The following is a 530,683-nucleotide window of genomic DNA, read 5'->3' as shown; positions in this document are numbered from 1 at the left end:
CATATTTGCAATCTTTTGTTCTGTCTGGCATTAGAAATCAAATTTAGAATCTCCTTTGCGACATGCCCAAGCTTGGAAAAATCACAGGTGAATTGATCCTTTCTATCCCCTTTTTCTTGTACTCAGGAAGGGCACATACTTAGTCACCTGCCTTGACACCAGCACATTTTTGCCAGACCCCGTGCCCTCTGGGAACACACAGCTGAGAAAGAATCGTAACCCATAACTACCCATCCTAGATTCAAAGGGACACCTCCCTGTGGGGTCAGTCTCCTGCTTCTTCAGCTGTCTTCTATGTTATTCTCTGGGAAGGGAGAGGACCTGTGAATAGAATGAGTTTGGCATAGGACAATGTGCACCTCTGTTTTCAGTTTTGTGTCACCCATTGAGCTAGAGGTGGAGATCTGTTAACTAGAAGGATTACAACTTGAACGGATCTTACTTTATGATTTGTCACGTCTCTTCCACATCTAGCCTTCTACATTGCTAATGTTTTCTTTTGTGGTTATTACCGAATATTTCAGTGCAAAGCTATCAACTTGGAGAAACAGGATTTAAAAACAGTAATAAACACTCATAAGAGCTCTAGCAAAAAGGGAGCAGAAAGTCTTTGCCTGCTTAGTAAGTGGCAATTCCATATATATTTTAGAGATTTTTCCTTCCTAAAGTTAGTTAAATACTTAGGATGTTTTTAATCAAGTGTGTAATATTCGCTATAGGGTGTAGGGTTTTGTAAATCTTCATAGTTATTATGAACATTTGTAAAATTTGTAAATTACAGTAAATCGTTTTGAGTGTTAGTGGTAAGCATGAAACAAACACAGCAGCTGTTGTCCTTGAAATGAATTGTCTTCAGCCTGACTGATGTATTAAAAATATCACTTAGCGGGCTTCCCTGGTGGCGCAGTGGTTGAGAGTCCGCCTGCCGATGCAGGGGAGACGGATTCGTGTCCCGGTCCGGGAAGATCCCACATGCCGCGGAGCGGCTGGGCCCGTGAGCCATGGCCGCTGAGCCTGCGCGTCCGGAGCCTGTGCTCCGCAACGGGAGAGGCCACAGCAGTGAGAGGCCTGCGTACCGCAAAAATAAATAAATAAATAATCTTTACGAAAAATATCACTTAGCATTGTATAGGTATTTGAGATCCCAGGAGAAAGTGCCACAGTCATGATGCCTGTAAGGAGTTGCTGTTATTTTTCTTAGAGCAAAGTATCACATTGAGATACTCCTTCAAAAGCAGTGCTCATTATTCAGGCCAACAACTGTTGCATTTGAATCAGATATAAATAATAGATTTTCCAGAAACACTTTCGATTGTAGTATGTTATGTAAGCTGGTACGTTTATTTTATTTTTGTTGGGAAGATAGCGTTATCTTTTTGGCTTTCATTATAAACTCAGTGTGTTCTGTTTGTGTCTAACTGGCTTAGTTACAAGCTAGAGGACTGTATTGGGGTATTTCTGTCTGTATGGCTTCCTTTTATTTGCTTGCCTGTGTCCATCACAGCATGTGCCATATTGTTTCTTCTTACTGATGATAAGCCATGAGACTTATTACCATCTGGTGGCAAGCTCCAAAGACCATTGACAATGGGTCTCTTTGACTGTTGCATGAATCTGCCACTGTACACTGCAGAATTTGTACCATTATGTATAATTTCTATTTAGTTCAACTTAGAGGATAAAGAAATAAATATTTGTAAACCCTTGAGTGCTGTCCGAGGAGTGTTTTCTCACTTTTTGGCAGTTGAAGCCCAGTTTCATAACATGTCAAGCTGAACGTAAACATACAATGTTAGACAAGCACTGATTTTTAAGAAGTTAGAAAAGAATTCAGTTCTCTTTCATTTCAAATGTGTAAGTCAACTTTCTTAAGAAGGAGAGCTCGTTCATGTCAATACCTTGCAGCAGTTGGATTTGTTTATGTCACATCATGTTTCTAGGACCAGCATCCAGAAATCCCTTTCAAAGCTGCATCATCCAGGTAAGAGATACGGAAAATGAATGCCTTTAAAATGGTAACTAATAGGGTGTTTACGATTTTTACAAGCCTCGACCGGTATCTAAATTGCTGTTTTCTCTGCTATTTTTTATAGGAACTTGGGGAGGTCATTTAAATGAGATTTAGTGTTAAATGACTCCTTCTTTGGGGAGTTTTGTTTTCAAGGCCAATTTTATTGTATCGGTAAGTAGTTCCGATGTTTTAAAGGAAGATTTTGGCAGCAACCTAGGACATGTTTCTGGCAGCTTTGTGATACGACAGTGCCATTACTGCTTATGCATGTTTCACACTTGCATTTATTTATCATACAGGGCCTACTTTTAGTGTAGTATTTGATGAACCCATTGAAACTGCTTTTTAGATCCATACTCAGTCATTAGTCGAGGAGAAGTAGAGAAACATTTGTGGGGATTAGAAATCGCTTACCTATTATTCAAAGGGAACAAAAGTCTGCACCCCTTTTTATTCAGAACTATGAGCCAGGCAGTGGATGGTTGCTTAATAATGCCATTAGGTTATGTAGATCAATAAAAATTGAATTATATTTGTTCTCAAAAGATGTTTTCATTGGAAAAATTCCAAATCTTCATTTTACCTTATGCACTGAGACACTCAACAAGAGTGTAGCTTTAAAATTTTTTTGTCAAGTGTTTTGAGTGTTGTGAAAAGTACTCCTAATGGTGAATCTTGGGACTTCTGGTCAGGATGGCATTGAAAAGCCACGCTTTGATTCAGAGGAGCTGCAGTGATGTAGCAATGATAGTACATAAAAAGAAAAAATAATTTAACAAAAAAAAGAAAGAGACAAGTCACAGCAAGAAGGTGGTCACCTGCAAGACAGGAAGAGGGCTCTCACCGGGACTGAAGTGGCCAGTCCCCTGATCTTGGACTACCCAGCCACCAGCACTGTGAGAAATAACATTAATTGTCTGATGTGCAAGTCACCCAGTCTATGGTGGTTTCTTTACAGCAGCCTGAGCAGACTAATACACAGTGAAAGCACAGAGAAGGCAGAGACATTAAGGAATAAACAGAAACATGCAAAATGAGCCTAGAAGCAAATATTCCAAGACAGTTCAAAATATCTGAAGTTAAGTGAAAAGCGATATCTGGAAAAAGTGATGAGAAGTGGCCTCTCAACCGTGACTGTCGGCTTAGAGCAATCAGGTGAGGGCATTCAGCAAGAGTTTCCATATTGTAGGAGGTCTCTTCTTTGTGGCTCAGAATAGGTTTGGGGGGAAGGGAAAGACAACATTATAAGCTCAGTATTCAAGCAGAAAAACAAAAAGAGCTGGTGACAAGCAGGATGATCCCTTGGAGATTATTCCATAAATTTAATCTCTTTTGAAGGAATGATTGAAGAGTTTCTTAATTTTACATGTTTTTTTTTTTTAAGCAGCTTAAAACAACTCAAATTTATTATCTTGTGATTTCCATAAATCAGAAGTCCAGGCCCATTGTGTTTCAGTTGGATTCTCTGCATAGGATCTCAAAAGACCAAAATCAGTGCATCAGCTCTGCCTGGGCTCTGGTGAAGAATCCACTTTCAAGTTCATTCTGATAATTGGGAGAATTCTGTTCCTTGTGGTTCCAGGACTGAGATCCCGTCCCTGCTCCATATTCAATGCCAGCAGTGGGCTGTTGAGTCCTTCTGAAGCTTAGACTCCCTCTGACTTCCTGTCATGCTGCATTTCTCTGTCTCCAGTTGGAGAAATGTTACTGCTTTAAGGGTTTGTGTGATTAGACTGGGCCCGCCCACATAATCCAGGCTAATCTCCTTATTTTAAAGTTTGTAACCTTAGTTACATTGGTAAAGTCCCCTTTGCTGTGTAACAACATATTTTCAGATTCTGAGGATTAGGGTATGGGCATATTTCAAGGACCATGTAAATCTCCTGGTCCCCAAAGCGTCACATTCCTCCCAAATGCAATGTACATTTACCCCTATCTCAAGGTCCCCTAATGCCTTATCCTTCAGCTCAAAAGTCCTCAATCTTCTCATCTGCTTCTAAGTCAGGTATGAATAAGGCTCTTGATATACTATCAGATACCCTTTGGGGGTACAGTTCCTATCCATCTGTGGCCCTGTGAAACTAAAGGAACAAGTTATCTGCTTCCAACATATAATGATGGGTCAGGCATAGGGTAATAGTTTAAGGATATTCTGGCTCAAACAAGGAGAAAATGGTAGGTAAAAATGGAGTCCCCAATCCAAAGCAGTTTGAAAATTCAGCTCGGCAACTTCCGCGAGGTTTCAAGGCCTGGAAATATTCTTCTGTGCCTCTTGGCTTTCTCTCTGATTATCCGTCTCTATGCTCTCTATCCCATTCTCTGGACTCCCTTTTTAAAATACTAAAATCAAAGACATAGCTCTTCCTAAAAAACACTGATACAAAGTATACAGATAATTATCTCAGCTTTCAATTTTGTAAACTTGAAAATTTTTTCCTGTTAACATCAGGATGATGTGTAATTGACAGATGACATTGAGTTATGCTGACTATAACATCCTACCAGTTTAATAAATGAAAATGCTAAGCTCAAAGTTGTCTTTCCTCAAGGCTTATGGAAAAGTGAAGTAGTTGTTCTATCAGGTATGCAGATGTATCTCACTGTAGGGTTTTTATTATGTTTCCTCAGTGACTAATGATGTGCTTATTTGTGCTTATTTGTTATTCATATATGTTCTTTGAGGAATTGACTATTCAAGTTATTTGCCCATTTTTATTGAGTTGTTTGCCTTTTCATTATTAAGTTGTAAGAGTTCTTTATATTGTTTAGACATAAGACCTTCGTCAGGTATAAATGTTTTTTATTAAGTTGTATTTATTGACATTTCAAGTTTTTTGCATTAAATTTAGGAAATTTTTGCCAAACACAAGGTCACTAAGATTTTTTCCAATATTTTCTTTCAGAATTTTATGGCTTTACTCTCACATTTAGATCCATAATCCATTTGAAGTTAGTTTGTGTGCACTGCGAAGTGTGTGTCAAAATTTATATTTTTGCATGTGTTTGTTCAGCTATTCCAGTACCATTTGTTGAAAAAACAATTCCCCCATTGAACTGTCTTTGTACTTTTTTTAAAAAATTGAGGTGTGGTTGATTTACAATATTGTGTTAGTTTCAGGTGTACAGAGTAGTAATTCAATATTTTTGCAGATTATATTCCATTATCGATTACTACAAGATAATGGGTATAATTCCCTGAGCTATACAGTAAATCCTCATTGCTTATCTATTTTGTATGTAGTAGTTTGCACCTGTTAAACCCATACCCCCAGTTGGTTCCTCCCCCCTTCCCTCTCCCCTTTGGTAGCCACAAGTTTGTTTTCTATGTCTGTGAGTCTATTTCTGCTTTGTATATACATTTTTTGTTTTTAGAGTCCACGTATAAGTGATATCATAATATTGTCTTTCTCTGTCTGAGTTATTTCACTAAGCATAATATTCTCTGGGCCCATCCACATTGCTGCAGATGGCAGTATTTCATTTTTTTTATGACTGAGTAATATTCCATTGTATAAATACCACATCTTAATCCAGTGGTCTATTGATGGGCACTTGGGTTGCTTACATGTCTTGGCTACTATAAATAGTACTGCTATGAACATTGGGGGTGCATGTATCTTCAAATTAGTGTTTTCATTTTTTCCAGGTATATACCCAGGAGTGGAATTGCTCGATCATGTGGGTAGCTGTATTTCTAGTTTTTTAAGGTATCTCCGTACTGTTTTCCATAGTGATTGCACCAATTTACAATCCCAACAGCAAACGGGGGTTCCCTTTTCTCTACAACCTCTCCAACATTTGTTATTTCCAGACTTTTTGTTGATAACCGTTCTGACTGGTGTGAGGTCATACTTCATTGGGGTTTTGATTTGCATTTCTCTAATAATTAGTCACGTTGAGCATCTTTTCATGGTGTCTGCACCTTTTGATGAAGGTAATCAGCTATAAAATTTTTAGTTTGACTGAACCAAGCTAACCTACCAGACTTAACGGTTTACCCCTGTCCCAAAATGTGTAACATTCCACATATATGAAAGGCCTTTTAGTCCTAAAAACTCTATCAACTAAAGAATGTCTTTGATTTATCAAGCCATCTTCTTTAAAATGCCAATAACTCTTGTAGAACTGAGGAGGCTAGATAGAATTCACATCGGCAGTATCAGTTAGCTTAACCAGCCATATGGAGTCATCTGAACTGTTAGAATGACATTTTTGATGGAATGGGGGTGGGGGAAGGAAGTGAAAGGAGGAAAGAAAGGAGCTATTTGGCTTTTTAGAATGGAATGCTTTAAGAAAAAGTTCAGGCCTTGGTTGAGAGATTAGAGTAACAGAGGAGGAATGTGCCCCCAGGGGTAAGAAGATGAAAATAGGAGATAAAGTGACATTTTATACAATTTTTCCTGTATTCGTATTGTTTTTTATTCAGGAAAACATATAAACTTTAAAAATGCTTTCTACAACCCCCTTCAAGTTTTTTGTCAACTATCATCCACAGTTCCTGAGTCCTCAGATGCCAGTACTTCTCTCTCCTCCTTTCTGCACTATGTGGCCTTAAATCTCAGAAAACCAAGCTCAGGCTAGTTAATACTCAGGTGAGGTCTTTCAGGGACATGTCGGTTAAAAAGATGCTTGTGGCTTTCAAAGTCATTCAACAGCTGTTTACAACATTATTTCCTTAGGGATGGTACATTTTTGAGTTATCAAAATGCTTTGGGCAGGGTTTTCTATGTTACACCATCATAAAACGTCATCTAATTCCTCAAAGATGTAATTATATGCAAAATAAGCTTAGTGCTAATATATTTTTTGAAACATCATCTTCTAAAATTTTAAGTGTATATTTGATTATCATGTTCTTTATTAACCAGACTATTATAATATGTAGAATAATATGTCAAATATAAACTAGTTCCTAAAATGTGTGCATAGATGGGCATTTACTGTAACACTTCTACTCTCTCAGGAGTGATATTGCAGATATTTTCTTGGTAGCAATCTGTAAATTAGCTTGGAGTTTATTTTTAAATGTGAGAATGTCTCGTTTCTGCAACTAATTAATTCTGTTTAGTGAGGATACACATTGAAGCACTGAATTTATTTATTCTGGTTTGTCATGTCTATATGTAGCCTAGCAGTCAAAGCTTTTCTAAACAGGAGATTTTAAAACTGTATTCATTTTACCACATTTTATGATATAGCACAAAAAATTACTACAGAATGTTTTCAGAGGATCCATAAATGAAATACTGAGGCACTTGCCTGAGGAGATCAGTAATCAGTATTTTATGTGCTACATTGGTCTGTTCATCATCTACTATGTTTGAGGCATGTGGTTGATATTGTATTTGGTACAGTGCAAAGCTCTCTCTGCATTATGTTAAAAATGATCCCTGCACCAAGGGACTAGCCTAATTCAGGTGTTTAATACCAATCCCCTTCCCTTGTCATTTTCCTTTCAGTCAGTCAGATAGATAGATAGATAGATAGATAGATAGATAGATAGATAGATGTATAGATACATTTTATTATTGAAGGAACCTTTCCAAACAGCCTCACTAAATCTTTTATTACCCTCCTAAAAATCCCCTCCAAGGACTCTATTCTTTGTACAGAAGGAAGCCAAAACTCCTTAGCCTGACATTCAAGGCAACTGCATTATCTCTTGTGTATTCTACGCTGTATAACAATTGAGAAAACTTAATGTATGGAGCCTTTTTAAACATTTTTACCTTGCTACCCTCAACTACTGGTATGTTATAAAATAGAGCTATATTCCACTTGTATTACAACTCGGATAGGCAGAAAAATTGTAGTTTCTTTACTGTCTTTATCAAGCCCAGGTCTTTTTCACAAGCTCTGAGAATCTGGGTATCAGGAAAAAACACGAGCTGTTCTTATTACTATTTGATCTGATGAAATGACTGTGACAGACCTTGTAGTTAGGCGATAGTCCTTCTTGGACACTAATTCTCAGACTCAGATGGCGAAGTGCTGCCTGTCACCCAAGGTCTCTCGGGAGGATGGTGTACAGGAGTATGGAGGAAGGAAGACGTGTGATCTCCTGTCACTGTGAATGACTGTCTTCATATCCAAGCCATGCCTTAGAGTGTCCTTGGGCTCCTAGAGTCTTCAGTAGAATTATGATGCCATTAAAATATCTCATTTTCTCTCAAGGCCTTGATGATCCAACCTCAACTCCCAAATCCCTGGTGCTTAGTTACACTAGGGTCTGGCTCTCCCCCTCAAGAAACTCTTAGCCCACATAGTCCGCCTGTAGTACCACTTCGCCTCTTCTGGTAGGTTACCTGGCTGACACTCTCGACTATCTTTCACTTCTTTTCTCAAGGAGGACAAGAACTTCTGGTAATTTTAGTCAACTCAGTGTGTTGAGTGGAGACACCTGTGTATGTTGTGAGCTGACGTCCAGGTTCTGTTTACCTAGTTTCTCACTGTGTCACCAGGTTTCTTTGGTGAGACCTAGTCCCAGGTTGATATATAGACCATTTATATGGTAGCCTCCTCTAACTTTTCCAGGTGAGATGTGGGTCATTCTACCCACAGTAACCTCTTCTTGTTATCCACTTTTCCATGCTCTGGGGCTTTAAAGCAACTGAGAGGGAGACGGTATCAAGGCCTGAGATTTTATCTCACAAGTTAACGAGGTAGCCTATTACTGTTTCATAGGTGCTGGCGGAAGACACGAGATCCCTAGATCAGGGACAAAGGACTTATTATTCTTAACTCAGAAAGTAGCATGAGTATGATGTTGGCACTGGTTTCTCTTGTCCCCCAAGTTCCATGGAGGTGACAAATTGCTCCTCCGGTAAATACTGAGTACATTTTGGGTTTGATTCACAGCTGAAAGTCATTGATTTTGGGAAACGTGCTGCTTTTAATTTTAAGCTTTGTTTTTTGCTCTAGAGGGATACATTGCATCATCCCTTAAGGTTGCTTGCTGCCAATCCCACCCTGAGAAATGATGCAGGTAAGAAAAGTCAAGGCTTTGAATACTTGCCACATTTAGCAAGAACATGCAGGGGGTCTTCTGTCCCATGGCAGGGTGCCTCTCCCAACAGAAGGTTCGTATACATTCCTCACACTTAGCCTCTCCTACCTCTCACTCCTGTCCACACTTCTCCAGACCAGGAAGGATGAGCTTTTCTTTTTCTTACCCTACATAACATCCTTCTTTCTCATCACTGCCTAATGCTAGTGGATAGGAGTAGCTCTCCTACACTACGGAAGATCTCAGATGTCCCTTCACATCTAGCACTTGACAAATTCAGTAGGAGCTAAGTCGGTTCAGGTCCTCTGGGAAACAGACACCAGGATGGAATTAGAAATGCAAGAGAATCTTTGGAGGCAATGCCTGTGAAAAATAAAGGTGAGAGAGAGGAGAAGTAGCCAGGTGAATACTTTAAGAGTATTATACAGGTCTGACACCTATGGGAGGAGATGGGGGAAGGAAGGAATATTTGGGATGAAGAATCTCTGAATGTGATGTAACTCTGAGGAAGTGGTAGGCAGCCCAATTGGTAGTTCCCCATTGGGAAGGAATGACCAGATCTGAGTGTCCTTGCTACACTCAGTCATCGAGTTGCCCTGGGACTGGGCTTCAGCTACGGGCCATCAGCTGCCTGTACTCTTTGCAGCTGGTTCTCTCTTACAGGGAGTTCTGAGCAGTGTACTTTCTTGGCTGCCACAGGGACCAAAGGAATTATGCATCTTGTCTCTTTATAATGGCTTGTTTTAAAGCCTGTCATCAAACTAAAGAGCTCAAATAACCCCCTTGTCTGCCTTGGAGCTATGATTGGCTTGTACTGGGAGGCAGAAGATTGCAATGGGGGAAATTAGAACATATACTTTAATTTTTCAAAAATATTCCCATTGCAGATATTCTTTTATGTCTTAAGATGTTGAAACTTATCCTTTTCAAAGCTGTTTTCAAGACATGTGTTCTCCATAAAGCTCTCCCAGAATTAATCTCTAACTAGTAAGTGTATGTTTACATTACAGTATGAATAATCAAAATAAATGCTAATGGCATGACTAAAACCCACTCATTTTTATTTCATGTTCAAGGCTTCCCTACCTTCATAAAGGAAGCTCTAATGAAGTCAACCACCTGCAGCTCTAGACCTGCCTCAGTCTGTGAACAGATCCTCACAGAAGTAGGAATTTTGTTAGCACCCTCTGTCCCACTTTCTTAAAATCAGGTCAGTTCCCGCATATGGGATCTGTGGCCCAGATGCAGCCTATGCACCATGGGTGTTTTTTTTGTTCATATATATATATATATATTCATTTAACTCATGTGTAGAATCTACCGGAATTACACAATTCATATTTCATAGGTCCTACAAACATACGTATTTTGTTCTTAGCAGAACAGTGGGAATACACACACAAAAAACTCATCTATTTTTTTCTTAAACGAATCAAAACAGTTGATTTTTAAGCAGATATATAAACATATATATGCATATAATATATAAAGTCAACATTTTAATATGATTCAAAACTGTATACCCACTTTACTGAGAGGTTTTATCATAAATAAATGTTCAATTATATCAGATGCTTTTTCTGCATCTATTGAGCTGATCATATGATTTTTAATCTTCATTTTGTTAGTGTGGTATATCACATTGACAGGTTTACAAAAGTTGGACCATCCTTGTATTTCTGGAACAAATTCCATTTGATCATGGTGTATGATCCTTTCAACATTATGATTGAATTTGGTTTTCTAATATTTTGCTGAGGATTTTTGCATGTATGTTTATCAGAAATGTTGGCCTGTGATTTTCTTTTCTTATGGTGTCCTTGTCTGATTTTGATATCAGAGTATTGCTGGCCTCGTAAAATGAGTTTGGAAGAGTGCCCTCCTCTTCTCGTTCTTGGAATAGTTTGAGAAGGATTGCTATTAATTCTTTGAATGTTTGGTAGAATTTACCAGTGAAGCCTCTGGTCTTGGACTTTGTTGGGATTTTTTTTTTTAATTGAAGTGTCATTGATTGACAGTATTGTGTACAGCAAAGTGATTTGAGATATATATATTCTTTTTGATTCTTTTCCATTAGAGGTTATTAAAATATATTGAATATAGTTCCGGTGCATACAATGAATCCTTGTTGTTTATATGATATTTTATATATGGTAGTCTGTATCTGTTCATCTCATACTGTATCTGTTAATCTCATACTCCTAATTTATCCCTCCCCCCTTCCCCTTTGGTAACCACAAGTTTGTTTTCTATGTTAGTCTGTTTCTGTTTTGTAAATAAGTTCATTTGTACTAATTTTTAGATTCCACATATAAGTAATATCATGTAACATTTGTCTTTCTCTGTCTGACTTGCTTCACTTAGTATGATAATCTCTGCATCCATCCATGTTGCTGCAAATGGCATTATTTCATTCTTTTTTATGGCTGAGTAATATTCCATTGTGTGTGTGTGTGTGTGTGTGTGTGTGTGTGTGTGTGTGAGTGTATGTGTGTATACCACATCTTTATCAATCCACTTTTTTGATTACTGATTCAGTCTTCTTACTAGTAATCTGTTCATATTTTCTATTTCATCATGATTCGGTCTTGGTAGGTTATATGTTTCTAGAAATTTATCCATTTTTTTCTAGGTTGTCCAACTTTTTGGTGTATAATTACTCATAATGGTCTCTTATGATTCTTTGTATTTCTGTGGTATCAGTTGTAATATCGTTTAGTTCATTTCTGATTTTATTTATTTGAATCCTCTCTGTCTTTTTTCTTGGTGAGTCTAGATGAAGTTTTATCAGTTTTGTGTATCTTTTTCACAGAACCAGCTCTTAGCTTTATTGATCTTTTCTATTGTCTTTTTAGTTTCTGTTTCATTTATTTCTGCTTCAATCTTTGTTATTTCCTTTCTTCTACTCACTTTGTGCATTGTTCTCTTTTTAGTTCCTTGAGGTGTAAAGTTAGGTTGTTTATTTGAAACTTTTATTGTTTCTTGAGGTAGGCATTTATTGCCATGAACTTTTGTCATGGAAGTGCTTTTGCTATATCCCACAGATTTTGGTATATTTCCATTTTTGTTTGTCTCAAGGTATTTTTTGATTTCTTCTTTGACCCACTGGTTGTTCAGTAACATGTTGTTTACTCTCCATACATTTGTGAATTTTCCAGTTTTCTTCATGTAATTAATTACTTGTTTCATACAATTGTGGTCAGAAAATATTCTTGCTATGATTTCAGTTCCCTTAAATTTATTGACTTGTTTTGTGGCCTAAAATATAATCTTATCCTGGGAAATGTTACATGTGCACTTGAGAAGCATGTGTATTCTATTGCTTTTGGGTGGAGTGTTCTATATATATCTGTTACGTACATTTGTCTAACATGCCATTTAAGGCTGATGCTTCCTCACTGATTTTCTGTCTGGATGATCTGTCCATTGATATAAGTGGGGTAGTAAAATCAACTACTATTGCCATCTATTTTTCCCTTTAGTTCTGTTAATATTTACTTTAAATATTTAGGTGCTCCTATGTTGGTTGCATAAATATTTACAAATGTTATATCCTCTTGTTGAAATGATCACTTCATATCTATGTAACACTCATCTTTGTCTTTTATTACAGTCTTGTTTTAAAGTCTATTTTGTGTGATATAGTTACGGCTACTCCAGCTTTCTTTTGGTTTCTGTTTGAATCGAATATCCTTCTCCATCCCTTCATTTTCTTCTTACATCTACAGTGAGTCTCATGTAGGCAGCATATACATGCTTCTTGTTTTTTTTAAATCTCTTTAACCACTCTTTGTCTTTGATTATAGAATTGAGTCCATTTAGATTTAAAGTAATCATTAATAAGTATGTACTTATTGCCATTTTGTTAATTGTTTACTAGCTATTTTTGTAGTTCCTCTCTGTTTCTTTTTCTCTTGCTCTCTTCCTTTATGGTTTGTTGACTTTTTTTAGTGGTATACTTATACTTCTTTCTTGTCATCTTTTGTGTATTTACTGTAGACTTTTGGTTTGTGGTTATCACGAGGCTTACATATAATACCTTATATCTGTAACAGTCTGTTTTAAGTTAATAACAAGTTAAATTTGATCCCATTCTATATCTTAACATCTTTACTCTCCCCCTGCCATGTTTTACATCTTTGATGTTTCATTTTACACGTGTGTCCCTTAACTACTTATTGTAATCTTATTTTTACCACTTTTGTCTTTTAATCTTTATACTAGTTTTATGCATGCTTAATCCCCTACCTTTACTATAGATTTACCTTTCCAGTGAGATTTATTCTTTTATATGTTTCTTAGTTACCAATTAATGTCCTTTCTTTTCATTAAAGAAGTCCTTTTAACATTTCTTGTAAGGCAGGTTTAGTGGTGATGAACTCCCTTAGTTTTTACTTTTCTGGAAAACTCCCTCTCCTTCAATTCTGAATGACAGCTTTGCCAGGCAGAGTATTATTGGATGGAATTTTTTTTTGGCACTTTGAATATGTCGTGCTACTCTCTTCTGGCCTATGAAGTTTCTGCTGAAAAATCTGCTGATAGTCCTATGGGGCTTCCCTTGTACATAATAAGTTGTTTCTCTCTTTTTCTCTCTCTCCCTCCATCTCCCACCATTTCACCCTCCGATTCTCTTTTACTTTCAATCATACCACAGATCCTCTGAGTTAGGGTTAAGTGCTAGTTATCTGTGTAACCAATGTGGAAAAATCATTCAGAACACTGTGGCATAAATTTCTATTTGAAAATACTGAGTATTAGAAAGCGCTGAAGGAATGTTCTGTCTCAGGAGAAAACAGTGGCAATTTGTAGCCTTTAGCAAAAGAAGTCAGCCTAAATCAGCTACTCTCAAGAATTGTCAGGGAAAAATGTTTCTCAAAAATGGTTGTCCTCTAAAAAGCAGAAGTGGTTCCTTTTGTGGATTAGTAGCCATTGAAATGGAAAGGAAGATCTAAGGGATAAGCCCAGCTTAGATCTTATCCCTTAGATGGATGAGGTGAGAGGACCATCTCTGGAGTGCAAGGACATAAAAGGGACTCAGGAAATTCTCAGTCCTTCTGGTCTCTTATACCTTGAAGTTTATGTCTTTGCTCTCCAATTCCCTATACGTCCAGTCCAAATCCCTGGGCTTCTCATCCACCTCCTATAGCCTAATTCCTGCTCACTTATCATGCCTCATGCTTCAGCCAGTTACTGGAACTGCCTGACCTGATGTAGGCATCTGACGTCCTCTTTATCCCCGTGTTAGACCCTTTACACTTTGCCCCTAATAATCTATCAGGGCTCACCACTTAAGCACAAATCATAAACTGCTACTGAGCACACTGCCTTGTTTTTTAATTGGACAACAGCTACAGCGTTGAACTCTCCTATAACTATGTCCCAGTAATACTGATGATCCTGAGCTTTATGTAACCAGTTGGGTTGTCTGCCTGCCCTCATGGTGGCCGTCTTTTCTCTAGTAAGCAGGTCTCCACTTGGCTTCCTACGCTTCTCTACTGTTTCCATTTATGCCAAGGTCATGGATTATTTCACATCTATGTAATCTTCCCCAACTCTTAAAAGAAAAATAGATGGGGTTTTGAGAGAGAAATGAGATACGGGAAAAAGATAGCAAAAGTGCAAAGGGCAAAATGAATTCAAGAGACTGCAAATAATTCATTGTAACCATTGCAGCCAGAATGGTTTCTGGAGCATTTATTTAGCAAAGCAGGTATGGATGCAGTAGAAGTTAAACCGTTGCTTTTCACTGGGGAAGGAGCCAGTGCTAGACATTGCTGATCAATTGCAATTACCGTTCTTCTTCCTCATTATAATAGAATCCTTTCCCTTACACCTGGACACAGAGCCACCAACCTAAACTCCCTTGCAGCTAGGCAGAGACATGTGACTACACTCAAATCAAATGAATCATATCTGCAATTAGTGGGGAGAGTCCCTTACAAAGGAAGTTTTTGTCTTTTCTCTTGTTTTTGTGCTGGCAGAAAATAGTGAACATTGGATCTGATGCCTTGGAATTCATGTCTAGAAGAGAAAGACCACCCCATCAGTCCTAGATCTTCGAGCTTTTATGTAAGAAAGCAATAAACTTTTATTTTACTTAGGTCTCTGCTTTGAGGGTTTTTTTATTTATTTTTTTTTTGCGGTACATGGGCCTCTCACTGTTGTGGCCAATCCCGTTGCGGAGCACAGGCTCCGGACGCGCAGGCTCAGCAGCCATGGCTCACGGGCCCAGCTGCTCCGCGACATGTGGGATCTTCCCGGACCGGGGCACGAACCCATGTCCCCTGCATTGGCAGGCAGACTCTCAACCACTGCGCCACCAGGGAAGCCCCTGAGGTTTTATTTTTACACCTAGTTATGTCCTTATTAACAAAGAGCTTTGGAGTAAATTTTGATTAAAAAAACTTAAGGTTGCTATGCCAAAAATAATAGCACCAATCAAATGAAGGTTGTCATGAAACATAGTCAAGCCCTAACTTACACTGATACCAGGATGACTCTCACAGTTTCTCTGGTCACAGTGCTTTTTCTGCCCAATGTCGTATTAGCATAAATACATCCAGCAGAGACATCTCTTCCTCTTTTTCACTGAGCTTGATGGATGGTATCTTTTAGAAAATTAATTGGCTTTGGAATGTTAATATTGCCTTTCAGTGTCAGTGTTCAGCAGTAGGGCAAGCAGACAGCCATGTTTTTGAAGATATTTGACCTGAAACAAGACACCTCTTTTATATTCCAGCCAGATGAATGTAGCTTTTCCTCTAAGCATTTTAATCCAAACATTGGATTAAAATCCAAACATGAACATTGCTAATGTTCATATGATCCCTAGAAGAGACAGAAAACTAGAGTCTTCCGATATTTTTTGTTTTGTTTTGTTTTGTTTTGTGGTACCCGGGCCTCTCACTGCTGTGGCTTCTCCCGTTGTGGATCACAGGCTCCGGACGCGCAGGCTCAGTGGCCATGGCTCACGGGGCCAGCTGCTCCGCAGCACGTGGGATCCTCCCAGACCGGGGCACGAACCCGTGTCCCCTACATCGGCAGGCGGACTCTCAACCACTGCGCCACCAGGGAAGCCCAGAGTCTTCCAATATTTTAACTCTTTGTCCAGGCAAATTGTTTCTTCAGGAGTTGTCACGTAGAAAATGGCAGAACAGTAGATACAAAGAAATTCAATTTTCCTAGGAGATTTGGTAGATGAGGCCTTCTTCCCAGCAAAGGAGGTTGTGTGAAGAGTGCTGTCAGAAGCTCTTTATCAGTGGTTCACACTTACAATGAGCAAGGCCCTGTACAAGCATCATCTCCTCTAATGTTTCTAGCAATCTTAAGAGGAAGGACTCTTTACTACCCATTTTACAGATGAGGACTCTGGTTTAGCAAGGTTCAGGGATTTGCCCAAGGTCATAGGAAGTGGTAAAGCTGGTATTCAAATCCAGTGCAACTGACTTCACAGCATTGGTTTAACCTACCCACTATGCTCCCTCAACATTTTATGGCTCATATGAGGAGCTGTGAACAGCTAATCTTTACCTCTCAGTGTTGCATGGAATCAGCCTTAAAGCCATTGGGTAATAATCCACCATCTGTGAGCAGTTGACTTGATACGGCACAGCAGTAAAGCAATTTTCGTCAGAGTGCTACTATTCCTGACCCTGGAAAGGCAATGACGAGAAGAAAATACATGCACAGTATAATCAAAGTTTGATAGATGTTTCTGAGATTAAAGCTATGTGCAGTTTCTAAAAATATCTGAGCCTAACCTATCATTTCATTAGTTGTAAACCCGGGTGATGTTTCTTAATGAAAATCTTGCCAAATCCAGTTTTAGGATCATTTTCCTCTCCTTTGAAAATTTTCTGTTTTAAAGTTTTCAAATAGAAATCTTCATACACCTCTTCTAAATATATTATACCACTTCTTTCCCGTTTAGAGATCACTTAAATTTGAAATAGAAGGAAAACCTGGAATGACCTGAGCACAAGAACAAGAGCTGCCCTCATTTCAATGTGATTTAATCAGTGGGTCTGGCTGTGAATTTTTCGAGTGAGTAGGCTCTGTAATGAGCCGCTTATTTTTCTAGTTATCATAATAGAAAGGGCATGAACCAGAAACTGGTTCCAGAAGAGTGCCTCGTGACTGTCGGATAGGAGGAGTTGCTTTGCAGAACTCGCTTGTGACTCAGCTCTGTGAAATTCACCAGCATCCTTCTCCTAGATAAAGGCTTAAGTGACAGCATGAGAAATCTGTTCAAGTCTCTCAGTGGAGAAGGAAGATTCTGAGAGCTGAACTTTCTCCTTCTACTGAAAGGATGCTGACTGCTGATGTAGATAAGAATGGGTGGAAGTGCTCTGGCTTTTTTTATGAAACTGAAATGAACACAATTTATGGTCCTGTAGATTTCTGTGAGATAAAAAGCTTCTTTGGCTTCACGTGTGGCTCCCAGCGCATGTGATTTCTCTCTTCTCTGAGCTGTAGGAATTTGGTTGTGCTTTCTCGATGAGACTAAGCGTACTGCGCCATAACATGCCTCAAAATATAGTTACTCTATGTCAATAATTTTTACGTTCTTTATTAAATTCAGTTTCTCAGAGGGTTCTGGGTCCTACTTACATTTGTATTTCCCTGAGATTAGTGTTTTGCACATAGATGTAAGTATACTTATTGAATAATGAGGGGGAATGATTCCTCTCTTTCTTTTAGATATTTTGAAGAATTTTCCCTTTAGTTGTCCAGTGTTATTCTTTTGCTCCCTGGTCACAGACTGCTTAATGAAATTCTTTGTATTTGATCATTTGTGACCTATAAAAGCAACAATATCTATGGTTCAACTTAAATTTTCCACAAATCAGAAGACTCAAACTATTAAATGAAAGTTACATTAATATACAGTTCATATTAGGTTAAGTTTATTACATTTAAAACCCCATATTTGAATTTCTGTGATTAGAGCCTCAGAACATAGGTCCCTGGATGTACTTTTCAATATTTTAGAGTCTAAATGCATAAACTCACGAAAGAAATCTTTTTTATGTCTTCTTGGTCTGTGTTCCACAGTGTAAGACTGTACTAGTTGCCACGCAGACTTATTTATATGTTACTCTGAGAAATTTATAAAAACAGATGTAGCTTGAATGCAAGTGATGATGGTAAGAATTATTTTACTTTTGGTTAGTAGATTGCATAACTATTAAAATTCATAACTCTATTGCATTATAAAATATAAAATATTGACCCATGCACTTAACAAGCATTGCCTAAATGCCCAGCATGGTCTGGGGGAAGGGGGAGCAGAGAACACTGAGTGTGGGGCTGCAGACATAAATGAGATGCTCTATATCCTCTCAAGGAATTTATAAAAAGGTGAACAACATCTTTTCATAGTTCTGTCCCTTACATTCTTACGTTATGGAATCAATCATCCTTTAATGATTTAAGCTCTAATTTGTTGGATAAAAGAACGGCCTTTCATCTGTTATTACAACTTACCTTGTAAGTAATTGTGACATAAACTCTGTACATTATTCTAAGACTTAGGTTGCATCATTAGGTCCAAATCTTTCACTTTAAAGCCTGGGTCTAAGTGAGGGAAATTCTTTAGGAACCCAATGCTGCTTTTACTCCAAGGTGCCTTTAAGAAAGCAAAACTCTAAGGCAATAGTTCACAGAGAAATACTAATTAGTGCTAATTCACTCTTACTGCCTCCTCTTCAAAGCTATTTAAAAGAGCTATTAAATAAACCTGTGAACAACCCCAGCTGTAAGTAGCGGGGGTTGGAGGGCTTTGTGCAGTAGGTCTGATGTATTGGCAGGGCTGGCAAGTGAGCCTGTTAGCAGGCAGGAGGGAGTTTGTTATAGTTCCATGGTGGTGTGGTAGGCTGCTTCTAAATGGCTCCCAATGACCCCTGCCTCGTGGAATTGACACCCTTGTGCAACCACTCCTTTAGTGACTTGCTTCTAAAGAAGAGAATACAGCAAAAGTGATGCCACTCCCGAGATTAGGTTATGAAAAATGGCGATCCTCCCTCTTGATCTCTCGCCTGCATACTCTGCTGAGGCCAGCAGCCATAGTGAGCTGCCCTTTGGAGATGAGCGAGTACTAAGGGACTGAGGGCAGCCTGGAGACTACAGTCAGTGAATTATTCCACGGGGAGCTGAATCCTGCCAACAACTGTGTGTGAGAGGTTGGGCGTGGATCCTGTCCCAGTTCAACCTTGAGATGACTCCAGCCTTGGACGACACCATCACTGCAGCCTGTGACAGACCCTGAGTCAGAGGAAACACCTAAGTTGTGCGGGATCCTTCACCCAAACTGTGAGTTCACAAATATGGGTTAAACTGCTACATTTCAGGGTGATTTATTACACAGCAAGAGATAACTGATACAAATTCCTATTTCCTTGGAATTTGTAAAAGTAAAGGTTTTAGCTATGAAGTAAGATGGTGGAGAGAAATAGGAAAGAAAGAAAATTAGGATGACTGAGTTACATGAGGGCAGATTAGACTCGTGACCATAGGCATCTTTTTTTTCTCAACCAGGATTTTGAGAGTGAAGTGAAATAAATGAGTACAACAAAAGGAAGTAAGGGTTTTGTAACAGTTGAATCAGAACAACTCCAGAGATGAGGTTAATCGTGGTGGGAAATCTTTTTTATTGTGGCATCAACACAGTATTTATGAACACAATCACTTCCAGTGGCAATTATAATTAACTTTTAAGATATGCAAAGACTAATCAAATTATAAACATAACATACATATGCATACACATCGTGGTGACCCACTAGGTAGGGGAACTTCGGAAAGTTATTTTACTACCCTAAGCTCTGTTTCTGTATGTTTAATGGGTAGACTGTACTACGAACCCCCTAGGATTGCAGAAATGAGAACACGTACGCAAATCACCCAGCGCAGTACCTGGTACAAGGGAGTTGGCTCCTCCCTGTATGGTCTAATTTTGCTCTTTCATCATATAGATAGAGTGTAAGAGTCCCATTCAGTGATTGTGACCACTCAGTATTAACTTGAATAATGCCGGCCCAAGTGCTCACAGGTGTTTTGAGAGAGGTCATGAGGGAGGCTGGTCTGTCTGAGCCCTGAGGCTTTTACCCTAATGCATTCTGTAGAGAGAGATTTTCTAATCAAATTAGATTTCTAATTTGCCTTCCAAGTTTGGAATTTGGAGTTCACATTGCAGAAGTAAAATCCATTTTAACACCCACTTTTCAACACATACGTACATCTAAGTCTGACGTGCTATATCTTAGTTGAATTCTGCTGAATTTTCTGTTGGAGGCTGCCTGAAACAGGATTATTTTTTTCCAAATAATCATGGAGGCCCTTTCTTCCTCCCTCCCTTTCTTCCTTCCTTCCCTCCTCTCTCTCTCTCTCTTTTAGGATTAGTGTCTGAAATACCAGTTAATAAATATTTTACTTTTTTTTCTACATTACTTTTTTTTTTCTCTCATCTGGCATCATATTTTGAGCTAGATTATCAATCTTTCAAAATGGTCATGTGGCGTTTTGAAGCAGCCAATGCCAGGAATCTAAGTAAGGGAGGACAAAGCTATTAGCAAATGAAAAATACTTCTTCCTGAAAAATGGCAGTCCTAGGATTACTAATTATTCTCCACCTACCATATATAACAGTTGGAAAGCAACAAAAACCAACTGTGTGTAATTTAAGTTGAAAGTGAGTTGATTAGAAGGCTATGGAGGCACTCAGGACGGAAGGGAGAGCTAGAAAACAAGCTTGAAAGGGAAAGAACTTTTCACCTAGAGAAAGTCTCCAAAGCAAGAACCACTGGATAGTCTAGTTCAAGCACCACTCCTGAAACAGGTAAATAAGTGAACAAAGTTTTTTTGTTTTTGATTTTTTCTCCATTTGTGACATTTTACTTAAATTTCAAAGTCTCAGAATTTGATTGGGGGAGCATAGGTCAGCTGGGCATGCCTATTTGTATGAGTGAAGCAAAATAAATGATGAAAGAAAGAGACTCCTGGTACCCTTAAGCTTCTGAAGGACAGGGCAGAGCGTCCTAACCCTAACTCACTTTCACAGCTGCACATGCTGTGAAAAACATAATTTCCCAGGAAAATCTCAGGGTGCTAGTGGGAAGTAGAAATGGATGACTTAAAATGACAAATATTGGGGCTTCCCTGGTGGCGCACTGGTTGAGAGTCCTCCTGCCGATGCAGGGGACACGGGTTCATGCCCCGGCCCGGGAAGATCCCACATGCCGTGGAGCGGCTGGGCCCGTGAGCCATGGCCGCTGAGCCTGCGCGTCCGGAGCCTGTGCTCCGCAACGGGAGAGGCCGCAACGGTGAGAGGCCCCCGTACCGCAAAAAAAAGAAAAAAAAAAAAAAAAGACAAATATTGACCACACATGTTTTTTAAACAGCCAGTTGACAGAAAGCAACCCACTTGAACTTCATGTAAGATCCGGGCTGTGAAACTCTACGCCTCATCCTCGGGTCTGGGGAGAAGCATTATTTCGTGGTGGCTTAGACCACAGACTCTATAGCCAGACTGAACGGATTCAAACCCCAGCTCTGTAGCTTAGTAACTATCAAACTTTGGCATATTGTCTAAGCTTTCTGTACCTTAGTTTCCTTATCTGCAAAAGGACATAGTAACAGTACCTACCTGAAACTGATGCCATAATGATTACTTGTGTTATTCTATATGCAACAGTAACTTTCAATTAGTGTTACTATTAAAATGGAAGAGTGTAGGATTAAAACATCTAGAGTCATGAGCTCCAGGATGAAGCAGTTAGGCTGATTGGTAGTCAACTAGGTTATTATTCATTGGGCTAAACTCACAAGTAATCAAACTGCAGGAGAGCCAGGCAGAAACAAAACTTAGGTGCCATAGATACCTGGGACCAGGACCAGATGTGAGAATGACAGCAGGCACGTGAGAAACAGGACATAGTGTGAAGGACAAGGCAAAACACTAGGCCATGAGGTGTTGCAAATAGGAACCAAGAGGTTTACAGGAGCACCGAGGAAGGCAAAGCAGAAAAAACAGATGCGTGGACTATCAGGGAATATTTTTCTGAATAATTCTCCTGTCTCTGTCAAGAGCGTCTCGTATTTCTATCACTAATGCTAATAAAACCTAGGTTTTAGGAAAGAGATAGTGGGCTGAGCCACCTGCAAAAAGGGGGACATGATTAAACCTAGAAATAGGGATTGTGGGGATGAGTGACACGTTAGCATTGAGGTATCTACGCCTATCAATTAAAAATAATGATGATACCACTACCACTAATGATAATAGCAATAATGATAACATTTATTGAGCTTTTGCTAGGTGCCTGGCACTGTGCTAAGTGCTTTATATCCACTATGTCACTTAATTCTCATGACCAATCTTTGAGATAATTACTAGAAAATAAAATCCCAAAGGACACACAACTTGGCTCCTTCACTATTCTGTCCACAGCTCAGAATAGGAGCTGGTACAGAAGAGGTATTTCCAAAGTGTTGGATGGGCCCCGATTAAAGAACAAAATGAGGTGTTGATGGTCCAAAGTAACTTGCTCAAGTCAAATAATGGTATATTACAGAGTTAAGGTTCAAAGTCAGGGAGTTTGACTCCAGAGCCCACAATTAAACTCTATAGTTTCTACCCAACACCCACCAGTCTCCAAAACATCACCCAAGCTAGTTTTTTACTTGTTATTCCCTCATTGCTGTAATTCCTCATGTGATCAGAGTGAAATAGATTGTTATAAAGAGGGGAAAAGAGTCAATGATGGGGCTTCCCTGGTGGCACGGTGGTTGAGAGTCCGCCTGCCGATGCAGGGGACACGGGTTCGTGCCCCGGGCAGGGAGGATCCCACATGCCGTGGAGCAGCTGGGCCCGTGAGCCATGGCCGCTGAGCCTGCGCGTCCGGAGCCTGTGCTCCGCAACGGGAGAGACCACAGTAGTGAGAGGCCCGTGTACCACACACACAAAAAAAAGAGTCAATGATGAAACTTTATTTTGAGACTGTATTAGTATTAGGCAAACATAAGCACTTTGAACCAATTATGTACCAGGCATTGTACTAATTGGATGATAAAAATATCAAGATAGGTCTCTAAACTCGAAGGATCCACATTCTGTTGGGAAAGACAGGGATATAAACAAGCTTAAAATAATCTAAGTACAGAAATCAAGGTGTTGGATTTTTTTTTTAAGTCCAGCTGGTTCCAACAGCAATGCACTCACTGTGTGTGGGACACACCAGACGTGCAGGAGTAATAGGAGTGAGACAAGAAAAGTAGCTGATCTGACAGAAGATGTAAGAAGGGCTTTAAATGTGATGCCAAGGAGACTACACTTTATTTTGTCAAATGTGAGGAGACAGCAGGATTACTATGTTAAGTAGTAACTCTGGTGGTTGGATCACAGTAGAGAAAGATGGGCAATAAAAGGCCCAAGCAGTAGAGTAGGGCAGAGGTGAACAGGGCCTGCAATGAGGCTGTAGCAGCGGATCCATGCACAGTCAACAGGATTTAGTGTCTGATTGAAGTTCAGCATGAGGACAGCTAGAACGAAACACGACACTGAAGTTTCTCACTGAGGTAAGTGGGTAGATGGTAACACTATTAATCCTAGGAACAAAAATAAATAGAAAAAGCAGTTTAGTCCAGCGCAGGGAGAAAAAAACTGAACTTAGATCCATACATGTGAAGGACTAAAAAATGTGAAGAATGAACGTAGGTGTACATAATGGTGCAAAATCTCATATTGTTGTTACATGGTATTATAAGTGGGAAGTAATCCTATTAATTCAGCAGGGTTCTTTTTTTAAAGTTATTTTTTAAGCAGTTAGTTCCAGGGCTGTAAGTGAATGTAATATAGTTTACTGGGTGGTACTTTAACATAAAACCTCTCTTCCTCTGGTTGCTTTTTCTTTATCTTGCAGAAATAATTGTAGCTCTGTTTATAATCTACCAGACACAGTCTGAGTTTACAGTACTTAATGTTGAAGTTAGTGGCCAGGGCTCATGTCGATAAGTCTTTGAGAAGATAATTTTCTCATATGAAACATCATTTTCAACTTATAAATGTAACTTTTTAACTTGAAAGTGAAGAGCCCTAAGACAGAGGAAAACTTACTGTAGCACAGCATCAATCAGGAAAAAAAGCAAGAGATCTAGATATTGTGAAGACATGACTGTCAGGCTGTGGTGTCTGCAATTTGTTAGGATGAAGAGAATTAGTTAGAATGTTGAAAACTGTCCATAGTCAATGGACTCTTCAGGCTTTATTGGTTGACTAGACTTACTAGGATATTTAAACTTCTAAGTTGTCTCTTCTGTAATTGCTCAGCCAACAAGATATTCTGTTTTTTCCTTCCAACGTTTTTAAGGTTTAATTGATAAGCCAAAAAATTGCATATAATTAATGTATACAATTGAGTGAATTTGGACATAAGTATAAATTCATTAATTACCTGGATTGTGGTGATGGTAATACATCCATCACCTCCAAGAGTTTCCTTGCATCCCTTTGGTTTTTATTTTTGTTTTTTTGTAGTATAAGGACACTTCATGAGATCTACTCTCTTAACAAAATTTTAAATACACAGTACCTTATTGTTAACTACAGGCACTGTGTCCTACAGCAGGTCTTTGGAACTTGTGTAACTATAACTTTCTATCATTGAACAACAACTCCCCTTACCTCCTTCCCCCCATCATCTGGTGACCATCATTCCACTGTCAATTCTATACTTTTGCCTATTTTATATTCTTTAAAGTTTAAGTATCTATAAACACAGTTAGATACTTTAAATTTGAGGAAAATAAGGTACCTGATGGTATTTCCTTTCAAAAGACATAAGATAATTGCATTTTTTGTGTCTGTATCTGAAAAATGGGTAAATAGAGATTTTCATGTTTGAATTTATATTTTTTGTTTGAGATAGACACAGTTTAGGCCTTGATATATGTATCACAGAAGCCAAAGCTTTTCATTTCTTCTGCTTTTTCATGGCCATTGAACAGACCTAACAATACATTCATATTCCTGAAGGGTATAATTAAGAGAAATATCTGGCAAAAGTGACATCCATTAAGTTGTTCGGCTCTTTTACGGTGGAGCTATTTCCAGTTTGCATAGTCTGAAATTATCATTTTGAGGAGGAGTAATAGCACAAATATGGAGTATTAAATAAACTACCATATTTTTCTCTTTCATCTAAGTGGCAACTTAGTTTTTTTTTTTGTTTTTTTTGTTTTTGTTTTTTTTTGCGGTACGCGGGCCTCTCACTGCTGTGGCCTCTCCCGTTGCGGAGCACAGGCTCCGGACGCGCAGGCACAGCGGCCGTGGCTCACGGGCCCAGGCGCTCCGCGGCACGTGGGATCCTCCCGGACCGGGGCACGAACCCGCGTCCCCCGCATCGGCAGGCGGACTCTCAACCACTGCGCCACCAGGGAAGCCCGCAACTTAGTATTTAATGAAGAGAAAATCAGCATAAAGATTTTAAATACAGTAAATTTAAATATCTGATCTAAGAAAAAGCAGATTATAACCTATTGGTAGATATTAAAACCTGAAAGCCTAATTGTCTGTGACAAAGGCTATCACTTGTCCTTCATTCACGTGCTTCTTTTCTGTGTTTTTCTGGTATTCCCACCAGAATTGGATGCACATATGATCATTCTATGTATATATCTTGTTGGTCATAATTTTAGTGTAAGTGACACCTTCTTGAAAATCATTAGTTGGGCTTTGATTTAGTTAAATTTCTTTTATAGATGATACATTGGGACCAGTTAAGCAAGTTGATGGAGGATAAGGATGAATAGAGTGCCATTAATAAGTTAGATTTTCTTTGCCTCTTTGAATCATGCTTGATTAGTAAGTCCCTGGATTTATAATTTTGTACGCAGAAAGCAAATTGAATTTCTTGATATGAAAATACAGTCTGCTATTTGATATATCAAAATCTCTGTTCTTCCAAAATCTGTTTCCATTTCAAATCTGTTTGGTTGCTTCCCACTTTCTTAAAGTATTTTATGAAGGTTTTAGTGCAATCTTCATCATTATTATCATTTACAAACATTAAAGACCCTCAATTAGAGAAGCTGATTAGAAAAATGAATGTTCAGAGGCAGAGGCCTGTCTCTGAAAGGATGATTCACAAAACGACTGCTTTGTAATGGCAAAATTCTAAAAAATAAGTTGATCATTTGTCTGATATCTGATTGACATTCACCACAGCGGATCTTAAATTTAGATTAAGTTCCTTAATTGTCACTAGATTATATCAACTAATATTAACAGACCATTTAAATTGTATGGACTGGTACTTAAATGGCAATACAGAATAGCTATGATTCAGGTCCTTATTAAAGAATTTAGTCTTAAAAATATAAAAGTTGGGACTTCCCTGGTGGCACAGTGGTTAAGAATCTGCCTGCCAATGCAGGGGACACAGGTTCGTGCCCTGGTCCGGGAAGATCCCGCATGCCGTGGAGCAACTAAGCCCGTGTGCCGCAACTACTGAGCCTGCGCTCTAGAGCCCGCTCACCACAACTAGAGAAAGCCTGCGTGCAGCAATGAAGACCCAACAGAGCCATAAATAAATAAATAAATAAATACATTAAAAATATATATATATTTAAAAGTTGATGAGAAAAAAAACTTCATGAATAACTGCCTGAAGAATCTGCAATCTCTGTTTGTCTAGATGGCCTAATGTCTGCTCCTGGGTTAATCTAAAGCAGCAAGAGTTACACGTTTGAGGTTTATCCATTGACCGTCATGTAGAACTGTAGTTACTGAATTATATTTGGCATCATGACTTTGACTTACGCGGAGGTCCTGTATGAGGATTTGTATTAGGAAGCACCTTTCCAAAACTTGTTTCCGATTTTATTCTAAGGATATTATTGAGGACATATTTTGTTCAGCAGGATCCTCCTTGTGAGGACTGACAGAAGAAGTTAGTTTTTATTTGTAGTATCAGGAATTGCTGAGCTTTTCCTGAATAGTTTATTTATCTTAATGTCTCCATGAATTATGTAACTCAGCAATTCCAAACTAAGATAACAATCACCAAAGAAAATATTCAAACTGTAGAGTCTCAAGCCTTTTCCCAGATACGCTGAATCAGAATACGGAGGCTACAGGTCCTAAGAATTTGTAGTTTTTGTGAAGGTCTCCAGGTGACGCTCTTTGATCAGACATTGAAAATCATTAAAGTAAATAATCGTTTCCCATTTCTCACTACCAGTTAGAAAACTTGAGGCCAAATTGTAGTCAATGCTTTATGAGCCCGTGTGATTTCATATTAAGGATGTATTTTTTTAATTTACCCATTTAAAAATGTATCCTACTTTGATTTCTCTTTGCCTTAATTTTAGCATTATTTTCTACTTCATATTTCAAACATATCTGTTGTTTGACAAATTGCTTCTTACCACTTTTTAATCCTTTTTTTAATCAGGTAAAATTATATCCTACAATATACACAGATGTTAAGTGTCCTCCTGTTTAAGAAACATTTATGAATTACACATGGTGTAACAACTGTTCAAATTAAGATAAAACTACTCCAGAAAGTTGCCAAATGTCCCCTTCTAGTCACTCCTCCCCAGTCTACCCTCTAATTATATCAGTGAATGATCTAAGTCATATAGTTAATTTAACATATTCTAAAGTTGAAATAAGTGGAATTATATGGTATGTGCTCTCTTGTAACTGGTTTCTTTCATTGAAAAAATTGTTTTTAAAATCCATCTATGTTGTTATACAGTTGAACAACTGTGTAGCAACTTAGGGTAGGGATGTCAATCTGGATACAGTGGAAGATCCAAGTGTAACTTTACCGCCAGCCCTCCTATCCCCAGTTCTGCATTCTGGGTTTCAACCAACCTGGGATGGTGATAAATATAGTTGACCCTTGAACAACATGGGTTTGAAATGTGTGGTTCATTAGAATGTGGATTATTTTCAATAAAAACAGTACTACAGGATTCGTAGTTGGTTGAATCTGTGATTGAGGAATTGCAGATACAGAGGTCCCACTCTGGAACTTGAGCATTCTGGGATTTTGGAACTGATGGCAGGTTCTGGAACCAATCCCCTGCAGATACTGAGGGACAACTGTAGTTCAATCTTTTTTATAGCCAAATAGTAATCCATTTTCAAGAATATATCAAAATTTATTTATTTATTTATTGAGTTCTTTCCAGTTTGGCCTATTATGAGGGAACATTCTTATACAAGACTTTTCGTGATCCAGTGTTTTGATTTCTCATGGTGAATATCCTGAGAGTGGAATTGTTGGGTCAAGAGTAGATCTATGTTTAACATTTTAGAAACTACTTTTCCAAAGTGGTAGTATCATTTTACACTCTCACCAGCAAAGTATGACAATTCCACCTGCTTAATGGCCTTGCCAACAATTAAAATTTGTTAGCCTTTTACAAATTAGGAGATATAATAATATCTCATTGTGGTTTGAATTTGCATTTCCCTCATGTTTATGGATGCTGAGAACGTTCTCATTTGTATATAACTGCTCAGTAAAGTGTCTTTTCAAAATTTTGTCCATCTTTATTAGCTTGTTTTTATTTTATTGAGTAAAGGAGTGTTGTTTTTTTTTTTCCTTTAATACATGCTGGATGCAAGTCTTTTCTCAGATAAGTGTCTTGTAAATTATTTCTTCCAGTCTGTGACTTGACTTTTGATTTTTTAATCATGTCATTTGAAAAGCAGAAACTACTAATTTTGATGAAGCCCAATTTATGATTTTATTTTATTCTTAGTGTTTTTGTGCCCAGTCAAAACTTTTTCGCATGCTCTGTGTCTGAAAATATATTCCCCCATGTTTTGTTCCAGAAGCTGTATAGTTATAAGTTTTACACTGAGGTCTATAATCCATCTCAAGTTAATTTTTCATAGGTGTGATATAGGAGTTAATTTTCATTTTGATCTCTACAATTATCCAGTCATTGTAACACTATTGCTGAAAAGATAATCTCTATCTCATTAAGTTACCTTGGTGCTTTTGCTGAACACAAGTAAATATTATATATATTTGGATCTAATCATGGTCTACTTTCTGTTCCCTCGATTTATTTCTCTTTTTTTTATGACAATTACACATCAACTCAATACCTTTTATCTGTGTAGTGAGGATTAAAATCAAAGGGAATAAGTAAAATCAGCCAGTGTAAGTATAGTAATCTTTTCAAGATTATTTTTCCTGTGTCCTTGGCATTTCCACATAAATTTTAGAATTAGCCAGTCAAAATTTCTCCACATGAATTGATATTTTGTTGAATATATAGGCCAAATTGTGGAGAACTAACACCTTAGTAATATTGACTCTTTAAGTCCATGAAAATGGCATTTTTCTCCATTTATGTGGGTCAAATGTTCTTCTTCATCTGTTGAGTTGGTCATATGGAATTTCTTCTTTAATTTGTAAGTGTGGTCAATAAATAATTCTTTTTTAAATGTTGAACCAGACTTGCATTGCTTTCTTTTTTGTTGTGGAGCACAGGCTCCCGACACACAGGCTCAGCAGCCATGGCTCACGGGTCCAGCCACTCTGTGGCATGTGGGATCTTCCTGGGCCGGGGCACGAACCCGTGTCCCTTGCATCAGCGGGCGGACTCTCAACCACTGCGCCACCAGGGAAGCCCTACTTTCTTTTCTATTGAGGTATAATTGATGTATATAACGTTATATTAGTTTCAGGTGTACAACATGACTTGATATTCGTATATATTGCAAAATGATACACTTGCATTCTTGAGGAAAACCCTGCTTCCTGATGATGTATAATCGTTTGATAGATTCTGGACTGACTGTTAACATTTTGTTGCGGATTTTTCAGTGTGTTCATGAGTGATATTTGCTTGTAATTTTCCTTTCTTTTTGATGTTTTTGCTATGCGTTTTATGCTCTATTTCACTTTACTCTCCAGCTATCTCTTAAGTATTCAGAGGAGATAAAATGCTGATCATCTCCTGTTCTGTTTTGTCAGGGAGTATAAGTTCCTAGGCTAAAGTAAAAAAAATTACCACAAACTTGAATTTCGTGGCTTAAAATAACAGATATGTATTCTGTCATAGTTCTCCAGGCCAGAAGTCTAAATCAAGGTATCAGTGAGGCTGCACTCCCTCCAAAGGTTCTAGGGGAGAATCCTTCCTTTCCTCTTCTAGCTTCTGGTGGATCCAGATGTGCCTTGATACTGGCTACGTAACTCCAATTTCTGCCTCTGGCTTCTGTGTCTGTGTACTCTCTTCTACCTCTTATAAGGAATTAAATTTAGGGCCCGCCCACATAATCAGGGGTTATCTCATTTCAAGATCCTCAATGTAATTACATCTGGGAAAAAAAAAAAAAGAAACGAAAAACTTTTTCCAAAATAAGGCCACAGTCACAGGTTATGGGGGTTAGGGTATGAACATATCTTTTTTGGGGGGACAACTATGGGACCTCCCGATACAGGGCTTGAATCATGTTTGTTTTCAAAAAGAACATTCTTTACGTATGTTAAGTTTTAAACCCGAAGACTAGAGAATGTATATAATTTTTACTGGAAGAAATGTAGTTAATACAAAAGATCTCAGGCAGGCAGGGGTAGAATCACTTAATGCAGTACTTCAGGTCGTCTGAGAAGAGGAAGTCAAGAGAGAATTAGGTGCAAGAGATATATTGGGAAAAGAGGAAATGGGAAAAGAAACGGAATAGCTGAGCCCAGTGAAGAAGATAGGTAAGGCAGGAGGGTTGTGTAGGCTGAGTCTCAGGTTGCAAATAGTTCCAAGAAAGTTTCGTCCAGGTTGAAGGGAAATCTTTGAGCCAAAATTACATCAAAAACATTCTGCGTTCTTAGAGGACTGGGTCTTTCTTAGCCATTGGTTGAGAGCAGCCCACTGGAAATGAGATGATGGGGAAAACAGGATGGTAAAACAACTCAGACGAGAGCTAGGGCTACCAGTCAAATATCTTCTCGGCAGCAGGAGACCTGACTGGACCATTCTCACGGCTGCCACACTTAATATGTGTGAAGGTAAACTTTACTTGTCTTTGGGCTCCCAATGAAGTAAATTATCATGAAATAATGATTGTTCATCCACTCCCAAACCCTCTCCCCATGCTGTGATGGTCTTGAGGGATTTTTATTTCATACATAGAATACATTTTTTCCAGGGAAAAGGGGTGACTCCTCCCAAGATTAATTAACTTAGACCATTAATTTATAATCTAATTTAACCTAATTATAAATTATGCTCTGTAAACTATTTAAAACAGTCTTTTTTTTTTTTTTTTTTTTTTTTTTGGCGGTACGCGGGCCTCTCACTGTTGTGGCCTCTCCCGTTGCGGAGCACAGGCTCCGGACGTGCAGGCTCAGCAGCCATGGCTCACGGGCCTAGCCGCTCCGCGGCATGTGGAATCTTCCCGGACCAGGGCACAAACCCGTGTCCCCTGCATCGGCAGGCGGACTCTCAACCACTGCGCCACCAGGGAAACCCAGTCTTTCTTTTTAAATATGGAATCTGGCCTATCATTAAACAGATTTTTAATCCCTCCGTTAAAAATTTTTGATACTTTCCATACAGATTTGAGCATTTGAAAATGGAGGGTTAGAATATTATAACATGACATTCTTTTGTCCTCTTTACAGCCTTTTGCAAACCAGAATCAAGGGGTCTAATTTGTTAGGAAACCTTGTGAATTCATATGACTTTCTGTAGCTGTGAATGTTGCTGATACTGTTTCCACCCACACACTTGAACTACACCATCACGCTCTGCCTGCTGCCTTAACGCTGGTCGGGAGGGTCGTGTCTTCCAGAAGTCTGGTAAGGGCAGTGAAATGAGTCAGGATGACCTCTAACTTCATGTGACATAAATATTGACTTTATTTTTAACCACAGTGGCCATTTTGTGTCAGAGGAACCAAATTCATAGGTCTCACCCCTAGTATAGAGAGTCCGGTTCGAATATTCCTCTTTCCACCGTGCTATGAGGTTTTACAATGGGAAAATGTAACAGGATGGATTGCTGTTACATCTCTCCAAGAAAGAACGTGTGTGGTAGGGAAGGTGGGTTAAGCTTCAAATGCTGGTCACTAAAATATTGCTTTTTGTTCTCTGCCTGGTTACCGTGAAATGCATCTCTTATGGCCCCTCGTTCTATATCTTATCAGTGGAGGATTGGGTGAAGATTTGTAAGAATGAAGCCTGTAAGCATCTGGAGTTTTCTGAAACTAACATCGTATTTAAGGTTTCTGGGTTTGGACACCTGCTCCTCCAAGTAAGAGTTAGCTTTCACTTTCTAACTTTCTAATCCAGCATTAGCAATCTGGATAACACATTATTAATAACCATCTATTAATGGATGAAAATACAGATACATATATTTAGTTACACAAGCTAGCAGAATTTGAGTAATAACTATTTATAAGTGTATTTTTCGAGAGCATTTGGTATGGACCAGGCACTTTGGAAAGTATTTTGTAAAATAAATAGTGTTCTTTCTCCTGGATACTAGTCTGTCCTAGGGATAGACCAGCAATCATAGTTGCAATGTGCAGAGTATGTATACAGATATACATGGACATAGTATACACAGATATTGCACAAATTATATGCCATTTATGTGGATTTTTTCTGAAAAAACTATGGTGGTGACATCTAAATAATAACTTGATCAGTGTGAGTATACCAGGAAATCTGAGGAAAAGTTATGCAAAAGTAAAAGAATAAAAAAAATCAAAGTTTATATTTTATTCAAATTTCTTTAATAATTTGGTGTAGTTGGAATAGAACATATACGTAAAAACTAGACTTGAGATTGAAAATATATCAGTTGGGGCCAAGGTGGCAACAGACTGTATTCTGTAGAAAATGGGTGTTGCCAGGGGTTTTCAAACAAAAGCAAGGCCTGAAGATAGGGCAGAATCCAAAAAACCAAGATTCTAAGAATTTAAAGGATGTTTCTTGAGAAAACCATTAAGAAACAAGATAATACGATGAGCAATCCAGGCTCTCTAACAACCTCACTATTGGGGAAAACCATCCACGGCAGTTCTGGTGGACATTTGTAGTTGAGATTGTACCTGGCAGGTGTCTACCCAGCATTGGCTTTTCCAATCAATGGTGGTTAGTCAAATAGGACTGCAGGAAAGGAGGTATCCTATATAAAGCTGCACTGCATAAGGGAGAGAAGGGGAGGCAGAGTTGGGAGGATAATGAGTTCTAATTTAAAAGTCTGTTTTGCATTTCATTTAAAGAAAATTCCAATGGCTCAATGGTCTCTCACCTGTAGTCAATTTAGACCCTTAATGGTGTACGCATTAGATGTTACCTCTTAGAATCCTTTTCAAGGTCCCCTTATCTCTCAACAGTGACTTCCCAGCATTTTCTCAACGTCTCCCCTTCCCTGCCCACCTGCTCAGGAACATTCATTTGACTTACTAGTCTTGCAAGGTGTCTTCAATTGTTAGTGCCACTGTGCACATGGAAAGCAAATGGGCACACGCTCTCCCCAAGGACCCAACACACTTGGCCCTGACAAATTGTGATCGCATATTATATTTAGAGCAGATACCTACTTCTGACAAGTATTCAAAAATAAATTCGCACTTCAGTCAAAACTCAGTCATGCTGACAAAGTTGTTCATCCTGAGGAAGTAAAACATTTCTCACTCCCTCTATTGACGTATTGATTTACCCTGCACTCATCACATACAGAAAGCAAAAACGGTGTGGTGGGTGCCTCTTGGGAGAGCTATTTCTAGCACAGCCAGCTACTGAAATATTGAACATTGAAAATATTGAAAATCTAGTATCATAATAGCTAGGACAGTTTTTGCTCCCTGAATAACCAGCCCTCTCCAAGTATTTTATGACACTTAGATCCCTTTTGTGAATTTGTACCTCTGCTGCCTTTTTGCACTCAGAAAGTGTGCAAATTATAATTACAGATTGAAGCAGAGGGAAAGGAATTAGAGGCATCGTGTTCTATCAGTAGATAACCAGTCATGGTGAGTGAAATACTGAAAATTACTCTAGCTTTCTGAAAAGAAAATTAATTTACAAGATACATGACTTAGAAATCTGTTATTCGGTAGACTTAAACATATTGAAACACTTAAAGACCTAAAAATGTATCTATTATTTTCATTCTAAAAGCTTTTCTCAGTCCCATCATGAAATAGATCATATTGAACCTTTTCTTGTCTTCTACCATAAGCAAGGGAGTCACCATTCATAGTGCAATCACATGATACAGTATCTCTGCTATGTTTGCTATATGATACTCATTTTTAATTTAAATATTCTTGAACTCTCATGGGTTTTTACAATTGTCATTATTGGACTATTTGTGTAGTTTGCCATACATAAAAATATCGCTGGAAAATGAAAATCATACTCGAAGGACCTTGCTTATTTTGTATTTACGGTTATGAAGACTTTTTATGTTCACCATGGATCTTTAATTTTAAAAAATACTATTTTGCCGTGTAAAATTTCAGACTTGTTATACTTTAAACTTCTCATATATCAAGAGAAGATTTGAGCTGTGCCTACTTTTCTTATTCTTTACGGTTTGACACAGAGGCTCCTCTGTGCTGTCTGGCTTCCAGTTGGGTTCAGACAATGATAGGCAACAAAAAAGGCAGAAGCTAGAAGCTGAGACATTGAGAGCACTTATTTTCCTTCCTTGTGCCCACCTTGCTGTGATGCTGAAAGTCCCTCAGCAGACCCAGATGCTGTCCTGTGGTCCTTCTTCCAGAGCACAGCTCTACTTGTTCTCATCACTTCAGGCCTAGAAGTGATAGTGGGTTCTTGCCTACCAATTGTTCCTTAATCCTTCACACATCTGAAAATAATCGCTTAATTGAATTCTCTCCAGTGAAACAGTTTTGTGTATACCTTTCATCTTCTAACCAGGATGCTGCTTAATACAGTATCATCAGTGGCCCCAGGAAACAAGCCCCATACTTGAGAATCCAGTATTGGTTGGATCATATATTTAATGAACGCTTGGAGGGAACACCGGTCATCTATAGTATGCAGTGAGCATCACAATTAATTAATCAAGGAGCAGAGTGCTGTACAGCAAGGTGGTGCTGTAAGATCAAGAGGTTTCGGCACTTAGTTGCCATGTCAAAAGTGATTGCAAAAATAAGGGGAGTTGGATAATTTCTTATTATACTGGGAATATTACAAAAAGAAAAATATATGATTAGAACTTTGACCTTCCAATTCAAAGCACAGGTAGAAAATCAGAACTCTCTGCTGACCAAGAACTGTGTAATTGGTATGACTCCAGGACAGACAGGTTTGAAGATCCTGTCCCCAGACCTGATTGTATGGGTCAAAACTATTTTCACAATAAAACAATGATGGTATTTGCCTTATAATTCCGATTCTCTAATTCGTCAGTGGAATCTGGTAGAAGCTACATGAGGTGAAATAGTTACCCTCTTATGTGTATTGGTATATTCTCATCTCTGACAATTTTCTGTTTTAAGTTGAAATATTAAATATCAAAAGATATATTCCATGTACTAAACTTTCATTGGGATTATCAATAACTTTTCAAAAGATAAAGGGACCTTGAGACAAAAAGTTTGAAAACCACTGCACTAACATATGGGCACTAGTTTCCCTTGTGTTAAGTACTAGTTAATGACTGAGACTCTGAGACATGTGATGAGAACGTTGGGATAGATTTAGACGCTGCTGAGAATTGAAAGGTTCAAATTTGCTTGAAGCTTCTTTGCCAGTGAAAGCTGTCCTACAAGTATCTGAGGAAACTGGCCTTCCAATGCAAAAAACAAAACAAAAAACCCACCACCAACAACAAAAAAAACCCAAACCCTTCCATTACTACTTAAAGGAAGTCAGACAGAGCAAGCCAAATACTGTATGTTTTCATTTATATGTGGAATCTAAAAAACAAAACAAACATAAGAAAACAGAAATGGACTCACAGATACAGAGAACAAGCTAAGGTTTACCAGAGGGGAGAAGGGTGGGGAGATGGGCAAAATAGGTGAAGGGGCTTGAGGAACAAACTACTAGGTGTAAAATAATAATTTACGAGGATGTAATGTATAACACAGAGAACAGAGTCAGTATTTTATAGTCTTATTTAATATTTTAGAGTTTTATTTAATATAGTCAATAACTTTGGAGTATATTCCATAGAAATATCAAATTACCATGTTGTACACCTGAAACTAATATAGAATTATAAGCCAATTATACTTCAATAAAAATAAATTGTAAAAAACCAAAAAAAAAAAACAAAAGAAGTTGTCTGCAGAGAAGGGCTCTTAGCAGCAGCCTCCCCCTTCCCTGACATACACATATTCAGATACTTTTTATTCTCTTGAGGCATATTCCAAGGGTTGGATTTCAGCATAGTCCAGAAAGGTAAGAATCAGGTTTTCTACAGGAAGAGAAAGTGAATACACTAAAGATGTAACATCCTGCCAACCTGCATCCCTGTAGAGGGTTGGGGAGCATGTATAGGAATGTATCCTGTGGATGTAAGATCAAGGAGAATGAAGTGTAAGTTGGATCAGGCTAAATTTATTAACATGGACATGTCCATCCAGAATTAAAGTTTGGACTAAGGGCCATCTAAGATTGGCTGTAAACGTCTGCTATGTACTTGAAACCTGAACATAGGTGTGGCTACAATACGTTAGGATGGAACGTCCTAGTTACAGTAGAAGAAGTAGTATAATCCTCAGGGTGTTAGGACTGATGGATTGGATCCACTTCTACAGCTCGTTCAGCCACACCCTAACTATTTCCACTAGGAGGACTCAGAACCCTCCCTTTACCAAGACATTTAGAAATTCATGCAGTGAGAGGAACACTGGCCTTCAGAAAAGCTGTGTTATCTGATCTCTGTAAACTGGAGATACAGGAGATTTCACCACACTATTGGTCTCCCTGGCATCAATGAGAATAATGGCCATGGAGGGAGCACCAAAGACCATGCTTCAGCTGGACGGCCAAGGACATGCCCCCTCCCCAAGGCTCATCTGGCTACCACTACTACTGATTGCCCAACTTCATTTGAGTAAAGGCTAATGCTATGTCCCTAATAAGGCACCATTTCCCAGGTGGCCCACAGCTACTCAGTGTCAGGTTGATTACATAGACCATTTTCCTCAAAGAGGGGGCAGGAATTTAATGTTATAGGAATGTATATATATGCATTCTGCATGCAAATTTCCTTTTCTTGACTGAAGTATTTCTACTAGCACTATTATTTAAGGATTTCTGTAATGCCTCAGTCATCACCATGGTGTCCTCCATAACATATCAAGGATCTTAATTTACATTTCTTTAAATTTCTTTATATTCAACAGTGACATCAGACTATGGTGTCTCTATCTTCACTATGTGCTCCATTACCTTAAGACATCTAAGCCATAGAACCATAGAGTTTCCTATTGGAGTCTCAGTAATGGCCCCAGCCATGGAATACTATCGCGTGGATTGTTGATTTACAGGATGTAGTTAAACTAGCAGCAAATTATTATGGTTCCCCATAAAATGAATAATTGGGTCTGGGAACCAATTACTATTACCCTTGATATCTTACTTGCTTAATTTTCCTCTCTTTAGAAGACAATAAAGACACCAGCAAAAAAGAAAAACACAGGTTAGAAGGAGAGAATGATTTTGGTACATTATTTCTCCTCTTTCTCTCACTGCCTCATTGAGGTTTTGGCATGGGCTGTGTTCATATATGAGGATGTATTAAATCAGGTGACCCCTGTTCTATAGTTCCAGTTTTCACTGGGTTCTGGGAACTCCATGCTTTTTCTTTCCCTTCTCAAAGAATGGTAGCAGCTCCCCAAATTCCTGCCTGTGAGTAGTCCTTGGTACTTTACCTTTGTTGGTTTATCATCCTAGAACTCTGCCTACACCTCTGTAGATAATTCCTGAAGTTAATCTTCACTTAAAACCTTTGGGTGCTCCATCTGTTTCCTCCTCTGGCCCTAATTAATAGAATAAGGAACGATTTTAGGTACCCTACGTTTATAATTTGGGATCACATACATAGCCCGTCTTGAATGAACTTAAATGTAGCAGAAGAAATAAATCATGGCTTATACATAAAGCTATAATAAAATACTTAAAAGTAATTCTTTACCAGATGAGTATTTAGACAAGGCAGAAAGTATTTACATCTTTTGGAACAACAGAACACTTCAAAGCAAACATTTGAATAGGACATAGAAATATTGTTCCAACTTATACTTGTGGTGAGTAGGCGTAAGGGTGAGGAATCATCCAGATGGAGAACAAATGCTTGGGAAAGAGCTAGTGTGATTCAAAGTGTAGTCGAGTTATCTAGACCATGTCTGGGAGGTTAAAGATTGGTGTAGAATGTACTGGAATTTAAACAGCATGGACTTTACACACGTTAGTATGTTAAGAAAATAATGGACTATTCCAAGATAATGGAAAGAATGGTATTTGGTTTTCTTTCATTTTTATCTTAATTTTAGAGAAGACTGATAATTTATGTCATCCTTCAGAGTTCTTTTTGTGAAACACTACTGGGAAATATATGTACAGCTTTCTTGCACCCATTTACAAATGTGCAAAATACGGTAGAACCTATCTTATCAAATGCGATCACTTCGTGTCATATGTTTTTACTGGCAAAAGTGCTTAGGACATTGGAAATGTTGGTTTATACATTCATATTAAAAAAAAAGAAATATTTTTCATGGATTTTTTCGGTAATCCTTTTTTATGATGCACTGTGAAAGATATTTAAATCCTCTTCCTCTGTAGTTCAAGGTATTGTCATATGAAGTAGGGAATTATTATGTAATACATGAGGATAATTTTTTCCCAAATAAGGAAGAAAAACAAAAAATAGAGAATCATGTTGCCCATAACAACCAAATGCTAGATTATTGTTGCTGGGTTATTTACTGAGAATTTAATGAAGAAAGATAATGACGAAATTGCCTTGAGCTCTGCTTTTCAGTATTTTTGTAAACTCCTCAGGCAGTAATACAAGGTGTTGGCTCCAACTCTCTACTCCCAGAAGATAGCCAGGTCTTTGTGCTCTTAAGGCTTGAGTATTCTTCAGCTCAGCGAATGGGTTTCGATGCTTCCAGGGCCTGTGTCTGTCAGTGTGGGCCATCTACATCCTCATCTTTCAGATAGTCAGCCAGCGCTATAATTGTGTTAAAAGGCTGGCGGAGCAAATTAGAGTGACCTAAGTATTACACAGGTTTGTGGGACCTGGGGGAGAGGTAGGAAGTGTCGATACCTCTACTTCAGTCCCATCCAGTGCTTGGGAAATGAGAGGACCGCAGAGACAAGGGCAGGGCGGTCAAAACAAAGACTTTGTGAACCTAGACCACAGGCCTCAAGACTGACAGTAGAGTAACAGTGTTGAAGCATCTTAGGTATCAGTCTTACAGAAAATTTCAGAATTTCAGCTGGTGTATTTTGTATCCCCTTGGCCACAGTGTTTTTGTCAGGCATTCCAGATGAGTTTTCAACATGAAACACACAGAAATATGGGAAAGCAAAAGGAGAAGATATTCTCTTGTCCACATCAGGGATTACACATTCCTCATATTTTTCTTAAATATTAAAAGAGCCCCAGCCTAAATCTTTATCAGGATTATGCTGGTTTAAACTTATTCCCAGGAAATAAATAACGCATCAAACATTTTTTTAAACTTAAGTTTACAAATAATTCAATAGTTTTGTAGACGCTTAAATAAAAACTGTACAGTGACACAGATCGAATACCATGCATGAAGGCAAGAAGCAAAAAGGCAATGAACTTTCATAGACTGCATGCATATTACAGTTTCTGAAAGAAGTAAACAAGTCTTGGAGAACATGTGTGACTCAATAGATGAAGCCACAAGCAAAAGATATCACCTGTACTTAAAGGCAAATGATGCAAACAACTTCAGCATCAAGGTTAAATGGTAAAAGATGAAAGGACTCCATTTTGCATAATGTCGCGAATAAAATCTCTAGAGCAGTGCTTTCCAAACTTCAGTGTGCATGTGAATCACCTGGGGACTTTTTAAGGCGAGATTCTGACTCAGTAGCTCTGGGATGCGGTCTGAGATTCTGCAATTCTAACAGTTTACTGGATAGTGCCAACGTGATGGTCTATGGAGTAACGGGAGTCTAGGTTCAATGCAGATTATATGTGACTATCACAGGAGCAGGCTATAGCCATACTAGCAGATTTCAAGCACACCGACATCCACTAGAAGTGTTCTGCTACTGAAAACAAGTCATCTGATAAATTTGTAGTCTGCCTTAAAATTTTTTCTCAGAAAATGGAGAAAGGAATAATAATAACAGTTTTATTGAGCCTTTGTTATATGCCATGCATTGATTTGAATGGTTTACATTTAATATTTAATTTTTGTAGCAACCCTTTGAGGTAGGTGGGTAACAAGATCCAGAAATTGACTTCTACAGAGTAATAATAAACAAGAGAGTATGGAAGAGGGTTAAATAAATACTTTCCCATTTATGTAGAAATGCAGTTCTGCACAAGTATCAGGTTAAAGCAATCTTACTATCAGAAATTCAGATAAAAAAGACATGGTCCCAGTAGTAGATCAAATATTTAACATGAGCTAATAGGATGAGTTCCTTGTGAAACCAAAGTAAGAGAACTACATTACACGTGTTACAGGATGTTAGATATAGCATTTATCAGGAACAGGAAAAATGTAATGTTTAGATCAAAGGCATAGCATGTCCATTGTGCTCTGTTCTGGTTAGAACATATTTCTCACAATTTCTTGTTAAATCTGGCAGCCAGAAATTAGAGGCATGAACAAAATGGTGTACGTGCGTAAGAGAGTAAAGCAAAATTTTAAAGTGACTGAAAAACAAATACAACCCAAATGTCTCACAGTCACTCAGCCTTATGGATCATCCTTTGATAGCATAATAAACTGGCCCAAGTTCGATTCCTGGGAGTGAAGTAAATCCACGAAACTTTCAGAGATTTTGAGTTTTCCTGAGGGATTTTTTTTATTTCCTTGGTTATGTCTTATTCCAACTTCTTGCTTTCTCTTTATGCATTATAAATTCCCATTTCTGGTTCTGTTTTGTGAGACATCTATCCTATTTTTATAATACTTTGTCCCATGCCTAACCACCACCACTTCCCTTTAATTCCCCAGAGTACCATGAACACAAAGCTCTTGTGTGGAACAGCCTCTTATTCTGGGGGATTAAGGATAATTTGGTGTTCAAAACATGGAAATGTATACTGCAGTCTCCTTCCAGGCATTTTAAAATAAGGGGAAAAAAAACCAAATAAATGATTTTGATTTTAAATCATTTTGTTTTGAATAGATAAGACAAGCGTAGGTATCAATTTATAATTAAGATGAACAAAGATATAATATGAGGAAGAATTCTTACCGCTCCATATCCCAGACCACAATCCTGTTGCCCAGATGCACCCCCATTATCTTTTTCTTGTATATTTTTCCAGAAGTAATCTTACTTGAAGATTTTGAAAAATAACAAATACTAAATTCTTTAAAATTAGATTTTTTGAATGTGTTTCTTGAAGATTGCTCTATACACATTCTTAGCCTTTCCTTTGGGTAATAAGATACTGGTTAGAGCCCAGCCTCGGAAACAACTTAGAACTCACATTTGACCTAATAATTTAAAGGTCATTTTGTCTTTCCCTAAAGAAGAAATGTATCACCCAGCATCTGTATCATTCTCCCTGATATTTGCACCTTCCCTTGGGGGTTCTGCTCTTGCCAACTCCTTATTCAAAATCCTCTCTTTTTAAGACAGCCTCCCTTCACCATCAAATCCTTTGTCTCTCAATCTGCCAGTTTAAAATTTCAGATATGTTATTATGCAGAGCAATTTAACTATTCGTGGCTAATATTTTTCTTTCTGTTGGCCCTTCACAAGGACTAGCCATGCATTAACAACACCAGCACAGTTCTCTCCCTAAGAGGATTGTTCATTGCCTCTTACTAAGCTCTCAAACTGCAGCCACCTTTTAAAGTAACACTCCCCCGCAACTCGATTATTTTCCTTCCTTAGCAAAAGTTGTTAAATCACTGGATAGTTTCCAGGAAATTCATTCCCCGAATGCCAACGGGGGAGGGAAGGGGAACATGTTATTGTTATTTAATCAGAGCCTAATCAGACAGTAAGCTTGTGCCTAAGGGGTGGGATCTTCCTTAGGCAAAGAATGTGCACCTGTGGGGATGGCCTGTGTTCAGCACTGTGAGAGTAGAGAAGGGGAGCCTGACCTTAGAACAAATTCCTTCCCCATCTCTGAGGTCACACCTCAGCTCTCCCATTCAAATCTTTCAGGACAATAATTTAAGGAAAGGAATTCTGAGTCGGAGAAAATATCTGGCAGAGCTCCTGTACCAGGGATTGGGCAGCTCTCCTCTCCTCAAAGGTAACAGCACAGTTCACATGTGGCCAGAGAGGGTGAGCAGATTCCCCACGTTCCTCGCTGCATTTCCTTTGCCCTTTGTCTACCTGCCGCCTAAGGAGAGATCATCAATGTAAATTAAACTGCCTGCATTCTAAGTAAGATACCAGTAAAACAAATCCAACAGGTTATAAAAAGAATTTAAAAATGGCAAATTAGGCTTTATCCCAGAGTAATGTAAAGATAATATCTCAATGAATAAACATTAAACAATAGGACTTCTATTAATGTAATTGGTCACATTAATAGTGTAAAGGAGAGAAAAAAAATCACCTTAAAGAAGACTGAATTAGTCAAATTTAGCACTCATTTGTTTTTAAAAAATATTTATTTTAAAATAATAACCCATTAAAATTAACAAATTATGTTTTTATGGAAATAATTGTATTTTCCAAAACAGATAATAGTAAGAAGAGTAGCACTCCTTCATATTTTTGCAAATCTTTTTAAAGCCTGGCTTGTAGAAGACAAATTCTCATATCTGCTTCAGCATTCAATCTGTTGCAATATGTTACTTTAAGTATATGAAAAAAATCTGGCCTCACATAGGTATACAGTTGGACAAGAGAGGAGCTTGTGAGCCCCCTGAAAGGGCTTGAGAGACCCTCCCATTTCTCCAAATCATATTTGAGAATTAATGTCCTAGAGAATCTGTATTTAAATCTCACTAAGATTGATTTAGCAACATTCATTCTGTATTAGATGAATCAAAATTTATAGATCAGGAACTGAAAAATTATAAGAGTTCTGATAAACAATGAACTGTTTTCAACATAAACTTATGGTCAAAATGGTAAATGAGTGCTATAAAACTTTGAGATGACTTTAATTATGTAAGAAGATATTAAAATAATTTGTGTTAATGAGTGTCAGCTGTTCTAGGTCCTTGGCACACCAACCATAAACTAAAACCTTCTTTATTGATGTAATATGTGTGTGTGTGTGTTTTTGTGTTTTAAATACCTTTGAGGCTCTATTAGAGGGAAAATTTCCTCTTAAATCTTAGCAATGTCACTCAGTGTTTTTAATTTAAATGATCTCATAGTTTTTCTGTTCAGAAAAATGCACAAAGGTTTAGTAAACAGGATAACTATTTATATACATACATATATATACACACACACGTGCAGATCAATATAAAGCTGAAAAGTGAACTGTGGTTACTTTCATAATAAACACTTATTTTTAGAAATTTAATATATGTCTTAATTATATGTATATTTTCTCATGTATAAATGTTACCAAAGAGCAATTTTATGCATAATTTTATGTTAATTTATTTAATGAATTTTTTATTTGAGCCTGTCTATATACCAGAGACTATCGTAGGTTCTGGAGATAAAACAATACAGAAGGCAAAGTACCAAGCTTTATAAACATCACCTTCTAGTAGAAGAAAACGGATCATAAATTATCAAATAATAGTAACAGGTCATTAAAATTAAATACCATTTACACTCATTTGGCAAATATTAAGAAGTCTTACGATACTGTTAGAGATGGTGTGGGCTGAAAGAATATCTTAAATATAGCTGGTAACAGTGTAAATTGGAAAACTATGGTTTTGACTTGTAAAATTGAGCATAACTTAAGACCCAGTAATTCTATTCCTAGATACATACTTAAGAGAAACCCCTGGACATTTTCACTACAAAATATTTTCAGAAATGAGCACAGAAATACTGTTAATAGTAGCAGAAAACTGGAATCTACCATAGACAGAAAAAGAGGGGGAAAATGATATATTTGTACTATGAAATATTATATATAGGAAACAAACAACCATGGTTACCTGCAGCAACATGGTTAGATTGTATTTGCGCACAAGAAGTGGGCCACAGATTACATTCAGTATAAAGACTTTTTATATAATTTAAAACAGTTTCAATAAAATATTGTTCAAGTGTGGGTGTGTGTGTGTTTAGGCAAAAAAATGATGAACAGAGGATATAGGAGAGTGGTTAGCTGCCTCCGAGGAAGGCAGGACGATGATAAAGGGCACATAGCAGAATTTACTGTCATGTTTTAGATCTAGGGTTGGATGTTGGTTTCAGGAGGGATCGATTTGAATTGGCCAGATTTAGCATTCATGTCTTATATGAGCCTTTTAGCAAGTTAATGATAACAGATAATGTCCTAAACTGGTAAAGAAAAACTGTCTACAAAATCACCATCGAAATAACACCTATTAGAATAATTCCTTTTAAAGTCATGAACAAACCAAACAGCTGCTATATTGGCTATAATTTCACAATATTATAAAGATTCAAGTCAGTTCCATCAGTTGAGAAGGAAAAATAAGCTATATGTTTTTGAAAAGAAAAATTTAATTGTTTGAATATAATAGGATTGCTTACTTAGAAATATTTGTGTCCCTTGAAAAATTATTTAAACTACTATAACCAGTAAGATAACTGATTTTAAAATTCATTTGGAAAGAAGAGTGTAAAGAAAAAGTGAGTGAATCTTGCTAATCTATGTAATAGAACATATATTGAAACATATAAAAATGAAGAGATGAGTGGGGTAGAATGTAGCATATATGTAACTTATTGTTAAGGTGGGAGTAGGGAATAATTAGCAGGGAGTAGTAAGGAGGAACAAGAATGAAACCAAATCCCCCAGTGGTCCTGGGAGTGAAAGAAACAAAACAGCATTAAGAAACAAGACAACAACCAGATGAGAGGGATGCTTGGAAAACGGTCTTTACTGATGGTGAACTCCCACAGTGTTCCTCAGTATGGACCTTTGGCCTATCAGGAAGGACAAATCTTCTGCAGGACTTGATGTATCCAGTCCATTTAACGTTCCTGACCCCTGTCCACTAAATGCAAGGAAAGGTCTCCAGTGATTGGGGCAGATAGTGTTCCAAACATGTCTAGCCCCATGGACTGGGAGTCTTTTGGAACAAGAAGGTGCTCTGCATCAGGAAAGAGGTTGACCGTTTGGGAGTTTTGTTTATGACCATAAATTCAGAGAGAATAGCAAAAGGTAGGAGAAATTGGAGCTGTATGGGGCTGGTAGTGACTGACATAAACAGGGATATAGGACTCGATGGAATTTTCTTGATGATCTCTTAAAAAGGTATAGATGATAGGTTCTAATTGCAACTTCCTTGTCAAACTTCTCTCTCAAGAGGTTTCCAGTAATGAAGCAGATAGTATGGACCTAGGGGGTTGCACCAGGAGCATTTAGAAGTTCATGGACCCTCATACCACTCCAGAGGTGGGCAAGGTTCAGCCAGCAGAGGGACAGCCACCCTGATTGAGACATCGAAAAATATATTCTATCATAAACGATCAGATTTTTCTCATTTCAATAGAAAGATTCAGTTTATATTATTTTCTGATCCTCTCTACAATCCACAATTTCATATTTGAAGCTAATATAAATCTGATTTGAGGCATTAATCATATGACCCATTATAGTAATTTCTGCCAACCATCTTTACTTTTGTTACCTATTTTAGGCTGTTTTAACCTTTTGTGTCAAACCATTCTGCAAACTGCTACCAAGTCAGCATAGCCTGATTATAACTCGATAGAAATCAAAATTTCAGCATTTCATATATGAGGTGAATGTTACGGTTAATTCTGATTCATTTCAAGATGCTTCTGAATTTTAATTTAATTTAAATTAAAATAATTTAAATGAAATTGGCTGTTAGATTTTAAATTTAATTTAAATTCCTTAGATGCTTTTCCATTTCAATTAGGAATTTTAATTTATCACAAATATAAACTAATTTAAATTAATTTTAAAATTCAGATTTCTTTCAGATTCCATTTGAATAAGAAGCATTTATTTTGATCTGTGATTTCAGCCCATCAGAATAGACTAATTAAAATTATGTTTTTAATGATATCTTCTTTCTTTCTCTCTCTCCTGTGGCTTACCAAAGGCCAAGATAGGAGAGTAGTCTGCCGAGGTGCAAGTGAGAAGGGTGTGCATTGTAATCCAAAGTCAATAACAAAACCAGCTAAAAGTCAGTCTTACTTTTAATGTCATAATGCACCAGCAATTCTTAAAACATTGATCGATTCTAAAAGAGTTATAAACTATTCTTCCCTGATAAAAGCTTTTGTTGGCCTCAGCTCTAAACAATGGTGGTGGTTACTGTTCAGTTTTAAAGACCAGATTAAGACAGTTTTATTACTCATCTTTTCAAGAATGTTTTATATGGCGGCTTATTTGGAGAACTGCCCGTTATACATCTGTGGACTCAACTATACATGCTTATCTGGAGAGTAAGCTTATAATGGTTTAGAATCATTCAAGTTAGCTTTGGTTGTAATTTCTGTCTCCAACCCCAGTTGATAGTGTATATTTCTACATTTAAGAACCAGATTCAAAACAGTGAACAGCAGAGTTATTGTAAAAATGAAGGAAAAAGCTTGAGTCAATTCAATTCTGCCATTCTACGTGACCACTTGATTATTTTTAACATATAATTAAAACAATGAAAGAGCGCAAGTTGCAAGATGTAATTTTTTTTTTTTTTTTTTTTTTTTTTTTTTTTGCGGTATGCGGGCCTCTCACTGCTGCGGCCTCTCCCGCTGCGGAGCGCAGGCTCCGGAAGCGCAGGCTCAGTGGCCATGGCCCACGGGCCCAGCCGCTCCACGGCATGCGGGATCCTCCCAGACCGGGGCACGAACCCGCGTCCCCTGCATCGGCAGGCGGACTCTCAACCACTGCGCCACCAGGGAAGCCCAAGATGTAATATTTTTATTGGGTAATGCAAGTTTTAGTTCAGTAGTGAAACATTTTATTAAATTTGAATAATATCTTTAAAATTAAAATCTAATTTTTTTTAAATTGCTGCTCTTTTTCATTATTAAACCATACTGTTATTATTCATCATTACAACAAACATATACGTGTAACTCTTCCCCATTTTATAAAAAATGCATTAGTGTAATTAAGCAGTATTAATCTAGTACTCTATTTTCCCTTTTTGTACTGTGATATTATTTATTTGTCTTATTATGGCATAGTTTTATGCACACATATATATTTCAATAAAAGAAAATGTTTACCGCCTGTCTTTTTTTCTAGCCATTATTTTATTAATTTCGTGTCATGATTGTTACTGAAAATAATTTTATCATAAAATGGGGGTTCTAAAAAATGATCTGCCCTCCTCCCCGCACCCCACCCAGTGTCAAGCACACTAGGAATACCATTCGGTTCCTCCGTCTCTTCCTTTCTCCTTCTTTCCCCAAACCCAATATGTGAGCATGTGAGGTTTGTGTGTACTTTGGTGACTGTCCTGAATCTAGAACAAGCTCTGCAACACATCTTGGGTGTTCAGTAATCATTCATTATGGAATAGCACCGTATTATTCCAATTTTCTTTATTTTTTAAAATATGTTGGGTTATTTTATGAGGATGAAAGAAAAATTCCTATTATGCTTGTTATGGGTTATAATATTTAGGATTCTGATTTTCTTCAAGAAAATGTAATTATAAGAAAAATCTGTGCTCGCTTCGGCAGCACACATACAAAAGAAAATCTATAAAATTCTGTTCAAATAATAAACTAGAGTTGGCTGAGTAGAAAAGAGTGCGGAGAGAAAGCATTAGAAAAAGATAAACCAATTTATTATTTTACTCTATTTATATATTGAAGAGCTATAACAAATTTCCCAACTCTGTGACTATTCATATATAAAAGAAACTGTTACTTGGTTCATAGACTTAAGTTTAAGTTTTGTTGTTGCTGAGTCTGAGCAAATAGTTGGAGATTTCTCTGTACCCTAAAAACTAAGGCCAGCTTTATGACTGCAGCACCATATCCATCACTAGAAATGAATCACATAGACAGAAGCCCCAGACACAAGAACCTTTAACACTATTTGTAAGGTGAACTCCATTTATCTGTATCCTCTACAAGCAAGGACTCTGGAGATGGCAACATTGATCTGAACAGTATGTCTGTCATTTAGCTGTGTGATCTTGCAAGTTACTTAGCCTCTCATTGGAAAAAAAAATATTATCCATATTAAGTGGATTAATATATGAAAAGTACTTAGAACATATTAACATATGTCAAGTACTTAGAACAACATATAAATGCTTATTATTATTTCAATAAGTAACATCACTGATGTATTGATCCTTTATGTCTTTGATTCTTTATTTTAACCACTTAAGTATGACTAAGTGGATTAATCATCCCAATTTTCTCAAATGGAACAATGAATCTTAGAAAAGTAAATGATTTTCTTCAGGTTGGCTAAATGGGGTTAGAAAAAATATTTTAACTCTTTCTCATAGTTTGGTACAACCAATGCATTTAGAGGGTTTGCTTTAATATTAAGAAACATCTCAGTTCCTCTTTTGCAAAACCATTTATGTAACCTGTAATTGTTAGTATATTTCTTGGTACAATCTTGTGACTCATGGAGGTGATGGACAAGTACTATGATAAAATAAAGCCTTGTTTTGTAACATGGTAATTGTTGAGATGATGATATTCCTAAGAGAATATCAACCATGATTCTAAAAAGACAGGGACAAGGACAATAGAACATAATGTGTTTAAAAGAATATAACCAGGGCCACTTTCCAGGCACAAAATGACTAACCGTCTTTCCTTCTGAGTAATTGCTGCCTTTTTATCCATGATGTCTCCTTTCCCTCGTCACACTCCCACATTATAAACATAAATAAGACACTGAATTGCTGAATTGTCCCTAATTCTTGATAGCGTCCCATCCAAAATTAGCCCTTATCCCTCCTTAGAATCATCTAACACAAGTCCAAACCCTATCAGGGATACTGTAATGCCCAATTCCTATGATATGTATCTCATCCTGGCAGCAAGTCAATAAACTTTTTTTTTTTTTTAAGCTATAGGTGTGTTCCCTGTGATCTTTAGTCAGTGGGGTTTAAATTGTACTTTCATTCAAAGAATATAAAAACTGTAGAAGAGAATTCTGCACAATACACACCAACACAAACACACTTTTCATCTCCCAGTGTGTTTGTACCACTATACTGTATTCTATGATTGACCATAACCAGTCATTAATTGGCTGTGAAGCAGGAAAGTTAGAAAAGACAGTATTTTGTCTGTACTAATGTGACTTCAATAGATCAAGAGTTTGTCTTTAAAAGTGTACTCTGTTAAATGCCTTAGAGAGAGAGAGAGATTTTACTCTGATTACTCAGTAGCCTATACGTCATCTAGGAGATTAAAATAAATAAAAATTCATTTTCCTTTTTTTCTAGATTTAAATAAATTTTTTTTCTAGATTTTTTGTTTTAAAAATTACTGCTAAAACAGCTACCCTTGGAAAAATGATGATATTAAGCAGACATTATAAAATCCTTGTATACTCTATTATTGTTTGAGCAGACTGTGATATCATTCAGAAATGCATAGATTTGTGTTTTATGAAAATAGTTAATTTTAGAATTTATAGTCTCACACTAGGAAGGATGCTGCCAATACTCATACCTTTCTTCTCTTTCCTTTTTGGTTCTTCTTGACACAAATATGGACTATGGTTAAGCAAAACTTTTGTACATGAAAAAAATGTATACAAACAGTTATTGCTCTATGGCTTAAATAATATATCTGAGTACCATTTAATGGTTCTTTTACTCTATCTTATTTCTCTTTTTCTCTTGAGTTTCTCATTCGTTTTTGCTTTTATGTTTTATTAGGAATTTCCTCTGAAGTGCTTATGCTTTTAGAGTAATCCTTAGGGTAAGCTCTTCCACATTTTATAACCTAGTGAAAATCACACAGGTCTTTAAAAATTCAAGAGTAAAGAAATAATGTCGGCCACAACAGGCTGAAGAATTCAAAATTCAGACGAATACCCCTAACCTAACCACTTTTTCTAAGCTCTCTCCATTTCCCCCATCTAACACTTTTATTTGCATTTTTGCTGTGTTTGATGATGGAGAAGTGGTGTTGTCTGGGTGGCAGGCTCACTATACTGTGAAATGAAACTCCAGGACATGCTAATCCCTCCATTAGCTAAGCCCTCCAAGATAACAAGGCTTGTAATTCTATTACGAATACTTGTCAGGTTATTACTGTAGGTAGAGTATTTCGAGATTTATTGAATTTTAATCTGCTTCTGCCCTTCCAGCTGTTAAACAGAGCTGCACAATAGGCCTGTATTTCTCACTGAGAATTTCTGTAAAACTAAGAAAAATATTCACTAGCAACAGGAAGAACAAGGACCCACTTTTTTTTTTTTTTTTTTTTTTTTTTGCGGTACACGAGCCTCTCACTGTTGTGGCCCCTCCCGTTGCGGAGCACAGGCTTCGGACGCGCAGGCCCAGCGGCCATGGCTCACGGGCCCTGTCACTCCGCGGCACGTGGGATCTTCCCGGACCGGGGCACGGACCCGTGTCCCCTGCATCGACAGGCGGACTCTCAACCACTGCGCCACCAGGGAAGCCCAGGACCCATTATTTTGAAGCGTTGGCATTAAAGCCGAGCCTCAACAATCTTCATCGCTTTAAGTCAGAAGCTGAGTGAGCAACATTTTTGAACCCCGTGATTTATCATCACTCTAGATTCTAGAACTAGGATCAGATGACTCAGAAGCGGCCACGAATGATGACTGTGCAGAGGGGACGGAGAGGAACCCAGCCAACCTGGCATATAACTTTTCTCACAGTGAACACAGTAAAAAATTAATTTTACTAATATTATTGGACTATATTTGAAGTTTTAAATAGTGTCCCCTGGAAGCATTACACATTTTATTTGAATTAGGCAGACAGAAATCCACTAAAAGTGGCACAACATTAGAAAGTATTATGTCTTTCTTTACAAGGGAATATTTGAAGTATGAGACCAGAAGATAGAGGAATGGAATTCTGTTGAAAGAATAATAGTAAAGCTGACAAAGGGTTTACATAAAAACATAAATTAAGACAATTCTGTGAGAACATTATTTTAAATATTTTTAAATTCTATATATCAATTTTGTGGCTGAAATAGATAGAGGTCCTATTTTAAATTCTTTTTGTTTGCTTGTTTATTCATTACGTTTCCCTGCCTGCAAAGGACTTGGTTGTGATATGCCACCAATGGAATCAATACTCAGGAATTGATGCGACACACACTAAGTACCTTTGTGTGCCAGGAGGGGGCTAGAACAGCGTCTGGTAGAAATATGTGTCAAATATATATGTGCCCCTCATTGTTGCGAAGCCACATTCTGCAAAGCCAGAATTCTTTTTAATGTTCTAGAGAGCTTCTTAATTAAAGTGTGGCCAACTACTTCAAGTCTCAGCTTAAATATCTCCCCAGAGAGGCCTTCCCTGCCTGAGCAACCTTCATACATTAAGACTCCACTGTTATTTGTTATGTCAGTTCTCTGTTTCCTTCATAAATGGACCAATATCTTCAAGCATTCATTTAATTTCAATTTCTCCTTTCACTTTCTGTCCACTCACTACAGTGTAATCTTCTCGCGACCAGGGACCAAATCTGTGTTACTTACCACTGTAACTCCTGCGTTTAGCGCTCTGCCCCAAAGCAGGTTTATTTTATCCTCAACTAGGGTTTTAACAAAATTTTAGTCTTGAATGCAACATTATGTTTCAATTTGATAATAGCATGTTGTATTTTTCAATTAACTTTTATTTCACTTGTGTTGAGACACAACCAGAGTAGGAAGTAAGGAAGAAAGGTAATGTCTGTAAAATGTTTCTACATGCTACTCCTCTTCTTAAATAATAAAATAAATAAAACTTTATTCATTATAAAGAAATACTATAGAAAATTTGAAACTACAGAAAAAATTTCAAATTTTAATTTTGAAATAATTATAGATTCACAAGAAATTACAAAGAGAGTACAGAGAGTTCTCATGTACCCCTCACCCACTTTCCCCAATTTCATATTTTATATAACTATAGTATAGTATCAGACTCAGGAAGTGAACACTGGTACAATAAGTGCAAATAGTTCTGTAACATGTTATCACATGGGTAGTAGATTCATGTGACTAACGCCACGACCAACACACAGAACCATTCCATCGTCACAAAGATCTCCTTCACACTACCCCTTATAGTATAGTCACATTCACCCTCCTCCCCACTGCCATTCCTAACCACTACTGTGTTCTCCACCCCAAACAATTTTGTTATTTTGAGAATGTTGTACAAAGGGGAACCATACAGTATATAACACTTTAGATTGGCTTTTTCCACTCATTATAATGAACTTGAGAGGCATCCAGAGTGCTGGTACATCATTAGTTTGTTTCTTTTTATTGTGGTGTAGTATCCACTGCATGGGTATAACATGGTTTGTTTAATCATTCACCCATGGAAGGACATCTAGGCTGTTTCCAGCTTTTAACTATTACAAATAAAGCTGCTATAAACAAGTATGTAAGGTTTTTGTATAGACATAGTGTTCATTTCCACTTTTATATGAACATCTGTTTCCCTTTTTTCTTATTTCTATTTCTATTAATGAAATAAGTAAAAGTTGTATGAAAAGGTACTCACTATAGAAAATGTAAAACTACAAAACACTTTTAAAAGGAGGAAAAGCAATCACATACATTCCTGCTAATGAAAATCAGTCACTATTACTATTTTGGTACGTTTCTGTCTAGTTTTCTTCTAGACTCAAGATTTGTATTGCTGTTTATAAATAGTTATGATTATAATAAGTGAAATTTTGTATCCTGATTTTTTCTTTACTATTATAAAATAATTGTTACAAATAAAAATGTGGGAAAGATATATACATATACATGTAAACATAAGTTTATTTGAAATAAAATGTAAGAGTGAAAGAAATATTCCCTCAAGCCCACCACTCAGTGTAAGAAATAGTATACACTATTACCACTAACACACCCTTAGGGTCTCTTTGTGTTTTATCCTTTTTTTTTTTTTTTAGGTGTTTTCAGGACCTCTTGTCAACCATACTGTTGAAAACAGATGTCATTTTTTTAAAACAAAACTTTAAATGAGGAGAGGTAGGAGGCCCCCTGATTTTTTTCTTAACTCACTGTATCTGATAAGCTCCTTTACTTCCTCTTAATAGTTCTTCAAAATAAGAATCTTACTGGAAGCATCAGAACTTTCTTCTTTTGAGAATCTTATGCTTTAAATTTCTTCTAAGTAAGGGGCCAGTTAATCCTAGACTGTAGTATACCTTTAAATAACCAGTGGAAATTAAAACCTTACCTGTGAGCATTTTTCCAAATTTGTTTTTTGTGTAGTTAAAGCAGCTGGTCAGTCTCTTTTCTACATCATTACTGAGATGGAGGCACTGTTCTTGAATTGTGAATATGGATTTTTCTCAATATGGATTAGTTTTATTCTACATACTGCACCAGAAAGCTAATCTTTTGGTCATAATTATGTATTGTGAGTACATTATGTTTACTTAGTTCTGTGTACTTTATCTCTAATCAATATCATAAAACTTATATATTTCAAACTATAATTATTCCAACTTCTGGAGGAATTTGAAGTTTAGATTTATACATATCTATCTTTTCTTCTAACTTTGCTGTTACTCTCAGGTTCTCGGTTATTCCTCAAAAAAACGCCATCATGCTATTTATTTAGAGCATATTAAAATAGTAATAAACATTCAAATCACTCTTGAAATGAGCAGAAATACCACAAAATCCGATTTAGGAAGCTATATGTAGATTCTAATGAGTTTTAATCTGTTATTGCCTGCTCGATATTCAGAAAATTTAACATGGGAAGATGCTTCTATTGAGATCTGTGTCAGGCACAGCAGAAAGGCAATGATCAGGTAGAAGGGCAAGCTTCCTGACAGAGTTTTCGTGAGGCATACACATACATAACGAATTCTGCAGTTTAAGCAATTCTGCTTTCAACTGGTCTTTGGCCCACTGATAACCTTAAAATACAATCTTTCCTAGAAAAGTGATACTAAAACAGTGACATATTGGGCAAAGAAACTGATGGCACAGCACACACTAAAAAATGGCAAGGAAAATGGTCAAGATGCTCCAGGATGAAAATCAGTCCTCAGGTGTAAGCCTCACCAGGATACCCCAGATGTCCTCCTAGACTTTTCATTCTGAGATTTTAGGTCACATTATATATACATACACTCATACATATACATTCATATTTAATTTTAATGAATAAATTCTGTCAACTTTAACACTTACTAGTCTGATTGCTGGAAATTACTTCCTCTCAAAGTACCTGCCCATTGTTTCCAAGAGTTGTTTAAAGGGCTTCTCATATATTCTCAAAATCAGTCTGTCAGCTGTGATCACTGCAATATCCACCCCAGTTTTGCTCTCCCATTCTGTCTCTCACTCGTCTGCTTATCTGCCTGCAAAGCCACTGGATAAGGTTCAGTTACTACTGCCTTTCTGTGACTCATTTCAGATGTTCTCCAGACCTCGAGGTACCAAGGTTGTTTTTTGTTTTCCCTCCAGTCATAACTGTACTTTTGTCTCCAGGAACCTGAACCACTTCTTTTTAGTTCTAGATTAGTTCACATTTTTTTCTGCTAGATTCTGACCACTTCTTACCTGTATGCTTCCCAAGACTCAAAAAAAAAAATCAAGAAAACAAGTGAACAATACCCAAAAAAACCTAGCCACAGACGCTTAAGTTCAGTTCACGAGACCAAAGAGAATAGAAACTAGAGCTATAACTTTCTCCACTGGTTGTAAATGACTCTCCTTCATGTTGCCCCGGATATCATATAGGCATTTGGTGTGCGTGTTAGTTTATACAAAGAGTTATTGGGGAAGGAAGATTATGCCTTTATCTACACTCACAGCATCTAGGGCCTAGATCAGCAATTTCCTTGTTCATTAGGTGTTTATCAGGGGTGACTAGTATGTGCAAGACACTTACCCTCATGAGTTTCCATTCTAGAAGGAAAGACATAAACATAAGCAAATAAGAAAACACATACATTTAAGAGTTGGAGGGCTTCCCTGGTGGCACAGTGGTTGAGAGTCCGCCTGCCGATGCAGGGGACACGGGTTCGTGCCCCAGTCTGGGAAGATCCCACATGCCGCGGAGCGGCTGGGCCCGTGAGCCATGGCCGCTGAGCCTGCGCATCCGGAGCCTGTGCTCCGCATCGGGAGAGGCCACAACAGTGAGAGGCCCGCGTACCGAAAAAAAAAAAAAAAAGAGTTGGAGGTTGGTCGTGCCGATGGCACGGGAAGAATATATGTCGGCAGATAACTGGAGTAGGAGATGCACCTTATTTACATAAGATACTCAAATCTCTGAGAAAAGATCCTAAAGATAAAACTTTGGAAACAGCTGAAGCATGAACATTTTAAGAAGAGAGCAAGGCGCTACAGGACAAGGTCTTGGTGAACTCAAGAACAGAAAGAAAGCAGTTGTTCTGGAGAATTTTTTCCTGGGAAAGGAATGAAACCAGATTCAGAGAGTAAAGTTGGGCACCAAGTTATGCTCTAAGGGAAGGAAGAAAAACTGAGTGATTGCTGCATTGGGATATGGAGTCGATGGCATTTTATTTTTGTGGCGGGGAGGTGGTTATGTGCAGTCTTAAAAATGGGAGTATCCTGAATGGCTAATCCAGTGGAGAGGGCGAGTCTGATGATGTAGGGCAGAGTGGATAGCAGAGGAGTTGGAAGGGATCCAGAGGCATCTGGAGAGATTCCCATTTGATAGGAGTGACAGCGCTTTTCTAGTTGTGATAGAAGATAAATATAGGCTCAAGTAGGTTTAGAGATTTGTTGAAGGGAATGGGAGAGATTTCTGCTGAGCTAGCAAAATTCTCTTTGTTAGACAAGAAAACATAACCAGATAAAAGTAGATATGATGAGTTACGATGATATTTGTGTAGGAACCAGGTTTTTTTCTTTCCATAAAGCTAAGTGTCATGTCTTTTTTTTAGATTAATGTTCTGTCATGATTTTAAAATTCAAATGATTCTTTTAAAAGAAGATGACCATAAATTTACTCTTCACCTGTACTTATTGGATCATTTACTGTGTATTAAAAAGAGAAATAGAAAAAGTTTAAATTTTCAGTCTGGCAGAGAAATAGAAAAGGTTTAAGCTTTCAGTCTGAGAGAAATCTTAAACTCCTTGAATGATGTCAAAGAATATCTTGGGCCTATTTTATAAAAAACAAAAATGGCTTCAGTCTTTCCTTCTGTAAAATGGCTCAGGTCAATTGACATATTCTTAAATTATTAGCTCCAAGAGAAGCCTGACCAACAGGAGGCGGAGAAAAGATAATTTTGATATAGGAATACAGTAAGTATATTATCCAGAATTTCATTTTTAAACTCACCTTCAGAAGGAGTTTTCATAAATTTGAGCATTCCTGTTAAAAATTGTCAGCGAATCAAAGTAAGTTAGGAACAGGGATTATCACCATCTAAGAAATACGGGCATACCAATGAAATTTATTTTATGACATAATACTTTTCTACATGTTACGTTTTACTTATCAACTTTATAATGTATGCTTGTTCTAGAATTAAACTGTTTTTTAAAAAATTCATTTAAGTATTGCTTATATTTGGCAGAAGAATGAGTTGATTTTAAAATGCCACCTAAGATTCAGAATAGCATACAAAACCTTTTGTGTAATAGAGGAAAAAAATGTATAATATGTATTTTGTATTTTTGTTTATATATATTACATATATATATATATATATATATATAAACAATAAGAACATAAAAATGTTTCTCTGGAAATAATTTTAAAATATATATGTTGTTTCCTCCAGGAAGGGGGATTGACTAATGGGGAGTGAAAGGAACATTTTCACTCTTCCAATTTATACCTTTTTATTATTGACCCGTTTGGAAGTAATACTAGAATATAAAATTTTGGAAAGGAAGAAAGAAAGTGAGAAAGAGGGAGGGAGGGAGGAAATGGAAATAACACGTATTGATAAGTAAGTACTTGCTGTTTATGTAGCTGTATTTAAAACCTATGGGGCTTTTTCCCCCAGTTTAAAAAATCTTCTAAGGAGTTTGATGAAGAAGTGTAATGAGCAATATAAATAGACAGTAAAACCCTTTATTTTAAAGGCTGGTTATCTCTTCATTAAAATGTTAACTTTAAAACGGAAAAATATCACCATGCTATGTGAAATCAGGGACGTATCAAAAGTGAGCTCCTCCCCGCAATTACACCTTTGGCTCACAAGCATTCTCTTTAATAGATAAGCTCAAAATTGGTGGCAAATTTTAATAGAGTGGAAAGACTTTGCTGTATATTATCTGTAGTTAGAGTGTGTTTGTCTTTCTGAAGAGAGAGTTCCAAGACTAATGAGCACTGAAGATAAGAATTAGATAAACTGCTATTTTGTTCAGATTGTTTCACCTGTTGGCTACAGCGTGTTAAGTTAAACTTATATATCGGTTGGAGTGTGTTGGGTGGCGATAACAATTTTCCAAAATAATGAATCCTGAGATGTTTGGGCTGTAGAAGGACACCACACCCCTAAAAATACCATTTTTTATAATTATTTTATCATCATTTCATTGGTCAAATTTAAATACATGTTTTATATTATATGCTTCAGTCTATCTAGTTTATTTCTCATAACAGTTTTTGAAAACTATCCAGCATAACAGGACATTTCACAGAGGGAGGGACTTACGTAGTGCACCACAGCCATCAATCACCCATAAACATGACACATCTCAGTGTCACCAGTGCTTGTTCATATACCTCCTCTCAATTGCCCTGATTGCCACACTCTCCATCCTGGAGAAAATGGTCATTTCCGTAACCAAGCCCCAGACGATCAGGTTCCTTCAAGCCTGAACATTCTTCCTACCTCCATCCATTGCTTCCCACCCCTAGCGCGCGCGCGCGCGCACACACACACACACACACACACACACACACACACACACACACACACACACACACACACACACACACACACACACACGTTACAAACCGGTATGTGCATTGAGCAACTTAAGGGATTCGAAACCTGTCATTCTAATATCAAGTAGCTCTTTACAAACCTTAGTAAGCACATAATCACTTGTTATTTAATGCAGACTTCCATGAGTACTCTCAGAGCTTTTTTTTTCTTTCTTTCTTTTTTTGCGGTACAGGGGCCTCTCACTGCCGTGGCCTCTCCCGTTGCGGAGCACAGGCTCCGAACGTGCAATCTCAGCAGTCATGGCTCACGGGCCCAGCTGTTCCGCGGCATGTGGGATCTTCCCGGACCGGGGCACGAACCTGTGTTCCCTGCATCAGCAGGTGGACTCTCAACCACTGCGCCACCAGGGAAGCCCTCTCAGAGCTTTTAATTTCATAGTTCTGGGTGAGGAATAGGTATTTTCTAAAAGTTCTCCTAAAAAGTGATTCTGGAATAGGTAGTGTCAGAATCATACTTGGAGAAACTATGGTATAAAAGGAACCTCAATGAAAAATTCTTTGCATACAGAGGCAATAAATTACCAAGTCACAGTTCCAAATGTTTCAAGTGGCAATAGCTCTCCTGTTTCTTTTGTCCTCAGTGGTTATCTACAAGACTAAGAGAGATGTTTTTCCTTGAGACCTCTCCTCTGGAGAAAATAATATCCTAGTCTCTTATAGACCACATGGCTCCAGATTGAAACTGTTTTCCTGAAAGTCACAAAACCCCTATGTCATTGGAATTCCCTGTATTCAATGTCCTGAACAATGCTTTGTGCATCCAAGCAGCCTCCAAATTTCTGCCTCGTTTAAGCTTCCTGAGGTTGTCTAGATCAAAAGAGCCTACCTTTCCTAGTGTGAACAGCTCCCACCTCGCTTGCAATCCGGACACCCCTGGATTATTAACAGCAAGTATCCAGCTCTCTGTGCCGCGTACTCACGCGCTCACAGCTGAGAAGAACCCGCTTACACCCAGCCTGGGGACGATTGTTTCTTCTCAAAGCACATTTTAGTAGCAAAGAATACTTTTTAATTTTTTTTACAGAACAGCTGAAAATGATTTTTTGAAGTAACATAGAAGGAAATACAATTCCCAGTCAAATAATCTGATATATAGCCTATTAGAATATTATGCTTTCACACTTACGTACTCTCACCCACATTAGAATTTCAAAATGCACATTCCCATGTTTTTAGCAAAGAAGTCCTGAAGTTTTTCAAAGTCTTTAGTTTTTGCCTAACCAAAATGAATTTCACACATATGACAGTTTAACCTTTTTTTTTTTTCCCACCATTGAACATTCTGTGAGTGGTCTATGAAACGCACTGACAGATATTTGAAAAACTCTGACAGAGAATAATAGCGTTCCCATAGATGAGCAATAGCTTCCATTTCTTGGTCAGCAGCCAAGTGGGAATATTAAATTTAAATATGAATAATGATATTTAGAAAACCCTCTGATGATAAATGCAAGACTCTTCAAAACTAAAAGTTGACTTGAACTTTGCAGTTTGGGAATTATTACTGAGTTAACCTAAGGGACTTGGTTTGTGGACAGTCGATCAATTTGCATAATTCAGCAATAAATAAAATCAGTCAGACAAAATTCAACTTTCATCTTCTTAATATGAGATTATTTCTGTAAAATGGTAACTACTTTGTGTGAGTCAGAGTAGAGCTAAAAAGAGGTGAGGCAGTAACCTTTATAATATGTCCTCTGATATATAAAATCTTTGCACTGTGGAAGAAAAGGTAGGAGGGAATGGCTTGCTGAGTGCATATCTGGGTGGTGGGTAATGTGTTATACATGGAAGTGCCAAGGGGAAAGATGACAGTTGCTGGTCTCACACTTATTAGCACCAGTCATAGGAGATGAGATCTAGAAACAGCATAGGGCTCTAAGTGCTACTGTAGCTACTGGCACAGGGCACAGTGGAACCAGTTATGTGTTCACTAGAATGCATATAAAGTCTTCTTTATGGGTTTACATCATGAAATTAAATCAAGTTTTCTTTCTGAGCATTTTTCTCTTTGGTGGGAGTGAGGGGGATTATTTATTTTTATTTACATTTACAACGGGCTGAGTAATGGGTGAATAGCATATGCAACCTATGATCAGGATTTGAGGTGACAGAAATAAAGGGAAAAGCAGCTGACATTGAAATAAAAATAATGGAGGGCTTCCCTGGTGGCGCAGTGGTTGAGAGTCCACCTGCCGATGCAGGGGACGCGGGTTCGTGCCCCGGTCCGGGAGGATCCCACATGTTGCGGAGTGGCTGGGCCCGTGAGCCATGGCCGCTGAGCCTGCGCGTCCGGAGCCCGTGCTCCGCAATAGGACAGGCCACAGCTGTGAGAGGCCCGCGTACCGAAAAAAAAAAAAAAAAATGGAGATAGCGCCATGGGTAAGACATGATACCAGAAAGGGATTGAACTTATTTATGGCATGTTTACCAAATTGCTTGGTAAGTCAATGATGTAATTTTATTTGGCCGTTGTGAGAAAATTTCATTTCTTTTAAAATAAAAAACCATTGGCTATGTTTCCTGGATTATGCTATTAAATAAAAAGGATTTGAGACTTTTAAGGCATCCTACATCAGGCAGAGTGGGGATTAAAAAGAAGCGTTTGGCATTGGAAACAAAAACAGGAAATAATTTAGCAATGTGGTGAATTTCCTTGCCCAAGGAAGAGGGTAATTTGATAAGTTGTGCTGTCACAGTGGCATGCTGAGTATATGGCTTCCTGATGACTGGGGAGTTTTTAATTAATGAAAGCTAGTGAGAGAGTGAAGCAGTGGACATTTTCTGTTTATAATGGGAGGGCATTAGATCAGAAACACTGAGGGACCTGTGGCCAACCTCAGAGATTTAGCTTAATAAGGATGACCGAGTCTCTGTGATGAGGCGGGTTAACTAATTACGTGCAAGGTCGAGCAGCAAGTAAAATCCACTTCAGAGGCTGTTTCATTAATGCTACTGGGTTGGCATAAACGTGCTTCTGGAGATTTTCAGCTACTTGAAACCGTGGCAAAAAAGTCAAGATTAAGTATTTGGGGATTATTAATAGTTGTTAGTGTAGTATATTTCCCAAAGTATAGGCTCGGGACAAACAGCGATCTGGTTCTTGTCCTTGACTGAGCTCACCTCTGCCCTAAGCTCCACTCTAGTATCTTTCAGGCTCGAGCAATTAACAAGGGCCCCATGTATTTTTATGTATGTGAGGTTTGAGAAATACTGGTGTATATAGACAGAGAGAGTCATCACACTGCATGCTTTGATTACTTTAAATTCTGCTCCTTTTATTTTTACATCATGCAGAAAATTGTTTACTCCATGCATACAGTTTGACTACTAAAGGTCTGTATTTTGGACAAAGAATTATTGCTCCAGTTTCTACTGGTTGCTTCTGAATGCTATTTCTGACCACCTTAATTCCTGGCTGGCAGAAGTTACCCCTCCCCCTTATTAAAAGCTGAAAATGCCAAAGATTCATTTGCTCTACTTTCAACCTGATCTGGATAAGGGGAACTGAGAATTCTTCTGGAGACCTTCTTCTATAATGGAAAGACAAGTGCAAAGAGAACCTCTTTCTCTTCCTCCTTTGATTATTTTGTGCAAGTTATGGTGCTTAATGCTTTGGCAAGCATCTTCTAGACATCAAACAAATGTTAAGAGAAAGCAGGCCAGGGGCCTGACATGACTGAATCACATCTAGAACCATCTATTCTGGATTTCTTATGTCATATATTAAACTTCTAATGGCCATGTGTAATCAGAAATGTGGTATTTGCAACTGAAAGCATCTTAAATGGTCCAACCTGTACTCAATTTATCTCCGATCACCATGGAGAGATGTAATTTGCCTGGCTGGTCGGCATTTTGAATTAAATTGTTCTCCTCTCTAGCGCCACTGCTTCAAATAACAAACAACACACACACACACACAGAAAAATGTATTACTTGAATACGTTATTCCTATTTCACAGTGCTAATCAGTTACTATGAAAATAGAATCATTTTTAAAACCTTCATAGTAGCTTATAATGTATAAATTGAACTGTGTTATTATAAAAGATATAAGTACTCCAGAGGCTCTACTGATCTGGCAGTAATTCAAACTTAATTCTGACACAATACAATTAATACTTCCGTCTCATTTTATCATTTTCCCCTGTCATCTTAACATATACTAGCATATTAAAAATGTCTTTCTTTAAGAGTAACTAATAGGCAAATGTTAGCACACACAGATAACTTATAGAAGAATTTTTTTCTTTTTAAAACTGAGTTTGGGCTTCTCTGGTGGCGCAGTGCTTAAGAATCCGCCTGTCAATGCAGGGGACACGGGTTCAATCCCTGGTCCAGGGAAATCCCACATGCTGCAGAGCAACTAAGCCCGTGCACCACAACTCCTGAGCCCGCACACAATAACTACTGAAGCACGCGAGCTCTGGGGCCAGAGTGCCACAACTACTGAAGCCCGCACGCCTAGAGCCCGTGCTCCGCAACAAGAGAAGCCACCACAATGAGAGGCCCTCGCACCACAACGAAGAGTAGCCCCCGCTTGCCGCAACTAGAGAAAGCCCGCATGCGGCAACGAAGACCCAGCGCAGCCAAAAAAAGAAAACTAATTTATGGTTCCCTTCACAAAAGAATTAGGTGTATTAAACTTTCTTACAAATAAGTAGTTTTGTAGTTCACATTCCTAACTGCATATTAAAACCTCCTGAGGAGCTTTGAAAAAACACATATTACCACCCACAGAAATTCAGATTTAATTGGTCTGAGGCAGGACCAGAGGATATTTTCTCATAGTTCCTCCAGTTGGTTTTAATGAACAATCAGGGCTGAGAATCCTTGCAATGAATCTTTTTCAAACAAGCTATGAGTATGCTAGTCGGAATGGGTGGGATGTGTCGCAGAGGAATTTGGGGATGCCCTACTTCTCAGGCTAAAATTTGCAGCCAGGCCTGGCTCATAGTTTGGTTCATAGATTGGACACAACTTTAGAAAGCTAGCTTAATCACAGAGGAAAGCAGTGAGGTTGGAGGAGTTGCAAGCTATCTTGGTTGTTTTTCTCAGAGAAACCTGGGAGGGGGGGAACAGGTGGTATGAGGTGACATCTTGTTTAAGAAAACTCCATAGTCATGAAAATACTCATGTTTAATAAATATGACTTCAGGTGGAAAAGACAGGTGAGTAAAATTTTATCAGCTTCAGCACGAAATCTAAAATTGAAGTAATTAACAACACTGCACAGCTCAGATGCATGCAGGAAATACCATGTATTTTCTTAATCATAATCCAAAGGGATGTGACACAACCCAAATGCAGCAACACGCATGGTGATAGTAACAACACATATACTCAGGTGAAAATGAAACAGATGCCAGGTAGGGTCTTTTACAATCATTTTGTTATAAAATAAAACATATAGACAGAAAATACTACCAAGAAAACAAGTCAGTATAAAGGTTAATGAATTATTATGAAGGAAACATCCTTGTAATTACAAACCAGGTCAAGAAATAAAATTTTGCCAGCAAGCCTGCCCTTGTGGTCCAACACAATCACAAGGAACTGCTCCCTGCAAAAGAAACCACTAACCTGGGTTTTATAGCAACCACTTCCTTGCCTTATTGTACAGTTTTATCACTCTAGTGTGCTTCCTAGACATTATTGTTGACCATGTTGCAAATTTCATTTGCCGCTTTATTCTTTTTCAATTTCAGTTTCCCGCTCCTTCCTTTCATTTCCTTACAATTTATCTGCTGAAGAAACTGGGCCAATTAACCTTAGCATTTCCCACAGGCTAGATTTTTACAGACTGAAAACTCATCATCCAGTTTGCTGTTGATGAGTCCTGTATTTCCTCATAATTGGCAGCTGGATCCAGAGACATGATTAGACGGAGATTATATCCCTTTGACAGAGTACAAGTGGTGTTATATTCTTAAATCAGGAACACTATGTCTGATTGTCTCTTTTTCATGATAGTAGATGTTGATACTCAATGCAAAGATCCATTAAGAGGTAACAAAATGATGATATTCTAAAGTTATCATTTCCTTATAATTTCTTAGCTGGGAAACCTCTATAAAGAACTCCTTCCCTCATCTCTTGTTTACTTAGAGATATAAATGCTAGGTTTCTCTTTTATGTATCAGTTTTCAAGATAAAAAATTTCCCTATCCTCCTCCATATGTGACCTATTGTTTTATATTATGATGACCACATAGATTTAAACATGGGCTTAAACGTATGTGCTGGATTTATCCACTTCAATTATTATTATTTTTAAAGCTCAAGTTGTGTCTCATCTTTGTCCAGTGAGGTTTCTTGAAAATGGCTCCTGAGTCTTTTTGATGTTACCCTTGTGGTCCAATGGCTTCCTTGCTCTTAACTATAACAGAATGTCCTGAGAGTGTATGCTTTCTATTGTTGAGTAAAAAATTATCACAAATTTCAAGTCTTAAAACAACATCTGTGTTTATTATTTCACACTTGTGTAGTTCCAAAGTCCAGCTCTATATGGTTCTCTGCTTACGGTCTAACAACGCTGAAATAAAAATGTTGGGTGAGCTGCCTTCTTACCTGGAGACTCAAGAAAAGAATCTGATTTCAGGCTTATTCAGATTTTCCAAAGATCTTGTTCCTTCAGGCTGTGGGACTGAAGTCCCATTTTCTTGCTGGCTCCTGACTGGTGATCACTCACAGCTCCTAGAAGCCTCCTTCAGGTCCTTTTCACATGATCCTTTCTCTAATTTCCCGTAAGGAGTGGCATGCTAAATCTGCCGTGTGTTTTGTGGAGTTTCGGTTTGTTTGCTTGTTTCCTTTTTTCCAGCTTTGTTGAGGTATCAGTGACAAATGAAATTGAAAGACATTTAAAGTGTACAGTGTGATGACTCGGTATGCATATCTCTTGTGTTTTGATTCTCTGACCTCTTATACAAGCAGCAGGAGAAAACTCTGTGCTTTTAATGTCCTCAAGTGATTAGGTCAGCTAACCAAGATACTCTCCATAACTTTTCGACTTTAATTACACCTGCAAATCCCTTCACAGGGATATCTAGATAAATATTTGGTTGAATAGCCAAGATAGGAATCTGGGGTTATATATACACACATATATGTAATAAATAATATTAAGAATAACAAACCTCATGAGTTTATACTAATATTTCTAATTCAAATTCGGGACTCCGAGACTTTTACTTAACTTCCATCTTATTTACATCTGTATCTCCATTCTTTCAACCGGACTTCTGGTTTTCAAAGACACATTTGATGAAAGGAATTAGAGTTTCCTATAATCACTCACTGTTTTATAATATATTACACACGCAACTATTTCAGTATGTGTGTGGCGGTACACATACAAGTATGCGTACAACATAGTACAACTATGGCAGCACTAATATACAACCACTGATAAGCTTACTGAAAATGTTAATTTTTTTAAATTTAATAAAATACCTTACATATTCTTTAACCAATAAAAATAGTTTGTATATATTTTCAAACCATATAGCCATTACTACACTCCTCTTCTAATACTAGTTTCATCTTGATGTTACAAGTTACTGTATGTTTAAAACTCACCACTTTTTATGTAGGTGACTCTCTAGTTTTTTTGGGATTTTTTTATAAATGTATTTATTATTATTTATTTATTTTTGGCTACATTGAGTCTTCATTGCATGTGGGATCTTCCCAGACCAGGGCTCGAATCCGTGTCCCCTGCATTGGCAGGTGGATTCTTAACCACTGCGCCACCAGGGAAGTCCCTCTCTACTTGTTTTAACCGAAGATTTTTCTCCAGTAAATTTCTCAGGGGGATTCTTGAAAAAAATATTTCTTGAGTTCTTGCATGATGATAAAATTGACCTGTGCCCTTTATAATAAAAAGTCAGTTTTGGCTTCCCTGGTGGCGCAGTGGTTGAGAGTCCGCCTGCCGATGCAGGGGACACGGGTTCGTGCCCCGGTCTGGGAAGATCCCACATGCCGCGAAGCGGCTGGGCCCGTGAGCCATGGCCGCTGAGCCTGCGCGTCCGAAGCCTGTGCTCCGCAACGGGAGAGGCCACAACAGCGAGAGGCCCGCGTACCACAAAAAAATAAAAAAAAATAAAAAATTAAAATCCTCCAATACTGGACTAAGTGTAATCTTTTAAAAAAAAAAAAAAAAAAGTCAGTTTTGCTAGATATAAAGTCTTTTGTCCACATTTTCTTTCCTTTAGTATCTTAAATATCTTATTCCTCTTTGTTCTGCTATAGAGAGTTGCTGTTGAAAAGTCTGATGACAAGCTAATTTTATTTCCTTTATGAGTCACTTGCTCTTTTTGCAAGAGCAAAGGGCTCTTTTGACACCTAAAATAATTTTTTATTTTTTTGATATTCAGTAATTTTATTGACTATGTCTTGGTGTTGTTCACTTAAATTAATATTCTTAAGTATGCAATGCATTCTTTCATTAAGTAGTTTCAATTTTTTTTTTAATTCACAAACGCTTCCTTGAATTACAGCTTTTAATAGTAGCCTTGGTTTTCTTTGCTTTTGTTTTTGCCTTTAGGGATTTCTATTTTCATATATATATATATATATATATATATATATACAAAAAAATACATATTACTTTTTTATCCCTTTTAATCTGTTTTCATTCTTTTTTAAAGTAAAAATTTTCCATCTTTACCTTTTATTTCTATCTGAAGACATTATTTGTTCATTATTATTTTTCTTATAGTTTTAATGTTTGAATTTTAAAAATTTCTGTCTTCCCTGCATTTTATCAATTAATTTCTGAGTTTTTAAAATTATTTTTAATGTTTTTCCTCATGTTCTTAATCACTTTCCAAATATCTTCTAGCTCATTTTGTTCTCTTTGTGGGCGTGTCTTTGGTGTGTTTTCATTATTTGTAGAAATGTTATCCTGGTTTTTATTCTATTTTTCCTGTTACAACTACGTTTGGGATTAGGTATTTATGCTTTCTTATTCTTAGTTTTCCTAAACTTTTAAAAGGAGATTTGATTCAAGATAGCTTTTCTAACTTCATAGTACTTCTTCTCAAGTGTTCACATACTACTAAAAATATGACAGCTTGCTCTCTGGACTTCCCTAGTTCTGTTACCCTTTCCTACTTTTTATCTGGACTTTTTCAAACTCAGGTCAGGTGAATACACAATAGCAAAATGGTTCATGCACTTATTCTAAGAACAGGGGACTATGTTTTGTTAAGTATTATACACCCTGCAGTTTGCACAGTGCCTGGCACATACGAACTCAGTAAATATCTGTGAAGATAAGAATAAATGAAAGTACACTGATGCATAAGCATGGCAATCCCAGAAGTCTTCGTCTGGCATAACAGCTGAATCGAATTGATGGATAACTGAACCAATCATCACATAAATAAGCTTTCAGTTTTTCACCAGTGATGTAGCAGCTTCAACCTATTGTTACTTTTGGCATCTTTCAGATGTGGCCTTAGATTAGGTGAGGTTGGCTACTTTAGGATTTATTCAATACTCTGGTGGGTGCTGGTATTGGAAGAGTAAAAAACAAACAGAGCCCTTGCCTTTTTTAGTGTAATGAGAAACACAGGTGATGTGTGTTTTGCTGGAGTGCGTACACTCTTTACGGATATACGTAAAATGGGTGCTCAAATAGTTGATTGGCTGATTGATTTGAGGTGGGCAAGAAAGTCGTTTGTTATTTATGCTGATGCCTCAAACAATGTAGAACTTGATCAGCTGAAGGGAATAAAGGGACGCTGGGAGGCATTCTAGAGGAAAGCTCTTGGAGAAAGCCTCGGCGGTAAGAGAAGCGTGTTAAGTTTAGGGGAAACGCTAAGACTTTATGTTGTTTTTTAAGTCCCGCAATATCTGTTTTGAATTCATTTAGAGTGCTTACAACATTCAGTGTAATTCAGTTAGGGTGTTTTGTTGTTGTTGTGTTGCTTTTAGTGAAAACAGCTGGGTATTGTCTTAGTCGGTTCAGACTGCTGTAACAAATTACCGTAGGGTGAGTGGCTTATGAACAACATAAATTTATTTCTCACAGTGCTGGAGGCCAGAAACCTGAGACTGGGGTGCCAGCATGGTCGGGTTCTGGTGAGTACCCTCATGGAGGTTGCATTCTGCCAACTTCTTGTGTCCTTTCATGGTGGAGAGCGTAGAGGGGAAGCAAGCTCTCTCCTGATGATTGCTTTCTGGCAGATTTTGGGGAGGGTTCATGCTTTGCTGTTCTTTAAAAATGACATGATACAGAAATGTTAGTACAAGAGGATTTTTCCGTTCCAAGCTTCTGTAGTTTTTCCCATTGGTTTGATGCTTCTCCTCTCCTTTGAAGCTGTGGCTTAGGCAGTAACTTTCAGTAGCTGGTTAACAGTTACAAATGCCATCTTCATGTTTCTTCTCCACAGGAGCTAGGGCAGTGCCTCCCGCAATCCTGGGAATTATGCTCAGGTCTCATTCTTGTGTCTACATTAGCTGACGCATTAAAATATCGAATTGTTTAAAGATGAAATTGAGTATCCATGCTTAACATTTTGAATTTTTATAGAAAATTTGAATTCAAGTAGTGAAACTAAGTACAGATTAAACACAGCTGTCCAGATGTCTGAGTTATCAAAAGACTTCATAAGTAAGCAGTTCTTTAGAAAAACGAGCTCTTTTGTTCAATTCCTGTAGCAGAGCCCACATTTATTTGTATAGGAAAATTCCATTCCACAAATAGAGTTGGAGTAGAAATTAAAGAACTTTTTAATGCGTGTGTCACTTTTTCGGAGTCTAGAAAAAGCAGAGTCCAAGTGACTTATGGGAATGATTATGGTAGATCTATATTAATTTACATCTTTTTCTTGATATTAAGGTTGTTCAATATTAAATTCCCTTTTAAAAACCCCATGTTATTCCTGCAGTTTCCTCTGGTGTCTGTTTCAGAGTTTTAGCCTACTCAAGCATTCTTTAGTAAAAATCTCTGAAATCATTAACATTTAATTGTTCTTTAGAATGCCAGCAGTTTACTTAATCAAAGATTTATTTTTATTTCATTAGAAAATTAAAAAAAGGAAAATTTCTGTGATTGTTCCTGGCTTCTGTGGTCAACATTTTGAATAAGCTGTAGCCTTTCTCCTTGAGTCTGCTCACTAAACTGAGAGTGTGATCCTTTCCCAGCCAGTTCTTTGCCGGAGGCCAAAACAAGATGAATTCTTAAATAAGCATTTGAGAGCTTTGTAATTAGGAGAGCAAAATCTAAACTACAATGTGTCACATAATGCATATTTGCAATAATATTTAGCAAAAAACTGGTGTTCACCATTTTAAAAGAAACTGTTTCTCTTCTATAGAGTTCAAACGTTTTCTCTACTTGTAGACTGTTTTCCAGAGAAAAGCGCCAGGTGGAGAAAGGCACGTGATAACAATTAAATCAGAACTTGGTGTTCAAAAGCATCCATGTAGGAATTGCCTCTCTCCCATCAAGTAATGTGTATGTTTACTTGAGAACAATTGTGTGCTAGCTATGAATTATGTACTGAAAATCCAGGAGGTAATTTCTTAGCTTGCTGATAGAGGAGGGCTTTTGGAAAAGTGTCATCAGCTTCACTCTCTCCAGTATAAGATAATTTTGATTGGTTACCTAGAAGCTTTTACCCTAGGGAGATGCTAAATATGTAGGCCCATCTTGTGACCTCTGGCTTACCTTTGCATTGACCTAACATTTTTTAGTACAAACAGGATATACCATTTCAAAGAAGGTTCTTAAAACGGAATAATCCAGGGGTTTATTGTTTTTAGTTTCTGTCATCACATTTTCATAGAACGAATAGCAGGAAAAAACCAAGATACTCATAGTTGTTTCTCACTCCCTGCTGACTTTATAAACCCTCTACCTTTTGGTGTGAATTACGCAAAGCACTAGATTGCAACGTGCAGATGCTCTATTCACTACAGACAATTACCTTCTTTGTCACGAGGTGGCACTGCATGCAGTTCTAAATGGGCTATTCTTCCTCAGGAAAGAAATTTTACATCATTCAAGGGAAAGCAGTATAGCCCTTGAACACTCATACTTTGCTTCCGTGGTATTGGAAAGTAAGACAGGATGGCCAGACAGAAGGAAAAACAATTTTCCAAACTTAAAATTTGTGTCAAAAGAAAGAGAATTAAAATCCATTCTTGAGAATAATTTTAAAAAAATTTTTATTGGAGTATAGTTGCTTTACAATGTTGTGTTAGTTTCTACTGTACAGCAAAGTGAATCAGCCATACGTGTACATACATCCCCTCTTTTTTGGATTTCCTTCCCATTTAGGACACCACAGAGCACTGAGTAGACTTCTCTGTGCTATACAGTAGGTCCTCATTAGTTATCTGTGTTCTACATAGTATCAATATTGTTTATTTGTCAATCCCAATCTCCCAGTTCATCCCGCCACCCCTCTTTCCCCTATTTACAAAGCACAAATAGAGACACAGACGTAGAGAACAAACGTATGGAAACCAAGGGAGAGTAATTTTAATGTGGAATGAACAAGAGAATAGTGTAATCATCAATATAATAGTTCCTGCCCACACAGGTCATTTATTCACTTCACTTTTGGATAGAACAGCGACAGGACAAAAATGAAAGGGAAAGATGAAAAACTAGGAGCATTAAAGTGGCGATTTTGAGCAGTGTGTACCTACTTTTTTTTTCCTTTTTTCTCTTTATATTTTTTTAACATCTTTATTGGAGTATAATTGCTTTACCATGTTGTGTTAGCTTCTGCTGTATAACAAAGTGAATTAGGTATTCATGTACATATATCCCCATATCTCCTCCCTCTTGCGTCTCCCTCCCACCCTCCTTATCTCACCCCTCTAAGTGGTCACAAAGCACCGAGCTGATCTGCCTGTGTTATGCAGCTGCTTTTCACTAGCTATCTATCTCATATTTGGTAGTGTATATATGTCCATGCCACTCTCTCACTTCATCCCAGCTTCCCCTTCCCCCTCCCTGTGTCCTCAAGTCCTTCCTCTATGTCTGCGTCTTTATTCCTGTCCTGCCCCTAATGTGTGGGGGCATTGAAACTGCAGAAAGGAGAAGCCCTTTCTCCCGTTTTCTTCCTCACTGAACTTAAGTACAGGGTCGGACGGGACAGTAGAATCAGGTATCATTACATTTTAGATATGCAAAGGTAAGCAATGGACAGAAACAACCATCTCTGGTTTTCATCATATTCTCGGTGCATTTTTGCAGAACGACTATCACTTTTTTGCTTAAAGATCCTCCATGCCTTTCCATTATGCTCAGAATTAACTTCTGCCTCCTGGAGTTACTCATAGTACACGGATTATGAACTGTTGTTTCGGTTTTGCTGTGACATAATGTACTTACAACAGATGGAAAAAGATAAATCATGTTATTAAACACACTGTTCAGCTCACCTTTTCTTACCTAGAGCTTCTCAATGAAGGAAGACGTGCACTGATTAACTGTCAGCACAGCAGGGTCATTTTAGAGGCCTCCACCCACCTCTGCCTGTTTGCTTTTTCTGACCCTCTCCCTGGCTTCATATGCGTAATCCACTGTGGCTTTTGAGCACCTAAAATTAATGGGCCAAGTAATTTTTCACCATTAGGGCATCTGTACATACTGCATCTATTGATGAAATACTTGTCACCTTCCTCTACGTGATTTCTTTTCATCCTCATGTCACAATTCTGATCTCACAGAGGTATTCCCAAGCCACTTAATCTATAATCTATAGAAGCTTATCGCATTTCATAGCCCCCATCTTATTTTTAAAAATTTTTTTTTTGGTTGCATCGGGTCTTAGTTGCAGCACGCGCGGGATCTTTGTTTGAGGCATGTGGGATCTTCATTGCAGGGCGTGGGCTTCTCTCTCGTTGTGGCACGTGGGCTCCAGGGCACGTGGGTTCTGTAGTTTGTGGCTCGCGAGCTCAGTAGTTGCAGTGCACGGTCTTAGTTGCGCCATGGCATGTGGGATCTTAATTCCCCGACCAGAGATCCGAACCCATGTCTCCTGCATTGGAAGGCAGATTCTTTGCCACTGGACTACGGGGGAAGTCTCCCCTGTTCTTTTTCCTTTATGTCTCTTGTCATAAATTGTAATTATATACATAAATGATGCACAGGCTTGATGTTTCAAATAGATTTGAGAAAGGCATTTAATGGACCTCTCTAGTGAGCTACTTTGCACATTAGCCTTGATAGATTATGGAAAGTCCTAGTCTAAGAAACTTACAGAATTTTATTTAATCCAGAGCTTCCACAAATCACGTTTTAGCATTAACATTTCAGGAAGCTATACAGAAGACCCTTTAGAAAACACTACTCAAATCCATACAAGCTCTACATGTTATGGAAGAGGAAACATGCTCAGGTTAGTGATTGCCCATGCTACAAATTTCGTTAGCAACAGTTCAGGGCTCTTTTTGATGGACACAGTATATTGACAGTGGATTTATTTCCACGGAATGATGGGTCTACTCGTATCATTATTTTTTATTACCTCTGTCTCACTATATTCTGGCTGTTTTCACCAATCTTTATTCCAGTAGCTCTCTCGGACTAAATTTTGGCAGATACTTATTTGGGTACATGCTACTTTTCTCTCTGTACCTACCTACAAATAAACGTATTCATTACTGCATTACATTTTTGGCAGGTCCCTATTATAGCAAGGATCAAACAGAATAACAAAGATTAAGTTCCATATCTCACTTCCCTTTCTAATTTGAACTTTTAAAGGAAAGGGCACTTAAGTTATTCATTCTTATATCTCAAATTTATTCAGGGCCCCACAAAAAATAAATACTAGAGGATGTAAGGGTGAAGACAATTTCTGTGGAGGTATTCAAGGTGTAAATGGGAGACTGACATAAATACAAGCAATTATAATGTGTCAGGCTGTGATGTGTTATGTATCAGAGCAAGGTTCATTGTGATGGGGGTTCTGGGATAGGATCACTTTCCAAGTGTGGTCCTTTGTAAGTTAGACAAACAAATAGTGCTTCAGCATGTGGGGGAAGAGAAGAAAGGCCGAGATAACACCATAGCCCAGTCATGCTGTTTTTCCCATTTGGAATGCTCTACCCTAATTGCTGCCAACCTTTAGGATTAACTCTAAGTTCCATAGGGAAGGCTTTCTGGGACCCTCACAAACCAGACCCACATGAGATCTCCAGTCCCATCTTTTACTTTTGTTTCATAAAATCCCAATTTAATATTAGGCATGAAAAAATATAGTAATAATTTTTATTGATATTTCCTACTAAAATGTAATCATCACCAGAGGAAGACACAGTATTTTCATTAGTGTACTTGAGGCACCTAGCAAAGGGTCTTGTATATAGTAGGTTCTCAAATAATTACTTGTAGAACATGTGAAAAAGCAGAGAAGGAGGTGAATTGCTTATTGTGAGGAGGAAGCGGCTTCAAAATTTATGCTAAAGCTTTGGGATGTTATTCTGTCGCTTACCGGAAGTTACTGAAGGTGTTTGAAGAGTAAATTGACCAAGAAAAGTATCATTGTCAAGACTTTATACCAAGCATTCTGATTCGCTAATGAACCATTCCACAGTCAAATCCCTGACGTGACATAATATGCTATATAGAGAGACTGTATGTGTATATATCAGTATACACATTGTCATAGTGAGAGTCATGTGTAAAGAGATTTTCTTTTAACAATATAGTTGTAAAATATAGTTATTAACAATATAGTCACTAACAAGTTCCTTTCTTAATCTGAGATATTTTAAAGATAATCTTTATTTCTAAGATGGCCTACGCTAGAGAAGGCTAGAAATCTAGATCTCATTAATTCTTATATCCTCTAGACTAACCTGCATTATTAGGTTAGTGGTTGATAATTTGCAAGTGTTTAAAAACAGTCTTAGAAGGCAATAAATAGTAAAAACTATTTAATGCCCTAGAGCTGTGCTGTCTGTTTATGGCAACCACTAGCAAGATGTGCCCATTTAAATTAAAATTAATTAAAAGTAAACAAAATGAAACGATTCCTCACTCATACCACGTTTCAAGTGCTCCTTTGAGCTCTGCAGAAAATTCTACTGAACAGTGTTGTAGCCTAGAGGGCAATAACTAAAAGAAAAATACAAAACTTTATCATGCTATGTTCCGTTTTTCAGTCTATAAGTCTTTCAGAATTCTTTTTCCTGTGAAATCTTGTTTGACTCTGAGAATGAATGGTTGAGGTAAGGTGTACACAAATCCTTACCATTGCCAGGATGAGGGAAGGGGGAGAGAGCAACTCATAAGACTCCCCAACTTCACATTGGTAGCAGCACCAGGGCTGAAATTGAATTTTGACTCAACTACAGTCACCTTTCCTGGGTGAGAGGTCAAAAAGAACCCAACCAAACAAAAAACCTCTTGGGAATGGATTCTGAGAAAACCCTATTCTAAAAGCAAGCTAAAAATAATAAGGAAAATGTGAGATGAATTTTCACCCTTGCTGAAGTCATCCCTTCTGTGATTCTATGTGACAATTTCTCAGCCACGTACTGTAAAGCCATATGACAGGATAAAATGGTAAGAGAAATATATGCATTTTAATCAGTTGAAGGAAATGTAGCTAGGAGAATGATCCTTAGCAATAATGTGGAGTAAAGAGCTCAAAATCCCCTAGTCATCCCACGCAGGGCTCTTGATCTGATTGGCTGCGAGGATTGGCTATTTCATAGTGAGAGCAGCTTCCTAGCAACGTCCTTAGAGCCTAGCGTCTCCCAGTCGCTCAGGCATCCAAGCAGCACTGCCGTTTCATAGTTCTCTCTCCTACTTTTGTTTATATACAAGCAAATGAGGGGAAATAAAATGAGAAGGATATATTAACAGCTCTACTTATGAGACTGTTCTTCGTAATGTAGATTAACAGGAGAAATATGTTTAACAAATAAAACGGATTGTAAAACCTTCAGCTTAAAACCCAAAGCTGTAAATCACATAAAATCCAGGGCCTGGAGTACAATGTGCTACTCATAAACTTTCAATTTGTGTAAGTGGATTTTGTTACTGGTTACACATAAAGACACAAAGCTGCAGTACCATTTCTGTAGGAGGCTACTTTGACAACATCTGTTTTCACTTTATGTGTGGCCTCTGAGAGTCTTGGTTGAGGTCTTCAGGATGTACATTTGGGGATGCTAAGGACAGCATCTGGGTTATGAGACTAAAAGGAAAACCCACTTGCTGCTTATTCAGTTTAATAAAGCAGAATAAAGTTGAATAAAATGAGGTAAGATTGGTAGGCACTTTACAAGTGAGTATAAATGTTCGTTGAATTAATAAACATATTTCTGGAGGATGTCTTCTCACTTCTGACTTACCTCTTGCACGTTCGTTATTTTATTATTCATCACAATAGAAAAAATGCTTAACGTAATAATAAAATCCATTGGATTATGAGCTGTTATTCATCTTTCCCTCCCTCCTTCCCTATCTCCCTATCTTTTCCTGTCCTCCTTTCTGGAACCTGGATCACTGCAAATGCTCTACTTGTGCTATTGACATGATCAAGAACTAGTTGACTATTTTAACTCAGAAAATTTGTACTTTAACGTAAATTAGGAAAGAATACTTTTCTGGAGGAAAAATTGGAAGATGAAGTTTTCCAATTGTCAGTAAACTCCCTAGTTTCAGAATCTATTTGCAGAAGTTTTGATTACAAGGGGATGATTATTTTTGCTATATATATTAACAGAGTACCCATCTTTCCCCTTATTAGCTCTCCTTATATTTATACATGATTACACACCCCATAAGTAGGGTGACCATATGACATCTTCCAAAACAGAAAATATTTAAAAGTGAAAGGGCAGTATTAATAATTACAAACATGGATAAAAGAAGTATATACAGGAATAGTGTCAGGCACGCTGTGATGTATGTTTGCCCTGCTCCTTGTTAGGTAAGGTCATTGTCATCCAAAGAATAGCACCTTGTGTACAGACTTGCTGACAAATGTAGAATATAATTGCTTGGTAATAAATATTGTAGAGTACAATTGTCACTTTCTGCCTGCATTTTTCAAAGTCTCTGTTTACCTCTTGGTAAAATGCTCGATATTGTTATTTGTTTATAAAGAACTGAGGGATAAGCTAGTTAGAAAGCGACTTTGCTTTCATAACTGTCAAGAACCTATGACAATGGTTTCTAGTTTGAGACTGTGAGGCTCTTTTCCTCAGTGGGTCTGGCAGATTCCAAATTCATATCACTTTTTGGTTCGACATCACAAGTCTAGAAAACTTTGAGAATGGTCCTGGGCGTTTGGTTCAGATACTCAACATTCTCTCTGCTCACCAGTACTTGGGCTGTATTTTTACATAGCTATTTTTATGACTAATGTTTTAAATTCTCACTGACTAGCAGAAGATAGAAATACAGCTTAAATGTTACTATTCAGTGATTTTTTTTTTCCTGATTCCATCCATAGTATCCCTGAACTAGTTAGTAATTACAGTATGGGTTTAATAACGGCATACTTTCATATAATACTTTGAGACTAGAAAGTGAACAGAGTTAATAGGAAGGTAATGTAACCTGACAGGGTGTAAAGATTATAGAGGTATCTTTGTTATGATACAAACATACAACTGAAATAAGATAAAGAACTGAAGGGACAGGAACACCAGCATTGAGAGAAAACGAGGGAAGGAGACCAGAGATATGAATAGATATAAATACAGATATAGATTCAGAAGCCTGATACAGAACCAGCTTTGTTTACCTGTCCTTTTCCAGGACAATTATACAGAGAAATTCAAGAGAATTTCTAAATAAACAAATATAAACCATAGACCAAGTTTAACTTTCAGCTCCTCTGCCTACCATCCCCCTCTTCTCCCCGTCCCCTCATTTATATCAGTGAGGATACTTCCACCTGAAAGAGATAGAAAACACAAGCCAAACTTACTGAAATATTAAGGGGCATTTTTTGGTTGATATACCTAAACGTTCCAAAGGAAGTATGATGAGCAGCCATGGTTTGAACAGGGCTATAGTGTCAACTCGTTGTGTTTCTCTTGAGATGTGCACTTCTCTGCGCTATCTTCCACCGCAGGAGGCATACTTCATGGTGGCAACGTGGCTATCGTTTAGGGGGAGGTAAATGTTCTTAGTACGGTATTCCTGGCCAAAGTCTCCAGTTCTTTGCTGATTACTTGGGGTTGGGTAACCAGAACAAATTTTTTCAGTAAGAAAATTACTCTTCCCAGAGTCAAGAGTGAATTCAGTCTTACCTCCAACTACATGGCCGCCACACCGTTAGGTAAATGTGGTGTAAATGACAAATGAGTGTAAATGACACTTCCCCAAAGGAAACCTGGCTTCTAATAAGAAGAGGCAAAGGGAGGAATAGACAGGCATGCAATAAATACGTGCTTATTTCTACCAGATGCTTCTCTTCTTTCATACCTTTTCATCCTTCTTTTACCCATGGGCTTTAGTGTTCTTGTGTTCTCTTTGCATTAAGAGAACTTATCATAAAAATTTTACTTCAATGGTGTATAAATATCTATTTTTCAAGAGAGAATTTTTATGGTAGAACAACCCCCCATTACATTTATTTTCTTTATGTCGTAGAGGTTATAGATCTTTCTCTATCCAGCCCCCAACATTCAATCTGGCCGTTTTAACCTAGTCCTGTTTTCTCTCCTGCCAATCAATTTTTTTTCCAGTTATTCTCCAAGTGGATTGAATCCCCCTCTTTTCAAGCCTATTTTAAAGAGTAGCGCAATGTAGTTATTTTTATATATAAAAAAAAATTAGTTGCAAGCAACAAATCCAAACGTTATTTCCTAAAATAACATTAATATGTTTAAACTTAACAGTCACATTTTGTTCCTTCCAGATTAAAATATGATGGAGGTAAAAATAAAATAGAATATTTTAAGTAATTACAATAAAAATACCACTAAAAATCCTCCAGTGTTTTTTACTTAGAGTGATTTTAATGGTTGTATATAAAATATTGGGGAAAGATAAAAGACACAAACATGGTACATCCATAAAAAGAAATCTCGTGCAGTTATGAAAATTGAAGGATCTCTTTGTATACTGATGTGGAAAGATGTCCACATGTGTTGTAAAGAAAACTTAAAAATTCACAGAATAGTATCTTACGTGTTTTTATCTTTTGCATAAAAATGAGGAAGATAACAATTTATTTGCTTGAATATATATATATTACAGCCTCAGGAAGGATACATATGAAACCAGGAACAACAGGGGTTCCCCATGTTGAGTGTGAGGTGAACTAGGCAATTAGGGACATTTTATGGAATGCAATTTTTAATTTTAATGTCAATTTACAAAGAATCATACAGGTCTATATGTAGTGACAATGTAAGGATGTACTAAATTTAGAAAAGAAATCAGACTCAAAATAGTAACGTGATTTTGCTAACTATAGCATATTTAATATAATGTGGTCTTATTTTTTTTTAAGATGCTTCAGAATCTTGAGTTGCTTTCTAGTTCTGAAGATCAATTCTTATCTTAAAAAGCTCTAGAACAAGATGTTGGCAGAAATTGTTATTTTTTTTTCACAGTCACCCCATTGAATATTTCTATTCAGATTTCCTTTATTTTTCTCTTTGCTTAACTGAATGGAAATTCCATGAGTTAGGGGTGTTTCTCCATTTTGTTCACTGCCATATCCTAGCATATAAAACATTGCTTGGTACATAGTAATCAAACCATAAATATTCCTTAAACAAGTAAGATTATTTTTTAATGTAACTCTGATTCTATGAAGGTAATCAGTCACTCATAATTTCAGAAAATTTTCTTTCGTGCCATTTTAAAAAGATTCCTTATTGGTTCTTTTTATATTTAATAACTATTTTGCTTAATTTATTACATTTATGAACAATTATCGTAGATTTTATTGAAGAAACAGTTAAGAAATCAAATCCAGAAAGACACAAACTAGAAGTTGGGCAGTCTTCATAGACTTTCACAGGATGATTTACTGAGTAATCTACAGATTGTTCTCCCCAAATAAGCCCTTATTATCAAGACAGATAGAACATTGTTTAAGATTGTCTCTGATGCAAAGGGAATTATAAAAATCATAACTTCTTTGAAACATGAGCTTACTCAATATTTTGATCACTCTAAATATTAAAAATACAGAAAATAGCTGCTCTGACAACATGCTTTAGATTTTTTGAAAATGCATTGAGCTAATGCACCTAATTTCCTCTTGTAAACAAGGTTATCTTGTAATAATATTCTTCTATTAGTGGTTATCTTTTCAGGATCTTATGATGATATTCCAAGCCTTGTTTTATAGACTCCCTGAAGGGCCATAATCAGTCATGAACATCTTCAGTAATCACCATGCAGAAGAAAATTTTCTTGACTTTTGGCTGGCAAACTTACAAACCATGCATTTCTGCAACTGGCAATCTGTAGCGTCTACTTAATCTCAAGCCACATGGATTGGTGCTGAGTAAATAGAAACGAATCATGATACCATGCTACATTTTATAGAAAATGTGACATTTATTTATGGCAAATGTCCTTGACAACCCATTTTAAATTTAGCAACATTTTTTGTTGGTATGTCTCCAGACCTCTTACATCTGTAAGTGAGGCTGGAGGAAAGTCATCTGATCTCACCTGAATTGTTAATACATTAATTTTAGTAATGACTTGGAAAAAAAAATCTAAGCTACTGCTTTGAGACCTGTCTCTGAGAGCCTGAATATATCACAAGCTCTGTAGTATCTTGCATGTTACGGTGAGCTTCAAAGTTGGAATATGAAGCCCTATTTAATTATTTTGAACCATGGACTTTCAAAAAGACAATAGGAAAATGGACAGAGGAGATGAATGTAGAGTTAACAAAAACTAGATTCTAACCATATGAAAAGTTATTCACCATCACTCATAAATAAAGAAAAGCAAATAGAATTATCTATGAGCTTTTTTTGAGCAGTGAATTGGCAAAAGATGAAATATTTAGTGATACAAAATAATGCCAAGGATGCTGGGGGGAGAAATATTTATCCATTTTACAGAAAGAATCTATAGGACAAAAGCTTTTATTGCAGCTTTTATTATAATAATAAGGGACTTTTAATAATTAAAACAATTATCAGTAGGACACTAAATGTATAATACATTCATCCACTGGAATACTTTGCAACTATTAAAAAGAAAAAGATAGATTTACATGTGCTGATATGAAAACATCCCCAACATTTATCATAAAATGAAAATGCAAAATGAAGAATTATAAGTACAATACTCTCCCATTTGTGTTCAAAGAAAAAAAAAATATATATATATACACACACTTTTAAATAGCTATCAAATCCTTCTGAAAGAATATATAAGAATATTAACATGGTTTTCTCTAGGGAAATGCACTGAAGCACTGTGATACAAAGGAGAATTTTTTCATTTCATTTTTTTCATGCTGTTAAACGTTTAAGCCAGGTGTGTGTATTGTCTTATATTCTTAATATGGAATTTATATTGTTTAAAAGTATAAAACCAATGTTTTGTGAAGTTATGTATTTCATAGCGCACGTAAGCCTACTGTTCCTTTTTGATTCATCTCTCTGTCTCATGGAAAATGAGTTGATACTAAGAAAAAAGTTGTAAGCTTGTTGACAGGGTGTTCTTTGAGTGAAGGGGTGGAGGTGTTACTGTTACAGCTTCTCTCTACTTCAGAGGCAGTCAGAAGGCAGGATGCCTTCTGAACCAGCTGGGGCAGGGTGCACAGTCTAATTTAGGGAGAGAATTAGCCAATATATTGGGCTGTATATCCAATGCCACATTTTCTGATGGAATTCATTGTTAAAAATGAAAGTGAACATTTGAGCTCCAGCAGATTGACCCTTATGGTTAATTTTTTTTTTTTTTAACTTGAAAGGGAAAAATGTTACTATTTGTTGCCCCTCCACAAAAATTTCAATTTTTTTTTAACATTATATATTCACAGTTTGGCTGGTGGTCAATTTTAAGTTGACCCCTTTGCCCTCTATCACTGGCCCAGATAACCTCAAAGGCATTTTTGCTTTTTGGCAACAAAAGCTGCTAACCTAAGCTGCTGTTTTTCTAATTTTGAGAATCAACTACATTTGAGGAGTCCTGTTTCCTTTTTGGTATTATGTTATTCTTAGTATCATATTACATTATATATAATTACATATAGACATTATATAAAAGAGATATTACATTATATTTAATCTTGTAGATCAAAAATCTGAAGGCTAGGAGTATACGTCAGTATTAGTCATGGGAAAAGTGCCTCTGATGTTACTGCTACTGGGCCACTTCTAGAGAGGCAGAGCTGTTTTTATCTCCACCCTAATCTTTATTATCTCCTTCTTCCTGTTTTATTTGACTTTGGTTTGCTCATTTTTGTCTACTTCCTTAAGGCAGAAATTTATGTTATTGATTTGAGATCTCTCTTCTTTTTTAATATAGATATTTACGGCTATAAATGTCCTTTCCTTACACTGCACCTCGTAAGTTTTGGCATGCTGTGTTTTTATATTTATTAATCTCAAAGTATTTTCTACTTCATTGTGATTTCTTCTTTGGTCCACTGGTTGACTGATTTATTTGATTTTCATGTGTCAGAATTTTCCAGATTTCCTTCCATTATTGATTTTTAATTTCATGTGGTCAGAGAAGATGTTTTGAGTGACTTAAATTTTTTAAAAACTGTATTGAGACTTTTTTTGTGACCTAACATTTGGTCTATCCTAGAAAATATTTCATGTGCACTTAAGAAGAACGTGTATTCTGCTGTGAATGTGTATGTCTTTTGATCTAGTTGGTTTATAGCATTGTTCAAGTCATTTCTGTGCTCATCTTCTGTCTAGTTCTATCCATTATCAAAAGTGGAGTATTGAAGTCCCCAGTTAGCACTGTTGAATTCTTCCTGTATTTTTGTCAGTTTTTGTTCATGTATTTTGGTGTTCTGTTGTTAGGTGACTATATGTTTATAATTGTTAAATCTTCTTGATAAGGTCACTTTTTTATTATTATAATTTTCCCTCCTTGTCCCTTTTAATACTTCTGTTCCAATTTTACTGAGAGATAATTGACATATAACTACAATTTTTGTCTGAAAGTCTGTTTTGTCTGATGTTAGCGTAGTCACTTGAGCTCTTTTTTTCGTTCCTGTTTGTGTGGTATAATTTATTTCCATTCTTTCACTTTCAACTTATTTGTCTTTCTATCTAAAATGAGTCTCTTTTAGACAGCATATAAGTAGATCTTTTAAAAAATTGATTCTGCCAATATCGATTTTAATTGGAGAGGTAAATCTATTTATATTTAATGTAATTACTGATAAGGGCTTCCTCCACTTTGCTATTCAATCTCTATATGTCTTGTATCTTTTTTTCCTCAATACTTGCACTACCACTTCCTTTAGGGTTAAATAGATATTTTCTAATATATTCTTTTAATTCCCTGGTTGTTTCTTTTGCTATATATATTTGACTTATTTTCTTAGTGATTATCTTGGGGATTATGATTAACATCTGAATTTGTAAAAATTTATTTCAAATAAATGCCAACTTAGTTTCAGTAGCATATGAAAACTTTGTTCTTACTTAACTCTGGCCTCCCCTTATGTTGTTATTGTTATAAGTTACATCTTTATATATTGTGTGCCCACTCACAAGGATTTATACTTATTGTCTTTACAGTTTTCTTTTAAAACTATATGGAATCTACTTTTCTAAAAAGAGAAGTTACAGTAATAAATACAATTATACTGACTTTTATATTTACCTATATAGTCACCTATATCTGTGATCTCTATTTCTTCTTGTGGATTCAAATTCCTTCATTTCAGTCTAAAGGACAGTATTTAGCATTTCTTGCAACATTCTTGCTGGTAATGAGCTCTGTTTTTGTTTATCTGAGAATATCTTAATTTCTCCTTCATTTTTGAAGGATGGTTTTGCAGGCTATAGAATTCTTGCTTAACAGTTTTTCTTTTTTCTTTTTCTTTTAGCACTTGAACTATGTCATCCCACTTTCTTCTGATCTCCCGGGTTTCTGATGAGATAGCTTGTACAAATCTCAATAAGATTAACATCTGCTGAGTTGTTTCTCTTTTGCTGCTTCCAAGATTTCTTGTCTTTGATTTTCAACAGTGTGATTATAACATTCCTCAGTGCAGATGTCTTTGATTTTATCCTACTCACAGTTTGTTGAGCTTCTTGAATGTGTATATTAATATTTCGAATCTAATTTTGGAAGTTTTCAGCCATTATTTCTTCAAATAGTCTTTCTGTCCCTTTGCTCTTCTCTCCTTCTGGGAATACTCTTAAGAGTCTGTTGGAATACGTGATGATCTCCCAAGAGCTTTTAGGCTCTGTCCATGTTTGTTCCTTCTTTTTTCTTTCTACTCCTCAGACTGGATAATTTCAACTCTCCTATGTTCAAGTCATTGATTCTTTCTTCTACCTGCTCAAATCTGCTGGTAAGCCTTTTTAATGAATTTTTCATATCAATTCTTGTACTTGTCAGTTCTGGAATTTTTATTTGGGTCTTTTTTTAATAATTCCTATCTCTTGATTGGTATTCTTGATTTGGTGAGACATTGTTCTCATGTTTTCCTTTGAATCTTTGCATTTGATTTTATTTACCTCTTTTTTGCTATAATTTCTTTAAAATATTGACATAAAAAAATCTTTATCTGTTAATGCCAAATTCTGGATCCTTTTTAAAACTTGTTTTTTGTTTTATTTTTTTCTTTTCCCCTGATTATTGATCACAATTTCTGCCTCTTATTTTATCTCGTAATGATTCATTATTTTCTGGACATTGTGTTTCAAAGACCCACAGAAATGGAAATAAATATTATTTTCACCCCAGAGGTGAAATATTCCAGGCAGGTAGTATGACTGGCTAAACATTTTGACTCAATCCAATCAGTAGTTAAGCTGAATTGGAGCAGCGTTACTGCTGTAGTTAGTTTTGTTTTACCTCCTGTTTCAAAAGGTGTTAAAGGCTATGTGTCCTATGTATACGAGAGGCCCCTTGCTCCAGTAGAAAATTGAAGAATTGGAGAAACCTGAGGTTATGTCTTCTTTCTAGCCAAGATTCCAAATTCTGTTGTACCCGCACTGCTGCAAACTCAAGAAGAGTCCCATACAGGAGAATTAGAAGCAACGTGAAGAGATCTAGCTCTTCAGCTAGGACTCTTACTCAGGCTCATCATTTAGAATGGCCATGTGGCTGTGAAAAGTTCCTCTGGATTCGCTTTAATCAAGCAGAGTTCCTGTACCTGTAGCAGGTCCAGTCCTCTGCTCACCTAGACCCAGTGACAAACAGTGGCCACAGATCTCTGCTGGCCCAAACAGGACTTATCTGTCAGTAAGATTTAGTTCCTTTGGGTTTCTTTGTGCTTATTGTTCTTAGGCGTGTTTAATAGATACATGAGTTTTTTGTTTACATGCATATTTTTGGTTGTTCTGGCTGAAGGATGTTCTGTTTAGACTATGTCATTTCCTTTGGAAACAGAACTTTCCAAAGATTGCCTTTAGAGTACTGAGTGTATTACTGCATTAATTCTGTTGTTGGAAATAAATTGAAAAATACTGAAAATCTCAGTATATCTTCTTCATTTTATCAAATTCTATTGAAATACAAAGACATTAAAATACATAGTATCAATCTCTAGTGGCATTTTAATTCCTCATTTTTCTTTTTGAAAGAGAAAATTACTAGGACAGTATTGAAGATAAAACATATGAACATAACATTAATATTTGCTATCCCTTAAATCACTAAAGTTTATTTTTACTATTTAATATAAAACTTACATTTCACACTACTTTTGTTTTAGTTTAGGAAGCCACTGAATTTGAGAATTATCTAACTCCAACATTCTGAAATCTACACATTTCCTTTATTTTAGAGGCCATTTTCTTTTTCTGCTTTAACTTTTAAAATTTACTACTTAACCAGCTTAGCAAAGACATTTCTTTTTTCCCCCTTTTGTTCTTTTTAAATTGCTTCTTCATGAATCATTCTGATCATTCTCTACATAAAAAACAGAAAATTTGTTTCGAACAGAATGGCTCAAACTTACCAACAAAACGTGTATTTAGTCCTTACTATATCTCAAGAAAATTTTACCAACTTCAGTGCAAACTATTTCCTGCTCAGTCAGCTTTCTTGTTGAATAATTATCTTAATTCTGATAAGGATTCAGTCGGATCCTTTTCAGCGAATGTAATTCAAACCTGGAATAGAAGAAAAAAATCTTAGAATTTTATGGCTCTTGAATTTGCTCTTTGACTAAATTAATGATTCCTCCATTTGTGTTACCCAGTAGACTCCTCTTTACTTTCTATAAGTTCACATTTGGAGATAGTGGTCCCCTTCCTCTATCGGTGAACCTCAGTCAGGCCCATCACAAAATATTCAGAAGGCCCTAATAATTGGTGAACTGCAAAGGGAATGTTTAGGGATCTTAAACAGCCTCCTTAAACAGCTTTCTTAACCTCTTTATTTAGATACGTATATCTTCTTTTAATCTTCACAATAACCCTATGAGGTGTGTACTATTATATCCCTATATTATAGATAAAGAAACCGAGAGTTGAAGAATTAAGAAAATTGCCCAAAGTAGTACATATAGCAAATATGTGGTGGAATCCAAATTCACCAGCAGTCTGACTCCAAGGCTTGTTCTGTTGATTACTACATAGTGCTTCTACTTCACGCTAGGCCATGTGCTATCTAAAATCCACTAAACATATCAAAGATTATTGGAAACAGATGCTTTGTCAATACATAAACCAAAAAGTTCTTTCCCTTGGTATTGCATTTATATAATAAGGACCACTTAAATCTGATTTTATTGCAGTAATAGAAAATCTCTCTTCAGTTACTTTGCTCATTCCATTCGGGAGCATATAAAATGGCTGCCAACTTTTAAATGGCATCTTTCTTATTTGGTCAAAAAATTACTTTTCCAGGCACCTTGTTATATGTCTCTGATTCTGGATTCTATCATCTACATGTTCACGTCAGAAAAGGATTGTTGAATAGATGAAACTGAAGCCAGAAGTGATAATTTTATAGAGGCCGCTAATTGTTGACAGTGAATATCAAATTACTATAAATTAGTGACTGTTTCCTGTCTTTTTAACTTAACGGATCATGGTATTTTCTTTATTATTTTAAAAATTAAATTTAGTCTAGCTCCATGCCCTCATCTCTATGAGCATGAGAGATATTTAGTCACAGTGGTTTGGGAGTTTGTGTTTGTGTGTTCGTTCGAGTGGGAATGGTCTTCTATCTCCTTAGGGATGTAATGTTATGGGGAGATTTCTGGCTGACTTAAGCACAGAGAAATTTATTGGAAAGGGTCCAGGGCAGCAGACTCAAGATGGCCAGGAATTCAGGGAGTCCTAGAAAGAAAGAGGCAGGAAGCATAGCAGCCAGGACATATTTTATCGCTGCTGCTGCCACCAGAGTCACTATGATGAATAGTCTCCAAACGTTCTTTCCATCCCCGTGTCAACCAGCTCAAGATTTACAGTCTCAGGAGAGAGGATGTGGGTTGTCAGACCTTAGTCTCAGGCCTACCTCCTGTTTACACCAAGGTACAAGAAGAGGGGGAATCTGCCTTCTATAATGAGGACCAAGAACATGGAATCTTCCTCATATCAAGAGTAGACAAACCAAAGAAGTTTTCCCAAAGATATATGAGGTTACTGGACAAACAAATGACTGCATACTCTGCCTGGAAAAGAGAAATCTTTTTATACTTCAGTACATCATGTTTGTGCCTGATATTCTAATTGCTCGTGGTTACCTATTTCCATGAAGACAGGCAATTCAGCTATATTCTTCCCAAGCTACAGTGCTTAAAACATGGCATAAGTAGAATGCTTTCAGCTTGGTGTTCAGCCTTCTGAGATCCTGCCACCACCCAGAGACCTTGCAAGGGAATTGGGTCAAGCTAATCTCTGCTATCTCCCAAGTGTGGAAAACTTACTTCCTCTCTCTCACCATGACCCCTCTTACTCCGAAAGAAGGCAGTCCAATTTTATCCCTACCCTTTCAGATGAACTAATGTTGCAGTTGTTAAACTTTTTTCCCTTGACTCTCCTAAAAAGTTATTGAGGATATCAGAAGAACTCTGTTTATGTGGGTTCTATCCTATTGATATATACCCTATTAGAAACTAAAACTGAGAAAATTTTCGAGCATAAGAACATGCAAGCACACATTCTAGTAGCTGTTAACATAATGATATCACCTGCCATGTAATTAATAATAAGAAATTGTTATAACCTTGCGGACCCCTACAAGAGTCTCAGGGACCCCCAAACACATATTGGGCACCTGTTAGCTAGTCTAAACTTCTAGTGACTTGAAGCTTTTTTGAGAGATGGAAGCTTTTTTGAGAGATGGGAGCTTTTTATGCAGACAGTGAGTTTAAGCTCTTATAAAAAGGTTGTCTTCACAAGCTTCTATTTTCAGCTCCACAGAAAGTCTGGCTACCTTCTTGGAATGGAGGACGAAAAAATCAAATGAAACAAAGATAATTAACATTTCTTCAAAATGTTTAAAACAGTGAACATAGAATACAATTTAATGTCCCAATATTGTGCATTAAACTTCCTCTTCTGGTAACGTCTCTGGCAATGGAAGAAAAACAACGTATCTGTTTTCAATTCATAGACTGATACCAGATGAGTAGCATTTTGCCTTTTTAGATATACTTAGAAAGTGCCTAAAACATAAACAACCATAGTGTCAATTATTGCTATATTGATATTTTCCTTCATTACAAAATTTGAAACCATTCCATGTAATTACTAATGAATTGTGAACCCAAATGTAATGAAGAACATGTCTTACATTTAGCAATGTTTAAAATATAGGAACTATTGTTGCCAGTAAATCTTTAGGGAAATAAGTGTGTCACTTTGATTCTTATTGTAAGAATTGACATACACAGGTCTTTGTTCTGTATGATACTGTTGGTTACTTTGATATTTAACTTGGGAAGTGTATGGTCACAAGGATGGTGATCATTATTATTACAGGCAAAGAGGAAACTTGTGTCAAAGGTTACAAGGTGGCTCACGCATATTTGGGAAAGAATACTTAGATATAGATAAAAATCACTTGTAGATTTTTAATTAAGCAAAATTCACCAAGTAAACTGTCACACAATTTAGATTCTGGTATTAGTAAGAAAAGACAGATAATAGAGAAAATATCCTTCTAAGACTTTTGTCAAAGGGTCAATTTGAATCAGATAATAGAAAATAATTACTCCTTGAAGGACTTTTTTTCTGGTCATTTTCTTTCCTTCATAAGAAGGCTGCAGATGAATTTTGCCATAGTATATGCTCCTTAAACACCAGGGAATTACAACTTCTTGAGGTATTCATAGTCTGCTTTCCTCCAGGACCTTTTTTGAAAAGCTGCTAATAAGTATAGTTTCATGTCTATGATCTCATTGTTTTGATTTATTAAAGGCTTTCTAAATTATTTTAAGAAACCATTTGTAAGCTTTAAAAAAGGCTGTGGGTTTGGACTTTTATGTTTGAAGATTAACAATGGATGTTTCATTAATCAAGAAGTAGAGGTCAAGATAACTGCTAGATTCTCCTGGGGGCTATGGGTGTGTGTGTATATATATAATGTTAGCACAATAGAAGTAGACTATTTGACAGAGTTCTTTAGTCTGTGTTTTTCTCCTGTGACATTAATAGACATAGTGTTTGGTGAACAATCCTAAAAATGAGCTGATTTTTTAAAAATCTGCTTATAAAAAGATTGAAAGGTAATGCATTTGCTAATGCATATCTCACTACTTAAAAAAATTTTAAATCTCATGCTGCATGTAATCAATGGTGCCTTTGTTGTTTCTATATGTTCTAAAGTATTGTGCAATGCTTTTCATTAGTAAAAACAGAAAGACATGGGTTAACAAAATTTCTGTGTCAACACTTTAAATGTTTTAAGTTTTCAATGTATCCATTACCCATGTCATTCTCACGATCAGGATGGATAGATAAAGATATAGATATACATAGATATGTAGATGTAGATGACCCCTCTAACTCTATTTTTACACTATTTACATAACCTTTTGAGGTTCAGTTCTTTTTCTCCAGCTATCAGGTTTATATTCTCTAGATAGCTTCTATAGATACTTTCCCAGTATGGTGTTGATTTTGTGTTAATTAACAAAGGATTCTTAGTGCTTTGTTCTACACTAAGCAGTATTCTCAGTGGGAAAAGGAGATGAGGGAAGAAATATGGCGATTAAAGTAAGTCATTGTATTTATCTTTCACCAGAAGAATTTTTATTCCTTCTTGGAAGGCAAACATGCACAAATAACAGACAGATATGAACTCAAATGAAATTTTCTTCAAGGGATTGGTAGGGGCAGGCTTTTGGTAGTTGCCTCATTAGAACCCACCAGCCTAGAGAAAAAGTGTCATTTTTCCCCTTGATGCTCATGGCGGATGACATGCTCCCCTGGACAAACCCAGTTTACTATTTTCTCATAGATATAATAGACTACAAGATATGTGTGATTCACAGAGGAATAGATTGGAGTTCTCAAACTTGGGTCTTGGACACTTTTACACTCAAAAAATTTATTAAGGACTTGCTTTTGATATTTACCATATTAGAAATTACAACCTGGAATTTAAAAGCATATGTATTAATTTACTTAAAAATCACAGTAATAAACTCATTACATGTTAAGTGAAATGAGATATATTGGTGGAAAAAAAATGTTTTCCCCCCAAAACAGAAGAATGCTCTTATTTACACCTGTGCAAATCATTTTAAAGCCAACTTACTAGAAGATAGTTGAGTACTGATACCTGCTTCTGCATTCAATGTGTTGTAATATGTTGTATATTTGCAGTATCATAAAAAAAATTTTGCCTTACACAGATACAAGTTTAGAAAAGGAGAACCTTGCAACCCTGAGAAGGCTAGGGTCATGTTTTTAGAATGACTATTCCAACTCTACCTCTTTTTCCCACTCAGAGAAGCATGTAGAAGTGTAAGGAAATGAAGGCAGCAGTTTTAAAACCAGAATTTTACTTTCTTAAAATGCATGCTTTGCAATATTCCATGACACCTAACCTCTGACACCCCTCACATCATCCCTCACTGGTTTGTCACAATATTTACACTGACGTCATCCATTAAAGGGCCGCTCTGTTTAATTCCTTTTTGTGGGTGGAGTTCTGCAGGCCTCATTTTCCTCTTGTGCATTTATTTCTCTAAAGCCAATCACTCGCTACCCTGCCAGAAAAGGCAAGAGATATTATAGAATTAAGCCTTAATGCTGATATTTATAAATAGTCCTTTCTTACTTTCAGCTTCTCTTATTACTTATTTATTCCTCATATTCAGATGCTGCTGGGATAAAGTGAAACTCCAAGTTGAGATTAACCCTTTTAGATAATCTGCAATGGAGGGGATTCTTCAAAAAATTAAGTTCTTTCCACCTTCCATCCCTCCCGTGAACTGTGTGCTTTTTTCCTTTCTCCAGTCAGTAAGTACGCAGGGCCCTTTAAGCTGCTCAAGCCCATAGCTGCAGCAAAATACATGGGTCTGGCTTTTCTTGAAGCCAGGATTCCAGGTTCTGAATGTCTGGCTTTCCATAACCCCTTATATTAACTATATAGAGTTCTATTTTTGCCGCCAAGGAGTGATGTGCTAATAGTTTCTGTAAAACAAATTGCTAAGTTTATAAATTGGTTTATAGAAGTTCACTCAATAATGTTACTTGACCATTCCTCTCAGCATCACGCACTTTTTAACATTACTAACAAAAAATATGTCTTCATTATTGCTCAACAATCCTTTCAATTGTCTGCTATTCATTTTCTTTAACATTCTCTTGAGTGTTTTTTCAAAACTCCCTTCAAATTCCTAGCCTTACTGTCACCCTCTGAGGTGAAAGTAAATCCACTAAAATCGAAGCCATTAAACAGGAACAACAACTAGGCTTTTATCCATCTTGAAATCATTTCACACCTTCAACCTCTATGATCATGGATGTCTTTTATCTCTAGAAACTCTTCCTTTGATACTGCTGTCCGTTTATGCTGCCATCATGTATCTCTCCATTTGTTCACTCAGCACGACCTGATAGATCAAGAAAATATTTTAAGCATTTTGAAGGATTCCTAGATGAACATGCTTTCAAAGAGATGTTTATCGGTAGAAGTTAAAGTGACAGGTATATATCGTGAATTAAGAATATGGGGTGATTACTTCCATTGGATAGGGGAGGTTAGGAATAGGATAGGAAGAAAGAAGATGGTGTGGAACAGGTAGCCTTTCAAAGGCTTTTGCTGGATTGATAGAAATTGGAAATATTGAGATGGGGGAAAGCGAGTATATTATTTTGCTAGGTCAGTCATAATAAAATAACACAGACTGCGTAGCTTAAACAACGAATTTATTTTTTAACAGTTCTAGAGAGTAAAAGTACAAGATCAAGATGTCAGCTGGTCTGGTTTCTTCTGAGGACTCTGTCTTTGGCTTGCAGATGGCTGCCTTCTTGCTGTGTCGTCACATGACCTTTCCTCATGTCAGCACATTCTTGGTGTCTCTTCCTCTTCCATATAAGGATACCAGTCATACTTGATTAGGGTGCCACCCTATTGGCTTCAATTTGAGTAAATTACCTCTTCAAAGACCTTATCTTTTAATATAGTTGCATTCTGAAGTACTGGAGTTAGGGCTTCAACATATGGATTGGGGGGTGGGGGGATAAAATTCAGCCCATAACAGGGAGGTTAGGGTATTCCAGGTAGAAGGGGCAAAGTAAAAAGTTACAGGGAAAGAAAATGGAGAAAATCAATGAGGATTGGGTATGTTCCCCATTTATATATTAAAAACATTTTTGTATCATCTTGTGAGTTGTACATTCTAGTAAATATTTTCCGATATTGATATTAAGTATGAATATGAATAAACTGGAAGGGTTGTCAATATCAAAATTTTAATTTGCTTTTAAATTATTATAATATATTTTAAAATGATCTTATTCATACTGGCAAAATTGACATTAAAAGTTTAAAATGGTTAAATATATTTATTGGGCTTTGTTTACATTAGTTCTTTTTATCCCGAGTTTCCATCTTTTCAGTCTCCTTCAGAGGATGTTTATTATGAATGCATGAGTGATAAGCAATTAAGAGGCAAAGTTACAATGCATTATAATGTTTAGTTGTAATAATTCAGTTTCCTGTAAACAGTAGAGACTATATACTGATCATAATATTACCCATGTCATCTTTCATTAAAATGTAATAGTAAATATTTTGGGCTTCCCTGGTGGCGCAGTGGTTGAGAGTCCGCCTGCCGATGCAGGGGACACGGGTTCGTGCCCGGGTCCGGGAAGATCCCACATGGCGGGGAACAACTGGGCCCGTGAGCCATGGCTGCTGAGCCTGCACCTCCGGAGCCTGTGCTCTGCAGTGGGAAAGGCCACAACAGTGAGAGGCCCGCATACAACACACACACACAAAAAAAGTAATACTAAATATTTTTATGAAGTTTTATATTAAAAATTTAATATTTAAAATTTTAAGGAAAAAATGCAACAAATATTATTTAAATTCACTAGTTATAGCTAAGAATTTTATGAGATTATATAAATTTTCATATGCATATGTACATGTGTACATATATGTAAGTATACATATACCTCAAAATCATACAAGAACTTACATATTTCGTTGACTATTTTAAATGAATATGAACTTTAAAACTTTCACTTACTAAATAAATCATGAATAGGTTTGTATTATATTTATTTTAAAAATTTACTGTAAAATATATGTTCTCCTTAAGAGGCCAAAGGATTTGATGTAGCACAAACCACAATCTTTCCCATGTTCCTTCAACTTGATTTAAGAAATCTTTTATAAGAAATGAAAAAACAACTCATTAATAGTTTATAGATAATTTTGGCTAATTATGATACAAATATACTTAAGTACCTAGTCAAGCCTCTTTAAAGTCTATTAAACAGCTGTTAGGTTCAAGCATCTTTCAGTCTCATGACTAGCCAGGGACTCTTTGGAAGTATTAATTTGGAAGCAAATTAGATTTATCATCCTATATTTGTAAAGTTGGTATTATAAAAAATATTAGTAGAGCTCTCATGTTAGTAGAGCTACTGTAAAATATATACAGTTGACCCTTGAACAACACAGGGTTTAGAAGTGCTGACCTTCACACAGTTGAAAATCCACTTATAACTTTACAGTCAGCCTTTCATATCTGTGCTTCTTCATTGATTCGACCAACCACAGATCATACAGTGCTGTAGTACATATGCATTGAAAAAAATCTGTGCATAAGTTGGACCCACACAGTTCAAACCTGTGTTGTCCAAGGGTCTTTGTATCACACATTATCAATGGACTGTAAGCCTTTTAAAACTTATACTTTTTGTTTCTTCCTCTCTTTGTTGTAAGTCCTAATGACTGTATTCAAGTATTCATCTTCTTAAACAATAAGACCCATTAGAGACCATATTATAATAGATTTAACATGTTTTAATTCATGTCAGATCCTTCAGTGACTCACAAGAAAAGTTGGTAAGAGAAAAAAAATGTATTCTGGATAGTGAAATATCATACCATTTTCTTCCTGGCACACCTCCATCCCCACCACAGAATCTCTTTCCATTAAGCTTGCACACTATTGCCTTTACTTGGTAAGGCAGTTAATGACAGCTGAGCAGGAGGTGATACCTATGATTCAGGGCATGACTTGCACTTGCGTTGTTCTTCCAATTTAACAAAAAAGTTAAATTTTTATTTTAGGATTTTTTATTTTGGGGGTAATAAGCTTAAAAGACATTATACCTTTGGAAATGAATTCAGAGGAAGATTAAATCAAACCTAAAAAATTACTGTTTCAAGCTAGTGCTTAGAGGATTAAAAATTAAAAAAACGCAAAACTTACTTATTTGAGCAAATTCCTGATGTGAACATGTCTCATTTCCTACTTCTACAACCTTTCTACTACAATTTCACTATATATAGGGAGCCATGGCAACTATGGTTTTTGCTGCCCAGCATGGTTTTCTTTTCCTATTTTTTGATAACAGAATATAGCTTTGCAAATAGTGGATAACCATTTCCTGTAGTTTGAACATCACAGTAGAGGGGCAGTCACACGCCTCAAGCCTGGCCAATTAGATTGCCTGGCTTTGGTTGCCACAGTTACTAGTTCAGTGATTGGTAAACAATATGGATTAGAACAGGAGGAAATGCATAGAAGAGTAAACTGAAATTGACTATTAAAGTATTAAAAATGAGACTACGTGATGAAGACCGTCTGTTTTGTTCAGTTTTTAAAATGTTTTTTAAGTGTACCTTTGTAACCTGATAATACACAGGCATACTTCACAGGTGAAATGGTTCTTATGGAGCAGATGCTGGTTGAATGGTAGAAATAAATATATTCCTTGTTGGAATAGAAAGGGAAATCAGGGAGTAGATCTTGCTGTGTTATTAGGGTTTATGGTAAATATTTCAGGCAAAGTAGTTGAAGACAGACAGCAAATGCCTTGTAATCATAGATGGGAAGAATAGAAAATAGACCTCTCAACAGTAGAGCAACAAGTTTAAAGCCAACTAGGCTTTACTCTATTAATGATAAAGTACTAATGGAAAGGCTCTGTATCTTCGCAATGAGTGAGATGATAAAACCCACACAATAAGAAATGGGCATTGTAGGGTGAAGAGAGCATTTTTGAAATTTTATACATACATACCAATACCTAAATTATTATTGTCAGTATAGCTTTTGTTAATTAAGCTTCTCACTGTATCTTGTATGTCAAGAATGTTTGCAGGCTGATCAAATAGATTAGAGTTAAGAACCATTAGATTGAAATATTAGAAGAAGATACTAATGACAATTGGACTTGATGGTTAATTCTAGCAGGATTGAAATTAACCTGAGATGTTTTACTGAAATAAGAATGTACCAGGCACTGATGCCTGGTCAAAGCATAAGTCATACTGGTTAATAGATTTGCTTTATAATCATGGGTCTTGAAAATTTAGGGGTAGTTTATATCGGCTAGTCAGTATTATTTATTGATAAGTGAGAATGGTGATTTGCATCTGGTCACAGTGAGACACCTTGAGGGCTCTGTCACTGAAACTGGTTATATAATAGGGATACCTATACCCTGCTGGTCCTATAAGAAACTCTGGTTGAGGCTCCATTTGGGCTTCCGGGTTCTGAGGTGTTTGGTACACATACCAGTGATTCCTGATCTAAGAGAGAAAGTGCATCCAGAGTGGTCTTTATGAAGGAAGGCAGTTGGAGCTTATATTTCTAGACTGGAGCTTGGTCTCTCTAGATTTGTTGCTGTGAGATAGCCATTAGTTGTGTTGCATATCCTTATGTTAAAGATGTTGCTGTATTATATCATTTTCTTGTCATAAACTGTAGACTTGTAAACATTGTCATGTCAACTCTTCTTTAGTGGTTGAGTACAGTCTTGTTAGCACAGCTAGTTTCAAAACTGGGATTCATAAGACTACTGACTCACTGTTAACTAAAAATATGGCTAAACCATAATTATTTAGGTATAAAAATGATGATTTTGTAAAGGGGACTGAAATGAACTATTGACACTGCATGGTAGCCTAACAAACATTTTAGAATCAGTTACTGTAATAAAACTTTCCAGTAGAATCTGGAAATGGTAGAACCTGAACATCAGGAGCTATCAAAATGGATTAAGAAAAACTTCAAAGTGATGGCAAGTTGGCTAAAAATTCTGTTCCATGGTTATTTCTTTCAGCACTGTTCAAAGCAGAAGTAAGTTTATATCTTTCCATTGAGCTTTGTCCTTTCAGGCAGGTGGAGCTCCAACCAAACAATCTTGAGAAACTACGTTTGATAAATCAACTATGCCTATGAGACTGCTTATAACTGAAATAGTGGTTAAAGTGGGGAAAGTTGATAACAGAAGGGAAAAAAAGGTATGAAATTGAGGAGAAATACAGAAGCAATAAATCACTTTGTAGACCATTACAAGCAGCACTCTGATGAACCCTTATTAAAAGGGCTCCTGAAAAAAGATATAAACAGAAAATACACACACACAATAGATACAAAAATGGCCCTTAAACATAAGAAAAAATACTCAACTTCACTTATAAAAAAAGAGAAATGCAAATTAAAACTACACTGAGATACCATTTTTCACCATTTAGATAGGTAGAAATTTAAAAACTTGACAACATCCTGTTGACAAAGCTGTGGGGAAACAGACACCCTCATACGTTGCTGGAGGGAGCACACTTGGAAACAAACTACAGAATTTGGCAAGACTTAACAAAACTACATGTGAATTTAGACTTTGACTCAACAATTCACTTCTGAGAATTTACCCCAAAATACACACTTAGAAATATGAAAAAACATATGCACAAAGCTATTAGTTCAGTATTATCTGTAATAGCAAAATTCTGTAAACAACTGAAATTCCCACCTATAGGGACTGACCGAATAAACTATAGTATGTCCACACAATAGAGCTGCAATGAACATTGCAATAGAGCTGCAATGAACATTTTGGTACATGACTCTTTTTGAATTATGGTTTTCTCAGGGTATATGCCCAGTAGTGGGATTGCTGGGTCGTATGGTAGTTCTATTTGTAGATTTTAAAGGAACCTCCATACTCTTCTCCATAGTGGTTGTATCAATTTACATTCCCACCAGCAGTGCAAGAGTGTTCCCTTTTCTCCACACCCACTCCAGCATTTATTGTTTCTAGATTTTTTGATGACGGCCATTCTGACCAGTGTGAGAAGATATCTCATTGTAGTTTTGATTTGCATTTCTCTAATGATTAATGATGTTGAGCATTCTTTCATGTGTTTGTTGTCAATCTGTATATCTTCTTTGGAGAAATGTCTATTTAGGTCTTCTGCCCATTTTTGGATTGGGTTGTTTGTTTTTTTGTTATTGAGCTGCATGAGCTGCTTGTAAATTTTGGAGATTAATCCTTTGTCAGTTGCTTCATTTGCAAATATTTTCTCCCATTCTGAGTGTTGTCTTTTCATCTTGTTTATGGTTTCCTTTACTGTGCAAAAGCTTTGAAGTTTCATTAGGTCCCATTTGTTTATTTTTGTTTTTATTTCCATTTCTCTAGGAGGTGGGTCAAAAAGGATCTTGCTGTGATTTATGTCATAGAGTGTTCTGCCTATGTTTTCCTCTAACAGTTTGATAGTTTCTGGCTTTAAATTTAGGTCTTTAATCCATTTTGAGCTTATTTTTGTGTATGGCATTAGGGAGTGGTCTAATCTCATACTTTTAAATGTACCTGTCCAGTTTTCCCAGCACCCCTTATTGAAGAGGCTGTCTTTTCTCCACGGTATATTCTTGCCTCCTTTATCAAAGATAAGGTGACCATATGTGCATGGGTTTATCTCTGGGCTTTCTATCCTGTTCCATTGATCTATATTTCTGTTTTTGTGCCAGTACCATACTGTCTTGATTACTGTAGCTTCGTAGTATAGTCTGAAGTCAGGGAGCCTGATTCCTCCAGCTCCGTTTTTTGTTCTCCAGATTGCTTTGACTATTTGGAGTCTTTTGTGTTTCCATACAAACTGTGAAATTTTTTGTTCTAGTTCTGTGAAAAATGCCAATGGTATTTTGATAGGGATTGCATTGAATCCGTAGATTGCTTTGGGTAGTAGAGTCATTTTCACAATGTTGATTCTTCCAATCCAAAAACATGGTATATCTCTCCATCTATTTGGCTCATCTTTAATTTAATTCATCAGTGTCTTATAATTTTCTGCATACAGGTCTTTTGTCTCCTTAGGTAGGTTTATTCCTAGATATTTTATTCTTTTTGTTGCAATGGTAAATGGGAGTGTTTTCTTCATTTCACTTTCAGATTTTTCATCACTAGTTTATAGGAATGCAAGAGATTTCTGTGCATTAATTTTGTATCCTGCTACTTTACCAAATCATTGATTAGCTCTAGTAGTTTTCTGGTAGCATCTTTGTATAGGATCTATGTATAGGATCATGTCATCTGCAAACAGTGACAGCTTTACTTCTTCTTTCCCGATTTGGATTCCTTTTATTTCTTTTCCTTCTCTGATTGCTGTGGCTAAAACTTCCAAAACTATGTTGAATAACAGTGGTGAGAGTGGGCAATCTTGTCTTGTTCTTGATATTAGTGGAAATGGTTTCAGTTTTTCACCATTGAGTACGATGTTGGCTGTGGGTCTGTCATATATGGCCTATATTATCTTGAGGAAAGTTCCCTCTATGCCTACCTTCTGCAGGGTTTTTATCATAAATGGGTGTTGAATTTTGTCAAAAGATTTCTCTGCATCTATTGAGGTGATCATATGGTTTTTCTCCTTCAGTTTGTTAATATGGTGTATCACGTTGATTGATTTGTGTATATGGAAGAATCCTTGCATTCCTGGAATAAACCCCACTTGATCATGGTGTATGACCCTTTTAATGTGCTGTTGGATTCTGTTTGCTAGTATTTTGTTGAGGATTTTTGCATCTATGTTCATCAGTGATATTGGCCTATAGTTTTCTTTCTTTGTGACATTTTTGTCTGGTTTTGGTATCAGGGTGATGGTGGGCTTGTAGAATGAGTTTGGGAGTATTCCACCCTCTGCTATATTTTGGAAGAGTTTGAGAAGGATAGTTGTTAGCTCTTCTCTAAATGTTTGATAGAATTCGCCTGTGAAGCCATCTGGTCCTGGGCTTTTGTTTGTTGGAAGATTTTTAATCACAGTTTCAATTTCAGTGCTTGTGATTGGTCTGTTCATATTTTCTCTTTCTTGCTGATTCAGTCTTGGCAGGTTGTGCATTTCTCAGAATTTGTCCATTTCTTCCAGCTTGTCCATTTTATTGGCATAGAGTTGCTTGTAGTAATCTTTCATGATCCTTTGTATTTCTGCAGTGTCAGTTACTTCTCCTTTTTCATTCCTAATTCTATTGATTTGAGTCTTCTCCCTTTTTTTCGTGATGAGTCTGGTTAATGGTTTATCAATATTGTTTATCTTCTCAAAGAACTAGCTTTTAGTTTTATTGATTGTTGCTATCGTTTCCTTCATTTCTTTTTTATTTATTTCTGATATGATCTTTATGATTTCTTTCCTTCTGCTAACTTTGGGGTTCTTTTGTTCTTCTTTCTCTAATTGCTTTAGGTGCAAGGTTAGGTTGTTTATTCGATACGTTTCCTGTTTCTTGAGGTAGGATTGTATTGCTAGAAACTTCCCTCTTAGAACTGCTTTTGCTGCATCCCACAGGTTTTGGGTCGTTGTGTCTCCAATGTCATTTGTTTTAGGTATTTTATGATTTCCTCTTTGATTTCTTCAGTGATCACTTCGTTATTAAGTAGTGTATTGTTTAGCCTCCATGTGTTTGTATCTTTTACAGATCTTTTCCTGTAATTGATATCTAGTCTCATAGCGTTGTGGTCGGAAAAGATACTTGATACGATTTCAATTTTCTTAAATTTACCAAGGCTTGTTTTGTGACCCAAGATATGATCTATCCTGGAGAATGTTCTATGAGCACTTGAGAAAAATGTGTATTCTGTTGTTTTTGGATAGAGTGTCCTATAAATATCAATTAAGTCCAGCTTGTTTAATGTATCATTTAAAGCTTGTGTTTCCTTATTTATTTTCATTTTGGATGATCTGTCCATTGTTGAAAGTGGGGTGTCAAAGTAGGGGTACTATGAATGTGTTACTGTCAATTTCCCCTTTTATGGCTGTTAGTATTTGCCTTATGTATTGAGATGCTCCTATGTTGGGTGCATAAATATTTACAATTGTTATATCTTCTTGGATCGATCCCTTGATCATTATGGAGTGTCCTTCTTTGTCTCCTGTAATAGTCTTTATTTTTAAGTCTATTTTGTCTGATATGAGAATTGCTACTCCAGCTTTCTTTTGATTTCCATTTGCATGGAATAGCTTTTTCTATCCCCTCACTTTCAGTCTGTATGTTTCCCTAGGTCTGAAATGGGTCTCCTGTAGACAGCATATATATGGGTCTTGTTTTTGTATCCATTCAGCCAGTCTGTGTCTTTTCTTGGGAGCATTTAATCCATTTACATTTAAGGTAATTATCGATATGTATGTTCCTATTCCCATTTTCTTAATTATTTTAGGTTTGTTATTGTAGGTCTTTACCATCTCTTGTGTTTCTTGCCTAGAGAATTTCCTTTAGCATTTTTTTGTAAAGCTGGTTTGGTGGTGCTGAACTCTCTGAGCTTTTGCTTGTCTGTAAAGGTTTTAATTTCTCCATTGAATCTGAATGAGATCCTTGCTGGGCAGAGTAATCTTGGTTGTAGTTTTTTCTCCTTCATCACTTTAAATATGTCCTGCCAGTCCCTTCTGGCTTGCAGAGTTTCTGCTGAAAGATCAGCTGTTAACCTTATGGGGATTCCCTTGTGTGTTATTTTTCCCTTGCTCCTTTTAAAATGTTTTCTTTGTATTTAATTTTTGACAGTTTGATTAATATGTGTCTTGGCATGTTTCTCCTTGGACTTATCCTGTATGGGACTCTCTGTGCTTCCTGGACTTGATTAACTATTTCGTTTCCCATATTAGGGAAGTTTTCAACTATAATCTCTTCAAATATTTTCTCAGTCCCTTTTTCTCTTCTTCTTCTGGGACCCCTATAATTCAAATGTTGGTGCATTCAATGTTGTCCCAGAGGTCTCTGAGACTGTCCTCAGTTCTTTTCATTCTTTTTTCTTTATTCTGCTCTGCAGTAGTTATTTCCACTATTTTATCTTCCAGGTCACTTATCCGTTCTTCTGCCTCAGTTATTCTGCTATTGATCCCTTCTAGAGTATTTTTAATTTCATTTATTGTGTTGTTCATCGTTGCTTGTTTCCTCTTTAGTTCTTCTAGGTCCTTGTTAACTGTTTCTTGCATTTTCTCTATTTCCAAGATTTTGGATCATCTTTACTATCATTATTCTGAATTCTTTTTCAGGTAGACTGCCTATTTCCTCTTCATTTGTTAGGTCTGGTGGGTTTTTGCCTTGCTCCTTCATCTGCTGTGTGTTTTTCTGTCTTCTCATTTTGCTTATCTTACTGTGTTTGGGGTCTCCTTTTTGCAGGCTGCAGGTTCGTAGTTCCTGTTGTTTCTGGTGTCTGTCCCCAGTGGCTAAGGTTGGTTCAGTGGTTTGTGTAGGCTTCCTGGTGGAGGGGAGTAGTGCCTGTGTTCTGGTGGATGAGGCTGGATCTTGTCATTCTGGTGGGCAGGTCCACGTCTGGTGGTGTGTTTTGGGGTGTCTGTGGACTTATTACGATTTTAGGCAGCCTCTGTGCTCATGGATGGGGCTCTGTTACTGTCTTGTTAGTTGTTTAGCAGAGGGTGTCCAGCACTGCAGCTTGCTGGTCGTTGAGTGAAGCTGGGTGTTGGTGTTGAGATGGAGATCTCTGTGAGATTTTCACCATTTGATATTACGTGGAGCTGAGGGGTCTCTTGTGGACCACTGTCCTGAAGTTGGCTCTCCCACCTCAGAGGCACAGCACTGACTTCTGGCTGGAGCACCAAGAGCCTTTCATCCACATGGCTCAGAATAAAAGGGAGGAAAAATAGAAAGAAAGAAAGAAAGAGGATAAAATAAAATAAAGTTATTAAAATAAAAAAATTATGAAGAAAAAAATTTTAAAAAGTAAAAGTAAAAAAAAAACATGGATGGACAGAATCCTAGGACAAACGGTGCAAACAAAGCTATACAGACAAAATCTCACACAGAAGAGTACACATACACACTCACAAAAAGAGGAAAAGGGGAAAAAATAAACTATCTTGCTTCCAAAGTCCACCTCCTCAATTTGGGATGATTCGTTGTCTATTCATGTATTCCACAGATGCAGGGTACGTCAAGTTGATTGTGGAGCTTTAATCCGTTGCTTCTGAGGCTGCTGGGAGAGATTTCCCTTTCTCTTCTTTGTTCTCACAGCTCCCGGGGCTCAGCTTTGGATTTGGCCCCGCCTCTGCGTGTAGGTCGCCGGAGGGCGTCTGTTCCTCGCTCAGACAGGACGGGGTTAAAGGAGCCGCTGATTCGGAGGCTCTGGCTCACTCAGGCCGGGGGGGAGGGAGGGGCACGGAGTGCGGGGCGAGCCTGCGGCGGCAGAGGCCGGCGTGACGTTGCACCAGCCTGAGGCGCGCCGTGAGTTTTCCCTGGGAAGTTGTCCCTGGATCACGAGACCCTGGCCATGGCGGGCTGCACAGGCTCCCGGGAGGGGAGGTATGGAGAGTGACCTGTGACAGGCTTCTTGGTGGCGGCAGCAGCAGCCTTAGTGTCTCATGCCCATCTCTGGGGTGCGCGCTGATTGCCGCGGCTCGCGCCCGTCTCTGGAGCTCCTTTAAGTGGCGCTCTTAATCCCCTCGCCTCGCGCAGCAGGAAACAAGGAGGCAAGAAAAAGTCTCTTGCCTCTTCGGCAGGTCCAGACTTTTCCCCGGACTCCCTCGCGCTCTGACAGAAGCCCGAGCCTCAGCTCCCAGCCCCGCTCTCCCCGAAGGGTGAGCACACAAGCCTCTCGGGCTGGTGAGTGCCGGTCGGCACCGATCCTCTGTGCGGGAATCTCGCCGCTTTACCCTCCGCACCCCTGTGGCTGCGCTCTCCTCCACGGCCCCGAAGCTTCCGCCTTCCGCCCTCCGCCGCCCGCAGTCTCCGTCCGCGAAGGAGCTTCCTAGTGTGTAGAAACCTTTCCTCCTTCATGGCTCCCTCCCACTGGTGCAGGTCCCGTCCCTATTCTTTTCGTCTCTATTCTTTTTTCTTTTGCCCTCCCCAGGTCGTGGGGAGTTTGTTGCCTTTTGGGAGTTCTGAGGTCTTCTGCCAACGTTCAGTGGGTGGGTGTTCCGTAAGAGCTGTTCCACATGTAGATGTATTTCTGATGTATTTATGTATTTATGGGGAGGAAGGTGATCTCCGCGTCTTACTCTTCCGCCATCTTCTCAAATGCCCCCTAAACCTTTGTTTTTAAGTGTCAAAATTTTTATGCAGTTTCTCATTTACCTTTTTATTTTGCTTATAGTGTCTTTTCCATGTTTTTGAAATTTTTATGCTTCTGGATTTTGCGTCATAGTTGGGCAAGTTTTGCCAATTGCAGGGTTACATAAAAGTCTCACATATTTTTCTTATGTTTATTGCTTAATTATTTACATGTAATTATCTGATTTGTTTATCCTGGCCTGTCATATGAGTTATGGATCCAAATCTCTTTTCCCATAAGGGTATCCTATTATTACAATACAAATACTAAAGAGAAAGTGTCCCATTCTCCAGAAGCAGCAATAAATGTGATGTGTTTGTGAAACAGAGAAGGCTAACTATAGTATATGGTCATGTTGGGGAACAACAAGGATTTTGAAAGCCCAGTAGTCAAAAAAAAAGCAAGAAAAATATCCCCCAAGTATTTTGTGCAAAGAAATAATTGGCTAAATTATTGTTTAAGCAGTATCCGTTTTGTAATATTGTTCAAGATGTTAAGTTTGTTTCTTGGTTTAGTTAATCAGTCAGTCCTAAAAGGAAACATGAGACCTGTTGATCAGGAAGCAGAACCTTTACTCACAGAGCATCTTTGCAGTGCCACACCCCAATTCCCCACACACAGAGCAAGCGGCATCTGATGTCATCTGTGCATCAGTGCGGTTTGCATCAGCCCCAAATTCTGAGACTTGGCCCTTCTGTAAGAAGGCTGAGAGAGAGACAGAGTGAAGGAGGAAGGGAGAAAATAAGAGAGAGAAGGAAAGAGGAGCGGAGGAGGGAGAGTAGAGAAGGTGGGACAGACTTTCACTCTCTACAGCTATAATGTAACAAATCCTCTCCAAGGAATGGGAGGACACTGCTGCCCTGGAGGTGAGCAAAAGCCTTTGAGGGAGGGGAAAAAGCACCTCTGAGTGTTACCCTTACCATGTAAGCAGATGGCTTTGGGAGACATGCCTTTAGATCTTCCCAGAGCAATTCATTAACTTTAACTTCCAAGACTTGTTTACTATTTAGTCATCCTCTCACCCAGGCTGTCAGTACTCTACTCAGAAAGCCCAGACTGTGCAGAAATGTGGAAATACTCATGGAGAACTGTTTTCCTAACAAACACTGGTTGCAGGGGAGGCTAACACAAGGAATGTAGCTAGGAAAGTGCTTAACATTTAGGTCTAGAAAATTATCCAGATTCAGATCAGTCCAGTGGGAATGAAGAGGATGAAGTAGACATGAGAGGCATATTTTATATAAACTTGCAGGACTTTGTGGTTGAATAAATCTTTACAAGAATGATGAGCAAAAGTACAATATGTACTTTCGAGCACGGATGACAGAAATGGTAGGAAAATTAAAACTTTTTTTTTCCAATAGAGAGAAATAGGAATGGATTTGAATATACAGTGTTGGAAATGTTGGGAATAGAACTGGAGCAGCAGATCAGAATTCACTCTTTTAAGCACTGTTATACTTAAGGAACTTCTGAGGCAGAAGTATATGGTGTATGTAGTTGGAGAAAAGGATCTAGAAAGGGGCGAAGACTTGTCAATGAAATAGAAGGAATAATAAAATAGCATTTGTCAAGACAGTATAGGGTCATGTGTTCTAAAGAAGATGCCACCCTGAGAATAGCACAGACAATGCTGAGACAGATTATAAACAAAAGCTGTTGGATTTAGCAATAGGGAGGCCATCAGTGAGTATGTGACACAAGTTTAATTACAGTGACTGAGGCAGAAGCCAGATTACATGGTTAGAAGAAGAGGTGAATAGAAAAGAAGTGAAAATAAATACATATTACTCCGTTACACAGAGGGACCTCTGTCCATTTAGTATAAATGAAACAATTCCTCTTTGTGCTGACATCTTTGGCTTTGTTTCTTTAACCATAGCTTTCTGTCAGTGGCTTTACCCTGTTTCCCTCTGAGACCCCAGAATACAAATGCATTTAGCAAGCAAGCATCTGTATTGAACCCGAACACTAGCACTTTCTTTAAACAGACTTACTATGTTTTAGGATGAGTACTTCTGGGATTGTGTATAGTCTTCAGGATTTTTTGTTAATTGAATTTATGAAATCAAAACAGTTACAGTGGTTCACACTCCAGGTCATTGCAATAGCTCCAGCAAACAAAAATTTACATTGAAAATGAATTAGTTTCAAATATAATTTGACCTGCAAAAATATAAATATGCAAATATACACTTTTTAAACTTTTCCTGAGATTGTCACATTATTCTCTTTAAAATTTCTTGACTTTGTAGAAAACAATTTCAAGAGAATCTTTCAGTAACCTTTAGACATTAGGAGAACTGAAGATTATATATTAGTGTAATTATGAAAGAGAACCCCTTATGTTGAAGCAAGGAATTACATCCAGCGTGAAATTGAAACTCTAATAGTTGATAAGTGTTAACAGTGCCAGGCTAAAGTGTATTAAGCAGCCATCTGGCCGTCTCTTGGGGAGAGATGAACATTAAAGTCTATCCTGGCTCCATGCTTGGTTCTGTTCTTTACATTAATAAGTACTCTGCCATGATTCAGAATATTGAGGATATGTTACACTTTAAGAAAAAAAAAAACCTAAACAAATGTTATTTCAGATGTCATACTAGAAAAGATTTACACTTAGTGTGTCACGAATATTATTTCCATGAAGAATTTTGAGAGTAAATCAAAGATAATCTGAGTTTGTACAGAGCACATTTTAGCGAGTCATTATGTCATATTATTACCACTAAAGTGGAAATCTCCCAATTATACATCTATACTGCCTGATGTCTATCAGATAATCTCAAAGTCTTTCCCAGTGGATTGTGACAGCAATCTAATGTCCGTGGCTAACCCTGGTTTCTGTTTAGGCATGGGAGCTCTGTTATTCCCCGATTGCGACCTGGTTAAGAAGTACTAATAGTAAGAGCTTGCACTGACAAAAATCTTACTAACCAGGCTGTATTCTGTGTATTTTATACCTTTTAATTCATTTACTCTTAAGCATCCCCATGTGGTAGTTGCTATTATTATCCCCACTATTGCAGAAGAGAAACTGAAGTGAGTTGTCAAGAAGAACAATTTGGGGAAAGCCTAAATAAAATATGAATGTTTATAGAACAATTAGAACTTTGGTTCCTGGATGATAACCACCAGGGTTTTCTGGGTGCTTTAAAAACATGGTGATTGTTAACTCTGTCTCCTCAAATCAGAGAGTCCATCAGTACCCACCTGGGTTTTTCTTCCCTTTCCGGTGTCTCAAGACAGTAAGTGAAGGCAGTCCTAGGGGTCAGTTGTTTCCCTCTTCTAAAAGCACTCTCCTTCACTGACTAATGTTCAGTGACTTGAAACCTAGTGACTCATATATCTGGTCTGCTTTTTGGTTATTTAAGGCAATAGAGGAAATCTGGTCCCCATCCCTTCATTTTAGCCAGAGGTAGATGACCTTTTGAAAAAACATTTTATTGTAATCTCTATACATACAGCAAAGGCACACCTGTCATAAGCATGAAGTAGAATAAATGTTCATAATCTGTAATCAAAGGATGATAAGACCACCACTCAATATCTAAAATAAAAAGATTGTTGAATTTATTGCTTATTTTTGTGAAGGAGAATTGTATTAGATGCAGTGTCTCTGAGCAGAGCAGATGATGATCTTATATACAAAGTTGGGTGGAAGTGTGGAATTCTGGTATTGACACTTTGTAGAGGCTGAGTTAATGTTAGCTGTAGTGTTCACCCAGGTGAGATTTTTAATTGATGTGTTGTCAGTCAGAGGCGTTCTTATTGCAGAGAATCCATTCCTGACGAACTGCCTCTCAGGAAGGCAGGGTTGTCACTGATTATAAAAGCACATTCACTGAGGTGAGTTTCTGATCAGTTCAGCAAGTTTCAAACCAGTTCTGGTGGCTCCATGAAACCACTGCTATCGGACAATCAGTCTTTGCCTGGGAGAGCGAGAACTTCATTTTGTCATTGATTACGCTTAAGTAAATAACACTGAAAACAAAACAAAGCATTCAGAACATCACTAGTTCCTCAGAATCTCCACCTTGTGCTCTCAGCTACTTCCTATCTTCTTTTGAGAGGGACCTTTATTCTGACTTCTAACAACACAGATTAGCTTTGCCTGTTTCTGTACTTTACATAAATGGAATTAGTATATATTTTTTCTTGTCCTAGTTTCTTTCACTGAACATTATGTTTGTAAGATTCATGCATATATAATATTAACTGAAATATATATGAACGTATACACACCTTTGTGTTGGGTATATACTAAGGAGTGGGATTGCCAAATCATAGTATATGCATATATTCTGCTCTAGTCGATGTTACTAAACCATTCTGTAACGTGGCTGTGCAAATTCATGCTCCCCTCAGCCCTCATGAGAATTTCAGTGGCTTCTCATCTTCACCAACACATGCTACTACCTGATACATATGGTCGTAATTTTAATTTTCTTTCCCCTGTTGATTAATGAGGTTGAACAGCTTTCCCTGGTGATTAGTCTTCCAGCTCTGTCCATTTCTTGGATCCCAGAGCCTTGGAAACTAGGTTTACACCCTCTAAACAGGAGATGTGAGAATTATTCTCCAGAAAGGCTAACAGAAAACATTTAAAGATACTGAAATTAGTGGTATCCCCCAATATAATCCAGGCATATTCTACAATGAAGTCATATTTGACAAATCTGTCCATGTATGCAGAGCTTCCACTCAGCATTGTAAAGTACAGCTCTTAATTATGAGTAGGCAGACAAAAGTCACTGAATATTTTAGAAAATTACCTAACATGAAATAGAGACCTAAACCCTCAAATAATAATAATTTGGAAGAAACAGTAACTTATCAAAGACATTTATTGTCATAATAATATAAATACTGGTATATCCACAATTATGCTGTAATTCTGTTGGGAGGATGTGTGGGTTGGTTGCATATTTGCAGTGGGCGTATTACTGAGTTTGTGTGGTGTACGCAGTGTGTAGTGGTTGTGGGGGACATTATGAAAATTATCTAAGTTTTCATGTTCCATTGTTAAGAGTAAATACACAATGCTTAAAACTGAAAAATAAAAAACAAGGGATCTTGATATCTGATTGAATGATAAGGATGATAAGATAGAAACAGCGAATAGTTGAAAGTAGCTGCCTCTGGGAGGATAAAATAGCATAGGGTAGGAAGAGCTGCTTTTTGGTAAGAGTCTTTGTAAAATCGTGTAACCCCTAAAACTGTGCATGGTTAAATATAAGAAAAATAAACCAAACTGAAAACCTCCTTCTTTTTAAATGCTGAATAAGATTCCACTAGTGTAAGGGGAAAAAAGGAAAGTAAAAAAAGTAGAACAGTAATTTCTAGGAGTTGGGGGGAGGGGGTCATGGGGAGTCACTGTTTAATGGGTACAGAGTATCAGTTTTGCAAGATGACAAAAATTCTGGAGATGTATGGTGGTGAGTTCCTTGGGAGGGAGATAAGATAAACATGTGGCCACATTTAATCAGTGGTGCTCCAGTAGATGCTACAGGTGCTTAGCCCAGAAAAAAAAAAATCCAAATTCTTAATACCAGGAAGTAGTAGAAGGAAATTACATTATTTTAAAATAACAAACAAACAAATAATTCAGCGTCCTTATACTAATGGATTTCTGAAGTGAAGGATGCATCAATTTTATAAAAAGGTAATAAAATAATAATACCTCCTACATTGGATTATTCATTCTCTCAACAAATATTTATTGGGTATTTACTATGTGCTAGATGATACAACAATGATTAAGGCACATTTCTTTACCATAAATTGTTTGATCTAGTGGAGAAAATAGAAAAGCACGTCAACAATTGCTCTACAGTACAGGGAGTGCCACACACAGAGGAGAGCTTGGGAGCATGTGAGCACACACATGCACATAAACAAACCTCGGGGAGATGTGAACACTTCCCCAGGAGCAGACATTTGAGCAAGTCCTGAGGATATATATATATATTTGTTGTTGTTGTTTGTTTTCTCATTTATTTGGAACAGTTGCTATGAGAAAGGGAAAGCCAAATGTATGAAGAACTTCAGTCAGTAGCTGAAGGCACAAACTCAGTAATAGGACCAAGTCATTTCTCAGGTCAGTCCCTAAAAGTAGTTTGTACCTTGGACAAATCTAGTGAACTTCAAAAGATACTGATACCTGTAACTCACAACCACAGACCCTGATTTGACTGGACTGGTGTGTGACCTGGGCATATCATATGATCCGGCAACCCTACCTCTGTATAGGATTTCAAAGAAAATGAAAACAGAATATTGAAGAGATCTGCATTCCCATGTTCAATGCAGCATCACCCACAGTAGCCAAGATATGAAAACAGCCTAGGTGTCTATCAATGGATGAATGGATAAAGAAGATGTTGTGTGTATATGCACAGTGGAATATTATCCAGCCATGAGAAAGAAGAAAATCCTGCCATTTGTGACAACTTGAGTAGAACTGGAAAGCATATGCTGAGCGAAATAAGCCAACTAGAGAAAAACAAATACTGTGTAGTAACAATTTATGTGTATAAACTAAAAGAGCCAAACTCCTAGAGACAGAGAGTAAAATGGCAGTTATCAGGGGCTGGGGGGTGGGATTTGGGAGATGTTGGTCAAAAGGTACAAACTTGCAATTAGAAGATGAACAAATCCTGGAGATCTAATGCACAGCATGTGCTTTTAGTTAACAATATTTCATTATATACGTCAGAGTTGCTAAGAGACTAGATCTTCAATGTTCTCACCATAAAAAAGAAATGATAATCATGTGACACAACTGATGTATTAGCTAACACTTGGGTGGTAACCATATTGCAATACATGAATTTATCAACTCAACACCTGTACACCTTGAACTTATACAATGTTATATGTCAATTATATCTTAATGTTTAAACAAAGATTTCTGAAACATATATATATATATATATATATATATATATATATATATATATATATATCTTTCCCTAGGGAATTCAAATGTGCAGCCAGTGTTAAGAACCAAAGATGTCAGCTATTTTGAAAGATAATTTCGTAGTGGGAGAATATCTCAAGGAAAAATGACTACCCCATAAAATGGATTATAGCAGAACTCCAGGACCACCACATGTACACTTAATACATGTAATATTTTCATACGATACAATGGAAACAGTGTCCCTTGCAGTCATTAAGGCAAGAGTACTGAGGACTAGAAATTTAATTTTCTCTTAAAATGCTGTTTAGTTTTTAAAATTCAAAATAGTAAAATCTCAAAATGATGACACCAGATTTTGACTTAATGTACACATCTCTGGAATAGTTTCAGGAATATGGCCATTTTCAAACATCCTTTTCATATGATGAATGTTGATGTCACATTTGGGGGTTTGTCTCTTTGTGGTATCTCACTGTCTTGTCCAGAACATACAGTTCCCTTCAAACTAGTATTTCATTCTCACCGGAACATTGGCTCTTAAAATGTCTACTTATCTTGGGCACTTACTGAGTGTGTGACTCTTCACCACAATTCACCATATTTTTCACTGTAATTTACTTCATTTCAGTAAAATCTTATTTCTCGGTTAGGTAAAAGACAAATTTCAAATATTTCTTAAAATAGTTGACAGTCCTTTTTAATGTTTTTCTGTCAATAATTATTTCTTGGTTTGACAATTAACCACTGTGAAGAATTCAAACGTAAATGATGAATACATAAAACAATGTAAACAATGCATTGATGCACCAACCTGTAAAATTAAGCAGATATTAATGTTTTCAATGTTTTCTTTATACTTTTCTTTTTTAATTCCTTTTTTAGAAATAAGTCATTATAGATGCAGCTAAAGACTCTTTTCCCATCAGTTTCCCTCCTTCCATTCCCCAAAGTTTTTTTTAATTCCACTATGTATTTTTGTTTTATACTACATGAATGTAATCATAAAACAGATATATGATTTCAAGTGGTATACACAATTTTGCACCTGGATTCCTACCATCACCACCAAATGTTATGATGTATACATGCTGATACATGTAGAACTAGTTCAGTTATTTTAATTGCCTTATGATAATCTATTGGATGAATGAAGTAGTTTTTCCTATTCTCCTGAAGAACAGTTCATTTTTAAAAATATTTTTTACAATTATAAACAGTGCTTCTATGAACATTCACATACATATTTCTATCCTATTTCAGCCATTCTACTCAATGCTTGGTGGTATCACACTTTGGCTTTAACTTATACTCCTAATGAGTAGTACTTTATGTGCTTCTTGACCATTCAGATAGTATCTTTTGTGAAGCGACTGTTCACGTCTTTTAACTGTTTATTATTATTATTGTTGCTGGACTGCTTCTTTTCTTATTCATTTGTAGGAGTTCTTTAAATCTAAATATGAACCCTTGTCAGGTAGGAGTATTTGGAATATTTTCACCCTCTTGATAATGTTTCTGGTGAACAGAATTTCTTAATATTTATGAGGTTCAGTTTATCAATCTTTTTATGGTTTGTGCTTTCTGTCTCCTGTTTGAGACATCTTTCTCTTCCCTGAAGTCATGCACATATTCTCTATTTTTCTTTAAATGATTAATGTCTTTTCCCTCCACATGTAAGCTATGCCATTTATTATTATTATTTTTTGGTATGGTGTAAGGTAGGAGTCAAGATTGCTTTTTTTTTTCCATTCAGATATCCAGTTGACTCAGTTCCTTTTATTGAAAAGACCATCTTTTCACCAAGTGTTTGCAATGGTAACATTGTTATAAATCAGGGGATAACGTATGTGTACATCTCTTTCTGAACTCTATTCTGTTCCATAGATCTGTTTCTCCTTAGATACTACCTTATGTATATGCCTTGATCTCATGTAGTAAAATTCCTTAACTTTGTTCTTCATAATGATCTTGGCTAATAAAATGCTAGATCCCATGCATTGTCATATAAGTTTGTGTGTGCATGTGTATCTGTGTGTTTTCATCTGCTGAAAAATTTGAATCATATATAATTATATAACATTATATATAAATAAAATATTTTATAAATATAAATAAAATATTAAGTTATATAGCATAGACTTTATATATATATATTATATATATATATTTACTAGTAACTTTGAACGGTTGCTGTTGAAGTTGTTTCCTGTTGGTTTGAACTGTGTTGTATTTTTCTGTACAAAAACATTTGGTCATCCTACGGGCGAGTTGTTGTGACAACCTATGTGACTTACTTAGTTCCTGGGTTCATTTTCTTCTTCCTTCTATTGTTATAGTATAGGGCATTTTCTTTACAATACATGGTGCCTCTTATTATGTTTCTTTCTCTTCTGATTTTTTTGTATTATTTGTTTGAGAACTTTCTTTACATTTAACCTCTTTTCGTCCCTTCACCAAGAAATTGCCAAGAAATACGGTATCTTCCAAGCTGTCACATTCTATCCCAGAAGTGTGTTGCCTTCCTGGGACTGTCATATCATATCTTGTGCACTTTCCAAGACAGTTCCCTCAGGTCCTTGGCATCCAAGGTATCATCTACCGGGTCTTGTTAATGATTTCAGTATTTTTTCTCATAGTCAGTCTTTTCCTTCTGGGAGTGAAGCCTAATTGATATTATCTGTGGTCCACTGCTGCAATAATCTGCTACACTTTCCTTCCTTTTGCCTAATCAGAATGCTAAAATACATCCTTCATTTTTAAACAACTCACTCCAAAATGAGCTGACTCATAGCATATCTATATAGATGTCTTGTTTCACAATGACTATACCATATTCCTCTCCACAGGGATCAGCGTAGGTTTATCTATTATTAAGGACTCCTATGTGAATTAGGTCACTATGTCATTCTTTTGATTGATGGAGTTCGTATATCAGAATGCATAGAATGACTCCAGGAGCTTTAAAATTACATATCTGCCTCTAGTTTCTGGTCTGAGATGGGGCCCAATAATCGACCTTTGTATGAAGCCACAATTCTGAAACAGGTGGAAGAAAAGCAATGTTTCTTGACCCCTCTCATATATTATGTGATGAGATCATATAAGCCAGTGTCTCCTCGGTGATAATCAGAACACCTTATAGTCTGTGAAATATCTTCAGGGATGTAAAGCCAGCCCCTGACTTAAGAGAGGGACATATAAAAATAATATTCTTTAGGCTCAAAATTATCTGTGTAGAAATACAGAATTTCTGCCAGCTAAGTGCTCTCTGATCTCGTTCACAGAAATACTCCACGCTGAGAGTCTGTTTTCTAAGGACTGGTTTAAAAGAGATAACATATGATTCGACAGGTTATGCTCCATGTTCTCCATTATCTGATTTTTCAAAATGAACAATAGTGTGGAGTTATATGATGTCTCATTTGTAATTGGTATCTGAAAAAAAAATCTCACATATCTTAAATTGCACATATCTTTTGTAGAAGTCCAACAAGAAGTTATGACTTACAAGAATCAGAAAAGGACTTGTATCTGGGGATTTGAATATCTTAGCTTAAAGGTGCAAGTTATGCTATGATCATAAAATGTATTACTCTTCCTTTACTTTAAAAACATACTATTGTTTTTTTAAAAAATCCTCTTAAGCTAATCAGTTTTTTTAAAACATCTTTATTGGAGTATAATTGCTTTACAATGCTGTGTTAGTTTCTGCTTTGTAACAAAGTGAATCAACTATATGCATACATATATCCCCATATCTCCTCCCTCTTGTGTCTCCCTCCCACCCTCCCTATCCCACCCCTCTAGGTGGTCACAAAGCACCGAGCTGATCTCCCTGTGCTATGTGGCTGCTTCCCACTAGCTATCTATTTTACGTTTGGTAGTGTATATATGTCCATGCCACTCTCTCACATTGTCCCAGCTTACCCTTCCCCCTCCCCGTGTCCTCAAGTCCATTCTCTACATCTCCATCTTTGTTCCCATCTTGCCCCTAGGATCTTCATGACCATTTGTTTTGTTTTGTTTTTTAGATTCCATATATATGTGTTAGCATACGGTATTTGTTTTTCTCTTTCTGACTTACTTCACTCTGTATGACAGACTCTAGGTCCATCCACCTCACTACAGATAACCCAATTTCGTTTCTTTTTATGGCTGAGTAATATTCCATTGTATATATGTGCCACATCTTCTTTATCCATTCATCTGTCGATGGACCCTTAGGTTGCTTCTTTGTCCTGGCTATTGTAAATAGAGCTGTAATGAACAGGCTAATCAGTTTTATGGTAGAAATTAATTTTTGCACTCAAGAATGGAGTAATTTACCTCAATTATACAACCTTTTAAAGGTAATTTATCATTTATACATAATAATTGTTTTCACAGAGAAATATGGCTATGTATAAGTGCTATTTTACATCAAGGGAAAGTATAGCTGAAATTTAAAGTTAAAAAGACTTTAAAAATTACTTGCCTATTAATTTGGTTCACCTAATTTTAAATACTACATATGTTCATTTATAAAGTGACACCAGATATAAATTAATACCCATTTTCTAATTGGACTGTCCCAAAAATGTTATGATATAATTTCTTGTGGATCTAGATAAAATTGTTTCTTCACTTTTACAAATGTATTTAAAATCCCATATGCAACGCATTTCAAAGAACATTATTTCTATTCCCACACCTTATGAAACTATTTTAAAGTCTTCACACATAACTTTGACATTGATACCTTTGAAATGACTAGAGTCACTTTTGAACTCATCTAACAATTTCTAAGAACCTACTGCCGGTACTTCTGGCTGCCTAAATTGTTTAAATTCACTTTTTGAATCAGCCTAGGATGCTAATCATTGGAAATTTTATACCAACCCACTTACTGATTCACATAACTTTTGGGTCGCTTAGGTTTTGTTTTTAACATTGTTTCCTGCGGGTATGTATTGATACCTCCAGAACATACTACTTATTATGTGGCTTTAGAAAGTATCTTTAAAAAGACTTTTAAAAAGAATGATATCCACCACTAACAATGTGAAGTTACACCTCTTAAAATTACTACATCCGTGATAAACCTCGCTCTCTCACTATTTCACTTAATCCACCAGATGTCCTCAGTAAACATTCAAAATACATCAAGGTCATTGTCGGCTAAGATATCATTCTCAAACAGCACTTTAAAGTAAAGAAATGGGAAGAATTCTGCTACAGTGAGAGGCTGTGTAAGGACTTAAATATAAAGCAATTTCTTTCTCAGAGATGATTTTGGAAATGAAGCTTCCTAGTCAAGTAATCTACATTTATTATTTGTACCATAGTTCATTTCTTCTTGAGAAATATTTATAATACAGCATCAAACATAGTTCAGTATTTTAAGCTTCCTTAAATTAAAAAATGAGAATTTAGGGTCTCTCCTTAGTTTAGAAATTAATATTATACCTTTTGAAAAGAAAGAAGGATTTTTTTATCATCAGTTTTTCGATATAATGTATGAGAGTTCCTTTAGCAATTTTTACCGCTGCCCCTCTAGAAGTGGGTAAGTAGTACAGAAGGGGGCCTCTTGATGTCGGCCTATAGCGGGACCACAACTCATAAGGGTTCAGAAATTCCCCCACTCTGGTTCTACCTTGATCCATCCCCAAAAGAAATAGCTTATATTTTAGATTTTTTTGTAATGTCAGTATCCAGCTTGAACACTCAAATATTTGATTGTCTTTTTCTGTTCTTACCTGTAAATTTTTACTATTAAGTGAAGAATTTTTACTTTTCCCCCCAAGTATTTCAATGACTCTTCTTTCCCAAAGCAGAATAATGATCATCTTGACCTTTGTTCTTAATTAAAATATCAAATTGAATCAATAAAATTTTCACTAAGAACAGCAAAGTTTTTCAGAGTGCTCAACTTAGATAATGAAACATGACTTTGCTTTTCCATGTATGTAAAGCTATCTAAAAGAAGTTGGCATGAAAACTATACAGATTAGTGTTGAGTCCTTTAAAAGCACACTAAAAGGATATTAGTACATTACCTGAAATTCCATAGAGGAATAAGTGATATGCTTCTTGGTTGATACTATTATCATATCTGCTTCATAAAGAAAAGCTCTTCGTTCCATATATCACTTTTTAAAATTGAAATATAGTTGATTTACAATATTGTGTTTCAGGTGTACAGCATAGTGATTCAGTACCTTTGCAGATTATAGTCCATTATAAATTATTATGAGATAATAGGTCTAAATATAAAATTAACAACTACCTATCATAGAACTTTAAAAATTATAATTTATTGTAATCATAAGATATTAAAATGGTTCATAATACTACTATTTTTAAACATTTAATATTTTGGAATACTTTCTTTTTATTTATTTTTAAACTTTATATTGGAGTATATTTTATTTACAGCGTTGTGTTAGTTTCAGGTGTACAGCAAAGTGATTTAGTTATATATATGTGTGTTTGTGTGTATATATATGTGTGTGTCTGTATATATATATATATATATATATATATACACACACACACACACACACACATATACACATAATTTCTTTTTCAGATTCTTTTCCCATCCATGTTATTACAGAGTATTGAGTAGAGTTCCTTGTGCTATACAATAGGTCCTTGAATGATTATCTATTTTATATGTAGTAGTGTGTATATGTTAATCCCAACCTCCTAATTTATCCCTCCCCCATCTTTCCCCTTTGGTAACCATAAGTGTGTTTTCTAGGTCTGTGAATCTGTTTCTGTTCTGTAAATAAGTTCATTTGTATCATTTTTTTAGATTCCACATATAAATGATATATTTGTCTTTCTTTGACTTACTTCACTTAGTATGATAATCTCTAGATCCATCCATGTTGCTGCAAATGGCATTATATCATTCTTTTTTATTGCTGAGTAATATTGCATTGTATATATGTACCATATTTTCTTTATCCATTCCTCTGTAGATGTACATTTAGGTTGTTTCCATGTCTTGGTTGTTGTAAATAGTGCAGCAATGAACACTAGGGTGCATTTTGTGTCTTTGAAGTATGGTTTTCTCTGGATACATGCCCAGGAGTATGACTGCTGGATCATATGGTAGCTCTACTTTTAGTTTTTTAAAGGAATCTCCATACTGTTCTCCATAGAGGCTGTACCAATTTACATTCCCACCAACAGTGTAGGAAAGTTCCTTTTTCTCCACACACTCTCCGACAGTTGTTTGTAGACTTATTGATGATGGCCGTTCTGACCTGTGTGAGGTAATACCTCATTGTAGTTTTGATTGTAGCATTTGTCTAATAATTAGTGATATTGAGCATCATTTTATGTGTGTGTTGGCGATCTGTATGTCTTCTTTGAAGAAATGTCTATTTAGGTCTTCTGCCCATTTTTCGATTTTGCCTTTTTAATAAGCAAAATACAACTTTGGAGGACAATTCTAGTGCCAAATCTCCCTCCCTGAGGGATCAGCTAAGTTTGTAGTTGCCCCACCCTGCTTCCCTCTCCTCTCTTCTGCAGATACTGACCACAAACACCCCTAATAAAATTCCTATAGGTTCAATTTTCTCTCAAAGTCTGCTTTGTGGAGAACTCAACTTGCAAAAAATATGTGAGACTTAAGATTATATACAGTTTGTGAGAGAAAAATTCATTCAGAGTGATAACACATGATTTATATAAAGCAGTATAATAGTATTTAAATAAATCTAGATTATCTAAATGTAAAAACTATAACTCACTTATGATGAGAGATTGTGCTAGTACGTGTGCATATGTGTGATGCAGTAGAAGTAAATATTTAGGTCTGTGGCAGACAAAGTAAATTTTAAAAGAAATATTAGATTTTCTCCTTCTCCTTCTTTACTTCTCTACTTCTAAACCAAAATGACGCTAGGTTCGGAGCAACATTTTATCTTATCCCAGGCAAAATACTTATTTTTCTAGCTTGTCTTTGCCATATAACATATTTCAGGTTTGTGAGATAGAAACAGCATCCTGCTGAATGTCCTGGGAAATGGAAAAATGGGAAGATAGGTTTGGCACTTCCCTTTCTATCATTCTTTCCACCTGAAGCCTGGATGTGCAATCTGGAGCTGAAGCATCCATGCATTTGCTGTGAGGAGAGGGGAAAGGGGACAAGGTCAGAGGATCCCGAGATACTGGTCCTTACATCACTGAGCTGCTGAACAAGCCTCAGCAGCCATCTCTTCCCGGACTACCTGATATGTGTGGACAATAAACCCCTTTACTTAAAACAAAGAGGCTTTGAATTAAATTTGTTTGTTTGTTTAGAATAAATATCCCTATTTAATTAAATTAATTAAATATATAGATATACCAGGAAAATTCCATGTCACTGGGAATTCTATTGGAAGAATGTCAGATCTTCCAGAAACTGTGTGCCGTGTGAGAAAGCCAAAGTTTCTCTTTTGTTTTTTATGTTGTTGTTTTCTTTTTTTTTTTTAACATCTTTATTGGAGTATGATTGCTTTACAATGGTGTGTTAGTTCCTGCTTTACAACAAAGTGAATCAGCTATACATATACATATATCCCCATATCTCTTCCCTCTTGAGTCTTTAGGAAGATATGAAAACCATGTTTTGTCCTGAAATTTAAAAAATCAATAAATCTCTTTAGCTCTGTCTACTGTATTCAGAATCTATTAAAGCATCACATTTTACATAAAGGATAAAGAGAGGAAAATTAGTCTTTTAAGTTCTGGTGGGTGATTGGGAATAAAAGAGAGTGAAGAAGGGCGAGGGTGTCAGAGGCCAAAGCTCTCATCCCTGCTCATCCTCTGCCTCGTCTACACATCAGGCTTGGTGCTGTAGAGGTGTCTCCAAATGTAACTGAGGGAACGCAGTGTTAGGAAGCTGTAGGTTCTTAGGAAATATCTACCCTTCAGTTCAACCATATTAAAATTCCCTGTCACTAGGGACATGAACAAGGCAGACGAGAGTGGGTAACTAGATGAGCCTGAGGCTGTGGCCCTGGTTCCTCAAAGCTTGTTTGGCATATTGGGAAGAATGGAATTAAATATCTGGCCTGGGATCCCTTTCTAGCCTTTAGGAGTTGAGGTAAGGATGCTCCGGGGAAAGAAAGCAAGCAGGCACCTGGTCTAAACTTCTTCTAAACATACTAATAATACGCCTGCCAGAAAATAGACCAATATTTATCAGGAGTAGAATTTTACCTCTTGTATTCTCTTAGCAGGCGTTCCCTGGTTTAGGATTGCTTATGGTAAACAAATCTAGCATGTATGGATTTATGAAATGTGACTCCAAACAGTGTCATGTAAGCTATGCAAATATCCGAGTGCAAAATGGAGATGTTTGGTAACCTATGATACTCCTTACTATGAGTGGTAGCCCCGTGCACCTTATTAAAGACCTCATGCATTATTCTGGGCCATGGAGAATGATGTGTGAAGAAGGGACCTGGGACCTGGTGTGTCCAGACCTCTCCCTTCTTCATCTGGTCCTGATGACTTGTATTCTTGACATTATTAGTAAAGCTGGACAGTGGATAAGATATCTGACTTTTGTGTTAGTTGGATCTGACAACCCAATCTTTGAGTTAGCTCACCTGTATAGGGCCCTTAATTGCCCTTCGGATATACAAAGTATATGCAGAGGTGCTAAGAGGGCCAGGAGACCGTTAAATACCTTACTCTGGAAAACAGTGCACAGTACTCAGGGAAAATATGTTTGGTCCAATCTTGGCGAAGTTAGTGTGATCCAATAATTTCAGTAAAATAAAAGCTTTGTGAGAATGAAGAATTTCTTTCTCTCTCTTTGGCTCACTCTATGTCTAATATATTTACTGAGCACATAGTAGGTTCCCAATAAATACATTAAGTAAAAGTATGAGTAGGGCTTCCCTGGTGGCGCAGCGGTTGAGAGTCCGCCTGCCGATGCAGGGGACGCGGGTTCGTGCCCCGGTCCGGGAGGATCCCACATGCCGCGGAGCGGCTGGGCCCGTGAGCCATGGCCGCTGAGCCTGCGCGTCCGGAGCCTGTGCTCCGCAACGGGAGAGGCCACAACAGTGAGAGGCCCGCGTACCGCAGGGGAAAAAAAAAAATAAAAATAAAAATAAAAAAGTATGAGTAGACAAATACATACTTAATAATCTAAATGGCCTTGTCAGGTACTTCGCCCTCTGCTTGGATGTCTTGGGTGTGTGCTCAGTGTTTTAACACTTGTGCTCCTCTCTAGATAACTTCAGTGTATATATAGTAAGAGCTTATGTAACCATATGACAAAGTGGGGGTGAGGAGGTCACTGAATTAATGATGGAGTCTCCTGAGCTCGCTGCTGCAGTTAAAGTAAGAGTGATCTCAAATGTCAATGTCCTGGCATCAGATGTTGAGAGCTATAGTCCTACCTATTTGCCTCCGTCCATAACGTCCATGAATAAATTGCCTTCTTTGTTCACAATCCATGCAGGCCCATACTTACCCACTGGCCCTCACAAATTTCCCTCTCCCCTCACATGGACATGTTGGAACTTCTAGTTTCCTTGTACACATCACCAAAGACCAAGAGCACTGCCTTGCAGTAATTATATTGGCCTTTTAAAGACTTCCTTTCTGCCCTTTCTCCCATGCCTATTGCACATGGCGCTATCACTAAAGCTGGAGATATACAAGGAGTGGATGGGGGAGGGTTGTCGGCAGACCTCTGACTCTTCTCTCAAAGAAACACACCATTAATTAGATGCGTCTAGGTTTTATTCTGGTTAATTTGATCTCAACTTGGAAATTCCAGTCTATAATTCCTGTTTTTCCTACATTACTCTTCTTCTCTGTGAGCCCTGCAAGAGGGAAAGAGGTAGATTTTGGCTTTTTGTTTCCTTTGTCTCCTATCCTGCCAGTGTCCTAGAAGATAGGCCTCCTGGATCACCTACCACATGAGTATGGTAATCTTTCAGCAGAATGGACTAAAAACCATAATCTGAATTCTCTAGGCTTGAATATAATATTTTTAATATTAAAGTCAGTTAGAGACTTATTTCTCTATAAGTAGTTTTGGCATTGATAACCATTGCGAAACTAAACCTGTGAGGAAATTCAGCCTCAGGACTCAAAGCTGACCCATGACCTTTTTTGTTCTAGGTGGTCCCTGTCTGTTCCTTTTTAAATAATACACTATCTGATTAGGACTTAACCTTGGAAGGCTGTAAGGGAACATGTTTTCAGGGCAAAACAAAATCAATGTTTTAATACTTGCAATTTATGGTCTCGGTTACCCAGAGTCAAAAAGGCCCTCCCACTCCCTCTCGTTTCCTTTCCACTCTCCTCCGCAAATTCACAGCCTTCCTTAAGCGGCAGCAGAAAGTGGTTCTTGCCTCCCATTATAGACTGGAATTCAAAGATATCAAAGATGCAAAAAAAAAAAAATAGCTGATGGAAAGAGAAGCTAAGGAAAGTGAAGTGGTGGATGAAGACATGGAGAAAATGTTGTTTGAGGGATATGAGGTCGATGAGTGTGTGTTCCTCTCTAGTCAATGCAGTAGCTCAGGTAGGAGACTCCAAGCCCAGGAAAATGGATTCTCTGTCTAGACAAGATCGCCATTGAACTACACTTAACAAGAGAGCTCTGCCTCTGCCATCTTTGATTACTGGCAGATACTCCTCACAGTGAGCAGCACATGGACACAGATAGCTCACAGTGAAGACTGATGAGTGATCAGAGTTGATTAATAGAGTGGGGAGAAATCTAATGTTTGAAGGGAGAGGAAATCAGATTAGTTAGTAGAAACAGAATGTAGGAAGGCAATGAGTTCAGGAGAGGGTACAGGTTGATCAGTAAGGCATTGGGGGAGAAATCGAGAGAATAAGGAGAGGAAAACTGTAAGTGTTTATTTTCTGATGGCTATAAAATGAGGAAAGAGAGGGCAGAGTGGGAGATTAAGCAAGTAGTTAAGAGCTTTATGCATATAGCATTAGAAAGAGAAAGCATGTGCAAATGAATTAATCAGCACTGTACTTACAGATAGAGTCATGCAGGGACTGGTTAGGCCCATCCTGGGAAATGTCCAGGGAAAATTTGGGAGGGTTTGTGCTGCACAGAAAGAGCAAAGTCTGGATGTAACATATCTGAGTTTTATCAGCCTTACCACTGAGAAAGATACTTGTGTGAGAGAGCGATTCTACACAACTGCAGGGGAAACCTTTGCTGGCTACCTAATAGTATGTATAGAAAACCAAGGATCAGCACAATTGAGAGAAATTAACAGCATGAAATAGAAAGACCAAATATAGACAATCAGAACAAATGACACGGAAGAGAACAGATAATTTAGGGAACAAAGGAAAGAAATTTTGATTAGTGTCCTCGGAGGGATTATAGAGGATGCTGATTCTTTTTTTAAAATTTTGTTTATTTTTGGCTGCATTGGGTCTCCATCGCTGCGTGCGGGGCTTTCTCTAGTGGCAAGCGGCGGCTACTCTTCATTGCGGTGCACGGACTTCTCATTGCAGTGGCTTCTCTTGTTGCAGAGCACGGGCTCTAGGTGCGTGGGCTTCAGTAGTTGCAGCACACGAGCTCAGTAGTTGCAGCATGCGGGCTTAGTTGCTCCGCGGCATGTGGGATCTTCCCAGACCAGGGCTTGAGCCCACGTCCCCTGCATTGGCAGGTGGATTCTTAACCACTGCGTAACCAGGGAAGTCCAGAGGATACTGATTCTGAAAAGAAGACCAGGCTTCCAAAAAAAGAAACAACCAGAGAAGAACAAAAAGTTTGGGGAATATTAAAAATAGATTGAAAAGTTAAAAAAAATTAAAGGGCTAGTTATTAAAAGTTAAATGACTATAGAGCAAATAAATAACCTGATAGGTAGAGTCAAAAAATGCCCCAGACATTCCTAAAGAAAACAAAACCTTTCCACAGCTTCCTAAAGAGAGTTACAGATGGAAATAGATCAAAAGGTAGGAGTAGGAAAAAAAATCAAAGACATAAGAAAAGAATCTTTCCTTGCTTTGAAGAAAAGCATACTTTTTCATACTCAAAGGAGCTCTGTAGGTTGCGCAACATAACTGAGAAAAGACTAGCACTTATACAGACCCTGCAAAAAGTGTTACAACCCCAACGATACAGAAAGGCATCTACAATTTTTCTTTTTTAAAAGGATAAAAAGTAGGTGGACTTCAGACAGCTCATCTTTAATAACGAATACAAGCAGAAACTGAAGTATATTTTCACAGTCCTAAAAAAGGTGGGAGAGAACCTAGAATTTATTATCCAGGAAAATTATCCTTAATATATGGAGGAAAATAAGTATATTTTTAGATGTCTAAGGATGCTGACATTATACCTACCACGTTTAGAACTTCTCTTAAAGATTTGCTCAAGTAGGTACTACTGTATGTCAAAAGGTAAGTCCAAAAATGGAGATAACATGATAGTTAAGAAGCAGTGTGGTTAGAAAAGAGAGAGTGATTATTAAAGGAACTTACAGTTATTTCTAAAAATCTGTAACTTTAGGAAGACACAAATTTCCAAAACAAAAGTGGTCATGTTAACTGTGAAGGCTGATCTCTTTTATCTGTGATCATCAGAAAGTTAGGTTGCTCTGGATGTGCAAGGTAGGTGATTTCAATGGGTCTTCCAGGCCTCTAGATAGAGAATGTGATATAAACAAAGCATAGAGACAGGAAAGAAAAAGTGGGTTTGAGGAGTAGCAAATGCATCAGTTACACCGAGTCACTGTTGGACAAGAGTTGGAGGTTAGAATGGAAACATTGATAAGAATTAGAGGATTCTTGACATTGAAATTAAAGTGAACAAATAGAATGTTGATTATTATTATTATTATTATTATTATTATTATTTTTTTTTTTTTGTGGTGTGTGGGCCTCTCACTGTTGTGGCCTCTCCCGTTGCGGAGCACAGGCTCCGGACGCTCAGGCTCAGTGGCCATGGCTCACGGGCCCAGCTGCTCCACGGCATATGGGATCTTCCCAGACCGGGGCACGAACCCGTGTCCCCTGCATCCGCAGGCAGACTCTCAACCACTGCGCCACCAGGGAAGCCCTGATTATTATTATTTTTTTTTGCGGTACGCGGGCCTCTCACTGTTGTGGCCTCTCCCGTTGAGGAGCACAGGCTCCGGATGCGCAGGCTCAGCGGCCATGGCTCACGGGCCCAGCCGCTCCAGTGGCATGTGGCATCCTCCTGGACTGCGTCGGCAGGGGGACTCTCAACCACTGTGCCAGAAGGGAAGCCCGAATGTTGATTATTTTTAACAACTTTTTGTAGTAGAACAAAGCAACAACAAAATAAAAACAACCTCAAAGTTTTGCCAAGGACCAGTCTTCATGCCTTTTGTTTTCTGGTCAGAAAAGAATACAATTACAATGATGCTAATTAGTACTCTCCTTCTATATTCCATATTTTTGTTCTTACGTGTAATTATTTTATCTTTGTGGTGGTCTGGCTATAGTCTGAAAGTCACTCGTATGAGTAAGATAGGTAGATAGTGGAATTTTCTATACCTCCATATAATAATTCAAATAATGCTATAGCTTATTGTGAATACCGTAATAATTAATATTATGTTGTTTTTATTAATTTAAAATATAACAGAGCAGGTGTACAAATACAAGAGAGAGTTTTAATATGCTTCAGCTGATGTGATAGGCAAAATTTGGTCTTATCTATATGAAGAATATGTGTATGGGCCACTGATAAATAATAACATTACCCTGAGTAGCGTTGTTTTACCATGTATTATCATGCCAATAGAAAGTCATGAGTGGAATCTTCCTAAGGATGTTTTTAAGAATGCATGCATGTTAGTTGTTACCCTGTAGTGATGGGTTTTATTAAATTACACTGGTAGTAGCAACCTTACTTCGGTTGGTTGTGTGTCCACTTATAAATAGTGTACCAAAATTATCACCATAAGTGACATTACAAAGAACACTACAAAAAATTGTTTGCAAGTTTTAAAATCTACAATAAAGAGAACAAAACTTTTGTATGAAATTCCTTGCCAAGTTTCAGTTTTTGTTTAAAAAACTGAAAGAAGGGAAGGAGGGAGGGTTAAAAGGAAGAAACGCTGAAAAAAATTGTTTTTTAATTTATTCTGTCATTAAAGTCAAACGTTTTTTCAAATTCTAGATTTTCCTCATTAACCTTAAGTGGCAAGGAGTCAAAATAGTTAAGGTAGATAGTTATTTTTCTTAAAGGAAAAACAGGTTCTTTTCTTTCACGGAGCTTACTTTCTGCGTCACCTTGGGGCCTCTGAGAAGCAGGTACCACGGTGGGTGTAGATATACAAGTGACTTACAGGGGAAATGCATGTAAACGATAAAGAGGATAGGGAGTGGAGGGAGGTGTGGAGATCCCTCAGATGGCTGCGTCCCTGATGCCTGACCCTGGACACCCATGACAGAAGAGGGAAGGAAGGAGGATTGGGGAGGAAAGGCTTCCTACTTCAGTGGAGCCTGAGAAAGTCTTGCTCAGGACTTTCAAGAGTTTTTGAGCACTGGTTGCCCATTGGAGGAGTCCTGGGTTCAGGTAGAAACGGACCGGCTCTGTACCAGTGTTCTGCCCAGTCAGTGGCCAGGAGCTGTCCAGTGGACGCGTGGCCTTGATGAAAGTTAGGGTGTGGTCGCTGGAGGCTGTCACGTCAGCAGGTAGCTGCCTTGCAACAGGTTCTCTGAGCCATACAACTCCTTATTTTCTCACCTGTCGTTTTCCTTTCTTACTTTCTCTTACTTGCGGGAAGCACCAGCCAATAAGAAATGTTGTTTTCTGTTTGTATTTATTTGGCTGAATATTTACAACCTCTTCCCTCTTCTGGTCCATTGCTGATTTATTTCCTAATATACTAGAGCAGCCGGCCAAAAAAGGGAATTTAATGGAAGCGATGTTTTAGACTTCTGACTCACTTAACTCTGGCAATTCGGTGGCTACTTTAAGGCCATTAGAAAAATGTGATTGATTAACAATTTTCTAACCTTTGTTTCCCATACCTAGACAGAAATGCTTTTTCCTGACATGTGAATTTATTACCACACATATGTGGGAAGCAAATGGCGACGGACTGTGGTTGAGTTTCCTTAGCCCGCACAGTTACAGAAAAGCTATTGAATACAATCTCAGCCATAAAGTTGAAGTAATTATTTTACCTGTTAAGTCTAAGTTCTCTAACTTAGTAACACATGATACAATTTGATAGAAGATTGTAATGGGTTATATAACTGACAAAGTAAACTTTATTAAGGACTATAAAAGAATGTCTCTTTGGTAGAATAGCTGCAGGTTGTTATAGAGGCTTCAATTTTATGTAAAAGAAAGAATGCATTATAAAAGGATTTATTACATGAGAGTTCTCAACCAAGGACAATGAAAAATCTTGATGGACTCTAACAAAAAAGTCTATGAAGTTTAAAATACCCATTTTAATAACTTGGGGGAATTTGATCTGAAACCATGGGGAAAGAATCAAGAACTTTTTCTTGGCCTACTAAGAGGTTACCTCTTGATACTTGAAAAGAACTGCATAAAAATATTGAAACACAAAAAAAATGTGCATGTTTCTAGAGTATTTTAATTGTGAGACATAATAGATGAGAATAGATATATGATCATTTCTGGACATATGATTCAAAAACTTTTGCTGTGCAGATGTAAAAAGGATACAATCACAGAGGATATCTCTTCTCCTTCTTGGTAAATTGTGTGAATTTTTTGAGAAAAACATGTTTTCTCATCTAGTATTTAGGTCTTAGTTCTTCATAAATATAATATCCAACAAGCTGTAGCCCATAATTCTCCCAGTTCTACAATTATCCTGTACCATGGCAAGCCTTCAGGGTAATCAATTCATTCATCAGTATCCCAAGTTATAACCAAATAAAGAGCATATTAAATTTGACAGCCAACATTTGCTAAATACTTGCCACCCTATTCTTTTAAAAACTTTAAAATATTTGAGGCTTCACGTTTAATTTTTAATATTGAGACCTCGGTAACTGGCCTTCAGAGCCCTCTTTGAAGGAAGCGTTCGTCACAGTAAAGATATGACTGAGGTAGTGTGCTGGTTGGGTCGCTGTGCTGAAGGCTTGTCCTGGTAGAGGATAATTATGTTGAATGATCCTTGTATTGAATACAATACACTTCAATTAATTATTATTAAGGTTTTATCTATCTTGTTTTAAGAATCTACTTTTGCTCCTGAGTGCAACTGGCATCAAAATATATTCACAATATCGTATTTTTCAGCAGCACTGTTGAAGCTTGTATTAATTGGCTAGAACTACTGTAACAAAGTACTGCAGAGTTGGTGGCTTAAACAGCAGACACTGATTTTCTCAAAATTCTGGAGGCTAGAAGTCTGAGATCAAGGTGTTGGAAAGGTTGGTTTCTTCTAAGGCCCTCTCTCCTTAACTTGTAGATTGCTGTCTTCTTCTGGTATCTACACTCGGTCTTCCCTCTGTGTGTATGTCTGGATCCTAATCTTTTTTTTTTTTTTTACAAGGACACCAGTCATATCTGATTAGGGCCCACCCATATGACCTCATTTTACCTGAATTACCTCCTTATGTCCAAATACACTCACATTTTGTGGTACTAGCGGTTAGGACTTCAACAGACAACTTTTTCGTGGGGGCTGAAACACAATTCAGCTCATAACAAGGCGTATCGAGAGAGAGAGATTTGAAAATTGTCTTCAAGTTTGGAAATAAGAATCAAGTTTAATTGTACACAAAAATATTTTTACTCTTGCTTCATTTTATGTCCTACTGTGATGTGTGTAGTGTGTGTGTGCGTATGTGTGGTGTGCAAAATCCTTGTGGGATTACCAATTTACTCAGATATATAAGGTTTGATATAAGAAGTGAAAATCAGGGGCTTCCCTGGTGGCGCAGTGGTTGGGAGTCCACCTTTCAGTGTGGGGGACACAGGTTCGTGCCCCAGTCCGGGAGGATCCCACATGCCGCAGAGCGGCGGGGCGCGTGAGCCATGGCTGCTGGGCCTGCGTGTCTGGAGCCTGTGCTCCACGACAGAAGAGGCCACAACAGTGAGAGGCCCATGTACTGCAAAAAAAAAAAAAAGAAGTGAAAATAGATACTTTCGAATTCATTTTAGTTTTCCAATTTCCTAAAAATTGGAGACACGCTGGCAGGACTCAACTTAATTAGTCATGTTAGCAAAGTCTATTCTTGTCATGGGAGGTTTCCCGTGTTTTCCAGCATGAGCATCATAACTTCAGTTCATAACTTGCTGGAACAAGACCTTAACAGGTTATTTCTGAGCATGGTTAACTGGAGCATGACTCTAAAGGGTTTACTGTCCACTAATGACAACTCATATACTTGAGTTTGGCAAATGATGATAAATGGTAATTTTCAATCGTGAAATGGGTTTTTTGGAAAACATGGCAAAGTGGGTCTGCAAATGATGATGAGAATACTCTAAAAATTTGCGCAGTTGACAGTTTCATGGTCAAATTGATCAAAATGTTAACAGCAGGGCTTCCCTGGTGGTGCAGTGGTTGAGAGTCCGCCTGCCGATGCAGGGGACAGGGGTTCGTGCCCCGGTCCGGGAGGATCCCACGTGCCGCGGAGCGGCTGGGCCCGTGAGCCATGGCCACTGAGCCTGCGTGTCCGGAGCCTGTGCTCCGCAGTGGGAGAGGCCACAACAGTGAGAGGCCCACATACCGCAAAAAAAAAAAAAAATGTTAACAGCATAACAAAATGCACATGCTGATATGGGTAGTAACTTTACCACTAATGGTAATTTCTTAGGTAAATATAATTTATTACTAAAGATCATTTAGAATGGCAAGTTTCATGGTTCTTATTTGTTAGATCATCATTATATTTAGACTCAACATTTTGAGATTAACAAAATAATTTCTCAAACTGTATCTCCAACACCGAATTCTTTCTTTATCTTGCTTCCTAGTCAGTCAATCCCTTATATTGATACTCTTAGAAGAAAGTCTTATTTAGGGCCAGGAAGAGATAAAAACAGGGAGTTGGCTCTGCCGTCTAACTTATAACAGTTTCCAGGAGGTCATTCATCTATTTTATAATGTGAATTAAAATATGTCCTTCTTGTTGTCTGTCTGGTTCTCTAAACTGAGTTTTTTGAGGATGACTACATTTTTATATTTAATCACTGCATGGGGTTACTTAAGTGATTTTTGTTGACTGTGATGTATATTTGAACTTAAAGAGTCTGTATATTTAATAATCTCAAACAGATGAATTGATTTTCATAAATATGAAAAAACAGGTTAATTAATATGATCTAGAGGGAAACATTTGTATAGATGATTGCAATAGTTCCCTAACTCTACTAGAGTTAAAATATTTAAAATATTTATTTAGAAAACAAGCAAATATTTTCTAAGATGTGGATGGATTTCCTCAACAAGGGAATTCATATTAATGTAGACATTTATTTTGTTAGGAATATCATTCTTAAGTTTTCTCTAATTAAAAAAGAAACATTTTGGTAAAACTATTTAAATAAAGCAAAAATTTGTCCTGTAGAAATAGAAATTCTCCTATAGGCAGTCCCTATTTTATATATACAATATGTATATCCACCTCCTGTAACCATCTCTGTTAACAGTTTGAAAATGTACCTTCCAAAGTCTATTCACGTTTAAATGTATTTTTAAAAATAAAACAGAAGGGAGAAGCTGTGTAACAGCAGCTTCAATTTGTTTTGCAAATTAAAAAAAAAAAAACCAAAAACCCGACACGTTGTGTCTTTTCTGGCATTATTCATAACTCCACTTCATTCTTCTCGATATTGCATTATACCGTATTTAATGAATTTTCATGATTTACTTTAATCAAATTCCTATGTGATGATGTGCATATTGGTTAAATCTCATTTTGTTGAATTTCACTGAAATCTGCTTAGGCTTGGTTAAGCTTAAAAGAGAATTAATTAGACAGTTCCTGGGATATCACACGTAATCCCAGGAACTGTCTAACTGTGACAGTCAAATGTAGGGAAAATGAGAGGAGAGAACAGTTAGCTTTGGTCAGGGTTGCAAAGCAGCAATGTGATTGACAGTGCCCAATCTTGAGTGGGCAGTTCTCCTGGTAAAGGGGCTGACAAACAACCTAATAGGTGGTTTTTCACAATCTTTAAATTGATTACAATTCTTTTACTGATCCAGGCAATATTATAATCACAGATGTAACGAACATCTGATCAGTACCGGCTACATAATTTGCACGGCCCAGTGCGAGAAGAAAATGTGAGGCACCTTGTTCAAATGTTCAGAGAATTTCAAGATGGTGACGACGAAGCGTTGATTAAGCCAACTATGGGGTCCTTCTAACACGGTGTCTCTGTGACAGTACAGGCTGAATGCTTGTGAAACCAAGCCCTGGATCTGAGCTATCTGCCCAAATTCCATGAAATGTTTTTGTAAATCTTACTAAAAATTGAAAGGTAAAGAATAATAAGTCTAAAATTTGAGTTTGTATGCATCTTTATCTGTCCTTTCCCCTAAAATTATTTTTCTACAAAAGTTTGAAACACAGTTATGTATAGGACACTTTGTCAAGCTAAATAAGGATACACAATGGAAAGCTCATACGGTAAAAATAAAAATAATTTTCATTTCATTTTTAATTCAAAGTTTTATTTTGCCCATGTAGGTCAAAGTATATTTATTCCTAGGAGTATTTATCTCCCCAGTTGAACTCATATGTCACCATAGATCAGTGCTGTCATTTGAGAGTAAGCAAGGGAGCAATTTTGGGGTTGGTTTAGCAGATGAAAGGTTTAATAGTAAATTGTTCAAGGCACGTGGATGTTCTGTTATTGGCACCTGAGACATCTAGTCCAGTAATCTAGTTACCTTAGCTGTCGTGTCTCTAAAATTCATCCTATTTGTTTTTGTTTGTTGCCAGTCAAAACTGTTTATTTTACTTGTAGGTCTTAGATATTCCTAAATTAACAGCAAATGTTTATGTTAATGGGGGATGTGCTTCTGTTTATTAAAGACCGTCATGGTGCCTTAGCTTAACTAACAGCTGGCTCCCCCATTCAAAGGAGCAGTAGCACTAACCTAGTGGGGGGGCTGTTAAATGAAGGGCAACAATCTGGCAACTGACTAAAAGGAAATAATTTCTAGCGTGTGAACAATTTTCCTAGTTATGCAAATTTGGAGCTGTATGTGTGAGGTTTTTTTTTTTTTGTGTGTGTGTGTGTTACGCGGGCCTCTCACCATTGTGGCCTCTCCCGTTGTGGAGCACAGACTCCGGACACGCAGGCTCAGAGGCCATGGCTCACGGGCCCAGCCGCTCTGTGGCATGTGGGATCTTCCCGGACCGGGGCACGAGCCCATGTCCCCTGCATCGGCAGGCAGACTCTCAACCACTGCGCCACCAGGGAAGCCCTATGTGTGAGTTTTTTAAAAGCATGGAAGTCTTTTTTGAGAATATAATTTTCTTTTTTATGGCCAAATTATTTTATGTTTATTTTCTTTAGAAAATCTTTGCCTGTGTGTTCTCTTTCCCATGAATTACTTTCAAAATTCTTACTAAAAAGTAACAAAGTAGTAGAAAGCAATAGAAGAAATACTACTTGCTTAACAAATGATACTTGTAATCAAGTTTAAGGAAATTATATGTAGTATAACTGAATTTTATATGCAATTTAGAGTCTCATGTCATTTTTCAAAGCAGCTCCTCAAAGGCAGGCAAGTTAATGTCAATACAACTTTGAAAAGCTATATTTCCTCTCTGGCTACTACAGTGTTTTCTTAAAAATCAATGTCTAGATGTGGCTGCTCTCTATGGAGATGATAAATATGCAAAGAAAATTTTAAATAAGTAGCAGCAGTCTTACAAAGAAAGAACGGTTTGTGAAAGTAATGAGGAAATACAAAGAAGAATTCACTAAGCTGCACAACACGGAAACATTGGTGCACATATTTTAATCAGAGATCTAGAGATCGTTCAGTTCAGGTATCATTCAGTTCTGGACTTTGGACAACCAAATATTATCTGTTGACTTAAAAATATAACATGTCACATGTGGTTTGTTTTTAGACATACAGCCAGGCCATTGAGCTCTAGTTCATTGTTGATCCTTCCCCAGCCTCCCCTTACCACATACTTTCACCAAAACAGTGTACGCTTCTCAGTACTTGAGATTGGCAATTTCTCTCCACACATTAAGGACCCAAATTAAAGCTGCCTTGCATAGTTCCTGGAACATCAAGGTGCTAACAGCCTCTTTCTTTAAAGAAAACACTTTATAGTTGTTAATGAAAAGGCTCAGCAAGGGTTAGTGACTTACCCAAAGGTGTGCAAACTGAGTCTAACGACTAAGTCTAGGGTCACTGCCCTCTGTGTTTCACCAAGCTGTCCTCTAGGGTGGAAGCCAGGGACATCTAACATTTAAATAACAACCAATATTACATGTGAGTCGAGAAGATAGGAGTTCAGCATCACGGGGGCACTACCAGGCTATCAGCCACGTAAATTCTGAGCTAGAACATTGTTGTCAGTGCCAATCGGGACCTAAAACTGATTTTTGAATTTGGTAATTTGGATAAATATTTTTTGAATCCTTCATTGCATGCTAAATATTCCTTAAGTCTTTTTCAAAAGTCAAAATTCTATGCACTGCCAAATGGGGTTGATATTTCAAAATTAGTTTACTTAATTTAACATAGTCAGTGGTCCTGGGAAGTTTCTTCCCCTTCAAGATTAGGCCTGATTTATCTGATTTGGAAATCTAAATTTAATAAAAACAAGATAATCTCTAAAACTTCATTTTATGATTCCAGACACTATTGCTACTCTGTCGCCAGCTTAGCAATTGTCAGCACTTACCTAAAACTTATTAGGCGAAAGGGTTTTGACATCCATTTAGCCATACTTGAATTTATTATATTATGACAGTAGGCAGAGTGTACAGTTATACTCAACCATGCCATCATTTTGTATGGGTGTAAAGGTATAGGTTTGTGGTTTAAAGGTATAGATTTGTGGTGAAGAGCGTGGGCTCTGGAGATGGACCACCTAAGATAAACTCTCAATTCCACTACTCAAGTGGACATGGAGAAGCCAAGTAACCTCAATTTCCTAATCCACAGAATAAGTCTCTAGTGAAACTTAAATGACATAGTGGTTAGAACAGCAGCTGTCCTGCCCTTAATGCCCTACGTAGGTTGGCTATTACTACTACTCAGAGAATTGCACAGGCTACAGAGCACAGCTAGGATTTGAACCTTTGTGTTGAAGTCTGAGGTTATACTGCCTCTCTGTTGCTGTTACTTTCCCCCCTTGCGCCATGATTCCCAACAGGATAATGTATCCCCAAACATATAAGGAGTGGCTTTCTGAGTGCAGAATGAATCACAGTAAACTGTGGCCACATAAAACTATTTTTCCTTCTGTTTTGATTTTTATTTCTTCTTTTATTTATTAACCATTTTTTATTGAAGTATAGTTAATTTACAATGTGTTAGTTTCAGGTGTACAGAAAAGTGATTAAGTTAGACATATGTGTGTGTATATATATATATATATATATATATATATATATATTCTTTTTCAGATTCTTCTCCATTGTAGATTATTACAAGATAGTAAATATAGCTCTCTGTGCTATACAGTAGGTCCTTGTTGTTTATTTTATTTTTTAAGGGAATGTTTTATATTTTATTTTTATTGAAGTACAGTTGACTCACAATGTGTTAGTTTCAGGTGTGCAGCAAACTGATTCAGATATGTGTGTGTGTGTGTGTGTGTGTGTGTGTGTATATATATATTCTTTTCAGATTCTTTTTCCTTACAGGTTAGTACAAAATATTGAGTAGAGTTCCCTGTGCTATACAGTAGGTTCTTCTTGGTTATCTATCCTATTTATAGTAGTGTGAGTATGTTAATTGCATCCTCCATATTTATCCCCCCGCCCCCCCCTTCCCCTTTGGTAACCATAAGTTTGTTTTCTATGTCTGTGGGTCTATTTCTGTTTTGTATATAAGTTCATTTCTTCTTTTAATTATTTCTTCTACTTGTAAATAAATGTATGACATAAAAATACTGAAAATTTCCCTAAGCTCTAGGCAAGGGAAACGACACAAATTATGCAGCAGTTACCAAAATCCACAAGATAAAATGCCGTCACTTAAACTAGAGCTGCATTCAAACTGGTTTGAAATATGACTGTAAACAATTGGAAAATCAGACTTCTAACTCGGGTATTACTTGCAACATACAGTTCTAAAAAGTAAACCTATCATCTGCTTATAAACCACAAATAAACAAGCATATTATTTGGTAACATCCTTGTTCATTTTTCAGTCTAATTTAACTACATTTCTATTATATACTTAAGTAAAAGAATAATGAAAATTTCTGACATAGCCATGTTTAAGTAACTATGTGCTTTTGGAAAACATACATTTAAAAGGTTAATTAAGCTGTATTTGGTACTCACTGAATGTGATATGTATAAACTTTATAATTATATAGGATTATCTATTTATGGAGCAGATTTCCTTACTAACTGGAAGAGTAATCATGTATTCTAAGTTCATTTTATAAAACATTATATTCTAGAGAAATTTTATTTCGATAAAACAAACATGTATTTTACATTAAAATATAACTTATTTCACAATTCATATATAGTAGTGAGAGAGAGAATGCATTCATTTGTTCCAAGGAGAATATAGGGAGATTAGCTGGACCACATGTATCACAGTTTTACCTGCTTGTACTGAATGTATTCCAAGAGAAGAATATTTATTCCCTTAATATACATTTAGATAATTAGAAAGCTTTTTAAATTGTTTGTTCAGTCAGTAATGAAAAAGTTACATTGAAAAATCACAACTACAAAATTTTAACTGAATCACTAATTTACTTATTAACCAGTCTCTCAGAAAAGTTTTCATCATAGAAGTGAAAAGTATAATTTATTTTTTATATTTTATTTGTTAATATTTGACTTCAGAAATAAATAAGATTATATTTTATCCTTTACCTTTAGCACAAGCCTTGATGTATCCCCTATTTTTAGCAATAAACGCTAACATATGGGCCACTGAGCCATTGGCATACATTTTTTTTTAACATCTTTATGAGAGTATAATTGCTTTACAATGGTGTGTTAGTTTCTGCTGTGTAAAAAAGTGAATCAGCTGTATGTGTATATATATCCCCATATCCCCTCCCTCTTGCGTCTCCCTCCCACCCTCACTATCCCACCCCTCTAGGCGGTCACAGAGCACCGAGCTGATCTCCCTGTGCTATGCGGCTGCTTCCCACTAGCTATCTATTTTACATTTGGAAGTGTGGCATACATTTTAAAATATAATGGGTGAATTGAACCTCCAAAAACTCACCTTTTTTCCTTAAGGTCTTTTCTTTTTTTTTTTGGAGGGGGGGTACGCGGGCCTCTCAGTGATGTGGCCTCTCCCGTTGCGGAGCACAGGCTCCAGACACGCAGGCTCCGGACGCGCAGGCCCAGCGGCCATGGCTCACGGGCCCAGCCGCTCCGCGGCATGTGGGATCTTCCCGGACCGGGGCACGAACCCGTGTCCCCTGCATCGGCAGGCAGACTCTCAACCACTGTGCTACTAGGGAAGCCCCTTAAGGTCTTTTCTAGGATACCATGCCACGTGAAAAGAATGAGCAGATAAGTTCTAATTTCCTAAAATTCTATTTCTAAGAATATGACGGTTCAGATGCTCTAGAGGAAGTGGTAGGGGAATATCCTGGAGTGTTACCAGAATCACTGTGATGGTTCTACTGACTTTCTTCTTCACAGTTCCGGTTTATTCTACTGTTCCCTGGATCCCCATGTTCTTCACAAGTCCTGGGCATTTACTTCTCCTTCTCCAGGTTTCTCTCACATTTTCTTCTACTCCTGGTATCTTTCTTCCCTTATGATACTGAAAGGTGAAATGTTGAAGCATAAAGTTCAGGTACAAGGGGCTGTGCTGTGGAAAATGTCCCTCAGATTGTACCCATATAAACAGCCCCCTTATTTCCTGTTGACTTGTAGGACTGGCTGTGATTTATATCAAAAAATAGTTAGGGCTTCCCTGGTGGCGCAGTGGTTGAGAGTCCGCCTGCCGATGCAGGGGACACGGGTTCGTGCCCCGGTCCAGGAAGATCCCACATGCCGCGGAGTGGCTGGGCCTGTGCGTCCGGAGCCTGTGCTCTGCAATGAGAGAGACCACAATGGTGAGAGGCCAGTGTACTGCAAAAAAAAAAAAAAAAAAAAAAAAAAAGTTAAAAATGCCTTCCTACAATATAAGGAAAAAAGATGGAGGCAGGGTTCAGTTGTAAGATTTCTTCAGCTTTTCTTTAATATTTAAACTCTGAAAGAATTTTCAGGTAAAAGAAGTCATAGAAGTTCTAAGTCTCTCAAAAGGTTATTTTCTCCAAACAGGGCAGCTTCTAAACTCTCCCAGAACAGTATTCTTTGGTGCCTTGACTATAATTTTCCGAAGAAGGTGACTCTAATTTCTCAGGGTACAGAGTCCAAGTCTCACAACCATTAGTTTGAAAATACACTTCATAAAATGAGTTCAAAAGTTAGCAGTTTTCTACAGAGATAATTCAGAAAAAGTTGTCCCAGGTAAATCTCAGTGAAGCAGTCATTCCTATATAGCCTTTATAAAAGGCAGGCTATATTTCCCTGTCAAAAATCACTAAATTATTGATTTTATATTAAGAAATAACACCACTGACATCCTGCATCCTGATTTCTTTCCCAGTTTTTCTCATACAGAGGACTTTGACTTTCTACTGTGTTTCGAAGTCTGAGCCCTGTAGTTTCGTTAGGGATGCCAAAAACTGGGACGGGTGAGGGTGATGCCATCCTACGGTTTGTGTTTTAAATAGTCTTTGAGTGAGGCATACACAGATCCAGACTGTTGATGCAGAATCCACTTGAGAAGATGGGAATTCCAAAGCAGCCTTTCTGATCTACTGCCCCATCTTCCCTTCCCCAGAAACTTATTGCTTTGTGGGTCTCAAAATTATGAGTGTCAGGATCTAATGGTGGTGACGATCTTCCTTCACCATACCCTTCAGTCCTTTGTTCCTCTTCTGCTCTCTACGCCAGGGCCACACAGTCTAGATGGTTGTCCAACTGTTCAGTGCTCTTCTATTTTGGAATCCCATGGGTCTGAAGGGGGCGAGTCTTCACAGGACTCTCCCATCAGATAATGGCAGTCTGGAGAAGGATCTGGGCTTTTTACATTATTTTCACACAAGGCATTTCTCTTTCTTAAACTAGGAGACAGAAATGAGAGAGAGAATATATTATAATTCTTAGGACAATTCATTTCTCTATTGGTTGAACTTTTATGCTACTATTATTTTTTCCTTACTTCCTATGGTCCAGACACTAATTGTTTTACATGTGTTATGCTATCTAATTTTCATAATAACTGGATTAACCGCTAAAATCATATCTATTTGACAGATAAAACAACTGAGTCAAAATGGATGCATTATATTGCTTGAGCCAAAGGAGGATAAGAAACGTGGCAAATAATGGTACAGTTATTAAGTGGAAAATGTAGAACCAAATCCAGTATATGTTCATACCCATTATCCTCTTCGACTTCCCATATTCAAGGATTCACCATGTAATTACTGATGGTTTACTTACTATGCGCCAGGCGTCATTGTAGGTGTGAGGGGTACCATGAGCAAAATCACACAAAATTTGCAGAGCCCAGAGCTGTTTCTGTTTGCCTCCTGATCTGAAACAACAGAGTACAGAGCAGACGTTCAAGGCAGGGGTCATGGTCAGCTCCTTGAGCCAAACCCTTCAGTTGGTGAAGTTATTTTTTTTTAACCAGCCTTCCTATCCTACCTATAAGGCTGACCTAAACTTATTGAAGATCCTTAAAGACAGGCTGTGTCTAGTTGGCCAAACCGGCTCACCTGGTAGATAGTACATTTTGTTAGTTTGATTTTTTAAATAAACTTCTTCATTTTAGAATAGCTTTAGATGACAGAAGAGTCATGAAGGTAGTACAAAGAGAGTCTGTTTACCTCACATCCACTTTCCTCTCATAAACCTTATATTAGTGTGGCACATTTGTCACAAAGAACCAATATTGATACATTGTTATTAACCAAAGCCTGTACTTCACTTACTCAGATTTTCTTTGTTTTTACTTAATGCCCTCTTTTCTGTTCCAAGATCCAATCCAGGACACCAAATAACATTAGTATTAAGCATCCTTATGTTGGCTGTGCCAGTTTCTCCAGCTTTCCATGTTTTTGATGACTTTGAGAGTTTCAAGGAGTAGTGGTCTCTATTTTGTCAACAATGACCCTCAACTGGGATTTGCCCAATATTTTTCTCATGATTAGATTGAGAGTTTGGGGAGGAAGACTGAAGAGATAAAGTATCATTTTCATCACATCGTATCAAGTGTACATGTGCTCGATATAACTTACCATTGTTAATGTTGACCTTGAACACAGAGCTGAGATGCAATTTATCAGGTTTCTCCACTCTTACATATTTTATCCCCTTTCTACATTGTACTCTTGGGAAGGAAGTTACTTTGTGCAGCCCACACATAAGGAGTGGAGTTATTCTCCATCTTCTTGCCAAGGAGTATCTACATAAAGTGTTTGGAATTCTTCAGCATGAGAGATGAGTCACTTCTCCCCCACTTATTTATTCAACCTTTCATTCAACTATATCATTAAGCATGGACTCATGGATTTTTATTTTATACTTCAGGTTATAACCCAATGCTACGTTATTTATTTATTTTGTTCAAATTATTCCATCTGTGGCCATTGGAAGCTCTTTCAGTTGGTTCCTGTGGCCTTTTGACCTTTCCCATTATTCTGGCCGGCCTTCCTTCCTTCCTTCCTTCCTTCCTTCCTTCCTTCCTTCCTTCCTTCCTTCCTTCTTTCCTTCCCTCCCTCCCTCCCTCCCTCCCTTCCTCCCTTCTTTCCTTCCTTTTTTAGTACTTTCTTTCTGATACTTCAAGATGCTTAGACTCAACTTGTATGTGCCTTGTCTCAGCCCTAGACTAGGTCATTTTCCCAAGGATCTCTGGTTCTTTTTATTGAATAATGGCATACGAAACTAAGAACTTAGTGCTAGGTGTGCTAAGTGCACTGGAATGTTGTTATTTCTAAGATCTCTCTTCTGACAGAGAAATGAAATACATGTGTATTCTACCTATGTATATACCTATCTGTAAGTAATTCTGTATGTATGTAGCTGTATCTATATTAAGCTTAACTTGCGTTCTTACTGATGTCTTCAACTGTAATCTATTACCACATGGCTCATCCTAGCTTTCTCCCCTTGCTTGCCTATAAGCTCCCAATAATTGTGTTTTTACCCCAAGGTCATTGTAACTCATTCTCCGGCCAGTATACTACAAGGAATTGGAAATAAAAAGATGAAAAAAAACACCTCTACTCTTGATATTTTTGAAATTGTTCTTCACACCACTTCCCCAATGACCTTTTAAAAATGGAAATCAGACCATGTTACTCTTATAATTAATAGCCTCTAGTGACTTCCCATTGCTCTTGGAATAAAATCCAATTTTTTTGCCTTGGCCTAAAGAGCCCTGTATGATCAGGCTTCTACCTACTTCTCACTACCTCATCTCAGACTCACTCTCACAGCCTCCTTTCTAGTCATACCAGCTTACCCATTTTTATATTCCTTATTCCAATCAGACTCTTGGTTATTTTCTTATCTTTAGACTTAGATATTTTTTCTTCATCGAATACTTTTTCCTCCTGTCTTCACCTCTTCAACCTTTGGGTTTCAGCTCAAATATCACCTCTTGAGAGACCTCTTCCCGTGCTGTTCTATCCAATATAGCTTCCTCTAGTTACTCTTCCTCATTTTCCTCTTTGTTGACTTTCTGGCATCTGACAAGATCGGTAAGTTTCTTGTTAATTGTACGTTTACTTCTGAATAACAATTCTCACCACCAAGAGCTCCCCTAGGGGAGGACTTTGACTAGGTACTTTACTGCTACTTTCATTCCTGAGATGCCATGTTTATGAATAACTTGGCAAACACTGTCAGTAATCTCCTCCATGAGTTTTGGCTCCGCACATAAATCCCTTACCCCCAGGGACTGCATGCTCCTGCTTACTCACCTGTAAAACAAGATTGTTTTGAATTCATAAGTCATGCTCTATAGGCTACGTGTTATTGTATGTATAACAGAGCCACAATCAAGGATAATAAAGGAATGCTCCTGTGGGAATGTGGTTGGGAGGAGCAGAAGGGGAGTGCATGCAGGATTTTGTTGAAAAAGGTTTTACACTGAGAAAATGTTTTAATATCTGCTAGTGTGGTTATTCTTCTTTTATACCTTCTACAGCACAACTACCACAATGGTGGTCACATGAGGACTGTCAGAGAGTTGAAACAGAAGTTGTTTCTTTAAGTAGAGTTTCTGGAGACGGGAACAAAATTGTTTTAAGGATGGGGAAGGCATGTTTTCCTGAGAAAGTAGGCGTCTGGGTTAGGTCTTTAGCATATGCAGGAAATTTGGATGGAAGATGTGGAAAGGAAAACAAAAAAGACAGTGAAGGTCATTTCTCTGGATTGGAGTCATAGGGAAAGAGACATGATTGTTTAAGGAAGGAATCAGCAGAAGACATATTCTAGGATAGAGGCAATAAAAGGAGAGGTTTCAGAACTGCCTTGAAAGTCAGAGTTTTTTTCTGGGACATCGGAGAAGATTGTTACAGAAGAGGACTATTGAACACTGACTCTGTGGAAACTGTATGTAGGCACTGTGGGCACCACTGCTTACCACTTCTGCTTCCAAACAGGTCCATGCACCACAATATTTTGCCTAGGTTTTTGGAGTAGCTTCTAACTGGTCTCCTTGCTTCCACGTTTGCTCACTAGAATCTCTCCACAGCAGGGAATGTGATCTTGTAAAAAATTAAGTCAGATAATATCACTCCTTTGCTCACAACCGTCTACTAGATTCCCATCTCACCCAGAGGAAAGTCCTTGTACTCTGGCAGCTCCTGTGTGTCTGCAGTCCCCACTGTCTGTCTTCCTCACTGCATCTCTCACTTCCTCCACCACTCGCTCTGATATAACGACACTGGCATCTTTCTTGCTGCTCTGGAACAAGCAAGGCAGCCTGCTAACACAGGATTTTTCAATTTGCTTTTCCTGACCCAAACTCTCTTTCTTCAGTTATATGCCTGGCTTGCTCCCTCACCTCCTTCAGATCTTTGCTTAAATACCATCTTCTCAGTGAAGTCTTCTCTGGCCATTTCAGTTGGAATTCTGGCCTCCCTGTGAGGGTGGGGACTCTTCCTTCCTTCATTTATTTATCTAGGAAATTGATTGCGCACTATAACCAAGGAACTAGGGATAAAGTAGACAAAAATCCCTGCCTTCATAGAGCTCATATTCTAAAGTATAGAGATGAAGAGAAGTGAAATTAATGAGTTTGTGTGTGTGTGTGTGTGTGTGTGTTGGAGATAAGTGTTAAGAGGAAAAAGAAAAGTGGGGGAAAAAGAGTGGAATTGCTAGGAGTGGAGGTAGAGGCTGTAATTTTACATAGATCTCTTTGAGCTAGACCTCTTAAACTAATAGGCATTTCTAATACAATGAAAAAATCATAAAGTATAAAAATAAACTTTTTTTTTTTTTACCATTGGTTTAGCTCCTAAGTGGGTTTTTAAATCTTCCCAAGTTATCATTATGTATCAGTGTATATCTATGTTACTGAGAGGCGGTATAAAATAGTACAGATGTTATCCTCCAAATGACTGGATTAAAATGTCATCTCTTACACTTGCTAACCATGTGAACTCAGTGTACTTTTCCGTAACTTCATACTTTCATACCTTCATCCTCATCCTTCATACCTCATCATGGTAGTAGCTACTGGATTTTTTCAATCTTTTTTTAAATTTTGAAATAATTTTAGACTTACAGGTAAGTCAAAAAGGTAATAGAGAGTTCTTATGCTCTTCACTCAGCTTCAAGTGTTTACGTCTTACAAAACCACTGTATGTATTAAAACTAAGAAATTAACATTGATACAATACTATTAACTAAACTACAGATTTTACCAGTTTTTCCACTATTGTTCATTTCCTGGTTCAACATCCATCTAGGATCCTACACTGCATTTAGTTTCCATGTTTCCTGAATTTCCTCCAGCCTGTAACAAGTTTTCAATTTTTCCTTGTCTTTTATGACCTTGATACGTTTGAAGAGCATTGGTCAGGTATTTTGAAGAATGTCAGTCAATACAGATAGATGTCATGTTTTCTCATAGCCTGATTGAGGTTATCCCTTTTGGATAGAGTGCCACAAATAATTGCTCTTTTCACTGCATCATATTAGGCAGTACATGATGTTGATCAGTTATATGATGTTAACTTGATCATTTATTTAGTTACAGTGGTATCTGCTGGGTTTCTCTTTTGTAACGTTACTGTTTTTCCTCTTTGTAATTAATACAAATTACAAAGGGGGAGACACATCGAGACTAAGCAAATATTCTGTTTCTTCTCAAACTTTTATCCACTAAATTTAGCATCCATTGATAGAGCTTGCTTGCATCATTACTGCAGTACTTTAGTGGTGAATTTCTATTTGATGGAGTTGTTTAGTGGTTTAAATAGGTTAAATAATAAAAGCACAGTGGATGCATAATAATGTTAACTATTAGTATTTTATTAATGAATATTAATAACAGCTACTGTTTATTTAGAGTTTACTCTGTATACTGTCCTGCATCTCTTATGAATATAACCTTGTTTAATCATCACAACAGCTGTATGAGGAAGGCATAATTGGTATCTAAATTTTACAGAGAAAAGAATAAGGCACAGACTGGTTAAGCAAGAAAACCAAGGAGAGTCTTTTAGCCACTAAAATGGAAGATATTTGTTGGGAATTTTCTACACAGTCTGGATCTCAGAACGAGAGGGCATTGAGAAAGCCACATCATTTCTGTGGCATTCTTGCCAAAAATGTATGGCCCAAATCTACTCATGAGAAAATGTCAAACTAAAACTGAGGATAGTCTGCAAAATAACTGACCAACACTCATCAAAAGACCCAAAGAGCCCTTTTTGCAACCCTACCCCTTCCAGGGTCCTAAATTTGTTTCTAATCATGCAAAGTCAGTGTAATCAGGAAACCTAAAAGTGGGAGGGATGTCTGCCTTTCAGAGTGTCAAATTTAAAAAATCTTAATGGCATAAATAAGCATGCAATGCTGTTTATAAATTGAAATTAGTAAAACCAGTTTTGAGAAAGAAGAATCTGAAAAGTAGATTATTTAATATAAAAAAGGATGTTGACAATTTGTACCTTGCTTAAGAATGACGATCTTTAGTGGCGAGTATGTTAACTATAGGAATCTTTTTTTTATTCTTTTTATTGAAGTATAGTTGCTGTACCATGTTTCATAAGTTAAAGGTGTACAATATAGTGATTCACAAATTTTAAAGGTTTTATATACTCTATTTATAGTTATTATCAAATATTGGCTATATTCCCCATGTTGCCCAATATATCCTTGTAGCTTATTTTATACGTAATAGGTTGTACCTCTCAATTTCCTATCTCTATATTGCCCCTCCTCCTTCCCTCTCCCCACTGGTAACCACTAGTTTGTTCTCTATATCTGTGAATCTTCTTTTTGTTACAGTCACTAGTTTGTTGTATTTTTTAGATTCAATATATGAGTGATAACATACAGTATTTATCTTTTTCTGTCTGACATTTTACTTAGCATAATGCCCTCCAAGTCCATCCATGTTTTTGCAAATGGCAAATTTTCATTTTTTTAATGGCTGAGTAGTATTCCATTGTGTGTATATATTTTATGTATAATATGTGTATATATAGATATACATAATATATCTATATATACACACACACACATATATATACCACGTCTTCTTTATTCATTTACCTGTTGTTGGACACTTAGATTGCTTCCATGTTGGCTCTTGTAAATAATGCTGCTATGAACATTGGGGTGCCTGTGTCTTACCAAATAAGTGTTTTTGGGTTTTTTTGCTATATACCCAAGAGTGGAATTGCTGGGTCATACGGTAGTTCTATTTTTAGTTCTTTGAGAAGCCTCCATACTGTTTTCCACAGTGGCTGCACCAATTTACATGCCCACCAACAGTGCAAAGGATTGTCTTTCTCCACATCCTCACCAACGTTTGTGATTTCTGTTCTTTTTGATGATAGCTATTCTGACAGGCATAAGGTGATACCTCACTGTGGTTTTGATTTGCATTTCCCTGATGATTAGCAATGTTGAGCATCTTTTCATGTGCCTGTGGGCCATCTGGATTTTCTCTCTGGAAAAATATCTATTTGGTTCTTCTGCCCATTTCTTAATTGGGTTGTTTGCTTTTGATGTTGGGTTGTATGAGCTGTTTATATATGTTGGATGTTAACCCCTTATTGGTCATATCATTTGCAAATATTTACTCCCATTCAGTAGGTTGTCTTTTTGTGTTGTTGATGGTTTCCTTTGCTGTGCAAAACCTTTTAAGTTTAATCAGATCCCATTTGTTTATTTTTGGTTTTATTTCCTTTGTTTTAGGAGACAGATCCAAAAAAATACTGCTGTGATTTATGTCAAAGAATGTTCTGCCTATTTTTTCCTCAAGGAATTTTATGGTATCTGGTCTTACATTTAGGTCTGTAATCCATTTTGCGTTTATTTTTGTGTATGGTGTTAGGGAGTGTTCTAATTTCATTCTTTTACATGTAACTGTACACTTATTGCAAAGACTGTTTTGTCTCCAATGTATATTCTTGTCTCCTTTGTCATATATTAATTGACAGTAAGTGTGTGGGTTTATTTCTGGACTCTGTATTCTGTTCCGTTGATCTATGTCTGTTTTTGTGCCAGTACCATACTGTTTTGATTACTGTAGTTTTGTAGTATACTCTGAAGTCAGGATGCATGATACTTTCAGTTCTTCTTTCTCAAGATTGTTTTGGCTTTTTGAGGCCTTTTGTATTTCCATACAAATTTTAAAATTATTTGTTCTAGTTCTGTGAAAAATGCCAGTGGTATTTTGATAAGGATTGTATTGAATCTGTAGATTGCCTTGGGTGGTAGTATTGTCATTTTAACAATATTCTTTTAATCCAAAAACACGGTATATCTTTCCAGCTGTTTGTGTTGTCTTCAGTTTCTTTCGTCGGCATCTTATAGTTTTCCGAGTATAGGTCTTTTACCTCCTTAGATAGGTTTATTCCTAGGTATTGTATTCTTTTTGATGCAAACCATAAGAGTCAAATTGTATTTGACTCTTAAATACAATTTGTGTACCTGTTAGTACCTTTCCCCCACCCTGTCTGTTCTTCACAGTGTCTGCTTTCCAGTTAATCCATAGGAGTGGGAGGAAGTGAGGTGTAAAGGTTGAGGATATCTTCTTTTCCTAATTCTGGGTAATAAAAGTAGTTATAATGTTCTGTTTTAGTCTGCATTAAAAAGGTCCCTTAGTCAAAATGGCTTCATTAATATGCTTGAGTCAAGATTCGTTTGCTTAAGTTCATCATTTCCTCCCCTTATCCATCACCTCCGCAAGGCCACCAGCTCCTAGTCTCTCTAATTCATTGCTTTTCTAAGATTTTTGGTTCTTGGGAAGATTGTGACCCTAAATCAGTTGATGCTGTTTTGTACAGAAGTCTGTTTTGTGTCAGTGGACAGTTTTACTTATTGAATGTTATTTAATAATGGGGAAATGAGAGAAGAAAAAAGAGACTGTACTCTCCCAAGGTTAAAAGGCATGATGAAAAGTTGAAGTTCCGGAGCTTTAGAGCCTGTTTTTTTTTTTCCCTTGGTGTTCAGAAAAGTCCTTATCTGAAATATTAGTCATACTGGTGACTTTGTTTCATAGAGAGACACAGAGAGAAACAATTGATTAGGTCAAATAAATCTTAGCCTACCAATGCTGAAATACCATGGGTATGAATTTAAAGCTCATAGAGCAAAATGACTCAGTTATACCCATACAAGTATCCATTCTTTTTCAAATTGTTTTCCCATTTAGGTTATTACAGAATATTGAGCTGAGTTCTCTGTGCTATACAGTAGGTCCTTGTTGGTTGTCTATTTTAAATATAGTAGCGTGTACCTGTCACTTTGCCGTATACCTGTAACTAACACATCATCGTTAATCAACTATACTCCAGTACAAAATAAAAATTAAAAAAACTAAAGTTGATAGAGCCTCCATTCTGCTGAGTGGGTGGGATATTCAGGGCTCCATGTGTTTGCTACCATTCGAGATCTTCAAGACCTTCTGTGACAGCAAGGTAGGTCACTGGTCATTGGTCGTCTTGGTGTCATTTAGAGTACCATTATTAAAAAAAAAAAAAAAAGAGTACCATTATTCTAGTCTGCATTCCTTTGAGTCTGGAGACTTTCCAGCTCCCAGGTTTTAATGGAAGAGTGTAGCTCTTTGGAAGGTCTAAACACCAGTGTGCTTAGGACAGAGCCTTCCTGGGAGAACCATGTACCGAATACAACTACTTGTTCTAATGTCTTAATCTTCTCTCTCTCTCTCCCCCTCCTTTTCCTCCTCTCTCTCTTTCCTCCTCCTCCTCCTCCTCCTCCTCCTTCTCTCTCTCTCTCTCTCTCTCTCTCTCTCTCTCTCTCTCTCTCTCATTTTTCTCCCTCGTACTCTTTCACTCCTTTTGTCCCTGTAAATACTCAGCTTCTACTTGAATGCTGAAAATTCCTTTGCCAAGAAAATACTACAGGTCTACTCTCCTGCTTGGTGTAAAAGAGCAGAGAAAAACAAACGAAAAAATCCCCACAAATTTGTCTCTCAAAAATTATCTTGCTGTAGTTTCTTAGAAAGAGAAGGAAAAGGCTGGGATACCCCTGCAATTCATTTTTTTTCTTTTTTATTGAAGTATAGTTGATTTAAATGTTGAATTAGTTTCAGGTGTACAGCAAGGTGATTCAGATATATATATATAAATATATATATATATACACACACGCACACATATATGTCTATTATTTTTTAGATTCTTTTCCATTATAAGTTATTACCTATAATATAATTATACTCAATAATATAGTTATTGAAGATATTGAATATAGTTCCCTGTGCTATACAGTAGGTCCTTGTTCATCTATTTTATTTACAGTAGTGTGTACCTGTTAATCCCAAACTCCTAATTTATCCCTACCCCGCCCCCCGCTATCCCCTTTGGTAACCATAAGTTTGTTTTCTATGTCTGTGACTCTGTTTCTCTTTTGTAAATAAGTTCACTTGCATCTGTTTTGTTTTTTTTTTTAGATTCCACATATAAGTGATATAATTGTCCTCTCTGTCTGACTTACTTCACTTAGTGTGATCATCTCCAGGTCCATACACGTTGCTGCAAATGCTATTATTTCATCCTTTTTTTATGGCTGAGTAATATTACTGGAGTGCTGAGATTGCTTATACCAGATGAGGGAGGATTCTGGGAAAATGCTACATATCTGGCTTGGGCAAGAAGTGTTGCCATTTAGTGAGTTAGGTAGCATGACAGAATGAGTAAGTTTGAGTGAATATGATGAGGTTTGGGGCATGTTGAATCTATAATGCCTGAGGAACATTTTTATGCTTTGTCCATCACAGAGGTGAGTAGGAAACAGTAGAGGGTAGAGAAAAACTATAAGAACCTAACTGTGTATATGGTATCTAAGTCCAAAAATGTGGTTTGTATCATCCAAAGACAGCATGAGAACTTCCCTCTGAATTTACCAGGATAAATGTATTATAATTGCATTTCACCTATAATCTAGTTTTACAATAGATAATGTTAATCTTCTCGTCATTCATTCAACCATTCTTACATTCAGAAAGTATTTATTGAATAACTATTACATGCCAGCCACTGTTCTGGGCATTAGGTATAAATCAACAAATGGAACAGATAAAGAAAACCCCTGCTCTAATGAAGTATGCATTCCGGTTGGTAAGACAAAATAGATAAGTAAAATATACAGTATATCAGATATGGGTAAGTAATGGAGGATAATAAATAGTGCTAAGGTGAGTAGAGAGATTGCCATTTTAAAGAGACTGTTCATGTAATGTCTCACTGAAAAGGTTACACTGGAGCAAACTAAGGAGCAAATACCTAAAGGCAGGAAGTTTTGTGGACCTAGTAAGGAAGACAGTACCAAGCAGTGAGAATGGTAAGTGCAAAGGCCCTGCAGCATGAGTATGGCTGGTAGGTTTGAGAAACAAGTTGGCCAATGTGGCTGGAAGGATACAGGTAGAGGGGAGACGACTAGGGGATAAAGAGAGTTGGCTTAAAATGACATATGGCTTTGTAGGTCCTTGCAAATTCTTTGGCCTTTCTTTTGATTGAGATGGGAAGACACTGGATGTGTTTGAGTTAGAGAAGTGACATGATCTGATAGCAGCATTCTGACCACATGTGTAGAGAATAGACTTAAGCTGGGCAAGGGTGAAAGCTGGCCGAGCAGATAGATGCTATTGAAATAATCCAAGCAGGAAATGATTGAGTAATCATAGTAGCAGTGTGGGAGGTGACAAGTGTTTGGATTCCAGATAAATTTTGAGGCTGGAGACAATAGGATTTGCCATTGCATTGATACTGGTTGCAAGAGAAAAAGACATCTGACCTTAATGCTAGAAAGATATAGTTATTGTTACATGAGTTGTGGGAAATGGCAGGAGTAGTGTTTTGGGTCATGGGTGGAGATCAGTATTTATTTTGAACATGTTAAGTTTGATTTAACTGTTAGGTATCATATGGGCTGGACATTTAAATCCATGAATACTGGGTGAGACCATCAGTTCAGCTACAAAGGGGAACAGAAATGGACTAAGGCTAGCGGGAGATATGAGGTCAAGAGAAGGATATTTTTAAAAACATACTAGGAATTGAAGTATGTTTGTCTGCTGATTAGAAAAATTTTCTGTGTAGAGAAAGTTTGATGGTGTAAGATCTTTGATTTAAGCTATTAGATCTCAGAACCAGACTGTCAATGTGTATTTATAGAGTTTTATGGAAAGAAATTTAGTGGATAAAAAAAATGGGATACAGGGCTTCCCTGGTGGCGCAGTGGTTGAGAGTCCGCCTGCCGATGCAGCAGACACGGGTTCGTGCCCCGGACCGGGAGGATCCCACATGCCGCGGAGTGGCTGGGCCCGTGAGCCATGGCCGCTGAGCCTGCGCGTCCGGAGCCTGTGCTCTGTAATGGGAGAGGCCACAACAGTGAGAGGCCCGCGTACCGCAAAAAAAAAAAAAAAAAAAAAAAAGGGATACAGTCCATTTCTTTCACAAACATACTACTAACGGGATTAAAACATGTTTACTTAATAAGATGAATAATATTTTAATCTGGCACATGATATATGCCAAAGGATTGACTCAGAAAGTCATATAGTAATCAGGGATGGTTTCATGAGGGATATGCATTTGAGAAGGTCCGTGAAGTTTGGGTAGGATTTGGATAGACTGGGATGGGGGTAAGAACAGAAGACCAGGGGATTTCAGAGCACCTGAAAAGAAAAGGCATAATATGAGACATCTTAGAAGGGAAAAAGTTCATATAGGGGACAAGGGGATAATAAGTCAGGAGGGGCATATTTTTTCTAAAGTTTTTGGAGTATATAATTTAATGACCTTCAGGAAAGGAAGGTGTCTCAAGTGACTCACATATTTCTGGCTTGGGCCAGAGTTTTTCTGAAACAAGTTAAAAATGTATTACGGGACTTAAAGATTAAATAGAATTTTATTTTAATATCAAATTTATGGCCAGATATATGGCATGCTAATTTTTCAAATTATCTATAAGAGATTTTCAAATATTGCTAACTTCTCCCAAAAGTTAGTAAGTCCTAGAGAATTTATGAACTCCAGAGACAAGGGTTTATCAAAGAAGACAGGCAGTGTTAATTTTTGACTTCAAAAGGAATTTTAGAAATAAGAAGAGTTACATGGAAAGTGAGTTCATGTATGACATTTATTATTTTGGGAGGGAAACGTTCTTTGCGGCTAAAGGAAGAGATTAATTACAAAAAAACCCTCCAGACACTAAGTTAGGAGGATGAACTCTTCTCTTTCATATGGCTATCACTGTTATTCTACCTACGTGATTGTTAATTGCAAGTCTGACACATGCCGTACAGAGGAATTTCAACCTGTCAGGCACACAAACCAATGTGCTCAAAGGAAAATCAGTGGAAGGAATCAGTGGAGATGCAAAGGAGAAAATGTGGCTGAGATCTATAATGTAATGCAGGTCTCATTCCTCATCTTTTAAAATTGTAGTTCAATTGCCACATTTAAAATCAGTTAGGAATGTCATAAGCCCTAGCTAGTTATCTTTAATTGGTAGAAAGATTATGTCCTCTCTTGGTAAGAAGTAGAAACTGTAGAATTGTCAAATAAAAAAGGTCTACAGGAGGCAGACAAGGAATATCAACCACAAAGTCAGGAGCAGGTCTGAAGGAGAAACTGCTACCACACTACAGTTGACCGTTGCCAAGTAGGAACCAGGTCAGTGCTGTGAGTTTCATTTTAACATGAAAGCAAGAAATCTGAACTTTGAAATGGGAAATATCCCAATTAAAGAAGAAATAGCACGTAAAAAATCACTGTGTGAGGAAGGCAAAACATCTCTGGGCCACACTCAGTCTTGCAGTAGTTGGCTTGCTGTCATAGTCACTACTGATAGAGGAAATGGGTGTGTGGTCACCATCTTATCCTGACCTATACCTGGATAAGGGCTCCTAAAGCTTCCCATATGTTCTTGCCAAAAACTCAGTTCTCATGATGAATTTAAGGATTTGTTCACTTCCCATCTCTTGTTTTTCATTTAATTTGTTTTCATATTGGCTCTACACGTGATCATGAATATTTTACTAACAAATTATAACAGTGTTGCCAAAGAAAGAATAGATGGTGAAACAAAAAAGTTGGGAAAGATGTTAATAGCACATCTTCATGCTTCATGTAACATTGAAGTTTACCAAGGTAGCATAAATATTTCTAATTTTGAAAACATAGTTACATTATTATTATTTTTTATTTGTTGTGCCAGTTTGAAAGCACGGTGAAGCACAACTTAGCCGTCTCTCCAGGTGCCTAAATTAAGAAACTGCATGGGCTCTAAAATCAAATACACAGCATCTACAGTTCCATCATTCCTTCTCCTTTCATGCTTCATTATTTTCATTATGTCAAATTTATTTCATTCATTATTTCAGATTTTAATGTGCATATGAATCACCTGGGGATTTTGTTAAAGTGCTGATTCTGATTCAGTAGGTCTGGAGTCAGGCTTGAGAGTCTGTTTTTCCACAAGCTCTCAGGCGGAACTGATGTAGAAGGTCCAAGCACCACACTTTGCCCAGAAAGATCACAGACGGTTGTTACAATCTCCGGCGCAAGGATCAGGTGGACATCTCTTACTCCTCAGGGTTTTGTTTAATGTTACTCTGTTTTTTAGTTTCCTTTCCCATTCTTCTCATGAGCAACTCCAATCTTGAGCTACATTTCACTAGCTCCCCTGAAACAACCTTAAATCTCAGCATCTGACTTCCTCTCTCCCAGAAAGAGCAGAAGTTTTTAGAAGTCTAGGGTGAAAGTACCTTCCTCCAGATAAGACCTTCCTGTGCTTTTGCCTTCCACCTAGTGGTACGTGCAGTCCACTTTAATATTGGAAACGTAAAATTTGAGACTTGCGTTTTCCTACGTAACTTAAGCAATGGAAAGAAGTGATTCCCCTTCTAGTTCACCTTGCCCTGTAGCACTTTGGTGTTCTAGCTTATTGGGAGGATCTCATGTCAGTCTCTTCACCATTTGCAGACTCTGGGCTTTTATTTCAGTCTTCATCACTCTACAAGGCTGTTGAAAGGAAAGCTGACATTTTTCTGAATCACCAAATGCTCTCAGCACAAAAGCAGCTTACGGGTTTCTACGTCCCTTCAGTTTGGGACTGGTAATACTTCGCTGTATTATCAGCTCTGTGATGCATCTTAACCTTCTTCTAAACGTATTTTGACCAACACAGTTTTTTGCAACGGGAGGACTTGTCCAAATAAGCCAGCTTGACATTTTTGAAAATAAGCAATCTGTAAATACTTTTAAAAGTATCTGTTTCCCCCCACTACATCATACACTTTTTAAGCACAGGAACCAGGAAACCTGATGTGAATCCTTTGTATCACACTATATTTCTAGCATCAGCACATAGTAGGTTCTCAAACTGGTTGCTGAATGAAGGCAGCCTGCCCCACTGAGCAAAGCCAGGAGGTCATCACTAGCCATTAAGGCAGGCAAGTAGGAAAGAGATGATTCCAAGATGGACTTCTTGGACACCTAAAGCAAATTGATGGGCTGCAAGGTATGACCTTGTTTCTGGTGCCAGATAGTTCATCTTTTTTCGGGATGCATTTCAGAATGGAATGACACCCACAAAATGACCAGAAAGAAACTAACTTGTTCTCTTCAGAAGGAGCCTTTACTTGTGGAAGATCTCTCTAGCAGTTTCTGTTTGAGTCTTCTACTATCTATGATTAAAAATAGCCACCATTTCCAGCCAAGAATGGCAGAGAAATCGATAAAAGACCGTGATTATCTTGGAGTGTCATTTATTAGATTGATACAATTACTTTTTTTCTTTGAAGTGCTCAGATTTTGAATTTGTGATTGGTATGTCTTTGGTCTTATGAGATGGATGACGATAACAAAATGCGTGAAAAATTAAACTTCGCTAGTGGCAAGTATAAATGATTCAAGAGTTAAGCTGGAGACTGGCTCATTGATTCATTTCTGCGGTTGAACCGTTTGTAAAACAGACCTGTGATGGTTATTGCAGTATTGTATGGCTGTCGGGTTTCAAAAGCTGGAGATCCCGGCAGTGAAGGCCATTAGAAAACGTGAAGTTATTATTACAGGCAGATTGTGGACCATCCACCAATAGCAGACACTGATTTTTTTTTTTTTTTAATATTAGTACTAAGTCAAATGGAAGACTTGGGAAGCCTGAGGCAGAATTATATAAAATCCTTTCCACCCTCTGCTTGCTCATCAATAATTAACCTAGCCAATCTAGAACTTCGTGGGAAATAAATTCTCCAAATGGCTCCTGAATTGGTGAACAAAAAAATTCATACCCTGTGATTTGTGGCAAGACATCTAGCATTAAATGCAAATAAAACATGATAAATTGATAATGATGAAGGCAACTTTTTAAATTAAATTAGCCTGGAAAATCATGAGAAAGTTTTATTACTTCTTGTTTTTTAATTTATTTTATTCATTTATTTTTTGGCTGTGTTGGGTCTTTGTTGCTGTGCATGGCTTTCTCTAGTTGTGGCGAGTGGGAGCTACTCTTCGTTGCGGTGCGCGGGCTTCTCATTGCGGTGGCTTCTCGTTGAGGAGCACAGGCTCTAGGTGCGCAGGCTTCAGTAGTTGTGGCATGTGGGCTCAGTAGTTGTGGATCGCGGGCTCTAGAGCACAGGCTCAGTAGTTGTGGTGCATGGGCTTAGTTGCTCCACGGCATGTGGGATCTTCCCAGACCAGGGCTCGAACTCATGTCCCCTGCATTGCCAAGTGGATTCTTAAACGGTGCGCCACCAGGGAAGCCCTATTGCTTCTTTCTGAAATATTTTTTCCCCTCTCTCTGTCTACATGGGATATTTCTCAAACAATTAAAGTACTATATGCCATTTTTCAATTATTATTATAATTTTTGATTAGCATGTTAAAATACATGTACCTCTAATATACTTAATGTATTAGCCAAGTTCTGAAAGTGGCCACAAGACATACCACCTCATATAGACTCTTTAGCAGTGACTGTCTTTTCCGGTTAGAAATGGAAGGTATTTTAATATAAGTGAAGAAAGTAGTAGTTATAAGATTCAGGTTGAGTTAGGTTTGAATTCTCTCTTGTTATTTATTGGTTAAGTGACCTTAAGAAATTTAAATAACTTTCCTGAATCTCTGTTTTCTCATTTAAAAAATGGACAAAACAGTAGTTAAATGACAGGACTGTCAGAAGGATTAACTGAGGCAAGAATAGATAAAATACTGAAGAGACTACCTTAGTAATATACTAAATATGTCATTTATGGGTTAAAAATTGTACCTTTACAGAAGAGATTTCTTTTTTCTCAATGAAAACATTTCCTTACTCCCCCCTCCTTGTAGATGTCCTCTGCAAAATAACCTAATGTGTTTTTTGCATTATTCGTGTTTTTAACCTGAAGACTCCTCACTAAGTAATGCATCTAATGTCTGTTGGTTTGAGCACTGTGTGCACTTGATACTGATAGGACTGCAAGAGAAACAAAAACACTTTTGATTCTTTCTAAGAACTCAGTTCTGAAACAGTTAATCAAATAAAGCAAGAACATATGTAAATAAATGTCAAATGGGTAATAAGATTTTCAAATAACAATGGAGAACAATAGCAGCTTCAGAGTAGGAAAAGGTCTTATTATGGTAAATGGGCCTTGAGCTTGGCCTCGAGAAATGCATAGATGGACAGAGGTGAGGGCACAGTTTTGCCAGATTAAGAAAGAACAAAAGCTGGAGAAGAGGTGAGCGTGGCATTTTCAGGGGTCAGTGAGGCACCCAGGTTTACCCATCCTGCTATTCCAAAAGGAAAATGGAACCAGGATCACTGATGTGGAATGGGGGTAGGGAGGGGATGTATTTTATTAATGTTAGTTTCTCCTGTATAGAATTACCTCTTGCTATCTTGGATTAGTTAAGATAATGCTGACTACTTTAACAGAAACACCAAGAAAACAAATATACTGTGGTTCGAATATAATACATATATTGTCCCCCTCATTTGCAAAACTGTCCAGGGAAAGTGGTGTCAGTAGGGGAATGCAGAATTCCACACATGGTCATCCAGGGAACCCTCCTGATGGAACCTACCCAATGACTCTGTCATCTTCAATCCATGGACCCACTGGAGTGGACATGTTGTCTCCACCCCTACCAACCACAGGAGGCTGAACACCAGAATTCCTTTGGGCTAGGCCTGGAAGGGGCACATTTTCATTAGGTGCAGCTGGGTCACAAGGCCACATAAAACTGCGAGAGAAATTGGCAACTGTGGCTTAGCTACTTGTCCAAAAGGGGAGGAAAATGATGTTCGTGAAGAGTTTGCATCCTTCATCCTAATTTGAGATGTAAAAAAATCCATAAAGGTACTGTACCCTATTATTTTTTTTTTCTTAAGCATGTCTTTTCCATGTACTTAAAAAGCCCCTTCGTTTTAGTTTACCACATTTTGGTGAATATTTCAAATTCATATTCTTCAGTAAGAGGCTCCAATCTTTCTAGATTCCCCCTTCAAATGTCTAGATTGAAGTGATTGATATTGCTTTTTCTTTAATTTGCTGTACCTTTCTTAACTCTGTTACACATTTTGCAAAATGCAGTGGCCAGAATTGTACACCATATTCCAAATGCATACACCACCATTTTGAACAGAGTAAATCTGTGTCTTTTTTTACCTTTTTCTTCAAAATTCATTTCTGATGATGGCTACTATGTTGCAGATGCCTTTGGCTGCAGCTTCAAAGAAAAGTCTACACTGACACTGATTCCCAAGTGCCTCTTTCTTGTTTTCAGTCTTGTAATTGACATTAAAATCCACTAATCTTTCAAAGCAGTAGTTCTCAACTCAAGCTGTATATTACAATCATCTGGGGAGCTTTCAAAAATACCAATGCCACCCCCTTCCTCAAGATTCTGATTGAATTTGCCTGAGATGAGGCCTAGCTATTGATCTTTCTCAAAATGTCTATGTAAGATCCTCTCAGGGCTGTGAACCGTTGTTGTTTGAATAATTTGTAATTTTTTCCAATTACTCTTTACATATCCCTATTGAAATTTATGTCTTCTTTTTTTGCTTGCATACAGACAAGAGCAAAACTTTCCAAAGTTTTCTCCCATTAGTTTGGAATGAGCACATGGGAAAATTATGGGGCTCTCTGCAAACCATAATAAACCTTGCACTTTAGCATATATGATAATAATGATGGAAACACAGCGGTCAGGTGTCCTTTGACCTTCGGCTCCTTCACGTGTGTATGCATGTGATATCTTACTGCATACATATGTGTGTATATATATATATATTTAGAGATAGTAGTGTTCTATTCAGAAGTTTTAGACAGTTTAGCAATATGCAGAGGTCATGTTTCACAAGGTTTCACCAGAGGTACATCACTCAAGTTTTACAAATGTATGCAAATCAACAATGACAAACACCCTTAATTTAATCATGTAATAAAGATTAATCAACTTCCTTATTTTTTTTTATAATTAATCTAGAAGCTATAACTGGGAAAATAATGAACCTTAGCATGTTTACTAAACAGATTCCCCTATTTAGGTATCATATTCCACTAGTTGCAAGGTATTTCTATATACAAATACAAAGGAAATTATGAAATTCTTTACCACTACACATGGATTTGGAAAAAAATTATACAATAATAAAATAGTATTTTATTATACAGTATAAATTATTGTATAATAATATAATAAAATTATAGAATAATTTTATACAGTAATTATACAGTAGCTGTTGTATAGTGCCTGTAGTTTTAATGTTTATCAGCTTGGATGTAAAGCTTTGCATCTCTTTCTGTGCCACCCCTCACCTCTCAAAGAATCCATGTACAAATGCCTAAGTAATGTGGACTTTCCTGTAATTTGCATGTGAGAGACAAAGCTAGTACAGTGAGAACATTTCCATTTCCCCTTGCCACAAAATAAGTGGCATCGGGTCCCCTCCTTCCCGTACACGTTTCTCTACTTTTGTCTTCCAGTGGATGCTGCTCAACCAACTCAAATTGCTCTCTTTATTCTGCAGAGCCATTCACATAAGCCCTATCTTCTCTTCCAAAATGTCTGAACTCCACTCTATCATCCGGCTAAGTAAAACTAAGTATCCTCTAGTTGATGTGATCCTGAATCCTTTAAAAGTTAATGTGAATATTAATAGGTCTTCCTGGATATATATTAAAGGCACGGTTAAAGTTTATGTATCATATTAACTTTATAAAATCCTAAAAATATTTTTGAACCTCTGATTCCAAGTGTTTCATCTAGGAGTCTGCACATCTGTCATCTAGCCACTGTCTTGAGTGGGACCTTGAGTGTCCTCCCCTCCCACCAGTTTCTCAAATTGGTCTCCCTCAGAAAAATTCTCATGAATAAGTTTTCCACTTTTTTCATATAACTTTATATTTGGACAGCATTATGTAGTTCAAAAATTTTCCCATATATTTTATTGTTTTAGCGTTTCACAACACAAGCATGTAAGTATTTGGTGTAATTGGGCTCTTTCCCATTGATAGTTTAGAAGGGTGGTATTTGAAAATTTTGAACAAATAGCTCAAGTCCAACTGGACAGTAAATGGGTAAAAAGTCACTAGAATTCAAAGAGTGAAAAGGGAACTTTGAGAGGTTATACATAATCATAATGTATGAAAACTGAATGATCAGTTAAGTACTTTAAATAAAATCCCCAAAACGTAGTGACTTAAGGTAATAATTACTATAATAACTGTTATCATTTTGTCTTATGATGCTTGGGTTGATTGGGCAGTTTTGCTGGTTTCAGCTGGTTCACTGAGGTGACTGTAGCTGGCAGGGTGATCCAGGGGACTCGTAAGACCGCAGATGAGATCGCTGGAGGCTGCGGCAGCTGGGCTCCTCTCTTCGTGGAGTCTGGGCTATTCTGAGCACAAAGGTCTCCTGGTATGGAGAGAACCAGATTGGAAGGCTAACCTGGGAAGTTACATGCCACTCCCACCACATTGTTTTGGTAAAAATAAGGCAGGGGTTCATTTCCAGTCAAGGGGTGAGGAAACAGACCCTATCTCTGATGGGAAGTGTGGCAGTCCCACTGTAAAGGGCTGTGAATACATGGCCGTGTGATTCATTGAGGACCAGTATGGCAACAATCTATCACAGCTGCCCTACTATGCATCCCAGTTTACAAGTGCATTCACATCTTTTTCTCATATCCCATTATCACAAGAACCCTGAGAGGTAATATACAATCTTCTCTATTTTCACAGTAGAGAAAGGAACCTCAAGTTCTTCAAGAGTCACTGACTTACTAACCCCAAAGTAGGTGTAAGATGGCAGAGCAAGGATGTAAAGTAACACCTTGCCATTCCAAAAACCATGAGGTAAAGACATGCACACTCATCCAGGTTTTCCAAAGAGTAGGCTCTGAATTCTAAAAGCCTATTTATAAAATGGGTGAATAAATAATGCTGAATAATCTGTTATAACCTCATGACTTACTAATAATTTTCAATTTACAAAGTAATGCTGTAAAGTGACATAGAAACTAATTTTATTCTTAATATTTTACATATTTTATGTCTATAGGAACTTTTTTCAGTAGCATTTCTTTTATTTTTATTTTTTTAAATTTTTATTGGAGTATAGTTGATTTACAATGTTGTGTTAGTTTCTGCTGTACAGCAAAGTGAATCAGTTATACATACACATATATCCACTCTTTTTTAGATTTTTTTCCCATGTAGGTCATCACAGAATATTGAGTTCCCTGTGCTATACAGTAAGTCCTTATTAGTTATCTATTTTATATATAGTAGTGTATATATGTCAATCCCAATCTCCCAATTTATCCCCCGCCACCTTTTCCCCCGGTAACCGTAAGTTTGTTTCCTACATCTCTGACTCTATTTCTGTTTTGTAAATAAGTTCATTTGTACCTTATTTTTTAGATTCCACATAGAAACGATATCGTATGATATTTGTCTTTGTCTGACTTACTTCACTTAGTATGATCATCTCTAGGTCCATCCATGTTGCTGCAAATGGCATTATTTCATTCGTTTTTATGGCTGAGTAATATTTCATTGTGTATATGTACCACATCTTCTTTATCCATTCCTCTGTCGACGGACATTTAGGTTGCTTCCATATCTTGGCTATTGTAGATAGTGCTACTATGAACATTCGGGTGCATGTATGCTTTTGGATTATGGTTTTATCCAGATATATGCCCAGGAGTGGGATTGTTGGATCATATGGTACTTCTATTTTAGTTTTTTAAGGAACCTCCGTACTGTTCTCCATGGTGGTCCTACTAATTTACATTCCCACGAACAGTGTAGGAGGGTTCCCTTTTCTCCACACCTATAAGAACATATTTTAATACAAGCAACTTTCTCTTTTATTTTAAATTACAGATTTAGTCTGGGAAAAAGTATAAAGGGAAGGAAACTGCCTGATATTCCAGATGTCAGAATTCAAAAATATATTTATCAAACTTTTCTCTAAAAGACTTTTCATGTTTTTTTTTCTCTCAAAATTGAGAAGCCAGTTCATAATCAACTGTACTCTCACTTGAATTTTCTTCAAATCTCATTTTCTGCAAATCTCATTTGAAAGCAGAGCTCACAAAAATGGCTGAGAGGAGCAATTGAGAAACAGCTCAACCACAGCAAAAATGAGGTTGGACCTTAAGCCACTGCAGGTTCCTCCTCCACTAAATTAATAATCCTCTCTTACCTTCTGTTAGAGAGGGAACATTAAAAAAAATATGTGTCTATATAAAAATATGTCATGGGACTTCCCTGGTGTCGCAGTGGTTGAGAGTCCGCCTGCCGATGCAGGGGACATGGGTTCGTGCCCCGGTCCGGGAAGATCCCACATGCCACGAAGTGGCTGGGCCAGTGAGCCATGGCTGCTGAGCCTGCGCGTCCGGAGCCTGTGCTCCGCAATGGGAGAGGCCACAACAGTGAGAGGCCCGCGTACCGCAAAAAACAAAACAAAACAACCCCCCCCCCACCAAAGAAAAACAACAAAAAAAGTCACGTTCAGTATACTTATACAAACATGAATATATACATCCACACATACACTAGGAATGCATGGACTTTTAAATACAGAAAGTACAAGAATTGTTTGAGTTGTAGCACTCATCACGTCATATGAATTCACTGTTAGGATATATACTGCATCATTTTCTTCAGCTTCTTCAGAGGCATTTGTTACAAAAAGATGTTCACATTTTGATTCCCTAGCTGAACGGGTTGTGTTATTTTTGCTGTTTAAAAAAAAAGATTAGTAATAATTACTAGTGCTGTTTCACCATTACAACCTACAAATTCATTTTGGAAAATATAGAAAATTGTAAAGAAAAAGGAAGGTTACCTATGGTCTTGCCATTAAATGTATATGGATTTTGTTCATTGTCTTGTTTCCTCTATTACTTTTTCTGTGCATTTTAGTGGTTTCATTTTTTTGCACATTTGAGTATATAACTTTATGAAAATTTACCCCGTGTATACTTTGAGAAATTTTCCCCATGTTATAATGAACTCTTTAAAAGCATTATTTTAAATAAATATCTTCATAAAATACTACCATCTCGTTATACCAGATTTTACTTCTCTGTTTTGAGGAGTAAAGACTGTTTTACTTTATTGCTGTTGTAAATAATAGTGCAGTGAACTTTTTTTCACAAAATCATTTTTGTAACTCAAATGATCTCTTCAGGACTGGTTTCCAAAAGGGTATCACAGGTTATGAATCTTTCTAAGGCTCTTGATAAGTACTGTGAAATTATTTTCCAGAAAGGTTCAATCTGTTTTTACTTTTGAATTTAGCTTACGAAACACTCACTAGCATTATTATAAAGGTCTTAATAGGGACATAAAAGGCATTTAATAAATAAGTATTCACATTATGCCTGCTAGAGTTTAATAAACATATGCTATTATTTTAATTAAATAGGCTACATTAAATTATATGAAGTTTATTTAATTGTAGGTTTTTAAAAACTAGTGAGACTACACATTTTTCGATATTTGAGGACTATTCTAACTTCAATTCTTGCAGTCCTTAATTTATTCAAGTATTGCACATGTGACCACATATGAGGTGGTCTGTTTGATTTTATCCCCATTGAATGGTATCTGTAAGGACTTGGGTAGACTGGGCCACCCCATTGCAAGGAATCATGACCTAGTTTAGTTGTTAACTATCACATTTAGATTGGTTCTAATCTACCGAAATAGAAACTACCTGGGAAAGTGAGACAAGAATTAAAAGAAAAAAGATGTGGTTTTCTGGAGTTGAGAAATGTTAGAAAGACATAACAGTATATGAGTGGAGGTTTTCAGAAATTGATTCATTTCATGACCTACCTATCAAGCTAAGTGAATGGGAGCTGAACTATCAGCTTGTTAAGTTAAATCAAAATTCAAATAAATGATTATTAACTATATAATGAACAGGAAGCAATAAAGATTTTGAATCTAGTACCATTAATTAATTTGCAGAATGAAAGTAATTATGATAGTTTTCTGAGTAAACAAAGAGAAATTCCATAAAGTTATCCTAGCCTTTAACTTCTCATCCTCATCCCCTTCGAATTCTGAGAATTCACACAAAAGGAATGCACCTGGACTCTGCTCTAGCATTTCTCTTTAAGTCAGAAACACCTCCCCAGTACAAGCAACTAAGCCCAAATAAAGGATTAAAAAAATAAATGTTACCTCAAGCTCAATAGTTATAAAGGTCCCAAAGGCAAAATCCTTTTTTTTCTGCGGTACGCGGGCCTCTCACTGTTGTGGCCTCTCCCGTTGCGGAGCACAGGCTCCGGACACGCAGGCCCAGCGGCCATGGCTCACGGGCCCAGCCGCTCCGCAGCACGTGGAATCCTCCCGGACTGGGGAGCGAACCCGTGTCCCCTGCATCGGCAGGAGGACTCTCAACCACTGTGCCACCAGGGAAGCCCCACGGCAAAATCCTTTAAAAAAAAGAGTCAACAAGCGATAAGTTTCCCAGTGTCACCATCACATCTCTTGTTTTCACAGTTCATTTACTCTTCCCACCACACGTTCCATTTTTGTTTTTTCTGATGATGTTTGCTCCTGGGAGAGAGTAGGGAAGGAGAAAGTAAATGCACATATTTGCACAATGGGTTATAACATTCCTATTTTACAAATTACTGTTTTTTGTTAAGCCTGTCAACATTACTTTGCATGTTGACTATCACTTTTTATTTCTTACTACTTGACAAGCTCCTTTCCATGTACAATGGCAGAGAATATAGAGTTAACAATGTATTTTCTCAGTTTTGATATTATTCTGAGGCTAGAGTTTGAAAGGGTATTTATCTTACCAGTTTTTTAAGCTTGTGGTTTGTGAATCTGAGTACATCAATATATTTTATTCTCACAAAACTTGAGCATACTATTAGAAAATAGCCAGCATGTGAATCATCTCCTTCCTCACCTTCATCTAGAGTGTTACTTATTCCGAGGGTAGCCTGAGCCATGAAGCAGTTACTCATTTTGTCAGAGAAGGCATTATGATTCAGAATTGTGTACCTAATTATCTACTTTTTTGAAGCAAACTCCTTTCCAGGAGGTATGACAACAGTGTATTTGCCCCCATATGTGGCCACTGGACTGTCAGGTTGCCTCAGCTTGATTTGTTTGTATGAAGTGTGAGCATTCTCTTCTTTATTTAAATGAATAACTCTTTGCAGTTTTGACTTTAGAAGTCACATCTCAGCATCTTACAAGAGAAAGTTTTTCTAGGAACTCAGCCAGTAATAATAGTTCATCTGCCGACTAGCCATCTTCCAAAGAAGTAAATTTAGTACAAACTGTTACAACTGTGCCATTATTTAGTTTTGATACAAGTGTAATGCACAATAACAAACTATTATAATGATTATTACAAAACCTAGGAAACTTTCTGAGCAACTCATTCATTTCTGTTTGATTTATTCTTTCGTTCCCAGTTGTTAGCTTTTGATTTTCTTTAATTTCAACAATTGGGACATTAAGTCCACCTTGTTAGGAAATGGGTAGCAAAATTGGGGCTGCAGATCCAGTGCTGAACTAAAACACTCCCTTCCAAAGAGCGCAGTAGCAAGAAAAGAGTATATGTTGGTGGGTGGCTCTGAAAGAGTGGGTATTAGTTATACCTCTGCAGCTAGCCAGCTGTGTGTCTCTACACAAGTTAATTTTTCTGGGCCCACAGTTGTACGGAAAAGGGTTGAATACACGTCTTAAAAGTTCACACTATGGTAACATTTTAATATTCGACCATCTGGATCTTACTACAGTATCCTATCCGCAATTTCTCCAAATCTTTACTTTTGCGTAGTCCCTTTAGGGAACAACACAGCGGTAAGCATTCAAAAACCTTACCTTCTTACTTATACTGTATCTAAGATTATAAAATAACTGTTCTGGCAAAATTCTAAATGAAAACGGCCAGTTTTATCTCCTTTGGGGAAATTGTTCCAAAGGCATCTGGCTTCTCTATTAATCTCCAGTTACCTGAAAACATTCCTAGAATCTTTTCAAGTTCTCCCTTAAAAAAAAAAAAAAAGAAAAAAGAAAAAAAACTACAAATCCCATGAGTCAAAGATGGAATGGAAACAGACACCTCCCCTCAAAGCCCCTTCCCGGTCGCCTTGAATGTAGTCCGCTAAAACTAGGGTTGAGGCATCCTGAAATATGCCTGAAAGAAACGTTGGCTGTTTTGTTCTGCTTTTTAGCTGTGCTCTCGCTGGGCTCCTTTAAGTCGGTGCTGAGACTGAGGAAGGATACAGAGCGACGCAGAGTGGCATGGGTGCGGGCGCAGGCATCACCTGTTCCGAGAGGGGCATGCGCACTGCGAGGGCGCCGGCGAGGAGGCGGGGCACGGTGGGAGGGGCAGACGGCGCCCGGCTGGCACCGCTCAGATCTGCTTTTCCCCGGCTTGGGGCGCTGAGGCGGCGTCGGGAGCTGTCTTCCGCAAAGGTTGCCTGGCGTTGTCCAACATGGAGGAGTCACTGGCCTCGGTCATCACCTGCAAGAGGGACTAATCTCCGCCTGGTGTTCAGGGACTTCGCCGCCCGCACGCCCGGCGGCAGCCCCCGTCTCCGGTTGCTCCTGCGGCCACGGGCTTCCCGGCGGGGAGGCAGCACAAGGAGGGAGCGCGGTGGCCCCGAGTTTCCCTAAGCCATGGGCAACGAGGCGAGCTTGGAAGGGGAAGGGCTCCCCGAAGGGCTGGCGGCGGCAGTAGCGGCTGCCGGAGAAGGGGCTGGCGGGGCGGGGAGCCCCTTGAACACCGTGACTCCGGCCGGCATGGAGGCGGATCTGAGCCAGCTGAGCGAAGAGGAGAGGAGACAGATCGCTGCTGTCATGTCAAGGGCGCAGGGGCTGCCCAAGGGAAGCATTCCTCCGGCCTCTGCGGAGCCGCCTTCCATGCACAGGCACGCACAGCATGATGTATATGTCCGGGCATATATGTACAGCTTCCCGTGCACATATGTGTCAGCCCGTATGTGCCAGCACGGCAGTACATATATGTCGCCTCCGTTCATTTTATTCTCCCTAATGGGGTGGTGGTAAAGAACATAAGCTTTCTGTTGGGCAGGATAAAAATGATGCCTTATAGAGTTTCTGATGGGATAGTCAAGGGTTGCATTCTTGGAACTGTGATTTTAGGTTGTGATTTCTGGCCTTTTGGAACCTTTTCTCTCTAGGGTGGCGTGGAGAGACGCCCTCCAGTGTTTTACTAATCTGGAAGTCTTCCATTAATACAAAACGGACGTGTTAGGAAATGGAGAGAGAGCTGGGTGTTCACCTGTTTCTGTTTAAACCTCCTCAGTCATTTCGGGGTCTTTCTCTCTGTGAACGATGTCTAAATATTTCTGTAACAATACCTTTAATTCCCCTGGAGGTGATTTGTCTTTCCTTCCCACCCTACCCCCCAGAGGAGAACAGGAGCTGTTTAGGTAGAAGGTATAGAATAAATACACCTTTTATATTCAATGAGAAACCCTAAAATATGTGTGGCATTAAACAGATGGTTTGGTCACAACAGTGCAGGTGCTGTACGTGTATTTATGAATTAGCATATGCTATTTTTTAAACCACCGCTCCTTTATATGGAATAGCGTTTTACAGTTTACGGAAGAACATGTGAATTTGTGTTACCTTCAAATTAGTTTCCAGTACATACTTTTACAGACAAATAGCAACTTGGACAGGCAATTAAGAGCTAATCTATAATAGTAACACATTCATTTTCCTCTCTAGCTCTCTGTATTCCTCCATCCCAATAAATTAGTTGTTTTCTAATTAGAGTACTAAGAGGGTATAATCACTGTGCCTGCCCTGCCTTTATTTGTTGTAAACAAACCTTTAACTTTGCACCCTCGAAGCATGTTCAGAGACAGGACATTCCTCTGTCCGTGGTCCTGAAACCACTCCTACTTTATGATAACCTAACAATTTTCATTAGAGATACTGGAAATATGAACGATATGGATATAGGTGTAGGCTTTTATCCTGTACTTTATAAAATAAAAACACTTAGGAGCTATAATATAAGTATATACATATAATTTTGTCAGGTAACTAATACAGTAGAAATGTAAAATGTTTTGTGGATAGTGGCAATGGCAGTATGTTTCACATAAAATCTTAAATTCGTAAACTATATCAGGTAAAAACCCTATTTTCTTGAAGGGGAACCAACACTACTAGTAAAGACTAGCTTTATTATATTGAATATATTTTTCTGTGTTTTTAAACTAGTAATATATTGGGCTATTTCTTTGGTATAAAGCCTTTCTTATCTATTCCCTTAAGAGTACAGTTTATGATATGTACTGTTTTCTCTACTGTTTAAAACCTGACTTAGAAAAAATTTTGAATGTTCATATACTAGATTTTTCTAGGGTAATAATGAGGTACAGTACTTTTATTAACCTTTTAGAAATGTATGCCAACTCTTCTACAGTTTTTCCTAAGAGGCACAAGTAACAGGTTTACCATGCTGGTTACAAATACCAAGAAGAGTGTGAGCTTTGATTTCTACATTTCTTCCTTGTATTCAGAGGGTGGCTAAAAAATATTATCTCAGCCTATGAAAGTGTGGTGTTTTGTTCAGTATTTGTATCAGTTAGCATACTTTTAAAGCTCTCTGTTGATGTTTTTGTTACGGTAGAATTCTTATCAATAGGTAGTCTGCGGCCTAAACAGTTATTGATGAAAGCTTCATTGAAATATATATAAACGTGTCTGATTTTGGTAACCTGCTTATATTTTACTGAGAGAGTTCTATAAATGTCTTTAAGTTTGGAAAGTTATCCCCATATGTGATAACCAAATAAACACATTAATTTAAGTATATATAAGAAAGTATATCCAAATCATTTCAAGTTTTAGGAGATTATGTGGTGCGAATTAGGGTGGGCTTTGATTTTTATTTATTTTTTTAAAGAAATAAGGGTTGAGAGCCCAGAGACCTTATTAATTTTAACTGACTCTCAGCCATATGTGCCTAAGTTTCCTTGCTTCTAAATAAGGCAATAATACTTATCTTACTCATCTTGTAGAGCCATAGTAAGGATTAATTAAAATTTGACAGGAACATTTTTGCTTGGATTTTCATTTGAAGGAACCCTATACATATAAAGAGTAGTGATATCAGTATCAGCAGTGAATGGCACTGGCAGTGATGGCTGCAGACAAGTTGTATATTGAGTTATTCACTGTCGTGAGTTATTTTGATGTACCTATACTCTTCTACATATGGAGAAGTCAGTGCAATGTACTGGAAATCCTGCCTCCCCTTCCTGCCCACCAGGAGTTAGGATACCAGATTTCTGTGACTAACTAGTTTTATAACCTTGAATTAATTTCTTAGCCTGTTTAAGTCTTGGTATCCTCTGCAATATACAATGAACGGACATTCCTAAAGATGCTTATATTTCTATTATAAAATTTCATGACTTAACGCTGTCAAGTGTCATTGCCTGTTGTGTTACATTTAAAAATATTTTAGTATTCCAACTGCTTTTATATTCTTAGTCTTGAATACATGTTTATCTCATTTGCTGCTGAAACATTTTTTTTCTGTTAACCTGTGAAAGAAAAATTCTAATCTGAGGATGACAATAGTAAAATGAAAAGGGAAGTTGTATAAGACTTGAGTAGTTAGAAGCTAGGAGTTACAGCTTACAAATGAAATGCTTCTGGATTTTCGATTCATTGTCGATCCAGGGAAATGCAATTTTATTATGTCTTCTACTCATTCTGTTTACACCTACAGATGTGTCATATGAGAAGAGCTTTACTGAAAAACACCTCTGATTAGTAGAATATTTAGTAACAATTCTGACTCAGTCAGTTATTTTCTTTAGCATTCTTTTAGGCTTCCGCTGCTGGGTAGACACCTCCACAATTGTTTTTCTTCCTAGAGCAGCAAGCCAAAATGAATATGGAATGTTTCCATTTATATCTCACAAGACCTGTAGAAGAATTTAAAGTGAAAAGAATTCAAGAGACGTTAATCTAGAGGGAACCTAATATGTTCATTCATTTGTTCACTCACTGTTACTCATTCATTCATTGATTCATCAAACATTAATACTCATCTACTAGTTACCAGGTTTGGTTCTAGTGATGAAAAGATGAGTGAAACATATCTCTCCCTAGGAATTCATAGTCTAGTACAGAAGACACAGATTGCATTTTGGTCATTCTTCTTTTTAACACAACTGTCATACCAATCAGAAATTCATCAAAAGACATAGTTAGCTAAGACATCTTTATATTTTTGTTTGGTATTAAGCCTGTATCTTCTCTTAATGATTGTCTTTCTATTTTCCCCTCCCAGATCTCCATGTTTGACGTTTATTTACATAATTATAGCAACTAAAACTAAGTTTAAATTGTAGTCTTTATAGCTGTATGGGTATTTTCTCACAGGGGGATTCTATAATATAATAGAACTTAATATTCATAGGAAGTACATGCAGTTATAATTCTAATGCAAGTAGCTTGCATTAACTTTTGGTATTTATTGTTGTCACAGATATTTGGTATTCACAAAATTTATTTGTTTTGTACGTATGTTGGATTAAGTGAAATATCACAAAAACAGTGATTAAGTTGAATAGTATTTTCAAGAGAGCACAGTTAAGAATAGATTTTTTGGGTATTCGTTTAAATATAGATTTCTTTAATAAAATGCCTAAACGCTTATAGGATAGTTCCTAAGCATCTGCCCCTCAAGGGAATGGTAAACTTTATTAATTGAATATGGAACATTTCTAGAATAATGTGATTATCTAAACAGTGGAACTTTTTGAAAATAATCTATTTGGGGTTGTTTACTATGGTTCTTTTGCCTTCATACGGAAGGGAGCACATAATGGGGCCTATAAGGAAACATTCAAAATTATTTTCCCCAATGGAAATATGTAGCAGTGTGTTTTGAAAGATCTCTTAGAACTGTTGGAATCAATTAGGATAATAATTTTAGTTCCTTATTTAAGTACAGGCTTCAGGGACATGGTAGTATCTAAAGCTTTTGTAACCTTTTTTCCTGGAGGAAATGGCCAGAATTAAGAATTGTATTTATTCACCTTTTATTAGAAAATCATTTTGTGGCATACATTGCCATTTATAGATTATTTTCTTTCTGACCCTTTGCTATTTAGAAGTAATACTTCTGTGTTTCTTCCTACTATGCCTTACATCTTGATCTATACTCAAATTTCTGTATCATTAGGGGTAGTTTAAAAACTTAATTCATAATAAGTACCAGATGACCTGAAATGAAAAAGTTATAGTCTGGTCCGTTAGCAGGTAAATTTTATTCAAACAAATTAAAACCTATAGAACTTTATTGTGATCGTCTCATATTTTAAGCGCTACTGAATCACTCTGTTTATCTCTTTTTCTTTTAATTAAAAAGAAATCTTTTCTAAAATTAATGTTACATATATCAAACAAAGTACTTATAATTTGATTTATCCCATAATTCTAGTGCAGCATGTTCTTATTAGTTGCAATTTTATCAGTAAAAAATAGCTTGTTTAAAATTTAATGTACTTGGTAAAAGTGTATATGAGAAACAAGTATTTTAATTATTGAGCCATAGTCATTTAAAATTGATGTTTCCAAAACTATTTAAAAAATATCCATCTTGTGTATTTGTCTATGAGTTAAAAGAAATCTTGCAAATTAATTACTTGTTGCATTTTTAAGTCATTGTCAATAATAATGACTAATTAACAATGGCAATAGTAAGTGTTGTAGAAAACATTAAGTAAAGAGATCATTATGTTTTTTCTTCCTTTGAGGAAGGTAACAGTACTTTTCAAAAGTGGGGTCACAACCAGATTGTTGCTATTTGTACATCAGGCTATGTATGTCTCAAGATGCTTTAAGCATCATATTGTTACATAGAGAGATCTCAGATTAAGAATGCTATTGGAAAAATAATTGAATGATATAACACTGTTCTTCCACAAGAAAGAATTGTTTCTCAGAATTTTCTAATTAAAGTAGGAATTCTTACTCTATAAAGTTTAGTAAGGACAATATTTGATAGATGTTACCTTTTTTGACAGATATTCTGTCAAAACTTGAATAGATGATCAGCTTTTTCAGAGTTCCTGAAAAAACCTCCTTTACCAGGTCCTGTGATGTCGTGTTGTATGTCTTATGTAGCTAATGTAAATTCTAATATTAAGTAAAAAACAAAACAAAAAACAGTTGCAGCAATCTCATTTAAAAATGAATATTTTCACTTCTTAGTGTGCTGGTATTTGGGAGGCTGACATTCCTTGACTATAACTTTTGGTTAGAAAGGATACATCCTGTGAGCATAAAAGTACTGGAACATGGCTTTGCATTGATCTGTTGAGTTAATATGTTTAAATAGGTTTGAAGTATGGCTAGATTCTATTAAGTAAATATAAATTATTTTTATTATAAATACTTTCTAACTAGATATCTTAATAGTTCATTACTTATAGTAGCAAGTATGGGGTTTTTTCCCCTTCCTCTTCACTTCCGTGTTGAAAATCTGTATCCATGTAAAGAAAGTAACAAAGACATTAAAAATTTTATGATTACTTATAGGATGCTGCAAAAATGGATTTTAGCTATATTTATGCATCATAATTTTGAAGATGCAAGAAAGTAATGGGTTTTAAATATTATTTCGAGTTGTGATAGTTTCCATTATTTTCACTTCTTTTTGTTTCATTCTTCTAGGAAACAAGAGTTGGATAGTAGTCAACCTCCAAAGCAGCCGGGAAAACCGCCGGACCCAGGGCGTCCAGTTCAGCCTGGTCTCAGTAAAAGTAGAACTACGGACACTCTGAGGTCAGAGCAGAAATTGCCTGGAAGGAGTCCTTCCACTATTAGCTTGAAAGAATCGAAATCCAGAACTGATTTTAAGGAAGAGCACAAGTCTAGTATGATGCCTGGCTTCCTCTCAGAGGTTAATCCTTTAAGTGCTGTCTCCTCTGTTGTAAATAAATTCAGTCCTTTTGATTTGATATCAGACCCTGATGCCTCCCAGGAAGAAGCCTCCAAGAAACAAAAAATATCTCAGAAGGAACAAGGAAAACCTGAAGGAATCCCAAAGCCTCCATCACAACAACAGTCACCCAAGCCAGTTCCTAAGCAGCCAGGACCTGTGAGGGCCCTGCTTCAGCAGGACGGTTCTCCCAAATCAGTATCTCCTCAGCAGCCTCCAGAAACAGGAAAGCCAACTCAGGGCCTCACCCAGGCTCCTCAGACAGAGCAGGCAAAATTGCCACTTCAAAGAGATGCAGCCAGGCCTCAGACTAAACAGACAGATACAGTAAGGGGAGAATCCGTCAAACCCTCACTGCAAAGCCCATCCAAGCCACCTATTCACCAAGTAAGTCCTGGAAAGCCTCCAGCTCAGCAGCCTGGACCTGGAAAACTTTCCACACCACAGCCTGGGCCTGCAAAGCCCTCAGCTCAGCAGCCAGGGCCAACGAAGGCCCTAGCTCAACAGCCAGGGACCCCAAAGACCCCGGCCCAGCCACCAGGAACAGCAAAGCCTGCAGCTCAGCCTCCTGGGCCCGCAAAGACTCCGGCTCAGCCTCCTGGGCCCGCAAAGACTCCGGCTCAGCCTCCTGGGCCCGCAAAGACTCCGGCTCAGCCTCCTGGGCCCGCAAAGACTGCGGCTCAGCCTCCTGGGCCCGCAAAGACTGCGGCTCAGCCTCCTGGGCCCGCAAAGACTGCGGCTCAGCCTCCTGGGCCCGCAAAGACTGCGGCTCAGCCTCCTGGGCCCGCAAAGACTGCGGCTCAGCCTCCTGGGCCCGCAAAGACTGCGGCTCAGCCTCCTGGGCCCGCAAAGACTGCAGCTCAGCAGGTTGGGCCAGCGAAACCTCAGGTCCAGCAGCCTGGGCCAGGCAAGACTCCAGCTCAACAGCCTGGCCCAATGAAGCCTCCTCCTCAGCAGCCTGGCCCAGCAAAGCCCCCTCCTCAACAATCTACAATACCAGTAAGCCAAACAGGGAAACCTCTGCAGCCACAAACTTTTCCATCTGCAGCACAGACTCCAGTACAAGGCCTCCCCAAAACCATCTGTCCTCTTTGCAATACCACTGAACTTCTGTTGAATGTTCCAGAAAAGGCCAATTTTAACACATGCACTGAGTGTCAAACCACTGTTTGTAGCCTCTGTGGTTTTAACCCCAATCCTCATTTAACCGAGGTAAGTGCATTGTTTCGTTATGTTCATGCTCTTAAACCATATCATCATCTTACACAATGGTTCTTAGTGTATTGCTGTTAACGATAGGATGGCACTGTTTTTCTCTGGTTCTTTTCTTCTTTCCCTCCTTCCTTCCTACTTTCCTCTTTTTCTTCTCTGCCAAATGTAAATCAGAGTTTTTCAACATTTTCTCCAATAATATTTCTCCAAAATATTGCTACAATTTCTGATAAATTTGGCACATAAAGGAAGTATGAATTGATTGATAGATGCTGAGCTTTTGCTCATTGTATTCTATGGGTAAAATCCACACTATTATTACATTATATTAATTTTTACATCAGCTTTTAAATTCGTGCTCCTACCTGCCATGATACTCTTGATATGATATTCTTAAATGGGGTCCTATTTATGCTGCGAAAAAAAGTGGACAGTGTTTTCAGATTCGAAATACAATTTTGATATGAAATTGAATACATTCTTTCAAATTGCACATCCCCTTTTCCTGCCAGTGATTTTGCTATACACTGTGAGAGCATGCTTCCCTCATTAGTTGAGAGTCATTCATAACAGCGTAAGTCACTTCAAAAAAATGAAGTCATTAGAACAGGTTCAACTTTATGGGTGTCTGCTTAGACGGATCACAGTTTATAACTCCAAGTCTTTGGGTAAGCCTTCCTGGCAGACTGAATCATGAAGGGGCCAGTTGTGACACAAATGAGTTCAAGGTTGTTTACTCTGGTTCAGGATAGAAAAGTTATTCTCAGCAGGTCAGTTACTGTCAACTCAGTGCTTAAAGCCCCTGAATAAAATAGCATTTTAATAGGTAGAGATTTGGGGACGTTCAGGGGAAGGGACAGAAAACATAATACTGCAGAACTTAGAAATTCTCTGGAGTTAAGAAATAATACAGTGAAGATGGTATAATAATATAAAATAAGTGAGAATAAAAGGGCTTAGGGTTTGAAAGAATACATTTTTAAAAGAAATGCAGTAGCCCCTACCCGATGAGAAGGCAGAGAAACCATTGAGTCCATCTAGAGAACAGCTGTTAGTGGGCTGTATAATGCCCAAGAAGGAATGAAGGCAGCAGGCAATGAAGGATTATGTCATTTAAATATCCGCGAGAGAGGAGACTTGTGTACCCTTGTTATAAATGCAATCTATGTTCTGATAAAAACAACAGTGATAATTATTGGTAGCTGTTACGTTAGTTTGGATACTTACTGTGATGAAAGTTGAAAATGATGTCCATTTAAAATATGTCAACCTCTGGTTTTCCGCTAAGGTATCTTTTACTCTTTTTACCAAAAGTCATGTTGAGTACTTTAAATTTTTAGATAAGCCATACTTCAGTGATAAAATTGCAATTAATAAGAACATTTAAGTTATGGAGGAAATCGGATTATAAATAGTTGGTTTATATATTTGTAGCTTTTTTTCATATCTTAAACTTTTTTCCACATTCTTTTTTTATCTTTTAATTTTTTAATTGAAGTATAGTTGAGGTATAAAATATGTTACAAGGGTACAATAGTGATTCACAATTTTTAAAGGTTATATTCTATTTATAGTTATTATAAAATATTTGCTGTGTTCCCCATGTTGTGCAATATATCCTTGTGGCATATTTTATACGTTATAGTTTTGTACCTCTTAATCCCTTACCCACATGCTGCCCCTTTCCCCTTTTTTCTCCCCACTGGTAACCACTAGTTTGTTCTCTACGTCTGTGTGTCTGCTTCTTTTTTGTTGTAGCCCCTAGTTTCTTGTATTTTTTAGAGTCCATGTATAAGTGATATCATACAGTATTTGTCTTTCTCTGTCTGACTTATTTCACTTAGCATAGTGCCCTCCAAGTGCATCCATGTTGTTGCAAATGGCAAAATTTCATTCTTTCTTACAGCTGAGTAATATTCCATATTGTGTGTGTATATATATATATGTGTGTGTGTGTGTGTGTATATATATATAAAAATTCTGATAAAGATGTGTTTCTGTTCATAGTATACCATCTTGATAGGAATGTGTAGTAATAATGACTTCAAACAGTAGATGATCTTTTTATAAAATGTTTGTCATGTTTTTGTGGCAATTTATAAGGCAGAAACCTGTAGTTGGACCTTCAAGCCACATATATTATTTGAGTACCTACAATGTGGAAGACATTTTACTACACGTTTGGTAGGCTATAAAGATAAGTAAAACATAATGCTGATCTTAACATGATCCAAATGTACTAGCTTAGGTCATACACACACAAGGAAATATGTGGTCAAATGATAAAAGCTGTGAGAGACATGAGCAAACATTATGAACTTCCAAGTAGGAAGTGCCATTTCCAGTGGGTGAGATAAGGAAAGCTTCATGGAGACAATGGCATTTGTGCTAGGTATATAGTGATGGATATTATTTCAACAGATAAAGAACATGAAAGGGGATAATGATTTAGCCTAAGACCTAGAGCCAGAATAATACAGGGTATGTTTAGGGAATCAGGCATAAATCTAGGTTGCCTGAAGTGGTGGCGAAGAAATGCTCCATGAGATTGGAGAAAAGTTTAAGTCAGATTTAGGTCTTCCACATTTAGTCGGTAGCGGTGAGCATTCTCCTTTATGAAACTTACCTTGTTTAATGTAGTCATGCCTTCAATCCTTCATTCATTTTACAAATGTGTATCAAATGCCAGGTTGCGAAGCACCATCAAGTACTTTGATAGAATCAAGTATGTGTTAGATATGGAGTCTTCCTTCTACCAGAAAACTGGGGAAATAAAAGATGTAAATAAGAAAGGAAAAAATAGATATATATGAAAAGTAACTTTGTATAGGTCTTTACAGTTCACATAGTTCCTTCTTATTTGTTTTATCAAAATTAAATTTCCAAATAATTCTATGGTCATGTATTCTGTTTTCTCTTATGGGAGAAAATTGGTGTTCAAGGGGTTACTATGTTAGGATCATCCTGATAGTAAATAACCAGAACCCAAACTAAATCTTCTGATTCCAAATCCATTTACTCGTGGTAAGAAGAGAGAAAGTGCTATGAGATCAAACGAAGAAGTCATCACTATCTTTGGGGGGTATGACAACTATCTTCATGGAAATAGAAGTATTTGAGCTGGGAATGTGAAGAATGATAAGAATTTGGCCACACTTGACAGGAGTTGGGAATGTGGGGGCGGCAGTTAGAGGGTCTCAATGGCTAAAAAAAAAGCATCCCCGTTATTAAGGAGATGAGCTTGGGCAAGTCATTTACACTTTCTGTAACAGTGATACCATATAAACAATGGAAATAACATGTTCTCTGTTAAACACATTGGATTTTTAGGAGGATTAGCTGAACATTTGTATGAGAAGGTATTTTTTAATATATGAAGTTCTTTTGAAGTTGTAATATGATGTCATAGATAATATTTTAAACAGAGTTGACTTTGACAGCTTACTCTCAAATTGTTTTCTACATAGATACAATATCATAAGTTGTTGGGTTCTGAGATAGCAATCAAGAGCCATTTGATCTACAGTATTAATTGTAACATTTCATTTTAATTCTCATTTTTTTCCCTATAAGGAAAAATGTAATCTTATGGGTCAAATTGTCCAAAAATACTCAGATTGAGTAAACAGTTTTACCATGCAGGACAGCGCCAGAGACTAGACATTCTATACTACTTTAATTTACATGAATTTATTATTTTCAAGTTTGAGTTATATGCAAGTTATTCTCTATATTATTACTTTTACAGCCTATTGGGTAAAAATAAAATTAAAATAAAAATAAAATCCTGGTCTCTTGTATCTCTCCTTGAAAAGATCAGGAGAATTTCTCTGATATATTTTTGTCACCAAAGCAGAATTATGACTATATATATTTGCTTTGAACATCCTGGCTCTTAAATGACTACTAGATCTGAGGAGAAGGACTGGAGAGGTGTCAACACCCAGACACAAGCTTTAGGAAAGGGGACTTTTACTTCCTTAACTAAATTTGCCAGCTCTCTCCCACCTCTGCCCACCTGACACACATATACACACACGTACACATACATATACAAACAAACACACTCATACCTTAGATAACTCAAATATTTGTGTGAAGGGGATGATGTTTAAGCGTCCTCTCTGGTAGTTGTCAAGATGTGTGCTGTTCAGATAAACCTTAAGAATCCACTGGCTCCAAGCCTAGACTTTATAGCTGTATCTCTTCTTGCTAAGAGGAGTTTATAGTTGTATCTCTTCTTGCTAGTCCGTTAATGGAGTTAATCTCAGCAATACAGGTTCACTCTTTGGGTTTGCTTTCTGACACAGAAACTGAACATTTGCTTTACAGTTAGTAACTACAGTGTTTCTTGTTGTTGTTCTTGTTGTTGTTGATTTACTTTATCTCTTTTGATATCTAGGCTGGGACCAGGTAGGTTAAGGAGAGATTGAAAGACTTATTCCTAATGTGTGATAATTCTCCTGGTTCTTAGGAAATTTTGTAATATATGAAATGACTTGTCATTTTTTAGACTGTTAATAATGAACTAAATGTTAGTGATAAAAGTGGGTTTAGGTGGGTGTTTTTTTTTCCTCATATTATTTCGATCATGATGGCCCATATATTAATCTTGGCTGAAGCTAGATGTTTTATTTAACAAAAACATGGCCATCTCTCAGGAGCTAAAAAAATAAAAATGAAAAACAAACACACTTAGACTTCCATATACACTCTCTCAACTTGTTAAAGAACAAACAAAAAATGACTGAAATTTTTTAGGTTGGCAAAGTGACTTAACTGGCCACCTCTTTTAGGTGGATCAGCCTGCTACTTCTATTAGGAGAAACTGAAGGGGAAAAATCTGTTAAGAAAAGTAGAGATATGCCAAATGTTAGGAGGCTGGAATTTGTGGAGAAAGAAAGCCAGTAAGACATTCCTGATGATGGAGTAGCAGAAAGAACTTTTAGAAAAAGGAATATTCTCTTTTTAGTTGCTTGCTGTTTTAGCACAAAGGTGATTGGTCACCCCAAATTCTAAGCAGAGACAGCAACACGGTTCTTTTTAAAAAGGAGGACTGAGCACATATGCGTTCACCTCCTCTCTAGAGGTCCCAGTTTTAAAAGCTTGAAAGTATAGTAGTTCTGTATACCTCAGTTAAAAAATAAATAAATAAGTAAAAACAGTAATAAAAAGTACTCATTAAAAAAAAGTGTAGTAGTTCGAAAAAATGGGAAAGACCACCAATGACATAAATTGGCAGGTTGAAGAATTCCTAGAAGATAGAAAGTAGATGGAAAGGTGGTGACAGAAACAGAGCTAAAGAAACCACTGTCAGGTGGCTTCCTTATGGAGCCTCAGTGAAGCTCTGAGCTTAGCATCCACAAATACAGACAGCAACAGTTGGTCGTAGGTAGTGATCAAGTAATAAATTACAGAACTACAGGAGGAACAAACAGGACAAGTGGACTCTTTCCTAATCTCTAGTGGAAGACAGCGGGTAGAAGAGGCTTTATTTTCTTCTGCTTAGGCTAAAGCCAAAGAATTCTCCAAATGAAGGGATGAACTGCCTGAGGAAGGGCCCTCATAAGAAAAGTAGGGCTTTCGAAAGAAAATGAGAAGAAGTAATGCTCCTCTCCCACAACAGAGTGATTTAAAGGAGGAAACAAACAAAACACTTAAGGAGTCAAATTTACTAAATCTGTTACCCTCCTAGTAAAGCTGTCCTTACTTTGGACACTGACCCTCTGCCATCCTACTTCCTCTTATTCAAAGAAGAGGACTAATGGGGAAGCAGAACTGTCAAGAAATACAGAAAAACCTCTGTTGATTACCCATTCTAAATAATGGAGACATTCACTGTAAATGAATGGTTTGAAGAGAGTCACTTGACATTTTAGCAATAATGTCACAGGAAGGACATGGATAAACTAGTGAAAGACAAAACAAAACACCTGACCTCACAGGAAGGAGTCCATTCAGGAAATATAAAGAACTTATAAAATTCTTATTATTCCTGAGAAATACTTAAGAGAGGGTATTTCATCAATAATTAGTACACTCAAATTTCAGTGGGCTGATTGAGGGTAAAAATGGGCCTGGTTGATGTTCTGGAAAAGCAAGACCCAGAATTTTCCCAGCTTGTAGAGCAAATTATCCAGCTATTTAACTGAGCGCCTACTATGTTTCAGGCACTTTTCTGGACTGTGCTAGTTGTAAAAGTGAACAAAGTAGCCAAAAATTCTTCCCTCGTGCGACATGTATTCTAGTAAGAGTGGCAAATAAATAAAACGTATAGTGTGACAGATGGTAATAAGTGTTATGGAGAAAAATGAAGTAGAAGGTTATAGCACAGACCAAGGGAGGGTTGGTGATGTGGTGGTAGGGTCCTCTCACTCCCTCTAATTGGGGGATTGGAGTCTGGGAGTTGAGGGATGACTCAGGAATCTGGAATTTGTAGTGGTGACTAAAGGTCTAATTTGTATAGTTCTGAGGCTGGGAGCTCGAGACGGGTTAAGAAAGGAAAGAGTGGGAATGTACCCAAGAATGTGCACAATTCTGAGATGCCTCTCTTTACTCCTTCCTGTGGTGATGTGGAGGCTGGGGAATGAGCATTTTACTCCAGCATAAGGAGCTCTTTCTAAACTCTTGTCCATGGAGTTGTAGACATTTTGGGGCTGTGGTCATCTGAAATTCTGGGGCTCCCTTGGGACTCTGGGAGTTCTGAGGCTTTAAGAGAAATATTAAAAATCATGGAAATTATATCTAAGAGCTCTAATAGGAGTTCCAGAAAGAAATGAATGAAGGCTATGGAGTCAGGCTCTAGCAGAAAGAAAATGTAAGTCTTCAGATTTTGATCCACCAATGGATCAAGCAAGATTAGTAAAACATCTGATAGATACATCCTGGTGAAATAATCTGATTTCCAAGGGTAAGGAGAAAAGTTGGAAGACTTCCACAGAGAAAAAAATTAGCATCTACAAAAAGATGAGAAATCAGGCAGGTGTCAACACAGAAGACAGCCGAGAGGGACCAATTTCTTTAAATTTGTAGAGATGGTGATTAGATGAATCCTCTATCCAGGCAAGAGATCAAGAGGGAGTGTGACAGCAGCTTAAGAATTTTTTTTCACACTTAAGGGTCCATAAAAATCATTGGCACTCTATAAGTGTATGTATATATGTATAAATGTGTACGTAGGTGTATGTATGTATATATCACAATCACTGTAGGAGTTCCTCTATTAAAATGGAAAATGAAAAGAGTGGGATGGAGTAGCTGATTATGCCCCAGAAATGAAGAAAACTAAAAAGACATTAAGTCATTTTTTGCCAAAATGTGATTGCATAATAGTAGTGGAATGTGAGATGATATTAGATGGTACACAAATCAAACTGAAAAAGTTATACATCATTTAACTGTGTGTTAAAATATTTAATTAATACATCAAATATAATTTCTTGGATATTGCTTAAGACAACCCTAAAACAGATGATAATATAAGGTTGTTTTTTGAAAAAATGTTGCTTTTATAGAAGGAGAAAATACATAGCATCTTAAATTTATAAATCAAAACTTATTATTTGATGTTATAATGGCAGCCACTAGAAAAAGTCACAGCAAAAGTTAACACTGATTGATTCTGAAGATGCAAGCTTGGTGCCTGAGAGAGAGGCTTTTACTTTTAAGGTCAAACCTTTTTGTGCTTTTTTTTTTTTTTTTTTTTTTTTGCGGTACACGGGCCTCTCACTGTTGCGGCCTCTCCCGTTGCGGAGCACAGGCTCCGGATGCACAGGCTCAGTGGCCATGGCTCATGGGCCCAGCTGCTCCGCGGCACGTGGGATCTTCCCGGACAGGGGCACGAACCTGTGTCCCCTGCATCGGCAGGCGGACTGTCAACCACAGTGCCACCAGGGAAGCCCTTTGTGCTATTTTTTTAACCTTGGAAATTCGTTTTTTTTTTTTTGCTTGTTTTTGTTTTTTTAAAATTTTCCTTTGCTTTATTATTATTATTTTTTAAACATCTTTATTGGAGTATAATTGCTTTACAATGGTGTGTTAGTTTCTGCTGTATAACAAAATGAATCAGCCATACATATACATATATCCCCATATCTCTTCCCTCTTGCGTCTCCCTCCCACCCTCCCTATCCCACCTGTCGAGGTGGTCACAAAGCACCGAGCCGATCTCCGTGCTATGCAGCTGCTCCCCACTAGCTATCTGTTTTACATTTGGTAGTGTATGTGTGTCCATGCCACTCTCGCACTTAGTCCCAGCTTACCGTTCCCCCGCCCCCACCGTGTCCTCAAGTCCATTCTCTACATCTGCGTCATTATTCCTGTTCTGCCCCTAGGTTCATCAGAACCATGTTTTTTTTTTTTTTAGATTCCATATATATGTGTTAGCATACGGTATTTGGAAATTCATCTTATAATTAACACTTGAGTAATTTAAAAAATTCTCATTCATCACATGACTGATTAAACAATTTATATGATATGAAGGAATGGGTAAATTAGAGTCTCGATTTTCACATCTTTAGCTTTGGCATTCTACTTGGTGAAATGTCAGGAATTTTTGGTTCTAGATAACAGTAATGATTTGAAATGCCTTATGCCTGTAATGCCAGATTTGGTCAGTTTTTTCATTTGTTCTTTGCTTGTCACAGGCATGTATACTTTAACTGGCACAATTTTAAATGAACCCAGTAAAGAGAAATAAAGTCCCTTGATTCTAAACATAAAGTTTTTAGAAGACAAAGAATATTCTGGGTTTGTTTTGTTTTGTTTGTTTTGTTATTCTCTAATAATCCTTAGGTATCCTTCATAGTATTTAAAACAAAAATACCCTGAGTATAACAAAATTTATTTAAAATAATTTTCTCATGAATCTAGAGGACTAGAAATAATCATTTAAAAATCCTTATTACTTAAATGTGTTCACGAACGCCATGTTTGTTTAGCTTTCATTTTCCATGAGGTCTAGTTTGCAGCATTTTCCTCATTACTTGGATGTTGCACCTATAAAATAAATATGTATTCCTCATGCTCTACCCATAAGTTTAATCATTAGAACCAAAGCTTTTTTCCCACTTCCAGCTTTTAAATAACTAGATGTTTCAGGTGTCTTTCTGCATATCCAGCTTTTTGTAATGTCTACTAAGTGTTGCTACATATTATTGCAGCTAGTATGATGATCTGTATAGCTTAGTAAGAACAGATGTTCTGCTGTGAAAGCAGATACCCACAACTAACAGAATCATTTATTGGATCAGTAAACTTAATACAGTGATGGGTTAACTTGCTCATTGTTCACATCCCTGGAGAAATCACACATACCTAACACTCTCCGCTGTTCCATATCTTAATTAGCTTAGGTGAAACTGGGCTCTTACTTACAAACATTTCAAAAGTACTACATTGAAGACAAAGATGTAAATAATCTATTAGAAGTTTATATATCTTCCTTAAAGTAATGCCAATATCGAAAGCATCAGTAAGGCATACAAAGATCTGGGTTGTAGTCCTAGCTCTGCCCTTTACACATAAATACTCTCGCTGATGTTCCTCTGAATTCAGTCAACAGTAGTTCTAGTTACCTTTGATAAAGAAGCAGGAACTTCACTATAGACAATGTTTCTTGCCTGTCTTCTTACTTTACTCTTACTGTAATTCGGTCAGGTCATTTTAACTTTTCTGAGTATTTATTTTTCTTATTTGTGAGACTTGTCATATACTAAAAATTACATTTGGCAGTATAAGTGGAAGTGCTTTGAAATTGGCAGGAATAAATATTTGTATTTATTATTAATCTGTATAAAAATTCTAGTAAGTAGGGATGTTGCCATCATTGTTAACTCCGTTTGTCACTGGGAAACCGAGGGTAAGAATTTGCAAGGTCACAGAATTACTTAGCAATGAATCTCATACAAGAAGCTAGATCTAAATTTAGCAACATTTTTAAATAGGAGAGCACATTGATTTTAAACCAGTCATTTCTAGATTACAGAAAGTGTGTGTGTGTGTGTGTGTGTGTGTGTGTGTGTGTAAGAGAGAGAGAGAGAAAGAGAGAGAGAGAGAATTTTACATATTCTTAAAGTTATAAGAAATCAACCTTCTTGAGACTCACAGACATAGAGAACATGCTTATGATTACCGAAAGGGAAAGGTGGGGAGAGGGATAAATTGAGAATTTGGGGTTAAGAGGTGCACACTACTATATATAAAATAGATAAACAACAAGGATCTACTGTATAGCACAGGGAACTGTATTTAATATCTTGTAATAACCTATAATGGAAAAGAATCTGAAAAAGAATATATATATGTGTGTATACATATATATCTAATATGTATCTATATCAGTATATCTCAGTCAGTTTGCTGAACACCTGAAACTAACAACACTGTAAATCAACTATACTTCAATTAAAAAAAAAGAAATTAACCTTCTTGGCAGGAGTTTATTTTTGAAATTTAGTGTAAAAAATTGAGGTGTAAGAGCACTGACTTTATACCTTTCTACTCACTCTTGCTCAAACCAAAGCCTTATTTATATTGCTGAGCTCTTTTTTGTTCTTTAGAAAGCCATGAGCTCCTTCTATGAGCCAGCCACTCTGTTAGATTTTGAAAATAGACATAATGAAGTTGATAAGTTTGCTCACTGTTAAGAATAGAACTCAGAGTTTAGAGGGAGAGTCAATAATTTAGCAAATGCAGATGGAGTCTTGTTTGTAAAATAGAAAATAATAAACGCCATATGGATGAGATACATTCTTTTTTTTTTTTTTTTTTTGCGGTACGCGGGCCTCTCACTGTTGTGGCCTCTCCCGTTGCGGAGCACAGGCTCCGGACGCGCAGGCTCAGTGGCCATGGCTCACGGTCCTAGCCGCTCCGCGGCATGTGGGATCTTCCCGGACCAGGGCACGAACCCGTGTCCCCTGCATCGGCAGGCGGACTCTCAACCACTGCGCCACCAGGGAAGCCCTGGATGAGATACATTCTTACCTGAATATAAAACAATAAACTACCTTTCTATTATTTTCTTCTATCTAATCAGAAATAAAGATTTTTAAATCAGTTGGTAAAACAAATATGACATTTCTAGCATTTATTCAGGAAAATCAAACTTCAGTAGAATTCATCAAACAAACCTTTGGATCAGATTTCTACTTAGGTAAAAGAATTCAAAGAAGTCAATGGCAGGCTTCATCATGTGAACATGTAACTATAATTGTATTTGTTGGGAAAAATTTTAATATGTAGCTCTGTGTGTTTTTTAACTTGAAAGAGGAAGGATTTAAAAAAATGGTCAGAAGGAAATCAATGGTAATGAAAATTGTGGCTAGGATTTGTGAAAAAAAGGTGAAAATAATGTAAAGCTGATTAAGTGTAATTTTAAAGTCAGATTTTCCTTAAATACATTCTTGAAAATGCACATACATAAAACTATTTAAGATTTGAATAAATTATAGGGGGCTCCCATTCACAGAAAGCTGAAAGAGGCTAAAATCCCTTATGAAACTGTATTTTTACACAAGGTCCGTGCAGTGGGAGCACAGTCTTAACCAATGGACCGCCAGGGAAGTCCCTCATATATGTATTTTTAAAAGCACTTCTTTCCTTTCCAAGTTAACATACAAATGATTATCTTAATTCCAATTACTATCTGATCAAATTAAAGATATTTAAATTTCAGCATATATAATGAGTTCACAAAGTTTATGAGCCCTTTGAGTCTTTTCACTAATGTAATTTTTTTCACTTTTAAGTGAAATAATAGGACAATCAATAAGTTGTTTAAATAATGGCACAAACGTTGCCTAATTGAAACTATTGGATCGCAGGCTACAAAATTGTGTGATAGCTCAAGGCGTGTTAATCATTTGAGATATAAAAGTTTGAATTCACCATGTGAGAGGCAGTCAGAAGTGTTAATATATATGTAAGTTCAGTTTACTGATTTGGGGTCTTCTGTGTTGCTGTAGTAAAATGCAAATAATATTTTCAAGTCTTTGTACTGTAATTATTTTGTAAATTGATTAAAGTGGCAGTTTTTTTGGTTGGGCTGCACTGACACTCAGATATGCTTTTATCATTTGACCCTATTTTGTGAAGGTTTAACAAATGTTATTTCTAGCCTTTGGTGAACATTCCTATGCTTTATGAAGAAAAAAGTGCAGATTGAGGTTACATTTCACAAAGTTTGTTAATGGTTTCTGAATTATGCAGCAGAAGTTGTAAGCCACACAGTTTCAGAAGGTATCCATTCAAATTCTGGATGGATTGTCATAAATAAAACAGTTTCATCAAGTCGCTGAGCATGTCATCACAGTTCTGAGGAATGCTAGTGTCTAGTTTTTATCCAAAATAAATTGTGCGTTAATATGCATAAAGATGTCAACTGCAGTGAGCCATCTGCAGCCAAACTGCTGTCAGCTAGTAGCTGCCTTTGTGGAGGAGGTCATGTGGGTTGGGCATTCCTTGAGTAGCAGAACGCATAATCTGTTATCAAACTTTAGCTTGGGTTTCTCTTGATAATATTATATGTTATTATCTGATACATATTATTTAATTATATTCTCTATGGCATTCAAAACAATATGAATAAAAATAATACATAGATAACTTAGAGATAATTTGATGAGAAGTAGGAAACAAGTTTAGAATAATTCATCAATAAATAATATCTAAAATTTACTTGGTATCTAATACAGAGGTAAGAGTAATCATAAGAAGTGGTTGCTCTTTTTAAGAGTCCATGTGAGGATAGGAAAAGAGAGGAAATAATTGGAAAAAAAATATAAAGCAGTATCTATTTGAGTCTAAATGCTGTGCTTCAAACGATAGTAGGAATAGTTGAGAAGGGGTAGATCTCAATGGAGAATGGAATAGTTAAGTGGTAAAGGAGAGGGGTCATCGTGTAAAGCCTAGGAAGCATTTGGTAAATGGAAGAGGAGTACAAATTGGATTTCGAATCGTGACTCAGGTAAGAGAGAATGAGAACACTGCCTTGATGGAGTAAATGGTACATTTAGATACCGTGGTTTGCAGAAAAGTTGAGTTGTGATGCATCCAGAAATAAGAACCCAACAGATTTTAGTACAAGGGCAGGGTGATTGTATGATTGAAGAAAATGTATTCAGTAGCTAATGTGAATGGTATGAACACCAGCTAATATAAATTCCTAATACTGTGTTTGTTCTTTAGATGGTCCATTATGCCTCCTACTATGCTGTGTTGTTGAGCAGGGATTCCATTATAAATCTTCTGTAGGTTTGGCGTTTAAAATGTCCAATTTGGAGCACATTGAAGGGCGGATGTCAGTCATAATGCCTTCTGGACAGCTTCTGAGAAGCTTCCATTATCTTTTGAAGCGAATAGATTAAGAACAGTTCCAAGCAGGAATATACTTTAATTCTGGAACCCCAGTGTTTGCCAACTCATCTTATTTGTTAGATGTATTGAGTTAATTATTTTGAATTATCATTAAAGACATACTCTTAAAAATCAGAATCTAATTTTTCAGTACTTTTTTGATAGTGGCACCAATAATTGAAACTCTGTGTGGAATTTACAATTAAACTTTCAAGTGGTACCCTTTGAAACATTTAGTAAGACATTTATGATTATCCAGCAAAAGCCTTAGCCAGTGAAGTTGTATTACTATATTTCACATGACTCGGCTCTGATACATAACATAAAAGGGAGCCGGGGGAGTTGGATTAAACAGGGAGCTGTGTTAGTAATTATAAGCAGGTCCACGTTAGAATATACAATGACCTCAGAATGAGCAGAAATCCTGGCTGACTGCTCTCTTACCCCCATTTATATAGCATATTGTCAGAAGACTGAATGAACAATTCTATGCCTTTTTTTTTGCTTCTTTCTATAGAGCTAATTGGATTAGAGTAGCTCATTAAACACTTGTGTCTCCAGATCATGAATTCCATTTATTCATTTGCTGTAAGTAAGACTATAGGTGGGGGAAGGAAAAGATGACTATTTTTCCTTATTTGTTATATAAAATCTAGAATTTATGAATAGTTAAGGCATGACATATTTATCTAACACAGATTCTTTCATTTTACTGCTTGTATGTTGAAGGTAAGCTCCAGTGTTAACATTGCACAGAGACTTAAAATTTTACTGATAAGACCAAAAGCGTCCGAAGAAGTGGGGAGGGGGGGAGTTGAGGGGGGAATTGCAGGAAGAAAGGAAAAAAGCACTCATCGAGGGCCAGATCAGGAACCGTGGCTTTGGAAATACTGATACAGTTGTAGGCTCCCCTGGTATTGTTTCTTGAATTTCTCCCATTGCTTATCAAATGGATGTGGATGATGAGAGGAACGGGTGCTACTCGTGTCAGGGCACCTGGGAAGTTGTTTATGAAATATTGGTGAAAGGCTTCTTCTGAATTAGGCTTGGCCTTGGCTATTGTCTGACTTCTTTGGCATAGGTAATAAAGGATAAGGACTAAAGTCTTCTAAGATCCACATTCATAGCTATAGTGAAATGAAGACCCAATCATGCAGAACTAGGAGAACCAATTGTGTTATAGATGTGGATACCAAATGGAACGGGCAGCAGGTGTCTGAGGCAATGATGGTAGTAAATTCAGGTTCATCTCTGTTCATAGTTGGAGATAAACATTTAATTTTAGAAGTTAAACAAGACAGTAATTGTCTCCAAGCAGTGAAAATATGTATGGGGTAAGTATGGGGTGTTACTTCAGTTCGAATCAAAATGAGGATGTATGATCCATGAGCAAAAGTATAGTATAGGGAGAATGGCTTGCAACCAGAAAATGAAGGTAGAAGCCTGTCATTTAGGCAAGGTAAACAGTGGCGGTTAACAGAGTACACACAGAAATGTTGTAGCTTGAAGAGCATAAACATTTTAAATTAGTTTATTTAATTGAAACCAGCTCAAAAAATATTCGTGAACATCTATAATTATTAAAGGGTCAGACCGTACCAGGAAGTCTTTATCATTTGTTGCTTACAGTCTTTTGGGAAATACAGCCCTGGAGGTAGCAGAATTATGTAAGTGCTAACATGAGAACAGGAGCAAAATTATATATTTTGAATTTCTTGCAAAAATTAACTTTATTTCACAGTTATTGGAGAGGCGTTGAGGTTTGAAGAGAAGTAGAGTCAACCCCTTCTGTGGTGGTTTGTTTTAAACAGGTTATATTTGGTGGAGGTATGAAGTATTTGAGAAATGACAAGGGCCAAATGAGGGACAGTGGCTTTGGAAATGTGAACGAATGAATGGGGAATTACCTTTCACAAGCAATGCAGACACACTTTAGAAATAACTGAAAATGCAGTAAAGATATAATGGGATTTTTAACTCGGATGAGTGAGAGGGCAAAGGTGCTATTACTACTCCTTAACTCTCCCTCAGTGCATTGTGAAAAAGTAGATGGTGGTTCATGATGTTAATGTCAGGGCGGGCTATGGAGTTTTTCATTTGATTAATGTATAGGAAAGATTTTTTGTTTTTGTTTTCAGCTCAATCAGGGACTTGGAAATGCTGCTGTGTTCAGTAGTAGATTACGTTCTGAGATAAAACTCATTTCTGTTTTCAACAGATTTGGCCAGAATTAAATAAAAAAGAGGCTCTTTCTGAAAAATCCTAAGAGGATAAAATGCTTTTCACATTATGAAAGTTACAGACAATGATTTTAACCTGTATTCTCACAGTGAGGAGGAACATTGAGGGATCAGATGTCTTTTATATGTTGCTTATCAAAGTGAAGAAAATGGGGTCATGAGAAGGACAAAAGATGTTCGAAAAAAGGGTGTATTAAGAGAAAAGTAGAATGGTATCCCTATGGAGAAGCAGTGACCTGTGTTATCCACCCCTCTTTTCCTAACTCTCCCTTGTCTGCTTACTGGGAGACATAGTCACATACATTTATTAACTACAAGGAAACATTTGATTTTGGATTGAGGACAGTATAGTATGTGTGACCCACTATTGAAGTAAATCATACATTAGATATGCTGTGGTAGTGTTCTAATTTTGCAGTGGTCCAAAGATGGAGTAAAAGCCTACTGGCCAGCTATGCATGACGCTCCAATGTTCCCATGGCAAAGAGACTTAAAATTTTGCTGATAAGACCAAATGCATCCAAAGAAATTGGCGGGGGGGGGGGGCTTGTTTGAGGGAGAACTTGCAGGAAGAAAGGATAAATGGACTCATCACAGTATCACCATCAGATACTTATTATATATCTGTGATTATCTTGAAATTATATTATGCTTTAACCTGTTTCTTACCTGATTCTTCTATAATATAGTCTCCATGAGGACAGAGATTTTTGTCTCTTTTGTTCAGTGGTATGTGCTAAGTAGAAGTTGCTCAATAAATATTTGAATAAAGAAAGAAACAGATGAATACATTTTGCGTCTTCTTTGGCTCTGCCATTTGTTGGAAAGAATAAGAGCAATTAATACAATGACAGACACTAGCCCTAGAAGTTTGTAGTTTAAAGTGGTTAATCTGGGTATAGCTCTCATATAATAATTTATAGAAAAAATCATTGATAAAATATAAGTAAAGAATTATGCTTTTAATTATATTTTCTTTCATCTTGTCTGGCTGCATGATTATCAGGTCACATGGTATCATTTAAGACTGTGGAAGAAAACAAATGAGAAAAAATAAATAGTAGAGTAGCAGAATTGACATTGGCAGTAGGGGAGGGAGATGGCTGAATGTGTAGGGGCACGTTTATGGAGAAGTTTCCTTCCATCAAGAAGGGGACAAAGTGGAGTGAATTTCCTTACATTCAAGCTCACCTTTAGTCATGTTACTTACACAGGTAACAGTTGCTTATGTTTTGGGGTTCAAATATCTTTATGTTTAAAGAGTTATTTATTAGTGAAATACCTCAAACATACAGAAAGGTAAAGACAATATAGCAAATACATAAGTACTCAATACTCATGTTGAAAACAAATGTAATGAACACCCAAGTACCTCCCACCCATATGTAACAAATGTTTTCATTTTGCTTTTTGATTCACATTTTTAAACAGAAATATAACTTGTCAGTTAGAGTTTAAAATGTTCCTTCAACCTTCTAAAAACAAAAGTTTGCTTTCCATGAGATTGCAAAATAAGCCCTGTTATACTGGTACCTGAGTTTAAATAATTTCAGTGTCTTTTTTTTTTTTTTAAGCCATTTTAATGATTAAGAAAAAGGTACAGTAGAGTTTTTTTTCATTAAAGTTTAACAGCATAAAATGTCAAGTGAAAAAAGTTTTTAAAAGTTTAGAAATGACTAGTTTGGTTTCTTTTCAAAAGGGAATTGTTTCAAATAGAGAGTATGTTGTTTGCCAGCCTAATACTTTACAATTTTGTACTGTAGAAAACTTTTCTCCTACTTATGCTCCATATATTTAGTTTTTCACTGTGTAGATTTCTGAACAAAGAACTTCAGTGCTAAACTGGTAACATTGGTTACTTTGGGAGTTAAAGATTAGATCATGAATTTGCCCTTCAAAATTACTTTCATAATATTTAAAGTTTTGTAGAATGAGCATACATTATTTTGGAATAAGAAAAGGTAAATTTTAAACATAGGTACTTTTAAAATATCTTCTAAAATATGGTAGTACCAAATTCAACATCTCCTTTTAACAATGAAGGTGATATGAAAAGAACAGATGCATTTACGCCTATACATGATGCATATACGATGTGTATCTCACATATATATCTCACCAGTCATATAAGTATATTGCATACTTATATTGCTCTTTCCAGTAATGAAAAGGAAATGGAAGCAATGTTTTCTCTGTTAGATGATGCTATCTATGATAATTTGAGGGTGTGCCATTATTTTTCATTTATTTTCTTAACAGAGAATGTTCTCTTTCTAACCTGCAGTGGCTAATACAAGTTTTTTGTTTTCTCACATTTGATTATATCACCTTGGAGGGGGAAGTGATGCTCTTGCTAATTTAAGAAGGTAGCAATGTGTTAATAATTTGACAAGCATACTCTGGGTTATATAACTAAAAATTGTTTATGAGCCATTAATAGAGAAAATATCTAACATAACTGATTCTAGAATCTAATATGTTATAATTAATTTTCTTTTATCATACATGGTTTTCTGTTTCGAGGAGTAATCAAACTGAGTATTTTGTTTTACAAAGGCAAAGAATAACAAAACTAACATTAGAAGAAAAATACAATTCTGTGCTGATTTTCATTTTGTTTTCAGAGCTTAAGGCTCAGAGGTTCATTAGTTATATTGTAATGTACCTAACATTTTAATAGAAATTAAGTAAAATTATTTGATGTATATTTTATGTTTTGCATAATAAGAGACATAGTTTCAAAAGGTACCATGCAGTTTAAAAAATGTTTTTGTTTCTACATTGTTATTATCTCACTGACTATTGTTTTATATTATTTATATTATTTCTAGATAAAAGAGTGGCTCTGTTTAAACTGTCAGATGCAGAGAGCTCTAGGAGGTGACCTGGCTCCAGTTCCATCATCACCCCAGCCCAAACCGAAGACCGCCCCTGTTCCTACATCAGCAGCGAGCAAGCCAACCCCACAGTCACAGCAGATTTCTCCAAAGAAAGAGACTACACCCAAACAGGACGTCTCAAAGGCACCTGAGTCTAAAAAGCCCCCACCACTAGTGAAACAGCCAACCCTTCATGGCTCCCTCCCAGTCACAGCCCAGCAGCCTCCCGTGGCAGAGTCCTCCTCCAAGCCGGCCCCTCCCAAAGAGCCTTCCGTCCCATCTGAACAGGCCAAGGTCTCCGTGGCTGATGATAAACCAAAGCAGCCCAAGACAGAAAAGCCAGCCACAGACGTTGTGTCTTCATTGTCAACAGCAGCAAAACCGGATGTTCCAAGCTCCAAAGTACCGTCACAGGATCAAGAGAAAGCAATTCCTGCTCTAAAACCAGACTCTGCCAAACCCTCACAGAGTTTTCCACCAACAGGAGAAAAAGTCACCCCATTCGATTCTAAAGTCATCCCTCGACCTGCATCAGATTCAAAACTTATTTCACATCCTGGGCCTAGTTCAGAGAGCAAAGGTCAAAAACAAGTTGATTCAATTCAGAAGAAGGACGAACCCAAGAAAGCACAAACCAGAATGAGTCCTAAGCCAGATGCCAAGCCTATGCCAAAAGGGGCACCAGCACCCCAAGGTCCACGACCTTCCACTGGCCAAACTGCCCCCCCATCTCCACAGCCCCCGAAACCTCAGGAGCAGTCGAGACGTTTTAGTCTGAATCTGGGAAGTATTTCTGACGTCCCTAAATCACAGCCCACAACTCCTCAAGAAACAGTGACTGGGAAACTCTTTGGGTTTGGAGCATCCATTTTCAGCCAGGCGTCAAATCTAATTTCCACAGCAGGCCAGCCTGGGTCTCATTCACAGGGTGGGCCAGCGGCCCCGACAAAACAAGTCCCTCCTTCACAGCCACCTGCTTCTCAGGGGCCACCCAAATCCACAGCACCACCTGCACCTGCAAAGGCTATCCCTGTGAAAAAGGAAACCAAAGCTCTAGTAGCTGAAAAATTAGAACCCAAAGCTGAACAAGTTTCAACAGTAAAAAGAACAGAAACGGAAAAGAAGCCTCTGCCTACTAAGGACAGCAAACCTTCAACAGCCGAGCCTCAAAAGGCTGTTCTTCCCCCCAAACTGGAGGAAGTCCCCAAGCCAGAATCAGCCTGTCCTCTCTGCAAAACTAAACTCAACATAGGTTCTAAGGATCCTCCTAACTTCAATACTTGCACTGAATGCAAGAAAGAAGTGTGTAACCTCTGTGGATTTAACCCTACACCACACTTGACTGAGGTAAGCAGTATTTGTATCACATATGAATGTGAGTATATCGTGTTTATTCTGAAATATTTTGGTGGCCAAGTTTCTGAGCAAAAAATACATTTTTCATAAAGAAAAATTGATACTGGTATCTTTGAAGAAGTTTCAGTTACTTATTATAGGCTTACTTTCTTATTAAAAGTTAACATAATTTAGATTTTTCTGGCTTAAAGTACCAGAAGTAAGATGATGAAATAAGCTGACAACTTAAAATAACAATTATCCCATCCTTTATATGAATTAACAACCTATAGCTTCAGAGCACTATTTGATTTTCACCTAAAAACACCAAATAAAAGTTGTAATTTACTATTCCCAGTATCTCTAATCCTTCCAGTCTCTTTCGTACCTTAAAAAGAGAAGCCTGATTGATAGCAAGTCTATAAACAATGTGAGATCTGTTATCTTACAAAAGTTAAGACCTTTGAGTAAGTTAATAATATTGTCTGCTAGAAAATATTGGTTCAAATATATAATGTCTAGACTTTTTATAATTCTGTTTGAACTGTTATCTGACATAAATATAATAGAGCACTTTATTAGGAACTGTGGAAAGAAAAAGAAGTTATATGGATTTCAGTGACTAAAATGAAGGATTTTTTTTTAATGGGGTGACCGAAACACTTTTTATACAGTGTAAATGACTGAAAAGCAGATGACAATTTTCTACCTAATACAGTTATAGAAGAATGAATCTGTAAGCATTAGTCGTGTGTTAGGGCTATTAGAATATTTGGATATTGAGAGACTGAGAAGTTGAATGATGCTGCTGTCTTAGATAAGTAACAGTGATGTTTTAGTGAACATTTTGGGATTGAATTTAGATCATTGTTCATTGTTTTTATACAAATCAAAAATACTTAAGGGTTATTTTATTCTCCTCTCCTTGATTTTGTAATTCATTGGGTTGGAAAAAAAACGGAACAGATTTTTAGCAATTATACAAAAGAAGCTTTGAGATTCTTGGTGGTGTTTTCGAGTTAAGTTTTTTAAATAATAATAAGTTATAAAATATTTTTATTTTTTACTTTTGAAAGATATTCGGTTGCTTTGACATGTTTAACACCGTATGAAAGTGTTGTCCCTATAGACTTAAGCTCATTCTTATCCTCTCTAACTGTGATGAATAATGTTAACCACAACCCATTTGAAAAGTAGATAAAATTTGGTTTCTCTCAGCACTTCATGAGTGGTAACAACTGTAATTATTACTTACAGTATTCAGGATTCATTGTAAAAGCAAAACAACCTTAAGTGTCTTCCGTATCTTTAAAAGAGTTGTTTTCTGTTGTGTAATTATGAAGAGGGAAATTTCGGTTTTCCTAGGACAGTTGTATTAATTTCATAGATTCTAAAAATTGTACCCTTTAATGAGGAGCCTATGGTGTCAACACCATGCAGTTAGTTTAAATAGTTAGAAAACAAACTGCACCGCTAAAAACAAAACCATAATGTCTGCATTTAAAGTGCATTTTGTGCACACTGAAAAAAGGGCTATAACTTGTGTGTGTGTGTACATATGTATATGTACACATTTGGGCCATAAGGATTATTAGAATTCTGTCAGTGTTTCAAGGTGTGAAATGAGAGTCCTTGGGCAGAGGAACAGTAAACCTTCAAGAAAATCTTTGATTTTCTGTGTGTTGGTAAATTATATTTCAGAAGTGGTAATTTGGAAAGGAGATTCCTTGAATCAAGCAGAGAATTATCTAGGATGTGTGTGGAATTTAAATAGTTTGAAAATATAAGTGGTTTTAAGTTTTCAAATGGTTTAGGGGAAGTCTTATTTTAAGTATGATCAGTGGGATTTAGATGATCTGTCATTGTTCAGATTGTTTTTTTCTGTGGTCATTTCTTTGAATCTGGAAGATCGTATTTCAGAGGAGAAAAAAAATTGATGTAACAGAAGCAGTCGACTCATGTTCTTGGTTCCACTTGACTGTGTTAATCACAGTGAAGTTTTTAGCTGGTCTAAGGCCTTAATGCCCTCTGGTCTCTAGGTAAATAAAGTCCATTAGCTGACCTGGCATCAGGGGAGTGAATGAAGGTCAGTGGAGTTAATCCCTGTCGCCGTAGTTCCTACTATTTTACCTAGAAGACTTTAGAAGACTGGCAGAAGGGATTCGTTGAAGCAAAAGCCACTCTGTGTTTGCGTGTGTGTGCGCGCGCGTACATGTCCATGTATATCCAGGTAATTGTGAATTCGGTGTATATGCTTAACTTGTGGTGCTGTCCCAGCGTTTATACTACTTACTGATCTCTCCTCATTTATGAGTGGTTAGAAAGTATTTCCTCCTTGATCCTTGTTTTATTTCCATGATTTCTTTGTTCTGCTTATGTTATTTTTCTTGTGATCCAAGATTTTCTGCTGCACTGGCACTGTAATTTCATTCCAGTTGAAAAGAGCACATTCTGAAAATACTCAGACTTTCGCCTGTAATGCAGAGTAATGGTGTTCCTTAAGAAAGGATTCAACTATGTATTTCCATTTATTTTTCTAATAAAGCACATGTAACTCTATTATAAGCCTCTGCTTCTACTACTCTCAGCACTGTGAGGTAGGATGTCTTTTCCTGCTGGTGTCTCTCTTCCCTCCCCTTTTTCTGTCCTGTTCTGGGGGTGAGAAGAGCTGGTCCTAGTTTGTCATGGGTTGGGAGCTATAGACACTATCCTCCTTCCCCCGCCCATTCATTAAACACACCTGTCTCTAAGGTGGTTTCCTGTATCTCCTACTCAGCATCTCCCACAGCACCTGAAGAGTGCCAAGACTGCCTGCAGGGCCCTGGGGTGTCGCCAGGCTTCCGCCTAAGCCTTACGGTTTAACTGTTTTATGCCCAGTTTGTATAAATGGTACTCTAATCCATTAACCTCTGATAGCAAGGAATATTTTTTTTTTAGGCTTTAATTTCTGCCAAATCAGGAAATATTTTGTCTTTGAAGGAGTTTTAAACGTGATTGCAAGGCTTTCTAGTCTTACAGAATTTGGAGGCATGCTGAGAAGAGCAGCCTAAATTGGCAGTCAATTTACCTAGTGAATTTTAATCATTCTGACTCAATTCAAGTACAAAAAGGAGTCAAAATGACTCTTCCTGGGTATTTGTTTTATTGTTTGTACTACCCTTTTGGAAAGTAAATTTTTGCTATGAAAGTACGATTTAAAATTATGTTTCAGGAAGCCCTAGAGTCATAGTTCTGCTTTCTTAGTAAGATAATTATTCATGGCCTGAATGATTTTGGAATAGCTAGCATATATTTGTCACCAGGCAACAAATGGGCCTTTTGAGCCAGTTAAGACCCAGTGGTGTAACTGAGTTCCCTTCAGATCTTTACTCTCTAGTCAAGGTGGCTTTTGCATTTTCTCTCTTGCCCTTAAGGAAGGCCTGCTGGGGATGTGCTGCATTTCTTAGTTCAGTAAACACATAATATCTTGCTTTAACTTTAAAAACCATTACTTAATACTTGAAGAAATATATCTGTTACAAAAAGGCGTTTAAGAGTATGCATACACACATATATGAGCAATTAAAGACAGAGTGATCAAAAATCAGTAAGGAGAAAATAATTCTGCCAATAATCCAGTTTTAAAGAATTCCATGATGGAGATCTACATTCTGTTTAAAAATTTCTGGCATGCGTGGCAAAGAGGGACACCTGATGACACTTTTTGACTGACATAAGAAAATTGATAAGTTGGTAGAAACAAAATTTTTACTTATTAATCTTTAGGAGAAATTTGATGTTAACTTTTTATTAAGTGATATTTCGTTGAACAAAAATCCAAATGTGGGTTTAAAATAGAGATATTTTGTTTAAACAGATTTTTTCAAAAAGTAGTTTCTTCATTAGTCTTTTTTTCTGTGCATTTTTATGTATTTAATATTCTATCTATGTGGTAGTTCTATATCCCAGTAGTAACATGATTATATACCATTTTACCATGTGATTAAACATTTCTTAAATACTATATGAAATGATTACATATTATTCAATTCTATGGTTGTATGCTTTTTCATACACATTCTCCTGGTATTAGGGATTTAGAGTGTCTTCATTTTTTCACTATAAATAAGATGAACATTTTTGGATGTAAATATTGATAGTTTTAACTGTTTCCCAAGGAAAGCTTACTACTAAGGTTACTGAATCAAAGAACAAGGACCCTGAAGTATCAAAGTCTCTTTGGAGATGTGATAGTCATTGACATTGCCACTAGCATACGTGATTCCTTTCTTAATGCAGACTCTCCAAATTTGAATATTATTTAAAATGAAATTGGTTAATTTGGAAGTGTAAAAGTGCTATCATATGGTTCCTTTGGTTTGTATTTCTTTGATTACCAGAACTTTTATTTAAATATTAAATGTATAAAGATGATTCTAATTATGATCCGGACAAAACATTGTGCAGACATTGTCGGAAAAAGTAAACTGGTATTTGACTAGGCCTATGTGAAAGGCATTGTGTCAGTCGTTTTTTCACAACAACTGTGTGGGGTAGGTTTTACAGCCGCTCTAGAGATCAGGAAAAGAGTATCAGAGAGGTAGTTACCAAGCCACAGAGGTATCATTCAGAGGCTGAGTCAGTGCTCTATCTCCTGGACCATGTTTAAGTAACCTGGCGAACTGGATAACAAATGTCACTTCTTCTGTCCTCGCTTACCTATAAGTTGTGTCAATGGTAATTACTAGGACTTTAATATCAACAAATTTGCTAATATGTGCATCAAAACCAGGTAACATTTGGGGCCCCTAGAATAATGGTGGCTGTGTTACGTGGCTGAATTTAGAATCACATGCAGATGGAGAGCTTCAGAAACGTAGGGGCCAGCAGCATCCTTTTTTTTTTTCCAGATAAGCCTACCAACTGGTCAACATTTATTTAGGTGAAAGCATATGGCTGAATGATGAAGCATAGGTTATATTTATCTTAAACTGGTCCTCCACAGTAGTTTTATCAGTTTTTATTTTGACCAACTTTGCATACATGCTACTGTTGTTCTAGGGATGCTTTGTCTGATAAGATAGTCACTGGACAAACGTAGCTAATGAGCACCGATGGTCACTGGACAAACGTAGCTAATGAGCACCGTGGCTGGCTCAAATAAAAATTACTGAAAGTGTGAAAAACACACTGGATTTCAAAAACTTAGCATGAAAACTGTAAAGTATCTCACTGATAATTTTATGTTGGTTACTACTGTGTAAGGCTTTTCTTCCTTAAATATCGAGGTTACGACTGCCTTTTCACATGCCACTTTGCAGTTGCATATGCATGTACTGCGGTACATTGCTGTGCGGGATATATTTCTTTCTCTTTATACAAAAAAACCCCCATGACTATTACTATATTTGCTGTACTCTGATTAGCTCTTCCAGAGCTTAATTTCCTCATGTGACACAAGGTAGCTCGTTCTCTTTGCATGCTCTACTGAGCAGATAGTTCTCAGGGCTTTCATCTTCTGGAAGTAAAATACCGATGCCTGACCTGACCCAGCCTGGCCTGAAGATCAATGTTCTAGGCCCTGCTAATCATCAGTAGGAGATATCTGTACTATTGATTACTGTACTGTGGCCATACCAACCTTTAGGTCAGGATCTGTTCTCTTTTCTACTAACTCCTCTGTGTCCAAATGTTTCCTCTGTTATTTCTTTTCAGAACTTTTGGGTCTGTTTCTATTCTCCCTGTGGCTTTGGGTGAATATCATCAGTTTTTGGGTCACTTCCTTTCAGAAGTCTCAGCAATCCAGAGTGTTAGAATTTGAATATGTCATGTGGTCCATCCACTGCTTTCTTCCTTTCTTCTCTTGTTGGCAATTTATTTTCTTTTAAAATTCTGTTCTAATAATTTGTATTACAAAAGCAGTATTCCTTATAACAATCCGTAGAGTACCAAAGTGTCTGAAGAAACATGAATAGCTTCCTCTTGCCCTTGCACTTCATGTTAATGCTTTAGGATCTATTTAGATGTCTTTTTTTTTTTTTTTTTTTGCTTTTTGTTTATTTCTATAATGGTTATACCAACAGTGAAATGTAAAGGAAAGGATTTGAGATTTTTCAAAAAGTCTTATGGGCTAGTTGTTTTTAAAACTAATGTATTTATTTTGAAATGAACATGTTTTCTTACTATACATATTTTCATTGAATTCTTTTTTTTCACAAAAGTTTATACATTGGACAAGTGAATTTTCACCGACTTGCCTCATTCTACTTATGAGGGAAATAGCTGTGCAGTATCTCAATAGTGATGCACATTCTCCTCATGAAAACTGAGATGTTGAAGATATTTCGAGTTCCTGTTACTGTACAAACAAGGTTACAGTAAAACATCAACACATATATTTTTCCATTGTATCTTGATATGTTAGATAAATTCCTTAAAATGGGCGGGCAAGAGTTTCCATATTACTTTTTTTTAAAAGGGTAGTAATTATAGTCCTGCCAACAAACTATTAGTGTCTCTAGTTTCCCACACTGGATAGTAGTTCATATTTATCAGTTTCAAGAGTCAGAAGTTAAATAGTATTGTTGCATAATATTAAATTTCCCTGCCTACTTTGAGAGTAAACATTATATATTTATCAAAATCAAGAGCTTATCAACTACTTGTATTTCTCCTGTTTTTTTAAGTTGCCCATTTGTACGCATTGGCCATATTTTCGTGTGCATATGTTGTATATTTCTTAAGGTATTTTAGAGAATTTAATTCTTTGTCATCTTATCTTGAAATGATTTTCCCTGTTGATCACTTGTTTTTAACTTTCTTTATGAAATTTTCTTCTGTACGTGAGGTTTTTAAAAAAACTTCTATGCAATCAAATCGTCCAATGTTTCCTTGGTTGCTTATTTTGCTAAAGAAGGCCTTTGCACATTTTTATTATAAAAATAGCCTTCCACATTTACTCCTAAACATCTGTAGTTTTATTTTTCACTTCCGATCACTTATTTATCTGTAATTGATTTTTTTTTTGGTATGATGTGAGGTGAAGGGCCTAACTTTATATATGCAAAACGTATAGCCACTTATCTCCATGTTATTTATTAAGTAATACATCATTTTCCCTCTGGTTTTTATTGCCACTTTCTTCATGTAATAAATTTCCATTGAGACAGTTTTCTCTTCTAGATTCTTTAATTTGTACTGTTATATATCCAGATCAGAGTGTCAGCACCTTACTATTTTTATTAGTCTAGTTTTAATATTTAAAGATATTAAATATCCATGAACACCTTAGCAAGAGTCTAGTAATAGGGTATTGTCCTTCCCAGGATTTGGCTTTACCTTATTCTACTTATAAACTAATAAACTAACTTGTTACAGTTTCATGGATGCCAGTAGTAGACATGAGATTCCTGGGTCGGACGCAAAGAACTTTATTACTCACACCACAGGAGGCAGCATGAACATCAGCACGTTTGCATCAGTTCCCCTTGTCCCCCACTCTCATGTGGGTCACATGAGACATGGGCCTAGATTGATGCTACACACGTAGGTTTGAGTCACAGGTGAGGAGCACTGAGCTTGTGGAATCCACCTCTTTTATAGCAAGCAGTAAGTTAGTCTGCTCTTTGTCCCAGAGGGAGACATGGCCTCATCCCTAAGGTTGTTGCCTATTCCACACAGAAGCTTGAGAAATGGCCAAGGTGAAGAGCAGTAAAGGTCTTGCAGTGTTGGCAAACCCCGTAAGATGTGTAGGTATAGGAGAGACCCATTGAGGATTGTCTTTCCCAAAGGTATTAATAATCCAGTGGTTTTAAAGCTTAAAATATTATCAACTGTTCTTCCAATGATGTTGAATATAGACACCAAGTGTAGAAAGCTGATAAATGTGGAAGTGTGCTGGTTGAGGCCACCTTCATCTGTGTGACTAAGGGCTGGAAGCTGCCCATTTGGCAGCCTCTCTTAATCTTGGGCCTGCCTCTGATCCAGCTCCATGAAACTCATGAATAAAGGCTACTTCTCAAAACTCCTACTTTAAAGATGAAGAAAATGGGCTCAAGGGAACTGAAATGATATGCTTATTAAGGTTGGGGTCAGATAGTGGTTGCTGAAGTACTAAATAAAAATACCCTTTTCATTGTTTGTTTTCTGCATCTTCTTCTAAAACTTCCCTCCTTGACTTGCTCGTGAACAAAAGAAACGAGAAAAATTTGTGAAACAAACAACTCAATCTTATATTCAAACAAGCATTGCTCTAGCAGAAAATACATGCTCCAAAATCTAATATATATATTAATATTTTCTTGCCTTATTATATGTGAGTTACATAACCCCCCCATATTAACATAATGTTAATATGATTTGAAAGTAAATTCAGTGGCATTTTCACTACACGGAGTTGTGGCATGACTCTGAGATTACTCTTTTATTGAATTATAAAAATTGATCTAATCACATAGCAAAATAATGTTTTGGTCTAATAACAGTCTATACTATTGATAATGTAATTTACTTGGTCATTTTATACAACTTATTGTAGATCTGTCTTAGTCTAGGAGGGAAATGTAACAACAGATATTCATGTAAATAATTGAAATAATGTTTTAATATTTCTTAACATTGGAAAATTTTATTTGTGTGTATATCTGTATATATACAAGTAGATGTGTGTGTGTGTGTGTGTGTGTATATGCATATGTATATATATATTTTAGAGCTAAAATTAGAAATTTCCCTGGGAAGAAATTGGGACTTAAAATACCATGAGGTTTAATTTGAGGAGATAACATACGTGCAGTGTTGTGTGTTAGCATACAGAACTGTGAATCACATCTACCAATTTAAAAAAATGTATAGTGTCAAATAGAAGCATGATCAGGAGAAACCAAAATATGCCTTGCACATGGAATTAACCATTGGAATAAAAATAACCTCATATGTCTATGTGTGGAATTCTTAAACTTGGATTTAAGTACTTTTTGCTTCTCTTGTATATTTTAAAATTTCGTGTGAAAAAAATGGACAGTCAGATGTGGGAAGACATGTCATTTTAATTTACCAATCTGGGAATCCACAGAAAGAAGGGATATTCATTTAAAGCACTTTTAGTTGTTGTTGTTGTTGTTTTTTTTTAAGTCTATGAGAAGACTGTTTTAACAGCTAAAAAGTATATAGGTAAATGATGGTTGTGAGTTTATCTTAATTGTTTTTAAATCCTTAAATTAGATTTGTATTCACTTACATTACCTTTTAAGCATGTCAGTTATACATTTATAACTGTAAACATGTATAACAGTTATACATTGTCACCCAGTTTATCTCACGATTCCATAACTTTATAAGTAGAATGATTTTTTTTTCAACATACCACACACTGTCACTGCTCTCATCAGCTCAGAGTACCATCACAAGCAGTTTTCTTTTGCACCTGCTAAAAATAGAACCTGTCTACCTGAGCCACACTTCCAAAGGAAAGCTAATTAAAGCACTCAGTAGGGGCTGGGCCCATGAGCCATGGTCGCTGAGCCTGCGCGTCCGGAGCCTGTGCGTCCGGAGCCTGTGCTCCGCAGCGGGAGAGGCCACAACAGTGAGAGGCCCGCGTACCGCAAAAAAAAAAAAAAAAAAAAACACTCAGTAAACAATTTACTTTTTCATTGAGTAAACGGCATGCCCGAATGCCTGTTCATTTCTTTTGCTATTTACTCAGCCTTCTTGAAACTCTGTGGACTTCTTTCATCTGTTATATATCATGTATTTATTCTTTCATTCTTGTTTAATTCAGCAACATACTGCAATACATGAGTAACTACTGGAAAAATAACTACTCTCCACTTTAAAAAAAAGTCACATTCATACAGAAGTACTTATGTAAGTATTATCTAAGTATACAAAAATCTTAATAATAGACTTAAAAGACTTAAATAGAAGTGAAGAGTGTCAGCTGAGCCATGCAAAACAAAAGATTGAATGTGTTTTGGGACTTTTATAAAAAGAATCATCCTCTATTTAAAAGCCTTCCTCTTTTATGGGGATCTAATTGACCTAGAGTCAGTTTTCTCATGGCATTGTAATACAGTGTAAAGAGAGATACACTAAATGATGGACACAACATATTTTGATAATACACCTGTCTGAATAATCTAAGAGGTTTTTTTTCAAAAAAGCATTTTATGTGCATCCCACACAATGCTACACTAAAAACATATCCCTCAAGAAAATTTGCAAATGCTTCGTATTTAATTTCTCTTAAAGATATGAATTGCATATATTACTTCTATGACAATCCTTTTAATAAAGGACTTTGTTGAACCAAGTATAAACAAAATTATTTTACCACATAGTCATTTTACTTATTTGGCAGAACTAGTGTTCTAAATGACACATATTGCTCAAGAAATAGTAGTTTAAATACTAAATACATTTTAATTAATACCTTCATTTTCTTTCTTTTTTTTTTTTTTTTTTGCGGTACGCGGGCCTCTCCCGTTGTGGAGCACAGGCTCCGCACGCGCAGGCTCAGCGGCCATGGCTCACGGGCCCAGCCGCTCCGCGGCACGTGGGATCTTCCCGGACCGGGGCACGAACCCGTGTCCCCTGCATCAGCAGGTGGGCTCTCAACCACTGCGCCACCAGGGAAGCCCAGTACCTTCATTTTCTTATTCCTAAAATTCTTTCTTTTGCCTCCAGAGACATAAATGACACCATCTAGGGAAATTTTCCATTAAGGTGTATGACACACACTTCATGTTCAATATGCCCCATGTTGGAGTCGTCACTTTTTCCTTGTGTCCCTCTTCATGTGTCCCCTGTCAGACTGAAAGGCATCACAGATCCCGAGGGTCATTCTAGACTCCTCTTTCTCTATCACTCGCCCGGAAGCAGTAGCTTTCAACCGTTGTCAATTCTACGTGCTAAAGATACCTGTTCTCTAGCCTCCTTCTTAGTCTTACTGTGAGAGTCTTGTTTGAGCCCTTGTTTATCGTCTTTGCTAATGTGATAGACCATGAATACTTTATTTGGGGAAACTCAGTTTCTCAAATTTCATTCTCCTACAAGTTGCCGAATATTTCTGCAGTTTCCTTGTGTATCATGTTCTATGAATCCCTTAGTCTTTTCTCACTTAGGACTATATTCAGTGCCATGAGCAAAGAATATACTTTCAGTCCTCCATGTGCCTCAATACTTTGCACGTGCCTCAATATTCTCCACCTCCCCACATCTTTATCTCCTGTCCATTCTTTGAGATTCATCTCAGATACCATTTCCCCTTGACCCCCTGCTTCATGTTCTAATACTCCAGTCAGCCCTCTTATATATCTTGCAGTTGCCTGTTTAGTCGTGTCATCCCATGGGAATGTGACCCTTGGAGCACCGTCGGTGCTATCAAAATGCCAGCATGTGGTAGGTAGTCAATACGTGTTTGTTCAATGAAGGAAAGACAGAATTTAGGGAAATGGCATGTAGAGTAAAAGTCATGCTTTGTGTTAATAGCATCGTAATTGTAGTTAGAAGTAGTATGAAACTTGGTTATTTAGTTCTATATTGGCTGCGAGTATTTTTAAAGCCCTCTTAAAAAGTCTTACATACTAATATATATATATCTTTGCATGTGTTCTTAAAGTACAGAAGTATTAGAAAGAAGATGAGCTTTTTTTACATGAAAATGTAAGAACTTTCTATTTTTAATTATTTCTTTAAATATTACCTCAATGAGGCCAGCCTAGACCACTCTGTTTACTGCCTGGCACCTCCCATAATGCAATGTTTTCTTAACCTGCTCTCTTTTTTCTTTGTCCAGAGCACTTACTACCTTGTAACATAATATTTCATTTACTAATTTACTATGTTTTAAAAAAATTATCTCTCTACCTCCCTAGATGCAAGGCACAGAGTAGACTCACAAATCCAGGTACTTGGCTTACGGCAGCATACTGTCATGAAATCTTTATACAACCAGTGAGTTAGTCCTGTATGGTTACTACAGATGCAGTACCTGAATAAGGTATACTGCAAAGTTGATTCAGAATGCTACGGTCTGGTCAGACTCATATCTGGTGAGCTGCAAATGTTTTTAACGACTTTCCTACCTCACCTTTTCCCAATATGCCTCATTTCAAAAGGTGAAAAGAAGACACATACACCACATATTTGGAAGAACTTTCTGCATGTAAAGCCTCATTATAAAATTGAGTCCATAAAGGATATTGTATCTTCTGTTATGGCTGAGGGATAAACGAATGAAACTAAGTTTCAAGGAAAAGAGACAATGGGTTTGGTGATCTGTTGAGAGGCAGCATAGCAGGGTTGTCAAGATGGCACCTGTACCACCTCTTAGTAGCTCGGTTTTGTCACCTATCAAAGAGGACCTCCCTCATGGGGCTGTTGTGAGGATTAGAAGAGTGGATACCTGTTAAGCTTTAGGAACAGTTCATGACGCTGCACTTGATGAAACTCAGTAAATGATAGTTTCGCTCACTACAGTTGGCAGATCTAGAAGGCCTATGGTACCAAGATAAACCTTTTGCTGAATAGACGGGATGAAAATGATTCCTTTCTAAGTGAAGCTTCACTTCTAAAAAGAGTTAAGCTGCTTAATGAAATGTGTTTTTATGTTAAATAGTAAGTGTGAGCCTTTACTGCAAGCTTGAAAGATTATGTCAGGTTATTTTATATAATGCAAAATGTAATGGGCCCTGACTAAAAGAAAATACGTGCATTGCTGTGTGCTTTTATTTGCTATGTCAACAGTGCTTCTATTTTTACTTATTTAATGAGCTTTTCTCTGTGATTGTGGCATATTAATATGAATGCATTCTTTACATATGAAAAGAAGCAAAGTATCTCTAAGATTTGGAAAAGATTTTCATTGGGAGAAGTTATAGCATGGATTTTCTTCAAGCGAGTATATTTGGAAAGCCTTAGAAAATGGCCTATAAATGATTACCAACAAGAATATGTTGACATGAGAAATGCTCACTGAAAATTATGGCTAAACGGCTTAATTCATGTTAGCAATGGGCTGAGATTTTTTTTCTTTCCTCACATTTAAATGAGTTCACATTTTTGTATTTATAGGCTTTATATCATCATGACTTTTTACTAAATGAAGCCCAGTAGCCAGAATTGTTAGAATGATTTATCTTAGTTCTTAAAAAACAAGCGTGTATTTCCTAATTAAAACACTCTGTCACCCTCAGGGAAATTGTAAATATACTTCTTGACAGATACAATGTTATTTAAGTTACACAGAAATAATTATATCATTTGTAGTTATAAAAATGATGTTATATTCTCTATTTAAAAAAATTATATAACATTTAAAGGAAAACTAAATATAGAGTCCATTTTAAAACTGACATTACTCTAAATTCAAGTAGTGCAGTGAAGACTGATTTTTTTTTTTCCTGCATGGGTGTTAGTTTTCTATTGCTTTGTAACAAGTTGTCACAAACTTGGTAGCTTAAAACAGTACCAGTTTATTAGCTCACAGTTTTGTAGCTCTGAAGTTTGGTATAGTGTGGTTTGGTTCTCAGAGCAGATCTTACAAGACTAAAATCAAGATATTGTTGGGGTGTGTTCCTTTGTGGGCGCTCTGCCGAAGAACCTGCTTCCAAGTTTATTCAGGTTGTTGGCAGAATTTAGTTCTTTGTGGTTGTAGGACTGAGGTCTCTGTTTCCTTGTTGGCTATCCACCGGAGCCACTGTTAGTTCTTGCAGGTTGGTGGCCTTCCTTGTCTTAGGGCTCCCCCACCTTCAAAGCCAGTAACGGAGAATTTCCCTCATGTGGAATCCATCTCACACTTTAAATTTCTGGCTTGAAGAAGGACCCAGGCTCTTCCAAAGGATCACCTGGTTGGATTGAGCCTGACTAGATATCATCTCTTTGGATTTACTCAAAAGTCAACTGATTAATAAACTAATCATTGAGAGATGTCCCATCATATTTACAGTCTCCACCTATACTAAAGGGGAGGGAATTAAATAAGGTGTGTATACCAGAGGGCAGAAATCTTAGGGGTGTGAGATCCATTTTATTTATTTATTATTATTCTTTTCTTTTTTTTTTTTAACATCTTTACTGGAGTATAATTGCTTTACAATGGTGTGTTAGTTTCTGCTTTATAACAAAGTGAATCAGCTATACATATACATATATCCCCACATCTCCTCCCTCTTGATCAATTTTAGAATTCTGCCTAGCAGAACAACTGAATTATTGAACTTAGTAGTAAAGGAGAACACACCTATTTAATTGATTTTGTCATAGGACATGCATACTTAATTGTACATGGGTACTTCATTGATGCCTGAATGTAAAGCAGAATTAATTTATTTCAGATCCCATTGGAAGGAGAGTGAGTTAGAGCAATACCAGAAGTGATCTTTATGGTGTCATCTCTCCTTTAAAGCCTTCCCCTCCAAAATAGTAATGAGTTGGAGTTCCATGGTGGTCCAATGGTTAAGACTGCACCCTTCCACAGCAGGGGGCACGGGTTCGATCCCTGCTCAGGGAACTAAGATCCTGCATTCTTCACGGTGCGGCCAAAAAAAAAAAAAAAGTATGTAATGCATTAGTCTCTCTATTTGGGATAGTAATGAGAGGTCTTTATGAATGTACAGTTTAATGCTTGACCTCATTGTTTAATCTTACCATTAATTTATTAAATGAACCAGGTTATATTGGAAATTAGAGTATAGGATTTCCTCTAGGGGAGGAGATGGACCACAGGGTTTAGCAACTAGCTGGCTGTTTGGAAGTGGAAGGTAAACATGACTCCATGGTTTTCATTCTGGAACACTGGGGCAGCGATTGTAAAATCAAGCAAAATTGAAGTTTGTGCATTTACTGGAATGTTGATTTCAGAGGGTAGTTAGATTACTCAGTTCCAGATCTCAGAGGATATTTCAGGGATAACCATCTTGTTTTGGATATCATCAGAATAGAAAAGATGTCAGAGCATGAAACTAGATTATAATATCAAAGAAGAGAACACAGAAACGCATAGAGGCTGGAGAGCTAGGAAAGGCCACAATCTGTGGGGAAGGAGGAAAGGACGCAAAACATAGCATATTGAGTGATTAGAGAGAAAGGAAAAAAGAGGGCATTTTGGAAATACAAGGGAAGAGAGATTTTTTTTTTTTAGGAAAACAAGTGATTAAGTACCAACAGTATGGTGATAAAATTGATCTCCTAATAGCTGTATTATAAATTGTTACAAATCTTTTTTTAAAAAGGCATATTCAGAGCCAAAGAGCATCTATATTCTTGGATCTAGTTAATATTCCTTAGGGTTTTACCAGACAAATGATTTAAGAGAAGAAAGGCCCTATGCTTATTGCATCATTTTCTTTAGTAGTAAAAACAAATAAAACCCCCAAACTATAAAGATCTACAGTTCCAGCAATAGAGATAGTTATATAAAGAAAACATGGCACATTATAATTTATACAGTCTAACACTTATTAAGCACCGACTTGGGTGTCAGGTTCCAAGAGCCAGATATACAAAACTACATAAGGATACATGATTGTTCTCATTCTACAGATGGGATACTGAGAACAGAAAAGTGACTAAGTTCCCGCTGCAAGGTAAGTTGGAGAATTAGAGTTTTAACTCAATCTGGCTCCAAATTGGGAAATCTGAATTCATCTGCAAGATTGCCTTTCAAAATTGATGGAATGTTATGAAACCATTGACATAATAACTGATTGTTATTTGGAGAAATCATATATTTATGAAATAATATTAATTAAAATATGGTTTTGCTCTTATAATAATTTATAAGGCTAGAAAGACCATTCTTAAGTGAAAATGGATGAATTAGAATGGTAGATTTATCTTCATTTTTTCTTGAAATTTTTTGTCTTTAATCTTTTAAAAGTAATTGGAAAGAGAGGCTGTCTATAGCATCATGCTACAAATTCATCGGCTAGAACAGTCATTCGAACTGATATATTTTATTCAGTATGAAGCCAGACAGCTAGAAAGAGCAAATACATCAATATCAAGACCACAGAAGATAAAGAGAAAAAGGAGCTATCTGTATGTTAGGGTTAAAGCTATTGAGAAGGTGTTGAAGGTCTATGGAAATGAGATTCACACATTGGCAAGGTACACTAAACAATAGAGCTTTCAAAAGAGGAGAGTAGTTTGTTAGGGAATGAACAGTGGTTGGAAGGTAGCAATGGAGAGCAGGAGATATATAACTCCCCTGACTCCATCACACTCCCATGCAGATATTTTTGAGAATCAGTCTAAGAAAAAAAAAATAATTTTGGAAAAGCTGGCAATTAAGAAGAAGAATGGAGGGAAACGTTATAGAATTAAAACAGGGTTTGCTTGGGGCATATTTAGAGTCCACTAGAATTGCAGACACCTGTTTAGTTAACCTGGTGAGGTACAAGGTTAAGGTCTGGGTATAGATGTGGGTACGTGAGTTTGAGAGTTGGGACAGGTACTTAGATCTGTGATTATTATTTACAGGCACAACGAAGTGAGGGGCCTGAAAGCAAGAGGTCCAGAGAGTACTAAGTCCAAACTTTCAAAGTAGTTATATTAGTTATAGCAGAGGCATTTCAAGTAGCCACAAACATTTCTAGGTCCAGTACATTTTGCAGACATAACCCTGGTTCAGGTAAGAATTAATGAAGGAGGTTGGTTAATAACAGTGGTCACGTATATTAATCAATTCTCCCCATGTAAAAAATTGAGGAGGGAGAATATGTTTTGCACAATAAAAACAACATAACTCCTTAAAATATTGAACATTTATCCCTTTCTGCCTTTAATGATTAAAGGACTAAGGATGAGTACAGTCTGTTTCAGAATTGTGTACTTGCTTAAGTATTTGAATTTGGGTAGTATTTTTAAAAGATAAAACTTGGGTGTAAAATTGTATTTAATTTTTTACAGCACATACAGTGGGAAATTGCACTTTTAAAATGATAGTTTTAGGTGAAACTTTCCATGTGAAGGTATTTCTGTTTCTCTGATAAATGTCTTATGAGATAGGTAGATAAGAAAGTAGAAAGATATATATACAGGTGGATGCTATAGGCTAGGATAAAAGTTGACATATGTGGTGTGAAAAATGACCAAATAAATATGGACTTAGGATCGAATATACAAAGAAGAGCAAAGGAAAAGAAAATTCATCACTTTCACTGCTAATAGTGACTTTTGCTTCTTCCTTTTTCAAGTCAAAGATTTTTTTAGAGATGAGTTTTTTTCTCTCACTCACATGTATACACACCTACATGCACACATGAACTATTTTACTTTATGTAAGTTATATTACTTGTAATTTGCCAAAAACACCTGAAAACTATTATAATTTGAAACTTAAGTTCTTTAATATATATAATTTATGTATAGTTTTGTTCATTTGTGAGTTGTATTGGTCTTCCAATGAATAAGTTTTCTAATGAATTCAACTGGGTATATCTATATATTTGAAAAATCCAAATCAAAACTAAAAGTTATTAATTTTAAAGGTGACTAAGCATTGACTTTTTAATAGATATTTTAGTTATGATTAATTTATAACTTAAGTCAATTAAATCTCAGTTAAGGCCTAAGTAAAGGAAACATTATTGTACTTTGTGTATTTAACAAATGACAGAAGGGTAGACTCGGGCAAAATGGATTCATGTTGGTCTTGATTGAATATTAAATTTTGTTCTTCACAACACGTAACTCCAGCAGGTGCTAAATGAAATTCACCCAGGCATGGCAGTGGTGACGTGAAACTGCTGACATCTAGCTGTGTTTTCTTCCTGTTATGTTGGTCACAGTATAAGTCATAGGTGCATAGGTGCGACACCAATGATAATACAGCTTCTTTAGTAATTCTGGCAAATGTCCACATCCACTTGCAATTAATAGATAGTAAATTTCTTTCTTTTAAGTATTGCTTATATTATTTCTTTTTTTCTTAAGTGGGATGGCTTTTGGTAAGAAATATATTTAATTGATTTCAGTATTGTAAAATACATATGAATGATCATAAAATAAGGTAGTGAATTTTCTTGAAAAAAGAAAGGTACTTCCAAAGAGAGTAAAGACTAAGAATTTGACCTGTAAAATAATCCTTGATAACTTTTATTTGTTATAGTTACTGGCTCATACAACTATAGCAGGTGGTATTCACTCAGGATGGGATCTAAATCCTGAAAGAAGGATTCTGGAACATTGACTTAGATTGAAAGAATAAAATCAGGCTACAGTTGATATTAGATTGTTATTTCTTCACTTATAGACAGAATTCCACAGTACTGCAGCACATGGCTGCATACATGTATATGATCTGTGAGTATGAGTAAAAAGAAAAAAACATCAAATTGATCACTTAAATCTATATATATATATTGACTACTCTTTTTGTCTTTTAAAATGCAGTGAGTCTGTGTTTGATGCATGTCTTCAAAGTATTTAGGTATATTTACTAACTTTTTGTTTAGTTCTTCAGGCATGAGAGTGTGCTAAAAATTCTCAGATAATTTTTAAGTGATTCTAAAAAGCTGGGTAAAGTGATAAATCACACTATTAATAAGCACAGATGTTTGATGTATTAGATCATCTTGGTTAAAATAAAGTTAAATATTTTTTCTTACTGTAGCGAATACTCAGAATTTTGAATGTGGTAAGGTACATCCCATAAAGGGATGTTAATACCTTTCTCATACTTATTTTGTTGAGTATGTCTAGGGATTTGTGTATGTTATTTGAGACAAACTTCTGGAAATGTTGACCTTGTTAAATTTGTTATATTAAAATTGAATAATAATGACAAAACATACCTATATTTTCCTTTTCTACTTGCATATTTTACTGTTTCATATAAAATGAAGTTGAAATTTTAAATGCTTTGGAAGATTTTAGAAAAAAAGGAATGACATAGCATCTGCCCTCACAAAACTCATAATTCAGTAAAATAGGAAAACCTATAAAATGGCTAATGAAAGTTAGACCATTGTAATTACTATAGTAGAAGTATGAAAAAAAGGGTCATAAAAATGTAGGAAAATGAGGGTTTTGATGAGCAAAAAAGTATTCTGGCACATATATAATATCAAAACTAATTCTTATTATTTCTTATCTTTTATGTTCATCAAACTCACACTAGCTTAAGACATTTACAGATAAATTGAAACTGAAAAATGTGGTTTCTTTTTCAGATTTCCTGTACTGTTACTGTATTTTCTTAGAATGTGTGTTTGAGTGAACAAGACTTTGAAATTATAAGGCTCTAAATGTGCCACTCAATGAAGTAAACAATAACCAACTTTAAAAAATAATCTTGGCTCAACAGGGAGATCAGCTCGGTGCTTTGTGACCACCTGGAGGGGTGGGATAGGGAGGGTGGAAGGGAGGGAGACGCAAGAGGGAAGAGATATGGGAACATATGTATATGTATAACTGATTCACTTTGTTATAAAGCAGAAACTAACACACCATTGTAAAGCAATTATACCCCAATAAAGATGTTAAAATATATAAAATTAAAAATAATAATAATAATCTTGGCTCAAAGGCCATAATCCCTTAGATGAGTCTCTGGCATCCATCAGTGCTAAAGTGCATTGATATTCTTGAGATTATAATTTTATTTTTACTAAGTATAGGCAAATATCCTTCTTTGGAGAAAATGAGGTTTCTCTTTGGGAAGGCCTATGAAGCATTAGCTTAATACAATAAACTGTTTTGTGACTTTATAATAAATAATGATGGTGAGGAAGGATTCCTTGCATTTGCTGTTGCTTAATATTGTGTGACTTAGTCTGTCTTGACTTTTGTATGACAGCATAATTAATATTATGTTGAAGTTTTAGGATTATCATTTTTTTTCTATGACAGTTTGATAAGCAAGAAAGAGCATAAAAATGAAGTATTTGTTATGGTTTGGCAGAGTTAGAAAGTGACTTGCATTTAATTGAGATTCTAATTTTGAAAAAAATTTCCAGGCTTTTCTATGTTAAGTACAGATGTATTAAGACAATTATCAGACTCTCATAATTGTTTGTCTCATAAACACTGGAATACCTAATGATTTGTGTATGAATAGCTTTTTTTTTTCCTTAAAAAAATAAGGGTGGCTATTAGAGGGAGTAGGTAGATGATCTTGGAAGGTTTTTCTGGTCAAAATTTTATATTGAGCTTCTTACTATTCTGAGCATTGTTCTAAGCACTTTACCCACTTATTGAGGTATTACTACCTCTATAAGTCTTAAGAAAAATCTGTAATAGCAGAAGTAAATTACTAATGTTTTACAATAGAAGTCCCCACCACACAGGGTTTTGTAATTACTTGTGAGGTATGTTAAAAATATGAGTTTCAAATGTAATCAGGCTGTATCTATTGGATCCTCATGATATGCCAGACATTGCATCACCTTCTAACTCTAGTGAGTAAAGTAGGCAAGCACCCTCTTGCTCTGGCAGTTCCAATCTATGAGAGAGAGGAATAAAAGTGAATAAATGAATACAACTAAAACAGGGTGGTTCCCTGAAGGCCTTTTTGAGGTTGGATCATTTTAGGTGAGACCGGTGAGGTGAGACGGGTCAAGGGAATGGGGTAGGGATGTGCAGGGCAATTCAAACAGAAGAGATGGCCTACGTAAAGGCTCTGAATGTTAGAAAATGCCGGATTGTGATGTTGAATAGAGAGAGCCAAAAAAAAGTGTCACGAGATGGCACTCTCCAGTTCATAGAGGACTAATACTTGTAAATAACTGTCATACACAAGTAAATTAATGCAAATTGAAGTTTACCCTAGAATTACGTCCTCATTCTAATGTTTTCTGATAGGCTGCTTTGGTGAGTCAAAATAGAAGTATGGTTATTAACTAGAGCAGCAGAAGGTACACTAAATTTGCTCCTTATTTCTAGTGAGCAAAGGATTATTTCTTTCCCTTTCATATTTGTGGTAGTTGCAAATTACTGTAATGCTTTATTTCACCACAAGTAGTTTCTAGAATGCCCATGAAAGTAAGAATGCAAATATCATTTGTTGCATGTGTCCAGGTGGAAATACATTGAGAAATTATTTTTTTGGCAGGATTGTGATTCTCAAAACTCTTATATCTTGGGCTCTTAAGACATCTCAATGCAAGTTAGATATTCCTTTACATTGCAATGCTTGCTTATGCTAAATCTGACATAGTCCTTGAAACCGATGAGTTTTAAAAACAATTTCAAATTAGGTAGTATTTCAGATACAAAGAGAAAAACATAATGAACACCCCATCCAATCTTGTCAAATCTTAATGTGTAACCTTATTTGCTTTAGGCAGATATCATATGAGTCCAGGCACAGCACCCTTGATACTCCTCTTTGATTCCATTACCATCCCCCACTTCTCAGAGAAAACTACCATCCTAAATTTGTTATATCTTTTTACCCTAAACAGGGTTTTATATTTTTATTATACATATATGTGATCATAAGCAATATAAAGTATTGTTTTGAACTTTAATTCATGAGGATACGTGTATCTTTGGTTCATTCATCTTAACTATTGTATAGATTGGCTTATTGTATGGATGTTTTCTGAATATACCATATAATGTATACGTTCTCTTCGTGATGAACATTTAGTTTGTTTCCAAGTTGAATTTACTCTTAACTTTTATCTTTGTCCACTGGTATATTTTCCTCTTCATTTTTTTCTCTCTTCTTTTGAAAAGGTATTTTTTTAATAACCTAACCTTATAGACAAACATAAAAATATCTTTTAAATATCTTTTTTCTTTTTGCGGTACGCGGGCCTCCCACTGTTTTGGCCTCTCCCATTGTGGAGCACAGGCTCCGGACGCACAGGCTCAGCGGCCATGGCTCACGGGCCCAGCCGCTCCGCGGCATGTGGGATCTTCCCGCACTGGGGCACGAACCCTCATCCCCTGCATTAGCAGGCGGACTCTCAACCACTGCGCCACCAGGGAAGCCCTAAATTTCATTTTCATTAATATGTATTGTATTAGTAAAATAGATTGGAACAGATTAAAGTTAGTATATCTTCTCAAAATTAATAATTCCTTTTATAACAATGGTTAAACAAAAAAGAACCATATGTTATAAACCTATAATGTTTAGAAAGATCCTGTTGGTATGTGTTTCTGAGGATAGCCAATCAATCTTCCTAATTATCACCTTTAAAATTTTTCAATATAATTATAATTTTCAGATTCCTTGGAAAGGTATATTTTAATAGACATTCAGTTTATAAATGCGATATAATTGTATTTATAAGACATTTGATATGTTTAAGAAAATAAAACATGCCTTTTTAGTATGCAAATTAATAAATGTCTGAGGTTTGTCGAAATAACAGATCTTTTCTTCTGTAAGAAATACCCCACTCATTACTTAGATTATAGAAGCCTGCTATACAGTGCACTATCGGAAGTAATTAATTATTCATCCTGCATGATTAGAAAAATCATAATGAACTATGTTGGGGTTGAATTTAGAAGACACATAACAATGTTTTGTTCTAACAAAACTTTCCCCTCTACTTCTTAAAGCTGTGAATTCAGTTCTTAGAACTGTTTCAGGTTGACTTGTTTGCTTGATTAAAATCACATTGTTCTTTTATTTCTGAGTCACAAAAACTGGTGACATTATCTTCTCAGAAAAAAAGTGGGTTTATTTGAGTTTAATCTTCTATCAGTGAAATACTTAGATGTCTGCTAAGAAATGTTAGACCTCAGGTTAGTTCTGGGAAGGATGATACCTAAATAAACAAACTTGAAATTTTTTGGAGCGTGAGGTAGGATTGCCTCGTGATTGGCAAAGTTAAGTTTAGAAGATTTATTCTTAGAAGCAACAGATTTCAGCCATTGCCGCATTGAAATGTCACAGGTTCTTGTGCCAAAAGTAAAATGTATCATTCAAATTTTCCTTCACTTCCACATGTACTAGTTAAGTACCATCCATCAACAGTGTGCCAATTAGTGGCCTTTGTCTGTATTGATAATTATGTTTTCAATTTAAAGGTATATTTGTATACAATTGTATTCTGTCTTGTGATTCAGAGTTCCAAAGGAAATTTAAGTACAGTATTTAACATTACATAACACTCATGAACAATTCGTCATTTTATGTGGGGAGTAACTAACATCATAGAATTTCTTAATGACAAAAGTAATCATCAAGGAAATAAACCATTAAGTTGAGGAAAGATTTGTCAGTGGATGTAATTTAAACTAAACCAAACCTGTCAAACCAAAGAGAGCTGAAAAATATGAAATTTTTTAAAATTATGAAAGCAAAATTAATATTTTAGCTAGAGATAAAAAAATTCCTGAGTTTTATAAGTAACAAATCTGTATAGTTTTCAATAAGAAATGCATTCATTGTATATTGATTATGTGCTTACTTTATGACAATTGCTTTACGAGGCATAATTTAAATTATTATGATATAAGGTGAGTATTGCTATTTCAGTTGTAGAATGTCAGAGATTTTTAATTAACTTGCTTTATATCATAAAATGGCAGAAGTAGAATTCAAACCCAGATCTTTCCAATTCCAAAGTCTCTATCTTTATGATTTCCTTAATTGAGTGCTCTGTGTATTTGTAGGGTGGGGCAGAGGGGCAGGAGAAAGTTATATAAAATATCGGAAACTGACTATTCAAATAAAATGCAGTATTTGATTCTTGAGCCAAATCCCACAAGTAATTTGTGTTGAGTAGGTGGATGGATGGGGTTTGGAATATTAATAAATTTTTGCAGTTACGATTTTTTTCAATCATGTAGGTAAATGTATGCCTCTTATTTGTTCAAGGTCATAAAATATGTAAATAATTCCATTGTCAAGTCTGATCCTAAGAGCATTTTAGAATCTACAGCCGTATATAGCTAATAGCTGGATTACCCAAAGACACAGCAGGTAATATCTGCTAAATAGATTTATTTATTTATTTACTACATTTATTTATTGTTATTATATATTTTTTTGCTTTAGTTCATGCTGAAATTGGTTGAGTTTTAGCACACCTAAAACATTTTCTTTTACTGTCTTACTCACATTTCACAGTTCAAAGAATTAAGAATGACAAGTGTCATTTGTGGTTTTAATGGCCAGGTGATTCTGGTTGTTTTGTTCACATTCTAATGTACTTTAATTCCTAAGGTTATACATCAGTCCTGTGTGAATTTAATGTGTAGATTTTAGTTAGACTATCTCATGTAAAAGTCAAGACATCACTAATAGATACTTACATAATGTTATATAAAACTACCCTTTATTCCTTGAGTGCTAAGCAAAGTAGAATGTGGCTTTGGTATATTTTAAATGAAAAACATTTTAAAAGAAAATTCATTCTTGAGAGCAAATTATTGAACATTATGACTCCCCAAATGTGGGACTAATGTATATATGTCATTTTAAATGGGAGCGTAAATTTATAATCTTATAATAAGAAAAAATACTGCTGAGGGTCTTGTGTGGTAACAGAATATACCATGAGGTTAATGCCAGCGATGAGACAGATGACTTCTAGGCTCCTTTTCAGAAGTGACATCTGAACCAAGCACAGATACCAGCTTTTCTCCCTCTCAGCCTTCATAGTGCTGTGTGCTGCGTCAATGACTTGATTACATTTTCAAGATTGACTCTCTGGTATTTACTGCAGAAACATAGCTAATTCTGTAACATGCACTCTTGAGAAGCTCTCAGTCCTTCCTTAAGTACATACACACATTTAATCTCTGAGGTACCCTCACACCTCGCGTATTCCCTCCATTGCAGAATTCTGCTCGTCTTGGACAGAGATGTCATTCAGCTCAGAAACAGAAGAACAGTGATCGTTCTTAATAAAAACGTGAATTTTTTGGTCCAGATGGGAACTTTGCTTATCACTGATTTTAGAAAAGAGTCTGATGCTTTCCATGGAACCTTTCTATTTTCTTAGCAATGGTCAGGAGGCCGTTAATTCCCTCAAACACTGACAGTTACATAAAAGGGAAAAGCACATCTTCCTCCTGTTTTTCTACTTTTGTGGCCACACAACCAAGCAAAAATCACCATACTCTATGAAAGATAGCTTATTACTTAAAATAAATGGTAATAGAATGTTAAATATGAAACTTAATTGTATGTGTGCCTTTCTTGTGGAGTAGAAGAGAGGAGGGTTTCTCAAGTAACTTCTGGATCTAGCGTTAAAGTCTAAATATAGCTTCATCATTGTCTCGCCAGGTGTCTATAACCACACCTGACTGGCATTTTTGTCTTCTAAATTCTGCTTCAGTGACATTCTTACATCCTGCCATACAGTAGCCTTTCCCATACCAGAATATAAACTCTGTAGGGAGAAGAGCCTTGATATTTTTCCCTTTTTTCTTTTTTTAATCCTAGGAAGAACAGGAGTAGACTTCTTATTTTAAAGAATAGACACTCTATTCATGTTGTTGAAATAAACCAAAGTGAAACCTGTGTGTGTCACCAAGGGTTCGAAAATAAGCATAGGGCTTTGTTAAGCCACAGCTATAGTGTCCTTGACACCATGATGTCAATTTGTATGAACACAACCCCACCAGTCTCATCCCTCACCTTCAGAGTTCAGTTGCATTGAACTTCAGGGACCTGCTTTGGATGCCCAGCATTGTAAACACTGGTCAACATCCTTCAGCCTCCTTGCCACAGGAGATATAAGTGTGTAATGTATAGGATAGTCAAATAGAAAAAAAAGGGAAGAGATGGAGAGGTTGATTAAAACAAAAACTGAGGTTTTCTCTCTTTTGTGGCAAGAGAGTTTTTAAACTAACGTAATTGTGTTCATTTTAGTTGTACAGTCAAAGAAGAAAGAATGTCTCAGAAAGATCTAGACATTCTTTTAAAAAACTTCCAGCTATTTAGTATTAATTATCATCACTGCAGAGTTAAGTCAGTTGTCCACTGTTGCACAGTGCAACCTCAACACAATTGTATTGAGTAATCTTGACGTAAATCATAATATTGAGAAACGGAACTTAGATCAACTCGTCCAACATTTAATCTTTCCTTCTGTTATTGTGCTCCTTCCTTCTTCAGAGTGGAAATCTGAAGAGTATAGATGGTTGTAAATGAAGAAGGCCCTACTTTTATCTCAAGATTATCTTGATTGAGCTCAAACTGTGATACCTATTTAATGATCTGCCTGGGTTCCTTTGATTAGTTGTACTGATCCCATATGGCCCTCCTCTCTAGACATCCAAGTGAGAAAGGACATCCTTCTCTGGTTCTCTTTGAATCCTATAGAACACTGGAAACTTTTTCTCGTGGTTATGGTAAAGCTTCTGTGTAATTAATCTTGCCTTCTATCCTTGTAGCAGGATTTGCTCTGGGAAATGATGAGCTGAAGCTCAAAGCTAGAGTTACAAAGGCATGGGGTTTAGTTCCTCAACTAAAGGATAATTCAGTTGGTGTAAAGGTTATGTTATATATGAGAAATTCATATATTCTAAATATCATGTATTTACATATATAAATAAAACCATAAATTAAATAAACAATATTATTTAATATAGTAAGTGTAGTAGATTTTAGTTTAGAGTGTGTAGCTTGAAAAAGATAGTATGCTTTCTAATAAACTGCCCTAAAATGGCTTTAGCACGTTGACAGTAGTAGTTTCTCTACCAGTTTATGGATTTAGTGTCAATAGTAGAAGAAGGAGGAATGGTTGGAAGTGCTTTATGGAGAGTATATAACTTTTTAGACCTATGTTTAAATCAATATATGTCTAAAATGTATGTAATCCTAGCAGATTTGCAAGTACATTATACATAAAGAGAGTAACCACCATTGTACTCTGGTTCTGTGAGTTCAGCGTTTTTAGATTCCATATATAGTTATCACATTGTACACCTTAAATATACACAATATTTATTTATAAGTTCTACCTCAGTAAGGCTAGAAAAATTAATAAATATTAATAAAAAGAAAGTAAACAAATTTCTTTTGACTGTAAGTCGCAACATATTGTTTGCTGCTTCTTCTACGTTGTTTCTTTATCCAATTATTTTTTTCCTTTCATAATCCTTGTTTGGAGCCTTCCTGCCTCCAGCCGGCTTTCTTGACACTCCCCTTGCCTTTAATACCTTGTTGGCTCTGGTCACCTCTACTGTCCCTCCTACCCTTCCCTCATCATGCTGCCCCCAGAGCAAAGCATTGCTAGTAAACATTCAGTGGCTTTCCTTTGTAGAAGAGAGTTGAAATTTCTTAGCGTGATATGTTAAATCTATTAAATTTGTATTTAATTTCTATGCTTAGCATTTTTGTAAGCTATTCAACTGATCTAATTTGTCATTCCAACCTTCCAGATGTACTTCCTGGCCTTCAAATGTGTCTTGTGCTTAACCATCCCAAGGCCTTTGTTCACACTCTTCTTGATGTCACAAATCCCTTCTTTACTATGTAAATTCTATTTATCCTTCAAGACCCAACTTGAATACCTCTTCTTCTGTGCAGTGATTGCTGACTAGCGCAGCTCATCATTGCCTTTTCCTGTGCTGATCTCCTATAATCCATGTCACCCAAGAGACATAGCATATCAAGTCAGCAACAAAGGAAGGTGACGTGTTTACTGAAACATGAGAGAATGTTTCCTCCTGAATATAAAAGAAAACTTGGTCAGGGAAGGTTACTTTCTTAGTAAGAGAATGCAGAAAGATGATCACAGAGAAGAATGCAGGACATGCAGATGCTTTTATGGACATATGCTAAGGCAAACAGTAGGAGCAATTGTTTGGGACTGTTATTTATTTCTTTTATATATGCCATCCAAAATTCTAATATTCAAAGATGTTCTACTGATACATAAAGTTTAGGATTCACTGTTATGACCTACGGTTGTCACTTTTGCTAGACTATAAACTTGGAAGGCGAGAATTCAGCTTTCCCTTGATGTCTGACGCAAGGCTTTATGTGTAGCACATGCTTAATTAATTTCTATTTTAGTAATTTGATTACTAACAACGCACTAATTTATACGGTTGGTTGTATGTGGTGCTTCTTAAAGAGTGTACCTTCTACGTTCACTCTGTAGTATTTATCGAAAAGGATGGTATTTCTTCCCCAAATTAGAAATCTGTTTGTAAAGAACTTATTTCCAGGGGTGGATATTAATGATCTTTTTTTGTGATTATCTTAATTATTGAATTAGTAAACACCCGGAGAAGCTTTGATCCTCTAAACAATTTAGGTCATGGCATGTCCATAACCCCCCTGAAATTAGACTGATGTTTTTGACATCCATATGTGGTGTATGGAGAGACACTTCCCTTAGCTGAATAAACCTAACCTGTCTGGCTTGTATTTACTTATACAAATACCTTCATTCGTTTCTTTAATAACAATGTGGAGTTATGAGGCAATCTAGAAGAGCTCTTATTAATATTTATTTCATCTTTTTCATATTATGATTTTATCAGCAAACAATATTAATCTAAGTGTCATTTATTATAAATACTGAGAGTGGGGGAAAATATGTTCATCAAGCATTGAATAGTCAGAGTCTTGGAGAATTTTTTATTTGTTAAACAAAGAAGAATCTCTTCCGTATCTTGTAGAGCATAGCGTGGATAGTGAAGATGTTCAACTTTTCCTGTTATGGCAGACCAGTTGTCAAAAGATGATCATGCTTGTGGAGTTTTGTTAATTGAAGTTTAAGCATATTTTTTTTACAAGGACAAATTGCTCTGTTCCACAATTTTCTAAAGCAGTTTAAGGGGGTTGCAATGTAGAAATGTGAAATGTATTATTTAGACCCCAGTCCATTTAGCCATGTGTATTCTAGGTCACAGTTTATAAAACATGGTGGTGGAAAACCAGAGGGGTGAGCACTTTAATCCATGAAAAAGAATATTATATATAGCAAAACTAACCAGACCTGTGAATTTACCTTTGTAAGTTTATTTACTTTTATTTACCTTGCTGCTTTACTTTTATTCCTTTAAAATAGTGACAGTGTAAGTCAAATTAGAGGATACTGACGTGCTGAATTTCATTGCCGATCTTGCCCTCTTTTTCCATCATAGGAGATGTGCAGTCATAGCCGACACACATAGCATGTATACCTTGTGCACTGTTCTCTAAGCTCGTCACATGTATTAGATCTTTTAACTCTTACACAACCCTTTGAGGTACATGGTATCATTACTCCCATTTTAAAGATGAGAAAACTGAGTTAAAGTATTAATAACTAACTTGTACAGGTCATTCAACTAGTAATTTTCAGAGCCAGGGTTTAACTCCAACCACTCTCCTATACTAACTCAAACAGTGACTAAATTTCTGCAGTGCAGAATGTGAACCTGGGGTTGAGAATGTTTGTTTTACATTAGTTGTATTAGTTTAATCATCAGCAAAAAAAAATGGAGATGCCAGTCATATCAGCAAGCACTCCAGAGAGATAGTATGTGTGAGGGTCATGTTAGTTCCTATATAGGAAAGCACTCTAAAACTTGTGAAGTGCGAATCATAGTCTTTTCATGTATTAAGAATGTAGAAAGTCTGAGAGGATAGAGTTAGGAAGTTTAAGATACATTCAATACCATTAATTTTTTTTTAAACAAATATATCTGGGATGGAAGTGATATAGAGCTCCTGGCATTTAATGACAGGGTGCGCATTGTTTATGGAGAGTAGATTTATTGGGGGATTTTATAACCAGAATCTGATACAGAAGAATCTACATTCTTTTCGAATGGCAAGGAAACATATTCTAAGATATACCATATCATGGGTCATCAAACAAACCTCAGCAAATCTAGAGGAATTAAATATATAAAGTATGTTCTCAAACCACGTGGAAACAAACTAGCAATTAGTAACAAAAAGATATAAGAAAAATCTCCAACACTTTGAGATGAACAGTGCACATCTAAATAATGCATGTGTCAAAGTGGAAGCCTCAAAGAAAATAAAAAAAAATACATGGTACTGAATGAATATGAAAATATATCAACATTTGTGGAGCTCACCTGAGAAGGGCATTTATAGCACTGAATGCATACATTAAAAAAAAAAAAGTCCAAGTGGGTCTCAGATCAGATTAATACTCTAAGCTCACACCTCAAGAACCTAGAAAAATAGAGCAAAATAAACCCAAAACAAGAATAAGGAAAGAAAGAAAAAAGAACGGAAATCAATGAAATTGAAGATAGAAAAAATAGAGAAAATGAAACCAAGACCTGTTTCTTTGAAAAGTTCATCAAAATTGACAAACTTTTAGCAAGACTGACAAAGAAAAGAGAAAAGACACAAACTGTTGATATAAGTAATGAAACAGGGGATATCAGTACAAATCCTGCAGACATCAAAAAAGATAATAAGGGAATGATACAAACAACTTCATACACATAAACTCGACAACACTGACAGAATAGATTAATTCCTTGAAGAACACAAACTAGCATAACTCATTTGGTGTAAAAGAACTTGAATAGCTGTGTAACTGTTAAGGAAAATGAATTTTGTAATTTTGAAATTTCCAAAACAGGAAATCTCCAAGTCCAGATGGGTTCTCTGGAGAACTTGAAGAAGAATTAACACCAATTCTACACAGTCTTCTCCAGAAAATAGAAAAGGAGGGAATGCTTGGCAGTTCATTTTGTGAAGTTAGTATACCCTGATACCAAAACAGTACGAAGACAGTAGAAGAAAATAAAATTACAGACCAGTATACCTCATTAATATAGACACTAAAATGCTTAACAAATACATTAGCAAAAAGAATTCAGCAATATATAAAAAGAAATTATACCATCTGTAAAACATTTGACAGTTTCTTAATAAACTAAACATGTAAAAAAAAAAAACTAAACATGTAACTACTATATAACCCAACAGTTGCACTCTTGGGCCCTTAGTACCAAAAAAAATGAAGACATATTCATACAAATATCTGTACACAAATGTTTATAGCATCATTTTTTCATAATAGCTCAAAACTGGAAACAACCCAGATGTTCTTCAGTGGGTAAATGGCTAAACAAACCATGGTACATTCATAGCATGGAATACTCAGAAAACACCACCAGCAAAAACCCGAAACGTGATACACACAACAACCTGAATGCACCTCCAGAGAATTATGTGGAAAAAAAAATCCCCAAAGGTTGCATATTGTATGATTCCATTCATATAACATTCTTGAAATGTCAGGTTACATAAATGGAGAACAGATCCATATTTGATTGGATTTGAGCATCCAGAACATTAGCCTGAGAACGTGACCTGGGCTCACTTTGAATGCTGTCAGTAAATTTGGGAATTAACTTTTTGGATTGGTCCTAGGCTAAGTGGTAAAGTAGATAAATTCTATATTTGATGCTGCCCCACCTCCCTTTTTCTGGGCTTTTCCTTGTCCTCTTTCCTATTGTCTGTTTTTTTCCCAACCCCATGAGTCTTGGATCTCAAGTGGTTGCCAGCTCCAAGCCATATGTGAATTAGGGATAATGGCTTATGGTGTTTTATCTTCCTGTGTGTTCAGGTTTAGTTGACAATCTCTCAAGACTGAAAAGCTTTCAGGATTTTAATGGCAGATAATGAAGAGGACATTTTGTTCAGGACGCCCCTGTGGTGACTCAAATCATGTTATAGATGAGATGCAGCTGCCGACTCTGGGGCATCCACAGTTATTCCTGACTTAGTGCTTTCCACATATTGCATCAGAGTTTTCTAAGTGAAAAATTTTTTAATGAATACACTGCTTTTTTCCCCCACCCAAAGGTAATATTCAATAGTCATATTAAACTCAGGTGGGGAACAGGCACATTTTTAACAAACAAGTAAGAAATAAAAGAAATTTGAAAGTGACAACTTCCATATTACTTCCTTACTGTTACAATTCAGGTGGTAACTCCTGAGTGATTTTTGATTATAGCATGTAGAAAATTCTGTCAATTAAGTACATTTTTTGCAGTTGTTTTCTTCACTGAACCAAAAGCATTTGTTTTAATATGACACATGATTACAATCTTCCCAGTAAAATGTTTTTAAAGGATTTGGTAGTACAATTGAATGGCCTTATTTCTTATATCATTGAAACACACATTTTTCTTTCAAGCTCTGGCCTTGTTTTTCAAAATGCAAAATCCATTGAATATTTGTTACAAGCAAATCCAAAATCTGAATCAGTAAGTGAGGGAAAAAAGAGGAGAAATTTTGGAGCAATTCCTTCCCAAGTCTGTTTAGCAGAAAACTCATACAGAGTGGCAGCTGATTAGAGGTTTTAGCTCTTGCAATCACTTGAGTCCTTACTTGTGAGATTACACCATTCTTACTCAGTAATTCTCCTAAGCCCTCATAAAAGTGGCACAGTACTAGGGAAAAAAGTCCATTTTCTTCAATTGGCTAAAGAGAATGATTCTATTTTCCATTGCTATTTTTGTCTCATCATTCCTTTGATACTTTGAAATGAGTGTTGTTTTCTAGTCATTCAGTTGGCAAGTTATTTTCTAGCTTTCAGACATGATTTGACATTAGAAAGATGAACATTTTCTTTTTTAAATATGTTTATCATTATTTAGTGGTGAGTACTACATGTATATATGCATATACTTGAAGTCTTTTCAGAAGCAAGGTTCTATATATTTTTTTAAAAGTCTGTTTTCTAGGAAACTAAAATGAGTTAATTGAATCAGCATATTTCATTGCTCATCAAAACATCATTTAGGCGACTTACATTATATAAAGATTGTTTCTCTAATTGGAACAAAAAAGTACTGTGTACATAAATTTCTCTCTCAGAAACTAAAATCTGTCTGCAATCCCACTCCTGTGAAAGATGGGTGACAATGATAGGAGGGTATAATATTTTGAATTTAGCACAGGCTTAATACAACTTTTATTTATTTACTTGGAAAAAAGGATATTTCCCTTAAAGTATAACTAAAAATTTCAAGTTTATCAGAAAATATGTAAATTTTTAACGTAGCTTTCAGAATGTTTTAGTCTTACAAACAAAAATAATAGGGCTTCCCTGGTGGCGCAGTGGTTGAGAGTCAGCCTGCGGATGCAGGGGACACGGGTTCGTGCCCCGGTCCGGGAAGATCCCGCATGCCGCGGAGCGGCTGGGCCTGTGAGCTATGGCCGCTGAGCCTGCGCGTCCGGAGCCTGTGCTCCGCAATGGGAGAGGCCACAACAGTGAGAGGCCCGCGTACTGCTAAAAAAAAAAAAAAAAAAAAAGTTAATTTGTAGGTTCTCTTGGTTCCTCCGGAAATACATGTCTTTCCTTTGTACCCATCACAGGGCCTTGTGTGTTATTAAATTATGAGATTTTAGATCTGGGAAAGGACCTTAATGAAAAGCAAGTTCCTTTAATATTGAGGAAGCTGAGATTAACAGATTTTAAGCAGTATGCCTGGTTCACACAGATTATGTAGAACTCCTGATTTGAAGCTGATGACATTTTGTGTGAATGCAGAATGTTTATTGTTGGTGGAAAACTTTTTGGAATGCTGTCATGCTAGTACCTTCCTAATTGATGCTGTGTTTGAGGGGAATTAAACTTCTGTTGTTTTGGAGGGACAAATGTCACCTTTTATTTACTTTTTTACTTCCTGGATTTCTAGCTCTACATATTTTAAAATCTTTATGTCTTTAGCACACATCAACCAATAAATCACATTAGTTTGCATAGCTAGTATCTATGGTTTTATGAGTGAAGGTTAAACTTGTTGACTTCTACTTTCTTTGTTAATTTGGGAAAGTTAGTTGCATGTTCTACATGAGCACAAACTACAGAATATTCATGAACTGAAAGAACTACCGAATTTAGAGTGAAGTCTCCGTACTCTGTAATCCTGACAAAGCGAGGATAGGTGATTTGGAAGCCTAGGGGGCCTTGGGGCAAGATGAGTGATGTGCTGTGGGACCATGGCACACCAGGGTCTGCCTCAGTGACCTCAGGTCATTAGTACCGAAGCTTCCTGTCCTGCCTGTCTGTTCCTGCCAGTGGTGATTGCACTGGCTGCTGTAGTGAACAATGTCGAATCCTTTCAAGTAAGTGGACGGATGGATGTTTTAAATACTGAGCAGAGAGTTTGACAATTACTAGGTGTCATGGTCAGCAAAATTGTATGGCAGAAAATGAGGGTGAAGCATTATCTATAATAGTGTGTGGTTTGAGTCCTGAGCCAAGGGGGCATTTCCAGAGAGGTGACAGCCGAAATGGGTTTAATGAGTTAATAGATATTTCTCCCAGAAAAGGGAAGGACCACCATTTCACTCAGCTGAAAAAAAGTACAAACTGATGGGGCATGAGAGCGCACGATATGTTCTAGAATATGCAGGTATTTTAGGAAGACGGGAGAAATGTTGTCGAGGTGTGGAAGTGGAGAGAGAAAGCTGGTGAGTTAGAAAAAGTAGCCTCAAAAATGGCAGAGCGGAAATCGGACAGTCCTGAAGGCTTTAGCACCTGTAAATCTCTCCACTCTGAGTGTGTAATCCAAAATAAATGTAATATTATCCTTTCGATAAAACATAAAACTTACCTATATACTGAAATGATGGTAGGTTCTTGCCAGATTTTGGTTGTAGACTGTTAGACAATTTACTCAAAGCTGAACTTGACTCATTTTCTCACACATGCTTGGTCTTCTGGTATGTCATACAGTTCTATTGAAGGGACTTATAAACCATAATAAGGATTTTGATTTTATCCTGAAGAAATTGGCGTGATATTGAAGGATTTTTCAGTAGTGGTTTTTGATCAGTTTTGCTTTTTCAATAGCTTGTCTTGTCAGCATTGTGGAGAGTAGCCAGGAGGAGATTGAGATAAGGTAGGGAGAGACCTTTTGAGGGAGGCAACAGACTTCCTCTGTGGTAAGTAAGGACATCTCCACCCAGGCAGGGTCCACCCAGGCAGGGTCAGTGGTGATGGAAAAGAGGAAAAAGGACCTGAGAGGTATTCATGAGGCCGGAAGTGCAGAATGTCCTGGCCAATGGAAGCTGAGGGTAAGAGAGAGAGAGGAGTCACGACCAGGTCTGTATTCAGTGTGGGAGAAAAATGATGAATCAGTGGCGGGGGGAAGGGCAGTGAGTGCTTGTGGAATATGCTGGTGGAATTAATCCACCGGTGCTTGAATATACTCCTCTGCTGACATAAATCTGGAAACATGGACAGTTGAAACAATGGAGTGAACAAGGTATGGTGTTAAAAGCGAAGAGGATCTTTTCTCCCAGCTCTTTATTGGGGCTTCAGGGACTTTTTTTTTTTTTTTTTTTTTTGCGGTACGTGGGCCTCTCACTGTTGTGGCCTCTCCCGTTGCGGAGCACAGGCTCCGGACGCGCAGGCTCAGCTGCGATGGCTCATGGGCCCAGCCTCTCCGCGGCACGTGAGATCTTCCCGGAGCGGGGCACGAACCCGTGTACCCTGCATCGGCAGGCGGACTCTCAACCACTGCGCCACCAGGGAAGTCCTCCCATTAAGTTTTGAAAGCTCTTGTTTTTTTGTTTTTTATTTATACTTTTTATTTTATTTTTTTTACATCTTTATTGGAGTATAATTGCTTTACAATGGTGTGTTAAGTTTCTGCTTTATAACATAGTGAATCAGTTATACATATACATATGTTCCCGTATCTCTTCCCTCTTGCGTCTCCCTCCCTCCCACCCTCCCTATCGCACCCCTCTAGACAGTCACAAAGCACCGGAAAGCTCTTGTCTTTTTCGTCTTACCTGTTCTACCTCAAACATTTCCCCCTGTTGGATCTCATGAGCTTCTGTTTTTCAGATAAATCTTTTTATCAGATGTTGGCTTCATATGAAAAACAGTAATCCATTTGTGGGACAGAGTGATCCAGGTACAATTTGATTCCATGAACTGGAATCTACTCAAATCAGAACAAAAAGGAAGAACTTCTCCCGGTGCTAGCAAATAAGTGTTTTTCATCTGATTGAAACTTTATCTAGACTTGGTTGTCTTTTTTGGTTTAAAAAAAAAAAAAATGCATCTCTTCCTTGTGCATTTTTTTCCAGGAGAGTGCTAATGAGTATTTCTTCTTTTAAAAATTATATTGAAGTATAGTTGATTTACAATGTTGTGTTGAATTTCTGCTGTATAGCAAAGTGACTCAGTTATGTATACATATTTTATATTTATTCTTCATATTCCTTTTCATTATAGTTTATCACAGGATATTGAATATAGTTCCCTGTGCTCTACAGTAGGGCCTTGTTGTTTATCCATTCTCTATATCATAGTTTGCATCTGCTAACCCCAAACTCCTGATCCTTCCCCCGCACCACCCGCCCTCCCCATCCTTATGCATTTTTATTTGTAGTTAGAGTTATTAGTTGTTTTTGTTTTTATAACTTGGCATTGAGTCTGGAACCAGCCTCCACACTTGCATTTTTTTGATGGTGAAACCACTCACAAAGCCAAACAACAGTAACAATGGCCAGGAATCGGGCATGAGTCCAGGGAAAGAGATGGCTGATTTGAAGAGGAAGAGTTAGGGAACACTCACAAATTCATACTGGCCCCTTTGAAATTGAATCCTCTTATTAATGACTGAGAGACAGCCTTTGCCCCTTCTTCCAGTGACCTCTTTCTCACACAAGGTGGACAAGAGAAATGATATCAATAGAGTAGCAGAGCTGGGGAGAAGTGGCAACCATTATTAAAAGGCAGCAGGACCCTATAATGTAAATGTTAATGCTACTTCTTTGTTATATTCTGTCTATGAGATTCTATAAAATGGCCTCCTATGTGCAGAATATAATCAATCATATTTTAGTCCAAAAGGAGGAATATTAGACATTTTTGAAACCATGTAGCCTTATGACACACACATGCATGCACACATGTCAATGTACTTTTAATTTTAAAATTGTTATACTTTTAAATTGTTTAAAGCAGGGTATCATGTTCTAGATATAGAAACAGTGCATAAAGGTATCTTGAGAGAAACTACTCTTTTCTAGTCTACACTATATTTTATCTAGACTAGATACAGATTGGAGAGCTGATTATTAAATAGCTCTTTAACCATAAGAAATTCACGTTCCCCAGTTGTTATTCATTGATGAACAGAGGATTAGAAATATAAGAGGGTTTTGTTTTTTATTTACTTTTTTGTTCATTTGGTTTTGTTTTATTTTTTGACCGGAGGAATGCAAATATTTTACATAAAGATTCTAAAAAGTAAATTTCTCCACCATTCACCTTTTGAAGGATTATTCCTTGGATAAGCCAACTGCATGGCAGGGATAAATCAGAAGGATACAAGGATCTGTAGATATTTCAGTATGAACTTGTATAGGAGACTTATGAAAATTTTTATAGAAGTCTGAGAAAAGCTAGTTTAGAAGTGGTCTGGAGAGTCACACTGAAGTAATGCAATCTTAGTGGTATCTTATACTAGATATTAATTTAAAAAATTCAGGTCCTATAAACATTTTAATGTTTATAGCAAAACTATGGTTATGATACATTCAAAATTATATCTGAGAGTTAAAAAGAGTTTTCTATTCAAAAAATTTCAACCAACTTTTCCTGTTTTTCACTTCTCTTATCTCCCTATAAACTATACAAGATGTGTCCAAAAAATCCCTTGGATATATTACATGTGTTTATTTACAGGACATAAATTAGGCTTTTTTGTGTTAACATTTATAATTATTAAAATTTCCTAATTCAATCAAAAGTTTATATATGCATATACACATACATACATATGTATTAGAACGCTTTCCCAATACTCTCTTTTGATATACCAGATTTTAACTTGGTGTTACAGAGAGGAAATCATGGTGACTTACTATTTTGACATGCAGGGTTTAAAAATGCATTAAAGTCTGATGATTATTTCAAAGTAATAAACTGCTTGGATTCTATCAGTCCTTAATATCATTTAATTTACTCTTGACAGAAACAGCATTTGTCATGTTTTATCATCCATGGATTTTGCTATTTGTTATATTTTCTACAGTCATTTTATATTAAAAAATGTGTGGAATGTAGTTTAGAGCTCAGGCTTCTTTGGGTGGAACAAAAGATCAGCTCAACTAGGTGGGACCTGTTAGAATTGAAGGGAGACCTGGTATCATCGAGGCTCAGAAATGGAACCAACAGCATCGGAGCCTGACTGGCTCCTCTCCCAAATCCATCAAGTTAGTACCTGACAGAGAGCAAAAAGTGTAGCCATTGAAACTCTGGCTTTTGCGGAGCGGCTGGGCGCGTGAGCCATGGCCTCTGAGCCTGCGCGTCCGAAGCCTGTGCTCTGCAACGGGAGAGGCTTCTAAAAAAACTCTGGCTTTTTTTTTTCAGAAAAGCTCTTGATACTACCTCACACTCACACTTGATGATATCTTTCAACCTTTACTTGTCTTTTCAAAGTATTTTTTAGTTTTAATGGAAAAATGAATGGTATATTGATTTGTTTGGTAATCTCTTTTCCAAAGAAGTATATTTTGTTAAATACCTGTAATTTTGGTAAGGGTCTCTAATGGGCTCAAAATATCAACTTGGTGACATGATCACCGAGCCATTTCAGATGCAACCTCTTCAACTGTTCATTGGATTGATTCTATCTACTAGGGAGCACTTAGATTTTTCTCTTTCATTTCTTTAGGAAATATTCTGTGATCACCTTATTAAAGTAACTCACTAGATATTTGGTTATAGTTAAAGCTATAAGATATGAAAGTATTATTCTTTCATTAGTTGCACATGTCCTCTGTCTTTTTCCTGTGAATACGCAAATGGCAGATGTCAAATTGGGAGGAAGTGTGTGTTTCAGACAGTTCTTAGATTGATCAAGTACATTTTTTTACCCCAAATAGGTGCTGATTTTTGTTTGTGACGCATCACCTTTTGTTAGTTGCTTTAAGATTTTCAAATACCTAGTGACAGTTCATCTAATTTCCCCACATTGGCCTATACCGTTAAGCACTTAAATAAAAAAAAAAATTGATAACTCGTTGCTCCATCAAGTTTCCCCATGAAAAGGTCTCTTTTAGAATTTTTAAATTGCTTATGTGGCTCAGGTCGATGGTCACTGTTGTGTTCTTTGACCATCATTCTACATCTTGGAAATGTCCACCCAGCTTATCTAGGCATCTTATGTGGGCCTACTTGCATGTAATTGGGCCTAATTCTTACAAGATTTCTACAGAGGTAATTTCATCTCATTAAAGTTAGTTCAATAGTAATGCATCTGAATGGTATCTATTCAGTCACTTCTTGGTTAACAAAACTTCTTTCCACATGATTCTAGGATGTACTAAATTTTGCGTATATAGAGGGTCAGTTTTACCTATGAAATTCTCTAAGAATGTTGACAACTCTAGGTGTTAAGATACCTATTAGAGATTTTCTCTCTGTCTCTGTCTCTTCCCCACCTGCCCCTGTGAATGAACTCTAAAATAAAAAGTAATGACCGAATTGTATGTATTCGTAGAAATATTACACGGATATAATAGAATTATTTTACAAATGAATTATTTTGAAATTCCATCTAGTTTTCTTGCAGTTATAAAGAGATAACCTAGACATATTGAAGAAACATAGGTCATTTATCCAGAATTATAATGTGTTTCGTTTGTATTTAATAATATTCTGAATTTAACTTTCTACATCCAATGCCTCCAGGATTGTATGGAGGTTTAATAGTGGAAGGTTTAGAAACATATCTAAAAGGGATTTGTTTTAATTACTAATAAAATTCTTTTTATCTGTCATCCCCACATATAGTTTGGTTTCATGATCATAATTTCAATAAATCATTTTTATTATTGAATTATTTTTAAAAGACTATAATTTTAAAAATAAAACTCGATTTCAGCTCTCGAAGTTATAATATCACAGTAGCTGTAGTTGCATTTCAATATTACAATGTACTTCTTGGGTATTTTAGAATTAATATGTTTCACTAAATTTTTACAGCAAAGTAACAAGATAAATACAGGGTAGCTACTTTGCATTAAAAATGTTCTTCCTTGGTAGTTGAATGGGGGAAAAGCTAAATGCAAGGCATAAAGTGTATTTCTCCTCCAATGTGGGCTTGTGTTTGGTTTATATTGTGATTTCTTTTTGTTTGCATTTCTGTCTCCTCTGTACAAGGCAGTGAATTCTCAAATGCAGAGAATAGTAATTACTATTTACCTAACGTCTAGCATAATATCTGGCACGTGTGTGGGAAAATATTTGCTTCATATCATTTTGTGATGACTTTTAGTTTAACTATAATTTTAATATAAATGTAATTTAAATCATTTTACAAGATATTCAAAAGTTTTGGGCTGATCGATACCATCTTTAATTCTAAAATATTGCCCCATATGCCATGGGGCTTAGAGGTTAGAATGGTATTATCCCTGCATCCCAGTCATATTTCCAGTCTGTTGCTGGATGGTGGGGACTCTGTAAGCAGGGAAACTAAGTTGGAACCTTAGTATTTGTCTAGGGGAGTAGCAATAAAACTCAGAAATAGTATGATGGAAATAGAAAGATACTAGACTGAAGGGAGATGGAGATGAAAAACTCACATGTATTTTGCAAGTGATTTGATGTTGAAGATGAAGGGGAGGTTAAGACAAGAATTACGGATTTCCAAGTCTGGGTAGTGGAGAATGATGGGGTCCTTATCCGGGAAAACAGGGAATGGCTCTGTATGCAGACCTTTCTCATTAGTTTAAATGAATTTGAATTTGAAGCAACAGCAAGTGGGAAAATGTACAGAAAGGGTGAAATACCAGAAAATTTGCACCTTAGGAGGTGTGTAGGATTTGAATATCAGATTTGAGAGTTATAAAATGTTGTAGCTGAACAAGAACTGGCACAAAGCTTAATTTGGTAGCTGAAGAAAATGAGTCCCGGGAGAATGAAGTCATATGGCCAAGGTCCCAGAGATGCTGTCAAAGTGAAGACTGTAATCCTCATCTCTTTTCTCAATACCTTCTTCCCCATTTTCTTACCTGTAAATTGAAAATATATGTAGGAACAAATGTAACATTTTTGGTGAGGAGTACAGTAAAAAGAGAGTCCAGAGGGCTATTTTAGATGTGAAAAAGAGAAAAAGGAACACTGGAAATGTTGGATAATATTATTTTAAAAATCAAGAAGAAAGGGACTTTTGATCCTAACTTTTTAGGCTCTGGCAGTTTCGTGAAACTTTTATTTTAAGTAGTCAAGCTTAGGTTGTGAAATATTTGTTCTTCATAAAGTGTTGAAGTGCTTTCCGTAATTGAAATTCTCTCATGGATTTGAATTTTCTCATAAGTTTTTCATACTAAGCCCTTTTGATAGAAACCATAACAACAAAACCACAGCATAACCTTTATAGTGGACTTATACAAATCTAGAGAGCCATGATAAATCGTTGATTGTTTTCTTTTTGAGAAAGATTCTCTTCAACGTGCATATTAAGCTGTTATTTTAATCCACAAAAATTGACAAAATTAAAGAATTTGAATAAAATAATTTGTTTCAACCACAAATGGATAATTCTCCATGTAAGAAGTGTACAGTATTTAATAGGTCTCCTCTTACCTTCCAGGTGGGTCTTAAGCAACCAATTGCATGATTGTATTCTAAATCCAGGTATATGTAATTATTGTGAATATCCTTTTAAAGTGTTTTCTTTACTCGTTCCTTTTCCAATAACAAGACCAAACAACCATTATAGCCTTCATGTATTTCTTTGGAAATTAAGTGGAGAAAATCTATATAGCTCTAACTTCTGTTGTTTCTCACTCTCACCCGTGGAAAGCAATAAGAGATTCCTGATGTATTAATTAATGATGGGTAGCACTTGATTGCTATTCAGTTAGAAAGCTCTTTTGTCCCATATAACGCTCTGAAGAAAGAAAGAGGGGAATGAGAGAGAGAAAGAGTAATTGATTGAGATTAAAATAATTATTTCAGTCTGGGAAATGTGCCATTTGTTTTATTACTGGAAAAGTGATCCACTTAGAAACAGTTGCCAAGTCTTCCTTTCCTGAAGCTGATATATGGTTTCAGGTACAAGAAATACACGTTTTTTAAATGTCCAGAAGACCACTAGATTTAACTGTCCTTACATGGAAAGAAAATAATAGTAAGCACAAAAAGATGTAACTATTGTCACATTTGAGAAATATTTTAAAGTGATTTAAGAACTTTCATGTAGAATCCAATTCAAACGTAGATATTAACAATAGTGATACTTGCCTTTGTACAACTGAATAATCGAGATGGGTAGGATGATGACAAATATTATTGGAGTTTAATAGAGAAGCTGGGGTTGAGTAATTCATAAGTAAAGAGGCAAGAAGCTGTGCTCCATGATGAAATGGCTGAGTCAGGGACAACTCCTGAGTACCCATTTTCTGGTCTGATTTTATCACCATTCCCTTGGATCAGTTTCTGTCACTATTCAGGTGTGTATTATTTCTGCATAATAACTGACCGTTAAACGTACAACTTACAACAACAAATATTTATTTATTTCACATAGTTTCTGAGGATCAGGAATGTAGGAATGAGGTAGTTCTTGTCCAAGATCTCTAATGAGATGCATTCAAGCTATTGGCCTTGGCTGTAGTCTGAAAGTTAACTGGGGCTTGAAGTTCCAGGCTCACTTGTGTTACTGCCATCAGGAGACTTTAGTTCCTCACCATGCAGGATCCTCCTTAGGGCTGTTCCCAATATGGCTTTCCCTAAAAAGAGTGATCAAAGAGAGAGCAACAGAAAGAACACCCAAGATGGAAGCCACGCTGTTTTCATAACCTAATCTTAGAAGTGACTTCCCATTACTTCTGCTGTGTCTTGTTTTTAGAAGTGAATCACTAAATCCAGCCCACACTCAAGGGGATGGGAATTAAGCTTCACCTCTTGGGCTGCGGAGCAGGGTATATCAACAAATTGGTAGACATACTTTAAAACCACCACAGGGCTTGCAGATATACTTCTCCATTTGCTCTCCTTTGGGTATCTTTTTAGTTCAATGGTTGTTTCATATCTTCAGTCTACAGACTGATATATATATATATATATATATATATATATATATATATATATATAAGAGTCTTTAGAGTACTTGGTGAGTAGCTAAGGATATAAGGCGTGGTGATAGTGATGATGATGACCGTGCATATTTATATATTCATTAAAGCTTACTATGTCACAGTCACTGAACTAGGCACTTAAGAACTAAGCATTTTGTTAATTTGCCCAACAATCCTATAAAATAGATACTAGTATTCCTGTTTTAGATAAAGGAACTAAAGAACAAAAGTTAAGTAACTTAAGTTGAATAAATTATAAGTGGCAGTTTTAGAATCCAAACTCACGTTATGTGATTCAAAAAGATATATATATAGGTAAATATATGTATATAACCTGATTTTACAAAGTTGATACTGATTTTAAACTTGTAATTCTTAAATGATACATATTTCATTAAAAAAAAAAGTGATTTTCTTCACTTTCCCTTTAACTATGATCCCACTATGATAGTTTGAGGTAGTGCAGTCTCTCTTTAATATCTTTCCTTTCTTGTTTATTTGTTATCTACAACTCTTGGATGTCAGGCCATTTTCTTCATCTCAAAGGGCCTAGTGTTAGGAAGAAATCCTTATTTTGATTGAATGTGGATAGTATCTGAAAATTTGGCTAAATTTCAGTTTTTCTTGTTTGTTTTTTTATTTGTTTATTTTTGGCTGCGTTGGGTCTTTGTTTCTGCGTGTGGGCTTTCTCTAGCTGCGGCAAGCAGGGCCTACTCTTGGATTGTGGTGCATGGACTTCTCATTGCGGTGACTTCTCTTGTTGCAGAGCATGGGCTCTAGGTGCGTGGGCTTCAGTAGTTGTGGCTCGTGGGCTCTAGAGTGCAGGCTTAGCAGTTGTGGCGCACGGGCTTAGTTGCTCTACTGCATGTGGGATCTTCCTGGACCAGGGTTCGAACCCGTGACCCCTGCATTGGCAGGTGGATTCTTAACCACTGTGCCACCAGGGAAGTCCCTAAATTTCAGTTTTAATTGAAAAATCTGGAGTTATAAATTATCCAACACTGCTGCAAAGAGAATTCTCAGTAACTTTTATATAAACCTCTCTTTAAAATATCATGTCTTATCATATTACCTGTTTAAAAACAAAAAAAAACTTAGCAAAAGTAAAGAAAAAGTAATTTCATTAAAACATAGAGGGGAAATTTTCCTTGGTTTCAGATACGCACACAAAGTCTGTAAGGTGTACCCCAGAAGGGTTCCTTATAAATCTTGCATATTGGTTCCTTTGACCTTTCTTCGCACATGAGGGATTCGTTGTATGCATTTTTAATCTAAATGTGATAGACCAACTTCCTACTGAATTGTGTCAGAGCAGAAGGACACGTACAAAGATGGTGCATCTTACTTAGAGAAGAAAACTCAACATAACAAAATCAAACATGTCAAACAAGGAAAGGTATGGATCTTCAGTAACCAACACAAAGCAAGCTGGTGGCTGAACAGTGGGGTGCTGTGGAAGCCAGGCCTCTTGACAGGACAGTGCTCAGCTGACATGGAGAGGGCCCCTGCTGAGGGCATTCACTCTGGCTTCAGCCAGGGGACTCATTGAAAACCCTCTTGGTACTCTGCTCTTTCTCTATATTTCAGTAACTTGTTCAAAAGGCGTGCCTGTGGACACACAGAAGAAAATGAAAACAAAACAAAAGAAACTCCTGCTGAGAAGGAAAAAAAATTAACTCCCTGCTTTGAAATTTATTTTGAGGAATATCTCAAGCAACCAACTGACTTGATATAAATTGATAAACACTTGAGGCAGTTTCTAAAACTGAATAAAGTGTGAGAAGCCAAGAGAAAGAAGCCCCAGGAAAGCCAGTCAGTATGTGTTCACAAGTAATCTCGTTAATCCTTATATCAACTGAATGAAGTAGGTAATAGCATTGTTATTTTACAGATTAGAAAACTGAGTCACAGGATACTCGTTTTTTCTCGTACGTGAAGAGCAGTGATCCAACCCCAATTTCATAGCTAAGGTCCTGATTATTTCCATTTTCCCTTCTGCTTCATCAGCATGCCTCAGAGCTGAGTTTAGTGTGGCATTTTGACAGAACACATGTTGTATAATTGAAAATGTAGAGAGGTACATTTGGTTATTTATCAGTCATAATCCAAGTTCAACAAGTTCAACAGATGTTTCAATCATATAAATATACTAGAAACCTAACATTTTAAAGATACAGGTGTTGATATGCTAAAAAAAAGAAGAGTATGAAAATAATCCTTAATTTAACTACTTTGGAAATAAAAATAAATTAAAATGGAATGTGAAAATACAGATGGACAAAGGCCTAGTCTTTGGTACTGAGACTTCTTTGTCTTCAATTTGTTCTTTAGACCTATGTGCGTACATACGTGTACATATGAGTAGTATAATGGTTTCTTCAATGAGCAAGTATTTAAAATTCAGTTATGAGTTGGAGAAACAAAATGACCTTAAAAATGGAGAAAAGTGTATGCTAGACATAGCAGATAAAAGATAGGTGTGAGGGCTAGAATGTAATACCATCAATATAATAAGTACCATCAATATAAAAAAATCACAAAATTTGACAAATCAGACAAATCAGACTAGCGTTAACAAATCAGACTAGTGACTCTGGAAGGGTTTTAGAAGTTTCGACAATCTATTCTTTGATATATAGAGCTAGAAGTCATTGGGTTAGCAACAACTTTTCATAGAAGAGAAGCTGTAAGAAGTAAAACGTTGTATTTGCTCACAAGAACTGAAACTCATGAAGGAACCAGAGATCATCAGAAGAAAATACAAGAGCGAAAGCAACATTCTCTCGATTAGTTCTGTCCCAGAAACCTGAGTACAGCAGGCAGGATACATTTAAGGTAATAGAACCTCCATTGTAGTCTGCTGAACATAAGATGGCAGAAGGGACACAAGGAGATTATTAAATTCACCCTTTTTCACCATTGTTAGGGACAACTTCCCGTGACCAAATTGCATCATAACTTTGACCTGTTTTCAATAAAATTCATGTATAATTACTAGTGTTCTGATTTTCACGTATTTGTTCATTTATCTGGGGCACAGGGAAAACAAATGAAAGCTTTCCTAGTTTTATTTTTCTCTCTGTTGTATAATAGCAATAATTACAATTGTTATTTACTTCTAGCTAAATTTATCTCTGTCTTCATTTTATCTTCATATTATCTAAAAATAACATACTTGCATAATAAAACTTAGTTGAATATAAAATGATATTTCATGGGACAGGAGAGAAGTTTAGTTCTCTTTTTGGACTTCAGTGTTCAGTTGAAGTCTGGGGAATAGTCACCATTTATGCTCATTTTTAGTTGCATTTCAGAAAAATCTTAAGAACCCTTGAACCAAATGGAAGCAGACTTCTTCAACAGCAAAAGAATTTGTGGATTAATAACCTTTTTTGTTCTCTTTTGAGTAAAATAAAGTTTAAAAGAACTCCACGAATTCTATGTTGAAAATTCTTAGAATATTGGGGTTTTTTGGTAAGCTTTTATTCTGCTAATTACTTAGGAAAAAAGCCACAGGAATATAGCACGAGAATAACTATAGCAAGAGAATTAGGTAAAAAAGAATTTATAGAAATTCAGTGGAATGCAAAGAGAACGTGTAGGGAGATGATTGTGGCTATAGGAAGCCTTTCGGCCAGGAAGGAGAGAGCAGTCAGCAAGTCTTGAAGCCCTTGATTAAGTGTCTGCGTCTGGAAACTGGAAGACCAAATGGGTCAAAATGGTTGGTTTCCACTTAATTTCTTTCTTGGAGCCAAGCATTTGTAAAGATGATTGGCCAGAGGTAATTTGTGCAAAATGATTCCAGTGAACGAAATGAAATGCCAGAGATGCTGGAAAGGGTAAGGCAGTCATATTCTGTGTGCCGAAAGGATCCATCTCCCACCTTCAGAGGTTTCTTCACTTCAGCGGAAAAATAAAAAGTGAATTTAAAAAGAAGGACTACTTAGAATTAATCATTTTGATTCTTTTTAACATCTCTCTGAGGACACATGAATGTCCATGGCATTCAAGGAAAGACAAATTAACTTATGCTTTTCTTACTGCTCTTACTGAGAGCGTCTTACTCTCCTAAGAGCATCTCTCTCCTTTCAGGGACACATTGACTGCCAGTTTGCTCCCGTTGCCTCCTTTTTGTCCCCATCCTGTGGAATCCAGGCAGATTTTTCTGTTTAAAGGAGAACTCTGATCAGTGAACAATGACAAGGTATCCTTTGGTGAACATCTGTGATTTTCCAGGCCCGATACTAGGTGTTTTACAAACACTCTCTTCTTTAATCATAACAGCAACTCTGCATGGCAGTGTGCTATGTTCATTATGAGCTGGTACTCAAAACCATGCTGAGGTTTTTCCTGGTGACAGAGTGGTTAAGAATCGCCTGTCAACGCAAGGGACACGGGTTTAATCCCTTGTCCGAGAAGATCCCACATGACATGGAGCAACTAAGCCCGTGCACCACAACTACTGAGCCTGCTCTCTAGAGCCCATGAGCCACAGCTACTGAGCCCGCATGCCACAGCTACTGAAGCCCACGCGCCTAGAGCCTGGGCTGTGCAGCAAGAGAAGCCCCCGCAATGAGAGGCCCGTGCGCTGTAACGAAGACTAGGCCCTGCTGGCCTCAACTAGAGAAAGCCTGCGTGCAACAATGAAGACCCAACGCAGGCCCCAAAATTAATTAATTAGTTAATTAATTTAATTTAATAATAATTTTTTAAAAACATGCTGAAATTCAAAGAGAATCCAAAATCCATAGCCTGTCATTCAGGGTTCTCCCTCCTTTGTTCCATCTATTGTTTTATTAATTTCCACCATTTCATTTCCTATTATATTTTTGTCAGATTAGTCTATTTCCTCCTCCTAGAGTATGTAACTTGTGCTTCCCTAATCGTATTTCTTCTTTCTGTTCCCATGATATGGCATATCGTCACTCAAAATATCGCACTTTGACTAAGCCTTCCCTGAGTCTCTCTTACGGTACATGCCAGTGTCTCTCTTGCTGTGGTTATTGTAAATATACAACAAATTACAAATTTGACTAGGAATTGCTTCATAGCAAGGACACTCTTTCAGGGAACATGTGTATTCACCTGTTTGTACCTTCCATTCTCATTGTAGGAGCATGCCCATGGAAACTTCTTACTAAGTTTGTATTGAATGAGGGCCCGCTATCTGCAAAGCACTTCCTAATGTAAGGTATTATTCTATATGCTGTGAAGGCAAGAGAGAGTATAAGGCAAAATCTGTATCCCTAAATAATTTATGTTCTCTCAATAAGTCAGATGTCATAAAGCACAGTCAAATAAGTTGAATATCCCCAGTAAAAAAAAAAAGACATAAGTGCAAAAATGAGATAGATGTTCAAGAAATTCAAAGGAGGGGATAAGACAATACCCTGGTTGGTCTGGACTACTTCAAGGAAGAGGCTGAACTTGAGATCAGCTTGAAAGATAAATCCCATTTGAACAGGTGGGGAAAGATGACGTGCCAAATGACAGGAAAAGTCAATGGTGGGAGTGATCCATTTGAATACAGATGGGATGAAGAAGAGCAGATTTGAGTTCTAGGTTGAAGCATTCAGACTTAGCTTCACAGATACTGGGCATAGGTCCAGGCTGTTAATTTACAAAGGAAGGCAACACAGTAGTGATTATAAGAAGTAGCTTTGGGGTCAGATACCTACCTTAGGAAACTTCCTTGGTATTTATTGAGTCTTTCTCTGCAAAATGGAGATAAAGAGGGTTCAACTAGGTTGTTTACGTTTACAAAATGCATATAGAGTCGTTAGAAGAAAATCTGAGGAATGGCACTCCAGTATGCAGAAAACATTAGCTTCTACTAGGCATTTGGGCATGTCAATCGAACAGTTGTATATGTGACAGTTTGGAAAGAGTAGTCATTTTAGGCAGGGAATCTAGCTCAGTGTTAGAAAGCTAGCGCAATCTTGACAACAGGGGAATGAAAATTAAGGGATTTGTATGGTGAGTATTACAGTAAAACTGTCAACAGGGTTGCTTATGTTGAACAGGGGTGATGTGATATGTCAAGGAGAATGCGAAGTTTTGAGCTTGAACAACAGAAAACAGGATAGTAGCACTGGTTGAAACCAAGAGAAATGGAAGCTGGATTTAAGACGTTTGATGCCATGTAGTGCGGTGTTAAATTTGAGGTAGCCTCACACACACAAGTCTGTCAATGAATGTCTGCTGTTGATGGGCAGGACTAGTGGGGTGTTCCACCCTCCCCCAGCTTTTGGCAAAGCTGTTTTTCCTTTTATTTAAATAAGGATTACTTATCACACACAGTTGTTATTTATACCCAATTTAGAGATCCTATCATGAAAGAAAATGAAAGAAAGGTAAATAAACTGATTTTTTTTCACTTCAACCCAGGATGTTTGTTCAGTTTCAGTTGACTATTCTCTGTCCCTTTAATGTGGGTTTAGATGCAATTTGCCTTTTATCCAGAGGAGACACTGAGTGTTATATTTCACAATATTTTTATTTCGCCCATGACATAGCATATTGGTGAAGATAAATAATATTTTTTTAGCAGGAGCAGTAGTTCTCCATAATTCTATATTGGCCCCAGTTCTGTGAGAACTTTGGAATCAGATCCAATTGCAGATACAATTGTTTGTGTTTTGTAAGAGTTTCATTAACGCAGACTTTTAATAGGGCTTGTGGTAAACTACAGGGAACCAGATCTGTATTTGGCATATCCAAAGACATACTTCTTGAAGCCTGGTGTACATTTCTTTGCTAACCATAAACTTTATGCCGTTTGGCTCTTCGTCACCAAATGTCATATAGATTCTGATAACCTGAGTAAGGTCATAAGAAAGTCCTTTGCCTTCTCTTCACTGCCAAATTAAAAATCCCGGACGTTTAAAATATATGACCTTGATGCCAGTATAGCCTCAGGTTCTCAGGAGTAGGATTGGATTAAGTCATTTTGTATGTATTCCAAGTACCCTAAGACCCAGATTCAACCCAAATGATTAGAGAGTGAAGCCTGAGTTGACTCAGGATTATTCTTAGCTTTAAAGCTAATGGCTTATGACTGTGTCTAGTTGACGGGGCATGTGGGGTAATATCATTCACAGCTTAACTGCAGAGGCAGAAAGGATCTTATCTTCAGCAAGAAAATAAATGTACCTAGGGAAAAAATAAACAACTGGAAGCTGCATGTATGGTTAGCATGTGTAGTTAGAATACCAATTCACCTGTGGTAGGAAGAATTTTAAGATGGTCCCTAAAATCTCCACCACCTGGTGCACATGCCTTGTATAATCTTGTCCCCTTGAGTACAAGCTGGACCTGTGAAGATGGATTAGCACTCCCTTGATTGTGTTACGCTGTAGGGCAAAAGGTATTTTGCAGATGTAATTAGTTTCTTAATCAATTGACTCTGAGTTAATCAAAATAGAGATTATCCTGACCTAATAAGGTAAACCTTTAAAGACAAGAAACGGGAACAGATACTGTTCACAAGTTGGCCTTAAAAAGGCAAACTCCTGTGTTTTGGAGAGGGCCATATGGCAGAGAACATGGCTAGAGGCCACTAGTAGCTGAGCACCTCAGTCCTATAACCACAAGGAACTGAATCCTGCCAGCAACCTGAGTGAGCTTGAAAGAGGTCTCCAAGCTCTACATGAGAACAGAGTCTAGCCAATACCTAGATTTCAACTTTTGAGGATTCTGAGCAGAGGACCCAGTGATGTCATTTCCTTTATTTCTGACCAACAGAGACTGAGATGATACATTCATATTGTTTTAAGCCACTAAATTTCTGGTAACTTTTTATACATCAACAGAAATTAATATGCCCCTCATATACTCATTCTCATTTTATTCTATAATTTATATTCTCATTTAATCCCCAATTAATAAAGCAGAAAAAGCTTTACAGAAATAAATTAAAATGTTCCAAAGTTGAATTTTAGACATATTCTGGTATAATAAGCTGTGGACCAGCAGTCTGTGGTTGACAGCAATAGCAGAAGGCAGATTATCAGGATGTACAGTGTCGTCCATAAAAAAAAATATATTTATCATGATAGCATCATTTTGGAGCTGGAGTCAACAACCTTGACTAAAGGGGCAAATAAGTATTGGTTCAGTCCACTCTTCTTTGTTTTTTTTTTTTTTTTTAACATCTTTTTTGGAGTATAATTGCTTTACAATGGTGTGTTAGTTGCTTTATAACAAAGTGAATCAGTTATACATATACATATATCCCCATATCTCTTCCCTCTTGCGTCTCCCTCCCTTCCATCCTCCCTACCGCACCCCTCTAGGTGGTCACAAAGCACCGAGCTGATCTCCCTGTGCTATGCGGCTGCTTCCCACTAGCTATCTGTTTTACGTTTGGTAGTGTATATATGTCCATGACACTCTCTCACTTTCTGCCAGCTTACCCTTCCCCCTCCCCATATCCTCAAGTCCATTCTCTAGTAGGTCTGTGTCTTTATTCCCATCTTGCCCCTAGGTTCTTCATGACCATTTTTTTGTTTTGTTTTTTAGATTCCATATATATGTGTCAGCATACGGTATTTGTTTTTCTCTTTCTGACTGACTTCACTCTGGCTGACAGACTCTAGGTCCATCCACCTCACTACAAATAACTCAATTTCATTTCTTTTTATGGCTGAGTAATATTCCACTGTATATATGTGCCACATCTTCTTTATCCATTCATCTGTTGATGGACACTTAGGCAGTCCACTCTTCTTGAACCTGTCCACAGCTACCCTGTACCCACCGTCCTGCCATAGGTGACTTTTGTGCACCTAGGAAAAACAGTTACCTGAGTAAAATTGGAAGAATAGTGTGACTCTGTGCACCTCATGCTCCAGAGGTGTCCTCTAAGAAAGTTGGACTTAAGAGGATTGAGTTGCCTGCTGATATCATAAAAGAGAGAATGTTGTGATGGAGGGTAGAATGGTGATGTCATCACACTGAGGGAAGGGCTGAGCAGTGGCTGGAAGCAGAGGTGCAGTGCTGTGAGCAGCAGTCTGGGGCAAGTTTGCAGCCCTTATCGATAGAAGCTGTAGCAGAGAGCAAGCAGTAATGAGCAGCCGGTCAGCTGGCATTTCTGGCAGAGCAACTGGCAGTTACTTGGAGCACAGTCACAAACAGCAGCCTCAGCACCGGCCAGAGCTCAGCAGGGGCAGCATCCTGATTTTATCCCTGGGAGCATGTGGGGCACTTCTTCATGCATAGGCCATGGGTTGTGTGTCGGGGTTGAGGGAAGGGGAGGGGCATGGCTTAAAAGGGGACTGAAGTCCAACCATTTCACCAATGAAGCCTATCGAACTATCAAGTTTGAGTTTGGATTTTTAAGGTGGCATTTGTTTACCTGCTGTCTTTGCAGTCTAGAGGCACTGGGTTGTACTAGCTAAAAAATAATTTTACCAGGGCGGTTTATTCAGGTGTTTTTTATTTCCATGCAGCTCTCTTCTTGCTGTAGTGCAGATGATTTAAGCCATAGTGCAGATGGTTTAAGCCACAGAAAATGAATATTAATTGCAAGTTTCTAGAAACCATAGAAATCTGTAGATCACTTTTGCTTCTTTTCAGATTCCAAAGGGCAAGAGAATAACGCTACTATCATCTTCTTAACCTCCCGTCACATACTACTTTATACTCAGCACATTTCTAAAGGACTTAAATATTCCTTTATTCATTGTATCTTGTTACATGGCTTTCTGTATCTCTTAGCATTCTGCTGCCATTTCTACTTTCCATTTAGTGGGGGAAACTTGATTGCTGTTTCCTACCCTGCTTCTCTTTGACCTCTTGTCAAGATTTCCATCTTGATATTCCTTTCAGATGGCATAGCTCTTCACTTCCTAAGCACTGATATGAATGAATCGCGTGATTCGGTGCTTATCTCAGATCCATCTCTTTTGGGAAATTGCTTACCGTTGTAACATGCATTAAAGGTTGGCTAGATATTTTTCTGTCACGACTGTATTTTAAGCCTACTCTCATTTTTTTTTAATTAAAAAAAAATTGATAGTTACTTTTGTTTATGCTAGCATGAAAGTTTCTCATGGTTTTGTGATCTATACATTTCTCCCTTTTAAAGCTGGGATTCCGTACCGATCAATGTATGTTACCCAAACCATTCCTTTATTAGTTGATCCTTTCTTATTTTAAAATTATACTTATGTCCTGTACTATGTATTTATATACTACTGTAGATGTGTATAGATATACATCTATCCACATATATACATACAGACATATTTTCATAATTTTAAAGAAGATGCAGCTTATAAAACTATTGGTAGTTGTGCTTATAACAAAATAAAAGTACTTTTTAGTTCTTTCTAATCTGAGCTCATTTATAGTTTATATCCTTTTAGAAACAGAGAAGAGGCTGCTATTTCTTAAGGTAGGAATGGTAATTTTGCTTATGTGAACATTGTCACTGTTCATGTTTAATAATCCTTCTTTTATAAATGCTAACATTTCATTATTTCCATCCTATAATATCCGGGTAAGTCCCTGGCTGCCTCCATGGATGTGACATTGCAGAGTTGTTAAGAGGGCAGGCCCTGGAGTCAGAAGGGCCAGGTTCAAATTTTGACTCCATCCCTCGCTGATGATATGAATTGGGGTATATAACATAACTCCCCCCATCTCTCAGTTTCTTTACTTGTACGTAGGAAATGATAATAGAGTACTAGTGAGGATTAAATGAATTAATTCATGTAATGTCCTTAGAACAGCACCTGATACATATTTATTGTTTGATAAATCTTAGCATATATATGTAATTGATCCATACTCATATATTTTATGAATTTCACCCTTGCCCTGGAGAATGTTAACTACAAAGCAAATAATAGAGTTTTCGTTTTGTCTGTAGTTTAATGCTAGGCTGATGTCAGACTGTCTATAAGGGAAGTGTCTCAGATTCTTTTATGGCTTTTGTATCCCAGAAGGATTTAGTACTTTTTGATACATTGTCAGAGCTAAGTACCATGACAGTGGTTCAGAATATACTGCACTTTGAGTTTGAGCTGCAGAGATTGCTGTTTCCAGACTGTTTTGATTTCAAACAACTCAGTGTGAGAATGTTCTTCCAAATAATGAACTCAGGTCTGTATTCTTACAGCTTCATCCAGGGTTCTAAGTTCTGAAGCTGCATGAAACAGGACTGAACCTTAAATATACATGAAGACTGTTACCAAGCCTCACCATTCTCTTCTTTAAAGTGAACTTGTCTGGTTAAGCCTCAGAAGCCCCAAACTGCTCACTTTCTGTTTCCCCAAGACACTAATTCATTCTGTCCTGTCCTATTTGGAATTGGCAATAGGTTCAGTATTCAGTTTTCTAGTCTCATGTTATTATAAAATCAAATTAGCTAATGGTCTTTTATTCAAAAGATTTGGAATCATACTATCTGTATTCTTTTCAGTGTAAGATAACTTTCAGAGTGGATATAAAACACTGCAAGTCTTTACTGTTTCAGAGATTTATACATCATACTTTGAGTTTAATTATGTGAAATCATAAAATACACAAAATTGTAAGATTTGGATTTCCTTTTCATTACAACCCTTGTAAGTACCAGATCTGATTTTGTCTTTCAAGTAGAGTATGTTGCTTGATAGTTATATAGGTATGGAATTCCAAGAAAAAAATTATTTTAAAAAGCCTTAATGATTAAAGAATGAATGTTTTTAAAGTGGCTGTATGGCTTAATGATATAAACATTGGTGAGTGTTGATGTACGTAACATTTCTGTACTGTATTCACTTTATGAGAAACACAATTTGCAACACATGCTAGATGACTGTAGTAACCTAAAAAAGCAATTAAAAACTGTTGAAAGAAATTTTATTATTTAAGAAAATTATAAGACAACAGTGTAAGAGGTTGTGTGGTCTAGACAGTAGTAAAGAGTAATGGTGTTAACATCAAGAATTCTGGCTGAGCTTCCCTGGTGGTGCAGTGGTTGAGAGTCCGCCTGCCGATGCAGGGGACGCGGGTTCGTGCCCCGGTCTCCGGGAAGATCCCACATGCCGCGGAGCAGCTGGGCCCGTGAGCCATGGCCGCTGAGCCTGCGCGTCGGAGCCTGTGCTCCACAACGGTAGAGGCCACAACAGTGAGAGGCCCGTGTACTGCCAAAAAAAAAAAAAAAAAAAGAATTCTGGCTTTTTACTCTCCCTTATATTAACATCTGTGCTCAACTTTGTAAAATGAAATGAGTGAACTAATGACCCCAGAGCTTTCTTCCAGTCTTAATCTCTGTAGTTCTAAAGGGTTCACCTCCATTTAGCTTGAATTTGTAAAGTTTGGAGATTAAAATGATATGTTAGGCTGTTGAGAAGGCTGTTGAGAACAGTCTCAGCATACACATAAAGATATGGGTGGGAGGTAAGTATTTTCTTTGTTAACTCTCAAAGTAACAGTGGGTTTATGGTTTTTTTCTGAACACTCAGGACTGAACATCTATGTAAGGATAGGCGCATTTATCATCCTTATTCTGTGTTGATAATTATTGACTAATTTTAATTAATACTTGATTGAGCACAATTCTATATAAAAATCGGTATTTTTTTTCCTAAAAATGTCTGAGTACAATTGAATTTAGCCCCAAGATTTGAGAAGTCTTATTTTCTGCCCTTCAGTGTAGAAGTAACTGATCCTTTCTTCACGGTGAAATGTGGAGGAAGGCTTCCTTGGAGCACACACACTATTTGTTTTAATGCAGTGGTTCTCAGATTTTATTGTTTATAAAGATCTCAGGGTTAGATTGTGGAAATGCAAGATTAATAAAATTATGAATATCTAGTACTTCAAAATGATTTGAGATTCAATCTGAGGTGTAAGGTTCAGAAACCTACATTTGTTTTGTATTTTTTTTAAATTGAAATATAGTTGATTTGCAATATTGGGTTAATTTCATGTATACAGAAAAGTGATTCAGTTATACACATATATATATATTTTCTGATTGTTTTCCATTATAGGTTATTACAAGATACTGACTATAGTTCCCTGTGAATGTAGTTCCCTGTGCTATTATAGAATAATGATTCTTTTCCATTATAGGTTATTACAGTATACTGAATATAGTTATTACAAGATACTGAATACTGTTCCCAACAGTAAATTCTTGTTGTTTATCTATTTTATATATAGTTTTGTGTATCTCTTAATCCCATGGTACTCCTAATTTATCCCTCCCCCCCTTCCCCCTTTAGCAACCATAAATTTGTTTTCTATGTCTGTGAGTCTATTTCTGTTTTGTAAATAAGTTCATTTGTAATAGTTTTTAGATTCCACATATAAGGGATAGCATATAATATTTGTCTTTGTCTGACTTACTTCACTCATTATGATAATCTCTAGGTCCATCCATGTTGCTGTAAATGGCAATATTTCATTCTTTTTTATGGCCGAGTAATATTCCTGAGTGTGTGTGTGTGTGTGTGTGTGTGTGTGTGTGTGTGTGTGTGTGTACACATCTTCTTTATCCATTCATCTGTTGATGGACACTAGGGTTGCTTCTATGTCTCGCCTATTATAAATAGGACTGCTATGAACATTGGGTGCATGTATCTTTTTTAATTAGAGTTTTCTCTGGATATATGCCCAGGAGTGGGATTGCTGCATCATATGGTAACTCCATTTTTGTTTTTTATAAGGAACCTTCATACTGTTTTCCATAGTGGTTGCACCAATTTACATTCCCACCAACAATGTAGAAGGAGTCTCTTTTCTCCACACCCTATTCAGTATTTATTATTTGTAGACTTTTTGATGATGCCCAGTGTAAGGTGATACCTCATTGTAGTTTTGATTTGCATTTCTCTAATTATTTGCGATGTTGAGCATCTTTTCCTGTGCCTGTTGGCCATCTGTATGTCTTCTTTGGAGAAATGTCTGTTTAGCTCTTCTGCCCATTTATTGACTGGGTTTCATTTTTAATAAACACTCTAAGTGATTCTAATTTAGAAGCGCCATATTCTGAAAAATACTGTTAAACTGCCTAGATTATGAAAACAAATTTAGGTTGCACGCTGGCTCCAAATTCATTGCCTATAAACTATAGTATTAAAATATCTCTCTATGCTAGTCACAACAGCTACCCAACAGAAGCTACATGTCTTCTCACACATGACTTGAAGCATTTCAGTGCTTCAAGATTTCTACTAGATTTCAGTGCTACTAGATTTGTAAAAGTATAGTAGCATTTGTATATTTGACCTGAATATAAAAAAAACTAAGAGTAAGATAAAATAGTTTAGAGAGCACTTAACCCCAACATCTTTCTTTTAGTCAACTCTGTCTTGTTTTTCAGAAAACTCACAAATTTTTAAAAGCATTTATACCTACTGACAGCCTTTTTCACCCTTCATCTCTGCAAATAATTGACTTAGACAGCTTTGCAAATGCCTACCTTTCAAAAACAGACCCAAAAAGTGTCTGACTGATGGAGACAATCACAAAAAGTCCACATACACAATGGAAATGCAGTGTTGGGGGAAATAGATCAACTCAATAATTTTATGCTCATGTTTTAAGATTAAAATAGATTTTTCAGAAGGTTCCCTTAGTTGCCCCCAAATAGAAGGTTATCATTCTTTATTTCTTCATAAAGGTTGTAGTGAGTCTCCTCAACTAAAATCAATAAGTAATTTTGACAGAATGTCACAGACCATTAAGGATCTCATTCTAAAATCCTTCTCTAGCCACTTTCGTCTCCATATTCCCTGACTGCCCGATGGGTAAGAAGGCATCCCATTTATTCCACAGTCTTTGTGGCCCTCTTTAGGGTTTGAACGCATTTGGGGATTATTTGCGATACTGGGGGAAAATAGTGTTGAAAAACGTCAACATTTTTATTTGCAAAGGCATGCTCTTTCCTGTAGTTATGAAATTATGATGGCCGTGCAGGAAATACTGAAACACTTCAGGAGATTTTTAGGTGTGGAGATACTGAGTTTACAACTAGGATGGTTCTGATTTGGCTCTTTCAACAAATAAAAATAGGATACTGTGTTTTTTAAAAATCAAATGTGGAAGTGCAGTTGAAAATAATTTAAAATGTTTAGATTTGCCAATTCACACTTACGTTACCGTGCTGTGGTTGGACCATTTAAATGCCATTTGAGGTAACGTAGGTACCTATGAAGTTGTTCGACCGATTGAACAAAATTTAACGCCCAAGCGTGAAATTCCTCCTCGTTGGCAATGCTTCTACCTTAGTGCACACTTGCCTGCCAGTTCTTTGTATTAGAATTGTACTCAGTTTTGAGCCAGTTGACCTTTGATTTTATGTGGATGAGCTGTTATGCAAATTTTGACCTTGATGTTGCTTCCTGGCCACAAGGGAGAATTTTTGTTCAGCCACTTGATTCTTTTGTATCTGGATTAATGCTTGAGTTGATTCTTTGATTCCTACCTTAGAACTTATATCTGTTTTATTTTAGTTTGTTTTAAAATAATGTCTAATTTATTAAATATTTCAAACAATGTTATAATATTGAAGAAAAGTACTTGTGAAAGATTATAGTTACTTCTGGGCCTATATATATTATGCCATTCCTTGAAAAGGAAAACATGGGGGGTGGGAAACCACTATCTCTAGAAGCTTGGTTGGATTTGCAATATGAAGGTGAGCTGTATGACATAAGAGCATTTCCAGGACTTGGCTTTGCAGCTTTCCTTTTTGCATAGGAGTTCTCCTAAGAATTGATTTTACCTACTTTAGAAAGTTTTCTCTTGTCTTAGTAACTTAGAATAATTTGTTATACCTGAACCTGTTAATATTTTATAACCCTTCTGAATCATGTAAAATATCATGTTTCCCTCTTGGCAGCAACTACTGAAAATTGTAGAGCCAAAATTAAGATTATCCTGTGGTTCTCTAACTGATATTTGCAGACATGCAAGGTTACAAGCAATGGCTAAATGTTTCTCTTCCTTTTGGGATACATAGTGAATGGTCCATGAGAATTGTGTTCACTTATATCTACCTATTTTTCATAGATTCTACAATGCATATTTCTTGCATTTTAACATTTGTGAAGTGGAGATGTATTTTATGATTTGGTTAGAGTTTATTTGACACTATTTTTCTTTCTCCGGGATACATAAAATAGTGTAGTCTTAATATAGATGCCATCTTAGATTCAACAAAATAAAATATTACAATAGTATTGTTTAGGGAACGCTTATTAGGTTGAAAACAAGAGTTACTGAAAACTCAAAATGACTGGGTGGATTTAGAAGGAATTTGCAGACTATGATACATACTCAGGTAACTCTAAAACTTAGCTCAGTTCCTTGTTTTCTGTGAAACTCACTAAGTGTTTTATTTTCTATTTGTTTAAGTGATCTTACCTGAATAATATCTAATCTAATTCTTCTATTCCTTCTTCCTTCCATCACTTCTTACTACCATCTTACCTTCCATCCTTCTCTCCATCCATTCCTTTCTCCATTCGTTTCTGTCAATATTCACAAATATTTAATAAGCACATTTCATGTTCTAATGACTTGCTAGTTGTTAGAATATAATTTTGAGCTCAGTATAATCCTTGATAGCAACATGCTTGTATTGAGTTTGCAAGACAGATAGGAAAATGTTGTGTAATATTTTACAGGAGTGATGTAGAAGGGAAGGTATATTATTTATCACAGGGTGAGAAGGGAAATGATTTGGTGAAGATTAGTCAGGGTCTCAAAGGATAAGAAAGAAAATATTCAGATGAAAAAGTAGATAAAATGTGCCTTAGGAAGAGGAAATTGCATGAAAGAATAGGGAATGTACAGAAAACTTTAAGCAAGCTAAGAGAACTGAATACTGAATGTCAATTTGTGATGCTGGCAGAAGAGGCCAAAGAGGTAATAAGACCAGATCATGAAGGGCCCTCTACATTTTACTGGGGAAAATGCCATCCAGACCGTTTTCTGTGTAGCACTGTGAACCCAACTTGAGAATTATTTCTAGGACATTATTTGCCTTTAAAAAAATCACTCAGGCAGGAGCATGGAGAATTAATAGGAAGTGTAAAGGTTAAACTGAAGTCAGAGACTCCAATTTGGAGGATGATGTAATAAATTAGATAAGAGATGATTAGTACAGAAAAGTAAATAGGGTTGAACTATAATTACATGGTACAGTTGAGAAGATTTGGTGACCAGTGATATACGTGGAGTCCAGTTGAGAGGGAGGAGTCAAGACCATCCCTGTTTGTAGCTGGTACAGCTGGGCTCAAGGTTGTCTAACACTCAACAAGATAGAGACATAGGGGGAGCAGTTGTGAAATCATTGAGATGATCTTACTTTCGTTTGGGGTCATGGTGATTTTTTTAATCCCTGTGGGACATCGGTATTTTACAAATATGAGCTTGAAATGAAACCATTAGAGACACTGTACTAAACATGTAGCATGCAAAATGTCACTTAAATATCAATATTATTCTAAGTCAAGACTGTCAGTGTTCCCTTTTTACAGACACAACTGTTGTCTTAGAGAAGTAATACCTTAGCTCAAATTTCTAGAAAGAAGTGGAGATAGTATTGAATTTCAAAGTTTCCAAGTTTAGAGCGTTTGTGTTTTTTTGTTTGCTTATTTGATAGTGTGTTTTTTTGTTTGCTTATTTTGTTTGCTTATTTTGTTTGCTTATTTGTTTTTTGTTTGCTTATTTGATAGTATTGAATTTCAAAGTTTCCAACTTTAGAGCCTTTGTGTTTTTTTGTTTGCTTATTTGTTGGTTTTGTTTTTATTACGACTTTCTTTTTATAGAGCAATTTAAGTTTCACAGAAAAATTGAGGAGGTACAGAAATTTTCCGTATACCTTCTGCCCTCACACATGCACGGCCTCCCCCATTTTCAGTATCCCCCACCAGAGTGGTACATTTGTTAGAATCATATCTACCTCGACACATTAAGAGTTACCCAAAGCCCTTATTTGGCATTACAGTTTACTCCTGGTGTTGTACATTCTGTGGGTTTGAACAAACGTATAATGACATGTATCAATTATTATGGTGTCATAAAGAGAAATTTCACGGCCCTAAAAATCTTCTGAGCGCCACCTAAATAGACCCTCACACCCCTACCTCCAGATAACCACTGATCATTTTACTGTCTCCATAGTTTTGCCTTTTCCAGTTGGAACTGTATAGTTGGAATTACAGTTAGAATCATTTAATTGTAGACTTTTCACATTGACTTCCTTCACTTAGTAACATGCATTTAAGTTTTCTCCATGTCTTTTCATGGTTTGATGGCGCATTTCTCTTGAGCACTGAGTAATACGTATTCCATTCTCTGGCTGTACCACTGTTTCTCTGTTCGTCTACTAAAGGACATCTTGGTTGCTTCCACATTTGGGCAATTATGAATAAAGCTGCTGTAAACATCTGTTTGCAAGCTTTTGTGTGGATATAAGTTTTTGACTCCTTTGGGTAAGTAACCAAGGAGTGTAATTGCTGGGTTATATGGTAAGAGTATATTTAGGTTTGTAAGAAAGCACCAAACTGTCTTCCAAAGTGGCTGTACCATTTTGCATACCCATCAACAATGAATGAGAGTTCCTGTTGCTTTACATCCTCACCAGCATTTGGTATTGTCAGCGTTTTGGATTTTATTGTTTTCTTTTTAAATTAATAGACTATTTTTAGAGCAGTTTTAGATTTAAAAAAAATTATCAGAAAGTGCAGAGTTCCCATATCCCCTGTCTCCCTTTTCCAAACTGCCCCGGTTTCCCCTATTTTTAATATCTTACATTACTACGGTATATTTGTTATAATTGATAAGCCAATACTGATATATTGTTTTTCATTCATGAATCTTAATCTGTGTGTTGAATCTAAAATGTCATCTCCAAAGTCAGGATTACTTAAATTTCTCCTGTGTTATTTTCTAGGAGTTTTATCATTTTGAATTTTACATTTAGATCTTTGATCCCTTTTAAGTTAATTTTTGTAAAAGGTGTAAGGTCAGAATCTAGGTTCATTTCTTACGTGTGGATATTCATCTGTTTTAGCACAAGCTGTTGAAAATACTATCCTTTCTCTATTGAATTGCCTTTGCTCCTGTGTCTAAAAACAGTTGTCCGTATTTGCAGGGGTTTATTTCTGGGCTCTCTATTCCATTCCTTTGATCTATTTGTCTGTTCTTTCACCAATACCAAACTGTTCTGATTACTATAGCTTTACAGTAAGTCTTAATGTTGTGCAGTGAGAGTCCTCCAACTTTATTCTTCCTCTTCTTCTTCTTCAATAGTCTGTTGGCGATAGTAGGTCATTTGCCTTTCCATTTAAACTTTAGAATCATTTTGTTAATATTCAGAAAATAAATGTTCAGGATTTTGATTGAGATTGTGTTAAATATGTAGATCAAATTGGGAAGAGTTGACATTTTAACAATGGTATATTATCTTCCTATCAATGAACTTGAAATATCTCCTCATTTATTTAGATCCTTTTTTTTTGATTTCCTTTATCAGAGTTTTATGGTTTTCCTCATGTAGATCTCATATATGTTTCTTATATTTATACCTAAGTATTTCATTTCTTAGAGTGCTAATGTAAATGGTATTGTGTTTTAAACTTCAAATTCTAAAAGTTCATTGCTAGTATGTAGGATAGTAATTGACTTTTGTATGTTAGCCTTGTATCCTGTGACCTTGTTATAATCACTTAGTTCCAGGAGTTTTTTTGTTTATTCTTTGGGATTTTCTACAGAGATAATCATGTCATCAATTTAAAAATATGGCTTTATTTCTTCCTAATCACTATACCTTTTATTTCCTTTTCTTGTCTTATTGTATTAGCTAAGATTTCCAGTATGATATTGCATAGAAGTGGTGAGAGGTGATATCCTTGCCCTGTTTCTGATCTTAGGGGGAAGCAGAGAGTTTTCCATCATTAAGTATGATGTTAGTTGTAGGTTTTTGGTAGATGTTCTTTATTGCATTGAGGAAGTTCCCCTCTATTCCTAGTTTGCTGAGTTTTTATCATAAATGGCTATTAGATTTTGTAAAATTATTTTTCTAGATCTATTCATATGATCATATGATTTTTCTTATTTTGTCTGTTGATGTGATAGATTACATTCATTGATTTTGAATGTTGAACCAGACTTTTGAATGTTGAACCAGAATAAATCCTACTTGGTTTTGTGTATAACTCTTTAAAATACTTTGTTGGATGTGATTTGCTAACATTTTGTTGAGAGCCTATGTTTAAATCACTCCCTTATAGTATTCTAGAAGAGAAATTTTAATTTGGGAGTCAACAGTATATAAACGATAGCTGTGGTGTTAGAAGCCAAGAAATGATAGCAAACAGATTAATAGTATCGTTAATAATAATAATGGCTTATATTGTTTAGTGTTTTTTTTAATGCCAGGCAGTGTTGTATATGGTTTAAAAATATTTACTCTTTAAAAATGCACTGTTAGTTTTCTGTTATATTCATCCCCATTTTACAGATGAGTTAAGGTTAAACTACCAGCGAGTTAAGTAGTGATCCTGGGAAGTATGTTTTGAACACAGATTGTCTCATTCTAGAACTCAAGCCCTCAACTACCATGTAATAGTAACAATTGTAATTCTCTGTCATAGACTGGGAAAAGCAAAAGACTAAGGCCTGAACTTTGGGAAAGCTTTTTATGTGGGTTATCAAGGGAAAGATTATATGAAAAAAAAAAATCTTTGATTTGGAGGATAGGTAGGAGAGAATGGGGACCAGAATTTTTGTACCATCTCTTAGCAATAAGCTGAGGAGACCTCAATTAATCTTATTTTGTTATATAACACTTATTGCATCATATTATCAGACCGTAAAGTGCTTTGGATCATGTTCTGTGAGGTCAGTGGATTTATCTTTCACACATTTCATCATTCATGTCATCACTGCCGGATTCCGTCAAAATATTAGAGAGTGACAGTGCAAGCTGGAAGTTTAGCATTTTCTTCTCTTCCTTAAGAGGTGAACTTGATGACTCCAGGTGAAATTAAGATAGTGAGAAATCAGCAGCAGGTGGCTAAGTCAGCTTCATCAAAGTACCAAAGAGTACATTATTGTCATTTGGGAGGACAGTCAACCATGAGTAAGCAACCTGTTCTGAGAGCTTCCATATGCAGAATACTTAAGTTCCCCAACTGTGTAAAAGTTTAAGGTAAGAAATGTGTTATGATTAAAATGTAAGTGAAGCATATGTTAGATGGTCAAATAAGTGAATTATAGTTGTTTCAGAATAGTTTTCTCATCTGTCATTGGAAAAAGCAGAAAGGAGTATGTGAAGTTTTGCAATACTGTGCTCTTTAAGCCATGAGAATGAAGGGTGTGGAGAATGTAAAAGCTATCATAAATAAAGGAGACAGTAAGAATCTCAGAATGTTTCACAAACTAATAATTATTACCTCTAAGGATATTCTGCCAATCAGCTAGCTACCTAACTGTCTTCTTTGGGGAATACTGTTTTGCTTTTAAATAAATTTGCCAAATTGCCTGTAGTATTAGTGGGAAATGGGGTGGGGGAAAAAGAAAATATTTTAATTGTCTCATATCTCCAGGGATGGTTTGGTTTCTGTCTGACCTGGGGCATGGATCAAAACCCCAGCTATCCAAGGGAGTAGCTGACTTGTTTCTGGGCAGAAGATCCTTAAAGAAAGGATCTGATTCAACGGTGGTTTCCTCTTCTAGGTAGCAAGGTAACTTATTCTAGGGCATCCAAACTGATCTGTCCTTATAAGTACTGTCTGCACTATGGATCAACAACTCAAGCAAGCCAGCAACATGTTTATTAAAGAACAGGCTGTGTGCAGCGCCTTTTTATGAGACCTATGGACAGACAACATAGATATAGTGCTATAACAATGCTAGATCTCACATTGCTGTAATCCTATAGCAGTCTAAAATTTAGATTTGAAATAAAGGTGGGAACAGAAGACGGGTACATCTAAGACATCAAAGTAGTAAGGCAATATGCAGTTCAGTGCTGAAATATGTGGTTTAGGGCATAGATAACTATCAGAGTTCAGAAAAGGAAGATATCAGTGTATGCTAGAGTAGTGGGGGAGAACCCCATGAAACAAGATGTGGACCCTGGACTCTGGAACAAAGTTTGGTTGTTGGGCCTGGTCCTCACGTAAAATGTGTTGCTTCTATTCCTGTGATTATCTACAAGAGTTCCATTTAGTTCTTGCAACATTTCTTTTGTGGGTGTGTTCGCTGAGGGGGTGTGTGTGTGTGTGTATGTGTTGTTGGGGGAGGTGGCTAGAAGTCAAACAAACTTGGGTTAATATCATGAAACAGCTAGTTATTCACAGGTGACATTGAGAAAATTATTTAAATTCTCTAATTCCCATTTTCTCATATTTATAAGGAGTGAAATATTTCTTAAAGGGATTTTTGTGGATTAGGTATGATCATGTTTAAGCATTTAAAATAGTACCTGGGAAATAGTAAATCCTCAGTAAATGGGAATTGCTAGTATTTGTGCTAAAAAGTGCAAGATAGCAATTGTTTATATGTGTTGTGGATTCTTTATAGTGATCTCTCTATCGTCATTAATATGAAAACCAAGGGAAACGGATTTTGAACTCAGTATGCAAGTCGAGTTGACTATGATAATGTAAAATATTTTCAGCACATTTAAAATCAGCAGATATTCACTGGACGTTATAAGAAAGCAGCTCATTTTTAATGTCTTAATTTCTAATGTGTTATATATGACTTAAGGTGGGAACTGTATATTATGCTCCTTTGGAAATTTAATCATACATGTTTTCTGATGTTAACAAATGTCATATCTGTACATATAAATATAAATTCATTTGTAGGTAGATAATAAGTAATTCTATCACAATCTCTTTGATGTTGAAAATATGGTCACATAAAGGCACTTTACTCATTGTCATTCTTTCCAAAGAGGTGGCCATGTTATCCGGCAAAAAAGAGTAAACAAATGTGATTTTTGTAATAGGAAGCTTTCTTTATCCTGCTTTTCCATATTTAGTATTTAGAGTTTGAGCTGTTTCCTATTTTTACTTTTGATATGTATTCATAGTGAAGTTTTAGTAGCTCGCAAGATAAGAAAGCACAGATAAGGATACTATACCTAGCCGGAACAGTTTAAAATAACTAGCTATTTTTATTTCTTTAATTCTACTTGGACAAGTTTATTGTCTCATATTGATTTTTCTTCTTCTTTTTGAAATAATTGCCCCTGGGCAAAACACATCTATCCTCTTATTGTTCCATATTTGTCAGCATGTTAAAGCACAGAGGGTAAAAATGCCAAAGGTAGCCGAAGTGCTCATGTTTAAAAATTGATGTCTCAGCCATGGAATCAAAACCTAAATTACAAGCACACATTTGTGTTTGGGGCCTTGGATATAGATAAAATTTTATTCCTTTCCTAAAAGGAATATTTTTTAGCCAGAATTAATAAGAATGAAATAATTCAGAAAATGTGGGTGTGCTTTTATAGTCTGTGATTTATATTTCAAATCTGGACAAATTTAATATTAAGATCTAAAAACACAGAAGAATCTAATTCAGGAATTTTGAAAGTTATTTAGATAACAGTGTTTATGAAATGCTTTCAGATTCTCCTTCTTGAAAAAGTTTTGGAGAGCTAGAATTATTATCATGACTTGGAAGATGCTGTTTCTTACTTAAAAATTAGCATTTCTTTATTTATAAAATCCAAAGCAACATGGTAAGGATATAGAGAACATACAAGATACATACCTGTATTAATTCCAGGACTTTAACATGGGGAAATATTAAGAAGGTGACAATGGTGTAGTCAGAAATTTAGAGATTAAAATAGGCCATGTTATGGGCTCAGTTGTGCCCCCACCGACCTTCGGATTCATATGTTGAAATCCTAGCCCCTAGTACCCCAGAATGTGACTGTATTAAGAGATAAGGCTTTTAAAGAGAGGTAACTAAATTAAAAGGAGTCAAATAACCAGTGTCCTTATAAGAAGAGATTAAGACAGCAGAGACTGAGGAGGGCCTATGTGAGGACACAGCAAGAAGGTGGCCATCATCAGGCCAAGGAGAGAGGCCCAGAAGAAACCAAACCTGCCAGCACCTTGATATTGAACTTCTGTCCTCCGTAACTGTGTTAAAATACGTTTTTGTTGTTTAAGCCACCAAGTCTAGGTTATTTTGTTATGACAGCCCTAGAAAACTAATACAGACAGGTATCTGCGTATCATAATATTTACATTTTGGTTCTTAGAATCCCCACTTGGTAGTATTCCTCTTAAAAAAGGTCTGCCTCTATTGGAGTATTGGACAATTGTAATAAAGCCATCATTTCCGTGAATGAGTCACAGGGCATATCTCTCAAAGATCATCATCTCCAATGAATCTAGGAGATTCATTGCCTATGGGCTAGGTAGAAGAAAAAAAATTAAATAATAATTGATTGAATATTTTTATGTTAGACAATCTGGAGGATATAAACTAGAGTCACTGATGTACCTAAAGAACATACAAACTAGTAGTGATGATAAGCTCTAAACACAAATAGCTATAATATGAGCCAAACTCTGCTCCAAGTCATGAGAAAGGTCCATGCAGATATAGAAAGTTCTGAAGAGAAAAAAACCTTAGTCATTTGTATTATCTGTTCCAGAGGGCAGATTAAGGAAGTCACCTCCTTGGAGCAATGGACATTTTAGCTGGATCATAGAGGATGAGTAGAATTTTTAACAGATGATTTTTAAGAGCAAATCACATTTTACGCATTAGCAATGCATAAGCAACTCGCTTATGCATTGAAATTCATGGAAAAACCAATCTCACTTTTCTATCCATCCCTAATGTAACAACACAACCCTTTTTCTGCTATTTTCCTTTCCTTGAGTACTGATCTTTTCTCTACAAAAGGATATAGGTTAGACTTGAGAGGAAAGTAGACAATTTAGCCATCTAAGAACTATTGGACTGGTATATTAGCTCAACAGGGAGCTAAACGATGCCGTTAAAGTTGAATTGCATCAGGCATGTATCTGCTTCAGAATCATCAGGTCTTAATCATATTAAACAACTGCTTTGCTGTTAGATCTGAAAGCTACCATCAGTTTATAAGAAACATTGAATAATAGGAGTATATGGTCATTTTACAAATATTTTTGGCCTACACTGTGGTTAGGAAGATTGATTTTGTTCCTTCATTGTTGCTTTTCACTGGAGCTACATTAAATGACAAAAGAAACATCTTCCAAAACTTTGACTTTCAATCAGCCAAATAATGTCCCTACCCACTATATCCCCACCATTTATAGGCAAGAAATTATAGTTCACACAATATTGTGAAGGTTCTTATTTTAGAAGCTGAAGCAATATCAATATTTGACCACCCCTTGTTCTTTCTATACAAGTAACCTGTGCAATATTTTCTTCCAAATAATCAGTAAAATAGTTGTTCCTTCTGTTTTATAGAGACTGATCTTTACTTGTTTTTCTTTTTTTTTCATTTTTTACATCTTTATTGGAGTATAATTGCTTTACAATGGTGTGTTAATTTCTGCTTTATAACAAAGTGAATCACTTATACATATACATATGTTCCCATATCGCTTCCCTCTTGCATCTCCCTCCCTCCCACCCCTCTAGGTGGTCACAAAGCACCAAGCTGATCTCCCTGTGCTATGCGGCTGCTTCCCACTAGCTGTCTACCTTACGTTTGGTAGTGTATATATGTCTATGCCTCTCTCTCGCTTTGTCACAGCTTACCCTTCCCCCTCCCCATATCCTCAAGTCCATTCTCTAGAAGGTCTGTGTCTTTATTCCTGTCTTGCCCCTAGGTTCTTCATGACATTTTTTTTCTTAAATTCCATATATATGTGTTAGCATACGGTATTTGTCTTTCTCTTTCTGACTTACTTCACTCTGTATGACAGACTCTAGGTCTATCCACCTCATTACAAATAGCTCAATTTCGTTTCTTTTTATGGCTGAGTAATATTCCATTGTATATATGTGCCACATCTTCTTTATCCATTCATCCGATGATGGACACTTAGGTTGTTTCCATCTCCGGGCTATTGTAAATAGAGCTGCAATGAACATTTTGGTAAATGACTCTTTTTGAATTATGGTTTTCTCAGGGTATATGCCCAGTAGTGGGATTGCTGGGTCATATGGTAATTCTGTTTTTAGTTTTTTAAGGAACCTCCATACTGTTCTCCATAGTGGCTGTACCAATTCACATTCCCACCAACAGTGCAAAAGTGTTCCCTTTTCTCCACACCCTCTCCAGCATTTATTGTTTGTAGATTTTTTGATGATGGCCATTCTGACCGGCATGAGATGATGTCTCATTGTAGTTTTGATTTGCATTTCTCTAATGATTAATGAAGTTGAGCATTCTTTCATGTGTTTGTTGGCAGTCTGTATATCTTCTTTGGAGAAATGTCTATTTAGGTCTTCTGCCCATTTTTGGATTGGGTTGTTTGTTTTTTTGTTATTGAGCTGCATGAGCTGCTTGTAAATTTTGGAGATTAATCCTATGTCAGTTGCTTCATTTGCAAATATTTTCTCCCATTCTGAGGGTTGTCTTTTGGTCTTGTTTATGGTTTCCTTTGCTGTGCAGAAGCTTTGAAGTTTCATTAGGTCCCATTTGTTTATTTTTGTTTTTATTTCCATTTCTCTAGGAGGTGGGTCAAAACAGATCTTGCTGTTATTTATGTCATAGAGTGATCTGCCTATGTTTTCCTCTAAGAGTTTGATAGTCTCTGGCCTAACATTTAGGTCTTTAATCCATTTTGAGCTTATTTTTGTGTATGGTGTTAGGGAGTGTTCTAATCTCATACTTCTACATGTACCTGTCCAGTTTTCCCAGCACCACTTATTGAAGAGGCTGTCCTTTCTCCACTGTACATTCCTGCCTCCTTTATCAAAGATAAGGTGACCATATGTGCGTGCATTTATCTCTGGGCTTTCTATCCTGTTCCATTGATCTATATTTCTGTTTTTGTGCCAGTACCACATTGTCTTGATTACTGTAGCTTTGTAGTATAGTCTGAAGTCAGGGAGCCTGATTCCTCCAGCTCCATTTTTCGTTCTCAGAATTGCTTTGGATATTTGGGGTCTTTTGTGTTTCCATACAAATTGTGATTTTTTTGTTCTAGTTCTGTGAAAAATGCCAGTGGTAGTTTGATAGGGATTGCATTGAATCTGTAGATTGCTTTCCGTAGTAGAGTCATTTTCACAGTGTTGATTCTTCCAATCCAAGAACATGGTATATCTCTCCATCTATTTGTATCATCTTTAATTTCTTCATCAGTGTCTTATAATTTTCTGCATACAGGTCCTTGATCTCCTTAGGTAGGTTTATTCCTAGATATTTTATTCTTTTTGTTGCGATAGTAAATGGGAGTGTTTCCTTGATTTCACTTTCAGATTTTTCATCATTAGTGTATAGGAATGCTAGAGATTTCTGTGCATTAACTTTGTATGCTGCAACTTTACCAGATTCACTGGTTAGCTCTACTAGTTTTCTGGTAGCATCTTTAGGATTCTCTATGTATAGTATCATGTTATCTGCAAATAGTGACAGCTTTACTTCTTCTTTTCCGATTTGGATTCCTATTATTACCTTTCCTTCTCTGATTGCTGTGGCTAAAACTTCCAAAACTGTGTTGAATAAGAGTGGTGAGAGTGGGCAACCTTGTCTTGTTCCTGCTCTTAGTGGAAATACTTTCAGTTTTTCACCATTGAGTATGATGTTGGCTGTGGATTTGTCATATATGGCCCTTATCATGTTGAGGAAAGTTCCCTCTATGCCTACTTTCTGCAGGGTTTTTATCATAAATGGGTATTGAATTTTGTCGAAAGCTTTCTCTGCATCTATTGAGATGACCATGTGGTTTTTCTCCCTCAGTTTGTTAATATGGTGTATCACATTGATTGATTTGCGTATATTGAAGAATCCTTGCATCCCTGGGATAAACCCCACTTGATCATGGTGAATGATCCTTTTAATGCGCTGTTAGATTCTGTTTGCTAGTATTTTGTTGAGGATTTTTGCATCTATGTTCATCAGTATTGGCCTGTAGTTTTCTTTCTTTGTGACATCCTTGTCTGGTTTTGGTATCAGGGTGATGGTGGCCTCATAGAATGAGTTTGGGAGTGTTCCTCCCTCTGCTATATTTTGGAAGAGTTTGAGAAGGATAGTTGTTAGCTCTTCTCTAAATGTTTGATAGAATTCGCCTGTGAAGCCATCTGGTCCTGGGCTTTTGTTTGTTTGAAGTTTTTAATCACAGTTTCAATTTCAGTATTGTGACTGGTCTGTTCATATTTTCTATTTCTTCCTGATTCAGTCTTGGCAGGTTGTGCATTTCTAAGAATTTGTCCAATTCTTTCCGGTTGTCCATTTTACTGGCATAGAGTTGATTGTAGTAATCTCTCATGATCCTTTGTATTTCTGCAGTGTCAGTTGTTACTTCTCCTTTTTCATTTCTAATTCTCTTGATTTGAGTCCTCTCCCTTTTTTTCTTGATGGGTCTGGTGAATGGTTTATCAATTTTGTTTATCGACTCTAAGAACCAGCTTTTAGTTTTATTGATCTTTGCTGTCGTTTCCTTTATTTCTTTTTCATTTATTTCTGATCTGATCTTTATGATTTCTTTCCTTCTGCTAACTTTGCGTTTTTTTGTTCTTCTTTCTCTAATTGCTTTAGGTGCAAGGTTAGGTTGTTTATTCGAGATGTTTCCTGTTTCTTAAGGTAGGATTGTATAGCTATAAAATTCCCTCTTAGAACTGCTTTTGCTGCATCCCACAGGTTTTGGGTCGTTGTGTCTCCATTGTCATTTGTTTCTAGGTATTTTATGATTTCCTCTTTGATTTCTTCAGTGATCACTTCATTATTAAGTAGTGTATTGTTTAGCCTCCATGTGTTTGTATTTTTTACAGATATTTTCCTGTAATTGATATCTAGTCTCATAGCGTTGTGGTTGGAACAGATACTTGATACGATTTCAATTTTCTTAAATTTACCAAGGCTTGTTTTGTGACCCAAGATATGATCTATCCTGGAGAATCTTCCATGAGCACTTGAGAAAAATGTGTTTTCTGTTGTTTTTGGATGGAATGTCCTCTACATATCAATTAAGTCCATCTTGTTTAATGTATCATTTAAAGCTTGTGTTTCCTTATTTATTTTCATTTTGGATGATCTGTCCATTGGTGAAAGTGGGGTGTTAAAGTCCCCTACTATGAATGTGTTACTGTCGATTTCCCCTTTTATGGCTGTTAGTATTTGCCTTATGTATTGAGGTGCTCCTATGTTGGGTGCATAAATATTTACAATTGTTATATCTTCTTGGATCGATCCCTTGATCGTTATGTAGTGTCCTTATTTGTCTCTTCTAATAGTCTTTATTTTAAAGTGTTTATTGTCTGATATGAGAATTGCTACTCCAACTTTCTTTTGGTTTCCATTTGCATGGAAGATCTTTTTCCATCCCCTTACTATCAGTCTGTATGTGCCTCTAGGTCTGAAGTGGGTCTCCTGTAGACAGCATATATTTGGGTCTTGTTTTTGTATCCATTCAGCCACTCTGTATCTTTTGGTGGGAGCATTTAATCCATTTACATTTAAGGTAATTATCGATATGTATGTTCCTATTCCAATTTTCTTAATTGTTTTGGGTTTGTTATTATAGGTCTTTCCCGTCTCTTGTGTTTCTTGTTTTCTTAATTGTTTTGGGTTTGTTATTGCAGGTCATTTCCTTCTCTTGTGTTTTTCTTAATTGTTTTGGGTTTGTTAGTTTCTTAATTGTTCTGGGTTTGTTACTGTAGGTCTTTGCCTTCTCTTGTGTCTCCTGCCTAGAGAAGATCCTTTAGCATTTATTGTAAAGCTGGTTTGGTGGTGCTGAACTCTCTCAGCTTTTGCTTGTCTGTAAAGGTTTTAATTTCTCCATCAAATCTGAATGAGATTCTTGCTGGGTAGAGTAATCTTGGTTGTAGTTTTTTCTCCTTCATCACTTTAAATATGTCCTGCCAGTCCCTTCTTGCTTGCAGAGTTTCTGCTGAAAGATCAGCTGTTAACCTTATGGGGATTCCCTTGTGTGTTATTTGTTGTTTTTCCCTTGCTGCTTTTAGTATGTTTTCTTTGTATTTAATTTTTGACAGTGTGATTAATATGGGTCTTGACGTGTTTCTCCTTGGACTTATCCTGTATGGGACTCTCTGTGCTTTCTGGACTTGATTAACTATTTCCTTTCTCATATTAGGGAAGTTTTCGACTATAATCTCTTCAAATATTTTCTCAGTCCCTTTCTTTTTCTCTTCTTCTTCTGGAACCCCTATAATTCCAATGTTGGTGCGTTTAATGTTGTCCCAGAGGTCTTTGAGACTGTCCTCAGTTCTTTTCATTCTTTTTTCTTTATTCTTCTCTGCAGTAGTTATTTCCACTATTTTATCTTCCAGGTCACTTATCCATTCTTCTGCCTCAGTTATTCTGCTATTGATCCCATCTAGAGTATTTTTTATTTCATTTATTGTGTTGTTCATCGTTGCTTGTTTCATGTTTAGTTCTTCTAGGTCCTTGTTAAATGTTTCTTGCCTTTTGTCTATTCTGTTTACAAGATTTTATATCATCTTTACTATCATTATTCTGAATTCTTTTTCAGGTAGACTGCCTATTTCCTCTTCATTTGTTAGGGCTGGTGGGTTTTTATCTTGCTCCTTCATCTGCTGTGTGTTTTTCTGTCTTCTCATTTTGCTTATCTTACCGTGTTTGGGGTCTCCTTTTTGCAGGCTGCAGGTTCGTAGTTCCTGTTATTTTTGGTGTCTGTCCCCAGTGGCTAAGGTTGGTTCAGTGGGTTGTGTAGGCTTCCTGGTGGAGGTGACTAGTGCCTGTGTTCTGGTGGATGAGGCTGGATCTTGTCATTCTGGTGGGCAGGTCCACGTCTGCTTGTGTGTTTGGGGGTGTCTGTGGCCTTATTATGATTTTAGGCAGCCTCTGTGCTAATGGGTGGGGTTGTGTTCCTGTCTTGCTAGTTGTTTGGCATAGGGTGTCCAGCACTGTAGCTCGCTGGTCGTTGAGTGAAGCCGGGTGTTGGTGTTGAGATGGAGATCCCTGGGAGATTTTTGCCGTTTGATATTACGTGGAGCTGAGAGGTCTCTTGTGGACCAGTGTCCTGAAGTTGGTTCTCCCACCTCAGAGGCCCAGCACTGACTCCTGGCTGCAGTACCAAGAGCCTTTCTTCCACACGGCTCAGAGTAAAAGGGAGAAAAAGTAGAAAGAAAGGAAGAAAGAAAGAAAGAGGACAAAATAAAATAAAATAACGTAAGATAAAATAAAATAAAGTTATTAAAATAAAAAATAATTATTAAAAAAAATTTTTTTTTAAAAGTTAAAAAAAAGGAACGGACGGATAGAACCCTAGGACAAATGGTGGAAGCAAAGCTATACAGACAAAATCTCACACAGAAGCATACACATACACAGTCACAGAAAGAGGAAAAGGGGAAAAAATAATAAATCTTGCTCTGAAAGTCCACCTCCTCAATTTGGGATGATTCGTTGTCTATTTGGGTATTCCACAGATGCAGGGTACATCAAGTTGATTGTGGAGATTTAATCTGCTGCTCCTGAGGCTGCTGGGAGAGATTTCCCTTTCTCTTCTTTGTTCGCACAGCTCCCGGGGTTCAGCTTTGGATTTGGCCCTGCCTCTACGTGTAGGTCACCTGAGGGCGACTGTTCTTTGCTCAGACAGGACGGGGTTAAAGGACCAGCTGATTCGGGGGCTCTGGCTCACTCAGGCTCGGGGGATGGAGGGGCACGATGCAGGCCTGCGCCTCAGAGGCCAGTGGGACATTGCACCAGCCTGAGGTACCCCATGCGTTCTCCCGGGGAAGTTGTCCCTGGATCCCGGGACCCTGGCAGTGGCAGGCTGCACAGGCTCCCGGGAGAGGAGGTGTGGAGAGTGACATGTGATCGCACCCAGGCTTCTTGGTGGCGGCAGCAGCAGCCTGAGCGTCTCATGCCCGTCTCTGGCGTCCTCCCTTTTAGCCGCGGCTCGCGCCTGCCTCTGGAGCTCCTTTAAGCAGTGCTCTTAATCCTCTATCCTCGCGCACCAGGAAACAAAGAGGGAAGAAAAAGTCTCTTGCCTCTTTGGCAGGTCCAGACTTTTTCCCGGACTCCCTCCCAGGTAGCCGTGGTGCACTAACCCCCTTAAGGCTGTGTTCACGCCACCAACCCCAGTCCTCTCGTGTGCTCCGACTGAAGCCCAAGCCTCAGCTCCCAGCCCCGCTCGCCCCGGCGGGTGAGCAGACAAGCCTCTCAGGCTGGTGAGTTACGGTCGGCACCGATCCTCTGTGCAGGAATCTCTCCGTTTTGCCCTCCGCACCCCTGTTGCTGCGCTCTCTTCCATGGCCCCGAAGTTCCCCACTCCGCCACCTGCAGTCTCCGCCTGTGAAGGGGCTTCCTAGTGTGTGGAAACCTCTCCTCCTTCACGGCTCCCTCCCAGTGGTGCAGGTCCCGTCCCTATTCTTTTGTCTCTGTTTATTCTTTTTTCTTTTGCCCTCCCCAGGTACGTGGGGAGTTTCTTGCCTTTTGGGAGGTCTGAGGTCTTCTGCCAGCGTTCAGTAGGTGTTTTGTAGGAGTTTTTCCATGTGTAGATGTATTTCTGATGTATCTGTGGGGAGGAAGGTGATCTCCGCGTTTTACTCTTTCGCCTACACGTCCCTCACTTGTTTTTCTTTATTATATGATCTTCAACAAAATTTGTTATGTGCAGTAGGTTCAGACAAAATTTATGTGCAGTAGGTTCAAAATTTGTTATGTGCAGTGGTTCATTTCAACCACTCAAACAAGTAGTTAATATTTTACTGATCATCTCCTATATGGAAGGTGCTAGTTATTTAACTACTCATATTTCTATTTTATAGTTATCAAAACCCTTCTAGTTGAAATAATTGTGTTATTTGCTCAAAATTCTTATACTTGCACACTTTAGGTATATTCATGATATAAAGATATAAGGGAAAAAAACCAGTAGTAAAATTGACTTCAGGCTATCTTTTCTCCTTTGTGTGAAGCAATCAAGGTCTCAGTTTCTCTTCTGGAATTGGAAATAAAACCTTTAGCTAAAAATGGATTTGTATTGTGAGCATTTGCAGCCATTTTTGCTGTGGCAGGCTTCTGTGCACCTCAGTCACAGCCTGAATCTTTAAGTTGCTATCAGAAGCTCTGGGGGCTCCATAGATGCAGGAAATCCAATGTGTGGGATGCAAATGAAAATTGAGGGCAATTCAAATGGTGCATGAAAGAGAAACAAGCACCGCTTCAGTTCTCTATTAATTTCTCACTTCCGTACTTATGTAAGAAGTTGCCATATGACTTTTAAATGTAATCTTTTGGCAGTTTTTATGCCTTTTTGGAATGCAGTAGGGTGCACATAATCAAATACCCAACACATTTTTCCTTTGGACAGTTTTGAAATAATGTCATTTCATACCAGCTTATTTACTGTGTATCACTTCAATATGCTAGGGCTGTAAAGGAGCAAGACTCAATCAGATATAATTCTGTATTCAAGGAGCTTACATATACTGAAGGTCAAAGAAAATGGAGAGGACCAGCAATGAAATTCATATATATATTTGCCTTGACTTAAGGCTTTCTCCAGAACTTCAACTTCATTAATTTTACAACAGTGGTTGTAAGTTGGGGAAGAATTTGCCCCCCAGGGGCTATGTGACAGTGTCTGGAGACATTTTTGATTGTCACAACTGGGAAATGCATGCTACTGAATCTAGTGGGTAGAGGCCAGGGTTAGTACTGCAAGGCACAGACCAGCCCTTCTACAATAATCATCCAGCCCCAAATGTCAATAGGGTCAGCTTTACCTGCTATAAGGAAATAATACTTGATAGGACCGAGTATGACATAGACAGTTTCCAGTTCTGTCATCTGTTTTACTTTGGGTGCCCTGTTGTCTTAAACAAGTCATTTCCCCACCCTGGTCTAGTTTCCTTATTTATGAAGTGAATATTTTGATTATATTACCTACCAAGAGACCTAAGTGTATAAATCTTGCAAAATTCATCTCTACTTTTTTCATATGAGAGGGAAAGACATGGGGGGTTATTTTAAGAGCTCATTTAAGTTATTCAAGTTTTAATCATTTTTAGGTTAATAGTCTTGGAGAAGCACCCAATATGTATTTATCAGTGCAGAGATACCAATGTGATTCACATCTGTCACATTTCCATGCACTAACAATGAACTATCTGAAAAAAAGACATTAAGGAAAGAGTCTAATTTCCTGTAGCAACAAAAACAAATAAAATACTTAGGAATAAATTAAACCAAGGAGGTGAAAGATCTATATACTAAAAACTGGAAACCACAAATCATTGATGAATGAAATCAAACAAGACACAAACAGAAAGATACCCTGTTTTCATGGATTTGAAGAATTAGTATTGCTAAAATGTCCATTCTACCCAAACCAGTCCACAGATTCAAAGGCAGTATCTATCAAAATTCCAATGACATTTTTCACAGAAATAGAAAAACAAAGTCCTTAAATTTGTATGAGACCACAGAAGACCCCAAATAGCTAAAGCAATATTGAGCAAGAAGAATAAAGCTGGAAGCAACATACTTTCTGACTTCAAACTATATTACAAAGCTATAGTAATCAATACAGTATGTAATGGTATAAAACCGGATGCATTGATTAATGGAACAGAATGGAGAGCCTAAAAATAAACCCATACATACTAATTTTTGACAAAAGCACCAAGAATATACAGTGGGGAAAGGATAGTTTCTTCAGTTAATGATGCTGGGAAAACTAGATAGGCACATGCAAGAGTGTAATTGGACCCTTCTATTATATCATTCACAAACATCAATTCAAAAAGGATTAAAGACTTGAATGTAAGACCTAAAACCATAAAACTCCTAGTAGGAAACACATAGGGGAAAGTTTCCTTGATGGTGGCCTTGGCAGTGATTTTTTGGCATTAACACCAAAGCATAGGCAACAATAGGAAAAATAAACAAGTGTGACTACATCAAAGTAAAACGTTGTGCACAGCAAAGGAAACTATCAACAAAATGAAAAGGCAACCTATGGAATGGGAGAAAATATTTGCAAATCATATATCTGATAAGGGGTTAAAATCCAAAATCTATAAGGAACTGATATAACTCAACAGTAAAAAACTATATAACCCAATTTAAAAATAGGCAAAGGACCAGAATAGACATTTTTCCAAAGAAGACATACAGGTGGCCAACAGGTATATGAAAAGATGCTCAACATCATGAATCATCAGGGAAATGCATAGCAAAACCACAAGGAGATCTTGCCTCATATCTGTTGGGAAGCTGTTATCAAAAAGTCAAAAGATAGTAAGTGTTGGGGAGGATACGAAGAAAAGGGAACCTTGTGTACTGTTGGTGAGGATGTAAACTGGTATAACCTTATTCAAAACAGTATGGAGGTTTCTTTAAAAAAAATAGTACTACTATTTGATCTAGCAATACTACCTCTGGGATTGTAGCCTAAGGAAATGAAATATGTATCTCAGAGAGATACCTGCACTCCCGTATTCATTAGAAGCATTATTTACAGATATGGAAACAACCTAAGTATCTATCTACAGATGAATGGATAAAGAAAATGTGGTATGTGTGAACGGAGTAGATTCGCCTTAAAAAAAGAAGTAAGTCCTGCCATTCGCAAAAACATGGATGAATCTGGAGGATATTATGCTAATAATAAGTCAGACACCATGAAGACAAATATTGCATGATCTTACTTATATGTGGAATCTAAAAAAAAAAAATTGAATTCACAGCGATAGAGAGTAGAATGGTGGTCACCAGATGCTAAAGGATAGGGGAAAATGGAGATATTGATCAAATGATACACATTTTCAGTTATACGATAAGTGCATTGGAGACCTAATGAATAGCGTGGTGACTATAGGTAATAATGTATCATATACTGGAAACTTGCTGAAAGAATAGATCATAAGTGTTCTCACCATTAGAAAAAATGACCTGAGGTGATGTCTATGTAAATTAGTTTGACTATGTTAATTACTTCACAGGGTATACATATATCAAAACATCACATTTTGTATCTTATCAAAAATAAATAATTTTAAAATGTGATTCACATGCCGTTTTTTTATCAGTGTGCAAGAACTGAAAGAAGCTGAAAAATACAGGAGTTAGTATTCATACTTTATATGTGATATAACTGCAGTAATATGGGTCTGTTAATTTTTGAAATAATATCACTAACCTTGCCTAAAACCTCTCAACCAGAAGACTAGTGGTGCATCTTCCAAAAAAAAAGGCATTTTTAATACAACTCCTATTTCAGTTCATCTGTAGCACCACAGAATGTATCAGTGTTTATGCTGTAAAATGCATTTGACTTTAATAATTAAAAATCTGACTTCAAGCAGAAGATTTTATTCCTCTTTTAGTCTTTTCTGTCCCTATGAAACAAACACATGTCTTTGGAAGCCCTAGCTGGTGCCTCATATGTTATTATTCAGAGACACTTAGCAGTTCAGTTTAGGAGTATGTAATGATAAATGTAGACCAAGTCCCACAGTATTTTTATACCATGAAAAAATGTAATTTTAGGAATTAAAGTTAAAACTGTTATGAAAAACTAGAATTTGATATTGTCATAACATTCTTGAATGATAAGTTAGATACTTGAATAAATACTATATTAAAGCTTCATGCCCTTGACTGCCCCATTTTTATCCCCACCTTTCTAAAATGGCGTTATTTTATAGGGCAGTATTTGGTAGGGAAATAAATTAAAATAAAATAATGCTTTTACAAGATTTTTTGAAAGTTTGAATTGTAGAAGTTGGTCATTTGGTTATGTTTTTTGGATTTTATCAACCATACATTCTTTTCCTATAGCAAATAACTGAAAGTTAAACTGATGCATTAACATGGAGGGGAGAGTTTTTAAGACAGAACTGAAAAGGAGGCTTTGCTGCTTTGAAAATAAGTCAGTTTTCAAGGGTAGACTTTGCCAGCCTGTGGAGTAGTGGCAGGAGGTGGAACAGCAGGCCACTCACAGTTACTCTGAAGCGAGCAACTGCAGGTTCACTTCACATGTACACTTTTTTTTTTTTCCGTACGCGGGCCTCTCACTGCCGCGACGTCTCCCGTTGCGGAGCACAGGCTCCAGACACGCAGGCTCAGCGGCCGTGGCACACGGGCCCAGCCGCTCCGCGGCCTGTGGGATCTTCCCGGACGGGGGCACGAACACGTGTCCCCTGCATCGGCAGGCGGACTCTCAACCACTGCGCCACCAGGGAAGCCCTACACTTACTTTTTGATATTTCTGAGTCTTCATTTCTTTTGAATAAAACTTGTATTGGCCTCATAACCATTTAAGGTTTTTAAAAGAAACATTTTTTATTTATTTTTTAATGTTTTATAAAGTGCATTGAACATCACGATAGTTGTGGTTTTGATATATTTTTTTAAAGCAGCCCTGATAAAGTCAGCAGTTAATAATTTTTAAAGGAAAAACACCCATCATAATTGTCATTAAAAGCTATGACGTTTCAGAGAAGTTAAATTTCCTGATTAAATGGTATTGTCAGTCTAAAAACCACTCACAGTTATCCTGTAAAATATAAACTTTTTAGGGCTTCCCTGGTGGCGCAGTGGTTGAGAGTCCGCCTGCTGATGCAGGGGACGCGGGTTCGTGCCCCGGTCCGGGAAGATCCCACATGCCGCGGAGCGGCTGGGCCCCGTGAGCCATGGCCGCTGAGCCTGCGCGTCTGGAGCCTGTGCCCTGCAACGGGAGAGGCCACAACAGTGGGAGGCCCGCGTACCGCCAAAAAAAAAATATATATATATATATATAAACTTTTTAAAGAGGTTTAAGTATGTAAGAGAAGTGAGAGCTCACGATGAATATAAATACTATTCTGTTTACTATGTGATTAGTGCAGCATTGCAGAATATTCTATCTGAATATATACATTAGAAACATAGGAGAAAGCAAAATATAGTTCATAATTAATTTTTCACTCCCTTAATGGAGATTATATTATTGATACAGTTTACATCGCAGGGGTAAGGTTAATGACTACCTGTGAAAGAGTAGAATTTTGGCTTAATAATTTCCTGAGTCAATAAATTACAGAATTGGCTAGTAGTTTGCTTGTGTTGAAGGTGTATGCGTTTCTGCCTGTTCTTCCGTTATTTAATATAGAGAAAACCATAGAACTAGGTGTATTTGTTAAAGAGAGAGAAGGTTGTTAGTGTCATGGAGACTTTAAAAAAATGTTGAGGGACTTCCCTGGTGGTCCAGTGGTTGGGACTTCACCTTCTAATGCAGGGGGCTGTGGGTTCGATCCGTACTCAGGGAGCTAAGATCCCACATGCCTCAGGGCCAAAGAACCAAAACATAAAACAGAGCAATATTGTAACAAATTCAATAAAGGCTTAAAAAAAAAAATGGTCCACATCAAAAAGCTTTAAGAAAAATGTTGAAAATGAAATTATTGATACGAAAGGTATCATGTTATAATCCATCTTATAATTAACTCAGTTTTGGTGTACTGCAAATCTGTTCATGTATTTGCTACCAAGGGCCTAAACCTAATCCAGCAATTCAGAACACACATACGCACATACAAACACTCCTACCCACAGTGTTAAATGCTAACTATATGTTTTAGGCTCTACTAAGCTTTTCTTGATGGCCTAAAGTGAAAGTAAATTCTATATGATTATCATTTTGTCCCATGTAATGTTACTGCCTGCAATTCTAGTACTCGATTTAAAATAAAAAAGGTTCTCCAATTGGTAAAAGACGTTGCAGTTCAAGCTTATTAAAAATAAAGGCCCTGGGGCTTCCCTGGTGGCGCAGTGGTTTAGAGTCCGCCTGCCGATGCAGGGGACGCGGGTTCATGCCCCGGTCCGGGAAGATCCCACATGCCGCGGAGCGGCTGGGCCCGTGAGCCAGCGCGTCCGGAGCCTGTGCTCCGCGGCGGGAGAGACCACAACAGAGAGAGCCCCGCGTACCGCAAAAAAAAAAAAAAAAAAAAAAAAAAAAAAAAAAGGCCCTGGAGTTCCACAGCATGCGGAGCTCTGAGGATCTGCTACTCAGTGAAACTGGTGAAAATTATGAAAAACAAACAAACAACCATTTAAAGTCTCTGGAAATGGCCCTGTGGACATCCAGCAAATGAGGAAACATTAAGAGATACGCTAAGTCTCGATAAGAATTGAGAGTCTGTGGTGTTTGAACCAAGACCTTCTGTCTTCTTCCCCTCTAACTACTGAGTGAGAGGGAAACTCCACTGGGTTCTGGTATTACCGAGAACACAGTTTTCTCTTCCCCGGGTTTCCTGACGGCTGTTTTTCTGCAAGGGGCAGGACCTCAGCACTTCTCATCTTGCCTCCAGCTACCTATTATTATTGAAACTAAGTTCTGGGCCATGATGGCCAAGAGGTGATAGCCCCCACTCCTGGTACAGATGCTCTGCCGTGGGCGGGGCACTACTGAAAATACTGGGGCCCACCTAGCCCTCACCCCAGATCCTGGCACAGAGAAAGGCAAGCCAGGAAGGCCTGGGAGTCTGCAGGAGAGAAGTAGGGAAAGAGACTACTGGGAGGAGTTTTCCTGAGCTCAAAACAAATTTCAAACACTGACCTTGGGAACTATTCCTTGAAAGGAGCCAGGGTTTGATTAGATTAGACTGTGAAACAATTGCTGCCCCAGGGTACTGTTGACAATAATAGAAGATCCCCTGGCTATTAGTGGAGTTTAACAGCTGCTGTGATCTCAGGGAAGAGACCGTCAAAGGCAGCCCTGTCAAAAGCAGTCTTCCCAGGGTGACTGTCAGCATTCCCAAGGCAGTGATCCCTGAGGAGCGTTATCTGAGACCTCATAATGCAGGCAGACAAGGGTAGGGGAATCCACTTCACTGAAATAATCCAGCCAGTCGTTAAACAAGTAAATAGTAATAGGTACTGGAGGACTTTTGCTAGGATTTGCTATAATTTATTCTCTAAAGATCCAGTTTCTAACAAAAATTTATGAGACTTGCTAAGAAACAGGGAAGTATGATCTATATTCTCAAACACCACGATCTTGTATTTAAGAAATCCTAAGGTATCTACTAAAAGTTATTAGAATAAATGATTTCACCAAGGTTGCAGGATCAATATACAAAAATCAATTGTATTTCTATATACTTGCAGTGAACAATCCGAATAGGAAATCAAAGCAATTCTATTTATAATAGCATTAAAAAGAATAAAATACTTAGGAATACATTTAACAAAAGAAATGCCAAACTTATACTCTGAAAACAGCAAAATAATGTTGAAAGATATTAAAGAAGATCTAAATAAATGTAGCAACATTTCATGTTAATGGGTTGGAAGATTTAATATCGTTAAGATGGCAATACTCTGTGAAATGATCTACTGATTAAATTCAGTCCCTCTCAGAATTCCAGTGGCTTTTTTATAGAAGTGGGCAAGGTAATCCTAAAGTTCATATGGAATTGCAAGGAACCCAGAAGAGATAAAATAATCTTGAAAGAAAAGAACAAAATACGAGGATTCACATTCCTGGTTTCAAAGCTTAATACAAAGCAACAATTATCAAGACAGTATGGTACTGCATAGGATAGATATATAGATAAATGCAGTATAATTGAGTCCAGAAATAAACTTATATGTTTGTGGTCAACTGACGTTTGACAAAGGTGCCAAGACAATTCAGTAGGGAAAGAATAGTCTTTTTGGGAGATAGTATTGGGACAGCTGGATACTCACATGCAAAAGAATGAAATTGGGCCTATACACTGTATACAAAAACTAGCTCAAAATGGGTCAAAGACCTAAATGTAATGTAAGAGCTAAAACTATAAAAATCTTGGGAGAAAACACAGGGGTAAATCTGCATGAAGTCAAAAACACAAACAACAAAAGAAAAAAAAATAATAAATTGGACTTTATAAAAATAAAAAACTTCTATGATTCAAATCACACTATCAAGAAGGTGAAAAAATCCATAGAATTAGAGAAAATATTTGCAAAACATATATCTGAAAAGGGACTTGTATCCAGAAAATATAAAGAACTCTTAAAACTCAGTAATACAAATAACCTATTAAAAATGGGCAAAAGATCTACATAGATATTTCTCCAAAGAAAATATACAAATAGCCAATAAACACATGGTTGATAATTTCAATTATCAGGGAAATGCAAATCAAAACCACAATGAGATAGTACTTCTAGGATGACAAGAATTGGTCAGAAAATAACAACTGGTGGCAAGGATGTGGGGAAATCAGACCAGTCCCTAATATACTGCTGGTGCAAATAGAACCAAGCAGCCAATTTAGAAAATAGTCTGGCAGTTCTTCATACAGTTAAACGTAGAGTTTATGGCAGCGCTACTCATAATAGCCAAAAGGTAAAAACACCCCAAATGTCCATCAGTGGATGAATGGATAAACAAAATGTGATATATTCATACAGTGGAAGATTGCTCAGCCATAAAAGTGAATAAACATACTGAAACATGGCTGAACCTTGAAAACATCATGCTAAATGAAACCCGTTACAAAAGAGTACATGATATATGATTTCATTTATGTGAAATCCAGCATAGTCAAATCTGTAGAGACAGAAGTAGATTAATGATTATTTTATAGTTAATGCAAACTTTATTTATAAAAGACTCTTAAATTAGTTGTTTCATGCCATGCATTCACACAGAGTATATTGACTATTCAGAGCTATAGGAAGAGGAGCTCACAAACTCAAAGGAAAACTATTAAGGAGTTTCTAATAGTTAAAAGCTAGGAAAGATTAGGACAACTTTACAAATGAGCAATTAAAAATAAAACAAAATAAAAAATGTATGGAAAATAGTCTGAGCTGAGAGTAGGGCTGCTTAGGACTGGGGATAGGGTAGGGGAAAAGGCAAAATAGGGGGGGTAATAACTAAAGCGTATGGAGTTTCTTTTAGAAGTGTTGAAAATATTCTAAACTTGATAGTGGTGATCATTGCACATATCTGTGAATCTACTGAAAATCGTCAAATTGTATATTTTAAGTGGATGAATTTATGGTATGTGAATTATACCAATAAAGCTGTTATTAAAAAAAAGTCCCTTTCTCCACACCTATACACTTCAACTAATACAGGAAGTTTACTCGAAATTTAATCCACATTCTAGCAAATTGTACAGAACCAACATTATTTGGCAGTAGTTAATATGCACTTTATCCCTCAGTGGTCCCAATAAAAACAGTCATTACCATGACAGTTTATAGATTAAAAGGTATTTTTAAGTGGTGAATTATAAGGTAGTTTTAATTTTATTTATTTATTTTTAAAAAATTTTTATTGGAGTATAATTGATTTATAATGTTGTGTTACTTTCGGGTGTATAGCAAAGTGATTCAGTTATACATATACGTATGTTCATTCTCAGATGCTTTTCCCATATAGAATATTACAGAATATTGAGTAACATTCCCTGTTCTATACAGTTGGTCATTGTTGGTTATCTATTTTATAAATAGTAGTATGTGTATGTTAATGCCAAGCTCCTGATTTATCCCTCCCCCTGCTACGTTTCCCCTTTGGTAAACTTATTTATTCAGTGATATCCTATGATATTTGTCTTTCTCTGACTTCACCTAGTATGATAATCTCTAGGTCCATCCATATTGCTGCAAATGGCATTATTTCATTCTTTTTTTATGGCTGAGTAATATTCCATTGTATATATGTACCACATCTTCTTTATCCATTCCTCTGTTGGTGGACATTGAGATTGCTTTCATGTCTTGGCTATTGTAAATAGCTCTTCAGTGAACATTGGGGTGAATGTATCTTTTCAAATTATGGTTTTCTCTGGATATATGCCCAGGAGTGGGATTACTGATCATATGGTAGTTCTAAGTTTTAAAATAAAAGTAAACAGTATGGCATCATTTTGATAGTTGCCACTCACTTTAGATTTTTCTGGATGATTCATTTTGAGGGAGTATCATAAAACAAGTCAGAGGAAACTGGGGCCCCAGGATATGCCTTTTCTTTTTTCTTTGCCATAAAACAAGTTAGAATTGATATCCTATTTATAAAAGGTAAAACATCCTATTTATGAGTTAGAAGTATGATTTTAAAAGTAACTGCTGCTTTCCCTTTGGTCTCTTCCTGACCAAAGCCTGTTGATGATCCTTCTTGCTAGCCCTCAGAAACAAGTAGACTGCTCTTTCTGATGTCCATTCAGTTTGGTTCTGTAGCTCACAAGCTCCAATAGAAAATTATATTTTACTAAGAATCTATCCAACCTTTCAAACCAGCTTCTATCTAAATGTATTAACACTTCTGGCATCATATACTTTGGTCTTATGATGTGGTAATAGACTAGGTAGCTATTGGAAAATCTTCTAATAAGAAAATGATACGGAAGAAAGCTGTTTTAAAAGCACTTGCAAGCCAGCCCACTGTCAATAATGTGCATTAGGCTTCATGTGGCCTGGCAACCTGCTATAGTTTGATCACAAACAGGCTTGCTGAACTGTCAAAAAAAGGTTTGATTTGTCAATAAATAATAAGCAATATTTCTTCACTTTCGTGTTTCTCTTTTTTTTTCCAAAATATTTTTTCCATTTACTTTTCTTCAACCCCAGTGGAACACCATCAGAGAGTTGAATGCCAAATCTGTTGCTCTTCATTTCTTATTATGGTTTAAACAATATTGCATTGACTCCATAAATCAATGCCAGAACAGGAGGTAACTTTGAAAAAAGGACACAGTGCCCATAAAGTTATCTGGCCATGAAGAAGCAGCCTTGGAGCTAGGAAGCAGTAGGGGATAGGATGGAAGCAATTACAATAGTGATGGCAGTAGGAGCAATGTAATTAGCAGCTGTTTCAAGGGTAATTATTTGCAGACATATGACAATGGAGAGGTGGTATGTCAGAGAACTTCCTACTCGGTCACCCCCCCCACCACCAAAATGTTAACTGTCCTGTATTCATATTAAGGCAGCCATGACAAATAGGCTGTGTTACTGGAGCCTTTAGGAGGTTCAGTCGCTATGCTCAGGTCATCCCCCCCGATACATTTCAGATTATCTACATATGTCGTTGGAACAATATTGCATATGAGGACAAGTGTTCTGTGGTAACAAAAGGAGGCAGAGGGGAGGTGAAACTGATCCAGGAAGAGCAGGTGAACAATACAAGTATCAGGATCAAGAAATAGATGACTATGACCACCTAGAGGGTTGGGAGGGAGATGCAAGAGGGAGGGGATATGGGGATATGTGTATATGTATAGCTGAATTCACTTTGTTATACAGCAGAAGCTAACACACCATTGTAAAGCAATTATACTCCAGTAAAGATGTTTTAAAAAAAAAAGAAGTAGATGATTGTCTAACCCAGATTACTTGGCAGTCATCCTGCAGATTTAGCAGTATATACAAAGGCAGTGGTTTTCAGAGTGTGGCCTCCAGACACAGGCAGTGTTAGCATCACTTGGGAACTTTTTAGAATTTCAAATCCCCCCCCTCCCCAGACCTACTGAATCAGAAATTTGTGGGATGGGACTCAATAATTTGTATTTTATCAAGTCTTCCAGGCAGTTCTGATGCCTAGTAAACTTTGAGAATCACTGTACTAAGATGTTTTATAAGATTTGAGAGTCACCTCACAGATTGGACATTAAACATAGTTTTGGAATCAGTTGGCAGTGAGTCTCAGAAGGAAAGGAATCAGGACTGGACCTCAGTCCCCCCAAAACCGCATACTGGGTAGGAAGCCATCCATTTCGAAAACTACATAGCTATAAAAGGCAATATACAGAGTCAAATAAAAATATCTGGCTGGGCTTCTCTGGTGACGCAGTGGTTCAGAGTCCACCTGCCGATGCAGGAGACACGGGTTCGTGCCCCGGTCCGGGAGGATCCCACGTGCCGCAGAGCGGCTGGGCCCGTGAGCCATGGCCACTGAGCCTGCGCGTCCGGAGCCTGTGCTCCGCAACGGGAGAGGCCACAACAGTGAGAGGCCTGCGTACCAAAAAAAAAAAAAAAAAAATTCTGGCTTCACATAGGTATAACCTTCAACAAGCTAGAGTCCTTATGCCTCAGTTTTGTCATCTCTAAATCAGTTTAATAATAATAGCGATAGCTTTGTAGAGTTACGGAGAAAATTAACTGAGCTAGAGAGCAAACCCAGAATAAGTCTGTCACATAGTAAGGGCAGAATAGATGTTAACTGACATCATGATTTTTATATTATTAAAACTGTGATTTAAGGTTTGCGATTCCTAAATTATAATTTTGTAAAAGTTAAAAACATGGCTCTCATGTAACATAAAATAAACGTGTCAGAGATTGTTTTTTAAATTCATTAATTAGAGAGGTAACTGGTAAAATGTCAAAATTGAGTTCAAAGGAGATTTTGGAGAATGGAGTTTATATAATCTGTCAAGAATGCTGAAATGTTTCTAATACATGTAAAGCTGGATGATATCCTACAGAACAATATATTGTAATGTTTGGAGTTACCGTTTTTATCAGACTAAAACCAATTGCACCTTTCCTGGACAACATTTATTTACATTGGTGTAGACCTGAATCATTTTCATTACTCGCACACAAGGATCATTTGAATTGATATCAATTTGCTGCAAGATAACCTCTAGGCCTACAGAGTTATAAAAGAGCCTAGTCAATAGACAGTCAGTCAAAGATGTACCCCCGCACTACTCTGAAAGAACATGCAATTAAGGATTTTACCTGTTTTCCAATTCTGGAATAATTTCTCTTGATGGATGTCTCACAAGAAAGAGTGCAGAAGCCAGGTTATTGCAATTGATTTACAGGAACGAGGCAGGACCCGAAGCAAAGGTGATATGGCTGGTACTTAAGAATCCTGGGCCTGCAGATAGTGGGAGAACAACAACAAGAAAACAGCTCTGAACATTGCAGAGTCTTGTTGCCTGAGCATCTGAATGAACCTTGCAGCGTATAAAAGATACATACCTTACAAAGGAAGAGAAATACACCCTTAATTTGAAAAATATTTTCATTACAACTGGTCAAGGAACCAAATGAAACATTATCCTCAGGTGTTTGAAACATTTTCTTATTCAAAGTAAAACTGTAATCAAGGGTATAAGATAGATAAGGAATTTTTATTGTGGTGTCACTGTGGTATAACATTCAGTGCATTTTTCTGTAATGCAAATGGTATCAGCAGTTTGAGACAGAAACCTCAGCAAGAGGCTTTAAATTCTTATCACGTATTAACTAGAAATAAAACACAGATGTGGATGCTGCCTAAGCACAGTAGCACGTTTATGTAATTAAGTCACCAGTATGGTTTGCATTGAACGATGATTTTTAATAGAGCATATACACAAAGATTCGATTGATAAGTGTCATGGCAGAGACTTGGCTAGGGAGAAGCAGTGCTCAGGTAAGGAGATGAGTGGTAATTTGCTTCTAAAAATTGTCCTGCATCATTACGGGAAAGTTATATCTGATCTCTTTTTCTCAGAAGTGTTTTGGAGAAAAAAATGTTGGCCCTTGGGGAAAAAATGTAAGAGAAGTTTATTTTATTTTAAATGTATTCTGATTTTCTGTCATGGAATGGAACAAGTGCAAGAAAGATATACTTTTGACTTTTTTCTTAACTCTTCTGGACTCATTTTCAACTTACAGGTATTCAGATTAAACTTTTTTAACAAAAGTTTATTTAGCACCTTAAATAAAGCTATGTACTACGCCCTGAAAACAAGAAAAAAGATAAATTTGATACTGTTTCTCCAAGAAATTTACCATTTTATCTGGGAATGAACTAAATATGACTTCAAATAAAGGGAGAAAGAATGTGATAAAATCAATAATAGTCTAGGTGAGCCATGGCATTGCAGCAGGAATATTTTGAGGAATTTGAAAATATGGTGGAGAGAGAGATGTCTAGTAAATAGAAGAAACAAAAATTGAAAAATAAAGGGCTAAAAGTGGCTAAAGTGAAGTGCAAAGCATCATGTGTCCCAAACAAGTAGGTTTAAACTAGTATGGAAGGGTAGTTTATCAGCAAAGGCTTCATGGAGGAAGGACTGTTGAAGGTGGGCCTTGAATTATGCATAGGCTCTAAGTGGTATGTGATGGAGCATATTCAAAGCGTAAGAAAAAACTGGTGCCTTTGTACATAGATAGGAACCTTTAGATACTACTTGAAGAATAGGTTACATATAGAGAAAAGGCATAATAATAATGATACCATTTGTTTAGTGGTGTCATATTGTATCCATCTTTCCAAATGTTATTTTGTTTAATCTTTACCTATTAGGTAATATTTTAACTATCATATTTGGGTTAGTAAGTAATGGGGATAAAATCAAATAGGTAGTGGGGAGTTGGCCTGGTATTCTTAATCAAACCTTTCTGATTAACTTTCACCCTGTGCTTCATTTTCACTCAGCTGCATCTCAGGCATTTGAAGTGTTACAGATGTTAAAAGTTGATGATTTGACTCTAGATTATTGGAAGTAGGGCCTAAAGTAAAAAGAGTAGTCAAAATAGATGCCAATGTTTCATGTCTGGGTGATGTGGAAAACGGTAGCACTGTGAGTGAAAAGAGTTTTCATGTGGGCATGGTAATCAAAAGTTACTAGTAGACCTGCAAGAAGTTATATCGAATAAAAAAGAATTTGCCTCTGGAGTTCAGGAGAAGTCTGAGCTCAAGATAGAGAGGAAAAAGGTAACAAGAGAACAAAATCTTGGAGAACATTAATGTTAAAAAAAGAAAGAAGAGCCAATGGAGAGTGAGAGATTAGCCGGGATGAAAAGAGAGGCCGGGGAGCCTTGTGCTTTTTCAGTAGAAGGAGAAGGAAAAGAGAGTTTGAAGAAGGAGTAGAGGGGAAATGTCCAGCACTCAAAGGATAATGAATTTGTCAATTGGAACACTCAGGAAGACTCTTAAGACACTAGTTAGAGCTGTGTGGTGAAAATAGAAGCAGATTGAAAGAGGGATAGGAGTGGCTGGTAGACAAGTGGATGCAAGGGGCATGAGCAAAGAAGTTAAAACAGTTCTACTGCATGTCTTAAGATGATGCCGCAATTTTAGTAGGTAAGAAAAATCAAGGTAAAAATCCCATACTATTTACACATCCAGATCATAAACCCTGCCACTGCATTGAAGAAAGTAGCTCACTGAATAAGAACAAGCCTGTTAGTAGAGCAAAGGGTGACAATATCAAGGGTAGACTTGTAAAGGAAATGAGTAAAGGAAGGGGAATTATTGAAAAGATTATATAAAATGTGATATTAAGCCTCCTTAATGTCAGTGATTACCTTTGTTTGAGGGGACTTACTTTTTCTAGTGGGTCTGAAATAGGAGCCAGCATTTGTGTGTGTGCGCGTGTGTGTGCGAGAGAGAGAGACAGACAGAGAGAGAGAGACAGAGACAGAGAGACAGAGAGACAGAGAGAGACAGAGAGAGAGAGAGAGAGGTTGCCTTGAAGTCTCATTTCTTGATGTAGCTTTTTATTCCTTATGTAGTTGTTAGACGATTCTTAAAAAAGACATTACAAGTATGTTTAGAATCTGATTCTGATGACTGGTCAGAATGCCTTTGCATTTGTTCAAAGACTCCATCTTGATTTACCATTTTCGTTCTCCTTGTAATGTGGTATTTTATCAATGAGGCTATGACATGGCGCCCACATGGCATCCGGGATGCTAGATGGTAAAAAGGGAGAATACCTGGAACAAAATTTAAAATGGTAGCTTTTGCCCTGAGTTTTAAAAGTTCCAAGATCTTTGATCTAACTGCTTAGAGACTCTTAAGTAAAAGGCCCTTAGATCCTTTCAGTCTGGTGGTAAAACACACTTGTGCTCAGAGCCCCAGGCTGCTGAGGGGAGATTACAGTTGCCTGTTTCTAATAGTGTGGTATGAAATAGACGTTTGGAACATGCCTGGGATGTATATCTGAATTTCAGTTGATCAGAGATTGCTAAATTGATATAGTGTAAGCTGTAGATTCAATTTACAAAGGCTTTTCAAAGTATTTTCCTCACAGTAGCTCTACTGTTACAGTAGTTGCTCTTATCCCTGATTTATGAGGAAGTATGAACATTACAGCCAGAGGAGCTAAGTGACTCCCCCAAGATCGTATAGCAAGTCAGAGCAGGGCTGGGAATGGCAGTTCCCGCAGGGTAGTGTCTTCTGGAGCCATATGAGGGCCTGAGGAAAGAAAATTGGGCCTCTATATACACTTACCTAAATATCTTCCAGTATTTTTGAACCAAATACTAAAAGCTCTACAAAAAAAAGAAGTGAGTGTACATACAAAGCCCGGCGCTGCCCAGTGGGTTTGCATGCCATTATGATTTCATAAACTCAGCCTTTCCAGGGCCTGAAGTAGACCTGGGGGGGCTCTTGCACACCTGGAACCCTTGGGCTGATTGGAACCACTCCTCCCATTGTACGATAATGCAAGGTTGTAAAACCATGCATTAGTGTTTTTATATTTTATTGTCTTTAATGTTTTTATATTTTATTCATCCTGGAGTTTTGGGCGCTAATTTTGATTTTTAAAAATATTACATGGCTGCCGGGCTTTTCCGGTACTGCTGCCCCTTTAAATTTGCTCCAGATTGTGTTCTTCACTCACCTGATTCTAATCCCAGCCCTGCAGCAGCCTTCTTTCTGTTTGGCTTCTCTGCAGTGTAAATTGCACAAAAGCAAAAGGGCCAAAGAAACGGAGGTGGAATAAATCAAGGGCAAAAGACTGATTTACAGTTGTTTTTAGAAGACAGCTAACAGTCTGTAGACAGTTCCAGGTGGTCTAACTTGCCCACGCCTTTGCTCATGCCATTTTATACGCCTGACATAGCTTTTTTCCTCTCACTTTGAAGAAATCCTAGCATTTTTTCAAATCCCAGATCAAAGGTACATCCTCTGTAGAGCTGTTTTCATATTCAGACAAGATTAATTAGTTGTAGCTCTCTGCTACATACACAGATCCCTGTGCAGATCCCAACTGTTGGGCTTATCAAATTGTATTAGAGTTTTAAATGTCGGTCTCACTCCATCAATTGTGAGGCTCTTAAAGCTGAGCAGGAGCCCTTTCTTATCTGAGTCTGTATCATTAACACCTCACATAGTGACTGGCCCACAGCCAGTGGGCAGTAAATGATCGTGGAGTGACAGAATGGTTAAGATGAGTCAACTCTCAGGAATTACTCAATGGGTAGCTCTTCTGTCTCCTTAGTTTGATATGCATTCCAGAAAATAAAGTTTCCAGGAAGGCTTACTGAAATTTCAAGATTGGTAAACCATGGTACTTCCTAGGCACCATTGTTTCTCTATCAATGGCCTGAAGAAGTTAGAGTTATTCGTCTCACTCCCCACCTGTCCCACTCTGGCACAAGACATGGTGACTTCGTTTTTGACTGAACTGTTAAAGTTTGGTCCCAAACAGTATTAAGCTTTCCTTAATCACAGCACCCAGATACATCTTTTTTTCTTTTTTCCAAGGGAAAACATTGTTGCTGTAACTTTAATCATTCCTCTTGCTGCTCAGGGGCACAATCTTTGTGCTGAAGCACTTGGGAACTAAAATTAGTACTTTTATGTAGGGATCAGTTTCAAATTCAAAGATATGCCCTATTATATGGTACTTTAACCCCCAGTTAGAATGTGGCTTGTGAATAGGCTATGTGAATAGGGTTTCAGGTGGGAGGGTGTGTGGTTAAATGGAGCAAAGCAATAGAACATACTATTGAATTCTAAATGTGTTTGAACCACCTTTCCTTCTTGTTCATTTCAAATTGTTTCTGGATTGTCATGTTGTCAGTCATCATAGTGTAAATAGCTCTATAATATTTTACATTTAAGAATAATAACTTTTGGGGCTTCCCTGGTGGCACAGTGGTTAAGAATCCACCTGCCAATGCGGGGGACACAGGTTCAAGCCCTGGTCCGGGAAGATCCCACATGCTGCAGAGCAACTAAGCCTGTGCGCCACAACTACTGAGCCTGTGCTCTAGAGCCCGCGAGCCACAACTACTGAAGTCCACGTGCCTAGAGCCCGTGCTCCGCAACAAGAGAAGCCACTGCAATGAGAAGCCCACACACCACAACGAAGAGTAGCCCCCGCTCGCCGCAACTAGAGAAAGCCCGCGCGCAGCAACAAAGACCCAACGCAGCCAAAAATAATAAATAAAATAAATAAATTTATTAAAAAAAGAATAACTTTTTGTATTTTGCTCTTGCAGCTATAATTTTTACATTATAATCTGCAAAATCAATACATGAATAGATTTAGAAATTATAAATTCACTTTGTTATATACTAAGATCAGCTTTTTATGTGCCATCAATAATTCATGTTTAAAAATTAACATGCTTTATGACAGTAAATTTTGTATGTCAAAATAGCTAGTGTAACAGTTTTTGAAAAGTGTGATTTTGTGATTTGGTATATACATTTTACATGTGATATTTACTTCAAACGAAATAATAAAAATAGGGTCATGTGTCTAAGGACACAGTCAGATCTCAAGTTAGCTTTCTGTTTTTCAACATTTGTTCATAAAAGTTCTTGGGGAACAAATAAGAAATCTCTTTCTTAAAAATACCTTTGTGAAGCAATTAAACTCCAGTAAAGATCTATTAAAAATATAGTTTAAAAAAATACCTTTATCTTACAAATAAGATGTGTAGCCATATATGCAGGCTTTTCAGTTTGTTCATGCCAGAGGCACTTACGAGCTATTGTGTTTCTTACATAAAGCAAATAAATGTGCTATAACCTTTTCCAATTTAAAGAATTTTTTTCTGTGCAGGCTTAAAAAAGACCTGCAGCTAAAGTAGTTTCTATGAGTCTAAAAAATGGGTATTTCTATTTCAAAAGAAAATATGGAATCTTATAATAACAAATATATAAAACATGAATGATTTATTTTATTCATTCAACAGATATATATTGTTTACCTGCTGTATGTCTTTTACATATTTATGGAACACAGGATTTTCCACCGATATTGATGATGATTCTTAAAACAATCCTATGGGCTTCCAGTAAAGACTCTTTGTTGGTCCTGAGCAATAAGATTTTGGTATTTTTTTACCTTTTGTAACACTGCCATTATTTTCCAGCTACCTTTGAAGTCACTTTGCTTTTTGAGCTAAATCACTGCATATGTGATTGACAATTATATACAGAATTTTTAAAATTTTAGTTTACGTAATTTTCTCTTGCCAGAATGCTTACGGGTCCATATAAAACAGCTTTATACCATACACACTACAATTCCTTGCAGTCTTAAGAGATCCTTATAAATATATTTTATTTTTCGTATTTTGTGATAAAGATTATAATTTTACCTTTTATATATAATACTATTTTAGGAAAACTAAAATATGTCAGAGCACTTTAATGAAGCATTCTAAAAATTGACACCTTAATTCTTAATCATAATATTATTTTACCTTCTTTTAATGCATGCTAATCTTGTTCCAAATATGCCAAAGTGTGTTTTTATTTCTATGGTATGGTAAGTATATAAGGAAATGCATGGTTAAGAGGGAAGGAAAGGAAGGGAGAGGCAAGCAAGGAGAGGAAAAGAGAGGGGGGTGGTATGTACTGAATACATACGATATTATAGTGTGCTCGGTTTTTCCAGTATGTTTGCTCATTTCATTCTCAATATTGATTTAAGAAGTAGCTATTTTTATCTTTGCTAGATAGATGGAGAAACTGAGGGCCATAAACTTTACATAACTTGTCCAAGATCACATTGCCAGTGAATGGTGAATTCAGTTTAGATCTAGGACTCTCTGGCCAGTGGTTTCTGGCTCTGTTAGGTCTTCTCAGTGTCACAGTCAACATGACATTCGTTAGCAAATGTTATCCACTCTTAGCAAATTCTGCACCTCTATGAAAAGTGGGATGTAACAGAATGCAGCAGCACACGAAACATGGATTTTTTAAAATGCTTACTTCTTTCAAAGAAATAATCACATAAACACTTAGGGATCAAACTGCATCTGAGTAATTAAAGGTCTTCTTTGGATATGTGCCATTTAATAATTTTAGTATGTAGGACTATGCTACTGCTTTCCAGGTTGTGAATAATTAAATAGGATACATTACCAAGTAATGATCTTACTTAAAAGTTCTAATTCATCTAATGAAAAAGACTTGAAACCAGGACTATCATATTCCCCTTCCTCTTTTAGATTCTTTCTGTTTACTTCTTTTTTTTTGAATTTTATTTTATTTTTTATACAGCAAATTCTTACTAGTCATCAATTTTATACACATCGGTGTATACATGTCAATCCCAAATCACCCAATTCATCACGCCACCACCACCACCCCCCCCGCACGGCTTTCCCCCCTTGGTGTCCATACGTTTGTTCTCTACATCTGTGTCTGAATTTCTGCCCTTCAAACCAGTTCATCTGTACCATTTTTCTAGGTTCCACATATATGCGTTAATATACGATATTTGTTTTTCTCTTTCTGACTGACTTCACTCTGTATGACAGTCTCTAGATCCATCCACGTCTCAACAAATGACACAATATTGTTCCTTTTTATGGCTGAGTAATATTCCATTGTATATATGTACCACATCTTCTTTATCCATTTGTCTGTCGATGGGCATTTAGGTTGCTTCCATGACCTGGCTATTGTAAATAGTGCTGCAGTGAACTTTGGGGTGCATGGGTCTTTTTGAATTATGGTTTTCTCTGGGTATATGCCCAGTAGTGGGATTGCTGGATCATATGGTAATTCTATTTTTAGATTTTTAAGGAACCTCCATACTGTTCTCCATAGTGGCTGTATCAAGTTACATTCCCACCAACAGTGCAAGAGGGTTCCCTTTTCTCCACGCCCTCTCCAGCATTTGTTGTTTGTAGATTTTCTGTTGATGGCCATTTTTACTGGTGTGAGGTGATACCTCATTGTAGTTTTGATCTGCATTTCTCTAATAATTCGTGATGTTGAGTAGCTTTTCCTGTGTTTGTTGGCAGTCTGTATATCTTCTTTGGAGAAATGTCTATTTAGGTCTTCTGCCCGTTTTTGGATTGGGTTTGTTTTTTTTAATATTGAGCTGCATGAGCTGTTTATATATTTTGGAGATTAATCCTTTGTCCATTGATTCGTATGCAAATATTTTCTCCCATTCTGAGGGTTGTCTTTTCGTCTTGTTTATGGTTTCCTTTGCTGTGCAAAAGCTTTGAAGTTTCATTAGATCCCATTTGTTTATTTTTGTTTTTATTTCCATTACTGTAGGAGGTGGATCAAAAAAGATCTTGCTGTGATTTATGTCCAAGAGTGTTCTTCCTGCGTTTTCCTCTAAGAGTTTTATAGTGTCCGGTTTTACATTTAGGTCTCTAACCCATTTTGAGTTTATTTTTGTGTATGGTGTTAGGGAGTGTTCTAATTTCATTCTTTTACATGTAGCTGTCCAGTTTTCCCAGCACCACTTATTGAAGAGGTTGTCTTTTCTCCATTGTATATTCTTGCCTCCTTTGTCATAGATTAGTTGACCATAGGTGTGTAGGTTTATCCCTGGGCTTTCCATCTTGTTCCATTGATCTATGTTCCTGTTTTTGTGCCAGTACCATATTGTCTTGATTACTGTAGCTTTGTAGTATAGTCTGAAGTCAGGGAGTCTGATTCCTCCAGCTCCGTTTTTTTCCCTCAAGACTGCTTTGGCTATTTGGGGTCTTTTGTAATCCCATACAAAATTTAAGATTTTTTGTTCTAGTTTCGTAAAAAATGCCATTGGTAATTTGATAGGGATTGCATTGAATCTGTAGATTGCTTTGGGTAGTATAGTCATTTTCACAATATTGATTCTTCCAATCCAAGAACACAGTATATCTCTGCATCTGTTGGTATCATATTTAATTTCTTTCAGCAGTGTCTTACAGTTTTCTGCATACAGGTCTTTTGTCTCCCTAGGTAGGTTTATTCCTAGGTATTTTATTCTTTTTGTTGCAGTGGTAAATGGAAGTGTTTCCTTAATTTCTCTTTCAGATTTTTCATCATTAGTGTATAGGAATGCAAGAGATTTCTGTGCATTAATTTTGTATCCTGCAACTTTACCAAATCATTGATTAGCTCTAGTAGTTTTCTGGTGGTATTTTTAGGGTTCTCTATGTATAGTATCATGTCATCTGCAGACAGTGACAGTTTTACTTCTACTTTTCCAATTTGTATTCTTTTTATTTCTTTTCCTTCTCTGATTGCCATGGCTAGGACTTCCAAAACTATGTTGAATAATACTGGTAAGAGTGGACATCCTTGTCTTGTTCCTGATCTTAGAGGCAATGCTTTCAGTTTTTCACCATTGAGAATGATGTTTGCTGTGGGTTTATCAAATATGGCCTTTATTATGTTGAGGTAGGTTCCCTCTGTGCCCACTTTCTGTAGAGGTTTTATCAGAAGCGGGTGTTGAATTTTGTCAAAAGCTTTTTCTGCATCTATTGAGATGCTCATATAGTTTTTCTTCTTCAGTTTGTTAATATGGTATATCACATTGATTGATTTGCATATATTGAAGAATCCTTGTATCCCTGGGATAAATCCCACTTGATCATGCTGTATGATCCTTTTAATGTGTTGTTGGATTCTGTTTGCTAGTATTTTGTTGAGGATTTTTGCATCTATATTCATCAGTGATATTGGTCTGTAATTTTCCTTTTTTGTAGTACCTTTGTTTGGTTTTGGTGTCAGGGTGATGGTGGCTTCAGAGAATGAGTATGGGAGTGTTCCTTCCTCTGCAATGTTTTGGAAGAGTTTGAGAAGGATGGGTGTTACCTCTTCTCTAAATGTTTGATAGAATTCACCTGTGAAGCCATCTGGTCCTGGACTTTTGTTTGTTAAAAGATTTTTAATCACACTTTCAATTTCAGTGCTTGTGATTGGTCTGTTCATATTTTCTATTTCTTCCTGGTTCAGTCTTGGAAGGTTATACCTTTCTAAGAATTTGTCCATTTCTTCCCAGTTGTCCATTTTATTGGCATACAGTTACTTGTAGTAGTCTCTTAGGATGCTTTGTACTTCTGTGGTGTCTGTTGTAACTTCTCCTTTTTCATTTGTAATTTTATTGATTTGAATCCTCTCCCTCTTTTTCTTGATGAGTCTGGCTAATGGTTTATCAATTTTGTTTATCTTCTCAAAGAACCAGGTTTTAGTTTTATTGATCTTTGTTATTGTTTTCTTTGTTTCTACTGCATTTATTTCTGCTCTGATCTGTATGATTTCTTTCCTTCTGCTAACTAGGTTTTGTTTGTTCTTTTTTCTCTAGTTCCTTTAGGTGTAACATTAGATTGTTTATTTGAGATCTTTCTGGTTTCTTGAGGTAGGCTTGTATAGCTATAAACTTCCCTCTTAGTACTGCTTTTGCTGCATCCCATAGGTTTTGGATCGTCGTGTTTTCATTGTCATTTGTCTCTAGGTATTTTTTGATTTCCTCTTTGATTTCTTTAGTGATCTCTTGGTTATTTAGTAACATATTGTTTAGGCTCCATGTGTTTGTGTTTTTTACGTTTTTTTCCCTGTAATTCATTTCTAATCTCATAGTGTTGTGGTCAGAAGAGATGCTTGATATGATTTCAGTTTTCTTAAATTTACTGAGCCTTGATTTGTGACCCAAGATATGATCTTTCCTGGAGAATGTTGCATGTGCACTTGAGAAAAAAGTGTAATCTGCTGTTTTGGGATGGAATGTCCTATAAATTATCAATTAAATCTATCTGGTCTGTCGTGTCATTTAAAGCTTCTGTGTCCTTCTTTATTTTCATTTTGGATGATCTGTCCATTGGTGTAAGTGAGGTGTTAAAGACCCACACTGTTATAGTGTTACTGTCGATTTCCTGTTTTATAGCAGTTGCCTTATGTATTGAGGTGCTCCTATGTTGGGTGCATATATATTTATAATTCTTATATCTTCTTCTTGGATTGATCCCTTGATCATTATGTAGTGTCCTTCCTTGTCTCTTGTAACATTCTTTATTTTCAAGGCTATTTTATCTGATATGAGTATTGCTACTCCAGGTTTCTTTTGGTTTCCCTTTGCATGGAATATCTTTTTCCGTACTCTCACTTTCAGTCTGTATGTGTCCCTAGGTCTGAAGTGGGTCTCTTGTAGACAACATATATATGGGTCTTGTTTTTGTATCCATTCAGCAAGCCTGTGTCTTTTGATTGGAGCATTTAATCCATTCACGTTTAAGGTAATTATCGATATGTATGTTCCTATGTGCATTTTCTTAATTGTTTTGCTTTTGTAGATCCTTTTCTTCTCTTGTGTTCCCCACTTAGAGAAGTTCCTTTAGCATTTGTTGTAGAGCTGGTTTTGTGGTGCTGAATTCTCTTAGCTTTTGCTTGTCTGTAAAGCTTTTGATTTCTTCATCAAATCTGAGTGAGATCCTCGCCGGGTAGAGTAATCTTGGTTTTAGGTTCTTCCCTTTCATCACTTTAAGTATATCATGCCACTCCCTTCTGGCTTATAGAGTTTCTGCTGAGACATCAGCTGTTAACCTTTATGGGAGTTCCCTTGTATATTATTTGTCATTTTTCCCTTGTTGCTTTCAATAATTTTTCTTTGTCTTTAATTTTTGCCAGTTTGATTACTATGTCTTGGTGTGTTTCTCCTTGGGTTTATCCTGTATGGGACTGTCTGCACTTCCTGGAGTTGGGTGGCTATTTCCTTTCCCATGTTAGGGAAGTATTCAATTATAATCTCTTCAGATATTTTCTCTGGTCCTTCCTCTCTCTCTTCTCCTTCTGGGACCCCTATAATGCAAATGTTGTTGTGTTTAATGTTGTCCCAGAGGTCTCTTAGGCTGTCTTCATTTCTTTTCATTCTTTTTTCTTTATTCTGTTCTGTGGCAGTGAATTCCACCATTCTGTCTTCCAGGTCACTTATCCGTTCTTCTGCCTCAGTTGTTCTGCTATTGATTCCTTCTAGTGTAGTTTTCATTTCAGTCATTGTATTGTTCATCTCTGTTTGTTTGTTAATTCTTCTAAGTCTTTGTGAAACATTTCTTGCATATTTTCGAAATTTGCCTCCATTCTTTTTCCGAGGTCCTGGATCATCTTCATTATCATTATTCTGAATTCTTTTTCTGGAAGGTTGCCTATCTCCACCTCATTTAGTTGTTTTTCTGGGGTTTTATCTTGTTCCTTCATCTGGTTCATAGCCCTCTGCCTTTTCATCTTGTCTATCTTTCTGTGAATGTCTCTGTTTACTTATGAGAGCCACTCATCTTCTAAGAGTTTTTTAACTGATAGTGACTTTGAAATGCTCTAAGAGTCATTCTCAAGTGCTTCCTTTCTCTGTCTCTTTTAAAATAAGATATTGCATCTTTCTGGTATTTAAGTGTCTTTTACTGATTCATCAGTTGTTTCCAAATCTGAATGGTTTTCTAGCCATAATATATTGTATAGAAATAGTGATTTGGGATATATGTAAGGAAAAAACACCCTGCTTCTTAGAGATAGAGCGTAATAAGGGCCACATAGTGCCTAGAGGTTAGAAATTATTTTATACAGTAAAAATGAGACACTGGTTCTCCTACATGATGGCTTTGTTTATTCCTGTGATTCATTCAGATTTTATGCCATCCTTTCTGTTAACTTCAAAGACTAACAGCGGACACTTGCCCTTTGTTTGCACTCTTCTGGCAAAGCAAATCTGACTATTAAAAATGTGCCAGCCAATGATATTCCATGTATAGCTTTACATTAATTTGTTTTTCTCTTAAAATCTCATCATCCTGTTAAACATTCATGATTGAAGACAACTGATTACAATAGATTAAATGCAATGTATTAGACTATAACGTAGATTTACATACTTTTGCCCAAATAGGTTTAAATCGAAAGAAAACTTAGGTCTTTATTTCTGCTCTTCTTCCTGCCTTTCTCCACCCCTAAAAGATTTAAAATTCATTTGGGCTACTTAAGCTAAAATAGCTACACTGTTAGCAAGCAAAGCAAAATGCACATATGTTGAGGGAACTGAAAATTCTTTAAGATTTTTTAACAATTTACATTGATACTTTCATTTATTCATTTACTCATTCATTCATTCATATATAAATACATTGATTTCAGGAATATTTATTGAAACTTTATTTCAATATTTATTGAAATTCCATAGTAGGTGTTGTAAAATACAAGTAAATTGGAACTCTCACCTACCTTAGTGTGTGCCAGCCCTTTTCGTTCATTCCACCTCCTTTATTTCCTTCCAAAGTTGTATTTTCTACCTAACTCAAATTTTCAAAAAGGGTTTCTCTCTATTATGTATTCTAACAGAATTCTAAAGAAAGTGACGTTTAAAACATAGAATACTTTTAAACTTGCCATCAGTTCTTTGAAGTTGTGGAATATTTCACTAAGTGCACTCCAGTTATCTCCTGATGTACAGCCTTCCAAACTGAGTTTCAAAGACATTTGTATAATAATTAAAGCAAACAATAAAACACTAACTTAAACTATAGTTTAACTCCTCCCTAAAATGAAAGGGAAATTAGTATTACTCTTAAAATATTCATTAATATTTAATATGTATATACTTGCAGAATGATTTGTAGACCCCTACTTAAAATGGGGTTTATAATATTCTTAATATGCCCCATATTAGAAACATTCTAAAACTAGGTAATTCTGTCACATGTATTACAGCTCAAATACCAAAATACACAAACTCTTTTGACAGAATATCACAGTTTAACATTTTTTGTACCTATATTTTTTTCTGGTTATAGTAGAACATTTTAGAAAATTTAAAAAATACATAAAATTATTTTACAAAACAAAACAAAAGCAGTGTATCATAACTGTTTCCCCTGATGATGAAACTAGTCTTAACATTACTTATTTTCTTTATTCCTCACATTTATTCTGATATTCTGTACAGATTAGTTCTCTACACACATTTACAACTTTATATTTTATCTTTTTCACTTAACAGAGTTGTGTGGTAAACATTTTCTATGGCACCAAAATACTTTGTAAACATTTTGATGCATAAATTTTATGTCAGTGTGTGACAGTTTGTGGAGTCCTTAACTTGCTAACAATTTAGTTTTTTTATAAATAATACCGCTATAGGGCTTCCCTGGTGGCGCAGTGGTTGAGAGTCCGCCTGCCGATGCAGGGGACACGGGTTCGTGCCCCTGTCCGGGAGGATCCCACATGCCGCGGAGCGGCCGGGCCCGTGAGCCATGGCCGCTGAGCCTGCGCGTCTGGAGCCTGTGCTCCGCTGCAACGGGAGAGGCCACAGCAGTGAGAGGCCCGCGTACTGCAAAAAAAAAAAAAAAAAAAAAAGAAATATTACGGCTATAAACAATTTTACGCATTTTGAGGTGTTTCATTAGGAAAGATTCTTATAAAGGGAGAGTAAATTCAATTCATTCATAATACAGCATTGCCATTTCAGAGTGCTTCTTTGCATTTATTTCTTAGCCATTTGAAGTATGTTGTCAAGTATTTTTCCCCATAAAAATCTTATAGTTAATGTTACATCATAAGTCTTTATATATGGTACAGTGTATTTTCCTGTCATCATATAGGAACTATAACTGAGTTGTTTATAGTTTGTGTTTTTTAATGTCTCTTTTCTCTGAAAATGTAAATTTTTTTGGCTTGTTTTTGTATTTAGTGATGCAAAAGAGCAATCTGATTTTGTGGATGTAAATGTAATATGTATTTTATTAACTCCGCAAGAAAATGATGCTATAATAATAACTTAAAAATAAGAAATCTAGGTATACCTCTTTGCATTGATTTTTCTTGGAATTCAGTGAACCCATCTGCATAATCTGGTCTTTTTTCTACTCTGGAAAGATATTGGCAAATGTGTCTGATTGTTACTCCTGTGCCAGTTATTCTGGTTTTATTCTCTAGAGTACTTACAGTTCTTTCATTTTGTGTCTTTTCATGTCTGTCTTCATTTTTCTTTTTTTTTCCAGTAAAGTTCTCCACATTTTTTTTAATGTTTATACTGTTCTTTTCTAACATCAAAATAGAGTTTAATCCTGTGACTGTATTATTAATTTATTTTCCATTCTTCCTTTCCTCACCCATTTCCACAACCTTATAGAAGATATATTTTCATTGCTAATTCTCCCCCTCCTACTTTATAAAAAGCATTTTTAACATTGTATTAAAATGGCTAAATTGTTTTCTAATTATTTTTTCTGAGTCTTTATAAATTATTTTTAGAGATTTATTTTTCTTCCAAATCTTCAAATTTCCACCTTTCTTGTTCTCCTTTAGACCTTCATAGAGCCACAGTTTCTTCCTAAAGGGAATACAGCATGTTTCCCTCTTTCTATCTGCTTGAAGCCCATCTCCAGTGAGGACTACTTATTCCTAACATGGTTTATGACAACAGGTAAATCACTTGAATTGTCTTGGACTCTGCTCTCTGTCCTAGGAGTGTTGGTTGAATCCTTCCCACAGCCTGAAAGCAAAGTTGATTCAATTTCTCCCGACTTCCAAGTATCTAGTGTACTTTTCAGCTAAGCTACTGCCCAGCCTTCGTTCTTCTCACCCTGTATAACACTCAGAATCATTTTCTGAATATTTACTTTCTTGATGTCATACTTAACATTTTTCTACTCAGAATACTGCAGTGATTTCTCTCTTGTTTAAGAATGACTTCATGTACCTGGTGTGCAGGACCCTGCATAACAGACCTATTTCTCCAACGTCAACTCAGTTCTATGTTTCTACCCTCTCCCAACTCTATCGATTGTCCAAAAAATAACTTTCCTTTGAAGCGAACATCAAAAGACACATTCTGTAATGGCCCAGACTTCTATATTTGCTTCTTAGCATAAGCTTCCTAAATAAACAGAAGAAAGTCATGACCATCATTTAAAACTATCAAAAAATAAGCATCCCTCTTCATTCCTTCTGTTAAAGCATTTACACATGAACTGAGTTTTTCTTACAGCAATTGAAATCACGTGTTTAATTGTGCTTCCTTCAACATTGATTCTAATTTCATGTCCCCATTTTCACACATATTTTTTTCCCTTTTTCCTCAACCTATGTGTTTTAGTTTATTTTATTGTGACATTTCCAGATTTTGGCAGCAGTGCTAATTCTTAGTCAGTCCATCTGTTGTTGAGCCTCTGATAGTGGGTGTCCAACCTTGTGCCATGTCCTTTCTACACCAGGAACTCAGTGAGCTGGTGAGAAGAGAATCCCCTGCCTCCCGATTTTTGATTTTCTACCCAGGCTGTGCACTTTCGTGAAAACAAATTAGGAGCTGGTGCTTGGGTATTGCCAGTTTTCTGCATTATTTTAAGGAAATAGACATAAGAATGTGTGACATCTCAAAAAATAGAGTCTGTGATGAACAATTGTGCGAAGGAAAGGTTTTTTTTAACCCTGGCTTTTGGCCATGCCAAGAAGCATACGTTCTTTAGGGTAAAATAAAAGAGTTATATTCTTGGATCTTTTTTAAGAACCTGTACTGTTGTGGGAGAAAAACAAACTTTAAAAAAAGGGAACTACAGGGAAACACCCAGACCCTGTCCACCTGTGGATGGCTGCAAGAAAGAAGAAATTAACACATCCCCTCGCCAAGGCTGGCCATTACAGGGCATATTTGCAAAACTTATGGCCTTTTTACTTTACTTCCTCATCTCCTCCCCCTCTCTGTGCTGTAAAAGAAACTGGCATCTGAACCCCGATAAGATGGTTTTTCGGAGATACTAGTTTGCCTTCTTCTCGGTCTGCCGGCTTTCCGAATAAAGTCGTATTCCTTGCCTCAAAAAAAAAAAAAAAAAGGAACTAATTCATAATGTGGTAGAAGATTGTGATATATTTCAGTGTTAAGGAAATGGGAAGATAATGACTCTGCATCATTTAGTTAATTCAAAATGGTGCATATATGGGTAACATGTTATTTTTTATCTAGCCTGATTTTCACAGTAAAAATTTCTAATGATAATTTGTTATAGATCATTGCCTATACCATCTGTTTATATCAGGAAGCAGTATCTTATATACAAATCTCAATTTTTTACTACTAAATCTGTTTATTTTTAAAATATAGTCTTATTTCAGAGATACAAAGAGTTTTATGTACATTTTATAGAAATAAATGAGAATGTGTGGAACTTTGTAGAGTATATGTGCAGATGAATGTATCAATAAAAAGAAACTCCTGTTGAGATCATTTTCCACATGGAAGGGGCTGAATGTCCACCCAAGAATATGATTTTTTTTTTTTTTTTGGCTGTACTGTGCAGCATGCGGGATCTTAGTTCCCGTATCAGGGATTGAACCCGTGCCCCCTGCAGTGGAAGCATGGAGTCTTAACCATTGGATTGCCAGGGAAGTCCCAAAAATGTGATTTTTTTTTTTTTTAATCTAGACCTAGTATTGAGAGCCCAGAAATTTAATCTTTACAGGGTCTAGAACTGGTAGGGGATTTAGAGATACTGATTTATGCCCACCAAGCTGACAAAAATTATAATGTCAACTAATAAGATCCTATAAGAAGCAGTAGAGTATAGTATTTAAGAAAGATCAAAGACTTAAGAGTCAGATTGCCTGGCTCTGAATCTGATCTCAAGCAATAACCATTACCCCTCTGTGCCTCAGTTTCCTCGTCTGCAAAATGAGGAGAGTAGCTAGGCATAGCTCATAGGGTTGTTGTGATGGTTTAAAGAGTTAATTCATGTAAAACATTAGGAAAGTGTCTAGCATATAGTAATTGCTCAAAAAATGTTCCCTACTATAATTACTTACTGTGAGAAATGCAACCAAGAAGGAGCAGGACACTTGCATCCTTTTTCTGGCATTTTTCTCTTACTCTCCTTTGGGAAGCTACCAGAGAAGGTCTAAGGCAATCCAGCCTTTGCTGTTTTAAGCAAGAGATTAGGACAGCAGAGATGTTAGTTGCCGAATTTGATCATCTAATGCATTTAGGAAGAGGTAGCCTGGTACACCCACCTTCATAAATGGTGCAGTCTTGCCTCAGGAAACCAAAAAGTTGGTCGGTCTATGAATCAGGATTCTTCCCAGTTGGTGCTGAGATGAGTACTGTTAATTTTGAGCCTTTGCTATTCTTTTTTCTATTTCCAGTGTTACACAGCCATTCCCCTCCACTCCCTTATGACTCACACATTCCTTTTATATTTATGTTACTTTCAGGAAATTTTGCTCTAAGAGCTTCACAAAGAAAATACTGTATTCATTGATCCATTATGTACTGATTTTATAGTTAAACCTCAGCAGGCAACTGTACTTATTTCCAATTCCTTCTTTTTTAATTGAAGTATAGTTGATGTGCAGTATTATGTAAGTTACAGGTGTACAATAAAGTGATTCACAGTTTTTGAAAGTTACATTCCATTTATAGCTATTATAGAATATTGGCTGTATTCCCTGTGTTGTACAATATATCCATGTAGTTTATTTTATACATAATAGTTTGTACCTCTTAATCCCCTATCCCTGTGTTGCCCCTCCCCCCTACTCTCTCCCCACTGGTAACCACTAGTTTGTTCTCAGTATCTGTGAGTCTGTTTCTTGTTTTGTTATATTCACTAGTTTGTTGTATTTTTAAGATTCCACATGCAGGTGATATCATACAGTATTTGTCTTTCTCTGTCTGACTTATTTCACTTAGCATAGTGCCCTCCAAGTCCAGCCATGTTGTTGCACATGGCAAAATTTCCTTCTGTTTGTGGCTGAGTAATATTCCATTATAGTAGTATAGTCATATTCTAGTATATATATTCCACAACTTCTTTATCCATTCATCTGTTGATAGACACAGGTTGCTTTCACATCTTGGCTCCAAGTTCTTGAGGGGAATTTATTTTTATCATCCCGTATTCTCTATTCAGTGCATATACAAATGCATGATTCATCATTCTTATAAATTCCTAGCAACTGATAAATATTTCTGTTGGATTTGACAGTAGATCAAGCTAGATATTTAATTGAAGACCTTTCCAGGCATGACTTGACCTCTCATTTATATCACTCATTCTGACTTTTTTTTTTACTTGCTGACTTATCTGTCTCATATGTGTCTCTTGCCTTCCTAGGAAGATAGTAAATTTCTTAAGAGACTGTTTAATACTAATGCCTTTCTTCACAGTGCCAAGCATAAAGCTGGACCCAGAATCGATGCTGAATAAGTATTTGGTTGTTTTCCATGAAACCATGTATTGTTTCCTCCTGCTTTGCAGGGGCTAGTGGTATAAAATGGTATATTAAGACTGTCATAAGAATTGCTATGCTACAAAGGATACAGGAACAACAGCAATAAAACCCCTCACAGACTATGTTTAATAACATACTATGAATATCTAATATATATTTTAAAATAATTCTTCTATAGGAATTATTATCCTGATATTTCCAAAAACATTAAGTGCCTTGCAAATTTGTTTATTCACACCACTGTTCCTTTTTTTTTTTTTTTTTTTTTTGCGGTATGCGGGCCTCTGACTGTTGTGGCCTCTCCTGCTGCGGAGCACAGGCTCTGGACGCGCAGGCTCAGCGGCCATGGCTCACGGGCCCAGCTGCTCCGTGGCATGTGGGATCTTCCCGGACCGGGGCACGAACCCGTGTCCCCTGCATCGGCAGGCAGACTTTCAACCACTGCGCCACCAGGGAAGCCCCACTGTTCCATTTAAAATCCATTATATAACTCTAGGAATATAGTCTCAGAAGTTTCATTTCCATCTGTTGTTTCCTCATGTAGAAAGTTTGAAAAACATTTTTTATTTGGATTGATTAGAATCCAGACAAAATATTAGGATCCCCTACTGTGAAATTTTCTGAGTCAGGGATTTGCCTTATTTAGATTGACATCTCTGGCATCAAGGTTCCAGCTTCTGTTCCAGGAAGCATCCATAAAGGTCATTTACCTAGTAGTAAATAGATGTACCTTGTGGTAGATACGGTGCAAGGCTTCTGTGCATGTACTTTTTTTATTTTAGAAGATGTTGGGGGTAGGAGTTTATTAATTAATTTATTTATTTTTGCTGTGTTTGGTCTTGTTGTGCATGTACTTTTAATTTTTTCCTGACGACAACCATGAGAGAGCGATAGTCTCATCACTTTGAATGAAGAGCATCAGGCATATAGAGGTTAAAAGATTAAACTGCCTGTGATCACATAGAGAATACATTCCAGAGCAAATACTCTAACCTGAGTTTTGTTGTTGTTGTAAACTTCAGTGCTTAAGTTTATCTTCGCCAATTTTCTTGTCTACTGGAATCAAATTTTCAGATATCTGATTTTTTACTTCTACTACATTGATTTAAAAGCATGAAATATCTACATTAATTGGTGAAGACTGATTGGTGAAGATTGATTCTGTCTCTTCTGGTTAGGAATTCCATTTCTTTTAAGTTCTTTCTGTTATGAGTTTTCAGTGTGTCAAATCGAGAATTTGAAGTTATCTAGCTAAAATTTCTAGAGCTGGTCTCTTTATTGAGATGGAAATGTGTTCGAGGTAATGTTAGGCGCTGATTTTTCAGGGCTAATGTTCGTTCAGGGCCAGTGTTTGGCCTAATTCTGAAATTAGCAAATGTTCCTGAATATTATAAGGAGAAGTCTTAAAAGGCTGAATTTTGGTAGAATCCGACTGGCTTATCCCTCTCAATTATCTGTACCTGATATATCTATATCTGTCTATATCTATCTTGCCTTTGATTAGGCCATTTTACATCTTCACAGAGCTATAAGTTGTTGAAACCTGATAGTAATGTAAATAATTCCTAATTCCTGTCCATAGGAAAAAAAAAATTGTTTCCTGTCAGTTGATTTTCTCGCTGTAAGTAATGATCAGCCGTTTTGTATCCACTTGTAAATTTGTTTCAGTATTCTTATCTGACTGTAAATGTATGGTACTTTGAGTTCTCTTTTGAACCAGTTTTAACATGTATTAATTACCTCATTCATTAAGGGCTAATTAAAATCTTTGATAAGTGTTCATTTTATGTCTGTATGAGAATAATTTTAGCGGCTCTTATTTTGAAAATTATCTTTTAAGACTATCTTTTTCTGCTACATTTTATTTCTGCCTCTAGCTCACCTTTAAGCGCCTAATGAAGTCTCTTAATCGCAGGAATCTAAGGTTAGGTATAAGTATCAAGCCAGTTATCTCTCCCAGCATTGTACTGAATTTCACATCTTTTGGTGATTTACAACTATTAAGAGGGCTAATAAGCAACAGAGAGATCCAGGGATATGAGTGATTACTCAAGCGACAAAGACTTGTATGTTACCGAAGTTCCTTTATTCCCTCATACTCGTATTTTAATATAAGATATATATACACTCACACCCACATATATAGTGTATATATATGACAAATAATAATATTTTAAATGGTATGAGAGGGTTTTTTTTCCCCAAACTGGTTTATTATAAAGAGACAAGACACTAAGTGAACATTATCAAGTAGGAAGAGAAACCAGTTTCTAAAATTTGCCTGAGGATCACAATATATCAGAAGGCATGTTGATTTCATGAGGCATCATCTGATAATATACAGTAGTATACCAAGGAGAATTTAGTGTTCAATCCTGCAATACTTCACGTATATACATATTGCCAAATTGAGAGGTAAAACGTATTATTCGTGTGTTGAGTTCTCAGTTTATATCAGACGCCTTCAGAAAATGTATTATCATCATAGAATATTTCACGTGTGACTAATTTTTATTCTCATTATAAATGGTATATTCATGTTTACTTGTATTTCCTATCTGGAAAATATATACAAACTGAAGATGGAGGTATAAGAAGGCTGACTAGAAAGCTACAGTAGTAAGAGAAGGGAAGCATGGGATGAGGGATGAGCTTTGAACTCACAGCTAATTTGAAACCCATCAGCCTTTCTCCGGTGGGGCAGCGTGGACAAGGGGACTTTCCTTCTCTGCCTTGGCTCAAGTCCAATATGATCTTGTAAGTTATAAAATTCATTGTGGTGGGATGTTGAAAGAAAATATCCATAACTAAATAGATTTATGTTATTATATAAAACTAGAGTTTAACCTAGAGGTAGGATCTGGTGGCCAACAGGCCAGAACCAGTCACCAGGGGTTTTTTCTTGAGTTGTACTGTACTGGTCCCCATAGTGTTCTGCTTTGTTTTTAGAGTGGTTGTAACTATGAATACTTGAACCACAAGGAGTTTTATATGAAAATCAGGGTTTCTGGCTTCTCTTTGAAAATTGTGTTTCAGGCAGCTCTGGGCTAATTCCTTAGGGTAACAGTAAGCTCTCCATAGTGATTTCCCTCCGTATTAAGGACCCATATTCTCCAGTTCACAAGAGCCCCGTACCACGTCCTATTATATCCCTAAAAATATCCATAAAACATCATTATGCTGACGTTGTGGTTTTTCCTGTGTCTGATTTGCTTTACTTGTTTGTGTTTCCTGCCTGGACACTTTGATCCTTTGAATTTTTTTTTTTTTTTTTTCCGGTACGCGGGCCTCTCACTGTTGTGGCCTCTCCCGTTGTGGAGCACGGGCTCCGGACGCGCAGGCTCAGCGGCCATGGCTCACGGGCCCAGCCGCTCCGTGGCATGTGGGATCCTCCCGGACCGGGGCACGAACCTGTGTCCCCTACACCGGCAGGCGGACTCTCAACCACTGCGCCACCAGGGAAGCCCGATCCTTTGAATTTTTAAACCATAATTTGTTAAGTGTGAGTTTTTGGAGATTGTGACTGATATACTTTTCTCTGATTCTCAGTTCCTGGCGGAATCTGTCACTCAGGAGACGCTCAGTGTTTGTTGTATGAATGCATTAATGCACTCTCATTGTAGATTTCAATACTATCTCTAATCTAGGGATAGAGAAGCTAATCTAGGGACCTTTAAAGTGCAGATCAACCACTGTTGATTTGTTGGTTGTTTGGGCTTCTTAGCTGGTTTAAAGTGAGATGAAAATTTAGTCGTGGTTGGGTTTTAAGAGGTCTAGTTTAGAAGAGGTAGGTCAGTAGTTTAAAACTAAATTTAGAAAATATATCTTAAATTCTCTTGGACTTTGTTTTTCAGCTTTAATATTATATCATACTTTTACATTGTGCTATGAATTTGTCTTGCTCTATTTAGTAAGCTCCTCAAAATAAAAGCACATAATAAGATTGGTAGAGAATAAAAATACTCTCCAATTCAGGTGTTTATGCTTTTAGTAGAATATGTATATTCCCAGTATAGAATTTATCCGACAAGTATCTAACAAATACCAGATTAAACAAACAAATAAACAACAACAAAAACTTTATGTAAGAAATAGTCATATAGAAACAAGAATATAATAGCTATAGATTTTTAGGAAAAAAAATATAAAATTTATCTAGTACACAACTGGATATAAAACATATATCTAGTTAATTTTTAGAAGTTAAAGATGTTTGTTTTTAAATTGGATAAGTTTTACATGGTGGTGTGGGGAAGACAAGATAAATAAAAGATAAACATAAAAGTGATAAAGCAAATTAGGCTATTAGGAGGAGGTTACTAATGACAGGAAATTAAAGATAAAAAACAACAATACAATCAAAAAATACAAACTGAGATATAGCTGGTAAAACTTAAAGATTTAACTTTTGTTGTAGATTTGAAGAAATATGATTTACTTTTCTTAAAGTGTTTAAATATATGGACATACCAATCTTTATATTTTTTTATTCCTTTATTTCTGTATTCTGTCGCCGGAGTATGCTAGGTCTTGTCCTAGGTGTTAAGAAATCAGACCTATAAGACAAATTCATCGTTTTCTCTTGAGAAAACAAGTAGAATACAAACCATTACGGCAGTTTTATAAGAGCAGTTATGCTCAAGGCATTAATGTTAGAATTATGCTCAAGACATTAATGATCAAAAGGGATCACAATTAACTATGCAGAAATAAGGGGAGCATTCCGGATAGTTGCACAGAAGATCATGTGTGTGCTGAGGCTCCCAAATGCATAGGCAGCGGGTATTAAGCCAGAAAGAAGAGCATGTAGGGCTGAAATCGGAAAGAGAGAATATGATGTGTTTGAAGTTTGGCAAGTGTTTGCATGGGTCTAAAGCAGAGTGTGAAGTGAGAGAGAGTGGTAAGAGATGAGGCCAGATAAGATATAGGGCAAATGATTGAAGGATTTCTTGGACCAAATATTTGGAGATTTATTCTTTACATGAGGAAGCATGTTCATATATTGTGGGCAGGGAGTGACATGATAATATTAGTGCTTTGGAAATATCACTAAGGTACTATGTGAAGGGTAGGTAGTTTGAGCTACAGATGGGTGATAAACTGGAGGTAGGGAGACAAGTAAAGAGGTAATTTAAGTAAGTTGGGGTGAGAGCTAAGGAAGGATGGTGGTGGGAGTGCAAGTAAATCGACATTTAGGAGGCAGAATTATCCTGTTTGATGGCCAAAATAGTATTGGTGCTAAGGAAAGGATAATTTCCATTTTTCTAGAATTGCCTGTCAGCCAGCTAGGATGGATGTTGGTGCTATTCACTACGTTTGAATTTGGAGATACCTAAGTGTGGGAAGAGTTTGGTGGTGGGGATGTGGTTTAAGATCATGAGTTTAGTTCGGAGCATGGTGAGTTGAGATGCCTAAAAAATAGTCAGCTGTGGACGTCAAGTAGAACAGTTGTTAAATATGGATTTGAAACTCAAGTCAACACTGGAAAAGGATGTGCCTCTTCAAAGGTGCTAGAATGGAGTCCTAGGGGGCACTGATAATTAAGGGCATGCAGAATAGAATGAATGCATATAATACATTATTATATGCATTATATAATATAATATATAATATGTATTATATAATATATAATACATATAATGCATATAAACAAAGATTGTACGGCAGTTACTACTTTAACCTTAATAACTACCCTATGAAACAGGTGCAGACCTTATCCACAGCGTAATGTGAAGCTACTTGAGGCAGAAAGAGAACAGGTAACTTGTTCAACAGTGAGAAGTAGAATCTAGAAATGTTAAAAAAAAAAAAAAAAAAGAAAGAAAGGAAGTGGTGTTTAGGACTTATCATGTTACAAATTAATATACTGTTGAAAAAAATTTTAATTGAGTACTTGATAATACTTCGTAAATGATAAATTATATTCTAACCCTAAGACTTTGTGATGCTAATATTTAGAAAGTGCTTTTAAACATCATGCTTAGTTAATCCCTATCTAACCATTATGTAACCTAATACTATTTTTCTTTTCCTAGAAGAAACTCTTACATAAATTTTTAATGTAATCCCAATTTTTACGTTAGAAATAAGTATTTATTTTAAATCTGTATTATTTCAGCTCCAGGTAGTTGCTTATACTGAGAAGCCATTCGATTTGATATGAGCTTTATATTCTTTGTACGTTATCAAATGTTGTATTAATTAATCTCTCAAAGTAGTATAAAAGTGGAAAAGGATTTTATTATGTGCTTTCAGGTCCTAGGATGAAAAATGCTCTTTGAAAAGCAAGCTATTACCTCTTTTCTATTACACTTAAACCGTTTATCTAAAGTTTATAGAATTCATAATTAAATAGAAATCAGAAATTAAATAATTAAATAGAAATTGGAAATCTTTGTCACAGATGGACCAAGTAACCTGCCCAAAAATTACAGAGAAAACATGCCAACTTCAGGCTGTTGTCCTTCTCTAGTGTTAAGTTCACAGTACCAAAATGATTTGTTCAAATTATTACTCTCTATCTTTATGTTAAACATTGTGCCAATGAGTGCATTTGGTGCTAGTGGAATTATTTATCTCTGAAAATGTTCAGATATTACATAATATTCTAGGTCTGTGGTTGATCCATTACTTGCTAGGCTGGGAGCTAAGAATAGAGGCAAAAAGGAACCAGTAGCCACTATGTTCAGAAATTTTGAAATATCTTTTACAGTACCCACTAAAAATGCTATTTTAAAATAAGCTAAAATGAATCAGGATAAAGGTGATTTTTCTGGATATAGAAATTGGTAAAGAGATGAATTTTTGTCTTAGCCTTTATGTAAATATCTCAAGAAAGTGCAGCCTGGCCTCCCCCCCCAAAAAAAATCAGATTTTGAAATATAAAAATCTTAAGAATTTAAAGTGCTGCCTAATGCATTTACTTACTAAACGTAGGAACCTGTTTTATATAACAGATCAGTAACCATTTAGGCTCTGATTGAATAGTTCCAGTGACAAGTTGCTTTTTAAGGCCTCATTCTACATTTAAATTAATCATTGCATATATGCTTTTGGGTGGCCACTTTTCGTACCTCCTTTTTTTAGATCTTTTTTATTTCATTCCTTACCTCTCTTTCTTAATATATAAAAAACAGCAACATGTAGTAAAAGTTTAAAAATTGTATAATGTAAGAAACACTACTAAAATTAGGCAGATATTAGCGTTTTGCTATACTTTCTTTGAATATGAGTCACGTATACAATAAAAATGTTACATATACATTGATGTAAATGTTAGCTATGAAACATCCTGTGTGTCTGTATGTACGTGTGTGTATTGACGTGTGTTCTAAATTCTTTATATAGGGACTCATATTATGGGTTTTATTAATTTTGAATTTTTTGTATTGTGATTAAATAACATCATTTGCATGATGTTGGTTTATTGCTGTTTGTTGATATTTGCCTTGTATCTTGACATCTAATCACTTTTTATAAATGACCAATTCTGCTTCTAAAGAATATTAATTTTGTTATTTTTAAGTACAGGATCATATATATGATCATCAGGTCACATTTGTTCAGTTTTACTAATTTTTTGGTCAGCTTGAGCAATCAGTAACTAAGAAATTATTTAAAATTTCTATACCATGATTGTGAATTTTCCCATCTCCTCTCCTTTTTTTCTTGAAGTATAGCTGGCTTACAGTATTATATTAGTTTCAGGTGTACAGCATAGTAATTCAGTATTTTTATAGGTTATTCACTCTTGAAAGTTATTACAAAATAATAGCTATAATAATTCTCTGTGCCATACAGTGTATCCTTGTTGCTTATCTATTTTTTTAAATTAATTAATTTATTTTTGGCTGTGTTGGGTCTTTGTTGCTGTGTGCGGGCTTTCTCTAGTTATGGTGAGCGGGGGGCTACTCTTCGTTGCAGTGCGTGGGCTTCTCATTGCGATGGCTTCTCTTGTTGCGGAGCATGGGCTCCAGGCACACAGGTCTCAGTAGTCTTGGTTCCTGGGCGGTAGAGCGCAGGCTCACCTATTGCGGCGCACGGGCCTAGTTGCTCCACGGCATGTGGGATCTTCCCGGACCAAGCCCTGAACCCGTGTTCCCTGCTTTGGCAGGCGGATTCTCAACCACTGTGCCACCAGGGAAGCCCCTTGTTCCTTATCTATTTAATACATAGTGGTTTGTATCTCTTAATCCAATACCCCTATCTTGTCCCTCCCTCGTTTCCTCTCCCCCGGTAAGCACTAGTTTGTTTTCCATATGTGTGAGTCTGTTTCTGTTTTGCTATATACATTTGTTTCATTTTTTAGATTCCACATAAAGTGATATCATACAGTATTTGTCTCTCTTTGACTTATTTAACTAAGCATAATATTCCCTAGGTCCATCCATGTTGCTGCAAGTGGTATATTTGCTTGATAGAGATTTTTTTCCATCCCATTCCCTTTATGCCATTTTATTTTGAGTGTGCATCTTATCTGGATAGATATATATTCACATATATATACACACATATGTTTATATATATATGAAGTTGAGATTAACAGAATATATGTGTGTGTGTGTGTGTGTGTGTGTGTGTATATTCCGGTAATCTCAGTTTTAACCGGTGAGTTTTCTTTATGTATACTAATGTGATGATGGATATATTTAGATATATTTGCTGAAATTTTTCAGAGTCTGTTAACACTAGCTGTGCTGAGACAACCTATACATTTCTATGGAAATTATTCTTTTCTATACTTCCCCCATGCAAAATATTTTTTTCCTTCTCTTGACTACACATTCTTCGCCATTTCAAGTATTCAAATTAGCAAACTCTAAATGTTGGTATTAAACAGTAGAAACACCAAATTACAAAATACATGAAGGGCCTTATATATGGGAAGCACTCAAAAAAGATTAGACTCCTGCCCCAATAGTATGTAGCCAGTTAAACTTCTAGAACCTTTTTTGTTTCATATAAGCTGATTTCTAACGAATAGTGTCATTCAAATGACTATTTTGACCTTGAAAGTGGTTATTTAGGCCTTTAAATTTAAGAGATTAAAAATAATTCAGTCCTTTGAGGAGAGATTACTAGTATATAATCTATATCTTTAGAGGACAGGGGAATCCTGCAGTCAACATAGTTTGGTCATGTGTTTTACATATTCTTATGTTGTATGTGTTTTCATGTGTCTGCTCATGTGCACGTATTTATTACACAAATAACAGGTATTACTTGGAATATACAGGTAGGCTTTAAAACAGGAAAGAAAGCATAAAAAGTACAAGAAAACCAATCTTTAAAAATAATCACAATTATTGTTTTATTATATATCATTTCATATTTTTTATTCACACACATATGTCCAAATAAAGCATATAACAACAACAAAAACAACAAAAGTAGCTAACATTTATTCATCATTTCAGTGACTCAGACACTCTGCTATATGCTTTACGTAGTGACTTTATCACACAAGCCTAATCATAACTTTCTAAAACAGGTACTATTATGCCCTCATTTTACAGATGTGTAGACTAAGGCTAGAGAGATACTACAGAGTTAAGTAACTTGCCATTATTTCATGTTCTATAAGTGATGGAAAAGAGATTCAAACCCAGGCAATATGAATCCACAGGCCCACACTCTTAAATTTTACCTTGAATGACCTCTCCCCATAGATATTTTGTGATACATATGTTTCCTTGCCTTTTTTCCACTTGGTAATAATAAATGGATATCTCATCATAGTATCTTTTAATTGCTATGTAGTCTTATTTACAGAACAAATTTGCCTAAGTAATTCCCTATTGTTAGAAATTTGTTTCTATTTTTTCACAGCTATAAAATAGGTAATATCCATCTTTTTTTGCATTATTTATCCAATTTTCATATCAAAAATAACACACGTTTTACAGCCTTCTTTCCTTCCCCTCCTTGTTTTTACTACACAAAGTCTTTTCAAATCTTTGTTCAAATATCAGTTCCTCAATGATGACTACCTATTTAAATTTGCAATTCTACATTGCCCTCTACATTAACAAAACAGCCAATAAATATTATTCCAAATTTCATATCTTAGAGCAATATGTTAAACTGTTGTCTCACTAACTCATTGCCAACACTATGCATTACCCTGTTTTATATTTTTTCAGAGTGATTTTTCACTGATGTTTGTTTTGCAGTGAAATTGTACCTCTTTACTTTTTTCCTTTGAGAATTTCCTACCATATGCCTTGACTATTTTTGGAGAATACTTAACTTTCTAAGGAGGAGACATATATCTCATTTGAATCAACGTAATTATTTCAACAAATATTATTGAGGTCCTAGTACTTGACAAGCTATGGTTAAGGATCTTGGGCTACATCTGCAAACACAACAGACAAAAACATTTCCCTGTCCTTGTGAAGTTTCCAATCTATGTCAGTAAACAGATAATAAATAAATTAATAAATATGGAAAATCTAACGTGTTAGAATGTGGCAAGTGATAACGAAAAACTTAAAAGCAGACCAGCATAAAGGGAGATTGTAGAGGCTAAGACATGAAGGAGAATTGCAGTTTTCAATAGGTAGTGATCAATGAGGAGCTAATGGTTAGCAAAGACATGAAAAGAGTGTAATAAAAGTAAGGGAGGAAGAAAAGCAGGCTGTATGGTTTTATAAATATTATAGGGGCTGTTGGTAACTCTAGTAGAAACATCCATCTATATCAAAGTATCATTGTCCTTTTTGATAATTTTTTGGTCAGGTTTTGGTATTAAAGGTATGCAAACTGGGCTTCCCTGGTGGCGCAGTGGTTGAGAGTCCGCCTGCCGATGCAGGGAACACGGGTTCGTGCCCCGGTCCGGGATGATCCCACATGCTGCGGAGCAGCTGGGCCCGTGAGCCATGGCCGCTGAGCCTCCGCGTCCGGAGCCTGTGCTCCGCAACGCAACGGGAGAGGCCACAACAGTGAGAGGCCTGCATACCGCAAAAAAAAAAAAAAAAAAAAAAAAAGGAAGTTTAACTGGGAAGATTTCTTTATCTGTGGCCTAGAATAGTTCACATAATATTGGATTTATTTATCTGATCTTTAAAAGTTAGGTAAAACTCAGCTGTGAACCCACCTTGTTTTGTATGTTTCTTAATGACACATCTCTAAGCAGCTTTACAATTTCTTCTGTGGTAATTGGCCTAGTCAAGGTTTCCACTTTTTATTGGGACAATTTGGGTAATTTATGCTTAATTTGTTTTTTTCCTCTCATTTTCAAAGTATTTGCCATAGTATTACATGTAATATTTCCTTATATTTTTTCTAAGTTCTCTTTTATCTGTGATTCAAGTTCTTTTCTCACTTTTATCTTGTATATTTTTGCTCTCTTGCTCTATTTTCCTTAATCAAACTTTTTTTTTTAAGTGTTCTTTCTAAAGAAACAGCTTTTGGATCAATTTATCCTTCTACTGTCTTTGTTGCTGTGGTTTTCTATTTCATTAATTTTGTCTTTTAAACTTAATAAATTTCCACTTTCTAACTTTTTTCATTTATTTTATAGTTCCTTTTCTAATTTCTGGTTTCTTTTTATTATTTTATCTTTTATTTTATTATTCTTTTTCTTATTTTTTCATCTTTGATAACTAAATACTTAAACTACAGATTTTTAAAAGCTTTTCACTGTATACCATAGGTTTTTAGAATAAAGTGTTGTATTCATTATTTTCTAAAAATAAAGAAAAACATCCATCTATAAAGTGTGATTCATCCAGTCTCTCTTTCTCTACACTATGGAATTGAACTGTGTGGTACTCTTCTTAGGAGTACCTAATTGAAATGAAAAGAACATGCTCAGGAAGCAGAATAAAATACTTTGTTTAAATTATATCTTACTGTATATCCAGGGTCCAATGAGAAAAATTAATTATTGTTTTGCTGTGTAGTGTATTTTATAAAACAACATGACAAGAAAAGGAGCTGTAAATATTTTAACTTGTTCCTACACTACTTTTCCATCTGATATATCCATAATTCTTTTTTTTAATTAATTAATTTATTTATTTTGGGCTGTGTTGGGTCTTCGTTTCTGTGCGAGGTCTTTCTCTAGTTGTGGTAAGCAGGGGCCACTCTTCATTGCGGTGCATGAGCCTCTCACTATCGCGGCCTCTTTTATTGCGGAGCACAGGCTCCAGACACGCAGGCTCAGTAGTTGTGGCTCACGGGCCTAGCCGCTCCGCGGCATGTGGGATCTTCCCAGACCAGGGCTCAAACCCGTGTCCCCTGCATTGGCAGGCGGACTCTCAACCACTGCGCCACCAGGGAAGCCCCCATAATTCTTAAATCCATAAAAATAAATCTTTTTTTCAAAAAATTGGGAAAGTAAGCCTTAAAAATATCTATTAACTTTACCAGGTTACGTGATATGTATTCAATTACTTCAAGTTTTACAGCTACTTTAAGTTTTATTATTCTATTTAAAACACAAAATTCTAATTTTAAGTACTGTATTCTGTAGGTTAAGGTTTTTAATTTCTATGCATTATTAACTCATCACTATCTCTTAAATTGTATAGTCCAGCGTAAATCTGACCCCATTTAAAATTCAATAGAAGAAATCATTTGTGAAGCTGTAGCTCTTTTCCATCCCAGACTCCTGGTTGACGTTGTTATCTTAATGAAATCCTTTTGGAGGGCCTTGTTAATTGCATTAAATAAAGGCCTTCATCATCCGCACTTTTGTACAGTTAAAATCAAGTGTTACGTTTGCCAGGACAAAAAGAGCTTAAGAAGTGTATACATTCATAATGTTTTCAAATACGCCTGTACAGAACGATTGGGATAAAACAGAGGACCTGGGCATGGGGTCCCCACTGTAGCATATTGCAGTAACATGCCCCCGTGAGGCACACCACTCAGAATCCGAGTCTTTGTGTACTCACTTGGCCCAGGGACTTACTTTGGTGAATTGTATACCAGCAAACATGATGCTGATACAGGCTGAGGCTTGATAAGCGTGTGTGCCTTGGGACCTTTTTGGAATGCCGCTCTGAGACTACCATGACGTGCCAGCATGAAAGACAGTATGGAAGGTGGGCCCCTGCTGTAAGGGGCACCATGTGGCAGGCGTGCTCATGAGGCCACATCTTGTTCTGCCCAGCCCAGTCTTCCCCAGCCTAAGTGGAAACCACAGGAGGGAGCCCAGACAACACACAGGATCATGGGAAATGCAACTAAGTATTGGGAGGTTTGAAACTCAGTAATAGATATCTGTTTCAGTTCCCAACATTCTTTTTCAATTTGAGAATGAAGGAAGATCCTCGGCACAGGCTTGATTTTCTTCTTCTTCTTTTTTTTATCTGACACACCTGCTAATACATTTAGTTATGTAATACAGAGTGTGAATTAGTCATGAAGGTTTTCTGTATATGCTAGTGATTCTTGTTTCACTCCAACATGCATAGATATTCCTTCCAATAATTGGTATTCTTTTCCATGACAGGAATAGCTAGCGTCCTGATTATTTCTCTTTGTGCAATCACACATCTCAAAATCTTCTTACCTAAAACTCCACTGACATACAGTAGAACCATGGTTTCCAGACTTTTAGAATTCACAGAATATTAAAGAGAAAATAGTGTGTCTGAAGTAAATCTGTCAGATTTTTATTTTGTCACCTAAAGTCATAGAAAGAGAAAAGAAAACAACCCTGACTAAATGCTACTATCATTATTTTAAATGGTGTGGATATTGTTAACGTCAAAAATGTAGGAAGGATATGATCTCAAAATTAAGTAGTATCCTTTAGTTGAAAATGTTTGGCTTTGAAAATTTTGTTTTCATTATGTTGGAGACAGGTAAAAATAAAAGTGGGTTGACAGTAACCCATGGACCAGTGGATTGCCACCTCTTCAATACTGTTTGGTTTGCTTGATCCTCTCGTTTCCTTTGTTTTTCCTCATTTATCTCATGCTTATTGAATGCATCATTATTTGGCTGTTTTTCTCTTATAACTATAATAGAAAGTCAAGGAGAGTATGTTTGCCCAGCTGCTTCGGAGGTTATTTTCTTTTTGTGGCAGAGGTAAAACCTTATTTTTCCATTAATTGTCATCATCATCATCAAATCAGAATTGCTATTGTTAAAAAATACAACTTGTTTTTGACCAATTGTTGTAGGTCTGTATTAAGAGCTTTATAATGATTACTACACTTACTCCTACAACAATTCTGTGAATTAGGTATTATGTTCCATTTTATAGATGAAAAAACTGAGGTTTAGAGAAGTTTATAAGTTGCTTAAGCTCACACAGAACATAGTGGAGCCTGGAACTTGAAATCAAGATCTGTCTGAATCCACTACCTATGTTCTTATCAAGTTCGCTCTACTGTCTGTTCCATGGACTATCTATCTATCCATCTATCTATCATCTATCTATGTATCTATCCCTCTATCATCTGTCATCTATCTATCCATCATCTATCTATCTATCCATTTATCTATGTATCATCTATCATCTACCTATCCATCTATCATCTATCTATCCATCTGTCATCTGTCTATCATCTATCCATCATCTATCCATCCATCTATCATCTGTCATCGATCATCTATCTATCTATCATCTATCTATCATCTGTCTACCCGTCTATCATCTCTCTATCATCTATCCATCCATCTATCATCTTTCCATCCATCTATCTATCATCTGTCCATCATCTGTCTATCTATTCATCCATCCATCTGTCTATCATCTATCTATCATCTATATATCTATCCTATCTATTTATCTATCTGGATATCACTCCTCTGAGAAATCAACCTACTTAATCCTGACTCATTATATTGGCGAATGGCTTGAAACATATACTTGTGGAAAATTAATAAAATGATATTTTTGGCACAGGACACAAGAAGTTCCACGTGCTTCAAAATCATGTTAAACATATGTGATGGTTAATTTTATATGTTAGCTTGACTAGACCACAGTACCAAGATATTTGATCAAGCACCGGTCTGGATGTTACTGTGAAAGTATTTTTAGATGAGATTAACATTAATATCAGTGGACTGAGTAAACCATATTACTCTGTATGTTGGTAGGCCTCGTCCAATCAGAGAAGAAGACTAAAGTCTCCTAAGGAAGAGAGAATTCTGCCTTTAGGCTACTTTGGAATTCAAGCAACAGCAGCTGTTCCCTGGGTCTCTAGCCTGCTGGCCTGCCAGGTTCTGTAATAGTGTGAGCCAATTCTTTAAAACAAATCAGTCTCTCTCTCTCTTTCCCTCCCCTCCCTCTCCCCACTCTCTCTCTCCCTCTTACTCTCTCACTCTCTCTCTCTCACACACACACACACACACACACACACACACACACACACACACACACACACATTCTGTTGGTTCTCATTGATTGTTTCTCTGGAGAACTCTGTGACTGAGAATATGGTCATTTGAACAAGTCACTCAGATTCTTTAATTTCCTCATATACAAAAAGGAATTATTTGTGATTAGTGAATAGTTCAATATATGTGAAATATTTACACTAAATGTGATTATAGTATATCATAAATTTCAGCTAATTTTTGTTGTTTTCCCCCTAGTACTTTAACAAGCCAATCCATTTTCTCTGTCTTGACTTCTAGAAAACTCCGGCAAATGGTTTATGCTTAACCCCTGTGACTCCACTAAACTTGAGTTTATTGTTTTCCTTTCCTTTCCCCTCCATTTTCACTGTTTCCTTTTTGTGTTTTGTCCTGTGTTAATTGTACAGTTTTTATTACATTGTGCTTTAACTACGTAGTGTCTCTTTTGGATATAGCAAAATGTTCTGTCTTTGGAGATACAAAAATATACATAAATCGAAGACTTCATGTGCATTTACCATCTAAGTGACCAATTAGAATGAGTTTAAACTGGTTCTTCATTTGCTAACAGCAGTTTCCTGCCAGGTCTCTTGACCGATTTCACCAGAATTGAGGAGAAATGTTATGCATGTGACTGATATGAGGGCACGACATTTAGCTGACTTATATGTGTGACCTTTATAAACTTGTCTGTGGTGTATGTGTTTGTACCTTGAAAATTTTTGTTGACACAGCTCTACCTGTTTATAAGCAATTTATAGATTGTTTTTTTGGTGGGGAGGAAGAATTTCTTTTCTTACTTTGTAGTTGTAGTTATCATTACTGATCAGTTACTATGTGTTACACTTGGGCTTGTTAAAAGAATTATTCAAGATTTGAAAAGTGACAACCATAAAAGCAAAGGAAAAAAGATATATTCTTCCATTTTTTCTTAAACATAACAGAAAGAGTATGATGGTTATAATTATCCTTGAGTTATGGAGAAAATTACCTGATATAAGAAGGTGAGCCACCAGCTAATGGCTTTAAATTCAGTTTGGAGTGGATCCAACAGCATTCAACCTTGTACTCTCCTGAGGTAGCCTATAATAGCTTTTCCTAACAGATGGTTGCTATTCTATTTACCCATTTACCATGGTCAGATCAGCTGGTGCACTTTTTTTTTTTTTTTTTTTTAGATTCCACATGTAAGGGACATTATCGTGTTTGTCTTTTTTTTTTAATTTTTTTTATTTTTGGCTGTGTTGGGTCTTCATTGCTGAACGTGGGCTTTTCTCTGGTTGTGGCGAGCAGGGGCCACTCCTCGCTGTGGTGCTTAGGCCTCTCATCGCGGTGGCCTCTCCCGTTGCGGAGCATGGGCTCCAGGCACACGGGTTTCAGTAGTTGTAGTTCACGGGCTCCAGAGCGCAGGCTCAGCAGCCGTGGTGCATGGGCGCAGCTGATCCGCGGCATGCGGGATCCCCCCAGACCAGGGTGTGAACCTGTGTCCCCCGCGCCGGCAGGCGGATTCCCAACGTCTGCACCACCAGGGAAGCCCAGCTGGTGCACTCTTATTCCCCAATTTAGTCTTCAGTGTTAGTAGTGAGAAGACCCTTTTCATTGAAGGCTTAAGTATAACTATCTATTGAAGGGCAGTGATGACCTAAATGTATTTGGTCTACAACTCTAAATTCTCTAGTCTTTCCTGTCTAAATTTTTTAAATTTAAAACTGTTTCTAGGTTTTACCTTGGACATAAATGAGAAAAGTATAGGATTGCTCTTCTTTTCAACAGCTTTTTTCAAAGTCTAACTTCTTTATCAAAATTTCAAAGAGGCTTTAGAATCTTTAGGTCCACTAACCAGTTTGCTTCAAATTAATTCAACTCACTTAGCAAAATGTATTGAGCTAGATGCATAGATATGAAAATTGTGTGTGTGTGCACGTGCTTGTCCTTGCATCCAAGTGGCTGAGAGTCTAGATAAGACCTGTAGAAAGAGAAGATCACTACAGTATATGCTTTGGCAGCATTAACTAACCAAGCAGTGCTTTGAAGGAAAGGCACAATTTGGTTATGTGAGAAAGGAAAGGAACGGCCTCTAAGTAAATAAACCATGTAAAAAAACCCATTAAACCCTGAGAGAGAAAGTATATTTAGTGAATCTTCCACTTCTGAATGCATGTGGCAGAGCCTGCAAGCAGGCTGTTTTATTCATAAGGAAGGAGAGTCACTATAGGAGTTTGCCTTGGCCAGATTTGCATTTTGTGAAGACTGCTTGAACAGCAGTAAGTAGATAACAAGATTTTTGCTTAAACCTCAGGGATTTGGGTTGAAAAGGCTGGTGGTGACTCAGTTGCCCAAGATTGATGCAAATATCAACTAAGTACCTTTGCATTCTGCTCAAGCTCTATTTGTAGTCTTTCAGTCAACAGAGAAAAATGTCTTTAATTTTTTGAATAGAATTTTCCTCTTATAAAAATACCATTGATGTTAATTGTAGAAAATTTTTAAAAGGTACAGGAGCACCGAAAATAAAATCAAAATACTCTATAACCCTACCACTCATAAGTTACTACTATTGATATATATATATATTTTACATCTTTATTGGAGTATAATTGCTTTACAATTGTGTGTTAGTTTCTGCTTTATAACAAATTGAATCACTTATACATATACATATGTTCCCATATCTCTTCCCTCTTGTGTCTCCCTCCCTCCCACCCTCCCTATCCCACCCCTCCAGGCGGTCACAAAGCACCAAGCTGATCTCCCTGTGCTATGCGGCTGCTTCCCACTAGCTATCTACCTTACGTTCGGTAGTGTATATATGTCCATGCCTCTCTCGCACTTTCTCACAGCTTACCCTTCCCCCTCCCTATATCCTCAAGTCCATTCTCTAGAAGGTCTGTGTCTTTATTCCTGTCTTACCCCTAGGTTCTTCATGACATTTTTTTTCTTAAATTCCATATATATGTGTTAGCATACGGTATTTGTCTTTCTTTCTGACTTACTTCACTCTGTATGACAGACTCTAGGTCTATCCACCTCATTACAAAAAGCTCAATTTTGTTTCCTTTTATAGCTGAGTAATATTCCATTGTATATATGTGGCACATCTTCTTTATCCATTCATCCAATGATGGACACTTAGGTTGTTTCCATCTATGGGCTATTGTAAATAGAGCTGCATGAACATTTGGTACATGACTCTTTTTGAATTATGGTTTTCTCAAGGTATATGCCCAGTAGTGGGATTGCTGGGTCATATGGTAGTTCTATTTGTAGTTTTTTAAGGAACCTCCATACTGTTCTCCACAGTGGATGTATCAATTTACATTCCCACCAACAGTGCAAGAGGGTTCCCTTTTCTCCCCACCCTCTCCAGCATTTATTGTTTCTAGAGTTTTTGATGATGGCCATTCTGACTGGTGTGAGATGATATCTCATTGTAGTTTTGATTTGCATTTCTCTAATGATTAATGATGTTGAGCATTCTTTCATGTGTTTGTTGGCAATCAGTATATCTTCTTTGGAGAAATGTCTATTTAGGTCTTCTGCCCATTTTTGGATTGGGTTGTTTGTTTTTTTGTTATTGAGCTGCACGAGCTGCTTATAAATTTTGGAGATTAATCCTTTGTCAGTTGCTTCATTCGAAAGTATTTTCTCCCATTCTGAGGGTTGTCTTTTGATCTTGTTTATGGTTTCCTTTGCTGTGCAAAAGCTTTGAAGTTTCATTAGGTCCCATTTGTTTATTTTTGTTTTTATTTCCATTTCTCTAGGAGGTGGGTCAGAAAGGATCTTGCTGTGATTTATGTCATAGAGTGTTCTGCCTATGTTTTCCTCTAAGAGTTTGATAGTTTCTCGCCTTACATTTAGGTCTTTAATCCATTTTGAGCTTATTTTTGTGTATGGTGTTAGGGAGTGATCTAATCTCATACTTCTACATGTACCTGTCCAGTTTTCCGAGCACCACTTGTTGAAGAGGCTGTCCTTTCTCCACTGTACACTCCTGCCTCCTTTATCAAAGATAAGGTGACCATATGTGCGTGCGTTTATCTCTGGGCTTTCTATCCTGTTCCATTGATCTATATTTCTGTTTTTGTGCCAGTACCATACTGTCTTGATTACTGTAGATTTGTACTATTCTCTGAAGTCAGGGAGCCTGATTCCTCCAGCTCCATTTTTCGTTCTCAAGATTGCATTGCGTATTCGGGGTCTTTTGTGTTTCCATACAAATTGTGAATTTTTTGTTGTAGTTCTGTGAAAAATGCCAGTGGTAGTTTGATAGGGATTGCATTGAATCTGTAGATTGCTTTGGGTAGTAGAGTCATTTTCACAATGTTGATTCTTCCAATCCAAGAACATGGTATATCTTTCCATCTATTTGTATCATCTTTAATTTCTTTCATCAGTGTCTTATAATTTTCTACATACAGGTCTTTTGTCTCCTTAGGTAGGTTTATTCCTAGATATTTTATTCTTTTTGTTGCAATGGTAAATGGGAGGGTTTTCTTGATATAACTTTCAGATTTTTCATCATTAGTGTACTGGAATGCCAGAGATTTGTGTGCATTAATTTTATATCCTGCTACTTTACCAAATTCATTGATTAGCTCTAGTAGTTTTCTGGTAGCATCTTTAGGATTCTCTATGTATAGTATCATGTCATCTGCAAACAGTGACAGCTTTACTTCTTCTTTTCTGATTTGGATTCCTTTTATTTCCTTTCCTTCTCTGATTGCTGTGGCTAAAACTCCCAAAACTATGTTGAATAAGAGTGGTGAGAGTGGGCAACCTTGTCTTGTTCCTGATCTTAGTGGAAATGGTTTCAGTTTTTCACCATTGAGAACGATGTTGGCTGTGGGTTTGTCATATATGGCCTTTATTATGTTGAGGAAAGTTCCCTCTGTGCCTACTTTCTGCAGGGTTTTTATCATAAATGGGTGTTGAATTTTGTCGAAAGCTTTCTCTGCATCTATTGAGATGATCATATGGTTTTTCTCCTTCAATTTGTTAATATGGTGTATCACGTTGATTGATTTGCGTATATTGAAGAATCCTTGCATTCCTGGAATAAACCCCACTTGCTCATGCTGTATGATGCTTTTAATGTGCTGTTGGATTCTGTTTGCTAGTATTTTGTTGAGGATTTTTGCATCTATGTTCATCAGTGATATTGGCCTGTAGTTTTCTTTCTTTGTGACATCCTTGTCTGGTTTTGGTATCAGGGTGATGGTGGCCTCGTAGAATGAGTTTGGGAGTGTTCCTCCCTCTGCTATATTTTGGAAGAGTTTGAGAAGGATAGGTGTTAACTCTTCTCTAACTGATAGAATTCGCCTGTGAAGCCATCTGGTCCTGGGCTTTTGTTAGTTGGAAGATTTTTAATCAGTGTTTCAATTTCAGTGCTTGTGATTGGTCTGTTCATATTTTCTATTTCTTCCTGATTCAGTCTTGGCAGGTTGTGCATTTCTAAGAATTTGTCCATTTCTTCCGGGTTGTCCATTCTATTGGCATAGAGTTGCTTGTAGTAATCTCTCATCTTTTTTATTTCTGCAGTGTCAGTTGTTACATCTCCTTTTTCGTTTCTAATTCTATTGATTTGAGTCTTCTCCCTTTTTTTCTTGATGAGTCTGGCTAATGGTTTATCAATTTTGTTTATCTTCTCAAAGAACCTGCTTTTAGGTTTATTGATCTTTGCTATCGTTTCCTTCATTTCTTTTTCATTTATTTCTGATCTGATTTTTATGATTTCTTCCCTTCTGCTAACTTTGGGGTTTTTTTGTTCTTCATTCTCTATTTAGGTGCAAGGTTAGGTTGTTTATTCGAGATGTTTCTTGTTTCTTAAGGTAGGATTGTATTGCTATAAACTTCCCTCTTAGAACTGCTTTTGCTGCATCCCATAGATTTTGGGTTGTCATGTGTCCATTGTCATTTGTTTCTAGGTAGTTTTTGATTTCCTCTTTGATTTCTTCAGTGATCACTACGTTATTAAGTATTGTTTAGCCTCCTTGTGTTTGTATTTTTTACAGATCTTTTCCTGTAATTAATATCTAGTCTTATAGCATTGTGGTCAGAAAAGATACTTGAAACAATTTCAGTTTTCTTAAATTTACCAAGGATTACTTTGTGACCCAAGGTATGATCTATCCTGGAGAATGTTGCATGAGCACTTGAGAAAAATGTGTATTCTGTTGTTTTCAGATGGAATGTCCTATAAATATCAATTAAGTCCATCTTGTTTAATGTATCATTTAAAGCTTGTGTTTCCTTATTTATTTTCATTTTGGATGATCTGTCCATTGGTGAGAGTGGGGTGTTAAAGTCCCCTACTATGAATGTGTTACTGTCGATTTCCCCTTTTATGGCTGTTAGTATTTGCCTTATGTATTGAGGTGCTCCTATGTTGGGTGCATAAATATTTACAATTGTTATATCTTCTTCTTGGATCCATCCCTTGATCATTATGTAGTGTCCTTCTTTGTCTCTTCTAATAGTCTTTATTTTAAAGTCTATTTTGTCTGATATGAGAATTGCTACTCCAGCTTTCTTTTGGTTTCCATTTGCATGAAATATCTTTTTCCATCCCCTTACTTTCAGTCTGTATGTGTCTCTAGTTCTGAAGTGGGTCTCTTGTAGACAGCAAATATATGGGTCTTGTTTTTGTATCCATTCAGCCAATCTGTGTCTTTTGGTGGGAGCATTTAGTCCATTTACATTTAAGATAATTATCAATATGTATGTTCCTATTCCCATTTTCTTAATTGTTTTGGGTTCGTTATTGTAGGTCTTTTCCTTCTCTTGTGTTTCCTGCCTAGAGAAGTTCCTTTAGCATTTGTTGTAAAGCTGGTTTGGTGGTGCTGAACTCTCTCAGCTTTTGCTTGTCTGTAAAGGTTTTAATTTCTCCATCAAATCTGAATGAGATCCTTGCTGGGTAGAGTAATCTTGGTTGCAGGTTTTTCTCCTTCATCACTTTTAATATGTCCTGCCAGTCCCTTCTGGCTTGCAGAGTTTCTGCTGAAAGATCAGCTGTTAACCTTATGGGGATTCCCTTGTGTGTTATTTGTTGTTTTTCCCTTGCTGCTTTTAATGTTTTCTTTGTATTTCATTTTTGACAGTTTGATTAATATGTGTTTTGGCGTATTTCTCCTTGGATTTATCCTGTATGGGACTCTGTGCTTCCTGGAGTTGATTAACTATTTCCTTTTCCATATTAGGGAAGTTTTCAACTATAATCTCTTCAAATATTTTCTCAGTCCCTTTCTTTTTCTCTTCTTCTTCTGGAACCCCTATAATTCCAATGTTGGTACGTTTAATGTTGTCCCAGAGGTCTCTGAGACTGTCCTCCGTTCTTTTCATTGTTTTTTCTTTATTCTGCTCTGCAGTAGTTATTTCCACTATTTTATCTTCCAGGTCACTTATCCGTCTTCTGCCTCAGTTATTCTGCTATTGATCCCATCTAGAGTATTTTTTATTTCATTTATTGTGTTGTTCATTGTTGTTTGTTTCATCTTTAGTTCTTCTAGGTCCTTGTTAAATGTTTCTTGCCTTTTGTCTATTCTATTTACAAGATTTTGTATCATCTTTACTATCATTATTCTGAATTCTTTTTCAGGTAGACTGCCTATTTCCTCTTCATTTGTTAGGGCTGGTGGGTTTTTATCTTGCTCCTTCATCTGCTGTGTATATTTCTGTCTTCTCATTTTGCTTATCTTACTGTGTTTGGTGTCTTCTTTTTGCAGGCAGCAGGTTCGTAGTTCCCGTTGTTTTTGGTGTCTGTCGCCAGTGGCTAAGGTTGGTTCAGTGGGTTGTGTAGGCTTCCTGGTGGAGGTGACTAGTGCCTGTGTTCTGGTGGATGTGGCTGGATCTTGTCATTCTGGTGGGCAGGTCCACGTCTGGTTGTGTGTTTTGGGGTGTCTGTGGACTTATTATGATTTTAGGCAGCCTGTCTGCTAATGGGTGGGGTTGTGTTCCTGTCTTGCTAGTTGTTTGGCATAGGATGTCCAGCACTGTAGCTTGCTGGTCGTTGAGTGAAGCTGGGTGCTGGTGTTAAGATGGAGATCTCTGGGAGATTTTCGCCGTTTGATATTATGTGGAGCTGGGATGTCTCTTGTGGACCACTGTCCTGAAGTTGGCTCTCCCACCTCAGAGGCACAGCACTGACTCCTGACTGCAGCACCAAGAGCCTTTCATCCACATGGCTCAGAATAAAAGGGAGAAAAAGTAGAAAGAAAGAATTAGTAGAAGAAAGAAAGAAAGAGAGAGAGAAAAAGAAAAAGAAAGAAAGGAGGGAAGAAAGGAAAAAAAGAGAGACGATAAAGTAAAATAAAATAAAGTAAGATAAAATATAATAAAGTTATTAAAATAAAAAATAATTATTAAGAGAAAAAAATTTAAAAAAAAAGTACGGTTAGGTGGAAGCAAAGCTATACAAACAAAATCTCACACAGAAGCATACACATACACACTCACCAACAGAGGAAAAGGGGAAAAATTAATAAATCTTGCTCTAAAAGTCCACCTCCTCAATTTGGGATGATTCATTGTCTAAAGGATGGAAGGAAGGAAAGAAAGAAAGAAGGTAAAGTAAAATAAAGTTATTAAAATAAAAAATAATTATTAAGAAAAATAATTTTAAAAACCGGACGGATAGCACCCAGGACAAATGGTGGAAGCAAAGCTATACAGACAAAATCTCACACAGAAGCATACACATACACACTCACAAAAAGAGGAAAAAGGGAAAAAATAATAAATCTTGCTCTCAAAGTCCACGTTCATAATTTGGGATGATTCGTTGTCTATTGATATATTCCAGAGATGCAGGGTACATCAAGTTGATTGTGGAGCTTTAATTCGCTGCTTCTGAGGCTGCTGGGAGAGATTTCCCTTTCTCTTCTTTGTTCTCACAGCTCCCAGGGGCTCAGCTTTGGATTTGGCCCCGCCTCTGCGTGTAGGTCGCAGGACGGCGTCTGTTCTTCGCTCAGACAGGACGGGGTTAAAGGAGCCGCTGATTCGGGGGCTCTGGCTCACTCAGGCCGGGGGGAGGGAGGGGCACGGAGTGCGGGGTGAGCCTGCAGCGGCAGAGGCCGTTGTGACGTTGCACCAGCCTGAGGCGCGCCGTGCGTTCTCCCGGGGAAGTTGTCCCTGGATCCCGGGACCCTGGCAGTGGCGGGCTTCACAGGCTCCCGGGAGGGGCATGTGGAGAGTGACCTGTGCTCACACACAGGCTTCTTGGTGGCGGCAGCAGCAGCCTTAGCATCTCATGCCCGTCTCTGGGGTCGGTGCTGTTAGCCGCGGCTCGCGCCCATCTCTGGAGCTCCTTTAAAGCAGTGGTCTTAATCCCCTCTCTTTGCGCGCCAGGAAACAAAGAGGGAAGAAAAAGTCTCTTGCCTCTTTGGCACGTCCAGACTTTTCCCGGACTCCCTCCCGGCTAGCCGTGGCACACTAACCCCCTGCAGGCTGTGTTCACGCCGCCAACTCCAGTCCTCTCCCTGTGCTCCGACCGAAGCCCGAGCCTCAACTCCCAGCCCCGCCCGCCCCGGCGGTGAGCAGACAAGCCTCTTGGGTTGGTGAGTGCCGGTCGGTCCTGTTGATCCTCTGTGCGGGAATCTCCCCGCTTTGCCCTCCGCACCCCTGTTGCTGTGCTCTCCTCCGCATCTCCGAAGCGCCCCCCCACCGCCACCCGCAGTCTCCGCCCGCGAAGGGGCTTCCTAGTGTGTGGAAACCTTTCCTCCTGAACAGCTTCCTCCCACTGGTGCAGGTCCCGTCCCTATTCTTTTGTCTCTGTTTATTCTTTTTTCTTTTGCCCTCCCCAGGTACGTGGGGTGTTTCTTGCCTTTTGGGAGATCTGAGGTCTTCTGCCAGCATTCAGTAGGTGTTCTGTAGGAGTTGTTCCACGTGTAGATGTATTTCTGGTGTATCTGTGGGGAGGAAGGTGATCTCTGTGTCTTAGTCTTCCGCCATCTTCCTACATGTCTCTACTATTGATATTTTGACAAATATTATTTTAGTGATTTTCCTGTATATATATATATATGATTTCAATAAAATCATTATAATATTTATTTTTTAATCATCGTTCTTATTATCTTCCCAGCATATTATGAGCAATTTTCATGACATTATTCATTTTCTTCTAAAGCAATATTTAGTATATTTATTATAAAAGTCACAAAATGCTCATTATGAAATAATAGAATCTACTCTTAAGCAGAAATAAGGTGATTAGAATCATCTTTGATCTCTCTTTCAGTGATAATAATATTTAACTTTTTCCCTCCTGTATTAGATTCTTCCAATCAACATTTGCACGTAATAAAGATTTTTACATGTTGAACAAAACAATAGCAAACACTTTTACTATGTACCAGGCATGATTCTCAGTACTAGACATATGTCAACCTTTTTTTTCACAAAACCTTATGACATTGTTCTCGTTGCCAATTTTAAGATGAAGAAATTAAAGCACAGCAAGATTAAATAACTTACCTAAGACCACACAACTAGGAAATAGCAGAGCTAATGTCCAAACCCAGGCCATCTGTTTCTAGATTTTATGACCTTGAAAAGTGTGTAATATTGCTTCTCCCATGATACTGTATTCACTTTGTGCAGTGATTTATTTCTACCCACCCTGTCATAGCCAGACTTCTTTGAAGAGTTATTTGTATTTTATGGATGCATTTCCTCATATCCCTACCACTTTGTGACATACTCCAATCCAGCCCTTTTTTTTTTTTTTTTGGCCGTACGCGGGCCTCTCACTGTTGTGGCCCCTCCCATCGCGGAGCACAGGCTCCGGACGCTCAGGCTCAGCGGCCATGGCTCACAGGCCCAGCCGCTCCGCGGCATGTGGGATCTTCCTGGACCGGGGCACGAACCCATGTCTCCTGCATCGGTGGGCAGATTCTCAACCACTGTGCCACCAGGGAAGCCCCCAGCACTTTCTTATACCAGTTTACCAAAACTGTTGGTTCTTGCTATAGAGTCTCTAATGAATTTTAGTCCAGGGGATGCTTTGGCTACCCAATTTATTTGTCCTATCAACCTACCAAGGGCAAGGACTACTCTTCTTTCACTCTTTTTTCTTGGTTTCCCTGGTACATACAACCTTCCTCCTCTGTTCCACCTATGTCTTTGCCTACTCCTCCTCAGCCTCTGCTGTTGGGCATCAGATGATTTTGGTCTTCAGCCTGTCTTCCAGATGTTACATAGCTTCAGGGCTTGACCATGGCTCCGCATGTCTTCTCACTGTACGTCCTTTCCCTTGGAGTTCATCAGTTTCCATAGCTTAAAAGATTCTTTAGTCACTGTAACTCGCAAATGTGTTTCTCTGTACCATATCTCTTTTCTGAATTTCAGACCCATATATCCAGTTACCTCAGCATCATCACTTGATATCTTAAAGACTGCCTTTAAAATATTGGTTATCCAGATATCTTTTTCTCTCTGATTTTGCAATCGTAGTAAATGACCCAATAGTCCACTCAGAAATTTGAGCCAGTAATCAGGGAGTGACCTTTACACTTCTTTTCTTCCTCACTGCCCACGTTCAGCTAAACACTCATGTCTATCAGTTGTACTTTCTTAAAGAACTTCAGTTTTCTTGTTCCTTCTCCCACTACCAAAACCTCACCCTCCATGTCTTATCTGGACTCTTACAATCCAGTCTTTCATCCATTTTTGTCTCTTTCCAATCTATTTCCCACATAAACTGCTGTTTTGAAAATAGATATCTGATCAAGTCATTCCCTGGCTAAACACTCTGGTGGGCTCTTGAGTGCTTTAGATATTACGTTTAAAATCCTGACAAGGCCTGTGCCCTCGGTCCTCAGTTTCCCACACATTATCACTTCCATCCACAAACTCTCATCTCCCAATTTAACCACCTCACCCTTTGCATTACCTAGTTTTCACCTCATATATCACTTCCACAGGGAAGTGGGATCTTTCCTTTCTCGGAGTCCACTACACAGTTATCAAGCTGAGGCTGTAAGCTGAATTCTTTTGTTTCATAATCGGGAACAGATCCAGAATGAGGAGTGACTTTGCAGCCTCTTATAAAGCCCTGAATTTCAGTTCTGGCTTTACCACATGTTAGCAGTTTGATTTGGAGTAATTATTTTAACCATCTCTTTTGTCATAGGAAAAATAGTGAAATAATTAACTGAAGCCGTAAAATGAGACTTTCAAAGCTAATTAGATATGATAATAGACTGTGTCTGATTTTAATGAGAAAAAATTATTAAGAAGAAAAAAAATGGGCTTTAAGCCTTAGGAAAGCTAGTTAGTGGATGCAGTAATATCTCACTAACTTGGGAGGTAAAGGTTGAAGTGAGGACAAGGTTGAATGAACCAAGGAAAAAGGTTGAATGTTAAAATTTTTAAATGAGAGGCAGTTTTGACTCATTGCATGAAGTAATTTAAACAATAATCTTAGGTTCAATATAAAACACAACAAATATATAAAATCTCAAAGTACAGCTAACTATTTTTAAAGTATCATTAATCATTCAATAACTAGGTATTGATAGACTATTATTACAACAGTGAATAAACAGATACAGTTTCTACCCTCAGAGGGCTTACGATGTTTTTATGGCAGACAGTGGTGGACCTTTTACTGTCTTAGATTCTACATAAATACATTGCATTTGCTGTGTCCCTTTATGTAAATTTTGTCTTTGAGTAAGATACATGAACAAACTTAACCAAATGTAGGAAGTTTTCTTTTGAGATGGAACATGTTTGATTCTAAAGATACAATTTATTGGAGGGAGGAAAAAATGACACTTTATAGAGTTTCACCTTGGGTGGTAAGATCAAGTGCACCTTCAATGAGCTTAAATTTATAGTCAGTACTGAGAACATATCTTGACTATCAGATGTATCGTTGCTGTTAGGTATATTTAATCATTAAAGTACCCCTCCAACACATTGAGTATAGATGACTAGATGATTCCTGTCCTACTTCAGAAAAATTTGAAATCATTTCTGAAATAATTCCTTTGTGAAATGTACTTTAAAAGAATGGCAATAATATAAATGTCAGTATTCTTTCTGAATTCACAAAGTAAGGCATCAATTTTTATGGAAGTCTTATAAGACATTTAGGTGTATCAATCTAGTATGATGACTTTAAAGTACAAGGTAAATAGGGTGTTCCATTATTACAACACATCACAGTAAACTCTTTGAAGAAGTTTAGGCTACTTTCTTAACTAATTACTCTTTTATTTGATATTAATTGTGGAGAGCAGCTGGAACACAGAGAGTAGCCATTCATCTCTTTCCCCCTCCAGGGCTGAGCTCTGTGATCTTGGAGGGAAACTAGGAGGATGAGCCTACATCTCTCTTTGTAGCTGTCTGTGGAAAGAAGACCACACATAGTAAGACACATAGCTCTTACAGTGTGGGGCTGAGCTTGGTGTCAGTCAGTTTACTAATGTTAAGCATTTAGGCAAATAGAAATAAGAGAGTTAAGTGTTTTCTCATGTAGGCAGAAGATGATGCCTGACTTCCTGAGTCTGACAGTCCTGTGTCTCTTGAGCCAGTAGTAGGTTTTGATGTTAAATGCAATTTCAAAACTATACATAATAATGCCATAAGATCGTTTAACATACCAATAAGAATATATAGGACAGAGGTCTGAAATGACTGCTCTATGAAACTAATTTAAGCAAGTGCTGGTGCTGAGAACATTTTTACATTTGCTCTATGTATTATTCCCCCTGGGAAGGGACCCTAGTAGTTGTTACATGCAGTTTGATAATGTTGCACTGTAGTGCACTGATATTTTGTTTTGACAATGAATAGCCTTTTCACTGAATAAGGCTAAAATAGTCTACACAGAAAGCTTTTAAAATCACTGTATGATCCTGCGGTATTTAGATGTTTAGAATTGGCATGTATCTCTTTTCCTAGTGTGTATCCTTGAAAAATCTCTTTGAATAGTTCCAATAAACATTTTATTGAAAAATATTAAATTATAATAGCATTGATAAAGCTATGATCAAGTTATGACTGAAAGGGTTGCTGATAGGTGGTGAGAAGGAACGGTGGCCCCAAAACATTTGAATAAATTACTAATCAACTTCTCAAAATGAAAATGACTTCTACCATTATACCACCAAGTCAGTCTCTTCAAAGAAAATCAGTTCATTGTCATGAATATAAATTTCCCAAATAACAAATGTATACCCTTTTCTTTATGTTTATCAAAGATGTTGTGAGGATAAGAATAGAAAGGGACATTAAAGTTTTAATAATGTATATCATAAAATATTTGAGTAAATAAGATATGAATAAATTATTATGGCTAATTCATGATATTAAATTTTAAATTGACACTCTTAACTTCAGTGTTTCATGATACATTTAAAAATGTCTGAAGGTATAAAATTTATATTACAAATGTATATAAAAGCATAGCATTTTAAAGTTATGGTAACAATATGGATAGACAGACAGACAGATGTATTAAGATAACTGAGATACACAGTTATGTGGTGGAAAAGTCCACATCTAATTCACATTTTATCCCCACTGGATAGTAAGAGTTCTTGGAACATTATTGTTCATAATTACTTTTTATGAGCATTATTGTTCATAAATATTTATTGAATAATTAAATGAAACAAAAGTAGATGACTGCTTTTTGGAGAACTTGGATTAAACATTACTACTGGTCTACTAGCAAGTGGTAGCTGATTTTAAAATTAATAAGCAAGAAATTAATGAATACCATTTTTGAAAAACTTAGAAATAGTTCATAATGCTTCATTTGATAATTTGCTTTACTGTTATGGATTTGTATCTTTGGTGTTGATTTCATTTGCCTGTTTTATCATAATGTGCTTTTATTTTTTTTAATTTTTATTAATTGAAGTATACTTGATTTTCAATATTGTATTAATTTCTGCTGTACAGCAAAGTGACTCAGTTATACATGTATATACATTTCAAAACAATTTTTTATTGGAGTGTAATTGCTTTACAATGTTGTGTTAGTTTCTACTACACAGCAAAATGAATCAGCCATACATGTACATATATCCCCTCCCTTTTGGATTTTCCTCCCATTTAGGACACCACAGTGCATTAAGTAGAGTTCCCTGTGCTGTACAGTATGTTCCCATCAGTTGTCTATTTTATACATAGCATCAATAGTGTATATGTGTCAATCCCAATCTCTCAATTCCTCCCACCCCACCCCTTTCCCCTTGGTATCCATACATTTTTTCTCTATGTCTGTGTCTCTATTTTTGCTTTGCAAATAAGGTCATCTATACCATTTTTCTGGATTCCACATATATGCGTTAATATAAAATATTTGTTTTTCCCTTTCTGACTTACTTCACTCTGTATGACCCTCTCTAGGTCCATCTACGTCTCTACAAAGGACCCAATTTCATTCCTTTTTATGGCTGAGTAATATTCCATTGTATATATGTACCACATCTTGTTTATCTGTTCCTCTGGGTTTTTTTTTTTGTTTTTTTGTGTGTGCGTGTGTGTGGGTTTTTTTTTTGCGGTATGCAGGTCTCTCACTGTTGTGGCCTCTCCCGTTGCGGAGCACAGGCTCCGGACGCGCAGGCTCAGCAGCCATGGCTCACGGGCCCAGTTGCTCTGTGGCATGTGGGATCTTCCCGGACCGGGGCACAAACCCGTGTCCCCTGCATCAGCAGGCAGACTCTCAACCACTGCGCCACCAGGGAAGCCCTCTGTTCCTCTGTGGACATTTAGCTTGCTTCCATGTCCTGGCTATTGTAAATAGTGCTGCTATGAACATTAGGGTACATGTGTCTTTTTTAATTATGGTTTTCTCACAACATATACATTCATTTTTATATTCTTTCCCATTATGGTTTATCCCAGGATACTGAATATAGTTCCCTGTGCTGTACAGTAGAACCTTCTAGAGTCCATCCATTTTATATGTAATAGTTTGCATCTACTAACCCCAAACTCCCAGTCTATTCCCCCCACCCCCCTCCCCCTTGACAACCACAAGACAGTTCTCTATGTCCATGAGTCTGTTTCTGCTTTGTAGATAGGTTAATTTGTATCATATTTTAGATTCCACATATAAGTGATATTATATGGTATTTGTCTTTCTCTTTCTGATACTTAGTATGATAAACCCAGTTGCATCCGTGTTGCTGCAAATGGTATTATTTCATTCTTTTTTATGGCTGAGTAGTATTCCATTGTACATATGTACCACATCATGTTTATCCCATTCATCTGTTGATGGACGTTTAGGTTGTTTCCATGTCTTGGCTATTGTGAATAGTGCTGCTATGAACATAGGGGTGCATGTATCTTTTTGAATTAGAGTTTTGTCCGGATATATGCCCAGGAGTGGGATTGCTGGATCATATGGTAATTCTATTTTTAGTTTTCCTGAGGAACCTCTCTACTGTTTTCCATAGTGGCTGCACCAACTTATATTCCCACCAACAGTGTAGGAGGGCTCCCTTTTCTCCACATGCTCTTCAGCATTTGTTATTTGTAGACTTTTTAATGATGGCCATTCTGACTGGTGTGAGGTGGTACCTCATTGTAGTTTTGATTTGCATTTCTCTAATAATTAATGATGTTGAGCATCCTTTCATGTATTTGTTGGCAATCTGTATGTCTTCTTTGGAGAAATGTCTATTTAGGTCTTCTGCCCATTTTTTGATTGGGCTGTTTGTTTTTTTGTTGTTGAGTTGCATGAGCTGTTTGTGTATTTTGGAAAGCAAGCCCTTGTCCATTGCATTGTTTGCAAATATTTTCTCCCATTCCGTAGGTTGTCTTTTCGTAATGTGTTTTATAATAATTTTTTCTCAGTTTATATGATAATAATTATATCACTGTTTAATGATGTTTCTCAGAGAGCATAATCACATTTAGATATCTCTCAGGAGATAGCATATTGAATCAATAACAACACCATTTATGCAAAATAAGTCTTTCTTAAAGACATCATAGAGGGCAAAAAAGTCTTTTCTGTTTGTAGTAATTATGAATTACAGTTGACATTCTGTCTTGTGCACATAACAAACTTACACTCATTTATTTGTCTGTAAGAAAACTCAGGTTCTGTTTTGAGCCCCATTCATTAAATTGGTGAAAACTTAATCTGAATCAATTTGGAATCCCCCTAGACTTAGCTCCCACTGTGTACAAGATCCAGTAGATTTATAAAGAGTCATGGCAGGGTGGTTACCTTAAATATAATTACCTGTATGATAGTCAAGTCATGTGTCTATAAGGTAAATATTGAAAAATCTATCTTGTCCATGGTCTTGGTCTGCACTATTTAGTGAGCCATTTCTTTTCCTTTTCCCATGGTTCCATTAGTTTAGGAAGCAATAAAGGAGTTACAGAAATGTTTCTCTGCTTTGGTGTAATTCTGGGTCATATTAAGCTCTGACACTCAGTGGTCCTATATTCCTACACAAAGAATCCATGGACTTTCTGGGTCTTGCCCTCAACTCCCACAACTTCTCTGGGGAAGCATTTCTTCATGCTTACCTATTTAGGCGTTTTCCTAGAAAGCATAACTTAGGGCCCCTCTCCCGCCATCTCCTTTCACTATTCTTCATAAACGTCCTTTAATCTTTCTTATCATCCAAGGCTAGTAAATCTTTTCATAGTCACAAAGAAATTCTTTACTCTTAAGTTTGAATGTTTTCTCATCTGAGGTACTCCCTATATGATGCTGCAGATACACCAAACATATTCTCCTTAATGGATTGAACTTTGGGGAAACACCAATCCAGAGACGACTAGGTAACTACTAATTCTCTTAGCCATGTTCTACCTCTTCCCCATGGCACTCAATACACGATAAACCATATGATGGAAATAAAGGGAAAGGGGAAATTCTATAAGAAAAAAAAATTTCAAAATTAACAGCATTCTATCTACAGAGAATATATATCTGATAATTTTTATAAACGTGGTACCTTAAAAATCACTGGCTTTTTCTTCTTTTATTAAGAATGCTATCTTATCATTTGAATAAATTATATCCTCTTAAGGATCTAGAAGCACAGAAACAAATAAGTTCTCTAAGGTATTTTGAAATAGACTTGATTTTAGTCTAGTATTTTTCTGCCTTTAAAGAAAATGGTAGAACCTTTCTTGACTAGAGGTAATTGATCAGGAAACCCAAGGATTTTCTTTTTTAGTTTTTGTACCTCATTGGATTGCTTTTTGCCCTAAAAGTTTTTACCTTTCTACAAAGAAGAAGGAAACAACTCCTTCACCAGATAGCAGCTAATAATAATCCAGTTTTTATTTTTTCATTTAGGAGGATCTATATGTACTTTAGAAATTCAGCCTCTTCAGAAATAAATGCTCTGATAAGAAAACCCTACTCATCCAAGTCATTGTTACACATGGATTTGTGATGGCCCTAGAAATACAATTTAAGAGCTTCCTTAGTGAAAACTGGAAATATTTTAAGTATGTAATAATTGAAAATGGTTAAATAATTTTTGTTTTCATAATGGAATACTATTTCTGTTTTTAACGATGTAAGCAAAGATATTAATAAATAGCATTGAGTGTGCTCATATTATAAGCTTAAGTGGAAGTAGTGGGAAAAAGTGTATATGTACCAAATGAATATATAACTCCTCCTGCATAGATGATTGATAGATGCAGATAAAGTAAATGAGTAGTATATGATGTCGACTGTATTAATGTAGAAAAGAATATTGGAATAAAAAAAGAAAAAAATAGATTGGAATGAGATATAACAAATTACAAGTTCATGTGATTTTTTTCATATTTTCCAAGTTTTCAGTAATTCTTATTTACTGCCTTTAAAATATCAACAGACATTTCTGCTGTTTCTTTAGTCTTCTTCTGTCAGAATTGTTAATAATTAAAAACAACCTCCAAACTTCTGAGAAACAAAGAACAGTAGTAAGATAAGAGACCAGAATAACCTATATGTTGTATAAATTATTTAATAACAAAGAGAAAAAGTGCATAAATAGTATGTGTTTGTGTATGTGTGTGAATCCATTCATTTTGCTTAGAGTTATATTATTAATACCTACTAAATTTAATTTTATGTAATTGATAATGCGCTATCTCCAAGTTTTTTAAAACTGTTTACAGTGTTAGCCACCATTAGCATATAACATCTGAATGAGTTTACCCTCATCTTACTTTGTTTTTCCCCTTTTAACTCCCACCTTTCATATCTAAGAAGAACAGCTGTGTCTGTGAGTGGGAAGGACTAAGGCCATGGGGAGCAATAGGCAGGTTAATTTTCTCCATTTTTAATTTCATCTTTAAACATATAAAATATATAAACATATAAAGCAGTGCTGATTGTTGGTTGGAACTAATAGATTTAAATTTACTATATGCAAAACGTATTTCTGCAACCTTCTTTGAATTACGAATTTTTCTTATGAAATTCTTGCATAATATAGCACACTTGAGCACTATTTAAAATTGTACTTTATTTGCTACTACCTGATTCTAAAGTATTACCTGATTAGGCAGAGTTCTGTTCAATACTTGACATATAATAATAGACTTAATAATATAAAGCAAATATTTCAACCCTAAATTTTTACTGTTTTTTCCTGCACACACCATTATGTCTGGCATATTATCACCAGTTGCTTTGAAAAACACTATGCATGCATTACCTCTCTTAACCAAAAAGACTTAGATGATAGGTACTGTTATTTCTACTTCAGAGATGAAGAAACTGAGAAAGTTGACTATTTTTCCAAAAGTCAAGTCAGTAGTATATAGAAAAATGAAGATTTTACTTTATATAGTATCTATCCTAGACTATTGGCCACTTTGCTGTAATTCTATTTGTAAAACCCAGTCAAAATTTTGTATCCTCAGATCTTCATCCGTTGAAGTTGATTGATTGATTAAACTGGGCAGCACATTACATATATTTAATGTGCTTACTAGCTACTATGAGTCATCAGTTGTAAAATATGTTTGATTTAAGTAAAATGGAATACCCCTTTCTGTTGTTTTTTTTTTTTTTTGTATGCTTACCTCTTTTGGTGCAATATATAGATAGATAGATTATACATTATATAAAAGTAAGAAAACTTTTACTGTTGAAGACTTGCTCTGCCCTTGCCAATTTCCATTTGCCTCTATGAAACATCACAGGTTCATTTAATGAAATAAATTTCTGGAGGTAATGAAATTCTTGAGTGATCAAAAATAATATTGCAATAATTTGATAGAATATCCCCATATTAATTTCTTTAAATTATGTGTTTGTATAAGTTTATTCAAGTTTTAAATTTGAAAAGTAACACATAGTTTTTCACCAACCCAGCCGCATTTTACACATAAGAAAATTGAACTTTAAATTAATGTACTTTAAATTTTGTTTCTAAAATAATTTAACTCATTTGAGTGGATTTTATTCAGCATCTTGTGTTATACATTTGTTTAAAGAACAATACCTGGTTTAGATCTAAATTTTAATATTAATAGTAAAATGTGAAAATCAGCTAAATTAAAATAGGACTTATATGAATAATTGAAATATGAAAGAGTTAAGAAAATCATTCTCCTTGTGCCAGTGAAGCTCTCCTCACTCAAATATTGTTCAGTATTTAATGGGAAAAGCAGTGGCTTGTTACTTTAGAGGGAACATATTTGGACTTATTAAAAAATGCCATATCTTGTTAATTATGACAGCATATTTCTAGTTTATTTTGTGTATAGTATATTTGAGAAGAAAACTACTACAAATCGTATATGAGTGAGGCCATTTGCAGAGAGTGCAAACAATAATATTTGTAAGTTATGATGAAATTTGATAACCGATTTAAAAGGAAAAACAACCTATAATCTATTTTTCTGATTCCAGTGGTCCTCTCAATTGTAGAGTTCTTACGGGTTTTTTTCCTCCTTCATCCTTCTTAAATATAGTTGTAACCTAATTTGTGACTTTATTAAGTAATTATAAGAAAAATGTAGTCTCATCAGAATGACTTGCCCTGAATTGTAATGTATTGGTAGGCATGATATAAAAAAGTATATGAAAAATAAGAAGACATTGACTAAGTATTTGATACCATTTCTCTTTCAAATGTACATAAAATGAATACTCTTTTCTAAACTTAATAGAGTTTATTCACACATACAAAAATGTAAAAAGTATACTTAAGAATAGATAGACAACAGTATTATTATCTCTGATTTTTAAGCACATGGTTAAAATGCAGAATGATTTTTTAAATAACTGTACTGGGCATATTATAAGATTTTTTTTTCCTTTTTTTTTTGCGGTACGCGGGCCTCTCACCGTTGCGGCCTCTCCCGTTGCGGAGCACAGGCTCCGGACGCGCAGGCTCAGCGGCCATGGTTCACAGGCCCAGCTGCTCCGCGGCATGTGGGATCTTCCCGGACCAGGGCATGAACCCGTGTCCCCTGCATCGGCAGGCGGACTCTCAACCACTGCGCCACCAGGGAAGCCCTATAAGATATTTTTAATAAGTAAAAAGCGATCAACTTTCTTCTGTTATCCATTCTTAAAATGAAGGACATTTTAATTTTTTTCCCTATTTGGTTTATAATATTTTTTGTACTCAGTAATAAGTGTAGCTTTGGATTCATGTTGGTTTATTTCCACATACATTGACAATTTTGATCAAATATTTAGTTAAGATGTTTTATGAATCTGTGATAGTAGACACTACAGAAAGCAAGTCCAAAGAGATACACAGCACTGCCTGTTGAACATATGCTCTTGTTCAGCAGTTAGCATTCACAAGATGATACCAGTATATCATTTAGAACCCCAGTTTGGCTAAATATTAAAACACGTGGCTCCTCAACAAGTGGGCTATGTGAAATAACTACACTGAAGGGGCTTGACACAGTATAATGCTGAATTAACCTCAGGTCAGATTTTTCTAAAGCTTGGTCAAAATAAACATCATGGAGGTTTGCTTGAAGAATATTCAGTCTATTGACTCTTCCTGATTTTTTTTTGCGGTACGCGGGCCTCTCATTTTTTGCAGTGCGCGGGCCTCTCATTGTTGGGGCCTCTCCCGTTGCGGAGCACAGGCTCCGCCGCGCAGGCTCAGTGGCCATGGCTCACGGGCCCAGTCGCTCCGCGACATGTGGGATCCTCCTGCACCACGGCACAAACCCGTGTCCCCTGCATCGGCAGGTGGACTCTCAACCACTGCACCACCGGGAAAGCCCTTTTTCTCATCCTTTTAAATGGACTCTAGGACTGAAACAGAACATCAGAAAGCCATCTGCTGGGCACTGTAATCTTGCCTGCTCTACCTCCAGGCAATTGCTTTCATAACAATTATAACTGTTTTTCATAATTTGAACTTTTGTCACTATACCATCAGCCTTTATCAAGGACATTTTAGGACATACGGTTATCTAATGGGTCAGTAACTGCTCTCTGTGAGGATCCATTTCTGGTCTCCTAGCAACATTAGTTGGACTAAATAGTTTCAGTCAGTTTATATAGGGAGACGCTCCAGGTTTAGGAAAGTTCAGGTGGTAACAATAAATTACTGTAATATTCCTCCAACTTTATCAATAGAAAGTACTTTCAGCTTCACACTTGATTTTATACAACATTCTAAGAATATTTCAATTTGATACACGTTCTCTACTCAAGGATATTTTTCAAATTAAAATATAAGTAAATTTATCATTTAAAATAACACCTGTTCTGATAATTAGAATCCCAGAACAGCTTCAGATGAAGCAAGAAGCATGCATAGACCTTACTGAAAGCTTTCTCAGGGATGAAGGGTCCAAAATATTATGTTCTATTCAAATAGAGAAAAAAATATACAGGGCTAAATGTAGCTACGTGAGCAAGAACTTCGGTAGCAGGCTGGAAAAACAAAATAACAAACAGGTTTAAGGTCACAGGAGGGGCCTTACCACATGGTAGGTAGATGGTGCATTTTTGTTGTTCACGGTTGTTAAAATATTGACAGTGTTTCTGGGCTCAAGATCTCCATACCTAAGCCCTTGACTACAATACTGATTTTATTTTATTTTTTGTTTTTTAATGCACACCTGTCTCATGATTTCTGCAACATATCTGTACCCCGCATTTGGAATAAATTAAGGAGAATGGACAGTTTTGACATTACCATAAGAGAATTAAAGTCTGTTTTGTTCAAGATAATAATTGTTAATGAGAGATATTGATTAAATGAGTAAAACAAATATATTTCTTGGAATCTTAATATTTGAAAAGGACACCACAAAATTAAGTAACCCTCAGAAAGAGAAAGGAAATTTTCATGTTAGAAAATCAACCTTTGATATGGCCTGAGGTAGTGTTAGTACTGAGATTAATTTCTTCACACAACTAAATGTTTTATATTTGTTATAGTCATAAATATATATCATGATTGTAGATGTTGAGCGATTATTAGAAAAACTTTCTTTTTTCACGTACCTAAATCGTTACAGAACACCAAATGAAACTGAAACGTGCTTAATCTCAAGGTGTCAGTTTTTTAAATTTTATTTTCCTAGTAGCTGCTAAAATAGATTTGTGTTTTAAAGTAGTCCTATTCAGTCTAGGCAGATATCATCTTTAGCTGTTTTTCTGACTAATGAGGTAAGGTTACCTTGACTTTTTATGCAGAAACTAAAAGAACATATTACCCAAAGGCATTTGGAAAAATGATTCTTCTGAAATAAGGATTGATTATATCTTTAGCAGTACTGTTTCCTTCAGTTTGCTCTTTTGCCCAAGACCTCATGCACACTTGCAATGTGAATTACATTTTATTAACTATAGTTGTTTTAAATAATTACATAATATATATGTATGCTAATGTAAATATATATTTTAAAGTTTGGCACCGTGTACTAAAATTTAGTGTTTAGTTAGATCTTCGGTATTTATGCTAATGATATGTTATATATTATTTAGCAAAATGTTAATATATATAGCATTTCTTTTTCCTAATCCTAATTTCTAAGAAATCAAAAGAATCAAACAGAATGTGAAATAAGCATTTAATAAGCTAAATATGAGCTAGAATATTACTGATATGAAATATATTTAATTCTGTAAAACCAGTGAGAATATATAGAGATATCTTTTTTAAGTCCTATTCTTCTGTTGACTGTTATAGAAAGATAGTTTTAAAAACTAGACAAAGTCCTATTTACATTTCATATATAGTTTAGTAGTTTTAGGATTGCCTTAAAAAATTGACAGTATAAAATGAGTATAAAATTACATTATGATTAACAAATAATATTTTCTTATAAAAGTCAGGAGATTCTCTGAGACTGATGTCAATAAAGAATATGTATAACCTGATTTAAGAGCGTGTTTTAAAAATAACAGCAAAAGTAACTTTAGGACAGCTAAAGTTTATAGACAGCTTATAAATTACCAAGTAACTTTCACGTCACTCTTCTCCAGACTAAATCAGGAAATTAAATAGCATAGGTATGAATATGATTGTCCTAGTTTTGCAGGAAGAAAATGAAAATATAGAAAGATTAGGTTTTAAAAGTCTCCTAAATAATAAAATTACATTTAAAATTTTATTATTTCATTAAAATTTTTTAACATCTTTATTGGAGTATAATTGCTTTACAGTGTTGTGTTAGTTTCTGCTGTATAACAAAGTGAATCAGCTGTATGTATACATATATCCCCATATCCCCTCCCTCTTGCATCTCCCTCCCACCCTCCCTATCCCACCCCTTTAGGTGGTCACAAAGCACTGAGCTGATCTCCCTGTGCTATGCAGCTGCTTCCCACTACCTATTTTACATTTGGTAGTGTATATATATCAATGCCACTCTCTCACTTGTCCCAGCTTACCCTTCCCCCTCCCTGTGTCCTCAAGTCCATTCTCTGTGTCTGCGTCTTTATTCCTGTCCTGACCCTATAGGAAGACCTCTCTTTGACATAAATCACAGCAAGATCCTTTTTGACCCACGCCCTAGAGAAATGGAAATAAAAACAAAAATAAATAAATGGGACCTAGTGAAACTTAAAAGCTTTTGCACAGTAAAGGAAACCGTAAACAAGAAGAAAAGACAACCCTCAGAATGGGAGAAAATATTTGCAAATGAAGCAACTGGCAAAGGATTAATCTCCAAAATATACAAAATTTTTTATTTAGCATAGATTGTATCAGTATATCAGTAGTATTAAAACACAACCAAAATGTTGTGTGCCTTAATTTATGGGAAGCTATATATTGGTTAGTATTACTTTTATAATATGGATCTCAATGCTAAATAGCCAGTCCACTTTAATAATTATATAATATACATTTAAAGCTAAATATCAAGTTTTTCTTTCCTTCTAAAGAAATCAATGAAGCTTTAATACCTGAAGTTTGAAATATTTTTTTAGCTTGGTCTTCAATGCAAAGGGGTACCTATAATATGGGTATAAGACATATAATATGGTATAAAACAATTTATGGAAATGCAGGAAAGCAAAACTCCCATTTATTGAGAATTTGCTGTGTTTTAGTTACTCTCCTTTTCCATGCACATTTCCCTTTGGTCATAATAAATTCCCTGTCAAACTTGCCCCTCAGCCTAGCATGCTCTCCTTTGTCTGGCTAACGCTAGTTCTTCACAGTTGATCCCAGTTGTCACGTCTTCTGAAAAGCCTTCCCTGACTCTCATTGTCTTCTACATTAGTTGCATCTTTATCGTGCTTTCAGAGCACTTTCTACTGACTTTTATCATAAGGATAGTAAGTTTGTGGTTTGTTTTTTTTTCTGCTAGACCTTGGGCTCGTCCTATTAAGTAACTGTGTGTTTAATCTCTGTCTTGACAGAGCCCAGTAGTATCTGGTGAAGCTATGTGGAATGAGAAATTAATTGAATGAATTATACAGTATGATAGCTCAGTAACTTCTCCAGGAATAAAGGTTATCACAGTAGTTTCAATGAATGCATTAATATACAAAACATATAGAATATTCTTATATTTACATTTTAACCAATTTTTCCATTTTAAAAACTGGGAGAGAAGAAAGGAAGAAGTATTGAGTTTCATTCTATGGTAACTAGTTCACATAAAGTCTAATTATTTAATGCTCTATAAAGAAAAAATGATACCCACAAATACATTTCTACTTCAAAATCTAATGTTGTTTAAAGAAATATTGTAACTTAGAACGTGAATTTAATTCTAGAGTTTTTTCATTTGTGTTTTTAAATTCTTAAACTTATCACATAAACATGAAACAATGTAATATACATCATAACTCACTGTTTTCAGGTAGAAGTACATATTTAATCACTGGTAAAACAATTGTTCACAGTCAGTTATGCTGACCACTTGAGAAAAATCAAAACAATTATTGCAAAGATGAGAGGAACAAAGCAAACAATTAAGAAATCTATATATATATATATATATATATATGTTTATATTTAAATAGGGTACTTGGTTCAATGATAAAAAAAGACATGTCTGCCAACCTTTTTGAGATCTATGTTATTTAACCTCAGTGCAATACTTGGCAGTGTTGCCTATCACTTCCTTGAAGTCCTTACCTTTCTTTGCTTGAGTTTACTAAACGCTGCTGGTTTTCCTCCCACTTTCTTGTATGATCCTGTTTTAGTATGCTTTGCTGTTTTTTTCTTCTTGTCTAAATGGAGCTCTTCTCCAAGAATCTGCCCTCTGTTTTCTTCTTTTCCACTTCATCCCTGGGAAATCCCACCTCTAACTCTGGTTAAAGTATCCTTTATATTTTTTAAGATCGAAATCTACAGCTATGGCCTCATCTCTGACATCTGCCACTTCTAGCTTTAGATATTGAGAAGGATATTACTTCTTTCTGTGCTTCGATTTTTTCATCTGTATAACGAACATATTTAAAGAAACTCTTTCCTAGGTCCTAGGTTTGTTACAAGGATTAAAAGAGTTAGGCGTACTGACTGGCTCCCAAAACTTGTGTTCCTTCCATTTTTAAATCATTAGGGTACTTGTAAATTAGAATAGTTTTTCTTTACTGTGTCAGTTCCCTCATTCAGTTTCTTCTGTTGCCACCCTAGTCATCTGTGCAAGCTTGTAATCTCTGCCTTGCACTGTCGTTCCTTCAGGGAAAACTTGTCCTCTTCAAATAAATGCATATAGCCTAGGGAGGAAGTTACATGCTAAATGGAAATCAGTTATCTGTTAAAAATGAGAATTCTGTCTTATAGTTCTTTTTTTAGCCAAGAGCACTATGCATACTTAAAGACTCAGAAAGCAGTGTTGTTCTTGTTTTTTTTCAGGGTAGATTTACCAGATTCTTTCCAAGATGACATACTCAATCATGCCACTTTCTGACTCAGAAATGTTCATTTGATTCAGCTGAACATTTTAGGCAGTGAGGCTCACCGCTAACTTCCCCTTAGAGCAGTTCTGCCTCTGGTATGTTCCAAGGGCTTTAGAACACCACATGTTCCTGACAACACCACTCTGACATTGATCCTGACAGCAATACGAATAGGTGTGAAAACTAAACATCCCACGTGTTTCTGGTGAGACCTTTTCCCTTTTTTCTTTGTCTGCCCCTCCCTTCGCCCTGGCTCATCCCTGTTGTCACATTCTCATTGTCTGGGAAACACTGAGCAAATTTGATGAGATGGAGAATGAGAGTCTAGATAACAAGAATTGACTGGGGTGTTGTAGGCTCCTCGAGATGGCTAAGGTATACAGACTGGGCTCAGTCCTCAGATTATTTCAGTGGTCTTTCTAGTCGATGCTGGTTGTGAGGCTGAGACCTGGAAACTGGTAGGATCCATCAGTAAATTCGCTTGTTCTTTAGCAGTAAAAAAAAAAAAAAAAAAAAAAAAATCAATTGAATTTATACCCTTTATTTAATACCTGGTTATTAAAAAGCTGGTATTTACTTTCTGTTATTATGTATCCATTAAACTATAGTATAGTTCTACAATTAGTAGCATATGCAATGCACAAATGAACAGGATAATGGTAGTGTTTTTGATACCTAATATTTAATAATATCTTTGCCAATTTGACTTTTCATACTGTCTAGTCTGCCAATCTCAATCCCTCATCACCACATCCCATCCTTACTGGCTCTAAGACCAGAGACAAACAACACATGTGGAAGTTAAACCTACTTGAAATATCTCTTCTTTCGTAGATTCCACGAGTAACTAATGAGTCTTCAGGCTTAGATGGGCTACATCTGCCTATTTGCTGGCAGCAATATAATACTAAACAAAAGATTGAACTATGAATGTCTTGAATATATAATACACATTATTGGCATAGTGTTGAGTACCAGATAGTGAAGCAAATGAATAATATTTTATATATGAAATTAAACAACCTACTTTAAACCACTCTCTACATCCTTGCATTGACATTCTGACTTACATTTGCATTGTCGTATTTAAAATATTCCTCTAATAGAGAGATCATTAAATAAATTAAAATCCATCCACACAATTGGTCATTGCATCATCACTAAAAATTACATTCTTAAAAAATATTTAGTGGAATCAGAATATTGAATTTAATGGTCAGTGATTGTTTCAAAGTGTTCAAAAATTTTCCATGAACAGGTAATCCTATAAAAAAGCAATATTTCAATATATTTCTGTGTGTATATTTATGTATATATATTTTTAAATACAAATGGATTTCAGGGTCAGTATAAGAGACTTCAATCTAAAGTCTATGAATGGCTACAGGAAAAAGAACAACTTAAAGAAATGACTAGCTTTAAAACAGATGCTTCTGGTCATACCATATTGAGGAACAAAGTCCTTCTTAAATGTTTACTTGAATTTGATATTTTTTCTTTATTCCTACTAATTTTAGCCTAGGCTATATAATGGATAATTGTCTTCCATATATGAATTATGAATTATATATTGTTTTCATTATCCATGTAGCTATCTACTTTTTTGTAATATTCCAGCTAAGAAGGATGTACATTGTGTGTGTGTGTGTGTCCTGTCCTTTAAGCTTTGGTCCATTTTTTCTGTTGTCTGAATCTGTCTGGCCTGTCATATAGCCCACAGTAAATTCTACTGCATTTAGGTTTGCTTGACTTGACCAATTTGGTTGCTACCTTCCTAATCCTGATTTTATCATTTTTACCTTAATTACATCATTTGACTGAATGAGGAGGTATATATATGAATTTATATTATAGTATACTATAGTATGTATTATTTACACGTAATTTATGAATATATATTTATTGTGTTTTTGTTGGTTCTTATATAATCACTTTGGTTCTAAGAGCAAAGATCAAACATTTAATACTCAGAATAAAATGCATATTATAGGAAATGTGATAAATACCCTATGAATGAATTTAATAACACTACTTCAGAGTCTCTCTGAGATTTCTCAATATTGGTTAGTTATTAAGTGTAAAGTAAAAACTGTTTAAAAATTGAGTATTCAAAATCTTTTTACTTGGGGTATAGTTGCTTTACAATGTTGTGTTAGTTTCTGCTGTACAACGAAGTGAATCAGCTATATGTATACATGTACTCCTCCCTCTTGGACCTCCCTCCCCCCCCCATCCCACCCATCTAGGTCACCACAGAGCACCAAGTTGAGCTCTTTGTGCTATATAGCAGGTTCTCAGTAGCTATCTGTTTTACACATGGTAGTGTATATATGTCAATCCCACACTCCCCATTCATCCCACACGTTTTTTCTCTACATGTGCATCTCTATTCTTGCCCTGCAGTTAAACTCTATCCATATTTTTTAATATTTGAATAATCATACTGTCTCTTTTAAAAATTAGCCTCTTAATAATTGAGTAATCTGAGATAACTCAGATTGTAAGGTCTTCACCAAGTTTTTAATTAAAAACTTGGTGAAGACCTTACAGTGAAGGGAATGTACACTGGTAGTTCCTAACCTGAGTTTGACACAGATGTGTTTTGTTGGGTCTCTAATATTTTAAAAAATGTAGTTAAATGAGTTCAGGTAAGTCATGTACTCTCTAGTTTGTAGCAATGCCTACATCTAGCTATGGTCTTATACATAATGTTTATCATCATCAATACTTGCTAATGGCACCATAGCTTGGATTTGAGGAAATACTTTGATTTTGAAAGAGATAGATAGATAGATAACGACGCTTTAATTTTAACTCTAAAATCATAGGGAATCAAAATAAAAAAGAAATGTAGTGACCATCTTTCAAAATTGTCAATAGCAAACAGTATATTATTAGGGATCCAAACACATAGGGTAAAAATATACCTCAAAATGTCATAATTATAGACACAAAAGTTGGGATAGTAATTAACTCAAAGGAGAAGATAAAGGAGTGAGTCTGAAAGACTCTTTAAATATAATGATAATGTTCTATTTCTTTAATTGGATCAGTGGCTCGCAGGTGTTCACTATAAAGTTATTCTTTTTTTTTTTGTGGTACGCGGTCCTCTCCCTGTTGTGGCCTCTCCCATTGTGGAGCACAGGCTCTGGACGCGCAGGCCCAGCGGCCATGGCTCACGGGCACAGTCGCTCCGCGGCATGTGGGATCTTCCCAGACCGGGGCATGAACCCGTGTCCCCTACATCGGCAGACGGACTCTCAACCACTGTGCCACCAGGGAAGCCCTAAAGTTATTCTTTATGCTCCACACTTACTTCATAGATGATTTTTGTACCAAGATAGTGTTCACTGAAAAGAATAAAAAGAAAAAATAAGAATAGCACAATACTATTTATATATAGTTTTTAAATGTCCAGAAGCAAACAGTATATTAAAAGTATATGTATAATGTTAAAACTGCAACAAAAAACAAAGGTCTAACAATATAGCAGTTAATATAACAGTTTTTGGTGGTGAGTATAGACCAGGATGGTATTGCAGAGGGCACCTGGTTGTCTCTAATGATATTGACAGTGTTCTGTTTCTTAAGTGGATAGTGGGTACATGGGTGTTCAACCCTTTAAAATTTTTTTATTGTATGTGTATGTCACAAATTATTTTTGATGACTGTTTTTAATATTTTACCATAACAGTTTTAAAAAGTAAAACCTTTCAAATGACTCATTTATGCATGTCACACTGACAGACTCAAAAGACAGTCACTATTTCTGTTGAATTCCAGTGAAGTGTACTTTCTTTGCCATGCAACTTAAAATCAGAAATAGTCTATCAGAATTACTTTGAACATACACCAACATTAATGATAAAAAGTCATCATATCTTGAATAATGACAGACTCAGCGTGACTGTATCACGTCGACTTTAATTAGAAAAGCAAAACTATTAGCAAGTATAGAATGTATATAACAGGGATTTATTTTAGGAATTTGTCCTTACACATCGGTGGGAGCAGGGAAGGTGCTGAAAGGCCTCTGGAGCTTGCAGTCCAAAGGGCTGGTAGAGGGAAGGACAATGAATTTAGAGTAGTTGAGAGCAAGGACAAGCTGGAAGCCATGGGGACAGACCAGAACATGTGTCTGTTTTCACTGCCTCCAGCCTAAAAGCTGATGAAGATGCTGAAGGAGAATTCAGAGGAAAGTAGAGCAGCTGCATGCCTGCCTGCTGCCCCAAGCCAAACAATAAGTAACAGTATGGATGAACTTCAACAGCACCTGGGGATCGTACCCAAACTTTCTGAGCATCCAAAGAGTAAGGTGGCTGCTGCTTCACTTCTGGCCTCCACATCTCACACAGAAGGTCTCTGGGGCTAAACTATAATGGGAAACGTTTAGGGAAGGGAATCCTAGGAAACATGGTTCAGCTTAGACAAGTTTACACCTTGCCGAATCAACACATTGATTCTTCCCGGTACAAAGAACCTCCAGTACTGCACCATGTTCTGCTGCGTTGTAGGAGGGCTTAACACCCAGCCAGTCTCCCCAGTCACCTTGCATTCATTCTCTATCATCCAGTTGTGCAAGCCCCTTTCCGATATATTTCAGGCTCCCTAGTCTGTGAGATTATTCTGTCTTTGAATATTATATTCACAATGATGCTTAAATTTAAAATTGGGATCGGTTTTTATTTATCCTGTAAAATGTTCGGTAAATTTTATTCAGCTGTAATGTGCTTTAAATAATCTGTCTTCCAAATGCATATAACTTTGTAATTTTAACATCTGTGATGAAGTGTATTAAAATCTTCAAAATAAATCTTATTTTAAAATTCAGTCACACATGGCCTGAAGTGCTGACTAGTGACTAAGACTAAAAAGGTATTTTTTCTTTGATGTAATTATTCACACATGCAAAATATATACCTCATGTAATAGGAGATAATAAAATACAAGTCTATAAAAGCAGAGGGATGAGAACTGATTATATAAAAACTTGAAGTTGATATTCATATAACATAAACAATACATTTTTAAACTGTTGCTTATTTTTTATGTTAAACTTATATAAATATCAGCCCAAAGTGTAGTACACTAGAACAGTTAATCACAAGTAGAAATGTCGTGAATCCACAGATGTCTTACCTTTGAGACTTCAATTTTTGCTTAGAGCCAGGTTAGCTAAAGTCAACATAATAAGTACATATGATTACCCTTAAGTTTAGTGCATCATTGGTTACCAGTGAGAAATCATCTGTGTCCTTGGAGTTGTCCTTTATACACACTGGTAGGCGATCAGTTATCATGGTGCTTCTGACTGAACCCAAATCAGGTAGATTACTTAGTCAGAACAGTTTTAGTGAGCTGTTCTCTGTTCCTGCTGCCCTCTATCCAGATAGAAAGAGAGAGAGCGGAAGGAAGGGAGAGAGGGTGGGAGGAAAGAAGGTAGAAAGGAAGGAAGGAAAGAAGACATTGTAGGGAAATTTACCCTATTTAGTTCTCATCCATGCAAATAAATATACATATTTACATAAATATAAATATTCATTTTCATGTATCTATATTTCCAAAAGAAAACTAAGCCCCTGATTTTCCTCAACAAGTTCTGTCAAAATTGTGTTAATGTAATTATTCAGAGATATTTTAATGAATGCTTGTGTGTATTTATATATTATTTATGTAATGGTATTTAAAACATCAGAGTTTACTTTTTTTTTATAAATTTTATTTATTTATTTATTTTTGGCTGCGTTGGGTCTTCATTGCTGCACGCAGGCTTTCTCTAGTTGCGACGAGTGGGAGCTACTCTTTGTTGCGGTGCGAGGGCCTCTCATTGCGGTGGCTTCTCTTGTTGCGGAGCGCGGGCTCCAGGCGCGCGGGCTTCAGTAGTTGTGGAACAACGGGCTCAGTAGTTGTGGCTCACGGGCTCTAGAGCGCAGACTCAGTAGTTGTGGCGCACGGGCTTAGTTGCTCCACGGCATGTGGGATTTTCCCGGACCAGGGCTCGAACCCGTGTACCCTGCATTGGCAAGTGGATTCTTAACCACTGCGTCACCAGGGAAGCCCCAGAGTTTACTTTCTTAGTTTAGGAAAATACTTATTAGTTGTGATGAGAAAGTGACTAGAAAAATGATCCTGGTTTTCTTCAAAGAAAACTGGGCGTAGAAAAATGTCAATCAGCAGTATGCAGTAATATTAATCCCTGGTGTAATATACATGATGGCATGTATATTTAGTTGGCATCTTGCTATTTATGGAAATGTTTATGTAGTTTTACATTATGCAGAAACACATGTTATATAGAAACTTACATCGAATGAGTGAAACAGACTTCATGTGATAGATAAGGGTTTGGAGGTCTTACAGAAATAAACATAAAAGAAGAGATGAATAGGGACATGACCAATGATCAATTTAGACCTAAGAATGATAACCCCAGTGCAGGTTCCTAAAAGTACGAATATTCTGTTAGGTTTCCTTATTGATATGTTACCCTTCACATTCACTAACTCCACTGGAAATTGATGTTTAAATTGCCTACTTGGTTTTTTCTTAGTTTTCATATCAATGTTAATGTTCTAATATATTCTAATAGAATTCTTACATCTACATATGAAGTAAATAAGGAAGAGCCTCAGTCAGTCAATTATGTATATTGGATATGAGTTATTCTTGTTTCAATGATGATAAAAGGAACAAAAATAATCCCATTCAGTTTTAGGAGGGACACAGTAATAGAAGTATCACAAACACATTACTGCATTCACTTGTAAAATGTAGTCTCATAAATGATCACAGATTTTTAATATCCTGATTGTGTAGTCTGAACAATTGTGTAATCTGAAAAAAAAAGTGTATCAACTGTGAACTCAATCCTTTTCCCTTTTACAAATGACGAAAGGACATAAATTTAGGAATTTAACAAGCAAAAAATCTGATTTTCAGAATGTCAAGTTGAAGAGTGTGTGGGCCTTAGAGAAATAGAACAACCCTAATGCCGAGACTATAGGGGGCATAGATACAAGTGCCAAGTTGCAGATAACATTGCTTCCCAATTTTTGAATGTGTCAGTAAGTAAAACAGTGACGTCTAAGCAGATTATTAGTGTAATTATTTCTTAGCTAAAAAAAAATAACATTCTGAATGATAAGTAAATAAACAGACAAAAATGTGTGTAAAATATTTATTGTTGACTCAAAAGCTTCATGGTAGACAGGAAACTCAATGGTATTATAGTACCAATCTCCTTGATTGCTTGGTTTTCCTTCACAGAATTTTAAGTAGGGGCCACCCAGTCTCTACTTAAATACTTCTGTTGATGGAAAGTATATGAGCTTCCAAATCAGTCCAGTTGGTCTTTTAATGAAAATTCATGTTAAGATACTATTAAGATTTCTCAGACACAAATAAATGCTCGTGTAGGTTTTGGGACCATCACTTCTCTACCATTTATAGTCTAATGGCAGATTTTAAACCTACTGCAGGTCTTATTATCATGCTTCAGAAAAGATTTTTAGAAAAATAAATAGACGGGCTTGAAGTTCTGAGATTTTCCGTAATGGTATTGTTGCTATAGTTACAGCTGAAATGTTATATAAAGAAAATTACTTATTGATCGAAAAATGCTGGGTAGCACAGCAGCATCCGTTTTGGGGGGTTTTTACTGCCTTCATTTCCTACTCTGCTCTTAAGATTAATGGATTTTTGGAGTGTTGTTTTGAAGCCCTGGTGATTTGATGTTAAAATAAATACATTATTAACATGTACTAGCTGGCAACTGGATATATTCTAATACGTTATGATCAACATGGAGTTATTTTTTATACACTTTATCAGAATTGTTCCTACTTGGAGATGAATTTTGATAGCCTGGATATTAACATTAAAGTACTAAAAAATGTGATTGGTCTCATAGTATAGACTCTTCCGAATTTATTTAAAACATTTAATAATAATATAGATGAAATGTAAACTTTTAATATGTTTATACCATTAGGAAATACTTACAGTATACTGAGAATAAAATATATTTTAAAAACACAGAAAAACAAATGGAAATGGCCTGAGAGCATCCATAATAATGACTAGTATGTTTTTAAAAAAGCCTCCATAAGATCTATGTTTTCTATTTTTCTATGTAATAAACTCAGTAATATAATAGAAATGCCTTCAGTTTATATATGTAATATACAGTACATTATATATAATATATATTCATTTTCTGATTGTCTCACTGTCTTTATAAGGAAATGCTTCAAAGATAAAACTGTAACTCACTTTATATTTAACCTTAAGGCAAAATATGAATAGTCATGTGTGTCACAACTGTAACTATTATAGAAAGAGTTTTCAGCTAGTAAAAGTCATATATGGCAGTGATATATTATGCATTGAATTTTAATAGAATTTAAGAAATCTTGCTTAATTCTCCAGATCGCTGCTGAACTAGGAACATTATGACTATTTAATAATGTTGTGTCTAATAGTATTGCGGCTATTGAGGAACTAAGAGTGGAGATACATTTCTTTGGACCCAGAAATATAATACTTCTTAAGTTAGGCTCCTGAACAGTGATACAAAAATCTTTGGGATTATTTTTGATAAAAAAGGCAAAAAAAATTGTGAACCACAGGTTTTTACATCATCTTATGTGGTTATAGGGTATTTTCCAAATTGTCTTTTGTGAAGAAAATTTTTCTAGTAATTGTGTCTATAATTAACGATGATGTGATAATGGTGATGGCCTATATTGTCCTGAATGAACTTTCTTGAAAATTCATTTTTACTTTCTCCACTTTGTCAAAATTTGATCAATTTTACTTTTCTCCTTCCTACTTTTGATTTTACCCTAGCCTCTGCCTTTTCCTGTCTTTTCTCTTAATAAAATTCAATTTTATATGTTTAAAGAAATACGAAATTTTGATGTTACTATAGTGTTTTTTCCCTTTCAGTCCTTTTTGATTTTATAATTTCCTCTACTTGCTGAATTTGTTGGTGGTCTAATTTTGGTTCTGGGGCTGCAGAAAGAAGAGACACACATATGAGACCACCAATTCAGTATTTCTAATTGATGAAAAAATACTCTTGTGTGCTTTATAATTTATCAAATTCCTTATGTTCTAAATGGATTCATCAGATAACCCTTTTAAATCCATTCCATCTTCCTTAATTTTTTCCCTGCATATTGTACTTATTTTTAACCCATGTCGTCTTTCTTCTACTCGAGTATGAGTTCCTGATCAAATAAGCCTTGCACGTATAATTTCCCAAGAGTATATGTAATCCATAGCTATAAATAGACTAGAGATATACAGAATAGATGCATAAGTGAATGCTGTTATAATTATTTGACATGATAGTAACATCAGTTTCCAAATTAATTTTGGTGACAAAGTGTAAAGTCAAAAAAAAATTAAGCTTGGCCTTATAATCTTCTTCAAAACACAAATCAGTCATGTAACCAAGTGACCACGTGTAGCAACATCATGTTAAAAATAATTGCAGGATGGTACTAACTAAAGAGAATAGGTTTAGGGAATTCCCTGGCGGTCCAGTGGTTAGGACTCCTCGCTTTCACTGACAGGGCCCTGGGTTCCATCTCTCGTTGGGGAACTAAGATCCCACAAGCTGCAGGGCGCGGCCAAAAAAAAAAGATACTACATTTAACTGAATCAGGATGCAAATTTAAGCAAAACACGAATTTGAACTAGCCAATGAGGCTCTCAACGTAAGGTCCTTTTTCTCTTAGACTGACGCTATTGCCTTCTGTTTGCTTTTAGTAGTGAGTGGGTTATCACTGCTTGTAGGTTTATCAAACATTATTTTAAATCAGGAAAATGGAGCATTTTATGTGACATAGTAGATTAAATAGAGTATACTTTTTATCCTCTTACCTAAATTTTCAAATGTATGAAAATAATGAGTATACTACCTTGAAATAATCACTACATTTATTTTCTCAACACATTTTCCTTTTAACAAGAGCTGTGTACCATTGTGGCATCATATGCTATAAGTAGCAAGAGGTGACACCTTTTAAGTATAATTTGTCCCTAAAACTCAGATAAAGTAATCACATTTTTATAATTGACAAGAATTTCCAGTGGGATGAAACCTTTATTTCTGGTATATTAAAAACTTCCTAACTTATTTACATTCAGACCTGCCCTGACAGGAATGCATAGCACACATCTGCATTTGGTTTTTAGAGTCCATGTGACAAAACAGCACAATGACACAGCTATTTGTGTCTGTTTTTGTTTTTTAAAATGTCAGTCTCTGAATGAAAATATCCTAAGATGTGGCCCCACCAAGTAATGTTTTTTAAAACCACAGGACAGGTTAAGATTGATTTTCTGTAGGTATTATGGAAGTACCTCCTCTAGGGACTATTCAGCACAAGGGCTGGAGCTTTTAGAATTTGACATGGGGATCAAATCAGTTTCTTTCCCAAGACTCTGTATAAAGTTACTATATAGAGAAGTCACAGTTCACTTTTTTGCTGCTTAGACATGAAATCAAGAACAGAATTGGTATTGGATGATCATAACACAAAAAGCAAATGAACCCGTAATACATACTAATGTTTTATAGACAACATTTTACTGAAATTAAATAACTGACTTGGGTCTTTACTCTTTTAGATCACCAAGTAAGAATTATAACAGCTTACAGATTGCAAAACAGTCATTAGTATTAAGCAACATTTTTTATGTCTTTAAAGAAATGGAAAGCTGAAGTAAGAAATGAATCTCAGATGTCCAATAATATTCTAGAACAATAAATGATTTTTGTCTCTAAATAATTAAAGTTGTGGTACTGGAAAGAATGATCCAATATGAAAAGCAGTTTGAAATTGAACTTCTCAGAAGACAATACAACATACGAACACGATATTATTTGCATGACTCTCCACCCATGCTCTTTAGAGAATAGGTACTCATTAAATGGTAACAATTAGAAGCTACATGTATAGTCTTTATTTCTTACATTTTAATAGGTATGATGTAAGAAAAAGGACAACATACAACAATAAGGGGGGAATTCTGCAATATTATTGGTCTAACAATCTCTCTCCCATGTGATTATTTATATGTATTATGAGAGGGTTGTTCTCAATCTTTAGTTTGCAAAAAAATTAACCAACAGGTTATTAAAAAGGCAGATCCTCCTTCTCCTATCCCAGGATTCTGATAAACTTGTTTTGGTGTAGTTCCTAGAATTTGCATGTCTAGGGACAACCGCAGGTGATTTGGTGCAGGTGGCCCATAGATTACACTTAGAGGTATAAGGAAGTGTTTTAATTAGCAATTGAGAAAACTTTGGGGAAAAAGAATATCAGACAATTTTAACCTGTGAATGCTTCTTGACACAATTGCATGAGAAATGTGACTTATTAAGAATGACATTATTTTTTAATCTTAAATTAGATGGAGAATTATGCACAAGTGATTCTTGAAAACTCTACGTGTGCCTTGTAAAAGTTCTGCTCTGGTGGATAGAACTACATTTGATCCAAGTCAAGAGACAGGAGATTATAGGCTAAGTCCTAAAAAAAACTTATGATTAATTGGCTGTTAAAATTACTATGAAATTTAATAGTTTTTGAATGGAAACACAATTTTGAAGGCACGAGGCTTAAAAATAGTTGTATTTGGAACAAATTCAGATTTTTTTTTAACCAAAAAATTGATATTCCCCTGGGTCTATCTTTGATACATTTTTTTTTTTATGGTGAGGTGAGTTAATTGCTGATCTCTAAGGACTCCTGTTTTTAGATTTCAAATAGTCTTTTTGCAGTCTTCTTTAAGTCACCGTTTCATTGATCCAGAAAACAATGACCCACCTTCTCCATATACAAAAAAGCAGCTAGAAATTGCCAAGTGCTAACCTTGGTAAATGCACCAGAACAGATGTATATAATATAGTTAACCTTTTAATTTCTGTTTTATCTGCAGATTCAGGAATGGCTTTGTTTAAATTGCCAGACCCAGAGAGCAATATCAGGACAGCTTGGAGACATGGGCAAAATGCCACCTACACAGACAGGACCAAAAGCCTCTCCTATGCCTGTCCCTACAGAACAACCATCTCAGAAAATAGCAATGCCTGCCCAAGTAAAAGTGAAAAAGAGGGAACAAGAGGAAAAAACAGAAGGTGAAAAAATCATTCCAGAAGAAGTGAAAGAAACACCTTCAGTTGAAAAAATTCCCCCTAAGGGAACCACAGATCAAATCCAGGAGGAGAGTAAACTAGAGAAAGACAAAACTTCAGCCCCTCAAGAAAAGAAGCCAACCCCTGACGACAAAAAGCCACTGGTAGAAGAAAAAAAGCCGCCTCTTGAAGAAACAAAGCCAACCCTTAAAGACAAAAGGCCAGCTCTTGAAGACAAAAAGTTACCCCCAGGAGCAAAAACATCAGCTCTAGAGGAGGAACAGAAATATGACTTACTTAAAACTCAAGTACAGATTGCTGAAGAAAAACCTGAAGGCAGAGTGGCTCCAGAGGCAGTGCAAGAAAAGAAACAACCACTGACCAAGATGGAAGATTTACCATCTGGTGCACCTCAGAGTTTGTCTAAGAAAGATGATGGAATGACTCAAAAAATAAAAGAACAGCCACAGGCAACACGCTCGGCAAAGCCTGATCAGATGGAACCTAGGAAGGAAAAAACAGTAAGTTATGTTTTTTTCCTAACTTTGCAGATTTACCCCTATAATTTACTAATGTCCACCTAAGTACACTGAGTGCTTAATGGTAATTTTGTAAGTGAAAGCCTTCAATTAATAGTGTTTTCAGAAAAATGTAACAGTTGTTTGCTAAAATGATGAACTTTGGCTTTCTGACAGCTTAATCTAATTTAAATAAAGCATAGATATAACATTTATTAGCTTTTACGCTGATCAAATAATTTATAAAAATCTATGGAGTGATAAAGAAGGGTTTCATATAATTTTATTTTATTTTATTTTAATATTTATTTATTTGGTTGTGCTGAGTGTTAGTTGTGGCAGGCAGGCTCCTCAGTTGCGGCAGGTGGGCTCCTTAGTTGTGTTATGTGAACTCTTAGTTGCAGCATGCGTGTGGGATCTGTTCCCTGACCAGGGATCGAAACCGGGCCCCCTGCATTGGGACCGTGGAGTTCTATCCACTGCACCACCAGGGAAGCCCTCTTAAAATTTTAAATGATTGCTTTTTCCTTCCACTATGAACATAAAATCAGTATTCTCCTTTAACATAAAATAATGTTTGTCTTGGAATTTCTGTTTACTTAGCCACTTGGTTAAGCAAGACTCAAGTTTCTTCTCGCTTGAAAGCTTTTTAAGGTGTGGTCAACCATAAAATGATTAAATAATTGTGATTTTAAAAAAAGAAGTATGGCTAAAATTCAGGAGAAACTTTTTTTTTAAGTTTATTTTAGTATTTAGTGTGAAATCAGTTTAATATATTTTGTTCAGTTTTATTCAGTGTGTTTAATATTGAAGGGTTATTTATAATCCAAGCATCATCTGGAATATATATTATTCTTTATATATTTTCTTTTTCTTTAGTGGAAACTTTTAAGGGTACCTCATCTTAACCTATATTTGCACGGGCAATAATACCATTTCTAGAGGAACTCTGAACTCTTTTTAGAGCTTCAAGAAATCTTATATCAGGCTGAATAATTTTAATTCACAGATGGCAGCAATGACTTGCAGGAAAACGAAATGATTCATTGGTATTAAAACTTAATATTAGAATTCTAATTAGAACTTTTAGTCCATCCCAACCCTGGTTCAGTTGTTGTATTGTTTACAGTTTTAACACATGGTTACTAGACTGTCTCTGGTATATAAGACCTCACTCATTAAATAAATCCTGATCTTCCTTTGTTATATGAGTTTATCCAACTCAGAGAAAGCAGATGCCTATGTATTCTCCATTCTAATGGCTGGATCTAGCTACCCCGCCACCACCACCTGCTGCTTCTCCCAGTTAACCACCTTGCAGAACTTGATGCTTTTTACCATTTCTCTCTTTGTGAAGCTTCATGACTCTTCCCTTTTTGTTCTATTCTTGTCTTTCTGATCACCCCTTATGAGTTCTACTTTGATTATCTCTATTACTTTCTCTTTTCCGATCAGTTCTTCTTTGAACTCTGTCTTCTTTCCTCTTAGGGGAGCCACATGAACATTTCCTAACTCTCCTTGTGCACCTTCTGCCCCTCTTGAGTGTTAGACCTACATTTTCAAATACTGAGTAGATCATTCCACTTCAGAAACTCACTGTAAACTGGAACTCAGTGTGTTCAAATCATATCCAACTCTCTATAGAAGCAGTTTCTGCTTAGCTCCTATTCCTAAGGACAGTATCCTAACGGCCTTCGTGGCCTTTTACCAACGATTTGAGTAATCTAATTACTAGTCACTAGGCCTTCTCTTTTTCCCTTCTCCAGTATATAGTTATCAGATAATTATTTTCCAGAGTTCAGATAATTTAACTCTATCACTCAGATATTTCTAATGACCCTCTGTTGTTTGTTAAATATAATCTAAACAAGAAGTATCCAAATATTTTGTTAATGTACTTTATTTTATTTTACAAATGTGTCATTTTTAATAATTTCCTTTTACCACTACTTTTTCTTTTAACGAGTTCAATATGTGTATATATATTTATTTCTAAATTAAATCTATGCACTAACATATTATTTGCAATATAAACATTCACAGAAATGTGTAAGTCAGTGAAATAAGCTAAAATCACCATTTTTATTATATTTATTTAAATATATACATTTGGTCACAGTAAAATATGATTAATAATAGCATTTTAGAGAGAGCTTTGATTGACTGTGCTTCAGTGTTTGAAAATCTTGCTCTAAAATTTTATGATAGAGTTCTTTGAAATTCAGCTTAAGTTTATTTTGATATTTTGACTTTTAGTTTTAATGACGCTCCATAACAAAAAAGCTAATCCACAGGATATACCAGAAATGAGAGAAGGGTATCAAAGGTTGTACTTGCCAAATCTTGCTACCTGTTTTCTAAGTTTGGAATTGAAAACTGTTTTTTTTAACTTGTGGAAATTCCAGAAATAAATGTTAATCTAACGTGATACCAATCATTTCCTCTTGCTAACTATCAGAAAATGTGGTGTTTTAAAATATGTTTTTTAACAAATGACTTTAAAACCCACTGCAGTTCTTCATCTGCAATGTTTATAAAAAGATTAAAGTATTCTGTTTAAAGTTTGTCTGAAAAGGCAGACATGACAACTTTTTTAAATGATATGTCATTTTATGTAGCATAATTACATGATGATTTCCAATTATCCATCTTCATTACCAGCTTACTTGTAACAGATGCAGTAAATGGATTTCACATGCACTGCTATCTATGTAACTTTACCTTTTTAAAAAACTAATTCCAATTAAAAGAGCCACTCCTCAGAATTTAATATACAGTTTTTTCATTTAAATATATATATATATACCTTTTTAAACAAATCACTGAATATTGAGCCACCAAATGGTGGCTCACAGTAGTAATCCTTTAAGTATTTTATTATTGAAACAGAACTAGTGAATATTATAAACTGAGCATGTTAGAAATATCTGCATGTTGATTTTATTATTACCAAACCTTTTGCTACTTACTTTGTTCTAATGATTTTCCCCCGAACCTTCCACAGTTCTTTCTTTCTTTCCAGCAATATTGGCTGACAAAGAAATGTAGTTTAATTTCTCACCATATTGTTTCCATGGCAGAAAAATCAAGTTTCCCCAAATGTTATGTGACTTTTTTGTCTTTTACTATTAAATAAGACAGCTCCAAAGATGATTTTAAGTGTTTATTTCAATTCATTGAAAATGTGTGAAGTACTGGAATATTTATTTGCCAAAAATTCTAGAAGTTTGTGATAGTGTCTCAGGATGACTTGCTATAAGTAGCCTAAGCACATTATGTGTTTAGTCAAGGTTTGTTATTAGCAATAACATATGTAAGACAGATATCAAATGGTTTTCCTGGTAATGTCAAACTTTTTTGGCCAGTTTTGTGTCAGTTTTCTTTATTAATGTGTTTGTGTATGTCTTGCATTATTACTATTAACTTTGACACATGATTTTTTGGCAAGAATATTTTGTCTACCACTTACCTATTATAGGAACGTTGGTTTGGTTGGTTATATCTGTTTTAAAGAGGGGGAAACTAAATTTGTTGTGCCCAAGATCACATGGCTGGGAAGCAGCAAAGCTAAGATTATAGTCAAATCACCAAACCAGCCAAACCTTCAATATAAAGGTGAGCAATAAAGTGACTGCCCTTGCTATAAATTTTTACAGTGTAATTCCCAGTTTTCTCCCAGGAGTCTTCATAGAACATCTGACCAACTGACATAAGAAGTAAAAGAATACTGATGTCAATCTATTTATTAAATATTAGTAAAATGTAATTTCTATTTGGGTTTAAAAATACAAAAAAATCCGAATACTTTCTAAAAATTTACATTTTGCCCACCCGCCCAGGATTCTGTACCCCACGACCGAGACTTCTGTCTAAATAGCTAGCTTGGCTTTCTCAGCCCTCTGGACTATGGTTCCACTGTAACTTTCAAGCAACTTAGTATTCCCCATGAGTGAGAGGTAGAAAACCAGCCGCATATGCCTTTGTACGATTCCCGAAGGTGGCTTTATGCTTTCTGCCCTCTGGATCTGCAGTCAGTTCTTGTCTGTGCACTGGCACTGCATCCTATCAGAAAAACCCCGCCTGGACATCTGGGCCACTCTTCTCCCTGGTGGCAGTCATTTCTACTGCTGAACACCCTACGCTGATTAGTTTTAGATTACTTTTTGTTTGAAATCAAAATAATATTCAATTTATCTCTTACTGTGTTCTGGGCATTGTGTTGGTTATGTTATCATTTAATCCACACAACTTGTTGTTGAGGTAAATATTATATCTGTTTTAAAGAGGGGGAAACTAAATTTGTTGTGCCCAAGATCACATGGCTGGGAAGCAGCAAAGCTAAGATTATAGTCCTGTTCTGCCTATAAAGGCTGGGCTCCTAAACACTGCACAGAATGCTTCTTCCCTGTGACATCTTTAGGATGCTGCCTTTTTATTATTTTAAGTATTCATCTCCCTTAGCAGCTTCCAGTTTGTGTGATTTTTTTTACGTTGTTTATATATTTATATTATTTTATTTATTTGTCATTTGCGTCATTCATATGGTTATAGTATACTGTTTATGTTTCTTTATTGCTGCATCATTTTGTCTCTCCACTCATTCCTGTCTTTCAAAGTGTGTTAGTTGAATGGAATTAAAATTTATCCTGAAATATAATAAATATTTTGAAATGTACATTCTCCTTTTTTAGTTTAATATTTTAAAATTGTACGTCACTACAGAATTCTCTTTCTACCTATACACTTAAACAGAATACTGCTTGTCTACATTTCATATATTCATTGAAACGTTATAGCTCTCTTGATAAAAAAAAAATTTGAACACCCTTTAGCATAAAGTTCTATTTATGGTTAAAATGACCCAGGGTTAGTATTCAAGTTATATATAGCCATGGTATCTAAAGGCAGCATAATTGTATAGGATGGAAAATGATGAGGTTTTCTGAAGTGAAAAGGATTCCCATGTATGTGGGACTATCCAGTTTTTATCTCCAGACCCAGTGAATTTATGGATTTAATCTTGTTTACAGTGCTTGGAACACTCAGACTAGCAATCCATTTGGACCCAAACATTGTATAAATGATTAAAGATTATTCATCTGTTGTTTTACTTTGGCCCATTAATATAAATGACTTGGGAGACATTAGGCAAAAACTTAATATTGCCTCCTTTCTTTGTACAGTCTTATATTTAACCAAGAATTCAGTTCATAACCCCAATGCTAGTTTTTAAAAACCTTCCGTTTTTCTTCAACACGGAAGGCTAAAAGTTTCAAAATCTGTGAAAGGGGCAGAACTAAGCTTGGCAGTACACAAGTGTCTTGGTACTAGAGAAGGCCTCAAGATATGACACCATGGGAAGGTTTCAAGCGGGTCTCAATTCATCACTGCCTCTCTCTGACTGGTCTTCAGGTCAATAAATGGCATTGGAGTATTGGAAAGAAAAGAATTCTGTGCTTTCTGCTTTTGGTTAGTAAGTAAAAAATATGGATCTTGGTTTCTGAAAATTTTGAAGATTTGTTTCATATACACAGACTAGAAAGGCTCAAGTACCATAATTCTGTACATAGAGAAGACTTCAATATATACAAAAAAATAAAAGTCAGTGTAATAGAGTTGAATGCTAAATGTACTCAGGAAAATACAAGGAAAATGTGTTCATCAGGGAAAATGTGTTCCTGAAAAATAACATTGCTTTTTTTTCTTTTTTAAAGTGTTTAAATTATGGATCTTCCCACTCACTGCCTCAATCTAAGACGACAAACAAAATTCTCATGCAAGGGGTCTAGGCCTGTAATTTTATTCTTATGTAATAATTGTGGAGGTCATTCTAGGTTGTATTTGGACTACATGTAAAATATTAAATGGATAATTAATTCCAACTCCTTTCTATTCAAATGAAGAAAATAATGCATAAATGAGAAAATTCAGTGATATTTAAACACATATGTATATATGTGTTATATATGTAATCTACGCATGTACTTTAAGAAGAATCATTTGAATCTATTTTATTAAATCTTAATATGTTACTAAATAGCTTAATATTTTTCTCAGAAATAAGCATACAACTACACATTTTTTTCAATTTAACATCTTTATTGGAGTATAATTGTTTTACAATGTTGTGTTAGTTTCTGCTGTATAACAAAGTGAATCAGCTCTATGTATACACATATCCCCATATCTCTTCCCTCTTGCATCTCCCTCCCTCCCACCCTCCCTATCCCACCCCTCTAGGTGGTCACAAAGCACCGAGCTGATCTCCCTGTGCTATGCGGCTGCTTCCCACTAGCTATCTATTTCACATTTGGTAGTGTATATATGTCCATGCCACTCTCACTTCGTCCCAGCTTACCCTTCCCCCTCCCCGTGTCCTCAAGTCTATTCTCTACCTCTATGTGTTTACTCCTGTCCTGCCCCTTTTTATTTTTTTTTATTCTTAGATTCCATGTGTATGCAACTGCACATTTTTGAGGCAACTGAGAGAAAACTGCCAATCTTTTAGTCCTAGGGAGTTAGAAATTTGGAAGAATATAAGCCTCCCTCACATGGATCCTTTGAATATAGTCATCTAGGTTACAGTACTTCAGACATCCATTTGAAGTTTGAATAGAGAAAACCAGACCCAATTTACATGCTATGTTTTACATTCTTCTCAGTGCCAGCTACTCTTTCTTATTTGATCAAATTATTCCCTCGTTAAGGAATGTTATTCAATAAAGCAAGGGTTTGTGATGTTAAATCTATGAGAGACCAGTTAACCTGCATGGGAACAAATTGCACTAGAACTTTCACCCAGATATCTCACAAATGAGAGTGGAGAGCTGCAGAAAGGGTGAATGGATGGACACATAAGCACCTCAGTATGCTGATCTCTGTATATGAAGAAAAGCTTTTTTTAAAAAATTTTAGCAGCAGCAGGTGAAAAGAGGAATGTGTAGGTATCTTAAAGAGGTAAAAGGGCTAGTTGGTATATGATCTGATAGTTAACAAGCTAACAGTAATGAAGTAGAAGGTCACTCACCTCTGTCAGGGGAATTTTTACCCATGGTAGTTAGTATGAGAAAAATTGACATTTTGAAGTTTTTCAATATCTCATGGTACAATAAGTACATGACCAGTTGTTCCTTCTAAACAGTCAGCCAGATGCCCTTTGGTCACCTAACTTGATTTCCTTATTAACCACTCCAAACACTTTATCTTAGACCCACAAACCTGTAGGGCAACATCTTTGCAGACTTTTGCCTCCTTATAATATGGAGAGGAAGTCATTTAGGTGAAAAATCATCACAGCATCATCATAGGTAAATGATGATTGAATCCCGTGAGGAGGAGAGGAAAGAGACCAGGAAGAAAGTGGCAAGAGGGAGAAGTGGGTAGAACATAGCACTGAGAAAAGCAGGAAAGCATGAACACATCCAGAAGGGCACATAAGGGGGATTGTAGGGTAGGGATTTTGATGTTTATGCGTCTGAGTCTTCTGTCTAGTGTACCTTAATTTTCTTTGTTACGTTATGTATGTCTGATCCTAATCTTATTTTTGTAAAATGTCAGTAGAACCTTCAGAGTTCATTGTATACAATTATAATTTATTCTTTATTATACTCAGTGAATTGTTATATGTAACCGCAGTTGCATTTCCTCCTTATATGTATAATTTTATTACATTGTTATGTTTTATAATATGTGCAGACTCAAAATAAAGAACACAAATGACACCATCAAAATTTGATTATGAAAGATCGTTTTCTTGACCTTTTTTCCACAAGAAGTTTAGGTACCCCACCCTTGTGGTTACGGTATTTACTGTGATTTAGTGAAGGGTGGGAAGGCAGACAAGGAAAGGCATAGAAAGCATACTGGACTCAAAATATTGTGCTGGTATTGTGTGGGATGTGAGGAGGTGGAAATATCCCTCCACTGTGACCATCCAGAAATATTTTATGAGAACACTGCTTTACCTGTTTTTTTTTTTTCTTGTGTCTAGTAGCTCTTAAGAGAAACAAACCAATTAGTTGCATGCTTGTCGACCCAACTACTATAGTCTCACAACAGCAGATAAGTAATCCTTTTCTGGAAAGACATCTGAAATGGTCTAGGAAAGTTAATTCTTAGTAAACCAGAGAGTATTCATTGCTTTTGCATGACAGTTGTAAAGAATGCATCCGACTATCTTTCTGAATTGCCATGTTGTAAATTCAGCAAAAAGCATTTTACCATATAATGTGCATTTTACCCTATATGCTCGAGATACATCCTTAGCCATACATAATAAAGACAGATATTGAGATGGAAATGAATGTAAAATGAGTATCAACCCAACAACTTTTATATTTGAGAACGAGGGGAAGGAGGAAGAGAAAAAGAATGAAAGAAAAAGGTAGGGAAGGAACAAGGCAGGAAAGAAGGAAGAAAGAGGTGTTTGCATGGTATTTGTTTTTTTGTGCAACCTGACATCTGTTCATTCGAGCTGTGGATAGGTAGGAGAAACCCATGGCCATACACCCACTGAAAATATCAAGATTGTTAGTTCAAGATACATAGTTAGTAGAATCCAGGTGGCCTCATAGGCCAGGGTCAGACAGAGCATGTCCTCCTGCAACTCTTCCTCTGACCTCTTCATTCCATAGGGCTGTGGGGTTATTTTGACACTCTCTTTAAAACATGGAAACTAACTGTAAAACATGGAAACTAACTGGATCACTTGGGTTTCATTTTGCCCATAGGTATTTTTAATTTGGGTTTATGCAAAAAGGTCTCTGTTTCATACTTCCGCTTAAGGCCTCTCTGATTCTTAAAGCAAACTGCTGGCATGGCCTCATTACAGCCCAAAGAAAGCAGCTGTTTAAGACTGATGTGTCTCTGAAGTGTCCCAGCTCCCTGGAAAGCCCCTGTTCACATTCACAAGTTAGTTATTGTGCTGGTTGAAGGGAGCTGACTTTGAAATAGTGTGAAGGTAAAATTCCAAGTATTTTAAAATCCGAAGACATTTATAAGAAATTTATTAAATTTCTTTGGGCTGCTGAAGATAAATGTGATTTAACAACTCTAGAAAAATACTAACTGGATATTTCTCTTTTTCTAAAACCTTGAGTCAGACCAATTATGTCATAGCTTCTTCAAAGTTTACGCTTTCTAAACATTCATTTCAAGTGATACAGAATAATAATATTAACAGTCATACCAAGTAAAATATAGTGTTTTACATCTTTCAAAGTGTACTTAAAAGGCAATGCCTTGTTTGAATCTCTCTCTCAAAAAAAAAAAAAAAAAAGTCCTTTGCGGTAGGTGAGATGAGTATCATACTGTGGCCATGTTACCTACTTATTTCTGTTAAGTAAATTTTTCAATATCCCATGCTACTTGGAGGCAAGTACAGTGCCCATCCTCTGATTCTTTGTTTGCCTGTCCTCATAATCCAAAAGTATTAATTATGTTAATGGAAACTTAGTAAAATTTTTCTTCAACCATTTGAACTCTTTCCCAAAGTAAATGTACCGAGAAAGATAATCATGTTTTTGAAGAAAAATGGTATTGAGATGTAAAAGGATACAACATTGATGAAATAAAATCAATTGTGATTGAGAAAAGACATTTAATTAAACTTACGTAAAATGAAAACTAACCTTTATATGTATCAACCACTTTTATTTTTTGTGCTCAAAGATTTTTTTTAAAAAAATACTGTTATATAGTTGAAAAAATTCCTATAATTATTCCTCAGTTTGTAATAGTTATTTGAGAGTAATGGAGAGGCCATGTTATTAGTTTAACCATGTTAAGTTTTCCTGTATCTTTTCCTTCCTGCTAGGAAAAGGAAGATGACAAATCAGACACTTCAAGTATTCAGCAGCCAAAAAGCCCACAAGGTCTGAGTGACACAGGATATTCTTCTGACGGAATATCAAGTTCGCTTGGTGAAATTCCAAGTCTTATTCCCAGTGACGAAAAGGATTTGCTCAAGGGACTCAAAAAGGACTCTTTTTCACAAGAAAGCAGCCCATCCAGCCCCTCGGATTTGGCTAAGTTAGAAAGTATGGTCCTATCCATTTTGGAAGCTCAGGCAAGTACACTTGAAGAAAAGTCAGAAAAGAAAACAGAACCCCACGAGGTTTCTTCTGAGCAGCCTAAGGACCAACAGAAAACTCAGAGTTTAGCCGAAACACTGGAATCTACAGTTTCAGAGGAGCTTAAAGAGAGTCAAGAAGAAAAAGACACTGTTAAGAAAGAGAGCCAACAAGGCATCCCTTCCAGAAAGGACCATGAAGAAAAGTCTGAATTTGTTGATGAGTTGCCTACAAGAAGACAGCCTTATGATTCAATTGAAGACAGTAGTGAAAGTGAAAACTCACCTGTTCCACAAAGAAAACGGAGAACTAGTGTTGGTTCGTCAAGCAGCGATGAATATAAACATGAAGATAGTCAAGGATCGGGTGAAGAGGAAGACTTCATTCGAAAGCAAATCATAGAAATGAGTGCTGATGAAGATGCTTCAGGTTCTGAAGATGATGAGTTCATTAGGAACCAGCTCAAAGAGATTAGTAGTAGTACTGAAAGCCAGAAGAAGGAAGAAACCAAAGGGAAGGGAAAAGGAACAGCAGGGAAACACAGGCGACTGACGCGAAAAAGTAGTGCAAGCTTTGATGATGATGCAGGGAGACGCCATTCATGGCATGATGAAGACGATGAGACCTTTGATGAAAGTCCTGAACTTAAATACAGAGAAACTAAAAGTCAGGAGAGTGAAGAACTTGTAGTTGCCGGAGGAGGAGGGCTACGTCGATTCAAAACGATTGAACTCAATAGCACGATCGCAGATAAATACTCTGCAGAGTCATCACAGAAAAAAACAGCTTTGTACTTTGATGAAGAGCCAGAATTAGAAATGGAAAGCTTGACAGACTCTCCGGAAGATCGGTCAAGGGGGGAAGGATCTTCTAGTCTTCATGCTTCCAGCTTCACTCCTGGCACATCCCCTACATCAGTTTCGTCACTTGATGAGGACAGCGACAGTAGCCCAAGTCACAAAAAAGGAGAGAGCAAACAGCAACGCAAAGCTCGACACAGATCGCATGGCCCTCTTTTACCTACGATTGAAGATTCTTCAGAGGAAGAAGAATTGAGAGAGGAAGAAGAATTATTGAAGGAGCAAGAAAAGCAACGGGAATTAGAACAGCAGCAAAGAAAGACTTCTAGTAAGAAATCAAAGAAAGACAAAGATGAACTTCGAGCTCAGAGAAGGAGGGAAAGACCAAAGACACCACCCAGTAATCTCTCTCCCATCGAAGATGCGTCTCCAACAGAAGAATTACGTCAAGCTGCAGAAATGGAGGAGCTCCATCGATCTTCTTGTTCTGAATATTCACCTAGCATAGAGTCAGACCCAGAAGGCTTTGAAATAAGCCCAGAAAAGATAATCGAAGTACAAAAAGTTTATAAATTGCCCACAGCTGTGTCTTTATACTCACCGACAGATGAGCAATCTATTATGCAGAAAGAAGGTAGCCAAAAGGCATTAAAAAGCGCCGAGGAGATGTATGAAGAAATGATGCATAAAAGCCAGAAATATAAAGCTTTTCCAGCTGCAAGTGAACGAGACGAAATGTTTGAAAAAGAGCCTTTGTACGGTGGGATGTTAATAGAGGATTATATTTATGAATCTTTAGTAGAGGACACATATAATGGTTCTGTTGATGGCAGTCTGCTCACGAGGCAAGAAGAAGAAAATGGATTTTTACAGCAGAGAGGGAGAGAGCAAAAAATAAGACTTCCAGAACAGATTTATGAAGATCCCATGCAGAAAATTACAGACCTTCAGAAAGAGTTTTATGAGCTAGAAAGCTTACATGCTGTTTTGCCTCAAGAAGACATTGTTTCAAGCTCTTTTATCATCCCAGAAAGCCATGAGATTGTGGATCTGGGTAGTATGGTAACTTCTACCAGTGAAGAAAAGCAGTTATTAGATGCTGATGCTGCCTACGAAGAACTGATAAAAAGGCAACAGATGCAATTAACACCTGGATCCAGCCCAACCAAGCCCCCCATCAGGGATGATATGACAGAATCTACTGTGGACTTTGACAGGGTGCCTGATGCATCTTTGACATCAAGTGTTCTCTCAGGCGTATCTCTTACAGATTCGACCAGCAGTGCCACACTCTCCATCCCAGATGTTAAAATAACCCAACATTTTTCAACAGAAGAAATTGAGGATGAATATGTGACTGATTATACAAAAGAAATTCAAGAGATAATTGCTCATGAGTCACTGATTTTGACCTACTCTGAGCCTTCAGAAAGTGCTACGTCTGCCCCACCCTCTGACACACCCTCTCTCACATCATCTGTTTCTTCAGTTTGTACCACAGATAGCTCCTCGCCCATTAGTACCCTGGATAGCATACGCACAGCTTATACTGAGCCCGTGGACATTGTAACTAAATTTGAAGATTCTGAGGAAATTTCTTCATCAACATATTTCCCAGGCAGCATTATAGACTATCCAGAAGACATATCTTTAGATCGGCCGAGCATAACAGATGGTAGAACTAGTGCTGGTCACATTGTGATTTCCTTATCTGATAGGGAACCTTCTCTCATAGAATCTATAGGAACTAAACTTGAGGGGTTAATTGCTGACACTATTTCCACTGACTTATCTGTATCTGAAAAAGACCCAGTGAAGAAAGCCAAGAAGGAAACAGGGGATGGAATTATTCTGGAAGTTTTGGAAGCTTACAGAGATACAAGGAAGGAGTCGGAGGCCGAACTAACAAAAATTAGCCTCTCTGAAACTGTGTTTGATCAGACACCTTCTTCTCTAACAGCCCTTCCAGTGAAGGAGCAGGTTTCAACTACATGCTTTTTATCTGAAGACGTTTTTGGTCCAGCAAAGCCTGCATCTCAGGTGCCATCTGGCACTCCTTCTATTTCCTGTCTTCCAACTAAAGCTCGTCCATTCCTTCGAAGTTCTTCTTTGGATGCCTCAGCCCAACCTCCTCCCCCACCCCCTCCTCCTCCACCCCCTCCTCCCCCTCCACCCCCTCCTCCCCCCCCACCTCTTCCTCCACCAACCTCACCTAAACCAACTATTCATCCTAAAAAAAAGGTAACGGTTCCAGCTCCAGTTACTGCAACTACTGCAGCTACACCTCTAGTAGATTCTGTTGCTACAGTAGAGACCACAGCTGCTCCAGGAAGTAATGGGTTACCTATAACAAAAATATGTACCACTGTACCTCCTCCTGTCCCCCCTAAGCCATCTTCAGTTCCATCTGGACTTGTATTTACACATAGACCTGAGCCAAGCAAACCTCCAGTTGCCCCTAAACCAGCAGTTCCTGAACCTCCAGTCACTACCGCAAAACCAACAGATACGCAGCCCAAACCAACAGGTCTACCTATAACTTCAAATATGACATTAAATTTAGTGACTTCAGCAGATTATAAATTGCCTTCCCCTACCTCTCCGCTTTCCCCTCACTCTAACAAGTCCTCGCCAAGATTTTCCAAGTCCCTCATGGAAACTTATGTGGTTATCACATTGCCATCTGAACCTGGGACTCCAACAGATTCTTCAGGGAGTCAAGTTATTACCAGCTGGCCCTTGGGATCACCCAGCAAAGATCTGATTTCCATTGAGCCAGTATTTTCTGTAGTTCCTCCTATGAAAGCTACAGAAATTTCAAGTTCTTCACAACAGAGCCTGTATATCTCAGGAGCTTTGGAGACATTTTCTGCTATCCCTGTCACAACACTATCTTCATTTCAAGAACCCCCAACTTCAGTTACACAGTTTCTCCCAGCTGAAGTTTCCAAGGCTGAGTTTTCAACAGCCAAAAGTACAATCGCTAGTACTGGTCTCAGCAGCGTCTCTATATCCATTCCTCCAGAGCCTCTTGCTCTAGATCACCTCCATTTAGAGAAGCAACAGTATAAAGAAAATGTCAAGTTGCAACTTGTTGGTGATGCTATTGATCTGCGTACAGTACCCAAAGTAGAAGTTAAAGTAACTGAAAAATGTATGGATCTTTCTGCTTCCATGATGGATGTGAAGAGGCAGACCACAATAAGTGAAATGTATGGGAGACAAATTAGTGCTGTCCAGCCCTCTATTATAAATCTCAGTGCAGCTTCATCAGGAGTGACTCCAACAACATCCCTGGTCACTGAGACAGTGACTGTTGTCACATGCACAGCTACTGCAAGTTACACCACAGGCACAGAAAGCCTAGTGAGTCTAGAACATGCAACAGCAATGCCACTCCAGCTCACTACATCAAAGCATGTAGAGCCCCCATGCAGGGTACCAAGTGGCCAGGCCTTTCCTACAGTTAGGGAGGAAGCACCAATAAACTTATCTTTAAGCACCTCTGTACACCCAGTGACATCAGCTCTTACGAAACCCATCACTGCACTTCCTGGTGGTGTCACAAATGGATGGACTGATAGCACCACATCACAGGGCATCACTGATGGGGAAGTAGTGGATCTCAGTACCTCCAAGTCTCATAGAACTGTTGTAACAATGGATGAAGCTACTTCAAATGTGGTGACCAAAATAATAGAAGATGATGAAAAACCTGTTGATCTGACCGCAGGAAGAAGAGCTGTGTGCTGTGATATGGTTTATAAGCTACCTTTTGGAAGGAGCTGCACGGCACAGCAGCCTGCAACAACTCTTCCTGAGGATCGTTTTGGTTATAGGGATGATCACTATCAATATGATCGAGCAGGGCCATATGGTTATAGAGGGATTGGGGGAATGAAACCTTCCATGTCTGACACTAATTTAGCAGAAGCTGGACATTTTTTCTATAAAAGTAAGAATGCTTTTGATTATTCTGGAGGAACTGATGCAGCAGTAGATCTAACTTCAGGGAGAATTACTACAGGTCAGTATGATGTAGCAACAGACCTTTCCGTGAAATACCATTATGCTGTTCCTCATCTCATTTCAGGATGACAGTGTGGTCCCTTTCCCAATTTTGTTACTTTTCATCTTTCTTTGGATATTTTGGCACCATATTTTGGAGTACATGTGCGCTTTTGTTTCTTCATTTTTTTTTTAATCTGTTCCACGCAAAGTCGCCTGCATGTGCCTGCATGTTCAACATTGCTTTTATTCCGCACCTAGGTAGGTTAGCCTGTGGATTTGCATGCAGTCCCGTTCATTATGTTCTTCAAGACTGAGTGGGCTTTCCAACCCCAAAAGCATCATTCGTTCTGGGAACTGCACTATAACTCTACCCTGTGTTTCAGGTGAGGTAATGGATTATTCAAGCAAGACTACAGGTCCATATCCAGAAACACGACAAGTCATTTCAGGAGTTGGGATTAGTACCCCACAGTATTCCACAGCAAGAATGACTCCACCTCCAGGACCTCAGTATGGTGTGGGGAGTGTTTTGAGGTCATCTAATGGTGTTGTCTATTCTTCAGTAGCAACTCCAATTCCTTCCACATTTGCTATCACCACACAACCTGGCTCCATTTTCAGCAAAACCATGAGGGATTTGTCTGGTGTGCACACAACTGACGCTGTGACTTCACTATCCGCCCTGCACCAGAGCCAGCCAATGCCTAGATCATATTTCTTGACAACAGGGGCATCTGAAACAGACATTGCAGTGACTGGTGTTGATATCAATGCCAGTTTGCAAACTATCACTATGGAAACTCTGACAGCTGAGACGATGGACTCGGTTCCCACTTTAACCACAGCGTCTGAAGTCTTTTCTGAAGTGGTGGGAGAGGAAAGTGCGCTTCTAATCGTCCCCGAAGAAGGTAAGCAACAACAGCAACTGGACTTGGAGCGCGAGCTCTTGGAACTGGAGAAAATTAAGCAGCAGCGTTTTGCTGAGGAGTTAGAGTGGGAACGGCAGGAAATTCAAAGGTTCCGAGAACAGGAAAAGCTCATGGTTCAAAAAAAGCTGGAGGAGCTGCAGTCAATGAAGCAGCACCTCCTGTATCAGCAAGAAGAGGAGCGGCAAGCCCAGTTCATCATGAGACAGGAGACGTTAGCGCAGCAACAGTTGCAGCTGGAGCAGATCCAGCAGCTGCAGCAACAGCTTCACCAGCAGCTCGAGGAGCAAAAGATCCGCCAGATCTACCAGTATAACTATGACCCTTCTGGAACTGTTTCTCCACAAACCACTACAGAGCAGGCCATTCTGGAAGGTCAGTATGCTGCCCCAGAAGGTGGTCAATTTTGGGCGACCGAAGATACAACCACCACAGCCTCTGCCGTGGTGGCGATTGAAATACCACAAAGCCAAGGATGGTACACAGTTCAGTCAGACGGGGTTACTCAGTACATTGCCCCACCTGGCATCCTGAGTACTGTTTCAGAAATACCTCTGACAGACGTGGTTGTAAAAGAGGAGAAGCAGCCCAAAAAGAGAAGTTCTGGAGCTAAAGTCCGTGGCCACTATGATGAGATGGGCGAAAATCTGGCAGATGATCCCCGCTGCTTTAAAAAGATAGTGGACAGTGGGGTACAAACTGACGATGAAGAGTCAGCGGATCGGAGTTACGTGAGTAGGAGAAGGAGAACTAAAAAGAGTGTCGATACAAGCGTCCAAACGGATGATGAAGATCAGGATGAATGGGATATGCCTACTAGATCAAGGAGAAAAGCTCGCGTAGGGAAATACGGTGACAGCACTACAGAGGCAGACAAGGCCAAACTCCTTTCCAAAGTCTCCAGTATAGCAGTTCAAACAGTAGCTGAGATATCTGTGCAAACTGAACCAGTCGGAACCATAAGAACGCCTTCGATACGGGCACGCGTGGATGCCAAGGTAGAAATAATTAAACACATTTCAGCACCAGAAAAGACTTACAAAGGGGGCAGTTTAGGATGTCAAACAGAAGCAGATTCAGACACACAGAGTCCTCAATATCTGGGTACCACATCTCCACCCAAAGACAAGAAACGCCCAACACCTTTAGAGATCGGTTATTCATCTCACCTTCGGGCAGATTCCACATTACAGCTGGCTCCTTCCCCACCCAAATCTCCAAAAGTCCTTTATTCACCCATCTCACCACTTTCACCAGGCAAAGCCTTAGAATCAGCCTTTGTACCTTATGAGAAACCCCTCCCTGATGATATAAGTCCACAGAAAGTACTGCACCCCGATATGGCTAAAGTTCCCCCAGCAAGTCCTAAGACAGCCAAGATGATGCAACGCTCCATGTCTGACCCCAAGCCTCTGAGTCCAACAGCAGACGAAAGTTCCAGGGCTCCTTTTCAGTATACCGAGGGCTACACGGTAAGAGTGCTTCTTTTCAGTTAGAAGACAATGGCTGAGTTGATATTCACTGTGTGTTTGCAGACTTTAGGAGGCAGTAAAGGCTCCTGGTGCCTAATTCTAAATTTCAGTGAGGACTATTTCATGAGAAATTTGGGGGAAAAGATAGAAAAGTATACATCCATGTAGAAATACCAAAAAAAAGACCATATTATGTGAGACAAAAATGGGAGAGAAGGTTATTATGATGTAATGAGATTGAAATTTTGTTCTAATCTTGAAATCTCCCAGGTGTCAATTATAGACTGATTTTGGTGAGTACAGTTAATATTCATATTCCAGTATGATGGAATAAGCATTGAAGATAAATAGATAAGGCAAAGGATGACCAAACATTTAATCCCATGGATACTGGGATTCTTTAGTGGGAAGATCTGTGGAGATCATTTAATCAGTCTGTTCTTCCTTCCTCCGGAATGTTAACCTTTGTTGCTCCAGAGAGGGCATTTCTAGAGCAGAAAGTGTAAAATAATCTTCATAGTTCATCCATGCTTATTTTGTTTCTGGAAACTTTCTTCATCTACCTCAGATAAGCCTTAGTCCTAGTTCTTACAGAGGAAAAATTAATTTTTAATGTTCCTTTGAATAATAGAGTTTAATTATTTAAAAATATGCTTCAAAGGGAAAAGAACATATATAGGTATGTGGACACATTTGTGAAGATCTCTATGGCTGAAAAGAAGAAATGTTAGTAATCAGTTATAAAAGAAGGTGTATCCTACTTAAAGAAAACCTAATATATAATTCTTCAGAAGGTTATTGATAAATCTGATAGTTCTATTTAAAACTAGATTTATGTTCAAATTAAGAGTTCCCCTCATGCACTGGTTTCTGAAGTCTAGATCTTCAAACCCCGAAGCATCTAAATAGGTTTTTCTGAGATATCACTCTGTTGCCAGCAACCCATATACATTAAACATTGGCTGTGGGCTGAAAAATATGTCACTATATGTAAGTCAATTTTTAGGTATATAGGCATATTGATAGACATATTAATAAATTAAAAATTCTTACAAGTTTTCTAGTTTCGTAGGGGCATTTTGTTATTATGGACTTTCTCAAACAGTGTGTAATTGTCTTTATGTGGGGGACAGGTCATAACTGTTTTAAGTCAGGGAACCACTGGTGCCCTGAGATTTCATTCAGTTTACAGAGATTTGTTTTAACGTATAACTGTTTCTAGAATTAAATATATTGCAAAAAATATTTTTAACTCGGCTATAATGTATAGGTATTTATTTTTACAATTGTGCCCTATGAACTCATCCAAAGAGTTACTTGGAAATCTTTGAAAATACATTTTTAAACAGTATTTTAAAGTTATATTCAAGGCTTCTGTCATTAGAAAGAACAGGCTTTTCCACTTGGTGTATTCATCATTTACTTAACGTATGGCCCTATAGCCTTAATTCAAATGAGCTCTGGGATAGAAGAGATTCAGGTGTCAATATTTTTCCTCGCAGTATTCACTTTGGATTTAGAAGTACAAAATGAAAGATACAGTGGGTTATATAAGTTGTATTATTGAGTGTACCAGCGATACTGATTAACTGTCTAATCGTAAAAGAAGTTGAACAGAATTACCAAATACTCTGAGCCTGAAAAACCCTGAGAGTATTGAGCCTTGGAGCACAATCCAGTAGTTCCTTTTTTCTAATTGGTCACACTCAATGCATACTTTAATATGGAATAATTGTATACAGACTCAAAAATACTGTTTTATTGCACACACAAGGTAGACCATTTTATATACAGGCAATGGTTTTAGCACTTTAGATACTCTGATTCTAAGATGTGAATTTTTAAATTTATTTCTTGGCAAATTTCTAAACACTCTTTGAGTGTTTTAAACTAAAACGAGCTTCTCAATTATAAGCATGAATTACTAAATGTCAGTTGTACTGAAAAGAATAACCTAAGTGATATTCATAGTGTTGTGAGTTTAAGTTTAGCTCAATAATTTCTATATCATTAATTTTCTCACACCAATAAAATTGAAAAAAAATTACACCATACAGTTCGACATAGTAACACTTGTAATTCAGCATGAAAGATCAGTTTTATATTATATGAGATTCTATAGTAACTTCTCCTCTTTCTGGAAGTTCCAGGAAATGTTTCAAAGAGGAGGTTCTGAAACAGGAAGGTGAGATCTCTGTTGGACCATGAAGAGAAAAATGGAGGTTATTCTAAATAGAGGAAACAGATGTGCAAAGGTTCAGGCTGGTGAACAGACATAAAGGAAAGAGGGGGAGGAAGGGGTTTACTATAAGTGAAACTGGAAAGATAAGGAAGGACTAGGTCCCAGGGGATCTGATTTGCTGAGTTCAAGTTTGGATTACTTCCCTTGGCTGTGGGGAGCTTAGACCAAGCCACCATCATTTTTTGTTGACCCTGTGCCCTAGCCCATGGACCTCACCACCCTTGCCTTCCTTACAGTTTATTCTCCGAACTGCACCTAGGGTGATTTTCTAAGTGTACGTCAGATTTTGTCACACACTCTCCAGTAGATTCTCAACAGATTAATCAGGATACACTAGAAATTTCTTAACAAGGACCCATGTGATCCCAACTCACAACCTCATTGGTCACTCCTACACTTACCCCCCTTCTCGCTCTGCTCCAACCACTGACCTTGCCCTTCTTTGGATGTGCCAACCTCATCCCCACCCAGGACCCCTGTTGGGATCTCTCTCTCCCCAGATCTTTGCTTGGCTCGCTCCTGTGTACAGGTTTCTGCTTAAATTTCACTTCCACAAAGAAGCTGTCCTTACCTCACTCTCTAAATGTCTATCAGCATGAATCCCTGCACCCTCTAAATTTGTGTGTATTACTTTTTAAGATATATTTAATCAAATATCATCTTCCTTCTCCAGTAGATCATAACCTCTACAAGATCAGGAATCTTACTTTGTTTGCCTCTGTAGTCCCAAGAGCCTAGAAGAGCACCTGGCACAAAGCAGACCTTCAATATTTATTGAATGAATGTATTAAAGGAAGGATTATAAGCATAGAAGCAATGGGTTAAGACATGCATTAAAAGACTCTGGCTGCTGACCTTTTCATTGCCACAATCTAGACCCATCCTAGCAAGTCCTGTTGATAATCTAAACCGATACCTCCTTTGCTTAAAGTGTCAGTTCCACTTTGTTTATTTTTATGTATTGGGTTGACCAAAAAGTTCGTCTGGGTTTTTCTGTAAGATGTTACGGAATAGATATTTGAAACAACTGAGCACAAGTTAAATAGCATTTAGCTATTAGTCCAGCCACCTTACAGATAAGGAGCAAAGCCCAGAGTAGGCTAGTGCCTTTATCATGGTTCTTTAATAAACCAGTGACCTGGCCAGGGTTAAAATGTTAAACTTGGCGCCTGACAGTTATTCTTTATTAGTCTCTTCTGAGGCTTATGGGACATTTTCTGATTCTTCTCGCTAATTCAGTACCATGCTTGTTGTCTATTTTTTTTTTTTGCGGTACGCGGGCCTCTCACTGTTGTGGCCTCTCCTGTTGCGGAGCACAGGCTCCGGACGCGCAGGCTCAGCGGCCATGGCTCACGGGCCCAGCCGCTCCACGGCATGTGGGATCTTCCCGGACCGGGGCACGAACCCGCGTCCCCTGCATCGGCAGGCGGACTCTCAACCACTGCGCCACCACGGAAGCCCAGACTGTTTTTATGGTTTGTTGCTTTGTCTGCATTTGGTCCTCTTTCCATACTCAGTTATTTTTTTCTTAGTAACTATTTCCCAAGCTTTTTGGAGAGCTTTCATTATTACAAAGTTCTTCCATATGGGTAAAATCTCTCTTCCTGAAGTTTCCAAACATTTGTCTTAATTCTGCAATTTTAAACATTAGAGATTTAAATTTATTCCATTCGTACTCTGTAGGAATCCAACTATCTGAGATCCTTTAACTCTGATTGAGTTTTTCCATCATGGAACTGTCGTTACACCTTTGACACACAAATTTCAAGGCAGGAGTCTATATCATCTGCTTAGTCTTTCACTGACACTTTGAGTTCATGCTTAGCCCTAAGATATCGCATATATTTAATTGGTTAAATTAGCACTAATTAACATAAAATCATAAAATAATACAGAGTGGGCATAACTGGTGCAGGGAGTTATCAGAGATCATTTTATTGAGTTATGTAATATTCCCCTGTGTCTGTAAGAGGTGAGCTATATCTCTTTTCTAGACCTTATCACTCTGATATCAAAGTCACATCCCCAAAGCCAAATTCTATTTTTGACAACTTTATATAACCAAACACTTTTATCTTGTGGTCTGCTTCCTTTTACAAATAGAAAATTTTAACTCTGAGTAAAGATGGAAAAAAAATTACCACGTTTTTACTTGAGTTCTTCTGATTGCTCCCCAGGAAAATTCCCAAGAGATACAACTAAAGTAAATTTAGAAGGTATTCCTTCCCATGGGGCTGGGCTTGCTACTTAGATACCACTTGAAAATAATGTAGTTTCATCATGATTTAGGAAAAGCACAGAAAGGAATAAGCTTTGTAATGAAGAAATGGTATGCACACAGAGATTTTTTTCTAACTTTCATCAGTGGACTTCTTCAATTAAAATGTTTTATGGAAGTCACATAATGAAAAATGAGTGGACACTAGTGGAGAGTGACCAAATCATCTGTAATGATTGAATGAAAGTAACACTACCTTCCCATCACTAAGTCTGGCAATTGTAGATATCCTGTTAATTCTCTTTCCTCACGGTGGGGGGTGGGGGGGTACATTTGGCAGTTTCTGTATTTCCTCAGCAGAAATTTCCTGACTGTCATTAAAGAGCTTCACCTTATGGGTTAGTAGAAAAAAATTTAAATCTCCTAGTAACTGTGTACCTTTCATGGTCTATGAAGTATATAATGGTGCTTCTCTAGAAATTTTAGATTCCTCTTCTTTATAACCATTTTAAAGTTATTCTTTTAGGTAATAAGGCCTTTACTGACTGACCAAATGAAAACCACCCACCTTTCTAGCTCTCTATCCTTATGCCTTTCTTGATTTTTCTCCATATCACATATTATTATCAAAAGTACTATGTCTGTTCCTTTATAATTTCATGTATTGTCTTTCTTCCCCAACCAGAATTTATGGGTGAGCATTTTTGTTAATTATATTCACTGCTGTATCCCCAGTGCCCAGAACGATGCCTGGTTCACAGTAGGTTCTCTATAGCAGTAAATTAATTTGATGAATTAGTGAACAGACCACTTTATCCACCAAACTGCTTTTAATTTGGGGGTGATTCACCAATTCCTTGCTCCCACCTAAAACAAAAAATAGAAACAGGGCTTCCCTGGTGGCGCAGTGGTTGAAAGTCTGCCTGCCGATGCAGGGGACACGGGTTCGTGCCCCGATCCGGGAGGATCCCACATGCCGCGGAGCGGCTGGGCCCGTGAGCCATGGCCGCTGAGCCTGCGCGTCCGGAGCCTGTGCTCTGCAACGGGAGAGGCCACAACAGTGAGAGGCCCGCGTACCGCCAAAAAAAAAAAAAAAAAGAAACAAAGCAAAACAAATAAATAAAATCTTATTCATTCTCCGTACGACACTTCTTGTGTAGTTCAGGGTTACAGTTTTTCCTTCTGCTTTCCCCTGTGTTTTTCTTCTTTTGCTGAACGGTTGACAATGCGCTTTCTCAAATTTATTTCAGTCCAGTATTTTTGTGTGTGTCTGTGGATTACCTCGAGCATCACACCTATGAAACTTTCATAAACCAGAGCACCAAAACGTGTTCCTCATGCTCTTTTTCTTTCTTTTACACAATGAAACTGTTTACATCATGACCCCAGATGATCACAGACGTCAAGAAAGGAGGTTAAACTCACTCTTTTTGCAAAGTATAACTTCCTTGTTCCCACTCACCTCTGCCTGTAAAACTCATTTTGTACAGCTCTTCAGAGCTTCTTTCTATCTGCTAGATTGGATGCCGCCTGACTCAAGTGGATTTTTGCTCAAATAAATTGTTAAAATGTTATTAAAAAAAAAAGGAGGTTAATGTAGCATGTTCTCTACAATATCAGGAGAGAATGTCATAGCCATTGGAAGAAATAGCAGTGTAAATTCAAAGGATTTGTTTGGAACTAGATTTATCATTCCAAGATTTATCTGTCTTCAAAAAAAAAGCAATGATTTTTTTTCTATCAAAAGAAATAGCACATTTTATCAATAATGATACATGCCACTTTTGTGCACTAAAATAAGCTACATTTAAAATGTTGTCACCTCTGTCTGGTCTTAAAATTACATAAACTGCCAAGCGTTAAAACTGTTTTTCCTACCCTTAGACTTGTTGAACAATTTTAGAGCTTTTTTAGTAATAGACAAACTCCTTATTAAAATATTTTTGTTCTAGAGTTTAAGCCAGGATCCTATTGCAAAGCAGATGGTATTCATGAGCTGATTTTTACAAGAATGTGTTTTGCTTCACTGATTGCTGTTTTGATAGCTATTTTTAAGATTTTTAGAACCCTTTAATGTCTATTTCTGAGAGTAATTTCCATAACCTAAATTGAGAAATTTTATTTCTGTCAATTTTATTTCTGTCAGAATATACAGATTTAAGAAATAATGACCATGATAACCAAGTGTGATTTGAAGAATAATATTTTTTAGGGATTGTTTTTCATTACTGTCTTTGGAAAGCAACATAAGAAACCAGTCTATTAAAACTGACTTTGACGAAATAAGCTGTTTTATAATGGTAGTATTTACATATATGAGAGAAAAAGTATTCATATATTAAAGACTGGCTTTCTAAATAGCTGAGGCCTCATTTTTTTCTATAGCTTTTACACCCTCTTCATTGCTAGTACACTTTTCTTATCATATTTCTTCTTTATGATTAAAATCTTGGATATTATTATATATTATTATACTATTATATTATAAAATAGGAAATAGTATGTTAAAGTGTTTTTCAAAATAAATGGCAGTAAAATAATAATTTATGGTCATTATTATTAGGGTCTGATAAAAATCAGATTGAATGTATATATGTAGACAAATGTCGGTGAAAACCAGAAAATTTTTAAATTGATCTCATCAATCTAGTGTTCAGTAGGTAACCTTTGCTATTTCATTTTAATCAGTATCTAAGGATTAATTTCAAAGCAAACCTTTTCAGACTGAAGGGGAGAAAATCAGATTATTTGTGTTATTTTTTCTCAACGTCAACATTTCAAACTATGCCAATAAACATAATTATAAGAAACAGACGTATGTTCCTAAAGTTCAGTGAAAGACCTTTGCTGAAAATGTAACCCTAAATATTAGGAAATACTAGTTTAACATGGGGGAGTTCTGAATTAATAGGGCATTGATTATTACTGACCCAGTTTAAAAACACTGAGCATCATTTAACAGTTATTAGCTTCCTAAGTATTTTATCATAATATTCTTAATTCAGTACACTACCTGCTTTGAACAGTTGTGCAGTTTAAAACTGACTCTACGTAAAGCTACCTACATATTCTCGAAAATACATCCCGTCCCAACAAACAGACATGCACTTTTGTATATTTGTATATTTTTTTTTGTTTGTTTTGTTTTTGCGATACGCGGGCCTCTCACTGTTGTGGCCTCTCCCGTTGCGGAGCGCAGGCTCAGCAGACATGGCTCACGGGCCCAGCCGCTCTGCGGCATGTGGGATCTTCCCGGACCAGGGCACGAACCCGTGTCCCCTGCATCGGCAGGCAAACTCCCAACCACTGCGCCACCAGGGAAGCCCTGTTTATGTTTTTTAAAATTACTACTTATGTAGGATTCTATAATCTGCCACATGTGCTATTACTGAAATAAAATAACAAGCAACTAAAATGATTGTGATACAAAAATTTGGAAAAGTTTTGAGGTATATTGTACATAGTGGCATCAAAATGTATTCCACTAGTTGCTTTACTTTTTCTTGTCACTATGTTCAACATAAAAATACATGTTTGTAATAGACATATATGCCTATACATATACATCTATACATAAGCTAGTTAATACTTTTATAGCCTTATGTAACTAATAAAATAGTTTCAAATTCAGTTGCTTGGTAGAGATCCAAACCATTTCCTTTCTGTAGGTTTTATATTTATTTTATTACATATTTTAAAGATGAGAAATCTGAAGTCCAGGTCAGTGTTCTTTGCACCTCCATACCCACCCAACATTAATTCCACTAGTAGCAAATGAATTTCTTCTATTTAACAGGATTTTCTTTTTGGTCCTCGTCTGTATCTTGACTTATGTGTAGAGTTTGAATTAGGAAAGCACCAGAACAAGTATAGTGAGGTAAATTGAGCCTGAAATGAACTGGCTAAATAAACTGAGGTAACTTAGTCTAAAGCTTTAAACAACAAAGGGAATTTTTATCTATTTTTTTTCTCCTTAAGAACAGATTGCTAGAGATTCAAATTAAAACAGTTGAGATAAGTGATGGTTGAGCACAATGTAAGAAATCTTTAAGCTAAGTTATAGAACTGCTATCTCTATTTATTTTGGTTGAAAAAATTTTATAAGATGACAAATAAAAGCTTAACTTTGTGAAGAACAGTAAATAACCCCTATGAGGGAGTAAACAGTAACATTAGAAGAGTTGAAGCTAAAAGTGATTATACTCATCCTCTCTCCTCCTCCTTCCTCAACTGAATGAAAAAGATACATACGAAAATTGTTTGGGCTCACTGATAAACCATTTTAACTACATAAGTAAATCACTCTTAATAAGTTGGACCACATTTTAATTTCTGACCTGTTGGGTAGTATATTTTAACATGACAGGGACAAGACAAGTCTCCAGTGTTTTTTCTGATGAAACTCAGCCCTAATCACAGAGCTCAGTCTCCGGGCATAGAGGCTACTTTTATGGGTTAGTCATTTACGTTTTAGAAGGTCGAGCTGAAATCACTGTTTAAAGTACTAATAAGCGCTAGTTGTAGAGAGTTTCAGGATACTTCATGAAAGACCCAACATCATGACATTTCTCCTTTTGACATTAATAAATGTGCATGAATTTCTTCAGTGTGTCATAGGTATTAAAATGATAGTAATGTTTCTAATAAAACAATGTTATTTTGTTTAGAATAAGCTTCTTTGCGGCGCTTTCAACCGGTTCTTCCATTTATGGCATGAGCTGATGCCTGTAAATGCTCGCTCAAATGCACTGCCGTCAATAAGCTCAGGTTTCATTAATTATCCATTTGGAAGATCATCTAATCACCCATCCAAGTATACCTCTGTTCTCATGTAACTGAATTTATAGAATTAAGGATTGAAAAGTTAACCTCTTAAAATAACACTTAGAAAAAATATTGTTGAATTTACATAAGTCCATGCATGAGCTTTGTCATCTTAGAAGACCAAAAAAAAATATTTCTTGCCACTTAATTTAATTGCCATCCTTTACCAGTTCTTAATAGCACTGTCTTCTAAAGAACCAGATGGTTCTCCAGTTCATATGGAAGAAGGACCATGGTCCTCCTTGCCAAGGAAATTTTGTTGTTTAATTTAACCTGGGGGAAGCTATTCATGTGATTTAGGTTTATGAAAAATAACTATTTTTATTTACTGCACTCATGTAGGTCAAAGCAGCTTGGAAGTATTTTAATGTCATGTTCCTAGGTTTTATAGGCCAGAGGATAATAAATCAATGAGAAAGGAACAAAAAACAATAACAGAGATTCCTGTGATTTTGTGGTTAGGCATTTCAAGAGTCTAAACATAAATTATCTTTATTATCTCAAGATAATTTAGTAAAGAGTGTGCCACTATTAAAAGGTCATGATGTTTCTCATAGCTTTAGGTAAGTAGTTATTGAATCATTCCTTAAATTGCTAATGATCTGAAGTGCTGGAAAACATATCACATAGTAATCAATCATCATTCTAATACTCCATGTACAAAACTGTAGCATAATTAGAGATTTACATTTTACAGCATTTGAAATACAGTTATTTTTGTTCTGAATACAATTATTTTTGTTCTGATGAGAGATTGTCAATGAGAAATGCAAATGAGGAGATATTTTTGGAAGCGTTGGAATCACTACAATCCCTCTTTGTGGATCAATAATTTGTTCTCAAAATGAAGTAAGTCACAGGCAGGCTATACTATAATATTCAGCATGCTGAAAAAAAAGCAGGTGGAAGAGATGTATCTTACTTTTTAAATATACATTTATGTTTTAGGGTAAGTTTTCAAGTTAATTCTTGGAAATTTTTATTAACTTTAATTTTCCACTTCAGATTGCTCGTATAAACCATTAACACATTTTCTGGTAAAGGGATGTAGTCGTTATCTTGTGGTAGCATGTTAGAACTGTAAATGAATTTGGCCTTGAAGAAGGAGTCAACGTTAGATAGTTCTTCATAGCATTCCGTCTCCTAGTCCAGCAGCACTATGTAAAAGTTAAATGGTATAGAACTGAGAAAATAGGAGGTATCTGTGTTTATTTTCCAGTGATCTGATCTGATTTTAATTCTTATGCTATCATGTTTTCATAGCCTTTAGGTTAGTCAGTGCTTTTAAATTACTTCTTTGTTTCTCTTTATACTCACTGGTTACCAAACCTTGTTTCTGCTTAGCTAAGAGCATATAGGCAAAATACGTTTTGCTGCCCCAATAAATTTTTGAAGTAATAACTACAAAAAGAGTGATTTTAAACATAGTAATAACTGGATGTTGGGAGATTAAAAGGAAAAGAAAAAGGAGGTCATCAGTACCTTTAAGCATTTTCTTTTCTCTTAGGAAAATGATCAAGAAAACGTAATTTTGAATGAAGCAACACACCAGTGAAGAAATATATCTGTAGTCTTGCACAGAAATGTGTTTTTCTAATGAAAATGTAAAATCTAGAAATAACAAAGATGGATGGATGGGAGGGATAGAAGGTAGAAGGGAGGAGGGAGAAATACATATACATATGTATAAAAAATGATCACCTTAAAAACTTCTAAGAGGGCTTTCTAAAATACCTTATACAGATTTTAGGAGAAAAGAAATTAATCTGTTTGGGACATTCCAGAAAATAGAAGGCAATACGTGTTGCACAGACTGACATCTCTGATGCGTCTGTCCAGTGAGGTGGAAACTAGTTTTCTGCTTGGCTGCCAGCCCAAGAGCAGTGACTTTCAGCAAGCAAACAAGACAAATTGGGGCAAGAGGCACGTCAAGGAAAAGCTTAAAGATGCCTGATGAAATATTGAGTGCCGCTTTCACAATATTAATTGGAGAACATTTTTGCCTCTGCTACTAGACTTTGAAAAATAACTTGTGTGTAACTTTTAAATATGTTCTATTACTTTGTTTTTATTTTCTGACTAATAACGTCTTGTGTTTCAGTTTCTCACTTTTTTCTAGCTACTAGAATATTACAATAATTAAACAACTACTTAAAAAAACAATTTCAAGTACATTCACGAATGGTAAATTCTCTCCCATAGCTGTAGAGACTCAAGACTGTTTATTGATAAAGGTCTTTATATTTTTTCAGTGATTCGGTGATATTTTCATAGCAATGATGATACTGCTTGTTTTGAGTTTGATTCATGGAAATAGTTATGAAATTATTCCACAGTACTCTAGTTGAAGAAATTTGATGGCTTTATTTTGTGTGTGCCAGGCACTGTGCCTTATTGCAATGCCTAGTGGATTCTAGATGTTTTATCAGTTTTTAAAGTATTTTTCCATGAGTGGTATCATTTAGAATTTCATTTTCACAGGTCACTCCTCCGTTGTCTTTCATTTTTCTTGTATATCTTAAAGCAATAGAAATTACTGAGCCCTTGCACTCAACATTTGGAATGTTTTAGCTGTGTGTAGGGGTAAGGGTGGGATGGTGGTAAATAATGGGTCTGTTTTGGGAGCACATTATTAATGATACAATGTATAGGATAGAATGCTGAATATTTTTATATTCAACTGCTATTTTGTGTCAAAACTGGAAACTGTAGATGTTGGGGTAGAGAGATCCCTGGAAGGTGAATTAATGCTTTCATTGACATTTCAGAGAGTGAAACTCTGCTTCTAGTCCTTTTTCAAGGAAGGACGTGTAGTCATATTTTCCAGCTTGCAGCCTTGTGTTTATCTTACAGCTTCATCTTCATCCTCCATCCTAACTTTACAAAGTTAAAGGAGTATGCTAACCAGTGTTCATATATTTTATTTCTTTGTTTGTTTGCGGTACGTGGGCGTCTCACTGCTGTGGCCTCTGCCGTTGCGGAGCGCAAGCTCAGCGCCCATGGCTCACGGGCCCAGCCGCTCCGCGGCATGTGGGATCTTCCCGGTCCGGGGCACGAACCCGTGTCCCCTGCATCGGCAGGCGGACTCTCAACCACTGTGCCACCAGGGAAGCCCTCGTGCGCATTTTTAACCTCCTTTGGTAGGGAGAATTCTTACTTTCAAAGTAAGACTTTTCAAATGTCTTCATATTATGCAATGCCATTACACTTTCAAAGTAATACACTTAAACGCTCTTTCTCAAACAATTTCACAACCACAATCATGTAGTACACATGAACATCTTAAATTTGAAAACTCTTAATGCATATACCAAATCTTCCATATGCTAGTCTAGGAAAAGAAACAATCATTAATTTCAGCCTCCTATTGACCTCCATTATATTCAGAGAACTGAGAAGATTATTGTGAAAAAACTTTTTAAAAACAGAAGACATATATTTGTTAGTATTTTGGAAAATTATTAAGTAGTAAGATTTTAATTTTATTATGGTCAGTTGATATTAAAAAGCATAATAACGTGCCTTCTTTTATTAAAAAAACAATTTTTAAAAATATTTGGAATATGAATTTACCAAATTCCACAGTTTTCTGTGGAAATAAGGGGATTTTATAAGGAAATAATACTTAATGGATGCCTACAATGAGTACTAAATATTTTACACAGAGGTCTCATTTGCTCTTCATAACAACCCTATGACTTGATTGTGAGTATTAAATACAATGAAAATAATTGAGGGTGAGAGAGAATAAATAGCATGCCAAACAGCTGCTTTTGTGGTTCCAATTCCCCTTGAGATTTCTCTGTGAGGATGAATAAGCTATGATTTCAAAATCACTCTGCCATATTTTACAAACTCACAACATTTATTCATTGTGAATTTGCATTCAGATATTTAAAATTTCAGAAATACACATAAACCTCAATTGACCTTTAGGATATTGCTTCTGATTATTTCTACTAAACAATTAGGTCGATAAATGGAGCAGAAAAATAACAGAAAACATTTAAAAAACACCAAGGTAACAAATTTGGGAGTAGTAAAAAGGCAATAAAAGTTCACGGTCTTGGGCTTCCCTGGCGGCGCAGTGGTTGAGATTCCGCCTGCCGATGCAGGGGACACGGGTTCGTGCCCCGGTCCGCGAAGATCCCACATGCTGCGGAGCAGCTGGGCCCGTGAGCCATGGTCGCTGAGCTTGCGCGTCCAGAGCCTGTGCTCCACAGTGGGAGAGGCCACAACAGTGAGAGGCCCGCGTACTGCAAAACAAAAAACAAAAAACAGGGTCTTGGACAAATATGATATAATTAATTAGACATAATTCCCATATACTTTTTGTTATTTTGGGGTCCTTGATTTTTAGTGATTGGGAAAAAGGGAAGAATTAAGGTCTTTGTATTATTAGTAAGAAGAAAAAAGTAAAGAATATGCAACTAGAAGGCAGAAGGCCTGAGATCTAGTTGTGAATATGCTGCTACATGGTTGGGTAACTGAGTATATCAGCTTATTTTAATTATAGTCAAAATGAACTCTCATGTCTTCTGATATTCTAAAATTGTATGATTCTCAAGACCAGTGATTCTTAGAATGCAAGTTTATGACAAATTAACCAAATAAAATTGAAAATATCTGACAGCTCACTGATAAACTTTATCTGATTTTTTTTTAAGATTTTAATGAGTTTTTGAATTGTTTGTAGTCACTTCCTTTTGCTTCATGTAGAAGTTACTAAAGCATTTAGAAGAAGCTGAAATTACTAAAGAATAATAGCATTGAAAGAAAATAGAAAACTCAAATAGTCAGAAAAATATTGCAAGATTAAATAGGAAATTGGTTCAGATAACTCTTGGGGAAAAAGAGACAGTAGCAAATGAGAGGATTTCATTTCAAAACATTTCATGATTGGAATAGGAATTACAGTCACTTCAGGGGGTGAAAGTAGGAATGGGAAGATAGAAGCAAACAATTGAACAGCACAATGAGCATCGTCAACAAATATAACTTAACCTTCAGATAGTTAACACGAACGCTCTGGGCATACCTTCAGTAAGTAATACTATGTATATTCAATAGGATGGAAAATGAGTTTTTAAGAGTTCTCCTGAGAGTCTAACTAAAATATAATCCTGCCTAGCAGTGTACTCTGTGCTTGATTTCAGAACTCACTTCTAATGTTACAAAGTTGTAATAATAATCAATTTACCAAGAAGAGGAAAATTATTTTTCAGTTAACTGCATTTGTGACTAATACTTGAAATTATGTGTAGAATTTTAATTTTATTATGCACTCATAGCTAAAACATATATGAACTCACTTTTATTTAAATGTAAATTATGGTTTTTTTGACCTTTTACTTTTTTTCGTTGATGATAAAGTATTTTGTTAAGTATTTTGTTTACTTAATTACAGACAAAAGGTTCTCAAACCACGACACCCTCTGGCACTCAGAAAAAAGTGAAGAGAACTCTGCCAAACCCACCTCCCGAGGAGACCTCCACAGGAACTCAGTCAACATACAGCACTGTGGGCACAGTTTCCAGGAGAAGGATCTGCAGAACCAACACGATGGCACGAGCCAAGATTCTCCAGGATATAGACAGAGAGCTCGATCTTGTGGAGAGGGAATCTGCAAAACTTAGAAAGAAACAAGCAGAACTTGATGAGGAAGAGAAGGAGATTGATGCCAAGTTACGGTACCTGGAAATGGGGATTAACAGGAGGAAAGAGGCATTGTTAAAGGAGAGGGAAAAGAGAGAAAGAGCCTACCTCCAGGGAGTAGCTGAGGATCGTGATTACATGTCTGACAGTGAGGTCAGCAGCACCAGGCCCGCCCGAATCGAGAGTCAGCATGGCATAGAGCGACCGAGGACTGCTCCCCAAACTGAGTTCAGCCAGTTTATACCACCACAAACCCAAACAGAATCTCAGCTAGTCCCTCCTACAAGTCCTTATACCCAATACCAATACTCTTCCCCTGCTCTTCCTACCCAAGCACCCACCCCGTACACCCAACAATCCCACTTCCAGCAACAGACTCTGTACCATCAGGAAGTTTCACCTTATCAGACTCAGCCAGCCTTCCAAGCTGTGGCAACGATGTCCTTCACACCTCAAGCTCAACCTACACCAACACCACAACCTGCTTATCAGTTACCATCACAGATGATGGTAATACAACAAAAGCCCCGGCAAACTGCGTTATATTTGGAGCCCAAGATAACTTCAAACTATGAGGTGATTCGCAACCAACCCCTGATGATAGCACCTGTTTCTACTGATAATACATATGCTGTTTCCCACCTTGGTAGTAAGTACAACAGCTTAGACTTGAGAATAGGATTGGAGGAAAGAAGTAGCATGGCAAGCAGCCCAATATCAAGCATATCTGCAGATTCTTTCTATGCAGATATTGACCATCATACTCCACGAAATTATGTCTTAATTGATGACATTGGCGAGATTACAAAAGGAACAGCCGCTTTAAGCACTGCATTTAGCCTTCATGAAAAAGATCTGTCAAAAACAGACCGTCTCCTTCGAACCACTGAGACACGTAGGTCTCAAGAAGTGACAGATTTCCTAGCACCTCTGCAGACTTCTTCCAGATTGCATAGTTATGTGAAAGCAGAGGAAGACCCGATGGAGGATCCTTATGAGTTAAAGCTTCTGAAACATCAGATTAAACAAGAATTCCGTAGAGGGGCAGAGAGCTTAGATCACCTCGCTGGTCTTTCCCATTATTACCATGCCGATACTAGCTATAGACATTTTCCAAAATCTGAAAAGTATAGCATTAGTAGACTCACACTTGAAAAACAAGCAGCAAAACAACTACCAGCAGCCATACTTTATCAAAAGCAGTCAAAGCACAAGAAATCACTAATTGACCCTAAAATGTCCAAATTTTCACCTATTCAAGAAAGTAGAGACCTTGAGCCTGATTATTCGAGCTATATGACTTCTAGCAGTTCATCTATTGGTGGCATTTCTTCCAGGTCAAGGCTTCTTCAAGATGATATCACTTTTGGCCTCAGAAAAAATATTACAGACCAACACAAATTTTTGGGATCATCTCTTGGCACAGGGCTGGGCACATTAGGAAATACCATACGGTCAGCTCTGCAGGATGAAGCAGATAAGCCATACAGCAGTGGCAGCAGGTCCAGACCTTCTTCCAGACCTTCCTCTGTCTATGGGCTTGATTTATCAATTAAAAGAGATTCTTCCAGCTCTTCTCTAAGACTGAAAGCTCAAGAGGCGGAAGCTCTAGATGTTTCCTTTAGTCATGCATCACCCTCTGGCAGAACTAAGCCTACCAGTTTGCCGATTAGCCAGAGTAGAGGAAGAATACCAATTGTGGCCCAGAATTCTGAAGAGGAAAGTCCACTCAGTCCTGTTGGCCAGCCAATGGGAATGGCCAGGGCTGCAGCTGGACCCCTGCCACCAATATCTGCAGACACCAGGGATCAGTTTGGATCAAGTCACTCATTGCCTGAAGTTCAACAACACATGAGAGAAGAATCACGGACTCGAGGCTACGATCGTGACATAGCTTTCATCATGGATGACTTCCAACATGCCATGTCAGACAGTGAAGGTAAATTGGGCCTCAAACTACCTTGTTACTCTCAAAACTCAAACTCTTGTGTTTCTGCATGTTTAATTTTCCTACTCCAAGGACGTATTCTACTTTTCTTGGTGCGTCTTTTGCATGTTTACTTCTATTTTATTTCTTGTAAATGGAAATTTTATCTTGTGTATAGATTTCGTAGCATGCTCTTCTTTATTTCTTTTTAGTTTATTCTTTTACTGTTGTTTCTTGGTGGTTTGCTTGATTTGTTTGGTGTCCACTTTTCCAAAACCATTACCAAATAATTGTGTCAATAAAATATGGTCATCCTTTAAATCTATAGTTGGAAATATTTTCATTGTATGTTTCTTTTATTTTTTTTAAAAGGCATTTTTAAAGTTATTAGTTTCTTTCAGTTTGTGAAATGATTAAGGTTTTGAGCCATTAAGTACTATTCTGCTAGACTCTGTAATAGAAAATTATTTATGTCATTTTGTGAGATCAGTGTTCGTTAATTCAGAGAATGTTCTCTTTTTGAGAACTTTCAAATAAGTCCTTAATGTTAACATAATGTAGAGTTTTATAATTCTACTTAAATAAAAGGTTTGTATTTTAATCTCTCTCATTATAAATGTCATAATTGACAAGTTTGTACATTTTGCATTACATACTAGAAAGCTTAGTACTAAGTATGGTTTTGACAATAAATAACAGTATTATCCACATGCTTGTCAATATGTATGAAGCATTGTTTAGATTTTAAAATTGGAAATTTGTACACTGCTTTTGTGAATTTAGCTATTTGAGCTGAAGCCTTCCTTGTGTGTTCAGTTAGCCTTTTCCATGGCTTTGCTTTTTGCATTATTCCATTTTTTTTTTACCTAAATTGTCATTACTGGTTTTTCATATTGAACAAGAGATTTATGGCAAGTACATACTTAACTAAAAACTGGTTCATGGTAATTTTCTTTGTTTAATCATATAGAACCATAAGGATTTTAGAAAATGACCTAGACCAAGTCTAAATTTGAAGACAGGGTTGGACAGGTACAGAGATGTGAAGTCTTGCCCATGCCAAGAGGACTCATGACACTTGGTTCTTTTTTTTTTCCCCCCTCTGTGGTATACATTTGAATGTAGGAGTGGTTTGAGTCCTAAAAATAAAATATTTCTCATCAAATAAAAATGTATTACTTCATGGCTTTAGAGAGTGCAAAACACTTAGTTAACATGAACATCTCTTATTTTAAATCTAACATTTTCCCTGAGGACTTAGAGGAAAATATGTTTTCATGAAAAGGATTTTCTTTCTTCTGTATCTAGACACCAATATGATTTTAGAAGTTCAAATGTAGGTTTGATCAGGACTGAGGTAATCACTGGATCTGAAGGAGGAGAGACTGCTTTTTCTAGTGAAATTCCAAGAGACTATTCACTTCCTGATTTGTTTTATTCTCTACAGGCTATTGGATTGACCATTTTTTATTGATAACCAGCCAATTAAATAAAACACTCTGTGTGTTTATTTTTATTTAACCGATTGTTTGAATCAATCTACATAGTTAAGTAAGTTATATAATGCAGGAATGTTTACTTTTTTTCACAATCCACATTTTACACACATTATATATGTATATAAATATATATATAAAATGACTGCTACAGAAGAATAAAAAGGCTCTTCAATAATTGTATCTGTAAAATAGCAAAATAAAAACTAACAGGTCAATCACATAACTAAACACCTAAAATCTGTGTGTGCATGATGAACATATACCTGGAGAGAATTTGACAAATTAATTTATTCATCACAGATGTTTTGCCATCATGGTTCCAGACATACAGATGTTTCTAGATATTCCAAAATACGGCAGTCATTTACGTACAACCATGTAAAAATAACCAAATTTTTATTTCTCATTTATATGTTCGGATGATGTGTACTCATAGTCATCAAAGACTATGAAAACTTGATAAAATATTAAGACACATCAAAAAATACTTATCAAATACAATTTGGTAAGTATTTGGAAATATCATCAGCTTAAAAAAAAGCATGCTAATCTCCAGGAAATTATTTAAACTAATTTGGATGAGACATCATGCAGCATACAAAATTATGAAATATGTAACGATGACACCAGAGAAGTAAACAATTACAATGAAATTTACACAAAGTCAAATTGAGTTAAAATGTATTTTTAAATTAAGCAGACAAGAAATTTAGTCATAAAAATCATGTTGATATAGAATTCTACAAAGAAAAACTATAACAAACTGAATTACATATGTAATATTATGTGTGTGAATTGTAGTGATTATCTTTAAAAGATGTATGTTTTAAAATGTTATCTATTTTCTTTGTGTTTATATATCATAAGCATATCACTTTTCTTCTGGTGAACAGTGGTCTGCTTTTCTTTTGAAATCTTGGATTCCTTGGGTAATTAAGAAAAAAAAGTAGAAAATATTCTTTCCAATTACATAACTCAAGACATTATAAACTCACGAAATATTAGGGGTTTTTAAAATAAAAATTAACCACATATATACTATATCTGTGTTTGAATGATACTAAAACAACTTTGAAAAGTATAACATTCCAACAGGCTATTTAGTATCATGTAAACAAAGCAAATTTAACTGATTTCAAATTTTTGTGCTTTCTGTGAACTCAAACTCTAGCTTATAGACAACAGGATGTTTTTCAGATGTATTCTGTATAACTCCAATTAATTTTGAAATATCCCATTTGAGGTATAATCTAGGTAGGCATAATTTATGTTGCTTACTATTTATGACCATCAGCTTGAAGTCTACAACTTAATATTCATTCATGGTTAAGAGAAAAACTAAACTAGAAACAGTCAAGTTGTATTTCTACAACCGCAAATATTTTGTTGAAAACATTCTTTCAAAATATACTCCATGTAAAAAGAGAAAAAAAGCATCGGTATATACAGTCTTTAAAAAAAATTCCAATGAATATTTCATACAGAATAGAAGTAAGCTGTTCGTATAACTATTGTTACAGTCAATAATGTGAATAATGCTAGACCCCAAAATAGCTTTCTTGCGTTTTACATTTAAGAAAAGAAAATATCAGTGGCTTAAAATGATGGGATGTTAATCTCCAGCAAAATTATTTAATTTGGAAAATATTATTATTATTATAAAATTTAGTTTTTAAAGTTCGGATCTACCATGGCAGATCAGACAATTGCAGTTATAAACAATTAGCAATTAAGTCCAACTTGCTGTAAATGATGAAGACAGAATCCAATATAAGAGCAGATTTATATAATCTGGTCTTTCTTCGTTGATCTATAAATTCCTATGCAAAACATGCTAGCCATCCTAACTTGGTTACATATAGAGTGATTATAAGACATAACACAATCAAAGTATGTCATCAGAATTGGAAATAAATTGACAAAATTTATATATCAGGTTGAGATTCTGCCTTATCTGTATAGACACAACCAAGGAAACATTTTAAAGGATTGTTATTTTAAATGCATTAAGCAAAGTTGTATATTCAAGTGAAATCATGTAGTGCATTATCCAAGATAGTCATTTATTAAAATCAGTATAGACTATTTTTTATGAGAAACATGTAATAAAGATATACAAAAATTAATATAAAATGATGTTTGTTGATAATCTAATAAGTTTTAGAGATTAAATAATGGATTTTCTATTTACTTATCAACTTTATATTAAATATTTCTTTCATAAATTTAGTCACTTGGTGTCAAAACTATGAAAAACCATAATAAATATCGAGTAGATTGTGAGAAAAGATTGTGTAACTGTTAATGAGATTCAAGGGACAAATTAATATTTATTTTAACATGTGCTTATCATAATTAGGATATTTAGCTTTCTTTAGTTGATGACTAATTTTCCTGTGTTTCATTCATTTCCTGAATATTTAATGAATATTATGACATTTGCAAGGCATTGTTTTTAGTATTGAGGGAGAAAAAAAAAACAACAAAAGAAGACATGAGCCTTACCCTCAAGCAGCTTAGAGTCTAATAGGGGAGATCAGATAAGTACATATGCAGCCACAAACCAGGTATGTATCGTATTTCCTCAAATCTAAGACTGACTAAATTATGACACATCATCTATCATTCTGTGTTTATTCGGGGAAAGTGCTGTGGTTAATCAGTGGCCTTGACCAAGATCACGGGAGGTGTAGAGGTGAGTAATGCTGTATATGCTGTGGGTTTGCCAGCCCTGCCAGTAAAAAGCTAATGGAAATTGCCTGGGAAAAAGTCTTGGGAGAAAGTAGTAGAAGAGAAGTCAGTGATGTAGACAGAAAGAGAAGTGTAATGAGATAGAGAGGAACACTCAATAGTACGGCATTGTAGAAGCTAGAGTTTCAAGAAGGCATAGGTTGATAGCATCATCAACAGGTCTTTCAGGATGAGCACCTGAGAAGGGGTACTCTATCTGCCATTTAGGAAGCACGAATGTATTTCCAGAGGCTATTAATTAGGGATCCTTTTACAAAGAATAAAATTACATAAAGTCAAATTCTGTATATTAGGTAAACAATGATTTGGGGGCACTAAATAAGAAAAAGACCTTGGAAGTACCAAGAACTGAATGGGGTGAAAATTTTTAAATAATATTTATATACTCAAATATGGTTGTATTTTTTAAACAGTATTTTAAGATGTCAAGTTTTGGCACATTTTAAGTACAAAAAGCAGTCAACCAACTCTTTAATTCCAAAATCTGTGATCCCACAGAAAATAATTATTTAATTTTTAATGAAAAATGCTAATAGATATATTTTTAGTATTAGGCTACCAGATGATTATGGCACACATGTTCCTAGCAATGATACCTGGGATTCTCCTAAAAATAAATGCTTTTGTTTATTTATGGATGTCATAGAAATGTCAGGTTTTCAAAAAATGCTCACTTGATGTCCAAAGCCATAGTGGTACTGGGTTGATATGAGAGTGGGGAAATAACAGAATCTTCTGTATCCAAGGAATATATTTTCCTTGGATTTTGGTGATGGGTAGTGGGGAGAGGTGAGGAGGTGATACTGATGGACTGAGGTTGAATAGAATGACCTTTGAGAAATATTCATTGTACATTTATTTATTTAATCACTGTCTAAATTTCTTCTTTCACCTAATCTAAATTTAAATTTTGTTTTATTTTGCTTTGAAAAGTTTCACAGGTGGCACGTCATTTTTTCTAGGTTATTCCATGGTACAAAATTTTTAACATAGTATTGGAAGTGATTTTTCTGATCCTGTTGGGAATTGTGCTTGAAATGCATGAATGATTAATAAGCCTGAAGCATGTTAGTACTTCAGAACATCTGCTGCCCTCTGTCATCTGTATTTGTTAGAGTTGGAATGTTTGATGTTTCCTTGGTCTCCAAAGCCTATCACCTGCGTCGTGAAGAAACAGATTGGTTTGACAAACCCAGGGAATCTCGTTTGGAAAATGGACACGGTCTGGATCGAAAACTGCCAGAAAGGTTGGTCCACTCTAGACCACTCAGTCAACATCAAGAGCAGGTAAGTGCTATATTGAGCAATCTCTTTCAGATTTATTAAAAAAAAAAAAAGATTCATTTCATCCTAAAATGGTCTCAGTTATCCTGCAATGAATGGGACTTTTGTCAATCAAGTTCACAAATGATTTTTCTTTTCAGTATCTTAAAGTAGTAAGTAACCTTACTTCATCATCCATGACTGACGTCACACCATAACCATGATGCTTCTACCAAGGCAATTTAAGTGATTTTTTTTCCTCTAACAGATAATTAAGTTTGTGCAATATACCCAACACTGCCATACACAGAGAATACATGAAGCTCCTAAAGAGCTTACAGAATATTGGGTGAAATAGATTTGGGTAATTTCCATGTTCTCCATAACAGTATGTTCAGGTGTCAAGCAAATAAGAGGATGACCAAGCCAAGTCAGCTGGGGACGGGGAAGGCGTCAGTTGCGGGTGAAGGGATGATGTTTTAGGGTCTATTATGTGGAAGTGTTTTTTTGTTTTACATTCATTTTTGGATTTTATCTTCAAAACAACTTTCATAAAGTATGTTTTATTAATACCTATTTATAGGTGAAAAACTTAAACTTAGAGGTACTATTCACTATTACATAAATATAATGTTATAATTCATGATCTTATTCACTTTAGAACAAATGTGGTGATGTTTGAATTGAATTTTGATAGATCTTAGGAGATTAACAGTTGGATAATCTGAGGGAGATTCCTCTGGTAAGCCACGTGGCCTTAAATCCGTTGCCTTAACAGACCAGATTTTTGCAGGCTGTATGTTCATTATGATCATTAAAATACCCACAAAGAGATAGTTACTTATATCATGTACATTAACTCCTAAATCATCCCTGTCTGATTAATGATTCACTGATGTAAATGACAACTGTATTTTGAACAACACAGAAGAACCATATGAATTTACTATAATTCAGTGTTTGTCACATTAAGGTGTAAAAGAAAACAAGACTTTTACATGTATAAGTACTGTCTAGAACATATTATCTGTGGTCTTAGATTTGATTTTTTTCCTAAGCAGTTTCAGCTTTCATAGACAAATTTCCAGCTGATTAGAATTTTCTTTTCTCAGAAGTTTGTTCTAAATTTTTCAGAATTGTTCTGAATGTTTTCTCAGAATTTTATTTTGTTTTTCTAGATGCTATCATATTTTATAGAAATCTGTTCTTCTCTGTATATTGTAAGTATTCTAGATCTAGAATAGATCTAGCTCAGAAGTGGGAAAATTAAAGGATTAAAATCATTCTGAACATGTTTAAAAATTTCAATTTACCTCTTATCTACAATTACTAAAACAATCAATTTGTCAACTGAAAATAATTTCCTTGAATTTTTTTTATTACAGGAATCTCTCTGTAATGACTTACTTGTTATATCTTACCCATCTTGTTTGTTTCTCTGAAGTTTACTATTTCTGACAAACCTAGATCAAGTTAATGAAAACACAAATCCTTTAAAGAAATCCTAATAAGATGAACTATAAAAACTGAAGAGCTAAAAGAAATAATAACTTCCATACAATTATTTCCCTAAACTTCTGAGGATCCAATCAGAATAGTCTTGTCCAACTAATTTATCCAACTAATATTATACAGGATATATTTTAAAATAATCTGTGTCCATCTCCAAAAATATTTTCTAAAATTATTGTATGTAGATTAAACATAAATATTCCTAATGACTTTTTTGTTCATAATTTTCTGTTACATCTACAGATTTATGATTTTGGTTCACTGAAGACATAGCACATCATGTTTAAATATATAATTATAGAGCAATTTAATACCAAAATTAGAGTGGCTATATTTGAGAATCATTTAATTAATTTCTCTCTTTGATAACATAGAAAATGTAAGGATCCTTGTTAGAATTATACACAGGTAAATGTAATAACGTGTATTTTCTTGCTAAAAGATATTTTTTACATTTGTATTTTGTTATCTAACATACAAACAAAAACACTGCAATACTCAAAACTGAAAATATGTAGAATTATAAACTAGTTATAAAGTGAACAGCCATATAACCACCACACAAACAAAGAAAGGGAGGATTTTCTGCGCACTGAAACCTCCAAGTGCCCTTTGCAGATTGTAATTTTCAACCTCTCCCAAACAAGTAGCAAATATACTGACTTTTGTGACAATAATTTCTTTTGCTTTATAGATTTCTCTAAATAAAAGCTTTATTGAAGACAACATATGCTTTGATTACATTTATATAAAGTTCAAAATTCATGCTTTTTTGCATTAATATTTATCTTCAAATACTGTCTTCCTCATTAACTCATCAAAGCTATATTTTGGTCTAGAAGGAATAGCAAAATAGCATTCTTGTTTTAGTCACTTTGCATATTTAATCACAAAAAGGTAATATTGAACTCTTGGTACCAATAAGTCCAGCTGCTTTTATTTGAAAACTTATGCATAATAAGAATTTATGTTCATAAAATGCTCTGGAGGCAGAAGTAATAAAACCAAATTGACTAATGCAAGCACTAATTTCTCTGCTTTAAAAAATATTTAATGTAAACATACATTAGAGAAATTGAAGAGTATTTCTGAAGTTAGAGTCAAAAATCATATAAACCATAAAAATAAACCAAATCTTCAAAACTATATTTGTTTCTTTTCAAATATATATATTTATGTTTAACCTCTGCACTGTTCAGTAGAAATTCAACTCTGCTTTGTGAATTGAACAGATCACCTGCCTCCTTTCTCTTTTTTATTTTTTTAAATTTTTTTCAGTCTCTTCATCTATAAATAGGACTAATACCCTTCACAGGGTTGTTACAAAAGTCAACATTTCTCTACTAGTACAAAATGCCTTCACTCTGCACTAATGCCCATGCCTTGTGCAATTCCCATGCAACCGCTATATTGCGGTACATTGAGCTCCTCTGAAAGAGCCACTCTTTCTCTTTCGTCTGGGCTTTTGAATGTCTTGTTTCCTCTTCCTGATCATTCCCCCTCCTCTCTTCTCTTGCCTAACCCTATTCATCACTCAGGTCTCCATGTACATGCCTCATCTTGCAAGGAGCCTTCTCTGACACTACCACCACCACCTCCCCACAAGTGTTCTTCCTTTGTGCTCCAGTAGCACTCCATGCATTGTGTCTTGGTCTACGGGCTTTTAGAGAGCAATTGCTGTCTCCTCCATCCACCATGGTATATGTGCAGTGCCTAACACAGGGTTTGGATCCCCAGAAGGGCACTCCGTCCCCTGCATCTGTCACACAAGGTATTTAGGTGAGGGAAAGCATGAATGACTGTATAAATAAAAGATATATTAACACAAGAGTTGTTATTTCATAAGTATGAAGGGCCAGTTCATGAACATAATTTCTCTTGAAATATTTGTAGGTAGGGAAGAGGAAGAACCCTTTTTCTGGGCAGCATACAGGTGATAGTTCTGTCAATGTAGAATCATCAAAAGACTATGCTATCAGAAACCTGGCTCTTGGGGAGAGGTATGAGGCACTACTTGATGTCAGTCCCACCCTCTGGCCTTGTTCCTACTCTTAGTTGGCAGAAGCAACACCTGCCGTAAGACTTCATCTGCTAGAGAACTCTCTCAACACTTACCTGCGTTGGTTAGAAAAAAGCCAATATGCAGCTAGTGCAAACATGGGAGATGGATACTTCTGCTTTCCTCACACTCTTGGTCACATTGATCAAAACTGAGGCAGTTTAATGTTTTTAATTGATTAAATGAATTCATGAAGCTGAAATTACAGGAAATTCTGTGAGATGCTCTGAAAGCAATATTCATGGAAATGAAGAAGCTTAACATCCCTTCTACTTAATATCATCATAGATACATATTGAAAGGCAGTAGGGACTAGTTGATAAAACTGATGAAACATTTGGGAAACCTGATTACTCTTCTAGACTATGCAGTAGGGGGACTATCAGATTATATCAGCTTCTCCCTAGACTGGGGAATTAGAGTAAAAGGCAAAATTGTGTTTTCTTAGTTTATTTTTGGCCAAGTGAAATTAGAAGGCATTTGAAGTAAAATGAAATAATATCCATAATTTTAGTGAATTATCTACAGTAACAAAGTAAAGTTGAGTTATATCTAATAGTTGTAGGATTTTCAATGCACATGGTTTGATTTTTAGTAAAAAATAAAGATCTTTAAATGCAGATTAGGGGAGGGAGGAAGAAGAGGAGGAGAGGAAGAAGGAAAGTAGAAGAAGGAGAAAAGACGGAGGGAAAGTAAGGAGGCCAGGAGAGAAAGTAAGAAAGAGAAAGAGACAGAATGGGAGGCAAGAGTATGGAAGAAAAGAGGAAAATGCACACTCTTTTGTTATGAATATATACAAGGTTTTCAGTGGTATACAAAGTTAGCATCAGTATAAATTATCAAGATTGACTGATTATACTGACCATAATATTTTTACAATCTTGCAAACAATACTGTAGCTTTACTTTGCAGAATTCATATAATATTCTTGGACTTGACAGGATTCTGCTGTTGACTGGGGAGTGTTTTATATCTATCAGAGGCCTGATTAAGCTTATTCTTTGCCGAAAAGAATAAAAGCTAAAGGCTATAATTTAAGTTTGTATTTTTTTTAGTACATTTTCCTTTTAAAATCCAGAAGTCTAGCAGTTTTACTGATGGATTTTCAAAGACACATTAATATCACAAGAGTATTACAAGGAATCTTCCTTCACAAAATGTAGGTCCTTTTAGTTCTAAATTCTGTTTAATATTTTGGTTTGGTAGTTCCAAAAACTTCTTAAACGTATTCTGAAATTGTTAGTATTGAATGTCTCTTTACTGTTATTTCATTTGTAATTATAGTCAAAAATTCTCCTGAGGTGATAAATACAAGATTCTATCCTAATAAAATCCTATTAATATAGGTATATAAATATTTTACTATTTCTATCTTTCATTATTTCACAAATCTCTTTTGAAAGCCAAATTCCATAAAATATAAAGCATAAGTTTGGATTTGCTAATTTACTTTTGTTTCAGAAATCTCATTTTGCCAGGTGGAAACAGCAATAATGCAGTCTATAGTACTCTCATGTTCAAGTCTCAGTAATGAGAATTGAAATCACAGGCTTGTAACAGGAACTTTGAGTGTTGTTTCTTCTACCCGAAGGAACATCAGAAGTAAATAAGAAGTAACACCTTTGCATACAAAGAAGGCTTCAGAAAATATTAGAATGAGGAAAGATTTGATTTATTTATACAGAATTAGTCTCAGCATCAGGTATACATTGAAACTGCTAGTAGATGTGCTCAGCAGAAGCAAAATTCCACAATGAAATCAAAATAACATAAATATGCATTCCTAGTAGAGTGATAGAGATGCAGCGTATGAGGATCTTCTCTGGCTTTTCTCCCTTAGGATCACTTGATTGCTGAAAATTGACAATGCCTATTTCTAGGCTGTCCAAAACAAAGTCAGCAGATATCAATTTTCCATATACTTCCTCTATCCACTGTCATCACTACTATGCACTACCATAGTAACAGACATCCTTTAGGTGTTACATGTGCTCGTTGATTTTCCAAACACAAATCAGTTTGCAAGAGAAACGGGTTGTAAACCTAAAGACTATAATGAACTCAGAAACCAATAACATCATTGTGTAGTATTAAATGCTTAAAATTGTCATCATTTGAGAGTCTTCTAATATATTTTCATTGATTGAATCAATGTGCTTTGAAAAAAAAAAGTGAATTCTGTAAATTGCCTTTTAAGTCTCTTTAACATTGCTTTTTCACCTTATCACATGTACGTCTTAGATTATACAGATGAACGGGAAAACTGTGCACTACATCTTTCCTCATGCAAGGATAAAAATAACAAGAGACTCCAAGGATCACACAGTTTCAGGTAAAGGAAATCGAATAATCTAGTTCTTTTCACTTTAATGTCGCACTGAGATATGTATTTGAATTTCAGTTTAGATGACTCATTAAATTTTAGAAAACACCACTTTTTATGTCAAAAGTTGTGTATTGGAAAATTTCAAAAAATAAGCAGGCTGTGCATTTGAATATGAAAGACAATAATGGCATAATCATTAGTATGATACATTACTAAATGGCATATATATTTAGATCATTCTATTAATTATCTTCATTTTTAAAAATGTGCATGACATTACAATGCTACGTAATTATTGCACTGTTGAGTAATGTGGTCATAGGACCATAAAACATTCTTACACAGAAAGTAGAAAACTAACTTGAATTTTTCTAAAGAATAGATTCCCCTATACCTTATCAATTTGAAGAGTATCAATTTTGTTGATTTTTATTTGTTTGTGTTCTTCTGTAAACCAAACTTATGACAGAAATTTTAACCTTGTTATTTTGAAATACTTTGGACTCCCAGAAAATAACAGTCAGTTCTTTTGCCCACCCTTTACCCAGTTTCACTAATGTTAACATCTATCTAACCACAAAAAATGATCAAAACAAGAAATCAACATTTTTATGATGGTACTGAGATATCTACAAGCCTTATCCAAATTTTGAGTTTCCCAGCAAATTTTTTTTTTTCTGGTGCAGAATCTAATCCAGATCTCAAGTTGCATTTAGTTTACAAATAAAAACTGCTCTTATATTTGTGAGATGGAAGTATAAATTTTCTCAAAGTTAATAAATTTTTAAAATATGACAATTACCTATATTCTCACTCAAGTATTTCCCTATATTCTCACTCTTTGTTTCATAGACACCATACATCAACAGAAAATATTCATGAATATATATGGATATATGTATAGGTGGTGTATCTAACATGGCCTATGTGTTGGAGGGGTTTTTTTTTTAAGGACTGATAGAGAATAAAAAAGAGGTATTTCTTCAGTGTTCTTCCTTGCAGATTTTAGACCTTAGAGAATGTAGATGCGGAACAGGTTTTGCTTTGAGCAATTGTCCTCTCTTTATTTTCATAGAGAATGAATTGATTTAGAGCCTAATATTGTTGTTTTCCTTTTAAGATTGGGTAATTTTTCTTCTGCCAGAGATAGATAATTCAACCTTTCAAGATTTTATTGCATGCAGACTGTATTTTAAGTACTGATGAACATTCCAGGAATGAGACTTAAAATCCAGGGACTATTTTTGTAGAAATAATTACCTGCTACAAACTATTTCAGTTCCCTCCAGCTCATAAAGCAAAACAACATAATACTTTCTAGCAATACCAAAATTAATTTTTTCAGGGAGTACAACAAAAATCTTCAAAGCATTTTTACTAAATCATCAGGACTCTATATCAATATGTCTGTTTTCTAGTTGTATTACTCTTAATATACTATGTCAAAGTAATTATCCCCTCAACTTTATCATTTTTCTTTTGCAGCTTATTTAAATTTTTCTTTTACTATAATTAGGAAAATTTTTAATTTGTTTTCTTTTACTACAATTAAGAAAAAATAATAATTCTTATTTTAAAATATAAGAATAACAGAAATAAGAGCTATTGATTTCTTGTTATAAATATTCTAGTCTGAAAACTAAATTCAGTTTCCTCTGTATATAGATTTTGCAAAATGAGAAAAGAGCATTATAGGTTTGAACAGTACATTTACTAGAGTATTATATTATCTCTCTTCAAGCTCCTTTTTATTTTGATATTTGCCTAAAGTAATAATAAAAATATTTTCCTTGTTGTACTTACCCTGCGTTACTACTGAATACATTTTCCATGTATCCGGTAGCACGATCTCATTCTAAAGTAAACGTTTTGCAGCAATTTGTATTGTCTTCAGATAAGTCTTTAAGTACCTGAAAGGGATTTAAATGCATGTATATGCGAGACTAGAACCAGAAACGGCAATTTTTAGCAAACAGCCTCCAGCAATTTGAGGTTAGTAGGCAAACCCTGGCATAGAGCATTTACACTCCTGGCTAATCTCTGTTATTTGCTGGTCTACCAAAAGCTTAGTGTGAGTGACAAAATGTTTGGTGACAGTAAAGTTATTCGTAGCTATCAGTGTCATTTTTATGTTAATGTTTTCATTAAAAATGGAATATATTTTTAGAGATGCATACTAAAATATTTACAGATGAAACAATGTCTTGTGTGGAATTTGCTTCACAATTAGCTGTGTAGAGAGTGGTAAAGAAATAGATGGGACAAAACTGACCATGATTTGATTAATTGTTAGAGTTGGAAGATCAACCACACTGGGTTTTATTATAGTCTTGTCACTACTTTTTTATATGCATGAAATTTTTCATAATAAAAAATAAATTCCTGTTTGTCTCTCACATTTAGAGAAAAACAGCAGTGTCCAATAGCTTCATCAATAGTGAAAAAGCTATCTAAGCTAATAATTTAACTCCCTTTGTCAGAAAGATAAGGATATAATCAAGGAAGGAGAGAAGAATAAAATGTAGTATTTCTGCTCTCCTAAACAGAGGGGCAAATTGTCGTTAGTAAATTTTCATTTTAGTTATATAAACCCATCGAAAGTAGAAATAAAATATATCTTTTTTAGTATTTTAATAGACCATTCTAAATGGGTCTAGCATTAAAATATTTTATAAGAATTATATGAAACCAGCATACATCACAGAAAAGGAAAAAATATATTTGTATTTATTGGAAGCAAAAGTAATTTCAAAATAGCAGACAGGATTAGAAAGTTTGTTGGTTTTTTTTCTTAATTATTTCTACTATGTGGACCTGGGAACCCTCATGGTTACCCAAGATTCTTTCAGGGGGTTTTCAAGGTCAAAATTATTTTCATAGTAATGCTAAGGTAGCATTTGCCTTTTGCACTCTTATTTTCCTGTGAATATACAGTAGAGTTTCTCAGAGATTAATTGATGTGTGACATCACAATAGACTGTATATAACAGATAAGAGAATTCAGCTGTCTTCTATTTAACTTAATATCAAGCAGATTTGCAACAATATAAAACAATGCCACCTTTCTCATAAATATTTTGTTTTTAAAATACATTTTTATTAAAAATGTGATTTATTTTAACATAGAATGAGTTTATTAATACTTTAAATTCATTAATAAGTACTTTAAATTCTCAGTTTTAGTTTATAATACAGAAAATACACATAATTATAACCCATATAAACAAAAGCTTTTTGAGGTCTCTAATAATATTAAAAAATATAAATGGCTCCTTGGAACCAAAATGTTTGAGAAATACTTCTCTAAGGATCTTTATAGAGAAAGTTTAAAAACTTCTAAATAAGCTTTTATTTCTTCCTATAAAAAACTTACACAAATAAAGTATATTTTATAACTACTTTTAAACTTATATTGAATTGATTTAAAAATTTTTATTCATTAATAGTTATTGAGAGAACACCCATGGTGTGATTTACATTGTGTTGGTTGCTGTATTACTAGAATGAATCCAACAAAGACGTTGATCTACAAATTACTCATACTTTAGTAGGAGAATCTGAAGTGTGAGTAATTATTACAGTAAAATTTTAGGAACAACTGAGACAAAGCCGGGAATTTATAAAACTTTATTTTTCATAGACATTTGTATATATGTATAAGTGTGTACACACATATACATATGTACCATTATTTATAGTATTTTTATGATGTATGCAGAGAAAAATACATGCATACAATTTTCTATTAAGAGGCCCATAATTTTAAGGAAATAGACACTTTAACTTTTTACCGTAAACTTCAAAGATACTCTTATAGGTGTTGATCAACAACTGTACAGTGGTTTTGAAAACCTTTATTCAAACAAGTAAAAGGCAGCAAAATGGAGAAAACAGGTCATGGGTTTTAGAATTAGAAAGACCTGAGTTGGAGTGCAGCTCTGTCCTTACTTAAATTTTGAGAATAAGTTTGCTCAACCATAAAATAAGACCAGCTCTCTCTATCTCACATAATTGCAAGTGCACCTAGCCCAAAATGTTATACTTACTATACACTCAACAAATGTTATTTCCCCTTCTCTTAGACAGAAATTATCAGAAAAAAAGATAAAATGTAATGCTCAAGAAATTAGTCTCTTTTTTATTTAGAACTCGTCTTATGGCTCCAGAAACACAGCTGTTTGAAACAAGTCAAAGAAATTCTTCTGATTTTAAAAAAGATATTTGCTTATGTATAGTTCTGCAATAGACTGGCTCCATCTGCAAGGCTAGAAAGACTAATTAGGAAGTGCAATAGTGAAGAACATTAAAAATGTTTGGGTTCAAAAGACAGCAGTGTCTTCTGTGGAAATAGGGGCTCATTTTCTATTCCTCTTTAGTCCACCATCTTCATGAGCTTCTAGAAACAGATAAATATAACAGATCTCATTGGATCTGAGTTGGTAGGAATACCATTGTGGATAGCCCTTTTTAAATTATTATTTCAACAACTTTACATATCATAAATATGCACGTTGTATGTGTACAAAAAAATGACTTTTATAAATTTATGGAGTTGTGTGACCATCATCACAATTTTGTTTTAGAACATTTTGATCATTGCAAAAAGTTCCCTTGAGTCTGATAGCAATAGCCACTTCCAGCACTCCTCTCCCAGCCACAGGCAGGAAATTTATGTCTCTGAGTTTACCCTTTCTGGGCACTTCACATACATTAAATCACACAGTTTACAGTTTTGGTGTCTGGCTCCTTTCCCTTACCAGTATTTTTTAGGTTTATCCATTTTGTAACATGTATCAGAAGTTTGCTATTTTTATTATCAAGAAGTATTCCATTGTTTAGATTGTGTGTATTTGTTTATCCATTGGATTTTGCCTGGCTTTTCTTAATATTTGCATACATGTTTTAGTTTGGACATACGATATTTTTGTATGGCATCCTAGAAGTGGAACTGCTGAGTTACATGGTAAGTTTCTTAACTATTTAAGAAACTGCCAAACAGTTTTCCAAGGTGAAGGTACCATATTGCATTCTCGCCAGCAGTGTGTAAGGATTCCACTTTCTCCATGTCATTGTCAACACTTGGTAATGTCTATCTTTTGGGGTGAGTGTGGATGATATCTCATGGTTATTTTTAGCTTGCATTTTCCTCATGACTTACGATAATGAGCATATTTTTAGGTTTATAAGCAAAGCATACGTATTCTTTGGTGAAATATGTATTAAGAAATTTTGCCCATATTTATTTGGGTTGTTTGTCCTCATAGAGAGTTGTAAGAGTTCTTTATATATTTGGATGCGTCTTTTATAAGATACATGGCATGCATATATTTCCTTCTAATCTGTGTTTTGTCTTTTTATTTTCTTAAAGGTGTATTTTAAAGAAAAGTTTTAACATTTTAATGGAATTCAATTTATTGATTTTGTTTGTTTGTTTGTGAACCTTGCTGCTCTTGATAATGTATTAAGAACTATCCCAAGGTCAAATGTTTTCTCTTGTGTTTTATAGCAGAAGCTTTAAACATTCAGGTCAGTGACCTATTTTGTGCTGTTTTTTTGTATATGGTACGAGGCTGAGATCCAGGTTCATTTTTTGAAGCACTAATGGATATCTAATTGTACAAGCATCTTTTGTTTAAAAAATGTCCCCCATTGAATTGCCTTGGTATCTTTGTCAAAAATCAATCTACCATTAATACAAGAATTTATTTCTAGATACTCAATTCTGTACTGTTTGAATATACGCCTAACTGTTACACTCTTTTGCTTACTACATAGCTTTATATTACGTTTTGAAATCTGGTAGTGGAAGTCCTCCAACTTTTTTTTTCAAAATTGTTTTGGCTCTTCTTGATCCTTTTAACTTCCATATTTTTTTAGTACCAACTTACTGGGATTATGATAGAGGTTGCATTGAAATTATAGATCAATTTGGAGAGAATTGCTCTCTTACCAACATTGAATCTTCTAATTCATGAACATGTAATACCTCTTCATTTACTGAGATATCCTTTCATTTTTTTCAGTAAATTTTATAGTTTTCAGTGTACAAAACTAGCATTTCATTTGCTAAATGTCTCCAAAATTATTTTATTCTTCTTGATGCTATTGAGAATGCAGTTGTTTTCTTAATTTCAATTTTGGACTATTCATTGCCATTTTATAGAAATACATTTGATTTTTGTATATTGACCTTTTGGCTTATAATCTTGCTAGTGTTTTTAGTTCTAATAGTTTTTTGTGGAGTTCTTAGGATTTTCTACATGCAAGATTATGTTATCTGCAAGTAAAGACAGTTTTACTTGTTCCATTCCAATAGGGATAAGTTTCATTTTTGTCCTTATTGCAATTGCTAAAAGTGTGGTACAATACTGAACAGAGTAGTGAGAGCAGACATCCCTGCTTTGTTCCTAAAGAACATTAGTGACTCGTTGTGACAACAATGCAGGAACTATACCACCTGCCATAGAATTCCTTCCTCTCTTCCCATTTAATACTCACTGGAAGGAGTTTTATTGGCCTAAAATTTTAAAAATCTGAGCAGAAGTATTTAAGAACAGCTTTAAAAGCAAACAATAGCTAGTCAGACTTTCCGCTTCCTTTTGTGAATCAATGGAGATCTCAAGTCCTGGCAATATGGATAGGCATTGAGTGAATTATGTTTTCATTTTTGGAAGAGGATAGGGAGTTTACATACATGCATACATACATATATACACAGCAAATAAACCCTCATACTCACTATGGTTTACATTTCAATAATTTTTTAATGGAAATGATTACATTTGTGATAATTGCCTTATTTACATAGTTTGGTCAGTCATTATGTTGTCCCAATATTCAACCAAAGAAATTATGTATGCAGAATCCTAAGAAAGCAAATGAAAATCTTAAATATGTTAAAAAGATATGAAAATAATTATACTGTTTACTTTGCACTTGCATATTTTCTGTTCACTTTTGAAATAATTTGAAAGTATAACCATTTCCGCCAAATACTGATATCATTCTCCTCCTTTTTTTTCGTACTTATGAGTGTTTACAGAGAAAATCCACAAACTTAGAGGTGACTTAGATAGATATGTGTATTCAGACTTTAGATGGAACATTCTAGATGGTAAGAATAGTTCTATATATCTTACCCAGTATTTCTCAAAGATATGATCAGCAAATTAGCTTAAAAAAATACCCCCATGTTCCATAGAATATGTTCCATAGTCAATAAAAGTACTGAAACAAAAATTTAGCTACCTTTTTTTTTTTTTTTTCTTTCTGCGGTACGCAGGCGTCTCACTGCTGTGGCCTCTCCCATTGCGGAGCACAGGCTCCGGATGCGCAGGTTCAGCGGCCATGGCTCACGGGCCCAGCCGCTCCGTGGCATGTGGGTTCTTCCCGGACCGGGGCACGAACCCGTGTCCCCTGCATCGGCAGGCGGACTCTCAACCACTGAGCCACCAGGGAAGCCATAGCTACCTTTTTTAACTGTTAAATTTACTTGAAAATTTTTCAAATAATATAAGATTACAGAAAGTAGAGTTATGATAAACAAAGACCTATCTTTCACTTGCCCACTGTAAAAAAATAAATAGTTCATATTGAATATAGATTCAACCTTAACCTAGCTATGAGGCAGGTACGGGAAAAGCCTGTGGCGACCACTCTGCTTCCAAGAATTTGCAAGACACTTGAAGAAGTGGAGCTAATACATAGGAAGCAATGAATACATGAGACTATCTAATGAAAATTAAAATAGGGCACAAACCACGGGTACATGTTTGTACACATACAATTTTTGCACTGCATATCTTCATTTGCTCAAAGAATTTTATCAATGGGATGTAGAGAACACATCTTTGCCCTTTTTCTCATGAAGATTTTCATTTCTTTTTCCTCTTTTAGAGATCTATAAGGGAAACCTCCCATCTGGCTTTCAGCTACCAGTAGCTAAATGGCTAAATGCATGTATCATTTTCAACTGTCTTCTTTGTATGTATACGTAAAATGAGCATGTGTGGGGGTGTGTTTGTGTGCGTGTTGTGTATGTGTAGATAGCTGGATGGACGGATGGATGGATAGACAGATAGATAGAGTGATCGATCCTCAGTAAATTATGGTAGTAGTGAAAAATACAAAGATGAAAATAAAAGCCATCATAATTTGACAACTTATATTCTCTTTCCTTTTTATCTTGTTTATACCCATGTACACACACCGTAAAAGTTAGGAGTATATTGTAAAGTAGTTTACATACGTATTTTTAATATAGTGTAAACTGCCCAACAAAGACATTTTCCTGTTATATCAAAAGTTCTTCGTAAACAAATTTAATTACTTGTTTTTATCATGTTTGTAGATATTTAATCATCTACATCAACCATTCCTCAATTGTTGGACATTTGTGCTGCCTTCCCCTTTTCAGTATTATAAACGATACCACAATACTGCCGTGAAAAAATGCTGCCATGATATTCATTATTTCCTTAAAATATATAGGCCCCATGGGGGTTCTGCTTAGGAAAAGCGTAAACAACCAGCTGTGGAAGGCCAACATTTTAGTATCAAAAGGTTGGACTTCCCCTGATTCTTGAAGGAAGATATGATTGACTTGGTTGAATAATTTCCTCGACTTGGAGGAAACTCAAACCCAGCTGCTCAGGGATAAGCAGAAATTGTACTTGATCCCCTTGATAAAGAGGGCTGTTTGGCTAGGGGTCCTTATATCCACCAGAGTAGGAAGGGGATCTTATGGTTAGACCATTTAAGACCCTGCTAATTTGAGCAGTTCATGAGGCAGCACGTAATACTGAGTCTTAATTTTAGGCCTTAGACCGTAATTAGTGCTGCTTTTTTCTTTTCAATGACTTTATCATTGCAGGAAGACAGATTATTTTTGTTTGGGTTTTTCTTTATTTTTTTTTTCCATTTTGTTTTGATAGAACACAGAGTGCATAAAAGGAACCAAAGTTAGGGCCAGATCATGGCGGACCAGACAAGTAAAGAATCTGAATTTAATTTGATAGGTGCTATGGGCATCATTGAAATCATTGAAGCATGATTTTGTCTTGTTTGCTTCAAAGCTGAATTCTGAAAGAAGCTTAACCATAATCAAATAAGTTGCACCAGGTGATCAAATAAAAATGTTTGATCACTTTTATTTGAGACCGCACTGCTGTCCTCACATGTGGTATATAAAATAAAAGGGAACTGAGGCAAAAATGTGGTGAACTCTGCTCCATGCACTTGATATAAATTATAGCTGGCATACACTTAACATGCCTCCGATGTTATTTACATGAACACTTCATGAGAGAACTTTTTTTTAAGGCCAAGCCTTAGAAAGTTAAAACAATTTTGTCATATCTTCTGTTTCTTGTGGGACACGAAGAAAAAGTGTCACTGTCCATTTGGGAACATGTGTGTTCCATAGTAACTGCTGCAAGTTCTGGGAAACTGAACAGATTCTGCGAAGGTGCCTTGGCCCCCAAATTTCTCCCTCCCCATTCAGGATGGCTTTTCCTCTTGCATTCTTAGCAACGGTCCAAATTATGTATGACATAATTTCTTGCAAGCCTCTCAAATTATTTTTAGGAATAAACAAAGTATACAGCTATAGAAATAAAATACTATTTGGACTGAATCTCTTCTAAAATCCCAGTTTCTTCCTGGTACATCTTAGTGAAAGCTTGTGTGCATTTCCTTAGTGACAAAGGAAGTATCTAGTGTCAGGACTAGTTCCTCATTCACATCATCACTTCTCCTGACATCTGTCAAGATAAATATTGCTTGTGGAAGTGTGTTCCTGCTAAGGAAGTGACATTATAGGCTATGCTTCTAACTGGAGATAGAGGAACATATTTTTCTGTTTTTCTTAATAAAGCAAAATTAAAGGAAGTAATAATTGATTCTGTGAGGATACGGTGAAGACATTCAAGATATTTAACCTACAGGTTAAGGAGGATAAATTGGTGATGCTAATGTTAAATATAAGGGTATAAATGTAAAATGTATATGAATGGGCCATGGAAAGTAGGTAATAAGAAATGAGATTAAGTTAAAGGAGAAAGGATTTATACTGATCTTCTAGAATATTTTCTTGACAATTAGAGCGATGAGCAAAGTTATATAGAAAGAACAAGGACGTGGGACTCAAGAAGATAATGGGCTCTAATATTAGCTGTTTTACTTGCTAGCCAACCTAGACAAGTTTCTAACCTTCCTTAGTCTCAGCTGCTTTGTCCTGAAATGGTATGGATAGTAACTAACATGAAAAGTTATAGAGATGATTAAAAAACACAGAAAATAGTATAAGACAAATAGGAGAAACTCTAGAAATGTTACTTTCTTTTTCCTTCTATCCCTGAAGATGATAGTGAAGAGATTAGGAACAAATAATATATTAAATATAAAATAATATTGGCACAAGGTAGAGACACCAAATAGAATTCATTGGTTTCAAGTCATATATTTTGAGACATCTGACAACTAAAAGTTCAATAAATCTGACGTAGTAGAAAACTAGATGAAAATAAATAAAAGCAGCTCACTTTTTGTTTAAAGCACAATTTCAGTGGAATGTTTATTCTTAGGCTGGTCACCTAACAACATATAACGTTTCTTCTCCATTACAGATAGTAGTAACAGTTTTTTTAAATAGGGTAACGAATATAACCAAATTAATTTTATTAAATAACTCTTTAGTGAAAAATATTCCCTGACATATGCTGGACAGTAGAAGCTGTTGAACTTCATTGAATACCTCCTTCACCAAAAGCAAATCGATTTCGATGAGAGCAGGTTTAGCCTGTAGCACAAAAATAATACGGACACCTAGATTTTATTTACAGTATCCCTAAAGTGACTCAGCAAATTCAGAACCTTTCTCTCCAAATCAGTTTCTCAACTACTCCCCCAAATAGTGGTAATTATAATATTATTATGGTACCAGGCCTGTATATACTTTCTTCTGTATAGATTTGTATACTAAGATATGTAAGTATTAACTACTTATTCATTTAACAGATATGTATATGCCATTCATCTTTTTAACACAAATGGGAAAATACAAAAATGATAAAATCTGTAATACTTAAAAAGTAACACTGTCATCTTTGTAATGTCTGATAAAGATATAAACAAGTCATAGACATTTATGCATCAATAGAAAAATGGAAATTATATTGATAAAATGAGCACAATCTGTCCCAACTGATCAGTTACAGCTTCAGATTAAATGGTACAGTATAATCTGTAAACTGCCTAAGTCAGAAATGTTTCCTCTCCTCATTACTGACTGAGAGATACTGACTCCCCAGCATTTTTTATATCTTGGTAGTTTCTCCTTTTAATGGCCTGATTGTGATGTCTCTCATCACTCTCCCCTCTGCAACTGAATGAGAAAGGGAAGGGCTGGTTATGCTGCTCCCAAAACCACCCTTTCTGATTCCAAACCAGGTTCCCTGGCCCTAACCCAACAGGAGACTCATCACTAAGCCACTTATTTATTTGGACTAAGAATTTGGGCTCCGCTTTAGCATTGCCATATATTAGGTGTTGTCTTGAGCACTTAACCTCACAAAACTTTATTTTATTTGTGTAAAATAGAGGGTTTCTTGTTTGTTCTTTTACTTTTAAGATTCATTGAATTAATATACTTTTACAGACATTTTCTAAGAACAGAATACAATGCGAATTTATTATTTTTAACATCACTGTCACTGATGCATCAGCCCCGCTTGGGGAAAATTAGGCATTTCAGTTTTCATCCATTCATTATTCATTCAGTTATATATTTAGTGCAGCCTAGATGCCATGTACTTGCTACATATATTATACCATAACCCCAGCATTGCAGAACTGATACACAAATCTCTTCCTCTTCATTTATGAAGGGCAAAATGTTATCTATTCATGGCCTATTTTCCCTTTATCTCCTTATTTTTTTTTTCTTACCGTGCCCTCTAAGTCCATCCTCTATAGCTGCTCAATCACTGTGGTAGCTACTATAAACATAAAATGTTCCACAGGTTTTGCTACCAAGATAAGGTCCCTATATATTTTGTGCAGAGAATACAACTTTCATCTTCGTATTAATTTTCTATTGATGCATAACAAGTTACCACAAGTTTAATGGCTTAAAACAACACACATTTAGTATCTCACAGTTTTCATGGTTCAAGAAATTAAGCATGGACTGGGTGCCCTGGTAGGGATCTCACAAAGCTGCAATCTATGTGTTGGCCAGGCTGTATTTTGTTCTAGGCTTGGGGATCTTCTTCCAGGGTCACGAGATTGTTGGCAGAGTTCAGTTCCTCCAAGTTGTGGCACTAAATTCCCCATTTTCTGGCAGGCTGTCAGCTGCGGACCACTCTCAGCATCTGCGGGGCCCAGTCAGTCCCCCTCACACATCCCAGTTTACTTTTTTCAAGGCCAGCAGAAGATTCATTCTAGTCTGCTGAGATGGAGTCTTACATAGTATAATCATGGTGGTGACTATCACATCACCTTTGTCAGGTCCTATTGGTTAAAAACAAGTCACAGGTACATGGACTCAAAGGGTGTGGTTTATACAGAAATAATTCACTGCGAGTCAATAGTGTATGTCTGCACAATCTCTATTAATAATGTTCAGAAGTACAAAAGGAACACTTAATACTCTATTTTGAATTAGGATATTATTTTTCTTCCTACTATCTTTTGTTTAAGTAAAACTATCATTTGGGAAAGCACATCATAGCTTTACCCTAAAATAAGTGTAAACTATTTTCTTTCCGGTGACATCATAGGGTTACATAAGCATCTCCCAGTACAACGTTTTTCTTTAACACATGTGGTAGATGACCCTACCCCAAGTCCTGGCCTGCCGTCAATGAGATCAGTATCTAAACAAGTCAGTATTAAAGCCATATCTATAAATTGACCCTATTTTCTCACTTCATAGCATCCACTTTCATATCAAAGAATCAGTTCAGTTTGGACCCTGAGTACTGCTAAATGCTAAATAATTTTTTATTTAGATATAGTTGACATATAATATTATATTACTTTCAGGTATACCTCAGAATGATTCAGTATTTGTATATATTGGGAAATAATCATCACGCTAATTCTATTAACATCCATCACCAAAGACAGTTACAAATTTTTTTTCTTGTGATAAAAGCTTTTAAGATGTACTCTCTCGGCAACTTTCAAACATGTAATATTGTGTTATTAATATAGTCACCATGCTGTACATTACATCCCCATGACGTAATTTATTTTATAGCTAGATATTTGTACTTGTAACCCCCTTCACTTATTTTGCATGCCCTCCCACCCCCTGCCTCTGGCAACTGCCATCTGTTCTCTGTATCCCTGAGTTTGATTGTTTTGTTTTTTTGGTTTTCTGTTTGTTTTTTTTTTTTGTTTTTTGGTGGTACGTGGGCCTCTCACTGTTGTGGCCTCTCCCGTTGCGGAGCACAGGCTCCGGACGCGCAGGCTCAGCGGCCATGGCTCACGAGCCCAGCCGCTCCGCGGCATGTGGGATCTTCCCGGACCGGGGCACGAACCCGTGTCCCCTGCATCGGCAGGCGGACTCTCAACCACTGCGCCACCAGGGAAGCCCGGTTTTCTGTTTGTTTTAAGATTCCACATATAAGTAATGCCATGTAGTATTTGTCTTTCTCTGTCCGACTTACTTCACTTAGTACAGTGCCCTCTAAGTCCATCCATGTTGTTGCAAATGGCAAGATTTCCTTCTTTCTTATGGCTGAATAATATTCCATTGTGTATATATACCACATAGTCTTTATCCATTCATCTATAAATAGGCAAGATATAGTTTGCTTCCATATCTTGGCTGTTGTAAATAATGCTGAAGTGAACACAGGGGTGCATGTGTCTATTCAAGTTAGTGTTTTCATTTCCTTCAGATAAATACCCAGAAATGGAGTTGCTGTATCATATTTAATTTTTAATTTTATGAGGAACCTCCATACTGTTTTCCATGATGGCTGCACCAATTTACATTTCCACCAACCGTGCACAAGGGTTCCCTTTTTTTTTTTTTTTTTGCTGTACGCGGGCCTCTCACTGTTGTGGCCTCTCCCGTTGCGGAGCACAGGCTCTGGACGCGCAGGCTCAGCGGCCATGGCTCACGGGCCCAGCCGCTCCGCAGCATGTGGGATCTTCCCGGACCGGGGCACGAACCCGTGTGCCCTGCATCGGCAGGCGGACTCTCAACCACTGCGCCACCAGGGAAGCCCACCAGTGTCTTTTGATGTATATCCATGACTTATCTTCCTTATTTCCCACGGCAATGGCCATTTCAGTCTTATGGCAGGCCAATTTGGACCCATTTCATCCAGTATGATGTAAGTGTGAATAGCATTTTATACATGCTATGAATCCCATGCAACATTTTTGCCTTAATATTATTCAAACTACAATAGAAAAGACAAGTGGTGAACTTTTGTTCGTGGAAATGCGAAATACGATGTTCACTTCAAATTCTTCATGTATGTTTACATATTTAAGACTAGGAAAAAGGATGTTATACAGCAGTTGGCTGGATTAGAAGAAGTTAATGGGAATAGATGAGTTTGTAATTTGCATGCCCAGACTTAGAGTTGGATTGTATTTGACATGAATGTGGTGTTGCCATTTTGATGTTTCTGGAAACAGTTAAGTAGGGATTGCTAATAAGGCAATTGATATACTTTGTTATATTTGTAGAAATGTTTTTCTTATAGTGAGCGAAAGTAAGTAAAGTTAAAAAACAAATAGTGAAATATTCTTTAGGTCTTCGTATTCAAGTATTAATGAATTAATGTACCATTTGATAAGACGTGCAAAGGAAATGATTATGGACTTCTAATATAATTTGGTTTATTTTCCTAAATATTTACTTGGATAATTGATAACATTAGTCGGTGCAAGAGTGTAAAACTAAATTTTCACAGCCTTATGCAGGAATATAATTAACAAGAACTATAAAAATAGATTTAATTGAACTATCCTTTGGAGACTTTTTCATTATCCTTAGTACTTCATTAGCATTAATATGTATAGAGACAATCTTTCTTCTTCTTCAGCCCAACTAATGACATGACTAAACTATGCAGTGTATCTTCTTTCTGTAATAACTTTATTATGAATAATAAACTCTATTGATTTAAAGACTACTATTCATAAGATAGTATGTTCACTGATAAAAATTTTGCTTTTCCTTGATGCTCAGATGTAGAACATGATAGTGTTGAAATGAGACAAGTATTTTAGTTTTGTCCACACTTAATGCTCTAATTATAACATCATAATATTTTCATGTTATTTTAATAATAGAAATGACATTTTTGTAAGACTTTAAAATATCAGAGCTTTTAATGTAACATGTTAATAAACATGTAAAATTAAAGTAGATTTAAACTGCAAATTTAAATGCAAATGTGAAGATTTTTCCTTAGTATGCTAATGTTTATTTTATGCACAGCTTATTTTTTAGTTTTTTTATTTCAGCTTTGTCAAGGTATAATGGACTTATAAAATTATAAGATATTTAAAGTGTACATTGTGGTGATTTGATTTATGAATACATTGTGTATGAGACTAAGTTCTACTTTCTTGGCAGATTTAAGATTCCATGCTTTCACTGCAGGGGGCGTGGGTTCAATCCCTGGTCAGAAAACTAAGATCCCGCGTGCTGCGCGATGTGGCCAATAAATAAATAAATAAGAAATAAAATACAGTGTTAGCAACTATAGTCACCAGTCAGACCTTTTCCAACTTATAGCTAAAACTGTATACCCTTTTACCAATTTCTCCCTATTTCCCGCATCCCCAACCTCTGGCAACCACTCTCTTTCTATGAGTTTGACTTTTTTTCCCCACATATAAGTGATACCATGCAGTATTTGTCCTTCTCTGTCTGGCTTATATCCCTGAGCATAATGCCCTCAAGGTCCATGCATGTTGTCCCAAAGGGCAGGATTTCCTTCTTTCGCATGGCTGAACGGTATTCTATTGTATATATGTACCACATCTTTTTCCAATTATCCATCAATGGATACTTATATTGTTTCCATTTCTTGGCTACTGTGAGTATTGCTGTAGTGAACGTGGGAGTACAGATATCTCTTCAATATCCTGTTTTCATTTCCTTCAGATATATACCTAGAAGTGGGATACATGGATCATTTGGTAGTTCTTTTTTTAATTTTTCGAGAAACTACCTTACTGTTTTTCATAGTGGCTGTACCAATTTACATTCCCACTAACAATGCACAAGGGTTTACTTTTCTCCACATCCTCACCAATGCTTGTTGTTTTTTCTTGGTAAAAGCCATTCTAACAGGTGTGTAGTCACATCTCACTGTGGCTTTGATTTGTATTTCCCTGATAGTGATTTTGAACACCTTTACGTGTACCTGTTGGCCATTTGTATGTCTTCTTTGGAAAAATGTCTATACATTTCCTCTGCCCATTTTTTCAATCAGACTGTTTATTTTCTTTGTTATTGAGTTGTATGAATTCTGTATATAGTAATATACATTTTCATATCAACACCTTATCAGAAATATATTTGCAAATATTTTCTCCTATTCCAAAGGTTGCCTTTTCATTTTGATGGTATCCTTAAAGTCCCTTAATCTACCTTCATTCTTTTTCATGCTTTTTTCTTTTTACTCCTCTACTTGGATGGATTCCACTGCCCTGTCAGATTCACTGATCCTTTCTTTCAGTTCTCTAGTCTGCTGTTGAACTGGCCTACGAATTTTGCAGTTCACTTACTGTATTCTTCAGCTCTGTAATTTCTGTTTGGTATGCCCTTACATTTTCTGTTTGTTGAAATTTACACTTTGTTCAGGCATTGTTCTCCTACCTTGGTGAGCATCTTTATGACCATTATTTTAAACTTTTTATAAGTAAATAACCTATCTCTGTTTCATTAAGATCTGTTTCTAGACTTTTATCTTGTTCTTTTATTTGGAACATATTCCTCTGTTTCTTCATTTTCCTTGACTCTCTGTGTTGGTTTCTGCACACTGGATAAAACAGCCACCTCTCCCAATCTTGATGGAGTGGTCTCGTGTAGGAGATAAACATTATCATTCCGCCTAGCCCAAACTCTTGATTGTCTATCAAACCTATGTGATTGTACAAGCTGCCTTCTTTGTTCTCAACAGCTCCAAGCAGTTGAGGGTATGCCAGGACCTGTTTTGATGTGGGTATTTTCTCATTCACCCCACGTGTAGGAGTTGCTCAGCTAGTTTCTGGATTGTTTCCAGTGGGAATTGCTCCATGTATAGCTGTATATTTCAACGTATCCATGAGACAAGGTGAGTTCAGGAGCCTCCTATGCTGCCATCCTGGACCAGAACTTTAGAACTGACTACGTAATAGTATACTGATCCCATAATTATAAAATACATACACTTGAAAACACCAATGCATTTATTTATTTATTTTAAACATCTTTATTGGAGTATAATTGCTTTACAATGGTGTGTTAGTTTCTGCTTTATAACAAAGTGAATCAGTTATACATATACATGTGTTCCCATATCTCTTCCCTCTTGCGTCTCCCTCCCTCCCACCTTCCCTATCCCACCCCTCTAGGTGGTCACAAACCACCGAGCTGATCTCCCTGTGCTATGCGGCTGCTTCCCACTAGCTATCTATTTTACGTTTGGTAGTGTATATATGTCCGTGCCACTCTCTCACTTTCTCACAGCTTACCCTTCCCCCTCCCCATCTCCTCAAGTCCATTCTCTAGTAGGTCTATGTCTTTATTCCCGTCTTGCCCCTAGTAGGTAAGTCAGAAAGAGAAAAACAAATACCGTATGCTAACACATATATATGGATTCTAAGAAAAAAAAAAGGTCAATGCATTTAAATCCTAAGGTTCATCCTAAGGTTATCAAGATACAGTAATACATTTTCTTAGTGATTTTGTTACTTTTATGATAGAACTTCTCTTTTTTATAAATATTTCCTATATATTTTAATGGATTTCAGAAATTCAGATTTCCCTATGAGACTTCCTTAACCACATTTATGCTTATATGGTGTGAGTTACTCTAACTTTTTGTGATCTCTTTTCCTAAAGCTCCTATGTTCATTATAGTAACTGTTGGCCTCTCTACTCTGCCATACTGTGAACTCAAGAGCAAGACCAGTGCATTTTCATGGCATCTAACTGAGGAAGCATTTTAGCAATGTTTCTAGATGGACTAGAAGCAGAGGAGGAAATAAGTTTATGTTGATAAAAATTTGTAAAAGTTGAAAACAATGATAATATAAATACCAGTTATCAAGGACCATTTAGATTTAAGCATTTCAGTTAAAAATTAATGTTGCTTGTTGACTTTATCAACTCTTTTATTGGCATTCTGCTTTTTAGATTTGAGCTGAGGTGTTTTATCTTTATAGAAGTGTCTTTATTCGTTTTATCTGCATTCAATACATAAAATATCAAAGTTTCCATGGTGGTGCAGTGGTTGAGAGTCTGCCTGCCAATGCAAGGGACGCGGGTTCGTGCCCCGGTCCAGGAGGATCCCACGTGCCACGGAGCGGCTAGGCCTGTGAGCCATGGCTGCTGAGCCTGCGCGTCTGGAGCCTGTGCTCCACAATGGGAGAGGCCACAACAGTGTGAGGCCCACGTACCTCAAAAAAAAAAAAGTACAACTATATAAGCATTAAATCAAAATGTCCAGATTTAAATTCTTAGAAATTGTGTAAGTTAAATTTGTACTTGTGACATCCAAAGTAGGATACAAGCAACTATTGTAAAAAACAAAAAATGTTACCTTTCCTGGGTTGTTATTTTCTACCTTGCTTTTTCTTTCACAGATTTTTAATATTTCTATGGTACTTTACTGTATACGTGAAAAACAGTGGGAGCCACCATAGCAACATCAACAAGAGGAAAAGTAATTGTTGAAAATTTACTATATGCCTGAGTAGTTTCTATATACAGTTGACCCTTGAACAACAAGAGTCCGAACTGCATGGGTCCACTTATATGCAGATTTTTTCAGTAGTAAATACTGCAGTACTGCCCAATCCATGGTTGGTTGAATCCAGGGATATGGAACCGAGTATACAGACGAACCTTGTCTACGGAAGACTGCTATAAGTTATATGAGGATTTTCGTCTGCACAGAGGGTCAGCACCCCTAATCCCCATGTTGTTCAATGGTCAACTGTATATCAAATATCATTTCTCATAGTATTTTCATGGCTATATATTACTCCTATTTTACCAAAGACACTGAAGCTTATAAAGTATATTTAGAAAGTTTTGAATTCACTAGCATGAAACTGTATCTTACAAAATTAAATAATTATTGTGTCATGCTACTTTATTAAGATAGGTATGATTGTAATTTCCTATCACACATCCTTTACTACAGGGTTTTAGAATGTACTCGGTCACTAAAAATCAAATGACATGAAGGACCCAGCTACTTAATCCTCAAGACAATGTCATCTACAGAATGAAACTATAATCAAATTTTTAAAAATAGTCACATGTTAATTAATAGATTTTGAAGTTCTACTTTTTAGCTATACCTTTACAAGGTATAACAATTCTCTTTGTAGAGTCTAAGCGTATGGCTGCACCATATATTATATAGTGCTGAAATTATTTTTATGAGCTACATTTATATTCTAATTTTTAAGCTTTAAAAGAAATAAGTGGGACTTCCCTGGTGGGGCAGTGGTTAAGACTCTGCGCTCTCAATGCAGGGGGCCAGGGTTCGAGCTCTGCTCAGAGAACTAGATCCCACGTGAATGCCACAACTAAGAGTTCGCATGCCACAACTAAGGAGCTGGTGAGCCGCAACTAAGGAGCCCACTAGCTGCAACGAAGGAGCTGGCAAGCCACAACTAAGGAGCTCTTGAGCTGCAACTAAGAAGCCCACCTGCTGCAACTAAGGAGCCCATGTGCCACAACTAAGGAGCTGGCAAGCCACAACTAAGGAGCCCGCCTGCCGCAACTAAGACCTGGCAAAACCAAATAAATAAAATAAGTAAAATTTAAAAATTAAAAAAAGAAAGAAGTAGGACCCATGCCACAAGCACTCTATATACTCCACTATAGTCTAGCATAAATTATGATAGACTTTGATATAAGGCAAGGTCTTGAAACTGTGGCTTTACACTAAGGAAATCTCATGAATCATTTTTTGGGATCTCAGACTGACCATGTCTTAAAATTGATATGGTTATACTGACTACTTAGAAATTCAGTATCTGTGTGGGTTTTATGAGATCTTTAATAAGTGAGGAACTACAACTTGTGAGTGATTCAACCATGGAAAGTGAAACCAAACCTTAGATTAAGAATCTAGTTTTATTTTTTTGGATAAATTCCATAGAATAACCCTTGAAATATGACCAGCTATTTTTAAGTCCTCATTTTGTAATTTCTAAAATGTCTTAGTACACTAAAAAAAGAAAAAAACTAGGCTAACCTAATTGATTGCAGAGTGGCTAATTTTTCTTCATCTTCTACCCTTTATTAGTATCTATCTGATGTCTTACTGTAGAATCAGTCCTGGTGAATTTTTAAAGGCTAATGTCTAAGAAATCAACCATCTCTATCCAGGCTTAGTTGAGACTAAAAATCATATAGTAGATGACAGTATTCATTCATCCAGTTATGTTCAGCTTGTATCATCAATTAATCTCTACAAAGAACAGTAACACTGAACCAAGAAACTTGTGACAGAAAAGCTCCACAAGTGGGGCCAGAGAGAACTAGTATCTTACTTAACTGTGACCCTTGACAACCCCTTGTAGAAGAACACAGTTAATTTGTTTTTGTTTTTGTTTTGAGGCTAAATCATTTTTCAGAACACTTGCTCTATTGTAAAAGTAGGTCTGGGGGGTAAGGATGGAGGTGGGGGTACTAGGGAAAGAGAGGGAGAAAAGAGGGGAAAAACAAGGATGGAAAGATGGAAGGAAAGGGGGAGAAGAAAAGGAAAGATGAAATTCATTTGGAAGTATCACATCACCTAGAAATAAGAAACAGTATTTTACCAAAATATATCCCTACTAGATAAATGAAGAAGGGTTCCATAATTCCGCTACTACTTGTTGAATGTTTGGACTGTGTTGATGCTGACTCCAGGGATGGTTTTTGAAGAGTTAAGTAGGAAGGGAACAGGATTTGGAAGAGAGCTGGCTTTTAATTTTGGAGATTTTGAAAGAGTTGAAAATGGCACTTCAATCACTGAATGGAATGAAGTTTATTTTAAAGAGATAATTGTGTCTTCAGTAAAGGAGAATTCTGCTTTCTTTCAGTGCTTTCATTTTAAAATCTTGACATTTGTAACAAAAATATATCTGGTGCTGTAAACACTAGCTAATTTTTAGATTATTTTTTTAAAAAGATAAAATATCAACAGTTTATTTCTGTCTCAGTTAGATTTCTCACAATAATCATTCTCCATCTTTCTTCCATGTGGCTAATTACAGAAAAATCTGTTCTGTGGAATAAGGAACAGTTTACTCAGTTGCTCATCAATCAAGAATGCTTTTATTGTCCCTGTACTAAGTGCCATATTAATGCACAAACAGTATTAGTTTATGAGTTAAGGCTGAAATGTGAATAATAATTCATAAGTTATGATCGTGTTTTCACTTTATCAGTTGCAGTCATTTATATGTTTAGATTGTGTCTTCTCAATTTATGATAGCCGTTAGTATGTTTTTGTAAGTTAAATGCTCCTTGATTTCATAAATGAATTATATGCTGTGGAATTTCTTATACTGGGGACATCCTCATACATACATATTTTTACAAAATATCTGATCAAAATGGACAGAGCCTTATTATATTACTGAATATGGCTAAAATAAAAATTATTTGTTAATATCAGATTAATCATTATAGATCCGACCAAGATCTCAGAAAGTTCTCTTTCCTATCAACTATTATTGAAATCAGAATATTGTTCTTTTGATATTGGTATCCAGTTCCAATATTCATATTGTAGTTAACTTCTAGATACCAGAACCCATTTTTTGTGCACCTTATAACTTGTGATAACTGTTGTTTCTTAACTTATTGCTAATAATTTGCTAATTTTTCAATACAGGTAATGGATTAGGAATTAGAATTGTGGGTGGTAAAGAAATCCCTGGACATAGCGGAGAAATTGGAGCTTATATCGCCAACATTCTTCCTGGGGGAAGTGCAGAACAGACAGGGAAACTTGTAGAAGGTAAGAATAAGGATTTCAGAGTAAATTAAAATGAATGTGCTCATATTAAATATATCTTAATTTGATATGAAAGTTTTTGCTTCTTTTACTGTCTAGGTAAAACTCTCCTTTTGGTTAATTATGATATTTTGGTAGAGTAATATAAAAGAAGGTATGTCCACAGCTATATTCATTTTATTTTCAGTTGCATTGTCCTTTTTGGCAGTTGGAGTGCTATGGGAATATCTTGTTTAAGAAACAGTAATTAGTCAAGATTTTTTACTGACTGGGGCAACATTATATTTTTAAAAAACACATTGATTAAAAGGATTAGTGTTTCATAAACACCAGGAAAAATTATATTGAAATCAGAGCCATAAAAACATCACATGATTCAGTATATGGTAAAGTCAGGTCAGCAAACTATGGATGACTCACAAGCCAAATCCATCTGCTGCCTGTTTCTGTAAACATTGTTTCATTAGAACACAGCCAGGATTATTAATTTACATATTGAACACAGGTGTTTTCCCACTACAATAGCAGAACTGCATTCACAACAGAGACTATATGGTCTACAAAGCCTAAAATATATATATTCTCTCTGACCCTTTCGAGAAAAAAAATTGCCAACTCCTGTGCTAGGTACTATTCTATTCACCTCATTACATCATAAAGTATTTTAAAGTAATGAACTTTACAGATGTGTCTTATGGGCCATAAAATGATGTTTCTTTCAGTAAAAGTTTACAGCTTGATTCTCAAGATACACAATGGTAATTTTCAGTCATTAATTAGACGATGTGGTCATTTGCATTTTCCAAAACCTAACATAGATATAGTTTACAAGTTTTCAGTTAGATTGCTTACCACGAATATATTTATCATAAAGCAGCCTCAGTCTATCCTTTTATTTTTATCCTAAATTAAATGTTATTTAGAAAGCATTTTTCTGTCGTTTCATCGTTTAATAAAATGTTGCCTGTTATTGTTTGAAACTCAATTATGTTAAGACTATTCCCTGTCATTGTCTTAAATTAAATATATTGGAACCTACTGAAAAAAATCCCTAGATATTTTGATAGACAATTCGAATAAACACAAATTTGAGGCAGTATTTATTCATCACACTGTTCTGCTGGAAGCAGCTTGCCGAACTCCCTAAGAGATGTTTTGAATATCTCTTCCCAACTTCACACTCAGTACCATCACATTGTTAGCTTGAATTGGCCATGGTGACGGTATTTACAACATGAAAATAGGCAAATGCTATGAATCAGTCCTTTCTTGTCCATTTATTTGCCTGTTGATTTTCAGATTGCCAGTTTACCAGGACATCACCACATATATAACTGAAAGCATATTATTGAAAATATTCTAATGGTATTCATACAACAGGGAAAATTGGAGCTTTAGCCACATAGCTAAATGAAGGAAAAGACTATATGAATCAAGAAATAACCATTATGAGCAAACACTGGGTCTCTGTGAATTTTCTATGACTATAATCCTACCATGCCTAATGCTACTCTGTTGGTATTGCAGTCTAGTTAAGATACAGGAATTGAGGCCTGTTTGTAAGGATGGGAGTGATATGATTGCTTTCTGATAGCATGCTTCAGAAAGAAATGAATATGCTATTTTTATTTTCAGATAAAATTTGCAACAGTAACTTTGCCTGATATAGTTGACAAAGATACTCGAATGATTTAAACATAAAATTTCATACCCTTCTTTGTCCTTACACCATGAAAATCAGCAAATGCTACAAATCAGGATGATTTTTATGTGCAATTTCAGTGAAGCACTCTGTGATGAAGTGATGCTCTTTGCATTTGGCAGCTTATGTGACCATTTTTAAGTTCATGCACCTAAATTAATAATAGATATAATACAAACTCATTCAAGAAAGGAAACTGAAATGAACCTAAAATTACATCTGTGATTTTATAAACTCAGAGACTGCCATTAAAGTCATCATCTTTTTTGGAAATAATAGTTTTGCAGTTTGTTTCATTGGGTAAAATGGGAAATCATTAAAAGCTGTGTGCATGTGACTTAAGATTTTACTTTTATTAATTGTATTATTTATTAATTCTCCCAAAGTTTTGCCAAGTGCTAAGCCAGGCCTCTCTATGACTGTAGATCCTCTGATTATTAGAGTCCAGTTGTTACATAACTCACACATATAATTTGTTATTTATGATTTCCAGATTTACTTTATTTTCTCTTAAAACATAAATCTTTATTACAACTCTTGGTAGTATTTCTGTTAGACTCACGATGCTATCTTGACTGTCAATATTTAGATCCTGTTTTTGCCAGTATGACCCAGAATCTACAGTTGTCTACTGGGTTCTTCACCAGTCCAGAATCTCCCAGTCTTTGTGTTGGCTGTCTGGTGGAGAGAGGGTGAAGGGCACAAAACAGATGAGTTTTAAATTAGAAATTAAAATCTAAACTCAAAATAGCAAGTCCTACATGGAAATGTTTGCTGCCTGACACGTCTCTTTCTGATTCATTTGCGCTTAAATGGTGAGTGAGTTTTGCTCTCAATCTTGGAAAATTTTACTGAAGCAGCTCAGTGGTTGCATTTCTCCGTTACACGGTAAACACAGGAAGTCAGGGTTTGATGTTTGCTAATTCGTTGAAAGTGGATGTGATTTTCCTTAGTCTGGGCCTCCTCCACAATCAGGAAAACTGCCTTAAAAGATTTGCCTTGGGGGCTTCCCTGGTGGCGCAGTGGTTGAGAGTCCGCCTGCCGATGCAGGGGACGCGGGTTCGTGCCCCGGTCCGGGAAGATCCCACATGCCGCGGAGCGGCTGGGCCCGTGAGCCATGGCCGCTGAGCCTGCGCGTCCGAAGCCTGTGCTCCACAACGGGAGAGGCCACAGTAGTGAGAGGCCCGCGTACCGCAAAACAAAAACAAAAACAAAAACATTTGCCTTATAAGATTTCTCATCTATTGGGTTGTGCAGCTCCACATCACACATCTTCTTTTCTGCCTTCCCCGACGGAAGTGGGGCAGAGGGAGCGTCTCAGCATTCACGGTTTGATGTATGCAGTTTAACAGTTAATTGGGCACTGACCTGTAATTTTCATTACAAGTGTTTGAGTGTACAAAAAAGCTGTAGAGAATAATATGGCAAACAACCATGTACTCACCATATTGTTTTAAGTCTTAACATTTTGCCTATTTGTTTCATATTTTTAGGAGAGATAAGTACCTATAAACCAATTAAAGCCTCCTGTAGTTACCTCTCCTCTCCCAAACCTCTCTTACTCGCCCAAAATAAACCACTAGACTTAATTTGAGATTACCCTTCACTTGCTTTTCTTTATAGTTTTATGTATGTATTCATAAATTTTATAAGGATTCATTTTGCTTGTTTATGAAATTTTATATAAATGATAGTTTACTGTACATGTATTTTTGCCACTTTTTTTAGTTCCAGAGTTTATGAGTTTTATCTAAAATGGTTTATCTAAAATAGCTACGTGTACACACGTGTCGTTCTAGTTATTTATTTTCACTTCAGGACAGAATTCTATTACTGTATGTCTCTACTACAGTTTAATTTAAACATTCTCTGGTTATTTCAGTTATATATGAGTTTTTTTTACTATTTCCAACAACGCTGTAATTAATTTTTTGAATTAGTCTCCTTTTGCACATGTACAGAAGTTTCTTCTATAATAAAAGTGCAAAAAAATTTAGAAGAAGTTCAATTCCTGGGTTATAGTGACTATCTTATTAAATAATATAGGAGAACGTTGTGTGGTTTCTTCAACAGTAGTTTATTTTTCCAAGTTGCTCTCCAAAGTGTTACGCTATTTTTACATTCATCCGTAGTAAATTAGTGTTCTTATACCTTTATATCCTTGTTCCTCTTTCTCAACATTTTCTTTTTCAAATATAATGTGAAATGATAGGCCATTGTTTTCTTCGTTCACCTTACCTTCAGTCATGTTGAGTATGATAATATGTTACTAATCTTGTTAGCACTTGGGTTTTCCTCATCTGTGATTTGCTTTTTCTTTTGCTTATTCTTTATTTGGATTGTTTATGTCTTTTAAATTGAATTTTAGAGAATCTTTATGTATTCTGGTTATAATCGTTTGTCAAGTATGTAGGCTGTAAATATCTTTTCCAAGTATGTAGGCTGTAAATATCTTTTCCCAGTATGTGGCTTGTTTTTTTAGTGTCTTTTTTTTTTTTAAAGTTGAAATTTTAACATAGTTGGCTTGTTTTGTTTCTATTAAGTTTTATAAATGTTCTATATTATTTAGGAAATTCTCCTTGCCCTGAAGTCTTCAAATATTAGCCTATATTTCCTTCTAAAAATTGTGAAATCGTACTCTTTATATAATGTCCTTATAGACACAGAATTAAGTTATTTTTAGTCTATCGTGCTCTGACTGGAAATTTTAGTTTTCTCCCCCATCAGTATGGATAATCAGTTGCCTGTGCACCATTTATTGAAGAGTGTATCATTGCGCCCACTGATCTACAGTGCCCCATCTGTCATATATTGATTTTTTTGTACATGTGTGGGTCTTTTATGAGATGTTTGTTCCAGCTTGTCTATTTGTCTATCCCTACATCAGCGTCACACTGTTGTAATTATGATGACTTTAAGTCCTGACATATGGTAGGTAATCTACCATACTGTTGTTATTCAAAATCCTCTTGGGACAATTCTTGACCTTTGGTCTTGCATATACATTCTAGAACCGGCTTGTCAGTTTTCAGGAAAATCTCTGTTGAAAATTGGTAGTGATTATATTGAAGGTATAGGTTAATTTAGAAAAAAAAAATTTTTATTTTGAGTCTTCCATGGGTTCACAATGCTGGACCTTTGTTCTTCTTAGAGATTTAATCATTGTATTTTGAATCAATACAATAAAATACATTAGGACATTTAAAAAAATTAACACATAGCAATTGTTAGACTTATTAACAAGTTGTATCATTTTATATCAACTTACAACAATTTTATATCTGCAGAAAAGGAAGAGTAGAAAATATAAATAAAATAAAAGTTTGTTTAGGAAGTATAATGGGCCAAACCTAATCCTTTATGTGCATATCATTGGTTCTAAGCTTTATTTAATCGCTGGACTTCTGAAATTATTCTCCAAATGATTTTCCCCCTAGTATTGTGTATCATAACATCATAATTGTGAAATATGTTACCTGCATGATACCTTTCATATTTCAACAGTTTTCATAAGAGAACAGAGAATCCATAAGAACTAAACACATTTTAGCCATTGAACCAAAAACAGATATTTGTTTATATTGTTAGGTTTTCCAGCTGAAAATCAATTTAGTTGAAGTATTTTGAAGATAAGTTGTGTCTTTATTATTGATAATAAAATCATATTTGTTTGGACAATGCTGTTTGGAGCTAAGATAGGAATATAGTGTTAAGCTCTGAATGTAGCTTCAAGAAGCTTCTTAATGAATCAGTAGGAACATAGACTAGGAGAGCAAAAAGTTAAAACCAATGATATACAATGTTTGCTTAAGGATTTAGCCAGAGCTATGTGGAAAATTACCTTCTCCCAGGCCAGTAGGTAGGCCTGTAAGGAAATTAGTTTACCTTAGTTTGTCTATATGCTATTCTGTGAGGAAATGTACCTGTGGCATAAATTCTAGTTCATGGATATTTCCAAATTCTCAGTTTCTAGTTGTCTCGGTGTAGGGGATATTGATTCGGCTAGTTAGAGATGAACTGACAGGGTTTCGGGCAAGAAAATGTTGTTGGATTTATATTTGAGAATCAGTGATTGGAGTGGAGGTGAGGTTAGGTGTTTTTGGCATGGTGGTTTTGATTTTAGAAGTTCGCCTCTGGAATTCCCTGTCCTGAAGAACTATGGTAGAAGAGCTAATTCCAGTAGAGGACACACTCCTGTGTGACTTAAAGGATAATGTTCCGAGGCAAGAAAGTCTCTACTTCTGCTTATGCTTTTTTGGCATATGTTACAAATGGCATGGCAGTGATCAAAGCTGGAGACCAGGAAACACACCACACAGATGAGTGAGCTTCCTTATTCTTGTTCCAGGGGGATTACCAGGTACGGATTGGTCATTAGCATGAGATTTCTCAGAATTCCTGCAAGATAGTGTGTCAGGTACACATGGCACAAGATCATATTTCTTGTTGATACAAGGATTTTTCTGAAAAATATTTAGGAAACTATCTTCTGGAAAGAAAGAATATAAATTGTGGGTACCTGGACTGGTAGGTTGTAATATACTATTTTTAAGATGCAGTGATATCATACTTACATATTAATGATTAGCTGTATTGCCAGGACAAAGAAAGATGTTTCTCTTCTTTATCCATTTATTTTGAAATTAATCAGAGGAAATTATGTTTGAGTCAGTATTTCCGATAGGGACATCAAGAAAATGAAATAATTGCCCTTTTTTTTTTTACACATTTTTTAGTATGTATAATACTCCATATCCTAATTTGATTGCTTTTATCAATAAGAGTGGTATAGCTTGAAATATATATGTATGTTCAAGTGATACTGATTAATGATTAACAGTTGTTTCTGTTTTTAAATTTCTGGATTTGTCTAATCAGTATGCCGTAACAGGCTACATTTTGGTGTGTATGAACCTGGAGTTGTTATTTTGGAAGCAAGGATGCTGAACTGTCTTTAATAGCTGTAAAATATCTTCAAACAGCCAGTGCTTCAAGGTCTTCATTATATAAAGAGAATGTTTTTAGAGTCAGACACATCAGGATTTAGATTGAGCTCTGCTACTTTTTGCCTGGATAAGTCGTTTAACTTTTAGTACTTTGGTGTTCTCATTTGGGAAATCGGGATAATAATAGTGGCTGCACAATTGTTATCAGGTTTACAAATAATGTGTCAGAAACATTTAATATAGTGTTTGATATAGTATTTCACAGAAGTAGTGAAAAGATGGTACTTACTTTGGAGATCTTTGATGATAAGAATAGTATGTGCTACTTAAGCTTGAATTCCGTCCCCTCTCTCTGAACATGCGTAGATAATTGACCGTGGTCAGGTCTGAGCTCTGAACTGCAGGGATTTGGAATATTCCTAATGGAAAAAGCACAGATTTGAAGTCAGAAGACTCTGAATTAATGTCATCCTCATGATGGTTAGGCAAGTTGTTTATGTCCTCTGGGTCTCCTTTTATCTCATCTGGATGGGTTGATGTTTCAGTTAGGAGGTTTCAAGACCTATCTCATGGGGTTAACTGTGAGTATGAAAGGAGCTGATGTATTTTTCATGCTTAGTTAACTATGAAGATCTAGACTAAAGAAACTACTTTGTTAAGGATAGACGAAATTATTTTCATAGATGACAGTTAATCTCACAAAGTTCAGGGTTCCTGTAAGGGAGCATTGATCTGCTAGAGGTATTCTGCTATAATGGAATATCGTTTTAGGTATTTATTAGGCCTGAATAAATTTAAAAAACATTTAAAACCTGAAGTGATTAAGTCATGTCCCATGTAAATATATCACCTCCTAACCGTAAAACCATACTTTTGGCTAGTCTTATAAAAAGGCTTCTAAGTTTTTCTTCTTATCAACAGTTTATTAATCTCATGTCTGATTAAAGTCTATGGACATACATACAATGAATATCTGCTTAGGTAACTCTCATGGTCTGTAAGTCACTGAAAGCATATCTTGTTAGTGAATAGAATCGTGGTGTAGGTGTCAGATGTCAGGTGTCTGGCACCCAGTGTGTGGACTGATCTTTCTCATCAACTCCTTTTTATGGCTGTTGACAACTCACAGAAACTCACTGGGTGTTCAGCATTAAGTGAAAGGGGCCCTCCACAAGACCCTTCTGTAATGCATACTTTTGAGACACTTTATCTGTTGAAGAGATGCGGAGAGATTGAACCTTGAGAAGAATCATACAGTCTAAGGTGTGGAAAGAGGAAGCAAAACAGTAGTATGTGTGCTATAATAAGTTATGTATGTTACATAAGATGGAAATGTGAGCCCTAGAATTAAGAGTGTGAGACTAATTACATAGGATGAAAGGAATGAAATCAGAATGGATAAATCATGACCCTTACGTCTCAGGGCTCCTTCCTCACCTGTACACGTCCCTTCCAAGGCTCCAGGAAGTTAAAAAACATATGTGATGTTTGTGGCATTTGTCAGCTTTTTAACTTTTGTAATTTGTTGTGATTTATTTTGTCCTTTTAACAAATATTCACATGTATCAATTTTGTATTCATAATTTTCTCTTTTTTCTTAAAATTGCATAAGCTTCAGGCCTTACAATACTTGAATTCATCCCTGCATGAGATATTGTTTCTTATTGGGGGAGAACACTGAGGTGCTTACTGCGGAACTGTAAGGACCTATTGGTATGCAGCAGTAATATACTGACAAGGTAGATGGAGGTGATAAAAAGGGAGTTCAGAAAGGTTTTAGGAAGGAGTAGAGGTGAGAATATCAGGAATATGGGAAATAATAAAGAATGCAAATGGGTCACAACGTTTCTTCAGTAACTACTCTACAGGTATATCCTAGAATTCTATCATTCTATAATTCCACCTTGCTTTCAAGGTGGTTACAGCCTAGAAGGGCAGTGGATAGAGGATGTTGACTGTGGAGGAAAAGTTTGGTCAGGGTCTGAATGAACAAAAATATAAAATAAACCTGAAGAACTAGGAGAAAGGTGTATTCACGGAAAGAAAACCCATTATTTAATAACTTTTTTGACAATGTGTATTTTCTTCTAGTTTCAGTAAAAGAAATATAGAAATGCAGAATACATTGGTTGATTCTGCAGGCTTCTGTCAGAACCAGTATCATAACTAAGTATGGGTTACAGATATGCCTCCTCCCCTCCCAGAGAATTCCAGGTAACTTTCAGGTAATGTCTAAGAACAGACTGTAAGCTCCTGAGGGCAAAGAACTCTCCGGGAACTGAAACAGATCTTTTTAGACTTTTATCTCTTTCATTGGTTAATTTTTTACATAGTTCATATTTTACTTATTTATAGTGATGGAGTACAGCCATGTTCCAGATATAGTGATGAGGCTGGAGCAGAAAGAACATTCTGTGGGAATGCAGATTTTCATATCAGACTACAGGTTTTTCATATATATACTAAGTTACACTGAGAGTGGTGGAAGAAAATTAATTTGCTTTTTTTTCCTCTTAGGCTACTTTTGTTTTCTTTTACTCTCTAGTTTTTACTAGATCCCCGCCACTGTCAGGTATGGTGCTTGAGATTTCTAAGTTCTGGCGCGCGCGTGTGTGTGTGTGTGTGTGTGTGTGTGTGTGTGTGTGTGTTTGTAAATACATGGTCTATAGAGCAACCTCTCTTGGTCCTGTGGGATATGAATGAAGAAAACATGGACCATACATTTCAGTAGGTGAGACAGAAAGTAAAACCTACTTATAAGTATCACATAATAAGTGGTAATAAGTGCTAAGGAGAAAAAGATAACAAGGAGAGTGGATATGCCAAATAGGAAGGTAGGGTTGAAATTTTAGGTGGGATGTCAGGGAAGGCCTCGCCAAGAAGGCAAAAAATGAGGAAAGCCCCCAAGGAGAGGAAGGAGTGAGCTTGGAGTTATTGGTATTATAGGCAGAGGAATGAAAAGGGCACAGGCCCAGAGGAAGAGCCTGCCTGGTGTGTGCCAGGAATAATAAGACCGCAGGGAGGCCAGCATGGCTGGCACTGAGTGAGGATGTGAGTGAGAGAGAAGAAAGCAGGAATTTCCGGCAGAGAAGTAACCGATGTAACAGAATAACAGAAGTAACAGAGGTAGCATCTTCTAGGTCAGTGTAAGGACTTCAGCTTCTATTAATGTCAAATGAGAAGGCACTGGGCTGACACAAGCTGAATGACATTTAAATAAAATCACTCTGACTGCTATTAGGAGAACAGTTTGAAGGAGTAAAGAATAGGAAGGAGAGCAGTTAGGATGCTGTAGAAATAATCCAGGCATGAAATGTGGCTGTTCAGACCAAGGTGGAAACAGGGGATGTGGAGATAAATGATATTATATCATATATCTATAAATACTAATACAACATGTGTATTAAATTTCAGCTCAGTGAAAATGACCTCGATATGTTCATTCATTTGTTCCTGTACACAGTATTCAAGTTTAGTAGGCCAAAATGTACTTCACCATTTTCTTAAAAAACTTAAATCTCTACATAATATAACAGACCTACAGAGCATTTAACATTCAAGTCTTAAATCTTATTTTAATTAATACAATAAATATACATTCTTTAATAGAAGTCATACAACCTAAACAGAAATGAAGCCCTCGGAATGCTAATATTCTTGAACGTAGATGAGGAATCAGGAGTCCTGGCTTTTTGAACTACCACTCAGTATAATTTCTAAAACAGATTTCAGATCTGTAAACATAGTAATAGTTACATTTACCCTACCTATTTTACTGAAGTGCTGTAAAGATAAAATGAGAAAAAGTGGTCAAAATAACTTCGTAAAAAAACAACAACGAAGTCCCATGTTGGTACGATTAACGTAAGTGAAATAGATCTAATTTTATTCATTTTAATCAAAAAGACTTCTTATAATTAGATGGTATACATCTGAAAGTTTTGTGTAATTCATCTAAAATATGTTACCATTATTTTTTGTGATTGTTAATCATGTTTGCTTCTGAATTAGAGGAGGTCATTTCTCTACGTGAATTTTAAAGAGCTGGAGGGAAAATAGCTGAGTTTTTTCTCTATTATTTGACAGATATTGCTGTTAAGGTGTCTTCTTAAACAACTCTGGTTTATTAATGGAAAAATCAATAATTGTAATATGTTGTATATACTATATTATGATTGAAATTACATTCTGTTTACTGTGAGAACTTTTTGAATAGAATTCTACCATCAAATAGCATTTGTTATGTGTTGAACATCCATCCAGCCAAAGTGAATTATTTGCTAGTTCTTCTTCATGATGTTAATAGAATACTGGCACTTCTTATGAAGTAACTTAACACATAATTCATTTTATTTTTGTAAAGTTTCTCTTAGGGTGATAAAATGGTTATTGATTTTTTATTGTTTGAAATGACTTCTCTGTTTTATTTCTATCCTTTAACTCTTCAAATGATGAAATAATTTATGTATTTAAAGTTCACTCTTAGTTTTGATTATACCATTCATAATAATTATATAGTGTCTTTGGCTCAAAATAAGCAAAATATAAAAACAACATTTTTATGCACAGAAATTGCCCATGTTGTAATATTTCTAGTGATGAGTACTTAGGTTATGATTTTTTTAAAAAACTCTCCTTCTTTGTAAAAAAAAAAATGTATTTTCTTATACTCTAGAATAGTATATTGGAATTTTTTGCTCTTAAATTTTGATTGGGAGATTTCTTTTTATAACTTTACTTTTCAAAACATAGTTTCCTTTTTGTCCAATTTTGCACATGATTTAAAGTTACAACTCAGAAGTCAAAGTAAAGCTCTGCGCATTTTGTCTGTCAAATAATGTTATGAAGTGGAATTTGTATCTTCTATATATATGCTCAGTGGAGAGGATGATGATGATGATGATGATTTTGCCACTGGTTCAAACGTTTCCTGTATTTATTAAGAAACACTTTTCCTGGTATAAATTGATGATATTTTATGTTAAAATCCATTGTCTGAGTAGTGGGATACATTTAAATAACTTTATAAAGGGAATAGTACAGAACACATGAGTATCAAAAAAGGTTAAGAACATAATTAAAGTTAAAATCCTTGCTGGTTCGCTAGGGATACTGCAAGTAGAGGAGGCACCAGTTAAGACAAGTATTTCTCATGCACAATTGTGTCATTTTCCCTAGCTTCCTATGTCCATTTAACCCAACTCTATCTCTATATATAATCATGAGTGCATTTTGGATTAATCTGTTACTGTTAGCTGGTCATGATATCCTTTAGATTTGATGACATTAATCTGTTCTTGCCATTTAATTAGAAAGTCAATAGAAAACATCCATTCTGAGTATTTTAACAAAATAAATAGGGAAATTAAACTGAGAAAAGTTTATAAATTTATGAACTGCACCCTATTTTAAATGAGATGATAGCATCACAAACCTATCATTGGATATCTCCACATGTTATATTATTTTCGGGGGGTCAATAAAATTTTACTAATCTATGCATAACCCCTTTCCTGCCTTATTCAGCCACATTCTGCTGTAGCCTGTTTCAAGTAACATATCTAATTCTAAACACCATAAACTGTAGCCATAGAGTGACTTTGGTATCTGTACCAGTCCTTCCAGGAAATATTGAACTGGAATAATAGATTATTTTAGTGGTCAGAGTGATTAGAAACAGAATCCTATCACGATAATCTTCTTCAAATTGGACCCACAAATCATGGATATATTCCCCTATTTACCTTAACTCTGTTTAAAAAGCATGAATTTGCAACACCTATACTGGAGTGTGAGAAACGTACGACTTTTTCTGTAAATCAAATGTAGTCAGTTCCAATCTTCCCTTCATCTACTGGTGAGAAGTTGAAACACTTCAATTTTTTGACGTTGCCTGCCCCACGAGCACTGGGGAAATTCCCAGTGAGGCTCTTACACATTCTAGAACACGGGGGGGTTGGGCCTCTGTACCTTGACCCACACCGTATTGAGAGCAGTGTCCAAGCCTGCATGCTTCCTTGGCAGTGGGTGGCTCCTTTAAACTGTGACCAAATTTTCACGAGAGTAATTCTGCCTGGGTTGAGCCACCAAATCTAAGGTCAAGTTTTCTAATGGCACCGTACAGAAATTTTTCTTTTAGGTAATGCCATCTTCCCTGGATAACATAAGCAAGCAGGATACTGCTCTCTACTGCCCTTGCAACCTCCAGCCACCGTTGTTGGGGGAGATCTCCCTAGAACTCTCTACCTCCCCTTCCTTTCATTCACCCTACATTCTTCTTTTTTTCTTTTTAAAATTCTGTTTAGTACTTTTAACATTGAAACTTAAAAACCTCTTCATAGGTTTTTAAGTGTACGATACAGTATTGTTAATTAAAAGCACAATGTTATTTATCAGATATCTAAAGCTTATTTGTCCTGTATAACTGAACTTTTATACAAGTTAATAAGAAATTCCCCATTTCCCCCTCCCCCAGGCCCTGGCAACCACCATTCTATTCTTTGCTTCTATGAGTTTGACTATTTTAGATACCTCATATAGATGGAATCAAGCAGTATTCGTCCTCCTGTGACTGGTTTATTCCACTTAGCATAATATTTTCAGGGTTCATTCATGCCTCATATTACAGGATTTCCTGAATGCTGAACAATAAAGGCTGAATAATATTCCTTAATATTTATAAACAATATTTTCTCTATCCATTTATCTGTTAATGTATATTTAGGTTATTTCCACATTTTGGCTCTTGTGTATAGCACTGCAGAGAACATAGGAGCGCTGATAACTCTTTAAGATCCTGACTTCAGTTCTTTTGGATAAATACCCAGAAGTGGGATTGCTAGATCATGTGGTAATTCTACTTTTAATTTTTAGGAAGCTTCATACTGTTTTCCATAGTGGCTGCTCCATTTTGCATTGCAACCACCAGAGTACACTAGTTCCAATTTCTTCACTTCCTTACCAATACTTTCATTGTCTTTTGTGGGGTTTTGTTTGTTTGTTTGGGGTTTTTTTAAATAATAACCATCCTAACAGGTGTGAGATGATGTCTCATTGTGCTTTTGATTTGCATTTCCCTGATGATTAGTGATATTGAACAATCCTTCCTACATTATTTTCCCTTCCAGCGGGCCTCAGCCTAATTTCCCATCGTTGTGCCTGTAGAAATGTGAAATTGGTTTCCCTTCTGGGAGTGAAGTGGAGAAAAGAGATGAGAAAACCAATCAGCTTTCCTAATGGTCACTGTTTACCCACCATAAAATGATATATCCCACAACAACTTTCTGTTTGTTCAATAAGATCTTCAATTTTTGCATGCCCAAATCTTCAAATAATATTGTCATATAGATAATGAAATAATTTCTAAGTTATCTTTCTTTATTGTGGTTAAATATGTCAGTATAGATAATATATGTGTTCTTTGTGCTAGGTTTTACACATTTGAACATTGTTTATATTCAGGTGGGCTACTATGTAGTTTTGGTTAGCATAATTTGAATGAGTTTTCCTCTTTACTGACAGTAGCATTGGCCTGAGAGTTAAAAGGAGTTCATATTTCTGCATTACCATCAGCTAACTGTGTGATGTTAGAAAAGTCATGTCACTTCATGTTTCACTTCTCTAATATATTGTACAAAAGACTAAAACTAGCACCTCTATACAGATCTTGCTTACTTTATAATGAGTCTATGAATTAGTTGACATGCCTTTGCAAGACATTTCATTCATGTAATCCTCCTCAATGACCCTTTTATTATTGACCATTAATACTGCAAAATATGTGATCATCTGTTTTCTTTACAATTTTTTTAATGAATGGAGGCATATCTGTTTTACATCTGGAAGTGTGGAAGTCATTAATTCTAAATATTTTCAGTAGACTCAGACCTAGAAAAAAAAAACTGTGGGTAAGCTCAGACAGTTCAACAGTAGTCTTTGATATTTCCTAGATAATTTTTTATATTCAAAATGTGATAATTTTGTAATATGTAAATTTCATTTGAGAATTTATATATGCAAGCCATACCTTGCTGATTTTTAAAGTGTTTCAGGTGTACAGTATTGAACATCTTATCATAATTGAGGACATCTCCTTTAATCTGTAAATAAGCAAGACACTACTCAAATACTATTTTTTTTAACTTTACCTCCCTCCATTCTGTTTTCCTTTCCTTTTTTCCACCCTTCTTTCTTTCTTTCTTTTATATTAATGTATAAATAGGCTAAAATTGTAAAATATTTTAAAATGTAGTTTTGAAAAATAATAAAATCCATCTACCTATGCATTTCTCTTATACTAACATTGCCTAATTTGAAAATGAATGAGTAATTAGTATAACTGTTGGGGACAATGTATTGGACTCCTGAAAATCACTTGCAGGGTTTGTTTGCTATTTAGAAAGCCAGGGCAGATAACCAGTTCAGCTGAGTTTTTCCTACTGATGCTAGTTTATAGAGGGTTATTGAGAGCAGATGTCCAAATTTAGAAAATTAATCTAGAGTCATAGTTAATAATATCAGTGGAAAAAAGGATAAAAAATAAATTATAAATAATTTATTATATGCATATTTTTAAATTGTTTTGTGGGGTTTTTTTATCCCAGCTGCATCCAATTCTCATTTCACAGCACACCAGCCCTGTTGGTTCCCATAAGGTCCCCTGCTCTGTGTGTGTGGTGGGGGGGGGCTGTTTGCTTGTTTGTTTATTCATTCATTTATTAACTCGTTTCTTTCTTTTTATCTCACTTTCTTTTCCTATCTGTTCTTCCCTCCATGAAAAACCATGATAATTTATGTAATGGTCTGTTGTTTATTTGTATGATATATAATGTTAGTATGTGTGAATATCATTTTAATGAACACAAATGTCATTGCCCTATAGATCAGATCCTGTTTCTCACTTGTTTTTACTCGGCAGATGATTTTAAGATGGATCTGCCCTTTGGTGTTAACACCTGGTATGGTCTCTTTCCTAAAACTGCAAAGTGTTTCCATCATGAGTATTTAATAAGCTCTCATTGTCCATTTTTCCTGATACTACCACCTGCACACAAATAGAAAGTCAAGAAGATTTCTGGGTCCTAGGGTGTACATATGCTTAATTTAACGACGTTCTGCCACATTGCACTCCAGAGTGGTTGCATTTGTCTGCATTCCCATTAAAATAATTACATGTTTATAAATTGTAAATGAGCAGTTGTTTTTTTTTCATCCTAACAGTCATAGTATTCTCACATCACAGAGTGGGGATAAAGCTAAAAAACCTCCAAGCAATTATAATCTCTCTTGAAGTCAAGGTCCCCTAAATCCCATATCCTGGTCAACACGCTGTATTTTCTGGCTTTCAAACTTTCCTCAATATGATGCACGTTAAGTAATACATCATTATTGCTTTGATTTGAACTTTCTAATCTCTAATGAGTCTGGGCTTTTCTTCATATACTTAAAACACTTTTGAATTTCCTTCTCTGTGAATCTTCATTTTACTAATTGCCAAGATACTTCTGCTTTTTCTAGTAGAGTATCATTTTTATTAATTTTTATAACAGCATAAAATAGTAAATACAAAGGTGGGGATCATCACAAAGGTGATGAATTGTGTAGTGCCTGCCACATAAATATTTGTGGAATAAATAAAAGTCATGAGCTTTTGTGTGATATATGTTTGGATATACATTAACTTATAAGATTTTGACTGTTAATGCAATAATTTTAATACAGAAGATGTTTTTGCAGTAATGGTAAATATTATAGACAGAGAAATAACATACATGAACTTCTGAATTGTAAAGATAAGAATAGCTTTTGCCAATTTGAGAAGCATATGAAATTCAGTAATCCCAGAAGTTATAAAAACACATATTTGAGAATGTTTTATAGTGATTGATGTTTTTAGAATTCAAAAATTACCTGATTATTGTCTTTTTTCAGTTTTTAATAACATATCAGGTGTAAGACTTTGAGCAGCTAATTCTATCATGACTGTTGCACATTCAAAAAAATTCATATAATCTTAGTTTTCCTATTAAAAGTTATTAGAAGAGGCACTTTCTAGGGATGTAATTGAAGTATCATCTATGCAATCTCAAACTTGAACAACTTGTTAACATACATGTTGATATAATTTCAACATAAAGAAAATGTGTTTGCTCATAATGCTAAATAATAGATAAAACCATTCATGTGTTCACTGTGTTCTGGGAATTATTTCTAAACCAAAATCAGAGTAAAAAGTTTCTTTAAGATTGAATATGCTTACATTCAAATCCTTGAAATGATAAAATACTACCTTGGTTTCTGTGTAGTATGATCAAACAATTTCTACATGCATTTTAAAATAGTTTATAGGATTTTACAATTAAAGTATTTTCAAAGATATCATATTTGAAGACACATACTTAACAGTACTTAATTCTCACAGTGACTAAAACCATCTTATGAATTTAAAAGTAGTTTGCATATTCACTTGGTTATTTTACTGTGGTTCTTGTAGGATTTGTAGGAAGTTAGTTGGAGAGGCAGAGGAAAGGGAACTGTGTTCAAGTAGTCACATTCCCTATAGATCGCATACTCACCATTGAAACCGAAAATAAAAGGATAAAAGAACCGGCAAAATCTTTTGAACTGCAGTACTGCCCCAGTGCTAGTGGGAAACTCAGTAAGGGGAAAAGAAGTTCAGCTGGTGTATCTTAGGACAGAGCAAATCATGTAGTTCATGATCTCAGGTATATATCTAGGTTAAGATCCTAGTTATCTGTATTTTTCATCAGTTTTATTAATGTGTCTAAATAGTTTTCCTGTTTACAACTAGAAGCATTTATTCATTTCACTGGATAAATATGTTTTATAAATTTGCCCCTTTAAGATGTGAAAAATGAACAGGTAAATTCAACAGAAGAAGCATGAAGATTATGCAGCTATTTCCTTTCATAGAATTTGCTCCTGCAGAAAAGTGACAATGCAATTTCTGAATTATAGCACTATTAATTTGTTTCAATTCAGAATCATCTGTTCATAAATGTACTCTTTCTTGTGACTAAGAAAAAGTGTGTTTTTCAGTGTGCTTTTCCTCTTTCAGCTCTAAATTTTTCTTTAGTGGTATTATCACTGTCTTTTATGTAATTTTCTCATTTTATGTGTACAACAGCCTGGGATTGTTGAAATAAACCTAAGGCCCATCTGAAGATAAAGTTTTCTTGGAGTAAGTTATAGAAAAGTCATTCTTGTTTGTGTTATTGTGGGCATTTTTATGGACTTCTTTTGCCATTTCCCAATAGTAAAAGAACTTCCCTTACTTGTTTGCAACTGGTAATATGCTTTCCAATGTATATCAAAATCATTAAAACTTTTAAAGACCCAGTCATGCCATGTTGAGAATTTCCCATGGAAGCCAATAGTGAGTAATAGGGAATTTCACATTGGCATCTGTGAAGCTCATTGAAAACCTAATTGTTCAACAAGTATTTCTTTTTATTTAAATTATAACCTAGTCATGGCATACAGGTATTTTTTTCTCAGGTAAAGCTGGTAGCATTCACAAATATCTGGGCACTATAACTCTGGATGGTTTCATCGAATTTATATCTAGCCCACATAGCTACATATTAGGACCATGTGATTTGTGCGAAATACGTTCCCAAAATTATTTGACAGCTCATATAAAATGGACAAAAATACTAAATGTAAAATATTGAAATATTAATTATGTTACTACTTTTTTGTATGAAAATTACCTTTCTAGGAAGAGAGGAAACATGAAATGCTCTGTAACCAGTCCAGCAACATAATTTATGGGACCCAGTGCAAAATAAAAATATAGGACTCTTTGTTCAAACAGTGTTAAGAATTTCAAGATGGCAGTAGCAAAGCATTAAACCAAGCATGGGGCCCTTCTGAGCACAGGGCATACTATTGCACAGGCCACACACACACCCATGACGCTGCCCTCTGTATAACATTTCTGCTGCTTCTACTCAGGACTGTCTTGCATGCAGCGAAGAAAAACACACACCATGGGAATCTTTTTTATCTGAGCAAAGTTGAAGCTGTAACAATTTCTTAAAGGGAGCTTCGCAACAAAATCCTAATGACTTTTTTCAACCCCTCCTATTCTGCAATAGAATGGAAGTTTACACTCTTCTAGTTGCTCGTTGCCCGTGGAAAAATTATATTGGTGGTTGCAATTATTTTTTTTCCCACACAAAATTGGTTTAAGCAATATACAGTCGAGAATGTTTTCTTTAAAGCAGTGTGAACAAAATGCATGTGTTTGATACTATTTAATAGATTTTCAAGAGCAATGTTTTGCATGTTCTGTTTGACATATTTTATATGTTCAGGTAAGTTGATGAAATCAAACTTCATATGATTTTGATATTAATGTTCCAGAGAACTTTGAACTGATGTTCTCTGAAATGGTGTGCTGAGTTGGTTTTTAAATGCAAAGCAATGTCTTCTGTGCCTTGTGGACCCAGATGAGACAGCACACCTTTTTTATTTTATACTTGAATTTGTCTTTGTAGGCATGCAAGTATTGGAATGGAATGGAATTCCTTTAACTTCCAAAACATATGAAGAAGTGCAGAGTATCATTAGTCAGCAAAGTGGGGAAGCAGAAATATGTGTAAGACTGTGAGTTTTTCCCCATCTTTTTGTTTCCATTTTTTGGCTATTCATGTCTCTTTTAATTTAAAATTGTTAAGGTGGAACCTTTGCCAGTCAGCAAGATTTCCTGTAATTAGAACATGAAGTGAATACAAGTTTTATAGATTTCTTGTGTTCAGAATCAAAGTCTAAAGCATAGAAAGAATCCAGCTAATTTTGTTTCTGATTATGTCCCCTTTCATGCTTTTATTGAAACATGCGTCATTTAAATGAAAGCCTAAACCCATTTAGATTTCATGGATGTGTACAGTATTTCAAAATGAACTTATATTTAATCCATAAAGATTTCACCTTAAATAATCATTTTTATCAGCTGACTTTTAACAGCATTGCAAATATAGATTTGGTTAGAAGGGTGAGCATGCTTTGAAATTGCTTTATATCATTAACCACTTCTCATTTACCTACTGAAAAAATATATTCAGCATAGTTGGGAAAAAAGGCCTTTTGTCTCAGACTTCCTCAGTTGCTTCCTTAATTTTTTTTTTTTTGTTTTAATTTTTAGGGACCTCAGTATGCTGTCAGATTCTGAAAATCCCCAGCACCTAGAACTTCATGAACCACCAAAAGCTGGTAAGTGAAAGCAGTCTGCTTCCAACTCTGGGTAAAGATGTAGATTTAAATGGAGGAGTAATTGTAGAGGCAGATGTAGCTGTAGATGAAGACATAGACATATACATAGATATAGGCAAAAATAAATTTATAGACAGATGTTTATATATTTATGTAATCATAAAGAAAATCAAAAGCATTGTAACTACACTTTTAGTGTTCTAGGAAAACACATATTTACATGTTAGACCCATTAAAGAAATTCATATGAAATTCTTACTGTGAGAGTTATTTTTAATTCTTTAAAATTAAATTCACTGTATGAAAGTAATCCATGGAGCCATTTGTTTGGGGTCCTATATAATTTTTAGATGATGCTGGTTCTTTTTAGCAGTTGGTTTTGGAACACTTACTCCTAAACCTTTTGATTGCCTCTTATGATAAATAAAATTCAACATATAATTTCATAACTACATGATGAAGTAGATTTATCTCTTAGATAACAAATACAGTCTACACATTTAAATCACTTATAAGACTAAAAGTATCACTATAGCTTTGTTCAACAGATATTTATTGGGCACTTCCTATGTTGTAGTCAGCATTTCTAAGAGGCTGGGTCACTGCACTGAACAGAACAGGCCAAGGCCTATAGAAATTTTCATACATCTGTAATAGAATAGATATATAGATATATAGAGAGAGATATATAAGATTTCAAGATTTCATATATATATAGATATATAAGATTTCAAGATATATAAGATTTCATATATATTTCAAGATATATAAGATTTCAATAGATATATAAGATTTCAAGAAGGAAAAACAGCCAGTCATACAAATTAAATGCCAGTGAGTAAAACAGTATTTTATCATGCATAGAATTCTCTATATAAAACATTTAAAAACATTTTTCTGAAGATATAATAGGAACCTCCATTTTCCTCTGTAATTTAGTATTCTTTTACTTTTCTCTGAACCTTCCAGACTTCTTTAAAAATAGATTCATAAAGGTACAATTGCATGTATTTTTTTTATTTAGCTTGTTTTATAAGTAACTATAAAACTTTTATAAGTTCTAGATGACTTTGTTATCTAGAACTCAGATAAGTTCCATGGTATTAAGTACCTATGAAACTGAGACTGTGTGAAGCCATTTCATTTTGTTGCAGTGGATAAAGCAAAATCCCCAGGGGTTGATCCTAAGCAGTTGGCTGCAGAGCTCCAGAAGGTCTCGCTACAGCAGTCACCACTGGTTCTGTCGTCCGTCGTTGAAAAAGGATCTCACGTTCATTCAGGTCCTACATCAGCAGGATCCAGTTCTGTTCCCAGCCCTGGGCAACCAGGGTCACCCTCAGTGAGCAAAAAGAAACACAGCAGCAGCAAGGTGAGAAGTGTCCAATGCAACCTCCAAGTTACTTATTTTCTAGCTCCTTATTCAGACTAGGAGATAGGAAATACAATATTATTTCCTAAGGTGTTTTTCATGTGATTTCTCCTTTCCTAATGATCTACTGAAACAAACAAAAAATGTTTCCATTTCTGAGTTTATAACTGATCAGGATGTATCAAAATGATGCATTTCTACATCTCTTAAAATATTGTAGCAGTTATTATTATGGGGAACTTGAAAAATGTCTCTAATGCTTCATGTTCTTTTTCTTTGTTGTTATTATACAAATCTGAGCCTCTGTATATCAAATATATCTTTGTATCTTTTTGGAAACACAAGATATACATTACAATAGATTTTGTAACTTAAGTAGAAGGTAAAACGGACAAAGAAATGATGATAATTTAGGACAACAAGAAAGAAGGAAAGCCAGTAATATAGTATTGCCATTTTGAAATTTATCCCGAATTCCGTAGTAATACATTTTCTCTTGATGCAGCTCTTCATTTAGAACAAATGTTTCTAACATTATTATTTTGGAGTTACTGGGGAATTAAAAGAAAACATGAATTAATTTTTTAACTTTATAAAATCAGATGATAATATAGACAATTTGTGATTTTCCCCCATAGATTTGATTATTAATAGAGAAACTCTCTTCATGGTTGATAAATACATTTAAAAAGGTTTTTTGTTTGTTTGTTTAACCACAAATAAGATTTTTTCTTTATGTGGTGAGATACATAGGAAGGACAGGCTGTGGTTGGATAAGTTGACTAGACTTCAGAAAATAAAGTTTTTTCTACTAAGTGTAAAAACACAGCAGATGTCACTAAAAAACCCTTTTATTCAGAAGCAAAAAAGAATGGTAGGATGATGTTAATCATTGCATCATAAAATGACTTGTTTCAAACTAAATATAGTAAGGTTTTGTGAGGAATAAGTTCAAGGATAGACTCAATTTCAAAATAAATTTTAACAGAACTATATTTTACCACATGTGTTAATTTTGAAGAATTACCTCGTGGAGGCGCCCTGTCTCTGGAGTTACACACTGATACCATTTCTGATTCCTTTCTCAGTATCTCCACACAGTAGAACTAAAGACATGACAGACTTGGCTAGCAAAGTTTTCACACCAAGCACATTGTAGTTCTATAAGTCTGTCATCCAGATATTTTTTATTTCAGCATTTGACATCACCATCCTCCCAGAAAATTAAGTACAAATGTAAAAGCACCATTGCCTCTTCTTTTATCTTCATTCGCTGAATCTTAATCCTGTGAATTTTACTTTTTTAATAAGTCTTTAATAATTTTTTATGTTCTCTGAACTTGCCAACTTCTTTAGCTAAGCATTATTTTTTTGGCCAACAGTATTGCACCCACTACTGGTCACTCCACTCACCAGTCTCTTTTCCTTCCTCTTAAACTACCCTACAACTATCTGATCTGTGACACCATGTTCTGATTGGATCACTATCCTGTCGAAAATGAAGCCCTGCTCCCTGGAATGTCAGCTTCCCTACCTTTGTCTAAGACCCTGTCCTGCTCATTCTAAGAGAGCCTGTCAATGGTTTTCCTTAGAAGATTATCACCATAAGCTTAATGTTGTCAGATCTTTACAATAGCCTTGCCAATAAGTACTCTATTTATTAGGGTTTTAAACTCATTCCTACTTTCCACAGACATTTTTGGATGCCACCTCAGTGTCACGGGTCGTAATTGGTACCCAAGATACAAAGAGGGGTAAAATCCTTCCCTGTATACTACATAGATGAGTGGTTCTTAAAGCGTGCTCCCAGTCTAACAGCACCAGCATCATCTAGGAACTTGTTAAAAATGCAGACTCTTGATCCCACCCTCGGCCTTCTGAATCAGAGACCCCAGGGATGGGACCAAGCAACCCGGGTTTTAATAAGTTCTCCAAGTGAGTGTGGTGCCCCTTGTAATTTGAAAAGTGCTGATCTACATAGAGATGAAGAGGATATATAAACAAATTTAGTAAAGCTGTAACGTTGGTGGTCATTAAGAAGTACACGGAGCACTCTTAGGAGAGTGGGGTTAGAAAAGCTGGCATTTAGCTAATGAACTGATTTGCTAAAGGGGAGAAAGGAACCAACATCCAAAGAAGAGAATGCAACATGAAGAAAATCTCAGAAACAGAAAATTGTATGCTTAGGACATAGGTGTACAAAAGATATAGGGGTAAGAAATAGAGGAGAAGCCTAGATGATTGTAAACTGGAAGACATTACATGCCATGTATGGCTTTTACAATCTGTGGAAAATAAAGAGCCAGTGATAAGTGAAAATAAAATAACAGGAAGCCTTCCTCCACAACGTCTTTCCGTATTCTAATCCTTCCTTAAGTCAGAAGTTATCCTTCCTTCCTCCTTCCCTCCATCCAAAGTGCCAGATGCTTTATGTACCTCCTAAGACAATTTGTATCTTGATTATAATTACTTGTCTCCTTATTTTATCCTCCCAAATGGGCTGCAAACTCATTGAGAACCAAGAACCATTTCTTACTTCTTCTAGCTCCCTAAGCGCATGGTAGAGTAGCTTGCATAGACCGTAACAGAATAAATTAAAATTAAATTAAAACGTCAGTGGCACCTGTGAGTCTCTGTAATATTATGGGGGTACAAAATATAATTGTTTTGTAATATGTTAACTTTTTTGGTAATGAGTAGAGATGAAAACAGGTATTGTAGGACAAACATCAAGGAAATAATATGAGCAGGTTTTATGATATGTGGTCATTCTTTTCTGTGCCAGGAATGTGGCCTATGTAGTTTTTATAGAAGTTTTGCTAAGATAAAGAGTTATAGAGCTGCGCTGTCCATGACAGTAGCTGCTAGCCACATGTGACAGCTGAGCTCTTGAAATGTGGCTAGTCCTAATTGAGATATGCTGTAAAAGTGAATTACACAGCAAATTTCAAAGACTTAGTATAAAAAAAAGAATGTAAAATAGCTCATTACAACTTTTATATTGATTTCATCATGAAATGATAATATTTTCAATGATTTGGATCAAATAAAATATGTCAGTAAAAATTAATTTCACCCATTTATTTTTATATTTTTAATGTTACTACTAAAATATTTCAAATAACCTGTGTGGCTCACATTATATTCTACTGGACAGTGTTGGTGTATTCCTTTTTAACTCTTATTAGTAGTAATAATAATCAAATCTGGTTATTTTTGAGATTTTATATATATATAGAAATGTATAGTCAATAGATGTTAACACTCTTGAAGAAAGGTACTACCACCTATTCATCTTTTGGGGGGGTTATCATCAACATTTAGCTGGTACTGAATTTCTTAAAACATTTTTGCTGAATGAATGAATGAATTTAATGATATTTCTTGGCCAGTCAACGTGTAGTATGCATAAAAAGCAATACTTTTATTTGTTCTCCAAATTCTGCAATGTTAAGAAAATTGATATTGAGAGATTAGAGAAATATCGAGCAATTGTCTAAAACTCACATGTTCCTGAGTCAGGTAATATAATATTTAAAAATATAGCATATGTTCTTCAGTTAATTTAGAAAAGTATAGTTTTAACATCCTTTTGTTTTTACTAGGTATGAGGCTAACTATATATTAAATAATAAAACATTAATGTAATAGAATGTATTAAAACTAAAAATTGAAATCATAGCATAATTATACATTTAGATATTTAGAGCACCATCTATTAAACATTTTGAATGATTATTCATAATTAATTATTAATCTATTAATACTCTAGTTTAAGTGATTACTTCTGAGTAAATGTAAGTAAAATATGAATCTATTTAGATATATGTTTAAGTTAAATGTTATGTATATAAGACTTTTTATTATTTTGCTTACTAATTGAATATGAATTTTTGTCTTCAAAATTTTTAGGTTACTGCCTCAAGGTCTTTTATTTCTGAAATCTAATCAGACTTTTTTCATTTTATCTTTAAAATCTGAATAATTTCTTCCAAGTCATGGTATAAATAAATAATTGAACTAAGTGCTTACTAGTTTTAAGTGTTCTAATGAAATAGGTTCTTGCTTTCCCAAACTTTTCTATCATGGCACACGACATCTCAGTAATTTTTTCATGATGCCCTTATGCCCAAAGAAATACATAAAACAATTTCATTTATTATGTAGTTAGGTCCTAACAATTTAACTAGTATTTATACCCTAACGTCTTAGTAACCATTGGAAAAAATAATACCCATAAAATGAAATAAAAATAATATATTTATTTCATTGTTAATAATTCAAATTATGTATCAGTGGGGTATGTGCCTGATGGGCACTGCACAGCTACTCAAATGGTGGAATTGGTTTGGACACTGACACTCTCATTTCCTGTTCCACACTGATCTCACTGATTTTCTTGCAGTACATTTTTTTTTTATCACCACAGTCATCACAAAGCAGCCTCACAAAGGTATGACGTTATCGAAAAGAAATACTTGTCTCTAATCTTAAACTGTAATTATCTGGAGCTGCTAGTTTGCCCACTGTACAACAGATAATACAACATCCTTCTGTGCTCTTATGAGTTCACTGCCATACCCCAGAACATTTAAAGATGGTCCATACATTTATTCTCTGTGTTGAATCTAGTTATGTTTGCACAATCATATGTCAAATGAGTTACAACTTTAAAAAATAAATCAAAACAAAATACATTATCATTATTCTTTTTTCTTTTTTTCTGGTCTTATTTTTGACTTTTTATCTCTAGTTATTCCCCAACGTTCCTAACTGACATGCAAGGATATCTGGTTTTAGGAAACTCCCCTTCTTTAATTGAGATAGAAATAGTTTGAGGAAGTTGTGTGGTCCTTTTTCTAGATTCAGTTTCTTTCTCTTAAAATTTAAACAGTAAAATAATTATTAAGTAAATATAATGGTTCATTACCTAGAAGTTTATCCTTTGCAGCCAGAGCATAGTTTCTTATAAAAGAGCTGAACTAATAAAGGATATATGGCTTAGAAAATTTAACCCTTACTCCGTAACTTTACCAATGATTACATTATTTTTATTCTTATTTCACAGAACAAGACCTGGAATATAGCTGTCTTCTTTGATTGCTCTCATTTCTAGCATAAAGTTATAAAAGAAAAGGTAGCAGAACAAGTATATACACCTAAGTATTATGAATTTCTCCTTTTCTCGTTAATTATGAAAATAAAACCAATATTATGTATATATAGGGAGACAGGACCTTATTTGTAGGGTAGCAAGCTTGCCTCCATTTTAGTAAATATTTCCCTATAATGATGCCACGTTGCCTGAAATTCTATTATAGATCTAGTCAGGAACAGCATCTCTTTTTTGGTACAGATCTGTATATTCTATTGAAATGTAACAATTCAGCAATTAGTCACTTAATCAGCAGAATGAATCACTTTACCAGATCACAGTCCTAACGGTTTTTAAGGCTTTACTGACATAAGGAAATTATTAAGGAGATGAGAACTTATATAGACTGGGATGGAATTTTAATTAAAGGAGTATGAAATACTAAGAAGTGATTGCCTGGGTGTTCCACTCTAGAATAGAGTAGGAATAGGCTGAGAACCCAACAAAGGAATATAAGGATGGACTTTTATAACTTCTGGGCTCCTAGGCAGTTGAATGAAAACAGTACCATTTTCATTCTCTTATAGATATTTAAAATCTGTTCATATTTAAATTGAATACTTTCAACCAAAATTGTTCCATTTCTTAGGTAATTGAACATAGATTACTGCAGGTACAAAATTATAGCCTCAAAACAGGCTTCACAAAATGAAAAAGGGATTTATGTATTTATAAGATTAAACATGTGTTGAGAAGTGTAAGTAGACACCCTAATCTGGAGCAGCCAAATGGATGAAATGTGTTCTCCAGGCAGGGTGTGCTCTGACCAACAGAAATTAATTCAGAAGGAAGTTGAAATGGTAAATCCTATGAAAGGTTTATCCATTAATCTGTGTTTTGATATTGCAGCCTACTGATGCAACAAAGGTTGTCTCTCATCCAATTACGGGGGAAATTCAGGTATGAAAGTTTTTAAAAGATCATTGCTATACCATCTTTTGTGGCTCTTTTTCCCACTGGTCTATTGAAATTGTAAGCATTGTTAGAACCTTTCCTGTTTTATAACATATGTAGATGTATAATGGAAAATACAATTTTACAGAAAAGTATTTTAACACAAATACATGTTTTATTAAATCTAATGATATCTGTGGAATACTATACTTCAAAGTCTGCCTGATAACAGTATAAATGTATTATGCCTCGGTTACTTCATACATGTTGAAAGTGTTTCAAACGTGACAGATTCTCCGGGAAATTTGAAGGTTCCTCTTTAAGAGTTTCATGCGTCTAATGCTGTCCTCTTTTCTTCCTCTGATCAATAATTGTCAAATAATTGCTCAGCAGTTCTTTTAGAGCAGTGTTTTTCATATTGGGGGTCATAACCAATCTGTAATTTATCAAATCAATTGAGAGTATTTTGACCAGGAAAATAGAAGAAAATAGTGTAAATCACTATCTTTTTTAGTTTTGTATGTGTGTTTCTGTGTTTATATTGCATTGTACATGGGCAAATTCAAAAATGTTAGAAAAACTGTACTTTAGATGGTACCAAAAAGTAATTTAGTGTAGATAAGAAATGTCATGTGGAAAGAGTTAACACAATACCAAATAATAACTATTTGAAGATAGTACATTTCAGATAAGGGAAAGAGAACAGTGAGTCTTAGTTGCATCTACAGTACATTTTCACAAAGTGTAACAGAGATTTGAACTAATTTGAGGGTAAGCATAGAGAAAGGGGGAGTGTTTTCCTGGAAGAAATGGTACAAGGGAACATTCTTCTGCCAGAGGGTAGTGAAAGGAATAGATCTGCTTTGCTGCAGGAAAATGTTCCTGTAGAGGTAAGTTGAGACTAAATTAAGAGAACCTTGAACAGAAGCCAAGGGATGTTAGCCATGACATAATAGAGTGATCAGGAAATAAATATTTTCGAGTGAGGGAGAGGCTAATTCAAAGCAATATGTGATAGAAAATTCATAGAGCCTTGGCCTCTAGAAAGTATTATGAAGGGTAGGACACAAAGACAAAGAAATCAATTAAGTGTTATCTAGGTACACCCTGATTGAAGCAGAAGCGCAGTATGAGAGTGGAAATGGAGAAAGAGTGCAGAACGTGGGCACCTTAGTAAGAAGGACCCAGCAGGATGGAGTCGGGATCACCTGTGTGCTCCTGATCTTGCTGTATCGCTGCTATTTCCCACTTCTAGAAAAACACACCTGATCTTTCTTCATTTCACATGCAGCACAGAAAATGCTATGTGTTCTCATTCATAATATCTCCTTCTCTCCGCTCATTTTTTTAAACTTCTTGCTCATGGGCCAATATGTGCTGTTTCTTTTTGGCTTGTTGTTTTTATTTGTCCTTATTTTATTTTCCTTTCCCTTCAGTCGTAATATTTAATTCTATAGTGGAAATTTACTCTAATAATTTTCCTTCTTCACACCCAGGTTCTTTTCTTTTCTTTTCCTTTTTTTTGGGGGGGCGGGGGATATTTTCTTATGACAGTGATTTCAATTTTTTACATTTTATCTTTTGTCTTTTAGCAAAACCTTATTCCAAATGAAACCTTATGTAAACACCCAAACAATGAATTACCAGCATGGCGTAGCTCTGGTTGAGGGTTACTGGGGGCATCTCATTCTCTCTCAGATGTAACCTCCAAGCAACTCTAAGTGTTCTCTAAGGCACCAAATTTACAGAGTACATTTTGGAAAGCACTCTCTTAGGGTAGCCTGCAAATCTCAGTTTCAATAAGAAATGATTTTACTGCCTTACCAGTTAGAAGTGGACTTTCAGGCTAGCAGAGAAAGGAGAAAATTGAAAAGAATTTCTCCTTAAAGATTTGGAAGCCATTCTAAACCTCAGTGAAATTAATTGCAGAATAATTCTTCTATTTCAGTACTCCATTAGAGCACAGTTACTGCAGTTCTAAACTTTTCATTTCTCCTCTTCCTTCACGGCCCTTTGTTTCATGTTTCATATTGCTTCCATGATAGTCAGAGAGACTCTGGGCCTTTCTGTACTAAGGAAAGCAAAGATTTGTTTTCTGCCACAAAACATAACCAGATCAAGATTATGCTGAAATTAGGAAATTATTTTAATTATTAACATGAAGATTATCTCATCTAAATTATTCCATTTTCAACATAAACATAGCATATCTGTTTTGTATGATTATAAAAAATACATTCATTTTTTATTTACGGATTTTCTTTTTCAAAATATAGATCCCTTCCCTTCTGTTATTTGATAAACAGAAAGAGCAACAAACAGAATTGTCTTATTCTAAATGATGCCAAAAGAATCTTTCATTTTTGATGGTGAAAAGTTAGTTAATTTGATTATTTTGAATCATGCAGGCTTCTCAAATATTAATTTGAATTGTAAGTCTTTTACTATTCAATGACAGTTTTACAACAGCCATTAAACGTCTATGAGACAGTGCCTCTTCTTTTCTCTTCAGCTTCTAAAATTAAAGAACAATATTTCATTTTCTTAGCATCACTATTAAGAAAGCATGCACAGAAAGAATAGCTATAGGTTTATCAGCTAATGTAATATAGGAAGGGATAAAATCTACACATTCTTAAATATTCTTACAATTCAGTACTAACATCTTTGTCTTTAAATAATGTTTCCACCCACTGCTAATTACTTGATGAAATGCAAAAGATATTTTCTAATAAATTCATCAATTAGTTAATCTATTTTCAAAATTCTGCCAATTGTATTTATGAATGTTAACATTTCTGATTTTCCTAAGAGTACAAATTTAGTTTAAAAATGGAACTAGCGTTCACTGTGTGATTATCCTAAATGAATTTTTGAGAGGCCAGAACTTTCACCGTAGAAAGAATGAACAGCACATTTACTAGTAATTAATGTGTGCCTGGGAGTTCCCAATTAAATTAGACATTAACTGGTCTGTTCAGTTTCAAATAAAATGAAAGTAGCAGTTGATGCTGCTTATGAGAACTTTTTTAAATACGGGTAAAATACTGAATAATAATGTATTATATGTTTTTTTATACAAAAAAACATAATGTTCATGGAATATTTTCTGTCCCTTTAAGCTTCAAATCAACTATGATCTTGGAAATCTCATAATACATATTCTCCAAGCAAGAAACCTTGTCGCTCGAGACAACAATGGTTACTCAGACCCCTTTGTTAAAGTGTACCTTCTTCCAGGGCGAGGGTAAGTAAAGAAGCACTATATTCTTAGTATTGTAAATATTGCCCTGTGGTTTAAAAAATAGTGATAGTGTCTTCTGGTCTCTAATCTAAAGAGTTTAATATCTTTTCCTTAGTTTTATCTACATGTCATATTTATTTATTTCCAATTAGTAAGTAAGGTGGAATTAAAAATTTGTAATTAGGCCTTAATGGGTTTTAGGAGAGCCATGATAGTAACAAAACCTGACTGGATGAGAACACATCAGTATTTCAATTCTGGAAAGCACTTGTGCTATGACCAATCAGGTAGACAGTAAAATCATTTCAGGAATTATTTGTGGAAGATTTAAAGAATTAGTTTACTTTTCAAAATGTATTTGTGAAACCAGTGTTCAAGGACTAATCAGTTAGTCTTTTATAGGACGTGTATTATTCGATACATTAAATGTTCATTAACTGACTTGATATATTATTATTCATATGCATATTTTCAAATGGGTGTTTTAAAATTATAAAATAAAGCTTTAGTTAGCATCTATCGCCTCATACAGGTAAAATAAAATGAAAGGAAAAAAAAATCTCCTTGTGGTGAGGTCTTAGGATCTACTGTCTTAATAATGAGGTAAACAATATATTTAGTCAGAAGACACAATTAGCAATCATGAAGACAGGTCAATTGAGATTGTTTAGTTTAAGGTACAGAAAGAAAAAAGAATGAAGAAAAGGGAACAATGCCTTAGAAACCTAGGATATCATAAAGTATACAAACATACACAGAGAGGCAATTCCAAGAGGAGAGAAAGAGGCAAGGGCAGAAAACATTTCTGAAGAAATAATGGCAAAAGATTTCTCACATTTGTTGGAAAAAATCTGCACAGCCAAGAAGCTCAACAAAATCCAATCAGGATAAACAGAAAAAATTTATACCAGGTCTCTTCTTAATCATACTATCAAAATCCACAGACAGAATCTTGAAAGAAGCAAGAGAAGTGGCTCATCATATCCAAGGGATCCTCTATAAGATAAACAACTGATTGCCAATCAGAAACCATGGAGCCCAGAAGGTAGGGAGATGACATAATCAGTGTACTAAAGGAAAAAGATGGTCCACAAGAATTCTGTATCCAGCAAAACTGTCCTTCAAAAATAAAGACTTTTTTTTTAATAAATAAGACATTGGAGAGGACCTTCAAGATGCCAGAGGAGTAAGACGTGGAGATCACCTTCCTCCCCACAGATACATCAAAAATACATCTACATGTGGAACAACTCCTACAGAACACCTACTGAATGCTGGCAGAAGACCTCAGACTTCCCAAAAGAACAGAGGGAGACCTACATGCAGAGACGGGGCCAAATCCAAAGCAGAACACCAGGAGCTGTGTGAACAGAGAAGCAAAAGGGAAATTTCTCCGCGCAGCCTCAGGAGAAGCGGGTTAAATCTCCACAGTCAACTTGATGTACCCGGCATCTGTGGAATACCTGAATAGACAATGAGTCATCCCAAAGTTGAGGCAGTGGACTTTGGGAGCAACTGTAGACTTAGGGTTTGCTATATGCAACTGACCAGTTTCTGACTTTTATGTTTACCTTAGTTTAGTTTTTAGCGCTTGTTATCACTGGTGGATTTGTTTATTGGTTTGGTTGCTCTCTTCTTTTTTTATTATGTATTTATATTTTAATTTTAATAATATTGTTTTAATTTTTTATTTTAATAATTTTATTTATTTTCTTTCTTTCTTTCTTTCTTTCTTTCTTTCTTTCTTTCTTTCTTTCTTCCTTTCTTCCTTTCTTCCTTCCTTTCTTTCTTTCTTTTTTTCTCCCTTTTATTCTGAGCCGTGTGGCTAAGAGGGTGTTGGTGCTCTGGCTGGCTGTCAGGCCTAAGCCTCTGAGGTGGGAGAGACGGGTTCAGGACATTGGACCATGAGAGACCTCCCAGCCCCATTAATCTGCAAGAGCTCTTCCAGGGATCTCTGTCTCAACGCTAATACCCATCTCCACTCAACGACCAGCAAGCTCCAGTGCTGTACACCCCATGCCAAACAACTAGCAAGACAGGAACACAACCCACCCATTAGCAGAGAGGCTGCCTGAAATCATAATAAGTTCACAGACACCCCAAAACACACCACCAGACCCTGTCCTGCCCACCAGAAAGATAAGACCCAGCCTTATCCACCAGAACACAGGCACCAGTCCCCGCCTCCAGGAAGCATACACAACCCACTGAGCCAACCTTACCCACTGGGGCAGACACCAAAAGCAGCAGGAACTATGAACCTGAAACCTGTGAAAAGGAGACCCCAAATACAGTAAGTTAAGCAAAATGAGAAGACAGAGTAATACGCACCAGATGAAGGAGAAAGGTATATGCCCACCAGACCAAACAAATGAAGAAGAAATAGGCAGTCTACCTGAAAAAGAATTCAGATGATAGTAAAGATGATCCCAAATCTTGGAAATAGAGTGGAGAAAATAAAAGAATTGTTTAATAAGGACCTAGAAGAACTGAAGAGCAAACAATGATGAACAGCACAATAAATGAAATTTAAAATTCTCTAGAAGGAATCAATAGCAGAATAACTGAGGCAGAAGAACAGATAAATGACCTGGAAGATAAAATGGTGGAAATAACTACTGCAGAGCAGAATAAAGAATAAAAATGAAAAGAATTGAGGACAGTCTCAGAGACCTCTGGGACAACATTAAACACACCAATATTCGAATTATAGGGGTCCCAGAAAAAGAAGAGAAAAAGAAAGGGACTGAGAAAATATTTGAAGAGATTATAGTTGGAAACTTCCCTAATATGGGAAATGAAATAGTCAATCAAGTCCGGGAAGTGCAGAGAGTCCCATACAGGATAAATCCAAGGAGAAACACTCCAAGACACATATTAATCAATCTATCAAAAATTAAATACAAAGAAAAAATACTGAAAGCAGCAAGGGAAAAGCAACAAATAGCATACAAGGGAATCCCCATAAGGTTAACAGCTGATCTTTCAGCAGAAACTCTGCAAGCCAGAAGGGAGTGGCAGGACATATTTAAAGTGATGAAATGGAAAAACCTACAACCAAGATTACTCTACCCAGCAAGGATCTCATTCAGATTCAACAGAGAAATTAAAACCTTTACAGAGAAGCAAAACTAAGAGAATTCAGCACCACCAAACCAGCTTTACAACAAATGCTAAAGGAACTTCTCTAGGCAGGAAACACAAGAGAGGGAAAAGACCTACAATAACAAACCCAAAACAATTAAGAAAATGGGAATAGGAACATATGTATCGATAATTACCTTAAATATAAATGGATTAAATGCTCCAGCCAAAAGACATAGACTGCCTGAATGGATTCAAAACCAAGACCCATATATATGCTGTCTACAAGAGACCCACTTCAGACCTAGGGACATGTACAGACTGTAAAAGTGTTGATGGAAAAACATATTCCATGCAAATGGAAATCAAAAGAAAGCTGGAGTAGCAATTCTCATAACAGACAAAATAGACTTAAAATAACAACTATTACAAGAGACAAAGAAGGACACTACATAACGATCAAGGGATCGAACCTAAAAGAAGATATAACAATTGTAAATATTTATGCACCCAACATAGGAGCACCTCAATACATAAGGCAAACGCTAACAGCGATAAAAGAGGAAATCAACAGTAACACAATCATAGTAGGAGACTTTAACACACCACTTTCACCAATGGACACATCATCCAAAAGGAAAATGAATAAGGAAACAGAAGCTTTAAATGATACATTAAACAGGATGGACTTAATTGATATTTATAGGACATTCCATCCAAAAACAACAGAATACACTTTCTTCTCAAGTGCTTATGGAACATTCTCCAGGATAGATAGTATCTTCGGTCACAAAACAAGCTTTGGTAAATTTAAGAAAATTGAAATCATGTCAAGTATCTTTTCTGACCACAACGCTATGAAACTAGAAATCAGCTACAGGGAAAAAACTATAAAAAATAGAAACACATGGAGGCTATGCAATACGCTACTAAATAACCACGAGATCACTGAAGAAATCAAAGAGGAAGTCCAAAAATGCCTAGAAACAAATGACAATGAAAACACGACGGCCCAAAACCTATGGGATCCAGCAAAAGCAGTTCTAAGAGGGAAGTTCATAGCAATACGATCCTACCTCAAGAAGCAAGAAAAATCTCAAATAAACAACCTAACCTTACACCTAAAGCAATTAGAGAAAGAAGAACAAAAAGCTGCCAAAGTTAGCAGAAGAAACCATAAAGATCAGATCAGAAATAAATGAAAAAGAAATGAAGGAAACAATAGCAAGGATCAATAAAACTAAAAGCTGGCTCGTTGAGAAGATAAACGAAATTAATAAACCTTTAGCCAGACTCATCAAGAAAAAAAGGGAGAAGACTCAAATCAATAGAATTAGTAATGAAAAAGGAGAAGTAAAAACTCACACTGCAAAAATACAAAGGATTATGAGAGATTGCTACAAGCAACTATATGCCAATAAAATGGACAGCCTGGAAGAAATGGACAAATTCTTAGAAAAGCACAGCCTTCTGAGACTGAACCAGGAAGAAGTAGAAAATATGAGCAGACCAATCACAAGCACTGAAATTGAAACTGTGATTAAAAATCTTCCAACAAACAAAAGCCCAGGACCAGATGGCTTCACAGGCAAATTCTATCAAACATTTACAGAAGAGCTAACACCTATCCTTCTCAAAATCTTCCAAAATATAGCAGAGGGAAGAACACTCCCAAACTCATTCCACAAGGCCACCATCACGTTGATACCAAAACCAGACAAAGATGTCACAGAAAAAGAAAACTATAGGCCAATATCACTGATGAACAGAGGTGCAAAAATCCTCAACGAAATACTAGCAAACAGAATCCAACAGCACATTAAAAGGATCGTACACCATGATCAAGTGGGGTTTATCCCAGGAATGCAAGGATTCTTCAATATACGCAAATTAATCAATGTGATACACCATATCAACCAGTTGAAGGAAAAAAAAACATACGATACTCTCAATAGATGCAGAAAAAGCTTCTGACAAAATTCAACACACATTTTTGATAAAAACTCTCCAGAAAGTAGGCAGAGAGGAAACTTACCTCAACATAATAAAGGCCATATATGACAAACCCACAGCCAACATTGTTCTCAATGGTGAAAAATTGAAACCATTTCCTCTAAGATCAGGAACATGATAAGGTTTCCCACTCTCACCACTATTATTCAACATAGTTTTGGAAGTTTTAGCCACAGCAGTCAGAGACGAAAAAGAAATAAAAGGAATCCATATTGGAGAAGAAGAAGTAAACTGTCACTGTTTGCAGATGACATGATACTATACATAGAGAATCCTAAAGATGCTACCAGAAAACTACTAGAGCTAGCCAGTGAATTTGGTAAAATTGCAGGATACAAAGTTAATGCACAGAAATCTCTTGCAATCCTATACACTAATGCTGAAAAATCTGAAAGAGAAATTAAGGAAACACTCCTATTTACCACTGCAACAAAAAGAATTAAATGCCTAGGAATAAACCTACCTAAGGAGGCAGAAGACCTGTATTCAGAAAACTATAAGACACTGATGAAAGAAATTAAAGATGATACAAACAGATGGAGAGATATACCATGTTCTTGGATTGGAAGAATCAACATTGTGAAAATGACTATTGTATCCGAAGTGATCTACAGATTCAATGCAATCCCTGTCAAACTACCAATGGCATTTTTCACAGAACTAGAACAAAAAATTTCACAATTTGTATGGAAACACAAAAGACCCTGAATAGCCAAAGCAATCTTGAGGAAGAAAAACGGAGCTGGAGGAATCAGGCTTCCTGACTTCAGACTATACTGCAAGGCTACAGTCATCAAGACAGTATGGTTCTGGCACAAAAACAGAAATATAGATCAATGGAACAGGATAGAAAGCCCAGAGATAAACCCACGCACATATTGTCACGTTATCTTTGATAAGGAGGCAAGAATATACAATGGAGAAAAGACAGCCTCTTCAGTAAGTGGTGCTGGCAAAACTGGACAGCTACATGTAAAAGAATGAAATTAGAACACTCCCTAACACCATATAAAAAAATAAACTCAAAGTGGATTAAAGACCTAAATATAAGGCCAGACACTGTAAAACTTTTAGAGGAAAATATAGGCAGAACACTCTATGACATAAATCACAGCAAGATCCTTTTTGACCCACATCGTTGAGAAATGGAAATAAAAACAAAAATAAACAAGTGGGACCTAATGAAACTTAAAACCTTTTGCACAGCAAAGGAAACCATAAACAAGATGAAAAGACAACCCTCAGAGAAAATATTTGCCAATGAGGCAACTGACAACGGATTAATCTCCAAAATATACAAGCAGGTCATGCAGCTCAATATCAAAAAAAACCCAACCCAAACCAAAAATGGACAGAAGTCCTAAGTAGACATTTCTCCAAAGAAGATATACCAATTGCCAGCAAACACATGAAAGGATGCTCAACATCACTAATCATTAGAGAAATGCAAACCAAAACTACAATGAGTTATCACCGCACACTGGTCAGAATGGCCATCATCAAAAAATCTACAAACAATAAATGCTGGAGAGGGTGTGGAGAAAAGGAACCCTCCTACACTTCATGGGAATGCAAATTGATACAGCCACTTGGAGAACAGTGTGGATGTTCCTTAAAAAACTAAAAATAGAACTACCATATGATCCATCAATCCCACTCCTGGGCATATACCCTGAGAAAACCATAACTCAAAAAGAGTCATGTACCACAAGATTCATTGCAGCACTAGTTATAAGAGCCAGGACATGGAAGCAACCTAAGTGTCCATAGACAGATGAATTGATAAAGAAGATGTGGCACATATATACAATGGAATATTACTTAGCCATAAAAAGAAACAAAATTGAGTTATTTGTAATGAGGTGGATGGACCTAGAGTCTGTCATGCGGAGTGAAGTAAGTCAGAAAGAGGAAAACAAGTACTGTATCCTTACACATATATATGGAATCTAAAAAAAAAAAAATGATTCTGAAGAACCTAGGTGCAGGACAGGAATAAAGACACAGACATAGAGAATGGACTTAAGGACATGGCAAGCGGGAAGGGTAAGTTGGGACGAAGTGAGAGAGTGACATCAACATATGTACACTACCAAATGTAAAATAGATAGCTAAGGGGAAGCAGCCGTATAGCCCAGGGAGATCAGATTGGTGCTTTGTGACCAGCTACAGGGGTGGGATAGGGAGGGTGGGAGGGAGATACAAGTGGGAGGGGATATGGGGATAGAAATGTGCCTATAGCTGATTCACTTTGTTATACAGCAGAAACTAACACAACAATGTAAAGCAATTATACTCCAGTAAAGATGTTAAATAAATAAATAAGACATTGCCAGAAAAACAAATCTGAGAAACAGTTTTTTTCCCTGCTGAGTTGCCCTTCGAGAAATATTAAAGAGAATTCTGCAGGCTGAAATGAATTTAATTCATACATTACCAACTAGCCATATAGAACAGGAAAGGGAAGTTTTTATTTTATGTTAGTTTATATCTTTATGTAGTAGTTATAACTGTAATTTGTCTATCTTTTTGAGGTATAGTTGATTTATAATGTTGCATTAGTTTGTAGTATACAGCAAAGTGATTGTTATACATATATATGTATATATATTCTTTTTCATATTCTTTTCCATCATAGTTTATTACAAGATATTGAATATAGTTTCCTGTGCTACACAGTATGACCTTGTTGTTTATATATTTTATATGTTGTAGTTTGTATCTACTAATCTCAAACTCCTTATTTATCCCTCATCCCACCACTTTTTTTTTTAACATGAATATAACAAAGTGATAACTTCATTCTGCCTTTGATTTGGGTCATTAGACCTTCAGTGTTATTTAATGACAGTATTATGGGACAAGAGGAAATGCCTGCCAAGGGTATATCTCCAATCAGCATTTGCTAATGAATGAATGAAAATAAAGCACTGTCTTTTATTTTCTATCTTCTTTAATATCCTAGTATCACCTTTTATACTATAAGAGAGTAGTTATCCTTTATTTGTTACAGGATATGTTTCAATTAGACTATTGCAAACTTGAATAACTGGAAAGGTCAGGCAGGTGGCATGAATATGTCAGTCCATTCTGGAGTAGGTAACAGAGAAAGTGTTGAAACTATAGTGAAATGAAGAGTGAGGTCCCACCTAAAGCTATCCCCGTGCCATTTGTCAAACAAAACATGCCTTCTGGGTGGAATTTGACCAAAAAGCAGGCTAATGTGCTACTCGTATTCAATTCCTAGCACGTTCATTAAATTACTCTTAATTATTACAGTGGCCAAGACCTTGGAATTTACTACACTTGTGAGGTATTATTTTCACTTTAGTTCTAAGATTATTTTCTGCCTCATGTTGTTAATATATTATGGTATAGCTCCTCTAGTTTTTATTCTCACATTTTCTTCCTTATTTCTGTTCCTAACTTTTTTCTTCCTGTCTTTCCTACTTTCCTGCTGTATCCTTCATTCTCGCTCTTGGAATCAATGCAGTCAAGTCATGGTTGTCCAGAATGCAAGGTAGAGTTGGTTCTCTTTCAGTGTCACCCTTCAATGAAATGTCTAGAGTTCTCTTGTTTGCCTTTTAAGTACATTCACCTGCAGTTCAACTTCGGCTGTAATTTTTATTTTTCTACATGTTGGTATCAGTTGAATTAGGCTAATAGCAGACTATTCTGACCACAACATTATTACTAAATATGTGTAGCAGGTATGTGCATTGGAGCCCAGAAAAGTAGAAAAGAGTAAAAACGTAGAAAGGTATGAATAAGGAACTATCACTTTGAAATTAGATATAACTAAAGTTTTCATTTATAATTTGTCTGCTAAAATTCATTTAGCTTCTCTTACAAAAATTATGGCTCAGATTCTTCTGAGTCTTCTATGACAACCAAACAAATAAATCTAGTCATTTTTCAAAAGGAATTAACTGATCTTCTGGATGACCAGTACTAGGTGTGTATGTCATCTTAAAGATGATAGCTGTCTGGTCTCTTACCCTCAGTTAGACCTGATGTTGAAACATTTTCATGCCTTTATACCTTCTGTACCACAGAATTATTACTGTGTAATATAGGATGCCATAATCTGCCTGCTCTAGGGTGTTAGCAACAGCATAAGAGCAACCTCCTTGGTTTGTCTGTTTTCTGCTAGAGCATGTTGCATCATTACATCGTCAGCTAAGGATATTTCTTAACACATAGCCGAAAGCATTTTTTTGCACATCTCATTGCATTGTAAATTAAATGTGTTATTTAATTCGGGAGGTGAATCTTGTACCATCTGAAGCAACAGGGTGATGGGAATTTTAGTCCCACCCAGAATATTAGTGGTACAGGATTTTTGTCTGTGACATTAAAATTCAGCATCTTTACTAAACCTGACAAGCTGTTGCCCAAAAGAGGCAGTTTCTGATTTGTAAAGGCTTAAATATTTAAATATCTCAAAGAATAGTATTAGTCAGTACAACCTTTCTGGTGCCCAGAAACTTCCTGTTTCTTTGCAACCACATAATTATGGCAACCAGTAAAATTTGATACTGAGAAAGGTTGCTTGTTATGACTGGCTCTCTCATCTTCAGATCTCTCAGACTGATACGCGAAATGAGTTTTGTTTCAAAGAGATAGTGTCATTTTAGAACAAACATTATCAGTCACTTTATTCAGAAGCTTCTCTCTTTTATCCAGAGAAACCAGGGGGAAATTGTCAGAATGACAATGATTGTCTATATTTAACTTAGAAGAGAACGTGTTTTCTGTAAATGTAAATAATGGTCGAAATAATCTGGGATGTATTAGATTACAATTTAGAAGATCTAGAGTCACTTTCTCATCATATCTTTCATCTTGAAATCACTTTCATCATCTCTTCGAGAATTGTCAGTGTGGAAAGGAATTATACTGATGAGGTACTGACATTGTAAGTTAGGCTGAGGAGGCCCATGAGCGAAGTCCTTAAGAACTTGGATCTGAATTTCAGTCCTGCCACTTAGAAGTTGTGAGGTTTCTCTAAAACTGTTTCCTCTTCCACCTAGGAATCATAATAGCCCCCTTCCCAGGGTTTTTGTGAAACACAGGGAGAATGCACCCAAAATGATAAGCATAATGTCTGGCATGTAGTAAGCTCTCAATAAATGACAGTAGCTATTATTGCTAGAAATATGTATAATAAACTTCATGTAGCCAATGGTCAGTTATCCCTGCAAAAAAGAAATGCAGAATGCTTGGGCTACTGAATTACACCAAATTATTTAACAACACTATATAGAAAATCAAACAACTTTTCTTCAATAATAAGTATAATACATCCTTCATTCTTAAATTTTTTTAAAAAAATGTCCTGTTAACTAAAAGAATTTCACTGGTCCAGTTTTCTTGTCTCCTTTCATTTCCTCTTGCCATCCTTTAATCAAGATACTCATAAGCTCTGACAGCCCAAATGTCAGCCGAGATGAGGTGAAAGAAAGACAAGGAAATAGCCTGAAGAGTCCATGAACTCAAAATTTGTCCCCGGATAATTAAGAAATGGAAATGAGCATATCTGAAGGATTTCGCTGTGGTTTTCTCTCATTACACTGTTGGACAAAGTACAGATTTTTTCACACTAATGAGATTTTGCCATGACTGAAGCTGATTTTTACTCTCATGATAGCTGGAAGCCTAATTCCTGGCTGGACTTTCTCTAAACACCCTTGTTAGCATCTCAAACTATTTCCTCTGGAAAGAATGTAAAGCAGATTCAGCTGTTGTATGTATTTACAATTTGAAGGCCAAAACATTTTATTTTAATAGATTTTAAAGGAAAAAGAGAAGTACAAACATGTTTGAAAGATCCATACGGAAACCATTTATTTAGCACAGACTGCTCCAGACTCTGTTGGAATTGAGAACACAGCCATGGTGTCAGACTTCAGGGAGCACAGAGGACAATCAAGTGACAGCCCATAAATGCACTATTGCACACAGAGAAACAGGGCTTATAAAATGGGATATGCTCTGTGCTTCTTTCTAAATTAAAGGCAACATCCTCAGAGGAGTAATTTTGAAAAAAACTACACACACACACACACACACACACAAATATATATATATCTTTATTGGACTCATTATATATTTTTTCAATAAAGAAATTTATATGTATTTTTTCCAATCAAGAAAAAACAAAAGAAATGAAGACCTTCAGTACTTTAGATAATTCTGTGAAAGTTAAGAACAAACAAGCCATTATATTCCATTCTTGTTTCTCAATTTTTTTTTGCAGAGAACTTTTTTTTCTTCTGGTTTAGGAGAGAGTAATTGAATTTTAAATACCTTTTTCTGCCAGCCTTAAAATCATATCTACCTATGAGAAAATGATTGTCCAATAATGAAAAGAGAAAGAAAAAGGAAATCAGTCAAAACTTTAAGGAAATAAAGGTTTAGATTTTTTTTTTTTTTTAAGTTTTTGGCTGCACCCCACGGCATGTGGGATCTTAGTTCCCCAACCAGGGATCGAACCCACGTCTCCTGCATTGGAAGGCAAAGTCTTAATCACTGGAGCACCAGGGAAATCCCTAGATTTTTGTTTGCTAAACACCGTGTTCCATCTTGATTAATTGACTTTTTATTTTCCCTTATTAAAAAACTTCTCTGACTATTACATATGGCTTAATTGTCCTAAAATAATGTCATTATTGCAGTCTTCCCATGAGGGATTTCAGTGTGTTTAACAGACATGGTAGGAAAGGAAAAGGAACTCCACTTATTTCTCAGCCTAGATTTCTGCTCACATTCAAGAATCCCTCTGCTTACCTGGCCACCTTCAACTTGTAAATCCACAGATTTTGATATGGAGATGAGAACTGTGGAGTTTTCAATTGTGTAAAGTGGGAACACAGCCCATTGACATCATGCCCAAGATGGTCAGTACATGGTAGCCATCAGACAAGGGTTCTTGAAGGAAGAGCTTTATGTGGCCATCTCTGCGTGTCAGGAAATTCAAGTATGAAAAGATTGCAAAGAGATCTCATTGGCATTTACACAGGTCAACCAGGGCTGGTAGAGGCAGGATCAGGAGACAGGTGTGTTTACCCTCGTTAACCCTAAAGGACACAGACCTTGAGTCTTGAGAGAACTAGAGATTCAAACTTATTAGTAAGATTAAGATAACCTAGTAAAGTGAACATCTAGATTTTTCCCGACTAATTGGGGTTATATGTGAATGTATCTGAGCAAAAGTAAATTTTAATAATAATTATCCCTAGTTGTTCCACAGCACTCTCTTAGTCTTAGGATACACCATTCAATATTTCCCTAGGCAACCCTAAAGCTGTCCTCATTTTCTATATGTGTATATATACACACACTATAAATAATTTATGTTATATATGTAAAACATATATTTAAGTTGAAGTGTACAGTTTTTGACTGTAAAATAAAGAAGACAAACTAGACACTTCAGCTAATGAAATATGCAATTAAGAAATTTTATGATGGGCCTAATCAACTGAGTTCATATAGCTCATGTTTCAGAGCAAGAAATTAGTTTCCCTGTGTTTGAAACCTGGTCCTATGAATTAATAACTATGCAACCTTGCCAACGTGCCTGAATTCCTCTGAGTTCAATTCTTATCAGCTATAAAATAGGATAATAAATAATACTGGACACATAGAGTTGCTTTGAGGATTAAATAATGTAACACACGAAAAGCACTTAGAACTCTGCCTGTGAAAAAGTAGCGTTTCGTAAATGTTAGCTGTTATTATTTCAATGTGCTTACTTTATAAAGTGCTTCTCATGACATAATGGTATGTCAGTACAATTAAGAGTTTTGCAGTTGTACATTTTGATAGAGCATAATTCCTGGTGCAGAGTTGGCATTCGATAATTTTGCTACATATGGGTGAAAAATGACTAAAGTATGCATGTGAAATATAACAATTATTAATATTATAAATTAAAATATGTTAACTAATATATCTTTTTGAAGACATTTCAATGGTTCAGCCTATTTTAATATACACTGACATATCTAGAATTTTAGTAAAAATACATGAGTTTGCATTTGACATTAATTTTCCATCTTCAATCTTATTTTAAAATTTTGTGCATTCAATTTTTCAGAATTTGAAAAAAATAACAATTTTACCACTGTTCAGTGTATTATGAATCTTAATCCCTAATATGTTTTTCCCATGGTCTCACCACTTGGATAATTAAGTCCAAAACAGATAGAAACTTTAAAGCTCATACTACACAATGTGTTTTTTCTTAGTATACCTACTACAGGAATAGCCATGAATTCTAAAGTAGCAACCAGAGTTGGCTGTTAACTTAAAAGTGGTCATATTCATTCTTCTTATGTCATTAATTTAAAGAATCAAAATCATAAAGTATAAAGGGACATAATTTGCTAAAATAGTTTTGAATTTTGTTATAAAATATTTTAAACTTACCGAAAATTATAGACAATACTGTCCCAAATACTTGTGTTCTTGCTATCCAATTTTATCAAATCGTAACATTTTGCTATATTGGCTTCAGATTTTTTTTAATAAAAAATATATTACAAGTACCCCTGAAGTCCTCTGAAACCATTCCCCTGTCCTCCTGAGACAACCACATAATAGAGTTTAACATCTATAATTCCCAAGCTGTCATATGGTATTAATGTTTGTCATACATATATACAAGTAGACATAAATAATTTACAGTATTATTTCATGTAATTTTAACTTTATATCATGATAACTTACCATAGGTTTTCTTCTGCAAATTATTTGCTCAAGATTTTTTTTAAGATTTATCTATCTTGATAAATGAAGGTATATTTCATTTAATTTAACTGCTGCTTAAATTTTCATTGAATAAATATATCATAATGTATTTATTTATTATATTATTAACACACTATTAGAAACAATGTTGCAATGAATGTTCTTTAACAAATTCCTTTTGTACGTGTGGGAGAATTTCTCTAAAGTAGAAGTGGAATTAAGTCAAAGTGGAATTTTCTGGGTACTTGAGTGCATAAACTTCACTAGACATAGACGAATTTACCTAAAAAGTATATGTACAAATGTATACTTTCTGTTCACGGTCTATGAAAGTTCCTGTGTCTTTGAATCATTGCCTATACATTTCCCCAGAATTATTTGCACTTTGTGCTGAATGAAAAAATTGTCAAATCCTACTCTCTTTTTTTGTACTTTCAGATAGGTTGGTTACAAATGAGAATAGTGCTGCTTCATTTCTTAAATTGCATTCAGTTCACAGTGGCTGAAATGTGAGGTCTTAGGAGACATGAGCTCAGCGGTTCTCAGCGGTTCTCAATCTTGGCAATACTTTAGATTTACCTAGATCATTTTTTAAATTCTGATGCTCAAGCCTCCCCCCAAACCTGTTAAATAAGACTCTCCTTGTGGGTGAAGGGCAGGGGGATGTGGGTGCCATGCTAGTTGCCCCACCTACCACCCTGGGAACTCAGATCCCAAAGTGATCCTAATATGCAGTCAACGTTGGAAATTATTGCCCTTGTGTATGTCTGATAAGAAACAGAATAAAGCCAGAGGGAGAAAAAAAGATACTTGGCTGTAGACCCATCTCTAAAAGTGAGTGGTGAACTGGAGCTTGATTCTTTAGTTTTATCTAGGATAGTTTTATCTAGGATGAATAAGTAAATTAGCATCTGGGGAACAATAGTAGGTATTCCAGAATTTGGCAATGCTTGAGACCAGGAATATAACAAGAGTTAGTCTGCTGACAGCAGTTGGGAATAGAACTACAGATCCAGGGTCAGGATGCAGTACCTTTAGGGTAAGGCAGTTTATGAAGTCCAGGCACGTGAATGGACCCCAAACAAATAGGTTTGTTTTCTAGGCAGAAAATTTGGAAAAAGCCAGTGAGTGTTAGAGAAAAGCTTTGTCTATGTGGGCACCATTGGCTCATAGCAAATAGCAATAATTCCAACCCCATTAGCTGGTTGATGCCAGTTATAAATGTTTTGTCAGACTTAATTAGAATAAATTTTGAAAGTAAGTTATGCTTAAACGTGTAAGATATAAGCTTCTAACTGGTGATCAGAGGGTATGGAAGAGTCAAGGATAAACTGAAATGCCCCAAGTTATAATGCATGAGGGAAAATTTTGATTTGGTTCATCATTTGTAACATAAGCTATTGACATAAACCAAGAATTTGTATTTAATTAAGATTGTTTCATAACTAGATTAAGTATTCTACTTTACCAAGAGTGTCAAAATCTACTATAAATATAAAGTAACAAATGTTCATGGAATCTCACCTATAGCAACAGCCATTTTTCATCCTTTCCTCAGTCAGTACAGTTATTTCAGCTTTTTACAGAAAAAAATGAATTGAAAGACCATTTGGCTTTGCTGACATGATCAGTTGCAAAACTATTGGAAAGTTAAATATCCAATTATTATTTATGCGACAAGAAGATATTGATGTTACTGTATAGTTCATGTAATTATCTCACACATTCAGGAGAGATTAAGATTTCTAAAATTGTATTCTAGTTAGAACACCTAAAAGCTTTTCTTTAAAAAAAAAAATACCTTAGGGAAAATAAAACTAAAGGCATCCAAGATATTTTTGAATTGTCGTTGTGCATTCAACTTAAAATACAGTTTAAGACATGAGGATGATGAGATGATTACGTAGTGATTCAAAACAAAATACCTTTAAAAGTCTGCATGCCCTTCAGGTTGACTATGAAGTCATCGGTCAAGGTAAATAATCAGGGTAATTCTTTCTCTTTTTCCAATTCAGTGCTGAGTACAAGAGAAGGACTAAATATGTTCAGAAAAGTCTTAATCCTGAGTGGAATCAAACAGTAATTTATAAAAGTATCTCCATGGAACAGGTATGCAATGATTATTTTCCATATGACAGATTCAGGCTAATATAAAAATAGTGATGATAGAATTACTGAAAGATTGTGATTCATATCAATTTTTCCATACAAACAAAAAAAATTAAGTAAAATACATGCAAGAAATATAGCCAGTAAAAGGAACTGGGTGCAGTTCGAAGATACAGTGAAAGAAAATGTGCACATTTTCACAAAACAGCTAAAAAATAAAATGAATAAGACTAGTGGGACCTTTTCCACTGATTATTTCAAAATCAAATATTTCAATAGACTGGGCTCTATTTATCATATTTTGAGGGAAAATATTTGCCAGCTAGCTGTATTTTGACTTTCATAAACAAAGAAAAAATAAGATGCAGATGCACTGAAATAAATTACCCTTCCTGGCAACAATTTAGGGATCATCTCTTTTCTAAATTGAGGCTTCCTACGGATCTGGCATTGTGCAACTAAACCGTACAGAAGAAAGCGTGAAGAAGACTAGTGTAAAGGATTATCACAACAGATAGATGACTCTAAGCAAAATTGCATCAATGTGTTTCTGAAAATCTTCATGTCATAACTTTGTATCAATAATAGAAAATAACTGATGGTTTATAAAGATGAATTCAGAGAGAAGAATACAAATAGAATAGGAAGAAGACATCCATGAAAACAATTTACAAATGAGTTGTCTTTCAAAATGAGGTTTCTCATTTATCCTTTGGAAGATTTCTAATTTGACTATGAAATTGAAGCTGGATATAAATTGTAATCTGGGTTCTTGAGTTTAAAATAAGTTACGTTCACCTGCAGAAATAAGACAGTGCTACTGATGTGTTTTGGCAATTTACTGAAACAAAAAACTATAACCCAAATACTTTGAATAACCTAGACATTTTTGCAACCTATGAATTTCATGTATTTAAAGAGTATATATAGATTCTGCTTGGTACTTTTAATAATGGGCAGGGGTAGAATAACAGGAAATAAGTAAAAATCACCCTTTTTTTTGCAAAATAGTGAGGTATCTTATGATCAAATACTTGATTGGACCACAAAATGATTGACAGTTTACATAATATTGAATGTAAGTATACAGTTTTATATAAACTTAAAGTATTTTTACATAAGCGGAAAGAGTTCAAGGAATGAAAATATAAATGAGTCTATTATATGAGTATAATGAAAATTTATGATGAGAAACGAGGTTAATGACATTTTGATTTGAACTGTAGCTCAAGAAGAAAACACTGGAGGTGACAGTCTGGGATTATGATAGATTTTCTTCCAATGATTTTCTTGGTGAGGTGAGCCTATGGTTTCCTTTTTTTTATTTGCTTCATTATAAACCATCAATTAAATCTTTATGGAAAGCATATTTCTTAAGTGTATAAGATAACTATTTCTGGATAAAATTCTTTGGTGGATAGAATTTATTTACAGATGACTCTGAATAGATGAATAGCAACTGGAGAAATAATTTTCACTTTACCACTTGATGTACTTTCTAATTAATTTGCAAGATGAAATATTAATTGTTTTGATAGAAAGTTATATAATCATGCTGTGAATCCAAATGATTATGTAAAATATTGGAGATAAGTTTATTGTATTATAAAATGAGCTGGATTTTTTTCAAATGCATTTTCAGTTTATTTAATTGCTATTCCTCATTGCACGTATGAATGACTTGATGTGACATTTTACATACTTCGTTTAAGTGTCCCACAAAACATCTCAAAATATTTTAAGAAGCAAAACTAGAAGTAGGAGAAAACAGTAAAAACAATTTTTATAAATTCACAAGGAATGTAACCTAATTATGAAATGTGGCAGGATGGTCAGATTCTGTGATATTTTTCATCTATCATATTCCAAAAATACATATTTTGTTTAGTGATCTTTGCTTAAAGCAGAAGTTATGAATTAATGTTAAAAAAATAAATCTCCAAAAATATATAACACCTAGAAAATACAATATCCTTTTGATAGAGACAATAGAAAACAGTTGAGTAGTCTAGGTGACATGATGTCTTGTTTGGCTCCTACACTCTGTACCTTTTTCCCATCAAAACTAGATCATTTGAACTTCACCTACAGGCTCCATGTGGTATAGCCACTTGGACTAATCTTGGTCTTAGACAGGACTACTCTAGAGTACGGTTATATCTGATTTATTGTCCTATTTCAAAAAGCTGATTTATTGATGTCCTTATAATTTATTGTTCACATGAACCTAAAGCATATATCCATTGTGTGGTTTTATTTTTTAATATCTGCTCAAATATAAGATGCCAACTACTGTAAAATGCACCATTGTTTATGTACCACTAAGAAAAAATGTTGCCAATTAAACCATGACACAGCGCTTTCTTATTGTAAACTGTTGGTAATCTCTGTTTCAAATGTGAACTAAAGTATGTTTTAAAATAGAGGGAATAAGTTAGTAATTGAAAATTAGCCATTCTTTTTCATTTTGTCCCTCTTGGAACTAAAATCAAACAATCTGCAAAAAAACACTAGCCCAGTTTAAGAATATCATGTGTCCATTTAACAAAAGAAGACTTTATTTCATGAAGAGATTGACTTGTGACTCTACCTTTTTGCATCATCTCCAAATAATTTAATTAATAGAGATGTCATACAGTTCAAGTTAACCAAACGTTTATACAGCATCTGGTATGCACAAGACATTCTCAGTATCATGGGTGAAGAAAAATGAGGAAGACCTCATCATCCTAAAGGTTATACTATATCCTTTGACTTATGTCCTTGAGTAAGTTTCAGATCACAGAAAAAAAACAACAAACGAATTACAGCTTAATCCATAAATTTTACTCACTTATTGCACTTTTTTCCAGGTATTGATTGATTTATCTAGCACATCTCACCTCGATAACACGCCTAGGTGGTATCCTCTCAAAGAACAGACTGAAAGCATTGATCATGGCAAGTCCCATTCCAGTCAAAGCAGCCAGCAGTCCCCAAAGCCGTCTGTCATCAAAAGCAGAAGCCACGGTATCTTCCCTGACCCATCCAAGGGTAGGAGATATTTCAAGTAGAAAAAAGCCTTTGTCTGTTTGTTCACTCAGTATCTTCTTGAATATGAGTGCCTGTATATTTAATATCTTTTGACAGGTATTATATTGGGAAATATTTAATATAGTATCATGCAAAGAGTAGTGGATGTGGAATCAGGAGAAAGGGGCTTTAGTCTCAGATCAGCCCTTAATTAGGTTGATGCCTTTGTGATCTTCACGCCTCTGGTTCTCTGTTTTTCAACCTATAAAATAGAGGAGGTTGGGTTATATGAGCTATTGGGTCTTTTTCAGCTCTCAAAATCTAGGTTAATATGACTTTATAAAATACGTTGGGGTGTTTCATAAAGAAAACATAAAAATCCTCAACAGTTCATTGACTAGACATAATCATCATTACCATTTATGCATGTTTCTTCTGTTTAAATCCCTATTTTTTCATATGTATATTCTTACTCATAAATCATATATGTAATATATGGACATAAACAGTTTTGCATTCTGCTTTTTAATGATATCAAAAACATTTTCCTCATGTCATCAAAACAATTGGTATGCTGAAAATTACTTAAACCTTTCCTAAGTCGTGCATTCAAACTAATTCTATGATTTTTTTAACTACTATTACTATTTTTTAATTGCAGCATCGTACATTGGGTTTGGCAATATGCACAGCTTTCCCATTGGAATGAGCTTTTCCTTTGGGAGGTTCATTAACCAGTTATCCTACAACACAACAGTAATCTTCATCATAAAATGAGTTAACTGCCTATATGAGAGAACTATGTAGTATCTTTCCAGGATATGCTGAGCTATTTATAAATATTAAATAAAAATTTTTATATTGGATCTGAGTATTCCTTCCTTTTCGCCTCTTCTCAGGAAGTACAGCAAATTGAAAAGTGGTTCTTTGCAATTTGGATTGGAAATGCAAGTGTTCTAGGAGATGAAAAACTGAGGTCATGTCCAGGAGGCCACTGAGTTAATACAATAAACAACTGACTACAATAAGTGCTGTAGATTACTTATGAGTTGTATAGATCATTTCTGGATTCCACTTAGCCAGATCAGCTCTGCACTGATTAACATTCTGGAAGATGATTGGTATAAAGACCTGTCTCTCTATGACTACCACAGTAAATGTGTGATCTTATATATACATTCTCTAAAATCACCTGAGATGATGATATAGTACAGTCCCCACTTCCGTGTATCCCAGTGACTCGCGCACCTTCCTCCAGGAATTTTACTTAAAACTCCTCCTGCGGCAGTGTCAGCCTATTGTTTCTTACCTGGTCCCTACTAGAATTAGCAGAGTTGCTTGGTGAAACTGTAAGTTAATATATTCGTTTATATGAGACTACTTAGAATGTATTTATTCCTCTTCTCAAACCTCTCTTCTCAAGATTATCATCCTCTTGCCTTTCCTCCCAAAAATTGTCTCCCAAATGTTGAATCACCTCGCTGTATGGTGAGCAGCTGCATAAACGCACGAAAAAAGAAACAGAGTTAACTTAAATCTTAGACGGTTTCAAATTATGTGAGACCCAGCTTGACAGGAGGAACGCTGGAGCAAATTTAACTCATGTTTTACCCTTTTGTAACCAGACATGCAGGTTCCCACCATTGAGAAATCCCATAGTAGTCCCGGTAGCTCGAAATCCTCATCCGAAGGCCATCTCCGCTCTCATGGACCATCTCGCAGTCAAAGCAAAACCAGCGTCACTCAGACCCACTTGGAAGATGCAGGGGCTGCTATAGCCGCTGCCGAAGCCGCCGTGCAACAACTCCGCCTTCAACCAAGTAAAAGACGCAAATAAATTCCTCAGCATGGCAGCTTAATGTTCATCTGTTGCCTTTCTTTCCTGCTGTCCTTCCCCATTTGCTTTGTTTTGTGCTTTCCCTGCTCCCTCTGTTCTCTGTCCCTTTGTCTGTGTAGGAACAGTATCGATACATAAATATGCTCTCTCTCATTTAGTTCTTTTTTGTTTTACTTTACATAGAACGAAATAAAACTGGCTGTTTCTCCTTTGTCTCCACCATCCATCCAACCTGGCTCATAGTATTTGGTAGCTGTGTCTGTGATGTGTGCAGGCAAAACTATGTTGTGTGTCCTTTTTGTGTGCACTTAAATATCCTTTAGAATACAGGAATTATAAGCACAAGTGGCTGCCAGTTTTCCAGGCATTACACCAAAAAAAGGCACACACATAAGCATTTTGAGCAGATTAGCAATGAGTGTCTCACCTCTGAAAAACACTAAAAAATTTTAGGCAGAAGAGTCATGTAACCAACAGTCAAGTTCTAGAACCTAGGGGAAATGGAAAAAACATTTTACGCTTAAAATTTTTAATAAATTATGCATGTGAAATAATGAGGCTTTCCACGTGAGAAACTTTGTAGTCTTTTGGAGAAAAAAAATCTGTAAAGAAAATAATGTTTCCTATATTCTCAAAAAAGTATGTAGTATTAATATATGTCTAAGCATATTCGATGAGGCCATGTTACCTCATTAAGGAGCACAGTGGGATCCATTCTGTTGGATCACACTTTGTATATGATACAAGAGAATTTATAGGGTTATTCTTCTTTCTAACCACTGGAAATCATTTGGAAGCCAAGATATCAATTAAAGCGTAACAATTCACCCATCTTAACTGCTATAATTTCAATTGATAGAATTATATAAGAACTTAGTGAGTACAGACACTTTAAAAATGTGGGGGCACTGTTACTTCCAAGAGGCATCAGGCAAACAACGGAGATAGATGAATGTTCTCCCCATCTCCCAAAGTCATCATTTCCAAAGAAACAGCCAGTTTTAACCCCCTTTAGTGCCGTGCATGTGGTGTCATTTTGGCATTTGAAAACACAACCTACTTCGATAGAGCAAAAGATCACTTCTGTTTGCATGAATAACATTCAAGCTGGTTCCATCTGAGGATACATACTCTGGGTTTCCATTTCACCCACACTACCACAGCAGCACATAAAAGCGGTCAGTCTAATCATGCCAGGAAGCAGCACAGACACAGCATAGCAGGAGTCCTCCCCATTCAAAGAACTCAGTCTGATAATCTGCCTCCACCAGCTAATGGCAACCAAGACCAAAGCCAGCTAGCCCTCAGGAAGGTGATGTCTGATGGACCAGTCAAGCCAGAAGGAGGTGAGCAGAAAGGCGCTATTCAAAGCACACAGCAAGAGCATCCCCCAAATTTAAAGCCCTCATCTTTTAATTTTTAGAGATTGTCTGATAAAGTATGTTTATCCACTTTTTAATGTGCTTTTGTGGGCATGGCATTTCAGGACTTCATCATCACTGTGTAAGTCCCAAGATGAGTCCCATAATATATTGACTACAGTGATTTGTATTTTTCTATGCACTGGGCATCTTTTGACTTTTGTTGGGAAATAGATTAACAGTATTCATATTGCAGAATGGAACGCATGCTACTAACATAATCTGTTCAAGCATGACTATAAATATGTTGCACTGTGATAAAAGTTTAAACTGCTCACAATTCGAGTTAGCATACCAGTTGGAATGTAGATCAGTTTTTGTTGAATATTATTTCAAGTGTAACTTTTTAAAAAAATTCAGTGGATTTTGGAAATCTTAGAGGAAAGTAAAGGAAAAAATTGTTAATGCACTCATTCACCTTTACGTGGTGAAAGTTCTTTCTTGATCCTACGAACACATTTTTTCCACTCATGTTTCCATAGTTTTCAAGTGTATCAGATGTGTTGGGCATGTGAATATCCAAGTGCCTGTGTAATAAATAAAGTATCTTTATTTCATTCATAAACCACTGGGTTCTGAGCCATTGTTATATGATGCAGCTTAAAATGAGTGTGTCAGTTTTTGCTTTCTCATTTGATTCCTTGCGATAGAGAATTTAAAGTTACTGCTTCGTTGCCAGTGCAAGCTATAATGATAGAATATTGAGTTGCAGGACAAAGTTTCATGTCGGAAACATAAGATAGATGGGGAGTTATTACCAAATAAAAGTACCAGAGCTTACATAAACATGTAAATAAATAATGGGTTTGGGCTACTCTAGGCAATGCTTCCACTCCTCCTTTCTTGCACGTCTGATCTACTTCACAATCTTCTCAGCTTTCTGGGTAAAGGAAGACAAATCCAATGAGTCTTGCTCCGGACAGGCACCTAGACTTGATTCCATGGCTTGGTTAGGAAGGAAAGCAAGTTAATATCTGTCCCTAACTTGACACCAACAATTTGTGGAATTTTCCCCAAGAAAGAATGCCACTCACTGCCAGTGAAAGGGATCAAACCAGGGTGATTATAAAATTATCTTCATTGTAATTCAAATTTAATTTTAATTCAAAAACATATATCAAAGAAAGGATAAAAAAAAACGATAGCAGTGTTTGCCCCCTTAAGTCCCTTCCAGCCGTAAAACACTTGATTCTATGATTCTGTACTTTCCACAAACTAAAATTAAGACTTGTACTTTTCTATTGCGTTTCTCTGTATTCTCAGAAATTTTTAAAATCTAATATGCTTTTGTCCCAACTAATCAGACTTTTAGGAGCAATGGAGGATGTATGTGGCAGTACAAAGGCCAAACCACTGTGATGTTCCTTGAATTAGCAGGCAGTTAAGGAAACAGCTTAAATATTAAGATAATTGTAAATATGCATTTACTCAGCCCAGTTTATAGACTATCACCAAAGCAGTTTCCCTTTTCTAGTTAGCCTTACTAGTACTGTCCAAGAGTACTTAAAATTCCACCTCTCACCTTTTTTTCCATCAAATAAGTTCAGTTGATTTCTTACTTCATTTTCTTCCCGCAAATATTTAATAATTGTAAATGTCACAGTAGTCAGATGCTTCTCTTATTTCACTCTATTTTTAATTATCATGATTTAAGTATTCCTATGATAGTTTGTCCTAGTTTTCCTAGATGTGGGTCTTAAAATTTGTAGCAAAATGCATTTAACTCCCTTTCTTTGAATAATGCTCTAATGGATATTCTCATACATTTAGAATAGTTCTTCACATTGTGCAAAGTGTTTCATCACCCATTTTCTCATTTTGTCACACCTAGTGGGTGAGGGATTCGTTGCAGATATTTTCATTTCTGTTTTCTGAGTGAGCCATCAGAGAGTCGGGGTGTGCGTGTGGCAGCATGACTGGTGAAGAACACATACCTGGAAATTGTCAGGATCGGCAATCTAACCCTTGTTTATGACCGCACCTAATAAGCCTTTGCTTTTTAAATACATTGGCTCCTTTGAAATCAAACCCCCCTGATTTCACTAAAAACAATTGTCATTTACTTATTTGCTATTTACACTCCAGTCCTTACAAATGATTAGAGGTTGCTAGAAATTATGGCGGAATACAATTTAGACTTGGTCTACCTACTTGATCCTCTTTTCTGAAGGCTGATAATTAAACTGCCACAAATCAGGGAAGTAAAACCTTCCCACTGCACAAGCCGAGTGCAGCAGTAAGCAGGCTCTGTAGAGGAGGCTGTGTGTACATCTGCAGTCATTGCTATCAAGGGTGACGAAATTGTCCCTAAAGAGCTTTTCATATATATATATATATATATATATATATATATATATTTTTTTTTTTTTTTTTTTTTTTTTTTTTTTTTGGTGAGCTTTTCAGCAGGTTTCTGCTTGAAGTAGCAGAAAATATGGGTCAGGTAAGAATTATGGAGTAAGAAAGGAGGAACTTTTTCTCTCCCTCCGGGGTTTAGTTGCATGCTAGGAAACCTGAAGGACAGAACTTAGACAGATTGTGCCAGATCATCCTGACACCTAAACAACTCTCCATTTGTATTTAGAAATCCCTGGAAATGTTTTTTTCCAAGCCAGTTGGTTTGGTGGAATATAGGCCCGGCTGTTGTAGAAGGTAACGCCAACCAGGGAAAAGAGTTTCAAAATAGGTTGTTTTTTAAAACCATACCCAAACTAAAACAAATTCAAGTATTTTTACAACCTTGAAAATTAATTTAATTGCTATGGAATATATTACATTTTATATATGTATATATATATATATATAAAGGGCATTTTTAAATTCCTGAGCTGTTTTTGTTTGATCTGAGATTTTAGGTAAGCTTTAAGTTTAGAAACACTCATACAGGATAGATAGAAGTATCCCTCCACCCTGGGCAGTAAGATGAGAGCTTGGAGAGGTTAGTAAGAAGATGAATCATTGACTGAGTTGTGTGAGGAACTATGACTGAAGGTCCCTTGTTGTGGCCAAATTGTAGGAGAAGGTCCTGAAGCTACTTCCACAGACCGCTGCTGTAAACTCCACTTTCCGTAAGGCTCCTTTGCGGCACCTGTCAAAGAAGAGTTTCCTATCCATATTGCCGTGGTGAACTCTGACTAAGCCATCTCTCTGTGAGAGCTGCTGTCTTGGGCAAGTGGTATGGGTGGCTGGGTTGGGAAACAGGGCGGGCACTGGGAGTGGAGAGAAGTGTTGGTTACAAAGGCAGTAGTTGATCAGTGGTCCATTCTCTTCTGACCGGAAGCAGATGGTCACTTTTGATCAGAAGGAATTTGGCGTTCTCTGTTTCTGGAAAGGAGAGGGTTCAAAAGGGAAAGAAATCAGAATGAGATCATTTGGAGGTGAAGTCTTCTGGAATGTGTGTAAGAGGTTAATAAAAACAGACTTAACATTCCTCATTTCAATGTGTTTGTGCAAAGAAAAGAAAGGCAGCAAAGCTTTAAAAAGGAAACTTTGCATAGTTTAAAATAGAAAGAAAACAAACTGTAATGATGTGAACACAGCAAATAGCCAGCAGAAATCTGAGAGCATCAAATTGGATTTCAGCTTTCAAAGTTTTCTGCCTATTTCTCTGGGGGCAAGGGTTGTATTTCTTTGTTGTCTCTGAAAATCAAAGTGTTCTTCTAAAGTTCTGGGTTTTTAAGAGTTTCCATATTTTCTTAGAAAGATTGGTTATGCATTTTCAAATCTTTCTATAGTCATTTAATATTCATTGCCAGAAATATCTCTGCTGCACATGCAGAGGCACAGACAGTAAATATATAGCTCTGAACATATGACACTGTCTCTTGTTTGTGCACCTTCCCTCCCAAAGGTGAATTCACTGACGTATCATCAATGGATACTTTTGTTCTTTTCTAGTAGTAGCCATGAGTGTGTCAAGCCATCCACGTAAGGAATTACTGGTTCATACTGCAGTGTGCCTTTGTCGCGTGATCTAACCAGGGGCCTATATGATTGAGCGGGACTATTAATACATGATCCGAGAAGAGAAAGGCCTAATTTTTAACATGTCAAAGTGCCTTAAATGCTATTTATGACATGTCTTTAACAAAGTTAAACTTATTTTTTGATTGCAAATTATTGTATTTTAGGTTTAAACAAATTTATTTTTAAAAAGTTAATTTACCAAATTACCAGCAGAGAGCAGGACCCAGAGCCAATGAGACAGGCAAGTAAATGCTGATGGAGGAAAGAAATGAGAAGCATGGAAGATGAGAAGGCTGATGGGGACACTGCGGGACCATGGACAGAGGGTACAATCTGAGCTTGGGGCTGGGAACGTTATCGCCTGGGTAGGAAGGATCCTGGAACTGGGTGAAGTGCCACCTGGGGAGAGGCAGAAGAATGCCAAAAGCTAATAGCTTAAGCTAAAGCTTAATAATAGCTAAATTAATAGCTAAAGCTTAATAGCTAAAGCTTAACGACATTGCCTAATTCCAGATATCTATCCATGAATTACTTGATTTTTTTCCCACTTTTCATCCGAATGTACTACATTATGTAAAATCATGATATTTCACCCATTCTCTGTTGTGCAAGATAATCTTTGGGAGGGAGGGGGACATATGAGGATGGGATAGGATGAAAGGAATCTTTATGTATAATGAGTCAGACCGTGAAAAATAGCCTTTTTATTTTATTACTTTGTTGAGTCTGTAAATATATATTTTAATCATTGAGGTGACAAAAAAAACTTCCGGATTTCAAATGAAAACATTTCCGCAATATTTTGATTGGGGTATTACGGTTTTCAGATGTATAAAGAGAAATAATGTAGATAGAACCATAGCTTTATACCTCAATGTGTTTTAAAATACTGAAAGCTAAAATTAATTAAATGATCATTTGAACAGAAACTAATCAAAATATTAATAATACAAATCAAACAAGAACAGATAAGTTTTTAAGAAGAAAATGTTTGATGAAAATCAGGGGTTAGGAATTCCCTGGTGGTCCAGTGGTTATGACTCCACACTCTCAACTGCCAGGGGCCCGGGTTCAATCCCTGGTTGGGAAGCTAAGATCCCACAAGCCTCAAAGTGCAGCCAAAAAAAAAAAAAAAATTAGAGAAAATGTCATGAGGTAGGTCCCTATTTCTAAACATAAGAAACAAAATGGAATAAAATTTCTACTTCTACTTTATTCTTAAAAGAACACAGAAGCAAAATCTACTTTTCCTCATTAAGACATTTGAAACTAAAAACCACATTATTTTAAGTTCTATAGATCACATTTTTTTTTCAGAGATCTTATAGCTTTTATTTTTATTTAAAAAAATTTTTGAAGTATAGTTGATTTACAATGTTGTGTTAGTTTCTGGTATACAGCAAAGTGATTCAGTTATACATACTGGTCACATTATATTTTTATCTGACTCTTTAGGTAAAATGAGGTTGGAATCTAGAGAGAGAAAAAATGTAATTTTTATACTACACAATTCAAATTTCTTTCTATATGGATATATTTATACTTTCTATATATACTTTTAGTTTCTTGTAAAGCATTCTTATTGCTACTGACATTTTTAAAGTAAATAACTACTTTGGCTCCATCCAACTATTAATGTACAAGAAAATTGAAGAGACAATGTAGAGAAAAGCCATTTTGGCAAGAATTTGCATTGTTTTATGCCTGCCAAATTTCATTATTTACTCTGGATTTCTGTGTAATATAGTTTTTTGTGGGTTTTTAGGCAAAAATAGAACAGACAAGCAAATTTTTTATGATACATATAATATTTAACTCAGACCTTATAATTCTAGAGTTGTGAAGTTCTAGGTGAAACAAATTCTGAAGAAGCTTAGAGAAATTCAAAGGGTGATGATAATAATAATAAATCTTTTCAAGTAAGGCGTTAGAACTTGATTTTTTTTAGTGCAGAAAATAAAAAATAAAAGACACCATAGAATGATTGTCATGTATATACTGGTTTAAGATGATTGTCAAAAAAGGTTGGTGCTAATTGTTTCTTTTTTTTTTTTCATTTTCACAGTTCATACTTCATTTTCATCACTGTAGATGTAGACCAGTGATTCTCAAAGTGTGTCCATTGATCCCTAGGTGTCCCAGAGACCTTTTCAGGACTCTACAAGGTCAAAAAATTCTTAAGACTCTTAAGATGTTATTTGCCTTTTTTACTCTCATTCCTTCCTTAGTGTGCAGTGGACTTTTCCTACATTTCCATGAGATGTCATGACATCATTGCTCTGATGGCTAATGGAATATGTATTTGTCAACTGCTTATGTTAAATTTTTCTTAATTTTGAATATGATAAATATTGATAGATATATTTCACATAAAGCGATGTTCTTTAAGAAATTCAACAATATTTAAGACTGGAAAAGGGGTCTCGAGACCAAAATATTTAAGAGCCACTGATCTATACCTGGGTATAATCATAATTTTAGCAATAGTCAATGATGTTGGATAATTAGAAATTTCTTACAAGATATAATTATCATATTTGCCTCTAAATTTTCTATGCCTTTTCTATCTTGTATTGCATTTTGGAACCCCTACTTTCTTTTCTTATTTAATGTTAATTTATAACTTAAGATTGACAAATGATTTTTCATTTTATATTCTTATTTTAAATATTTTATTGGGCATGATTTAGATTAAGTTATGATTAGATGCCCATTTTCATTATTTACATTTGCAGTAAGTTGTCTGTCAACTTTAATCAAGTTGTTCCTAGCCGAAGATAGAATGAAAGGGAATATTATAAAGGTAGAATACATTTTATTTGTGTCCTTATTTTGATGATCAAATTTATTGGAAAAACATTTATAAATTATTTGTTTCTTTAATCTTCTATTGTATTATCTATATTAGTGGTCCTATACTTTGCAAATTCATTGTTGGCATAAATAACAATAGAAACACTGAAGATCATCACTTTGATTCAAATTTGAGGAAATGTTAAGCTTCTTACCTCTTACCTAATCCTTGATCCTTAATTTCAAACATATAATTTATTGTGTTTTTAAATAATTAAAGCTAAACAGGGAATTCTGAAAATATTTATCATTTACAAAAAATATTATCTGAATTACCCCTATTAGTTGCTCATCATTTATTCACATTCATACACACAGTTTTTTTAATGAATAGTATGTTTCAGAAACTCTTCAAAGTGTTAGTGATTCTGCAGTGGACACAATAGACAAAAATCACTGTCGCCATAAATATCCCATCCTAGTAATATTTATCAAATAACAGATTAAAGATATGTGGGAAAAATTTGAAGACTGACAAAAGCATGACTTTTGTCTGTCTTCAACTGAAATTGAAGTAGAACATTGCAGTTGGTCATTGACTTAAGTTTATATACACAGACACCATCATGTTTAGAAATATCTGAAAATAGAATTATTTTGTTATTTGTTCTGGTCTGGTTATCTCTTGTAATCTTTACAGTTCACTGGGATATAACCAAGTATAGGAGGAGAGAAAGTGTTTGAAAATGATCTATTTGGAGAAGGTAGGAATATTAATGAAATTAATTAGAGACGTTGTATTCCATGGGACTGGACAGGTGTTTACCAAATAATTGTCCAAATTCCTCTTTACTTTATGGCCACTGACTACATTTGAATGATATGAAAAATAATACTCAGTGTTTGTTGTAGCATTAGCCATGTAAATCAGTATGCTATTATAAATTTGTATTTGTTTACACTGGAAATGTCTCCTTTGGGCAGGATTTTTATATAAATCAAATTATTTGGATTCCGTTTAAAGGTAACATCCTTGTTATCTTAGTATTCATGATCTAGGTGATCAGTTTCAGGATTATATAAGAACATTTTTCAAAACTATTTTTATAATTACTTTCACTCAAACAGGACCACTTGTTTTGCAAGCAAACTGAGAGAGAATATTTCAGTTTCAAAGGAGAATGAAATAAATATTGAAAAATTGAGTTGCCCTTGAAAAATTGATGTAGATCTTGAAGATTTTTTTCTGTCAAATATATTTCTCCTTACTCTTAATCTTTTAAAGGTAAAGATTTTTACTGTGTTATTTAAAGGTAAAGATCTTAATTGTGTTAGCATTTTTTTAGCACAAAACCAAAACTTGGTCCTTGATAAACTCTTTGTTCATTCTATTTATTTGGACGTAGCTAGAATTATAAACTAAACTTTTTAAAGATAAAATGAATTTACTATCTTTGTGATGTCTTAATCAAACTCCATTATTTACTCTGAAATTTTGGTCCCCACTTAAACTGTATTTATTTTAAGTGTCTTCTTCCAAAATAAGTTCTGAACCAAAAACACCTTTAGAAAGGAAGACACACTTAAAAGGCAACATTATAGCATAAATGCAAGAACTATAGTACAGTGAGCCATCACATATTGTATTTATGTAAGAAAAAAACCTTCTCTACCATGTTATTAAGCTAACTTTACTCTCATTTCAAACACATGTTGTATTGAAGTTATATGCTATTACTTTTATTCCCTAAAGTGATCATTGATCCTATTATCCATAAAGCTAGGGAGTGAATGGGAGACACCTGCAAAATAGTGATGCATTAGATCAAAAAAGATTGAACTGATTATTAAAATGTCTTGAAAAAGTCAGTTGTAAGGCCAGTGTGGATGGAGAGGGAAGAATGCGAACATGATGTAAAGCTTTACCACCTTTCCCACGACATAGAAAATAGAAGCATCACATCTTCCTCTCCCTCTCTGAAAGAAGCTACTATGTGAATAATATGGAATATCTTGAGGGACATATTTTGATTTTTATAAGTTTGTTGTAACTTTCTGATATATATAATTATTTTTTCTGAGTGACCAAGCCAAGTGTTAGTGTTAATTTCATCCTCAGCGACCCTGGGAGAGAGGTAATATAATCACCAATAATTTTTCATTTAAAAAGTATTTCAGTGACATCCCTCCTTTCACTGACCCCACCTAGGGGTTTACAAATGACTGATATATTGTAGAAATCAGAGTTGTCTATTTTAAATACTTTTATTTGTGAAAACTTGTAATTTGGAGGTATGTGAACATTCCTACAAATAGTTGTATTGAAGCTACCTATGCCATTTTTCTAGTGTCTTCTTTTAAATTTTTCCAAATTGGATAATGAATATACTGAAGTAAATTCAGAAAAAAGTATATTAAATTTCTAAAGTCCTTGTAAGATGCAACACCCCTTCTTAATACCCCTGGATGATAGTAGAAAACCTAAAAATGTTATTGCACGTAATTCAAGGGGAAAACTACCAACAGTGCTGGTAACAGTGGAAATTAAAAGTTGACATTTTTCAGGGCTACATCCAAATGCAATCAACAAATGAGATAAAACTGCAAAGTCTCTTTAGTAAATATAACAACTAAAACAACAGCAATAATAAAAGGTAGATAGATAGAGAGTGAAAGGTAAAGGAGATAAAGTAGAAAAAGTCACTAAAGTTAATACCAGCTAAATTAAAGTTAAACCAGCTAAAGAACCAAAAAAAAAAAAAGCATGCTGTAAGTATATAATTTCTAAAATAGCCAGGTAGTTATTTCAGTTCCATCATTATACTATTGGAATAAACAAAAGAATTATTGATTGTTTTCTCTTAATTTCAAGCAGTTGATCCTAAAATCCTATACATTGTATCTATGAAGATAATACTAATAGTGCGTCAACCAAGTAATTTGGGAAATTACAGGTTACCTACATAATAAATTACTCCTGAAATATTTGGAAATACCTTTGAGCGAGACCAAAGATATAAAACCAATGGAAGTGAGGCTTCATACATTCCAGGCACTGAATTCTAAGGTAGGTAACCTCTCTTAATTTGAGACAATTCAGTGTGATAGAAAAGTGGATGAGCACTTTTCAGTTTTGATTTGTGACCTGGAACAAGTCACTTAAAACTTTCCAGGGCTTAGTTTTTCTATAAGCAAGATGATGGTTCTGGAACAGCTTATCTTTAGAGTCCTTACCAGCTTTTAATTTCCGTGATTCCACAATTATAAAATCATCTACAATTCTGATCCGAGACTTTGCTCATGGTGCTGCCATCGTGTGGTAGGCACAGTGATAGTCCTGCATTTTTTAAGTATGTATATATAGTAGAGGGGAAAAATCAACAGAGCAAACTAATTGAAGACAGATGTTCAGTCAAAGAGACACTACCAGGTTTAATTAAGGTTAGCCACAGAGGAGTAATAAAATAAAATGTTTTCTAACCACCTAGCAGCCGCAGAAAATGAAGAGGTCAAAGAATAATTTAAAACAGATTGAATTGCCTCACTGAAAATAGAATTCGTTTACCTGAAATGCCCCCTCAATAACTGAGTCACAAAATTATTCAACACGCTAGTATTTATACTTCTAGCATATAGGGACCCTCTTTGTAGGAGTGGACTTCTTCCATCTCATATTTATATGATACATTCTTTTTTCTGGTTGGTACTTAATAGTACAAATAAAAATTCAAAAAGAAAGTAGGCCCCCCAAAATGTAACTCTTTAAGAAAATGGCTCCAAAAATGTTTTTCATTATTAAATAATTCTCAATTCTAATGTAAAATAAATATTTTCATATGTAATACACAGGTGCATAATACAGGATTTCTGAAATTCTGATTTCAAGATTTGGAAAAAGCAGATAGAATATTTTTAAATTGTTAATTATGAAATCATAAAATTATGGAAAGTCATATTTAGTTTTAATGTTTTAAAATAATATTTTCTACAAGAACATAGAAAGAGAGACGTTACACTGAAATATAAACTGGAGCTCACCATCTGTCTGTATACCAAGAGGTACAATCAGCCTAAGTACTAGTGTCTGTATTAGCACCATCTAGTGCCTCCCATGGAATGTTACCATACAAATTATTTTGTCACTTCAATTTAGAAATATATATATATTCATGGTCTGATATGAATTTTTTAAATTCACAAGCCTATGCTCTCCCATGTTTCATGTATTATCATTAAATATTTCAGTCAAACCAGTTTTGAGGGAATTGGGATAACAGAACATCTGGTTGAGTGATCACATTTTTATATACAGTATGACAGATTAAAGTTGAATCTCTGATTTTAAAAGCTGCCAAAAATAGGTTACCCAAAATTTCATTGACAAAGAAAGTGGGGTTAAAAAACTATATTGTGGTGTCTTTGATGAGATTTTTTTGATATGTATCAACAGAACTGGATTAAAAATGAAAAATCTACTAAATCACTCAGATGTTTTAAGTTGTTTGGTTAAAGGAAAGAATTATGAATATGTTATCATTATTATAATTTTACTATCAATTTATTAAATATTGCTTAAGCATAGTCCCAGGATTAAGCTTTTAAGAATGCTACCATGGAGCTAACATAGGTAGGTTCTGTTTCCAATAACCACATGGATGTAACAACTACAATTAAAGATAGAAAGTGACAATTACCATAAAAGACAAAAATTATGTGCTATGAGAGTCTAGGTATAGAAGTTCACTTCTGATTGTAAAGATGAGGAAAATGTATGAAGCAGGTTCTATCTGAGCTGAGCCTTTCTGGATGAGTATAATTTAGATATGAGAAAGTGACAGGGTCAAAGGAGGGTATAACAAAACTGGTAAGAAGAGGCTTGGCTAGAGCTCAGGAGAAAAAAAGCCGAACTATAGGGATTCAGAGTGAGTGGTCTGAATGGGCTTCAGTGAAGGGTATACAAAGGAAAATTATGGGAGGTATATATGGAAAGAAGCAGACGATAAAGGACTTCGAGAGGCAAACTAAAGAATTTGACTGAAATCGTGAGATGTCTTGAAATTGCATACGATCTGGCCTCCAATATTAAATCCTAAAAGCACTTTATTCATTAAGAAGTTTGCAGTAATACAGATTTAGTTCAGTTTAATTGAGTTGATGGCTTCTTATGTGGGGGTTGATTCAATTAAATGAAATTAGCAAATAGACGTGTTGTTTCAAGTAACTGAAAAAGAACTTTTAAAATATTTGGACTCTTAGCACCAGCTTATCAAAACCTCACCATTTCTGTATTTTTAGTCTCATTTTATGCTATGTATATATAGCCCTGTACAGGGAAGATCCACTTTGCATTTTAGTTTAAGTCATTTTCAGAAACTAACTGTCAGGCTATCTATCTCTACGCTTACATACCAGGTTAAGTATAAAAAATTCAGTCATGCACCAGATGTTTTGAGATAATGCCTAATATCTAGACTCATTTGAATTATTCACCTAACTGCCCAAAATTTCTTTAGATTCAACATTGCATGTAATTTTGTTTTGCAAAGATGTTAAGGCAGACTTAGAGTTATTCTGAAATATGTATATATGCCCTATATTTAGTTTTCTTTCTTGTAATATTTCTTATAAACTATGACTTGTTTGCGTTTAAAATATTGACGACACTTGCACAGGTTTTCCAAATGAAATTTCTATTCACCTAGGCAGTATGACAAAATTGGCTTTCCTTAAATTTATTTCTATCCTTGATCCTTTTCTATTATTATATTGTTTTACATTCTGTTCACATTTCTCAAATTTCCCAGAAGAGGAATAGAACTAGAAATTGCATCAGGTAAAATCAAAGTTTGCAAAAGAAAAGATTGGATATTTTGATATGTAAATAAGAAGACATCATTTCTATAATGTGGATATTTTGATATATTGTGAGATTTCTCTGGGATAAAAAAAAGTTTTAAATTAGTAAAGATAAATTGATTTTAAAATTAATGTCTATTAATTAAGGTTTGTCTTTGAAAATGGTATATTGAGATTTTCCAGTTGATGAAATTAAATTTTTACATTCAATATCATACTAAAAATTATTAACAATCTAGTAGGTTGTATTATATAATGACAATCAAAAGGTATCATAGCTTTTCCTTGTTTACAATCAGTTGACTTATCTGACTCATGTGGTTGTTTATACAGTTTAATATTCTTTATAATGTTCATAATTTTATATCAGTCATATTACCTTTACATTTTTTAACTTATCCTTTTAAAAGGTCTTTAACACTAAATACGTCAGCTGGGTTTCTTCTACATAAGTTGAAGAAAATATTAAACAAACATTATGACTATTATTCTTTTCCTGGAAATCTAGTCCTATGAGTTACTCTTAATTCACTGGTGACTGGCTATGTAACAGGATTCAGAGCCTTTTCTAACTAGCTATTCCCAATTTATAGATACCTGATATATAACTGACTAATTGTCAAACATTTCTTCCTTCTCTATTCTGAGAAAGGAATCCTACTATCACTGGAATAGATAGTATGAAAATTTCTGGTGGCTTTAGAGAAACTGCTAGTTCAGAAATAGAAGGGAAGAAGTGAGGAAAAGCTAAAGCCTTGGCAAGACTTGATCCTGGCTAATCTGATGGAGAGTTTCCTGCCCTCAGATGATTTCCTTCACAGTATCTATGCTTTTCACTTTATTTGGGTATATTGGTTAAAACTCCACCCACCGGATTGTCATTGTGTTTTTATACATTTCCTTAAGAAAAATGTTGATAATTTAGAATCATTAAATGATTATCAACTCTCTACCCAGTTGTGTGGATCTATCCAGCTGCTTGAGAAACTGCTGAGTGAACAGGAGGAGAGTATTTATGGAGGAGAGAGACTCTTAAGTATTTTTGCAGCCTAGAATACATCTAAAATTAGAAGAGAATCAAGGTGAATTCATTGTCCGGGACTAGGTGTGCTCTTCAGTGGGGAACAGCCATTGACCATAAAGCCCTGAAGAAGAGCTTGGGGGTACAGCAAATTAAATCACAAGACAAAGAAGAGTGAGTTCCAGTTTTATCTCACTCCTCATAATCACAGTCTTATGAGGGGGGCTTTACTGACCCCATTATTTTAAAGTGAGGAAACTGAGACCACCTAGAGTTAACTTCAGCAGGAGTTGGGATACAAAACCACATCCGTGTGATCAGAGCTTATGCTCTTAAACTCTGACCATGTGTCAGAAGACAAATGACAATTTCAAAAATTTGCCTAGAGAATCTCCACCCCCACAAAAAAAGAGGAAACACTTGCCTTCTGTTTCTTTTTTTTTTTAGTTATTTCTGAGATATACATTTTAAAGTAATAACTAGAATTATGATTTATAACATTATACCAGAACATATAAGATTTTTAGAAATTTCATGTAATGCCTGAAACATTTATATTAACATATTTCCATGCAAATAACCCAAAGAAAGTTTAGTATTAGTTGTTTTTTTGTTTGTTTTTTATACTGCAGATTCTTATTAGTCATCAGTTTTATACACATCACTGTATACATGTCAATCCCAATCACCTACACCTGCCTTCTTTTCATTCCTTTTGCATCAGAATTTCCTCCCAAATCTCTAATCTAGAACTCTGCTAACAATATTACCATTCTCTTACTGCATAATTTATAACACAAATTCATAACTCTTCTATGGGAATATGGATTCTTATATACAAAAAATCAAACTCATGGGTTATTTAAAACAAGTCCCAGTCACAAACTAGGATGTGCCTAAGGGGAAACAAATATCTTCAAATTTAAAAACCTGCTGGAGGTAGTTGGTAGAGCTACATACAAACAAGTCCAGGATTTTCAGTCATTTCCTGAAATTATCTATTCTATTTTGCATCTTCACTTCTCAGGAGAAAAACAAATTACTGGTTATTAATATGGGAAATAATTAAGCAATTTTCACATATTCTGTCATTTCTATCTACCCAAGTCTTCCTAAATTCCTTTCTCCATGAAATAGCCACAATTCTTATTTGTTTACCATATCGTTATTGCAATACTCTATAAAGAAATCACAAGTAATAATAATACTGTTCAACTCAGTCTAAAAATGTGATGGTTGATTCCTAGAAGTTAATCTTTTTTTTTCTTTTATATCCAACAAAAACAACCAAGGGCTTTATTGTTGCCACTGAGAGTTACTGGTTAAGGAAAAGAAAATGAAAGGCAGGTTAAGAGATGTGGAGTTCTTGCTAGAGCTGTTTCTTTACACCCGTAAATGAAGAAACATATAAGTATGCATTCGGATATCAATGGGAGGTTCATTGATTGACTGTGGTGTTGACTCTTCCCACACCATGCAGCCAAGCCCACCAATCACCGGCCTGCAGAAAGCTCCGTGTCCACTGGCTCCTCGGGCAGCAGCTTTGGCAGTGGGTATAGCGTGGACAGTGAAGGAAGCAGCAGTACTGCAGGGGACACTAATCTATTTCCTATTCCAAGGATGTAAGTGGTGGTTTGTTTGCTTTTTTTTCCACTGGAAAGTTAACAGCCTCATGAGTAAGCTTTTCTTAACATTGAAAAGGAAATAACTAGATAATTATCCAAGTCTGAGTCAGTGTCCCTGAAGGACTTCAGCTGTTTATGCCTATGTAAAAAATAGACTGTTCAGGAAAGATTGGATTAACTTAGTGAATTATAAGCATGAATGCTGGTCACCACCAGGACTACTTAATCAGTGCATTCTGTATTTAATAGAAAAACTGCTAAAATAATAATAACTTAGCTATGCCTGAATCAAGTTCAGCAGCAGTAATACATGGCTGCTTTAATCGCATAATGCATAGATTAATTGATTTTGAATCAGGAGATATTTAAACATATTTAAAGAACTCATATATCACATTTGAAATAGCACATTGGGCCACTCATATAGACTTTTCAACTATAAATTCCTCTACCATTAAAATAGAAGATTTTGAAGTGGATCCATATTTTCTAGAACAAATAACAAGCAGGACATAGGTCCCCAAATAGATACTCTTGGAATAAAGTTAATTTATAATACGTTAAGCCTCGAGAAAATCATATTGCAAATAAAATGCAAAACTAAAGCAGACTGTATTTAAAATGTGTTAGAATGGGTTTAGTCATATCGGTGGCAAAATCTAGCAGCATCCAAGATAAATCCAAGATAAATATGTTATCTCTATTCCAATGTCAAAATCTAAACTTCCTGACTTTCTCCAGTAACTAGTTTTCTAAGTTTACAAAAACAACATTGGGCCATGCAGCTCCAGGATCTAACCCAGGGTGAGTCCAGCCTGCTGCCTGGTTTTGTAAGGTCTGTGAAGAACTAAAAATGGCTTTTGCATTTTTAAATGTTTCCCAAAACCCCAGAAGAATAGCATTTTGTGACGCATGATAATTACATGAATTTGAAATTTCAGTGTCCATTATTAACTTTTATTGGAACATGGCCACACCAGTTTGCTTATGTGTTGCCTAATGTTGTCTGTGCTCTAGGGGCAGACTTGTATAATTACAACAGGGACCATTCAGATCATTCACTGTCTGGCCCTTTGCAAAGTGAGTTTGAAGATCCCTAGTCTGGGCCCTTGTTAGAGGGTCTTTTTCATTTTCTCTGTTAAGTGAAACCATCTCTGGGAGTGGAACTTCTATTTCTCTTTGTTTAAATATCACAGTTTTTTATGAATCTTTCCTTTTGATCCCCAGAATAGTTCTAATATTTAGATAATGGCTCATGTTTATAAAAGCAAAATAATGGGGAAAATGGATTTGTAAGGTGAAAATGTGTTTATTTTGTGATTTTCGGGTTACATTTTTCCTACTTAAATTGACTAATTATTGGATTATCTGTCTATTTTTTTTGAGACCTAGGCTGTGGATTCAATGGAGTTATTTGTATTTAATCAGTTCTTTTTATATTGACAGTTATTTCTAAAAGGAGTGTGATCTCATTAGTCCGCAGACTCTGATGATCCAATTTAACTGAAGAGAATTTCTACAAATTCATTACACTCCTCTCTCCAAGCTGTGAATATCATATAAATTTGTAAAGGTTTTGCACCACACATCACTTACTATCCTTCCAATTTATCTGTGTCTTTCAAAATATATAATCTAACACTGATGATAAAGTTACAACTTTCAGAGCGTAAAATACATTATTTCCTCAATATCTGAATGTCTGAAGTGGAAGTAGATTGGTTTTTTTACATACAAACCACATTTCAATTTTGCTTTTTCCCATTTTCCTGTTTCTCTTGTAAATCAAAAGCTTTTAAAACTGCGTAGGATGCTTTTGTTTTTGCCATATGAGCACAAAGAAAATTCTCTTTTCTAAAGCATTACCAGATATAAGTAAAAAGCAGTATTTGGTGGTTCTTTTCTGTCTCTCTTTGTATCTGACACAGTTTTGCTTGGGCTAGCATAAGTATTCAATAACTATTTGGTGATTGTTTAACAAAGATAAATTATAACCCGTGCAGTCAGAATGTCCTGAGATGAAGATTATTTATTGGGAATTCAGAAAAATTGCCGCCTTTAAGACCCACACAGTTACATTTCCTTTGTACTTCATTAAGCTTCACAGTGCTGCAAGTTTTCTGTATAATCTTAGAAATGCACCTAATACACGTTTTGGCTAAATACCAAATGTTAAAATCAGTTTTCATTAGAAGCAAATACTGCAGCTGAATAGCATCATTAAAATATGAAATGTAGCCCTCAAGATCAAATAAAAATTATCAAAAATTTTTTTATTACAATTACTAAAAATTATACTTATTTTGTTAAAGTTTGGCAAAGTATAGGATAGTAATTTTTCAGTACTCTCATCTACTCGATTAGCACTACTAAAACGATCCTCACTTTCAGTTGAGTTTGGCTCAGTAACAAGATGTGTTTTGGCCCGCTCTGCTTGTATAGTATACTGCTAAAGGTGAGATTGCTACTAAGTTATTAAGCTTTCTCCATGTCTAATCCTGGCAGACAAAGTTAATTTTTTTAATTTATCAGCTGTTTGTCTTGAATCTCATTGAAGTAATTACACAAACTGAAGTTTTGTGCATTGCTTAATCAAGACTTTTTTGTATATATTCAGATGCAAACTATATATAATTATAGATATAATTTATAACGTTTCTTCATGCACTTTATCCTTCACATAATCACTTAATAAAAATTTGTGTTTAAAACTTTGACCTAGAATTGTCATCTTGGAGCAATGTAATGGCTTTCAAGATAAAATGATTTTTGAATTTACATCAGTTCCTCTTTCGTTATGTGCAGAACCATTTCAGTCGAATGATGAGAGGATCTTTAGAGCAGTTTTCAAGTAAGATCTAATTGGAGTCTTAGCAATAAGTATGGTTACATTTTCAGCTGGTTGGGCAAACTAAATGTTTCTTGTGAGAGTAAGAATGAATTGTTAGTAAATACTGCTATGTTTGAATTATTGTCTAGAAAGTCTAGTGTCAAGACATTCCTTTGTTCAAGCACCATTTTTAACACTTAAGCATTTTTATTCCATTTTTTTAGAACATCTTATATAACTACATATAAAGGCAACTTCCAAATCTTTTGTACGCCATGTAGCTTTTTCTCTGAAGAAATAAGAAGTGACCTATTATCGTTTGGCTCTTACGTTATCAATATTCTGAACCCACAGTGCTCAGAGTATAATGAATTCTTCATTTGTTTGGCCTTCTAAGAAGTTTAAGGCTGAAATTAAAAATGGTTTGCAGCCTTTGGCTGAATTCTAAAGCTGTTATATACACATCTACCTATTAGTACTTTATATTTATCGAATATTATGATGTTTCAGACACTCTGCTAAGCACTTACATACATTTTCCATGTGATTTTCCCATAACCAAATGGTAGCTCATGTTACTATCCTTAAATTACAAAAGAAGAAATAGTCTTCACCAGATTGAAAGATTTACCTTACATGATGTATAGCTTAAGGTAGCAAAGCCAGAAGTAGAAACCAAGCTGTATGACTTCAAAAGCCAATGTGCTACACACAGCTGAAAATACAGGAAGGATCTGAAAGAAATAATAATCCATGTAATTATAATATTATATTTATAAATTATTCAATTCAACATTTCCCTTCTCACCAAAGGATCTATACAACTCCTCATAACAAAGTGTGAATATATAAGAAACCCTTCTCCTTCTTGAGTTAAAAATGGCAGAAAAAAAAAATTCTAAAACAAAATTTGAAGATTTCATGATGGTCATGTCTTTGATAAATGAGTCCATGAATAGGACACTGAATTTTGAGGTTCTATGTTTGGACTCAATAGGAATGATAAACAAATTTCCACTTTAAAATTAATATGATATAGAGTGATTTATTGTGTTCGTACAACATTTGCCATTCAAGTAATTTGTTGCAGGTCTGAATATATGATGTCATTCTATTTTTTCAAACTTGGACTCCTCATTTGCATTTAGGATTATAATTGAATATATAAACTTTTATTTCCTTTTTAAACAGAGGAAAGATGGGGCAGAATGGGCAAGAGACTATAAAACAGCCAGGAGTAGGCGTAGGACTAGCAGACACTGAAGGTAAGTTACAGTTTACAATACACTGGATTTTGGTTGTATCTGTATGCTATACTGTTTGCTTTGTTTTTGTTTTAATATGAATGTTAATTCCTAAGTACTCATACCAAAAGCACTAGGAAATAAGTCACCATTATCCATATGATCTATTAAATTAGAGTGACTTTGTCACTTCATTTAACATTCATATTTAACATTTAAGCACTTTGGGGTACTACAAATTTTAAAGGGAAAGAAGAATGAGGATTACAGAATGAAACTGGAAGACTTTCTCTGGGAAAAAATATCTTGAAATTTAAAAAAATGTTTTTGTTTAAAATACTATACAAATAGAAAATCATGAAACCTCATTTAAGTCAATGGCAAGCCTTAAAAATGTGGAACTAAGAGGAAACTAATGGTGTAAAAATCTTTTTAGAGAAAAATAATGACTGAACTAACTTCTAAAGTGAAAACTTAATTTGAAATTAAACTTTGTTTTATTAAATAGTATTATAAATGTATTACAAAATGCAAAAAAAAATCCTTTTCTTCCACACATAATCAGTATCTCTAAGGTGCACAATGACTTTTCCTTCGTTTAAAAAATTTTTTTCCTAATGTTTTGATAAGATCTGATAGCACTGGTATACATCATGATTTACACTGTCAATAATTTTAACTATTCTAAGTACTTAACACTATTCTAAGTACTTTTCACATATTATCTCATTTAATTCGTACAATTACCTATGAAGGTACCTGGTTTTACATGAAAAGAAACTGAAGTGCAAACATCACACAAGGTAAGAGCAAGTGATTGAATCCATGAAAATGACACCAAATCACACGCTATTAAAAAGAATCATTAATGCCATGGTACCACATGGACATTCAATGAGGAAATAGGAAACCCAGATTTAAGGTTCAAATCTTGTCTTGACTGGTGACCTGATCTTTCTATCTTTAGAAACCTGATCTGAAAAATGCTGGGTCTAAGTGATGCTTAAGTTTCCTAGTGGACTTAAGTAGATATCACATATTTCTGGTCCTACTAAAATTTTTATTTGAACTCATTCAAAGACTGTGCTTCCTCTACTTGTTGCCATGGTCCCACGGTCCCATCCTCAATCCACCATTCCTTTTACCCATCTTCCTTCTGCATAAACTCATCAACTCTTGTCTATATGTTGATTGCCATCCAAGCTCCCTGGAATTCAGACTCAGATATCCACCAGGCATTTGTGCCCAACCAAGAAAATAGAAACCATATTAAAAATATACGTATTTTAAAAATAGGACATTTATGGCTGGCAATTATTATATACGTGTGGAAGATGCTGAGAAACCCAGCAGGGGGTACGGAGGTAGCAGAAGAAAGCTACTGTCCCTAAAGGCTGGAGGGCAGGGAGAGCTGAAACCAAGATAAGCCTGTCTGCTGGGATCAGCAGGTAAGGAAGAGACACAACAAAAGATAGAAATATATATTGAGATAGACAAGGATGGGGAGAAATATCCCAGTTTCTCCCTTCCTCCCCTTCTCCAGTCTCTGCCAGGGCCTGGTCAAATCAGCTGGAAGCCAACTAACAGGGGAGGCTGGAAAACATGCTAGGGAGCAGCTCTTCTGAAAGCAGGGCAGAGAAAGACCAAAGATGCATCCAAGGGCACACAGGCATAGGGCTGGTACAGTACTTCACCTGGAAATTCCATAGATGCATCAAACTACATATGCCCTGAATTCAGTTTTCCCTCTTTCTCCTCCTATACTTGTCTGTCACTCAAAAATCTGTGCCTATTTATACCGTAATTTTCATCTTGTGTTATTATTGTTCTTTGACTTAAATTTACCTATTTCTATGCCTGTCTCCTTCATAAGGCTGAACAACTCTCAGACCAGAGTTATGATTTATTCATCTTGGTGTCCCAGCACTTAGCAGAAAGCCTTGCCCATAAAGTTGCTTCAAGAACGTTTAAGTGAATGAATAAACAATATAATCTTATATTAAAGTAATGGCCATTGATTTTCATCTGACTCTATACTTCATGTATACAGAGAAGCAATTCATGGGCGCTTTTTCCCAAAAGTTTTAACTACTTAACTTCATCTTTCTCTTAACCTTAAAGTTTATAAATAAAATTATTTTAGTATAGATGTTAACATTTGAAAAGAATAGAAATTTTTCATCCTAATGCTACCTTCTTATTTCCTATCAGTCCCACACAAAACATGCTTGTTTTCCAAGAAGAAGCCAGTCGTAGGCTACTTTATATTTTATTTAACCTTATGGGTCAATGTGTTTATATTGTAGTGAACTGACCCTTATCAACAGTTAATCTCAGATTAGTTACTGAGCAGAGGGGTGGGAGTTGAGGATGGGAACCATATGGAATATGTAATGTAATGTGAGTCATGCCCTTTCGGCAGCAATATTTTGGACAAATTATTTTTGACTGAGTTACTTATGACATTTTGACGATAAGCAAATTTACAAGTAACACATTTATGTGAAGTTATGAGTAGTTCTATAAGAGATACATAAGAGATTGCTAATAATATGAAAAAGAAAACTGCAATAAATATTAAACCTTTATAGGAAAGTTATACTTCAAAATCCAGCAGGTATACCCTGGACCAGCTACAGGGATATTCTGGCCTCAGAGAAGCTGCCAGTGGGCTAGCAGTGCCCTGGCTGTAGCAGGGTCCCTGCCCCCACATGAACAGTAGCATGCCACAGAGAGGGGTATCTCAGTTAGGCCTAGCCACGTGCCAGCGTTAGAAAGCATCCATGTCTAACAACAAACAAAGAAGTACTATGTGAAGTACTGTGATGATTAAAGTCCCAAGTGAAGAAATTTTACTTAGATACCAAGTAAATATACATTATACTTGTAGGAGCTTTAAAATGGAACACAAAATTTCTCCATTTATTTAGTCGAGTCTTCAAAATCTATGAAAAAATTCTTTTTCCTTTTCACATTTCTTTGCTTTTCTGTATTATTTTTCACAGGGTGTAGTGTGTACACTTACAATTAATGCACTAGAAAGTCTCCTCCTTTGAAATAGTATAACAAAAACACAAAACAAATTGGTACTGATCATATCAAAGGAAATAGCTAAATAAGGAGACAAAACACTTGGTATAGATTCATTTTATAAATCATTTCATTAAGATCTTTTCACTATGCTCTTCATGTAATAAAATTTTCATATCATTAGTAAATTTTAAAAAGAAATCTAAAATAATATTTCAACATAGTTTTCTTTTAAACTATGGTCAGACAACAATATTTACTGAGCAAATACTATGTGCCAAGTACTGTGCTACATACAATGATTAAGACAGACTGCCCTCATGGAGCTTACAATCTAGCAAGAAGAGTAAATGTTAAACATTTATTACAAGTGTGATAAGGAAGATGTGGCACATTATACAATGGAATATTACTCAGCCATAAAAAGGAACAAAACTGAGTTATTTGTAATGAGGTGGATGGACCTAGAGTCTGTCATACAGAGTGAAGTAAGTCAGAAAGAGAAAAACAAATACCATGTGCTAACGCATATATATGGAATCTAAAAAAACGGTACTGATGAACATAGTGGCAGGGCAGGAATAAAGACGCAGACGTAGACGACGGACTTGAGGACACAGGGGTGGGGGAAAGGGAAGCTGGGATGAAGTGAGAGAGTAGCACTGACATATATACACTACCAGATTTAAAATGGATGGCTAGTGGGAAGCTGCTGCATAGCACAGGGAGATCAGCTCGGTGCTTTGTGTCCACCTAGAGGGGTGGGATAAGGAGGGTGGGAGGGAGACGCAAGAGGGAGGGGATATGGGGATATATGTATACATATAGCTGACTCACTTTGTTGTACAGCAGAAACTAACACACCATTGTAAACCAATTATATTCCAATAAAGATATTAAAAAAAAAAAAACCTTTATGAACAATTTTACATTAAGAAGAATATATAGGCAGAGGTTGGGGAGAAAATTATCAAATCAGACAGAAATTTATTTGTTCTAAGCAGATAAGAAGAAGATACCAATTTAAAGTGTAAGATTTTGTTTTGTCCCCATAGAAATACGGACTTAACCTTGTGTTGGACTTGAGGTATATGTATGATGTAAATTTTGTCGGGGTTTTTTTTTTTCTTTTTTTCTTTTTTTTTTTTTTGCGGTACGCGGGCCTCTCACTGTTGTGGCCTCTCCCGTCGCGGAGCACAGGCTCCGGACGCGCAGGCTCAGCGGCCATGGCTCACGGGCCCAGCCGCTCCGCGGCATGTGGGATCTTCCCGGACCGGGGCACGAACCCGTGTCCCCTGCATCGGCAGGCGGACTCTAAACCACTGCGCCACCAGGGAAGCACGACATGGTATATCTTTATACGCCAGTGTGCACATGACAATTTTTATATGTATGATATTAGACAAGTTACTCATATTCTCTAAGTCTCTGATTCCTAATCTACAAAAGTAAGAATAAGAGTAGTATTTTACCTTATCAGTGTATTGCAAGGATTGATGGAAATAACGAGTGTAAGGCACTTGGCACTGTGGCTGGCACGTAGTCAATAAATGCTAGCGGTCATTGTCCCAGTCATCGCCTATATCATGTAAGTGAATACTTCTGACCTGATTTTCCCCAAGACTTTTAAACTCATGTTTTCTAAAATGGTTTCTTTTTCTGCCTTTGGCATTCCACCAGAAAAGATGTTTTCAAGGTCCTGCATTTTCCAGTTTGTTTTGAAAAGATGATATATATATTTATTACAGTATTTCAAACTACTCTTCTTCCCAGAATAAATCTGATGTGATCCCTTGTATAGTAATGTCTCCCCTCTACGAAGGATGTCTTTTCTAGACCTTATTATGCTTTACTAAATGGCCTGAGTTTAAAATTCAGTGCTACTGATTTCTAGTCCTGGATTGCTGACTGGGAATTTAACATTGAAAGCATATCCTAAAAATTGTCTATTATTGAAACAAAAAATAATTCTGGGTCTTTACTGTGAGACAGATGCATCACTGGAGGTTATTAATTGACCACTAAAAACGAATTAAATGAATTAAATTTCTGGAATAGATCTTGACTGTTTCTTAGCCTTAAGCACTCATCAAAGAATTGACATTTGCTAAATTTAAGCCCAGAATATTTTAGACTTTCAGGGATTCATATCTCTAATGGCAGTTTTTAATATTTTTTGAAAATGTCTTCTTTGCCTAGAAGTCCCCAAACTGCTTGCCTTGGGAGTTGGTGCTCTGATTTATTTATGGGAGAGGGGCTTTTGAATCAAGATAAGGACATTAAAACATAGCAAAGGGTAGTGAATGAATATAAACTAAGAATAGTCTCTTAGCATAGTTGTAGAAAATTAACAAAACAAGACATATAAATATTAGAGATATATAGTTTTACTTTGTTCTAAATGCCTTTACTTTATCCGGTTCATTGTCACAAAACAGTAGGGGATATAGACATAGAATAATGATTTCGATTTTAAAGTTATGGAAACAGAGACATAGAACAATGACACCATTCACCCAGAGTCAACTAATTAAACAGTGTGGGTTAAAATCTACAGATATATACTCTAATATCAACAGACTCTTGCCTATTGTACTTTCCAAGATTTTTTAACATTAATGGTTACAGTGCTATTGCATGAAAAATAAATTTATAAAACTAGCTGCAACTATTCGAAAGAAAACTAACATTGTTGATGATTATGGCCAGTTAACTGAGATTAATATCAATTACATTATAGGTACTATGTAGCTTATAAAACCATTTTAAATCTTGTTCTATCTGATATTAAAAATGTCCATAAAATTACTGTATTCAAAACAGCAAGAGATATAAAGAAGATTCCGATATTCCCATAAACCTAATTAAAATACATTACATACAAAGGAGGAAGGATAAGAATCCATACGATGTCTCAACAGCAATAACAGACACTTAAAAGAGGGTCATGGGTAATGCCCTTGAAATTCCAAGTGGAAGAGAGTATAAACTAAAATTCTATCCACAAACTATCCATTAAGTATAAGGGTTGAATAAAATCATTTTGGGATGTCTAGTTCTCAAAAAATTTTAGGTCTCCATGCTACCTATCTGGAAGTTACTTGAGGGTATGTTCCACCAACATAGAGAATAAACCACACTCAAACACACACTGACCCCTCCCCCCCCCCCCCCCCCCCCGCACACACACACAACTTGGGAGCCAAGAGACAAGACGGGTAGAGAAAAGAAGAGTGGGGACGTCAATAGTGAAATGAGGAGATTCTAAAGACAGTAGTCATGCAGCAGGCAGAGAGAACACGTGGGAAAATCTGAGCAGATATGGTGAGTTCTAGCTGCCAGTGGATGACAAGTGAGGTGTTAGTGTGGGAAGGAAAAGAGGAATTGACAGGCGTCAGTATCTAGCCAAGTGAAAAATGGTCTTCAGAGGGGTTGAGTACTCTTGGAAATTTTGGGAACAGTTAGGAATAGGTACATAGAAAGCAAAGCAAATTGTAAAACAGAGTAATTAATAACTTGAGGATAAAACACAAAAGAAATCTTTGAGAACTCCATGAAATACCCAATGGTCTCAGAAGTGAACAATATTAGTCACATTAATGTAAATTCCAAACATTAGTTTAATCAAGATTGTGACATAACTATATGTCAAGGTGGAGGAAGGCTAACTCTTCATCTACCAAAATTTAAATATCAATAAATTAATGAAGGCAATACAAAATTATTCTGAGAAATATGAATATAAAGAACCAAAGAAACATATAAAAAGACTTGACAGTAGATTTTTCTTGGCAATTTTATTAAGGGTTTGGGGAAATGAAGAGTTGGGCCAAGGGAGAATTGATTTTTGAAAAAGAAGTCATAAAATTATGTAAAATGATTCAACCTTTTGATATATGAGGAAATAAAAAATGAGGGATAGTGATCAGTGTTAACAAGTATGAGAAAAAAAGTGGCAGTTTGTAATAAATAATTTCCTATTATTACCCTAAATGATTATGAATATCCATTCTCTTAAAGCTTTTTAAGTAATAGTTATTGCAACTAAGTACTCTGTTTAACATACTCATTAAAGATATTCTGATAGCACCAATGCTATACACAGGGAGCTTTTTCACTTTTAAGAAATTTAACTATAACCAATAACAATAAAATACAAAATCTCTGGGGAAAAAATGCTGTAGAATTCAAACTACCAAGTAGTTTTAACCTTTTTTTCACTTCAATCAAAAGTCAAAATGAATTTTCTAAATGCCCAGCAAGAAATAAATTTCAGAATTTTGGAAAATGCAAAATTCATTGAAGATAATTCATTTTTCTACCATTTAGTTTATTAGTTACTTTCTCTAACTGAAACATTCTGATTTATCCAGAAAGTCATTTGGAAATTTATATAACTGTCTACAGGAAAAAAAAAACCCTACATTTAAGTAAAAAAGAGTAGAACTGACCAAAAAAACCCCACAAAAACAGCACATTTCACAAAAGTAGCCCTTGCTCAACCACGTAATACTTTCCCTAAAGGAACCAATTTTACAGGTAAGAAAGTAACCCAGACATGAGATAATACACTCTGAGGAAAGTCCACACTGCTTTATTAAGTGACTGCTGGTCTCTAAAAAAATCAATATATTCTACTGTTTGCTTTGCGACAATACAATTGTAGAAAAGAAGCATTTGCCTGTTTAAATGTTTTATTTTAAAAATATGCTTTGCTATCTACTCAAGTCATCTTTTGCATCTGAGTATTTTCCTGCACCAAGCAAATGCAGTTTTAGACTGTTATCACAGAAGATGCTTCTTATCCATTAAACAACATACCACTGTGATTCCTGTAATTTACATAACCCTCTGGCGCACAGACAACTATCACTGGTGTATGAAATACTAAGTAGCAGTAACAGGGCTTTACCTTACGTATTTTATTGTGACATTGTTGCTATTGAATAAATAAATACATATACATATTATCCATTCTACTTGATGACTCATCCTCTCAAAAAACCCAGCACATCCTCCTTAACAGCAATAACCACGGCAACATTACAACTGATATTTATTGGCTAAACATTTTGCTGGGATCTTTAAAAATTTGGCAGCTCCATTCTCACAATAACCCTCTAAAATAGATATTATAATATTTATGATATTCCCAATGTCTAACACTGAGACTTCTACAAAATACCCACACAATAAATATTTTTTGAATCAAGGCATTAAGACTCCAAGAGACTAAAGGATAAATCAAGCCTAGTAATACACCTGTGAAATTGAAGTGAATATTTACGCAAAAAATATTTCATAAGATGCTATGGAAAATCCGAACGAACTTTTTGGCCAACCCAAATGTATCAAATTTTAGTGTAGTTTTGTTTTGTAGGGAGTTTTTAAATTACAGATTCTATTTCTCTAATAGGCTGTATGTTTCTAGAAACTTGTCCATTTCTTCTAGGTTGTCAAATTTGTTGGCATATAATTTGTCATAATCAAGAAAGAGATTTATAGCACAATATTATTTCCATTAAAAATAAATAAATACAAAGTAATACTAGATTTTTTATAGCTACCTCATTATGTAAATATTTACATAAACAAATATATGGAAGTTGGATTGAAAGGATTGTAGTAAATATACAAGATTGGGTGGCTGCTGTTGGGAGGGTGATGAGTTGAAGTTATTGGGATGAAAGGGAAAACTATAAAGATAATTAAATACTATACAAAGAAGGATCCTGGCAGAGACAATGCTGATTGAGTGCTTGTGGGCTATGAATTGAGGAGTGTGAGCAGCTCAATTCTGGGCACCTGCAGTTAAAAAAAAGTTGGGAATAGTGTTTTCTGGGAAAGCTTCACTGAGAGACAGTTGTGTCAACACTGGAGGAGATGAAAGAGAGCCATGCGGATACCTGGGGGGAGAATTGTCCAGGCAGAACAAAATGTTTTTAAGGAGAAATGAGCCCCACACATCTAATGAAAAGGGAGCTAGTGTGGCAAGGAAGAGCAGAGGTGAGGAGGTCAGAGGAGGAACAGGAGCCTAGGAGAACACAGCATGAACTTTGCCTCCTATTGAAAGTGGTGTGGGACATTGTTGGAGGGTTTTGAGCCAAGGAATGCAACAGTCTGACTTAAGTTTTAAAAGATTCATCCCAACTACTCTTTTGAGACTATTCTGCAGGGAAGAAAAGCAGAAGAAGGAAGAACTGTTGGGTATTTATTGCACTTATCCAGGGAACAGATGATGATGTCTCAGACCAGGTTTAGGGTCCAGTGTAGTGAGAAGTGCTTAGATGATACATATATACATAGTAATAGTATTAAAATATAATCATCAAATTAATAATGATTACTTTGGGGATGTGGGAAAAGGACGCAACTGGGGAAGGGTTCCATAATTGGCTTCATCTGAATTTATGTTTTATTCCTTAAGCTGACCTGTCATTACATGAGTGCTTACTACATATTATTTATACTCCATTAAACCTACCTAAAGTATTTTAAATTTTTAGAAAACAGTATTGAGTAATTTTGACATTTATTTGTTTATTACATCCAGGGTGCAATTTTTTAACATGATATTTCCTCAACTATACCTATATAAGGCAGTATCTTTCACTGTTGAGAGACAGATAACAACACAAACTAACTTAAAAGAAAAGAATGTTTATAGGTTGCTATAATTGAGAAGTTGATAGCTGGAAATAGCCTCAGGAAATACCAGCCTCCAGCCTGTTCTAGATTCTCAACTGTTTTCTCAGTTTTCCCTGCAAGTTAACCTTGTACTCAGGCTGTTCCATGAGGCTGGGGACAGAGCTCCCAGCTGTTCTGGGACCCACTTTTAAGCTCTTAACTGAAGGGAAAGAGAGAATATGTCTCAAATATCCTAAGTGAAGCACTCTACTTTTTCCTACGTGGCTCAGATGCCCACCTCTGGAACAATCACTCTGGCAAAGAAAATGAAATATGGTGGTTTTCAACCTAACAGACCCATTTGGATTTGGGGGGCAGACCTTCCCAGTGTAGTGGTAGAAGAAGACAAGGGATACTGGAAAGATAAAATAAGAGATTTATGTTAGAATATATCTGCGTATACTTTCAAACATGTACTGAAATCCATGAATGTGAGTGGAGCAGTCAGGGATATGGCAAAACAAACACACACAAAAACCTCTTAAATAGATGCTAGAAAAATTTCTAGTAAGTATTAAAGGGAATTTTTTTTAATAGATAAAGAATGTAACTAATAAGAATAATAATAAAAATAAGTATCGCAACTACTTATTACATAGAAACGGTAGAAGAGTTTTGCTTGGAATGAAATACAGAACAGAGGGCTAGAATAAATTTCTGAAATGTGTTTTGATATTCTATAATAACGTGAAAAAATTTCAAAATTCATCAAGTATTAATGGATAATTCATTTAGCGTATCATTTCCAATGTGGCATGGGGACTATTTCCAGAAATTCCAGAAATTCAACATTTTACTCTTTTTTATTTCGGCTTCTTCTGGCTAAACATATATCACCACAATAGATTTACAATCTTGGATGCACTACTGCATTATCAGTCCTCTTAAAACTGACATAGGGCTTCCCAGGTGGCGCAGTGGTTAAGAATCCGCCTGCCAATGCAGGTGACATGGGTTCGAGCCCTGGTCTGGGAATATCCCACATGCGACGGAGCAACTAAGCTCGTGCGCCACAACTACTGAGCCTGTGCTCTAGAGCCCGCGAGCCGCAGCTACTGAGCCCATGTGCCACAACTACTGAAACCATGCTCCGCAACAAGAGAAGCCACTGCAATAAGAAGCCCGCACACTGCAAAAAAAAGTAGCCCCCACTCGCCGCAACTAGAGAAAACCTGCGTGCAGCAACGAAGACCCAATGCAGCCAAAAATAAATAAAAGTAAAATAAATCAATTTATTTTGAAAAAGATAATATTATTTGGGTAAATTTCAATTAAAAATTTACAGGTCATTGCCTTTCTTTTCAAAGCACTGATTATTTAATTTTTAAAATATTTATTAGTGTTTTGATTATTTAAAAATAATTTACTCTTCTTTTTCAGAAAACTTACTCATGTCAATCCACTATTGATGAAGCATTTTTATGTGAGTCTGATTTCAAGGATTATTTTACTGTGAGCTAAAGTGACATGCCGATCTTTGCAATACCTAGCAGTATATTCTCAATATACTTTGGCCAATCTAAAATTATGGTTCATCCATTTCCTGTAATTTCAACCTTTAAAAAAGAAACCAAAGAAAGTCTAATTTACTAATTTGGGGGATAATAATGCCAAGTGCTTTTGTACCAGATACTATCTTTGTCATTTGAGGAAAATGATTGACTTATGAGGACTTAAAAGAGAGCTAATATTAACTACTTATTCAGAGTATCACTGTGTAAACTGAGTATAGAGAGAATATAGGAGGCTTTTATTTTGCTGTTGAAGCACTTGGGGAAATGATAGCTATTTTTGATTAGAAAAGGGCTTAGCTTCAGTCAATCAGAAATAGTAAAATTGGTAGCAGGTTTTCAGAAGTGGTGGCAAGCAGTAGCAATTAGTCCATAGAACATTCTATTTTTTGTTCTTTGAAGGTAGGTTACTAAATTCTCTACTTAATAATTTCAACTTTAATAGTAATTGTGTTTTGTATTTATCAGGAGTATCAATGATCTTGCATGCTTCATTTACTAGGAAGCCTGAGGTCAGTGCTGCTCATGTATGTAAGATGAGCAAAGCCCAGTTCCAGGAGGCACTGTTCACCTAAACCAATTAGTGATTGGTACACTCTGGAGGTATCAGTGTGAAGTTCCTGTCAGAAGGATAGGGTACAAAATACTGCCTGGACTTGGGGATCAAAATGATTTGGGGTTTATAAAAATTGGATAATAAGAAATGATTTCCATTATAGTAAAGAGGAAATGTAAATAACTTAAATCTGTCAAGAGCTTAACCATGCTGAGCACTATGTTAGCTAATTTGATTTTTGTGAGAACCCTGTGGTGTAAAATCCTTTTCTCTCTGACCCATATTATTGTGTCTGGAAGGTAGACGTGATGCCTGGATATGTAGCATGCATCTTGCTACCATTAGACAAAAAGGGCAAAAAAAACAAGTACTAAAAATGACACAGTAGAAAGAAAGAAAGAATGTGGGTGCCTGCCTCATTACTGAAATGACAAACCTGTGCTAATCTCTGGATTTCTTTTATATTAAGAAATGAATCCCTATTTGTTTAATCATTCTAAGTAAGTTTTTCTGTTACTTACAGATGAAAGCATTCCTTAAGGAGGCAGAAGGAAAACAATAGAGAAAAGTGCAGTTTTAAAACAAAGGAGTTAAACAGAAAGTAAAATTAATTCCAAATTACTTCTAACTTGTTGATGTATTAAAATCACCTAATGAAAGAGAAATTTCATCCAAGTAGTTAAACACATCTAGCTGCCTGCTATTTACAGAAAATCTACCTAAAGTAAAAGTCTCACAGATGAGTTGAAAATAAAAGAAGTGGAGGGCTTCCCTGGTGGCGCAGTGGTTGGGAGTCCGCCTGCCGATGCAGGGGACGCGGGTTCATGCCCCGGTCCGGGAGGATCCCGCGTGCCGCGGAGCGGCTGGGCCCGTGAGCCATGGCCGCTGAGCCTGCGTGTCCGGAGCCTGTGCTCTGCAACGGGAGAGGCCACAGCAGTGAGAGGCCCGCGTACCACCAAAAAAAAAAAAAACAAGAAGTGGAAATATATACATCACACAATTATTATTCAAAATAAAGCTGGTGAAATGGTATCAGAGTCAGAAAAAATAGAAAAATCAAGGCAGGAAATAATAGCCTTCTTATGTCACCTATAATGACCACTTCAAAAACATTATTTAAAAAGAGAAACTCTTCACAGTAGAGATAAAGTCTAAGATTCCAGGAGATAAATCTAACAAAATACTCACACTTTTATGAGAAAATTGCAAAATACTGTTGAAATTCCAAAAAGAAGGCTTGAATAAGTAGGCATATAGAGCATGTCATAAAGATTAATATCATAAAGATTGCAATTGTTTCCCACTTAATATGGGAATACCATGAAAGTTCAATTAAATAACTAAAAGTTTGTAGTGGAATTTTGAAAGCTGACCCTGAAATTTATATAAAGGAAGTAAAGGCTAGGAAATTTTGAATAAAAATGATAAAGTACGGTTATTCCTAGTTATCAAGATTAATTAGAGAGTTATAGTATACAAAATACTGTGGTACAGCACATGTATTATCTAGTCGAACAATGAAACAGAGCAGATGGACCAGAAAATATTTTCCTGTATATGAAACCTTAAGTTATAACAAAACTTGCATTGCAAATAAAGAAATGATTAAAGAAAATTTGGCTGCCTGCAAAGAAAAATAAATTCCTACTACCTCATACTGTAAAAAAGCAATAAAGAGTAACTGAGGATGTTTTGAGTATCTGAAGTGAAAAACTTTTAGAAGAAAATAGAGACTTTCTTCCTAATGGAAAAATATGAAAGAACTGTTAAAAAACAAAAAAACAAAACTATTTAAACACAAAACCAAAACTGTAGTGTAAAAAACTAACAAATTTGACCACATTGCAATTAAAATAAAACTTTTGTTCAAAAAATTATAACAAAAACAATATGAAGACTGAAAGTAGATATGTGTTATGCGTATAAAAGAAATGGATCAGGATTCAGTATGTGTGTGTATGTATATATTATTTTTCTAAAAGTCCTTTAAAAAAATTCAGAATTTGCAGAAGTGTGACAAAATTATTATAGTGCTGATAGAAAAGCAGTACATAAATTGTTAGTATAAACTGTTTCGAGACTAATTTGACAGTAACAACTAAATTTGAAAATTTGCATTATGTTTGATTAATCATTGGCTAATGATTCCAACATATCCTAAATATTCTACTATATTCTAGCTAAATTCTTTTATCCATATGTGAAGAGTTGTGTAAAAAATGTTTATTTTAGCTTTGTTTATAATAATGTAAATTGGAAAACTATATTTATGACAGATTAATACATAATTTTAATATATTCACTAATATAATAAATTAAACTACATGGATGAAGAAAAATCATTTGATTTACATTAAACATCTGTTTTTGATGACAGTTCCTAGCAAATTAGGAAAGGTAGGGCCTTTCCTTAATTTTGTAAAGATTATATTAAAAATTATTTTACTTGTAGGTGAAATTTTGGCACATGCCTTTTAAGATCAGGATTGACAAGGATGTCTACTATTAATATGTGACATAGCATTGGTCTTGGTTAATATATAGGGAAAGAAAATTGAGTAAGAGGTACAGTGATTGGAAGGGAAAGAATAAAACAAATTATTTGTATACAATTTGAATATGTATGCAGAAAATCTGATGGAATCAACAGATAAATGTTAGAACTAATAAGAATTACTCTAGATCACCAATAATTAATCATAAATGCACAATAGCAGCAAAGCAACAAAAATAATAATATCACTCATAATATCAAAACTAAACAGTATCTTAGGTTTAACTTGTACAATAACCAAGATATCCATGGCAACCTTTAGACTCTATTGAAGGGCATAAAAGGAAATCTGAATAAATGTAGAATCATTCCGTGCTTTGCAGTGAAACAATTTAAACATAAAAATGTAAATCTAATAAAATTCTGGTTAAATTACCAGCTAGATATTTTTGAGGAACTCAATATAATTATTCGAACATTCATATGAAATAATAGAGAACTTTCAACATCCAAGTCAACTTTGAAAAGGAGCAAAGGAAGTTTTGGTGTTCATTATTGTTGCTCACTAATTATTTCTGTTTCTCTGACTCCCAGACTGTTTGGCTCCTTTGTGACACAGTTGACCCTTTGACTAGCTCTAGCCAATGAGTCATGGATGGTCAAGATGTGTGCCATTTTTGGACTGAACATTTAACTGCTGGTAGAGACTTGTAGAGTTCTCTTTTCTTCCAGACGTGGCAGTCAGCAAGGGGGAAAATTGTGACTCCCCATCAGCCTGAGATGGTGTGACTAAAAAGAGCAGAGACCCTGCCAACCTTTATTGGATATGTACAGTGAGAGAGAATAAAATCTTGCAGTTTTTTTAAATTAACTTTTTTTTATTGATGTATTGTTGATTTACAGTGTTTTAGTTTCAGGTGTACAGCAAACTGAATATATGTACATATATATATATATATATATGCTTTTTCAGATTTTCTTCCATGATAGGTTATCACAAGATATTGAATATAGTTCTCTGTGCTATACAGTACATCCTTGTTGGTTATCTATTTTATATATAGTAGTGTGTATCTGTTAATCCCAAACTCCTAATTTATCCCTTCCCCTACCCCTTTCCTCTTTGGTAACCATAAGTTTGTTTTCTATGTCTGTGAGTCTTTTTCTGTTTTGTAAATAAGTTCATTTGTTTGTTTGTTTTTTTTAGATTCCACATGTAAGTGATATTATATGATGTTTGTCTTCCTCTGACTTATTTCACTTAGTATGATAATCTCTTTTGGTAGTGTTTCTTACTACAGCAGAATCTAATCTATCCTGACTGAAACAAGGGTGAGGTTACCCTGCAAGGTGTTAAAACATAAAGACAAAAGAGTCTGGTACTTGTGCAAGATGAAAGGAACAATGACATAGAATACAAAGCATAGATATAGACCCAGGAATATATGGGAACTCAAAGTGGCACCACAAATCAAAGGGGACTGTTTCATAGATGGAATTGGGAGAATGTCTCCCTATAGAGAAAAAGCAAACAAACAAAACAAAACAAACCCTGGATTACTGTCTGACTTTATATGCAACAGGGGATGTCCTGCGAAGCCCTAGTGGGAAGCAGGTAACACATTCAAAGGGGAAGTATAAAAGAATTTAATGACCATTTACAAGGTGGGGAAGGTTAAAGGAACTAACAAGGAAAGGTGATGCGTATTAAGGACCAGCCACAACAAAAAGCCATCCTACCCTGGGTCTAATGAAGCATGGGGAGGGAAGCTATTGCCAGAACCCAGCAAGATATACAGCCACGGTACAGGAGATCGCAGACAGGAGTGGTAGCCTTTGTAACAAGGCACGGCCACTGCAAAACTAGCTGACAAAGAGGATGGAGACAAAGAAGACAAAAAATAGCCCAGCCTCTCTGCTCCTACCCTCACATCTCCTTCTGGCTCTTCATTTCTAAAACCCCACAGAAGTCATATAAGGTAAGGACACCCCGGTGATGAAGTGCAAGCGAGTGTTCTTCTTGGGGCAAAGCAGGTAGGACTGATGAAGAGGGGAACTGGAGCAGCAAATATATACACATACAGTCCAAGTGGACTGAGAATACAAGACTGAGGTAGAATTATAGTGTGCTCTTTTATCTAGCATGGCAGTTAAGGACAAGGAAGACAAAGTGATTGCTGCAAAAATTGTATTGAGGAATTGAGGAATGGTTTTATAGAATGGAACAAATACTGCATTAGTAGTAAGTGAAAAACTGGAGAATTGGTTAAAACTGAGAGGAAGATCAAAAGTACTGTACGTTAAGAGTGGTAGAATTAATCTAAACACAAAGAAATCAAAATGGTATAAGTAACCTAGTGGGCCAATGGAAACATATGACTCTCATAATCTATTTAACCCTCATTCAGGTGGTTTTCTCAGGTTTATTCAGAGGTTACCTGACTGCCTGATCACAAGAAACTGGGGATTGTTCTACAGTGGATCGGTAGCTTCACTCTTACAGAGACAAACTTTTTTATTTTTCACAAGAACTTCGAGTTTCCCTAATATTATACTCTTACCTGATTTTATTTTCTAAAATCATTACATGACGATGCTAAGGTTTCTCTGTAAAAAGAGAATATGTGTAGACCCATCACTTCTCCTGGGTGGGTAATCTTCCTGGTTTTAGACCAGAGGCCAAGAAGTTTAGATGGGAGGTCTAGTCAATGCCTTGTGAACTCAGGAAACTAGCCTTGTTTCTTAAACTTGACGCTTCTCTGGAAAAGAACATTACTGCCCTCTTGCTATATCATACCAGCTCTCCCATTTCACTCATTTTAGGATTTGTTTTCCTGACACATCTGAGGGGTATTTCATAACTGCACATGTTTAAAATGTAATGTCCTTTTAGGTTTTCAATTTTTATTCTCTAACAGCGGATGTTGTTTTGTTTTTGTGAGGATTTTGGGGTGTTTTTTTAGGTCTCATACAAGATAATGGATGGGAGGCTTTAATTAAAAGTTTTTTTTTTAAAGAGCTCTGGTTATTTTCAGTCACAGCAAAATGAATGCTAAGAATCATGTACCAAAAGGACAAAAGATGCCAAAAACACTGAAGATCAATCAGAAAAATCTATTTTTTCCTTCTAAAATCATGTTCTTTCTGGCTTTGTCTCAGAAAGAAAGGCTTTCTTTATGTAAGAAGAGATAGAGAATGTTCAGGCCTGGCCTACTTTCACAAAACTCTTAAATCATATTAGACCCAAATGCCTGCCTTATTGTATAAAATATCTCCTTGAATCTGGGTTATTTCAAATAAGGGCCTTAATGAAAGCTTATAGAACTCTTTTGCCTTGCAAAAAAAACTTAATGAAAACATAACAAAATGCCTCCTCCTTCGGCTCCATTCAGCCCTGAGACATGACCATGTATTAGGATGTCTCCCCATGGCTTTGAATAACAGAGGCTTGTATATGCACGTAAACAGAGAATGCAATTAATAAACTGACAAAAAAGCATTTATTTGGGGGTGAAAACCATAGGTTTGAAAAAAGATTCCAAAATATCTCCAGATCTATGGTCTCAGCTTAGTTTAATGGGAAGAGCATGGGCTTTTAAGTCAAGCCTTATCAATCACTTTCTTAAGAGCTAAATGAAAATGATACCTCATTTGTAGGTTTGCTGTAAATATTAGAGAAAGTTTTACAGATTCATTCATTAAATATGTAACATATTCTAGGTGTCTCTTCTGTGGGCTAAAAAGACCAGGATAAATAAGGAACAGTCTTTACCCTTTAAAGGCTGTAGTAGTCTACATACATAATGTGCCTGGAATAGGAGAGTTGTTTAAGAAATTGAATGCATTGTGGATACCATTCGAGTATACTGTAATTCCCTACATGCAGCAAATCAAGAAGTATATGATCACAAACTAATGCTTTGGAAAGGGAATGGGTGAGCATTTGCTCCTGTCTGTACCTGGTTTTTCCAGCACAACTTCCCCACAAAACCTGAAATTTACGCCCCCCAACATAGGCATGCTCACAAGCATATACATGAATTTGGCACATAATCGCTGTTACATAATAGATAATCAAAATTTTGGCATTAACCTTGGGGTGTCTTGCTGGAAGCATCTAATCTAGCTATGTGACTTTTGGCAGATTAATCAACCTGAACTTTAGAGTCTCTTTTCTTGAAAGTGAAGTTAGTCATACCTCTGTCTATTTCAAATGGTTTAGGAAAAATTGAGATGATATGACTGATGCTTACATGTTATTTTATTTTTTTTGTTTTTTAATTGAAGTATTGTTTATTTGCCATGTTGTGTTAATTTCTGCTGTACAGCAAAGTAACTCAGTTATACATACATATATATATATATATAAAACTCAGTTATAATATGTATACATATACACTTTCTTTTTTTATATATTCTTTTCCATTATGGTTTATGATAGAATATTAAATACAGTTCTCTGTGCTATACATATGTTATTTTAAAATGTATTTAATCTGTTTTCTTTATCCATAATATTATAGTAATATTTATTCACTTGGTTACAGATGAATATATACTTAAACTGTTAGAGAGTGGAAAATTACATTTTGTGAAATATTTTTGGGATGAGGATTCATTTATTTTGAAAACCAAATACATTGAATTGTCCTATAAAGGAATTACTTATATCTAATCGCAAAGCATTTCACATATCCTGTCTTGGGAATTCTCTAACACTTTATTTATGGTATGTTTTAGTAAAAAGTGCTGGACCCAAGCATTTACAGTCATCTGTTATATACAAAGGTAGCAAAGAAGTCAGATAATGGAGTTGGATGCATGGTGTCATTCTCATTGTATGAGCAAGCTGATTTATGGAGCGTCAACTTCAGGAGATCTTGCAGTGAGAGTACTTGGAATCGAATTTAATACAATATAGAATGAAGAAATTAGTTTCATTTTTGCTTCCTCCTTTCAAACATTAAATTACTAGCATAAACCTTTAAAAACTAATTCTTCACTCCTTCTATTCAATCCTGCATATAAAGTGTTCTATACAGGTAAGAACCTTTGTCCAGAAAACATGTTTCTGAGAACTAAGTTTAAAACATATCAATGACTTGAATACAGCCGCTAGAAAACAACAATATACTAGGAGATGAAATTCAATACAAATAAGATTACCAGACTTGTTAAAAGATCTAGTAGCTTTCCCTGCTACTCAAGGACATGGTGTAAAGAAAAAGGAAGTACCAATTTTAGATAATTATTGGATACCACCATCAAATTAGTGAGTACCACTTTGAACTTTTGGAAGAGAGAGAGAATTTCAGCATGGAAGGTAAAATTTATTATAGGCTGTAGGGTAGGGTTGATACATATGGTTGCAAATTATAGAGAGACTGTTGAATAGAACAAGCTACAGTTAGCTCACTTCCTTTCTCTGAAAGGCTCAGTGAAGTAGAAGAAGACCTTTAATTAAAGAAATTTCCATTTAAAAAGTCTTGATTTATATGGATATATCAAGTCATATTTTTTGTTTTGTTTGTTTACTTTGAATAGATTGAGCAATTGACCTAATGCTATAGAAGCGCTTGCTAGGTGTAAACTGTCAATTACTCCTAGAACTGATCTTCCATTGCATCAAATGTTGAGACATAAAAAAGAATTAATGCTTATTGAATAATTACCATTTTAGGCATTCCGCTAACAATTTGCCATTGTTGTGCTAGCTTTTTTTTAGAGGATCATCACTTAGACTAAAACTGATAGAGTAAAAATAATTGAAATGAAGGAAAATACAACTATACATCACTATTTTGGCTATTAACAGGTATTAGCACATTATTAAGACTTTCTATAATGAGAAGGTTTAGAACACCTGAGTAAACAGACAAAATTATCTAGGATAGAAGATGCTTAGTAGAGGGTCAGGACTAAATAATATATAGATAATATCAAAAAATGTCTAAAAATTTATTATTCTGTAAAGTTGACAGATATTATAAATGGTCTGTAAATAATCGTATTACATATTTTCACTTTACAATATGAGGAAATACAAAACAGAGATATTTAATGACAGGCCTGCCATCTCACAGGGCTAGAAGCCAGAATTCCTGGTTTTTAATCCATCTTAATTCTATATTGAACTTTTCTTAGACTTGGAATGAGTGATAGGAGCTAGGAAACAAATTATGAGGTGATAGACTGTCAGAGCTAAATATGCGTCTTACCTAAAACCATTTCAGACTGTATTAGCTAGCACCAGTGACCTGCAACATTGCTATGTAGTATTTATTAACGAAAATTTGCAAATGCAAAGAAATCTAAGTGTTGAGAATTGTATTCGCTCTGTTTTTTTCCTTACACAGACTTTCCTTTTACAAAGTAACATTCTTTGCTTCTTTACTTTTCCACATTTTATTCACTTCCAGCTCATTAAACATTGCCTCTGAAGAGACTTTTGCTGGAAATGGTCTTGCATTGGCAAAAGCTGCTCAAGTTGCAATATAATATGCTTACAATTTTGGGAAAACGTAAACCTCAATTTGTACTCCATCCAGTTAAGTGTTAAAAATACCAATAATGCAAATAAAAAAGAAATATTTTCGTAATCAGTAGACACTTCTTTTACTTTGTGTGTCTAAGTCAATTCCATATAGACTCTCATATAATTATGAATATTTCAGAAAGTATTTATTGCTGGTTTTTGTTCTTTAATATAAATATTCTGTATAATCAATCTAATGTATAAAGGTAGACGATAACTTCTAGCTATTGTTTAACCAACTAAAATAATTGTTTGCTATGCCTTCCCTGCTTTCTAAAGTCCTATGTCTGGGTAAAATAAAATAGCAAAATAGCCCCTGAAAAATCCTTTCATTCTGATAATATTTTTTTAAAATATTTTTAAATGCATATTTCCATGAATGAGCCAGTGTTCTACAAATATTATTCATAAGAAAATATAAGGTGTGCATGAGAGAAGAGAGCCCTGTGCTTAAAATTAGAAGATCTAGAGTAAAGTTCTGCCTAGGATGCTTAACAATTTGGCAAGTTACTTAACACATGCAAGCCACTATTTTCTCATCTGTAAAATGGGGATTTTACCAACTTTATTTCTTGTGAAATAATGATTGTGTTCTGTTAATTGCAATTTTTTCTTAAAATATACTTTACTAAAAATATAAAGTAGTTGGAGATATAGATCTAGGTATGTGTATAAATGTTGCTTACAGATAAAACATACACATTTTTTCAAAGATAAAATATATGTAAACTCTTTTTTAAGAAAACAAAAAAGTGGAAAGAACACTGCATATCTTAAAGGAGAATAAAGCACTGGAGAGTGTGAAAAAAGAAAGCTGGGCAAGATAAAAGTAAGCCAGTTGTACAGTTCCACTTACTTGGAGCACTTCAGCTAGCTAAAGAGAGGGACACACACAATTTTGTTAAAATGGAATTAAATTAGTCCTGTTCTTTGTCAAAAAATAATTATATTGTTTTTAAATTTAACAGAAAAGAATATAACATTGTAAAAATAAAGAAATAACTTAATTTCAATAACTATTTTAGTCATGTAAAATATTTCGATAAATATTTTAGCCATAGTTTATAAAAGATCTCACTAAGTTTAAGAAACAAAATGGAAAATATTAAGAGGTTGAGTAATTATGTTTTTTAATACTCTATTTCAAATTTAAATTTTATTGATTAACTCTCTGCTTAAAGGAAATCAACACTCATCCACTTTCTTCCACTTTCCTCTTCCATTGTTTTATTGGTGGCCTGGATTTCATCTTCAGATTTTCCCTTCATTCCCTCTTCCCTCCCTCTCTCCCCCTCTCTCTCCTCTCTTTTTCTTTCCCTCATTACTATAGCCTCTATATCCTTGACAGAGTCTTTTAAATATTTTAGGAAGGCTGTTTCTTTTATACACAAATGTACTCTTTCAGAGGACTCTTTTTTTCCCCCTGGATTTTTAAAGAATGTTTTCTGTATCCTTGAAGTAGCTTAAGCTGGATATATCAGTGTACCAACTTAGCACTTCTGTGAGTGTAGGATGATCTTTTGGTCCAGAGATTCACTCTCCTGTTATTTCAGAGAAATATCTTTATGTTTTAAATAGATGTTATTTCCTATTCTCTTGAATTTACTTTTTCTGAGCAATAAGTTATATTGGATCATATTTTTCAGTTCTAATATATCTGCCATTGTTCTGTAACTACTTTTCTCTCTGTATCATCCTGAGCCTTCTTCCCTCTATGTCAATAATACTGATTTCTATCTTATTTAATTTTGTTCCCAGGATGTTTCTAATTCATTAACAGCTTTCAAATGGGATTATTTGTGTTTTAGCTCTGTTATCCCCATTTTCACCCCACCTATTGTTTTGTCATCTCATTTTTGAACTATGCCCTGTATATATCCATCATCTCTTCTTCTTTCTATTCTTTTTTTTTTTTTTTCCTGTACGCGGGTTTCTCACTGCAGTGGCCTCTCCCGTTGTGGAGCACAGGCTCTGGACGCGCAGGCTCAGCGGCCATGGCTCATGGACCCAGCCGCTCCGCGGCATGTGGGATCCTCCCAGACCGGGGCACGAAACCGTGTCCCCTGCATCGACAGGTGGACTCTCAACCACTGCGCCACCAGGGAAGCCCCAATTCTTTTTTTTTTTTAATTTAAGTATAGTTGATATACAATGTCGTGTTAGTTTCTGGTGTACAGAAAAGTGATTCAGTTATATATATGTGTGTGTGTGTGTGTGTGTGTGTGTGTGTGTGTGTGTGTGTATATATTTGTACATACATATATTCTTTTTGATATTCTTTTCCATTATGGTTTATTGCAGGATATTGAATATAGTTCCTTGTGCTATACAGTAGGACTTTATTGTTTATCCTTTATATATATAATAGTTTGCACCCCTCTCCCACCCCTCTCCCCCCTGGCAACCAAAATTCTCTATGTCTGTGAGTCTGTTTCTGTTTCATAAATAAGTTCATTTGTGTCATATTTTAGATTCCACATATAAGTGATATCATATGGTATTTGTCTTTCTCTTTCTGGCTTACTTCATTTAGTATGATAATCTCTAGGTCCATCCATGTTTCTGTAAATGTCATTATTTCATTCTTTTTTATAGCTGAGTAGTATTCCGTTATATATAGATATATTGATCACATCTTCTTTATTCTTCTGTTGATGGACATTTAAGTTGTTTGCATGTCTTTGCTATTGTAAATAGTGCTGCTGTGAACATTGGGGTGTATGTATCTTTTTGAATTATAGCTTTGTCCAGATATATGCCCAGGAGTGGTATTGCTGGATCATGTGGCAACTCTATTTTTAGTTTTGTGGGGAACTTCCATACTGTTTTCCATAGTGGCTGCACCAATTTACACTCCAACCAACGGTGTAGAAAGGTTCTCTTTTCTTCACACACTCTCCAGCATTTGTTATTTGTAGACTTTTTAATGATGGCCATTCTGACCGGTGTAGTTTTGATTTGCATTTCTCGAATAATTAGTGATGTTGAGCATCTTTTCATGTGCCTATTGGCCATCTGTATGTCTTCATTGGAGAAATGTCTACTTAGGTCTTCTGCCCATTTTTCGATTGGGATGTTTTATTGTTGTTGTTACTGAGTTGTATGAGTTGTTTGTATATTTTGGAAGTTAAGCCCATGTGGGTCACACTGTTTGCAAGTATTTTCTCCCAGTCCATAGGTTGCCTTTTCATTTTGTTTATGGTTTCCTTTGCTGTGCAAAAGCTTGTAAGTTTGATTAGGTCCCATTTGCTTATTTTTGCTTTTATTTCTCTTGCCTTGGGAGACTGACCTAAGAAAACACTGGTATTACTTATGTCAGAGAATGTTCTGCCTACGTTCTCTTGTAGGAGTTTTATGGTGCCATGTCTTCTATTTAAGTGTTTAAGCCATTTTGAGTTTATTTTTGTGTATGGTATGAGGGTGTGTTCTAACTTCATTGATTTATATGTGGCTATCCAGCTTTCCCTATACCACTCCACACAAAAACTACTAGAACTGATAAATGAATTCAGCAAGGTAGCAGGATACAAGATTAACATACAGAAATCTGTTGCATTTCTTTACACTAACAATGAAATATCAGAAAGAGAAAGTAAAAACACACTCCCTTTTAAAATTGCATCAAGGGCTTCCCTGGTGGCACCGTAGTTAAAAATCCTCCTGCTAATGCAGGGGACATGGGCTCGAGCCCTGGTCCGGGAAGATCCCACATGCCGTGGAGCAACTAAGCCCGTGCACCACAACTACTGAGCCCACGTGTCACCACTACTGAAGCCAATGCACCTAGAGCCCGTGCTCCACAACAAGAGAAACCACCACAATGAGAAGCTTGTGCACCACAACAAAGAGTAGCCCCTGCTTACCGTACCTAGAGAAAACCCGCACGCAGCAGCGAAGACCCAACACAGCCAAAAATAAAATAAATAAAAATAAAAAATTATAAAATAAAATTGCATCCAAAGGAAAAAAATGCTTAGGAATAAACCTGACCAAGGAGGCAAAAGACTTACATGCTGAGAACTCTAAAACATTAATAAAGGAAATTGAAGATGACTTAAGGAAATGGAAAAATATCCCATGCTCTTGGATTGGAAGAATTAATATTGTTAAAATGACAGTACTACCCAAAGCAATCTACAGATTTAATGCTATCCCTATCAAATTACCCATGACATTTTTCACAGAACTAGAGCAAATAATCCTAAAATTTACATGGAACCATAAAAGACCCAGAATTCCAAAACAATCCTGAGGAAAAAGAACAAAGATGGAGGTATAACCCTCCCAGACTTCAGACAATACTACAAAGTTACAGTAATCAAAACAGCATGGTACTGGCACAGAACCAGACATATGGATGAATGCAACAGACTAGAGAGCCTAGCAATAATCCCACACACCTACAGTCAATTAATCTTGGACAAAGGGACAATAATATACAATGGAGAAAAGACAGCCTTCTTTCTACTTTTAATCATAGCTATGTATCATGTTGTAAGATAAATATCTTCTCTAGAGTAGGATTAATTTTTATTCTTTTAATACAACAAAAACATAAATTTTGGGACACCAAGAGACCTGGAGGCTGATCAAAGCAATTTTTACTGCCCATTTACTCTCTACTCCAAACACAATGACAAAACACCCACACATGGCCTCTATGTGTGCATTGTCTTCTTCAGTTCAGAGGCCCAAGCAGATCTATAGTTTCTGACCTCCCACCCACCACTCTCTCTCATCCTGTGGAGAGAGTGAAAACAGGTTTTTGTCACCATCCATATGCATCTGTTTCCAATGCCAAAGTTTTCTGAACCAGTGAAAGGGCAAGCACGATTGATAGTGATAACTCATAATTAATGCAAGCATCCTTTGAGATCACCTCAGTAAGTATGTTCCTCTCCTCCTTTAGTAGAAACAATAAGGAACAATCTGGAGTAGGAAAAACTTAACAAGAACTTCACAAGTACCACACTGTGAAGCATGTGAATTTAACCTTCCAAGAAAAAAATAGGCAATATGGTGCTTTGAGAACTTTAGTTAGCAAGTGTTTAATTCTACCTTTCTTCTGAAGTGAGAAAGTGGTAAACAGCAACAATAAATTTTATATGCTTGGCATGTTGGAGTTTTAGAGGAGTATGACCCATAACAGTGAATTTTTCCCAGAAAAAATTTGTCTTGATGTTTCATTTCATCATGTTCAGTGGTGTGATCAATTCTGTCCACAACTCCTATTGGCTCCAAATACTGGGAGTATTTTCCTTGACTCCCTCCTTATCAGGTAGAATACTCTTTTTTCCCCTCTATCCCAGTTACTGTTGGAGAGATGGAGCAGTAGTAGTTCTATCCAATTTTCTATGCCTTTGGAGGAAAGAAATAGAGCTGTTTCACAGGTAGATTTGCTGCCCTGATTGACTACATTTTGCTCTCTCTTGAGATTTGATTTAAATGGTTTTTGGTTTTGTTTTTGCTTTTGTTTTGCCAGCATTCACTCAACCAAGCCCAGTTATGTCTCTCTCAGCTTTGGATTTTGCTCCTCCTTAACCTTGGATCCCCAGTAAATGGGGAGCACTTGTTGTTTTTCCTATTTTCAGTGAAACCCTCAGATCTTCCTAGCGATTAGCCAAAGCTGCCACTCTCAAGGGTTTAGTATAACTTTTCTGGGGCTGCCTAAACTCATTGTTCATCCACTTCTCTGTGCTGGGGACTTGGTGATAATTCTCAGGATTTTGGCAATTCATCTCTCTTTTTCCTGGCAAAATTTTGTGATACGTGGTATGGTTGGGGATGCTGCTAAGCTGAGCCTTCCCAGAATCTGCCTTTCCATTCCTACACACCACTCAGCATTTTCTGGCAGGAGACTATTCTTTGGTTAGGTGCTACTGGCTAATACTTTCCTGAATTTTACTTTTTCCCCTAGTTTTTCTAGGTATTAAAGAAAGGAGATTCTAACATCTGTCTTCTTTTCTCATTTTAATATTGAAGATTCTTCATTTTCCTGCAAAGTTCTTTAAAATAAAACAGGTTGATTTGAATGGGCTTGTTTATACTTATTTAAAATCGTTCAGTAACCTGAGCTAGATGGTCCCTCACAAGTTCAAAGAAATATATTAGACATGTTTGCTGTTTCTGCCTGTCAGGAATGTGTAAACAGAATGTGAGCTGATAGTATTAGGGTATATCCAGGACACTAAAATGTTTACACCAAATCACTGAGAGGAGCATAGTGTCATAGTTAAAAGGCCACATGCCATTTGTAAATCATAATATTAAGGCCACATGTTATTGACTAAATTCATTATTGGTTTTTCTATTTTATTGATGCTAGTCAAAGTACCAGAATTTTGATTCATTAATTTTATCTACTATTTTTCTATTTTTTCTATATGCTGCCTCATTAATTTCTCTGTATATTTTTATTATTTATTTTCTTGTACTTTCTTGTATATTACTTTGTTGTTCTTCTTCTAGCTTTTGGAATTTTAAATCAATTGTATTTTTTAAAATTTTGTTGATGGAATGTTAATGCATATATGCACTTTCTTCTGATCACTGCTTTAAATGATATAGGTGTTTAAGACTGGTGATTTTCCTCTGATCATTATTTTAATTCTCATTGATTCTGATAGTGTTTTCATTATCATTGTTTTTCAGAACTTCTGTATTTTCTCATTGTATTTTTCTGTTCAGCCAAGAATTGTTTCGTTAAAGCCTTTGTGTGTGTGTGTGTGTGTGTGTGTGTGTGTGTGTGTTATCAGACAATGTATTAGCTTCATTTTATAGAACTTACCGTTGTCTACTTTGTAAGTCAATACATAATCAATCAATATGATCCATGTTCCATATTTAATTGAGGAAAAGATATTTTCTTTCTTATCAAAGTATAGTGTTTAATATATACATCCTGAGATCTGCTATATTGGTTCTGGTGTCTCAGTATTCTGTCTTTACGTATTTTAGTCTACTTCACCTGTCTTGTACTGAAAATACTGTGTTAAAGTATTTTATTATTATTCTCTTTATTCTGGCTTTCATCTCCTACATCTTTACACCTTATTTTCTAGTTTCAACCTATTTTAATGGTGCATAGATATTCATAATTGTTGTGTCTTCATTATGATTTTTGGATATTTAACTTTATAACATGTCCTTTTTTTTGTCTTGTTTACTACATTTCAAACTGATTTCTATTTAGCCTCACAATAAGATATCAACCCCTACTCTCTTATTGTTTCCATACATCTGGCATGCTTACAATTTATGTATTTGTGACTATTTGAAACGAAACTAAGTTTTAGCATAGCATAGCTCATAAGCTTTGCTTTATGGGCCAATCTGAGTATCTTTTTAAAAATATGCTCACTGAGCCTGTTCATGTTTATTGATATGACAGATATGTTTGATCACAACTCTGCATTTTGTTTTATAACTATTGTGTATATGATGTTAGATTTGTTGTGTTTCTTCCTCCGTTTGGTGTCTTTAATTTTTTTTAATTTATTTTGTAATTAAGAAAGCTTTGTATCTTTGTTCCAATGATTGTCTTTTTTTATACCTTTTATTATGTTTGCTCTTCTTACTTACCATTTACCATCTGTCTTGTCAATTTTAAATAGTATAACTTGTGTCACCTACCATTTACCTATACAAAAATCGACAATCTCATTCTACTTGTCCCTTTCTCTCCCTTTGTCATCCATCTCTTTCAGTTTCATTCTTTATACTCTATCAGAATACATGACAATTACATGCTGCCCTTCTACCCACCTATATTCTGACTTTTATTTTAGTCTCAGTTCTACAATTAAATGTATTAAATATTCACCATCACTCCCTTGGCTGAAGTCTCTCTAGTTATCTCTTTGATGTGATGAAATTCATCCTCTCATATATTTCTTGAGAAGGAATTTTTCTATGGTATTCTTGAGTTCCTTATGCTTAAACTTATGGGCTTGCTGCTTGAAAGACACTTTAGCTGTATAAAAAAATCCTTGGCTTGCACTTTATTTTCTTGAATTTCTCAAGGGTAAAGCTAACACCCAGCTACTGTGAAGTATCTATGATCATTGGCTGCTGAATTATCACGATTTAACTATGTCTAGAAGAACTGTGTTTCAGTTTATAAAACATATGGAGGGCAACTTTGCCTATTTGGGGAACTTAGTGTTTTGAAAGAAGGAAGAGAGCAGGCCAAAGTATGGTATTGGTAGATAGTTTTCCACATGTTAGGGTACATCTAGACATGAAAATATAAGTTAATTAAAGCAAAAATTAATGCAGGGAAGAAATGCATTCTAAAAACCCATATCCAAATGTGTGATAAAATTAAATCGAAATGATTAAATAACTACAATCTAATAGATTTTGTACATGATGCTTTTGTTACTTTAATTTCCAATTGGAGATTACTCAACTATATTCTTTAACAGTCATTCTCAAAGCATGGTTCAGAAATCCTCGTGGGTCCCCAAGACTGTTGAAGTGCATCCAGGTCAATTACTTTTTAAGTATACTAAGATATTATTTACCATTTTACCATGTTGACATTTACATTGATAATGCAAAAGCAATGCTGCAGAAAACTGCTGGTGACTTAGTATAAATCAGGGCAGCAGCACCAAATTGTACTAATAGTGACTGTATTTATTTATTTTTTACCACCATGCACTTATATGAAAAACTTGCCTGTTTCACTTAACAATATCCTTTATAAAGAAATTAAGGTTCTTGTTATTAAACCTAGACCCTTAAGTACATGTGTTTCTAATAGTCTATGTTCTAGACTATTCTGTGTGATAAAATGGGAACTACACACAAAGCACTTCTGCTGCATACCAAAATATGAACGTTGACTTGAGAAAACATGTTAGTGCAATTTATTTGAGTTGCAAGCTGAGCCAGCCTTTTTTTTACAAGAGATATCATTTTTACTTGAAAGACAACTGACAGATAAACTCTGCCTATTCAAACTTTGGTAACGTCAACCCTTGGTATCCATGGGAGATTGTTTCCAGGAGCCTCCTCAACCTCCACAAATACCAAAATCTGCTTACACTAAAGTCCCTTATATAAAATGGTGTGATATTTGCATATAACCTATGCACATCCTCCCATATACTTTAAATCATCTCTTGATTACTTATAATACCTAATACAATGTAAATGTTATGTAAATAGTTGCCTGCATGTGGCAAATTCAAGCTTCGCTTTTTTGAACTTTCTGGAAAAATTTTCTTTTTGATATTTTGATCTTCAGTTGGTTGGATCCATGGATGCAGAAGCCATGGGTGCAGAAGGCTGGCTGTATTCAGCTGCCATTTTCTCAAAAATTAACAAAGTGAGTTTTTCACTTTGATAAAAACAATTGGCAATAGTTGTTGTCAATAATAAAAATCAACTTTTAAGTAAAAATAAAAATTTCCAAAACTTATACCTGCCTCCCTGAGCTTGTCAGCTTTTCAATAGTCAGAATTTTTTTATGATATCGATGGTGATATTAACAAATGTGCTTTTAATATTGTATGAATTGTGTCAATGTTTTTGAAAACCTGCATAACTCAGTAAACCGGTATTTTCCAAAACGAACAATATAGGATGTTACCAATTCAGGCATAGTTAACTGGTCCATTCAAGGTGCAAGATAGACAATTGTATTTTAAAGTAACAGTCCAGGGCTTCCCTGGTGGCGCAGTGGTTGAGAGTCCGCCTGCCAATGCAGGGGACACGGGTTCAAGCCCTGGTCTGGGAAGATCCCACATGCCGCGGAGCAACCGGGCCCGTGAGCCACAACTACTGAGCCTGCGCATCTGGAGCCTGTGCTCCGCAACGAGAGGCCGCGATAGGCCTGCGCACCGCGATGAAGAGTGGCCCCCGCTTGCCACAGCTAGAGAAAGCCCTTGCACAGAAACGAAGACCCAACGTAGCCAAAAGTAAAAATAAATAAATAAATAAATTAAAAAAAAAATAAAGTAACAGTCCAAAGGTTCATTGATACGGTTTCAGATTTCACATTTACACTAATCTTAAAGAAACTACCACTTTTCAAGTGTTAATGTAGTATCAAAGATTGTCCACAGTTGTCTGAAAGGATATTAAAATACTCCTTCCTTTTCCAACTATGTATATATATATCTGTGTGAGACTGTCATATATTTCAAATAAAACAGCATATTGATCTGGATTTAGTGTAGAAACAGGTATGAGAATCCAGCTGTCCTCTATTAAGCCAAGCACTAATGAAATTTGAAAAATATAAAATGTCACTCCTCATTATTTTTTGTTGCTTTGGAAAATACAGTTATTTTTCATTAAAATACTTATTTATAGATATATTGTTGTCATTTTAACTGAATCAATAAATTTTTAAATATCCAATTTTACTTTTTAATTAGAAATTTTAATGTTCTTTGAGTACCACCATTTTTTTTAAGACTATAAATAAATCCTGAGACGGAAACATTTGAGAACAAATGATCTACATCCGTGTTAAAGACCTTTAATAGATTCCTGTTGTTCTAAAGGTAAAACCCAAATTCTTAACATAGTACCACTTAACAGTATCTTATAATCACACGAATATTTATTTAGTTCCTCAGTCCCATTATGTTGCCTTTTGTGAACACACTGTTCCTTCTCTTTATAATGTTCTTCCCCGCCCATGTCACCTAGTTAATTCTTTCTTATCCTTCTGGTTTCAGCTCATGAAGCCCTTTCCTAGGCTTTTCTGTATCCATGCTCTTGTACTTCAGAACCTTTCCTCTCTTTCTAATTGTACACTTATTGACGAAAATATTTCATTGATGGATTTCTTCCCAATAGACAGAAAAACCATAAAACCAATAAGCATGTGTATGTTGGCTTATCATTGTATCCATTCTTCCCAACAGAGTGCTTATCGCAGAGTAGGGTGGAAAATAAAATATTTGTTGGTGAATGGTAAGTGGATAAATATATGCATCGATAGAGAAAAGGATGAAACTATAAAGAATTTGACCTAGTATGAATAGCTTCTTCAGTAATGTAAAGATCCAAGATAAACACTAGAAAGAAATACATTGAATTCATTTCAATCACTCATATTTTCCCTTGTGTAATGTTATTGCCATATACTCTTGTTGCCTACTTCTTTTACAAGAAAAATAGAATGGAAGTAGATATAATATACAACGACATTTAGTTGTATTAGCAAGTGTTCTTTTGTAAGCCTGGTAAGTAGTGAGCAATTGTCGGCAAACAACTTCTTACATTTCACTTGACTTAATACTGCCTATATAGTATATTAGAATTCTATTATTTTTATGTATGACTGTCTTCCTATAGTCCCCTGTAGTCTCATCTATTACCTCATTTAGCCTAAAAATCTACAATTGAGTAATACCTACTTGCATTTCTTCCATACCCCTCTTGTTACTTGCTTATCATTATACTTAACATACTTTATTGTAAGCATATAATTTATCAGTCTCCCCATGAGGCCTCCCCATGAGGCCTTCTCCTTAAGGGCTGGGACTGTATTTTATTCATCTGTGTATCCACGGGATGCGATAAGGTGTTTAGCACTTGATAAACACTCAATAAATGAAAATATGAGTAAATTATTGAACTAACCACTTAATTAATGGCATGACATATTCCTTAACTTTTTAATTAAATTGTTGCAGTTAAAACTCAGGTAATGGGAGAAATCAAGATTGCACTGAAGAAAGAAATGAAGACAGATGGGGAACAACTCATAGTTGAAATCCTCCAATGCAGAAATATCACCTACAAATTTAAATCTCCTGATCACTTACCAGGTATCTAATTTTATGATAATGAGCAATATAATGTATCTAGGAACTCTTTAGGAGTATGTCCTAAATAGCTAAAAAATGCTAATTAAAATTTGGGCTGTGTACCAAATATATCTGAAAAATATGAAATAAGAATGAGTTTCTCTTATATAGAGCAAGTTGATATTTTACTAGTTAAAAATTAGATTTTTTCAACACAAATGTAGAGTGATGTATTTATTATACAACAAGAAAACATTTAAGTTGCTAAGAAAATTGGTGTATATTTTAATTACTCTATGTTGTCTGAAACAAATTGTTCACAGGCTACTGGCTTTGTGTAAAATGTAGGAGAACTCTCCATATACGATTATAACTCTTTCAATAGAAAATTGTATTATTAATGGACACTTAACAAGCTGAATTCTTATTTTCAGATTTATATGTGAAAATATATGTGATGAATATTTCTACCCAAAAAAAGGTGATCAAGAAAAAAACAAGAGTATGTAGACATGATCGAGAGCCTTCATTCAATGAAACTTTTAGATTCAGCCTAAGTCCTGCTGGACATTCTCTTCAGGTAACTCATACAGTTCTGATTTTTAGATTTTCATTTATACTGTAGTTATTTCCCATTTAATTATTCAATATTTAAATGCCAATCATACACTATGTGATATTTTATAAGTTAATTTTTAGAGGTAACTTCCCAGGGGCCCTTTAAAATTCCCCAACCCGCTCATCCCATCCATTTAGCTACCAAGTTGCCTCTCCTACCTACTCAGTTTCTTTTACATAGATTTTTTTCCATGCTCACTGCCACACTAATCTTCTTTGGGTCCTCATCTTTGTTATGCAAATCATCTCAGCAGTATATACCTGGCCTACTTGCCATCAATATCTTACCCTTTAATTCATTTTATCACACTGATGGCAGAGGTATCTTTTAAAAACACTGGCTAGGTTACATTGAAACCCTCCAGTGATTCATCATTATCCTGACTCATTGAGAGTCCTCTAAGGTGAGTTCTAATTGTATTGACTTAATTTCATCTCCTTGTATACATTTCCACTCACGCTTGACCCCAGTTACACCAGAATCTTGAAATCAAGTTAAACCTCTAATTCTTTGCTCATATTCTTCCTCTCCTTCAATACTCCCTTCTCCATCTCTCTCCATCTATCGCAATTTTCCATGTCTTTTGATGTAAACAGCTCTTTAATAATGACCCTGGGTGTAATTTATCACACCTTATTCACATAATGTTTTGCTTATCTCATTAGGCCATTAATCCCAGTCTTGTACAACAATTTGTGTACTTACCTCTCACTGCTTCTGTACTATCAGCTTCTCTAGTGCAAGGCTTGATTTTCGTTGCTCTTTGTTTTGTAGCCTAGCACAATGCTTGTGCATAGTATATCTTTAGTAGATACAGAGACATGGAATGAAAGAGGAAAAAGGAGGAGGGAGGGAAGAGATGAAAAAATGTGGGAAGAGAAGACCATGGTACTGGCACTTAGAGGCCTGTACTAGAGACCTATATAAGAGATACTGCAAAGCAAAAACTGCACTGAGAGGATTAATTGACATTAGAGTTGAAGGGAGTAAAAAAGTTAAATGATACTCTGAAATCTGTGTGAACAAATGTGTCAATCACAGAGATTGAGTAGTTACAGAAGGGATGGATAGGGAGAAAGAACATGAGTTTGTCTGAAATGTGATAAACTTGATAGGAAGGCAGGGTCCAAGTAAAACATATAATGTGCCATTTGAAATCCCCAAACCAGAGGCTAAAAGAGACAGAAAAGTAGATTTTGAAGTCAGAAACGTAACAGTAAATTTTAATCAGGAATAAAGATGAATTATCTGAAGGAGATTCCGAAAAGAAAGAGAGAGCATGAGAGAAGAATTGTCAAGGATTAATGGTTATCTCCATCTCAATTTCTCTACCTTTCTTTCAACTGATCCCTAAAAGAAAAAGATTTCTTGAGTATGAGATCCCGTGGAATTTCAACTAGTGTAAGCTCTACATATGACAAGAAGCCACTTTGGAAGTGCTTCCTATAATAAAATTCCCAGTAAATTAAATGGCATTTAAAACAGTATTATGTTCTATCCGCCTTGTAAACTCGTATTTATGTACTCACCACTCAAATAATTCTGTATTTGAGTTAATATTTCATTAAGTAATAAAACATGCACCTAGCAAATTTCTTTTCTGAAACTTTCAATCAGTTTAATCACAAACCTAGTTAGAGTTAGCTAGGTTTATCTAGCTAGCTAATATTATCTAGAATTCTCCTGTCCTTCGGGATATGTCTTTGCCTTTGGGAATGTTGAGGTAAATTAATTAATATTATGCAAATCTTTTGAGGACACGTTAGTTATTAGTTCTCCTACAAGTATGCCTGCTATTTCTCTCACCCTCACCCTTTCTTGTCTCTGTTACTTCTTTGATGAGCAAATGTCCGTAAAAGAGGTTGAAAATATACACACAAATATATATAATTTTGGCTATTTTTTCTAGATTTTACTTTTTTCCAATGGAGGGAAGTTTATGAAAAAGACCTTGATTGGTGAAGCCTGTATCTGGCTAGACAAAGTGGATCTCAGAAAAAGAATAGTCAACTGGCACAAACTTTTGGTCAGTCCTACTCAAGCCCACTGAAGAAATGTGTCTGCTCAGGGTATAGAAAGTGCTTTAAACAGTCTTAAATCAAGACTATAGTCGAATACTATTGTTCTAAGCTATGTTTACAGGGGTAACCATGAGAAGAAGAACAAAAGGCAAAAACATGCTCAAAGGCTTGCAAATGTATTGTTGTGGAACATAGAAAAAAAAACCTCAAATGAAAAAGTTCATATATTGAAGACAAGAAAAAAAGTTCTCAAACCTTGGATTTCTTGTGGCTGTCAAGAAAAACGGTGAGAGAAATTTTGTTTGCTTAATGCAAAAATTTTTGAGTAGAGTTGAGCTACAGCTATCTAAAGGCTGAGACTCAAAGATTAATATGTTTTCTAATGCAGACAAAAGTAATCCT

General features: G+C 36.0%; 1 protein-coding gene across 1 annotated transcript; it reads left to right on the top strand.

Annotated features, from left to right (window-relative positions):
* Positions 1 to 164,376: 164,376 nt before the first annotated feature.
* On the top strand, positions 164,377 to 530,310 carry PCLO (piccolo presynaptic cytomatrix protein; the record flags this gene model as incomplete). Its single annotated transcript, XM_082846518.1, has 25 exons — positions 164,377 to 164,627; positions 170,434 to 171,913; positions 190,341 to 191,735; positions 354,475 to 355,191; positions 365,003 to 370,085; positions 370,453 to 372,467; positions 387,159 to 389,346; positions 394,735 to 394,871; positions 400,660 to 400,750; positions 422,827 to 422,952; positions 442,119 to 442,227; positions 442,766 to 442,833; positions 443,988 to 444,202; positions 450,207 to 450,257; positions 453,374 to 453,498; positions 462,086 to 462,112; positions 469,362 to 469,455; positions 470,682 to 470,753; positions 472,308 to 472,488; positions 474,093 to 474,287; positions 490,839 to 490,980; positions 495,005 to 495,078; positions 527,528 to 527,662; positions 528,076 to 528,221; positions 530,170 to 530,310. 25 exons carry the CDS (start codon positions 164,377 to 164,379, stop codon positions 530,308 to 530,310), a joined length of 15,258 nt encoding a protein of 5,085 aa, XP_082702644.1.
* Positions 530,311 to 530,683: the final 373 nt, after the last annotated feature.

Source organism: Leucopleurus acutus (genome assembly GCF_964270905.1).
Source record: "Leucopleurus acutus genome assembly, chromosome: 9".
NCBI classification, from domain to species: domain Eukaryota; kingdom Metazoa; phylum Chordata; class Mammalia; order Artiodactyla; family Delphinidae; genus Leucopleurus; species Leucopleurus acutus.
This window is presented reverse-complemented; position numbering and strand designations above follow the sequence as displayed.